General features: G+C 36.3%; 2 protein-coding genes and 1 pseudogene across 2 annotated transcripts in view; 1 reads left to right on the top strand and 2 right to left on the bottom strand.

Moving 5' to 3' along the window:
• Window positions 1-290669: 290669 nt before the first annotated feature.
• Window positions 290670-517610, bottom strand: LOC121499941. Its single transcript, XM_041771213.1, has 13 exons — window positions 517383-517610; window positions 514628-514861; window positions 489298-489561; window positions 485900-486110; window positions 448690-448772; window positions 437960-438096; window positions 384846-385064; window positions 382574-382826; window positions 377173-377336; window positions 359196-359355; window positions 308165-308371; window positions 295958-296104; window positions 290670-290795 (listed from the first exon to the last, which is right to left on the bottom strand). The coding sequence occupies exons 1-12, from the start codon at window positions 517608-517610 to the stop codon at window positions 295967-295969; spliced, it is 2298 nt and encodes a 765-aa protein (XP_041627147.1). The 3' UTR covers window positions 290670-290795; window positions 295958-295966.
• Window positions 517611-547351: 29741 nt separating this feature from the next.
• The window catches only part of LOC121499940, a 178504-nt gene continuing 149139 nt past the window's right edge, over window positions 547352-576716 (bottom strand). Inside the window, exons 7-9 of the mRNA XM_041771211.1 lie at window positions 567265-567351; window positions 557480-557640; window positions 547352-547468 (exon numbers count right to left, since the gene is read on the bottom strand). Coding sequence (XP_041627145.1) covers window positions 547352-547468; window positions 557480-557640; window positions 567265-567351 — 365 coding nt within the window. The remainder of the gene's footprint in view (window positions 547469-557479; window positions 557641-567264; window positions 567352-576716) is intronic.
• Window positions 565344-565841, top strand: LOC121499824 (annotated as a pseudogene).

Genomic DNA, 576716 nt, shown 5'->3' with positions numbered 1-576716 from the left:
CATGAGTCACAGTTCTCTCACATAGAGGACTAGATTTGTTTAGAAATAAGTAAATAAATATGTCATGACTATTATTTCTTTTCTTTGAGTAGTTTTGGAATCATTTGAATTTTGACAGGTACATATACGGTAGAGACAGAAGAAATCAAATGATGTTAATAACTCCTCTTCCCCAAATCCTAAAGCTCTTTCCAGCATTTACTTGATAAGACTCCAAAATTATGCTTCAAATAGGGAATCTAGGGCTTAGAAAAAAACTAGATTCATTCATTCATTCATTCATTCATTCATTTCAATAAACATTTATTAACTCTCCACCTTGTACCATAGATTGGAGATACATGGCTGCCAAAAGCCAAGCCCTTAACAAATAGAGCTTGCATTCCAGAGGTGGGGGTAAGGGGAGAAGATGGAGAGTGGGACAGAAAGTCCAGGATAAAACTCTCTCAAGCTTATGAACACTAATAGGAGAAGATATTGAGCAACATTTTTCACTTGATCAGAAGCAACTGAATGAAATAAAATCTCTTTAAACATCTAAGAACAGAGAAAACACTGGTGCATCTTGATTCCATCGCTTACCCTTATAAGTCCAAGGCATGTATTTAGAGTTGAAAACCTCTTTACTATACAGTCTTTCTAACCTTTCGGCCCAGCTCAGTCAGGCTTTTTCTCTTTCTTTCTAAGATTTTATTTATTTATTCATGAGACATAGGCAGAAGGAGAAAAAGGCTCCCAGCTGTGAACCTGATGTAGGACTCGATCCCAGGACCCTGGGATCATGACCTTAGCCAAAGTCAGATGCTCAACCACTGGGCCACCCGGGTGCCACAGATGGACTTCTTTTTAATAAATATGTTACAGGATTGCTGGCACATGTTTTCTCTTATTGTCTTCCAATAATGTGGCAAAATAAGAAAGAATTGCCTTATAATAATATGTATTGTTCAACAGGGGTGATATGGGATTGGCACCAAGGAATTCTTTTGTTGATCATTAAATGCCTCTTCCTACACTACAACATCTGGAAAAGGGTAGAAACTCTGAAGCAGCTTCATGGAAAGATACATCTCAATGAATGTGCTCCAGGAATACTTGCATATTTCTCACTGTTAAGAAGATAAGATCCCTGCTAGCAGAAAATTTCAGTTGTGTTAATACTACAAAATTCATATAGGTGTGTCTTTCATATACCAAGAATTTGAAATATTTAAAAATATTAGTCAATAAAAATAGATTGTTATATGAAATATTGGGAAGAGTGGTATTCTCAAAAGATTCGGTTGATCACAAAACCAGGGTATTTACTACCTTTTCTTGATTTTTCTATCCTGAAATAAAATCTATACTGGGATATTTATCTGAAACTGAAGTCATTTGGTGTAAAATTTCCTTTTATGGTCAAAATAGCACAAAAGATGATTATGCAGAGTAGTATGGATGTAAGAGAGAGAGAATCTGAGGGCGACAGCTATATGTAAGCTAAAGATTTTCTATTATAAGAATATTAATTAACAAGGCTCATCATTTTTTTTTTAAGGCTCATCATTTTTGAGAGTGATGGGAGTTTAGTTTGGAGAGACAAAAAATGTAAAAAATTCAGGATGTAAAGTGTATCATAATGTGAATATCTACATAATATCAATTGCACATGAGTGTAAAATGGATCTTTAAACAAAATAATAGATTTTTCATATTTTTTGTAGATACTATAGAGCCTTGACTATTAAAAAACAAAATTTTCATTTTTATGACAAAATTATTGTAGCTGTCCCAACTAGACTGCCCTCTATATAATACTCAAAAAAAAAAACCACAGAAAAGTAATTTTGTAAATAAAACACTAACATTTTTAGCCTTTATACCTTGAAATATTAATTATCAAATGATGTGTTATTGTGAGAGCAACTTTGTCTATCTTTGGGTTAAAGCTAACACTATTCCTAGATCATCAAAGTTTACATGAAGCCATTGTCACAGTGGATGGGATCATTTTTACTGTATTCACTATTCAAACGATGACATATCATTCACAAGATTAGATAACCCTAGCCACATTGTATTCAGTTTCATGATTAAGTAGAATATTATAATTTGGCATCACTTGCAAATTATATGTGTAGATTCATTCAAAATAGTGAAGCATATAATTAAAGCTGTATGTTCCTTTTTATAAGATTTTCCTCACTTATACGATGCAAACTTCGCTTGAGATGTGTTAGTACCAGTTAGATGGATTGTGCAATGACACATGGACATTGTCTCTACCTGAGGCATTTTAGTCACAAGCCACATTCTTCTATATTCATAATCTCTAGGACATTTTTTGAAATAAGATATTCTTCCTCTGCCTTACATTATACATATATCTCAAGATTCTACTAGTGTTCCTGGTAACTAGATTGGTGTTTCAAATATTTTTGATTTAGAAAAAAAACAGACCAGTGTGTGTTGAAATCATAAAATAAATGTAATTCTAGCAAATCTTATGTTTTTCCTGACTCACAAAAACCTGAAAATATGTCCTTTTAGGTAAATAAAATACTAAGGTGCAGCCTAACAAGATAAAAGTTAAGACAATTCTGTATTAAGATTTGTTTTGTAGTTTTTGGTGAAAATTAGTGATAAATGTATATATTTATTATTTTTCTTATGTAAAAAAGTCTAAGACTGCAGTCACAAATGAACCCTGTGGTCTCAGTAGAAAAAAACAGTGAGCATTGATACCTTGTTCTTATTGTAATAGATGTAGGTCCAACAATCAGCAACCATCTCCCCTTAATCAGTGAGTCAGGTTTGTCACCCCTTCCACCATGTGACTCAGTCATCACTAGTTCTTTTTCTTCTGACTTTCAGAATTGCAGACAAGACTATAGGGAGATCATATTCCATACATGACAGTTATCTTCAGAAGTGGTTTATATCATTTATAACCACGTTCCATTGGCCTGAACTAGTGCCGTGGTCCCATTCTCAATACAAGGTCAGCTGAAAAACAAGTTTCCTATGGCCTCAGGAAGAAGAAATGGGACTGGTGAGCATCTGATTTGTCCCTGCCAAAGTGTGTATCTATTTTAAAATTCAAAAAGTTGTAATCTATTGCACCCATTTAGTCTATCACAGAGTTGAGTTCGGGTTATTGATGCTTCAAGAAAAATTCAATAAAAATAGGAAAATCTACATACAAATGTGTGTGTGTTTTTTCTTCTTTTTTCTTTTTCTTTCTTTCTTTTTTTTTTTTTGTGTGTGTGTGTGTGTGTGTGTGTTTCTAATGGCATTGGACTACAGGTAGACCTAGTTTATTCTTTTAAAATAGCCACAAATGATTACCTGTATCAGTCTATTATTTCTTCTATCTTTTCAAATTACAAACACTAATTAGAAACATTCTTGAACATATTTTTTCATGCAGATTTTGAAAACTATTTTTGGGTTTATCATCTTGGTCTAACGATATGCACATATTAAAATTTTGAAGATATTGCTTATTTTCTTTACAAGTAAGTTACATCAATTAACATCCTCCCAACAAGTTACGTTGATTAACGCCCATCAACATCCTCAAAATAGTCTAGATAACACTTTGTTTTATCAAATGGCTTCCTTAATAGATACAATTATGTATTTATATTTTACATTTGGATTGGCATTATAAAATTATGACCAATTTTAGCATCTCTCATGTGTACATTAACTATTGATTTCTTCTTAAAAATTATTCCTATGTGGTTTGCTTATTTTTGAATATTTCTTTATTATTTTGTCTACTGAGTACATGTGTATTCTCTTTCATCCTACACACATGCACATATGCACGTATTTATAACTGAATAATTTTATTCAATTGTTGATTTATTAATTTGTAAATAACCTTTATTAAATATTGTTAGCCGTCTTTTTGTCCTATGTGTAATAATTTCTCTTATTTTATTATTTTAAGTATGATTTTGTTTATGGCTTCTTGACCTACAATAATGTTTAATTTTCTGAGAATTTATCAGTCTTTCACTATATATAATTAGAATATTGTTACCTGATTAAAAAAACAGACAACTGCCTTGCCCCAAGGTTTTTCTTTCAGTAATATGTAGCCTTGAAGTATCTTTATGGTTTAATGTATTTTTTTTATATTGACTATGGAGACATCAAAACTGTATTATAGGATAAGGGAATTCTGGAGGCATCTTCTTACAATTTTAAGGCAACTTTTATTTTATTAAAAGTATACCCATCTGCATCTGTCTTGACTTTCTATTCTCCCTGCTGAGCTGTTCATTTACCATCACTAAACTGTTTTGGTTTTTATAAGTCTGCCATACATTTAATACCTGGTAAATGAGTCTCTGCTCACTAATATTACTGTTTGGGGTCTTATTCACTGTTCTTTAAAATTTGTTATGAAAGAAAAACACTAAGGACATTTTACTTACAATACCAATGTGTATATTAAACTGGGAAAATCATATTTGGAATCGAAAACTGTTAAATTACATATTTTGTGTTGAAATGTTAGATGTAATTTTAAAATAGACCATATTTTATGCAATCTGAATGTAAACTTTATAAAAGTATGTACGCAAATGTTATTGTATATTCTACTTCAATATCTTACAAATATTTCCATCCAAAAATACATTTATTTTTAAAGTCCAACTTCTAGGAATGCCTTGGGTTGCTCAGTCAGTTAAGCGTCCAACTCTTGGTTTCAGCTTATATAGTGATTGCAGGGTTGTGGGATGCAGCCCTGTGGCAGGCTCTGTACTCAGTACAGAATCTTCTTGAGATTCTTTCATCATCCTCCCTCCTCCTCTGCTCCTCCCCCTGCTTGTGGGCACTGTCTTTCTCTCTCCTCTAAAATAAATAAATAAATAAATAAATAAATAAATAAATAAATAAAATTTAAAAAAATAAAAAATAAAGTCCAACTTCTATTTCTTCAAAGTGATTACATCTTTTATGATCTTCCTAATAACTACTTGGGTTTTTATTATTTTTCATAGCAAATATATTACAAGTGATTTCACCCATTTTCTTCCTTTTGGGATAACATATAAAATCCTTTTTCCTTAAGAAAGATCATTGTTTTCCTTTTCAGGATATGTTTGTACTGTTCTATGTTATAGCTTTTGCTTAGTATTTCATGAACAAACTCATCGTTTATTGGCTTTTATTAAAGATTTGTCAGCAAGCCATGTTTCTTCTGGCTAGCTCTCTTTGATAAAGGTACTATTGAATACAAAGACAACTTATTCCTATTCACCAGGAAGCTTCCTTATTTCCTTTAGATCTCCAGGTCCTCTTTATAGAAAGTCTCCTTCCTATTTCGATCTGCTTTCCCTTCTCTACCTCTTTTATTCATTTTCATTCTAGCAAGGGAATTATGGGCTCAGTATTTAATGCTACAAAGTTATTTCTTCACTTTCATTAGGATATTTTTCTCCAAAAATAAGGAAAAGTAAGAATGTCATAGATTATTTTTCTCCTTCCTTTCCATAGTGGAGAGGTGAAGAGAAATAAAACCATAATAATTGTTATAATAAATATGAAAATACTCTCAAATATAAATGTAAGGATACAAAAATATGAAGTCTTTATGACAATAAGATTTAGCTTCATGAGAATTCTTTACTGTGGTTAGGGTTATAATCCTTGGTATCTCAGGTTCTGAGATAACGTTCAGGTTCTGAACGTTAAGACAATGAGTACATGACAATTTTTCAATGAAAAGCTGAGTGGAATTGAAATTGCTGAGATTAATATTGCTAGGAACATAAAAACCAAGTTTTTGTAGGTGCATCTCTACCTAAGATGCTGTATATATGTCTTGCTCCAGCTACAATGAAGGTTGACAGATAATAACTCACAGCTATTCCATTCTCTAGAGAATCTCCCTGGACTGTTACACTGGGAGTCTGTGTTACCCTACAATTCTTTTGAAGGTGGTGAGCTGATCCTGGCTGGGAACTGACAAGCTTGGTTATTATAACAGTTCCATAACACTCTTGCCTGAAATTTGAACTAATATGTGATATTTAGCTTCAGAGCTTCCCATGGGATAAACCTCAAACTGGTCTCCAGCTAGGGCTATATTCTTGCTAGACTACTTTCCCTGCCTAGTCTTGATACCTTGAATCTACTTTTCCTGAGATCCATCCCTGATTAAACACAAGGGAATCTATGAAAGACAGTTACTTTTAAGGCCTTTGATAGACCCATATCTTCTTTAGTTATGTCTTCCTACGTTTATTTTAAGTTTGGCCTATTGTCTAGCTTTGGCTGATATAAACCATAATGCAAAGAGAGGTTTGAAAAGCCTTCATGCAATGGAATGTGTCTTCTTTGAATGCTTCTTCTTAGAACCCAGTTGCCCTCTGCAAGAAGCCCAAACCACATGGAGAAGTCAAGTGGAAGAGAAATGAGTCATCTTCAAAAGCTTCCCAGAGCTTGCGGTAGCCAGCTAGTATCAACTGCCACCAGGTGCAGGAGCCATCTTGGATTTCAAGTTATCAGGTGACATCACAGGAACAAAAAATCCACCCATATAATCACAGAAAACCCAGAGGATGATGAAAAATATTAAAATAGTCACTGTTCTGTGTATGGTATAAGAAAGTGGTCCAGTTTCATTCCTCTGCATGTGACTGTCCAATTTTCCCAACACCATTTGTTGAAAACATTGTCTTTTTCCAGTGGATATTCTTTATTTCTTTCCCTAATATTAGTGGACCATAGAGTTGAGGGTCCATTTCTGGGTTCTCTGTTCTGTTCCATTGATCTATGTGTCTGTTTTTTTGCCAGTCCCATATTGTCTTGGATGATTACCACTTTGTAATACAGTTTAAAGTCCAACATTGTGATGTTTACAGCTTTGCCTTTCTTTTTCAACATTATTTTTACTATTTCAGGTCTTTTCTGGTCCCATACACATTTTAGGATTGTTTGTTCCAGCTCTATGAAAAATGCTAATGGTATTTTGATAGGGATTGCATTGAATGTGTAGATTGATTTGGGTAGCATAGATATTTTGACAATATTTGTTCTTCCAACCCATGAGCATGGAATGTGTTTTTTTGTGTCATCCTCAACTTCTTTCATAAGTGTTCTATATTTTTCAGAGTACAGATCAATAAAAATCCAGTCAATAAATGGGCAGAAGACATGAACAGACATTTTTCCAAAGGAGACATACAAATGGCCAACAGACACATGAAAAAATGCTCATCATCACTTGGTACCAGGAAAATACAAGTCAAAACTACGATGAGATAAGGTACCACCTCACACCAGTGGAGGTAGTATGGTAAAAATGGTGAAAATTAACAACTCAGGAAAGCAACAGATGTTGATGAGGATGCAGAGAAACAGGAAACCTCATACTGTAGGTGGGAATGCATACTGGGTGCAGCCACTCTGGATAACAGTATGGAGGTTCCTCATAAAGTTAAAAATAGAGCTACCCTATGACCCAGCAATTGCACCAGTAAGCATTTATCCAAAGGATATAAACACAGTGATTCAAAGCAGCCTATGCACCCCCATGTTTATAGTAGCTGTTGTCCACAATAGCCAAAATATATGGAGAGTGCCCAGAATGTCCACTGACATGAATACATGCTATATATTATGAATACATGCTATTATGAATGAAGACATGCTATATATTATTTATAAATATATATATAATATATATATTATATATGTGGGATATTACTCAACCATCAAAAAGAATGAAATCTTGCCATTTGTAATGACGTGGATGGAACTAGAGGATATTATGCTAAGCAAAATAAATCAGTCAGAGAAAGACAAATACCTTATGATTTTACTAATGTGGCATTTGAGAAACAAAACAGATGAACATGGGGAAGGTAAAGAAAAATAAAATAGGAAAACAGAGAGGGATACAAATCATAAGAGACTCCCAACTAAAGAAACCAACTGAAGGTTGCTGGAGAGGAGTGGGTGGGGGATGGGGTAACTGGTTGATGGCCATTAAGGAAGGCACTTGAAATAATGAGCACTCTGTGTTGTATGTAACCAATGAATCACTAAATTCTACCTCTGAGACTAATAATGTAGTATATGTTAATAAAATTGAATTCAAATAACAATCTAAAAAACAAAGAAATAAAATAAAATATCCACTGTTATGAGCCACTAAGCTTAAGAGTGACTTGTTACATAGTAATAAGCAACTGAAAAAGGAACCAACTTAAAAAAAAATCACAAAATTTGAACAAATGGGTTCATAGTGTAATATTTTCATTATGCTGTAGTAGAACCTCTTCAATTGCTCCCACTTTATCCTGTAATAAATCCTACTACTCACCAAAATCCATGTATATTCATTTCTCTTCTACACAGGGCTGGCTAGATGTCCTGATTTCTTTTTATCACTATTGCTTGCCAGTCATTTCAGGGAGTCATCGCAGGTTATGACACTTTTCACATTTAATTTCTAAAACTTGAAATTACTTTATTTATACTACAAAGCATCTTGGCCTGACTCTTAAAAGTGAGCACTAAGGTATATACTCATTTCAATGAAAAGTGGTTATATAATGCCAATGTCTCACGGAGGGTGAGTATAATGATTGTAGTTAGGGTGTGGTCAGCTTCACTTCTAAAATGGCACTTACTGGTCACATCTTTGTGTTTGGTTAAACAACAAAAACTTGGCACTTGGAACAATCTATTTTTATTAGACTCTTACATTTCTTTTCTGTATTATAGAGTCATTATTATTCCTAAACATTTTTAAGATAGTAAGTCAGTCATACGTATATGTTATTTTTCTTAATGAACTATTCAATACTAAAAAAAAAAAATCATCCCAGTTACATTAAGAATTCTAATAAATTTATGAACATTTTAATATACAAATACATGCATCACTCTATAGTTATTTATATTTCATAAACACACATGTGTGCATGTATGTGCATATAGAGTGGTATACAATTAAATACATAAATATTAAGAGATGGATAAACATTTTTTGCTACTTCATACAACTATTTCTTTCCCACTATATCCAAGTATATCTAATATGTTACCTGGTATTCGGGGAGCGAATATAGCTTGAAGAGCTCCAATAACATTAATAATCTACACATCTAAACAATGAACAACAAAGTGCTTAGAACAGAGACTCACTATGAAATCCTTTCTTAACCAGAAGTTGACTAGTAAACAAGTCTTTAGACATGTTTTTTTTCCCCTCTGACAAAGCTTCTGTTACATTATCTTGTCAACTTGTATGAAGTTCAGAAGGATCAATACTCCATAGGTCACTTCTAAGGAACACCTGGCCCTCCAGGAGGTGACATGTTAATTAACATAGATAGCATTCTTTTTCTTAATGTACAAATGCTTAAATTTTAGTGTGTCTTTTGGATTCTTTAGTCTCTGTTTTAATACTTTTGTGAACCTGAGGTTCAAGCCAGCCAAGAAACCTAGGAAAATGTAATAATTTTGGAAATATTAATATGACATTTTGGCTAGAGAAAAAGATGCAAATTTTCCCTTTGATCTCACTTGACCTTTTTCCATTCCTAGCTCACCATATAAGTATGGTGTGTGTTTCTGAGTGTTAAAGTAGATATTCTGTAACTTGGTTCAGTTTTAGAAAATACAGCCTTATCCAGTAGTAGACTTGCACCTTGATGATTTCTTAAGCCAGAATGTCAGGATTTGGCCAGTTTACAGATCTTCAGGGCAGAAGCAGTCCAGAATCAGTAAGCACAACTCATCGTGACAAAAAGTGCCTTTAGTGTAACGAGAAAGCGTTTGCCTCCCCTGTTAGCAACACCAGACAGAAAAAGGTCCTGACCTTCAATAAATTATTGCTTAAAATATTTTACTGCAGGTATGATTGATAGAGATTTTGTAAATAATGTACACATCACGGGGTCCTCGTCCACTTATTTTCACATGCATTTGCAATCTTTTTTTTTTTTTGTAAGTCAGAACTAATTTTATTCCAAAAAAAAATTGTGAACACTATTTCCAAGAGGGAAACACTTAATGCTAAGCATTTAAGTGAACACTTATTTACTTTTACAGACGTAATTTACTTTTGATTTGGAAGTAAACATAAGCAACAAATGTTAGAAATATAGAAATTTAAAAAAAATGTTAGCCATCCATTTTTTCTTCAGCAACATTCCTCTCCCAACATAAGCAACAAATGTTAGAAATATAGAAATTAAAAAAAAATGTTAGCCATCCATTTTTTCTTCAGCAACATTCCTCTCCCAACATAAGCAACAAATGTTAGAAATATAGAAATTAAAAAAAAATGTTAGCCATCCATTTTTTCTTCAGCATAGAGGATATTGGTCCTTTGTGTTAATTTGTTCCTGTACTTATACTTTGTTACTTTGGGAAAGTTATCTAGATGTTATGATTACATGTTGGGTCCTTGTCCTATTTTTTTAAGATTCTTTTTAGAAGTCCAAAGCTAATCTTATTCCAAATAAAATGTGCAATTTATTGTCTTTAAAGAGGAAAGTAACTTTCATACACATACATAGTTATGTGTGATATGTACATTGCTTACACAGCAAAGAGAAAACTTGTGAATAAGTATATATATATATATAATAGGGAATATAAGCCTTTTATCTATATATGTGTAAGTGTATTTTTGACTATTTTCCATTTTTATGCATAGTTATATACATGTCAAAAAATATCTCAATCTGTAATCTAAACACAGTGATATATACACAGATATACATCTTTACAATATCAAAAGATGCATTGGTAGATGTTAAACAAAATGTAATTTTTATTCTCTTCACAAATATGTAATCACAAGGAAATATTTTAAATATATTTTAACTAAAAAGGTATTTTTCTTCTTAAGATAGGAATGCTTGACTCCGTATTAAAGTTCAACATCATTTTTGCCACTTTGAAACTTTAAAAAAGCTCTTCTCTACACTTAAAAATGGCAATTTCATTCCCTTTTATTATGGCTTATGAAGATCAAAATTCATGTGATATAAGTAGGAATTCTGTGATGTGACATCTTATATTTTAGGAAGTCAACCTAGAAACAAAATACTTGGTTTTTTGGATTGAGATAAAACAGTGTTTAAGTTCCTTGACTTTCTCAATTAATTTAGAGCCAGTGTGGCTCAACCGAATTTAAACCTATTTGGTTTTGCCCCATCACTTTTTTGTAAGATTTATATTTTTAGCAAACATCTCTCTCTATTTTTTAACTCATTAAATTAATTCATTACAATATTCCACACTTAATTTCAGCACATAATTTCTAAGAAGGTAGTCCTTTAAGAAAGCAATGCCCTCACTTAACCCCACACTCCTTCTTTTTTCCCTTGGAAATAAAAGTAATTAAATAAACCATCACTTATTTAAAAATCATATAATCCAAAGAAAATAGAATGTGAAGTTAAAACTGATGTTTAATGATGTTGATGCTACTTAGCAAATTAAAAATCCTGAAAACCTTACTTAAACTTTCTGAGATTCAGTTTCCTCAGTTACAGTAATAACAGAATCCCCAAATGGTGATAAGAATGTACAGTATTGTTTTAAAAATGTTACATTTCTTTATCCTTCAAAATTGCCATCACTCTTCTGTTTCATAGGATTATAAAAGACTTTCTTTTGCCTTTTTTTAAATTGGCAAATTTTTATTCTAATCCCTGAAACTCAAAGAAGTAATGGCATAGAGGATGCCGCTTTTCCTTTCTATCTATGCTGCTAAAGCAGGAAGTTGTAAGTTTTATTCATGATTAATATCACTAATAATTGATGATTTGTGAACTAAAGGAATGCAGCTATATTAACAATGCATTAAAGTAATAGTGCTCCAGGTTAGAATGAGATATATACTCGTGAAATACTGGCAAAAGCTTTTATTTGAACAACACTTCTAAAAAATATTTTATCAATAAGTGTCATGGACCTTCAAAGAGTCTGTATCCTTTATCTTCCCCACTGTATCCATCATGATTCTCCTTCAAGGAACATATCCTAATAAAATAATGATTAAAGATACAAAAGATTCTGTAAAATGATATTTATGAGAATATTGCTCAGTATGCCCAAAACTTGGAAACAGAAGCTATCTAGCATAACTGGATTATTAAAATAAATTATGGCCTATCTATATGACAGACATTTACTTAGTCATTTAAAATGTTTTCCCTCCCAAAAAAGTAGAAGGGATAAATGCTCATGGTATTAGTGTTAAGTTTTTTTTTATTTTTATTTTTTAAAGATTGTATTTATTCATTTGAAAGGGATATATTTATTTCACCTTACAAAGAAGGAAGATGACCAAAACCACTATAGGCATTGACATTTTTTCTCTATTAATACGTGCTAATTCTAATAGCATTTGACATAAAAATTAATTTCTCCTAAGCTCAATATGCTACCAAGAATACATAATCCTCTATGTTTTGTTTTGTTCTGTTTAGTTTTTCACTGTGAATCATTTCCAGCCAATTCTAGACATAACTCCATGAAGGTCTTCCAACTTCGTCAGAGAAGCACAAATGAGCTTAATACTTTTCCAAAAGTCAATTAATAGCTACTTATCCTTGCTTTCCTCATATAAGGTAATAGAGGAATTTGAGATTTCAACAGTGGCACAGTTTAGGGGATTTTTTTGAAAGATTTTTTTTTTTTTAATTTGAGAGAGAGAAAGAGACAGACAGAGCAAGAGTGGGGGGGGGGAGAGGCGGAGGAAGAGGCAGATCTCCCACTGAGCAGGAAGTCTGATGTGGGGCTCCATCCCAGGACCCCAGGATCATGACCTGAGCTGAAGGCAGATGCTTAACCAACTGAGCCTCCAGGCACCCCTTGCAGTTTCGATGAGCAGAGTTCTGGTCTAAGCGAAGCTGGGAGACATGGATCTCACCTCTTGAAATCTTGGTCAGCCTTTTTTTGTAAAGCATAGGAGCTGAGACTTCCTTTCCAGATGTAGACTTTCCTTTATTCATACTTTCCTTAGAATAGTGTTTGCCAGAATGTTGGATATTGGAATCACCTGAGGGTCTTGTTACAACTTCAGTGCCTGGCTTCCACTCCCACATATTCTGATATCATTGCCCTGGGGTGCCACCTGGGCATCAGGAGTTTTTAAAGTTCCCCAAACGATGCTAATGCACAGCAGAGTTTGAAGTTAGAAAGAGGAGCTATTAGGTGTGGACTCCCAACCACCCCAGTGTGATGTGGAAGACAGAAGAAAGACATTATTTCAACAAAAAAGTAATTATTTAAACAACAGAATTCCTTTAAAATGTTCTATTCAACTCTGCAAAGTAAAACTGACTATTCCTTTTACAGATAATAAATGTCTATCTGAGAGGATACATGGGAAACTGTACTTAAATTAAAATAGAAAAAGGTGATATTTTCCCATTTGCTACTTTAAAATGTTCATTAGTGGAGTGCCTGGGTGGTTCAGTCAGTTAAGCATCTGCCTTCAGCTCAGGTCATAATCCTGAGGTCCTGGGATCGAGCCCCACATCGGGCTCCCTGCTCAGTGGGGAGCCTGCTTCTCCCTCTCCTCTCTGCTTATGCTCTTTCTTGCTGCCTTCACTTCTGTCTCTCAAATAAATAAATGTTAAAAATATTTTTAAAAATAAAAAAAAAAATAAACTAGAATACATTAACCAGGATATATGGGCAGGCACTGTTACTGACATAGAAGATCTAAAAAAATGATGGATACAGACGGAAAATGTTGATGTGTTAATAAATGCAAAACTAAAAAAAAAAAAATTTCAAACTTCAATTCTTTCTGGGATGACATGTAAAGATGATTAAGGCATGACTCTCCTTGGGAAAGAAAGAAGAAGAAATAGATGAACATAAAGATAAAAATAGTAATAAAATTAACAATAGGAAGAACAAACAGGCCTGTGCTAAGTACTCTACGTGCATTATCTCCTTTCATCTTGATGATAATCCTGTGAGTTAGGAATGATGAAATTAAGGTTCAGAGAGTTTGAATTGATCTGCTAAAGGTTACAAGGCTAAGTGTCAAAGAGGGGGTTTAAATACAGGTCTTTCTTAGTATAGAAACTGCAATGTAATGACCTAAGCTATAGGTAAGTCCATGTATGTCTTTACTGAGCGCATATCATATGAAAAGCTCTCTGCCACGCTTGGCAGACACAGCGAGAGACAAGCCTATAGCATATAATCTAAGACAAGATTGTTAGTAATGAAGTGGAAGAAAGATTTTCCTAAATATCCTTCACAGATTATAGAAAGTTCATTTTCGAGTGGTAGAGAAAAGGTGCTTTTTCTGAGAGACAGAAAGAAAGAGAGATTGAGATTATTTATTCATATTCTGGACCCAGTTTATTTCTGGAAATATTTCAGTATGTGGCTGAACAGAGTTCACCTTTCTTTCTTTCTTTTTTTTTTTTTTTCAAATTTGTTCTGATGAGCCAACAATAGTAGCAGAGGTCAAATCCTATTCCTAATTGGCACTTCCTGACAAAATGCTTCTCTTAAAAAAATATAAATTCAGAACACTGATTAGGAAGTTAGGGATTGTGGTTTCCCTTCTCCTGGCTGTCGCAAAGCTGCTGTGTGGCTTGTGGCTTGGAAAGGGTTACCAACTTAGAGGGTCTTTATTCCACTATCTTTAAAAGTAGAAAAGCACGTGGCTGATCTATTCCATTGCATGATGACTCAGCTCATTTTTAAGATGGCTTTCACAGAAAATGATCCAAGATTATAATAATATTGTAAAATATGACGTGGGTGCCAAAAATATATATATAATTTACTTTTTGATACAAGGTTAATCTCAAAACTGGCCTTAGCAATCAAACCCACTCCATCTCCTCATTTTCACAATGAGAATTCAAGTCCACAAAAATGAAGGGACCAGCCCAGACTCACAAGCTAGTTGATGTCACAGAGTACAGGCCTTCTGATATTCTAATAGTTTTTGTTTTTTTTCAGCATACTCCTCTCCTGCTATGAAATCTTAAACTTCTCCATAGAAGCTCAAGGCACGAACACTGGGAGATGAAAATAGCAGACAGGATTCTGAGATCCACGTTGGACCATGCTTGAAAAAAAATGCTTTGCCTTTAACTAGAACTCAGAATGAGTCTCTGAAGACAAGTGAGGTGCAACAAAGAAGGAAATCTGTCCAAAAGGGCACATTTACAACCCCAAACTCCCACTCAGATCACTACCCGACCCTTTAGGGTGCTTTTGCTTGCATATAACAGAAACCACGTTTAGCTTACTCAAAAAAGTAATATTAGAGAAAGTCGGGGTAGGTATAGAAAATGTAGTCTTATTTGAGGAGTAGAAATTGCATTTTTTGAAAAAGTGGAATTATGACACTAAATGTCTTCGTAGACACTATATATTTTTATTTCCATTTTCCACCCAAAAGAAAATCTGAATCAATTTGGGCTGTGAAGTATTTTGAGACTTTATTTATTCTTTATGCAATAAGCTTTCATTCCTGTTGTTTTCTTTTCCACATCTGCTCCACGTTTCTAAAAGAAAAAATTCTTTCCAGTAGCTGCACACAGTTAGGTAGTGGTCAACTAGCACGAGGTTCTAGCTAGGCACGTTGTATCTTTTTCCTTCCTCTTCATTGATTTCAACAACTCAGGTTTTATTTTAAGAATGCAAAAAGAAATCAATCCTTAAGTCGTTTTAATTTCTGCGGTTGAATTCACAAAATTTGATGTTTAAAAAACTGAGGATGCATTTTGATGATTCCTCATGTAAATGCATATATCATGTAAACACATATGAATACAGTATAGGGACAGTTGTTTCCTTTTTAATTATTAAACGTCTAATAATAGTTATATTTTGGGCTTACATGTGCCAAAGTGCTTTCATGGGCAATATCCTGTAATTTCGAATCTTCTTCTTCTTCTTCTTTTTTTTTTCTTAATTTCGAATCTTCTGTCAGCATTTCTGAGTCATTTTTCTAAGTCTCCAATCTGTCTTTCAACTACTCTGGTCTTTGTCTAACATCTGACTCATCTGCTTTCTGAATTCTTTCATGAGCTTTCACTGTAAGTTAGGAAATAGTGTGGTATATGTGTTATACCCTATTTACCAACATTTTTATGCAAGTGGATTAATTTAAATGCGGGGCTATTGTGAAAAGGATGACATGAATTTTTCCTTTTCTTAAGGTTTTCAATATTTTTTAAAAAATGGGAATTGTTGTAAGATAAAAAAAGAAGAAATCTAATCCTTGATGTTGCTTTTTGTAGGACTGGAAAAAGTTTCTCTGGCAAAAATCTGGTAATATTTTGTTTGAAATACAATTTAGCGCTTATGCAAATATGGGTCCCTAAATGTATATTTCCTCATTAACACTAAGTCATGGAACTCCTCATGAAAACATGCTTTTTTTTTAATTTTGAAATTTTATTAATCATTGCTCCCTGTCTCTCCCACTGCTCCCATAATCACCTTCCTTTGAAAAGTGAGGATGGGCAGTTGACACACAGTTTAGAAAACCCTGTGTTTTCTTAGTTCTGCTCGGGCCTGTGGTCTTTGAAGTGATTTTCAGTGGTCGCTTACTAGTGTAAAAGTTTGGTCTCCTGTTAAATTGCCACCTGTGCTAAGGAGACTAATCCATTAGGGTCGACAGCTCTAAGAAGGTGCCATGGTGCCTGGGGCAATCTCTTGAGTTTCAGTTATAGCAGCTGCTGGGAGATGAGTTTGGGATGGTCCTTGTTACAGAAATTAGACGGATCAGGAAGTAAACAGAGGCGCCTTTCATCTGACCCAGCTCTGGGACCAGAGGGCGGGGTGTGGGGGGAATTCCTCTTCTAATTACTTTACGGGTCAGTTCCCTGAGTCTGATGTCAATGTCTGATACTCCTAATCTTAGGGGAAATTCTTGAAAAAGAGAAAGGAAAAAAAAAAAAATTATAAGCCATTGAATCTGTCAAATTTTCTCCTGAAAATGTCTCACCTTCTTGGGTTTGCAGCATTGCTATCCTTCCTGTGGCTTCTTTCTTGTCCTTCCAACGAGGGGCAGTTGTAAAAGAAACAGTGCAAATACGGCCTCCTGACCTACAAACTCTCCCCTGAATTTCAAGAGTGCCCCCCCTTCTATATCAGTTTACTTATTTTAGAAATTTATACTGAATTTCCTTGCACTCGATGACTTGGGACAGGGGCAAGGTCTAGCTGCTATGTTCCAACTTGGTAACATCTTCTTGATTTGATCTCTTGAAATTTCAGCCATGTTGAGCGGCTGCCTGAACCCTCAGTGAGCAAAATGGGAACTGTATACGCAATCACATGTCTATCGCCAGTCTGTGACTACCAGATTCAAGAAAACTAGAGAAAAGGCAAAAAGTTTGGGCCTTCTTTGAGATAAAAGCATAATTCAAGGATCAGGTCAAGCAGAGAATCCTCAACTTCCAATTTCCTACTTGGTCTAATATCAATTATATGTTCACTGTTACACAATAGATTATCTTTTTTTTTAGTTATTTTTAGGACAGAGATTTACCAACCTTTTTAACCACACCAACAGTAAACTTTTTGTTCCATTTGAAAATCAAAACATTCTATTTCTACATAGGATATAGTTTCCTTAGAGAAAATGTAAAAAGTTCAGAGAGCAGTGAAAAAGGACACATTCTAATGTACTCAAATACAGTTTTATAATCATTTTTTTGAAACAGATGAACATACATGTTTCCAAAATGGAGTCATAAGTACATGCTATATTAAAACCACATTTTTCTTAGCAATAACAAGAGCATTTAAATGGTCAATGATATTCCATTGTGTGGATGCCGGTGCCATAATATTGCACACACTGTTTACTGCGCAAATTCCTCAAAGGGCAGGACAAGCTAGCTGCTATGCTTTTTGCTTTGACATAACTCAAAAAGTAGAGAAAAGATGATGGTGATGATTAAAAGTTCTTTCTTTTGGTAGCCCACTTTCTAAAATGTATGTTTAATTCAATATCTTCTTTTTTTCCTGTGCCTTCTTCAGAAATGAAACTTTTTTGATATTTGATATTAATGACATTGATTAGGAAGGGAAATAAACTCTGAACTAAGATAAATATCTACTTCCAATAGCAAAATGACCTCAAAGATGATTTTTCTGAATCAATATAATAGGGGTCTTGTTAGAAGCAATAGGATTGGTTACAAATTTGTGTTTCTGTGAAAAAGTATGAAGTTTAAAAGTTAAATCTTACTTCATGAGCTGTTTAGCTTTTGTACATTAAAATATTTTTTTTATTTTTTAAAGGATTTATTTATTTATTTATTTATTTATTTATTTATTTATTTATGACAGACACAGAGAGAGAGAGAGAGAGAGAGAGAGAAAGAAAGAAGAGAGAGAGAGAGAGAGAGAGAGAGAGGCAGAGACATAGGCAGAGGAAGAAGCAGGCTCCCTGCAGGGAACCTGATGTGGGACTCGATCCCAGGACCCCGGGATCACAATCTGAGCCAAACATGGATGTTCAACCACTGAGCCACCCAGGTGTCCCAAAATAGAAATTTTTAAATGCTGCAAGATAGTTTTTTCAAAAGACAAGTGGACAATTTCAGAAATTGTAGAATATTTTAGTCCAAAATCCCTTGAAAAGTTAAAGCCCCTTTAAGAAATTGACCCTACATAGTCTTTAAAGATCTATTTCTTACCATATTCCACGTGACTTGACAAATGAACGAAACTATTTTGTCCAGTTTGAAGTCAATATTCAGTCAACTCAAGGACTTTCACACTGCCTTCCAGCCCCCATCTCAGATGCCAGTTGCAAGCCCCATACTACTTGTGCTTCTGACTTACCAGCTAAGGACTGGAGATTCCAATGACCTTTTCCTCATGTTCTTTTAATTTGCTAGAGAGGCTCAAAGGACTTAGGGAAATACTTAACACTTAACAATTTATTAAAGGATATGATAAAGGATCTGAACCAAAAGCCTGATGAAGAGATGCATAGAGCAAAGTATGGGAAAAAGGTGTGTGGCTTCCATGCTCTTAGAACCCATCACCTCATCTCCATAGTTACCAACCCGGAAGCTCTTTGAATCTAGTTTTTTTTTTTTTTTTTTTTTTAATTGTTGTGGGTTTGTTTGTTTACGAAGACTTCACTGCATGGTCATAATTGCTGATCAATCTCCAGCCCCTCCCTGGAAGTCAGGGTATGAGGCTGAAAGTTCCAAACCTCTAAGCACATGGTTGGTCTTTCTGATAACTAGCCCCTTGGCCTTGGGTAGAGTCCAAAAGTCACCTTCATTAACATAACAAAAGACATATTTATCACTCTCAACACTTAGGAAATTTCAAGGGTTTTGGGGAGCTGTGAGCCAGGAACTGTGGACAAAGACCAAATATATATATGAGAAACATATATATGAAATTGACCAAATATGTTTCTTATAAATCACAATATTGCACCGAGTTACATAAATACCCAGCTATAGGACACACACACACACACACACACACACACACACAGAAATATACACAGATATATGCATAGATTCATACAGACACAATACCCAGACACATGCAAAAATACACATATGCATAGTCACAGAGAAAAGGACTGAAGAACAAAACCGAGATTTTTTGCCGTGGTTATCTGTTGATAATGGGAAATGTTAAAATTCTTCTGTTTGTTCTTTTCTTTTGCTCACTCATATTTGATATTTCTTTGAAAGTTTGATTTTGGGGTGTGGTAAAAAGTACTTCATCTTAAGTACATTACTAATGCACATTTTAAAGCAGCTAATGGGGTAATATCACCTTTTTCTATTTTAATTTCCATCAGTGTAATAGAAATAATCGATAGGATCAGCTAGAGAATATAGGCAATTACTTATTGGTGTAAATTGTTTTTCTTTATATTTGCGTAAGGCGGGGCTGAGATGGTATAGGGGATAATAAAGCAAACATGGCAATATTCATGAAAACTGATCATTCAGGAAAAGTTCACTTGTTTTAAGATGCTGTTAACTTCTTCCACATGTAAGTCGTGGCGTGTCTCTGGTGTTTTCTCCATCTGTTTTTAGAAGGTACCCAATCTACCTCTATAAAAATGAGCCTTCACTGTATCATAAATAAATTCCAAAAATATTCCCCAGTGGAGACAGGCAGAGTAGTAGATCTTAAGGGAAAAATATCTAGATATGGCTATACAGTTTAACAACACCCAATCCAAACAGGATTCTTCTATATTGCTAATTTCCTTCACTGGTTGAAATGAGATTCGGTGTCAGCATTCTCAGAATTTAATAATGAATGAATATTGTTATTTTATTCCTGGAAAGATTATGCATTCACTTTAACAGAGAAACATTTATTCTCTTTGATTATGACGGTCCTCATCAATTTTTCATTTCTCTCATAAGTGCTCATGATAAGGATAATGAAGTTGAGATGGGCAATTCATCAGTTTCTGATAAAGATTTGTTGAGGACTTCTATTATTCTAGAGACTCACCCTCATTTATCCAGTGCAACACTAATATTAATCCCTTTCCTTGCCTTAAATTTTTCTTCTTCTTTTAGAGGTTGATAAATGCGATAATGTACATAAAAGTGTTTCGTAAACTCTGAAGTGCTACACAAATGTAAGGTATTATTACTTAAAATTATGATGTATGCTTGGCATATAGAACGGTGCCTTTTGTTTAATAATGATGTCTACTTCTCAGTTGCTTGGAGGATCAGCTGAAATGGCTCATTGATTGGTAAATTAATGCCACAGTCTCCCTTTTGTATAGGTTTCTGAAACAATCATTATTCCTGTCTTGAGGATTTCATGCAATACAGAAAGGATAGATACGTGGCTTTTTAACATTTCATGAAACTGCTTTGCCAGATGAAAGGGCACTACTTTTAGACGTGCCTCTGTACCCCTGTATACTACTCCTCTTTTAATCTTTTTGACATTGATGGGCCTTGAAATCCCCTACACATTCCTGTCACTGAAGGAAACATTACCTTATGGAGCCCTGATCCCTAAGCGTATCTTGCTGTTCTCTTTCTCTCTCTCTCTTTTAAAATCAAAGTATATTTTAGTATGAAAAGTAAAGAAAGTCTCCTGGACTTGACCTTTTTTTCCCCCATGCTCTAAAACGTCTTTCTCTTTGCGGCCCTTAGATATTACACATTCATTTGCATCCTAAAAATCTTCAGTAGTATTCCATGGAATCACTTCTAAAACAGATCATTTCTACTGTGATTTTTGAAGTTTGGGTTATCCATTCTAATTTCTCTGCAAAAGTCATCCTCAGAAATAATAATAAAATAAAATAAAATAATAAAATAAAATAAGATAATAAAATAAATTAAATAAATAAAATAAAATAAAATAAATAAAATAAAATAAAATAAAATAAAATAAAATAAATAAAATAAAATAAAATAAAATAAAATAAAATAAAATAAAATAAAAATTAAAAAAAAAAAAAGTCATCCTCAGCCAGGCTTTTATAATATACAAGTGAGTTTCTTTTTTTTTTTTTTTTTTACAAGTGAGTTTCTGAGCCCTTTACAGTTGTGTCAGTAACTTGAAAACAAGATTGGGGAAGGAAACTTACTGTGTTAGGACAATGTTTGTCAGACACAACACCTTCTAGAACAAATCCTATGAAGTGATTAACAGCAGCATTCAGCTTAGTTTTAGTCTAAAGAAAAGCCAGTTGCAAAATAAGAGCCTGGGGTCTAATGGCAAATGTTGAAATGTTCCTTGTGAGTTTAACAGGGCAAGTTCAAGGCAGAAATTCTATGTAAGACCATCACAGTTCTGAAAAAGCACATAATGAAATAACTATAGACCTTTTAAAGACACTCCATAACAGAGGACGATGGTACTCTAGTGTTTGCTTATTCAGTGTTTTGAGATTTTACAGCACTTTGAACTAACTTGTATTTCAGCATTTGAATGTATGCCACAAATTCTAAAATGTTAGGAACAATGACTCCACAGGACTAGCAAACTTTCATCCCAGCCCACAAGAAGAGAGTTTAGTAAAGGCAGTCCTATTTCATAGACTGAGTAAGACCTTCTAATAAGATGTCACTTGTAACCGGCTTTAGTTGCTGTCCTATGACATACATTTTTTTTTACCAGTAATTTATTTCAAAAGTTTAAAGTCAAAGCCTACACTACCCACCAGCTCTTTTTTCTTTTCTTTTTTTTTTTAATTTTTATTTATTTATGATAGTCACAGAGAGAGAGAGAGAGAAAGAGAGGCAGAGACATAGGCAGAGGGAGAAGCAGGCTCCATGCACCGGGAGCCCGACGTGGGATTCAATCTTGGGTCTCCAGGATCACGCCCTGGGCCAAAGGCAGGTGCCAAACCGCTGCGCCACCCAGGGATCCCAACCCACTAGCTCTTAAGGAGTTTATTTTCCTGATGCGCTTAAACAATTGTCAAAGAACATTTGATTCACTCTGAGCCTCTATAAAATTGGGCACGTTTTATATTTTCTTGGCACATGTATTTCTGAGAGGAGGAAGGGAGAATTTTATTTTTGTGAGAAAGAGCAAGTTTATCTTTGAGTGATGGAGTTGTGGGCGCATTTATAATTTGCAATGTGAAGAGGGAAGAAATGGTGTGGGACTGTGGTTGAAAGGTCCCACTGAAGCTAAAGAAAACTGTGGGCAACCTGGCTCAGGATCACAGAACCATATTGTGAATGTCAGTGGACTTGCAGACCACAGATCTCAATGCACGTGTATATGCATGGATTATATGAGACATGTGGTATATGTTGCTGAAGGAATCTACCTCAATATCTCAGTGGCCTAACACAATAAACGTATGTCCTGCTCATGTTGATTGCAGTGTGGTTGTTCGGTGACCTTTTTCATGTTCCTTAGCCACTCGAGCTCTTTCCATTTTGTGGCTTTGTCATCCTTGGGGCCTCAGAGTTCTTTGCTGGAAACTCTGTGGCCAGCTGACAAGTCGAGAAAGAGGATTAGCTCAGAGAAACACAGAAGGTATTCTTTGTGGTCCTTTCTAGAAGTGAGACCCCGAGTTCATTCCATTGGACAACATCAGTGACATGGCTCCATATAGAAGGTACTGGAAAAATGTACCACTTGGCCAGGAAGCTGCTTCACAGCAGCAAATTAACACTGAAAAGGCAGCGTTTCTCTTTTGAGCATGGCCAGCCACCTCTGCCCCAGCAAAGCTCTATGGGTTTTCCCCAGCATCACTAAATGTCCCAAGTATAAAAGTAGAAAAGATGTCTAGTTGACTTCATTTGTATGTAGGTTTTTTCCCAAGAGAGTACGTCAGAAGAGCAATGACAACAACAAACGGGCTCAACTAATAATAGCCAAGTCCCAAGGCATTGAGGAAAGAAATGAATCCATGAAAAGCCAACATAATCCTTGGAGAGAAACACAATCACGTTGAGGTTGGAAAAGTGTAGTCATGGAAGGATAAAGCTGGAACAGATGAAATGACTTATTCACTAAGTGGGTTCTTGGAGTTTAGATTGAGAGTTGGAATTAAACAAACAAAAAAACCTGAGGGTGAGGCTACAGGAGTTAGTAGTAAAAGGGGAATGGAAAGATACAGTAGTTGAGGGAAAAAAGGGACTGTGAGTCTAGGGTGCTAGGTAATGCGTGTGAATTTTATTCCAAAGATAGGAAGATGTGATAGATTCATAATTAAAGTGTTCTTGAGTCTTCATACCTCCAATCCTGTACTTTGCTCTTCCCTTTTGAGTGTGGCATTCTACCCATGACTCGATTCTGAGCTGGGCCACATTATTAATTTTGTAAGAAAACATGACACGAAGCAAAAGCTGAAAAAGAACTTGCGGTCTACGCTTTCTCCTTCCTCTTCCTCGGCCTTTGTCCTGAAAATACGCTTAGGCCAGCTTGCTGGTCCAATGAGACATTCTGGGCAGGGCTGAGTTGTCCCACTGAGGTCATTAGACACCAGCCAATAGCATTAAGAACTCGGTCAAGATCAACAGGGCAGTGTAGCCTACCCTGCTGTCTCCAGATGAGTGAAGAAGAAACGCTTGTTTTTATATAGCATTAAAGTGTTGCAGCTGTGCAGCATTATGGTGACAGTAAATAACTTATACCAGGCAACTGCTAAAAAGGAGCTCCACAGGGAACGTGAGATCGTGATTTGGAAACCCAAGGAGATGGTGACGCCTTTTCAAATGCTCACTACAAACAGGATCCACTTCATGTATTGACCAGATTAATTGAAACTCCTCTTTTTTGCTGCCACCTGCTCAGTTCTAGGCTTACTTCACATTCTTGTTAATTTCAGTGATTTTTATTATTGCAGTTGTGTACTTTAAACATCTTGTAAAAATAAATAAGTAAATAAATAAATAAATAAATAAATAAATAAATAATAAATATCTTGGAAATACAAGACACGGGAAACGCATAACAGGTAGTCACCCATTCTGAATGCTCAGAATGCTGTTGCCATCTTGTACTTTTCTCTTAGAAGAATGGGGCTTTGTAATTTTGGATATCTTAGTCAAAGACTTTGTTTTCAATTCAAAGACCTATGGTGGTTATTTCTGAGAGATAAATACACATCCCCAAGTTATTCCACAGAGTGTTTTCCAGATTTTGACCATATTTTAAACATGTTTTTCAATACATTTATTATTTTTTTTTTATTTAACAGCTGTATTGAGGTATAATTTACCCACCAAAAAATGGGCCCATTGCAAGTGCTCAACTGAATTACTCCTAACAAATTATTCCCAACAAATTTAGAAAGTCATACAAGCATTAGCATATCTAATTTTAGAATATTTCTGTCACCCTACAAAGTTCCCTTATGCCTTTTCAATCTCTGCACCACCTCCCCACCCCACCCCAAGCACCTGGCTGCTCCTGATCTGCTTTGTGTCACTATAACTTTGAATTTTCTGAAATTTCATACAAATGGAACCATGCACAGGTATTCTTCTGTGCCTGGCTTCTTTAATTTAACATAATATCTTTGAGGTTCATTCTTGTTTGTTCTTTTTTTTTAAGATTTATTTATGTATTTATGTATTTATGATAGACAGAGAGAGAGAGAGAAAGAGAGAGAGAGAGAGAGAGAGGCAGAGGGAGGAGGGAGAAGCAGGCTCCATGCCAGGAGCCCGACGTGGGACTCGATCCCGGGACTCCAGGATTGTGCCCTGGGGCAAAGGCAGGCGCTAAACCGCTGAGCCACCCAAGGATCCCCTCATTCTTGTTTTAACATGTAATATAACTGTGATACATTGAGTTTTCATTTCTATTCCGTTTAAATACATTCTAATTTTTCTGGTTGTTTCTTCTTGGATGTAGCGATTATTTAGAAGCATAGTGTCTAATTTTTAAAATATGTAAGGATTTCCCAAACGTCCTTCTGTTGTTCATTTCTAATTTTGTTTTATTGTGATTAGAGAACATACTTTGAATAATTTTAATTCATTTTAAATTTGTTGAGAGTTGCTTTATAACCTAGCATTTGGTCTCATGTAGAGATTATTCTGTGTCTGTTTTTTTTTTTTTTTAAGTATATTCTGCTGTTACTGGGTATAATGTTCTATAAATATGAGTTAGTTCACAGTGGTTTGACAGTGATGTTTAATTATGCCATTTTATGTTTAGATCTAGCAGATAGTAAGGGTAGGATGTTGAACTGATCCCAATGGTTTAATTATTGATTTCACCTTTTTTTCCTGTCAGTTTTGGATGCTCTTCTTTTAGATGTATATGCATTTATGTATATTTGCACTATATATATTCCTAACATGATACAATAATAATGCATAAGACAATATCTTTTGTTTTAGAGTCTATTGTTTTTCTGGTATTAATATAGTTACTCCAGTGCTCTTGTGGCTACCATTTGGATGCTATAATTTTTTTTTTCCTGTATTTTTATAGTTAACCTATTTGTCCCTGATTCTAATGTGTTTCTCTTGTAGAGTGTTGGATCTGGATTTTTTTGATCCAGTCTTACAATGTGCACTTTTTGCTTAGAGTGTTTTGTTGACAGGTAGTGTGATAATTGATATAGTTAGTATTGTTGGCTAATTTGCATCTCTTTTCTACATGTCCAAATTTTGTTCCTCTTGTACTGCCTTCTTTTATGTTAAAAATGGATTTTTTTGTGTACAATTTTAGTTCCCTATTGATTTTTTTGAGTTATTTTTATAGTAGTTGCTATAGAGATTACAATCAGCCTTTTACTTTTTTTTTAAAAATCTACTTTAGGTTAATAGTGACCTAATTCCAGTAAAATAAAGTAACTTTGCTCCAGTATAACTCTTTCCCTTCCCATTTCTTACAGCTCTGATGGCCATATATAATACATGTGAATATGCTATAAAGCCATAAATGTAGTGCCATAATTATTGTTTATGATTTTAAAAGAAATTTTTAAGTAAAAAAATGATAGTAATAGGTTTTCTTGTATCTCCTGGTATATTTTCCATCACCAATACTTTTTACATCTTTCCTTTGATTTGGGTTACCATTTGGTGTGATTCTCTTTCAGTTTGTAGAGCTTGCTTCAGTTTTTCTTCTAGAACAGTTCTGCTATGAATCAATTTTCTCAGCCACAGTTTATTTAGGAACACCTTTATTTTTCCTTCACTTTTGAAAGACAGTCTTATTGGACAAAGATTTTTTGGTTGACAAACTGGTTTGGTTTGGTTTTGTCTTATGTTCAAGACTTCAAATTTGCCATTCTGCTACCTTCAGGCCTCCATTGTTTATGATAAAAGGTCAACTTTTACTTATAGTGTTGTTTTGCAAACAAGTCCGTTTTCTCTTGATACTTTTAAGATTTTTTCCTTTCTCTTGGTCTTTCAACAGTTTAACCACGATGAGGTAGATGTAGGTCTCTGAATTTATCCTGTTTGGTTTATTTTGAATTTGGTTTATTTGAATGTGTATAGTAATTTTTTCATCCAATGTTGGAAATCATAAGCATTTATTCTTTCAGTACTTTTTCCTTCTCCTTTCTCTCTTTCCTTGGTAGACTGATAGTCGTCCTAAAAGTCTCTGATTCTCTGTTCATTTTTCTGCAGTCCTTTTCCTCTCTGGTTCTCTTGTGGATAATATCTGCTATTCTATCTTTTGGCTTACTTGTTCTTGCTTCTGTTATGTCAAACCCGCCATTGAGCTCATGTAAATTTTTCCTTTCAATTATTGTACTTTCAACTCCAGAATTTTCCCATGGTTCTTTTCAGAGTTTCCATTTGTTATTGTAATCCCTACTTCTTGATTCATTATCATCATGTTTTTCTTTAATTTTTTGAACATGTTTACATGTCACAGCTCTTTTGAAGACTTCTCTACTAAAACCAGCATCTTTATCCACTCTTAGAGAGTTTTGTTACTTGTTTTTCCTGTGTGTGGCTCACACTTTCCTGTTGGTTGGCTGCTCTTTTGGCTGAAAACACGGAAATATTAGGTTATTTATTTATTTTTGAAATATTTTATTTATTTACTCATGAGAGTTACAGAAAGAGAGGCAGAGACATAGGCAGAGGGAGAAGCAGGCTCCCTGTGGGAAGCCTGATATGGTACATGATTCCAGGATCCCTGGATCATGACCTGAGCCAAAGGCAGACGCTCAACCACTGAGCCACCCACATGCCCCAATATTAGATAATTTATTATAGTGATTTTGGATTCTGATTATTTTCCCAGGTTGGCTGTTATTATCTCTGTTATTTATTTATTTGTTTATTTTTAATAACTTGCCTGGACTGTATCTGTGTGCTCGGTCTACTCTTACAGTGTGTGGCCACTGTGTCTCTGTTCAGTGTCTTGTTTTTTTTTTTTAATTATCATTTTTATGTTTTAGTCTTATATCCTAAGGATCACACCTGTGCCTGCATAGTTTGGTGGTTTGGAAATCATTTAGGCAGATCTTGTCCTCAAACCCAACACACCAATAAAGGCTTGCATCCTTTCCTGAAAGATTTGTGTATGATACAGGGAGTGCATTTAAATGTCATGCAGCCTCCTAGTCAGGCATACACGTGCGCAGAGCTTACTTAGTCTCTCTATGGCTCTCTGACGTGTAAGATGTCCTTGTTAAATGCCTGGCTAGTATCATTCTGCCGCTCATCCCAGCATAACTCCACCTTCTCGTTTACCCTTCTTGTTTCCTACTGAGTTTGCTGCTTTTATTGACAATGTCCCGGGGTGTTGGATTTCTGCCCTGTGCCAAATCAGATTAGCCTCCTCTAGCAACAGAGCTGCTCATTTTTACAACCAGTCCCGCCTTCATAGCACTACAAACTTAACTGAACTGGGGAAAGAGGAGAATGGAACACCCCCCAGCAAGAATCCCCTGGTGACAATAGACTTTACTCTTTGTATCTGGAGCTCAAGGGCCTCTATTTTTGTTTGCTACTGGCCATTTTCTAGAGCTGTGAAGCAGTTGTTTTTGATAACGTTGTCCAATTTCAGATTTGTTTAAGGTAGAGGGGAATTGTCAACATTTCTTCATACTAGCAGTCCTTGGGTTTGTCCACATTTTAAGACATACTAACCTGGAACCTTCTACATATTACGTATAACATTACGTACTTGCTGTGATAACATTCAGTGTGAAACCAATCTGACATCTGACTTTATACCCTCCCTCTGCTTGCTATCAAATAATAGGATAATTATTTTATATATTTGAAATGATCAATGGCCAAGTGATAATTTGAGTGAGAGCCTTCTAGTGCTACAAAGGCTATAAAACCGTTTCCCTAGCCACCTTGATAGGGCCACACAAAATCCAGGACAAAACCTCTTAGCCCCGTGGGCATTAAAATAGGTTCACTTTTGTTTTTTGTTTTGTTTTTGTTTTTAAAGGCTGTGAATGGAGAAAAAAAGATCGACTGAGTGTTGTGAAAAAATTGATTTGTGGAGTCTCATGAGAGAAGAGGTTGCTGCACAGAGGTGAGGAGACATTATCTTTTGACCTTATGGTATTGAAAGGTGGAGCTTGTGAGAACCAGGAGCCTCTTGTTGAATGGACTGACTAGAAGTTTTCTGAATTCCTTTAAGACAGAGGAGGAGGACTTTTATATGAAGAACAGAAGGATAGAGGTGCTTGCTGACAGATGGTGGCTCTAGAGGACATTGTCAGACATGATAGAGCAAGGGAGTTTGGCAGAAAAACCAGAGGAGAAGTGAGAATTCTCCAAACAATAATATAACCTGAGGGCCTGACATTTGGGAATGAGGGTAAAACAACAAAAAATTTCTCCTATCCAAAACCAGGGACACATAATTAAAGAAAAAGAAAAGCCAGTGTTTACTTAAAATCTAAGCGTACCTTTAAGAGAATCAGAAGATAATTATAAATTAGTAACTAACCTTGTCATCATTATCATCATATTCTTACTATATTAAGTGAATCACTGTTTGAGAGTATTAAAAAAAAAAACAGCATGACTAACAGAGTTTGCTCTCACGTTTCAATGTATATTGTTAATGTGGAAACACAAATGTATACCTGGAGAGGCTTCCTTCTAAGGTGATACCTCTCTACCACCTGTCTGACAATTCATTGTAGCCCTGGGGCATTTTTTGGAGTTAGCTATTTGTAGTAAAAGGGAACTAATGAATAGTGCAAATGCCACTAAAAAAAAAATTAGAGTGCCTTTATCAGAAGGCACAGATGTTAACTTATCAGATGCAAGGAAAAGAAACTCTTGCTAATTGGATCCTATTCTCCCTCTGTCAGTTTCATTTAAGGAGACATTTAAATGGACACAGCTGGAATTTGGAAGTTCTCCTTAAACAAGACTACATAAAGCCAAGCTGGTTTAGAGAACTTCTGTGTCTACTTCCTGTTTCTCTTTTTTTCCCCCTAGTTCGGCTCATCTGTTGGCTTGAAGATGTTAGTAAAACTGGAGTAAGGTATTAAGCAAACGGAAAAAGGTTTCCCAAAGTTAGGAAGGCAGAGGGAATTGACAGCAAGAATGTTAAGTTGTTGAATTTCCAATCTTGAACTGATTCAAATGAGGCAAGACATATTTCCAACCCAATCTCAATTTGCAACTGATTTTGAAAGATCCATAAGACTTCAGAGTGAAAAGTGACTTTAGATACTAGTTAGTCCAGGGGCACTTGGGTGGCGGAGCGGTTGAGGGTCTTGGCTTTGGCTCAGGTCATGATCCCAGGGTCCTGGGATCAAGTTCTGCATTGGGCTCCTTGCAGGGAGTCTTCTTCTCCCTCTGCCTATGTCTCTGCCTCTCTCTCTGGGTCTCTCATGAATCAATAAGTAAAATCTTCAAAAAATAAATACTATTAGTCTACTATTTTTTCAAAAACTAGAAAGTCGAAGCTCAGAGAGTCAAAATGGCCAGATGAAAACTGTGAAGTCCTATCTACCATAGATCCTCACTAGGATCAAGCGTCCCTGAATCTCAAATTAGTGCTACTTTCAACATATCACCTTTTCTCCCAAATCACATGAGATTAAGACATTATTGATTCTGATACACATTCTAGAGTGTGTGTGGGGGGGAAGGGGAGTGTCTCACACTGGCAAGCAACTCTTCAACACCAGTGAGTGTCCTAGAACTCATTTTGGATGCCGTCTACCTGGAGCTAGCATCAGATCCCACAGGTTAAGGACTCCATACGGCAAAGCTTAAACAAAACACAAAGCTTAAAATTGGCTGGCCTTTAAACAAAAACATTTTAAAATTCTACATGCAGTGCATATGTCCGCTGTATACTTCTCTATCTCTATACTGATATGAGAGATGAGAAAAAGCAAATTGAATGAGACATGTTTTCCAGGTGAAAACAAAGAAATTGTAGGAATACTCCATTCAGTCACAGAGAGATGACCCTAAGTGACTTTGCTGTTCTGTTTCCCTAAATCAAATAACTTATGGTTACCCCAGCCTGTTCATCTTATTGCATACTCAATATGCTGTATATCATACCAGACTCTTCAGGGACACAGGTAAGTATGGCAGGAGGTTTTCAAAGTGTTTGTGGCCCATCTGCAATTTATTTCATGTTTTCCTTGGCAAACTCTGATTTCCCCGCTCTGGGAACACACATAGAATATAAACTTCATGAGAAGAGTTCAACCTAGCAGACTGCCTAGCAAGGTATCTGACACATGGAAGTTGCTGCCTCCTTCCTTGGATTCATGTTCTCCAGTTTTTTGTGTTCATTTCGTGATTTAAAAATACTGTATTCACCATATGTGTTATGAACCTGTTCATTTTTTTTGGACAATAATCCTCATCCCTTTATTCTTGTTTAATTATTTTTTATTTTATTTTTTCAAATTATTTTGGTGTCAAACTAGGATCTCGTCGAAAAAAAATATACTAGGAAGAATTTTGAAATTAAAAGCTAACAGTCCTGGTGTAAAAAGAAAAAAAAAAGTTTACTCCAACAATAAAAAAATTTGAGCATTCTACTCCCATCACTTTTAAGAGCTCATGATTCAATAAATACTAAGTAGCTAGAACTTGGACAGAATCCTCAGAAATAACGGTCTTCTTTAATAACCTCGGTGATGATGCACAGATGACTAATGGAAACAGCTACTTCCACATCTCCAGAGATCTAAATGTGAACCTGGTTGAGTAGTTGGACAAATAAATCTGGAATAGCAAAAAAAAAAAAAAAAAAAAACAGACTCTGGGGTTTTGTTATGGTTCTGAGAACAGTGGCCACTGAGGGTGATGGCTTCTGTGTCAAATGTGGAGAAATGTGCTTTCCAGGCCAACTTAAAGTAGTTTTGTGTAGCAGTCAGTAAATTTCCACGATGACACAAAAGCTGGAAAGTGTGCATTAACTAGTATTCTCCTGAACTGCATTGTTTATGGCTTTTAGCAGTTTCAAATGAGGGTTTGGATATGGAATTCACTGCTTCCCTGGATGGACTGTACAACCCAAAGAATGCACCTCAGCTTCCCTCCACCAGCTTTAATGAGGTATTATTGACACATATGAAAATTTAAATTGTACAATATGATGATTAGACATGTATATATTATAAAAGGAAAATCACCATAAGACTAATATCTCCATCTCTTTACATAATTATGATTTCCATGTGTGCGTGCATGTGTGTGTGTGTGTGTGTGTGTGTGTGTGTGAAGACGTTTAAGATTACTCTCTTAACAACTCCTAAGTACAAGCATGTTTTGTTGATACTGCATTCTTGGTTCTAGACCTCTGCAATAAAGCGATTGTTAAAATAAAGCAAGTCAAATAATTTTTTGGTTTTCTGGTGCATACAGAAGGTGTGTTCACACTGCACTGTAATTGAGTAAGTGTGCAATAGCATTATGTCTAAAAAATACATAGACTTTAATTAATAAATACATTATTGCTACAAAACGCTAACCATCATCTAAGCCTTCATCGAATCCTATCACGGATCACAGATCACTATGGCAAATACAATAATAATGAAAAAGGAGGTGGGGAGGGGTGACTTTGTGTTCACCTGCAGAGGTAGTGTCCAGTCTACAGTTCAGCCCGAGTCTTCTGACACTTTGCTTGCCAGGAAAGCTACAGTGAATGTGGAAATGTGAGTCAGGGTTCTCACCAAATTTTCTGGTAGCAGAAAGCCACACATTGAAAAATATCTATGGGATAAATGGAATACTTGGAATTGAAATAGTATTATTTGATCATATAATTTAGAAAATATCATTTGGAGGTCTTCGGGAAAATGTCCACCAGACACTCCGTCCATATTGCAATAAGGTTGTTCAGGTGTTGTTCTCTTGAGTTGCTGGAGTCCTTTATGTGTGTTTGAATATTAAGCCCCTATCAGAGAGATGATCTGCAAATATCTTCTCCCGTTCTACTGTTGCCCTTTTATTTTGCTTCATGTTTCTTTTGCTGTGCAGAAGCTTTTTTACTTTGATGTGGTCACACTTGTTTATTTTCGCTTGTGTTCCTTGCACTTTTGGTGAGCTAGTTTTTTGATTCATTGGAGCCTATTAGGGGACTGGTGTCACAGGATCCACCTGGGTCATTGGAGCTGGCAGGTGCCAGGATGAGGGAGGGGCCCGGGGTTCTGAGAGTTGGCTTGGTGCTGGTTCTGGGGTCACAGGGAAGTCTGACACTCACTGTCTCCTCTTTCTCTCACGGAGCAGGTGTCTCTCCTGGCCAGGTTGCCCAGGTGTGGGGAAGGGCTATGGGAGTTGTGTGACTCTAACTTTCCTACCTTCCTCAATGAGTCCTTCTGTGCTTCATTCAAGTGCTGTAACCCAGCACCTGCAGTCCGTGGCTTTTGTGAAGACATTTTTATGCATGGACACTTGTTCAAATTGATGTTTCCAAGGAGAACAAGCAGTAGAAAGTCCTAAGCTACCATTTTGCTGACATCAGTCAGGACTTTTTTAATGCTATTAGGCTGAGTTACTAATATTTCTGGAGTGCTATTTCTAAATAATAACATTTCTGATAATAACATGTTCTAAATAATATCTAAACTATATCATTTCAATAATAATATTTTCTAAATGATATTATCTAAATTATAATTTCAAATAATACTGTTTCAATTCTAAGTGTTTCATTTATCCCATAGATATTTTTCAATGTGTGGCTCTCTGCTACCAGAAAATTTGGTGAGAACTCTCACTCACATTTCCACATCTACTGTAGCTTTCCTGGCAGGCAAAGTGTCAGAAGACTCAGGTTGAACTGTAGACCGCATAATATCTCTGTAGATGAACACAAAGTCACCCTTCCACCCCTCCTTCAGTGTTCGGAACAATAAAATCAACATTCCAGAGCTGGTTTCCTTTAAGACACATTTAAAACTAGTAAGCCTACATCTTGAGTAAATATTATGGTTTTACATACAATGGAAAAATAAATCAATGAAGCTGAGCACCAAGGAGAGCATTTCTATTGAACAATAGTCATCAGATCTCCCAAGCTGTCCATTCAGGGGTGCCATGTTGGGGAAGGACAGGGAGACTGGAAGAGGTGGATTTGGGACAGCTTTGTATTTCTCAGATGAAGTCTCTGCATGGGAGAGTTGAGGGAGACCAGAGATGGGGTCACTGAAGCGAATGATCTATCTTATAAATTAGACTTCAACTAGTGTAAAAGCTGCTGAAATGAGGGACCAATTGTTTTGGTAGCCTGTCGGAAATCATTTCCACCCTGACAAGATGCCAGCAGTGTGGTGTGATCTCCCAGCCTTCAGCTCTCATGCTGGGAGAGAAGCAGAGCGGCACAGGAGAAAATCCTCATCATGGAGAAGCACTGCAGCCAGATCCTAAGGCCCAGCATTGCCATTCGCTCCACTCACCACCTCCCTCCCTCCCCTCCCCTCCCTTCCACCCTCCCTTCTCCACCCTCCCTCAGTGGGTATAGAATTCAGTCTTTATGGAATCAGAATGAGTTGATATAAGCAATAGGAACAAAAAACAACATCAAAAGAAATTACAGCGCCATCAAACTATCTCATAATATCATTAGTGACCTAAATTAAAGCAAGATAATTGCCCCAGCAGACAACAAGCAGCCATGAAGAATACTAATAACAAGGAAAGCACATTCCCACACTCTGCCAGGAGCCAAGCTCGACAGCAGTCCTGCAATTTTTGTGCCGATTGACTGACAAATATCTTTTCTCTAGCTTAGAAAAATAAAACCCATGAAACTCACCTGCCTGTTTTTTGTTGTTGTTGTTTTGTTTTGTTTTCTGTTTCTTGTTTTTAGCATCCTTCTTGTTAAAGTGTCAGATGCAGAAATGGGACCCTTGAAAGCTCTGCTGGATTTTGTGCAAGTCAGTGTCGTATAAAGTCCGAGAAATGCTAAATAAGCCATGGCTTTGGTAAAAGAACAAAAACAACGTGATTCCTGACATATAGGTCAATGGCGTATTGGCTGTGTTTCACTTCATTTTCTGTAATAAATTGGGTAAGTCGTTCTGCCTCAATTTTGTTAACCCTCTAATAATACAATTTTCACAATTATGTTTCACATCAGCAACTTGTAGACATCCTAAGGTTAAAAATAGATAACAGTTGGGGTGGCTGGGTGGCTCCATTGGTTAAACATCTGACTTGGCTCAGGTCATGATCTTAGGGTACCGGGATGGAGCCCCTAGTGGGGCTCCCTGTTCATCGGGGAATCTGCTTCTCCTTTGCCCTCTGACCCTCCCTCCCGCTCATGCTCCTTCTCAAATAAATAAATAAAATATTATTTAAAAAATAGACAAACACTGAAATGACCCTACTCTTCTTCCCTCATACCTTTCCAGAGTCAAAAATGACATGAATAAGTTTGAATAAAATGTTTAGCTGCAACTGTACAGATTGGAATAAACTGGTTCCCTCAGTAGGATATGAGAATTCCTCATGAGTTACACTTGGTGGGGTTCCCTCTTAACAAACCCAGCAAGATCCTTGAGCCACTATTTGAGTGATATGCAGATAAATAGCATTCACTTCAGTTCTGCCTGTGAAGGAAATGAAGATAGGGTGCAAATTAAGGTCTATTAACAACTTGAAAAGTTTAATTTCTTATGCTTTTCATTCAAAAGAGGATGAAGAATGCAAATGTTTTCCATTTGCTTCCTTAGGAGTGCAAAAGAAAGAGGTCCTGTCCAGCAGGCCACTGCCTACCTTGTTCTCACTGACACTTAAAAGATGAGATCTTCTTCCAGGGGTTGTGTATGGGCAGAGCACTGAACTTCAGGACTATCAAGATCTAGAAACTTCTACATCCTCGAGTACTCACATAGTGCTTGACAAATCAAAATGTCCTATAAATGCTTTGTGGAGTGAAAACTAGCAACATGCCCTGTACCCACACCTGTGTTATGTTGTCTTCATTTTGGTGAATTCTGTTGAAAGCAAGACTTCATATTATTTCCAGGTTCCTGGTGCTGACTTTTCTTCTCCTCTTGTACCTTTTTATGGTCATTATTCCACATCCTCCCAGGAAACAGCTTTGGTGCAACTGAAGACAGATGTGATAGAGCACAAAGGGCTCTGGTTATGGTCAGGAAGCCTGGACACTACTATGTGGCTTTGGGGAACTACACAGCAGGACTGGGTCTCCCTATCTTTATTTTGAAAGTGTAAATACCATCTTCCACATGGAGTTGACAGGAAGTTTAAAGAGCTAATGCATATGCTTAGAATGGTTCTTAGTAACTATTCACTAAGTATCAATTATACTTGGATATGACTGATATATGTTATTAATGCCAATATAAAAAGTAGAGTTCATGGGGGCGCCTGGGTGGCTCTGTTGGTTGAGGGTCCGACTCTTGATTTTAACTTAGGTCATGATCTCAGGGTCCCAGAATCCAGCCCCATGTCAGGCTTCACACTCAGAGGGCAATCTGTCTTTCCCTCTAGCCCTCCCCCTGCAGGTTCTCATGCTCTCCTTCCCCCTCTTTATCTATCTCAAATACATAAATAAAATAAATAAAATCATTTTGAAAACTAGAGTTCATTATAGAGATCATATAGCTCACCAGCCTCAGTTAAGCTTTAGAAAATAGCCCCAAACGATCCAATAAATTTCCAGTCTGTACAACAAATTAGTAAGAGAGATAAGACAACCCTTGTCCCTTAAGCTCTAATCACTACTTTTTTTCCATATACTTTGGTCTCATTATCCAGTTTCTGTCAGATTCATTTTGTTGTAGCAAAATTTCTGTACCAATGTGAGGTATATATCTTTAATGCACTACATAGTGCCTTGACTCTAGGAGGTGACCAATATTTCTTGTTTTTTAAAGTCAATGAATAAGTAAAACCTTTCGAAATGATCGACAAGATCAGTGGTTCCAACCTGGGGACAATTTTCCACACCCTGCACCCCACCTCCAGCCAAGACACTTGCTAGTTCAAGTTCAAGTCTTTCAGAGCTTAACAGAGAGAAGGTACTAAGGGCATGTGATGGATAAAGGCTAGGGGATGCTGTCCACATCCCCTACTGCAAGGATACCTTCCACAGCAAGGAATTATACTATCCATATTATCAACATTGTTATGGGGAAGAAAACTTGAACTGGATCCACATTCAAGATTCCCAAGTTATTCCTCTCTTAGTTATAAAAATAATTAATTCCTAATTTTTCCTTCATAATCATCTTGAATTCATTTTCTCTAAGTGATATATAAAGTCACTTGTTACAAGTGGCAAATAAATAAAAACTGGAAAAATAGTTTGTTTGCATTTGCTTCTTTTTGATTACTCAAAATTACTTGATTCAAGCTTAGGAAAATTAGGTCCATTTATTTCTTGATACAGTAGTTCCCAAAAGTTAGTGAGCACCAGAAACATTTGGATGTCTTGTTAAAATACTATTGTGAGTCCTACTTGCAGAGTTTCTGATTCAGGGAGTCTGACGTGGGGATGGAGAATTTGTATTTCTAGTTAATTCCCAGAGATGATTGTGCTGGTTGGGGATGTCACCATGAGACTCACTGTGTTAATGTCCTAATTTTACCATTAGGTTGGGTGTGTTCTGTTTTGTTTTAAATTCTCCCTGCTTTGTTTTGAATGCAATGATTAAACCAATAGCCATTTTATTTTGATGAAAACATTTGATCAAATTGGAGCCAAAAATGAACCAAAAACATTCTATTCCTTAGACTGTTTTGTTTAGCATACCAGCCCATATTAATAAAGTCTTCTGAGAATACCATAGATATCTGGAGACGACATTCTTTTGTAACTCTTCTCCTGCACGCCCTAGTCTTTCTTATGTCTAAAATGTGTTACCATTGATTCAATGACAGGTCAGACATTTAGACAACTGCCAGTCTGATGTTAACAGAGTTAACTACAAAAGAAATATCCATATAGGTTCTGTTTATTACTTTTGCAATTAGATTTACATACCATTGACACCTGCTCCCAAGCCTACAATTGTGATATAGAGAAGGTAAGGAAAAAAAATGAGGCCAGATCTACAGCAAGTTTCCTGCTCAGCCTACTTTTTTCTCTCTTGCTTACATGTGTTTTCCTACCCTGTGAATCAGATGAAAACCAGGAAAAACAAGAGTAGGCAATAATAGTGCTTACTCTAGTTGGAAATTCCTAGTCCACAAAAGCAGGCCTGGTTTTGATTACATCTAGTAATCAAGCTGTATACAGTATGACTTGACTTAGTGTCTCAGGAAATGTTAATCCACACACTGGAAATCTTAATTCCAAAGACTGTACCATCCATTGACTTGGACAAGATATCACAGTTCATCATATTTTTTTAATTATGTTACTATTTTTGAGATATGAAAGACTCCTTAGGATAATCGAGTAGTTGGTTAATAATTGGGTAATATTTGTTTTTTAGACATGGCTAAGAGGACAGTATTATAAAAGTGAAAACAACATTTTAATGCTGCTGGATTGAGTGACATAGCAGTGAGTTCTGTTATACATCAATTATAAAGTCCAGCTGAAATTAACTTGGCATTTCAAAAGATAGTAAATTAAATGTCCCTGGACTCTATCCTTTTGAACTCTATGCATGAGTCTTGAATTCTGCAAGAGAGGAGGACATAGAGTTCATTACTTTGCTATGATTTTGGGGTGGAGAGAAATGACTGTTTTGTGCTTAGCACTTTCAAGCTTATATTAGTACAATTCCCAATTTTTGAAATCTGTTTTAGAATTCAGGGAATATGGGATCCCTGGGTGGCGCAGCGGTTTGGCGCCTGCCTTTGGCTCAGGGTGCGGTCCTGGAGACCTTGGATCGAGTCCCACGTCGGGCTCCCGGTGCATGGAGCCTGCTTCTCCCTCTGCCTGTGTCTCTGCCCCTCTCTCTCTCTCTGTGACTATCATAAATAAAAATTAAAAAAAAATAGAACTCAGGGAATACTTTACTGATATCAAGCCACTATTTTTACATGTAAGCATGCATACACACACAGACATACCCCATTATCTGTTAAAATGTATGACCGGGAATATAAATAGTCATTTATTCCAAATACTTAAGTCTGATGTTTTAATTCATTGTTAAGTAAGGTCATAATCCAGAGCATGTGTTAGATTAATTCACTTGTTTATTTCTTCTTTTACTCATGATATACAATATACGTCGGATGATAGCTACTGCTGTAGGTGTGGCTACCCAGATTCCTACTGGCAAATTTATCAACTGGAATTAAATGTTTCAAATGATAGCTTTTTATATAAAGTGAGTGAAATAACACAAAATTTAAAGTAATAAGCCTGACTTTAAAAGTTGTATCTGACCCCATGAGTTGATTGAGAATTCATACCAATGGAAAATTATGCAAACATTTTGCAGGACTACCATTCACAGTTAGTAGTAAGTAAGTAAGCATTCTGACTTTACATGTCATAATCTGCTAGAAAATATGGCCTGTGGAAAGTTTATTGATTTTAAAAACTGAATTAACAATAACCAGACAAAAATCCTGAATAGTCCAGCAAAAATCCCAGACTACTTAAAACAGTTCAGCAGTATTTTCTCATTTGCAAAGGACCATGTAAAAATCATAGACTTTAATGCTAAAAATGAATTAAAAACTCACTGTCAGGAGAAAAATTTGAGGTTATGATATCCTTTGAGGTAACCGGAAACTTTCTGGAGTTTGCAAAACTCGGTTTGGAAACACTTCACTAGGATAATACTTTAACACAAATTCGAAAACAGAAATAAGACTAAACTTTCATTTAATAATAGCTCTGTGCCAAACCCTCTAATAGGCTCTGTAGGAAATCGAAAAAGGACTAAGAAACCCTGCTCCCAATCACTTAAAGGCGGATGGGTATTCTCTCTTAAATGGCCTTTATAACATCTATTTAGATGTCTGTGTCCTAAAAGGAGAATGCCATATTAGCATTAATGTCTCACTGAGGGACAAAAAAAGAAAAGTTTAGAAAGAACGTATCTTCTTAGAAAATGCATTTTTTCGATCCAATGAAAGACAGATAACTTGACTTTGACCATAACTTTGCCTAAGTATGAAAACTCCTGGACTTTGAAGTGAAATAAGTCAGTCAAAGAAAGCAAATACCATATGATTTCATTCACATGTGGAATATAAGGGAGAAAAACGAACAAAGAAAAAAAAAAAGACAAAGAAACAGACTCTTAAATATGGAGAGCAAACTGCTGTTTACTAGAGGGAGGTGGATGAAGGACGGCTGAAATAGGTGGAGGGGATTAAGGAGTGCACCTGTTGTGATGAGCACTGAGTAATATACAGAACTGTTGGATTATTATATTGTACACATGAAATTGATATATATATATATATATATATATTTATGTGTGTTCATTATACTGGAATTTAAAAAATAATTTTTGACCTCTAGTACTAAACTTTATCTCACCAAGCAAAAAAAAAGAAAAAGAAGTATTTGAATATGTTTTAAGAATTAATAGTAAAATGAAAATAAACTCATATTGTATATGACAAATTTCTCAAATATGAATAAATAGGGCAGCCTAGGATTGATGGTAAGATGCCTCTTTCTTTTTTTTTTTTTTTAAGATTTTATTATTTATTCTTGGAGATAGAAGGAGAGACAGAGCAAGACACAGGCAGAGCTAGCCAGAGGAGAAGCAGGGTCCATGCACGGAGCCCGACGTGGGATTCGATCCGGGCTCCAGGATCGCGCCTGGCCAAAGGCAGGCGCCAAACCGCTGCGCAACCCAGGGATCCCAAGATGCCTCTTTCTAACTGAACAAATTTGAGTGAGATCAGAAATGGGGGAGAGGTTTTGCATAGGAAGGCTGCTCTAAAAGCATTACCCCTGGAGTTGCTCACCTGTTCAGGTGATTTGGGGGAATGCGATTTGACAATTTTAATACCTCTTGTTGAACAATTGATGTTTTTAAGAGTCACTAAGATCTCATTTTTTTTAAAAAATATTTTATTTCTTTGAGAGACAGAGAGAGAGAGAGAAAGGAAAGAGAGAATGACCTGGTGGGGAGAGGCAGAGGGGGAGACAGAACCTCAAGCAGACTTGCCACTGAGCATGGAGCCCAACAGGGTGTGTTATTTCACGACCCTGAGATCATGACCTGAGCTGAAACCATGAGTTGCTTGCTTAACCAACAACCACCCAGGTGCCCCCTGACATCCCATTTTGATGAATCTTATTTAGAAATGATATTTAAGGGCAGCCCCAGTGGCCCAGTGGTTTAGCACCATCTTTGGCCTGGGGTGTGATCCTGGAGACCCAGGATGGAGTCCCAAGTCAGGCTCCCTGCATGGAGCCTGCTTCTCCCTCTGCCTGTGTCTCTGCCTCTCTCCATCTCTCTGTGTCTGTCATGAATAAATAAATAAAATCTTAAAAAAGGAAAAGAAATGATATTTAAGTTTCCAGATGGAGGAAGCATTGGTGGATATTTCATTTCCTCCTGAGTGGAGTCATTACAGATACAGGTAAGACACAAGCAGCTTTGATGTTTGCTCTCTTTCCCAGGAGACCAGTGAGCAAGACAGAGTGGGAAACCAGACAGAAAAGATAAGCACTACACATTCTCCTCCAGGCAGCCCATACTCTTGCAGAAAATGGGACAATGACTGGGTACCCATGTTTAAGAAGTGACATCAAGCAGTAGATCATGGAGAGTGAATAGTGAATGCTCTATTGATTGGGGACACCACTGTAGCCTTTCCTCTTAGAGGGTAGCTGGATGTAGTCCTGTCACTTATGCAAGGTGACTAGGTATTTAGGTATGGGGCTGTTCACTCATGATTAACCTACCATCTATTTTAAAATGATGAATTATAAGTCATACCCACTCTTCCTCAAAAGTAGCCCTGGTGCATCAGTGTCAACTGTTATACTGTGACCAAGTTTCAACATCAAGCTTATAGCTACCCCTATATATTACAAAGCCCATTGAAATCAGAAAGCCTCCTTGAGTCTCTAGACATGTTGATCCAAGTGTATCAGGATACATGGGATGTGTTATGCATCACAAGTAATAAAACTCTCTAGAAGCCTGAGAAGAAAAATTATCTCAGATAGGATACTTTCCAAAAGAGTGTGAAGACACCACTGGGTTTTACCTTGTCTCCGTAGAAGCTATTCTTCTCTAGAATTCTTTAGGTAAGTATTTCAGAAATGTGTAACCTAAGATAGATAATGAGTCTCTAGATTTTTGGAGTCAAAACTGTTGTCCTCTCAACTCTGTTTTTTATGGTACCCTCACTCTCTTACTTATTGAAATACTGAAGATGCCCCCAGATTGATACAGAGGACTGATTCCCACTATGTGTTTTAAGGGAACTATCTCTTGGGGCACCCAGGTGATTCAGTCCATTGAGCGATGGACTCTTGGTTTTGGCTCAGGTCATGATCTCAGGGTCGTAAAACTGAGCTTTGCATTGGGCTCTGCACTCAGTGAGGTGTCTGCTGGGGATGCTGTCTCCCTCTGCCTCGGCCACTCCTCCTGTTCACTCTCTCTCTCTCTCTCTCTCTCAAAATAAATAAAATCTAAAAAAAAAAAAAAAAAAAGACACTGTCTTCCAGTGAAGAGCCACAGCTAACCACTCTGGCTCCGGCATCATGTTATTGCTTATATATGCATATTTATGTATACATATATTTTTTCCTCCCAACTCTCCTTGCACCAAAAAAAAAAAAGACACAGAGTGTTTATTTTAGTCTTTATTTTAAATTTGATCTCTATCTATAAAGGAATTAAGGAATATTTCTATACACAACACCATCTACAGTACACCAGCCAATTTGAGGAATGGATTCCATTGAAATGGGAATAACCAGTTATTTTCATAGTAAGCATAACAAGTCAGGTTACGTTGTATTTACCTACAAGCTTTTGTAAAGCTATAAGCTGAACTCCTGATACTCTCTTTGGTACAAATTATTATTTTCTTCTACACGCACATTCTGCTTTTTCTGCTCTTAGAAATTCCTTTGAGATGAACAAATGATCCACATGCTGAAAAGGTAAATGGATTGTGCACATGAATGATGCCATGGTTGTTAATTTGCCATAAGATAGCGACATTAAAAATGAGGATTGCCATTTGCATGGGAGACATTGTGATTTTTTTTTTTAAAGTGAGGGGAGTTTTCAATCTATGGAAAATGATTCTTTACTTAGAATGTAATGGCTAAGAGTATAAAACCCAATGTTTCCAGCCTTCCCTCTCACGTCAAATCACGAAGTCATGTGAATTTTGCCTTTGGTTTCAAGCAGGTCATTTAATTGTCTGTCCTGCCGGGCTGAATTTAAACAAACCTATCTCTAAAATGTATACAAATCAAACTCAGTGGAGACCTGAAACATCTCAGTTGCCTTTTATTTAAGTCAACATTTCTACTCAAAAAAATTAGTGAATCACAAATTACTGCGCTTGGAAAATTATGCACACTTTGTTTAATTGTGTATAAATGAACCTAGAGGGAGCATAATTCTGTAATTTTCAAGTCAGGAATGGAGGTGAACAGGTTTCTAGGCATTTGACTAATATACTACTTATGCTAGTGGCAAGCATTATCCCTACCGTGACGGAACCATAATGCAGCTTTTATCCCATTGAACATTTCATTAGTTGCCATATTGGAAACTTTTCTTATCTAAGAAAATTTCTAAATGTGGACTATAGTTAATCTCTTAGTACAAGCCAAACAAGCCATACAAAGAATAAGAAATGAGAAATCACTAGTTATGCTATGTTGAAAGACAGACCCCGTACTGAGAAATTTTATCTATAGTCCTTGCCAACTATCTTCTAAATGATATAGATAAATGTTCGAGTGAAACTTTCTCCTCAGAAAGAACTTGATTGAGCTTCATAAAACTGTGTAGAGCACATAGCAAGTCTGTATACATTGTAGGAGTTTGATAAATATTGAAATAGGAAGTTATGTCCTTTAGAACTATGGTGACATCTATTTTTCTAACCAATTTAATACATTTTCATTCTGAGTGACTCAAGCCAATCAGTAAGACATAATTTATAAAATAGCCTCCTATTTTAAATAAAAAGGGCCCTAAATTTGAGTGTGGACTGATTTGTTTTCTAATTGGTGGTTGTGATACTGTGATATAATAGGAGATAGGTGTCTGATCTTTCTTCCTGGCTCTTGGCCAGGAAACCCTAAAACCCTTGCAATTTCCTGATGGGGAAGAGGACCATCTTTTGTTATTCAAATTAAGCCCCTGTCAACTACCTCTGAGTTTATGCTAATGAGGTGACCTTGATGGGCCCTTAGATAGCTTCAGGATGGAGGCTGATTGCTAAAGGAACTAACCCTGTGATTTAGAGGTTTGAGACTTTTAACCCCATCTCAGAACTCCAGGGACTGAGGGGCTAGAGACTGACTTATAATCATCAATGGAGAGTGCTGTAATAAAACATAACAAGTAATATAACGTTCATTAAAAAGCCAAAAAGATGAGGTTCAGGGGTTTTCCATATTGATGAACATGTAGAGATGCTGGGAGGGTTGTGTACCCAGGTAGGGCATGGGAGCTCCATTTGTCTGCCAAAATACTGTGCCCTGCACATTTCTTCCATTTGGCTACTCTTGAGATATATCCTTTAAGATAACCCAATGATAGCAAGTAAAGTGCTTTCCTGAGTTCTGTGAGCCATTGCAGCAAATTACTGAATCTGAGGAGGGGATTCTGGGAACCCTCCATCTAGAGCTGATTCCTCAGAAGTACAGGAGGCCTGGGAACTTGGTAAGGATGTCTTAAATGAGGGTGGGGGCAGTCTTGTGGGACTGAGCGCTTAACTCGTGGGGTCTGCTCTTACTCCAGGTAGGTAGCTAGTGAAAATAAGTTGAATTCCTGGACACCTAATTGATGACCAGAGAGTTAGAGAACTGGTAGTCAGTGTGGAAAAGTCAACACATTTGGTGTCAGAAGTGTTGTAACAACAGATCATAGAAACTGCCTCTAAATAGCTTCAAATTACATAGAAATAACATCTTGAACTCCTTATGTGTTCAAGTTGCCAATGATTCTTAGGAGAGAAATAAGACATTGAAAACAGTACTTTTAGCACTATATACAATCGCTACTTTCCCCCCAAGACAGATTAGAATGTAGACTCCAGAATTTGTACCAGCTTTGTAAGTGTCCTATCCATCAATAACCTGGCAACTGTCGAGCAGCAAAACAGAAGTTTTCTAAAGGAGGCTGGGTACACGCAGAGCCCTAGCATGGTCTCTTCAGAAATACATCCATCAGTCTAGATGGAGAGAATATGGATGATTCTTACATTACACTCCAAATGGGAGAAAAAGTAAGCAGTTGTACTATGGAATGTGAAATTTTTGCAAAAGCAAAGACAGATTTACAAAAAAGTGAGTAATTTTCTTATTGTAGTTTTTTTCTATCACACACGCTTAAATAGCTCCACACATACAATGTGCCAATAGTAGATATTGTTTTATTCTTCCTTATTAACTATTTCCATTCTTTTGGTTCAACAAATATTGCATGTCTACTACGTGCTGAGCATCTCTTTTAAAATATATGTTGTATTAGATTATTCAGGTATGAGGCCAACTGATCAGGAGAAGGCTGTCATTAGAAAAAATAGTTGGTTACTCCTGGGTCTCAAGAGGAAGAGAGACATGCCTGGTTGGAGGGGAGAGTGCCACAAAGGGAAGCAGCAGGGCCAGTCAGGAGGCAGAGGGTACTGTGGCAGAAACTTTGTTGTGACTTCTGTGATGGGTGACACAGAATAAGCAGATTTAGGATTGGCCAGTTTGACAGTGGACAACATTGTTACTTACTTTTGAGTATGATGTTAGCTGTGGACTTATATATGACCTTAATTACATTGATATATGTTCTTTCCATACCCAGCTAATAGAAATTTTATCAAGAAGAATGTAGACTTTTGTCAAATGCTCTCCTGCTCTTAGGAATCACTTCTTAATAAAGATCCTGCACACAAGTCTTGATCTCAGGCTCTTTTTGTGTGTGCGTTGTGGAGGAGAGGTAGTTGAAGATAGAACACAGGTTTTATCAGTGGTTCCAATACATTGTTGTGGGGTTTTTTCACCATGATAAACTTGTGAGTTAGATAATAGTATGATCTTTGTAAAAGAGGAATTGAAGTTTACAATGTTGCCCAACATTTTTTACCTCAGCTGAGGCAGAGCTGTGTTCTAAAAATACAATTTACACTTCATCCTTCTTGAGTATGGTTGCATATCCATTAATTCAATGATCCATTCATTTTATATGCAGAAATATTTAATAAGTGGCCAATAAGTGCTAGACACTGTCCCACATATAGAGGTATAAAAGTGGGGGTGGGGAAGTTAAAGCAATCTCTTCTTCCTTGGAGCTTATATTCCATCATCAGTGGGATACAAACAATAATAATACTTTTTTAAAAAAAAACACTAAAATAATACTGTGAGCTAGTTAGTTCAATATCTATTCCAATGACTTCTAGTGCATTTTCCTAGTGAAAAAGCCCAAATTTACATTCTAGATTCACTTGAAGTCATGTTGCTAATGTGACTTCAGGTTTTATAAGAAACAAGAACTGAAGACAGCAAGTGAGACTAAGTATGGGGCATCCATTTCACTGGTGCAAATCACAGCACAGCTGCATGGTCCTTGAGCTGGAAGTTTTAATATGTTTTCTATATTTATCAGGTGGCTGGCAGCTTCCCGGTTGTGACAAGGGCAACAGACTCTTTGGTGGCCTAGTAGTAGTTGTTGTGGTATGCCCTTATATAACCCTCAAAGCAATAACTATTGTGACTTAATTTGAAATTGATTTAAGTCACTACATATTTTGAGCTCCTACTTAATGTGACAGAAATCTTGGGTGAAGAACTGAACGTCAGCAAAGTAGTCTGATGTCCAAGATGAAGGATACAAAATCCCTGCCTTCGTGAGAGTTTACAGGCCAACTGTAATGATTCAAGATGATACATGTGACAAATAGAAGCTCAAGAACTCAGCCCTGGAGCAGCACCCATGGAGGAATGATTGCTTGCTTCTCTGTGCTCCTGAACATCTCCATCACCCCTCCTGACTGATCCCTTCACAATGGTCTTCCTACTAAAAACAACAGATAGCAAATTCTGACACATGATTGGTGCATTAGAGCATCACCATTTCTCTTGCATATGCCACGCCTAATCATGTATGCCGATCATTAAAATACCATCTCTAGTAAGCCCTGGAGAGAAGCAGACCATTGCTTTGACTCAAGTCTTGAGGATACATCATTCTGACATTATATCTTAATATTTGGCATGATGTCCTATTTTCCTTCCTGTCAATCAGTGCTCCCAGGACATCTGATATGGGTCAAACTGTGGAAGGTTCATATTAGATTATTCTTCTCGCTTGCCCTGTGCTGCCTGACAGGCCCCTTCCAACCGGGTTCTGGTATGATGAGCTCTCCCTAGCCTTAGGAGCTAACAATCTGGAGATGCTCCTACAGCTCTTGTCAAAGATTATAGAGGTTTCCACCTACTCACACTATGGAGTTAATTTGCCTTCATTACCTGTCAGCCCCTAGAGATCACCCCAGCTGTGACATGGATCTAAGAATGACAACAACTCCCAGGCAGCTTAGGTGCATCACTCCATCTTCTCTTAATGGACTTGAGGAAGATGAATCCTGCTCTCACCATGGCCATTTATGTCCAGAAAGATCAACCACATATTTTTTTAAAGACGAAGAAGCAATTGTTAAAATGATATCTTGTTTACATTATTTTAGTGACAGTTCAGTTGCTGGAAATCTTAGGTAATAAAATGTTTGGTATTTTTTACTGAAGTGTAATTGACGTGCAATACATACATTATCCTATTTGTTTCAGGTATATATCATAGTGATTTGATACTTTTATACACTATGAAATGATCCCCACGATAAGTCCAGTTATTGTCATCTTGCACAGTTACTATAATATTATTGACTATATTCCCTATGTCGTATATTATATCCCTAAGACTTGTTTATTTTTTAGGTGGAAGTGTGTGCTTCTTAATTTCCTTCATGTATTTCACGTGCTCCCCATCCCTTCCCTATCCTGGAAACCAACAGTTTGTTTCCTGTATCTAGGAGTCTATTTCTGTTTTGATTTGTTTATTTGTTCTTCCTTATTTTTAGATTCCACCTATAATGAAATCATACAGTTTTTGTCTTTCTCAGCCTTGTATCACTTGGCATAACCCTCTAGGTTCATCCATATTACAAATGGTCAGATTTCACTCTTTTTTATGGCTAGGTAGCATTTTTTTATGTGTGTATGCGTGTATATCGCTTTCTTTACTCTTTCATCTCTTCGTGGACACTTAGGTTGCCTCCATATCTTGGCTATGAACAAAGGGGTATATTTATCTATTTTAATTGGTGTTTTTGCTTTCTCTGCATAAATGCCCAGAAGTGGAACTACTGGATCATACGGTACTTATATTTTAATTTTGTTTGAGGAGCCTCTACTATTTTCCACAACAGCCACACCAATTTACATTCTCACTAACACTGCATGAGCTTTTCCTTTTCTCTATATCATCACCAACTTTTGTTATTTTTTTGTCTTTTTGATAAAAGTCAATACGATGGGAGGTGATATCTCACTGTGGTTTTGATTTCCATTTCCCTGATGATGAATGATTGTGAACATCTTTTCATGTGCCTGTTGACCATCTGTATGTCTCTTTGAAAAACCATCTACCTTTTCCCATTTTTAAATTGGGTTGTTTTGTTTTTGGTGATACTGGTTGTAAAAATTCTTTATATATTTCGGATATTAACACCTTATTGGATGAATAATTTGTAAATCTCTTCTTTCATTCAGTTGGTTTCTTTTCCATTTTTTAAAAATAATGATGTTCAGTAATTTTTTTTCTAATAGGGAAAGGGAGACAGCATGAAAGAAATGGGGAAGAAGATGCAAAATTTTTTGCTGGGAAGTTTTCAGTGGTGATCTATGGGATAGTTACTGACAGTTTATTATCTATCAAACCTTTTCCCATACATTATCTCAATGAATTACCCTGATAATCAATGATACAGTTATTACCTCCATTTTTAAAAGAGAGAATAGAAGTACTGAGAAGGTATAACACTGGCCTGGGACTTTAAAGCAAATGGTGAAGCTGGGCAGGGTATCATGGAGACTTTCAGGCTCCATTTCCTCCTAAGTTCCCGGTTTTTATCTCAGGCTAAACATCTAAATACAGAAGGAGAAGATTCTATGGCTTACATTTATAGGTTGTCAGGTTCTGTGGGTCGGTCAGGGTCACCGAACTTCACAAATTCAAAATTGAGCTTTAGATTGTTGGCTCCTTTTAAAAATCTGACTTTAAATCTACAGATTTTCATTGAAATCATGCTAATCTAAACATCACTTTTATTTTTTTAAAGATTTTATTTATTCATTCATGAGAGACACAGAGAGAGAGAGAGAGAGGCAGAGACACAAATAGAGGGAGAAGCAGGCTCCATGCAGGAAGCTCAATGTGGGACTCGATCCTGGGACCACGGGACTATGCCCTGAGCCAAAGATAGACACTCAACCACTGAACTACCCTAGAATCCCTAAACATAATTTTTAAAATGCTATTCACAGTAATTCTTTCTGCTCAATAACACTTACTAAAATGATACATATAATGGGATCTTATATAAAAAGTGTGTTACTTTATGGTTTTAAAAACTCTGTTTTTTTACAGTCTTTTTTACTCAAAGGTAGCACGAGACATACCCCATGGTTTCATAAAAGACAGGAAAAGAATCCTTTTAGGATTGATATGGTAGGTGAAAAATTTATCTTTATTGAATGTGTCAAAATATGGATGGATGAATGGGTAAATAATTAAATCTGATTTGCCTCTTGAGCTAGGTTTGAAAACAGTTTAATTTCTTGTCTTTATTTGGCTTTCAGAAAAGAAGTATTAGAATTTGCTAATATATCTATAGAAGTAGTCCATCATATATAGACAACAGCTCTACATTCTTTTAGAATATTTGAGTAAGAGTATACTGATGCTTGAAAGTAATTGAGAGCTTAAAAGTTTATAAGGGAAAAAATTAATTTATAAATTTTACATATAGTAAGTTATAAATGTCACTGTAATCTAAACTAAACCCAGATATATATAGTACAATTATTTAATATAGTATATATTTAATATAAAGATATATTTAATATATAAATAGTATATATTTTAATGTAGTATTAAATATTTAATATTGTATATATTTAATATATAACATATATAATTAAATAATGGTAAATTAGGAAAAGTAAGTGGACTCTATGTTAATAAGACCACAGCTCTATTTCTTTTAAAGGGTTAATATATAATAAAACCAGATCGTCTTGGAGGACAAATTCAGTTTCGTAGTTTTTCATTTTGGTTCTTTGTTTAATGGTTTGTACAACAGGAAACAGATGTCCTCAACTAAACAAACAATTAATTTGTTTGTAGAGAATTGTGAAATGTTTCAGCCTTTTGTCTGAATAATCTTTTAATTATATAAGTTCATGAGTAGAGTGCACAATTTTATGTTTTTACATGTCTTTCACATTTTACCTATACATTTCTAATTGTTAATGATCCTAAATGAGATAATGAGTATCATTCATGTGGTTATATTATTGCTAAAAATAATGATGTTGATATCTTTTAAATGCCTATTTATTGAAAGTTCTGAAACATCATGTGCAAGCTTATTAATTACATATATAAAGTATATTATATTTTATATATATTATTTATGATGCCTCTAAAATCCAGCTGTTGAAAGCCAGGCTCAAAGAGATTAATAACTTGTCAAATGACATACCACTAAGAGATGACAGAGCTAATATTCCAATATTATATCATGCTTTTTATCCCTATACACCAGTCAGTAGAGATCTTATGTACTAAATGTATATGCTAACAAACAATGAACATAAAAATAACTAAAATTCCTGTTGCATTTTAATATGCAGATTAACATTTCTAAAGTAAAGATTAATAGAGTTTTATTTTTTTAATGCAAACATATATTTCTGGACGAGTAATCTCATTTATGGGAACTCTGGCATCAGTAGCACATGGAATTACAACACATTTATGAAAGATGAGATAGTACAGTTTGAGACATATATTTCACGTTAAAAGCAAACAAAGTTATATGTTAGAATAAAATTGCTCACTAATTATAAGTCAAAAAGTACCTGTAACTTTCCTAATGTCATTCTATAATTTTTATTGTGTTACAATGACAAGTATAGTAAGAGAGTTGTTTTATTGGAATTCTGGTTTGTTTGTTTTGTTTTTTGATTTTTTTTAGATTTTATTTATTTATTCATGAGAGACACACACAGAGAGAGGCAGAGACACAGGCAGAGGGAGAAGCAGGTTCCATGCAGGGATCCCGACGTGGGACTCTATCCTGGGTCTCCAGGATCATGCCCTGGGCTGAAACCACTAAGCCACCGGGGCTGTCCCAGAAATTCTGCTTTTATTTGCATTTTCATTGTTAATGCAATTTTGGGTTTGTACTGCATCTTATGTGTATAAATGATGTCATAGCCATGAAGATATACCAGGCATGGGAATAGTTAATGAAGAAAAAAAATCCTTCCACTACCTTCTGGACAGCAACAACAAACTTTGAAACTAGACCAAGAAGGCAAAGAATTGGCCTTGGAAGTGAAGAAAGCCTAACCAAACAGTTTAGGGATAATAGAATAAACTGGAATGAGGAGAGTGGGTAGCTACATTATTATTATTATTATTTTGCATCGCAAGAAAAAAAAACTTTTTGTAATTATATTAAGAGATAAAATTTAACTAAATTTATTGTGGTAATCATTTCATAATATATGGATGCCAACTTGTTATGTGGTACAACTTAGACATGTACAATGCTAAATGTCAAATATATCTCAATAAACTGAAAAAATAAAATAAAATGATAAGCTTGCCTCTGATGTTTTGAGTTCTAAGATGGTGATCCGAAGCACGATGGGAGTAGCAGCTTCACCAAACTGTGATCCTTGCAATCAGGAAGCCCTGGGAGAATGGAGAAGGTGAAGAGAGATTTCTGCATTCAGGACTCTGAGCTTTCAATGTTCCTTACATTTTTTCTTTGTTTTGTTTTTTTTTTTTTAAATAGATGATGGCATGTCCTTTTGGTATTTTATGGAAAGCACATGTTGGAAAATGAGTTCTAGGCTTGTCTCTACATTGACAAGTATCTTCTAATAATAGTCTTGTTTTCCTATAAACATGTATGCTATTTAAATATGTTCATTTTTATTGAGAACATTTTTGTCAAAACATGTATTGAGTATATATATTCAGTTTCAACAATTCCTGCTTTAACAAGTATTTGTTTTAATATAAATGTGATGTGAATACATTTGGGAATACTTCTACACATTACTACTAAAAAGAAATTTCTCTAGTATTTAGTATTTAATCATATCAATTATTATTAATATATTCAAAAAATGTTTGATGAGTACTACATTCATATCTTTTTTGGCAAAATAGCACCTGAGTAGCTCAGCCTGTTAAACGACCAGCTCCTGATTTCAGCTCAGGTCATGATCTCAGGGCCATGAGATTGAGCTCAGTGAAGAGTCTGCCAGAGATTCTCTGTCTGACCCTTCCCCTTATTCATGTGCTCTCTCTCTCTAAAAAGAAAAAAAAAAAAAAGATTTTGTTGTACCTAATATTCTAGTGACCCCAAAGGAATAAAGTTTAGCTTAAGATTATATTTAACACTTTCAACCTAGAAGTTGACATAGTAATTCTACATATTCAAAGCAAGGTTATGCTTGCTAAAAATACATTTTGATATTGATTACTTGAATAAAGTTTTAATCTAACATTTATTTGAAGTATCTACCAAAATGAAAAGATTTTAAAGAAAGGAAATAATAATGGCTGAACATGGGCCAAAGTGGCGATTCAACTGCCTTTAACAACTTTGTTACCAATATCCAACAAACAAAACATTTAAAACAGTGCTGGCTTACCAAACAAACTCTTTAACTATGTGAGAGTAGACATTTTTGAAAACACTTTGAAAATATTTTAAATAACTAGTAAATGCTTAGCATGCTTGTGTTTATTTAAATGGACACAAATAATGTAAGTAGGCATCTTAAATAATATGATGAACCATCTTATTTCTTAGTGAAAACTATATTTATTGTGATAGGGTGGAGGGCCAAGGCAGAAGCTAGGGTGAGGCATACATTTGGGTGGATGAAGTTAGAAACTTATTTTAGAAATGTATCACATTTAAGAGTCTTAAACTGAGCATCTTCTGTCAGCATTTGATTTTCCAAATACTTGCAGCAGGTTTGCACTTATGACCCAAACATGAGCCCTTAACATCCCTCCCCCTGCTGGGACATCCACTGGTCTGAGAGTGTGTGAATACATGTTGGTTCATATTGGATGTGAAGTTAAGTTGAAAGTTCGAGAATTTTTTTAAGTATATCATTAGGAACTAATTAGCTTCTCTTGAATCCTACTTTTATGATCTTATTATGACACACTTGACTGAAACTGAATGTGTCTGTATAGGCTGGTTTATTATCTCCACTTACAGCTGAGGAGAGAAAGGCATGGAAAGGTTAAAGGAGCCCAAGGTATTGAGGAAAGTTAGCGGAGCCAACAGAGGCTGAATGCAGCGTTGTAGCCTTTGTGATTTCTGCTTAATAGTCCAGGCCAGAAGTATTTTAAGACACATAAATTGAGAAATGAACAACAAATGGGTTAATAAGGACAAAGCATGAATGCAGTAAATCTTTTGCAGTGTGTAATCTGCTATATTCTATTTCTATCCAAGCACAAGAGAAATGTTCAAAGCCCCAGCCCAGAGACTATTTTCATTTGGATTTATAACTATATTATACAGACATCTCATTAAAAAAAATAAGAGTTTTAATCAAAAAAGGGGTTCCCTTTCTCAGTCTTTTTCTTCTTAAATAAGACTGAATCTAAACGGTTCTAGACTTTGAAGTGTATTTCCAATTCAGAAGCATCTGGAGGATTCCCTAGCAATGATTTCAAACACGGAGATATGATGAGGCATCAGTATATTTTCTACAAAGTCTTCATCTACATATCCACTTTACCCACCCCACAGGGTTTTGAAGTCTTTTGGTTTTGTGTATTCCATTATAAGTTTCTCTGGTGTTTAAATCCATGTTCTCCCAGCTGATTTTGTGGCCTTTAAGATAAATTTGGTATTTGTTGGTCTGCATAGTCTTGATCCATAGTCCTGACCATAGTCCTGATCATATCTTATTCCCTTTTATTCTTTCCTTAGTTGAGAACAAGAGCCAATGGCACCTGGTTTTCACCCAAAACAAACAAACAACAATTCATAGATGTAAAACTGTTATTAAAACATCCATTCATTTCTTTCTTTGCTGCTAAAAGTTTCCAATTCTTTGTGCCCTTTATCAAAGGGGTTATTTCCCAGCTCTTCCCTCATTTTTATAGTCTTCTGGATTTTTTCCAAGGGTTCTATATCCCACTGAAGTAAAATGTTGTGTATATTGCTTAATGTAAGGGTCTAGTCTTGTATAATGTATCAAGTGTGGTATTTAAATAAGATTGCATTGTAGAGTATAATCAGACTAGTATGACATTGTTAAAAATCTAGTTTTATCCTCTATGCTGTTACACTATTGTGTAGTTAATATTGCACTGATACAGAAAGAGAACAAAAATAGAAAAATAGCAGTCTATTCAAAACTAAAAACAAGGTTAATCTGTGAAAATATTCTTCAAGACTGAAAAATATGTGAGACGTCAAATGCCTAATGCTTAGATACTGAGAATACAGGCAATAAGTCTAAAATTGCCATTCGAGTTCAGTAGAAATGATTCGATAAAAATACTACCAATTTATTTCTTTTTCCATAGGCTAGATAAAAATTTATATTCTGGATTTATCTTTTGTTGTACAAGAGACAGTTAACTGTCCCCAAATATCCAGTTTTACATTCTTCCATTGGCAACAAAGCCCCATGTTTTGTTGTGCACTTGGACGTTCAGAATAAAGGCTACATTTTTCGGGAATGGCAACAACAGCAAGAAAGCATATGACCACGTTCTAGTCTATGGAATGGAACCACTACATGCATATCCTCCCCATCTCCACTTTAGATGACATAATGCAGTGATAGGGAATGGGACATCCACCTTTGACAAGAAGATGAAGCCATGCACTGATGATGGCGGAGTGAAAAATAGAAAGAACCTGAGTCCACATTACCATGTAGGATTAAGATAACATCAGTCTTACATTACTTACTTTTAGATTATTACATGATAAAGGGATACATTTCTATTTTGTTTATACCACTTTGGGGTCTTCATTAGAGCAGCTGAACATCACTCCTAATTAATATACTATGTAACAAAGCTATCTATATCTTCACATTTTAAAACTTTTATTGTTTCATATTATTTTTGCTTTGAAAAGGCTTTAGAACAGAACTAGAATTCATCAAAGGAGCACTCTTATTTATTATTGGTTTACAGAATTTTGTACTACATTGTTAAAGGTTTATACTTCATTTTAAATCTAGAGCAATTTGAACAAAAACCTGCAGAATAACTAGGTTTATTTTGTACCTCAGCATTTCCATGTGAATTTGGAAGACAATGTTCAAGATGACACACACTATGTTAAGACATTAAAAACAGATATATTTAAAACTGTCAAAAAAAAAAAAACTGTCATAATACGGGTGAGAATGGAAAACAGTTTCCAACAGCTTAAAAGATAACAATTTGAAGTCTGGAAGCAGCCTTTTTGTGAATAGAGAATACAGTCATAATTGCTTTTCTGCAGAGGCAAAAAAGTGTATTAAATTTGCTATTCAAATGTACATTTTGTTGACTTCGTAATAATGTGCTAAGTTCTATTGTTCCCTTATAAGATTAAAAACTAGTAAATATTATTTGTTCCAAGAAAATTGAAGGGTCTGAAAACACCTGTGATTACAGGTGTTTGTTTTATTGTAATTTTTCTTTGGCATATGAAAAAAATATTTATTAAATTGTAATAATGGAGTTCTCCTGCATGTTAACTTTTGCTGAAGAATGTACTGCTCTTCTTGGTGAGGAGGGGTAGAAGTAGCCACTAATCGCACATAGTCCTTCCTTGAGCTTATTGGTTGAAGGTTTCATTAAAAATATAAAATTTTTACTTAAAGAATTATTTAAGATTTTTCACAGTAATGCATGGACTTGACTTTCTTATTACTTCAAGTTTCCTTAGTCATTATTTTATTACTTTTTATATCTTGGAGAGCAACACTAAATGTAGAAAAAAACTTTCAAAACTCATGGACTGCCCTAGGACACCTGGGTGGCACAGTCATTTAGGCATTGGATACTCGATTTAAGCTCAGGTCTTGATCTCAGGCCCTGATCTCAAAGTCATGAGATCAAGCCCTGCATCAGGCTCTGTGCTCACCAGGAAGTCTGCTTGGGTTTCTCTCTCCCTCTGTTCCACCCCCCATACTCTCATTCTCTCTCATATTAATTAAACTAGTTAGTTGATTAATTAATTAATTTTAAAAAGGAAAGAAAACTCATGGAATGCTCTGAAAATATCCAACTCTCACTCCTAAAGCAATTTTGTTATGTTTTATGGCCAATGCAGTTGTACTGTATAAAATAATTGCTCAATCCTACTGATTTGTTTTTTGAAGTACATTGTTAGTTTTGAATCCAATACATGTAATTTACATTGAAATGTAGTTATTAGTTAGAATACTTAGACTTTCATTTCCTAGACTTAGAAGGCATCACAACATTTTTTAAAGTTTGATTGTTAATTAAAATAACAGTGTATATACATGAAGAATTAATTTTATAACATTTTTGAATTCTTTTAATTCCCTGCATTAACTGTAGTCCAAGGCATTCTCTGTTTATTAATATGAGAGAGGAGTTAATTCTTTTTCAATAGTTTTTATGCCAAAAGACAATCAACAGCACATAGCCATTAATAGAGGTCATTTAGGGGTCAAACAAATAATAAGCAGGCTACGAAGCAGAATGAGGTCACGAAGAACAGATTTTAGCTAATAAGGCTGCTGGCATAGACAGCTGAATGCATTCTCACTGTAATCTACAGGGTTCAGTAGTGATTATTCTTCACCTGCTATTATACACGTCTGAATCTCTCTTCCTTCTCTCTCTCTCTCTCTCTCTATTTCTCTCCACCCCCCCCCACCACCACACTATTTAATAGGTTCCACCTGTATGCCATCTCTATGTTGAGAACTAGGGATATAAAGTAAATAAGGAGCCCTACTTTTTAAAGATTACAATGTTCATGATGGGAAGAGGTTGATAGATAATAATGTATTATAGAAAAAAAAAGATGTATGTGACCTTTCCTTACTCTCTCATCTTGCTTACTTGTTTATTAGGATGCTGGCTCACTAGAAAACTTTTGTAGCAATATGTGGCTCTGAAGTCATTCTTCATAATTGCTAATAATTGTATTCATGTTAATTGAGTGCTTATTATATGACAGGCACTGTTCTAAACCCTTGACAGGTAGTAACTCATTAAATCATTACAACACAATTATTCTACTCCATTTTTCAGATGAGGTAATCAAGGCACGTAGAAGTAGGATAATTTGTCTGGTGCCAAGGAGATAATAAGTGGAGTAGTCAGAATTTGAATTCAGACAGGTTGGTCCACAACTTCTTTCATTAATTATCCTCCCCTCCCCTACTGTGACTTTTCACTTAGAACATGAACAGAACTACTGCTTATTTGTTATTTTCTTATAGTCTTAACCCTGAGTGCTGAGGTACACAGCTCTACATTGAATGTAATAGCAAAGATCAAAGCTTTGGATGCTGGTGAAGAAGCTGAGCAGTATTTACATATTTTCCTACATGTTATTTTTTTTGCTACAAATGAGGTGAAAAGCCTGAAGACCCTAAATAGCTCACTAAAAATTTGACACATACATTGTCACAATCTTACACAGTGTAATTTGAGAATTTTCTTCTTCCTTAGTTATCACTGATGACTTGTGTGCTCTCAGCTCCGCAAGAGAACATTAAACCAAGTAGAAAGGAACCGGAAACCTATGAGATTCATTCCCAACTACCACTTGTAGAGACCTGCTTTTCTCTTGCTGATGGATGTGTTGTGAATACAAGCTTCACATCCCTAGCCCACTGGCTACCTGGGATCTAACTTGGACCCTGGATTCATAGCCATTGATTCATTTCACTATTCTCAGGCCTTTCCTCCTTCCTTTCTTATTATCTTTTCTGATTGCTAATGAGCTTCTGGTAAGTGAAAACTTGATCAATGGAATTTTTGAAAGTATGTGCAATGAGGTTGCAGCTTCATTTCCATTCCTTTTTAAATGCTAGGTTAAAATGTCTGACAATTTCAACTATAAAAGATGCACAAATATAGGATATATACAATGTGCTCATCTTTCAATGCATATTTGAGCTTTAAAGATGCAAAATAGTGCAACATCAAAATTGAACCCTAATATAAACTATGGACTCTAGCTGATAATGATGTGTTAATGCCAGTTCATCAATTATAATAAATATAGCACTCTGGTGGAGCATAACTTATAATGAGGAAGAGTGTGCATGTGTAGGGGGCAGGGGATATATGGAAAATAGCTGTACCTTCTGTTCAGTTTTGCTATATACTGCTCTAAAAATCTAATCTATTAAAAAAGATACAAAGGAAATCCTAGGGGGCAATATACAACAAAGGATCTAAAAAACCACAATGGAGAGCTCATGCTAATTATATTGTTCTAGTAGGAGAAAATTTGGTAGTAGGAGTAATGAAGATGCTTGAATTTTAGTAGTTACATATGATTAGGAAAAGGGCATTGAGCCTGCTAAGATGGAAAGCTAGAATGGAGATACACCCAACACATATACTCCTAACATTCTCTAAATGTTATACTTCCTGCAAAAAAATTTACAAAGTAAAGTCTCAGCCTGGCTTCTGAGTAGGAGAAAAGTGTCTCCTAAGAATTTTGATCCATGGCATACCTTCTGATGGGTCTGAATTTCAAATGTACACTACTTAGTGACTAAAGAAACCCCAACCAAAAAATACTGAAGTTCAAGTGGTGCTTATTTTTAGGTCTATTTTAAGTACCTTAAAGTAATTGTGGGGTAGCTGACACCAGCAAATGCTAATTCTTTCAGAATAAATATAGTTATACATGTTTCAAGGATTCTCACAGATAAAGCTCTGTCAAGAATTAGCTCACAATCAAAAATTACAAAATACAAAGGGAAAGGAATTGCCATGAGCAAAAGTCAGTAGCATTGGATATCAAAGAATTTATGATGATGCAATTCAGTTCTAGGTCCAGAAAATACATATTAATCTTAAGAATCTCAACAAAAACAATGATAAGAAGAACAAAAGAAAGAAAGAAAGAAAGAAAGAAAGAAAGAAAGAAAGAAAGAAAGAAGAAAGAAAATATGTTTTGAAATTTATCAACACATTTCCCTATTACTCAAGGGATAGGATACAATTTCACAGATCAGAGGATTTTACTATCTGGTTCTACACACTTTTAAGACATAGTGAAGTACTAATAAAACCTGTCTTAAAAATAAAGAATTAACATTGAATAATTTATTTTATAAATATTAATAACTTTAACTTCAAAATTACATAAAGCCAGCATAAAAATCATTAGTGAACAATTTTTTTATTAATGAACATAGCTTCAAATATTTCAAAATATTATCAAGATGAATTAATCAACTAATATGTAAATATATAAATTTATTTAGACTATTTTTTTTTTAGCACAGGAATTCAATGGTACATTTCCATTAGACAACACATTACTATAATTTGCTACGTTAATAGTTAAAAAGAGTTGTTTAACGGGTAAAACCAGTTGTCTTCTCAAGGGTGCAAAATAATGTCTCAATAAAATTCAAATCCCATTGGTGGGATAAAACACTTCATGAATTAGGAATAGAGGATAAAAGGGAATATCTTTAACTTGATAAACAGTGTCTACCAAACTTCATTCTTGTTGGCGAAAGGTAACAGGATACTCCTTAAAGTAAGAGCAAGACAAGATGTCCATGATCATCACAGATACTTAACATAGTATTGATGGCTGATATATGTACTGTAAGACAATTATTTAGTATCTATGCCAAATAATATGATGGGAAAGAAATATTATAATTATTTGAAGATAATACAGTTTTGTACAAAGAAAGCAAAAAAAATTCAATTTTCAAGTAAATTATAATAGTATAACAAGTTTTTAAACCTATACATAGAAACTTCCAGTCATATTTTCTGTTGTCATTCATTGTTAAACTTCTCGAAAGAACTATTCACATACAATACCTCTACTTCTTATATTCTATTTATTCATTAATATATTCTAGTATCACTTCTGTTCCATTTCTATCAGATTATTCATTATCATTATTTTTATGGAAGTACAATTGACATTCAATGTTACATTAGTTTTAGGTGTTAGATTGAGTGATTCAACAAGTGTAGTCTGTCATTATGCAATGCTAATAAAATACCACTGACTGTATTCCCTATCCTATGCCTTTTATTCTCACAATTTATTTATTTCATAACTAGAATCTTATACCTTCCACTTCCCTTCACCAAATTTTGTCCATCCCCTCATTTTTCTCCCCTCTGGTAACCATCAGTTTGCTCCCTGTATTATTAATATTAATTTTACCTGACTTCTTGGTAGCATTTGACATTATTGACTATTTCTTCTTTGAAACACTTTCCTGTTTTGCCATTTAATGCCATTCTCTTATGCTTTTCCTCCTAAATAACCATCCACATTTCTTCTCTACCTGACCCCTAAATGTAGGAGCTACTCCTTCTCTCCTTTCTGTACTCTCACTCTAAGGGATGCCAATCCCAAGAATTCAAATTTTGTATCTATATAACTCTCAAATTTAGGTCTCATGTCATCAACAAGGCTTACAAATAAAATAAATGAAATAAATGAAATAAAATATAAAATAAATATCAGTTAAAGTGAAATTTTTAAAATTTATTTTTAGATATTTTATTTATTTACATGAGAGACATAGAGAGAGTGGAAGAGACACAGGCAGAGGAAGAAGCAGGCTCCTGGCTGAGAGCCCAATGTGGGACCCATCTTTGGACCTGGGGTCACACACCCTGGGCCAAAGGCAGACAGATCCTCAACCACTGAACCACCCAGGCATCCCAAAATGAAATTTTTAATATGATCTAATTTATAAATTAAAAAAATAAAGAAACATATCTAACAAAATATATGAAAGAACTTTGTGTTAAAAATTTCAGACATTATTGAGAGATACTAAAGAGGATCTAAATCGATGAAAGAAAAAAAACCCCACAAAACCCTGTAATGGATAAAAACACTCACTAATGTAAGTATGCCAGTTTTACCTAAATTAATGTTGAAACCAATTTAATTTCAATCAAAACCCAAACTATTTCTAGGGGGGAGGAGTCAAAATTGCAAGCTCTTCCTATAGAAGAGTGATAAAGCCACAACTGTCCAGAATAAGAAGGTAAATATCTTGATACCTGAATTCCAGATATCAAGACTTACTGTAAATCCATGATGATTAAGATGGTAGGGTAAGTCTGCATATAGAACCCAAGAGAAAGCCTAGAAACAAAACCACACATATATGCAAGAGATCATTTGTGACAAGCTTTCACCGCAAATCAGTGGAGAATGGACAGACTATTCAACAAATATTGCTTAGCCATACATTCTCAAGAAAGTGTTAAGTCATTATTTAAACAACACAATCACCTGCCAGCTGGAGAGTGGAAACATCAGTGAACTATGATTATATGATAGAATAATATACAATGGTAAAAATAATGCACGAGCACTAAATATATAAAAGTGGTCAATTCTCAAAGGAAACAAACACATATCAGTAGCTCATGTGTGGCATGATATGACTATAGGAAGTTTAATTTGTAAAACAACTCTGTATTATTCAGGAAATATTAGGAAATTCAAAGAAGCTTATGTATGCAGTAAAATATAAAGTATGAGAATGATAGGCATTCACAAAAAAAGGAAAATGATGTTCTCTAGGGATCAAAGTGGAAGGGCAGCAAAAGACATTTAATCTCATGTATTTAATATTAACTTTCATACATGGGGTATTAGGAACACAAATTGTATATTATCCTTTAACCATAATTTGACTCTGAAATATGTTACGATCTTCAAAATAGTTTTTAAAAGAGAAAGAAAGGAGAGAACAAGCATACATACCATGGATTTTTAAAGAAATCAGTGGCATGAGGAAATCATAAAAGAGCAGTGAACTCTGAAATCAGGAAACTGAGATTCAAAATTGAGTTCTTCTAAGTAGGTTTGTGATTAGTACAAATCATTTCTTCTCTGCGGTAAGCTTATCCCTTTTTCAAAAGTTTATTATGTGTTGTGGGAGCTGGAAACTAGGGGTTTATATTCTCTATTATCCTTAAGCATTCTTTCAGCCTAATAATTTATGTTTCTTAGTATTTTTTTTCCCACTAACTGTGTTCCTAACTCTTTGCTAGGTACTGTCTTGGATACAGTAAAAATCCCAATGGGATTCGATCTCCTGTTAAAGAAAATCTTCCAACTTTGTTCACAAGCCGTGTACTCTCTTCTCTTATTACTATAGATTATAAATACAATTTTTATATATAAGTATATATAAATATACCATTTATATGGTAAATTTAAGCAGGACAACAGAATCCCCAAAATCTGAAAACCACCATGAAATTTATGGAAGAATATAGTTATAATTTTTTTCTCTGACTAGAAGATACACTTTAAAAAAATTATTTCTTCTCACCTTTGTAATGTCATCATACTCTTTATTTATATTTTTCCACTTACTCTTTTATCCCTTAGAAACAATCAGGGGTTGAACTTATCGAACTGTATAAACACACGCACCAGCATCCCTGAGGCTGAGTGTGCTACAGAAGGAGAATTGCCCTCTCGACGGCAAACTGACTTCCACCTGTTGGGTAGCATGTGCCTGCCTGCGGCGTGTTATTGAACCAAAGGACTTAGGTGAGAAATTTCCAGATTCTAAGTGGATGTTGAGTCCTATTTCAATGTGGGAGTATTTTCCACTCGTTGATAACTTAGGCAGATGGCTTTCCCGGAGCTGTCGAGTGCTTGGTTTAAATACATTTTTTTTTTTCCTAACAGGCTACTGAAACTAGCAAAAATTCTAAGAAAGAAAAATAAACCCCACAAATCAACACACTCACACCCCAGAGTCACCCTAATTAGGAAACAGTTCTTGTGACTTACACTAACGTGGAATCACTAGATCATATAACTGCAGGTAAAGGCAGTGAAATGTGAGACAGACTATTTGAATGAGCTACACATTTTTCCTCCAGAACAGAGTGTGTTCTATGCCACAGGTGTTTCCGTAATTGCAGTACATTAAGAATATATCATGTTTAACAGACCTTGTACGCACATTTCCACCTGTGCGATGTGGTGGTCTAATTTCGATACTTCGGGCTGAGTATCAGGTATACACGAGTCCACGTTGTCTAATAAGGCTCAGCTTGCTCAACAAGTGCTATAACTCTGGTCCCCCTATAAGGACTCTGGTCCTTATTCTGCTCTTGATTAGTTGTATGATGGAGTAAATCACTTGGCCTTAGCGTGTCTACATTTCCTCGTGTAAAATAGCTCAATATCACAGAAGACTTTTGCAGACCCTTTATGAGAAGTGTAACTTTGATTCTCCCTCAACCAAATGAAAGCAAAAATGGAAATAGAAATGGAAACTCTTGATTCCAGAAAACTGTGTCTGGGCAGCTGAACTTTGCATCAAAAATTTCAAAAGGGAAGTGAATTATAAAAGTACAAAGGACTTTGATTATGGTGCTGTTCCATCAACTGAACTCCCACTGAAACCCTCAACCTGAGTTATTCGACCAGAAGTCAAATGCAGTGAGAAACTCAGGACATGGCCTTAGATGTCAGTGTCGTAATATAGTGCATCATCTACTTACAAAATGCAAACTTTGTTTGTTAAATGGCTGCTTTGTTAAATGACTTAAAATCATGTAAAATAAAAGATAAGATTAAATGATTAAGAATACAAAAGCAAAATCGCATGTGCATAAGAAAATTTAGTATACTTTTTGTAAACAAAAAACATTGTATTTAATTTAATTTTGCATTTGTTGGCAACTAAGGCAAGAAGGTACTAAAAGGTGGTTATATGGTGCCCACTGTCAAAGGGAAAAATAGTGCTATTACAAGTTAAGCAGTTGCATGATCATGGTGTTTGAGGTTTGTCATTTCACTGTGTTCCTACACAAGGAACATTAAAAATAGCTTTCCCTGTGGAATTTCCTTGATTTACAACATAATTTAAATCCATATTCTGTGGTGAATTTAAAAACTAGCCCCAATTTCCTACCCCTTCTTAAATCCCTGCCTTTTGCCATGTCAGTTGGAAGAGCTCATCTATCCTAACTCTGGCTGCAGCCACGGGATTGCTTCAGCCACAAGACTCAGCAAATGCAACACACACCGAGGACTGAAAAGTGTTTGTAGGATTAGGCGTGGTCTCTCTTGAGCCTCTGCCATGGTCCTGCAAACATGCCCTGGCTGGAAGAGAGACCCAAAGAGCAGGCCAAGCTACCCCAGCCTCGCCAGCCAGGATCTCTGAGATGAGCCACTAGCGATCCAAATCCTGAACCTAATAAAGACACAGTCCAGGTTGGCAGAGCTGTCTAGACAACTACCCAGGATGCTTAAACTTACTCCTGTATGCCACTGGGATTTTTGTTTTTATTTTGTTTTATTTTAGAAAGGGAGGGAGAGGGCGAGGGAGAAAGAGAGAGAAAATCTTAAGCAGGCTCCCTATGCAGTGCAAATTCCAAAGCAGGGCTCGATCTCAGGATTCTGAGATCATGACTTGAGCCAAGGTCAAGAGTCCAAAGCTTAACTGTCTGAGCCACTGGGAATTTTGTGATAAGTAATTTTGCAGTAAGAGCTAACTGATGTGAGTATATCCATATCTGAGGTACTTTCTTCTCATCATCATGAGTACATGACTTCATTTTAAAATTTATTAAAAAGCAGTTTAAACACATTTATACTTTAATTCTGACACTGCCTTTTATCAAAATGAGCCACTATAGGGAGATCTTGCCCTCTGAGTTAGTTTTTCTGGCTGTGATGATGTTCGTGGTTTTTTTTTTTTTTTTTAATCCAGGCCATGTCAGCCAAGGGTCACTGAACAATAACCTAGGAGACACTGACCACAATGGGCAACAATTTGATTTCTCTACTTCTCTGAAGTATTACTTTCCTGTGTGCTGATTGATAGTGCTTTTTCATTTCAGGCTGAGGTTTACTGAGGGTGGGTCTGGGGTTGTCTCTCAGGTAAGTTAAATTCATATAGGGATCTGTGCGTGGAAGCTCGTAATTATCTGCACATTCATATGCCACATTCTTTTCCACATAGGGATATGGAGGGATCTTGGGACAAAGTCAGAGACCTGGGTAATGTGTCTGCTATTAAACCTCAATCATTCAGGCCACTTCTCTGTTTATTAAACTAATAGGGCCAAGCAAGACCAATGGTCACCATTTGGAGATAAGATAGAAAGTGTTCTGTCTTGAGCGGTACATTGACATAAATTACTGCTTCCCTGCAATGGCACACATGGAATGGTATACTATTTGTTTAGTGTCTACAGTTAATAAGGGAATCTGTTGACATGTAGAAGCCATGTGTCTATAGGATCTGGAAAGCAGCCAGCCCCACCTTATGGTCCTTGGGGAATAAGAGATTCATATATTGGTTTCAATGATAGCTCTTTACCTAATTTAAGTTGAGAATGGCTGGTGTAGATGACTCCAATGACACTCTTGACTTTCTGGTCCTGTAACCTGAAACACTCTTGAGTTAAATAGGAAGGTAGAGTGCAGAGAAACAGCTCATCATATTGAACGTTTTGGGACTTCCCAAAATGACAGAAAGATACTTTGATAACTTATTGAAGCTTTTGAATTTTAGATTTTCATCTGAAGAATGGGAGACAGAAAAATGACCTTTAATTGTCTTCTTTCTGTTACAAGTTATGTTATCAGTGTGCATATTAATGCCTGCATACTTCTAATAAGGTTTATAAGTTTTGGGTTTGGGAGAAGGAAGAAGACCAAACACTACATTGATCTAGTAAATGACTATATCATAAGCATCTTAACTTACTAGACATATTGTTTCTAGGTCATTGATGATGAGCCTTTGCTTAGATGCTGGGTTTCTGAAGCTTGCTAAAAGTCAAAATAAACCAATTTTTGAACAAAACAAATCATCTGCTACATGTAACTTTTCTTTTCTTTTTTCTTTTCTTTTCTTTTCTTTTCTTTTCTTTCTTTTCTTTTCTTTTCTTTCTTTTCTTTCTTCTTTTCTTTTCTTTGTTTTCTTTTCTTTCTTTTACATGTAACTTTTCCAAGACCGAAAGCACTTACGTCATCACCACTTGATTTCAGAAATGTTGATGATTAAATTGAGATACTTATTCAAAATATTTAAATTCACTCTTCAGATTGTATCATGGCTACAGAATGCAAAAATATAAATATGCTACATCTCCACAGCCTTCATATTAATAATTATATATTAAGTAATCTGGTACCTTTTAAAATCAGTCACTAAACAAACTGGGGAAAATGTAAGGGGCTAATTTTGTTAATACATAATTCCTACAATTATAATACATTTTCAGAAGGCAAAAGGATTTTGAATTTTTTTTTAAATTAATTTTTATTGGTGTTCAATTTACCAACATACAGAAAAACACCCAGTGAGGATTTTGAATTTTAAAACATCAGGAATCAATATTTATTAATATGCTATAGGTTTTACTCTATGCTTTAATAAATACTATTAAGATTTCTTATTGCTCATCTGAGATAACTACAGAAATACTTGTTGAAATATGAAAAAATAGAGATTTCAGATTTTTTTGTTTTTATTGACATTCCAGTTAGTTAACATGCAGTGTAATATTAATTTCAGGTGTACAATTTAGTGATTCAACACATCCGTACAACACCTGGTGCTCATCACAACAAGTATGCTCCATAATCCTCATCACCTATTTCATCCATCGCCCACACCTACCTCCACTCTGGTAACCATCAGTTTGCTCTCTGAGATTTCAGATTTTTTTTTTTTTTAAATCCAGTATATGGTATATATATAAAAAAGAACAGGCAGGAAATTAGTAAAAAATTATTACAGGAAACACTGTGACTTAGAAATTAGATTTAAAAATAAATAGTAAAGTAAAATTAATGTCATCTTTTATATCATTACTAGGTTTAGCTTAAAAAGGCAGAGATTTAAAATTTCATATATCTATCCCCCCAAAGTCATGCCCAGATTACTCACATGTAAGATTTGCCTACATTTATCATGTGCATATGTATTTTTATGACATGAACGTTTTGTTAGGAACTCAGACCCTTTCCTTTTATAGTCGCTCCAATTCTCTTTGAGCATCTACCTTAACCTTGACATTTATATTTAGATGGCTACAAGACTGGACGGATGTGTGCTAGGTTTAGCATAACACCCACTTTCCTAAAGTTTAAAACTTAAAAAAATATCCAGAGCTTATTTTGATCCAGAAACTTTGCTAAATAATGGGAGAGTTATAAACAGTGATAATATCTCTTGTCCTCAAAAACATCCAATTCTTACATTTATGCATCCATCTGTTCATTCATTCATTCACTCATTCAACCATATTACCTTCTTCTCACTTGCCATTCCCAAAGACTGAGAGTGCTGGCAGGTGGAGATGCAAAACTCAATAGGATGGAGTCACATCCTCATGCAAAACTCTCAGTTACAAAATGGGAAATTCAAACATGGTATTTATTATATCTTTAAAATGACTCTGTCAAGTTTCCCTTGGGTAATTAAATAATGTCACATCTAAAAATCTGGTCCTAAAAAAAAATTTAAATTTTAAAAGCTGGTCCTAATTTTTTTTTATGGGATATTACAAATCTTAGTAAAGTCCTATTGCCTATGTCATTAGAAAGCCATTATGTATTTTGGTAAAGCTGATATTTTGGACCTAGAGGATCCTTGGCTCAAATTCCATCAGAGAAGGCTTGTCTTGTGCATATTCATATGTCATTGGTTAACATGCTCTAATTTTCTTTTTTTAAAAACTGATCTTATTGGTGATTCAATGGCCTTTTCCTATATTTCTAGTAACATAAGGGGAAAATGTTTGTGGGAAAGGGGAAGTTGTAAATCTTTTGTACTTCAACATGATACATCCCTCTCTAGGATTTCTTTTCCCTCATGGTCTTTCATAACCTGAAAATTTTAACTTCCAGGGTCTGGGACAATTATTTTTAAATTATGGTTAGTTACCATTGTAGTAGCTATATATATATATATATGAATATATATGAAATATATATGAAAATATATATGAAATATATATACATGTATATATGAATATATATACAATATATATGACATATATATACATGTATATATATATATATATATATATTTGCCATGCTTATAGCATTCTAAAGTCACAATTGTGTATGAAGAGTTTAGGGAGAAATTCTTAAAAAGAGGGGGGTGGTGTACCTAGCTGGTTTAGTCAGTAGAGCATGAGACCCTTGATCTTGGGGTTGTTTAAGCCCCACGTTGGGTGTAGGGATTACTTAATAATGAAATCTTTCCAAAACATAGTATCAATAAGCATTCAAAGAAATTTACAAATTTATTTTTTATGATATATTGATCAATTAGCCCCCCCCCCCCAAAAAAAAAAAACTTTGCTTTAAAAAAATGAGTCTAGAGCTTGGCTCTAAGTTTCCCTTAAATTATTTTAATAATTCTTATTGTGAGTTGTGAGTATGCATGTGTGGAAACAATTATCATGTTAACACATGATTCATAGCATGTATGTTTGCAAATACCTTCGATACTAATATGTTATTTCTTCCGTATGAGCTTTAACATTCCAGACTAAGTGTTTAAAAATACATAAAAGAAGTGATAGGGAAAACAGATGTTCACTCACCTTGCTTTGCATAACAATTAATTAAAGAATAAGAAATATAACCGAATAAGGTCAATTCCTGGATAGTGCTAATTATTATTTGGTGTATAACAGTTAACAACAGGGAAAAAATACTTGAACATTTAGCTTAGCAGTTTTGATGCTGCAAGATAGATATCTAGTATGAAAAACACCTGTTGCTAATGTTGCCAATTAATGTAACTTTACGGTAGATCTTTATGAGTCCCCACATAACACCTTTACATTGCCTTATGTGTCATTAATACCACAACACCAAAGACAGTCAACATTAACACTGATTTACAGGTTCTTCTATAATGCTTCAAATAGGTGTTTTTCAACCTTTCTTTCCTTTTGTCTCCTATCCCTAGTCTTCTCCTCCCTCCCTCTCTCCATTCGCCTCTCTTTCCTCTTATTCTCACTTCTCCTCCCTTTCTCTTTTTCTCCTTACCTCCTTTCTTTCCTTCCCTTTTTTTTCTTTTAAATGTATCACCCAAACCAAGTTATACCTTTTAAACATGAATCTTAAAAATAAAATACGGCTTTGTGTCCCTACTACTACAAAGTAAACAGTGTTTCACTTTTATATCAAAAGGAGCTTGCATTTTGCTTTGAGATGTATATGTTTCTTGTATAACAATAATATTAAATTGATCACACAGAAGGACAGTTTAATGAAAATGGGATTTTACGATTTAAATTGCATATTGATTTCTTGTTTCTCTCTCTCTCTCTATTTTTTTTTTTTTTTGTACTGAGAATCTTAGGAGGAAAAACTCTGCTGGATAAAAATTCTAGACATTTTATATCTAGATGCTGAAATCCATTACCAGGTCATTGGAAATTTCCTATAATTAAAAGAAAAAATACTGGAAATATATTTAATACAATGTTTGAAGAAAGTTTTTGGCACTCTAGTGTTTTGCCTCCAAAGCTAGTAGTAGGTTGGCAATGGGAAGTAGAGGAGAAATTATCTTCTCCATTGTGCCTGCACCCTAAACCCAGTTTTGTCTTGAATTTGGTTATTGCAGGTCAACCAATTTGGCTTGGTTTTGCAAAGACCTAAACACAATATTTGACAGAATTGGAGACCCTAAATTCAGTCCCCCAACATATTCTTTTCCTCCTTCCTTCTTTCCCTTTCTTCCTTCCTTCTTTCTTTCTTTTTTCCCTTCCTTCCTTCCTTCCTTCCTTCCTTCCTTCCTTCCTTCCTTCCTTCCTTCCTTCCTTCCTTCCCTTCTCCTTCCCTCCCCCCTTCTTTCCTTTTTTTTTCTTCATTTTAGTTATGTAACAGCACTGAGAATACAATAATGGTGATTAATTCTTTTGACCAGAGGATCTTCCTTGGAATCTTCTGTGGGGAAGAAAGTCTAGTCCCATAAGTCCTCATGCCGTATATGCCCCCATTCAGATCTGAAGAGCAAACCACAATGGCAGAATGGCATGACACAGCAAGAGGCACGAGTTTCAGGCTCAGGAGCAATGCTGTGGGAGGAAGTGATTGAATAAAATATTAAGAGCAGATGGAAGAAAATGACAGATTTGGATGATAGCTACAGTAAAAGGTGAAAAATCTAAAGAGTCTCATGATTGCTCAAAATCCAAGGCTCAGCTTCATATTTATTCACTCATTGGCATGGATCCAAGTATTTAAATACTTACATACAAATACATTATCTGCCATTGTTAATAGAAGGTTCAGTTAAAGCAATTTACAGGCACAAGCAAAACTAAATACTTTGGTTTAGAAACTTGGCTCGACTATCCATGACAACAGAAAAGCAGGACTTCATGATGTTCTCTACTTCCTAGCTATAACTACTCATAGTACCTTAAAAAAGCATGGTATCATAGTTTGTCAAATAATAAATACTATAAACTGAAGATGGAAAAAGTAGGTATTTACAGGAAAAAAAATGTAGATTAACTGTTTTAATTATGATTTATAAACTGAAGATGGAAAAAAGTAGGTATTTACAGGAAAAAATGTAGATTAACTGTTTTAATTATGATTTAGTATGTGGTCAGGGCTCTCATGAAAAATAAGCTCCTGTTATGCAATTTTCATGAGAAATATAAGCAGTGCCTCAATCTCTGTGTGTGTGTGTGTGTGTGTGTGTGCTCGTGTGGGTGCTCTCTTTTGAGAAAACATAACTCAAACATGGCCCTTAAAACATAACCAAGATATGGTGCCACCTTAATGAGTCACTGAGGACCAATAGGCAGTACAGTGTCTCTGAATATCATCATGGTGTCAGAAGGGATCTAGTTCAATTCCTTCTTCTTAAGCTTAAATATTCTTTTGTTTGGAAATAAGAGAAATCTAATTCTTTTCCCCAGCTTTATTGATATGCAATTGGTATATAGAAAACTGCATGCAATTCATGTAGGCAATTTGATATGTTTGGATATAAGCATATACTTGTATTACCATTGCCATAGTCCAAGTAACAAACATACCCATCACCTCCAAGTTTCCTTGTGTCTCTTTGGTTTTGTTTTCTGGTGTGTGTGTGTGTGTGTGTGTGTGTGTGTGTGTGTGTGTTCGTGTTCGTGCATGCATAAAGAACATTTAACATAATAGGGACACGTGGGTGACTCAGTGGTTGAGCATCTGCCTTTGGCTCAGGTCGTGTTCCACTCAGGTCATGATCCTTCTCCCTCTGTCTATGTCTCTGCCTCTCTCTGTGTGTTTTTCATGAATAAATAAATAAAATCTTTAAAAAATAAAAGATCTATGCTCAATAAACTTTTAAGTATACAGCACCTCATTGTTATCTATAGGTACTATGCTGGACAGCAGATCTCTAGAACCTATTTTTCATGTATAACTGCTATTTTATAACCATTGAACAACTCCTCCTATACCCATCTCTCCATCACCTGGTATATACCATTCTACTACTCACTTCTACACCTTTGAGGATTTTAGATGCCTTATAAAAGAGTAATAATATCTTATGTCATCTGGCTTGAAAAGCTACTGTAATTAAGAATTCAATACAAGAGTCTCCTCTAATTTCAGAAAGCTTAAGTTTTTTAGAAATAATTTAAAAATATTAAGTCTTTGTCTTTATGACTTTCATCTACTTATTTTAATTTTGTGCAATGAGACTATATAAAACAAATCTCTCAGATCATCTAAGACAAATTAGACTAGTTAAGATCTCTGTCCTTGTGCCTCTGGTTTTCTCTCACTCTCTCTCTCTCACTCACACACACATACACATACAAGGGGACACAGACATATAGCATCTTGCCTGGTGAATATCTATTAATCCTTTTATCAGGATCAACCTTAATTCCCATGAGAAGTCCTTTCTGCTTTCCTTTAGATAGATGCTTTTTCTTTATGTTCCCATTATATCCCATTTTTCTTCTATCATAGCACTTACTCATATTAAATTACGATCAAGTATGTAATGTCATTTCTTCTCTCCTGGGCAATAAACATTGAAAGAGAAGAAAAGATTCTGGGGCTCCATGCAGGGCTCAATCTCACAAACCTGGGATCGTGACCCAAGTGGGAACCAAGAGTCAATTACTAACTGAGTCATCCAGGCACCCCAACATTTGGTATTCTCAGTATATATTTTTTGTTTTTACCATTCTTGTAAGTATGTAGTTGTATATTATCATAGGTTTGATTTGCATTTCCTGAATGGCTAGTAATGTTGAACATCTTTTCATGTAATTATTTGCTGCCTGCATGTCCTCTTCAGTCAAATGTCTCTTTGTATCTTTCATATATTTCTAGTTGGATTTTCACCTTCAACTGTAGACTTTGGTAGTTCTTTATATATTCTAGATACTAGTTCTTTGTTTAGTGGAATAGAACTTACCTTTACCCTCTTAGCGTTTTTTGGCCAGGCCTGCATATTAAAAGGGACATAAAAGAGATTAACAGGAAAGAGATGTACAGATGTATTTAAGTTGTACATGACACAGAAACCCTCGTAAGGAAACAAAGACTGAGAGAAAAGGTGAAATTTACAGGCTTTTTAGGTTGAAGGAAAGGAGGTGACCATGAAAAAGTAAATGAACTATGTGAAAAAGCTAACAGAAAAGGAGAATTATGTTAATAGGGTCTCTATAGAAAGAGACCTTTCTATAGAATTATCTCTTTCCATAGAATTATCTCGGTTTCCACTTCTTGATGATAAGAACATTACTTTCTTTCTAGTACAAGAAAGGAACTTCCACATGGAAGTTTTTATCCTCTGTTTCCAGGAGGAGGAGATTAGAATGCCTTTCCTGCATCTGCTGTTTTTTATGTGCCTTTAACTCAAAGTTATCTTTATGCTAAAAATAGCATATATTAAGGTGGCCTATTCTGTTCCTCTTGCAGTTGGATATGTGGTTTGCAATATTTTTTCCCAGATGGGAACTTGGTTTTTTGTCCTTTTCATCTGGGCTTTCACAGAGTAATAATAATAATAATAATAATTTTGATTAGGTCGAATGTATCAAGTTTCCTTTTATGATCAAATTTAAGAACTCTTGGGGCAGCCCCGGTGGCGCAGCGGTTTAGCGCTGCCTGCAGCCCAGGGCGTGATCCTGGAGACCCTGGATGGAGTCCCACGTCAGGCTCCCTGCATGGAGCCTGCTTCTCCCTCTGCCTGTGTCTCTGCCTCTCTCTCTCTCTCTCTCTCTCTCTCTCTCTCTCCATCTCTATGAATAAATAAATAAAATATTTTTAAAAAATTAAGAACTCTGCCTAGAGAAAGCTCCCTAATATTTTCTCTTATTTTTTTCCCAAAAGTTTTAGAGTTTTACATGTTACATTAATTTCTATGGTACAATCTGAGATGATTTTTGTGTCAGATGGGAATTTTAGATAAGGGGGTTTTTGTTTGTTTATTTTGGCCTTTGGATATCCGCTTATTTCAACACCATTTTCAGGGCTATCTTTCTCTGAACCTTTGTCAGAATTAGTTGAACACATTTATGTAACTTAATTTCTGGTTACTTGATTCCATTTCATTATCAATGTGTCTTTTCTCCACCAAGATTACACTGTTTTAGGTACTGCCACTCCTTAGTAAGTTTTAATATTAGTAATCTGCCCTATCCTATTCTTATTTGTCAAAATTATTTTTTGTCGAAATTGCTTTAGTCTTTCTTAAGGTCTGTGGTTTTCCAGACAAATTTTGAAATAGGCTTATCTGTTCTATCAAAAGCTTTCTTGGATTTAGATTGGAATTGCATCAAACCTATAGATAAATTTGGAGAGAATTGGCATCTGTATTATTTAAGTTTTCCAATCCATGAACACCGCAGACTACTCTGGGTTTTTCTTTTTTTATATTCTTTGATTTATTTTATCAGCATTGTGTAATTTAAATCATCTTCATCCTGTACGTGTTTCATTGGATTTATACCTACATGCTATCTTACCCTTGGGGCAATTTTAAATGATACTGCATTTTTAAGTTTTTGTTTATATATCTTCATTGTTAGTATATAGAAATTCAATTAATCTGTGTGTATGTCTCTTGTATCTCACAACCTTGCTGAAATCACTTCTAATTTCTTAGAGTAGTGTGTGTGTGTGTGTGTGTGTGTGTGTGTGTGTGTGATCCTTCAGATTTTTTATCATGTCAGCCACAAATTGAGTGCATTTTATATCTTCTGTTCCAATGTTCATGCTTTTTATTTCTTTTTTCTGCCTTACTGTAATGACAAGAACTTCTGTTACTAAGTTGAATAAAATAGGTTAGAGTGGGCATCCTTGACTTACTTCTGATCTTAAGGAAAAAAACATTCCAATTTTTTGTCATTAAGTGTGATTAAATATAATGTTAACTGTGTAGGTTCCTTTGTAGACATGCTTTATCAAGTTGAGGTAATTATTTCTAACGAGAGTTTTTATATGATTTGATATTGGATTTTGTCAAATGCTTTCTCTGTATCAATTGTTTTGATAGTATGATTTTTCTTCCTCAGCTTCTTGAGATAATGGATTTTATAAGTTGATTTTCAAATATTGAGTTAGCTTGGCATACTTGGAATAAATTCTGCTTGGTCATGGTATATAATTTTTTTATACATTGTTGGATTCAGTTTGCTAATATTTTGTTACTGAAAACCATGTGGGCCTGGAGATTTCTTTTTCAGGAGCTTTTTAAGTACAAATTCTATTTACTTGATGATTATAAAACCATTCAGATTGCCTACTTCATTTTGGCTGAGTTTTGATAGTTTGTGGTTTTTAAGAAATTGGTCCATTTCTTCTAAGTTGTTGAATTTGGTTCCAACCTACATACATCATTGAATTTGATGTGGTTTTCTTGTAAGCAGTATGCAGTTGGGCTATTTTTCTAATCCACTCTGCCAATTTGTCTTTTGATTGGTGTTTAAATACTTGCATTTCAGGTTATTACTGATATGTTTGTGCTTATATCTGCCATTTTATTATTTGTTTTCTCTTTAATTTCCTCTGCTTTGCATTCATCTGGTTTGTGTGTGTGTGTGTGTGTGTGTGTGTGTGTGTACCTGTGAATTATTTAAACAGGTTTGTTTGTTTTTTTTTTCTAGGATTCCCATCTTGATATATTTATAGGCATACCTCAGAGATATTGTGGGTCCAGTCCCAGATCATTCCAATAAAGTGAATATCACAAACAAAGAGAGTGAAACGAAATTCTTGTGTTCCCATTGCATATAGGAGGTATGTCTGCACTATACTATAGTCTATTCGGTGTGAAATAGCATCATGTCTAAAAAAATAAACAAACAAAAAACAATGTACAGGGGAATAGGAGTTACAGGCTTCAAGTTACAAAATGAATAAGTCATGAAGATGAAAGGTACAGTACAGGACAATAGAAATAAAAAAACAATATACATACTGATTAAAATTACTGTATTGCATGGTATTGTAATAGTGTTCCATGTTGACAGATGGTAGCTACCCCTGCGGTGAGCATAACATGTAGAGTTGTCCAATCACTATATTGTACACACCTGAAACTAATGTAACAATGTGTGTCAACTATACTTCAATTTAGTATAAAAGAGATAACCTTATAATGTTAAAATTAAAAAAATAATATTAAAATTTATTTTCTTGTGTATTTATTTCCCTAAAATGACTCTAGGCCAGATCATTTATCATAAGAGCTACAAGTAAATGTACTAAGAAAATAATTATATTTTAGATATTTAAAAAGCATTTTATGAAATACTTATGAATAAATATGAATTGATAAACATGAAACTTATAAAGTTTTGAAAAATATATAAGAAATGGTTGTTTATGTCTCTATTTTTAATTAAGACCAATCAAAAGTAAAAAATGCAAAAAATAAAATAATTAGAGAAACAATATACATACCTTGATTTAAAAATACCTTAGTGTTTAAAAATGTGCTGACCATCATCTAAGCTTTCAGCAATCATCATACTGATCATAGATCATACATCAAATATAATAATAATGAAAAGATTTGAAATAGTGGGAGAATCACCAAAATATGACACAGAACCATAAGGTGAGCAAATGCTATTGGAGGAATGGCACCAAAAGACTTGCTCAATGTAGTGTTGTCACACATCTCTGATTTGTAAAAAACACGGTATCTGCAAAGTGCAATAATGCAAACCACAATAAAACAAGCTAGGTCTGTATAGTGCTTGGGAGTGCATCTCTGCATGGTTTTCATAGGGGTTGACTAAGTACTAAAATTATTTGTGTGCATTATTTGTGAAAGTCTGTAGGAATGAACATTTTACTACCCCCAAGTGAGGTGTGCAAACCTCACTTTAATTGAGGTCCTTTTTCCTTAGCATTGTTTTAGAACAATAATATATCATTGTTTTAGAAATCAGCTAATGTTAAAATTTTTGTTTCAATCATCGCTATTTCTTTCTTCCTGAGGTTTCAAGATGCCTCCCTTTAACATTTCTTTTCTGTATGAAGAATTTGCATGAGCTAATCTTTAAAGGTAATCTGCTAGAGACAAATCCTCTTTTTTAAAAAAGATTCTTAATTATTTATTTGAGAGAGATCCAGGGAGAGAGAGCATGAGTGAGGGGAGAGGAACAGAGAGAAGCAGGCTCCTTGCTGAGCAGGGAGCTACATGCAGGGCTCCATCCCAGGACCCTGGGATCATGACCTGAGCTGAAGGCAGATGCTTAACCAATTGAGCCACCCATGTGCCTTGAGACAAATCCTTTTTGTCTTCATTTTCTCATAATTCTTGAATGATAGCATTTCCAGATATAGAATTCATAGTTGACAGTTATTTTCTTTCAACATTTGGCAAAACACTGTGCTCCTTCCTTTTGTCCTCTGTGGTTGGACAAGAAACCTGATAGATTTCCTGGAGGTAATGAACCATTTTTCTTTGGCTGCTTTCAGGATATTTTGTCTTTATCTGTGGTCTTCAAACCTTTAATTATAGTGTGTCTTTGTGTAGATTTCTTTGGGTTTAATCTGTTTATAGTTTACTCAGTTTCCTGGATCTGAATGTTGGGTCTTTTGCCAAATTTGGGAAAGTTTCAACCATTATTTCTTCTTTTTTTTAAAAAGATTTTATGTATTTATTCATGAGAGACACAGAAAGAGAGAGGCAGAGACATAGGCAGAGGGAGAAGCAGGCTCCTTGCAGGAAGCCTGATACTCCAGGATCATGCCCTGAGCTGAAAGCAGACGCACTTAACCGCTGAGCCACCCAGGCATCCCTTATTATTTCTTCAAATGTGCTTCAACTCCTACTCTCTTCTCTCGTTCAGGAACTCTGCTGATACAAATGTTGGCTCTTTCACTGTTGTCCCACAGATTCTTAAGGCTCTGTTCAAGTTTTTTTTTTTTTTAATTCTTTCCAGTCTTCTTTATCTCTGTTGTTGAAGTTGGGTGAGTTCTACTCAATTCACTGATTCTACCCTCCTCATCTCCTCCTTCTGCTATTGAGCAGGTTAGGTGTTTTTTTTTTAATAATTTGTTATTGTATTTTTTAGTTTTTATAGTTTCCAATTGGTTATTTTTAATAATCTCTATTTCTTTGCTGAGTTTCTCTTTTTAATTTGTTTCAAGATGATTTGTAATTAGTTGTTTAGGCATGCTTATGACAGCTGCTCGAAAGTGCTTCTCAGATCATTCCAACATATGACTGATGATCATTACTAGCATCAGTTGATTGTCATCTTATTCCAATTGGAATTTTCTTGATTCTTTGTATGACAGCTGATTTTTATTATGTCCTGGACATTTTATCTATTATGTTAGTAGGACTTTGGGTCTTACTTAAATATTTTATCTTAGCAGACAGTTTAGGTTTAGCATATGGGTTTGAAGAAGGGAATTTTCATATCTGGGTGGTATTTCTCTGGGGGTGAGGGGACAAAGCACCCTACTATTTTGCAGTTCTTTCAAAATTCTCCTTTGGTTGTTACTAGTGCCATCTCCAGCATTTAGAATTGGTCATTTTGTCCCTGAAATTATATTTGCATTTTTTAAAGATTTCATTTGTTTGTTTATTTTAGAGAGAAAGTACACATGAACAGGGGGAGAAGCAGAGGGGGAGGGAGAGAGAATCTGAAGCAGACTCCCTGTTGAGCACAGAGCCTGATGTGGCACTTGATTCCATGACCACAAGGTCATGATCTGATCCTAAAATAAGAGTCAGACTGAGCCATCCAGGTGCTCCTATTTTTGCATTTTAAAACACTGCCCTTGAACAATTTTGGTTTACAGAAAAAATTAGCTGAAAGAACAGAGAGTCCTCATCTACTCCTCTGGGTTCTCCTATCAGTGACATCTTGCTAATATGATATGGTGGGTCTGTACAATTGTAGGGCCAATATTGATACATTGTTATTAACTAAATTCCATGGTTTACAATAGGATTCACACTTCGTTTTGTACATTTTATAGATTTCTTATAAATATATAATAGCATGTATTCACCTTTTTAGTATCATACAAGATAACAGTTTCAGTGCCTTAACAATCCCCTATGCTTGAGGTGCTTGGGTGGCTCAGGCGGTTGAGCATCTAACTTCAGCTCAAGTCATGATCACAGTGTCCTGGGATAGGGCTTCAGATCAAGCCCCACATAACATCCCAATCAGGCCCCTTGTATGTGCTGCAATTAGCAGGGAGTCTGCTCTCCTCCCTCTGCCTCTCCCTTCCTCCCCTGTCCCTGCTCTATCTCTCTCTTTTTAAAATAAATAAATAAAATCTTTAAAAAAGAATACTTATTCAGCTCTCTCTCCCTCTTAACCCCTGGTAAATACTGATATTTTACCACTTCCATATTTTTGCCTTTTCTACAGTCATATATTTGGAATCATGTAGCATGTAATATTTCCATATTGGCTTTTTTCATTTAGTAATATACACTTAAATTTCCTCCAAGTTTTTTTTATATTTGCATGGCTCATTTTTTAACACTGAATAATATTCCATTATAAGGATATATCATGGTCTTTTTATCTACTCAGTTATTTTTATCTACTCAGTTACTCTATTGCTTTCGAGTTTTATAATTTTTAATAAACCTGCTATAGACATCTATGTGCAAGATTTTAGAGGGGACATAAGTTTTAACTCATTTAGGTAAATACCAAGGAGCATGATTGCTGGATTGTATGATAAGGATATATTTAATTTTATAAGAAACTGCCTAACTATATCTCAAATAGCTGTTCCATTTTGCATTCCCTCTAAATGACTTATGAACCAGACAAAAATGGTGAAAATCTGTAGAAATCTGTAGTGATTCTTAAAGTAGAAATACAATTTTTCTGAAACTTTTATACTATTTAGAATGAGACCTCTGGCAATGACTAGAAAAATAAGAGAACATGGAAGAAAACAAGAGAAGACTAGTAATTATAATAATGATATCAATGGAAGGGAGGAAAATAATTTTCCCTCTACTCTTCTGCATCCTTAGATGCAGATCCTGAGACCCCTATAATAAAAGATTAATAGGAGAAAAACACAACAAAAGCTTATTAACATGGATACCTCCTGTATATGTGGAAAGATACCAAGGGAAAAATGAGTAACTTCCCAAGGTGGTTTAGAATTCAGGATTAAACACCATATTAATAGGGAACAGGAAGGAAGAAAGGAAGACGCAGGTCTCTTAGGAAAGAATGAATGAATGTCAAGAAAGACGAATAGACTAAATCTCCCCTGGTTGATGAATCTTCCAGGAAGGTGATCTATGGCAATTGAGTTCTCTTTGGAGGCTCTTGTCTTTGGGCAGGTAAGAGAAGTTCAAAGAGAGCCTCTCCCTGAATTTACTATTTTGCAAATGCTTTCAGCTTAAGATAATCAATATGCCAACGTATCATATTTTGGAGTGGCATGTCTTACTACTCTTCATCAGCAATATCAACCACTTCCAGGTGAGTAATAACCATGAACTCAGCTCACGTCACGTACTAGAAACTACTTATTGTTGTCTACATCTCATTTAATTGTCAGTACACACACTGTGTATGATAAATATATCTAATCTGTATAAAATGAAATCCTCCTAACAAGGAAGTGTTGTTATTCCATTTTAATGGCCAGTATATTAAGTCTCAGAGAACTTAGTTAGTTTCCCTAGTTCTCTTAGTTATGAAGTCTTCACACAAGGATTGAACCCTGAACCTTTAGTCAGGAAGTGAGTCAGGAGCAGGGAAGGTTTCCAGCCTCAGAGGTGAATATGGAGCACCAACTAGTAAAGCAACTAGAAGTCCTACCCTACATATATTGTATCAAATTACTAGGACCTGGGGGAGGATGTTTTGTTGACATATAGTACCTGAACTTGCTGCAACAGGCATATCTGATATATTATGAGGCGACAAGACTAATGAGACACCCCCACTCACTGCAGGCAGATAGGGACCTCCTTCAGTGGATCCAAGCCAGAGTTGGTCAGGACATGCTCCAGAATGTGGCAAGAGCAGGCAGCAATTGGCTTTGGGACTAATAATGATTAGTATCAAAAATGATTTCATTTAAACTTTAATCTAATTTTAAAGATAATATCATTATGTTAAATGTAACGATGAGTAATAGCAATAGCTTATTATTTTAAAATAATAAGTTTTCAGGTCATCGGTTTATGGAAAAATACAAGCTGAGCCAATGTTCTGAAGAAAAAAAATGATTCATTTCAGAGCTTTCTTTCTTTTCATTTTGATTCATGAAGTCAAGTCTCGTAGGGAGGTGATTGTTCACATCAACTAAAGAGAAAGCATTGGAAATGAGATAAGAACTGAAGAGTGCATTTGGAGCTAGCTTGCCCAAGACTGTATTTTATTTTTTGTCTTAAAAATCTATTAGGATTCCACAATTGTATACATTTCACAGTTATTTTTATTTTATAAAATAGAAAATGATTACAATTTTGTGTAATGTATTGTACAGGTTTAATAGGATTGCGCTTTTGCCAAGTACTGTAGTAACAAATAAATGCAATAGAAAATTGCTGACTCCATAGGAACCTGCTAGTTCAACATAAATGCTTTCTGTAAATGAATCTAGCGTAATTTCCCTATACATCTTGACTACTGCTTTCAACTCTGCTCACAGGAGAGCAGTTGCACAGTGCTGGCAAGAATTCAGACTTTTGCCTTTTCTGTGCATTTACGGCACAGCAGTTCAGACACGTTGGCTACAAATATGGCAAAACTCACTAAAGGAAACTGAGACAAAATGCTGACTCTGGATTTGGGTGTCTTCCCAAAAAGCCTATTGCCAAGAATCTACAGGTGCATCATACATGAGAACGTTCACACAGCACCCGAAAAGGGCAATTGTTTCTGAATCCATTCCCTATTTGAGTTGTAGTATGGTTGAGCAGTTTTCAATGCAGCACTCTTTTGCTGTATTAACAGTTCTCGTGTGTTCAAAGAGGTGTTATATTTTCCTAAAAGTCCTAAAGCATGAAAAATCAAAGAAATTCAGTATGTGAACAGAAGTGGTAACAAATACTAATGTTTTCAATATATATTTAAATAATATGTAATCATTGGTAGCGGCTAGATGGAAGAAAAGTTTGAACAGAAAAAACAAAAAATAATATATACATTCAATTTTTATTACATAGTTTGGGCAGCGAGATGCACATCTTCTTGGCAGCTTTGCAGTAATATCTCTCTGGAATTAAAAATGACTAGAACGGTACAGAAATTTAGAAGAAATTCATTCAGGGAAAAAGTGCCAGTACAGTTGACTCTTGAAAACATGGGGGTTAGGGTCACTGACATCTCACACAGTCAAAAATCCATTTATGACTTGTGATTGCCCAAAATCTCAACTGGTAATAGTCAGCTGTTGGCTAGAAGTCTTAGCAATAACAAAAGCAATTGATTGGCACATATTTTGTATGTTATATGCATTAACTGCACTCTTACAATGAAGCAAGCTAGAGAAAAGAAAATGTTCAGAAAACCATAAGGAAGAGAAAATACATTTATAGTCCTATACTGTATTTATTGAAAAACATTTGCATCTCAGTAGATTTGTGGAGTTCAAGCCTGTGTTGTTCCAATGTCAACCGTACTTGGAAATCAAACAGAGAACAAAAAATAAAAGCATAAAATCATGCATCGAATCTCAATCATTACACACATTTACTGAGTAGTCCTCATGTGTGTGATGTTGTACTGGGTTGTTGGCATACGAAGGTTACTATATCTGGTTCTTGATCTGAAGACCCTCATTGCATAAAAGAAATGGGTTCAATAGGAAAGGTGAGAAGTCATTAGAAGATAATTACATTGTAATGGATTAACCATGATCACACAAGTGCATGAAATAGATTGTAGGAAATCTGAGCCAGGGCACCTAATGCTGCTGGGAAGTAAAGATGGGACAAGGAGAATATTCCAAGGATAGGAAACCATATGAAGGAAGACATGGAGTCAAGAGGGAGCCTGGCTAAGGCCTCTATTATCTCTGTGAGGGAGACAAAAAGGGAGGTAACCACTCTCCCACCCCGATGCTAGCTTGAGTGGAGGGTTATGGGTGGGTGACATTCATGGAGATGGAACTCATCCAAATGAATGATCTGAGGGTTGAAGTTGATGAGTTTAGCTATGGATGCAGTGCCTTCAAGGGTCACCAAAGTGGAGATTTCCAGAAAGCACAGGTTGTGTTTGAAATTCCATGACTGGTACTTGGAGGGCAAAGTGGCTCAGAAGTATCCCCAGGTGCTCAGAAGTATCCTCAGTATTCTGGAGTATCCCCAGAGGATGAACTGCTTCTTTTAAATGTGTCTGCTTTCCACTCAAAGCCCTATTCTACTCCCCTCTGTCCATCCTCCTCCCATCCCTCCCATTAGCACCTGCCAGATCATTGAAAGAACAGCTTTTCAAAAAAAAATTCTTTTTTAATTTAAATTTTTGCCGCAGTGGACCTCTTTCTTCAAAGAAATTACTCAGAAGTCCAAGGAGTAAGTAAAGTGGAGCTACTTAGGTTCCACTGAGAGGAATGCCCCAAGAAGGAATGAGAATTCTCAAATCCATTTCAGGGAAATTGGTAATGCCAAATCATCAGGCTAACCAACTCCTTATAAATGGATAAGTGATAAGATTTCCTTTGAAATGTCTACCTTTGATATTAGCTCTGTTAAATTATTAAAACTGTGGACTGAGAATGATATTAACATATCGAAAGAGAGAAAAAAAGGGCATTAAAAGAAGAAAAATACATGAAAATTCACAGTAGTGGGCATCCATTACTGTGCTAATCGGTTTCCAGCATTCTGGTCCCATTTTTGTATATTTTAGGCCTTGGAAATAGACAATCATTTAACATGTTTTATCTGAGGAGTTTTTCTCTAAATCCACCAAAGAAATCTGGCTTTGCTTTAGCCTCTATAGGAGCAAGATCACAGGGCTGTTATTACTTACATATCTTCTCTTTGCTTCACTCTTATATACATATTGATTGGCTAGAATATTTTATGTAAGGCCTACTTTCCTGATTTTGTGTGAACATAATACAGCTTCAGTTCTTTGGGATAAATGCCAACAGTAAAATTGAAGGGTAATATTAACTATAATTTTAAATTTTTATATATAGTATAACAATATTATATACATACATATATGTATGTAATGCGAACATTATATATATTCTCTATATACACAAATCTTACATCTTATTTCTTACCTTTTTATTTTTTTCAACCTAGTTACTGAAGAAGCTTGATCAGTTTTTGTACAGAATTTTTCAGTCTGGATTTTCCTGGTTGGAGTCTTTACTTCACGTTTCGTATAAATTAGTTATTTCACCAAGAGAGTCAATCACATGCAATTTGGTTTATTTGGAGAGGGGATGCAAGATCATCTCATAGTTGTATTCTTCCATAAGTGGCATGCAACGTCTGACTGTCTCTCTTCATGATGTTGCCAGTATTGACATCAATACCTAGATCCTTTATTCATTCATGGTTGAAAAAATAGTAATATTCCAATTATACCTGAGGAAGATGAAAGTACTGTTCCAATTCTTCACTCTTCCCTGTGTCCACATTGTGCCTTTGCCTTGACTTCTCAAAGTCAGAGCACATTTCCTGCCTCTTGACCTTGCCCTTAGACATGTTACTTGGTTTGGCCAATAGCATGGGGGTGGAATTGGCTGTGTGACTATTCCAAGCCTAGGTTTTAAAAGCTTCCTGTGTTTTCATTTTCTGTCTTGTGCTTTTTCACCATGAAAAGAGCTTCCCTTCAGTCATAGAGTCAATGACACCTTCCTCCTGGGCCCCAGAATGGACACAGGTGGAACAGCCACGGCCAACTGGACCTGCAGCTTGAAGTTGAACACTCACTCAGCTGAGCCCAACCTACGTCAGATCTAAGAGAATAAATTACTATTTTAAGATTTGAGGATTTGAGGAGGTGCTTTATTATGCTTCATCTTTATGGTAATAGCTAACCAAGAACACTTTCTTTGCTGAGGGCCTTTTACAAAGAGACACATTATGCCTCCTATTTGGTTTCCCAATGGCTATACTTTGTAAAATAAATGCAAACTCAGGGGCGGGCGCCTGGGGGGCTCAGAGGGTTAAGTGTCTTCCTTTGGCTCAAGTTGTGACCCCAGGGCCCTGGAATCGAGCCCCATATTGGACTTCCAGCTCAGTGAGGAGTCTGCTTCTCCCTCTCCCTCTGCGTCTCCCCCTGCTTGTGCTCCTGCACTCTCTCTCTCTCTCTCTCTCTCTATCAATCAATCGATCAATAATTCTTTTAAAAATGCAGAATTAATTCTTGATTCTGTCTCTTTATTTACATTTTTTCAAATTATTGGTTTCCTAGTATCCTCCCGTGTGACCCATCACTATTTTTGTCTGTTTGTTGTGTGTGTGTGCAAGTGTGTCCTCGTGCATGTGTGTGTGTTTATGAACTCATGTATTTAGCCTAGATGATGTGTTTCTGCCTACCATTGTTACTTCCCTTCTTGGTGCCTGGTTTGTCTGATATTTGGCCAGTAAGATACTTCTCAAGTAGGCTCTCACAATTTTTTCATATCTGTGAAGATTTTCTTGTTCTCTGGGATGATAACATGTCACAGGCTCCTCAATGTGTACATTTCCTGCCCCAGACTTGCCGACAGTCATGTCTGCAAGACACCTGTGTGAAATGGGCACCGAGCATGCAATGCTCATGGCTGCTGGGTTGGTTGGTCATTGCATCTAGTCCTTTCCAATGAAGGAAACACCTTACAATTCTAGATTTAAAGCTGAACCTGCAAACATGTGTGCAAATATACACAAATCCATTCACTTATAATTCTGCTAATCTAATAAGATTATAAATATCTTATTTTTAAAACAAAACGTCATTTTTCCATAATTGATGTTTCCACTTAGAATTCTGGACTAGTTGGGGATCCCTGGGTGGTGTAGTGCCTTCCTTCATGCCCGGGGCGTGATCCTGGAGTTCCAGGTTCGAGTCCCACATCCGGCTCCCTGCATGGAGCCTGCTTCTCCCTCTGCCTGTGTCTCTGACTCTTTCTCTCTCAATCTGTCTCTCATGAATAAATAAATAAAATCTTAAAAAAAAAGAAATTCAGGACTGTCTGTCAAACAAACAGACAAAAATGACATATATTCCTCTTCTATCCCACAACTCTAGTTACTTGTTCCCTTGTCATGGTAATATTTAATATTTCAGACATGATAGAATTATATTAATACATAAACTATGCTCAAAATAAGGCACCAATATTGCCACCAATGATAAGATTACTAAAAACGGTTGAAAATGTTTTATTTGGGTTTGGTTTGGTTTGGTTTGGTATACAATGCATTCATTCTTTCACTATCACTTGAGGTTGTATTGCATGGACATACTGTTCTCAGTTGCTGAAGTCTCTACCTTACAAAGCTCAGTTCCATAGCTTCAATTCTCTAAGGTTTATACCTTGTTTTTAGATTGATGTTTTCACATTTATTTTGGTTGTCTGAAGCTTATTTTCTAACTGGTTCCCAAGGACAGCTCATGGGAAAAATAGTGTTTGAGTTTCATGCAATGTCAGCGTACCTAGGGTCCTTACATGTACGAGACAATGTGCTTGGATGTTAAATCTTTCACTCACTGTTTCTTTTCTCAGCTATCTTAGCTATCTCAATATTTTTTTGTCTTCTGGCGTCAACTGGTACTGCAAGAAAATCTGACAATCTGATTTTCTTTTTCTTATAAGCAACTGGTTCACCTAAATGATTTTCTTTTCTTTCCCAATGCCCAGTGGTTTTACAAATCCAATGATTTTACTGGAATACATGTCAGTTTTGATAATTCTGAATTTATTTTCCCAGGTGTGCATTATGGCTTTTCAATGTATAGGTTTGAGTCCTTTTAAAAAAACTTTCTAGAATTATGATTTTATTTATTTTTAATATGTGTCCTAGTTTTAATTTTCTTCTTTGGGAGGACTTCCATTATATTTGTGTTGGGATCATGACTGCCTAGTTTCAATGAGTGTCACTTTCTCTCCAGTCTTTTAAATCTCTCTCTCCTTTTGATTTTAAATTTTTCTTCTTTTTTTTGTTCTACTTCTTTTTAGGGAATTAACTGTCGAGTGTGTTCATTCTGTGTGCTTTCTAGGTTAATGTCCTTTCTGAAATGACATTTCTTTTATTTCTAATTTTTTTCTTGAGTTCTGTTACCTCAATCTTGAGCTTTTTTCCTAATTCTTATTAGTGCTATTATTTCCTATCTTGTATCATCTTCAATTTCTAGGTTGTACTTTTTTTTCCCTTGTTTGGAAATATTTGGTAGTATTTTATTTTGTTGCATGGGCATACCTTTCCAGGACATGTTTATTTTCTACAGGAATATCATTCTCTATTTAATCTTTTTCCAAGATAACATCGTATAAATTGATTCCAATTCTTTTATGCTGCTCATGTTTACATGAAATTAACTTTTGCCTAACTTTTAGGGGAAAAGTTTAAGATAGCCTTCCTAACTTCTAGAAATCCTTTAAAATAGCTCAAGAACTCATTTCTATTGTTTTTTGTGAAATGTTTAAATAATACGATATGACACCTTACTCTGTGAAACTTCCTTAGTCCACTCTGCTTCTCCACACATTAACCACCTGTACATTTGTATCTGACTCCCCTTGTTCCTTAATTCCTATTTTTCCTGACCTGTCCATATTTCAATTGTATCTTTGGCCATTTGTCTTCAGTGTGAGGTATTCTTTCTAGAAGGAGATTTTGGCTCTTTAGCTTTGAGGGTTCCCAGAATCAAGTCAGCCCTCTGTGCTCAGACCATTTCAGATCAACTATAGATGCACCCCTTTAGAGTGTGCACCCCTCCTTACATCAGCATTATCCTCAGATGGTTCACTGAGATTTTTTGTATTTAAGGTCCTAAAGACTCCCAGTGTTTTCTTCAGCTTCTCTTGCATGGACACTGAAAACACATGGATTTTACAGTATCCATCATTTCACCAGTGCCAGTTATATTTTGGTGTTTGAGGGAAACAGAAATCACAAAAGAAAAAGTGACTGATATTGTAATTGATGGAACTCAGAAATGTGAGGAAAGCATTAACGGTGTCTCACTAAAAGAACACAATGGACCTGATAGTCCCCCGAAGCCATAAGGCCTTTTCTTAATTATACATCTTGATTTTATTTTAAATCAAATTCTTGTTTTCAGATGACATTGGGGCCAATTTTAGAATAGATCCCTTAGCAATGTTTCTTAGATGATTACACTTTGTACAGTTAGCAGTTTCATCAAATGACAGCTTATCTCTTTTTAATGCTTACTTTTTATCCATAATAATTCTCAAAAGTCATGACATTAACTGCTCTTTATGTCAATATACATTCTGACTAAATCTACTGAATCATTCATGATTATATGCTCAATGCCAATAATTGCTTTTTGTGTTAGGAACGTATCTTTAGGTCACTCCCCCATTCCCTTTGTTTTTTTTGTTGTTGTTGTTTGTTTGTTTTTTTTACACGAATGGCTCTGTTTCTCAACTTAATAGCTTGGTATTATCGTGGGAAGGGGAGGAAATTGCCATGCAAATGATTTCTACATTTATTCCAGCATTATCCCACTAAAAGATGCATATTTTTGGTCTTAGTTAAAAGAATATAGGAATACTGGAATGCCATGATAAAACCCTTATACCATATTCTTGTTTATGAGTACCTGGTAAGGATTACTAAATTGGATTTTAATTTGAATCTCTTTCCACCATACATGTATACAAGTCTTTGTGTTATGATGTTGAAACCATAGGATAGACAAACCTAGCTATTTCAAGCATCTTAGGAGGGTAGAGAACAAAATAAAGAAGTGACAACTCTGTGATCATCATACCTCACTCCTCCTGTAGTGTCCACAGCAGATAGTGCTGTTTAATCCTTGCCTTCTTCTGAGTCTAGATATAACCTCAGAATCTTTCTTAACACCATGCTCTGGGCAGCCACCATGAACTAGGGCTTGCCCAGGAATTTCAATCTATGTCATTCCTGGGACAGAAAAAAGTATCCATTTGGAAGCTGATTCTTATGCTGGCTATCGCTGGTGGGTGAGCAGAGCCCCATGGAAGCCTTTTTCAGCAGCAAGCTTCTGTTCCCTGGCACCTGCAGGCTTGTTAAGCAGCCCAGCCTGCTATCTTCACCCATTACTCTGAGAGAGCACTTGAATGACAGGCACCGAGCCAGTGTTTACCCTGTGGGGCTCATGACACACACAATGTCTGTCAACACTCCCTATCACTTGCCTGCTTATGCACACTTTTTTTTTTTTCCTGATGTATTCATCACCAGACTGCAGACACCTAGTTAATCCATTTAGAACCTATCAGCTCTGTTCATCGGCTCATAAACCTATTACCTTGGAGGCGCAGTGCTAAGGGACACAGGTGCCAGACCAGTGCACAAAACCCAATTGAGTTATGTAGCAGGCAGTGAGGGGCTCCTAATCACGATTCTGACTGCATGGGGAATTGCCCGTGTGGTGTGGTAGCAGCCACTTTATTAAATATCGATTTAAATCACGGCCTTTAATCAAATCTGATAGAGGACCTCTTGCACCTTCGCCCCTCTTCGGTTCCTCCTCTCTCCTCCTTTTCCAATCAGCCTGGCTGGTGACATCGGAGCCGAGGAATGAATAGTTAGCAAGTAGTTCACCAGCAGAAACCCCTTTTCAACAGTAATGAGGCATTTGTGATAATCGAGTGATGAAATGTAAATGGGCAGTAATGAGCACAATTACATCCACTGGGGAACCATCAGCGTGGCTTCTTTCCTCAGATAGATGAGCTCGCTCTGCCGGTGCCCAGTGCTGACTTCACCAGGAGGTGCGGGGCAGTGGGGGAGGCTGGGATGGGTGGGGGGTGAGGGGCGGGGGGCCCAGAGAGAGCACAGCTCAGCCCTCGACTCCAGCCACTTGGGCCTTTACCACCTGGCGGTGTCCTCCACCCACGGCATCTCAGCCCCCGCACTCCTCGCTGGTCTCCCCCCGCAACCCCTGTACTCCCCGTCCACACCCCCACACCCCCCACCCCCACCCCCAGCCCACACCCCCCCCAGTCTGCACCCTGCACCCCACCCCCCTCTACCCCGCACCCGCACCTCCAACCCTCAGCCCGCAGCCCCCAGCCTGCACCCTGCATCCCCACCCCCCTACCCTGCATCCCACACCCCCACCCTACCCCGCACCCCCCACCTCCACTCCCCCTACCCAGCAGCACTCCCACCTCCACCCGCACCCCCACCCCAGCCCACACACCCATCACCCAGCCCGCACCCCCCACCCTCCCAGCCCCCACCCCACACCCCAACCTGCACCCTGCACCCCAACCCCCCCAGCCCGCACCCCTCAGCATGCACCCCCACCCCCCTACCCGGCACCCCCACCCCCCCTACCCAGCACTCCCACCCCCACCCCACACCCCCCCAGCCTGCACCCCTCAGCCTGCACCCCCACCCCCCTACCCCACACCCCCACCCCTCACCAACCTACCCCACCCCTCACCCCCTACCCCACCCTGCACCCCCAGCGCACACCCCTCACCCCCCAGCCTGCACCCTGTACCTCCACCTCCAAACCCCACCTTGCACCCCCCACCCTCCTCACCCCCACCCTGCACCCTCCACCCCCACAGCCTGAACCTTGCACCCCCACCCCGCATCCCCACCTCCCAGCATGCACCCCACACCCCCACCCTCCAGCCCGCACCCCCACCCCCCACCAACACCCCACCCTGCACCTCCATCCCGCACCCCTAACCCCCCAGACTGCACCCTGTACCTCCACCTCCAAATCCCACCTCACACCCCCACCCCCCCACCTGCGCGGCCCGCAGTCCCCGGAGGATGCGGGTGCTCCCCCGGCTGCGGCGCTGGAAAGCCGCCCAGGCCTGCTAACGAGCTTGCAGCTCCTCCGCGTGTTTGTTCCACTGGACAAGCGTGGGGTGGGCCAGAGCCGCTGGGGGAGGCGGCCAGGGCGGCTCCGCGGTGGGGAAGCCAGCGGGGGGGGGGGGGCACTTCCAGGCAGCTGGGCACAGGCACACCTGCCGCCGCTCTACCCAGAGCTAAGAGTCTGGCCCCGCCTGGCAGGACGTTGTCACAGCAAACCCGGGGGGAGGGGGGGGGGGGGGGGGGGGCTGCCAGTTGCCGACCGCATCTCAGAGGCCGCCGTGGGATGGAAAATGTTTTGTGATTTTCAGACTTTAAAATTACTTGGGAAAAAAAAAAAAAGTTTGCCCTTGACACAGAAAAACTATGCTATGAGGATGTTTTAAGAACACATAGTAAATGAACTGCTGGTTCATTAATTGTGACCGTGTAATATGACCATAGTCAATAAAATTACCTATATGTTTCTGTAAAAATAACTTTACTGAGTAAATTGTAGATGTGCAGGTGTAAAGGATCAGCCTTAGTATTGGAAAACTGATTTTAATGACTTTTCATCAATAAAAAGCCTGCTAATGGTTTTTTCTTTTTCTTTTTCTTTTTGTTTTAAGGATGTTATTTACTCATTCATGACACAGGGACATAGGTAGAGGGAGAAGCAGGCTCCCTGCAGGGATCCTGATGTAGGACTGGATCCCAGGACCTCAGGATCATAGACCTCGGGATCATGACCTGAGCCAAAGGCAGATGCTCAACCACTGAACCATCCAAGTGCCCCTGCTAATGTTATTTTTATTTGAAGTTTTTGACTCAAATGTTGATTTTTTTTATTATTATACAAAATGTTAATTTTTTAAAATTATATCACCACTTTTGGGCAATTTTGGAACAATTGCCATTTCTCTTATGTTTCATTCTTTGAACTCTATATCATTAAATGTATTAAATAAATCATTTAATATAATATTGAATTATAATAAAATATTAGGCAAAATTCTGTCAGTAGACCAAGCTGCTAAACGCACATGACTACTGATCAATATGAAAGACACTCCTATGGCTTAACACTATTGTTCGCTCCCAGACAATTTGACAAGTTTAGCCACTTTTCCTCCCATTTTCCAAACACCTATTTTAAGGACCATTTTTCTTAGAATATTCATTTTAAACAGGTGGTTAATTTGCAGAAAGCCAAGGTGCATGCGTGGTTTCATTGTCTTACTCTTAAGTGTATTTGGAAGGTTTGGCAAAATGATTCGCTCAGAAAAAAATGACGAATGGCCTTTTGGTGGTCATTCGGTTTAGCCCTCTGGCAACCCGACTTCTGCTCCATTGGCTTTCAGAAATTTGAACTCACTTAGAAAGCCAAAGTGATTGTGGAGACAAGCCAATCTGACCAAATTAAAAATAAATCAGTGCCACTTACTGACATACGACTAACTGGTATGGGAAGGTGATGCCTCTAATCAAGAACCTGGGTCACTTGAGAACCCCAGTCTTAGGACGAAGGTACATAACTGAAACCTATGGAGGCAGTCCTATGTCAGGAATAAACATTTAAAGAAAACATTCATCCAATGTGACTGGCCTTGCTCACTCCAACAACCTTAGCTCTTTCAACTTCACAGCTCCTTTGTCCTCTTAGTAACAACATAGTAGCTCCTTTCAGAGGCTGTGCAATTTCACACCTGTGTCTTTGCTTATGCAGGTAGCAGGTATGAAGCACCTCAGCCTGTATCCTTCTTTACCTTCTTTGTATCATTGCTCAACTTACATATCCCTTCCTTGTTGGAAAACCTCCCCAAGTTCCTGAGACTGGATATTTTGATCCATTGCTGCATGTGTTTCTTAGTTCTGCTTTGCATATTTTACTCATAGCAAAGTCCTTGGAGTTAAAAAGTTCCAAGGTGAATTTGCAGGTTTATATCTGTTGCATGAATTCTGTGGCCTGGGGCATAATAGTTTCTCAATAAATGTTTCTTAACCAGAAAGGGGAAGGTTTTAACCCACTTTCTTGACTTAGGGCGTATTCCAGACCTAATCGCATCTTAGCCTTATCATTTTAATTTTTAATCTTCTACCTCTTTCTCCTAAAAAAAAAAAAAAAAAAAAAGCCAGGTTCAAAAATATCCAGGAGAGGTTTGAAGGTCCTATGAGATTGTAAGTGTGTTAATAAAGCCCTAAGAAACTTCTCTCTTCCTCCCTAGTACGAAAAAAACCCTAATCTGTCTGGTATGACTGTTTTTCTGAGCATCTGACATGAGCCTAGGTCTAATGCTAACAGGTAAGAAATGCTTTATTCATAGTTTTTTTTTTTCTTTTAAGATCAGTTTGCATTTATAAAGGACATAAAACACACATGAAATGACAACATAAGAATAGCTGACCTACTTAGAAGAACAGGCTGTTTTAAACAATGCAGAACCACATATTTGGGTTTAAAATTGCATGATAAAAATCCTTTTAGAGATGGTAGTTGAAATAGATCCTCCGTTTAGGAAACAAACAACCCCCCCCAAAAAAAAACAAAAAAAAAATATGACTACCTTGTAACACTTTTTAGCCTGGTTAAAAATTCTGTAACAGATGTTGCTCTAATTCAGATTGCCATGGCTCGAAATTCATTCCTATCAAGAGGGCTGGAAGATGCCAGTGGTAAGCTATCTCTTTGTTCATTTTTCATGACTTTTCCTTCATGCTGACTTTTTAGTATTGTGTTTCACTAATGCTCAGCACGCCTACTACAGGAAAAGAATTACAACTTTAAGCCAGTCAATTCCATTAATTTGGGGCAGGGAGGAAGAGGCATATCATAAGAGATTGATCAAATTAGATGGAAGTTTGGAAATTGATCATTCTCAGCCCCCCCCCCCCCCCGTTATTTTGAGCCGGTCATACTATGTAGAATCTCAAAGTCTGCCTAATTTTAAATGCACATGTACCATTTTGTCATTTTTTTCATTCATTGTTTTGTAAAAAGCTGTTAACAGTGAGCCTACAGGCCGTACTTAAGCTATCACTCTAAAAAATATAAAGAAGCTCATTTGAGTCTTTTAGAAATAACATAGGTCTCTTGTATATGGCACATATCACCAATTTATTTCACTTTTAACCTATCACATAACCCATCCCACAGTTATTCATGGATGCAGTTAGAAGAGGCTTTTTCCCCCTGACAAAAATGGGCCATTTTTCCCTGTTTAGCAAAATCTGGAACACAGATCATTATAGTGCTTTTGGCAGCTAATTTGAACATCAGTGACTCAACTTTGAGAAGAATCTTTTTTTCTGCCCTAAAGAATCTCTGAGTTTTCAGACTCCAGTAATTGAAAAATCCCCAAACACTCACTCACAGAGGAGATACACATTACTGCAGGAACCGTCTACACATTGTAAAGTATTCAATTTACATCCCCAGCACCTCAGGGCAGTTCTGAAGAATTTATATCTTTGGGAACCTTTGAACTAACGAAAGATAACATTTCACAGTAAAGTCTACTTGCATAAAAGTTTTTAACTTCCTTCTTTCCCTTTGTGAAGGAGCTTCTCCTTTGCTTGTGATTCACACTGGGCGGGAGTGTGTATTCACTGAGATACAGCCCATTAAAAAGGTTGAACAGAAAAAAAGAAAAAGAAAAGAAAAAAAAAAGAAAAGAAAAGAAAAGAAAAGAAAAGAAAAGAAAAGAAAAGAAAAGAAAGAAGAAAAAAGAGGGATGCTTGGGTGGCTCAGTGGTTGAAGGTTGGCCTTTGGCTCAGATGTTGATCCCAGGGTCCTGGGATCGAGTCCAGCATCAGGCTCCCCATGGGCCACCTGCTTCTTGTCTCTGCCTATGTCTCTCTCTGCCTATGTCTCTGCCTTGTCTCTCTCTGTGTCCCTCATGAATAAATAAAATCAAAAAAAAAGAAAAGAAAAGAAAAGAAAGAACAAAGAGAAAAAAACAGGAACATTTGTTTTCACTCAAAAGATGATGTCTGCATTTATGTTAATTTTTCCTCAGCCACTGTGGCATAGTTACTCTGACTCTTCATTTTAAGATAACAAAACCAAAAGGAAGTTTTAGTCTTCTGATTATCCTTCAAATTTGAGAAAAAAAAATGATAAAGATGGATTGTTGTTGTTTTTTCTATTTGGGGTTCTCACCTAGGTGCATTGCTTTTTGATGCATAAATATATCAAATACTTTTGATTTTTTTTTAATTAGGAAAAATATTTTTTATTGGAGCATTAACATTTGGGGCATCCATGAAGCCAACTGCTTGTCAAGGGTTCAGATCAACAAATAAAAACTCTTCTCCTTGTTAATTATTATGTATATTTCCACAGCCAGTGAACCTGAAATGATTCATTTAATTTAAAAAATATGGCTCTATAGTATTTGGTTCTCCTTATTTTCCGGCTCTTGTAAATGAAGCACTGACAAATTTGCAATGGATTAAATTGGACCTATATTTTCCAGGTAGGAAATGATTGTTCTGTGCCCCTTCCTCTGGTTTTTTGATCAAAGATGATTTCTTGTAGAGCAATTACTAATCTTCTGACATCTGTAGCTCTGGCCAATTTTAGCATTTGGATTGAAAATAGAATAAGTAAATAAAAAAACTCCTTCATGAAATCCTTTCTCAATTCCTTGATTAGCATATTCATTACCAATCCTATGATAGCAATAATGAAACATTTTAAATACAATAATTTGATAAGCCTTTTTTTAAGTTAAAATTGATCAATGTTTCTGTTAACTAATAACCTAGGAATCCACAATCTCATAAAACTGGTTTATTCAGCCCAGAAAATTAGGCAATCCATCATGACTGATTTGCCCACATTTCCCCCTGCAAATAAGTGAGATGGAAACTTTAAAACCAATAAGATAATGCACTTTACAAATTCAACTGAGAGAGATGGATAAACTAAGATGCCACTGGCATCAGTTACGAAAAATCTGTCGTGTTTCCAATTATTTGAGCAGATTTTTGTATCCCAATTTGCTGCCAGCCTGGCTGCATCTCTCCCCCTCCTCCTGTTTTTTCAAACCAAATCATCAGGTCTTAAATCAGAACAAGCTCATCATATCATACTATGAAAGGCCAACAGGGGATAAAGGACACCAGATGTTATATGAGTTTTCTTTTAGGCTTTCATTTCAGCCTTCCTGCATTCCCCATGCTGCTTTTTACTTGTCAGAAACGAAAATGTGCTTTGATAGATAACAACCCTATTTTCTTCACTGGCTGAGCTTAGAGAATACCATTAAGTATTGATATCTAGGGTGCTTAACTAGGGAATGCAATCACAGCAGTCCCAAAATTGGGGTTCTGCTGCATTACTTTACATGCCAAGATTTTTGAAAGACTCCAAATTAATTTTGTTTTCCTTAGGAAAAAAAAAAAAGTCAGAGAGGTTTAGTTGTGAAAGACGAAAGGAGGGGGTCCCAAAGCTTGTCCTTCCACATATCTCTACCTCCTCCCGCATATTTCTGCTCACATCCAGAAGTCCACAACCCCTGGGAAGCTGTGCACAGGTGAATTTTTGAAATGGAACTATGACCCCAGCCTGTCTATGCGAAGTATTGAACTGCTCTGTCTTGGAGAGCATAGCATTTGTAAGACTGGTTTTATTAATGAAGAAGGGTGAAAACAAAAGGATCTTCCATAATTTATGGTCCCATAGAAAAATCTCATCATGCTTGATGATGGCAACTCTGACACATGGCCAACTGGAGCATCTTGATTCGTTCAGGGGGTTCAAGATCAACCTGTATTAACTATAATAATATAGCCACATTATTAAATTGGATTCAAGGGACTAGATCACTTTCCCCTGGCTTCCAATAAAACTATATATTTTTTTAAAAAAAAGGATATTCGTAGCCATTGCAGGATTGTGTTGTAAAGGGATGCACCTGGCTTCGAACTACTTGTGGTTAGGGCACGCTCTGCCTGAGAGGTAAGCAGATAAAAGTTAAATTGAATGAGAAGAGGTGTTTACCTACAGTAGCCTTAGGTGATGTAGGTGGAGGAAAACCCTTCTATCGTGTTTTATAAGAAAATGCTGTAAAGTCCATAGCAGTGTCCATAACTAGAGGTGACTCCTTCCTATTCTCCAGGGGACATTTGACAATGTCTAGAGACATTGCTGACTGTCATGACTTGGGGAGGAAGGGTTTCTGGTATCTAGCTGGTGGAGGCCAAGGATGCAATTAAACATCCTGCAAATCAAGGGCAGCCCCCATTACAATCATCCAGCCCCAATTGCCAATAGCATCAAGGATAGAAAGAGAAATTGGTAAAGAGAGCACTGATGTCAAGTGCTGAAAAAATGAGGAGGGGGAGATGGTGCCAGAATTGACCAGAGCCATCAGTTCAGTAAAAACTGGGAATCCAGCAAAAGCTGTCATGTGGCTCAAGTAGGTACAACAGGATAGAAGTTCAAGGAACTTCCAAGGCTTATCTACCCAGCTTCCAACACTTCTATGACCAGTGGCTGGAAATGACTAAAAATTACCTGGTAAGAATAAGCTGTTTGATAAAAAGGCACCCAGCTGCTCAGATTAAACCCTGCAATCATCCGTGAACCAGATACTACTCCATGGTGCATGGTGGCTACTAGATAAATGTCCATTTAATGAACAAAAGAATAATTGTTTTTTTAATTGAGTAAATAAACAAATGAACTGTTTCTGGATGTCCACACATGATGGGGTTTGCTGAATCTTCTCAGTCACTAAAGCCCAGCAGGAATAGTTTAAAGACAGATTCCTTAGGGATCTAAGGTGGTACGTGCCGAACTCGGAGCTTCTGATAGACACAGAATCAGCTGGCTTACCTGTATAATCCTGACTATGCAATAGAGTATTGAGGGTTAACTGGAACAAACTTTAGAGATAGAGAAATATATATATTAATTTATATACACACACACATATACACACATACACACACACATACACACCTATACATATATGTATACAAGACTCAATTATTGGCCTTACTTTACCCAGCTTCTTCAGAGCCCTCTGTCAGACTACACCTGTCCTTGGCTTCCCTCTCTGTCCTTGGAAAATCCAATTGGGTAGCAATCTTGCTAAGTCAGTTTAAGGACAATCCCATACCCTTGGTAACAGACTACCCTTGGTATTTTATCACCCTGCCTACCCTCCACAAGAATTCTGAGTAAATCTAACAGGAATCTTCCCAACCCTGGTATCTTCTCTTGGTCATTTGTGGCCCAACAACCCCAGCTTTGCTTCTTCAGTATACATCCCCACTTGTCCTTGTTGGGATTGGAGTTGAGTCCAACCTCCCTGGCCTGTGCAAGTGATCCGTTCATTCAACACGATGCTACCCCCCCCCCCCATTGGATAAAATCTGCCTTAGTCATTCTTTTTTTTTTTTTTTTTTGCCTTATCCATTCTTTAACAAGTATCATGGAATTTTTCCCCCTGTAATAGTTAGAGCAATAGTTTTTCTTTAACATGTACATGCATATGTATACTGACACATGAATTTACGATCTGCCTATGAAACAGCATCTTCATCTGAAATTGCATAAAGTAAGATGCTGAATCTCAAAATCTTGCCATCCCCATTTGCATCTGGTATAGGAATTTCATCTGTATTTACATAAGCTACATTCTTAAGAGTGATTTATAAGTGGAGTAGCTCATAAGAATTCAACATAATTATCAATTGCCATCAGAATAGATGGGGAGGATTATAAGTTCCTTCTGTTGTGAAGCCCATGCAGATTCCACACCACAAGGGTATCAATCTTCAAATCAGTTATAGACACGGAAAGAGGATATCTATTGATTGTACAACCTGGGCTGCTCTAAATATGCAGGTGTCACCGTTAGAAATAAAGACCGTGATTCAATCTGAGACCATAGTTCAAACAACTTGTGTGGTTTTTTCTAAAGGGAGTCTGAGACTGCAGCTGATTAATATATGGCTAAGTAGGCCATGGCTCAAATTATGAGCAATTATGAACAACAGCCATGTAACCTATAAGTTAAATTATAAATATACAACGTCCAGGAACTCGTGGCTTAGGAAACAGATTTTGTCACTGTCTCAGCAGGAAATGCTGGACAAGAATTTCTGTGATATCAAAACTCATCATCCTAAAATAGAATTCAGGGAAAAATTAAATGGATTTTTAAAAATCAGTTAACATAATGTATTACTTATTAAATTCTTTCATAGAGCAAATAGAAGACTAATTTCTCTGGAGCCATTCATGCCCCCAAAAGTTATAATTAAAGACACAAATTGAATGATTTTAATAATGATGAACGTTCACCTTTTGAGTGCTTAGGTATGGTAATATGATAGTCACAGAAGGACTCCATCTTCCATTTTCATTTAGCTTTCTCTCCTGGGATTTATGAGGGCACTTTCTCTCATTTATTTATTTATGGACACTAAAATAGCAGGATCTCATGTCTTTTTTTTTTTTTTAAATAGAATTAATGTCAAATACTAAAAAAAAAAAAAAAAAAAAAAAAAAGGAAAGAAAAAACAAACCAAAAAACAAAAAAGGAAAACAGAACAAAACCAAAAAACACAGAAAAAAAAGATACAGTGGAGTTTTGAAGCCACAGGACTTCCGAATTTCTGCATGTGCACATCGATGCTTGTTTCCCTCTTCTGTCTTTGCAGTTGTGCACAGTCCTGCCAAGAACAAGGATTTGCACGTATGTTGGCACACTGCCTCTGTTGTCTTCCTTTTTGCAGAACACAATTAGTGATCATCGATGTTTCAGAGAAAAGACTCCTAATGGAAAAGTGAAATAAAAAATATTCTTAAAAGACAGTGGCAAAATGCAGTATTAAAACTTGCCAGAAAATAAGCAACCTCTGCAAGCTGGTTGGTCAGAATATTGGTATTTTTGTATCATTTAGGAAAATCCTATTATGGCCTTAGCCACAGACACATCCCTGGTGTGCAAGATAGAGGCAGTTCATAAAACACGCAGCATTTTCAGCCAGAAAATAGGGCAACCTATTGCTTTCTGTAGATGGCTGTTACACCCCAGTTCCCATCAATAGAACATAATCTCATTGCAGCAGCAATACTTGGTATCAATGAAACACAAGTATTTTTAGATGCAGGCTGCTTCGACCTAAAGGACAAAAAGATTTTGTGTGTTGGCAGTGACTGGTGTCTTCAGAACATATTTACAAAACACGGTTGTAAAACAAAGAGGTACAGTGGTTAAAGTCAGAGAATTCTCCTTTTTTTTTTCTTTTTTCTTTTCTGTTCAGTCTCTTTCTTTCTTCCTCTCCTGCATAAACTGTCAAATCTCCAAATGCCATTACAAAATGATTTGAGTCACGGTGTCAGTTATATAATTAATCCTCCCATCAGTGGATGCCAAATTAGATGTCTGTTTCCATAATGCCTTCTCACTGTTAGGGTAGGGGGATCTATGTACATTTGACACTGGATCATGATGATTCCCAAAAAGAGTGGGATAGATGCCAAGTTCCAAAAGCCTATGCAGGTCTAATACCCAGCAAGCTACACACCGAATTTGGCCAGTCTCCACCCATGCAAAATAAAATAAATTTTGCTGTGCTGTTATCACAGTGATTAAAATATAATAAGCTAATGAGATTACAATAGCTGATTGTGAACAAGACCAATTGTGTTAATTGGAAGCTCCTGAATGGCAATTTTAGCTGCTGCTGAGTTTTGAAATATAATCAGTTTTACTAATTTTATCTGATTTCTTAATGAAGCTTGCCCTGAGCAATTCTTCTATGTGTTCTTTAGCAAACAGTGTGTGTCATAACCGCTGACATTAATCTCGATTACTTTAGTTAAAATAAATAGTTATACTTGGGTGGCTTTCAGAAAATACATCATAGTAGATGTCATGCTGGAAAGCAAAGAGCTTTATCGTTTTCTTCTTTGTTTGTTTGGCTACATTTTATTTGATGCATTCCAACCATGAAGATTCTCTTTGGTGTTTCCAGATCCTTCCCAGAGTCTTCCTGAACACATCAGGAAAACTACTATTTGTTGTTTTGTAATAGTTCTCCATCAGACTAAGAATGAAGGTAAGATTCACACCGAGGAGAAAGTAACTCCTATCAAATATATCTTTTGCACAAGACCAGGAAGGGTGGGGGTGGGGGGGGAGAAGTTGTTGAAAAGTTTCAGGAAAGTTTCCATCTCCAGGCCTTTGTGTTGGCAGCACACAGATCACAACCGTAAACACCAACCACTGCCATTAATGGCCGAGACTACAGGAGGGGGACCACTCAAGTTATTTGTTTTCACAGTGGATTAATATACACTGCATGGCTCCTCTGAGCTTTTTAAGTGCGTTGGAAGACCTGGAAGACAGCCATGTCATACAGCCAGTTATCAAAGACTAGAAATGGGAAGGGAAATAAAGTTTGAGGAGACCAAGAATGCCATTTATGTGAGCTAAAGAAACATCTTTTGTTTTGATTTTTTTTTAATTTGCATTCTTTCAATGTGCAATTAGGGATGTATATTTAGATTGTGCAATATCTATGAGCAAGAGTTAAATGGGTTTTTAGAGACTGAGTGAGAGGATGAGATAAATCTTTTTAGAATCCCAGGAAGCACCTAAAATGAGATAAAGTTTATTAAAACATCAGAGGAAAAAAACTAATTGAGTGGTTATACAAGCAAAGGTATTATGTCGCTCCCCTATCCACATTAACATTAAAAAAAACTTTTTGGGGTGCCTAGGTGGCTCAGTTAATCGCCTGCCATTGGCTCAGGTCATGATCCTGGAGTGTTGGGATCAAGCTCCACTTGGGATCCTTGCTTGGTGGGGAGTCTGCTTCTTCTTCTTCTCCCTCTGTCCTTCTCCTCATTCATAAGCGTGCTCTCTCTCCCTTTCTCTCTCTCTCTCACTCACTCTCATTCTCTCTCCCTCTCAAATACATAAATTCAGATTCACTTTATAATTATTTTATCTATATTGGTGTTTAATTTTAACTATGTATCTATGTTTATAAAATAAACTAACATGTGATTTCATTCTTTGTGCCATCATTAGCTAGGTTTGATACGGAGGTTATACTGGCTCATACATTAGAGCTTTCCAAGTATTTCTTTTCCTGCTCTCTGGAACTGTGTACATAACTTATAGATGATCTCTTTCTTGAAATTTTGATAAGACTCTCCTGGAAAACCCATCGGCCCATCTCTTCTGTTGTTCTGTATTTCTGTGATTATATTAAACTATTTATCTTCTACTAGAAAATGCCTATTTCACCTAATTTTCAAGTTTAGTGGTCTATGTTGATTATAAATAATTCTCATATTTACCTACTTTTATAATGTTCTCTGGGGTTTTCACTTGTTTTTAAAAAAATCCAGTTGAACATGTGTCTAAAAAATTTTAGAATCTGCGTATTTGCTGTTAGTAAATGTAGTGGAATTCTGTTTGCACATATGATGGGATATTTATATGAAAAATAAGCCTTTGATCAAATGGTATGTTTGCCCATGGATAAAAGGAAGAAATATATTTGATGTTAGAGTTGAAAAATGAACAGCTCTCAGCTCAAACTCAGGAGCAAAGAACAGTGGCTTAAGAAACAACAGAAAAGAAACAACTTTATTATTCATTGGAAAGTATTTAACCTACATTTTCCAGACAATTCTAGTAACTATATTGTTTTCATGACTTTCTGTTCTGATATAATTTCAAATTTACAGAAAACCTTCAAGAATCCGTAAAGGAATTTCCAGATACCATCTATCATTATTATTATTCACTACTTGTTTACATTTTGCACTGTTTGCTTTACCATTCTCTCCCACTCTTCTAATAGCTCTGCATAAAAAGATGATAGATAGATAGATAGATAGATAGATAGATAATAGTTATACATAGATAGATATGTTTATTAACCAATTGAGAATAAGTTGAAAACAGTTTATCTCATTACCTGGAAATGCTTCAGTGTACATTTCATAAGAACAAAAAACATTCTCTGACATAAGCAGAGTGCAGGCGTCAATAACAGGAAATTTCACAATGATAAATTACTTTTTTTCTAACTTACAGTCAGTATTTAAATTTTGTCAAATATTCCAATAATGTCATTTATAGATACTTTTTTCTTTTTTTTACTAGTTCAGGATCAAAGCTATGATTATGCATTGCATTTAGTTTAGAAATGTCTTCTTAATCCCTTTAATCTAGAATATTATCTCTACCTTTGTGTTTCTTAACTCATTTTGTAGGATGTCCCTCACTTTGGGTTTCTCTGATCTTTCCTTATAATTTAAGAGTATTACTTTTAGGGAGGAAGACCACAAAAATAATGCTGTTTCCTTCTCAGTATTTTGTTAGGGGATGCATGTTCTCAGTTTGTCCAAATATTAGCCATGTAAGGTTTAAAACCAGAACTAACTTAGTGTACACCAGGTTTCTATATTAATACATTAATATTCTCTTCATGATTAGTAAAAAGCTGTTCGAATATATGTCTATGGGAACACCTTGTTCCTTTCAAATTTTGAAAGGTTGTATTATTCATTGATGATTTTCTAACCACATATTGTTATATATTTATTAGCATTTTAACTGAGGGAAGACATCTTTCATCACTTTTTTATTTATTATTTATTTATTATTTGTTTATTTATCATGGGCGAACTCATTTTATTTAATTAGTTATCCATTTTATCATAATTTATTTTGGGATTTATCTAGATTTTATTATTTTGAGGCACTTCCAATTTGGCTTTTTTGTCCTTTTAACACACCCTTTAGCATGATTTCCTGAGCACTACCTTTTGGGGGGAGCAATAAATTCTAGCCTCCTCATATTTTTTACTCTTAAGAATTTTTTTTTAAATTCTGAAATATTTTAAGTATTCTTAGAGTTGCCCTTACATTAATAAGAGGAATAGCTCCATACTGTGATTTTTAGAACAAATAGGAAAGACATTAATTTTGAATTCCTTCTCTCCCAGTTGCCTGAAATTTCATCCTCAGAAATTCATCCTCCATAACTGTAACCCCTAAACGACCATAATCTCTAGAGATACAGGAACTGTGTCTGTTCTGTTTATCAAAATATATCTCCATCTATCACAACAAAGGAAAGTTTATGGGAATAAATGCATAAAAGAATAGAAGGATGGGAGCCACAGAAAAAGAAAAACTGAAAAAACAACCAACTGAAATACTGCCACTAATTTTCTCCCTACTATGGGTTAATAAAGCCTTATATCTTATTATTAAAACTTCATTAATTTATTTCAATGATGCTAGTATTAATACATTTTCTCTCTTGGATCTCATGTTTTGAAAGGTTGTATAATAAGATAATGGCTTTGTTCAGGATCTTAAGGTCATTCATTCTAAATGGGGGATAGGCATTAAGGAGGGCACTTGCTATGATGAATACTACATGTTATATCTAAGTGATAAATGACTAAATTCTACTTCTAAAACCAATATTGCACTGAATGTTAACTAGAATTTAAATAAAAATTTGGAAAAAAGAAAAAGAAGTCTGCCCAGCTCTCTCAAGACTTGCTACTAATAGAGTCTCAGTTAACTAACCATTCTAATGTCAATGCCACCTCATATTGCTGCCTTTTCATGCTGAATCCCAGCATCCTTCCAAGTCACGTCTCAGATCTGGAGTAGATATCTAAAGACAGGGCACAACTGTTTCTGAAGCCACACTCAAAATTATCTGTGTGTTGATAACAGAGTTGAACTATTAGTAATAGAAGTTGGTACCATGCAACAGAAAGAATTGAGTCTTGCCTGAAATCTTAAAGAATTGTATTCATTTGGACAGAAAGTTAAATGAAAAAAGAAAGTTGCACGTTGCCCTCCTCAAGCCACTGCCTCAAAACACATAATACAAAAATTCATTGCATGAAGGTTTGTACTTCCCTGGGATTTGACTATTTCAGTTTGCCTTTTCTTAAGGATGTCTCACCTTTCTCATCAGATACGGCATTTTGTAACAGAAGATGAAAATTACTGGCCTGGAGGAGATGGAAATCTATCATAAGATTATAGCTATTGCTACCGAATTCAGTATCCAGTAATGTCAAAGGATGACTTGTAGAGCTCTCCATTCTCTAAATGCAGAGATACGCCAGTGTATGAATGCTCTAGGACAGTGGAATAAGCTAGACTCAGCATCTGAATCTCCACCAGCATCACCTGATAGGCATTCGGCGTGGTCTGAATGTTTATGTCCTCTAAAAATTCATATACTGAAATATTAATGCCCAATGTGATAGTACTAGAAGGTGGAGCCTTTGGGAGGTTCTGAGGTCATGAGGGTGAAACCCTCATGAATAAGAATAGTAACCTTATAAAAACGACTCCAGAATAATCCCTGATCCCTTCAGCCAAATGAGGATACTGTGAGAAATCTATGACTGAGAGGAGAGCCCTCACCTGACCATGCTGGCACTCTATTTGAATTTCCAGTATCCAGAACCGCGAGAAATAAATTTTATCTTGTTTCAAAGCTACCCAGTCTGTGATATTTTATTGCAACAGCCTGAATGGACTAAAATACCTTCTTCAGGTTAAAACTAAAGGCTCCCAACTTTAAGACACTTATTCAGAAAACAAAAAGGTAAATCTCTCCTATTTATGGAAATATGTGTAATTTAAAAATAACATTTCTAAACAAGGAGGCCTAAAAAAAAGACTCAGGAGAATTTGAAGGTATACTGCTTAATTCCTTAGAAACTTATATTTTAAGAAAGATTTTTAAAGTTTATATGTCTCACTTAAAAAAAAAAAAAAAGACAAGAACGGGACAATGATCCCAACAGTTTCCCATGATGAAGCTAGAGTATCACTGTTGGTATCAGAGACACTTTATAAAGAGGCTTTTCCCAAAGTCTTTCCTCTTAGACAATCTTTTGTTGCTTCAGGTTATTTTTCTGTGTGATGTAGTAACAATACTGAATTTGTAAGTCATTGTGAAGATTAAATGAGATTAAGTATATAAAGGATTTAATCTGCTAAAATTGTGTACCTAGCACACAACTACACACACACACACATTCATAAGGCTTACATTTCTTCGAGGTTCACCTGGGTGTGTTAAGTATATTTTCCAAAATTTACCTTACCGTGATTTCAATATGTCTATGGTCATGGAATTGTTTTTGTTTCTGGACTTTTTCCTTGATCACTCTAGGAAATGAATGCCAAGTAATCAATGCTTGTTTTAAATCTTGCCAGGTATTTTATAAATACCACCACAGGAAGGTAATAGATGATAAGCAGGGAGTCATTTTTGGGTAATTCTGAGCAGAGCTTGCTTAAATTTTTAAAGTTGTATCTGAAATTCTAGAGTATGTGTTATTAAACATGGGTCACCTTTTTTTTTTTTCTTTTTTGGTTTAACCCAGTGTGTGAAATATTTAGACATTTGTTCAGGTATCTGAATTTGTCACTGGGACAGGAATTTGAAAGAATTTGTAAAAGTCAAATTCCTTTCTTAGTCACAATGACCTCTTAAGAATTCCATCATTATACCTCTTACGCTTTATTGCTGAGAAGAATGTGTTTGTGATTTTTTTCCAAATAACTAAAATGAATATGTCAAATATAATAAGATAATGACGTACATCTGCTAGAGTGGCATTTTGTGTCAAGAAGAACACAAATATACACACAGACACAGTTATATTCCACTTAACGTATTGGAATAACATGGTTTATTATTTAAGTTTCCTTAACACATCACATAGATTCAGTTAGATTTGTATTTATCTGTGTTTTATTTATCTTGTAAATATTTATTTTCAGAGGTCATTACAAACTGATGTTGAACTGTCCCTGATAAATAACCCAATTTTATTTTAAACTTATGATTCCAATGCTGGATTACTTGTTTTATGTTCTGCCACCAACCATATGTCACCCAGATTGCAAATTATTTAAAATTTGTTAACTGAATAAATTATATTGAATAAGTAAATTGAGGCAAGGAGAGATAAAAAATCAGAATTTCATTTTAAAATAATATTAAAAAGAGACAACAGGAGAGTAATATGAGTACACGGATGTCACATGCTGAGGAGTTTCTAATTGTATATGGTTTTTCCTCAGCCTTTGATTTAAAAATTTGTGAGAAAAATAATAAAATAAAATAAAATAAAATAAATAAAATAAATAAAATAAATAAAACAAAAACTTGTGAGAATAATTTTGAAGTGTGAAGTATAATAGATAAGTTACCCTTAAAGTGTGTTTTCTCACTGGGTGCTAGCTCAGTGTACACCTATTGCCCTTCTTGACATTGGGCTTCCCTCGGCTTGCGTTCCTTCTCTGGTAGAAGAGTCCGTGGTTGATGGAGGCATTTGAGGAGAATGGTGGGTAGGGAGGTTTAAAAAAGGAAGCTCAAAAGAAAACAAATATAGGCACATTTTATAAACGAGGAGCAGTGAAACCAAACATAATCTCTTATTCTTTTTGGAATGATCTATTTTTCCTTTCCTCCGCACCTTCCCAATCCTAGTTCTCCAGTGTCCTAAGACCCCCTTGAGGACTCACTGCTGATCCCCCACCCCACCCTACTCCACTCTTGTGCACCTGCCACTGGTGTTCCAGGGTCACAACTTGAATGGGTAAGAACTCAACCAACAGATCCATTCTTCCTTTATCTATTTGCATGTTTTAAGATCACTGACTCCATACTGAGGTTGTTCCAAAAATATAGCTTAATAGCCAAATGATCCAAACCACGTTCTCTTCCATAGCGTGTATCAAATTATAAAATATAATTTGGAAGATATTTTCCTTCCCACAAAATACCAGAAGGAGTTTAATGAGAACCCACCAATTTCCTCACCATTTCTCAAGTAGAAATAATACAATATTGCATCTCGGGTTTCAGCTGGTGGGAGAACAGTATTAGTAGTTCCTTCCAAATATAGAGAGTCATGTTTCATATGCCAAAACACATTTTCAAAATCAGCCATCAATTCAGGGGTTGTTAAAGGGAAAATAACTGATGATGGAAAAGAGAGTATTTTAAGACTTCTACATGAAGAGAATTGTGCTAAAAATCCAAACTCTCATCTTTGCCACAGATTGTATGATTTAAGGCAAATCATGAAATTGTGAAACTTGAATTTCTCAATATAAAAGCAGTAGTGATACCATCAATGACCTTCCTTTAACATTAATAACCTATCATCCTACATCAAGTCACATTCTAATCTACCTCCAAAATTTCACTAAGGTATCTTTAAAGAATAATATTTAGTATTACGTATAATAGGTTTTGAATATCTCAATATTTAAAAAGAAATCATGCTACTACCTGGACTTGTGCCAGGAATATGCATGTGCTCAGTGACTCTGGATTGTGGATTGCCTGCCAGATAAAGAGATGCAGCCACACACCCAAACTGCTCCAAAAAAGAAGGAGGTGAGGAGGGAGGAATATTAAAAATGTTTCAGGGACGGGGTGGTAAAGGAAGGCTACTTCATGAGTACAGTCAGTCAGACGGGACTTAGAATCAACTTGATTCTTTTGTTTCAAGCCCTGTGTGACCTGTTTCTCAAATGTTTTAAACCTATTTTTTAAAGAGTTTTCATTCTACAGTAGTATCTGCTCGTTGTTTAAAAAAGCAAGAAATTTGGAAGAGTAGACTAAAGTAGGAAAGTTCTCTGTTTGTGTCCCCTAAACCTCACTGCCCAGAGTTGCCTTTCTCAAGAGGACGATGTATACTTTTTGGTTTCTATGCAACACACACACTCATAGAAAGAGAAACAGTTTAATTTTAATGTGATTTATCACACTACACAATATTTTGCAACTTGGTATTTTTTAAAGATATGTGTAAATAATCTCTAATGCCATATATATAAATATATATATAAATTAATAGCTACCTATTAATATATTTCATGTCTTATGGAAAGTCTGTGATTTCAACCTTTTGGAATATGTTATGTTTGTGTTTGTATTTATGTGTTTTCATACACGTCCATAATACTTAAATATATAAAGTTATTTGTGTTTATATATAAAATTGTTATGAGTAATAGGAAAAGCCACTTTGTCCCCTTTATCATTGGTCAACTGGCTTCTCTTCCTCAACTTATATCCAGGGCTACATTGGTGGTGGTAGTAGGACTGTCCCCTAACAGAGGAAGTAAAGGTACAAGGATAGGGTCAAGTTGGTATGTGAGGGCAACCCAAACAAGACTGCTGCTGCAATATTGTTCCAGTCAATGGTGGCCATGAAGGATAGAGTTGAGTGAAATGCCCCCAGGCAGGAAAGCTTCTCACAGTGTGCCTAGGCATCTCATATAGGATGGATATTAAGGATATATATGGTCTCATAAGACATTGCAAATGATTTGACTGAATGATCAGACACTTGGAAGATTTGGGACAAAGATGTCTGGGCCAGAAGCATGTGGCTAATCTTCAAGACATAGGCTAAAAGTATGATGTTCTTTGTCTCACATGTTAATTTTCACCATGGCCAGTCACTGTTAAATAGGTACTAACAACCAATAGACAGTAGGGCTTGCCAGTTTACATCAGTCATCCTCTGTCTCTCACTATCCCAGTGCTGATCCCTTGGGTGAGTGAATAGAATAGCCATGATGGCAGAAATGGAAGCTATGCATCAGTCCAGGAGAATGGGGTCCCATTCATCAAAGCTTTTCTTGTTACTGATGCTTCAAAATGCTCAACCTTCCTTCTGAATCCCTATATGCCTCTATATGGTATCACACATCTAGAAGACTAATTAGCCAGTTAGTTGTAAGTTGATCAATCTGACCCCTTCTACTCTGGAAGGAGTAGCAACTTATCTAGACTGGAATTGACACACATTCTGGAAATGAGTTTGCCTCTCCTTCCCACAGGTCTTCATCCAGCCCCACTATGTTAGGATTTACAAGGTATTCAGTCCACTGGCACGTGATCCTGTAGAATATATATGGAATCACATCAAAAACAAAAAACAAAAAAACAAAAAAAAAACACTTTCTGGCAAAGGAGGTGCAGCAGTGAGCACATAACACAAGAACACAGTACTTCACTCTCAAAGACACTGTTGGGCAATTTGTATGTCTTTTTCCTGAAAATTTTGGCTCAATGAGGTTAGAGGCCCTGGTTTCCAGAGAGGAAATGCTCTTACTATGGGAAACAGCAAAAGTCTCATAAACTTTAAACTAACGTTTCTAATCCATTCACTTCTGAACCCCCATGACAAGAGATCAGCTGTCAAAAAAAGGAGGCTCCATCCCAACAGAGGTTATTTACTCATCGGAAAGAAGTAAAGCTGCTGTTTCACAATGATGGCAAAGAAGAACATGTCGGCTCCCACATAATACATTAGTTTGACTCTTGATACTCCTTTGCTTCATTTTAGCAGAAAATGGGCATGTGAGGCTGCATCAGCCTAACAGCAGAGTGATCAGTGGCTCAGACTCCTCATGGAAGAGGATTGGGATAACTCTTATGTATATAAGTCACCTCCATCAGCAGAGATGCTAGGCAAAGATTAGGGGAATATAAAATGGGTAGTAGACATGGGAGATGATGAGTATCAATTGCAATCTATGCACCAGCTGCAGCATCAAAGCTATGATTTCTCCCACTAACCTTACCCCTCTCAGTTTCCCTGGGAAAAGGACCCCCCAGATCCTGAAAGAACTGTTGCCACATGCGATGATCTTAACTCTTGCATGGCAAGTCGATCTCCTGCACATGCAGCTTACTGAACAGTAAGACCTTTTGCTCTGCCATCTTATATTATGAACACACATATAGTAAGCTGAATGATATCGCCTCCAAAAGGTATGTCCCTGTCCTAATCCCTACAATCTAGTATTATCGTTTAGTATTATCGTCTTAGTAAATATATATTAAGTAAAGCAGATTGCCCTCTTTAAGGTGGGTGGGCCTTGTCTGATCAGTTGAAGGTCTTAAGAGGTAAAACAGCTGACCTCTTCTGACCAAGAGAGAATTCTCCAGCAGACTACTTTTGCACTCCTTCTGCAACATCAAGTCTTCCTGGTTCTACAGCAGCCTACCTTTGGACTCAAATTGGAACACCAGCTTTCCTGAGCCTCCAGCAACCTGGCTTACCCTACACATTTCAGAATTGCCACCCCACATAATCATGAGTCAATTTCTTATAACAAATTATGTATATAGATATATAGATATAATCTCCTGTTTGTTTCATTTCCCTGGCAAATCCTCATAAAATTACCTTATACAGTAAAAGAATAAATATCACTCTATATAGCAAAGGATGTGATTAAGTCAAGGATTTTGAGTGGAGGATTTATCCTGGATTATCTGCACTAGCTCTAAATCCAATGACAAATGTCCTAATAAGAGTAAGACAGAGGGGAATTTAACAGAAAGCAGAGGAGGAGGCAGTATGAATGCAGAGGCAGAGACTGGAGCAATATAGCCACATGTCAGGGACTGTTGACAGCTGCTGAAACTGGAAGCAGCAACAGGACTATGAGCAAAGAAATCTGTTTTTTTTTAAACCACCCTAAACTGAGGATCCATAGAAATGTTGCTTAAGCGTCAAAACGTGGTAGTATTGACTCTCAGATTTCTTTCATGATCAAACGCAGTACCTGTCCTCTGAAGACCACACATGTTGGTTTGGGATAAATTCTCATAACAGAGGGCACCTGGGTGGCTCAGTCAGTTAAGCATCTGCCTTTGGCTCAGGTCATTGTCTCATGGTGCTGGGATCCAGCCCCGCCTGGGGCACCCAGCTCAGTGGAGAGTCTGCTTCTCCCTCTCCTCCTCACTTGTGCTCCCTCTCACTATCTCTTGTCGCTATCTCTGTCTCATGTTTCTCTAAAACAAATAAATCAGTCTTAAAAAAAAAAAATTCTCATAATGGTTAGCCACACTGCTCCTGAAACCACTGAGCCTCTCTGACATTCAGGCTCATTTTCCTAGACTTGTTACTCCACTGCAGTGACACTTTGAGTTTCTCTTTCAGGGCTCCCCACTGTCCTTCCTCAAAAGTGGTCACCTTTCCAGACCACTCAGGTACCTTCCAAATGCTTTTGTCTCAAAATGGACATAGTAATGCACAGGATCTCATTTTTTCTCCAGCACCTAGACTTGGCATGTGTTGGAGCTATCCTGCCTAGAACTACTTGCCAAAAATATTGCAGTGCAAGAGCCTGGCCAGCTGAAACAACTCTATACTTACCTTACAGCTATTCTTACAGCATCATCTTGGCAATTTGTTGGAAATGCAAATATTTGGGCCCCTCCCCAGAACTAGTAAGTCAGAAACTCTGACCTAGCGAACTGTGTTTCAACAAGCCCTCCAATGATCTCGTGATGATACTCTGGTTTAGATGGCTATTGAATAATATATTTATGACAAATTCATGTTCGGATGACAACTTCTATGGCTTTTTATAAAGTAAACAATAACAACAGAAAACATTTCTTCTTGGGCAAGCATAACTGCTAGCAGAAACAGGAAGTAAGAGGCAAGAGGAAAAAAAAAAGAAAGGAAATCACAGGGATTACGACCATGTATGATTCATTATCTACTTGACAGATTTGACTAGAATTAAGTTTTATATTGTGAGTAGATATTGAGAAAAACCTCACTGGGTAGATACTGTTCCCATAACCCTCCTTTTTAACACATTATTCTTAACCTTTCTTACTCAAAATCCAAGAAAATAACTGCATTTAGAATGGTCAAAAAATTGTATGTATCAGCACAGTCACTAAAATTTAGACAGCCCTGATTTAGATCTCAATTCAACCACTTACTTGTCTAATAATCTCAGGCATGGTTCTTAATAAGTTCCAGTTCTTAGAAATAATAAAATGGGTTAATGATATCTATCTTATTGAGTTGCAGATTCTGAAACAAAATCATGAATGGAGAGAATAAGAATATGTGGCATATAATAAGCACTCGGTAAATCATGGCATTATTTATTTTGAACATCAAAACAGCCCCCTCTCTTTTTCTTTCTTCAAGGTCTATATTTCCTAACGATTGAAATCTCTCCCATTTTTCTGTTTTATTATTGTCAAATACAGAGAACATAAATATATGAGATGGCTGGGGAGACTTGGCAGTCTTTTCATATTTACTTGGTGTGTTAGATGCAAATCCAATTTGTGGTTATCTCACTAAGAATATGATTTGTTATCTGAGTGAGTCTGTGCCAGTGGATCAGGCTGGCTGAAGGTGTTTCTATAAAGCTGGATGTCTTATGCATGATTTACTTCATTTAACCTTGCTTTGGAGCCCATTTATGTTTCTACATTTGTTTGTCATTGTTATTGTGGCTGTGATTGTTAAAATTTTCTTGGCTATGCATGCACATGTGCTTTGGGGTCCTTTTAGGAACCTTAGGTCCAGGCAACCATGTATGCTAAGTTCACAGAGGCAATCAAAGTTAGAATAGAAATATGGTAGGAAAAGACAAATGAATGGAATAAAATGATACAGAAAAAAATGGTTAAGATTTGAATTCAGTTGACTTCACTGAAAAGTACTTGAATATATTCATGTCATGAAATATCATAGATGAGATTTCTTGGTCACTCAGAGATCTTTGAAAAATACAGTAAACTCATCCTCTTGAGGTTTTACCTTTGTGTGAAAAATGAATGAGTCTTGTGTAGAGAATTTTGGTTAGATTAATTACAATTGCAAAGTGTAGATAATAAAATATGCAAACTTTATTTTAATTATTTTATTGCCACATGTTAATCTAGTTTGAACACTTCATTGCCAGGATTCCAAGACCACTGATGTGCAATCCTTTCTGTAAAAGGGAAATGACTTAACATGTTCTGCTCAAGTAGCTTAAATTGCTCCTTATTTATTATGGAATGAAAAATTGAACCTAAATCCATTCATTGAACATTCTGGCCCCTCACAATCTTGGGCATAACCCATTCATTCACTAAGTATTTACTAAGTGCCTAATATGTAGCATTGGGAGTATGGCAGCGATTAAAACACACATACACCCCAATTCCTTTCAGGATATTATTTTGCTAATCACCTTCCTTTCTCCAAGGAGTGTCAGTTCCTGAGGACCACAGGGTATCTTATTTTATTTTATTTATTTTATTATTTTATTTTATTTTGTTTTATTTTATTTATTTTATTTCATTTATTTTATTTTATTATTTTATTTTATATTTTATTATTATTATTTACTACAAGGTATTTTAATGCTTTTTTCTTTTTCTTCTTCTTCTTTTTTTTTTTTTTTTTTTTAAGTAGGCTCCACATTGGGCCTACTTTAGAAGCCTCAATGTGGGACTTGAACTCATGACTCTGAGATCAAAACTTGACCTGATATCAAGAATTGAATGGATGCTTAACAGACTGAGACACCCAGGCACCCCTATTCTAATACTTTTTTGTGTCTATCCAGAGCTTCTAATGTGGTGCTGCATAATGAGTACTCTCAATTTTTTTGAATAAATAAGTTCCATAGAAATGTTAATTCATGGGACTAGATAAAGCCTCAGAGCCTTTATCTGTGTTGTGGTACAAGAGTTCCATCGTATAATACTTTTGGGAACTACCGCAAAATATTTCTCTTCTCTTGGAGACACATATGCACATTAATGTACTCAAGATCCTTAGAATTCCTACTACCAAGAAATTTCTAGCATTTCCTAAACAATTTTCATCACATAACTTTATTCTTTTGGGAAACACTTATTAATATTCATTAATTCCTTGGTATATATTTTAATGAATATGGATATAAAAGTATTTTCTTGCTTTTAACTCTAAGACAAATACATCCTGTTAAACAACTAACTAGGTTTAAAAAAATAACACCTGATCAAATGCCTTGGTACATTTGAAATCTGTATAAGAACAGTAATGTGTTATTCGATGACTTTACAGACAAGAGGTTAATGGAGTATCATCCCTTTCTTGCTCACATTCTAATTAATATTTTACTTGACTTGAAACCAGGCAAGGAAGTAGTCATGGGGTAATCTCCCAGCTCCAAATTCCTTTCATTTGTTCTTTAGCTCAACAGTTTGATCAGCTCCCTCTTGACTATTCTCTTTTATATTAGGAAGAACTCAGTCTTCTCTTTATGGACCCGTGTTATGTGGCATTTCACCACCTCCCCAATGCAAACTTTAACTTATAATGGATCAAGTGCTTATAAAGCAAAGCAGATTTAACACTTCTCAGATTACAAATGCAGGACTATAAATGTAAAACAGCCCAATATGTAGAAAGTTTATGTCATAATTAGGAATGGAGAGCAAAGCCTTTATAAACCTATTCTCAATTATCTACAATTCCTTCAAAGCAGAAATCTGGAGCCAGGCTTGGCAGAGCATTTTTCTAGCCAAATGATTATCAATATACACCTGCACTGTTAAAAGATGGCGTCCCTAAATAGCCCATTTTCTTCTCCCTCTCCATTTGGTACACCAGATGTTTTGGCTTTTTATTTGTGGAAGAATGCATTGAGTTCCCATATGTCCTTTTAAAAAAATCATAGCTTTTAAAAATAAAGCTCTCTTCCTAAATGGCAGTGGGCCATAGATAAAGACCAACATGTGTTGTAACTCACAATGTCTGTTGCTGCGGTTACATTTTTTATGATTTATTTGTAAAGTACTTAATAGATACATTCCTGATTTTCTCTTTGACTTTAAAGGAAAGGTAGGTTAGTGCTGTTCTTTTAATTTTGTAAAAAATGGAGAATAGCAAGCAAAAGAAGTAGAATAACTTAACTTTGGTCAATCAACTGGTCAATGACAAAGCTGAGATTAGAACTCCAAATTCTCTAGTGTTCTCCCTACATCCATTTCACTTCACTTAAGCAATACAGGTCCTGACTCACTCTGCTTTCCATTCCCTACCCTCACCACTCTGATATGTCCAAATGTACAATTACTGTAAACTGTAAACGCTTGCCTCACTCAGTGAAATAATCTCTTTTTTCAACTGAAGAATCTCTTGTATGAGAATATTTTGTTCCTGTTTCAACAGGTCCTCATCACATAAGCTTAGCAAAGCTACTTAGAAACATATATCTTCATTTCTCCTAAATTTTGACTATATTTCATCTTTATCTTACTTAGAGCTTTTATCTCAGAGTAAAGCTATTAACTCGTAACTCTTCCCTTTCATACTAAATTCCCTAATAACACAATTCGAATATCATCAGCTTCTTTTTACTCTTCTCAAAGTTAATATTGTGCTTTGGGTGTAGTTACAATTTAATGTTTATTTGTTGCAAAGCAAAGAAATCCAGTATCACCATGTTACCATTTAAAAAATTAATAATATTTGAAGACACTATCTAATGTAATTAGGTAAGGAAACGAAGTGACATATATAAGTGTAAAAGTAGAGGCAAAACTATTATTGTTATTATTCAGATTATATTATGAACAACAACGAAACAGCAGAAGAGGCAACTGAGAAATTGAAAGAGAAAAAAGGATCTAATATGGTTAAAAGTTAATTTGAAAAATCAATAGCTTTCTTATAATAAATCCAACAGTTAAAAATACAATGAGCAAAAAACTATAATTATAAAATATTAGAAAATATGGCAATATTATCAAAATATTAATAATCACTATGTTATAAAATATTTGTGAGAACCTGGAAGGACCTGGAAAGCACTATGTTAAGTGAAATACACCAGGAAGAGAAAGAAAAATATTGTATGATCTCATTTATATGTGGAACCTAAAAAGTTGAACTTACAGAGACAGAGTAGAATGATGGTTGCTAAGGGCTGGAGGGTATGGGAAAATAGGAAATTGTGAGTTAGAGGTAAAAAACTTTCAAGATGTGTAAGTTTTGGAGATCTAATATACAGCATGGTGACTGTAGTTAGTAATATTGTGTTGTGTACTTGAAATTTGTTAATAAAATAGATATGTGTTCTTACCAGAAAAAATAGGTAACTTTGTGAGGTGATGGATATGTTAATTAACTTGATTGTGGTAACCATTCCATAATGTATACACATATACATTCATCAAATTGTACACCTTAAATATATACAATTTTATTTGTCAGTTATACCTCAATAAACCCGCAAAAAAAGAACTATAATAGGGAAGCCTGGGTGGCTCAGTGGTTGAACATCTGCCTTTGGCTTAGGGCGTGATCCTGGAGTTCTGGGATCGAGTCCCACATCAGGCTTCTGTGAGGAGTCTGATTCTCCCTCTGCCTATGTCTCTGCCTCTGTGTGTGTGTCTGTGTGTGTGTGTGTCTCATGAATAAATAAATAAATAAAAGCTATAATCTTTATAGAAAAAAGAACTATAATGGAAGAAAATATTCAGTTTATAATAGAAAAAATTAAGTGCCTTGATACAAATGTAACAAATATGTAAAATTTATATATGAAGAATCCTTATAATTTTTCGGAAAACATTTAAAAATTTTGAGTGAATAAAATATCAGTTTCATCTTATGAAGCAAGACTAAATTATAACACAAATGGTTTCCCTAAATTAATCTACACAGGTAATAAAATCAGTAAAAATAACAAAATGATTATTTTGGCATGACTTTAGCTATTCTAGAAAAATATTAAAAATTAAAAATATAAAATTTTCCAGGGAAGCTCTGGAGAAAAAAGGCATAACAAACAATTATAAATGTTTAGTAAGGAATAGATCAATAGAATAGAATGGAATAGAATAGGATAGAATAGAACTCTAACAATAGACTCCAATAAATATAATAATTTATGATAAAGGTGATATTCACATTTTAGGGAAAAGATATATCATTACATTGTACATCACATATCATTACATGTGCTGGATGTCCACCCTTAAAAGAAATACAGATCACTTTCTCATTACTCACTCAAAGTAGATTAATAATTTAAACATAACAATAAAACCAGAAATAAAACCTATCAAATAAAATGTGGAAATTCTTTTTTTCTTAAGATTTTATTTATTTATTCATGAGAGACACAGAGAGAGAGGCAGAGACACAGGCAGAGGGAGAAGCAGGCTCCATGCAGGGAGCCCGATGCAGGACTTGATCCCAGGATCCCACGACCTGAACCAAAGGCAGAAGCCCAACCACTGAGCCACCCAGGCATCCCAAATGTGGAAATTCTTTACAATTTTAAAGATGTGAAATCCTTTGTATGAATGGCACAAAATCTTGAAACTATTTTTTTAATGTTTTAAAATTTGAATAGATGAAAATGTATTAAAAATCTGCAGCGGAAAAAGCATACAAGGTCAAAATCACAGAGTATCCTGGGGACAATACTTGCACAACAATGAAAAGCTATAGTTATTTGAACACATGGAACATCCCTCCGTATCAATGAAACATCAATTTATAAAGGGAAATAATTGGCAAAAGCCACAAACAGGTAGTTCAGAAGAATGAGTACAAATAGTGTGGAAAGATGTTCAACTTCATGTGCAACAAAAGAAAGGCACATTGAAATGTTAAATCATTAAGAGATGTAAATTTTCTTCCACCAATCCATGATGATCTAAAAGTCTGACCACACTGAAAACAAGCCACGCTGAGCATTCCCGGTGAAACTCTTAATCAGTACCTTTTCTAGCAGAAAAAAAGGTGCACAGCATTGTGAGTAATTTGCAGGGAGGAAAAGCTATTTCCATGACATATGTGACTGCATATATAAAATATCTGTAAAAAATGCACAAGAAGGAAACAACTGGGGCTGTTTGGAATAAGGAAAAGTGGTATTTTAGGCATATGAATATGATCAAGACTTCCCTTTCACTATACTTAACCCTTAGCGTTTGTTAAAATTCTTACCTCGAACTAAAATTTTAATCAAGTGTTGAGGTGCAAACACAGGACTATTTTGAGGGTAATAGATTTGACCAGGGTGCATGACTATCTTGCCACCAGGCCTCAGAAGAGCTCAAGATACAAACATGAGAATGAAATATTCAGAACTCCATGAATCAGTTTTCATTTTCTTGATCTTAAATTGGAGTTGAATGGATTCAGGAAAGTTAAATACATCTGAAAGTCAGCAAATACTGTCTTTGTGCTTAAAAATCCCCAGCTATTTAGAAACATTTCTTATAAGATCATGAGTAGATTTTTTTTTTAGGCTCAGACCACAGTGTCTTTTCTGAGCTATCTTTTGATGCTGAGAAACTGCTCTGTACATGTAGCAGTTATAGTTCTTTCATTGAAAAGATATGTGGCAAACAAAATAGACAATGATAAAAATTTGTCATGATTCTGATTTAAAATAACTAGATAAAATCTTACACTTGAAGTTTAGGAAATTTATGAACAAGGAGGGAATAAATTCCTAATAAGCTGAAATTGATTTGTGCTCCACTGAAAACTGAACTTTTCTTTTAAATATATATATAATTATATATAATTTATATATTATATATATAATTAGATATGATAATTCAGAATATATATTTTTTCCTTTTGTGGCCCAATGGAATCTAGGTTGCTGCTGAGATGTTTTTCCTGTTGCCATGCAAATAAATTATTTTATAATGACTATGAATGGAGATGAAAGAAAATATATCCCAATATTTTCTGGCTCCTAAATAAAAGTATTTATCTGTAGGCCTAAGAGTCTTCTATCTTATAGCTAATTGACAATTATGTGATTTGTGAGAATACAAGCTCTCTCTGGTATACTAATTATGCTAGCTTCATATGACCTTTACAATCCATAATTAAAAATGGAATTTAGTGAGGGGTACCTGGGTGGCTTAGTCAGTTAAGCATCTGCCTTTGGCTCAGGTCATGATCCCGGGGTCCTAGGATGCAGCTCCCTGCTCAGTAAACAGTCTGCTTCTCCCTCTCCTCTGTCCTTCAGTCCCCCACCCCCACTCCAGCTCATGCTAGCTCTCTCTCTCTCTCAAACAAACAAAATCTTTTTTAAAAAAATGGAATTTATCAGAACCACTAAAACTGAAAAGGCCCTTGAAGTGTAAAAGGGCAACAATTTAGACCACTTATTTTACTAAAGAGAAATTTGAGACACAGAGTTAAAACTATTGGTTAAGTTCTCCCAAATGGCTATTGGAAGAGCTGGGTCTAATATGTAATTATATACATCACTAGTTGAAATGATGAGTTATTTCCAACCGGTGAGCTACATAATTCCCAAAAGTATGTGCTTTCATAGGGGGAAGCGAAAAGAAGAAAGTGTTAAGATTGAGTATGAGTTAGACTAGTAAAGAGAGGGAGAAAAAGAAATTCCTGGGAGAAGAAAAACATTTGCAAAAGCCTGACTTGCAGAGGGATCATAGCAACGATTTGGGCTGAGTAACTTCCTGGCCCTTGGCACGGTAGTCAATGTAAAGAGCTGGAATTATATCTTAAAAGCAATGGTAAGCCACTTGAAAATACTGGCCAAATCAGATTTGCACTGATCTGCCAGATAAAAACTCTTTTGGCTTCTGTAAAGAGAATAAATTAAAAGTGAAGAAGAATTGATGATAGTCTTTGACACAACTGAGCTCTTAAGTTTGTTGACTAAGTAAAATGGGTGTATGGCCTACAGTGAATTTAGCACTAATATCTTTTGGAGGCTTATGGGCTTTTGTTCACAGTAGGATTCCTTTTCCTTGTGGACCCCTGGTGATGGCAGATGGAATGAGTAAAGCATTGAGCAGAACAGGAGCCATAGGGCCATTGTTAAGGGTAAGAAATAGAAGGATATTGCTAGTAATTCTCAGCACGCTGCATGTCCATGCTTTCCATCATCTTGAAGTGGTTGGATGAGGACCTCCTTGGGTCCCTCTAATGGAAACCCAGAAGGAGAGCATGCCTTAGTTCTGTAACTCCAGGGAGTAGGAAAGGACTTTTGGCCATTTAGGGAATTTCCTTTTTCATATTCTTCTTTATTATAAATATAACAGAAGCATATTCACTATCCTTGCCAGTATTTGTCAAAGAATGGAGAAAGCTCATTCATATACTTTTGAGGATACACGGGATTAGTTGCTGACACAGGGTTTAAGTGTTAGGGTTAACTGAACCAGTGGTGATAACAATAGTTTATACTTACCTAGCCTTTATAATTCGTCAAGCACTTTCATTAAAAATCATTTTTTATTAATAAGGGACATGATTTATCCCTTCTTGTACTTTTGTACTTAAAATAAATGTTGACTACTCTGATGTTCACATTCCTCCACTACCCACTCTCTGTATATGTGTGCGTGTGTGTGTGTGTGTGTGTACATGTGTGTAAGGAGAGAAAAGACTAAAATACCATGTTTAATTCTAGTTATTTATAATATTTTCTCTAATCACAATTTTGATACTACTTCACTGATTTTTGTCACCACAAATCACTCCACTTAACCCAAACATTAAAAAAATGGCTCTCCCTTGCCTTAGAAGTTTTTACTGTTACAATATTCAACTATAATTATGCCGTGTTACAGTTTGCTATATCATCTTATGCTATTTTATAACAGTCTGGGACTTGACTGATGAAGTATTTCCCTTATTCAATCAAACTGAAATTTTCTAATCCAAGATGAGCTAATTAATCTTTTCAGACTTTTATTCTAATCATAAGTCCACTCTGAGAACCAGGATATCCTACAATCATAAGCAGATCTCTAAAATATACTCAATGTTTGGTGATTCAAGATGACAGTGTAGCAAGATGACAGTGTAGGAAGTTACATCCTCCGAGGGATACAACAAATCTATAGTGACATATGAAATAACTCTCTCTGAAAAAGACCAAAAACTAGCTGAACAGCTTCCCCACAACAAAGGATAAAATGGCTACATCAAGATGGATAAGAGAGGCAAAGAGACAGTCTTACCAAAAACACCACCTGTGGCATGGCGACCCACAAACAAGAGGGATCTCACAAAGTAGGAGCTTAGGAGTATTTTATTCCCCACATCAGACACCTCAACCATTGAAACTTACACCAGAGAGATGATTCCCCAGCATGTCTGCCTTTGAAAACCAATGTTGCTTACATCCAGGAGAAACATAGAGCTGTAAGGAGCAGAGATTCCACTCTTAAATGGTTTGCACACAGACTCACTTACCCTTTGACCCAGTACAAAAGCAGTGGTTTGAAAAGTATATAGATCTCATATGAAGGAGACCCATTTGCTAATCGCACAGCATTCTGCCAGAGAGACAGGTGCCTGTTAGAGCTTTCTTTGGGGATGGAGACTCTAGTGGATGCCATTTTTATCTTCTTCCTCTATCTTACCTGGACCAAAGTAGATAAGCACCATTTTTGCAGTCTGTCTTTCTTATCTGCCAATGATTGTGGGTGCAAAACACTTTTGCAGGACACCCACAGCGTTGCCCCATCCCACTTCCTGTGGTCCCACCAAAGGTAGCAGGCATGTGAAACCCATTCAAGGGATGCCCCTTAAATGCCTTGCAATGGAGGCCAGAGATGATTTCATTTCTGGGTCTCAAAAGTCTGAAACAACCAGAGAATAGTTCTTAATAGGCTACTACCAAAAGGGCACTGAACAGACAAAACAAAATATGTCCCAATCATCCTGTGAAACAGGCCTGTTAAATTATTTGTACCACAGCTTCTGCCTAAGGGGCATGTTTCAGGATTGATTACCACACATCTAGAGCCTCTGGAAGTGCTCTAAGGGAATGTAGGCTGGGTAAATCTTTGCACTCTCCTTTGACCTTGCTACAGCTTTCCTGCATCTCTCAGAAAGGTGTTCATATACTCATCCGGAGTCCTAATTTTTGCAGTTGTCACTAAAAGAACACCTCCAGATGACCTGGACTGGAGACCAGCATGGTTTAGGATTGCAGTCCCACGGGATTATTTATTTGCATATCTTTAAAGCTACTACCTTAAGGCTTAGCTTCCAACTAGCCTAAAACTAGGGGCTGACTGAGATCCTTCCCTCTGAAAACATGCAAAGGACCTGGTACTCCCTTGACAAGTGGGACCTGCCGAAAACAAATCACGCTGCTGAGACAATCACAAAGGTTCAAGAGACAACCAAGAGATAGGGCAAGGTTAAATGGTAAGTTTCATCTTCTCACAAGGGCACGCCTTCAACTCTCAAAACGATAGCTATACTGCCTAACACATAGAAACAAACAGAAAGTCAGGAAAAATTAGAATACAGAGCAATATGTTTCAAACATATTTTATTTTTATAATTAAAAATGTCAAAAGTTAAAAAGAAAGAGAGACTCTTAAAAGCAGCAAGAGAAAAACAAATTATTATGTGCAAGGGGACCTTTATAGGGCCATCAACAGATTTCTCAGGAGAAACTTTGCAGGGCAGAAGACAGTGGCAAAACATATTTAAAGTGATGAAGGGAGAAACCTTGCAACCAAGAAAACTCTACCCAGCAAGATTACCATTCAGAACTGAAAAAGACATAAGGAGCTTTTGAGACAAACAAAAACTAAACTGATCCTATGGGATCCCTGGGTGGTGCAGCAGTTTAGCGCCTGCCTTTGGCCCAGGGTGCGTTCCTGGAGACCCGGGATCGAATCCCATGTCGGGCTCCTGGTGCATGGAGCCTGCTTCTCCCTCTGCCTATGTCTCTGCCTCTCTCTCTGTGTGACTATCATAAATAAATAAATTTTTTTTTAAAAAAAGCTAATTGTTAAAAAAAAAAAAAACCTGATCCTACAAGAAATATTAAAGGGACTACTTTAAGCCAAAAAGAAAGGACATTGATTAGTAAGAAGGAAATACATGAGAGTAAAATTCTCACTGGTAAAGGTCAATATATAGCAAAGGTAGTGAGTGGATTAATCAATTATACAGCTAATATGAAGGTTGAAAGGGGAAAGTAGTAAAAATAACTAACTACAATAATGAGGTACAGGATATACAAAATAAAAGTTGCAAAACATTTCATCGACAGCAAAAAAAAAGGAGAAAATAAATTTGTGAAGTTTTAAATGTATTCATATTTTAAGTAAATAACATCTTGAGACAGAGGCAGAAAGAGAGAAGCTTTTGCATGTTTGCCTGATGGTAACCACAAAGCTAAAACCTAGAATATCTAACACAAAAAAAATACTGAGAAAGGAGTCTAAACAGAATATTAAAGAAAGTCATCAAACCACAAGAAAAGAGGAGAAGAAAGAAACAAAGAGAAAAGGACACCTAGGTGGCTCAGTGGTTGGGCATCTGTCTTCTGCTCAGGGCATGATCCCAGGGTCCTGGAATCGAGCCCCACATCAGGCTCCCTGCGTGGAGTCTACTTCTCCCTCTGTCTATGTCTCTGCCTCTCTCTGTGTCTCTCATGAATAAATAAAATCTTTAGAAAAAGAAACAAAGAGAAGAAAAAAGCCAGAAAGCAATGAACAAAAAAGCAATAAGTACATATCTATCCATAATTCCTTTGAGTGTAAATGAATTTTCCAATCAAAAGTCAGAGTTAACAAATGGATTTAAAAACAAAACAGCGCAAAAAAGCCTGCATGCCAGGATGCATCTATATACTGCTTATAAGAGACTTACCTCAGATGTAATCATATATAGAAACTAAAAATAAAGGGATGGAAGAGGTTTTATGCAAATAGAACCCAAAAGAAAGCTAAGGTAGCTCTACTTAGAGAGAATCAACTTTAAAACAAAAACTACAATTAAAGATAAAGATGAGCATTACATAATGATAATGGAGTCAATCTAGCAATAATATATCATATTTGTAAATATCTATGCAGTCACCATCAGACACATAAATATATAAAGGAAATACTACCAGATCTAAAGAGAAAAATTGACAACGACACAAAAATAGTGGAAAAATTTAGTACCCAACTTACATCAATGGTAGATCGTTAACACAGAAAATCAGAAAGGAAACACCAGCTTTAAATGATATAGTAGACCAGATAAACTTATCAGATGTATATAGAATACCAATCCAAAAACAGCAGACTGCACATGGAACATTCTGCAGCATAAATTACATGTTCAACCACAAAACTAGTTTCAGTAAATTTAAGAAGATTGAAATCATATCAAGCATCTTTTCTGACCACAATGGTATGGAACTAGTAATCAATTACGAGAACATAAATGGAAAAAACACAATCATGTAGAGACTAAAGTATGCAACCAATGGGTCAACAAAGAAATAAAAGGAGGGACATGTGGGTGGCTCAGCGATTGAGCATCTGCCTTCGGTTCAGGGTGTGATCCTAGAGTCCAGGAATTGAGTCCTACATCGGGCTCTCTGCAAGGAGCCTGCTTCTCCCTCTGCCTGTCTCTCTGCCTCTCTCTCTCTCTGTGTCTCTCATGAATGAATAAAATAAAATAGTTTTTAAAAATACTTTAATATAAGTAAAAATGGAAATACAACATACCAAAACCTATGGGTTGCAGCAAAAGCTGTTCTAAGAGAGAAGCTTATAGCAATACAAGCCTATCTCAAGAAACAAGAAAAATCTTTAGTAAACAATCTAACTTTGCACCTAAAGGAACTAAAATTATCTACAAATGAAACTCAGTGTTAGTAGATGGAAAGAAATAATATAGATCAGTTGGAAATAAATGAAATAGAGACAAAAAGACAATTGAAAAGTTGGATGAAAATAAGTCCTGGTTCTTTGAAAAGATAAACAAAACTGACAAACCTTCAGCTACACTCACTAAGAAAAACAAGACAGGACTCAAATAAGACCAAAAATTGAAGAGAGGAAGTTACAACTGATACAAAAGAAATACAAAGAATTAAAGACACTACTATGAATAATTACATGTCATCAAATTGGACAACCTAGAAGAGATGATAAATTCTTAGAAATATATGATCTTCCAAAACTGAATCATGAAGCAATAGAAAATCTAAATAGACTGATTACTAGCATGAAGACTGAATCAATAATAAAAAATTTTTTTCAAGAAACAAAAGCCCAGGGCGAGAGGGCTTCACTAATGAATTCTAACAAGTGTACAAGGAAGATTTAATACGCATCTTTCTCAAGCTCTTCAAAATATTTAAAGAGGAAGGAATGCTCCAAAGTCAATTTACAAGACCACAGAGACTATGATACCAAAACTAGGACAGCACACAAAAAAGAAAATTCCAGGCCCAAATCCTTGATGAGCATGGATGCAAAAATCCATAACAAAATAACAGCGAACTGAATTCAACAATATATTTAAAAGATTGTACACTATGATCAAGTGAAATTTATTCCAGTGCAAGGATAGTTCAACATCTACAAATTGATCAACATGATGCACCACAGTAACAAAGTACATCATTCCAATAGATGCAGGAAAGCATTTGACAAAATTCAACAACCATTTGTGATAAAAATTCTTAACAAAATTGGTGTAGACAAAATACACCTCATGAGTAAAAAGCCTGTAATTTTGATCACAGTGAACTGCAAAAAAACTGGAAGCTTTTACTCTAAGTTAGGGACAAAACAAGAATACCCATTCTAACCATTTTTATTCAGCATAGTATTAGAAGTCCTGGCCAGAGCAATTAGACAGAAAAAATAAATAAATAAAAGGGATCTGAAGTAGAAAAGAATAAGTAAAACAGTCAGTATTTGCAAATGACATTATTTTATATACAGAAAACCGTAAAGATGCCATTAAAAGCCTGTTAGAATTAAAAAATGTGTTCAATAAAGTTGCAGGATTCAAAACCAACATATATAAAAATATGCTTCATTTTTACACAATAGCAGCAAACAACTATCAAAAAAAGAAATTAAATAAATAATCTCATTTACAACTGCACTAAACACAATAACATACCTAGCAATAAACTTAATCAAGGAGGTGGAAGATCTATACAATGAAAACTATAAGACATTGACAAAAGAAATTGAAGAAGACACAAATTAATGGAAAGATAGACTCTGCTCATGAATTAAAAGAATTATTACTAAATTAAAATGTTAAAATGGCCACATTACCCAAATTAATATGAAATCAAAATGTTAAAATATGCATATTATCCAAATAAATCTACAGATTTAGTGCAAACCCTATCAAAACTCCAAAGACATTTTTTATAGGATGAGAACAAACAATCCTAAAATTTTATGGAAACACAAAAGATCCCAAATATCCAAAACAACTTGGAGAAAGAAGGAAAATGCTAGAAGTACCATACTTTCTGACTTCAAACTATATTACAAATCTTAGTAATCAAGACAGTATAGTATTGGCATAAAATCAGATGCATAGATCAATGGAACAGAATAGAATGCCCAGAAGTAAACCCATGCATATATGGCTAATTAATTTATGACAAAGGAAGCAGGATAAAAGGGGGAAAGAACAGTATCTTCAATAAGCGTTGTTGGGGAAATCACACAGCCACCCGCAGAAAAATGAAAATGGACCACTTTTCACACCATATGCAAATTTGACTCATTATAAACTAATGTCTTGATTGTAAGACCAGTAACCATAAAACCCTTTGAAGAAAATATAGGTAGTAAGCTCCTTGATGCTGGCTTTGGTGGTATGTTTTTTTTAAAGACTTTTTAAAAATTTATTTATTCATGAGAGACAGAGAGAGAGTCAGAGACACAGGCAGAAGGAGAAGCAGGCCATGCAGGGAGCCTGACGTGAGACTCGATCCCAGGTCTCCAGGATCACACCCTGGGCTGAAGGTGGTGCTAAAATGCTGAGCCACCCGGGCTGTCCTGGTGGTATTTTTTGAATCTGATTCCAAAGGCAATGGCAACAAAAGCAAAAATAAACAAATGGGACTACATCAAATTTAAAAGCTTCTGCACAGTGAAGAAAATTATCAAAAAAAAAAAAAAAAAAAGAAAAAAGAAAAGCCAACCTACTGAATGAGAAAAGATATTTGCAGATTATATATCTGATAGGGGATGACTATCCAGAATATATTTTAAAACTCATATAACAATAAAAAATCCAATTAAAAATTAGGCAGAGACTCTGAATAGACATTTTTCCAAGCAGACACTAATGGCCAACAGACACATGAAAACATGTTGATATTGCTCATCATCAGGGGAATGCAAATCAAAACCACAATAAGATATCACCCCACACTTGTCAAAATAGCTAGTATCCAAAAGATGAAAAATAATAAGCATTGGTGAGGATGTGGAAAAAAGATTACCTCGTGCAATATTCATGGGAATGTAAATTGATGCAGCCACTCTGGAAAACAACATGGAGAACATATGCTGGAGAACAATATGGATGTTCTTCAAAAACATAAAGTACAACTACCATATGATTAAGCAATTCCACTCTGAGTGTGTATCAAAAAAAAACACACCAAAACACGAATTTGTTTTTTTTTCTTTTTTTTAATAATAAATTTATTTTTTATTGGTGTGCAATTTGCCAACATACAGAATAACACCCAGTCCTCATCCCGTCAAGTGCCCCCCTCAGTGCCCATCACCCAGTCACCCCCCACCCCCCCGCCCTCCTCCCCTTCCACCACCCCTAGTTCGTTTCCCAGAGTTAGGAGTCTTTATGTTCTGTCTCCCTTTCTGATATTTCCCACACATTTCTTCTCCCTTCCCTTCTATTCCCTTTCACTATTATTTATATTCCCCAAATGAATGAGAACATACACTGTTTGTCCTTCTCCAATTGACTTACTTCACTCAGCATAATACCCTCCAGTTCCATCCACGTTGAAGCAAATGGTGGGTATTTGTCATTTCTAATGGCTGAGGAATATTCCATTGTATACATAACCACATCTTCTTTATCCATTCATCTTTCGATGGACACCGAGTCTCCTTCCACAGTTTGGCTACTGTGGACATTGCTGCTAGAATCATCGGGGTGCAGGTGTCCCGACGTTTCATTGCATCTGAATCTTTGGGGTAAATCCCCAGCAGTGCAATTGCTGGGTCGTAGGGCAGGTCTATTTTTAACTCTTTGAGGAACCTCCACACAGTTTTCCAGAGTGGCTGCACCAGTTCACATTCCCACCAACAGTGTAAGAGGGTTCCCCCTTTCTCCGCATCCTCTCCAATATTTGTGGTTTCCTGCCTTGTTAATTTTCCCCATTCTCACTGGTGTGAGGTGGTATCTCATTGTGGCTTTGATTTGTATTTCCCTGATGGCAAGTGATGCGGAGCATTTTCTCATGTGCATGTTGGCCATGTCCATGTCTTCCTCTGTGAGATTTCTCTTCATGTCTTTTGCCCATTTCCTGATTGGATTGTTTGTTTCTTTGCTGTTGAGTTTAATAAGTTCTTTATAGATCTTGGAAACTAGCCCTTTATCTGATACGTCATTTGCAAATATCTTCTCCCATTCTGTAGGTTGTCTTTGAGTTTTGTTGACTGTATCCTTTGCTGTGCAAAAGCTTCTTATCTTGATGAAGTCCCAATAGTTCATTTTTGCTTTTGTTTCTTTTGCCTTCGTGGATGTATCTTGCAAGAAGTTACAGTGGCTGAGTTCAAAAGGGTGTTGCCTGTGTTCTCCTCTAGGATTTTGATGGAATCTTGTCTCACACTTAGATCTTTCACCCATTTTGAGTTTATCTTTGTGTATGGTGAAAGAGAGTGGTCTAGTTTCATTCTTCTGCATGTGGATGTCCAATTTTCCCAGCACCATTTATTGAAGAGACTGTCTTTCTTCCCGTGGATAGTCTTTCCTCCTTTATTGAATATTAGTTGACCATAAAGTTCAGGGTCCACTTCTGGCTTCTCTATTCTGTTCCATTGATCTATGTGTCTGTTTTTGTGCCAGTACCACACTGTCTTGATGACCACAGCTTTGTAGTACAACCTGAAATCTGGCATTGTGATGCCCCCAGATATGGTTTTCTTTTTTCAAATTCCTCTGGCTATTCGGGGTCTTTTCTGATTCCACACAAATCTTAAAATAATTTGTTCTAACTCTCTGAAGAAAGTCCATGGTATTTTGATCAGTCCTAAAATTTCCCATCACAAGACAACAATTCTTTCAACTTTTTATGGTGACAGATGGTAACTAGACTTATTGTGGTGATAATTTCACAGTGTAGACATATGTCAAATCATTATGTTGTATACCTGAGAATAATATAAAGTTATATGTCAATTATACTTCAATAAAGAAAATAAATAAGTAAATAAAAAAATTGGATTCTCAGCCCTGCAGAGGTCAGCCTGTTGCTGGCATATCTCCTATACTCCCTGGGTGAAAAAAAATGCCCATCTCCTTTCTGATTGGAGTTATAAAAAAACACCTTCTGTTATTTTAAATCAGCAAGGTGTCAGGCTCCAGTATTGTGATAAGTCAAAAGAAAAACTTAACTTTTCCGGTAGAATGGAAAGACCCTACTCAAGCAGGTAAGGCAGGAAAAGATGGGGAGGAAATGCCATTAGACCTGAGAGCTCAGAGACAATGGGAAAAACAGTGCAGAAGGCAAGAGGAGAATGCTTTGTGTAGATGGGAAGCCTTTGCCATGGCTGGACTCAAGGAGGGGGAAGCTTGGGTTGAGCCTAAAGAGACAGGCAGGGGCCTCAGGGACCATCCAAGGCTTTGTAGCCCATTTTAAGTAGTTTGTTTTTTGCCTTAAGAGCAATGGGAAACCATCAAATGCTTTTACCTGGGAGAGTAAGAGGATTCTATTTTCATTCAGAAGAGATAACAGGGACTGCTATGTACTGGATCATCGGGGGAGGACCAATAATCGAAGGAGAAAAAACAATTAATTGGGAGGCTATTCCACAGGTGGTCATTTTAACTGGATACACTAAGGGCTAGATGTGGAAAACACTGATGACTCCAGAGAATTACTGCAGAGGTTATAATTAACAGTAGTTGATGATGGTACATGAGTAGGGGGAGGAAAGAAAGTATGAAAATGGCTCATGGCTTTCTGGTCTGTGGAACTAGGTGGATGGTGGTGCAATTAATTGACATAGCAAATATTCAGGAAAAGATCATAAATTTGGTATTGTATCTTGTGATGGGATGAATTATGTTTTCCTAAGTTCATGGATTGAATCCTTAACCCCCAGCACCTCAGAATGTGACTGTTTTTGGAGGTACAGCCTTTCAGGTAGTACACATATACAAATGAGGTTATATAGAGGGCCCTGATTCAATATGACTGGTGTTCTTACAAGATGAGGGAATGAGGAGTCAGACACACACAGGGAGGGAAGACAATATGACATAACGAAGAGGCTGCCACCAATAAGCCAAGGACAGAGGCCTCAGAAACCATTCCTGCCAACACCTCAATCTCAGACTTCTAGACACTGATATTATGAGGGCATAAATTTCTGCTGTTTAAGCAACAAAATAAAGCTACGTTTAATGTGAAATACATACATTTAGATCCTCATCCATAAATGGATTTTTAGTAAACCCAAGATCTTCAAGTTTGTTTATGAATTTTTCCACTCTAACTATAATCAATAGCGTTTTCAATTACTAAATTCATTTTGTGATTAAATAAAAAGATTTGCCTTGTTCCTAGGTATATTCTTTCTTAATTCATCGATTACTCTTACTTTTATAATTATCCCTGGCTTCTAAAAGTATTGTAGTTCATGTTGACTAGGAAAAGCTGCACAATGAAACAGGATGGAAAAAAATAACAAGGGCTTCGGGTTTACTTCAATAGCTCAAACCGCATCATACGCTTAATTTGAATCCATTTTAATTATATTTTCATGATTGGAAAATCTGTTCACTATACTTTGCCTATTGATAAGGACAATCTTCAGCTTGTACAATAATCATACTGTATTTTTAATCACCTTGAATTTAATTTAGCTATTCTTTAAAATATGTCCTCAAATACTATTTTTTCCCTGTTCATTTCTGATCCCAGTAGGGTTAAAAATGATTCAGTAAAAAGTCTTCTGCAGGACGCCTAGGTGGCTCAGCAGTTGAGTGGCAGTTGAGCCTTCCGCTCAGGACGTGATCCCAGGGTGCTGGGTTGAGTCCTACATTGGGACTCTAGGGAGCACCCTCTAGGGAGCCTGCTTCTCCCTCTGCCTATGTCTCAGCCTCTCTCTCAGTCTCTCATGAATAAATAAATAAAATCTTAAAAAAAAAGCCTTCTGCATTAGATTGAACAATGAATAGAAACATTTTTCTAGTGAGGACTCATTATTTTTAAAACCTGCCATCGGTTGAAGACTGCTTCCTATGTGCTAGGGTTAAAGTACCATTTCCTACCATGATGTGATGTCGAAATCTCGAGTAACTAATTCAACATGGAATTCAACTAATTCAACTAATTTCATGCACCAGCTGAGTAAGAACTGTGCTAAGTGCATTACCTACTTTATTATTACCATCCTTCTGACAGCCATATGACTTATGGAATTTTTACCCTGTGTTACTGATGAAAAAACTGAAGCCCAGAGAAGTCTATCTATTTCCCCAAGGTCACCTAGACAATACGGGGGTAAAATCAGAATTTTTTTTAAGATTTATTTATTTACTTCAGAAAGAGAGAGAGAGAATGAGAACAATTAGGGCAGGGGGAGCAGCAGAGGGAGAGGGAGAGAGAATCATCAAGCAGACCTCCCACTGATCTTGGAGCCTGATGTGGAGCTACATCCCAGAAGTCTAAGATCATGACCTGAGCCAAAATCAAGAATTGTTTTCTTAACTTACTGAGCCACTCAGGCACCCCTAGAACTAGAACCAGAATTTGAACCTTAGTCTATCTCATGCCGAAATCTGTACTTTGTTCGTTCTAGTACATCAATTGCTAAGATTTGCAATCTCAACTCAACTGCATTTCCCCAAGCATGAGCATTGTCTTGTTTTTGAGGATGGATGAGTATTTAGACTTCCTACAAACCCACACCTTTGATTAGTACTGAGCGAGATGACCGTGACACTCCTAAGCACCACAAGATCTAAGACAGTGGCTAAGGAGAGCAACAAAAGCCCTTTATTTCCACATAACCGCAGTCAGACAAGCTGTGCCCTGACCTCCTCAGTTCATTTAACAGACTCCGCATCTAATCTCAATGGAGGGGCCAAGGTATCTTCAAGGTTGCTGTCATTTGGAATTTTAGGTCATTCTGCACTGCACCCTTGCACATCAACTTAACAACCACCTTCTAGCTAGTACCCCTGGCATACTGTATATTAATAGAATATTGATATAGCAAAAATACTGTTGCGGGATTCATCATTTGGTAAATCCTCCACCGTCTGCAGTTTTACAGAGCCATTTAATTAGCAATTTTACAACCTCCTCTCCTCTCATTAAATTAATTAATAATTAAGTTCAAATATAGGCATCTTTAATGTCATAATTATATTTCAGTTTTATGGTCACTGGAGTTTAGCTCATTAGGGGAGGCACTCATAAACCATAGCCCTGTTTAGTGACTGAAGCGCATCCATGTCACCAGGCCAATTCCAGTTTAGTGTTTTAATTTCTCTGTTTCTTTGGTAGCATGACCATTTTAGCAGAGAGAAATTTCAGTCTTTGTCCTCTGTGAGCATAAAGTAACAATCACAATAGCAACATCGACAAAGGCAATACAGAACACATATGACGTGGTCTAAGGATTTCCTTGACTTTTATGATGCCTCCCCGGAATATTTTTGTAACAATTAGCCCTCACTGTGCTTTCTGATTGGATCAAGGCCTCCCACCTCTACACTTGGCATTAAAGCACAAAGTAACCATGTCAAAGACCCCTGAGTGATGTCCTCTCATTGACTTTATGATTTACCAAGTTGGTAATGGCATTTCACACAATATGGTAGGCTGTACGTTACAATGGATGGAGTGGATTTATTTCAGTCATTATCACTGATTAAACCAGCTTAGTGGAAGAGGCAAAACAAAACTTGCTTTGAAATTGTCTTTATTTAATTTTGTTCGCCTTCACATAACCCAGGACAGTGCTAATTATTCCTTGATGGAGCTCATATTTCTAATGTAATTCATATGTAAATTCTAATTTAGTTCATATGGGAATGTTTGTGTTCCTTGCCTCCTCTCAGGCAAGAACACAAACACAGCATTAAAACTGTTTGGAAATGAGAACTTGATGTTGCCTTTTTTCGACCTGGCTTTGATTTGCTTGGCTCTGTTGTTCTTTTGAAGGCTAAGATTTTAAACTATAATTTAGGGCCTAAACACTATCTTTACACCTTTAAAGGATTTGGGTGCAAACTGAAGGTGGAAGTTACATTCTTTCATGCTAAAAAAGTCTTCCCATTTAAAGTTTTACTCGATTTTTCTCCGAAAGAAAATATTCTTAAGAATCTATGAACTCTAAAATCACAATATCTATGAGCTATAATAAAGGAGAACATAATAATTATTCTACAATATTGCTTGACCACAGGCTGTCATGAAGAAGAAACAAGAATGGAATGGATCTCAAAAAAGATTTCTTTTTAAAAAGATAGTGATGGGCCATTATGAGTCTGAATTGTCCAAAGTGTTATAACTGACATCTTTGAGGAATTGTTAACTAAGACATTCCATGATTTAAAAAATGCACTAGGCTGAGCCAGTTATGTACGTTAAGTTATGCATCGCCACAGGGTCAAGAGCAGGTGGAAAAACTATAAGGTATTGTATCTAAAATCCACAGTAAACCACTGTTTGAGGTCATGCGCAGAGAAGATGTGCCGGTAACAGGCGCTGCTTAAGGAACTGAGTGAGAAACAGCAGAAAGGATTAGAAATGTAGAGAGGTTGAGAGCATAGCTTGTGAGGACCCCATGGTCACTTTATCTTTCCTCAAGGGATACTCGAGGCCCAGAGACTTACGAGGGCTTTGCCAATCTGGCTTTCGTCTCCTCTGTGTGTGTGCATGTGTGCGTGTGTGTATACATGCTGTGTGTGCACATGTGTGCGCTCTCTGCTCACTTTACCCTGAGACTGAATTCTGCTCTCACCCCCAATAAATATTTATATATTGTATTTTAGAGAAAATTTTCGAGCTCAAGGATGTATCCCGTATCATTTAAAAAATGGAAAATATTTCAGATGAGCGACCTGAGATCAAAGGAAAAAAGGCAAATCTCAACAAGACCCATTCTCCACTTTAACCATGCCACCCTTGACACTTTTTTAAAGTGAAAAGTTGACTCCTGCTTCTTTGCCATCTCTCTTACTACTCACCCACTAGACATTGCTTTGTAATGTATCTCACACAAACCAAAAATAAAAAAAAAGCAATGTCTCAGCTAAGTAAAAATAAAGAAGTATAGAATAGACATAGATATATAATGACTTATTCATATTTTGATATCTGATCATATTAGCACTGCAGTGAGAAAGGACCTTTTCAGTCATAACATCATCACACAGCCTGACTTTGTAATATCTAGGACATAATTACACTTGCATTCAATATGCACGCACACATACACGCACACATCATGCCAACACTAGAGCTGTCCGAAACTATTTTCAATAATTGATTTGCCGTTTAATTGAACAGCATGACTGACTAACATAGCTCATTACTTTACTCATTAGTTAATTATCGAAGAAAGTAGGACAAGTCAATAAAATGGAAGGCTGTAAATTCCAATACTAATTAGCACCATTTCCTTAGAGACATATTTAAGGGCAGATTGGCTACCTGAATGTCCTAGGACCTTGCAGATGAAGGAGAAGGGTAGATGTACCATAAATCTAGATTACTAGGGAGGAAGACAAGTAGACACTAAGTAGACATGTAGACCTGCACTTAGCTACTGCTAACTCCACTATTTGAATGGCAATATTGAAACATGTAATTGTAGTTGGGTAGGAAACCATCGTTAAGAGAAAGGAAGGTATTTCATTTAGCATACTTTGAAAACAATTTGCAAACAACTTGTATCACTTTTTCTTTTAAAATGGCATTTTCCACTTTGGTTTGTACATCCAGTGTATGGACACGATCAAGGTAAATGACATTTACATGTAGATTTTTTTTTTTACATGTAGATTTCTTATAAATGGATCCATCTTCGATATAATTCTGTTAGAGGGAAAAGTGCTTTTCAAAGCAAAGGAATCATTCTTTTTGACTTAAGAGAAAACATAGTCACTTATACTTGTTCAATCCACTTTAACCTCATGCAACCACCAGATGTTACTATGTACTCATGATTCAATAGTTAAACGGGTGCACACACACATACACACATGCATACATGCACACGCAAAAACCTGTGCCCACTTAAACGTTATCTTTCTCATTACACAGAACCGGATTTAAAGTCGCCTTTTGTCAATGTTAGTTATATGCACTCAGCAAAACCTTCCATCTATTGGGACCCAATATTTTCTCATGTGCACAGGGGGAATAGTAAGACCTATCTTTCAGAGTTGTAGAGAAGCTGAAAAGAAATAGTAACGGATTAGTTCTAGCAGTGTCTGCCACAGTGCCTTGCATGGGCCTTCTTACTCTGTCCTTAATAAAATTTCTAGACAGCCTATCTTCTGCCATCAGATGGCCCAGAACAGTGGTTAATGTAGTCCTAGTAGTAAGGAATTCTGGCCATGGAAATATTTTTCTAAGTGGTTGGAACGTACGGGCCTTTATGATTACTTCTGAGGTGTCCCGGTGAGGTATTATGGATGCACATGAGGGAAGCTCTGTTAGTGAGGCAATGCTGTCCTCCCTCAGCCTGGCTGTTGTGCAGATCATCTTTGTTAGAGCATTTCTAGTAAAAGATGGCCAATTCATGTTGCATTAACCTTGATCACTTTTGACTTCAGCCTCTCAAAGACTGCTTATTTTGTTCATGCTATGGTGGAACCAGACCTAGTAGGGTGCACACATTCACACTGATTTTTATATTTAGTTAAACTATAAAGTGAAATTCTGGGAAATTCTACCCAACTATGTTCACATACATATGCTCAGAATAGATACAACTCTTGATAACCTGCATTATACATAATAAAATTTGGTGAAGATATTCAAAGATACACAGCGAATTAAAGGCAGGACAGTAATGGAAATTTACCTTTCCTGATTTTCAGTGTTCTTTACATAATCACAAATCTTATAGTCCTAGAATGTTGGATCTAGAAGGATGGCTGACATTAACCGGTCAACATTTTTTTGGTTCAGAAAAGAAAATGCAGTCTCTGAGAAGCGAGGCAAATTTTGCAAAACTTGTAACTAGCAGCTTGTATAGTTTGGTCCAGATTCTGGATTTCTTTATCTCATGTTCTAATGTCCCTTTCCTAGTCTCTATTCTCCTCCCCTAGGGATCTGCTTTCATCTCAGTCTATTCTTTTTTTTTTTTTCCCCACTATCCTCCACTCCGTTCCCTTCTGTCGCTCTGTAGAGCTAAACTGGGACTCAGTTTTAGCAGAGCAGGGCTGGATCTAAGAGGAGCAGGAAGAAAATATTGTAATCTCTCTTTTTTAAAAAGACATTTATTTATTCATGAGAGACCTAAGAGAGAAGCAGAGACATAGGCAGAGGGAGAAGCAGCCTCCTGATGGAGACCCTGAAGCAGACCTTGATCCCAGGCCCCCAGGATCATGACTTGAGCCAAAGGCAGATCCTCAACCACTGAGCCACCCAGGTGCCTTTAAAATGCCAAAACATTTTGTCTCTTGAGTAAAAAGCTTCAGATTCCTAGAACTTTCTTCTGTGGATATGTAGCAGCTTATTTGGGTGAATGTGACTGTTCATTAGGCTTTCTAATTTGTGCAAGAATATGTCATGAGTGAAAAGAGCATAAGGGAAAATGGTCAGGATTTAGCTCTATTTGTAAGCCTACATGTGCTCTTTTTGAACTGCACTCACCACACACACTAGATTTCCAGCCTTGGAAATTTCTCACTCTTGCCTTTGTAGTTTCTTGGGCTCTTACCATATCACATTTTTTATGTTCACAAAATGCCCTGTGGGCTTTCACTTCCCAAGGCCTTCATCCATTCCAGGCCCTCTACCCAGAATGCATTTCTCTTCCATCTCTACTGGTCAAGACCCTATTGAGTTTGATGAAGCACATCTTAAATATCACTTCTGTGAGGAAACTCTCCATGACTCTTTAGAAGAGTTGACTTCCTAAAGCAACTTATAAACACTAAAGTCCACATCCTAGTATTCCCTAGCCTACTCCCCGCTAGATCACAAAATAACAGTAGGCATCCTCTTCCTGTTTGTTTATACAAATACCTAAAGCAGAATCTAGCATGAAATTTGCCACTTGACAAATATTAATTGGACAAGTGAATGAATAAATGCATTAAAATAAGTGAAATGGAATAATTGAGCAAATACTTTGAAACTTTTTGTTTTTTTAAAAATGTTTTTAAATTTATTTCTTCATGAAAGACACACAGAGAGAGGCAAAGACATAGGCAGAAGGAGACATGGGCTCCCATGGGGACCCTGTTGTGGGACTCAATCCTGGGATCCCAGGATCATGCCCTGTGCCAAAGGCATACACAAAACCACTGAGCCACCCGGATGTCCCAAATGTTTTTGCTTGTTAAGGAAACTGTGATGCTTGTTTTAAGAAAGAGAGAGAGAGAGTACATGGGAGTGGGGGTGAAGGTGAAGGGGCAAAGGGAGAGAAAAAAAAGAAACTTAAGCAGGTTCCATGCCCAGTGTGGAGCCCGACCTCACAACCTTGATATCATGACCTGGGCCAAAATCAAAAGTCAGAGCCTTAACTGACTGAGCCACCCAGGTAGCCTGGAAAACTGATTTTTTTAACTGTGATAATAATAGTCTGTATTAAAGTAGCAAAGGATTTTGTCATATGTAGAGTAAAATTTTTCAAGATTACATGTGTATGGACAGAGAACATGGGGTTTGGTTTTGCAGATGCAATCCCTTACCAATTATTTCAGGGTTGGGTCCTATGCACGTGCTGGCCCTGTGACAGCTGCCTAAAGGAAAAGACATGGGGTTGTTTCCCCAGATGAGTCCTATGGCTGCTGGAGTGTTCTCTCCAGCAGCATATCTGCCTCTAGGGGCTGCTGGCACCATGGCTTCCTCAGAAGGGATTGGGAGACCTACTTTTTAGTGGTGAAAACAGAGTCTTGTAGACTTCAGGAAATTAAAAAAAAAACAAAAACAAAAAAAAAACCCCAAAAAACAGAGAGCCATGTTTTCAAAAACTATTAACAGTAAATACATAAATAATAAATTATAAAGTGGGGAAAGCATTATCTCAAAGCAATTTATGTAGTACCATACAATCCTTATTTTATAAAAGTACCTATTTATAATACGTAAGCATCTATGCTTATATTCTAAGAAAAAATCTTAAAAAGAATTTTCCCAAAATGTTTTTTTTTAAATCTTAGTGCATATCTTCAGTAAATTACATTTTTCTTTAATAGATTGCATTTTGAAATACAATTCTTTAGTATGTACATTAAAATGCCTTGGTTATACTTTCTTTAGATTCATTATTAAAACCCAAATAATGAAACAGTTTAAATAAATTTTGTAATAAGCTCAGAATTAAATATAAAGGAAAAATTGCAACTTATTTTTCTTTGACATATTATAGTTATAGTTGACATTATTCTCAAACCACAAGCAATAATTTCTTTTTTCAAACATGTTTTATAAGTACTGTATGAAGCTAAGCTCTTCTAAGGATTATGTGTGGAGTTTTTATCAGCATTTTTGAGAATCACGCCTTAGGTGCTAATAAATGAAGTCTGAGATTTAAAGGGAAAAATGTGGTGGGATAATTAAATGAAAAGCTCCTGGTTAAAATAGAAAAAAAGAGAAAGAAAGAAAGAAGAAAAGAAAGAAAGAAAGAAAGAAAGAAAGAAAGAAAGAAAGAAAGAAGAAAGAAGGAGAGAAAGAGAGAAAGAAAGAAAGAAAGAAAGAAAGAAAGAAAGAAAGAAGAAAGAAAGAAAAGAAAAAGAAAAACTCTAATGATTTAAGCAAAAACATCTAAAAATCCACACCCTTGCATGAACAATTAGAAATTATGAACATTTCAGAAGAACATGGTCAAATGGTACATCCCAAATAAAATCAACCAAAGAGAAGCTACATAAACTACATTTCCACTATTAGATAATCCTTTTAATGCATAAATGCAATCACAAGGTACTTAGTATTTCAAAATAACCACAAATTGAAGAAGCAAGGAATTGGCACAGAAAAATCTGTTCAGAATCCCTGAAAAGAAAACAAAAAGAGTGACAAAATATCCCATATTCATTAGAAATTTCTTTATATGGAGGAATTTATATAGCAACATTACACAGGGAACCAGAAACTGATTACTAGAATAACATAAATGTTGACTGAAATATGTATCTAAGTTAAAGTAACTGCATAAAGTTCCTGATTTAAAATTTAGAAATAAATGAGCCAATTAGGTCTCATGAAATTTTATTTGCCTTATTACTCCCATTGAATTAACTAATTCAAGCATTTGAACAAATAAGTTATGGATTTGATAGGATAAATATATCACCCCAAATAAGGGAGCTTATAAAGAGAGTAACATATATAAATGCCTATCATAAATAGGTCCGTTGTTCGGCTACACAGACTTACTGCGATTTACCTGTGAATATTCAATAGTAGAAAAATAGGAAATTCACTCTAAAAATAAAAATGAGGTATATAAATAATTTTAGCATATAAATGCAAAAAATATTTGAGCAGTTTGTGTTGTTTAGCTTTCCTATTGTATAAATTTGATTTTGTTTTAACCTTATTTAAGAACATTAAAAAATGTTTTGTTTCCGTAATGTCTTCACTGCAAATTCTAATTCTCATTTTGCATTATTTTTATTAAAAATATGGATGCCAGGCACTGAGGTGGCTCAGTGGTTGAGTGTCTGCCTTTGACTCAGGGCGTGATCCCAGGTCCTGGGACTGAGTTCTGCATTAGGCTCCCTAAGGGAGCCTGCTTTTCCTTCTGTCTGTGTCTCTGCTTTTCTCTGTGTGTCTTTCATAAATAAATCAAATCTTTTTTTAAAAAAATGGATGCCTACTCAATGAGTGTAAATAATTCTATTTGAAACATATTGTCAGCAATAAAAGCTCTTATAAAAGTTATCTTTCATATTTTTCCCCTCTAAATACTTTGTCATCCGAACATACCTCTTAATCCCTTTTGGGGGAAATAAATAAATAAATAAATAAATAAACAAACAAACAAATAAATAAGCAAGCTAGGAGGCTAAATATGATGAACCAATAAAGGCAATTGAAATTCATTTTGTTTTATCCCTTAATTGTTTTAACAAGAGATTTCAGATCAACGGTGAGATCACGGATATGATAACTTTTCACTCAGATTTTTTTATTTTTATTGTGGGGAAAACATATTCCATCCAGGAATGTAAGAGGGTTCTAATTTGTCTACATCCTCAGAAATATTTCTTTTATATTCCTTCATCTTCTTTCTCTCTCTCTCTCTCTCTCTCTCTTTTTCTGTAACCATACTGGTATGTGTGAAGTGATATCTTACTTTGGTTCTGATTTGCATTTCCCTGTTGACTAATGATGTCAAACATCCTTTCAAATACTTATGGCCATTTATGTGTGTTCTTTGAAGCAATGTTGATTCAAGTCTTTTGCTCATTTAATTTTTTTGGCTTTTTGTGAATGAGTTTTAGGACTCCTCTATAGATAATGGATATTAAAGTACTGTCAAATATAGGTTTACAAAAATTCTCGACCATTCTATAGGTTGTCTTACCCCTTTCTTAATAATGTCCTCTGATTTTAGAGTCAAGTAATTTGTCAATTCATTTCAGTTATTTAGTCTCACTTTGGAAAGTAGTTTGATATCATTACCTTCTGTTTAAGAAATTCTTCAATTAGTTCAATTAAACAGGTAGTTATTAAATGTGCCTGTACCCAAGAAGGGAGAATACAAAGATAACTAGGAACATAGTCCCTGCTGTCAAAGAATTTAGAATCTGAGAATGTCATCTGCACGCGAAACAGAGAATTTGTTTGACATACACAATAATAAGCAAAGTCGTTTCTGTAGCGCAGCTAGTGTTTTCAGAAAATGACCCAAATCTACAATTATTAAATATGGAGGCCCTAGATTTATAGAAGGAGCAAGAGCAGGAAGTTGAAATAATTAAACACCAGCTTTGCCATGCAATGGCTCTTAGACTCACTACCTAAAGTTTAGGTACTCTAATTTCCTCATGTATAAAATTGAGGCACTGTTTCCTCTCTTTAGCTCAAGTAATTATTGGGTAAGATCACTTGAGATAACAGATGTGAAAACATTTTGGGGATTTAAAGGTGCTATGCAAATGAAAGGTCTATTATTATTATGTATACACATGCACCAATTACTTAGCATCATAAGAGTTGGTAATAATCATTAAGGGGCATCATTAGAAATGTAGGCATGTCTGCACCTTTGTATGCAGTCTTTGTGTTTATATACGGAGCACACCTGCATTCGGATACATTGGGATGTGTGTTTATTTTATTTTCCGATCAAACTATGCATTTGTCTTGTAGTAAATGCTATTAAAGTTACCAGCTTTCCTTCTGCACAGCCCTTTCTACCAGTGCAAGATCCTGACATTTCCACTGTAGCCAGAGTAAAATGTGCAGACTGAAATTGTTCGGTCTAGTTTTAGTGGTCCTCTTCTAGAAACTGGGCCCTCAGGCCTCTGCAGCCTTTAATCAGCTGTAACTGGAGTGAAGCTGTCAGCCCCTGCTTGTTCTCTGTCAGCTTTAGTACCATTTAGAGCATCCCTGATAAATGTACAGTACAAACTTAACAGTCAACCTGTGAAAAAGAAAAACCAAACATCTCTTGAACACTGAAAGAAACTTTCTTCAGCCATGTCATGAAAAATCCATGGGCCGATAACTTCAGCGTTGACAAAACTCACGTCGGTGACACGTGAACAGATAATACAGTAATTTGGGTATATCTAGGTGTTTTAGAACACATGCAAAAATAAAGGAAAAAAGAGAAAAGTAGAAATGAAAAAAGAAAAATTAGGATGGGTAGAGTTTGTGAAGAGAAAAGATAAAATGCCAAGAGAAAGTCGCTCTGGTTTTCTCCTTGAATTGAAAGAAAACCACAGGGCATATTCTCTAGCCACTCCAGAAGGTGGAAAGTACGTGGCTTGAGAGAAGAGAACTGAAATGATAATTTGAAAATACTACAATTTTAACAATTCCATCTGAGTTAACACTTCATTATTTGCTGCCTGTGTGAAACTAAGAGAAATCTAGAAAGTTAAAAGATGATTTTTAGGACTCAGTTTTCTCATCTATAAAATGAGGATAGGCCTCACAGAGTTTTGATAAAAATGAAATAATTTTGAGCTCCATAAACTCTAGAGCATTCTACAAAATTTGGTAATTTGCTAGTGTCCTGAGAGGCTAACTATAAACCTACTAAACAGAAATAATTTATTTTTCTAAGAACTCTGATATTAAACACAGTCTTAAATTGAATTGCTTAAATAGAATATTCTATTTACACTGAGCAGCAGAGTCAATTGGGCCTATTCTCTGATACCATGGTTGGGCTTGGGCCTATAGGCAGCTGGTTGCTTCTTGGTATGAAAGGGGTGAAAACTTTCAAACTTTTAAAGCAGTTGTTCCCAAAGTGTATTCTAGAAAATGTTAGTCACATGAAATGAAAGTTTCCATAGTTGTGGGGTAATTGAGTGCAATGGTCAAGAAAGAATTCTTGAGATGTTGTATGGTGTTGTATGGTGAAACTTGCTAATTTGAATAGCACAGGGACAGGATCTGTGGGCAGAAAGAGCTACACTTTTGTTGTATGAAGCTGGTGGTTCTGTGATTAGTGCTCAAGGGGGAGGGGACATGCAGGGATTATAAGATCATAAATGTCTTCTTTGAATTTCTACTCATAAAACTACTTTTGCAAATTTTCTCTGGTGCTTATCATTCAATTCAATATAAACTATTGCTAAGACACCTTCACCTATGCACTCTGACTTGAGCAAGTTGTTAAATTGCTCTGTTCCTCTTATCTAAATACGAGTAACAAAGGCTATTTCAAAGGCCTTGCTTTCATGGGATGATAGATGCAATGCAGTTAGCACCAGTGTTTAATATCAACAGTCAACTACTGTCATTGCTGCTAGATCCTATCTTCTATTCACCAATACAATACATATATGTGTGTGTGTGTTGTGTGTGTGTGTGTGGAGGGGGAGATCTATTTTGGCTATTCATCAAAGTTGGGACTATTGACTCTTCAAATGTTTTCTTTTTATTTTTGAAGGATGACATATCTCTTTTAGAAGGATGTGTGACACACTTTTCCTTACTTTATGTATTAAAAATATGAAAATCTGGGTCCATGAAGCACCTGGGTCCCTCAGGGGTTGAGCATCTGCCTTTGGCTCAGGTTGTGATCCTGAGGTCCTGGATCAAGTCCCTCTGCCTATGTCTCTGCCTCTGTCTCTGTGTCTCTAATCGATAAATAAATACAATATATTTTTTTTAAATCTGGGTCAATGATGATATATCTGATGAAAATAGAAGATAGGAAGTAGGAGTAAAAATGTTTAGCTTTAACCTTCTCCACAAATAGACATCAATTATACATGGAAGGGATAAGCATGCTTCCTACAGATTATGTCCATGCATCCTTTCATTTGATTTTTCGTTTATTGAAAAACATGTATTACAGACTTAATTATATGCCATATTTCATGCTAGACAACCAATTCCTTACAAAAGAGGAGGAAAAAGGACAAATACTACCTACCCTCATATGTTGAATAGTCTATTGAATAGTTTATGAAATATAAATATAGTCCCTCTTAAAATTCCACATATTTATAAAAGGCCTCTTGAAAATTCTACACCTAAATATTAAATACAAAGAAAACACTGGAAATAAATAGAAACAACATAAGGAAGAAACAAGATATAGAGGAAGATGATTGAAAACTGGCATGGGTTGGAGTTAATCTAGGCATGAATCCTAGTTTAATCACTTTTTAGCTCCATGACTCAAGTAATAGATTTAAATAGTGAAGAATCTATTTCTTTTTTTTTTTTTTTTTAAGATTTTATTCATTTATTCATGAGAGACACACAGAGAGAGAGAGAGAGGCGCAGAAACACAGGGTGAGGGAGAAGCAGGCTCCATGCGGGGAGCCCGACGTGGGACTTGATCCCGGGTCTCCAGGATCACGCCCTGGGCCTAAGGCGGCGCTAAACCGCTGAGCCACCCCGCTGCCCATGAATCTATTTCTTAATATGTAATTGCATGAAAATTAAATCATCAAAAAGCAATATTACTGAGAGAAAGAATTCAATCTAAAAAGGTTATATTATGTATTATTTCCACTAGATGACGTTCTGGAGAGGTCAAACTATGAAGACAATAAAAAGATCAGTAATTGTTGGGGTTGGGAGGGAGGAGAGATGCATAGGTGGAGCACAGTTTTTAGGATATTGAAAATACTCTGTATGATACTACAGTGATGGATACATGCCATTATATTTTGTCCAAACCCATAGAATGTGTAATACCAAGACTGATTCCTAATGTATATTGTGGACTTTGGATGATTATGAAATATCAGTGTAAGTTCATCAATTGTGACAAATGGACCACTTATATGGGAAATGTTGACAAAAGGGAGGCCATGCATGTGTGGAGATGAGGTATATGGGAAATCTCTAGAACTTCCCTTTGATTTTTCTATAAACCTAAAACTACTCTAAAAAAAAGTGAAGTTTTAATACAACAAATTAAAAAGTATATTTTACAAACGGCATAAGACTATGAAAAAATGTTCAAAATTTCATTTAACATTTGATAGACGTTGAATGTTAAACAAACATCGAACATCTCCAGTGTATCAGGTACCGTGCAAAGCACTGATGAATAAAAGAAATGCATACTATTAAGGACCCCATAAACAAGTAGAGGAGACAGACAAGCAAGCAAGTAATTAGCATATAATTATATTAAGATGGATAGTGCATAGATGTAGATACAAGTTTTTTGTGTTTTTTAAATTTTTTAAATTTATTTATGATAGTCACAGAGAGAAAGAGAGAGAGGCAGAGACACAGGCAGATGGAGAAGCAGACTCCATGCACCGGGAGCCTGACGTGGGATTCGATCCCGGGTCTCTAGGATCACGCCCTGGGCCAAAGGCAGGCGCTAAACCACTACGCCACCCAGGGATTCCGATGTAGACACAAGTTCTAGAAAGATACCAAAGAGGAAATAATGAAATCTTAAAGCAGAATAAAGAAAGATTTCACAGACATGGTGTTATTTAACTTCAGGATTTGAAGATGAACAGGAATTCAGCAGACAGTTAAGACTGTGAGAAGAGTATTTCAAAACAAGCAAGTTCTGAGAAATTTTAGGAAAAGATATTGAAGTCAAATAAGGCACACTACTTTAGAAACTACTTTAAAAATTGAATATTAACTCTATAGTCTGGTAATTGTGAATATGTTTCATTTGGCAGTTAATTTCTATTGATTATAAGATAAATTTATTTTTCCCTCTCCTTCCTTCTTTCTCATTCTGTCATCTGTCTCTGTCTCTCTCTATATATAAATACACAGACACACATATATGTATGTATGTATATATATGTATATATATATATATATATATATGGGTTTCTTTGGTTTCATACTTCTTGGGGTTACTCTTTATGTTTTTAGAACATTGAACATGTTTGAATAGAAATTACCATTTTTATAGTGAAGATAAAAAACAACGTTCAGTTTTTCTTTTACCACTAATATAAGACTTGAGAATTTAAAAAGGATTCTTTGCTGTTGTTGCTATAAGAATGAAAAGAAGAATTAAGAAAAATGCTACCTGTTATTCCTCCCACCAATTATTAGAGAAAAGTACATAAATACCAATTGAGAAGTTTGGGATCCTAAAGAAACAGGCTCCTGAGCTTGGGAGCAGATGTGGAATGCTTGGGGATTCCAGAATATAGAGATAGCAAACCACTGAGTCTATGGCCAGCAATTAAGGAATCTTGAAGGTCACACTTCACCATTTGAGCACAATGATGGCAGTTATGAGGAAGCCACACCATATTCTATAACCATTTGCTTTCCTTTTATTCTTGTTAGATATTTTCTTATGCTCCAACACTTCCTTGCAGTTGTTTAGAACTGACTTGTTCAGATACCCTTAATGATCTAGGACATGTCTTAGCTTTCCTACTCACTTCCACCTTTCACCTCTGAAAAAAAAAGTAAAGAGGCCTTCCTCTTGCTTTTGGAGAGTTAGACATAGAATGGTATGGGAAACAGAATCAGAGTTGGAAATGAAGGAAGAACCTGTATCCAAACTTAGGGAGATAAAAACAAAACTGTAATCATTTAATAATGTCGTCAGTGAATTCAGCAAAGGAATGTTGGTGTACATGTTTCTATCTGTGGATGCTGCTTTGGTTGAGAAAAGATTCTGAAATAGAAATTTTGGGGCTTTTCAGGTCCACTTAGAATCAAGGAATTATATATTAATCACCCATGCGATGAATAAAAGGGAGAGCTTTAGTGAGAGAGGTCACTGAATGGTGTACCTTTGCTTTTCCCTGAAAAGATAATTCTTTCTGAGATGATTGCACAGGGAGGCAGGAAAGGGAGGATTCTTATTTTATGCCTGAGAAATTGAAGGCAAGAAGTGCTTTAATATTCACCAAAATTATAAAAATAGGAATGGCAGAGAAGAGATTCTATCTTGCAAACTCACACCATTTGCTAGACCACAGTATAATTTTTTTAATTTCCTTTTTTTGGCAGTAATGAAATGTTTAGGGCTTTTTAAAAAAATAATGATCGCATTAAACATCTAAATTTTAGTTATTTTTTCCAGCTGTGAAAATATCCCCAACAAAATATTTTCTCCATTTGTGCCATTTAAACACTAAGCCTGAAAGAAAATTAAGCTTTTGTTCTTTGTTTCTTGTTCTTAAGAAAGAACATTTCCATTACCATTTCCATGTTTTTATGTCTTTAAAACAAAATGCCAAACTTTGAAAATTTTTTATAAGTTTAGCTTCTAAGTTAAAGTTTTTAAAAGATACAGTTTATGGCAAGAAATATTGTTTCTTAGTACCGAAAGAGAAGAAAATCTTAATATTTCCCAATATGCTTTGGTTTATTTCTTCCCAATGTACTTTTAAAAATTCCTATTTTATATCAGAGTTAGGCTTCTTGAATAAAATATAAGAATATTTTATTTAAAGAGAGTTGTTTGTAGCTAACAAAGCTGTGAGAATTCAGAAAAAAATAGTTTTGACTGATAATCCACCAATAACAAAGTGATATATTAAACTTAAAAAGATCAGTCGAGCACACCTTTATTTGAAAAGATAAGAAAAATACAATTGGTAATCTTCCCTACATTATCTGGTAATTTTGAAATTAGAATATATCTGTGTAATGGAGATATTCCCTGATGATCAGACATATGAAATTTTTAATTTATGATGTTTCACTAAATAAATGTATCATTACTGCCATTTAAAGATCATTCAAAGAAGAATCTATTGATATAGAACTATAGGTGGCATTTCACATTATGGCCACCATAGCCACAACTGTGAATGTGAGATTTTTTTGTTTTTTAATTGTGGGTAAAGGTGAATAGGGATGATCTTTTCTTAAGATAACATTTTACTGAAGTGAAACATATTGTTGAAAAAAAAGGGCCTGAAAATTGATCCAATATCCCATTCTCAAGAAAAGAAGAAGTAGAAAGAAACAAAGAAACATACTGTGAATATCTTGGTAATTCAAGGCACTGATTACAGAAATTGTACTCAAGAATGCAAGTTTGAGGTGATACTGCAGAAGGGCATTGTTTCTGAAGAAAGAAGGCTAAAAAGAACAAGTGTAGAATGAGTAGTGAAGGGATAAAAAGAAGAAGAAATTTAGAAATCTGCAAGTCATAAGAGAACCAATAAGAATCAAATATACTCCTCCCTTCACAGCATCATCTCAAAAGGAAACTATTAACAAAATTTCACTTTGCTACTGATAGGTGAGGATGCTTTAGAAATAAAATTGTATACACTGCCAAACTCTACTAAATGCATAGACTCATAACTATTATAAGATTGTAAGAAGAGAGCAGAAAACCAGTATCAAAATATTAAAGGAACAAACACCAAAAAGATGCAACCACTTAACAGAAGAAATATATCAGAACATTCTAAAATACATTAAGTATCTTCAAACAAGATACTTTTTCATACTTAGGGGTCTGAAAAAAATGTGAAAATATATATAGACTTAAAGAAAGAGGAAAAACTTAGTCAAGAAATGGAACATGGATAAAATCATGTCAAAATTCAGTTTTTGAGGAAGAATAAATGAAATTTTAATGAGAAGCACTACAAAAAGAAAAAAAAACTGGGTGAATGCAAGTGAGATGAAGAAAAGAAATAAAATGAAAAGAGCTGAATAGAAGTCAGGTCAGGGAAAGAAGATCTAATGAATGTATAATCGAAGTCCCTAAAGAGGGATAGAAAAGTGAAGGGACCCAAAACTAATATTTAAAATTATACTGCAAGAAAAAAATCTGAAAGTGAAATATCTGAATCTATTGGTTGAAAGGTGTCATTAATATTTCACCAAACATAAAATTGACTTATTTAACTTGAAAGATTAAAAAGAATCAGGTAAAGATAACAAAAATAAATAGATAGATAAGTAAATAAATAGAGATTGAAGGCAAAGTAGTAAAATGATTTATAAGTACAAGAGATTTTTGCTGACATCAAACTTTGTAAAAAATAATACACAGGAGCTTCTGGGAGGATGGTGGATCAGGAAGCACCAGGAATCTGTCTTCCCACCTGGACCACAATTGAACAGGTAGAAATTGTCTGATGTAATTGTTTTGGTACTCTGGAGACTGTAAAGGTTTACCACATTCAGGGGGAAGACTTGGATGGTAAGGTATTCATTTTGGTAAATCTCAACTTTTAGCTAGGCAGTGGCCACTCATCCCCACCCTCTAGCCCTGTGTCAGACAGTATTACTGAGGGAGTTTGCACATAGCCTATGGGAGCTAAGGTGGGCAAATGGGATCCTATTCTTCATATAACAGGAATCTGTCTTCAAATCACTGATCACTGCTTTCATCTCAAAGATGTAGACAAAGAGGAATATGGCCATCATTGTCAAATCCCTCCGGCCCCCTTTTTGCAAGTCCCATCCTCTCTGGCTGAAGCGATTACCAGGAGATTTAAATGTCTGACACACATTTATTTCCCCTGCATTTGTGGGATGCAGAGAAAGCACTCCTACTGGGTGCATTCAAAGCTATAAATGATTACTCTTGTTTTAAAAAAAAAGAAACGTGGGATGTCTGGATGGCTCAGTGGTTGTGTGTCTTCATTTGGCTCAGAGAGTGGTCCCATGGTCCTGGGATTGAGTCCCATGTCAGGCTCCCCAGAGGGAGCCTGCTTCTCTCTCTGCCTGTGTTTCTGCCTCTCTCTGTGTCTCTCATGAATAAATAAATAAAATCTTAAAAAAAAAAAAAAAGAAATGTTTCAAACAAACAACCTAACTTTACAACTTAAGGAACTAAAAAAGAAGAATGAATGAAACCCAAAACTAGCAGAAAGAAGGAAATAATAAAGATTAGAGCAAAGATAAATAAAATCAAGAATGGAAAAACAATAGAGAAAAATCAATATAAAACCAAAACTCTGCTCTTTTAAAAGATAAACACAATAGACACATCTTCAATTAGATCAACTAAGAAAAAATGAGAAGATGCAAATTTTAAAAATCGGGACTGAAAGTGGAGGTTATTTCTATTAATTTTAAAGAAATAAAAAGGATCATAAGAAAGCACTATGAGGGACATCTGGGTGGCTCGGCAGTTAAGCATCTGTCTTTGGCTCAGGGTGTAATTCTGGAGTCTCAGGGTTGAGTCCCACATCGGGTTCCCTGCATTGAGCCTGCTTCTCCCTTGCCGATGTCTCTGCCTCTCTCTCTCTCTGTGTCTCCCATGAATAAATAAAATCTTAAAAAAAATAAACAAAGTACTATGAACAACTGTACACCAAAAAATTGGATAACCTAAATAAAATAAATAAATTTCTAGAAATACAAAACATACCAAGACTAAATTATGAAGAAATATATAATCTGAAAAGACATAGAGAGTAAGGAGATGAAATCAGTAATCTAAAATCCTATGGCAAAGTAAAGCCATGATGACTTCACTGGCTAATTGTACCAAATATTTAAAGAGGTAACACCAATCTTTCTCAAACTTTTCCAAAAAGTAAAAGAGAAGGAAAGACTTTCTAACTCATTCTTTGAGGTCAGCATGATACTGATACTGAGGAAACCTGAAGAGACTACAAGGAAAAAAACTGCACTCTAATATCCCTTATGAACACTGATACAAAAATCCTTAACAAGATATTAACAAACTGATTCAGCGGCATTTTAAGAGGATTATACACCATGACCTAATCGGATTTATTCCTAGAATACAAGGATGGTTCAATATATGAATATTGATTAATGTAATACATTGTATTAACAGAACAAAGGAAATTGGGTGCCTGGGAGGCTCATTCAGTTAAGTGTCCAACTCCTGATTTACACTAAGGTTGTGTCATCTCAAGGCCATGAGATCAAGCGCCACATTGGGCTCTGTGCTCAGCACAGAGTCTGTTTGTCCCTCTCCTTCTGCTCTCCCCCTGCTCTCACTCTCTCTCTCTCTCTGAAATAAGTAAATAAGTAAAATCTCTAAGAAAAAGGATGAAAGAAAAAATTCACATGATGAGAAATTGCTGCAGAAAAAGCATTTGACAGAATTCAACAACCTTTCATCGTTTAAAAAACACCACCAACAACAACTCAGTAAGGTAGGAATAGAGAACTATCTCAACATAATAGAAGTCACATATGTAAAATCCAAAGTAAACATCATACTCAATGATAAAATACTAAAAGCTTTTCTTCTAAGATCATAAGTAAGGTAAGAACATTAATTTTTGCCACTTTTATTCAATATATTACTATAAATTCTAGACAGAGAAATTAGGTAAGAAAAGAAATTAAATTCATGCAAAATATGAAGAAAAAGATAAAATTATCTCTAGTTTGCAGGTGCTATGTAGAAGATCCTAAGTATTCCACAAAAAAAAAATTGTTCAAATTAATAAATAAATTTTATTAGTAAAGAGCAGCATATAAGGTCAACACACAAAAATCAGCTCCATTTCTAGCAATGAACATTTTGAAAAGGAAATTATTATTATTATTTTTTGAAAAGGAAATTAAAGAGAATACCACTTAAGAGAATATCATATATAATAAAATATTTAGAAATTAATTTAATGAAGGAGGTGCAAGACTTGTACAATAAAAACTGCAAAACATTGCTTAAAAAATTAAAGAAGTCATAAATAAATGGAAATACATCCCATGTTCATGGAATAGAAGACTTCATTTTAGGATATCAATAGTACTCAAAGGAATCTACAGATGCAGTGCAATTCTCATCAAAATCCCAATGATATTTTTTGCATAAATAGAAAAATGCATTTCATATTTCATATGGAATCTCAAGGAATTCCAAATAGTCAAAACAATCTTGAAAACAAAAAAATGTGGAGGACTTACACTTCCTAATTTAAAAGATTCTTACAAAGCTACAGCAAACAGTGTGGTACTGGCATAAAGACAAGCATATAGACCAGTGGAATAGAATAGAGGGTACAGAAACAAACCCTCACATGTATGGTCACATAATACTTGACAAGTATGCTAAGACTTCTCGGGAAAGGATGGTCCTTCCAACAAATGGTGCTGGGGAAACTGCATACCCACATCCAATAGAATGAAGTTATGCCCTTACCTAATACCATATATAAAAATTAACTTAAAATAGATTATAGACCTAAATATAAGAGATAAAACTATAAAACTCTTAGTAGAAAAGAAAGGGTAAACGTCACAACATTGGATTTGACAACGATTTCTTGGATTCAGCACCAAAGACAGAGGGAACAAAAGAAAAAGAAAACAGAGAAAATAAGTTGTATTTAAAAAATTAAACTCTGCCTCAAAAGACACTATCACTAGAGTAAAAAGGCAACTCACATAATGGGAGAAAATATTTATAAACTGTATATCTCATAAGAGATTAGTATCCGGAATACATACAGAACTCTTAAAACTTGATGCCAAAAGAAAACAAACAACGTGATTCAAAAAAGGGTAAAGGACTTGAACAGACATTTCTCTAAAGGCAGACAAATAGCCAATAAACACATGAAAAAGTGCTCAACACTGCTAAAGCTTAAGAAATGCAAACAAAGGGCAGCCTGGATGGCTCAGTGGTTTAGCTCCACCTTCAGCCCAGGGTGTGATCCTGGAGACCTGGGATCAAGTCCCACGTCGGGCTCCCTGCATGGACCCTACTTTTTCCTCTGCCTGTTGCTCTGCCTCTCTCTCTGTTTCAAATAAATAAATAAATAAATAAATAAATAAATAAATAATGCAAAAGAAAACCACAATGAGATTGCCACCTCAGGGATCCCTGGGTGGCGCAGTGGTTTAGCGGCTGCCTTTGGCCCAGGGCGCAATCCTGGAGACCCCGGATTGGGTCCCACGTCAGGCTCCCGGTGCATGGAGCCTGCTTCTCCCTCTGCCTGTGTCTCTGCCTCTCTCTCTCTCTCTGTGACTATCATAAATAAATAAAAATTAAAAAAAAGAAGAGATTGCCACCTCATATGCATTAGAATGGCATATATATATATATATTAAAAACAACAATAACAACAAACTCCAAAACACCAGAAAATAAAAAGTGTTGGTGGGGATGGTGAGAAATTGAAACCCTTGTCATTATAGGTGGAAATATAAAATGACACAGCCAGTATGGAGGTTTCTCAAAAAATAAAAATAGAATTATCCTATGATCCCTGGGTATATATTAAAAAGAACTGAAAGCAAAGTCTTTAAGAGATACTTGTGATCAGTTCAGCAATTGACAAACGGATAAGGAAAATATGGTAGATACATACAAAGGGATATTATTGAACCTTAAAAAGGAAGGAAATTCTGACACATGCTACAAGATAAATAAATTTTGAAGATACCATGTTAAGTAAACTAAGCCAGTCATAGAAACATAAATACTGTAGGATTCTACCTACATGAGTATTTACAGTGGTCAAAATCATAGAGGCAGAAAGGAGAACAATGGCTGCCAGGGGCTGGAGGAGGGGGTGGGGATGAGAAGTTATAGTTTAATAGGTATATAGTTTCAGTTTTACAATATAAAAATAATTATACAAATGGATAGTGGTGATAGTAGCACAATAATATGAATGTATTTAATATGACTGAATTGAACACTCCAAAATGGTTAAGTTGGTAAGTTTTATATCTATTTTACCATAATGAAAAAAATTAGAGAAAAGGAGCTTACAATGCTAGGTGACAATGGAGAAGCATTTTCAAATAACTCAAAGTAAAAACTATAAATTAAAGATTTTACATGCAGGCACTCATAAAGAATACCAAAAACAAATAAATAAACAAGCAATTAGAAATCAGTTTAAATGAGTATAAGCATAGAATAGCTCATTGAAGCCTCTTCTCCAAAAAACTTCTTTCCAAGTTTACTAACCTCCAAGCTTCAGCCAATCAAGAGATGACTACGATAATTTTGGCAAACCTACTTCTAGGGGTTTACCCTAGAGGTTCAGTTACAATCCTAAAAAACCAAACCAAACTAAATCAAACAAAAAACAAAACAAACAAACACTCTATGAACGCAGTTAATCATTGTAGTATTGCTAATAACTATAACACATTGGTGACCATGCAAATTTTCATAAATTTATAAATTTTCATAAATTTCAGTAAACTTTGATAATACACAAAATGAATTGCTATGCCATTGTAATAAAAGGAGAGGTGGAAAGAGAGGAAGAGAATTTGATCTATACAAAAAAATAATAAATCATTTCTGGAATATATTATAAAGTAAAAATCAAAGTGCAAATGAGTTTATGTATGGTTTGCCTTTTGTGTAAGAAAGCCAGAAAACTAAACTAATCAAATTTGTTATCTCAAGAAGTGAGTGGGAATCAGATGAAAGCATTGGAAATTGGGAATAGATACTTCTATAAGTATACTTTTTCTGTAGTTTTGACTTTTTTATATTTTAAATTTTCAGAAAATCAAATCAAATCAAGATGAATGAGGGAAATCCCTAGTGTGGAATATAAACATAAGCAAATGAACACATTTTAGATGAATAGCATAATAACACCGAAGGGGAGGGGTACAACTAATCTAATTAGCTTTTGAACACAGTATTTTGATTACATATTCTAGAATGAAAGAACAAAATATGTTTTGAACTTCAGTTAGGAGATTGGTTTCTGTGCTAGTATAGACGAACAATTACAAAACCACTTTCCATGTATTCTAGGATTAAGCAAGTGAGTAAACATATAGAAGATACAGGAGTTATACAGTGGAAATATAGAAGACCAGATTGGACTCTACAGTGATGCATTGGAAGTAGAGGTATAAGTACAAACTTGTAATGTTTGTCTCTAACTAGTAGATGGATATAGATGAGATAGATGATAGATAGATAGATAGATAGATAGATAGATAGATAGATGATAGATAGATACATAGATAGATAGATAGATAGATAGATAGATAGATAGATAGATATGATAGAAGAGAAAGAAATGAAAGAAAGATAATAGATCTCTATTGATAAATAGTAATGTGAAATGATAGAAACAACAAAATCTTCACTTTGGGTTGCTTTTACCTACTTCCTATTTAGCCTCTTAACCTGACATGACTTAAAAATTCAAGAAATGCAATTCCCCTAGCTCCATCTTTTCTCTCAGGGATTATGGCCCTTCATGTCTGGATTGATTGGTTGCCCCGACCTCTCACTACTGCTCTGGAGAGTCCCCAGAGTCTGCTGCTTTACAGTCACCATCTAACGGACTTCTCAGTCTATCCTCTTCCTAGACCCCAGATTAACAACTGGGAAATATTCTGAAGGGGAGAAGTTTCATGCAGACTACTGGTCTCCCTAGGGTCACCTGGTGGTGCTGTAGGTTAAGCCCTGACTCTTTGGGCTCAAGTAGTGGTCTCCAGATAGTGAGATTCATCCCGGGGTGAGTCTCCTGGCTGAGCATAGAGTCTGCTAAAGTTTCTCTCTCCCTCTCCCTCTGCCCCTTCTCCTTGCACATGCTCTCTGTCTCTGTCTCTCTCTCTCTCAAATAAATAAATCCTTAAAAAAAAAAAAAAAAGAATACTGGTCTACCTAAGTGAGCTTCCTTTTTGTCTGGGATCTTGCTCCCTAAAGCCCTAACTATTTTGGTGTCTGTTCAATGTCTTCAATGAAACGATTTTAGTATATAATCTAGGTTTATTCTAGTGCAAACTTTTTCACTATGTCCTGAAGCTGAAACTAGAAGACAAAACATTTCACCACTGATTTTGATTTTATTATTACACTACCAGTGTATGCCAGTGTTGAAGAGTATATGTCCTGAGTTAGATCTATCTTGGTCAAAATCCCAGGTGCACCACTTACTATGTAATGTGGGCAAATGTTTTAAATCTTTCTAAGATTGTTCATATTATCTGTGAATTGAGGATATAATAGTGACTATCTCATAGGAGTATTGTGATGCATAACTGCAATAGTGTACATGATATTAAATAAAAAGTACTTTGGTTGCTCTTAGAGTATAAACACTAAAATTTACCTGAGATTAGTGAACGTGTCATTCTTTTGTCTTTGCCATACATTGACTTCACATCAATAATCAAAAAAAGAACTACCTTGTGCTTCTAGGTCCTTGAAATAGATGAATCCAGAGTGCACAAAAGAGATACATATTTTTAAGTACTCATTCATTTAAAAAAATATGCTTTTTATTTATGCATGAGCTAAATTTCTACTCCCCTTTTAAAACCATGCATTGAATAATCAAGTTTAAAAATCATGTCTTACATAGCACATACTTCAAGAATTATAGAACTGTAGCTATTTTATATCATTTTATCATCAAAGATCAGCTTTTTAAAAGGTCATTCATAAACTATACTTAGGGAAGAACTTTGGGAAAAAAGGAACATTGATAGATGTTCTCAAGAGGACTCTGTCCCAAACCTGGTATTATTTCATAGTATTATTTGACTACGATAACAAGAAAACATTGCACAAAATAAAATAAAAATGGCCTTGAAAAGGTAAAGATGATGTCGAGGAATGTAGCATTTTTTTTCTCAGATTTCTTGTGTAGTAGAATTCATAGAAAGTTGGAAAAGGGAATAAAAAAGACCAAAGAGTTTGCAAAAGAACACAAGTTTCTAACATGATACATAAAATGAGTGTTTAATAAAGACAAGTTTAATATGTAAAACAAGGAGTCTTCTCATACCCAGGAAAGGAATAAGATTCTTCTGAGTGCATTTCAAGTTTTTACCTGAGAATTTTCTAGAGTACTAATTCTTTGGAAAGAAAATGTTATTTTTACAAGCCATTTACCAGATAACTATTGAGATATTAATTGGAAATAACCTGAATCTGTAACCACAGAACTGGGCAAATAGCAACGTATCCATGTTATAATATTAAATAAAACCTAGAGCATTTAATTAGAAGTGTGTCCCTAAATGTAAAATCATTACTTTTTGAACAGAAAAGGAATAGAATGTTGTACCTATTCCATAATCAAAATACGTGGAACTTTGTATTTAATTTGCATTAATTTTAAGCCAAAGCTTAAAATAAAGGCATAAAAATAATTGTTAGTATGTCATCTACGTGGAATTGTTAGTATGTCAAATACGTGGAACTTTGTATTTAATTTGCATTAATTTTAAGCCAAAGCTTAAAATAAAGGCATAAAAATAATTGTTAGTATGTCATCTAGGTAGTTTTAACTTTCTTCTAATTTCTATTATTGCATTGCTATTGTTATGGATTAATAACTTGAAATATGATAATCCTAGGGATAAATAGTGATAATGAGTAAAGGATAGAATAAAAGCTAACTGTAGGAAAAATGTCCTCTCATTATAGCTCATTATATTCTATTACCAGTCAGCCAGCCAGTACCAAGATCTATCAGAGAAAAGAAATATTAAATGCTTTTAATTTTTATACTTAATGTTTTCATATCTTAATTTTAATATTAAAATATAATCAAGAAAAAAAGCATAAGATTGTTTGTTAACTTAAATTAAAATATTTATGAATAATCAGCTGTTAAGCCAGTAGAACTACGTGTAGACCTTTATAACTTTCTATTCAAGTTCTTTACTGTCCTGCCTAAAGATTTTATGTATTACAAAATTGGGAAAGTATCCCTTGAATTTTAATACTACTAGCAGGTAAGGAATTATTATAAGCACCTTATTTTATTAGGAATTGGTTTGCTATAAATTTCAAATAAGGTTCCAGTATAGTGATGTCCATTTTTCACAATGATGAGGAAAGCTAATGGACTACCATTATCTTCATCCTCAGAAAGCAACGTTCAAATAGGATTCTTCTGCATTAACCATTTGAAAAGAGGCCTACACACGAAGCGCAAAATTTTCATGCTCTCTCATGCCAGAGAAAAGCCAGTTCATCAATATCTACATAGAATACCCTTGCAGAGTTGAGATAAAATAATCCAAAAAGCTAAAATCGTTATACTTAACTTCAGGTCCTTTACATAATTTGCTTAATGAAAATTTGTCTGCCATTGTTTACTAGGAAGAAATTAAGGCAATTTAAATGCAGAATTCCTTACCTGATAAATGACTTGAATCCTAGCTATAAATAAATAAAACAAGTGTTCAGAATCTTAGAGAATGAAAGGTTCCATAAGGACTGACAAATGTTTTAATAACACATGAATTTTTATGCCATTGGTGATATAACTGGAAATCAAAAAGTATATTAAATATGAACAACATATAGAAATATCATAGTTTATCATTTCAAATTTTTTTATTTCTGCATATCCAAAAGAACATATGAAATTTGAGATTGAAAACACCTCATTCATTATTCAAACCTTATTTAAAACAACTCTGCACACACCAAGAAAGAGGAATTCTCACCTCTTTCTCATATAGTGATAGAGGAATTATGACTGGAATCATTTATCACTCAGATTGTTTTACAGGAACAATGGAACTCAAAGGCAAGAGCCAAAATAACAAGTATCTCAAATTTTAAGAAACCCCCCTGGCAACAAAAAGCCATTTGATATTCTACTTTTCCTCTCGTTCTGATCTAGTATTCCTTTTCTGGATACTCATATTCCAGAATTCCTCAAATTTCAAGTGATCTTCAAACCAGAATTGGCAGGAGAAACATAGGCCATTGGGTAGCCTCAGATGTTGGGAAACTAAGCAACAAACATAAAAACACTAACATCAGAGCTGGGATCAGTTAGTTCATGAACCAGCTGAAAAAAAGAGGTTAAGACACCATTTATAAAATAATCCTCAACATAAAACATTTTTACTGATTATACAGAAGCAATAGAAGTCAAGAGAGGTGAGAGAAAAAAAATATATATAGGAGAAAATGGCAGCAAAAACAGAGTTCTGCAATGAGTATTTCAGAAGAAATAAGAATACTGTTTAGAGTCAATGACCACAACCATTGCCAATTCCGACTCCTGCTTCCAAGGAAACCATGGTGTTATGTGGAAGATCTGCTCACCAGTACTGTTGGGGAATCTGAGTAAGTTGGGTGAGGAGCAAGGGAAACCGAAACGCTTCAGGTCTAGGAACACACCACCTGTCATAAGCAGGCAGCACTCTGTCCTCCCAAAACTGCAATGGTTAAAAAACAAAAACAAAAACAAAAACAAACTGCAATGGTTGACATTTAGGAAGGTCTTGGACCAAAATCAATTTAAATGGCTGGTTTTATTTTGACAAGAGAAAATAAATAAATAGTTGGATAGTTTACAAATGTTTCTATCAAAAACAGTTAAATACTGGCTTCTCATTTAAAAAAAAGTTAAATACTAAATAATCCAGGAAAATCTCTTATCTCATGTTTATCTAAGGTAGTTTCTGGCCTTATTCAGCCCTCTGCCCTTCAAAATGGAATGTCTGCTTCTTGAATTTTTGAGATCTGCTGCTCCTAGCATGGTGCTCTTTGCACAGAAGTGCTAGAGGATGGTGTGTCTGGGTGCTCAGTCCGCTAAGCCTCCAACTCTTGGTCTCAGGTCATGGTCTCATGAGTTGTGAGACTGAGCCCCATGTCAGGCTCCACACTTAGCGAGGAGTCCGCTTGAAGTTTCTCTCCCTCCTTCTGCCCTCACCCTCTCTCTAACATAAATAAATAAATCTTAAAACAAAATGCTGAAGGAGACAAAATGAACAATAAACGTAAATTTGTTAATCAATGAATTATTCAATTAATAACAGAAACTCTATTACTGTTTGTTAAATTTATTTCATATCCTATTCATTTGAGATTTGCTTGAATTGTTAAAATATTATAAATTATTTGTCAAGGTGCAATTTACTATCATCATTTGGGACAACTTCCTCCCTGTCCTACATTTTTTTTAAGATTTTATTTATTTATTTATGGGGGGGGGGGCGGGACAGAGACACAGGCAGAGGGAGAAGCAGGCTCCATGCAGGGAGCCCGACAAGAGACTTGATCCCAGGTCTCCAGGATCATGCCCTGGACTGAAGGCAGTGCTAGACCCCTGAGCCACCCAGGCTTCCCATCTGTCCTATAATTTTATGACCTAGGAAAAAGGTAGGAAATAAGAGTGATTATGTCTTACACCTAAGATTGATATATATATAATCACCCCACCAAACAACTAGTTTCCATGCTTGGTTTGCAAGTAATATAAAATACTCTAATAATTTGGAGATCTTTTGGATTTTTAAACGTACATGTATATATGTATATATATATATATGTATACACACACACATATATGTGTGTGTCTGTGTATATATAAAACACAAAAAAAATGAAACTAATGTTAACTTCTCACAATACTATGTTTCAATGGCTTTTCCAATAGATGTTTGCTCATTAGATGTATACCACCTATTCTAATTTAAAATATGTTTTAATTTAAAATTTCTAAGCTTTGCCAAAATAAATTGAGTTGTCATTTTTTATTAACTTGTATTTTAATTTATCAAAATATTCCCTTTTGGAGCTTTATATCTATGGGGCTCTTTAAAAAATCTTGACTCCTTTTTTTTTTTTATAACAGATATCCAGACTTTTATTTGTCTTTACACAATAGCAAATCCCTAGAAATATTTTTCATTTCAAGTATGACTCACCAAAAGTCCTTCACTTTATATTATATTAATAAACCATAAAAATATTCCACAAGACACTTTACACATCAGATTTGTGCATTTCCAGGTCTGAACTCAGATAATACATACTTCTCTCATTGGTGCCATTCCACATTATGCATTTCCTTGTATTTTCTCAAAGCTCAAGCTGCTGTGAGAATTGTAACTTTGGTGCAGTTTCCATAAACCAATTAACTATGGGTATTTATCTATTCCAAGAATGAGCAGGAGTTCAGACGGAAGTCGGGGGGAAGAGAGACCCATACATGGAATAAAATGGGGGCTGAGGTAACAGGCTAGCAGATTTGTAGGCACAGAATAATCAGGTCTCACCCCTAATGAGCAGAATCAGGCAGCTTTAATTTATGTGTGTTGTGGGGGTTTTTTGTTTTTGTTTTGTTTTGTTTTGTTTTGTTGGCTCCCTGACCACAAAGGGGAATAGAGACCCTGTTTAGGAGAGAGTTAGAAGAGTCCTATGTGGTCAAAGGGAACAATACTGACAGTTAGTTGATCAGAAAGATGTTTTCACACTGTTTCTCATAGATGGTCCCTGGAGACAACTTTCTCTCTCTCTCTCTGTCTCTCTCTCTCTTTTTTTAATTACCAAGCATGACATTCATGGTTATTTCTTCTTTCCACCCAGTTGACTACAAAGGGTCCAGCTCTTCAGCCCCTTGTTGGTCAGGCCTGGGGGAGGAAATGACAGAAGGCTCGCCTTATTTACCTTAGCGGCTTCCCGGTGTAATCTGGTTAATCATGTGGCTAATGGGAGGACACCGCGGGTCCCCACACACTGTGCCCCACAATGAGGACTCATTCATATTTCATACAATAGAGTGTTTAAGTCATTCCACGCTTTGTGGAGAAGATTGGCTTTCTTTGTGTGGCGGCTCCTGAGAGGCCTGTCCCCCCTCGTCCTCTTTCAGATGGGCATATGTTCCAGCTCCTGCCTGCTGCAGCTGGACAAGGAAAGAGCAGGCTTCTTTCTTTTCCTTTTCTTTTCCTTTTTTTTTTTTCTTTAAACCAATGAATTGATTACTGCAGTGTGAAATGTGGGCTGCAATGGTCCCCTCTGCCCCGTGGATGCATATATTAGCCTTTTGCTATTCTCGTATTTCACAGCAAGACATCTGAAGAGGAAGCAGGGCTCATGTTCGTCAAGTATGCCATTGTGTGGACAACAATCTGTTGAGCACAAAAGAAAAATAAATAAATAAAAGCTGGTGAGATGTTGACCTTGTTCTTTGAATATTACACATGGACGGTGCTCCTGCAGCAGGCCTCTGGAGTAAATAATAAAGGCAGGGGCTCTTGGGTAGTGGGAAATGTTCTTGTTCCACATGGAATTTGAAAACAACCCAATTGAAACGAGAACCTCATCAAAACACTACCACTTGGCCCTTGGATTTGATTTTAGAGAAGAACATGAGATCTCAGTCCTAATGAGACAGATAATGGGTACACAGGAGACTCCGTCACTGCCCCATCAGAGAAACTGACATTTTCAGAGAATAATGGAAATGAATAACTTTTGATCTCTGAAACACAGATTTTAATGCTTTTAGTTTTTACATTTTTTTTCAAAATTGATTCAAATAATAAAACAACTGAGTTACAAAAACTTTCATCCTGTCTTTGATTATTTCAAATAGACAGCTTTCATCTAGCTACTTTAATGAGAAGTCCAAAAAATAAGGCATCACTCCTGTTTACATGGTAGGATAGTTTAATCTCTGTTTGGATGAGAAGAATGGACTTTCAAAAGAAAAACATCAATTTTTAACATCTTTACTCCCAAATGTTATGAGATTACTAAAGTCTTAGAGTTCTAAAATCTTACATAAGCTGTTGCATATCTTAAGTCTTCTGGCTACAAGATCTTGAATGGAAAATGTTTATAAGGGTCATGATGAAGAGCTTTTCTATTTAGAACAACAAACAAAAAAATTCAGAGTTAATCAGTCTCCACTTGCAGCTGCGGTGGTTCTGATTCAACCCAACAAAGACATATTCCATTGAAATGATCATATATAAAGTGATAATGTTAACTATGTACATATAAAAATTAATGAAAAAGAGAATTATTGGCCAGCAGACCAAATAACCAAAGGAGATGATGACATTTATTTTTAAAACTATATACAATTTCCCTGATCTAGGATTATACCAATGTGATACAGCCCAAAGCAAAGGATTAGATTGGCTGATTGATCCCACTCCTGGTAGCCTATTAGCACACACCCTGCCGTGTTAGCAGGAAGGAAGGTAGAAGACATCCACAAAGCTTTATGTGGACCTGGGCAGTGCACACTTAGCTCCCATTATAAACTTTATTTTTCACTCTCCAGTGTTGAGAAATGAATTGCTTAAAATGTTAAAGAAGACACACTTCTACTGGTCATTAAAAGGATAACTTCATAAACTACCCAAGGCAGCAAAAGTAATTTAAAAACCACATGCGAAATTGCTTATCTTCTATTTACATCAGATCTTCTTCCTTTTTATAGTCAGCAAATGATGGGACATAGGTAGGACACAATATAGAGCTGTTTTTATTATTGTTAAATGTTCATACACAAAACTATTCTACATGGTGAAAAAGAGAGCATCATTTCTATTTCCCTATAATTTTCTGTAATTCATTGGAGAAAGCAAATATTTTTTAAAAAGAGGTAAAAGAAATTGAAAGTGTCTTCTAAATGGCATTTATTAAAAAGGAAAAAAAAAAAAGAAAAAGCTCAGGGTAGAGATTAACCCAAAGATTTTTCTGTGAATACAGGAAAAGGAAAAATAGAGAAAGGGAGTCAACGTTGTAGAAAGAGAAGTCTTAAATACTCTAGGTTAACCTTATTTATTCGAATATAGGAAACCAAAGTGAACCGAAACCTTAATTAAAGTTTACTCTTGCGAGTTTCTCTCCACCCCCTCCCCACCCCCCACCTCCCCAGCTGAGAGGTTTCATCTCCTTACCCTCCACTTCATTAGAGCCTTAACAATCCATTATCCATTCCCTAATCCTCCACTGTGCCAAGGAGTGGGGTTATTAGAGTACTTGAAGGGTTGCTGTCATTGTGATAGAGGTGTGAATTGATCACTAAGATGACAACTGGTGACAAGTGTGGTTTATTAGACTGCTACTTTGCCTCTTAATTACAACTGATTAGCCTGCCTGTGAGAGGTGGAAAAACAGAAGAATTAACTGCTTTTGTTCTTCTCATTTACTGCATTTACCTTATTGTTTTGATTTTCTTTTCAAAGTGACTTCTTTTTTTTTCTTTTACTGTACCAGCTTATTTTCCAACCTGAATGTTTTTTATTGAAATGTATTTCAAGAAAATCTACTTTTAGATTTTACAGTGTAAAAGTTTTCAATGAAATTTCTTTCGAGAAAACTATAACTGTGAAATTAATTCACATGCCCTCGGTTGTGGTATTAATTTGGATCCGCTTGCGTATTTCTTTTTCTCCATTTTAGTTCACAGGAGACAAGTACAGCTTTGGGAAGAGTGATCATGTTTTCTGTACTTTGGTTGTTTTCTGCTAAAGGAGGGAGCAAATTGTAACCTCCATATTCCTTCATTTGCTTAGAAATATTTAAGCACTAATAGCTTTCTATGAAATAATTGGAATTTATTCTTTCACTTATACCTAAGGTTAGCATGGGGATATACAAGTCACTTGATGTAACTCCTGAATTTATAATTGGAACCAGGAGAATTTTAAAATAGTGAATGTTTTTGTTTCCAGAACATTTTTGTTTATATTTTTTGTTTCTTTTCTCTCTTTTCTCATTGACCTGTTTGATTTTTAAAGTTTTCTTTGAAATATTGTTTTGTCCATCCTCATATTGATCAGATCCTAAAAGAACCTACCCATTCAGCATTCAACATAGTGAAACTAGAGATCATGATGGCCAATTATAACAAAGTGAAACATTCCTAAGCCCTAGTTTAGTAGTTAAAAATTGTTTTTTGTTGATGATTCAAAGTCTTGATTTTTTGCTTATAATGAATACTAAGCATTCTAATTTTTAAATTTTACATATTTTAAATATGTATTTAAAGTACAGTGGCCACATCAGTAGAAACCAAATACTGTAGATGATTGTTTTTCTTTAGAACCTAGCCACAGCAGGTAAGAAATGTATACATTTCCCTTCCCTTTGCATTCACTTATACCTGTTTGAGCTCAAAATCAAAGAAATAAAAAAGAAGGATCGTGGCCTAACAGAGAATGCAGACAGTTGGTCTCATGGCCAACATCAAGAGGGAAAATTGCCCTGGTTATTTTCAGCACACCCAATGGACCTTGAATAGCAATGCATCTTTTGATTATATAATATTCTGCACAGACCAAAATGGACAATAAAAACTAAAAAATCTCAAAAACAGAAATTTTCAAATTCATAACATTTTTGTTAGCTGTAGTTATTTTTCACAACATATTATAAGAAATCATAAGGGGATCCCTGGGTGGCACAGCGGTTTAGCGCCTGCCTTTGGCCCAGGGCGCGATCCTGGACACCCCGGATCGAATCCCACGTCGGGCTCCCGGTGCATGGAGCCTGCTTCTCCCTCTGCCTGTGTCTCTGCCTCTCTCTCTGTGTGTGACTATCATAAATAAATAAAAATTAAAAAAAAAAAAGAAATCATAAGGTGTTAAAGCTGGACGATGCAATGAAAATCAAACCAATCCCTCAGAAATATAGAGGTCTTAAAATATTAATTTTCATATATCCACATATTATATATATGTATATGTATCCACATATATATAATTATATATATGTATATATATACATATATATATATATTATCACATAGAGAACTAGTATTAGGCTCATATAAGTGATTTTGATTTTTTGACAATATTACTATTATTTGATTTGTTATCTTAACATCCAAACATTTTTGAAACAGGAAAATCAGCTGCTTACACTTTACAATCAATAAATCATTAAATTATAATACTCATACAAAATTCGGTAGACTTTATAAATTAGTTTTCTAAATTTTAGGCTAACTATACTTCCAGTGAATATAATTTAGCTAATAATTATTGAGACAATATAGAAATACAGTTATATTGGATTCTGGTGTTAGATTGTCTTATTTAACTTCTGACTCAATCACTTACTAATTTGCATGATGGTTTCTGCCCTATAAAATAGACATGCTAGTAGAAATTTACTCATATTGCCTGTGTGAAGGTTAAAAGAAATAACATGTTGAAGGCATTTAGATGATGCCTAAAAATCTTCAGTTAATATCATACTCGATGGTGAACAAATGAAGGGTTTCCTTCTAAGATTAGGAACAGGGCAGGGATGTTATCTCTCATCACTTCTTTTCAACATTGTACTTAAAGTTCTAAGCAGGAAAATTAGGGAAAAGAAAGAAATAAAAGGTATTTATATTAGAAAAGAAGATACAAAACTCTATCTATATAACACATGACCTCCTTTATAAAAGATCCTAAGGAATCTATTTAAAAAATGCTAGGACTAAGAAATGAGCATCAAGGCTGTTACAAACAAGTTCCATATCCAGATTTCAAATTCATTTTTATATACTAGCAATAAATAATCCAAAAATAAAATTGAAAACAATTTCATTCATAAGGACATAAAAGAAAATCCCACAAACCCTCAGAATTCAACTTAATAGAAAAAGTGCAAGATTTGTGGCTTAAAAGTCAAAAAACATTGTTGAAAGAGATTAAAGAAAAATTTACATAAATATGGAAAGACATCCCATGTTCATGGATTGGAAGACATAATATTGTTAACACGGCAATAGTCTCAAAATTCCTCTGTAGATTCAATGCAACCCCTGTCGCCCAATAGCTATTTTGCATAATATGGAATATTCATTATGAAATTCATATAGAAATGCAAAAGACTCAGAGTAGCCAAAACAATTTTGGAAAAGAATAACAATGTTGGAAAACTTAACACCTCAATTTCAAAACTTACTACAATGCTACAATAATATGGAGTATTGGTAAAAAGATAGAAACCTATATCAATAGAATAGAATTCAGAATCCATAAATAAACTCTTAAATTTATGATCAGTTGAGTTCAACAAGGTGCTAAGACCATTCAATGGGAGAAGAATTGTCATTTCAACAAATAGTGCTGGGGCAACTAGATATTCATTTGCAAAGCAATAAATTTTAATTCTTACCTCACATCAAATAAAAAGTTAGGTCAAAAAAAAAAAAAGTTAGGTGGAAATGCATAATAGATGAAAGCTAAAGCCATAAAACCTCTAAAAAGAAAACAGAAAATTTTCATGATCTTGCATGAGCCAAAATGTTATTAGATATGAGGCTAAAACACACACAAACAAGTGATTAATTGAACTTTATTAAAATTTAAATTATTTGTGCAACAAAGATTAAAAGTAAAATAATAAATAAAACACAGGCTACAGACTGGGAGAAAATATTTATAAAACATTACTGAAAGGCCTGCATCCAGAATATACAAAGAACTCCTACAACTAACAAGAAGACAAAAATTCCAATTTTTAAAATGGAAAAATGATTTGAATATACATATTTAAATAAGATATGGAAAGAGCCACACATATGGAAATAGCCAGTAAGTGTGTAAAAATGCTAAATATTATTAATAACTGAGGAAATGGAAATCAAAACCACAATGAGATACCACTTCATAACTTACTAGGATGGCCATGATCACAAAGACAGTAACAAGTAGCTAGTGGGAATGTAAGATGGTGCAGCCACTTTACAAAACAATCCAGTTTCTCAAAATGTTGAATATAGGGTTAACGTACACAACTGTGCAATTCTACACTAAGCTATTTAGTTAAGAAGGATTAAAAATATATCCACACAAAGACCTGTGTATGAATGTTTTTGGCAGCATTATTTATGATTATCCAAAAAGTGGACACAATTCAAATATCCATCAGCTTCTGAGTGAGTAAACAAATTGGTTGTATCCAAACAATGGAAAACTATTTGAAAGAATAAAGAACTAAGCATGTTACAACGCTGGATTAGTCTTAGAAACATTATATTATGTAAAAGGTGCTAAAATTTAAAAGGGAGAAAACTAATAGAGAACTTACTTTTTTTTCCCACTGTTCCTACCCAGAAGTATCCTGCAAATCTCATAAACTGTACCATCCACTTAGAAACACCAAGGCATGATGAAGGAAATTACCAGCAACCTTAGCGAGGTGTTACTCTGATAGGGTTATATAATTTTCTCTTTTTATTTTATACCCACCAAGTAACTTACTACATATCACAACCCAGTATGATTAGTTACAAGAAAACATTATTATTGTCTATAAATCTGGTCTCTTTCTTATTTTAAATTAATAATTGGGATCCTGGGTTATACTTATGGCTTCTTATTACTTCAAGTTAGTGTAAATCTGGTCACTTGTGCCTGAGATATTTAAAAAACAAAACAAATACACAAAATAATACCTTATCTCTGGTTCTCTAAAGCTGATCTTTAGGTTCTGGACTGGAATGAATTCACAAAAGTACTTGCCATTTTGTGGTATCTGAGTGAAAATTCAGCTTTCCCCCACCTGCTATTCCTCTCCATTCTGTGCACTGGATATCTTTGGAATTAAAATATTTTTATATAATATTTTAAAAATATTTTTTAAAGGTTGTCTTCAAATAATTTTCAGATGATTCTTTTACTCAAAAAAGAAAAACTGACTTTTTGATTTTTTTTCCAAATTCTACTTTGTTCCACTTTGCTGAGTATCAGCTTCATTTTTCCTTTGCACCCTTCTCTCTTTTTGATTTATGAAATGGGAAAGGGATACTGAACTGATAATTAAGAGACTTAGGTCTCCTTGTCACAGTTCATAAAATAACTTGACTGTAACACAATATTCGTGGATCTTAATTATTACATCATTAGAATGAAAAATCAGATTAATCGGTGATTCCCAAAATTGGAAATACATCAGATTTTCCATAAAAGCTTTAAGAATACAGGTAGCTAGATAGATGATAGATAGATAGATAGCTGGATGATGGATGATAACATGATGATGATGATAGATAATCAATAGATAGACATAAATAAATAATTGATGATGTATCTTTCTTTATATTTGTTTATCCATCTACCTCTAACTACAAATAATATGCAGATGATAGATACAGATGCACAGACATAGATATTGGACATAAAGGTATCTCTTACCATTGCCCAGGCACACTAAATAGAAACTCTGGGAATTGGGCCCACGGATCTCTATTTAGAAGAGCATCCCAGTTCCTTCTTATACTTAGCAGTGTCTGAGAAGATGGACTTGGTGATTTCTTAGATCCCTTCAGTTCTTGTTTTTTTTTTTCTTTTTTCTTCATTGGTTTCATTTACCAACTGTTTTTAGATTGGACTTTTAAAGGACTTGGGCTCTTACTGACTTCTTTCAACCTGTTCCCTCCTGATTCCTATGATCAGTATAGGATATAAAACAAATCACTAGGTGAATCTCACATTTCCAAATTCAAATCCTTCTTCTTTTGCTGATGTAGGGGTCCTTACCTAAGCTTTTCTCCCCATTTAAATTACAGTAATGACCCTTCAGGATGTCCTTCTGCTTGCACAATTAACAGACTGCAGCTGTACAAAATGCTGACATGGGGAATCTACTGTAGTATCATATAGAACACATACATAACTCCACTTCTGCTTTATTAAACTGCTTGCCAATCAGATTACAAATTTTGCTTCAAGGCCTTTCAGTCTGCCAAGCTCTTTTGAATCTATTTTCTCTGATGTGCCGGCACCTATCACAGCTCAGGTGGCCAGACAGCCAATGGATGCTGATTTTTATGCCAAAGTCTTGTAGATCAAATCTATATATACTCTGGATTGTGTATGTTCACCAACAGGGGGATGCATAATACTGAAAATTCCAAGATAATCCCATAGCCTCCTGTTAATGAAGAATTCCAAACTACCTGCCTACCAAAACAGCATGGGTAATTTGCATATTATCCCTTATAATCACTTTATTAACTCCTGTCTACCCTCTGGTGTGGTGGAGGTGCTAATGAGCAGTGAAATGAGTTAGGCATAGGAAGTACAAGGCATTGAGAAACACGATAATTGGTCCCTAAATAATGGAAATGGGAAGGGGGTTACATTGCCATACTCTTTTCTTATTGCCCCTGCTTTACTTCTAATTAAAGACAGCAAAGATCCTCAGTTGCATTTGACAAGCATTCATTCAACTACTGTTGGCCAGAAATGTGCTCCATGCTGACCATTACACAAGGAAGTAAAATATATTGTGCATTCTGTACCCTGAGGGGCTAGTCAACACAGTAAGGAGAGTAAGACCCATAAACTAATGGTTATAATCTAAGATACAATACAGACATTTCTCAGTTCCTACTGCCTTTTTTTTCTTTTGCTACAAAGCAAGTTATATAAGCACATCTCCCTACAAGTGTTTGAAATCCAAGGGTGCCAATACACTCTCAATGGCATAGCCAGTATAAAATGGGTTTCATTGGCAACTTCTCTTTACAGTACAGCCTTGTCAATTGTAATAATAAGTAGATAGGTAGATAGATGACGGATAGATAGATAGATGATGATATAGATAGGTAGATGATAGATGATAGATGATAGATAGATAGATAGATAGATAGATAGATAGATAGATGATAGATAGATAGATAGATAGATAGATAGATAGATAGATAGATAGATAGATGATAGGCTTCTCATATTTCTGACCAACCAGTAATAAATCAGAGGATCCCCTGACCATCTCCTTGGGTTTGATAATTTGCTAGAATGGCTCAGAGGGCTCAGGAAAAGTTTACCTACATTTACTGGTTTCCTAGAAGGATACAAGTTTGGAAAAGCTAAATGGAAGGGATGCATATAGGGCAAAGTATGGGGGCAAGAATGGGTACAGGGCCTCCTTGTTCTCTCTGGGTCTACCACTCTCCAAGCAACTCACTGTGTTCACTGACCTTGAAGCTATCTGAACCCCATAATGTAGAGTTTTTTTTAAGATTTTTAATTTATTTATGTATTTATGAAAGACAGAGAGAGAGAGAGAGAGAGAGAGAGGCAGAAACAGAAACAGTCTTCCTACGGGGAGCCTGATATGAGACCTGATCCCAGGTCCCTGGATCACACCCTGATCTAAAGGCAGACACTCAACCACAAAGTTGCCCTTTTGATGAATACACAAAATATCCAGAGAAAGCAGATTTCAGTTTGTTTGTTTGTTTGTTTACAATATTCATTTGAAAGTTTCTTTAATGTCTTCCCAGAGTTCCATGAAAATGAAGATGGAATCATTATCCTATGCATAATTTCTTCATGTAGTATAACTGAAGATCAATGCTAATAATTTTCAAACTTAAGAATTACTATTTAATTGGCTTTTCCATGCACTCATGATCAGAGAACTTTTCTCCACTAGAGATATACATACCAAGGAAAAACTTCTTAATATAGACATTAAAAAGAAATTATCTTTGGAAGAATCCTTTACAAAGGAAAAGCATTCCTATTCCCAGGGACTGTGTTCCACTGAAACTTATCCATTGAGCTCTAGACCTTTAGTCACAATCCGTGCTTCTCTGTATCCAACTGATACATCTTTTTCAGCCAGGCTGGAGAGACCTGCTCTGCATGTTCTGTTCTGGGACTGAATGATTTAGTGTGTAGGCTGAGGATTACCACATAGATCTCCATGTATCTGAAGGAATAGTTTGTTTTGAGAACACTGTAAAATATTTTCAGTGTTAACCTGAATTGGAAATCATAGAACAAATGAAAGTTATTTGGATCTTTGGGCACATGATTCATATCTTTCTTTGTTGTCTGTTTTTTGTTCTGTTTTGTTTTAATTCAAATCTCTTATTATTTTCTGATTCTTGGGGGTTGGAAGTGGAGAGCTTTGCTTCACTGTGCATCTCCATGTAAAGACTAGAGTCCAAACACATCTTTTGGGCTCTACAGTGAACCCCACAGGGACATTTAAATTGTGAACAACAAGCGTGGGTCACTTTAACTTGACAAGTGTAAATGGCTTTAGGTTGAGGAACAAAGGACATAATTCTACACCGAGGAAACAGAGGATAGGGAAATAAAAAAACACAGGAGAAAAATCCCTGAAAAAAAAAAATCTTTCAGTTCTAGGAGAAAATGCTCTTAATTTACTTTAGTCCCTCTTATAGTATGATTAGAGTATGCTCTAACCTTACTCTTTAGTGGTCACATGTACCCAAGACATTGAACATATCTCGCTACTTGAGGGATGCATTTCTCGGCATCATGCAAATTGAATGTTGGGTAGTCCCAGAAACCAGGATTTCTCTTTTCAAGGACAGCAGTTTTGATGCGTAAAGCTTGGAAAGTTCTGGTGAGATTGATGGTTCAGTTCAGAACTCTGACATTTGGATTAAAGAAGTACAGAAATGAATCTTGTATTTGACATTTAAAAGGGAGGCTTTTCTACTGCCTATAGTTTCCTAAATCATACCAAAAGGAACTGCCATGACAGAATGGGCTGAGAAATCACTTTCCATTCATTTCTTTATTTTCCCACATTATGGCCAATGAATTGAGACTCAGAGTCATTACATACTTGGTGTCACAGCAACATACAAACTAGTGAAGCAGTTCACGAATACTAACGATCGTTCCCCTTTTTATAGATATAATAGCAAAATTTGATTTCCCAATCACATCCACTGAGATCTTTAAGAAAGCATTACATTTGAAATGGCTTTCTTCTTTCTTGCTGAATATGTGTACTTCTTTGATTCTTTTTGGGAAATAGGGCAAAAAGTAGATAGATGTGAACTGCTACAATTTGAATGTTGAAAAAGAGAATTTCAATGAGTCTAATAAAATGTCTCATGTAAATAAAACATTGAGAGTCTTTACTCTGAAATTAAGCAATATATCAGCTTGATAGTTATATTTATAAATCCCCACAAGTTCAAGATCAATTAATATTTAACTCCCACATCAAATCTAGGAAAAGGATTCTCAACATTTTAGAATGGGAAATTTTGAAATTATTTTCTATAAAAGTTAAAGGCACTTGAAAGGGACAAAATATGTTTTTCAAGTGCTATGGATTTGAGTTTTCAATAATGATGAATAGATTAGAAAACACCTTTAAAGTGTAATCATTTATCTCTCTTTAGGTCATTCAAGAAGATTCTTGTTGTACTTATAAATGCTTCAATTTAGATCTCTCCTTTCATGAAGTCATCGCTACCATTAAGTCTTAGTAAAATAGTCATTGTGATATTCTTTCCCAGAGACTACTGAAATGCAATGATATAGAATATGTGCATGTGTATCACCTAAAGAATCTAGAATAAGCCATCACATCTTCTGAACCTCAAAATATTGATTTAAAAAACATATCTGAAATTGGAACTGTACCTGAAAAGGTTGATTGTATGTTTAACATAGCTTTAAGGCAACTAAATTAAAATAAATGGGTAAAAATATAATCACCAAGTGGCTTTCTCTTGGGTTTCTTTGTATTTTATGAATTGAAACATCTTTGCCAGCTCCTCAAATCTATTCAGTAGCTCTTCATTCCATGCCATTTCCTCTGTTTCCCTCATATCATGTCTAGCTTATTATTTTACTTCCTGAATAGGAAAAATACCTCCTGTCCTAAAGTACTTCTAGTTTTTTTGTTTGTTTGTTTGTTTGCTTTTTTTTTTTTTAATAAAACAGCAGATAAATGTCGTTGAGTTGTTCTTTTACATTAGGGCAGTAGTGCTTTGGACGTAAACTGTGATTGCATTTCTTACACATCCCATTTGAGTTATTCATACTTTTACACATTTTCCGTTCCTTAAAAAATGTAGCTTTCTTCCATAGAAAAGACCATACCTTTACTAGGATATTTATTATATGATCAGTATGTACTAGTCATTACGTTAGGTGCAGGACATTCAGAGGATGCCAGTGACACCATCCCTTGTCCATGGAGCTCACAACTAAGCCATCCTGGGTAAGAGGCAGAGGCATCAGAGAGAAGGGAGAGAGGCAAGCAGTGTGCTGTAGGGGCCCAAAGCCAGACCGGCTGACCCTGCTTAGAGATTCATGAAACATTTTTGGACCAGGTTAGATAAGAACTGATTTTGAAGGGTGAGTAGGAAGTGAAGTATTTGGGGATAGTGGATAAGGGAAGGGATGCCACATAAAAGGAAGAGAGAGAACTAAATATCAGAAATGCAGTCCCATCTAGCATGTCTGGGGAACTAAGAATATATCTGTATCCCTGTGAAAAACCAAGACTGAGAGGAGTGTCAGGAATTGAAGCCAAATATGCAGGAAGGGCTCAAAGCATGAAAGACCTGGCATGCCAAGTTATGAATTTAGAGTTTTGTTGTTTTTTTTTTTTGTTTTGTTTTGTTTTTTATTTAATGTGGGAGAAAGGAAAGAAAAAAACAGATATTTAAAAATCCTAAGTACCAAAATGTAAATCAATATCCTCTCAGACAAAACATCTTCTCAGGGAGGAGAACTGGCAACCCAGTGGCCATGGGTGTAGTGAAGAAGAACAGAATGATTCAGTGACCAAGCTGATGGCAAAGGAGGATAGATCTGAGAGATGTTAGGAAGATTGAATCCACATAAATGTATCACAGATTTAATTTGGATGTGCACAGATAATACATCAAGATTTATGCCTACTAGCACTCTTCTTTAGACATCTTAGTGGATGTGTGTGCCATTCAAAGAGATAGGTGAAAAGAATTCAATGGCAGAGCATTGGGTGGAGGTGATCAGTTTAGCTGCTCTATGTTGAATGTGAGCTAAGACCTTCACATGGAGACATTCAGTTAGTTAAATCTATGGGTTTGGGACTTGGAAGAAAGACTTAGAGGCTTAGAATTGAGAGGCATTATGGGTAGCCTGGGTGGCTCAGTTGGTTAAGCCTCAGACTCCTGATTTCGACTCAGGTCATGAGATAGAGCCCTATATAGGGCTGCATGGGGAGTCTGCTTGGGATTCTCTCTCCCTCTGCCTTTCCTCACTTTCCTACATACTGTCTTTCTCTGTCTCTGGAATAAATAAATATTAAAAAGAAAAAAAGAATGAGATATACTATTTCAAGCTATAGAAAAAATAAGATTTTCAAGGAATAATGTGTATCTAAATGTTAAGAAGACTGAGCTCAGAAATCTGTAGAACATATATTGTGAAGGTGATGGTGAAATCCCCTATATGACTGGCTAGAAATAAGAGCAACTAGAAGAAACTGAGTCAGTTAAAGAGAGGGAGAGAAACAGAGAGAGAGAGAGAGAGAGAAGATGTGTCAATACTCTGTCATCTCTTGCAAGCCCTGGAAATCAGCTATGTCTATTAAAAACATATTAATTAAATTGCATATGTCATGAGGATATACAATTAAACATAGAAATCAAAATAAATAAATAAATGCATCACATGGAAGGCCAAAAAAAAAAATTAACTTTATAGGAAAAAAAGAGTACCCTCCATATCATTGATTTCCCATCACACATGCAGACCCTACATTCTACTGAACTTTAGTTCTGTGGCTGGTAAAGCCTCTTTGCTTTTATTTCACTGTTGGGAGCTCTCAGATGCAAGCCTCTGTTTTATTTCTCCCCAATAAAAGAAATGCAGTGATTTAATTTTGCTCTATTATTTGGAAGAAAATCTATCGGTGTTTTCTAAAATTTTGAAAAAGAAAATACTAGGAGCATTAAGCTTTGTTATATCTACATCCTTCTTATCTCGAATTATCCTTTTCCCCTTGTTCTTTGCCCTTGTCCTTTAATTATTCAAGAGGCATTGTTTTCCAAGGAAAAAAGAGATCCAAAAATACTAGGCATGGGTATTTTTCCCCCGAAGCCTTCATTATACCATTCAGGAGAAAAAAGTAAAGGGGTCATCCATTAAACTGTTGTTCTCCAGAGAACTTTAGTGAGGATTTCACATTTCTTGACTAGCATTCTCAGTGGCGTTCACAATTACCACTTCAGTGAGATCCATCAATGCATACATAAAACCCTGCTCTTATGAAAATCATCGGTCACAAATTAATGCCACCATCAATAAGTTGTATAAAATTGAAATGCGAAAAAAAAAAAAACTAAAAGATTAGCTTATTTTTCTAAAACAGGATATAACAACTGACAAATGCTGAGAGACTATGGCATACTGAAATTTACTATAGAGATAGGAACTGTTATTTGTCTTAGGAATTCCATGGGGCTACTTAATTTTGTATTTAATGGACATCTTTTTTCTCAAAAGTTTTTTTTTTTAAATATTGAATCAAAAATATACAACTGTTAGCACTTTAAGAATTGTTTACCCATAGCCCATGGGTAGATATTTTATTGACCCAAGGAAGTAACAAGTGGCTTGTTCACATGTTAAAGTGCCCTGGGATCATTAACTTTCATCTTGTCACCATCAAAGATGAGTACTTGGCTAACTGAGTAAAGGTACAATTTAATTCAGCCTCACAATTAGTGAATGCAGTCTTGCAATTAGTGGAACACCTCTTTAAATATTGTAGGACCTGGTGACTATACAGATAATAATGGGTTGAGCTCAGAAAATGAGGCACAAATCAATATTTCAACACATATCTTCTCTGATCTGCATAATATCTACTATCGGCTCAATTTTTTGTTTATCTCCCCCTCAAAGTGCTAAGTTTAGGAACTATGTGTGTCTCTTGTGCTCAACATTTCTACCCTGTTAAAGACGAAAGAGGAACCCCTACCAGCAAGTATGTATTTCAGAATGCTATGAGACATTTGCACAGAGGTCACCACTTACGGAGAAAGGGGAAGAGAGTGGGATGCCTCCCCTCTAAAAATAATCTGTGAAATAATACAGGAAGTCTTGGCTTGTGTTTAGAAAGAAAAGTAACCTCAGACACTATGGCATCTGACAAGAGAATGCTGTTACTGCATGTTCGCCTGCTGAAAGCATAACTATCGGAAGCACACATAAAAAATAAAGTAGCTATAAACACCCTCTTAGAAATATCTGCTCTTGCTTTATCTTTACTTTATCATGATCCTCCAAATGTGAGATTAGACTTTGGAAAAGAACTTGGAGGAATTTCTGTATGCATTAAAGGGAATGTAACCATAAAACCTAGCCCAGTTTATTATAAATCCTATTTTTAAAACCTTAATAAAATCCATTAACAAGTTCTAGGATTCCTTGGGCCACCATATTGCCCAATTTTCTTTTCTTTTCTTTCCTTTTTAAAGATTTTATTTACTTATTTTAGAGAGGGAGAGAGAGAGCAAGTAGCAGAGAAGAACAGAGGGAGAGGAACAAGCAGACTGTGCTGAGGGCTGAGCCCCACACAGGGCTCAATCTGAGAACCCTGAGATCATGACCTGAACTGAAATCAAGAGCAGGAGGCTTAACCAACAGAGCCACCGATGTGACTTTCCCTTTTTAAAATATTTTGTATATTTACAAGTTTTCTTTTAACACTTCATTTCATCTTTCACTGACTGGAAAGAGAAAACAGATTTTGGACTTGCCTCGTTATTAATTAACCTTGTTTAAAGCCTATCCGTTCCTCTCAATCACTAAGTTTATCTTACACTTACTTGAACATTCAAACACCAAAGTTTAGAAAATAAACGATCAATTTATTAGGAAAACAGTTCTATTGTATTTCTGATTTCTGAATTTCAGATAAGAATCTATTAATCTTTGAAACAGAGGAAATATAAGCTTATCCTTTCCGTCGCAATTCTCGATTGCTTGGACTATTACGGAAATCTTTCAGATGCCATTTTTTTAGTGTTATTTAACTCATACACAGTAATAAAACTAGAAAATCATCCACCACCATGACACAGCTATTTTAATTTGTCCATATTGCTTTCTTCTTCTCATTCATTTTATTCATAACCACAAATCTCTATGCTGATTGTGAACCTAGAAGTTTGCCCTGATGTTTCGGTTTCTGTATACACTTCTAGACTACTTATTACTGCAAAATGGGTTCTCTGGCAGCAAACATTGAGAGTTTAAGGCATAAGATGCTTATTAGGGGTTAACATGTTATAAATTTAAGGGGAAAGAAACATCATTACATATGGCAAATGCTAAACAGTGGACACATGACATGTCTCCTAACTAGACAGGAAACTGAAGTGGATACTGACTGCCTTATATTGGATGAAAATGGCTCACCCTTTCTACTCCATCCTGCTTAGTCATAGGATTTGGGCTGCCTTGGGTATACCATACCCTTAGGGAAAGGCAGCTCTTTGAAGTTGAGGCCGACTATGAAGGAGGGGTCACCTGGAGGCTGGCTGATGACTACACTCCCTAACAATGGGCAGTACATCTGTATGTCTACCACACTCATCATCTTTGCACTGCTAGCAACAAAAACTAAAGTCAAACTGGCTAAAATTCCATTATATAAGTCCAGGTGTGGCTAGATGCAAGTGCTCAGTCGACACTGCTGAGAATGTGTTTTTTCTTCTTTCCTACTTGCATAGGATCTTCCCTGGTACTGGTGAACATGACTGCAAGCAGTGAACACAGCTAACTGAAGATTTCCAGCAAATGTCCTGGAATTGACACCGATGAGCTAAATGTTCACCCCATGACTTGAGGCACATGAACTGAAATTGGCAAAGGCTGGTTCATTATTGAAAAATTGAGATGCTGTTACCCTAAGAAAACAAAAGGGATTACAGAGCAGAAGAAAGCTGCATCATCTTACTCTCCTTGGCAGTCAATGGTCTAAAGGGTGATCGCCTGAGCCATGCTAGTCCAATCAGCTTTTTCTTCCTATAATTAGAAATTAAGAGAAGATAGTGACAGGAATCTGACCTCCAAAGGAGAACTATATTTCTACAATTATTTCTAAATGAGTATTACCATCTAGCACCATTTTTTGAAAATCTTGGTTAAGTTCCTTACTTGAAAAATGGAGAAGCAATAATAGTACCTAGAAACAGAAACTCTTTTATAATTGAAAGAATTAATCTATGCAAATCACTTAGCACAAATCCCCTTGTTTTGTAAGTGAGCACAATGTAAGTTGTTATTTTTGTCATATTTATTATTATTATTATTATTATTATTCATAGTAGTAGTAGTGTTGTAGAAGATCTATTAATCAATCATCTACCATGGCTCAAGCAACATTCTGCATACTATGGAGGATACCAACAAAAATCAAACAAATTCTATGCCTTAAGGAGATCCTAGTCTGGTGTAAGAAATAATTAATGTATATTACATGCAGTATATTTTATATATTTGAATACTCTAGTCTCTATAGTTGGAATTTTTCATTTTATCATTGCATACTAATAAGTTGATTATTATAAATATATATATACGTAAATACTGCTATATATATACGTATATAATTGTTTATAACAGGTTAAGATGAAGAGGGGGAAACAATTTAATAATATGAGCAGTTTTTAAAAACTATTTAGGTAATATAAACCAATTTTAGATTTGTATGCCAACTCTGTGAACAGAGAAAAAGAATATTAAAATATAGTCCTCACAATGGAAAACTATATTCCGGCTACAAATAATTTTAACCATTTGTTAGTATCTATTCCTGATTGAGTTAATTCAAAGTGTTATTTGTAAGTTTAAATAGAAGATTCTTAATCTTAAGGTATCTATTTTCTCTTTTTTTAAAAGATTTTATTTATTTATTGAGACACACACACACACACACAGAGAGAGAGAGAGAGAGAGAGAGAGAGAGAAGCAGAGGGAGAAGCAGGCTCCATGGAGGGAGTCCGTCGTGGGACTTGATCCTGGGACTCCAGGATCACGCCCTGAGCCGAAGGTGGTGCTAAACCGCTGAGCCACCCAGAGATCCCCCAAAGAATCTATTTACAACTCATTTGTGCCATATCACTCCCTGGCTTTAGATATACTAAATTTATTTTTCTTTTTTAATAAATGGATTGGTTCACTGCCAAACTATGACCAGGATGAATTTAATTGAGATTTCTCCAGGGCAGAGATTATATCTTACTCATCTGTGTTTGCTTAAACACAGATCCCATGTATATAAATGATCTTCATATGTTCATAAAATGGATGAATAAATGAAAGAGTAATATATATTTTTAAGTGAAGCAATGATGCCTGTCAAGGTCATTAAGAATACCAGGTGTGCTCCCTGAACCAGCATTTTCTTAAAAACTTTTTGCAAATGGTCTTTAATGAGATGAAAAGCTTATGCTAGAACGTTAATCAACTATTTCATAGACACACAGCTAATTTTTTTAGCAAGACTTTTTCATTGAAGGAAGCAGTACAATGATGTATAATCTTAGCTCATCACAGATCAGGACCAGATTGTTTACTAATATTCTACCTCAAATAACATTGGTAGAGTGTCTATGAACTAAAGAACTAATACATGATATTACAAAGCAAATCTTAATGCATAATTTTCTGTCTTTAGACTTGGTGACCTGGTGAGTAGCTAGAGAACATTGGGGAAAAAATATAAGAAAATTCCTTCTTCTCATTGCCTTCATTTTTATAGGGAACAGTATATATTTTTCCAGTTGATTTATAAAGCTCTTGAACTGTTGTTATCCGTGATGTTTGTCTTATACACCAACTATAGTCCTTGAAAATTCCAAGAAGTGGTTGCAAGCTATTATTCAAACTAAACACTTCATTTTTCCAGTGTTATATAGATCTTGGGGGCCTCGGTCATTAAACTAGTTGAAACTTTAGCTGCAAGAAGGAGAAACAGCTCAAAAACACAGAACTGAAGAAACCGGTTAACTTCTAGGGTCTGCCACCAAGCAAGGAACATTCAAGTGAACATTCCACATCCAAAAGCACATGAAGGGGATTGTTGAACAATGGAGAGAAATCCACAGTAGCTATAGATATGAATTGCTCCCCCTAGAATTGTGCAGAGCACATCATAGTTTCTATAAATAGTACAACTAATATGCAGCATCCCTGCAACTCTGGACCATTATAAATACCTAAGGAGTTCCAATCAAAAGGTTGTGCACAATAGCAAAAGTGTAGATGCTTGAAAATGTCAAGCATCAAGATAGACAGGCATCCAGTTATGGAATGAATAACTTATGATAATTAAAGGTGCAGCATAAAAAATATAGTCAATGATATTGTAATAACCATATATCAGGACAGATGGTAGCTACATTTGTGGTGAGGGTAGCATAACAGTGTTGTATACCTGAAACTAATATAATATTATATGCCAAAAAAAAACCCAAAACAAAAAGCAAACAAAAAACATTATGTGCATTTATTCTCCATAGAATGGAATAAAAAAAGAAAAAAACAAATAAGATAGACAGCAATGCCTTGTCTCCAGTTAGATCTGCTGGAAAGCTGGCCCATAAACAATGGCAATAGTGTGAAATCTAGGATCCAACTCTCAGAAAAAAAAATCAAGATTTAAGAAGAAAGACGGTGTTCCAGCCTCTAGACAAACTGGCTGGAATTCCTGACAAAACTCATGCCTGTAAAGAATAAGAGGTTCAATAGTAAGCAAGAACTGGGAAAATCTATAGGTCAAATGGGCCAGGAATCATTGCACATATACCATATGTTTAAAGAAATTTTAAGAGGTAAGATATTCAAAATATATTTCATAACCAGTATGACATGGTTATCAAGCAATCGGAATAAATACTTACCATAGATCTTGGAGGATCTTCCTATGCCACAAGTTGAATGCCAAGTTTCTGGATCATAATGAAATCGTAGGGCACTGGTTCCCATACATGGCTGCATGTTGGAAAAGACTCTTTTTTTTTGAATGGTGATAGATACTGCGTTCCATTCTTAGAAATTCTGATTTATTAGCATGGTTGTGGCCCAGATGTGGTGATTTTAAAATCTACCCAGATGATTCTAGTATGGAGCAAAGCATGACAACCACTGATTTGGAATTCCAAAAATAAGAAGACTACATATCAAAGAACATGGGCATGTGCACGCACACACACACACACACACACACACACACTTGAAATATTTGTTATTAATGAAGTAAACGTAGCTTGAAAATAGCTTGCTTCAATTTTAATCGTGTTTTTAAATTTCCAGAAAAAAAATGGATCACTGCTATGATCTCATATTTTCTTATTTCCCTTATTTTTCCTGATATACTCTTATCACTATCCCAAAACTTCTCAACTCCCTCCATCTTCCAAGTTTTAGCCAATGTCCAATTTCTGCCACCTGCCAACAGGCATTGCCTTATGGTTGACCTTTATTTCACAAGAGTGTGAAGATGTTTAACTGCCATAAGGTACTATCACCACCTATGAAGTCATTTTTCTTGCTTTCTTAAAGAATTTTAGTTAGGGAAAATCCTTCCAAACAGGTTCTCCTCTCCTAGAGGAAATTATGCACAAAAATTCCCTTTTTACAAGATTTCATTGACACCTCAAATCATATCTGAAACTGCTCTCTACTAGAGAAGAATGTGCTTCAAGCTTTGTCTTGGCTAGATACAGAAATTAAAGGTATGGACCAATTTTTGAATAAGCGTGAAAATTTTTTTATGTGTGTTGTGAAACATGCCTTTGAAACATCTTGCCAAAGGCTCTTTCATCTTCTGCTTGTTAGACGAAAACATGGTCATCCCAAAGGGGTTAAAAAAAAAAAAAAGAAAAAAAAAAACTAACTGTGTTCCACCTTAATCAGATTCACAGTCATGTCCTAATGTAATTTGTCCTAATGCATTTCAGAGGGAGACAACCATTTATGATTCCCAGAGACATGTGGGAATAAATGTGGCTATAGGGAAATCCCCTGGGTGTTCTATATACTATATTTACCAGTTCATAAAAAAGCTAATTACATTTCTGAAAAGAAGGCTTTATGGATGCCATGTATATTCTAATGCAAAAATCCTACCCTGGCACCCCATAGTCACATGGTCTTTTTTGCTTGCTGTACACATATTGCATTTTGGATTGCAGTAACTTATTTTAGAATAAGGAGTGCACACATTATGGTATTAGCCTGATCACATATGTCAGTGTTTGAGAGACATTCCTATTTTTAGTTGTTTTACTGGGGAAAAAAATAGGTAACACTTAGCATAGTAATAAATTATCTCATAATAAAATAGAAACTGATTGGTCCCAGATTTTTTCCCCTGATGCCTATGAAGATAAATACATTAGGTGGCTTGTTAAAAGAAAAATAAACATTTTTAAAAAGGCCCACCATATCTTGGTCGATGAGAAACACGAAGCTGTTATAGAGAATGCTGCCAAGGGTAATGAATCTACAAGTTTATTTTGCAATGAAATCCTTTTTCATGGATTTTATTTTTCATTGCAAACATGTTTTTGCAAAAGCAATGTTTTCTATAAACAGAACTGGTAATAGATGACACACCACTAAGGCGAGCCAGAAATGTAAATAATCAAAGGATTTTTATTTACTTTTCTGCAGTGATCATGAAATCACACTGACTTAACATTTCGTCATTTATTTATTTATTTTTCATCAGATGTATTTTTTTTCCTTTATCTCTTGTGCATTTTGATGTTCATGTGTTACTAAGTGAACTCCACTTTGCGCTTCCCAGCCAAAGGTGCCATGTCTTTTTTATTTAGTTAATGATGTAGTTTCATAAGCCACGCAGCACATCCCATGGATGTAGTAAGATGAGCATCATTGGACACTATTTTTAGGGAGCATGACCTCTGAAAATCTCTGGAAATCAAATCTTTCTTCAAAAATATGAGATATCGTGAATTGACTGATTGATGAATTTGACTTGAAGTAAAACCAAGTATTAGCTACATTTAAATGATATGATATCTCTGTGTATTTGCAAAGCTGCAGACTGCCATGACAAACGGGATAAGTGGCCATTTAGGTTGTTTTATGACCTTAACTTTGGTCTTAACATTAGGGGTGAAATTTTAGGCTCCTGGCCCCCTCTAAACACTTGGTAAGTGAGTGTCCTCCGTCATGTCTCCCCATCCTCTGCTCACATCACCCAAGATATACCTAAATACTTCAACTCCTGTTCTTCCCTCCACTTTCCTCCTTCCTCCCTGGAATCCCCAGTGACTTCTTGGGAGCTAATTATGCCTGTAGCTTAGGGACCGAAAGTAATCACCAGAATTGGCATGAAAAGATGCTGGAATGCAAACTGAAGTGCCAAGCAACAGAGATTCAGCCCAGATATTATGAAAAGGGAGTACATTATAACAATTACTGAGTGGGCATGATTTTTGCCAGCCAACAGGATACAGCAAAGAGGCTAAAGCATAAACACCACCTAGTATTACTCATAATGACTCATTGACATTTACCGCTTGGGACCCAGTGGAAGTCTTTGCACAAAGATCTGTGCTGTGGTAACAAAGCTTCCAGAAAAGCAAAACAAATCTTACAGACTTTGGCTCTTATTCAGTACGGGATCCACTTCACTCTGTGTCTTCCTTTAAAGTTTAAGGTTCCTAGAAGAAGCTCTGCATAAAGAAGCCGAATCATAAAATACCATGTAAAGTCTTGGAGTGTTGTTAGAATGGGCATTAGCTCAGTTGATTAGAGTCTGACGCAGCTGGGAATGAGGTTGAGTGTGATCGTTGGATGGGATGCCAGCATCACGCTGTCACAGTCTATAACCCAAATCCCCACCAGCTACCTATTAATGTTTGCGTTTTGTCACAGGGGCCAAATGAAATAGCACAGAATCATCCACATAACTTGAGAAATGATTCTGAGAGCTGTAACAAGAGGAAAGCTGTCACATCAGAAATGTACATGCATCATTGATAAGATATGATGAGGGAGAAAAGACACAAATCGTGAATTCTTTGGAAGAAAGTGTCAGTTTTTCCCAGGCCTGTCCCCATCTACCTGAGACATCCCTAATTTGAGCATTTTTCCTGGGGTAATCATTAATTTCATTCTAAAATCGAACCAGTTTAGACAATGAGCTATGTAGTCATCCTTGCTTTAGTCCACCTGACATGACTCAAAAGTATCAGTAAGAAGATTTATTTTGTGCCTTCTTAATTTCTCTGGAGGTGCCACATGTGCTACTTAAAAGACTATGTGAGCTACATGATTTAAGCAAAGGAATGCAACATGTTCTATTGGATGATGCCAGTAGACAGCAATGAACATGAGTAATTGCACAAAGGCTCACTAGTAAGAAAAATCGCTTATGATTTTAATTCTGATTTTTAGTAGAATTCTGGCAATTTTTATAAGCTATACAAAATTCCTGGGAAAGTATAAGAAGAAATTTATAGAATTAAAAAATTCCAAAATGATAAATGGGCCAAATTGTTCTACTTGCTCCAGCCCCTAAGAATCACACAGCTGAATGGAGATAACCAAAATTATCAGATGATCTGTCCCATGTCCCAGTTGGCAGCTTAAGGCACTGAATAATGGAATCCATTGAGTGCTAAATGCATCAATTATCTATTTAATTTAGGACATTCATGGCCTGTTATAATTGTTCTGAATACTGACAACTTCAACTCAGAAACAAAGTTATGCCATTGGCTAATGTTATAAGTTAAAAGACAATTGTTTCTGGCTTTCTTTTCAATAATATTTTTTTTGTGTGCCAGGAATATGCACACATTTTGTCTGAGATGGTTTCCTTAAATAAGGAATGTACAGCCAGTCTACTCACGGTTGCCAAATGTGATCACAGTGTGCCTTCTTCTCATTTATTACACCGAACTGATTGTTTAACTAGATAAAATATTCATCTGAAGGTAGGGACAAATTTTGGGGAAACTTTAAAGGGACAGAAACTGAAGCCCCAAAGAATTATGATAATCAACACTGCTGCTCGGTACAGCAGCTAATAAACCATTTGAAGCAACATCACTGGAGAAGTTTTTCCTCTGCTTTCTAGCAATTCAAATTGGGGCTTCCTTGTCTAAATTACAGCAATAACAGTCTTGAAACCAGCTTTCTTGGTTTAACCTAAATAACTAAATGCATCTATGCTTTGACCTCTCTCTATTAAGGTTATTTATTATTGAATGATATTAGGATGGTCTGGGGCCGTACACCACTTAAGTGCCTGTGTTTTTTTTTGTAATTTCCCAAAGTGTTGCTAACCTGTTTACCACTTTTTCTTTTCACTTAAGGGATAAAATCACCAGGGAACTGAAATAGCTCACGTTGATCCAGTGTAGTGCTTTACAGATTTATTTATGTATTTGAGAGAGACAGTTGATGTAGAACTTTAGATTTGAACCCATAAGATAAGTGACTAAGACTCAATTTTTTTCAATTATTTTTATTTTGAAACTTACAAGAAGCTGTCACAATGATTTCAAAAGTGTTTTCTCCAAAGCAGCAAGGGTAATCTTTGATACAACTGGGCCAATTAGAAGCATTATGAAATAAGTACAGGGCTGGAAAATCGAGTCAGCTAAAGGGTCCAGCCCAGTGAAAATAAAGCACTGTGCCTGGATATTTTCAAATACTTCCTGGGATAATTTGCTACATAAATGAGTCTTGCGAATTCAACCTAGAGTTGCCAGAGCACAAATTCATTTCATTTGCTCCACATGGGTATGGACTAGGGCAGCTGCACTTTACACTTTCAAGGAAGTGGAAAGATCCAGACTTCTCTCCAAAATACTGTTGATACCAATTTGGCCAATGAAGTCAACTGGACACTGAATTCAGCAGGAAAAGAATCACTGAAATTTAGAAAGAAACTGATTGATGAGACCAGGTAAACTGGCCGCATAATCCCACAGACATGTGATTCGATGCAGGTAGAAATTCGCCAAATAACTTTATAACTCGAAAATATAACCAAACGCATACATCAATCAGTTTTAACCATAGACCACAAATAGTCATCTCACCTGGCCTGAGGTAGGGGAGTTGGTAAGGAGGAGAGAAAGACATGAAAGAGACTCGAAGGAGTGTGCCAGGGAATGCAAGTGGAACAGAGCAGCACTGAGACACAGCTCCTCCTCAATGAATTGTCCTTCCTAGATGGGGTGTTATGTCATCCCAGAGTTTCTTACATCCCAGGGATAACTTCAGAAGGTAAACCTGGATTCCCAAAGCCAGATCCCGCCTTGGTATAAGTGTGCTAGCCTACAGTGCCTTTCTTTCCTATAATTGCATTAATCACAACATTTAAACATCCGTACACTTCATATAGAAATCTACAATTTGGGTGCCTGAGTGGCTCAGTCCATTAAGCGCCTGCCTTTATCTCAGGTCATGATTCTGGGGTCCTGGGATTGAGCCCTAAATCAGGCTCTCTGCTCAGTGTGGAGTTTGCTTCTCCTTCTTCTGCTTGCTGTTCCTTCTACTTATGCTCTCTCTCTCTCTCTTTCTGTCAAAAAAAATGAATAAATAAAAATAAATAAATAAATAAATAAATAAATAAATAAATAAATAAAATCGTTAAAAAAAGAAATCTGCAATTTTGATTTTCTTGGAAAAGTGGAAGAGGTGAAAATTGTGGGCTTGCCTTCCTGAGCAGCAGTTAATCCTTTTCGACCAAACATGAGCTCTCTGGTACAACATAGTCACTGTTACCCTTTACCGATCTACAGTACGGAGAGCGGGTATCAACTAATATTTCATTTTTCACACATCAACTTTACTTACTTGGATCCCTTTTCTGGCCGCAGTAGGCATTTCAGCTTGTGACTAAGGTTTAAAGCTACTCTAGCTTTTGAGTGAAGGAATCAACTAATATTCCATAACTTTTGGGGTGTTTGGTTAAGCTGGTCTTTCTTTCCTATGGGGTATATATGTGTGCGTGTAGTCCATAATATTTAATATTTAATCCATATGACTAGTACATAGGAAACATCATCCTGGATATGTGTTTAGCAATTCTGTTTTTCTTGCCCATATCTTAGCTACATATTTACATGCAATTTTGTTATTGTTCTCAATTGAACTGCACATAATTTGCTTCAACAAGACATATGCTCAAATACACAAAGTGTCAGTGTTAAGTAAAGGGATATGCATGAGCTATAAAGAAAATAGGATTTTTAAAAGAATTTAAAACATACTCAAGCTTCACATATTTGTACTTTGTGAATGATCCTATCAAACCTGTCTGGGCAAGCCAAATTCATTGAGGAATTTTTTGAGGCAGATAGCAGAAACTGTCGCCCTTGGATATTCAAACAAACAGTATAAAGGACAACACGGAAAGAACAATTTGGTAAAGGCATCTGGACAACACCTAGGGCTACATGCATATACAACAGAGAAAATAATAGTATGGCGGGCTTAATGAACTCATTCACCATCCACTATACTCTTTAGTGTCTTTTTGTGAGCCCTTTAACTGTACATTAGACATTTGGAATGAAATGAGAATCATGGTGGGAGAGAAGAGGGATATTTCAAGTTTGCACTTTTTTTTGATTGTTTAATAAAAAAAAAGAATAAGCAAGTGCTATCTGAGGGAGAAAAACACTTTCTGACTGGCTAAGATCTGGGAATTTCTGATACAAAACAGGCCCCTTTTAAATATCGCAGAAGACATTTGACTTGATTCTAGTGCAAAGCATTATAAGCCATCAGGAAACTGAATGAGCAACAAAGAGGACTGAGTGGGGGTTGAGGGGAAGAGGATGGGATAGGGTATGGAGGATTGCACTTCTGGCAGCGGCAGCGTCTAATCCAGAAGAGGAAAGTTTTATCCACAGAACACTCATGTAGAGGTGGGGAGAGACAAGAGGCTAAGATGATGAACACTCAACATCTGTTCCTACCTCTTTTCTGTGTTACTACAGAGCTGGGAAGTTAAAATCTGCGGTTCCTAGGCTCTATTACAATGAGAGTTCTGGAGAGCAATCAAGTCTTTCTAGTTAGATATACCTTTAGAAGATCTGAAAGGTAAAGGTGAGACAGAGGCTATATTTTTATGTTGATTCTGACACCAGGCAAGACCATGTAACATGGATGTTGAGGCACATTTGCAGTGGCCAGCCTCAGCACTCAGCCTAATCTCCGCAGTGCATTTGTTTAATCTGAAACTTGAGTAGTTCTAGAGCTGCCATCTCGTTCCTTGCTTTTCCATTCTCTCTAATGATCTCTGTAAGTCCCTTCTTGTTTCTCCTACCTAGAGTGATCTCTATGTTCTGCACTAAATTTAGACTATATTAGTCTAAATAGAACTGTATTAGTTCTACCTTCAGAGTTTGCAGACAACAGATGGAAATGATCCAGTTGGATAGTTGGCTACAGAGGAGTTAAGATGGTTTTGGTCATCACTGGGGAAGATCTAACTATAAACAGAATAATCTAAATCTATAGTTTAGAGAAACCTTTGGAGGAAATTGCTGGCAAAAGTTGGGTGCTGCCTCAAATAAACAGTCAAATGTTGGAAGCTGTGTCAGCACTGCACACAGTGCAGCAAAAGAAAATAATAATAATGAAAAACTTGACTATTCTCTTGGCTTAAATATTGTGTTGGAGGTACAGTAAAGGGAAATCTATAATTTACAAGCTGAAAAAAAAGTCCAGACCCTAGATTGTAGCTGGCAGAAAAGGCTAGGGAACTAAATGTAACCAATCTGTAACGGCGAGGCTCTAGATTCCACATCTAGAGAGAGGCGTGCCTTAACTCCAGAGAAGTGAGTGATATATGACTTGACAATGATAGGACTGGCTCAAGAATTAGAATGGTAGTGGGAGTAACAATGCAGGGGGCTTGATTTTAGCCATGGACATCCTGGCCAGGCCTATTACAGTGTAAGTCTGCAGAGACAGCATATATGTGTGATATTAGATGAGTTACAGTAAGGCAGGCAAAACAAGAAGTAAAGGTTTACTGAAAGGAGAGGGGCACCAGGAGAGGTGGTGGGGAGTGGGAAGAGGAGAAGGAAGTGTGGGGAAGAAGACCATAACCTTTATTTCAAGAGAACTATTTGAATTTATAGCCAGAAGTCAACTGAAATATTGCAAAATTGAGTGATCCTACTCCCTACAACAGGAGAGGATATCCTCCCAGCCATTTATAAAGCACTGTGGTAAATATTTTCAAAAGATAAGTGTCAGATTATAAGCATCAGCAGATCGCTTTTGCCTCAAATCTTTATTCAAATCCAGTGCTCATTCCTTTCAACTTTAATAATTTTTTTTCGGAAGATATGCCAAAAAACTGTTCAAGCAATGGGCACAGGCAGATAAGACTTCAGAATCAGGTAGCATAAGACAAGGGAAAGATCTGGATAGGAAAGCGAACCTATAGACATTGAAATGATGAGCTGTGTGTATTTGGATAATCAACAAAATCTTTCTGGCCTCCCAAATTCCTGATGAGTAACAAAAAGAATTGGGGGATATCATCTTTAAGATCAAATAAAGGTTGATTTTAAATCATATACTTCATATTTCTTTTCAGTGGCCAAAAGAAAAATATTAAAGGATACTCATTTCTCGTAATGGTGCTGAGAAATTTACTCATATGTTGTGGTCGGTACTATAAATTTATTCAAACTTTCTGGAAACAATTTACAATATATCCCAGAAATCCAAAAATGTATCATTTGACCAAAAATACATTGAGTAAATTCCAAAATATAGCATGATATTTTGGAATTTACTCGGAGAACACCATATGGCAAAAGTATCCATCACATCATTTTTAGTATTGGGAAATCATACAACCTAAATATTAAAAATAGATTTCTTAGGTTAATAGAACAAATGTGTAATCTTGCCCTCCACACCGGTGCATCCCTTATTACTTGATAAAGGAATCCTTTCCTGTAAAGGAAGCCCTTCCTCCGAACACAGCTTGCTGGTGGTTTGCCAACTTTCTATAGTGGGTGTAGGACCACCTCTCTGAGCCTTCTGTTCCCTTCCAACAACTGCCAGGTACCTTCAGCTTCTCCATCTCATTTCTATAGGTCAATATCATGTCCAAGCCTCCAAGTAGCCATCCCATCAATGAATTAAGACAGACTCAGGTGAGCTCATCAGCATGTTAAATCCTATGTCACAAACAAGTGGCCACTGACGGTCATCTTTCCTCCACCCAGCCTTATGTCCTGGGCCTCCCAAAGCAACCCTTCCCTTCAATTTCTTTATCTTCTTCCTCTTCCTGCTGGTACATATTCCCCAGGACTTGTGCAGATTTTGGGGAATACCCCATTTTTACCCGTGCAGGAACAATATTTTCCTACTTAAGCCATGCTGACGACTGATTCCAGTTATTGATTTAGTAATAGGGAAGATGGGGGCAGGTTTTGGGAGGAAAAAAGGAGCAGTATTCTGTGAGACATGGCTTTTATGCAAGCTTTCTGAATGCCATCCAAGCAGAGTATATCATTTCCATCATTCAGGTGATTCTGGGGCTACGCGATTCAAGTGCATCACCCAAATGTCTTTATCTGAGGTCTCAAGTCTTCTTTCTTATCCTATTAGACCTGACTTTAATATGGAAAACATGTTGGGGCTGTAAATTGAGTATCTGTGTTAATTCCACTGCTGCCATGCTCAAATCTTGGGCCTGACTTGATTATACTTTGTTACAGGTACAGGAAGAGGGTCTCTTTAAACCCCTCCATAAGGACTTCTGACTTTCAGTGTAAACTCTAAGGTGAGAGTTGACAAGCCTGTCCTTATCATCTTATATTAAGATTTTTTACAGAAATTAACAAAACACAACCTACTCTGTGGTCCCTGTAATGGCATTTGTCACCATCTTGTCCACACTGATATATCCCCTTACCCTGTACCCCATCATATTACAGCATAGATGAGCTAGAAACAGTGACACAAAAGTTATCACCACTCTACTTGTCACCAAGATAAGTCGCCTGCTGCCATCCTATCACTGGCTGTCCAACTCAAGAATTTTCACTGTGGTTCTCGGATACTAACTATTCTATTTGTGTTCCCTTAACAGCAGCTGTTAACACAGGATTTCGGTCCATGTAGCTTATTTGGGAGGTATCATAGGACTCATGGTGATGTACTGAAGATGTGGGAAGGAAATAGCATGAGAATGAAGGGGTTATAACTATGGAGAACTAAGCTTAGCCCCACTCCTTAGAGGCTAAGTAGAACATATCTCAGATTCCTAGTGAAGCACAAGAAAACTGATATATCTATCCACCAACTTCTATCTCTCATTTGTTGAGAGCCACTCTTGGGACATTACTCCCTGAAACTTCTGGCTGCTTCCATGGACAGAATGCTCTGGAGGAAGATTACAGAAAGTCATTGGCTTTGAATACGATTGTATACAACCTTCTTTGAGGGTAACTAAAGGGTTATGGGTGGAGTACTAACAATGTCTGCTACAGCTAGGAAGCTAATCATCAATGACATCTCAGTCAACTTATTTATGAGCATTCTGGGGTGCCGTACAATATTCGACAATGTAAAAATTGCTTAACTGATAAAGATATTTGGCATAATCCTAGGAATCCCTGAAAGGCTTTTCCTTTAGAGTGTGAACAATCTAAAGTAGAGGGAAGATAAATAATAGTAGGAAGAGATTTGAACTGGAACCTTGAATCACTCAGGATGTGAGGATGAGTTCTTGCTTCAAGACCATAGAATCTCTGAAAAATGGATAGTCCTGAAAGAGAGCAGGACAAGGCAAGTTCCTATAGCAGCAAAGAATGGATGAAAGTAGAGAAAATGAGGCATTTTAATATACAATTTAAACTCCTATCCTCTCTTTCTGTTCCATATACATGTCTCTAGTGTAGGCACGTGTGCTTATATGTGTCAGACATATAGAACATATAAATACATTTATTATGCACACCTCCATGATAAAATCACTTATATATGTTTATTTATGTACTTTTTGTAAAAATTAATTTTGTGTGCTTATCAGACCTGAAACATCTTGTTTAAAGCTCAGATGGGATCTCAACTTACTCTCCTTGTGAAGACTTATGATCTACTAAGGGAAATTGGGTGGGTAAGTGGATAGATAGCTTGAGAAAATATGTAATATAGTTACATATCACTAAAGCACAAAGAGAACCTCTTACAGCACTCCAGAAGATAGTAAGATTCCATAAATTTTAGCTGAGCATTGAAAGAACAATTTGGGCATGCAGAGATGGCATGGGGTGGGGAGTACATATGGACTAGACACTCTATATGGAGGAAACTGTTTAACCAATAAATTCGAAGAATTTGAATTTACTCAAATTCACTCAAATAATAAAACTCAAATAATAAAACTCAAATAATAACAATAAGAAGGTATGTATTTCAAGATTTATTGTCCTACGAATCATTGTAGGAAATTGGAGCTGAATTTCCATCCCACGGTCAAATGCCCACCACTGGTAGGTTGAGTTTTTTGTTGTTGTGGTGGTTGTGTTATTTTTTTTTTTTGAGGCACAGACAAAAAAAAACAGTGTATAATTGTACATAATTACAGTAAAAGGTTAGCACTGGTGAATGGCCACAAGGGGTATTAAAATAACAAATGGCTAAGCGATGCTTCCTTGCTCCTTCTGTCTGGTGCACCTAGTTAGCTATTGAATGGGTAGAAAATCTGGAGCAAGGTGTTGTCCATTGCCAGTCGTTGTCCCCTTCTGGCTGATTTCCCCTTTGACCTTTTAGGGTTCAGGCTGTTCCCAGACTTCATTTGCACACCCTTTTCTGCTTGCTCCCTAGCTTAGCACTCAGTGTTTCCACAGCAGATTAATGACAGCTAATAATATCTGATATATCTGGACATTGCCACATAATGAGTTGTAGTCCCACTGGGTCCCAGAAGTGTCACCACTAACAAATTCACCAGACCTGCACATAATTAGCATGTAAAGGGAGTGATCGCACAGTAAATCTGTAGGGGAAGATGGATAGCCCAGGAGAGAAAATATAAAAGGGGAAAAAAAATCCCTCCTTATCATGCCTTACTAAATATATGTTTCTTGGCAAGAATATTTTCTTGATAACAAACTGTGGACAGGTTACCTTTACAGTAACATTATTCCTTCCATGGCTGATAGGCAGAATTTCATTATGTCACTGCTAATGTTTCAATATTTCTGCAAAATGTCACCGTATGTAAATGAGGAGAGGTTAGGGTTTCCCTTGCAGTTTTCTTTAAAGATGCACAGTCCCCTTTTCATAGTGGCTTTGGTGCTCCCTCACTCTCTGTGACAGGCTGGAATTTAGTGATGAAACACACGAGGAATTTACCCTTACCTTGCCCAGACTAAGGGAAGTGATGCATATACTCCAAGTTTTACCCTAAAAGCTACACATGTAACATAGTCATGGCCCTCATAGCTACAAGCATAACATAGACTTGGAGGGCAAAATAAAGACAGAGAAGGAATCCAGAAACCCACAGTGAGTTGGTATAATTACCAACTTGGAGATGGATTTCTCACATGATACTGAGCATTTAAATCCACATGGCAATTTTAGGATTTGTCTCATACAATCAGAACAAAAATGGAAATGTTTCTGATTATGTTTGGTATGGCTTGAGGGCTTTGCCCTTGATCCTTCAAACCCAGTACATGAGTCTGTGCTAGGGTAAGGCAAGCTACTTGCAAGATGAAAATACGGCTAGGGAAATAAGCTTGTTGAGGAAGACACTTCTGAAATTTGGGTCAATTCTTTTACTATTAAATGATTGTAATGACACAGCCAGAAGGCCAGGGTAGTAGTACAAAGAAGTGTTTTGTTTTGTTTTGTTTTGTATGTTTTTAAACAGCCATCGATAGAGCACTTCTGCACGGTGCCTGGAGAAAAGTGCTCATGGAGACTCTTTTCCCTGTCTTTCACTCTGGTTCGGGAGGTGTGACAGTGTCACCGCTTGTATCTTATGCCTCACAAGGCTGCCGACATTTATAGAGGTCGGGGGAAGAGAATCATTCCTCAAACTGGCATTCTAGAGAGGTAGTCCCAGATGCTCAGGACAATATAGTACGCAATCACCCCTTGTAACCTGATAATTACCCTCTAAGGTGATCAATGAGGACCCTGAAGGCACAGGCTCTTCTTCAGCCCTCAACCCTGCACTTAGGCTTCTGTCGCTCACCCTACTGACACGTGACATGGATGACCTCCAAAGCGGTCACTTTTAGGCTGTTGTGGTTTTTTTTTTTTTTTTTTTTATTTTCATGCTCTATATCTTCAGTGGTTAATTCCATTTGCATCCATGGTTTCAACTGTCCTATCCTGCAAATTCCCACATGCATGCTTCCAATTCGTATCTCTCTCCTGAACTCAAGGTCCATTTGCCAATGGTCTACTGAACAATGAGTGGTCTACTGAACAATGGTCTCCAGAACACTGCAAAGTCTTCTCAACCTTATCATGCCTAAATTAGAGGTTTATGCCATCCAGTTCAGCCCCTACCCCAAACTAACTCCTCTTGTACTGAAAAATGTGATAATACCTCAAAGTACCCTGTATCCAAAGCCATTCTAGATGTCATCCTTTCCCTCACCGCCATATTCAGTCAGTGACATAACTTTCCTAAATGCTCTTGACATCCTTCCCCTTTTATTCAGATATTCATTACCTCTCATTTCTCTTCTGGATTACAGAGTATATTCCAAATGGGTCCCTGATTCATCTTATCATTTATCCATCTTTCCCCACTTGCTACCAGAATGATCTTTCTAAAACACAAATACAACCATGTTATTCCTCCCCTAAACACCTTACAATGGTTTCCCCATTGCCCAAATAATCAAACTAAAATTCCTAATTCCTTAAAATAGCATGTGCAATTCTCCTTTGTCTGCCTACTTACTGCTTGCTTCGTCAGCTTTATCTTTTCTGTTGTTTTTATTGTTAGAAGTGTGGGATCCCAGGTCCTACTGTATCAGAACCTTCAATTTAAGAAGATGTTGAGATTATTTGAATTCATATTTAAATTCTGAAAAGCACTAGTTGTTATAGCACACTGGTTCTCAAACTTGGCTGTACATTGGAATTATTTGGGGAGTTTTCAAAAGTAATGGTGTGTGAGTCCTATTCCCAAAGATCCTAATTTAATGATTTTTTAGATATGACACCAAAAACATGATTACTGAGGAAAAGAATGAAATTGACAAAATTCAACATCTTTGATGATTGAAAACTTTTGCTCTTTGAAAGATACAATTAAGAGGATGGAGACAAGCCACAGACCGGGAGAAAATATTTGTAGATCATATATTTAATATAGAGCTTATATCCAGAGTATATAAAGATAATTCAAAACTCAAAAACAAGAAAACAACGTAGTTTTACAATATGGGCAAAGATCTACACCTCTCCAAAGATGACACGAATGGCCAATACACACATGAAAATGTGATCACCATCATGAATCATTAGAGAAATGCAAATTAAAACTATAATAAGATACCACTGCACTCCTGTTACAATGGCTAAAATTCTTTTAAAAAGATGGACTTCACTAACTGTTGGTAAGGATATGAAAGAGCTAAAACTCTTATCCAGTGCTCATAAGAATGTAAAACATTACAACCACCGTGGAAGTTTGTCCGTTTCTTAACACAATTGCCTCATGACTTACCCATCCTACTTCTAGATATTTAGTCAACAGAAAAAAAGATATTTAGTCAATAGAAAAAAAAGAACACTTACCCTAAGTGGGAAAAAATGAAATGTTCATCAGATAATAAATAAACAAATCATGGTATATATAGAACACTATTCAGCACTAAAAGGGAGTAGACAATTGTTATATACAATAACATGTGTATTACATAACATGGATGATTTCAAAATAATTATGGAGAATAAGAAGGTGAATCAAAAAAGGATCCTGGATGGAATTATTTACATAAAACTCTAAAAAATGGAAATATATTGATAGTGAGTATAAACAGATTAGTGATTGCTTGGTAATGGGAGATAAGGAGGGCTGAAAGGAAGGGCTTCCAGTAGGATCAAATGAAGATTTTGGGGTGATGGGCATATTGACTAGTTTGATTGTGAGGATGCTTTTACCACCATACACATGGGTAAAAACAAAACAAGTTGTACACTCTAAATACTGTATGTCTATTATCCCTCAATACAGCTGTTAAAAGAAATATGAATGCTCATGATAAACCAATTGAATCAGCTTTATTTTTTGTTTTTTTTCTTTATGTATATTTTATGTTTAGCAATACAAGTATACTAAATTTCTTTCCCAGTGTATTATGTCTCTTGAATTCCCACACACCTTCCCCAGGTGAATTCTGTCTGGAAAACCATCCACATAAATTTCCAAATCACTCCTTATGTGAACTCTTCCTAGATTCTCCTTGCATGACTTGGAGGGCTCTGTTCTTTATGTCTTCCTATATTTATCATGGTTATGCCATATCATTCAAACTTTTATACATCTGCCTCCCACATTAGATGATGAGATTATTGTGGGAAGGGACTTAGGACGATTGCTATAGGATTTAATATTTGGCAAGTGTTAAAAGCTGTCAGTGTACAGAGAAAAGTGGATGCCATCAGCCTGAGCCACAGCATCTGTGAAAAAGTAAACTCTGGTAACAGCAATAGACATGGGGTTAATGGGTAGGTTTCAGGATAACATAGGTTCTCCTTAAGAATTGGCAGACATTAAGAAGAAATAATTGTTTTCAAGAAAGTTCCTTGCCTCAAATGCTCCAGGAATCTAAATACTAGGGGCTTTTAGCTCTAGTTCCCTTTACTATTCCCCTTGTATGTAATCACTGGCATAGGCAACTTTTAGGGCAAAAAACAAATGCCCTGTATTTCATATCCATTTCTCCTGTTTGCCAAACAGAATGCTCTCTTGGGTGTCTCTGCATGTTTAAGTCTTAGATATCATTCAGGGCAAAAACCAATTTCTACCTACTTCATAAAGCCTCCTTCTCTACTGCTGTTGATAATGATTTCTTCTGTTTCTGGATTCTTTAGAGTAATTACTGTATAACTTGATACTTATATTCAAATTAGAAAAAAAATAACCAATAATATAGGAGAGTAAAGGATTCATTTAGCAAGAAGACTGTAAACAATGGAGATCAGGGCAGTCTTCTATTAAACCATGATAGCACCAACTGCAATGACCTGCACAGAGTGTTTTGAGGGAATATAAAAACAATAATTATTTGAAAATGTGTTCTTTTTTCAGTGTTTTGTTCAAATAAATATAATGCTGAAAATTGTTCAAAAGAGACAAGGACTTTTATAAAAGTCTGGATTATAAAAAAAAATTATTTTCTTACATTTAACAGTAAGGATGGCAGGTAGATATATAAACCATTTAGTGAAGGCATCAGTTGTAAAGTAAAACTACCCTTCTATTAGTCTGAGTTCAAAAAAATTGACAAGGATCCATCATGTTCTTTCTGGTGGGGAAGAGAAACATTCATAGGAAGTTAATGAACTGAATACATTCTCAGCTCTTGAGATTATTTTGAATTACTTGTGAATTATTACCTATTATCTATTACTGTTATTATTTCATAATAATAATATTTTGTCATAATAATAGCTACCATCCCTTGAATACTTACTGCTGCCAAATACTATAATAACCACATTTTTAAGCTTATTTATTCATCACATAATCCTGTGAGGAAGATTCTGTTACTACCCCCATTTCCAAGGTAACATATTTATATTTTCCAGTTTAATTTGAATTAATTTATCCATACTTGATCTTTTCTTGTATATTTGCTATCCAGCCAGAGTTCCAAGAGAGAAATCTGGAATCAAATGTGGCTTCCCTCTCTACCCTATATTCCACTCTAAGTTAACTCAATGCAAAAACTTGCTCTTTCCACTCCTCCCCTTGGCCATGACCAGCAGCCCAGTCCAGGCTGCCACTGGCTCTCGTTGAATAGCACTACTTAAGTGTTCTTTTCACGTGCACTCTTCACTAATGTCCAGTCCGGTCTCAAAACAGTATCCCAAGTAGTCATTTTTCCTCCAAACACAAATACAATCACGCAGCCCCTAGTAGGGTGATGAAGATTGGAATCCAGAAAACATCCGGCAACTAACATGAAGGTCATTATCTTCACCGTGCTCTCCACCTCGGCCTTGACAAGGTTATATTACCAAGATCACTTTGAAGCCAAAACAAACACAGAAACAACAAGATAAAGAAAAAGTGAACAGTGCTATTCATCTCAGCATATAATGACTCCACGTTCCCCATGATGAACGCAATAAGAGGTAATATGCGTTGAACACTTACAGTGCATCAAGCTTGGCTTGAATTAACTGATGTAATCTCAACAAATGTATGAGGCAGTTTCTCTTATTAGTCTTATTTTACATGTGAAGTTATGATGGCTCTGACTCATTCGGACTGTGTAAGATCACATAGCTACTGAGGGGCAGAACTGAATTCAAAACCAGAAATACTTCTCATGCCAAAGCCTGTGTATAGGCCACTGTATGAGTGGTTCTCAGTCACTCCCCCAGTACTGTATTTAATCATGAATAGTTTGTAATTCCTCTTGTACCATTCTGAAATGAAATTTTTAGATAGTACAAGGTGTCTAAAAATGTGAAAAATATTAGTACAAAACTCTAAATATAATATAAAGGAGTAATAAAAAGAAAGGATTTTACAATAAAGTGAGGTGTATTTTATTGTGCAAATATCAGACACGTCAACAGTAGAAGACACACAGCTCAAATACCATGAATGCAACAGATTTAACTGTGGAAGGAGGGGATACCTGGGTGGCTCAGCAGTTTAGCGCCTGCCTTTGGCCCTGGGGTGTGATCCTGGTGTCCTGGGATCGAGTTCCACATCGGGGTCCCTGCATGGAGCCTGCTTCTCCCTTTGCCTGTCTCTTTCTCTCTCCCTCTCTCTCTCTGTCTTTCATGAATAAATAAATAAATAATCTTTAAAAAAATGTGGAAGGATACAGGTGGAGAAGGATAAAAAGTGGTATTGGTCAAGTGATGCGTTTTTCTAAAATGGTGAACAAGCCACTGCAATTCTCTAAATAACTACAAAGTGGCATCTTATCTCAGTTTATGTAGCAGTTGTATTAGAATATCCAATGTAGATTAAAATTGAGTAAGATAACAACAACAACAACAAAAAGCAACAGCAGTAGCAACAACTTTTTGTCCATGTTACCTGAGCTAGGCTTTAGGTTCAGACCACCGGATTCTCATGTATGGGAATTTCCAGCAGGACTAACAGAAGCCATGTGATGCACAAGAGGCTCCTTGCAGGGCAGAACTGACCCACACAGTGCAGTGAAAAGTAGGTCTTCTGGCTTCTGTCCACTCAGTGCTACCAGCACCCCTTTAAACATTGTCATGGAGCACCTGGATGACTCAGCAGTAGAGTGTCCGCCTTTGGCTCAGGTCATGATCCTGGGGTCCTGAGATCCAGTCCCACATGGGGATCCCCGCAGGGAGCCTACTTCTCCCTCTGCCTATGTCTCTGCCTCTCTCTCTATGACTCCCATGAGTAAATAAATAAAATCTTAAATATAAACAAACAAACATTGTGACGATTAGCAATGCCCCCACAACTATCTTAAATGTCCCCAGTGATGGTACTGCCCCACTGAGAACCACCCTATTTCATATCACTCTCGGGTAAACAAATAGGACATAATGCCTCTCTTAATAAGCAAGAACCAAATTTCTTACTTTCAACTTGGAATCTCAAGCTCATTAATCATACAAACACAGCATCGTATGATCTAAAATAATGAACATCTATTGGAAAAATGAAACTCACAAGGAATTCAACTTTAACAAGAAATTGATAGCACGAAGAAAATGTACCTCTGATTCAGAGACCATCATTACAATTGGGATCCAAGATGCTTCTTTGGAATGGAAATCATAAGTCTAATAATCAACAGGTATACACAGCTAATAAAGATGAACATATTCCTTGGAACTTTGAGACATTTTATGTGACTGATTAAATATAATTTTCGAACAAATGTGTTACTTTGAAAGGTTAATTATTTGAGGGTGCTCAGCCACACTTGATTGAAGCAGTATCATTGGGTTTGATCCACAACCCAACGCTAAATTTCATTTAGTGAAGTCATTCTTTTACAGGCACCTCTTTATATTTTCCAGCCTGAAAAACTGTGTATCTGTTGCTTTGAAAACGAATGTTGTCTTATTGTTTCTGTTTCATATTTATAAACACATGTGTGTTTATGTATGTATACAGTTACATGTATGTATAACAAGAGGCCTTGATAAATAATTGTGATTTTAGTGTACAGTGAAGGGATGTTGGGAACTGCTAAATGCCAACAACTTTGTGTAATTGTTTCCTTCAATCTTAAAACCGCCCTAAAATGTGAGTGGTTAGTAACTTCATTCTGCAGATGAAGAAAGTGATACTCTGAGAAAGTAGGTGGTTCTACCAAATAAATCAGCCAGGAAGCAAGAAAACCACAGTCCCAAGCCAGGTGGGGTTGTCTGTTGAGCCTGGGTCCTTTCTACTAGACTATTCTGTTGCAAATGAATGCAGTAATGCTTATGCGGACTTGAGATACCAAATTATTGCACCAAAGGCAAAATGAAAAGAAATAGAACCCTTCCAGTGACCTCCAAAATCTGTAAAAGCAAAGTTGCTTGAATCATGTCCAATCATCCATTCCTAACTGACTATAAAGCCCCTCTGAAGAACCAGGATGCTCCAAGGCAGATAATTTTCAAACTAGTATTCTAGAGCTCAAGAGAGAATTTAAAATGAATGGTCTTTTTTGGAGTTCAAAACTGCAAGATCTTTGCTTTTTATAACTTTGAAACTTTTATAAAAAGTTTAATAGTAGAGAAAGTGAAGAAAGCAGTAGGATTCTAAATTATGTGTAGCCAATCATTATCATTGTATATATACACACATACAGTATGGCGCCTTTGTTGCTTTTATTTTATTTTTTTAATTTTTTTAAATTACTCATGAGAGACACACACACACACAGAGAGAGAGAGAGAGAGAGAGAGGCAAAGACACAGGCAGAGGGAGAAGCAGGCTCCATGCAAGGAGCCCGACGTGGGACTCGATCCTGGGTCTCCAGGATGACGCCCGGGCGGAAGGCAGATGCCAAACTGCTGAGCCACCCGGGCTGCCCTGGTTTTATTTATTTATTTTATTTTTTATTTTTTGGTTTTAAATATATATGTGTGTGTCACAAAAGAACCATGGCAGTGTATTATTATTACTATCAATATGCACAATATATGCACAATCATTAATACTACTAATATGTATGTTTTTGTATATATACATATGTATGTAAAATTCAAAGTACCATAATATTTATATTTCAGTAACTGTAAGGAAAGTGGCTTTATTGAGCAGCTACTATGTTCCAGCCTCCATTCATACTTTAAAACAGACTTTGCTCTCAGAGGAATACTCATAAGTTAGACCTGTCTTATTCATTTTGCAGATCCACAATTGAAGCTTAACATGGCAAATTTTTTGCTGACGTTTGCAGAATGTAACTGAACTGGGGCCTGAATCCAACTCTGTTACTCCAAAGCTGATGCTTTAAAACCAGTGAATTATGGGCAATTGTCTTTCTCTGCACTATTGTCTTAGTTTTAAAAGGAGTTGTATTACATTTCTAATTGAAAAGTGGTCATTAACCACTAATATAAAATAAACAAAGCCTCTACATCTCATAATTGACAGTAGTCAATTACTTAGGTCCAACATGAAAGGTAAAATAGAAGAGTGTGTACTTAGCTATTGAATTTGTTTCATAGAGAAAGTTTCGTCTCATTAATTCTTGATAAAAGTGGAATTAAAATCCAAGTTTTTAAGTTGGCTAATAAAGAAAACCCCAAATTTGTTTTACAAGTGCTAATTAATAAATGCAAAGTAATTAGAATAGTCCCTGGCACTTCATAAATACAACTTTTAGCTATGCCTGCTATTATAATTATATAATGGGAGCTCAATCTTCTTGTGATGGAGGAAGACTTTCCTGAGTTCAACAGTTGTTCCCTATTTCTTCCAACTTGAAGAAACCCTCTGTGCCCTAAATCCTGAATAAAACAATGATCCTTTAACAAATCCTAAATAGCCATACACTTTTAAGCTCAGAAGCCAAACTCATGGGAAAATTATAAGTCAAAAAGTTTAATTTGTATTCTATAGACAAAATGAGTGTCTGATCAGTGGGGTATTCCACGGAATTTTGGTAAGTAGCAAATTCTTTAAAAAGAATTTCAAGATGGTTCTACCATCACATGGTCCTAAAATATAAAAGCACACAAAGTGGGCCTTTCTTCTGGTAAAAGCCACACATAAGAAATAGGCATATGATAATATTCTTGGAATGTGACCTCATAGTAAAAATGCCTTCTTTTTATCTCAAGTCTGCAATTTGGAAAACAAAATGCATCATTTCACAACAGGAAACCACTGGGAATGATGAGGGGCATAAAATATGTTCAAACAAATTAAGCTTGTTTAATATGTTTTGATTCTTCCATTTTTGTTTCCTTCTCTTGAACATGCAGTCCTTTGTTTATAGCTGTTGCACGGGGGAAAACGAGCGCCTTATGTGCATGAGAGATCCGTCATATGATTACCTGGAGGAAATTAAAATGATACACAATGTAATAAGGCAAATGGAATGTTGAGCAATTATTCAGGAAATCTGATTGGCCAATGTACAGGGCAGTAATTCCTTAGACATTCCATTCTCAGTGAGATCTTGTACTACCCTCGGAGATGTGAAAAAAAAATCCCCTTGCCTGTAGAACCCCCATGGGAAGTCAATGCAAATCAGTGTACTTCCCCTTGCTCTTGCTCTGCATAAAGGACCTGTAGGGCAAGGAACATGTGTCACAAAAGCACCATGGGAGCATATCATTACTACTACTAATAAGAATAAATGGAACCTTCACATCCATAAGTAAATCCTGGGAGGTATATATTTTTTTCTCAGTCTTTAAAATCAATAATAAGTATCAGGGCATTTTCTCGGGATTAATCACTAGCTGGGGTTTTGTTACTTTGATGTGGAATAAAGTCCAGTCATTAATCCTGAAGAAATTCTCCGCCTTTCAGTCACTGATACAGAACCACGTGTGGATTGTTGCTCTGTCTCAGATTCAAGGATAATGCTCAACAATACCAACTAGGGCATAGAATTTAAAACAACTACAACAAGAACAACAACAACAACAACAACAAAAAGTAGAAGAATTCTTAGCCTCTTCTGGGTTATAGGAGTCAGAATTTAATACAATATACCAGGTAAATCTTTTAAGAATCTTGCCATGCTTCTGGGTAGCTACAAGTCCAACATGTTGTGAAGAGTAGATTTGTATCTGCCAACCTGCCCAGGCCCTTTTTGCTTCAGTATTGAGGTGAATAATTCCAAGAAGATCAAAAGCAAATAGCATCACATGGTTCTTTGCCAGGTAGGCAGCCACTGCCAGGCATCAACCTCCACCTATGGGGGAAGAAAACAATTCTGTGAGGGAGGAGCTTATCAGCAGTAACAATCATTCCCACAAGGGTGAACATACGTGCGTGTACTTCCTCACCCAAGTACGGGTGTGGTGGAGGAACAGTAATAGTTTCAGGTAATAGCTACACACGAAGGTCAATGAGAATATTCTGCAGTCTTTGAATAGGACATCAGGCATCATTCATTTGAATAGGACATTTAACGGTTAATGTTTCCATATGACAATTGCATTAATTATCTATAGTAACATATATGCATACTACTAAAATTAGATACTTTTGATAATTCCGCAGACACATTTATTAAGGATTAATGAATTAGCATTTGGGTTATTTTTCTGCTACACAGAGGGACTAATTTGATTGTTGGGAGTATCTCACTGTAAAATGAAGAGATTATGGGTAAAGAAATCTTCACACAAATACATAGCTCACGCTAGGATCTGTGGCTTCCCCCTCCCAAAATTCCCCATGACTTTCTCTCAAAGGAATTTTCTTTTTTGGACTAAAGTGTCCACATGCTCAAGTCCATACAAGGGTGCAAATACAAATAATGAGAATCGAGGCAAAAGCTCTTGGGTTCTTATAAGCCTCCCTTTAATGTTAGCTATTGTTATTATTTACTGCATTGTTTTTTATGTCTTTTTAGTCCAAGTTTTGGGTCATTCTTCTTTAGGTTATTTCTAACAGTTATGTCCAATTCTTACCATAATTCTGGCATGTGGTTATTTTTATACTCATTTTAATCGAAGAAGTCGAAGCTCATAGAAGTTAAATTTTTATCTAATTTATCTACTCCAAATATAGATCTTCCCCAATAACATTGACCCCTTTCTATCATCTTTGATCATGCCATTCGCCCACTTCTATCGAATGGCACGATCATCTTCTTGATTGGCTTCACAGAGAGATCTTCATCAATCTAGAAGATGTCCTCAACTTGGTCATCCCCTGGGTTGTCCTTGGTCACATTTCCTTTAAAAAAAATAATAATTTTTTTTTTCTTGGTTGCATTTCCACTGTAGCATGGTTTTCAATGTGCCTTGGTTTCTCTCTAGCCTAAAAAGCATATAAGAAACTTTCCGACTGCTGCTGACTGGAAACCCCTTGACCTCCCACAACTAAATCAGAGCTCAACTTCACATCAATACTTGAATGTTTGATGAATCTGAAAACTGAACTCTAACAAAAATCTATTAAAATTAAGCTTTGCATGGCGTGTCCATTCACCATTTTGATTCTGATGATCTGAGATGAAATTTGCACTGCAATTAAAAAAATGGCTGAATTATGATAAATCATTTAGCTTGAACACGTCTAGGTGAATTCAGTCAGTTCAAACTCAGTTGTTGTGTCAGTGATGGTTTATATTTCTCTTCCTCAATGGAAGTGCAAACTAGCTAAAATGAAATGAATGAAATTAATCCCAGAAGGAGAAGTCTTTCTTTCTCTTCTTGGCACCCAAGATTAATACTTAAGTGCACCCAAGATTAATACTTAAATGAAGGTCATTGCCCATAAATTTTTGGAGTCTTCATTGAAAGTGATTCTTGGCCTGCTTACTGTACTAATGATTGCCTCATCTCTTTAACTTACTGAAAAAAAAAATCTTCTAAATTGATAAGCATTTCTATTGCTTTTAAGTGGCAGCAGGTATGTAATTTATTCATATTTGTTGTTTTAGGATACATGCCTTTAACACTAAATTTTTGGTGGCTTTTATTTTCAAGTTATTTTAGCTAGAGAACTACTGAAGAGTTCATGTCTGTCATAATATTTTGCTTGTTATATTTACTTCTGATTTCTACCCTAAAATTCAAATTCTAGTTTTAAGGAAACTCAGATGTCTTTACCATGGGATTTATTACTGATTTTTTAGATGCATGATGTGAACATTATTTAAGATTTTACTTTTTTCCTAAAGTTTTCTCTTATTTTCCACTGACTGAGTTCTGAGTTAACATTTTCTACATTCTTAATAGCAAGGATCTCATGTGATAAGGTCAATGAATAACACACACAGAACCTTTACATCCTGAAGAGTAATATATAGTATCTTGTATCCCAATTAGGTGGAACAAATATGGTACAATTTGTAATTATTATAACTATTACCATTATTTTTAATGAATCCATTCTTGAATTAAGGTTCTCTTTCGTTTACTCACAGTATTGTAAGAACTGTTATAAAAAATGAGCAAGGCTTTCAGCCATTTATAATAAAAGCTGAATGACTAAACAGACCTACATTTTTTTATTTGCATTAATGAGCTCATCCTCAAATATATATGCAATAATATATAAAATTAAGTTATAAATGTGGGGATGTGCTCCAAGTCACCATGAAAATCTGCATGTAAATGTATAATAATCACAAATCTACAATATTACAATATTAAAAAATACCCACAATTAAATTATCATGTGGAAATAATCATAATGTTATTGGAAACTCAATTATTGTGGCAACCCTTGTCGGGGAATTAGCAGAGTATGGCAAAGGCAAGTCAGACCTGAATTCATCAAATATATATTATCACAATATTACATGTTCACTTCGATTCCATGCAAAGACAAACATCCTCTCTCACTAGTATCTGCTCAATGCATTTGTATTATTCATGAACAACTCTGTGATCTATTATACATACAAAACTGATTGTACGCTTCTTGCCGCAGGCTATGATGCAGAGACACAGAATTAATTTTATTATATACACATGCATGATAATTGTGAAGGATTCGGTCAAATACCAAACTCTGCTCCTGTGCCCCATTATTCCACTTCCCCCCAAAAAAGGGTCTAAGGTCAGCAGGAATTTCTCTTTGAACAGTGAAACTCTCTCTCATTTAGAATACAAAGTTCCTGGGCACTAATGAGTCCCAAACTGTGCAGAATAATCCATATACTCCTCTCTAGCAAAGCCAAAAGTTCCTTCTGTTGATGCCCTAAAAACTTTGGTCAAGCAACATCACTAATTAGGAACGCTTGGAAGGAAGCGGGCTCCACGTGGCCAGCCTGTATTTGGCCCGTTCCCCAGTGCAGGACACCTGGGTGAGTGTCCGACACTAACCAGGGCTAAAGCAGGGTTTAAAGGTAACCTCAGTTTGCAGCTTTAGGACTCCCTACTTCTTCCTCAGCGGGTACCCTCCCCTGTTCTACTACCTCCTCCCTAGGACTCTATTTAAACGCTCCTGTTTCCTTGCCTCAACTGTAAATTCTTTTTTTCTTATTTTTTAAAAATTTTCTAAAAAAAAAAAAAAAAAAAAAATTTTCTGTAAATTCAATTTGCCAACATAGAGTATAACACCCAGTGCTCTCATCTCATCATGTGCCCTCCTCAAAGTCAACTGTAAATTCTTAAAGGCTTTGTTTACTTTGATTTTTTTTTTCACCCTTCTGTCCCCCATGCCTGGAAGAGTATTCAGGATATAGAAAAAAAGAAATGTTTTTTCTTAAGTTTAAGGGATTTATCTGGTGGTTGTCTATCATACTCATTTTCCAGATTGTTCTATACTGGTACCATCCAATAAACATATAATAGAAGCCAAATTAAATTTTAAATTTTCTGCTGGATGTATTTTGAAAAATGTAAAAAGAAATGGGTAAAATTCATTTTAATAATATTTTATTTAGTCCAAATGATTATCCTTTCAATAATGCTCAATATGAAAAGTTATGAATGAGACAATTTTCTTGGTATAAAGTCTGCAAAATTTGGTGTGGATTTTATACTTACCAGTTCATCTCCCCCAGGGCTAGCCACGTTTAATAGTTCAGTGTCCAAGTGTGGCTAGTGGTTACCACATTTAGACTGCACCAGTCCATATGCTGAGAAATTCACTGACACTAAACAGTTAAGCTGGTTTAGCTGAGTGTATTCCATATGTGCTGTCAACTGCTTTCACTTGTCAAATGATTTTCAATGCCACGTGATATAGCTTCAGATTCACATAACTTTATTTTTCTAATTAGAGCAAGTAAATATAACTAGTGCATAATAAAATAATACTTGTTTTTGTCACAGACAACTCTTCTAGAAGTGGCAGGTGAGAATGTCAGTCTTACACACAATTTATATTATTATAATAAATGAGGTGTCATTTCTAGTATTTGAGTAGTATTTGAGATCTAGTATTTGATCTAGTATTCTAGTATTTGAGTCATTTCTAGTATGTGTGTCTAGAAGGAAGTGTGGCATCAGAGAATGTGAGCATAATTTGGAGGCGGACAAATGTGAGCAAAAATCGTATCTCTGCCATGGGGCCATATTTCTGTACTTTGGGTTCCTAATCTATAAGGTGGGGTAACAGTATCTAGCTCTTGGGCATGTTAGAAGAATTAAATGAGATATAAAGTGCTTGAGGCAGTGGCTAGCATATATGGCACTTGATAAATGTTCACTATTGTTATTTTTGTCACTGTTTTGATGATTTCTAAAGACTCCTAAAACGTCACCTCTTTCAATGTAACTCTTAGAAATAAGTAATGAGAATGGTAGAAATCAGTGCTTCTAGATTCCAGCTGGAGAGATGAGCCATGGCAAATACACCCTGCACGTTCCTAACGCAACAATGAGTTTGTTTTCTGCCTTTTCGCCTAGGAACACCCGTAGAGAACAGACAAGTGTTAACTAAAGAAATCGAGTTTTCAAAAACTAAGTGTGTGAGGATTTCTTGGAAATGTTAATAGAGAATCTGAAATGCCAAAAAGTTACCAAACGAGTCTCTAAATAATGTTTGTTCAAATGAGACACCTCCATCATTTTTTTGTCATCTCCTTTAGAGTATGAACCTGTGACCACCTGACTCCTTAAACTTTTGGTTCTCATATATACCTAACAATGTGCATTTGAAAAAAAAAAATATCATCCTGGGACAGAGGCTGGAAAGGGGCATAGTGTCCAACATTAAAAACCTATTTAAAATCATAGATTTAAGTGTTGTAAAGTCAAAGCTATTTGGTCCTGTTTCTTACAAGGCATATGCCTCAATGGGCTTAATCATGGTTTGTTGTAAAACATTTTTAACAACCTGCTGATATAATGAAGCTTTTCTCAACAAGTAGCAACATAATCATGGCCAAGGTGAGGCTCAGGGAGGCGGACCTAGGAGATCGTCCCTGGAATTTATTAGCTCCATAATTTTCTGACAAGCTTGTTCACCGCTTCTCTAACTTTATGCAAACTTCAGACGTATGAAACAACCCTGCAAATTAATTCTTTCGGCTCTCTTTTACCTTTGGTTCTATATCTTAATGGGATTTAGAATCATCCATAGCTTTCCAACCGATTTATCTCATGGGCACATACTCTCTGGTCTCTTTCTCACCCCTTTTATTCTGTGAGCAAGTCCATTTCAAGTTAGCCTTGACTAACCCAAGGTTTCTTATTAGCTCCAGACATTCAGATGTTCAGAAAGAAGACACACCTCGAGGTGCATGGCATAGATTGCTATCACACAGGTGGGGCAGCTAATCATCTATTTGTTGAATGACATTTATAAAATGCTGTATTTAGAATGTGGCTACATTTTGACTAATGCTATAATACTCAGAAAAAAAGCTTGTGGTTTTTTGTTTGTTTTTTTTTTTGTTTTGTTTTTTTTTTTTTAGGTTTCTTGGTTTCACGGTGTGAAATAATCATAATAATCATTCTTTGTCATGCCGTGATGCATTCTGTCCCTCTTTCTACAGTTTGCTTACTAATAGTCTCTTTTATATACAGTCGGCTTGTGGTAATAGAAAAGAAGTTTAAATACATTTTTATTGTCAGACAGAATTTTCTCTTTCCTCCTGGATATCTAGCCCAGCATTGGCTATCAGAAATGTGGCATTGGTCACATATGTGAGCCACCAATTTGAAAATTTGATAGTTTTTTTTAGGTAATTTGAAATTTCCTAGCAACTACGTTAAAAAGGTAAAAAGAATCAGGTGAAGGTAATGTTAACAATATATTTTATTTAGCCAAATATTTCTAAAATATTCTTTTTTTAAAAAAAGATTTTATTTATTTAGTCATGAGAGACACAGAGAGAGAGGCAGAGTCACAGGCAGAGGGAGAAGCAGGCTCCCTGTGGGGACCCCATTGGGGACTCAATCCCAGGACCCCAGGATCACACCATGAGCCAAAGGCTCAACCGCTGAGCCACCCAGGCGCCCCCCTAAAATATTCTTAGTAGTGCAACATGTGATCAACGTGAAATAACTAGGACCCAGGTGTGTTATGTTCCTTTTTCAAAGTTCTAAATCCTTGAGATCCTGTGTGTGTTTCACACTTAGGGCACATGTCTCCTTCCAAGAACTACTTTCCACGTGCTCATCTGCGTGTATGGTTGCCTGTGGCTACCACATTGGACACTGCAGCTTCTCACCCAACTCTTTGGCCTTTCTGAGCGTGACCTGCAGAAGGCCGCCACCAATAAATGAAGCAAAATCTTTCTTTTCACCAAGCCCTACTGCTGATGCTGACTGACATTTGAACAAAGAAAATGTCCTTATATTTAAGCATCACAACTATTACTTTTCTAATAACGCGCAACCCTTGGGTCACTTCACGCCATTTCTCATGATTTGCATTAGGTGTTCTTTGAGACACAACATTAATCCAGTAATAATTAAAATGATATACTGTACTATTAACATTCTCAAATCTTTAAAGCAAAGTGATCTATGCCTGCAGCACTGCCCAGGCTGGCTAATTAAACAGCATACAGTTGTAAATGGCTATTGTAAGCAGTTCCCTATTTAAAAATACAGCTCTGGGAAGTGCAGTTTATAGTGACAGGGGCGCTACCAGGATTGATCAGCTTTAAATAGCGGCCGATGCAGCACAAATAGCAAGTTTTACTTGAGAGACGGGTATCTTGTTTTGCTGCCAGGCTGGAGCTTTGGTCACAAATGGGCCTCCTGTTGAGTGGCAGGCTGTAGGCCAATGTACGCCAGACACCCTATGGGGGCCAAGGGTGCAAGAAGACAGTGCTCTGGGCATGGAATCATCCCCTTGTTCTTTCACATGTGAGTCAGCATTCAGGGCAACACAGCCTACCATCCCAACAGGAGCAACACAGCTTCCACTCCACCCAGCAACCTCTAATCTGCTGTGATCCATCCCTGAGCCAAGGGATTTGGGTGTGTAAACTATAAAAAGACTTGCCTGCATTCCCTTTCTCTCTCTCTTTCTCTCTCTCTCTCCCTCCCTCCCCCCCCCTCCTCTTTTTCTTGTTCTTTCTACTGGAATTAGAACTGAATTATTTGCTTCCTATTCTCCCTTCCCTCACTTGTTCTACCATTAGCAATCCAAATTCATCACTTCCCAGATTTTCTGCACTAACATTTCCATTGTTCTAAAGAGTATTTAAGTGACCTTAATTCCTTGAAATGGAGTTTAAAATGTGGACAACGCTATATCCACAGAGAGGAAGGGGCAACCTCATTTGTACTTTTCACTTCCTTCCAGGGCCTCACAGAGAAGAGCTCAGATAAACTCTGTTTTAGCCCTAGATAAACCCTGGAAGTGAACTGAGCTTCGAATTGGAACTTCTCCAATTCGACATGCCAGTCACCCTGTAAGGACCTCTGTGTTATCAAATATCATCATCCTTTCATCAGGGGTGTATGAAAGGTATACAACCACAGTACGGGGCGCAGAATGAGTGCCCAGAGAATGAGTGAGCAAGGGAATGAGTGAATGAATTGCTGTCAACTCTAAGTCAGACTTTCTGGTGATCTCTCTTGAGCCTTAAAGTCAACTTTTGATATTTTCCATAATATATCGAAAAAAAATGTAAGAAAACTTAGGTTGTAGAAACTAGGGCTTTCTAGGTTACTACTTTTCATCTTCTTCCTGGTTCTCAAGATTCAAGAGGTCAAGTGAAAATATGTTTCCCTAGATCAGGTGTGAAGTAGAATTAAGAATAAAGTATTTATGAACCAGAAAAAGAATTGAACCTGTTGTCTAAGGATGAAATATTTGAAGAGACGATGCAGCTACGTGTTCAGGGCAATAATTGCTGGAGGTATCTAGGTATTCCAAAATGCAATTTTTCAAACATACATCTGGAGGAGTGGAGAGTATGAGTTATCCCTTTTGCTTTATGAGCCATATAACTTACATTTCCCCCCCTGAATAGTGTGGTAGAGTGGCACATTCTATATTCCAGAGTATGACTCAGTAGGCAACTACACTGAACCTTGGGTGTGTTTTAACACAAGCTCTCTAATGCCTTGACTTGCCCAAAAGAAGAGTGAGCTGGTCACCAAACAGATGCCCTACAGTAATTTGATGAATCATACAAGATCAAACTCTAACCGTATTTTATAAATACATTACGGATGATCCTTTCTGATCAGAGTGGCTCTAGTTTCAATAGTTCAAACTGCCAGAACTGTCAGGGTGGCTACATTTCAATAGTGGAGGATATGCTCAAATCTAGAAATGACATTGATTGTGGGCTTTCCCTGCCAGCTACTTTGCATAGTTTAGTAAAGGGGAATTATGAGATTCCACTTGGGTTTCAGTCAGCCTGATGGCAGATGGTGGTTGCTATGTAAAATATGACTTAAGATAGCAGTAAAGAGCTGAGGAATAGGAGAGTGAGAAAGCCCGAATAGTAATACTTCTACCGGACAAACTAGACTTTTATGTTCTTTTTTTTTTTTTTTTTACTTTTATGTTTTTGTATTGTTTTTATCCTGCTTTGGTACAGGGTAATACTGGCCTCACAGAATGAAATGATGTGTTTCCTCTGTTCCATTATTTGTAAGATTTTGATAAAGATTGTCATTAATTTTTGTTTTAAATGTCTGATAGAACTCACCAATGAAACCTGCCGCCTTGGGCTTCTCTGTGCTGGGAGATTTTTATTCCTAATTCAATTTTTGTTCTTATTATTCTTCTAAGATTTCCTATGTACTGGATTTAAGATTCATGATTCAATCTCGGTAACTTGTTCATTTTTAGCATTAACCTGGGTTTTTTTTTTCTAAGTATATAATTGCTTAGAGTAATCTGTTATCATACTACATATTTCTGTGATTATCTGTTGTACTGTTTTTCCTCCATTTCTCATTTTGGTTTATGAGAACTCTTTCTTCCCTCCCCCCCCTTAGCTAATGTAGTTAAAGCACTGCCAATTTTGTTTCTTTTTGTGGAAAAACTGGTACTTTCAGTGTTATGTTATTGTTTATTCTAGTCTCTATTTTATCTATTCCTGATTTTTCTTTGTTCTTTCCTTCCTCTACTAAATCTCAGCTAAGTTTCTTATTTTTCTGTTTCCTTGTGGTGTCATATTGTTTATTTGAACTTTTTTCTTGGTAAAGCATTTAGAGTAGAAATTTCACTCTAACATTTGCTTCTGCTGTATCCCATAGGCTTGGGAGCATTGTGTGTTCTTCCTCTTTTGTTTTGAGACCTGTTTTGATTTGCTGTATTGTTGTTTGTCCCATTGCTTGTGCAAGAGTGTGTCATTTAATATTTATGTTTTAAATATTTAATATTTGCATTGTAAAAAAATAAATAGCATTGTTCTAAAGCAATTTAGAAAAAACAACACCCAGAAAAAAATGAAAAAAATAAAATAAAATCAATGGGTTAAAAAAAAAAAAACATTTAGGGACTAAGGTAACAAAGCACTGAGTCTATCTATCACCTATTTATCTTCTCTAGAATACCCTTTTTTAAGGTAAGTCAATTCTGAAGGACACATGAAACCATTATAAATGTAACAGTATTTTATACATTATATATATATCAGTTTTATTTGTATTTTCTAAATTTTTATTTAAATTCCAGTTAGTTAAGAGACATTATAATATTAGTTTCAGGTGTACAACCTAGTGTACATCTAGTGATGTACAATCTAGCACCCAGTGCTCATCACAACAAGTGCCCTCCTTAACTCCCATTACCTATCTTACCCAGGTTTTAGAACAATGCCAAAATATTCAGGTGATAAACACAGTACTTCTATTTTTTGGCATTAAGCAAACTCTTGTCATATAAATCATTTAGCTCAGGGGCTAAATAAAGAGTTCATTTTTCAAAGCAAATATTTTGACATCATATAGGAAATCCAAAATAAAGCAAAATGTATGCATCAGAGTACCCTAGTCTGCTCAGATACTTCTTGTTTGAAACGTCTAAAAATTATGTAAGAAACTTAATCATGTTTAAGTATCACTCCCTAATTTATAAGTAATACTATTTATTTGGTTCTCAACAGTTATTCACTTCATAGTTGAAGTTGGTTTTACACAGGACATAAATAAAATTAACATCCATACAATTCAATGTCTCAAGGGAAATGAGAAACTGCAATTTCCTTGGAGAACAGATGAAACAAAATAGTAAAAAATAGAGATACTGTGATTGGTCATGTGCCCAATCACAGGAATAAGGAATTTTTATTTAAAGACTTTATTTATTTATTTATTTATTTATTTATTTATTTATTTGTTTGTTTGTTTGTTTAAGAGAGAAGAAGTATAAATTGGTGGGAGAAGCAAAGAGCAAGGGGGAGAGAGAATCCCAAGTAGACTCCACACTTAGCGCAGAGCCTGACATGGGCTCAATCTCATGACTCTGAGGTCGTGGCCTGAGCTGAAATTTCAAGTCAGATTCTTAACCACGTGAGCCACTCAGGTGCCCCAGGAATTCTATTTTATAATTATCCAATTATCTAAATTTCTGACAATATTCATTGATCTATCTGTATCAACACTTGCTACACCCCACTCCCTTTTAAATATCATAAATATACTATATTCAGATTCTGCTGACTTCACTCAGTAAAAGTTCTTATAGAAATGATTATTTCCTTCTGCATGAGACTAAAAGACTCTAAATATTGACTAAACACACTTGAACATATATTTCAAACCGTGACTAAATGTAGTCGTATATTTTAAGTAAACAAAATTCAGAATAATGTCAATATCTCATATCCCTAACCCTCAGTCTCCCTGAAAACAGATCAGTATAACAACAGTATAGCAAAATAGCAAACATAAATACTAAAACCTTATTTGCAGATGATTGCCAGAAATGTAATACCTGCTATATATAGAAAGGGATGCTAAAAAAAATAACACTTTCTTTTGTAATAAGTACACTGTTTCCTGAAAGAAGGGGAAACTGAGTGCTATAAATACATTATTAGATTAAAAGTAACCCAATGAAACTACTTCCCAAGTGTTTCATACTCCAAGTTTATGCCGAAGAGGAAAATGTCCTTTTGAGTAATTGAACTAAAAATCTAATGAATGCAATAGACACTTGATTGTACCCACGTGACATCAAATCATTGATTCAACTAAATATTCACTATGTGAGAAGAAAAGTCAGAACATGAAATAAATTGATTGGATATTTTAGAAAACTATAGATCAGAACATTATCATGATTGGATATAACATTTTGGCTCTAAAAGAAGGCATGGGCTGCACCCAAACCACAAGTGAGTTTCCATGGAAACAGAAAGCCACCATAATTTCACAGACCTTCTTCTGCAGTAGTGGCCTTTTATTGCTGCTCACGTGCTTCACTCCTTTTATCTTCATGGGACAAATCCACAAATATGCCAAAACTATGAATCATATCCTTCAATACCACATATTCAAGAAAGAATCTTCAGAAAGTGAGTCATTTAACAGATGATTGAAGGGGAATTTTTAGCTTGACATTGTGTAATTTTTTTATCAAGAGTGTTGTGTCTTCTCCTTTGATTTCTGAGATGGTCTCTCAGAGTCTCACAGGGGAACTATCAAAGATTTTTAGCTGAATGATTTAAACAAAAGACAAGATAGATGAATTAATGACACAGACCCAAGATGGTAGCCCGTGTGATAGGTCAGTCTTGGAAGGCCTGACGGATGAAAAGCCCATTGCCACTCTTGACCTCCTCCCATCTGCTGGGCTTTCCCTATATAAGGTACATGATTAGCTGATCAGTGATCAGCTTCCATCTCTGATTCATCTTAGTAGCTTATTTCTCCCTTTGCTAATCATTTCAGCTAATTATTCCAATCATGATAAATGTAAGAAAGGAAGAATGCTAAAATAATTTAATAGCAAGCTCTTCCTTTAAGCCAGGTGTGTGCCATGTTTTTAATGCATATTGCCTCTCTCCATTCCCACAAAAACCATATGAGGTGAGTATTACGAATCCCATTTTACGAGTATAAATGTGACATTAAGGAAACAAAACTCGTGGGGAATAAGCATAAAGAAATGTCATTTTGGTCCTTCACATCTTTTAATACCCATGCTATGGAGCTTGTCATGCCTCTATTTCTGTGGCTGTGGTGATCAGAGGGCTGTTGGCTTTCCTCTTGCCCCTACCTTACACTTCTACTTCTGTTCCGCATCCTACTGAGCATGGTGTCTGACTCCAGGTTGGACTAGTGCAGTAAACAGGGGAAATTTGGATGGAGTGGGGAGCAGAAAGGTGTTATTAGATAAATACTGTCTGAAATTGTGTTGCTTCTCACTGAACTTGGCCAATGTTCTGCGGGACTTTTGTGGATCATTTGAGTCCCTTCTGTTACATTGTTGGGAATTCCTCCTTGGCAGTTCCTTCGCTTTAGATAATATTTACTTATTATCTAAATAAGTATTTAGATAATATTTACCTAATAACACCTGCAGTTTATTTGGTCACTTCCCCAGCATCTAGGAACAGCTTCCCCTCTTACCAGTGGACACTGAGCTGTTCCCTTGCCTCAGACCTCATCCTATACCCATTGCCTTCAAGACTGAACTTGAATCACCACATTCAATAAGGTGACCCTAAGAGCCTACATCAGAGCCTTTCCTGTGAATACAGCTCCATAGCATCTCATGCCTACTGCCATCATATTATTTATTACAGTGCATTGCAACTCTTTTTTGTTCCTTTGTAAGACTCTCTTAAACAAGAGCTAAGAGAATCCTAGGGCAGCTCTCCCATGTAAACAGCCCATACCTGGGTGAAGGGGTAAGACTCACAGGGCCCAAGAGGCAATCCAAAATTATTTTCAGTCTCTTTTTTTATGAGAGAATTAGATGGTCAGAAAAGTACTGCAAATTTTTTTTTCCCCATTTTTTTCTGCAAATCCCACTCTTGTGGCCTAGCATACCATCATGGTATGTCCCAATTATTAAGCAGAATTATAACCAAAGACATTCCCTTTGAGCATTCAATTATATTTTAAAACATCATGCAAAAATTAATACAGATTTAGTGGTTTTAGAAGTGACAATACATTTTCTAGCTTTTGTCTGACAAAACAGAACTGTGGTTTTGGAATACGATTTGCTTCTTAAAAATTATCACTGTTTTGGTACTATTGTTTTCCTCTTTCAAAAAAATATTGCAACATTCTACATCTTTAAAGTATTTGAAACATGCTATTTTTCTTAGTAACAGACTGGACCAAAAAGCAGTAAGGTCTGGCATTCATTAAAAAGGAGAGACTATACATATCTTATTAGATGCTACAATGTACTACCTGTCTCTGTTGTTTCTTTAAGGGTAAGAGTCTCCACCTACTCAGTCAATTCTGATCATAAATGTGATTTTTTTATTTTTATTTTTTAAATATTTTATTTATTCATGAGAGATGCCAAGGGAGCGAGAGAGAGGCAGAGACACAGGCAGAGGTAGAAGCAGGTTTCATGCAGGGAGCCCGATGCGGGACTCAATCCCGGGTCTCCAGGATCATGCCCTGGGCTAAAGACAGGTGCTAAACTGCTGAGCCACCCAGGGACCTCCACAAATTGTTTTTTAAAACTTGGAATACATTTGCACATTTCCTAGAAGTCAATTGGAAAGAAATGACAAAACTCTTAACTAGTCTTGGGAAAATATAGGCATCAGTATGTTAATATTGTATTTTTATTGTATATGTTCAGTATTCTAAGCCTAAGTGATACTCTATGTTTAGAGATGTGTGTGTGTGTGTGTGTGTGTGTGTGTTTGTTATATAAAAAGTCAACATATACTCTGACAACTGTATCAACTTTGAAATGGAGAATTGAACCAAAGTACAGACAGTAGGAACATCACTATCTAGAAATTAAGAGACCAAGCCAAGCTTCCAACATATGCAAATAGCAGATAAAAATAAACAATAAAAATAAGTAAATAATTCATAAGAAGAAAATAAGAAAAATTATGAGGACACAGAAGAATCAAAACAAAATAAAATAAAATAAACATCTTCACAGCAAAGAAAACAGGAACATAAAAGGGTAAGGGATGTAAAAATCCTTGCACAGGCAGTGGCAGCCAAGACTTTGTTTTCTGAAAGGGAAATGGAGACTAAACGTGCTCTATGTATAACTAGGAAAAAAAATGTTTTCTCATAATTTGAAGCCTGAAACCTAGACAAAAAGTCATTGATGACCTGTCTGAAGATATTGTTTTTAGAGAATTAGTCAAAGGACACAAATGCAGTTCTTTTCTTCCACCAGGAACTACTCAAACCACCCTCTAGTTCTTCAACTGGATATGTGATATCCCTTGCAACACTTTGAGGCAGGAAACAGGTTCTATGATTTGACCTGTTTCAGATGAGGACCATAAATACAAATAGAATATTGGTGAACAGGGAGGAGTTAGCACAGAGAGAGTAAAGGCTGTAAGGAGACTTCCACACAGCATACATATAAACCCAATTTCTAAGGCATGTAAATAATCTAAGAAAATTAAGAAAGAAGTTCACAAAATCTGTTGGAATAAGAATGCACTGTAGATGAAAAAAATTATATAGATGAATCTGACAAGGCATTTTATATGTTCTGTATATACAAAAGGAACACAGAGGTTCTTTTTACTTTTTAAATTATGAAATAAAAACAGGCATAAATGAAACAAGAAAAGGTGGATATATGAGATCCCTGGGTGGCTCAGTGGTTTGGCACCTGCCTTCAGCCCAGGGCGTGATCCTGGAGTCCTGGGATCGAATCCTGCATCGGGCTCCCTGCATGGAGCCTGCTTCTCCCTCTGCCTGTGTCTCTGCCTCTCTCTCTCTCTCTCTCATAAATAAATAATAAAATAAAATAAAATAAAATAAAATAAATTAAAATAAAATCTTTAAAAGAAAAGGTGGAGGGAACCCTGGGTGGCACAGCGGTTTGGCGCCTGCCTTTGGCCCAGGGCACGATCCTGGAGACCCGGGATCGAATCCCACGTCGGGCTCCCGGTGCATGGAGCCTGCTTCTCCCTCTGCCTGTGTCTCTGCCTCTCTCTCTCTCTCTCTCTCTCTCTCTCTCTGTGACTGTCATAAATAAATAAAAATTTAAAAAAAAGAAAAGGTGGATATAAAGATGATATAATTTGAAGTACAGGAAAAAATAAGAATTAAATATAATAAAATAATAGTAATAGCTAAGGATGACAGCACAATAATGCAATAAAGTAGATACTTTTCTTATTTAAAAATGAGAAAACTGAGGGACAGTGAAGGAATAATTTATCCCAAGTCACACAGTAGCATGTAGGAGAATAGTCTGATCTAGAATTCATTAAAACATTTTAAAAATCTTTCAATAAAATAGGTGGGATGGACTCTTGTCTATATACAATATGTGTGAGAATCATTGAATTTCAAGGTAGCACTAAGGAATCCAAAAAGAATTCAAGACAAGTAAGAAAAGACATTACAAACCTTCTAGTCTTTGTCATATGAGGAACCTAGGAAAAGTATACAGATGATGGAAAAGAATATATTAAAAATAACCACTCTTTTTGGCTTTTAAATTCAACTTGAACGCAACAAATATTCATCTCACAAATCAAAACATACTCAAAAGGTTTTCTTTTTGTGCACAATTGCCACTTGTTTAAAATTTTATTTTCAACTTATTTTTTTTAAGTTTTATTGGGATATAATTGACATATACCATGGTGTGAATTTAAGGTGCACAATGTGATGATTTGATATACTTAAAATCACAAAATAATTATCACAGTAGAATTAGTTAACACCTCTCTCGGCTCACACAACTATTGACTTTTTTCAGTACTTAAGAAACATATAAAGACATCAGAACAAAAGGCCATTATAAATAGTGAGCAGAAAATATATGAACAAAGAAATATATCTATATAGGCATGTTGTAGTCAAGCTGCAAAACTTAAGGGAAAGAAAAACAAAACTAATATTCTAAAACAATCAAGGAGCAATACATTACCTATAGTAGGAGGACAATTAGAATCAACATCACTCGTCTTAGCTACCAGAGAAGCTAGAAATTAAGAAACATATCTTTAAATTTTGTGTTAAAAACAAACAAGAAACTTCTTAACTTAGAAAGGTATTCAAGACAAACTGTCATGCAAATATAAGAGCAAGTTTTTCTGTTTCTTCTACTATCTTTTTGTCCTTCTTTTCCTTTTTGAAAAATGCTACCATCATTAGATGGGGCTGAGCAACATTGCATCTAATCAGGCATGGAGTTGGAGATGTAAGGGGGTCGTACACAGTGTATCAGAGACAGACAAGAATGAGGAGAGATGGATATGGGGTGGGGGGGGGATGATGGTGGGCTCCTGCATAGAAAGGTACCCATGTGCTAGCAGGGTGAGAAGACTCATCTGACATGGTACATCAGAGGCCAAGCAGAATAAGAGGGGGTCCACATAGAGAAATGAGCTCGTCTGGGATGTCTCTGCCAAGTAGCTTCAGTAAGGCATCTGTGTTGGATGACTATGAAAGATCGGTTATATTCAGAGGAATTGGTCAAATAGTAAACATATTAATTCCAATAGAAGCTACATTTCTCATATTAGAAGAGAGTTAGACACATGGGAAAAAAAATGAACCTCATAGTTTTAGCTTCAAAAGGGGACTAACTCATGGCTTTCTAGATAGGTTGATAGGTACAAATATTTCTATATTTCTATCAGGGATTGATCAGAGAAACAGAAGTGTTAGGAGTGATATAGAATAAGGAACTTATGGTGAGAGGTTTAACTTCATGCAATCAAGAGTTCTAGTTATGCAATTTAGCACATAGCTGTTGCTTCTGCCTCTGAGCTAGGTCAGAAGTCAGCAGAGTGGGTGGGCAGGAAAGGAAACCTGGTTGTGAAGTGGGGAGGGCAAGGAAAAATTGGAACCCACGAGGATGAACCCATGTCAGTTTTGCACTGCCTCCAGTGTTGACGATAAGCTATCTTATCTGCAGGAGACGCTGATGCCCTTTGTCACAAAGCTAAATAAACATGCACGTGACATGGTTGCAGCAGGAGCGGGAGGAACTGTGGATTCTAATGGATTCTCATGTCAGCCAGATATTTGAGAACGGTCACAGCCTCTGACACTTCATCAACCTTCTGATCATGAACATGGCTGCTACTGCCTTCCTGCTTTTCAGATCTCAATCAGATTTCCCTTGTGAGAGCTTCTCATTCAGAACCATACAGGGAAAGGAATTCTGGGAACCCAAGTTCAAGCTTAGCTAAGGTGAAAAGGTGCAAAACCATCATGATCACAAAAGGAAAAAAAAAAAAAAATTATATGGAGAAGGTTAAGGTCAATACCACTTAAATCAAGTGACCCTTGTGATCATTATCAGTAATGGAATAAATGGAGATTTTGTGCTCCTTGATAAAATGCAGCAAAAAGCAGTATCTCTCCTAAAATAATCCTGTAGTTGTAACATAAACCTATCGTGAGGAAACAACAGACAAACCCCAATAGAGAAATCGTCTTCAAAATAACTAGTCTATAAGGTTCAGACTTACCAAGGACATAAACATCAAGGGAAGACTTAGGAACTGTTCCATATTTGAGAGGACTGAAAAGAAATGAAAACTAAATGCAATTCATTGTTTTAAATTGCATTATTTTTGCTACAAAGGACATTTTGTAACAATTAGGAACACTTGAATGGGGTCTGAGGTTTAGAGTGGTAATATATTAATGTCAATTTTTTTTTCATTTTGGTCATGTTAGAAGAAAATTTGTTTTTAAAAAACATATGTCAAAAATATGTTTATGAAAATATATACTAAAGTGTTAAGTCATCAGGTTGGCCACATGTTCTCAATGGGTCAGGAAAAAAGTCCTGGGCATTCTATTTTTGCCACTTTTTAATAAATTTATTTCCAAATGGAATAAATAGAAGGGTAAAAGTCAAATGCTAATAAAAATAGTGAACATTTATTCCATGTTTGCCACAAACCGCTGTCCTAAGCCCCTTACATATATTATCTTATTTAATTTTCACTGTCCTTATGACCTAGAAATAATTTTTATTACATTTTATTCTAAGATAAATGTTAGCTTCCCAATGTTAATTGAGCTAATGAGTACAGAGGCAAATATGAACCTAGTTTGTCATTAGAACCTAAGGTTTTAATCATTACACAATACTGATATTTTTCATATAAAATGACTGAGAGGGATTACGATAATCATATCCTCAATGAAAATGCATTTCATTGATGAAAAAAAGTGAATATCATGTGGGGTAAAGAAACAATAGTGAATATACAAGCTGATAGAATAAATTGGTAAACATAACTATATACTGTGGGAAAAAAATAAGGAAAAATTATAAATAACAAGACTGTTTGAGATTTTAAGGTAATAAAAGCACTAAAAACCCAAATATTCTGTAGAAAAACTAATGATTAAGCATGAAAATTAAAATCCAAATGAATCGGGATGCCTGAGTGGCTCAGTGGTTGAGGTCTGCCTTTGGCTCAGGGCGTGATTCCCGGGTCCTGGTCTCTGTCTCTGCTTCTCTCTCTCTCTGCGTCTCTCATGAATAAATAAATAAAATCCTTATAAATAAAATAAAATCCAAATTAATCATTCAAATAAATAAAATGCAATCTACAGCTTTAGGAATGGCAGATAGAGAAAGATATTTAAAATATACCAATATTTTTTTAAAAAAGCAGAAAGAGAGAAAAATGTTTTGATGTGAAAAGTAATACAAAATGATAGAATAAGTCCAATTATTCTTATGGTTAAATAAACATAAATGACTTGAACTCATTTTCACAAAATCTTCAGCACAAACTCAAGATAATCTAGCTCTCTAGGTAGCAAAGATATACCTAAAGTAAACCTACATAAAGATTGAAAATAAAGATACGAAAGAGAAAAACAGAAAAATTCCAAGCCAAAGATAAATCATATAGCAAAATTGTTACAGAGCAATGGAATTCAAGGAAAGAGTTTTCATAGTCATAGAAAAACTAGATAATTATTAAGATAACAATCTACTGAGAAATTATAATGGTCACAATCTAGTGAGCACATAAAAACATGACTTCAAAAAAACAAAACTGACAAATGACTAATTTGCAATCATTGTGAGAAATTTCAACACACATGTCTCAGAAATTATAGTTCCAGTAGATTAAAAAATTGTAGAAAAACAAGAAATTTGAACAATGTTACAAGATTTAAGGTGGGAATATCAGATATACTACATATTGTAAGCTGAACAACAATGAAAGTGAAATATAGCATAGTTTGGGGACAGAGTGCAAATGCAATTTCATGTTTATTTTATATCTTAAACACTCAGTTTTAAAAATGAGGAATTGAAAAAAGTGGAGTGATGTTTTCAAAAAGCTATTAAAAAGAAATGAAACTAAAGAAAGCAGAAAGAATGAAATAAAAACAGGTAAGTACTAAAATTAACAAATATTAACACAAAGGATCCCCATAAGTAATCATCCATTAAAAAAAAAAAAAGTAACACAACAGATAAGTCTCAAGCAATACTAATAAATGAAAAAAAATCTCAAAATACATGATATTGGTATCACAAAAAAAAAAAGAAAAAAAATGCTAACAGTAGATTCGGTAGATAGCTTTAAACACTATGCCAATAAATATTATAACTTTGATTGTATATTGGATAGGGGAAAATATAAAGGCCACTCTCCTATATAAAGACTGATGCAGAAATCCTAAATAAAATATCAGCAAATCAAAGATGGCAGTGCTTGAAAATAAAAATATTGCAATTACATAAGATTTATTCACAATATGTAAAGGTGACTCAACTCCAAAGAATCTATTATAATATCATATAGCTTATTAATAAAATTAAGAAGAAAATACCACAATCACCTCAAAGATACAAAATTACAATTTATTCACAATAGAACTGCATTACATTTCTTTTTTTTTTTAAGATTTTATTTATTTATTCATGAGAATACACAGAGAGGAGAGAGAGAGGCAGAGACACAGGCAGAGGGAGAAGCAGGCTCCATGCAGGGAGCCCAACATGGGACTCGATCCTTGGTCTCCAGGATCACACCCCGGGATGAAGGCGGCGCTAAACTGCTGAGCCACCCGGGCAGCCCCCTGCATTACATTTCTGAAGAAAAGGAAGTTTTTTAAGTAATAAAAGATCATCTCCAAGTAAACTACAACAAACAAAATGCTCATTAAGACATATTGGAAGCATGCCTGCTAAGGGAGGAATCACAGGAGACTTCCATTTAACTTTGTATTGGAGGTGCTAATCAGTGCAATATGAGTAAAAAGGAGAATAATAATTGGAAAAGAGGAAACAAAATTATCTGACTGATAGTATATTTTGCTATCCAAAACCAAGAGAATGTACTTGCAGGCATTTAAAACTAAGACAAATAAACAGGTGGCTAAAAACAACCTAAAAATAAGAACATTTCAAAGCACTGAAATAAATTGTTGTGAAATATACTAGGCAAAAAAAAAAAAAAAAAAAAAAAAAGCTTATTTCAGTAGGAAAACAAAAACAGTATAACAGTAAAGTGCATAGCAATAAGCCTAACAAAGTACTCAAGATCTCTATGAAAATAGAGAATATAACCGGGAGACAAAAAACTATTTTTATAAATGGGAAAATATACTATATTAATGGATGCTAAGACCCAATATCAGAAAATATATAATGTCCAAATTAAATCTCTAAATTAAACTAAAGCCAATAAAATGCCAAAACGTTTCCATAGAATTTAACAATCTGCTGTTAAAATATGATGGTGGCAGAGAAACAAGACATATCCAAACACAATAAAAACACCGCAGAAGAATTGCAAGACGGAAGAAATTTATGAAGACAAATTTTGAAGATACAGTATTTAAAATACTAAACTACAATCTCAATTATTAAGCAAACAGACCACTGGAACAGAACAGAAACTGGTAACTAAAAAGTTACCACTATGTTTTTATATACACAAACATTTATATAATATATATATCTACACTGTACACATATATGCCTATACATGCATATATAGTTAATATATGATATACCATATAATATACATAATGTAAATCTATATACAAAAATATAGTATAATTCTATATCTACATATACATACACATACCTCTATCTATTCCTATATATCTATACTGTATAATTATGCAGATGCATACAATATACACACAGTATATATACATACTATACACACACACACACATATCCATAATGTATAGAGAGACAAGGAGAGAGATATAGGGAGAGTGGGAGGGACAGGTGCCTGTCTTTGCGATTTCTGTTGTGTTCCTATGTCCTTTTTATGTGTGTATGTTTTTATAACTACAGTTATAGGTATAGCTCTAGATATCTCATATGATCAAAGTATAATTATACATCAATTTGAAAAAAAATTACTAATGTACTTACTGGCAACGCAAATGTTTTTTTTTTTTATCTCTAGGAAAAAGAGAACTAAAATTTTACCTCACACTGTACACAAAATACATGGGTACTTGGCATAAATATAAAAACAAAGCTTTAAAAAAATAAAATAAATAAAAACAAAGCTTTACATTTCTAGAAGAAAATATAATACTAAATTAGAGTAAGGACAAGTTCTTAAATAAGGCTCCAAAAGCACAAGCATGAAGAAGAAAGCTCAGAAATTTGACCTCCTTAAAAGCATATTTGTATAACGAGATATCACATATATGGGTCATGATTGTGTATATACACCAGTGCATACAAAGAGAGCAGAATATAGAATAGGTACATCTGGAAAAAAATATTCATAGCTGTTCTTTACACTGTTATTCTTAGAACTTCTCCGTATGTTTGAGATGATCTCTAAATAAAAGTATTTAAAAGACAATGGGAGGGGAATGAAAGAGGTAGCCACAGATTACAGAAGGGAAACAGTATAGGGAACCAAGAGAGAATTATTACATATAAGGAAATCTAGTGAAGTGCTAAGAGGAAGAAACCGCCCAATATAAAAATGAACAAAGCATATGAACAGGCAACTCAAACATTTTTTAAGAAAACAAAATAGTCAATAAGCTTATGAAAAGGTGTCCTCTCTAATTAATCATAAAAGAATTGCAAATTGAAAGAATAAGCCTTTTATTTTAAAGACTTGGGCTGCTTCCATAATTTGGCTATTGGCATTCTCTTTTTAACCACGATAGAATATTATTCAACCATAAAAAAGAACGAAATCTTGCCATTTGCAACAACATGGAGGGAGCTAGAGCATATGAAATAAACCAGTCAGAGAAAGACAAATACCAGATGATTTCACACAGGCGTGAAATTTAAGAAACAAAACAAATGAGCAAAGGAGAAAAAAAAAAAGAGAGAGAGACACACACAAATCTTTAAAAAAGACACTGGTAACTACAGAACAAACAGATTATTCCCAGAGCTGGGGGGATGTATGAAATAGGTGAAGGGGATTAAGAGGACACTTACCATGATGAGCACTGAGTCATGCACAGCGTTGTTGAATCACTGTATTGTACACCTGAAGCTAGAAACACTGTACGTTTCTGAAATTTAAAAAAGAGAGAGAGAACACCAACAGTGTTGAAAAAATGAGCCATTCACTACCAGTGGAAGAATAACTTGGTGCAACCACACTTGTGAGAAATCTAGAACACGCATGTGCAGATGGAGGCAACTCAAGACGGACAGCACAGTGCTCTAGACATTGTCAAAGCAGGAAAATGCTTCTTCAAAAATGAAGTGCTGACTCTTTGGGTTGACCCTCTGGAGCAAGTTTTCGATGCTGGCTGTTGACTGCACACTTTTGTAGTAGCCAGTCTGAACTATAAACATGCTTTGAACCAGTGGCTCAGTCACTGGATCGACACATCACATGGATCTACATCAGATAAAGCAGATGCAAGCCAGTGACTCAGCAAGCCACTTGGCTGTTTCCAAATATACAGACCTTTGTTTGCGGGGGTTGACGTTTACATCAGCCTCTTTCGACACACCTGGTGGTAGAGAATCAAAACTTCCCTTGCTGTGACATTTGGCCAGAGTGATGAGAGGTGGGATTTTAATGGGGAGGCTTGATTAAAATAATAAGTTTCATCACTGCTGTTTTGTTTTGATATTTTCAGTACAAGTGGAAAACAGCAGAGAGCATTGTTTCTTTGAAAGCATCACTCATGACTCAATATTTTAAATGCTCTCCGACACCTTCAAGTTTTCCCTTTGTGACAATTTCCCACTCTGTAACAGGCAAGGTATTCACTGAGCTCTTGTTATAACAGCCCACAGACAGAAACTTCCCCTCATTATAAAACTGTTCACTGTTGAATATTGCAATTCTCATGTGTGTCCATTTGACTCGCATTAATGTCGGAGTTTGCTTTCAGGTATGCCTTTGGGGGGGGGATTATTTCATTAAAATGAACTTATATGAAGTGTTATGTCATTATTTGAGTCCAACATTCATTTGTTTCAATCACCAATTTTATTGAGTGCCAATAAGGTAACCTATCTTGGCCCTGGTGCCGAATATAATACTAGCCACCATTTATTGAACATTTATTATGTGCCAGGCATTGTTCTGACAGCTTTATGCGAATGACCTCATTTATTCTTCCTTAGAACTCTATGAAGTAGATGCTATTATTATCCCATTCTACAGGTGAAGGAACAGTTGCAAAGGGAGGTTAAATCATTTTTTCCAGACCATTCCGCTAGCAGTCGAGGGACCCAAGACTCAAACCTAGATAGTCTTGGCTTTAGAAAACATACTTCTAGTAGCTATATGATTCCGCTTCTTGTAAAATACAATCATATTTTTATTTTATTTTATTTTATTTTATTTTATTTTATTTTATTTTATTTTATTTTAAACTTTTTTCTAAAGATTTTACTTATTTATTCATGAGAGACACACAGAGAGAGGCAGGGACACAGGCAAAAGGAGAAGCAGGCTCTCTTTGGGGACCCTGATGTGGGACTCGATCCCAGATCCCGAGATCATGACCTGAACCAAAGGCAGATGCTCAACCACTGAGCCACACAGGCGTCCCAAAACAATCATATTTATATCAAAATAGTTATGGGAGATTTTTAACCTAGCCACCACAGTGGGTGATCATTTTAATTAAGTACAACATTTTCATGGTATAGTTTAGCCAAATTATGGAGCTCTTTGCTTCCCTTTGACCTCTCTTGAGGTCAGTCTGGAATAAAAAAAGGTATTAGAGATTAATACTATGTTAATGTCTTGGCAATAATTGTTGTAAAGTCTCAGAAAGCAAACAAATAGAATCCCCATGTTTCCCAGCAGGGAACTGGCTGACTCTCCAGTAGGCGGGCATTTGCATCATGCAAACAGGTAGCCCACAACCCCGCATGGAGAGTGGGATTCCAGCATATGTAAAATGCTGAGTTGCAGTAATTCTGTTCTCTCTTCTAGTCCTTGCTTGCTCTTCCAGTTCCTGCAGGACCGGGGTCTTGTTTCTTCTCTCAGTTCTTGCAGGGATCAGTGTAGAATTTTTCAAGGGATATTCCTTCATTTTAGTACCTCATCTTATCCTCAGATCTGAATGGGTGAGAAGCACAGATGATTCACAGGAAAAAATCTTTCTTTCTTTCTTTCTTTCTTTCTTTCTTTCTTTCTTTCTTTCTTTCTTTCTTTCTTTCTTTCTTCTTTCTTTCTTTCTTTCTTCTTTCTTTCTTTCTTCTTTCTTCTTTCTTTTTTCTTTCTTTTGGAGGAGCATTCAAAGGTATTATCAAGCTTAACCAATAAGTGTAGAGTATAGTCAGGACAAAGAGAATAATAACTCTGCAACACAAATCTGTGGACAATTTCTAGAAAGCCCTTCCAATCATTTTATCATTAAAAACCAAACAAAGACACAAACAAGAAAATCAACAATACAAAACCTCCACTGGAACAGCTTTGCACTCTCACTTCTGGACTTTGCTCTGTGCTCCTGCCTTAGACCCTATCTTCCGCCCATTTTTTTTTTTTTTTAAAGATTGAGCTTAAAATACCATAGTCAACACGATGACCCCACGGTGCCCCTACCAGTGTAGGCTACAGACTTCTCCTAGAGCCACAGTCCCACAGAATCTCACGCCTTCCACCATCACAGCATTTATCCCAGTGCACTTTCATGTATTATTCTTTGTCAAGCATCTTCATCCTGAACTGAAGTTCTTTGAGGGCACAGATGCTGATGACAATGATTCATTTTTTAATTATTACTTTTATCCCCAGTTCACAGTAGAGTTCCTGGCATAGAAAAGTTGGTCACTAAATATTTGTGGAAAAAATCCACAGTTTTCAGTTTGAAAATGACTTTCACTGTATTATTGTATTTGACCTTCAGCATATCATGATGAACAGCTATCTTCCCTCCTGAACCCAGTCCTAGCATTAGAATATAAGGGGAGCTGTTCACAGCAAAATACGCTTGAGTATCTTTGGCCAGATTAGTCCTGGTACCAAAGTAACAGTTGACTTGCTGAGGGAGAAGTAAAATAGATTATTTTAATACAAGCAGTTTAGAACACTCCTCTTCAAATAGTGTGTAAAGTGCAATATTGGTTGATGTACTGTTAATAATTTGCATTTTTTTAAAGATTCAGAAAAAAGTGATTTCCTGCAGAGAGGAGTATAAATTATTACTGTGATATCTCTATGCTTTTTTACAAAAAGCCAACAGCTTTAACATTTAAATAAAGTAACTGAGGTACCTAATAAATAAAATGAAATGTGGAGAAATCATATTGCTCTTGCCTAATAAAAGATATTGTGAATAAAAAGCAATGAGTATTATTTTTGGAAGGGTGAAATTAATATAGAACCAAAACTTAACACAGCAATAGAAACACACAAATAATAGTTAATCTTCTGGTTTACTGGAAAGTTAACATATGTTTTTGAATTTAAGATTAATTACACTATTTATTTGGTGTTCATTTAAGTTAAAAAATCACCTAAAACAATAAGTTATTTAAAACATATGACAAACATTAAAAAGGGACAGTTTCATAGAAAAAATTTTGTTGTATTTTAGAAATGTGACTGTAAAAGATCCCGTCACACGCCCCCCAAAATTTTTAAAGATGTCTTCAAAGAAATCAAGACTTCAAAAAGTTTTGGTTTGGTTAAAGCACTGTATACACAGTGTGTGCACACAGTCTTTGTTATACTACCTAGCTCCTTGATGTGTAGGGCTGTATGCATAGGAATGTGTGTGTGTGTGTGTGTGTGTGTGTGTGTGTGTGTGTGAAAGCACGTATTTGTATTACTGTATCTGTGCTGGGAATTTCCCACCAGGGCAGGTACACAGCAAAAGGCAGTCTGGAATGATAGGAAGTATTTATTTGAAAACTAACTCCGCCATCCCTTAATTCATGCCCATTATAAACTATTCAACCACTGAGACTTGGTTTCTCTATATGTAAAATGGGGGAAAAAATGAGGATTAGTAACATCCCATATGTAATACCTTTTTTAATTTTTTAATTTTTATTTATTTTTATTTTTTTCCATATGTAATACCTGATAGAATGCCTGGCTGATAGATCCTGAAAGATCCAGTGGGTGAAAGCTAAGATTGTTTCCATTGTTCCTCTTATTAGTAGTCAATTATATTTGGCTAACTGCTTGGTGAGACTCAGGGACAGAAGATCTAAATATTAGGGTTAGACCGGAAGCTTTAGTGTGCTTCCTTCCTTCCGTTGCTGAGAGCTATGACTCCTCACACTACCATCATCTCCCCAACCACAATTATTTATTAGAATGGTGATACAACGCGTTACTTTTACAAATTGCTTACCAGTATTTGAAACCCTTTGGTCTTAGAACTCTACGGCACTGATGTCACCTGTCCATTTGCAGATTAGGAGGCTGAAGGCTGGGTTTGAAGGGATTAACCTGGGATGGTTTAGCCAGTGCTGGTGCAGAGGTTAAACACAGGTTTCAGCCTTTGAAACTTTACCCTTCCTGCTTTTTTCCTTTGGTCTCAGAATCAACAACAAGCCAAACACCGTGCCGTGGAGACAGAATTTATCATCCAAAGAAGAACGTATTGGCCGGTGAGCCATGGGGTACTACTCTGAGTTATGCTGTGACAAAAGCAAGAGTAAGTTAGGTCAGAGTATAAAGAGTAAGTTGCGCTTTCAAACTCTAGCTTCTTTAGAAAGTAGCTTGGGACTTAGAATATAATTTTTAAAAAACACACAAAAACCCCCAAAGTGACAAAGAAGAGACAGGTAGGTGATAATAGCTGTAGCTATTCAGACAAGAGAAATATACTCTTTATGTCACCAGACCTAGCAGACCAAGTTCTGGAGTCTCAATGCCATAGAGAGGAGGAACACTGTCCACGAGAAAAAAGAAAACACGTGGAGTTTATTAGAGTTAGCTTTTATATAAGGGAGCTGAAAGGATAGAGAAATATCATTTCCCAAAGGGATAACATGAGAGGTTTGTAAAGGCACTTTCCCAAAGGGTTAGGAGCTGGGAATAGGGAAGTGTCCCTTCAGTCCCACCGTCACTGTCTTGTGGTTGTTACTTTTTAGTGGACGCAAGACAACCACAGGATGTCTTTCTTCATGGTCGACATTCTTTAGGGCTCCTGCAAAACAGAAATACTTGTACAAACAGGCTTTAGATTGTGACTTCTAATTTTGCTCAGACAACCGTTACTCCGAATGGCTGTTATCTCTCATCTTTTCCAGAAGGAGGTATTTGTCTCGAAGCTTATGGAAACTTTTAACCCTTGCTTCAGACCAGTGGCTTTATAGGAGTTACGTCTCTCTTGCTTTCCCTATACTGTCTCACTTAGGCAGAGGGAGATGCTTTATTCATTTATAAGATTCCAGCACTTCGTCTAGTGCCTAGAATATAGTAGAAGCTCAATAAATATTTATTAAGTTGACTTGGATTTTTTGAGCTGAGGTGTTTGGTAAATTAAAGAGTGGGATATTAGTCAAAGTTACACAAAGTCTTTTGACTTGTGCATGGTGATAGTAAGTTTGTGATAATCATGTGCCCTGATCTAAATGGGCAAACTCAAAATACCATATATTAAAGATATACAGAGCAAAGCAAGCTATGACTAACCACATCATGGGGGGAGGATTAGGGGCAGAAAGGCAGAGATAAGGAAATTAACTTCCTGTTTGAGCAAGAAATATCTTTGTTGTAAATATGAATCCATAAATAATTGGCTGATTTCATTAAATTGGTCAACTGGGTTATATAATTGAAATGATGGGTTCAATCCAATGAGAAGGGCCCATTCTGTATCCCTGGATTGACACAGCTATATGTTTTGAATATGCTAATTAATGTATTTTCATATATTACTCACACCTGCTGTTCCTTCTAAGTAGGCACATTACTGTGTGCTCAATACAATACAGTTCTGTATTTCTGGTGTATGCACCCTGAATTTACTTTGAGGTGGGAGTTTCACATTTCAAGCCTCTGAATGAATTAAAACTGACATCAGGTGTAGAATCTGTGATGGGTGTGTCAGTTTGGTGGATAAAGGAACCTAGTGACACACCATAGATAGCTTCGTCGTTGACTGGACACACACCCTTCAATTTATTGGGCTTCAGGGGTTGGGTCTGGGAATATTCAGAGGAAGATCCACAAGGTAGAGAAATGGGTTAATGAGGAATTAACCCTGGCATCCAGGGCTAGTATCAACAGCTTCTCATCAAACCTTCCCAGGCCCTGCTGCTTTATGTGCATTCTGTGATGCTTTTCAGAAGCTCTTCAGAAGACCTAATGATGGCAGAGGGAAAGTATGAGGCGGTGACAAAAAAAAGTTCATGCTGAAATCAAGAATTGTCCCTGCTGGACCTGTCTGTGCCACTTGATGAAATGTAAGCCCTGGGTCAAGTCATAAAGTTCTTGGTCCATTTTCTGCAAATATTGGCCATTTTCCCGTAGTGTAAATGAAGGTGTAAACAGAGATGTGTGTTTTCATCCTAACTATAGTGAGGTATGAAGAGAAATCTACTACTGTGCCCAAATATTTTAAAACTAAGACTGCTTCTGAGTTTTTACCCCTCCTTCCAAACTTTATTTTGACATTTTGCTCCAGTTCTCTTCTGATTTGTAACCCAGCCTCGGCTGAGGATGCTGGCAGTTTTTAAGGGTCTAAAGGGTTAGAGAATTATTAAATAGAAAGGTAATCTCATTAACTGCAATTATCTGTAACTTTACTTACGAAAGCACTTTAGGGGGCATGTCGGTGACTCAGTGGTTGAGTGTCTGCTTTTGGCTCAGGGCATGATCCCCGGGTGCTGGGATCAAATCCCATATTGGGCTTCCCACAGGGAGCTGCTTCTCCCTCTGCCTATGTCTCTGCCTCTCTGTGTCTCCTGAATAAATAAATACAATCTTTAAAAAAAAAAAAAGTACTTTAGTTAATCTGCTACAAAGGTGCTAAATTCACATTCAGATTTATTAAGAAATCGCTACATAGTTGTAAGGTGACCGAGAAGATTCCAAAGGCAAAGGTGGAAAGTTTTCTCAACTGCACCCTCCAGTAGGCGAGAGAATTCTAACATTTTCCTACCTAGTCCGTGCAGTGAACCATGGCCGGAAGATCAGACCTGTAAATGTAGAGGCTTGCTCGGGAGGGGAGAGGGCAGAAAGAACATTATGTTCCAGCAGAAGCCAAACACGTGCACACATAGAAAGAGCCATTCACCGAGGATAAGAGGGAAATGCCTCAAACACCAGGACGATCATAGGAAAGGGCACCCATCCATGCCTTGGCCATGGCTAATAGATTTCCTGTTAATGATTAACTAGGAGGACTCCATGGAGCACACAGCCTCAGTGATTTCTCAAATCCCAGAATGAAGCATTTGCCAGGTGACTTGAAGGTCTGTTAATGATCACTGAAGGTAAAACCTGCTTGTTGACAGCTTCCTACTTTTTTCTTGAGAAATTATTTTGCTCCTCTGGGATAACTGTACAGAGCTTTTGATAAAAATATTAAAATTCTATTTAGATGTACAATGTTTTAATGCAAATTTTTAACCATAAAAACCAAACGCTCCATTCAGTTAAATTAATAGAATTACAAAAAGATGTAATGATAGCAATTAAGTCTTGAAAATGCAAATTTTATAGTCAAGGACAATTACCTCATTTATAGTATATTGGAATGGTGCCAGATGAAGGTAATTTAGATCCCCCCAGCTCACAGTTACATCATGATGGATATCTTCATTTCATTAGTACAACAAAGATGGGTGAGAAGTTAGACAATACATAAAAAAAAAAAGAACCAAAGAGTATTTGACCTTTATAGTATAACTGGAACCAGAATTCATTCACTAATTTATCAAGTATTTAATGAGTACCAATTATCTAAAATATTAGCGATATATATTTTTTTCCTGCCTTAGAGAAAAAGAAAAAGGTCTCTTTATTTTCAGCATTGACAAAATACTTATTTCTAGAGAGATCAGATTTCTTCAAAACCAGGACGGGTTTTTGGTGCTTGGTGTGTATCTCTATGCACTGTGCAGATGACCTGATTTCATGTTGATTGGAGTGATACCAAGGCTCCCTGAAAAAGAACAATGGATTTTTCACTAATTATCTTCTCTTTTATTTGAGCTGCTTAAAGTAATTTTTGGTGTCTTCAAATACAGCTGTGAAATTGTACTACTCAAATGATTTTTTTTTGACATTTTAACATTTACTATGTATTTTCTAATGCTCTTTATTTTAATATTATCATCTTGGCTGTAGTTCATTTGCACAACATCCAGAACACATTATCCTTCCCATATGACAGGAAGATGAGTAACTTTACCAGGGACAGAGAAAAAGAGAGACAGAGTGAAATTTAATAGTAGGAGTGTAGGTTTTTCAAACACCTATGTTCACATTTTCTTTTTTTTTTTCATATTTTCTTAATGCATTTTTTTTTTGCTTATAATCATAAAACTAAATAGTCCATAATCTCCTCTTTCGCCCTCTAGAGGGCATTAGATCACACTTCTGAAGATAAAGGAAGTCCAATCAGCCCTACTTGCTGCTGTTGAAATTTTCCCCTTGAGTCATTATCACTGGAGAGGAATTACTCCTAAGAGATACAATGACTATGAGGAGCAGTTGCTATGTTGCTCCTGGACAGAGGGAAACCGACATGTTCTGGGTGACAGAGGGACTATGCTGGTTTAAAGGTAGGCCTTTGAGACACACCTGCCCAAGTTAAAACCTGGCTCAGGCACTTCCTGGATTGGTAATATTGGGAAAATAATTCAACATTTCTATTTCTCAGTTTCCTCATCTGTGATATGAGGCTAGTAATAATAAAACTTACTCCATAGTGTGATTGAGTATTGAAATTAGCAATACATATAAATAAGTTTGAACAGGGACCTGTCTACAGGAAGCACTAAAGAAGTATTACTTATTATTCTTGATCCCTTTTTTGGAACATAATCTCCAATAAAGATTCTTCACTCCTGTCCCTAGGATTTCCTTTTTAATCCCATGACTCAAATGGCCAAGGCTCCTTTAGGACTCTCTGAGAGACATACATAACTCCCTTACACAGAATAGATATTGGCTCAAAGTAATTTTCAGGAAGCTTATGTTGTTGGTGTAATAGATATCAACACAGAAAGTAGACCTCTTCAAATTCAAACATGAAAATGTTATTACTTACTTTTTTGGTCACTTTTAAACAAAAAACTCTGAACCATGGTATCTATAACCTATTATAATGGAAGATTATAGGTATATATGTTAATAAAATGAATATACATGATATAAATAGGGTCCTTCTTCAATATATAGAAATTTTTGTTTATTTTAAGTGCCATAAATAGTAAGAGAATTTAGGGATTTCCCCTTCAAAACTTAGTAGCTAAAAGGGCCAATAATGCTTTTATGAAGATCAATCATTGTTCCTAGTGATGATGGTCAAGACCTGGCAGGTTCATTTTCTTGGTTAACTTAGCTAATAGCATGAGAATCTTACTAAAATATCCATCTTGTTGATGGTTGATTAAAAGGATGATGTCCCTTTTTTGAAGTTTGTTGAAGTAAATTCATCAAACATTCATTTCTATTATTCAAAAAGAACTTCTTTTGTAATATTCTGAAACATATATACTGATAGTGAATTCCAAAAGTGTGTGTTATTCAAGAAGCAAGGTAGGAAACTCTGTTTCTTTATAAAAAAGTTCAAATATACATATATAAAGTCAGTTGTCCTTGACACTCTCAACAGTGACCTTGAACAAAACTGACTTTACCCTGGAAGCCCATTCAGGCTAAAATCAGCAGACAACACTTTACCTAGTGTTGTAGGTACACATACCTAGATTGTATGTCAGATTTTCAAGTGCCTTATAAACATTTCAGATATATTTGTACTGGTTTGGTCATTACAAATGGTTTGGTTATTATTGATGAACTAATCAACTATCTTAATAACTGGTTAGATAGCCAGCTAGTGCAGATTAATAATTAAATCAGCTACATGCATTAGTATCTCTTGCCATTTCTGTGAGCTGATGTAGGGACAGTATTATGTACATTATTTTTTTTTTACAGATCCATTCAGAATGTAGAGACAGGATATAAAGAGGCTGATAGACACGTTTTTAGTCTTTGTAATGAGTAAGTTTGTATGAGGTAATGAAGCCTAGTTCACCCTTATTCTCTTAACATCATGATAAAAGTTAGAAGCTAAAATTTCATTGTCCTGCTTAAAAAGAAAAATGAATTGATGCTCTTATTTACAGTGGTTTCCTATGCAAAACCACCAAATTTCTGGCATTAGAGAAAACAAAGGTGTGTCTGATACCCTAGCTACTGTGTCTCAGTGGTGAAAATCTCGTCTGTGATCATAATAGGATATTGATTAGTTTGGATGCCATACAAAGCTGAATTGCATTTCTTGGTGGAGCACTAAAGGTCACTGTTTGATTACTCAATAACTTTTCAAATACAAGAAATGCTATTTAAAAGTATGCTTGAATGATTGGGTTGTGTTATAAGATGGAGAATGGGGGGGATGGCACTTCTTTCATAAAGGTAGATGCTAAATTCACATATCATCTTATGTTTATTTATGTTTGACATTCCATAATATTTTATATACTAGAACATAAACCATGAAATTATGAATATCATTTTTGCATGTTATGATCCATGTGATATCTACTATGAAATATATAACTCACCTTGTGTTTTAGCTGTTAATTGAATTTGTCAGTGGGCACATCTTATATTTAGTAGCATTTATTTTCTACTCCCATAAAAGTACTCATTGTGTATGACACTGTAAAAAATTTGAAAAATGTAGAAATAGACATAGAGGAAATAATTATCTATAATTCTGATATCTTGGTTAATTTTCTGTTCTTTTCTCCTTTTATTTATAAAAACAATACAAAATCTTATATATTTATTCTATGTACTACAAGTTATATAATTAGGGGTATTTTATGCTAGTTTTTAAAGATTATTTCCCCTTTATATTACACTGGGAATATATTCTTGTGAATATTAAATAATATTGGAAAATTAATTCTTAAGGTCACTTAATATTCCAAATGATGGATGCACTGTATTATATTTAACCTGTTAGTTTGTACTCATAAGCTCTCCCCATTTATCCTGTTCATATGACCTTTTGTTTGCTTGTTAAGAGGCTTGTATGAAGGAGAGTTCATTACCCTCATCATGCATCGTTACTCACATCATATCCCTTCACTCACTTCCCTTGGCATTCCATTTTTCTCTCTAATCACTAGCGTCCTTGCCTCAACTTGACTCACAATTTGCCCAAACAAGTATTTATCTTTGGTGGGTTGAATGACCTTGATCTAATTGGGCAAAGTAAAGGCATCCATTCAATCTATCACAAGAATAGGCTAGCAGTATTCTAGTACATTGTTAGAATTAAAAGTATATTTGCCAATAACAGAGATGACTAAATGGTAGGAGGGAGGTCAGAGAAGGTAGAAAGTAGTATATATCGAGAAAAGTGGGAGTTTGATTAGTAGATGAAGGAGAAGGAAGAAAATGGGGTAATACAGAAATAAGGAGAATGCCACAGGAATGGGCAAGCATGGGAGAAATAGAGTAGAGCAAGAGAATAAGATCAAAGAGTCAGGTGTTGGAAAAGAAGCAGTGTGGGAATTAATTAGAACTCTCTGTAACACAAATCTGTTCTACATCAAGGGCAACATGGCAAAAGCATCATAAAAGATAATCCCTGGCCTATGTGATGACCCACAGAGAAGAAAGATTGCTTTCATAATAGTTATTTGATTTAGGATATCAATAATATTATATACCTACTAATATAGACCATATATACTTTTGAGACATCAATAGAAGTGGAATATCTAGAATGGAGGAGGCAATAACCTGTTCAATCAGCTGCTCCTGAAATATTTGATTCATGAACAGAACTGGACATAACTGTAGGAAACATACATGAGTAGATATATAACTTGGATGATGATCAACTCAGTGAAGGGGGCCTAAAATAGAATCATCCCAAAAAAGCTTAAAAGAAAACTTGGAGAAGACATGGCCAAATGGCATCTAAAATATGGCTCCTTGAGAAGGGAATGTCAAGTAGAAAAGAGCAGACTAGCTCTGTTTGACTGTAAAGAGAAAAGCCATGTGCAGGCTTTTTTGGAATACAGATTTTGATTTGTTCAAGGCAATCCCATCACATGGTGAAAGTGCTTGAACGTGTGATTGTTAAGTCCTTCAACGTTGGAGATATTGAGGTACATGTTGATAAACAGTAGGAGGGGATTTTGTTGTGTAGAGTCACTTCTATCTGGAAGAGCCAGATAATCTTTAAGATCTTAGCCACTCTTGGGATAATATGATTTTATGCAGAATTTTATCTAGATCAAGCAGAGAAAGCAAATATCAATTTGCATTTACATGGCCTTCGTTTCTCTAACAAAGGTTTGCATTTTTAAGCCATTTTAGTTTTTATGCCATCACAAATTTTGATCTTGTGAGTCAAATCTTTGACCTTTCATGAAAAAACAAGTGCAACAACTGTAATATGGTTTTTAAAAAATTGTCAACCACGGTTTTAGTCTGAAGATACTGCATAGATTTTCTGAAGAAATTTCACTTTGTAAGTGCCAAGATATATATCATTGAAAATGACACTACTATTGAGTTGCTCATACATATAATGTACTTACAATGCCAAAAAGACCTGCAAGGGCTGCTTTGAAAGCCCACTGAGGTAAACCTGATAGAGCCCAGAGGACCATGAAGGAACTCTCCAGAGTTAGGTCTTATGAGCATGAATAAGAACTACCTAAATGATGTGTGGCTTGGTTCAGTTAAATGACTGACTCTCGGTTCCAGCTCAGGTGATGATCTCAGGGTCTTGAGATTAAGCCTTGCAAGGGGCTCCTTGCTTAGCATGGAGTCTTCTTGGAATTCTCTCTCTCCTATTCACTGCCCTTCCCCTGGCTCATGCTCATGTGTGCACGGTCTCTATCAAAAATAAAAATTACAAAATAAAAATAAAAAAAATAAAAACAACTGGCTGAATGAAAACAGAGTGAAGGGGTAGGAAAAGATACCACAAACGAGGTAGGAAGAAGAGCATACAAATGAGAAGTTGTAGAATTTGTAGGTATCTAAAAATAGGTTAGTAAAGCTAAACCTTATGTTTGAAGTGAGGCATGAAGAATGATGGGGCCAATGATAGATCAGTCAGATAGAAGACAGCCTTTTATGCTGTTCCAAGGCACGCGAATTTCAGACCCTAGATACCGGGAAGCTATTGACATGAGTCAGACAGATTTGACTTTAGCTCAAGCATTGTCATTGTGTAAGGATCATACAATACAGATTTAAATAGACCAAAAAGAAAGACAAAGAGACTAATTAGGACTACTGTAATAGCCCTCAGAAAGATCTTAAAAGCCTAAACTGGACAATGGAAATAGGCATAGAAGAAAGTGAGTTACAAATTATTTTTAAGGTAAAATAATGGATTACTAATATTGATTAAGATTAGGCATTAGGAAAAAAAAAAAAAGATTAGGCATTAGGAGATGTAAGAGTCAGTAATGATTCCAAATTTCTTACTTGGGTGAGCCTTTTAGAACCACGGACAAGATTTGGAATATATTTTGAAGAAGAAAGTAATTTCTTCCATTTTGGACTCATGTACTTTAAAATGCTTTGGAATCCTTGCAGTAACTAGATGAGGCAGGCACCTGAATATGGTTCAATAGAGACTGGTCCTATTTGAGGGTATAAATCAAATTTTGTCTACATATCAATAATAACTAAAAAGTTATGAGTTTGCCCAGGAGGAAAACAAATGGGAAATAAGTGGGCTTAGAGAAAAAAGTATGGAAGGAAAGAAGGAAGGAAGGAAGGAAGGAAGGAAGGAAGGAAGGAAGGAAGGAAGGAAGGAGGAAATAAATAAATGCTATGTTTAAAATAGTGGGAAAAGAAGACACTCACAAAGAAATAGGGAGGGAGTGGTAAGAGAAGCAGAATAATAAAAAAAATGATATCATAAAATCATGGGAACAGTTCCAAGGAGAACTAATCAATAGAAAGAAATAAAATCTACAATCTAGCAAGATAAGAGCTAAAAGTGCCTATTTAATTTGAGAAGTAAATGGTCATCTTAAGGAGATTGATGTCCATGAAGTGATGGTCAGAAGACACACTGTTGTGTTAACTATCAGCAAGGAATTAAGGACCTCGAATGTAGACTAATATTTTCCTAGGAAGAGCTCCTCCGTCTCTGTTCACATCTGAGAAGTTTAAGTGAGTTGAAGAGCAGAGAAATGGCATGGGTAGGAGGGAATGCAAGGGCAGAGGAAGTAGTATTTATATTGCTTTGGCTTCGTTTTAGAGTGGGAAGTATGTCAGCCTGTCAGTAGATTCTAAACAGCACAGCGGGAGAGTTGAAGGTGATAAAATATGTGACCAAGAGATGGAAGGTGACGTTGACCCTGATAGGGGGTGACCACACCTGTCACCAGCTCTGGCCCTCTCCACTCTAATGCAACTCACTCACTCATTACAGGTAGATCTGTGTATGTGTGATGGTGTGTACCTCTTTTTTTCTCTGGCAATTATATATAACTGAATAGAGTTTGGTTTTGTTCCTTCCCTATACTCTTAGCTACAAGTCTTAACATCCAGCTATTAAAAGATGCTGGTTTCTGGTTTTTTTCCTTTAAAGTACGACATTTTGAAAAATACCCTAATGATAAGTTCTATCTTTTCTTCAGTCAAAATGTTTTTCTTCTTTCATTTCCAACCCCCGGGCTTTGCTCTTTCTAGCTTCCAGAGAGGTGATGCTACAAAAGCAGATTTCTTCCAAAATCACTTATACAACAAATGTGAACAAGTCACAAATGACAAACGTATGGTAACAAAAGAAGTTGATTGGAAAAATATATTTCAGTTGACCGACTTAGCATTTGTTAAAAACGACTATACTGTAGAAACACAATGCTGAGCCTGTAATTATGAAGTTGAAAATATTTTTCAAAATGGGCATCCAAATATAAGTTTTATGAAAATACAGAATAGGAGGCTCTGGTAGAAACACGTACAATGAATTGAGTGGAACCTGCACTTCTACAGAACCTCAACCAATGATACTCACTTCTAGATAAGGGCTCTAGAATAACCCAAGGAGGAGTTCTAACTACCTGGCATGTGTACATCAAAATTGAAATATTCGATCTACTTGCTTTAATCATGTAATATTCTGTACATGATTTAGGCAGTGTTGCTTCATCCCTATTCTTGATAGTATTTATACAGCCTGAGATAAAGAACTTGAGCCTGTATTGTTTAGAAGAATTATTTGAATCTGGTGGAGCCAGTTGAATCCACTGTCTTTGTGACTTGTGGACACAGTAGAATATACTCATGTCTTCCAAAATTGATACTTTAGTCAATAGAATTGGACAGTTAGACAAAGACTCATTTATGATATATTTATAATTATGCAAATAGTATATACATGTGTTTCAATAATGTCTTTCAATTTATAAAGAGCCCCATTAGTTCACATGTGCAAAGTCATTACAAACCAATGGATTTCCCCTCTTCTTTGGTTTCTACTATATCCTTTCAGGTTACATAATTAGGTGGAGGTAACAATTTTCTTTCATTAATGCTACAGTGCCCGGTGACTTCCTGGTGCCACATCTCCCACCTCCATTTTGGATAGAACTCTCTTTTAAAAATTAAAAAGGTTTTAGCTAGAAAAGTCCAGAAGTTTATCAGAATTTCTTTTTAAATACTGGTAAATATTGTAAATCATTTGTATGATCAGATACCTACACATGATGGCATATGCTTTCTTCGTTCATATGCATCTGGAAAATCCAGATTATCTCAGAAGAAAACATGGGTGTCTGTAAAGGAAAACCCCAACCAATAAGATCAAAAGAACCAAACTGAATTCTCATATCATAATGTGTACCTATCTCTATTCATCTTTCAGAAATGACTTTGAACAACTTTTAAAATATTGATCCTTTGTGTCTAAAAAAAAAGACACTAATGACATCTGAAAAAAAGATGTTTATAAGTAATTGATGAAGAAGCTGCACAATATATGAGAATTATAATAGAAATTTTTAGTCTCCTTTTAAATACTCAAGTAATTGAGTTAAGCCTTCTGTTTAGACAACTTTTCCTCTTTTGTGTAATTAAATATTTTCAAAATATCCTTTACGTAGACGCTGTTGCCTTTTCCTGAGCAGCCATAGCAATTTGAATATCCTTTTGTTGTGGCATTACCATGTTATTTAATAATGTTTACAAATTTATATTTTCAACTAGATCATGAACTCCTCAGGAACTGGAATTGTTTCATCCATAATTGTCTATTCATCAAGTAGCTAGTGGATAATTCTTTACCACTGCCTTGGATTCCACTTTAGGATGAGCAAGCATGGACCCGTGAGGGCTGAGAATAAATGAGGCTAGGGAATGACCAGAAACAGCCAGTGGGAAACTGAACCCAAGCACAGGGGTCAACTGTGTTCATGAACAAATGAGAAAAGCCATATCCATTTGTCAATTCCCAAGGGAAAGTGTTGAACCAATAACAGAAACCAAAACAAGAGGTCCAAATTGGGTAAACAAATTGACAAAGCAATGATATGATATGGTGGGTGATTGGAGGGAGAAAGTAAAAAAATTAATGTCTATGGCATTGGGGCATTAGGAAATTGATTTGAGGGGCATGTTATTCTGTTGTGTGGAAAAAAGAAGAATCACACATGCATGTATAGGTACATACACACAAAGGAAAGTGTAAGCATGAAAGAAGCTGTGATGTCCTACTTCTGTTAAGATATGTGAGATGAGGGGCACCTGGGTGGCTCAGTTGGTTAAGCATTTGCCTTCAACTCAGGTCATGATCCCAGGGTCCTGGGATGGAGCCCCATGTCAGACTCCCTGCTCAGTGGGAAGAGTGCCTCTCCCTCTCCCTGCTACTCCCCCTGCTTAGGCTCTGTCTCTCTCTGTCAAATAAACAAACAAATAAATAAAATATTTTCTTTTTTTTAAGATTTTTAAAAATTTATTCATGAGAGACACAGAGAGAGGAGAGGCAGAGACACAGGCGGAGGGAGAAGCAGGCTCCATGCAGGGAGCCTGATGTGGGACTTGATCCCAGAATTCTGGGATCACGCCCTGAGCCCAAGGCAGATGCTCAACCACTAAGCCACCGAGGTATCCCCATAAAAGTAATTTTTATATTAAGTAATTGAAGCACTCACTTGAGATAACAGATTAATATCTATCAATATTTCTTTTTTTTTCTGCCTTGACTATTAATAAAATATTTTCTTAAAGAAAGATATGCAGGGCATCTGGGTGGCTCAATGGTTGAGCATCTGCTTTTGGCTCAGGTCACGATCCTGGGGGTCCTGGGACCAAGTACTACATTGTGCTCCCTACAGAGAGCCTGCTTCTCCCTCTGCCTGTGTCTCTGCCTCTATGTCTCTCATGAACAAATAAATTAAAAATATTTTTTAAAAAATAAATATTAAGTGAATAAAGATATATGTAATGAATTGACACAATTTATGGGCCTTTTTAAAGATTTTATTTATTTATTCATGAGAGACATACACAGAGAGAGAGAGAGAGAGAGAGGCAGAGACATAGGCAGAAGGAGAAGCAGGCTCCATGCAGGGAGCCGGATGTGGGACTCGATCCCAGGACCCCAGGATCATGCCCTGGGCCGAAGGCAGGCGCTAAACCACTGAGCCATCCAGGGATCCTTTATGGGGCCTTCAATGACATTCTTCACCTGATCCAAGTCCAGGGCACTAGGACTTGATGATGATGATGTTGGGGATACTAGCAGTAACTATGATATAAGCCGACTTGCTCAAGACACCATGGAAAATTATATATAAACCTAGTAATATTTACCATTGATCTGGATACAAGCTGCCTTGCAGATAATAAGGGATTAATATTGAGTTATTGATTTGATGTGAAAAAGAAGAAAGTTTCAACAAATACATAAATAAGGAAAATGTCAACACATACAGAAGCTACATGATTAAGTAAAATATCTCCAACGTGGGTATAGAAGTAGCACACGTAGGGTTTGCGGTCTGAAGAGGCAGCCATGTCGGTGGCCTGGTGCCAGCCACAGAACTGCTGTCATTCCCCCCGTCACTTCATCAGGAAGGCTAAAGAACATTCTGTGAGCTCTTCTGGATTGATTTGTTTGAGGATTTATGGAGAGAGCAATGGGAAGCCTGCAACTGCTTGAACAACAGGTGGGCGAATTTGCAGACCTGGGGTGCATTCTGCACCTGAAACCCAGAGCAGAGGTAGGAGTGGGAAGAACGACAAAAGACCTCACCTGAAAGGAATGGGGGCAGTTGCACGTAAAGTTTAAATGTGTAAGATGTTTTTATTATATCAGGACAATAGATAAAGTCTTACAGCCAGCTGACTGCAGATGTTTACGATTAGCACGGTGCTGCCTTCGTTGTCCTGAGTTCTGCTCTATTCCAGAGAAACCTGGATTGTTTTCATCCTGATTAGCCTTACACAACGTATTCACATTGAGGCCCATATTCAGCTACTTAGATAGATGTTACTTCCAGATATTATTTCTTCCAAACGTTTGCATATTGTAAGGATTTGATGTTCCCTAAATGGGTAATGGTATTACTATATTCCGAAATGGTCCCTTTGGGAAAATCCTTAAGTCGTTTCCTGTTTCCTGTCAGTATGGTTTAACCTACACACGAGAGAAGGGTTGCAGCAGGTTTCAATGTTTCAAAGCAAAGCTTGTTTGAGTTGCATCGAGCGATTGCTACCTGCAGCGGGGAAAGCACTGGGGGTGTGCTCAGTTTTTCCCCCCCGAGAATCTTCGAAAAGCAGGTTTGGGTGGCTTGTTTGTATCATTTTTGAAAGTCTTTCAAACTTAGGAAGGACTCAAACTAGGCCTCCCGTCCTCCTCCTCTTGTTTGCTGGGCCTCGTTTTGCCATCTTCTTGAACTACCTTAATGAGCAGAGAATTATTCACAATTAATGATAGCCAATCACTACAGTGGGAATATCTACTTATAAAATTATGACAAATAGCCACATACCGTGTGATCAGAGTATACAAATTACACCATAAGCAGAAAGTAGTTATGCTTGATTGGAGCAATTAAATGTTTTCTTTAAAAAAAAAAAAAAAAAACTCCAGTGAGAATATTTTAGAAAATGGCTTTTTAATCATCTGTAGAACTGCTAAAATTACTGTCTCATAATAGTTTTAAAGTACGTCATCTTTAGAATTAACTGTAATTCCTCTGCATAGCCATGGGATTCTTCCCCCAGAAACCTGTTTACTTGAAACTTATTTTTAATCACAGACTTAACATTAACTCACTCTCCTGAATGAAGTGACAATGATTTTCTAGGACTAGAAAATGAGACATTTGGTTTCCACGAACAAGCAAATATTGCCCACTCTGCACAGCCAGATTAGGAAAAAGAAAATCCTAAACAAACCTGTCCTGTCCCCTTGCAGCTGCACTGTGCCCACCAGCTTGGAACCTGGCCGTGGGTAGGGGGCAAGTACTGGGGAACCCCAACAAAGAAGCTAGATTATTCTATAGGACCACCCTACGATGGAAGCCAAGGAGCCACCTGGTCTCAACTGGGAATGAGTCATATCACGTGAAACCCTATGAGTAAAAGGGGTTGGTGAAGAGAAGATGTTTGAATTTGCCTTTGTTTTCTTCTTTCTTTGTGTAGCAGGGAGTAGAGAGAAGAAATAGAAAGGAGAGCTAAGGTTCTGAGCGTGTCAGAGCAACGAGACATCTGTTGACCTACCAGGAACTTGATTCTTTTGATATTTATACACTTTTTTTCTGATTCCTATTTCTTGACTCTTGTCTCTATATGTTCATATGAAGTGAAGGTTTCTCAAAGCCCCCCTAAGCCATGGCTGCCCTCTGTCTCCTGCAGCTCATGCGGGGTTACACAACTTCTAGGGAAAATCTACATGGCCCCATCATGAATAATCCCTTTTTCTGACTTTTCACATATTCCTTACCTTTTCTAGGCCATAAGGCTGGGACAGATGGATTTGTTGTGGAGTCATCAACCTCCTTCAGGATGCATGAGGGGAAGCTGTTTTTCTCACCAAAAAATATATCTAAGTATAATCACCTAAAAAGTTGATTTTTAGTTTAGGAAAGTTGATTTACGTTACAGAATGAAAACAATGTCTCAACGCTTTAAATTTACACAGTGCCATCTCCAAAGCCTATAAGGTAAGAAGTCTGGCTGACTCCTATTGATGACCCAAATTTGTTCCTCTTGGTCCCTTTGTTGGTGCCTTCACTCCACCATCCTTATATCCTGCAGGTTTCCAAATTAAGCCCTGACCCTCACATTATGTATAAATAGTAAGGAATGCATTTAGCCAGAATGACGTGAAGTGAAACTAGAGAAATCTCCATAACAGATCACTTCTCCCATTCTGAATAAAATCCTTGATCACACTAAATAAATGTAATCCCCTTGTCCACCGAGAACCCCAGGATCTAATCCCAGGGTAGATCCTGCTGTTAAGAAGCCAAAACTTGGATGGATATTATAAAACAGAAAAAGAATATTCTGTAAATTCTCAGCTCTATTTCTCAGCTCTCATTAGCATATTTAATTGTTTCCAATAAGATCTCTTTGCAGCAGAAATAGAAAGACAACGTGAGCCAGTGCACTGATGTGTGATATCATTTGAAATCCACACAGGATCTTTGTCTACCTGCTGTGCTTAATTTCAATATACATTTCGGTGATTAATTTTGTTTTTCTTCAGTACATCAAGATGCTCCAATCATTCATGTTTATGCATCTTATGCTATGGATTGAAGTGGACTAAAGATTCCTAAGAACTGAGATATTTTTGAAGGTGAAATCTAAGGACACTCCATCATGAATGACTATGGACACCGATTCTTAACCTGAGATATATAGTTGCATGCATGCGGGACCCCAGAAGCCCTCAAGAGGATTCAAGGAGTCTGTGAACCTGGATAGGAAAAATTACTTCTTTATTTTCACTAATATGTGACAAACACTTTTGGCATTTCATCTTTTTAATGTCAAAAACTGTAGTAGTAGTAGTAGTAGTAGTAGTAGTAGTAGCAATACTTACGATTTTGTCATCAGCAGAAATCACAGGTATACTCCTATCACACTGGTACAGATATCATGGGATAGGTTATATCTTCATCATTTCTTTGACATTGTGGTGGTTACTGGATCCACCACTCCATCTTGTTATTTAATAAATTGATGAAGTACTTGCATTGCTCTGTCAAAACCCTTTAAATTTTGATAACTTAATTTTCCTAGATTCAGTTTCATTTGTAATCTGAAGTATTTTATTTTGCACATTTTGAAATGTAATTCTGAGAATGGATTCACAGGCTTCATCCGATTGCCAAAGGAACCTATGACACACGAAGAGTTAAGAAACTCTGCTTCAGGTTATATAAAAATTTATATATCACTGAGACATTTTAGTTTCTAAGTGGAAAAAAAAAAACATGTTCACTATTCTGCACAGCTTCTAGCACATCAGGGCTTAATTAAAGTTTATTATTATGCCTATATTTTCCATAAGATCTATCTACATGTTTCTATAAAATATATTAATGCATTATTTTATGAGAATTGGTTGAGTATTCGATATGTGCGTGCTCCTAATCAAGTTGCTAAGAAGTGTAATAGCAGTGATGCCCACTCTCAAAGACTGGGCAGTCAAGCTGAGTGGCAGCCATGACTTATAACGACTGGAGCATAATTGTGATCCAAAAACTTGATTAAGCTAACAATAAGTGCAAAAGCAGAGTCCGAAAAAAATATGAAGATATTCAGATGGACCCCAAATGCTGGGCAAGTTTGCATGGAGAGGGGGTGAGGCTTGAGAGGGACACTGAGGCATGGTTAAAATTCAAGAGGTGGAGGAGACAGCCCTCACCAGGAAGTCAAGAGAAGGAGCAGCGGTGGATGGGAACAGTCCCCTTCTGTGCCCTCACTCTGCTTTATTTCTCATCACAGCACTTAAACCAAGCTGGCATGTGTATATTTACCAAAGTATCAATTGTGCCCAATTAAAATATAAGACCAGGAACCTTGTTTGGCTCGCTGATGTATCCACAGCAGAAATGAGCAGTGCGTGGTACATAGGAGACGTTTGGTTAATGTTTATGGAAGAAAGAAAGAGCAGGAGGCAGTGAGGCAGGGGGAGATACGGAGACAAAAGCTGGAAGAGGCAGAGGGAAGAGGTAACGTGTGGACAGAGAAAACGGAAGAGAACAATCTGATCAACACAGAGCATGTGTGTTGGGAGAAAGGTGAAAATACACAGGGGTGGTTAGTACTAACAACACCCATAAGAGAATTAATTCATACCACCAGGAAGTAGGAGCCAATCTGAGTAGACAGGCTGTAAGGCCTTCTACATGATGAGCTAATTTACATCAAAGTACCTCATTTTAGGCCTGAGAACATAGCAACGGTTCAAGAAATGTTAACTCTTTTCCTGCTATTGAGACTTTTAAGTTTTAAAGCTCAATAAGTCAGGCCTCACTTTAGTTGCAAAGGATGTTTCCCTATAGGTGTTTATAAATTTTAGAGAATTTGGAGTAAGAGTCATTTTCCCTAGAAAATCTTTACACATAGAATCATCATAACTGGCTTATGCTGTTACGCTGCTCCGCCTGCCTTATAGAGTTTCTTAGATCGCTGTCAGAGGCTCATTCAATACTTGACTGAATACTTAGTAAGATATTAGGACCTGGGCACAATATTTAACTCTTTTTACGCTAAACTTCTTATGAGACGTTCAATCGAATACAATGTCAGAGGTGCAGAACTCTTGGATGTTAACTAATCTAATCCTCTCATTTCCTAGGTTAAAAGCAAACAAACAGAAAACCCAGAGAGATACAATACTTGTTTAAGTAGAACATAACTTACTAATTCATTGAACTGCTCTTTTTGCCACATTCTCTGTTCGTATCTTGAGTAAGCTTTCACCAGTGTTTTCTCAAAGTGTCACTATTTTAGCGGGCCTTCTAAGTGCTGAAGGAAGAAAAGGAGAAAGGAAGGAAAGATCGATGAATGAATGGATTATCTTTTCCAATTGTTTTGTTGTCAGATGACAGGTCCACTCCACCATAGAGTTTATCATCTCTCCTGTAGGTATGATCATGGGAGCTGACAACAGCTCCAAAGTTTTCTTCTCAGGACACCTTATAAAGAAGAGAATTATATATATATATATATTTTTTTTTTTCCTGAGGTGTAAGTGGTGACAGGTTCAAATGTATAAATATCTATAATGAAGCACTCCTATAATTAAGATGTGAGATGCAGAGATGATAATGGATAGCAGTTGGTTATAAGAGAAAGGTCATGTAATTCGGAATTTAAATAACTTAAATGTATGTATTAGCTCCATTTATTTTCCCTCTTTCAACCCCAGTTCTGTCCTTATAGAGAAAAGATAATGCTAATGTATTACCACCTGTGCCATAGGATGACTTCAAAGCTCGAATGAGCTTACTCTTGGGGAAAGAGTTCTTAAAATGTGATGTGCTACACATAAGAAGAGTAGTTGTTATTGCTATTCATAATATCCCATGGCACAAAATAAAGACCTTAGGCTACATGTAAGGATTAACCTTGTATCCAACAGAATTACATAAATAATTGTCATTCACTAGACTCGAGGACACTGACCTAATATTAATTATTTGTATTGTTCTCTAATAGGGACTTAACGTATCACCTAAGTTCCCCTTCTGTTCCCTTGATTAAGCACCAAATGGAAATTATTAATGATGGCAATAGAATAGAGCTTGGAATTATTCTCAAATTCAAAAACTTGGACCAAAAGCAAAATTCCAACATGTGAGAATAATGAGTTACAAACCTACGATTTCCTTCAAAGAAAGGATGGGTGGATTTCATGTATATTCAGTCATCTCTAGCCCTGACAATGCAAGGGTTTGGATATAAGTAACAACAACAACAGCAGCAGTAGCAGCAACAACAACAACAACAACAACAAAAATATATATATAATATATATATTTTTGTTTTTAAAATGCGATATATAATATTATATATAATTAATATATATTACAATTAATATAATATATTAATATTAAATATAAAATATATTTATATATATATAAAAGCAACTGGGTGGGTAGGGATTGCCCATAAATGCCAGCATCTTACAGAATACTCTATCAGAAGAAGCCAAAGAAACTCAGGGCAGCTTCCACCTTTCATCATGCTAATCAGCTAGTAGAAGTCGATTCTTACATAGGTTATACATTGCTACAACCCCAGACAAGAATATGCGTTATCTCAAATGGAATGCCTTGCTAGAGTAAAGCAATTAATTCTCCACCAAGGAGATTGTATATTTATTATACGTTCCAGATTTTCAAAGAGTAGTTAAAGCATCAAGTAACCACTGAAAGATTTAAAAGGGCATCAACAATTGGGCAAATCAAATGGATTTGCTGTTCACAGCCTCTTCTCCATACAGTGCAGATGGGCGCTAGAAAAACTATTTATACGTACGTGCTTGTGTGTGTGTGTGCGTGCGTGTGTGTGTGAGTGCATGTGCACACATGTATGCACATGTGTGGGAAGGGCTTTGGAACAATTTACAACTGCCGGTCTTCTGATGAATGAAGGCATTAGAATAGCAGATGTAGAGCACGAAGCTAGAAAGTGAGAAGCTAAAGCATTGCCTTGGAGCGCCAGGAAATGGGGCCAGCATGGTGAAAACCATCAAGTTGCCTGGGCTGTGAATGTTTTAATGTACAATAAAGCACTTTGATAGCTGCCTTAAAAAAAAAAAAAAAAGAAACACAACTGGTAATGTTTGCAAGTGTTTCCTGAAAGCCTCACTGAAATACCTCCAGCAGCTAACAAAGGGGAAAGGGTTAGTCGTCATCAATGATGTGGGGAAAGGTGCTAAATGACTCTGGCAAATGGCAGAGCAAGTGAGAGGCATGGGGTGCAGCATGGGACCAGAATACAGAACAGGACCATAGCTGAAGAGCACTGTCCCTCCTTTGGGAGAATGAGGAATCCAGAAGAAACTATTTCTCTGCCTCAACCTTCTTACCTGCCACGGAAAACTTTCATCCTCAGAGCTCGGTTAGTCTTTGGTTCTCACCTCTCCATTTGCAACTTTGGCTTTCATGAGTGATCTGTTGTACCATGTAAAAAAATGGAATTCCCAGGCCTGCCCATAAAATATTTGTCTTACATTTAGAGAAGACTTAACCCAAGACCCTGAGTAGAGAGAAATCATCGTTTATTCCTGATAGTATAGGTCCCTGAGTGCCATGGGGAAAATATAGATACAGCGCTCACAATATCTCGCACATCATTCCTTATAGAAGAGAGCAGCCACTTCTACTCACGAGACCTGTTAGTCTGTTTCCCCCTGTTCATCATCCCCAACTGTGCCCCCACGTAAGGGTAGCTGGCTTGGAAATTAGCATCGTTGTTAACTTAGAGAACTAGCTAAGAAAATGTAAATGGCACTCTACCATTACTTCTGGGGGTGGGGGGTGTTCCTCAACCTTCAAATGTAATGAATGGTGTAGACCTTTCATATCTAAAGAACAACACATTTAAGTGCTTATTTAGTCATTTGACCACCATTCCAGTGAAGGGACCAGTGATGACATCAGTGAATATCTCTTAGGGTTTTGATACATTTTAATGAAGTTGACTCAGTCAATAGGTAAGCTAATCACATTTCCTTACAACATGTAGATTTGAACAGAAAGGTATGCAAACCCCTTTTTCTCATCAACGAAATATTTTAAAAGAAACAAAATTTTAAAAGAAACAGAAGCCTTTTGTCAATATTTTTGAAATGCGTATCTTGTTAAAATTCAAGACTATAACTTTAATGCTTCATCCTGTAGGTTTGTTTCTGAGCTATTAATTTGCTATCATGTTTTGGGGGAACTTGTCAAGTTCAATTTTTTTTTTCTTTTTCCCATATCTGCAAAATATGCACACATTTGAATTATGACTTTCCTACAGGAACTAACAGCTGTATGTGCAAATCATGCATATAAATCAATTACCAAGGCCTATGTACTATAAATGCACCCATTAATTAAGCAATGTCAGATGCTATGAACCATGAAGTTCATTACATCTTTAGCATTCAAAACCAAGGATTATTTGAAGAAGAAATACTAAGTTTACCTAATAGTTAATGAAATTAAGCCGGGTTGTTGCCAACATTCTTATTTTATGCCTAATTCAGTGTTTAAATGTTTATGAATAAAACACTAACTGCTGAAAGCAGATATGTTGAAATGTAATTACTGGTAAGTTATAACGCACTTGAGGACTCATTATACCAGACTTGGGAGTTTTAAGATCACCAGTGTAACACACTCTCCAAAAACACAGAGTTTTTATGGGCTAAAAGCTGGAAAGACATAAATGCTGTTGAATTTGTCCTGGCTGAGTGGAAATTTTGATGATCGTGGTGGTATGATTTATGAGTATAACATTTTCCAGTCATTACGTGGTTGCATTTCAGCATTGTGACATGATTTGCATATGTGAATATCCCAGCAAATTAGCTTCTGATGACTGCTGCATCTGCCTGGATAAAGAAGCCCTTATCTTAAAATCAATGCAGCTGCTACTACAAAAAAAACCTGTTTGGAACAGAAATGTTCAGTCCTGTTTCCCTTTGAAATCTATAGTCAGTGACTTGACACACATGGGTTCAATTTCGGGGATAAATACATGCTTGAAATGACTAGGTTTACACATCTGTAGACATTTTAACATCCCTTAAGTTGTCTGTCTCACAAAGACTTCCTGGATGGTCCAGAGAAGCCTGACACCTTTTCCCACACCCCTCTGTCTGGGCTGGGAAATCCCATGGCTCTGTTTCTGTCTGCCCCCAATAAATTGCCTCTCCCGCTCTTCTACATATAAACCATATTTTCTTATGACCTAATATATACTAACTTGTGTTAATATATGCACATGTGTGTGTTTTCTATATGCCTACACTGATAGCACCCGTATTTCGTCGTTAGCTAGCTTGAAGAACTCTGTTTACCTCTGTGAGTTCAATAAAATGCTGCTTCTCAATCCCAAGATCCTGGAAAATGAAAGACATTTTTATTTTATAAATGTGTTCGAATTCCCTAAGTCTTGCATTCCATGCACACAAATATTTTTACAGAGAAATGGTTTTCATCATCTAGAAGAAGCTAATAACATAATCAATCTTTGGAAATGAAGTATATCCAAAAGTGATTTTGCAAGTTTTTTCCCCCTGCCATATTGGTTAAATTTGGCTGCCTTCAGTCTCTGAATGTTACTGTTTCGTTCCTAGCTTGGTGTCATCTATTTATCTCGCTTATATTTTCCAGACAGAAACCCCATTTCCTTCTTCATTTTTTTCCTCCAACCGTAGATTATAAGTAATTTTGTTTTCCTGCTTTTAACATTGTTTACACATGTTTGCTTACTCTGAGCTTCAGTGATGTTGACACAATTCTTAGAAACTTGCATCATACTCTTGGTTTATGGCTCTTGATGTTGTGACTTCCTTGATATTTTCTATAAATATCCCTCCACATGTAAACTCATCAAAACACTCTTTTTATATGTAGACTGATTTTAATACTTTTCCTTATACTGTGCCATGAGACGTACTTCAAATTGTAGAAATATTATACTCTTAAAGAGTTCCATCTTTTTTTTTCTTTTTTTAATCGTGGTATAATTGACCAACATTCTATGTTTTAGATGTACAACGTAATGATTTGACATTTGTATACACTGTGAAGTGATCACCACAGTAAGTCTAGTTACCATCTGTTACCACAAAAACTTCTAAAAATTTTCTTTTCTTCAGATGGGGATTTCCTTTCTTGGCATCCTTCAAAGTTGAACTATAACGATTAACAATAGCCAGTATGTCACACATTACCTCTCCATGACTTATTTTATAACTGGAACTTTGGGGATGCCTGGATGGGTCAGTGGTTGAGCATCTGCCTTCAGCTCAGGGCATGATCGAGTCCCACATCAGTTTCCCCTTGGGGAGCCTGCTTCTCCCTCTGCCTATGCCTCTGCCTCTCTCTGTGTGTCTTTCATGAATAAATAAATAAAATCTTAAAAAAAAAAACCATGAACTTTGTACCTTTTGACTCCTTGGCCCATTTGTCCCCTACTACGGTCTCCACTTCTAGCAACCACAATTTTGCTCTGTTTCTGTAACCTTATATTTTATTTTTATTTTATTGTTTTTGCTTCCTTCTTTTGTTTGAGATTTGCATACAAGTGACATGATACAGTAATTGTTTTCTCTGTCTGACTTACTTCACTTAGCAAAACGCCCCCAAGCCTATTCATGTTGCCTCAACTGGCAAAATTTCATTATTTTTATGGTTGGATAATATTTCATTGTAGGTATATGTATAATGCGTATATATATATGATATATTGTATATATCTATATATGATATGTATACTACTTTTTTTATCCATTCATCCATCTGTAGACACTGAGGTGGTTTTTATATCTTGACTATCATAGGTACTGTTCTGCAATGAACATGAAAGTGCATATATCTTTTCAAATTAGTGCTTTTGTTTTCTTAGGATACATACCAAGAGGTAAAATTGTTGGATCATATCATAGCTCTATTTTTGCTTTGTGAGGAGCCTCCATACAGCTTCCACAGTGGCTGCTCCAGTTTATGCTCCAATTATGCACAATGTACTATGTTCCCTTTTCTCCACATCCTCATCAACATTTATCTTTTATTTCTTTTTGTCAATAACCATTCTGACACGGTGATAGGTCATTGTGGTTTTGATTTACCTTTCCCTATGATTAATGACATTGAGCATCTTCTTACACACTTGATGACCATCTGTATATCTTCTTTGGAAAAAATGTCTACTCAGATCCACTGCCCATTTTTAAAATCACATTGTTTGGGGATTTTTTGTTATTGACTTGTTTGAGTTCTTTATATATTTATAACATTATTAAATATATGATTTGCAAATTTTCTCTCATTCAGTAGGTTGCCTTTACATTTTGTTGATGGCTTTCTCTGTTATGAAGAAGCTTCTAAATTTGATGCCCCAACTGATTATCTTTGCTTTTGTTTTGGTGTCAAATCCAAAAAATCAACACCAAGACCAATGTCTAGGAGCTTACTAACTATGTTTTGTTCTAGGAGTTTTATGATTTCAGATCTGGTATCCAAGTCATTTTGGGTTAATTCTTATGTATGGTGCAAGAAGATAGTGGTCCATTTTCATTCTTTTGCATGCGATTGTCTGGTTTTCCAAACACCATTTATTGAAAAGACTGTCCTTTCCCCATTGTATATGTGTAGCTCATTTGTTGTAAATTAATTGGCCAAATACATATGGGTTTATTTCTGGACTATTTTGTTCCATTTATCTATGTGTATGGTTTAATTCCAATGTCATACTGTTTTGCTTACTATAGCTTTATAATATCATTTAGAATTAAGGAGTATAATGTCTCTAGTTTTGTTCTTCTTAAGAGTTCTTTGGCTATTTGGGGCCTTTTATGGTTCCATCAAAATTTTAGGATTGTTTGATCTATTTCTGTGAAAAATGCCACTTGAATTTTGATAGGGATCACATTAAATCTAGAGATTGCTTTGAGTAGTGTAGACGTTTTAACAAGTTAATTCATCCCATCCATGAGAGTAAAGTATCTTTCCATTTAATTTGTATATTTTTAAATTTCTTTCATCAATGCCTTATAAGATTTCCATTGTTTTTTAAATGTCATCCCTTTTGGGCTTTCTGTAGACAGGATTATACTTATTCTTAACCTCAGAATTTTGAAATCTATTTTAAAAATAATTGGGAGCATGTTTCATCCCGCCCACCATTAAATCACTTTATTAGTTTCTATTCCAAAGAGGAATAATCACTTCCTTCCTTGATTCCTACTTCCTTTGTATCACTCACAGTTGTCCTTCATGAAAGAAATTTAAACAAGTCAGTTTCTTTTCATGAAGTCTAATCAATCACAGACTCCCTATTAAACAGAGGGTTGCTATAACCTCTGAAAGTCTTAATACAAAGAGAATAGAGATACTATAGTCCCAATCAGTGCAGGTCTTCCTCATATCATAACATTTGCTATCTCTCTCTTGTACTTATTCCTTCCAATTTCCCTTCACCACTGGTAGTATTTTAACTGACCTACATTTTTTTATTGCTGAGATGACCCAGACATTCAGCAGTGAGGGTCTATGCCCTGCTAAATTCATCCCATCCCTAAAAACCAGATTCTCCTATAACAAGCTGAAGGTCATAGAGAGGGAAAGCACAAATTCCATAAAGGGATCAACTGGAAGTGGTAATGAGAGGGTCTTCTACTCCTTGCTTCCCACTGGCTTGTCTTTCTTTTGCAAGGATTCCAAAATAATTTTTAAAAAACTCATCAATGCTATAATCTTTTAAATTATAATTGCCTTCATGTGTTTTAAATGTCACAATGACTTCATAACACAGTGTTTTGCCTTCTACCTATACCTCATTCCAATTCACATATATGAAAGTCTTGGTATTTGAAATGGCTTTGTAGGTCAGGAGTTATCAGCTTCGCTGACCATCATTAAGAAGTTATTTTTCACATCTGACTGGTGAGTCACTCAGCTCCACAATTCCATCCTATAGATACCCATTCATTTATACTGAGTTTCCTCAAAAGATGAGTTTGAAAATAAAGGTGCAGGTAGTTTGGAGAGTAATGGAATTCCAAGGAGCAGGATGGTAAGGCAGGAGGGATAAAACAGAAAATTAATGAAAACCAAGACATGAATCATGATTATGTTGGCCCTCATTAATGGCAATTATGCTTCATCCCACTAGAACCTTCTGAAGGGGCTTACAAAGTGTGTGGAAATTGTCTTATTGGGTTCAAACACACTCATTTAACAATAGACTCCCATTTCTTCCTTGGTCAAGAGTGGCTCCAAGGACATTTATTTCCCCATAGTTTGGTTTAATCATTGGTTACTGTAAAAAGTTTCCTGTGAGCATCCTCAGCAATGGCATTTGAGATGTCTCAGGTCAGAAAGCAAAATTTTGTATCATGGCTCTGAGACAAGGCCCTTGCTAGTCCTACATGAAGCAGTTCATGTCTTGTACAAAGCCAGGTGCCACAGCAGTGGCAGAGTAAGAGGTGGTGTCGAAAGGATTCTGAATTTTGGCGCACAAAAGATACCTAATTCATTGTTACTTTCCATCATGTTTCCACCTGTTCACACCAGTGTCTCTTCTTATAACCTGTTGTTGCCAATGTCTCTCTTTAAACAAATTTGTTTATTTTTTATAGACATGTTCTTTTACTACCAAATTCTCTTTATTGGGCCAACTCTTCAAGATTTGGTAATATCTTTGGAATGGTCTATAACACATTGTGTCCAGATTTAAACTTTCCTTCAAAAGTGATAATATTGAAATGCTACGATCTTTACGCACATTAACTCAGATTGGTGTTATTATTGTTGTATTCCTTTTATGGAAGAAAAATCTCAAAGTCAGAAAAATGAAATAACATGTCTAAGATTATAGCAAGTAGGTCCTGAGTTACAAATTTAAGCCCTCCTAGTCCAGTTTGTGACTTGAGAGAATGTGGGATGTGATCATAATCTTCTTCCAGTCTCTTAGAGCTTGAATGAAGCCTAACTTTTCTGAAGTATTCCTTTTCCTGTAAGTAAAAATATCAAGGAAAGACAAAACCGTCACCATTTCAGAAACCATTTCAGTGTTTTATATAAAGACACTCAAGCACATGTAAATCTTCCACCAATAATGGAGATTAGATGAGTGACCATTACAGTTTACAAGGGACATGTTACTATAGATTCTTACATGTTGAAGACACATGTCAGAAGACCGAAAGGAAAATTGTGTGAAATAAGCTAATTTAAATGCAAAACATTAGAGCCACAACTAAGATCTAGAGAATTCAGAAACTTAAGGTCATTTAAAATATTCACAACAAACTTCATCTCTCCAACTATTTGAGCTTATTGATGTCTAAAAAAGTAGCTAATCTTCTTAAGTGGAAATGATCTTTAAGGTCATCAGACTAAACTGCTTTACTAATATTACCAAATATAGAATTTTTTAACAATAAAATTTTAGACATGTATTACCAATTCGTTATGGTAGAATTACCTTTTCCAGGTATTCTACTAAATATTGAAGAAAGTATCCTTGAATGCTTGCAGTGCTATATTATATTTGAATTGTGCCCCGTTCAACTGAAAATATTAATTAATTAAAAAGATATTTTTAAAGAATTGTCAACATTTCCTATTTCCTCAAATATAACTTAGGAAGCTGAGTTTAATATCTCATTGGTAACTAATATTTGGGTCTTATGACAGCTATCTGATATTTTGCCATATATTTTTAGGTATTACCCTGCTTTTTCCCTTATTTTTATATTTTGCTGTGAGAACTATATTTTGAGGCACTTGATTTTCTTTAGTAAATTAAAATGTTTATGCATAGTTTAATTTTTAACTAGAATAAATATCTATTGTTATGACAAGATATCCATAACTCTTTAATTCTTTTCTCCCATCAGACGTGCAACTTTTTTCTTTTGAGGTGCTGGCGAACTATATTTATCGCCTATGAAGTGTGTTTACATGTTTATGATATACCAACAAACACAATCTGATCATCTTATTTAAATATGTATAAACATGTATTTGTGTGTGTGTATATGCCTATATATGTACACATATATCTGTTTTGACATATATAATACCTCTTCAAGTTATGGACTAAAAAATATACAAGAATACCTCAGTCATGACCTTAATTTCAACTGCTCAGAAGCAACCATTTTTATTCACTTCTTTCTTTTTTTTTTAAAGATCTTATTTATTTATTCATGAGAGACACACAGAGAGAGGCAGAGACGCAGGCAGAGAGAGAAGCAGGCTCCATGCAGGGAGCCTGACGTGGGACTCAATCCTGGGTCTCTAGGATCCAGTCCCTGGGCTGAAGGTGGCTCTAAACCACTGAGCCACCTGGGCCACCCATCCTCTTTGAGTTAGTATGCTTATGTTACATGATTCCTTAGTTTAGCTATTATTTCCTAACATGGAATAAAAGATTCTGCTTTTTTTGCATTTCATCCTCCACTGCCATGAACATGTACATATTACCCCTCTCCCTCTGACCCTCATAAAGGAGTTGAAATACAATTAAATCAATACCCATTGATTATATTATGACTTTGTAAATATTATACATAGCTGAGCCAGTACTGTAATTGCTGTCTTTGTGTAAAACTTTTCATTTTATAAGAGATAATAATCTTTTTTTTCATTTATTTAGTTTTCTATGAATATATTGAGCCTTGAACTCTCTGAGTTAGTAAATCTCCTCCAGATACTCTTAAAGATCAGAAATTCTTTCAGGAGCACCTGGATGGGGTACCTGGATGGTGCAGTTGGTTAAGCATCTGACTCTTGGTTTTGTCTCTGGTCCTGATCTGAGGAGCTCAGTGTGAAGTCTGTGTGAGATTCTCTCTCCCTCCTCCTCTGCCCTTCCCACTCAGCCTGTGTTTTCTCTCCTTCTAAGAATAAATAAATAAATCTTTTTAAAAAAGAAATTTTCTCAATGGCCCCCCTCTACTTTTTTTTAATTGGAAATTTATCTCCAGAATTTCCATGCTCCTGAAATTTACCACTGAGCTGGCTGTTCACAAAGCCTGTGATATAATTTTCAGTGGGCTTTCTTTTCACCTCTCTATAGTATCAGCTCTCATTCATGTTTTATTGTTTCTCTAGTTCCTGAGAAACTACTCATGGAAGGTAATTTTTACAACTTTTATGTATCAAAAGTTCCTATTTACCCTTTTACTTGATTTATAGTTTTTTCAAATAAAGAATTTTATTTGAACATCATTTTTCAAAAATCATTACCCAAAATCTTTTTGAGAATTTCACATCATTGTTAACTTTAAACCATAAGTATGGCTACTAAAAATCTGATGTCATTTGGACTTCTGCTCTTTATTGTTTATTCATTTTTCTAGGACATTAAAAAAATTTTCTTTGTTTCATATCATAAGCTGTGTCATGCTTAAGTCTCTGTTATCTATTGATATAGGATATCAGTGGGTCCTCACTGTTTAGAAACTCACATCCTTCAATTTGGAGAATTCTGTTTAAATAAGTTCTTAGATAATTTTCTGCTATCCTACTGTCCTTTTATTTTGCTTAATTTGTGAATATTTTATTACTCAGCTGTTGCACCACTTGGATTCAACACCCCACATCAATAGCACAAGAATATTGCGCCCATTTCCAGGTGTAAATACTATCTACCTCAGCTATATTGTTCTATAAATAAAGTTTTGCATACAATAAAGTTTTTTAATATACAGAGTAAAACAAAACAATACACTTAAGAAACTAATCAACAGAATCACACTGAAAATGATCCAGTTGTTGGAACTATCAGAGAACCTAAGTCTATATGATTAATTTGTTTAAAGTTTTGGTGGAAATTTGGACAGCATTCTTGTTAAAATGAGGAATTTTAAGAGAAAGAGGAGAACAGAAGAAAAATTCAAGAAATATTGCTAAAAATAAGGATACACGGTAACAGAGATGAAGAATGTCTTCAATAAAATTATTGGAAGACAATTCTCCCTGGATTTCTTGACTTCTTGCATGACCTTGGCCTAATGAGAAATGATTTATTTGAACAGAAAACAGTGTTGGAAACTGGAGATACTAGAGATAGTATTTCACTACAGAAAGATTTGGAGACTCACTCACCTAGAGGTGTCCCATAGTAATAGAGATAAAGACTTTGATTTCTTCCCCAGAAAAACAATCTGCTGGTATTCCAGGGTAATATGTAATCTCTTTCTTGGGAAGAGAGGACAGGCAATTGTGCCAAAAGCTTCCAAAATGCTTAACACCATCTAGTTTCAAAATCCTTTACCTGTGGTGCATCTCACTATGCAAGTAAATGTCTGGCCCCTATCATATCACTGTGTGGGAATTGAGGCATGGACAAACAACACAAAATACTTCTGACTGCTATTTTTGCTGAAAGTAATAAACAGTGTGTTTCTCTGACCTAGGGGTTTTGTGTTCTGTCTGTCTATATATATGTATATGTGTATGTGTGTGTGTGTCTGTGTGTGTGTCATAGTGATAGGCTAACTTGTTAGATTGCAAGTAGGATAAAATCTCAGACACTTCAGTTTCTGATTTAACCGGGATCATCAGTAACACTTGACACAACTGAAGAGAGAATCAATGAAATTAAAGATAAGTCCACAAAAATTGTTCAAATGGAGACATAATAAGATTAAAGAACAAAAAAGAATAGAGAATCCAAAAGCTGTGAGATAATACCACATGGTCTGATGTATGTAATTTGAAATCTATAAGAAAAAGCAAGAGCGAAGAAGAAATGTTTGAAGAGGTAATGGTCAAGAATTTCCAAAATAGTAAAGACATAAAACTATAGAAACCAAGATGCTCAGAGAACTCCATGCAGAATAAATACTAAAGATTGAGACACTAGGGAGCACTGTCTTCATTAACAGAGCTTTCAAAATGGTAGCCTTTTCTACAGAAAAATTTGCTTGTGTCATTTAAATGTGGAAACCAATGATTATATTTTGTCTTTCTTTCTTTACTGTTTTATATCTGAAGAATGCTTGGCTGGTAGAATTTTCAGAGCCAGACATAAGCAGTCCCATAGATTTCCCTTTTCCAAAATAAGTCCCTTTTATTTACCTGTCTAGTAAACACTCCTGCCTGCACTTGGTTTGTATGGTGTTCTCGAATCCAGAGTCTGGTTCAGATTCATTCACCTCAGAGAGCACATCCTTGGTACTCAGGTATATAAAATTCATTCTGTTAATTATCTACAATAAGGTTGGCATCTGAAGTTATAACTGCATTATATAAAGACTTTCAGCCTCCATCTTCAAAGATATTGCTAGTGCTTAATAATTCCAGGACTTCAGAACATGAATATATCTAATTCTTTTTATTAAGATTTATTAATATTATATTTTATAAATATTTTATTTATTAATTCATGAGAGACATAGAGAGAGAGGCAGAGACATAGGCAGAGGGAGAAGCAAGCTTCCCGTAGGGAGTACAATGTAGGATTTGATCCCAGGACCCTGGGATCAAGACCTGAGCCGAAGGCAGATGCTCAGCCACTGAGCCACCCAGGTGTCCCAATATTATATTTAATTATTATATATATTAATTTTTATTAATATTTATTCTTGTTTTATTTTGTGTGTTTATACCTTTAAATATATATTTACTTTCATTTAGTAAGATGACTATAGATAGCTGTGGTATTTATATCTAACCCCTCCACATTTATCCAGAAGCCTTCTGTCACTATTCACTTTTTAGTTTCATTGGTACAATCTCATGTTTTAGATCTAATTACTACTACATTTTTGTTTATCTTCTACATCCTCAGAGCTAGGAATTATTCTGGCATGTATATCATTTATTTTGATTCTATCTATTTCATTGTGTTCAATAGTTATCATAATTATTTGATATAGTAGCTTCCTCATTTAGTCGTCTGTCTATTGCTCAATCTTTCACTTTTTTGAGTAATCATTTTGGGGAAGCAATGTATCCTTGCCCATAAAAGAGTGCCTCTCTGTCACCTTTACATATAGATGACACCTCTCTGGGTGTAGCAATTTCTAGATCTAATGCATTACCATAGAACTATGAAGACATATCCCATCATCACGTTTAAAGTTACAGAGGAGAAGCCTTTGACCAAACTGAATTTTCTCCTCTTTGGAAATCTGATTTTTCTTCTTTAGTGGCATAGAAATTTTGTTCCTTGAAATTTCTCCAGGATATGGCTAGGTCTGGACTTGCATTATGTTGAATATTGTACAAGCCCTTAGAATATGCCGATGTGCGAGATAGTTAGCCCCTCAGCTTTTTCCCCTAAATTATTATTATTATTTTAAGGAGTATTTATTCCCTTGTATCTACTCTGTTCTTTGTTTCTACAATTTGTAGGATTCCTATAATGGTCTTCCTAGATTGTCTTTTATATTTCTTGACTTTTCTCTAATCAATTCATCTTTCTCTTTTCTTTTTATTCTGTATTTTTGGGGACAATTATTTCACTTTTGTCTTTTACTTTACCATTTAAAATTTTGACAGGTAGTCAAAATCTTGCTCATTGTCTCCATTATAGTTATTTAAGTTGGAAATTATGCTTGCTTCTCAATTTTGTTTGTCTTCGTGATTGCTTGTTTTTTGTTATTGTCATTTTGTTTTTCACAGAGGCAATAATTATATCGATTTCCTTATTTTTTGCTTATTCCTGGCAGTAACTTTATTTCTTAGAAATTCTTTTCTCTTATTTTTCAGGTAAGTTCTCTTCGTTGGAAATGTAGCGTTTTTCCAGATGGTTGTCCTTATGTCTCAAACTGTTGTCCATGTGTAGAAAGACCTCTGTTATATTTTCCATATTTAATGGAAAATAAAATGGTTTATCTCAAAAAGTAAATAGGTCTTTAGCCTTTCAGGGAAAATTTAAACTATAAAAACCAAGTTTTGCCTATACACGATCTTGGCCTCATCAGAAATTCAAGAACATTCAGGAAGTAGGAAGGAGCCATAGTCTTCTGCAACCCAGGGTGTGTTGTACTTATAAGATCCATTTCTTTGTCAAATATGCTGTGACAACCAGAAATTACCCAGGATATGGCCCATGTTCTTTCTCTGATTTAACTGTTCCTTTTATGAAACAGCCATATGTAATGGTTCTACTTCTCGTTAGCATGACATTCCCTCCACAGTGATATTGTGAGATCACTGTTTGGTTTGGCTATTGTTTTCATGGGTACTTCTATGAAAAGGAAAATGAAATCAAACATGACCTTAGACCCAATTTTCCTTTCAGTCCTTGAGACTGGGTTTTTTCTATGAAATCCTTACTTCCTGCCTTATTTCCATTATACTGTAAAAAAAATTCCTCTAAGTTGACAGCATGTGCTATTATGTTAGCAAGTGTCAGTGTTGACAGAGGTGTTGCCTTAAACTTTCAAACCTAAGTTATTATTTTTGTAGAGAATTGGGGGAGAACAATTTAGACAGGTGTACTTAAGTATCTTGGTCCGCATCTCTAAAGAAAACCTACAATAAATTATTTGCCTAGAAAGTATTCAGTTAATCTGAAGTGGGTCCAGGCAGTTAGCAAACAAATTTAAAGGAAAAGGAGTATATATCACAATTTAAAAAGGTTGAGAGGGATCCCTGGGTGGCGCAGCGGTTTAGCGCCTGCCTTTGGCCCAGGGCGCGATCCTGGAGAACCGGGATCGAATCCCACATCAGGCTCCCGGTGCATGGAGCCTGCTTCTCCCTCTGCCTGTGTCTCTGCCTCTCTCTCTCTCACTGTGTGCCTATCATAAATAAATAAAAATTAAAAAAAAAATAAATAAAAAAATAAAAAGGTTGAGATTATTGCCTGACATTTAAGGAAGCAGTTCTGTCCTGGGTGAAAAAGAAAGACTAAAACTGCAAAATTTGTATGGTTCTCAATGTGAGGATGCATCTCTCTTGGGCCCAAATAGCATGATCCATTGCAGGTTTCTATTACACAGAACCAAAAATCAGTAAAAAGGCAATAAAAATTGAAGAAGGACTTAAGAGTTTTTATAAGGAGATAGAGGGAGTTATAGTGATTAATAATGGAATCATTACAATGACCTGAAATGTGTAAATTATTTAAGCCATTAGCAGCCATAAACTTTTAGTAGTTATCCCAGAAATTATTTTCTAAAATGTCTAAAAATATTATTGCAGTACTGAAATTGGTAGATTATATTTTCAGTTGAGAACGAATTTTATTGAGAAGTTGTTTGAAATCAACATTTGGCAAGAAATGTGGCCCATGAATCATAACAGGCTCCAAATGTTTTTTATAAGCAAAATGGTTGAGATGTTTAATCAGGTGACTCTTTTTGAGGAAGAATTATTAAGTTCCTGACTCTTAGTAGAATTCCAAGACCTGTCATAACTGAATTGGTGCTTGTGGTGCCATAAATCTGAAAGAATTAGACTTCACCATCACCTGGAACCTGCTTCTGAAAACTTCCTTACCAAAGTCCTACCATGCAAAATAAATCCTCCACTATTGACATTTCTAGTAACCAAGCTCAGGGAATCTTTCAAAATTTGAAATGTTTTAAATTTTAGTAGGATAATATGATTAATTTTCATTTTGGCCATGCCAAACTTAAGAAAGTTTTGTTTTGCCTTGTTTCATATTTTAGCAGTAGTCAACTATTCATAAAATGCTACTCATATTTATGCTAAATGATCAATATTTGTTAAGGTAAGACATATATTCTGTTTTCTAGTGAACATTTTATTCAGTGTTTCAAAGAAAGTTTCAGAGAATGTTTAAAGTACTGAGGAAAAATGTGATTTTATATGCTCAAACATATATATAATGAAAACATATTCTAAATAAAAGTTTAAATTAAAAATTATACATTTGTTCCTCAGATACATAAAATTTATTTATTTCCTGTGGGTGAATCCTATTTTCAGTTCAACAGTGGGCTTTCAACCAATGACTTGAGTATTGAACTGAACTCCCTCTTTTAGAATAGGAGTTGGTAGGAGGGGAAGTAACTCAACTATCAGTAAATGATAAAATATAAAAGAAGCAGTAACTGTTCCAGCATCCACACATTTTCTGTTGTCTTGACTACCTATTTGCTATGGCTGTCATAACAAAGTACTCAAATTCGGTGGCTTAAACAACAGAAGTGTATTAGTCCATAGTCCAGGAGGCCAGAACTAAGAGTAAGGCATTGGCATTGTTGGTTCCATGTGAATGAGAGATAATTTGCCCCATTCCTCTCTTCCACCTTCTGATGATTTGCTAGCAATATCTGGCATGTAGAAGCATCTTCCTGATCTCTGTGTTTATCTTGGTATGGCATTCTTCATGTGAGTGTATCTCCCAATTTCTTCTTTTGTAGGATCTCAGTCCTATTGGATTAGGGGACCACCCTACTAGAGTATTACTCCACCCCAAATAACTACTTCTGCAATGACTGCATTTTTAAAGAAGGTCCTATAATAAGGCATTGGAGGTTAGAACTTTAGCCTATGAATTTTGGGAAGACAATTCAACATCTTACACTGCCCCTCCACTCTCTAACCCTGTGAACTTGGGCAGGTTACTTCATTCTTTGTCTCAGTTTCCTTATTGGTAAATATAGTAGAACTAACAGGACCTATATCATTGGTGTATTTAAAGATCTAACTAGGGCTATACATACATAAGACATCTAATTACATTTCGGTTATTAGTAGCAGTAGTAGTAGAGCATATCTTGTTTGCAATTTGATTTCCACATTGTTGCAAATTTTATTTAATCTTAGCTTTTTATATACACAGAAAAAAATATATGGAAACTTAAAAACAAAAATACTACTATCCAAGTATATTTTAAAAAAATAAGAAGTCAATTCTTAACATCCAGTTTCCTTTTTCAAAAGCAGGCTGAATATGCTCATAAATCTTTATGTAGTGATCTTAGTGATTCACTAGTAAAACTTCCTCTCTGATATACATAGAAAGATCACAATTGCTTAAAAGTAACAGAATAACAAGACTAATATATATAATTTTCCCACTGCATATTTAACAGGAGGAAATGTTATACATAGTAAATTATAAAGTTCAGAAAATGAGGTAATACAGTTTTGAGGTTACTCCGTCAAACAGGTATATACTTCTGATATTTTTAAACATGTTAAATATTTAGCAATATTTCTTGAAAATACCATACCAATAAGAGTTCGGTTACTTAATAGAAGTAGTTATCTTACTATGTCATGGGAAGCCTCATTAGTTTTTCTTCGATAATTAGCTATAACTGCATCAAAAATTATTAGCTATAATGAAACAAAGGGTCTCCAGAAAGTAAACCCTCATGAATACTTATTGTGAGTAAATTAAATTGAAAAAGCCTTTATTAAGCAATATACACCTAATTTCACATAAAAATGCTGATTTCTCCCTGAAGAACACTATAGACTCCATTAAAATGGGAACATTTCATATGAATATCAATTAATCAAAAAAATGTATTTATATGATGTCCCTGCCCAGAATAAAAAGGATATACAATTTCACACATATTCAAAAGTCAGAGAAATTAATATTGATATCATGCATCAAAAACAACAATCAAATTGTCAAATCTCAGTGAAACAGTTTCATCAAATAAAATATGACTCTTTTGGAGAGTTATTTTCTCTCGTTACAGTCTGAGAAATATTTTTTCCTATTATAATCAGATACATATATTCTAGGTCACTGGGGAAATTGTTAAGGTTCAGAATATTTTCAAAGGAAGCTTGAACAAGAAGGTGGAACGGAAAACAAAGAGGGTAAAAGAAAAAGCAATGTGATATGAAGTGATAGAAATTGGAACGCATGCTTCTCAGTGTTCATGTCAATAGGCTAGAGACACGTTCTTAATAAACATTCTAAGCGCACTTTGCATATATATTTCAACAATAGCATCCTTTTGGGGATGGACCTGCAGGGAAGTTTCAGATAAATTTCAGACCTGATTTTCATTACACATTCACAAGATGAGATACATGCAAGTACATAGTAGGAAGAATTTGTATAATGTAAGGATCTGATGGATCTTCCCTCCTTAGGTTCCTAATTCAAGAGCTCCAGCAATAGTGGCCATGGCCCTGCAGTGGGATCTCTTGCCCCACCACTAATAAAATGTCAGCTACTCTGCTACCAGCAGGTAGTAGATTCCGATCTACTTCTATCTTTTATTTCTACTTCTAGATCAGCTAATGATCAAGCTTGACTCTATCAAGCCATATTCCTATTCAAAATCTGATTAGTTGTACCTGCATTTAACCTATGACCAGCAGTATAGCAATTATTCAGTAGATTTGCTGCTACTCAAAATAAAAAAGACAAGGGAAGGAAATGCTACATTATATGGTTGATCTTGATATCTTATCTAATGCCAAATTTACCAGATGACTTACCAGATAAGTTCCTTTCTGTTTTTATTTATATTCATGAGAGCAGCCTCAAAAAAAAAAAAAAAATAGCTGCTCTTTTTGCAAATGCCATTCAACAGATAGTGTATTTTTCTTATATATCTCACCTCCTTAAGTAGATTATAGCTGCTTAAAAGTAGAAATCTTGGCTTATGCATATTTGTAACTCCACACAACTTTTGGAGTGCAGTATGTGCTTTACAACTATTGTGTGTTGAAATAGTTCAAAATAACCATTTTGATTCTATTGGTTGATGCCTCTCTGTAGAGTAATTACAGAGGAGTCCAACCAGTCTTAGGCCAGGATTATTAAATAAAGTTAATGCAATGAAGATTAAATCCTTTCAGTATCTCTGGCTATTCCACACTAGTAGTAGATTGGAAACAATTTTTCTATCCTAAAAAAACTTTTCTTCAAGGAAACCAAGATCAACAGAAATAGAAACTGTGACATGCTAACTGCCCAAGATGGCAGCAAAGTGACTGGCTGTCATTTTGCCCAGCCTTTTGACTAAAATAGAAAGTGTTTTCTTTTACCTTCATGAAAATTATGGCTTTCCTGTTAAAGCTCTATGCATACAACTGGAAACACACACACACACACACACACACACACACACACAACCTGGCCTGAGACATTGCAATAAACTTTTTTCTGTTCATTTTGCCATAAACCAGCATTTCTTGCCTCATTTAAAGGGAATTTGTTGAACAAGAAAATGGAATCAAATGATTTTCAGATGTGAATGGGTTTCCAGATAGTCACCTGGTCTAGGGACCAGTCACACTTTCTTTAATCTCTTTAATGTCGCTAAGGCACCATGCTTCAATGGTCATGACCTTCCAGGTTATTCTGCAGGATTTGCCTCATCCAGGTAAATGGAATCATATTAACTCCTTGCAATGATGTAGGTGCTAAATGAATCCTCTCTTGAAGGAGGACCATTATCTATGTGCTGTGAAAAGAAATGTTAGAGTAATGGAATCCAAGAGTTAGAAAGAAACTCAAGGGTCATTTACTTTAGTCCACATTTTAGCTGTGGAGTTTCCCCCATAATATTTGCCAAGTCCTCATGAGGTAGGAAAACTTTTAATGACATCATTTATGCTCATGTGTAGGAAATAAATGTATTTTTCCATTCCCATGGTCTATGATATTTTCCATGCTACGGTCCATGAAATCTGCCTTGATTTAAACTCAGCCCTGAAACCATGGGGGAGCTTTGCTCCCTACCAGGCTTTAAGCACATCTGATTTCCTAAAGGTGTAGAATTTCTCTATTAGGAAGTAGAATGTGGCACAGTTGGTTAAGCTAACTCTTGGTTTCAGCTCAGGTCATGATCTCAGGGTCATGAGATCAAGCTCCACGTCAGGCTCTGTACTAAGCAGGGACTCTGCTTAAGACTCTCTCTTCCTCTCTCTCTCTGCTCCTTCGTCTGCCTCTCAAATAAATAAATAAATAAATAAATAAATAAAATCTTTAAAATGAGTATTTCATGGGGAGTATAATGTATGTAGGGAATATAGTTAATGATATTGTATTAACTTTGTAAGGTTGCAGGCAGTACTCAGATTTAGGGTAGTGACCATTTTGCAATGTATACAAATGTTGAACTACCATGTTGTATACCTGAAATTAATATAAGGTTTTATATCAAAGATTACTTAATAAATAAGGAAAGGGGAGAGGATAAATCTAGGGAAAGAAATTGCCTACCTGAAATGTAGTGAATAGTAAATGGAAACTTTAGCACTTCAAGGCTAGCCTAGTCTCTATCCTCTCTGAACTGCCTGAGAGCCTTGAGCAAGTACTTTACATATACCTTGGTTATTATCAACCAAAGGCCCAAATCACGTCATCAGCAGCTGTTGCTTAATTGTTCTTACCATCTTGTGGAACAACGTAACATATATTACATGACTTTAGAGAGAGGGTACCTGGTGGTTCAGTCATTTGAACGTCTGCCTTCTGCTCAGGTCATGATCTCAGGGTCCTAGGATAGAGCCCTACCATGTACTTGGAAGAAAGTTCATGGAGGGCATTTGAAACATCAGGCCCCTTGCTCCATAAGGAGTCTGTTCTCCCTCTGTCTCTGTCTCTCTCTCCCTTTCTTTCTCTCTCTTTGTCTCTCATAAATAAATAAATAAAATTTTAAAAACATAATAATAACTTTAGAATGTGATGAGTGGAATGTGTAATCCCTTGTGATCACAGTCTAAGACATTGCTGTGACCTGGACCTAGCATCTGTCATCTCCTGGACTTCAGTCTCAATAGTCTGTCACAAAATGAGTTCACTAAGCATCTGCCATATGCCAGGTTCCAGGTGAAATTTGGGTCAGGTTCCTGAAACAGAGCAAAAGGACTCTGCCTTCATGAGGATTTAACTCTAGAGAAGAAAAGAGAAAATTAGTAAGACATAGGGAGCCTATCCCAAGGACCACCCCCTCCTCCTCCATCCCCCCACACAAATGTGAGGGAGAGTTCCTAGGAGAAGGACAGGAGAGCCACAGGAGTGGTTGTTCCAGGCAAAAAGAACAGCATGTCACGCCTAATGCAGAAAAAGCAAAGATACTTTTGCAGAAATAAGAAGAAATCCAGGAGGCCTGGAACAAAGAGAGTAGTTGGGAGTGTCATGAGGGATGAAGCTGGAGACTCAGATCCTGCAGGGCTTTGTGTAGCTAGAATTTGAGATCTTTGCTTAAGCATAATATATAGCTCTTGAATAACATTAAACTAGCTAGTGACAAGATTAGAATTACTTTCTCATTTTTTTCTTAAGTGTCAATCTGGCTGCTTAAGTTCTAAACTGAATTAAATAGCACAAGAGAGGAAGTGAAGAGAGGTAGAGGTTGGATTAGTCATGAAAGAGAAAATCAGGGGCCTAACCTAAAGAAGTAACACTAGGAATAAAATCAGTATTTATACATTTGAACAATTGAACCGATGGATGGATTATGATGTGGAGAGGGAGAAATAGAAGATGAAGCCATTGATTTTGAATACTGGGCAAAAGGTGGAGCCATACATTTGATAGAGAAGAGAGGGAGTAGCTTTAAAACAGGAGGTGGGGAAATCTACGAATAACAATAGACATTCATTCAAGAGGAAGTGTTGTGTGGACGTTTTGAATTTAGGAGTTCTGTAGTTCAGAGAGAGATCTAGACCATAAAATCAGATTTGGGAGAAAGTACATGGATGGCATTTAAAACCACTGGAAAGGACACATCCCCCTCAGGGGTGAGACTAGGACAGGAAAGAAGAGTTCACCAAACCACATCCACAAAGTCAATATTCAATGGAGAGGTATTAAGAACAAAAGGACCACCAATATTTGACATTAGCATAATTTAGAAGCCAACAGGTCCATACGTGGTGAGTGGTCATTTGTTCATAATGTAATGGAGAATTTAAGTAAGTCTTAAAAATATCTGTTGCATTCAGTGTCATGAAAGTCATTGGTGAATTTGACAAGCTACGTGTAATTAATTAGCGGCTATATGATCATTTCAATTCCTGAAGGAATACTGCAGTTCATTTTGTCCTGAAACTCTTTAGACAGTTGTAAAAACAGGTTCAGGGCATCTAAGGAAACTTCCCAAGGTCACATATTAAACTCTGGGCCAGGAGCTTCTTCCACAGTTCTTTTCATTATACCATGGTCACTGATATTTTCTTATCTGGATCATCAATTTGAATTTTTAAGTAAATTAGGCTTATGATTGTCCAAAGCAGTAATAATGAGGTTCACTTGTTTAGAACAATATATTTTGTTTTCTCTAAATTTTGGTAGGAGTTAGTAAACTGAGAAAATTCAATGCAAAGAGGCCAGAAATGCTTCAAATCAAAGGGTCCGCCAGAGAAGAGCCGAGGTCTCCGGTCCAAGGACAGTAATGCCAAACACGAGGAAGACATATTTCATTTTGACATTTAGAAAAAGCCACCAAATGGCTTGGTTAGAATTACAAACAAACATACTGTAAAACGTCATGTCAAAGCAAAACAAAACAAAAAGTGCCAAACACCACCTTACAGTGGCATATCAGAAAGTATTTGAAAATGGTTACATGCCATTACTTTTCTCACTTCGGTAAGATGAAAACAACAACATGACTTTTTTTTCTTTTCTTTTTTTTTTTTTTTTTAATGTGTTAACAATGTACTCTCTCAGGCTAAGACCTTGTATTCCAAGTTGAAGCCTAGGGCAAAATTTTTATAGCTGAATTATAAATCCCTGAAAATAGAGATTTATAATGGAAATTCTTGAAACCCATACCTAACAGATCTGTACGACTTGGAGCCCCTCTTATGAAAGGCGGGCTCTGAGACTTTCGTCCAGGTAACTTTGCTAATAAGATTAAATGATGAAGGAGGGATCAGATGAAATACTTAAGACATAACCCTTCTATGGTGCCAGAACATAGTGCAGTAGGACCTACACAATGAAAAACATAAACAGAAAAATCTGGTATAGCTGGATGGAGGAATGTAAGATATGAAAAATTCTTTGGGGAAATGATGGGTTATTAAGGTATGGACTAAAATATCATCGTCAATCTATAAAACTTTTACAACCTAGTCTTATTTGCACAGAGATTACATCCCCAAAGCTCAGTGCCAAAGACACATGTTAATAAGCTCACAACTTTTAATTAAGCAATATGTAAAAGTAGATTCCCATTAAGCTGTGATTTGTGGGCTAGTTCATTACAGTGGGCCCCAACCACCAGACACATATTCAATACAAATCAAGCAGACGGCATATTATCCAGCTTAATGTGAGCCGACCAGTGATGCTTTATTGCCAGTTCAGGAGAGCTGTTCATAGAAAGTATTTTTCCCCAAAAGACTAGGACAGAGATCAAAACCTAATGACCCCATGGTGCTTGTTTAATGAAATGACTCATCTGCATTGTTTATTTGCATAACACAATAATTACTCATACAGTTAATTATCATACATCTGATTATCTGACCTGAGGGGTTAGAATTTTTATTGCCATAAACCCATAGAGGGCAGTCCTGGTAGTTGGTTTGGGTAGTTGGGAGCAGGATTAAATTCGCCTTCATTTCAGTTTGGTTGGAAAAGGAAGTGTTAAGGAATTAATGGTCTGGGGAGAATTGGTTAAGTGAAAAGAAAATGAGCCCCAATTTTTCCTCCATAAACTAAATTCTCCAGGATTTAAAGTGTTAATTCTAAGAAATAAAACCATGGAATGATGAGGGGAGAATATGATCTCATGATTGAGAATATTTGTAGTGTAGAGAAGGGGACCAGACAAAGGCAAAGACTGGTATATTTGATGGCATAGAAATAAAAACTCTCTGCATATAATATAATCACCAATACCTTCAAAATGATATATAATTGATTGAATTAATGTATACATGGTTGAATTAATTATTTAATTAATAACTCAATTTACTCGCTGAATATTTATTCAACACTCATTGTGTGTCAGGCACCGTATCATAAATATCTAAATATCTAAAATATGTATCTGATCATATATATATCAGATAACTATCTGCCAAAATGCCTGGCATACAGTGTCTGCATATATATATATATATGTGTGTGTGTGTTCCTCCATATATTTATCAAGACAAAAGCTCTTTACTAAAAATAAAATCTTTATCCTTTGCTTGTGCCTATTTTAGGCTTTCTATTCAATTCTATTCAATTCAACTGACGTGTCTGCTTATATCCATGCCAGTAAATTATTTTGATAATTGATAGATTTTTTAAAAATACATTTTAAGCTTTGTTTTTCCGGATTTCCTTCACCCTTTTTTCCCCTCTACTAATTACACATGTGCTGCGTGTTTCTTGCAAAAACACTGGAAAATGTAGAGATACAGAAAAGAAAATAACTTGAAATACCAACCGACATCCAGTGTTAATGGTCTTCTGTAATTCTAATGCAAATACACACATATATATCTGTATTTATGTAAAGAGAGATAAACTTTTATAAAAATATATTTAGATTACAAATAACAATCTTTGCGTTTTTCTTTAAAATATATTACAGGGGCACCTGGCTGGCTCAGTCAAGAGCATGCAACTCTTGATTGCAGGGTTGTGAGTTCGAGCCCCAAACTGGCTGTAGAGACTGCTTAAAAATAATATGTTTTGGGTCACCTGAGTGGCTCAGTCAGTTGAACCTCTGCCTTTAGCTCAGGTCATGATCCTGGGATCCTGGGGTTAAGTCCTGCATCAGGCTCTCTGCTCTGAGGGGAGCCTGCTTCTTCCTTCTCCCTCTGCCTGCAACTCCCCCTTCTTGTGTGTGCTCTCTGTCATATAAATAAATAAAGTCTTTAAAAAATAATTAATTAATTAATTTAAAAATCTTTTCCAAGAAAACATATTACAGGGGCTCAGTTGGTCAAGTTTCTGCCTTAGGCTCAGGTTGTGATCCAGGGAATCTCCTTCTCTGTCTCCCTTTGCCCCTCCCCCTATTAGTGCTCCCTCTGTCTCTCTCTCTCACTAGAGCTGTCTATCAAATAAATAAGTATATTTATTTATTTTTTTTTAATTTTTTATTTATTTATGATAGTCACAGAGAGAGAGAGAGAGGCAGAGACACAGGCGGAGGGAGAAGCAGGCTCCATGCACCGGGAGCCTGATGTGGGATTCGATCCCGGGTCTCCAGGATCGCGCCCTGGGCCAAAGGCAGGCGCCAAACCGCTGTGCCACCCAGGGATCCCTTATAATTGTTTTATTTATTTTTTTTTAATCAAATAAATAAGTATAATCTTAATATATATATATATGTTACATATATACATATATATGTATATATATGTATATCCAAGTCAATTATGAAATAGCAGTAACCATGCTTTTGTTTTCGCTGAACAAAGAGTGGTTAAACTCTGGCTCACAGTCCAAATCCAGCTCACCACTTGTTTTTATAAATAAAGTTTTATCAGAACACAGTAACACCCATTCCTTTATATATTGTTTATGGCTCATTTTATTCTATAGCCTAAAAGATTTATCTGCTCTTTTACAGGAAAAATACAGACCCCTATATTAGACCATATCTTCTTGGGAAGATTACATTCCTGCTGTGCAGCATGTTTGGGACCATATGACTGAATTCTGGTCAATGAGACATGAGTGGAATTGACATAACCACTTTCAGGTCTTGATGTAAGAATCCCTGTGCAACTTCCAACTGTCTTTTCTTCCATGTCAGTCGTATCTGATAAAAAAAGATATGAGACAGGGGACTTTCAGTGAGTGAGAAATATACTTTTGTGTATGTTAGTGAGCTTTTAATATTCCCCTGTATTTTTTAAGACTATAGAGAATTGCATTACAAGAATATAAATGATTTCTTTCATCGATCCTTTATCATAGATTGAATATTTACATTACTTCTAATGTCCTATTTATAAATAATTCACAATGGAAAATATTATGTATTTTTTCTTTTTTTTTTTAATTTTTATTTACTTATGATAGTCACACAGAGAGAGAGAGAGAAAGAGGCAGAGACACAGGCAGAGGGAGAAGCAGGCTCCATGCACTGGGAGCCCGATGTGGGATTCGATCCTGGGTGTCCAGGATCGCGCCCTTGGCCAAAGGCAGGCGCCAAACCGCTGCGCCACCCAGGGATCCCTATGTATTTTTTCTATACTCATTCAAGTATTTCTTAAGATAATGAAATATTTGTATTTTGATATGATATTTTGATATGATGATTTTGATCATAATAATATATTATGAGAACCTCATAATGAACTGGCTTGGTTTAAGGGCTTTAAATATCAGTTTTTTGGTAGTAATTTATTTGGACTTTTTAATGATTTATTTTGTTTTTCAAGATTTTATTTATTCATGAGAGATGCAGAGACATAGGCAGAGAGAGAATCTGGCTCCATGCAGACAGCCTGAGGCGGGACTTGATCCCCAGACTCCAGGATCACGCCCTGAGCCAAAGGCAGACAGACACTCAACCGCTGAGCCATCCAGGCATCCCGAGCTTTTTAATGTTTTCTGTAACAAATTATGAGCCAGTTATCCCAATGGAATATCCAAAAATGTTTCATGTTTTGAGAATATTGCATCATTATTTTTATTTTATTTAGCTTTATTGAGGTATAATTGACAAATGAAATCATGTGTATTTAAAGTATACAAGTTTGCACTACGTATATTTTTGTGAAATGACTACTACAATCAGATTAATTAACACACCCATCACTTCATATGGTTACCTTTGTGTGTGTGTGTGTGTGTGTGTGTGTGTGTGTGTGGTGAGAACACTTGAGGTCTGTCCTCTTCGCCAATTTCAACGATAGAATACACATTATTAGCCATAGCTATCATGTTATGCATTAGATGCCCAGAACTTAATCATCTTACCACTGAAGCCTATATGCTTTGGCCAGAGTCTTCCCATCTTTCCCTCACCTCCAACCCCTGGTAACCAACCTTTTATAGTCTGTTTCCATGAATTTGACTTTTTAAATTTTTGTTTATTCCTTTTAGACTTCCCATGTAACACACACACACACACACACACACACACACACACACAAGAGATTTCCCATGTAAGTGAGATCATACAGTATTTGTCTTCTGTCTGGTTAATTTCACTTAGCATCATGTCCTCTAGGTTCATTCGTATTGTCACCAATGACAAAATTTCCTTCTTTCTATGACTAAACAATATTCCAGTGTGTGTGTACCACATTTTCTTTATCCATTCATCTGTTGACAGAAACTTAGGTTGCTCTCATATCTTATCTACTGAATAATGCTGCAATGAACATGGGAGTGCAGATATTTATCTGAGATACTGATTTCATTTCCTTTGGACATATACCAAAAAAGAGGAGATTTGGGGATTAAATGGTAATTCTATTTTTAATTTCTTGAGGAATCGTAATACTAATTTCCATAGGGACTCTGCACTTGGATTTACATCCTCATTGACAGTGTACAAGGATTCCCTTTCTCCACATCCTTGCCAACACTTACCTGTTGTCTTTTTTATTAAAGCCACTTTATCCTAACAGGTAGAATACCTCATTGTGTCATTGACTTGCATTTTCCCGATGATTAGTGATTTTGAACACTGTTAATCATTTGTATATCTTTTTTGGGAAAGTATCTATTCAGGTCCTTTGCCCATTTTTTAAATGAGTTGTTTTTTGCCATGGAGTTGTATTAGCTCCTTATATATGTTGGATGTTAACCCTTATCAGGTATATGGTTGGTATGTATAGGTTTCCTTTTCCTTTTGTTGATGGTTTCCTTTGTCATGCAGGAGCTTTTAGAATTGATGTAGTCTTAATAGTTGATTTTTCGTTTGTTTGTTTGTTTATGCTTTTGATTTCGTATCCAAGAGATCATAAGCAAGATCAGTGTTGGAGAACTTCCTTCCTATGTTTTTTCTGGTACTTATATGGTATCAGTTCTTATGTTTATGGTTTTGATTAACTTTGAGTTAATTTTTGTGAGTGGTATAAGATAGGAGTCCATTTTTGTTTCCTTGATGTGTTTATCCAGTTTCCCAACACCATTTGTTGAGATGTCCTTCGCCTTTAGGTATTCTTGGCTCCTTCACCAAATATTAGGTGACTATTTACAGTAGGGATTTAATTCTAGGCTTTCTATCTGTTCTATTAGTCTACCTATTTTATGCCATTACCATACTGTCTTAATTTCTATACTTTGTGATACAGTTCGAGAGTATGAAGTGTGATACACCTCTGGCTTTGTTTTTCTTTTTTAAGATCACTCTGGTACAGTTCCATACAAATTTTAGGATTGTTTTTTCTATTTCTGTCAGAAATACAAAAGGAAATTCAATAGGGATTGCATTGATTCTATAGATCCCTTTGGGTAGAATGAACATTTTAATATTTAACATTTAACATTTTAATTCTTCCAATTAATGAACATAAGATATCCTTCTATTTATTTGTGTCTTCTTCAATTTCTTTTAACAGTGTCTTATGGTATTCAGTGTATAGGTGTATCACCTCCTTGGTTAAATTTATTTCTAACTATGCTTTGTTTTTGATGATATTGTAAATGGAATTGTTTTCTTAATTTCTCTTTCGTATAGTCCATTGTTACTGTATGGAAATACAATTTACTTTTGTACATAGATTTTATATCTTGTAACTTTACTGAATTTATTAGTTATAATAATTTTTTGTTGGGATCTTTAGAGATTATATATATCATCATGTCACCCACAAACAGAAAATTTTAATTCTTCCTTTCTTATTTGGATGACTTTTCTTTCTTTTTCTGGCCTAACTGATCTGGCTAGCACTTCCAGTACTATGTTTAGTAAAAGTAGCAAGATTGGGCATCCTTGTCTTATTCCTGATCTTAGAGGAACAGATTTTGGCTTTTTACCATTGAGTATGTCAGCTGTGGGCTTGTCACATATGACCTTTATTTTGTGAGGTACATTCCTCTATATTTTTTGAGAGTTTTAACCAGGAAGGGATGTTGAATTTTGTTGACATTTTTCTGCATCTATTGAAATGATCTTATAATTTTTGTTTATTTTATTAATATAGTGTATCACTTATATTGTTTTTGCATACATTAAACCGTCTTGCATCCCAGGATAGATCACACTTGATCATGGTGTATGATCTTTTAATGGATCATACACCATGGATTCAGTTTTTCATTGAAGATTTTTGCATCTATGTTTATCAGGATAGTGGTCTATAATTCTCTTTCCTTCTTTTGTTCAAGTCTAACGCTTCCCTTGTAAATGAGTTTGGAAGTCTTTCCTCCTCTCCAATTTTTTGGGAGAATTTGAGAAAGACTGGTATTAATCCTTCTGTAAATTGTTTTGTAGAACTCAGTAAACCATTAGGAGCTGAACTTTTCTTTCTTGAGAGGTGTCTGATTACTGATTTAATATCCTTATGTATTATTGGTCTGTTCAGATTTTCTCTTTCTTGATTGAATCTTAGTCGATTCTATGTTTCTAGGAATTAGCCATTTCTCCTAGGTTGTCTAAATTTTGGTGCATAAGCATTCATGATGGTCTCATGATTCTTTATATTTCTGTGGTATTAGTTACTATATCCCTTCTTTTATTTCTGATTTTATGTATTTGTCTTCTCTTTCTTAGTTTAGCTAAATTTCCGTGAATTTTATCTTAAAAAAACTTTTAGCTTCATTGGTCTTTCTATAAATTTCCTAATCTCTATTTCATCAATATCTTATGTGATCTTTGTTATTTCCTTCCTTTTAAATTTGGGTTCAGTTTGTTGTTTTATTTCTTGCTTCTTGAGGTTTTAAATTGGGATTTTTACTTGTGATCTTTCTTTTTTCTTAATATAGATATTTATTGCTATAAAATTCCCACTTAGAACTGATTTGCTGCATCCCATAAGTTTTTATATGTTGTGTTTCCATTTTCATTTATTTCAAGATTTTTTTAAGTTTCCTTTTTGATTTCTTTTTAGGTCCGTTGGTTTTTCAAAAGTGTGTTGTTTGGTTTCCACATATCTGTGAATTTCCCAATTTTCTTCCTTTTATTGATTTTTAGTTTCATACCATTATATTTGGAAAAGATCCTCAGTGTAATTTCAGTTTTCTATAAGTTTGCTAAAACTTGTTTTGTGACCTAACATGTGATCTGTTCTAAAAAATGTTCCATGTGTGCTTAAGAAAAATGTGTATTCTCCTACTGTTGGATGGAATGTTCTGTACATGTTTGTTCAATCCATTTGGTCCAAAGTATAGTTCAAGTTAAATGTTTCTTTAGTGATTTTCTGTCTGGACAATATACCCATTGTTGAAAGTGGAATGTTGAAGTTCTTTACTATTATTATATTGTTATCTGTTTCCTCCTTCAGATCTGTTAGTAGTTGTATAATATATTTAAGTGCTCTGATTTGGGAGATATATATATATATATATATATATGCCATTGTTATATCCTCTTCATAAATTGACTCTTCTATCATTATATAATGGTCTTCTTTGTCTTTTGTTACTTTTTTTTTGAAAGATTTTATTTATTTATTCTTGAGAGACACAGAGAAAGAGGCAGAGACATAGGCAGAGGGAGAAGCAGGCTCCCTGCTGGGATCCCAATGGGGCACTCTATCCCTGGGATCATGACCTGAGCCAAAGGATGTCCCTTGTATCAGTTTTTTTTTTCTTTTTTTACTTAAAATCTATTTTATCTGACATAAGTATATATATATATATCCCCTCTCTCTTTTAATTTTTATTTGTATGGAATCTCTTTTTCCAACCCTTCACTTTGAACCTGTGTGCATGTCCTTAAAGCTGAAGTGTCTTGTAGGTTATTACTTCTTAATACATTCACCAACACTGTGCCTTTTGACTGGAGAATTTATTCCATTTACTATTAAGCTAATTATTGATAGTTAAGGACTTAAGAATGCCACCTTATTATTGTTTTATTTTGTTAGCTGTATGGTAGTTCCCTGTTCCTTTCTTCATCTTTTATTGTCTTGTGTTGTGGGCTGACGATTTTCTGTAGTGGTATGTTTTGATCATATCATCTCATTGTCCTCTAGCTTGCAAGGTTTCTTCTGCTGAGAAATCTGCTGATAATGTTATAAGGGTTCCCTAATATGTAAGAACTTTTTTCTCTAGCTGCTTTTAAAGTTCCTCTCTCTCTTTTAAATTTTAGGTAGTTTTCATAGAATGTGTCTTGAAGAAGACATCTTTGGGTTGAATCTTTTTGGGGATCTATGAGCTTCATGAACTTGGATATCTGAATCTTTTCCAGATTTGGGAAGTTCTTATTCATTTTTTAAGTAAATTTTCTGCCTCTTTCTCTCTTTTTTTCCTTCTGGAACTACAATATGCACAGATATTTTCACTTAATGGTATCTCATATTTTCAAATTATTTTTCCTTTTTTCTCACCTGACTGCATAATTTCACATGGCCTATCTTCTTTATCACAGATTCTTCTATTTGATCAAGCCTGCTGTTGATGCTCTTTATTGCACTCATTGTATTCTTCAGCAGCAAATTTTCTGTTTGGTTCTTTTTATGATTTCTATCTCTCTGTGAGTCATTTTGCTCACATATCTTTTTTCTTGATTTCACTGAAATATGTGTTCTTTGTGTACTTGAAGGTTAGTGGGCTTCCTTAGAAGAACTATTTTGAGTTTTTTTCAGTCAAATCATAGATTTTTATTTCTTGGGGGCCATTTGCTGGAAAATGGTTGTATTCCCTTGGTGGTATTATGTTTCCCTGATTTTTTCATGTTTCTTGAAGTCTTGCATTGCTGTCTTTGGATTTAAAGTAGTCATCTTCCCCAGTCTTTATTTCAAGAGAGAAATACCTTCTGTCAGCCCTGCTAGGAGTTCTCAGGCTTTTTTGGACTTTTCTATGATATGCCTGCCTTCATACTTCTTCCTTTTGGGTGGGGTGAATTCTTATGACTGTATGACTGCTTTTGATCCTGCAAAGTCAGACCAAGTTCTAACAGCCTCCTCTAGGGTTACTTTCCCAGGTTATTACTGAATGCTCAAGTTTGTGCATTTTTTTTTCAGTCCTGTGAAACTAGGTCAGCTTTTCACATATACTCACTAGCTGTCTGCAAATATTTGCAATTTTTGCCCTTGGGAGACACACAGACAACTGACTATGAGGTGTGGGTTGTGTGGGTGAGACATGTGGAGCATTGAAGGTGCCTATGGGATAGTTGGGGAGATCCACAGATGAGGGGTCCTGAGTGATTCATGGACAAGATTCCTGATGGAGATTGAAAAGTAATTAGTAGGATCTGTGTTCCCTTAATTATCTCTAAGCCCTTGCTGCTTTTCTTCCCACCCTTCTCTGCCCCTCAGTTTTGCAGTATACCTCAATATTGTGTCTGGGACAAGAAGAAAGTGGGCCTCTTTGGCTGCATCTGTATGCATAGCTACAGAAGTTAGGTTCTCACTTGCACACTTTCACTTTCCCATGGACAAAATCACTCACCAACAGTACTGAGGTGTGCTGCTTTGGAGGATGGTTGATATAGGTAAAATAAAACTGTTCCTTTTACCCTCTTCAATGGGCCCATTCTTGGAAATTTTATTTTTAAACAAATAGTGTGCTAGAACCTCTCCATTGGACTTTGGGACTTCCACAAACATATTCTTATCTGAGGGTGATTATCAAAATTGGTGTTCTTTAGGACAAAGATGGTAAAAAGCTGTTTCTACCTTTTTGCTAATGTCACTATTCTAAATCATCCCAACACAATTTACTGGATTATTCTTCTCTTCCTGAAAAATTTGAATAAATTCTGTCAATTAGGTCATTACTTATTTTTCTTTCCCTTACTAACGTTATGCATTATACTAACAAACTTTTTAATAGGGAGTCATTATTCAATGAGTAAGTAAAACATATTAGGAACAGATTTTTTTTCTTAACTTAGTAGATCACAAAACTTGCTAACATTTTCCTCAGGTCTGTGATTCTTGTGTGTCTGTGTGTGTGTGTGTGTGTGTGTGTGTGTATGGGGACAGATATATAACATCATTGTTGGGTAGCAACACATGTAAATAGATAATATAGACTTTAAATGATTAGAAACTCACATTTTTCAGTTATTTAGAATAACTTAATTTAAAGAGGATATGGAATTTATCAACTTCTTCATGATTTTGTTTAAATCACTCTCTCCTCAAAAAATCAATCAGAAATCCATCCAGTCTAAATGATTTTCTGAAGGATGTTTTCCAAAATACTCCAAAAAATGGTGTCCATGTCTATTACTCTAGGAATTCAGTTCCTCTAAAATAAACTTGATACTTAAAAAAAAATATTTGTCCCAATGAAATGTTTTTATTTATCACCACAGAAATATGTGTATCAAACTCTGATTTTTAAACTCTTCTTTATCTGTGGTTATATCACACTTCTCTGATACCTGATGTTGTATGTTTGCCATTTTTTCTCCTTTCTCAATCTTAACAGAAGAGGAAATTATGAGCTTTATCACAAAAAAAAAAAACCAATTAAATTACATCCGATTTTCTGAATGACTTTCAGCTTTGCAAGGTTTCTTTCATATATTTTTTCTAGTTTATTTTTATTGGTTTAATAATAAAAGTATTTCTACGTAGATACAACTCTGGTCACATTTTATGACCTTTCATATACAGTGTTTTAATTGCTTAATAAATATTAAGTTTTTAATAATTTATGATTGCAAATTTTATTTCCTATTGGCCCACAAGTACTTTAGTGGGAGGCATAAGAACTCTTAAAAGGTCCTCAACATTTATTCTTTCAATATAAGCTTCTGTAATTTTATAATTGTTTCTGTTCAATCTTACCTGAATATGTATTGTACAACTTCTGTTGTGTGTGATTTAGTGATTTTTTTTCTTTTTTGTTGGGAAATCCTAATATATGTTAAATTCTTATAAATATGATTTTATATTGACAATATAAGACATTAACATCCTTCTATGTAAAGTATACTTATTTATTGTATTTATTGTATTATTTATGTTATCTATATTAGTGAATATCTGGAAATGTGTTATAGTTACATTCAACATTTTTTTAAAATATAGATTTCCAGGAACCACTCAGGCTCTCCTAATTCAAAATATCTAAGAATTGGTTCTAGGGTTGTTTATTAAAACTTGCCTCGGGAATCCCTGGGTGGCTCAATGGTTTAGCACCTGCCTCTGGCCCAGGGCATGATCCTGGGGTCCCAGGATCGAATCCTGCATCAGGCTCTGTGTGTGTGTGTGTCTCTCATGAATAAATGAATAAAATCTTTAAAAATAAAAAAAAAATAAAAAATAAAACTTGCCTCATGAAGTTGAAGATGTTGTTGTTGATGATTTTGTTTTGTTTTGGATATATATATATATATATATATATATATTTTTTTTTTTCCCCCAGCAGTTAACATAAGATTTTCTTCTAGGCAAGATTTTTGGTGAGCATATGCTTTTAAAAGCCTGTTCCATGGGTGATCTTCTAGTGGCTATGTGTGTAAAAGCCTAAAGGTGTAATAAATAAGAAGAGTTTAACTGATCTGCATAATAAACTATATAAGACTTAGGGACTGTGAGAGTGTGAAAAAAGTGTTCACCAGATTTAGAGGGCTCTCTAGTGGGTGATTGTGAGATGCAGTTTTTAAAGAAGGGTCAGTGCTTCCAGTGAGAAAATACCATTTGAGCAAAGACAAGAAAAAAATCAAAGAGTTAGCCATGTGGACCTCTGGGGGAATTTAGCAGTGTGGATATCAGATTTAACAGAAAACACAAAATTATCTTCCAGGCTGAAAAAACAGGTATTTTGGGAAATAAGAAAAACTCAGGATGCTAGGACATAGTGAATAAAGGCAAGTGTACATGTGAGATAAGAAGAGGTAATGACTTAGCTCACTGAGGATGAGTTGAGGTCATCATGAGAACTTTGCTTTTTATGTTAAGCTAATGGAGAGTTTGAGCAAAGGAGTCATATAATCTCACTTATTTTAAAAGGATCATGTTAGCTAATGTGTTGGGAATGAATCAAAGTGGAATGAGAGTAAAAATGGAGAAATCAGTAAAGAGACTACTGAGAAATCCAGTAGAGCAATAATAGTGGCTCAAATTGGAACCGTGGCAGAGAATTATGAGATAAGTAGTCAGATTCCGGGTTTATTTTCAAAGCATGTCCAATTGAGTTTCTGAATGGTTGATATGGAGTCAAAAGGATCTACTGGAGGCAGTAGAGATCTTTATAGCTGAGCCAGGCCTTCATGACTACACTCCCACCTCTCTGTGACCATATAACTTCCTTTGATCATGGGAGTGGAGGTGACATATTTCATGTCTTCCTGAGAGCTTAAGAACCTGTCATGCTGTCTCATATTCCTTTTTCCCTCTGCTTGGACAATCAGCAGTGTTCCAGAGCGGGTACTTGATCAACACAAGCACAGAGTGAGAATGATGACATTATTGTATAGATTCCTCAGGGGACCTGGGATGAATGTACAACCAGCACCATAAGTTACCCTTCCTTTTTAAACCATCAACTGCTAACCAGCAATCATTTGGAAAGTATATAACACATTTAATGAGTATCCTGGGATATGAAAAAATGAGAAAAAATAGAATATTAGTAGCATCTGTTGGATATTACTGGCTACATTTGACAATGTTCTACAAAAAGAGATGAGCTTAAAAAGAATTAGCAAGGAGAAATAAAAAGTGATGAAGAGAGAAAATGTGAAGACTTATAAGGTTGGAATAGGTAACTGTTCTTCACCACCTACTAGCAGGAAGTAAACTTGGGAATGTCTTTGAGCAGAGAAAGCCTTTTGGCAAGGATCAAATCAACGGATGTCCCTCACTCCCATTGTTACTACCTCTGGGTAGATTATGGTGATGCTCAGTTAATGTAGCAGAAAATGGCTTAGGAAAAAGATGTCACTTTCCTACCAATGCTTAATGAGCTCAGGGCACCTGCAATTAAGTCATGTCTCAAAAAGAACTGTAAGTATGGTTATTGGCACATGAAATGGGCTGGAATCAAATGAATACAAGGCTGCCTACGTTTCTGAGACAGTTGTACTGCCAAAAAGAGCTGCTAACCTAAACCAAAAAAGACTCTAATCATTTAAGACCTAAAATAACCCTGAGGCCCCAAGGATCAAGAAACAGCTTGACAAAACTGTTTAGTCTCCAAGGAGGACATATTCTCTAAAGCTCACTTCAGATACAACTAAACAGGATAATGACACAGAAAGGAACTTCCAGAAAGTGAAGCCAAGAGTCATAAAGAACAATGAACAGAGGGAACTTATTCCATGAAGCAGAAATAAAGTCTGATCAATAATTATTCCTTGCAATCAAAGTAATAGACCTTTTCAACTGCCTGAGGAGTTTTAGAAAGATTCTAGACCAGTGGTTGCCATCTCTCTTTTTGAATGGAAGTATCTACTATGCTTCTATCTCTGTTCTTCCATCATATATTGGGTACATGGGGTAGTTAGTAACTGTACTTTAGTGTGAATAGGTTTTTCCATCAAGTAGAGCTACATTCATACCTAATATAGAGATTGCCTGGCATCACCTCTTTCTATTATATGTGCCACTGTACGTTAGCCAGAGACCTTGAACTATGGGTGATATGACTTTGAGACAGGGGTAAGTGTATTTTTCATCTTGAATGATGAGTGAACCAAACATCTGGTTTACTGGTTTAGTGGACCCAAATGGCCAACTGTTGTAGTCATTAGAGGTGTTCACAATCCTTTCTCTTCTGGTATGGCAGGAATGTACTTCTCCACCAAATTGTCATTGGGAGAAATTTGGCGATCTGCTTTGGCTAGCGATATAGAAATATACCTGGCACGTAAAACATCCAGGTAGAGATGTGCAATCCAATATAATATCTTGCCCCTCTGCCTTAATACCTGGGAAGTCCTCCATATAATGGCTTCTCTGTTAGCCTGGGTCCAGAAGGAGGATGACAGTGATGCAGAACAAATCCTTCTGGTCCCAACCCTGGCAGTCCCCCAGTGGAAATGTAGCATAACAGGGAAATTTTGCTGTTATAAGCCACAGTGATTTGAGTAGAGCTTGTTACTGCATTATAATGTCCCGAATAATATAAGAGTCAAGGATAACTTTAAACTTCCAGCTTGAGAAAATGGAATATTGATCTTGCCATAAACAGAGATGCAAAAAGATGTAAAAATCAAGTTTAGAGGGGAAAAATCATAGGTTGGGGTCATACCATGGTAGATGTTCCTTCAAGCAGAGATGTATAGTAGGCATTTGGATATGTATGTCTAATGTTTGTAAGATTTAGGCCAGAGCTTTGCATTTGGGGGTGATCTCCTTTGGTAACTGAGATCAATAATGAAAGGTGAGAGCAAAGAGAACAGAAAATAAGGACTGAGTCCTGGAGTACTCCACCATTAAGAAGTAAGAGAGAGGGTGCCTGGGTGACTCAGTCCATTAAGCATCTGCCTTCAGATCAGATCATGATCTCAGGGTCCTGGGATTGGGCACTGCATCGGGCTCTCTGGTCAGCAGGGAGCCTGCTTCTCCCTCTCCCTCTGTCTGATGCTCTGCCTATTTGTGCTCTCTCTCTCTCTCTCTCTCTGTCAAATAAATAAAATCTTAAAAAATAAGAGAAAAGAGGAGGCTACGGTAAAACTGTCACTAGAGATTTAGGAAGAAAACTCATACTGTCCTGGCAGCCAAATAAAGAAAGTGTACAAAAAAAAAAAAAAGAAAGAAAGAAAGTGTACAAAGAATGGAGAGAGTGGTTAATTATGGAAAACATTTCTACGAAAACAGGGAAGATGAGGCTTGAGAATGGGGCATTGCATTTAAAAATATGGGGGTGGGGTTACTGTTGGCCTTGGTGAGAGCAGTTTCCATGGAGTACAGTTGGAAAATCATGAATGGAGTGAGCGTCAGCAAGCATTGGAGGAATTAGTTATAGCAAGAAGAAAAATTTCTTCCAAGGAGTCTTGTACTAAAGGGTAGCAAAGATGTGAGGTGAATAGATGACAAGAAGAATGGAGTCTGGAGTAATTATTTTCCAATATGGAGAAACAATAGTAGATTTGTATTATTAAATAGAGTTAAGATGATAATTTAGAAAAGAGGAAGAAGCTATTGGGAGTGGTGTCCTTGAAGGAGCACGTGATCTAGGGTATAAGTAAGGGGATAAACTTTAGAAGAATATGGTGCCTTCATCTTTGATAAAGGCTGACAGGAAGCACTGGTGGCAGGTGCTGGTAGGTCAGTAGATAGGGTGGCAAGAATATGTGCTGGTGGTTCTCTTCTGACTGCTTCAATTTTCCCAGCGAAGTAGAAAACCAATTTATCAGTGTAAAATGAGGCTAGGAATGAATATGTTGCAGGTTTTGATCCTATTTCATAGATGCTTATCTTCTAAAATGTTTTCAGAATGCAACTTTTGTGCATCTCTCTTCCGCAGATAATGCTCATAGAGATAACTTTTAGTTTTTTGGGTGGTATCACATATTTTTATATTTTTAAATTATTTCTTCAGTGATTTTAGTGGTTAAAATTATGTTCATTGTTTCAGCATTAATTGTAAGAGCAACTTGAGCTCATAGGAAAAAATAGAATAATATTAGAAAAAATTATAAAATTTATTGTCACCCACAGATAGCCACTATCAACATAGATTTGTGTGCTTTCAGATTCTTCCTATGCAATATGTTTTCTATAACTGGATCATAGTTCTGTTTATGCTCCCCATTATATTTTGAACATTTCCTCATGTTATTATTTATTATTTGAAAATGTACTTTAATGGATAGGTCATACTACATTATGCCTTGTATGTGTATATTCTGTTCTATGACCTTCCTAATTTATTATTACGAAAAACTTCAAACATACTCAAAACTAGAAGAAAATAGTATCCACTAAACTTTCATATATCCATTACCCCAATCCAATATTCTTATGTTGTGCTCTCTTATCTTCATTCTCATTCTTCCCCTGCTGCCTGTAAGTCTTTTATAGTGCTGTGTGGTTTAGTTACAGGATGCCCCTGCTTCATCTCCAAACTATGTTAATCAATGGAGTCTGATACTATTATGAGAATAGGCAATAAATCAGTGGAACAACAACATTTTCCAGGTTAAAAATATATAACTTATATGTGCTTATTATATAATAAAAGTGTCATTCCTAAACATAAGGAAAATGATAAACTAATACACCATGTTAAAAAAGAAATAAATGTAGAGATTAAATGACATAGAAATAAAGAACTTCTATATGCCAAAATATATATTAAAGGAAACTGAATAACTTACAACCTTACTATATTTTGGTGACATAACCTACATGCAAAGTTTTACTGCACTTAATACATAAAGAGCTACTATAAATCAACAAGAATAAATGGGTTCCAATGGTAAAACTATACGTTTTCATTAATCATGTAAAATAAATGGCATTTCTAATAAACTATTTTTACCCTTATAGGTAAGAAAATATTTTTACTATTATTGTTTATTACTAGCAATAGTCTGGAGAAAGAGGTTATCTCAACTATCATTTATAATTGAAATGGAAATTGGTACAATATTTCTGAAATCAGATTAGGATATATTAAAGTTTTAAATGTGGTACCCTTGACTTAATAATTTTACTTTTAGAAATTTTTTATCATTCTTCTTTTTCTTTCAATCCTTCCAGTATCTCTTTTATCTCGACCTCCTTCTTCTTTTTGTTTCTTTCTCTTTGTCCTCTTCTTCTTTCTCTCATTAATTTGCTCAGCCAGCATCTTAGGTAATATATTTCTTTCACCATCCTTATTATTTCTCATAACAGTCCTGTGAAGTGAACACGACAAAGCTCCACATGAGAGACTGGTTAGAACTTTGGTGCCTTCATGAAGAGAACTGTTAAGAAAATCATGTTGGGGTGCCTGGCTAGCTCAGCTGGAAAAAGATGCAACTCTTGTTCTCAGGGTTGTCAGTTCGAGCCCTATCTTGGGTGTAGAGATTACTTTAAATAAATAAATAAAAACTAAAAAACAAACATAAACCAAAAAACCATCCTACATACTCACATTGAACATAGAACTAGTTGAACTGAAATAGAATATCCAAGGCCATTCAAGGAGAGGCTGAACTGAAAGTATACAGTTAGATTCAGAAAAAAAGAAAAAAGAAAGAAAAAAAGATCTTTGGTGCATTAGTTTATAAGCTATCTCTTGGAGTCTTAGTTGATGCCCATTCAAGCTCTGTTCCTGACCAAGCAGCTCTCACATCCCATGTGGTCAGCTTAGGACATCATCAAGTCCTAATCTGATGCTTATTGTGAAGTAGTCTTTCTCCAGGTCTCAAGTGGACAGGGTGCATCAGATATGCAGATATTGTCTCTAATCATGCAACCTGAAAACTATGTATATGAATTATGTCACTGGATTAGCAGATACTCTTTGACTCGTCTCAGAAGGTTGAGCCACTCATTCAGTGCTGCATGGAGAGTAAGTTATTGAGGAGGATTTCGACTTAGATATAACTCAGAGCCCTCGCTCTTAACCACTATGCTGTATCATTCATCAACCCATTTATTGTATAATTACTGAATTCCTATTATGACATAAATGTTGGAAAGTTTATCCTTAAAGAATTTATACCATTTTGGGAATGAACTTCTGCTCCTTTCAGGGTTTCAACATATTAAAAAAGTAAGAGAAGGGCCTTTAAATTCCAATCGATCCCAGTGCTGCAAATGTCCTCATTGTCTAAGATCAAGCAGACCCTCTATGCCACAAGGCCTATGTCTCAGTATATAATACAAATATTTGACCTTATTTAAAACATTGGAGGCACTGGTGGAATAGGTAATAAGTTCATTTGTCGGGATGGGGCAGGAGAGTTGAACTTTTCCTGGATCCCTAGAGGGAGTACGCAGGATTATCCTTCACCTTTGAGTATATCTGCTCCCTTCCCTCTTCCACTCTTTATCAATCACAAAAATAAAAAACTATGAAAATTCACTATTTATTTAAAGAAAATATTTTGGATTTTAAAAAATAACAAGGCTTACTTTATCTCAGTTAATAGCTAGTTAGGACTCACCATTTGTCAAGGCTCTGACCTACTAAATTTAGCAGGTTTCCACAAAGATTTCAGACCAGTAAGAGCAATTTTCAACGTCTTGGAAGGTATTCTTAGTAGTAAGCATTCTCATTTAAAGTGGTGATTTTCCCATTCCTCGAGGTGATTAAGACTAAGCTAGATGGCCAACTGGAAGTGATATCACAGAGGTGGCTGGGCTAAATGACATTGTGTGTGTGTGTGTGTAAATTCTTACTGACTAAAATATAGAGAAAAGACCATTTTGGAGACATCTTGAATAAGCACTTATAAAATGGAAATGCCATAATGCCATCAAGGCTTTTTTTCTTCTGCTTATCCAAGCATTATCAGTTGATTTATTTAATAAAACTGAAGACCGAGAAAGACTGGAAATACAACTTCCAATAGAATGCTCTCATGCTGTGATTGTTGAAGTGATAAGTAATTTGCTTTTAATGCTAGCACATACCACTTAGCACCATATTTAACTGAAGGATGAAAATCACTCATTTTTTATCCACTTGCTCAACTGACACTTAGTGTAATCTATCTATTGTCACTGAGCTTAATACAAGGAACATTTACTAGATTTCACTTTCAAATTTACAGCAGGCACTTAAATTGTTAATTCCTTCTTATTTATATTTTTATTCCTTAAAAGAATTTAGTTTCAAATGGAAAATATATTTAGGTAATAAGTACACAGTATATAAGAGCAAAAAAAATCTACCAAAAGGATTTTTTTAACTTACAGTTTTCAATTATAGCCATATGTTGTATTGTGTATTATTTCTATATGTAAAAATATCAATATGAATGACACATATCAATTTGTAGCTAACTGTAATACTAGAAATAAAATTACCAATGAAAATATTAAACAAACATGCATGAGTTTATAGATAAAGCAAAACTTGTTTTACTAACAGATTCTTGAAAAATAATTATGAGCATTATAAATTATCTTCAACATGCTTATGAAAACTGAAGATTGGACTCACAGATATATATATATATATATATATATACAGTGCTCCAGAAATCTATCTTGAATTTTAACATACATTTTGCACTGCATATAAATATGTGTACACTGTTAAGGTGTTTTTATAGCAGGGTCCCACATGTGAGAACTCCATTCTTATAGAACATCTATTTGCAATGACCACTCTGTCTCTCTCCTTATCCATGGAATTCTTATTGGCAGTTCATAAAGAGGCACAGAGGATGAGAGGTATTGAGTATAAGAAAAAAAGTCCTTTTTTCTTTTTTAAATTTTTATATTAAGAACCTAACCATACATGTATACCCAAAAAATAAATTAATCTAAATTAAATAGGTTATTTCAATGCCAATGCAAATGCAGTATTTACTACAAAGGTAAAATAGTGTCAAATTCTTGTTTCAGTGTTGGACTGAATTCTAGTACTGAGCCCATAAATATTCAACAAGAAGAGAGGACTCTTGAAAAAACATGTTAGTCTATCTCTGTGCAACACACACACACACACACACACACACACACAACACACACAGATCATGTTATAAAAGTGTTAGAATGACTCATATATTGAATCCATTACTTAATGTTTAATGCTCAGTAAGATAAATTCAATGGCAAGGAAAACAAATATAAAGCAACAAGAGCAACAAAGCACTCCAGACTTCCATTTTAAAGTACTGAACAACTCGTGTGTTACAAAAATGTAGTAAGAGACTCCATGGATTAGGAAATACACTGTGACCGTGGGTATCCTTTGTGGAGGAGAAATATAATTTCTTAATTATAATAGTCTTTCCATTGGGGCCACTTATTCTTAAAGGAAACACAACAAAGAAAAGTGTTTTGTGGTGGTGGTGTTGTTCTCTGTATTGTTTATTCAATTCATTGTCATACAGTACTTTAAATATAAAGTTAAGTGAGACCTGACTTATCCCTTCATTCTTTCATGCAACAAAAACTGACTGAGCACCAGGTAGTTCAAAGTATGATGTTAAGGACTGGGGAGGGTAAAAGTGAATAAAGGAAGCAGTGATTCCTGCCCTCATAAAACTTAAATTTCAGTTAAGGGAGTATAAATAAAAGTAGCAGATTTAAATAATCAGTAGACATTTTTATTCATTCAGTTAAGAGAATGACAACTCAGTAAAAAAACACCATATCATTTTTCAACATTATTCAAGTTATCGACTTGAATTAAGGATCTAATGAAATATAGCTTAAAAAGTAGAAATCTTATTTGTATTCCTCCTCAGTATATTTTGTACTGACAACTCTTTCATAGAACTTGTCTTATCCCCTTTTTTTCTGACCTTCTTTATAAAGGAGAACACCATGAATACCTGGCCTTAACCACCATCCCACCCCTACTCTTTTTCACATCGTCTTTTCAACAGGAGATATTTACTGAGCCCCTGAATTGTACCCAGCACTCTTCTAAGTTCTGTCAATAGGAAGATACATTCAAGAAATTCTCTGTCCACGGGTACACCATGCTGAAATGGGGAAGGCAGAAATAGGAAATTAGAATACAAAACCATTCAGTGAAAGTGGAGGTCAGTGCCTGGTCATCAAAACCATAATGAATTACACTTGCAAGGATGGAGGTGAGGAAGGAAAACATCAGTGATAGTGACACTCAAGTTTCATCTTGAAAGAAGAGTTGAACTGCCTGAAGTGGGCCTGTGTGTTAATTTAAGTTATTAAAAGGTGTCTGGGTATTTATTCATTTTTATAGAGTTGAGATCTGTTGACAGAGATATTACTGTATGTTGATCTGCCTTCAATAATAGCTATAGAGAATGAAAAATATTGACAGCATATGCATATGCTAATTTTGACCAATAGAGGGAACACCTAGTGTAATCCTTAATGCAGTTGTCTTATGAGAGACTGAAGATACCATCATAGTCAGACAATGATTAAACCCCGGGATGGAAAATCACCAGGATCAGATGTGTTCATATTTCCTAGTTAGAAGAATCAATTTTGACCCTTCTAGGACACTGATTTCTGTTTGAGAGAATATCTGCTCACCCTTCCTGAAAAGTGCAGAGGAAAATAGGAGGGCCTAGCTACCCACTGTATTTATTGTTTGGTAGTGAGGCAAAGGAGTTTTCACGATGCAGGATTTTTTAGGATCCATCTACCTTCTGATAGTTCATTGTCCATTTGTGATCATAAATCCTACTCCAAACCTTCAGATTGAAAGAGAAAAAAGCAAGGAGGTTAAAAAAAGAAAAGACACTATAAGAACTGAAAGAGAAGTATGTTAATTTGATCCCTTTAGAAAGAGTTGAGGTATACGCAGAGACCCCATATCTGAGCCAGTCATTTTAGGGTTGGTTGTTGTTATCTTAAAACACAAAATATATGTTCTGCAAGCCAACTCACTTGAGGGACTTTATTTTTTATGATTTATTTTTTTTTCATTTTTTCTTGAAGTTCCTTCTTTTAAAACATTAAATTTTTCAGCTAAATAAAAAGGAAAAGGGATTTACTAGAGTTGGTTATATCATGTTCTATCCATTTCCCTTATTCCCTAAGAATGAAAGTATCACTTATAAAAGAAAGTCAAAAAAGGTATCCTACCACTCTTCAAATTCTGCAGTAGGACAGTGTTGTTCTAAACTAACAAAGATTGGCAGGATTCTGTGCTTCCATAAAATGTATTTAGGGTTATTATAACTTCTAACTGTTGTTTTCAGTACTGGTTATTGAGTTCTGGTAAAGTACATATTATAAGGAAGTAGATGGAGGAGAAAGTTGCACTACTCTCGTGTGATTTGCAGGCCACCTTGGGGCTTTAAGAAAACAAGAACAAAGTAGAACTTGGTGGCTCCTACTTAGTCGATACACTCACATGCAGCCCAGTTATATACTTAATCAGTAGGAAAAAAATTACCTTTTTATTTTAATGGATTCTTTTCATTTCTCTTGATTTAATATCAAAAGAGTCTTCTGGTATACTGTCCAGTTCACTCATCTGCTCTTGAATCGCCATGATCATTTCAGTGGGGATAAACCTTAGGCCACTGATATCACCAAACACCTGAAAAGTGGTGGTAAAATGGCACATATTAATCTCCCATGTTTCAAAGAAATATTTAGGTGGAATGAACAAATGCTGTGATTTTTTCCTTACCCCTGCCCCAAGATTACAGCTTGGAAATCCCCTGAAATGCCATATTGTAACTGAACTCCACAGTTTAACAGAAGTTTACAATTTAGGTATCATGGGTTGGTTTCACTTCTGACTTGCTATTCGTACTCATCATATAACACACCAAAAAAATAAATTAAAATCTGTATAACATTTACTAGTACAGAACACATTAGTAATTCAAACACATTTGGAAAGTGAATTATCCTAATTCTATGGAAACCAAAAATGTGAAAATCAAATACAAGACTGGATCTTTCTTCTTCTTCTTCTTCTTCTTCTTCTTCTTCTTCTTCTTCTTCTTCTTCTTCTTCTTCTTCTTTTCTTCTTCTTCCTCTGCCTTTAATAACTTTTGTGTGATGAAATGGATCAAACACAAAACTGTTTTCAAATGGGGGAAAACACAGGACAGCATTCCTTTTAGTAGGAACTCATTGTCCCTAGAGAAACTTTCTGTATATACAAGACTAATTATCACTGAGCACAACTAGCAACCATGCCAACATCCTGTTTCACTTGTCACACACAGTTTGGGTTTATTCCTGGGTTGTTTATAATAATCCTCAATTTCACTGACTTCATATGTCTCTCCCACATCTTGAAGGTATCTAGCATTTCCAGGCATTCTGCTGAATGACTGTTTTCCCTAGAACTTATGACCTCTTTAACTGAAGGCTATCTTGGTTAGAAAGGCAGGGAGCCACAGCTACATCTACATTGCCTAAATGAATGCATTTCTATGGATAGCAAAGAGGACATCTGCTTATTTGACAAACTCCTCTTCTGGTTTCAGAAGCCATTTTTTCTTTCTAGAATTACTCTTCCATCTCCTAATGGGGCTATAAATCATATAGCAAGCCAATCAGAAAGCCTTTTTCCAGAAATGGACAAATAAATGGGTACAGATGGGATAAAACCCTTGAGCTATATGTTACCATATGCAAAAGACAGTATCAAGAATGCAGCCAAAACAGATGAAAATATGGGAGAGAGAAGAGAGAGATTTGATAACATCCTTTGAACTCTCAAATTCAGCCATTCCATTAGACTATCTACTGTAATTCCCAATTATTTGCGTCAACAAATATCTTTTGTGATTCAGCAGAAATAGATGTTCGACATATACAACTACATGAGTTAAGAAAAATAAGTATCTTTGGACACCTTGATTTTTCCTGTCTTGTGGACTCTCTTTTGCAGACCTTCTTCGAGTCCACTTCCCCCATTGATATCTAAAATTTTGTGATTCTTTTCCATTATTTGCTTCTTTGTCACTCTTCTTAACCATCTGTTATATTTATTCCTTATTATACCTCTTTCTTTCCACTTTTTCTGCATATGATCTTTAAAAACCTGAATTTCCTGGGTAATGTTCGTGCCACAACAGCACCTATTTAATGCCGCACTTTCTTTCTTCGCAAGACTATCTAAAAATGCAGTAAGAATCACCATTTAAGAGCTTCATCCAGTCCATGTCTCTTGAGATATCTTCCCTTTTAGATCTTCAAATGGTGGATCGTGCCAGTTGTCCTCAGAACTTTTGAAATGCACATTCCTAATGTCAAATTGGAAGTCATTCAGCCCCTACCAGCATTAGGAATAACAGAACCACAAGGTCAAGTTCTCTTAAGTTTCTCATCATTTACAATCTTTTCTTTGTGGCTGAGAATTAGATTCGGAGAAACAACCTCAATCATCACTTTGTCTTCTAAGAAATGAATTTTTGGGACTTCTTATTCAGTAGCGTGTCTCCATTCATAAGAATTTCTCAAAGAGTTCAGAGTGTGTGGGTAAGAAGGGACACGCATGTAGGAGAGATTTTGTTGGCTGGAGATTTGAGGAACTCCTCCAGTTATTATTTGGACCAATTACCAAGAATAATCTCTCTCTCCTGCTGCTCACCAGCAGAGCCATTGACCAGTAGCAGGTAGCCTTCTGGCTCACACTGGTCCTTCTCATGTGGTCCTATAATTTTAAGAATCCTCTTTGTACTCATCAAAGCTGTCACCATGAAGTATCCAAATTTACCTCTTTAAAATGATTTGGAGATATATATCCAGGACATTTATTTATATATATATATATATATATATATATATATACATAATCTCAAATTAACAAATATGTTTTGGCCTGAGAGTGTTGGGAAAAGGGGAATAAGAAAATAACTAACCTTAAATCTATTGCTACAGAAATGTGTTTGTTGTCACTTCCGAGTTAACCGTTGTATATAGGACACGTCTCTTTCCAATTACTGCAATGTGACTATAAAAAATAATCTTAGAGGCACCTGAGTGGCTTAGTCAGTTAGGCATCTGCCTTGGGTTTAGGTCATGATCTCAGGGTCTTGGGATCAAGCCCTGCATTGGACTGCCTGCTGAGCAGGGAGCCTGCTTGTCCCCTTACACTTCTTCTACCCTTCCCCATGCGCTCTCTCTCTCTCTCTGATAAATAAATAAAATCCTTATTAAAAAATGATCTTAGAATATTTTTAATTTCTATCAATCTATGTAGTCATTTATCTCAAATGTTTGTGCGAGAACAATAAACTGATAATATAATCCCACTTACTTTATGAGTTTCATCGATTACTGGGAAGAAATGTTGCTAGAAAATAGATTACAAACAAGTATAATCTCATGCAAACTTATATGGGACTTTGCCACGTTTTGAAAATAAACAAAAGAACTACTTAGTCGTGTAGCATTTTTCGGAGGCAGAAAGTGATCCTGAACTGTAATACTCATGTGCTAGTGTTGGGCAAACTTTTCATTCACTACAGATGTGGCTACTTATTTGTTCATCTTTTCTGGAGGGCAAATGGGACACATATATCCATATATATTCACTTGTCCACACACATATATAACACATGCATAAATATATAGCAAATATACACATAAATGTCTATCTTTTTAAATTGCCATATTCTTTGGCCTAGTAATTCCACTATCAGAATCTAGCTTTAAAAGATAATACAGAGGGATGCCTGGGTGGTTCAGTGGTTGGGCCTTTGTCTTCTGTTCAGGGCATGATCCCGGAGTTCCTGGATCAAGTCCTACATCAGGCTCCCTGCATGGAGCCTGCTTCTCCCTCTGCCTATGTGTCTGCCTCTCTCTTTGTGTGTCTCTCATAAATGAATAAATAAAGTCTTAAAAAAAAAAAAGATAATTCAAAACATCAATGAAAAAAGGCCGAGTAAGGAATTCCATATTCAACATCTTCATAAAAAACAACAAAACAACATGAGCAAAAACTCTCACAATCAACTTTTTGGGATGAAAACGAGTTCCAGCAAATCATGTGGCTGAGGTTGAAGCCATTAAGGACTTGACTAACCACTCAAGGGCCCCACCCCCTAGCGTTAGAAATGTATGAGGTGAATGCGTAGAGTTCAAGCATGGGATATTTGAGTGCCATTGCCAAGCAGCATAACTGGCAGAGGATTTCTGCAGAGGTGGACAAGGATCTTTCAGGCTCCATGGAGCTGGTGATGCCCATGGCTGTGCAGACAATAGCACATGTGAGTTCCTTCTGTCTTGTGTTTGAAACATGCCTGGCCCTCTGTGGTATCAAAAGGTCCCTGAATTTCTTAGAAATCATATGGATAAAACAGGCCTTAAGAAAGAGATAGTGAATTGTCTCCTAATAAGGGTAGATAGCTCTTCAGGTGTCTAACTGGGAAAATAAAGTCAAGTTTATTGACCATTTACCTGGTAGAATGGGTCATATCCAGCTGCCAAAAAAACGCACCTGAGAGCCCATTATATATATATAGTAAGAAGATATAATAATAAACTGGACACAACATTCCAGGTGGATTTTGATTTAATTTGCCCCTTACCACAGGATTCATGTATGCATAGCACTAATTCACTGACCGCAGCAACACAGCAGGATTTGGAGGCTTAGTTAAACCCATTATAGTTCTGTAATGAAATAGAATTTTTTTCTCAATGGAATTCAGATTGCTACACCTGAAGTATAGCAATCTGGACTAGGGATAAAGAGTCTATTAAAATTCTATTACAACTGTAGGCTTCAAAAATAGAACCAGAAATAATACAACACTCTGTGTAAGTAATAGATTGAATCAACATTGTTTTACAGAAAGGGCGTTTTGCATTTTGAAGAAGTAGAGTGTTGATGTGAATTTCCTCCAGCAGTTAAATAAAGGCTGACAATGGGATTTATTCTCTGAGATTTAGTGGTGATGGGGCGCTGGTAGTGGTGACCCCGCTGATCATCACAGCTGTGAAAATTATAAGCCAAAGCACATGGTCCTTTCAGTTTTGCAAAAGTGTACTTTACTTGGTTGTAAAATATGCAATGTTCTTAGGATTAAATATCTGAATATTGCTTCTGAAGGAGCAGGTGTCACCTTAAATCTAAAGTCTAGTTTGTTTACTGGCTGTATTTTATATCCTTTAGAAAATGACACAAAATGGCAATAAAATCATTGTAAGTATTCTACAGGGGAATATAAATGCCCTTTGGTTACAGTGTACATACCTTTATACATAATTCCAGTTTATTTTCCCTGGAATTATGTTAAATATGTAAAAAGCCTTTTCTCATAAAGGTAAAAATGCTAGATGTTTCCAAGTTGTAATTTAGCATTAGTGTCAAAATTGCTTCAGAAAATAAGCTACTGTTACTATTTCAAGTGTCATTCAGCATACTATATGCGATTTTGCACATAAAATAAGCTTATATGATTTTATATCAGTGTTTAGAAAATGTGGGGTTAAAAATAATTTATTGGATACAAATATGTAAATGTAACTGACACTATGAACTGTTTTTTTAACATTGTTTTTGAATATTACTATCAAACAATTGTTTCATGGAATTACAAAAAAATCTCCCCCATACGCTAAACAGAAGAAACCATAATACTTCTATATCCATGCATTCTTAGAAATAAAAAATCAGTGCATCTCCAGATAGTTCTTAAGTTAATATGGATACAACTACAAAATGCATCAAAATATTTTCATGACTTTTCTAAATATAGATATAAGGAAAAATAATTATGTTGACTTTTTATCGAGGTTTTATTTTTTTTCAGGAGTGAATTATCTTGGACTTTTTGGGAAATTAGTATTAGCCTTATCAATTGGAGTCAAGATAAAAATCACTGATTGGTAGTATGGCATATTCTGAAAATGCTTCTCTCAAGCACTGATTTTGTTTGCATGGGTTTAAAATGTATTTTCAGTGCAAAAGCTCAAAATTTTTCCCAATATATAGTAACTTCAGATTAATAAATAAAGAGACGCATAATTTTTTTTCACATTTTTCACACTTCACATTTAATCTTTCAAGATATGGTTGCTAAAATCCAATTGAATAGTGGACAAAAATATTCGGAAGTAAAAGTGAACATATTTTTATGAAAGATAAAATCAATCTTTATCAACTGTGCAATAAAAATGTAATTATTTCCCTCTCTAATGTTTATGTTAAACATTTAACCAATAAGTTTAGTTGTCAAGGCTTATTTTTAACATGGCTTCTTTATACTTAATATATGTTTTAAAACATTTCCTATGACTTTGAATCCTGGATAATATTTTTTCCAAAATGTCAGATATATGTATTATTTCTAATAGATGTATGAATATAATAATACAATAATTCTTTTCTTTAACTTTCATAAATTCTAATTGAAGATTCAAAGGAAATCTAAGATGCTGAAAATAATTTTGCATGTAAGTATATCAAAGTATGCATCTTATAACTCTTTTTCTTTATACACAAATAAAAAGTATGAGATCTATAAAAACCAGAAATTATTAATGAATGACTGTCTCAAATTACTAATATAAATAAGATGCAGGGAGAAATAATATTTTAGAAGTTAAGGTAATAGTGGTTACTTCAGAAAAGACCTGCAGAATCTCTAAAATGTTTCTAAATGTCATATCTCAGTACACAATAAATAGAATCAAACAGTTCTTCATGATTTTCTACGGAAACCAAACCCAGTTACACTAACATTAATTTAGTCACTAAAAGTTAATGTCTTGACCTTATTATTGAACAGCTACATTTCCTGAGAATGTGTCTGAAATCTGCTGTATTTATCTAAAAATCATGAGAAAGTTGCTATTTTTCTCTCTTACAGGTTACCGATAATATACATATTATATATGCCAATTATATATATTATACACAATATATATAAATGATAAATTTAGCCTGAGGTGAGAATTGTCTAGCTTAGTTTTGTGAAAAGCAAACTGTCTCATAGCAAATTATACTGACCTAATTATTATGGACAAATAAAATCACTTATTTTGACACATACATATGGGAATAATAATTTTGTCACATAATTTTTCAAATAATATGATTCATATATATACATATATTTAAAAGATTAGCAAATATGCCTATGTAAGACTTTTTATGGTAATAGGACAGGAAAATGTCTTGTAAGTGACATTATATTCTAATACTAGTCTGACTGTTGAATTCCTCTTTGCTCTTATATTCTGGTTCCTTTTTAATGTTTCTTATAATGGGGTCTAAGTTTTAGATACAACAGAATCATGACCCTTTACAGTTTACTAAAATAGCCAACCATTCTTAGTGGGGGAAAAAAAGGCAAAATAGTATTAGGACTCTATTTTTTTTTAAATTAAACAAAGTGGAGACTGTTAAATTTGAATTTGAAAACTAGAAATAAAGGGCATTGGCAGACTGACATTTTTAACAATATTTTATGCAAAGCCATAACTGTTGCTATTACTATTTCACTTTAATGTGTATTTTCAATATTGCACATAAGCAGATGTGTCCAAAGGACTCACTGCATCTTTCTATATAGGTGTTGTGCAAAAAATGTAAAGTGGTCCAAATTTAAGGAATGAAAACATGACTTTCTCCCATTTGCATGAGCAAATTAGTTTTAATATCTTAAGTGAATCTACACAATAAAAAAAAAAAAAACAAATGTTTTTTCCTTCCCATATGTAATGGTTTTCAACAAAAGAAAAACTTGGATGGTAGAAATCCCTCCCACCCCAGAAAATGAAAGCTATCACCAACAATTTATATGTTTAATGAATACATTTCAGGGGCCCCAATTTCCTATATTTTCCTATTGATTTTTCTTCCACATTAGTGTGCACATTTCTCTCTCACACACTATACTGACGATTGGTCACTGTAGTAGGTAAATGGGGGGATTCTGAAATTCAGTAGTTTTTCCTGAAATGTACTAAGATAGAAGAGTTAAGATTGAAGTCTCAGTTATTTGTTTGATGTTCCCCTGCAACTCACTGATTCATGAACCAAATGTGGTTTCCCCCATCCTGCTTATTCCAAGCATCTGTGGATTTGCAGGGCACAGTCAGCTTCACCTGCTGTCTTCTCATTGAGCCCAATAAAGGTGAGGCTGAGTCTCTCAAGACCTGCTCTTTGCACTATATGGTCATTAAATTCAGTGAGTGGAAGAAAAGCCCAGAGCTGAGTAAAACCCATCTAATAACAAAATTGTGTTCCCATTTTTATTTTTTGCCTTTCTTCTCCTGCTGCTTTCTATCAGCAGAGCACTTAACAATCACTAATTGGTTAATATGTTATTTAGGCAAGTATTAATATTCTCATTTTGCAGACGAGGAATCAGGCTTCCTGCTGTGTATCTTCTGGCCCTGGGTAAGGAGCTCTTCAGAGGAGAGATTCAAAGTAGGTGAGCCTGTCCTCCTGAGGCCCAGACACTTGCCTGGAGCCGCTCAGCTGGGTCTCACAGAGCCTCTGAGATCGCTGAGTTCCTGACTCCCACATCTCCGCTCAGACCACCAGGCGACACTGCCTCTAATGACAAAAAACCCTTTTCCCATTCCACCCCAACCAATGCTCCAAGGACTTTCTTAATTGCGATGGATACCCTGGGATCGGGAAGCTTATTTGTGACTTGATGAATCTGCTCTAGTCTTGCCTGGGTTTCTAGGTTTTGTAGCACTAAAACTTTAAAGTAACTCTGTTCAAACACACACTCACACACACACACACACACGCACACGCAAGATATCCTACCTGTGGAGCAGAGATGAGGCACTGCTCTCCAAAAGTCTATGGAATCATGGAGCTCGGAGGGGCTAACATAAAACAGAATTACAGAGAAGTGCTCACCACAAGACAGACCAATGATGACCTCGACAAGTGCAGAGGGGACCTTACTTGTTAAAGCAAAATATGTAGGATGCAGTAAGAGCCATGTCATTAAGGGTGACAGGTCTGGATGGAAAAAGAAAACGATGAACACAAATCCATAGGAAAGATCCTTTGTAATATAACTTCTATTTCAGACTCATGAAATCTGACCTCTTTAGAATAGAACTCATTCTGTTCAAAAACATGGCTTTCCATAGAAATAAAATCTTGAAGATAATTTGTTCAAACCCACATTGCTAGGGCTTTATCAAGACCAAAAAAAAAAAAAGGTTAATATGTGACCTATATTTCATATCAGGTTAAAGAGAGGCTTCAAGATCACTCTTGTCACAGGTGAGAGCTGTATTAAATGCAAAAGGAATTTAGATAACTGGATATCCTATTTAAAAAACACAATAAAACCTTTGAGAATAGTGTTCAGGTTATAAGGCTGAAGCAAAACTTCATCCATTTTTATTTTATTTTATTTTATTTTTTGCCATGGCTATTATGTAAATAAATTAGGCTCAGACAAAATTACCTGTTTCTTCTCCTGTCAAACTATCAACTCAAAATGTGCCTCGGATCTCACAGGTATCTCTAAGAGGGTCTAAGTAATATCCAAAGTATAAGTTCCCTCAATTCACATAATGTGATACATTCCATGTCTGCTTCCCTGGCCATGTTGGCATGAAATCACTTAACAGTGGCACAATATTAATTGGAAAGAAATCTCCATCGTAATCAAAAGGATGTCATGGTGCCGAATTACCATGTAGAACAAGTTGGCATCCATAAAGTCAATGCAATTTAATAGATTTCCTAGAGCATCAATAATGCACTTAGCACAGCCATAGGGAGCTCCAGGGTAGAAGTTAACTTCCAAGTAGGTAACTACTTATAAACCACAATTTAAAAAATCAAATAGATTTTTCATTAATCCAAAAAAACATAATGTACCCGAGTGTTGATATTTGAAATTTCTTTTCAATGCATACATCTTTGGGGAAGAAATGCACTAACTTCATTTCTCACCGAAGTTACAAAAAACCAGTCTCAAACACCCCCCAGGTTCAGGTTTTATAGCTCTAAAGGCCAATAATACACCTGGAAGTCCCTGGTAAGGGTCAGGAGAGAGAGAGAAAGGAGACCAGGATGACTGTTGAGTAGCTAGAAAGAAAATTTGTCTAATCTTCAAGTTGCTCTAAGAATTTGTACTATTTTACAGTTCCTGCCCTTTAGGAGACTAAATTTCATACTGGTAATATGTTTCGGGGGGCTAAATAAAATCTGGTATTGGTGATACGTGGTAGAGATGGTGTAAGGGGATAAGTCTGTTTGAAATGGCTCTCAGTAGATTTCATGGACCAAAAGCAGGGAATGTAAAACATGAAGCAATAAGTGGGTAGTGTCTAGATGCAGTCCCACATGAAAGCAGGACCTCGTGTAAACATTTGCTGGGATCTGCAAAAAAGGGAAAGCTGGTTTAGTATTTGCTAGAATCTCTGTTGCACACAGTTTCAGAAGTGCTGACGTGTACTTCCATCACCATATCATTACCACCACATAATGCAGTAGTGGTGAAAACACAGGCAGAGAGTCAGATGGCCCCTTGAGCCCAATTCCCTCACCATTCAAGACTCCCAGAGTGGTTTTATTTTTTAGTCTAATGTTACTATTAGTACCTGGGGAGGAAAAAAAAAAAAGTTGTGCGAGTTGAATGAATTTAACGTTGCATGATCCATAATGCTTTGTCATCTTTATTGCACCTTCTTTTATAAAAAGAGCTAAAAGTACTTTGCCAACATGATCCCATTAATCTGCCCAAAATCTCTATAAGGCAGGCAGTCTAAGTCTTCATAACCCAGTTTTACAGATAAGAATGTCGGCAGAGAGGAGTGGGAAGGGAGTAAGGCAAGGTTCTGGGGTAAATGCAGAGGTGAGTGAATCAGAGGGCCCTGAGGATTGCTCTGTGCCTGGGAACAGGCCACCTCATGTCAGGGCTTCCCACTCAGGTCTCAAGGCTGGCAAGCTGCCACCAGATGTTTTGTAGCAGAAGCACACCCCTGGTGTTCTGGCTTCTTCAGGTCTTTCAGTGCATGGTATATGCACATAATTAAGCACAGGTGCCTGTGCAAACAAAAACAACAACAACAACAAAACCGAAAAACAAACCAACAAAAACAACAACAATTCAGCCGTGACAGTTTTTCTCTCGAGATTTCTAAAGCAAATGTCTCTGAAGTCCAAAAAGGGAGCATATGCCAAAGTACTTATAGCAACCCTTGACCCGAATTCTCAAGGAATTCCAACAGATACAATCAGAATCTCCTCCATCTGCTGCTCTGCTGCAATATACACAATTCCATCATTTCACCACTCAATAAGGGATCCCGGAGGTGAAGTACTGGAGAATCTGTTTGGCACATCTGGGATTTTCCCAGGAGAGCATCTCTGTGAGTCGCTCAAGTACCCAAATGCTGTGTGGGTAGGGATGGTAGAGAGGAGAAGCTCCCTATTTGCAACACTGATCTCTAAGCCATTGGAAATTTCCTCAAGGTTCTATTCAAAGGAATAGGACAGACTATGTCCTCATTTATGAGGACAGACTTTCATCAACTTTCTAGCAGAAAACACAATGGCAAAAGTCCATACGGAAAGGGTGAAATATCCTGCAAATTCTTACAAATTAATATTGTGCCCCTGTGATGTGGTCATGCCAACATCACCAGGGGAGCAGTAATGAAATATATCTAGATTTTCCTCCTACCCCACCCTTTATTTCTACCATCTAATGGGAAATAACATTCGTTCAGACTTTAGAATTCAACAGCACTGAGGCAAATAGGACTGAGCCTCAGGTTTCAACGGGCCATGATATTTGGGTTTGAAGAATATGGTGTAACATGAGAGATCCCTATTTTAAACTAAACTCAGCTCACCTAAAGACTCCGGCCTTTTCAGAGAAAGCATGGCCTCAAGATCTTTGCTAAGCACGCCTTTAACATTTTTAAAGATTTAAGGATGGGGACTTTATTTTTTAAGATTTTTCTTAGGGAGGGCAGCCCGGGTGGCTCAGTGGTTTAGCTCGGCCTTCAGCCCAGGGCCTGATCCTGGAGACCCAGGATCAAGTCCCATGTCAGGCTCTCTGCATGGAGCCTGCTTCTCCCTCAGCCTGTGTCTCTTCCTCTCTCTCTCTCTCTCTCTCTGTGTGTGTGTGTGTGTGTCTCTTATGGATAAATAAATAAAATCTTTAAAAAAAAAGATTTTTCTTATGGAAAAAGTATTAAATGCTACCATCTTGTTCATTTTGTGTGAGATCATTTGAGCAAGGGACTGCAAGCTTTCCTGAGGCATGGAAGTGTGTCCGTGGATTTAGAGAATTCTTCATCAATCTGCTGATGTTTACAAATGTTAACTGAGTTAAAGTTCTCATAGGCTGAATCCTGAATCATTTCACTTGATTTGTTTCCTGTCTCCCTGCCACAAAGCTATCTGCAGAAACAATTTACTTCTTACATAACACCTTTATTTCTTTAGGAGTGCTCACTTCGGCAGCACATATATTTCTTTAGGAAAACACTCAAATATATCTTCAAGTCTATTATGGTATTAGAGGCATTAATTATACAATATGCTTACAAAGTCATATTTTGAAGCCTTTGAAATCAAGTATAAACACACACACACATACACTCATGCACTACAACATACACAGCACTTGCATTAGAATATGTTCAAAAAATAATAATAATAATAAAATAAAATATGTTCAGATGCACATACCTCAACAATGGCACCACTGGGGAGTCGGAGAAAATGGCGGTATAGCTCTTGGAACCCACTGGGATAAACGGTACATATAGACACATGAGAAGTAACATCTCCTGGACCAAGCGCAGACACAGAAATTTTATTTTGCTGTTGGAGGTCACAGCTGGAGATTCTGGACTTGACGCCATGGTTTTCCCAGATATAATCGCACACTGCCACCTAGTGAGACACAGAGCCCCCCCAAGCCCCCCCAGCCCCAGAAAAGAAGAGAAAAAAAATTAATTAACTTCTGGCAAGAGCATAACCAATTTTAAATGATTTTACAATAAATCTGAAAGTCTCTGCCATCTGCAATGCCTGTACTCCATTCCATGCATATTTTTATGACATATATCTAAATAGTGAAGATAGACAAATCCCCAGTGTGTGCTCCATAAAGTTAATTCTACACAGATGAAGCTGTAATTGGCTCCCATATTAACCCAAAGTAGGAAGATCAAGCAGGATGTGACAATGACAATGTTGATTAAAAAAAAAAATGCTTATGGATGGTGCTATGAATGGGTGTTTGTGCTTTTTCATCCAAAAGAAATCCCTGCTCGTTTTCCTTGTTCTCACTGTGCTAAGTGCTAAGTCACTGGCATCATCAAAAACAGTGGATGAGATAAATTAAAGATACATTTGCTGTAGTTCACAGGGCAGGACTTTTGCATATTTCGTACATTTATCTACTATTTTTCCTTTATAACAACTCCTACTTTTATACTTACTGGACTTTATTTCTGGTAGGATTTCTCAGGTAACAATTCCATATTCTGATACAATGTACCCATGTGAGGCCTTCATTAATATTAAATGAAATATGAATAAACGGAAAAAACACCTTTATTGCTTGTTTAAAATATTAGTGATGAAGATTAGACTAAACCGCTCTAAAACTTGTTTGTGGCTGATAAACCTTCTGGTCTCCAGATATCTTTGTTATCATTTCCTACAACCACTGAGCTATAGAGATGCTTTCTACAATTTCCAATTTCCATATCTGCAGATGCCAGTAGTTTCAGAAGCAGATAGAGGAAAGTAGTCAATGGATTTCTTTCCTCACTGGCTGTTTCTGAGGCATGAAACATTTATCTGTTGTTGCAGAAAGTCCAGATCAAACATGTGCTCCAAAGTTAACTTCTCCTAAGATGATTTACAAATGCGTTAAACCCTCAGAAATATGGAAAGATTTAACAATATGAAAGAAAGTTCTGGCCAATTACTATTTACCCCAAATCTATAATTGACAATAAACTCCCAAGATTCCAGCTAGTGATGTTTTTCTTTGAAAAGAAAAAAAAAAAGGCAAGATTGAAATCTGGATGAACAGGTACAGAAGTGGTAAATGTCTTGAAACAGTTTGAACGAGAGAAAAGATCAAGGTCTGTTATAATTAAAAACAGAAGTTTACTGAGGATCCATTCTATTTTCGGTTCCTGAGAAAATCTAAACATGCTTTGGGAACTAACACCCTAGCAGGAATTCACAGTAAGCAGACATTTAACTGAATACTCTACTCTGAGATGAGGACACAGAAGGAAACTTCCTGAGGACATGAGGTGTGAGTTGGGTCCCCAAGACCTCCCCAGGATTTCAGGAGGGATGAAAAGCACTAAAGATGTTTTTGGCAAAGGAGTCACAGTCCTAATGGCACTGCTTTGCAGAAGTGCACCTGGGTCAGAGGCCGATGAATGCTCCAGGGGACTGGATTGTAGCAAGGGGTGTGAGGGCCGGGACGCGAGGCTGGAAACACCATCCAGAACTGCAAAGCTGCTGCATGCTGTGTTAAGATATTTTGATCATTTGTGGGGTGGGGGGGGGGCAGGAAGGTTTGAGCAGAAGAGCCTTGATTTGTATTATAGAGTAATAGAGCTGAAAGCGCCCTGGAGGGAGGGTAGACCAGAAGGATGAGAGATTGGAGCTCATCTGACCTGAAAGAGATGATGAGGCCTGGTGCTTGGGCAGCGGCAGTTGGATGGAGTCAGAGTGCATGATTTCTTTTCCTGATATGGACTCATCAGAGTTTGGTCACCAGGTAGATCTGAGCTGTGAGTGAAAAAGGCACCTCAAAGGTGGACAAGCATGAGACCCCGCTGGCCAGTGATGCCCCTGAAATGCACTACGGTGAGCAAGCAGGCAGTGCAGGTTTGGGGAGCGACAACAGTTCATTGAACATATATCTCAAGGAGAAAGTCACTAAACTGGGGCACGACTGTGATAGCAGCTCAGCAAATATAAATCAACTTATATAATTAATCCTTAATCTGCATAGTAGCCTGCTGAGGATGTTAAGCAACACCACACATCCCCAGGTAAAATCAGGAGATGAATGAGGACAGGCTGCTCTTCGGACCCCTCAGAAAGTCTGCGAGGGATCAGAACAGAGGCCTCGTTGCTCTCCACTGTGTGCACACAGCTCCAGGCCGGGTATTACATATGTCTCTCCTTCTCTTCTTTAAAGGCAGCCCATTCACTGATGTTTTCCAGCCTCTGGATGTCAAAGATTAAGCTTCAGAAAAAGCAGAATAAAATAAATGAGATGGGAACAAGCATGCCATATCCCGGAGAACCAGACAGTCTCTGCTCGTCTCAGGAAGTAGTGTTGAAAAGGCAGTTAGATTGGAGCCCCGATAGACGAGAGCCTCTCCGCCTTGGAAATGCACTCGAACACACACCTAACAACACCTGTGTTGCCCCCCTAGACGCCGCAGGTCTGTTGAAAGGTCCGCGAAGATGCGCACACTTGTCTGAAAAGCAGCAACCCCTACTTTGGAAGTGGACGCACTTCAAAAGGTAAGTGATATCGAAGATTTGGGCAGTAGCAACGTGCAGAGTAGATTTTTAAAATAATCTTTAGTCACTTTGATATGCACTTCCCTCTTCTTCTCCTTTTTAACTATCTCTCACCCTAGGGAAGACAACATAACCCGCCTTTGCCTAGAGACACCTTTGATCTAAGTGTCTAGGGAGAAAGGGAGAAGTAGACTCGAAAGGAAGTTCGCAATCCTTAGTGGCAGTTAACACGCTCACACACACACACACACACACACACACACACACACACGTTTATATGTATGTTTTAACTTAACGTTGCAAGTGTGCCAGGTTGGTATATTATTCCAGTTTTATAGACAAGGAAACTGAAGCTCCGAAATTTTAAGCAACTTAAGGTACGTGATGGTATTTTCTAAGAGATGATAATCCTTATCCCTTCACCTCAGGGAGCCCTATGCTCCTGGCTCCTCTCCACAATGTGATGTCCTCGCTGGTGAATTTGGAACAAGAGATCAAAGTCACCCCTTTGCCCTTGTCTCCTTGTTCTGTTACATCCAAGCTGCCTCAAGAAGGCACCCATAGTCCCTGCCCATCCATAGTCTGGTTTTAGCAAGAGCAGCCTCTTCTGAGCATGACCTTGCATTCCAGCTCCGTCTGTGTCGACTCTCCTCCCTAGTGGGGTGATGAATTAACAAGCCCACTTGGCAGCTGATCTAGAGCCAGATCTTCCAAACAGCTTTATCAGTAATGAGGCTGGCATTTTTATTGCCTTTGGTCCAGTTCCTGTGTTTCCTTAATTTTCTCAAATAGCTCAGGTGGGGAAAAGAGGTGTATAACCTAGTAGCTTCCTGACACCCCAACAATAATGAGGCAGCTCTGATATCTGAACCCAGGTTGGTCTGACTCTACAGCCCAGGCACTTCTGATTACACTGTGGGTAAAATGCTTGATCACATAGTACACGATCACCTTTGCACGCTAGTGTGTGGCTGCAGAATGGGGATGTGTCTGAGCATGATTCTGGATGCTGTGCTTTCCCTTCGGTGAAGCACTCATATGGAAGAAGCCAAGAGAAGATTTTTCTTCCTATCTTCGGTCAGGGTGGGAACTTTGTAAACACCCTTCTTGACTCAAAAGGGATGTCGTGGAGTTGTCTTAAAAGTCGGGAACAGAGGCAGTGTCCAAATTACTGCAGGCAGTGAGTCTACGGAGAGCCCACGGAAGTTTCTCAAGGTTCTTTGAATTGATGATTAACTGGAAAAGATACCGGAGTATGTTTTTTCTCCCCTCTTTTGGGCTATAAAGCTGTGATACAAAAGCAACTGGCATAGTTTTCAGGATTTCTAGCTAGCAGGTCTTCAGATAGGATAAGGGGATATCTATCAACAACAGGGCATGCGGATCGAGTTAAACCCTATTCTTTTGCTTTATGGGTACACACCTCCTCCTAGAAAAGAAGGCAGAGCACAGCAGAAGTGAGACAGAGAAACCCATGAAACCTCACTAGAAATGGTTAAGAATCTGAGCCAGATGTTCACGCAGAAGAGAATATTTTCGGTTACCCGCTGATATATCGAACATTCTCCCATTGGCCATGAACACATCCTACCCTACGGGTAATTGCTTTATATTCTGACTTACAACTGAAGACAGCCTGAAGCAATTGGGGATGCTTAGCTTTGAAACCTTCTTAAAATCCTCCCTAGGGTTAAGAAAGTAGGGCAAGGTAAAAAAAAAAAAAAAAAAGAAAAGAAAGAAAAAGAAAAGAAAAAGAAGAAGAACATGGCTTTTATAACAGGAACTAAATCTGAAGAAAGGCAGATCAGAGGGTGGGCACAGAGGTGAGGAGTGATGGGGAAATCACCATTTGATTTTTCTTCGGTCCTTTGGCTCATGTCTGAACAATCTATGTGGGTGAACGTGATTCTCAGCAACTGTGCTTCCTTGACTATTAGCTCTATTTCTTTAAAACGCGCTGTTGAGTAATAAGCTTCTCGGCAAACTGACCTGTGATCATTGATAACTGTTCACATGCAGTAGTTCTCATTTGATTTTATTTCAGGCCAGGAAGACAATTCAAATAGAGGGAGGGAAAGATCTGTTAAGGCAAATACCAGACAACCTAGACATCCTCGCCTAGGGTAGGTGAGGGATACAAGGGGGGGAAGCAGGATATGATTTTTTCTATAAACTGCATTTTCTCGGGATGCTTTTGTTTTCAATTTCCTAGTGAGGAATGGTTAAACTATTTGGCAGTCTGAATGATACCTATGGAAAATTGGAGTTCACTCAGTACTTGTGCAAAACGATAGGCCGGAAGACAGCTACTGTGCCCTACGGAATCCAAAGGTAGTTCCACAAGTGAACTCTCCGGCCATCTGAAATCTCTCATTAAACCCATCAACTCTGTCCCTTCCTTTCCAGGAATGCCCAGAGCGGGTTAACACATCTATGGAGACAAGTGAGTCAAGAGACTACACATATAGGACACAGCTGAGGAGCTCAATCTGGAGTCACAAAAGCTTAGGAAGAGCCCACAGCACGCCAGACCCGCAAACACTAATCCTTAAGTGAAGTTCATCGTTTGGTAGAAAAACAAGTTAAGGGCAGTAATTCAATGGTAGACGAAACAGGCCGGAACAGGTTCAAATGCTGCATATTTCACAACAGAGCTTAATTAAAACAGGACTATGAGGCTGTTAATTGCATTATAATAGTTCGGCATGAAATTAGGTCTGATGTGAATGTCCTTATAGTGGATTTGTTTATGTTATTATAATTACACAGTGGTACACAGATTTACTGCATAGATACATTTTTAACAGGCCAGCTCTTGGGTGGATTTCTTTTCTTTCCTCACTGGAATTTGCACTCTATTTACAAGTGTGGAAAGTCAGCAAGAGGGAACGGGGGTCAGGAAATTAGGTCATACTGGATGATCCACTTGGTCCCTCGTGTATTTAAAGCTTAGAACTCCAAAAAAGTTGTGCCTCGATGACGGTGATTTTTATCCATCATTTCTTTGGGAGAGAACGTGTCATCAAAAACCTGGGTCTCAGTAAAATGGATGTCTCACCCAAGAGTGCTTTATTTTGTCTTAGAAAGCAATGCCTTAAAAAAAAACAAACAAAAAAAAATAATAAAATAAAAAAAATTAAAAAAAAATAAAAAAAAAAAAGAAAGCAATGCCTTCCCTTCGAATCAATGAATGCAAAGGTATGATTAAGCATGTCTTTAGTTCTACAATATCATCTATTTCAGTGTAAATTAAAAAAATGGCAAAGATTTGGATCTAGTAAAAGATGATAACTCCTATTCACAGGATGTGCAAAAAAAAAAAAAAAAAAAAAAAAAGACATAGCAGACATAGCAGGAGTTGGTTTGGTTTTCCAAACAGAAAAATGGATAGTCTTCCTTGATTCATCCGTAATTTCCACTTTTTGGACAAAGACATACTTGGCTCACAGGAGAATCTAACTTATGACCTTGATTTAAACACTAAAACCTGAGATAATATGAGAAGTTTTGAAAGCATATCCCACATATTTGATAATGTTTTCAATTTTCATCAAGACATTCTTATTTCCATGCAGACTATACATATATCAGCAATTTTGCACATTTCTTCATTTTTCGTGTCGCTTTGAAACAAAACAGCAAAAAAAAAATTAATAGAAGATTACCTACAAATAAATTAGGTAAGTAAGATGATTATCCCTTTGTTGTTTCTTTCTTTAACATAACCATTAGGAGTATGGAACAAGCACTTAAGTAAATTCGAATCAATTTGGAGAAAGGCAATAAACTATGTCGCATTGCCAGAAAGCCATACTTCTAAACAAAATTACCTGTGCTTAATTTAGATAGAAATTACGCAGTTTGGGAAAGCTAATGTATATCTATATGTGCTTGCATACTCACTGTATAGTAAGTTCCCTTATTATGACTGTCTCTAATTTTAGTAACCCCTAGGATTTACATCTTGCATCTGTCAGCAGAAATACGTGCTTTTCATAGCACTACTGCAAAATTCTTAAGAAACACACTAGAAAACCACAAAGAATTTCTGGTTATATGTCGCTTTTTCAAAGCTTTTGGGAATAGAAATAAATGAAAGAAAAAGTTACAGGTTATTTCATGCAAGTAGAAAGACACAGGTGTTAGCAGTATTCCCAAGGCTTCTGCTTGGGCATATGCATGTAAATATTAATAATAGCACCAATACAACTCTATGTGAACAGCTACAGATTTGTTTCAGAGAGAGCACAAGCATAGAGCAACTCCACCTCTGCCCCTCCCGACACACACACTTCTTCTGCCTTTACACCGTGCTTGGGAAGCACTGGCTACCGACAGGAAGAGAGGACTATAAGGTGAAAACATTCTGCTACAAATCTGAGATCAGGAAGAGAGAAGAGATTCAAAAGATGACGGAAGGGAGAAAGGGAAGGAAAAAAACAAAAATTTGCTCCAGTCGCCCACTGCTTTTGGAGATAAATCCCACAGGTGGCAAATGCATTTGTTTAAATGGAAAGCAATCATAATAACATGGCTAGCAGTATTTTCCATTCATAGGCTTCACTCTCTAGAGACACAGGAAAAAAAAATGTTTAATTTTACAGTCAGATTGCATAAAATACCTAAACCAAGGCCAAAGAATTGCACTATATACGCAAATCTTCAAATTTAAAAGAAGCCTTTCTTCCCCTGAATTCCAGAAAGAAAAAAAAAAAAAAAAGAAAACACAACATGAAATTGTCTGTGATCTAATATTTTAGTATCTGGTCCCAAGCAACTGAAGACAAATAATTGAACTGACTTAATTAAGGCAGCCAGCTTTAGTCCGATTATCAGAAGAAGAAAAATCGGACTACAGTGTTTTGGGTTTTTTGTTTTTTGTTTTTTGTTTTTTGTTTTTTTTTTTTCCTTTCTGGATCGCAGGCTTGCCTTGTGATCCATAGACCTGGCTACGGCTAGAGTTTACTCAAACCCATCAATCCAACTAAGCCACTAAGTCATTGATAAAATGAGTTTCAGGTATCTACAAGTAGGAAGATTAGTTGTTCCTTCTTTTTAAAATATTTATTCAGCCAGCACCTCTACATTTGCTTTGATGTGCCCTGAGCTCTCTATCAGGAAATTATTCATCTAAAAGGGTGGCCACCACCATACTGGTGACTAATACTTGGTTCTTATCCCATACCTTCAGTTTAATGTTCTCTACCAGTCAAAAAATACCAAACAATGAGACATGCAAAAGATGCAGGGAGAAGTTGTCTCTATGTATATGTAGATGTGTTTATGTGTGACTGTTTTATTTTATATTCGGGATAATAGACTCCGAAAATGTAGTCCCCAAATATTTTTGCATCAACTAAAATGAACAAAACTACATATATTATAATTTATTTATACCCTAACCAATTCTTCTTTTTTTTTCTCTAAACCTTAGTTAGGTTGTATAAATTGGCTGAAGATCTAGGAGGGAGATTTGGCAGCAGCAAGGATGAACTTACCAAACACTGAGCATGCTCCTACATGAGCTTTTGCAATGGCTATTGCGTGAATCTTCCCCAGACACCTACTAGCTTACTCCATTCCTTTAAAATGCTACCCAAATGTCACCTTATCGGTGCATCTCTTCTGACCGCCCCCCACATGAAATAACACTTCCTCCGTCAGCCATACCCTATGCCTTATTTTCATCATAACACTTGCTAAAACTGTTACTAGCAGCCATATTATAGATTTACTTGTTTATTGTCTGTCTTCCTGGACACAAATGTAAGTTTCGTGAGAAAAGAGAATAGGGCCTGGCCCACATAAGAGGCACTAAATATATATTTGTTGAACGAATACATAAATGAATTCAGTGATTTGACTCAGTATTGAATGGACTCGGTACTGAAGGCACCTGTTTTTATTTTTTATTTTTATTTTTTTGGCACCCTGTTTTTATATTCGTTTTTTTTTTTCGCATGCCTATCTTTGAAGCCACTGAAATGGATTCATTTTTGCCAACTCCAAAATGAATATGCAAAACAACCGCTCTTTCATGTCATTTTAAAAAAAACAGTAAGGCCACGCCTTCAGAAGTATCAGTGAGGTGAACTCTCCACCAACTTCCCGCAATGCAAGTTGTAACTCCTTATTTCCTAATTTAGTGAAGTTTGTTCAGCTGCTATCTTATCACATCATCCGCCTACTCCACCCACAAGCCAAAGATTGCCTCTGTCATAACTCTCCTGGAATAATACCCCTTTGCACGCATATAAACCTTTACTCCAAAGCTACAATGCATTATATGGTAATTAATTGCCTTATTAACAGCCCAACAAGTAAAGAAATATTTTGATTGGAATGATAGTTGTTTAATGGGGAAAAAAGGGGGTGTATTTAGTTTAATACCTTCCTCTTATAGGACCAGGGAATGATTTCTGGTTGTTTTTCACAACCATAAAAGAAATCAGAATGTGTCCTTTGGGCTTTAAAACTAGGTCCCTTTTAGGGGTACCATGCCTGAGTGCCTCAGTTGAGTAAGTGGCCGACTCTTGGTTTCTGCTCAGGTCCTAGGGTGAAGCACTGCGTCCAGCTCCCTGCACAGCAAGGAGTCTGTTGTCTCTCTTTCTTCTCTTCCCCTATGCCCACTCACATGTGCTCTCTCTCTCTAAAATAAATAAATAAATAAATAAATAAATAAATAAATAAATAAATCTTAAACAACAACAACTAGGTCTTTTTTCATTATTCATGGACATTTTTGAGTCACTCATTCAGCCAGATATACAGGTGAGATAGACAAGTTAAATCACATTATATTGGGCTCCATGAAACTCATAATTTAGTATGGGAAGTGAGACACATATGTAAATAACTCTCATTTACAATTATTAAATGCCCTGTGAGATACTAGGAATTCTAAAAGATTTGAGGAGGAATAAATCATGTCTGTAAGTGATGACGATAGATGACTAATGCTGGACATGTCCCCCGTGCTAAGATTTGGAAGGAACAGAAAAGCTACACACAGGGGAAAAGAGAGAATTTGTCTTAAAAAATAAAAGAATGGGGGAAATTGGTATTCATCTTTCAACCAGATTTTCAGTGAGTCTAAGTTTCCAGAATGTTAACACCTTTTGAGGATTTCATGAGATTTTGTCAGTTTCCTGACTTCATCATCATCCTTACCCTTTTGTTGTGAATGGAGTTCTCTCTTTAGGCATGGAATTTCCAGGGCAGAATTAAAAAGGAAGTAAAATAGCATATAGAAAATTGATCACAGCAGTAGCTATTTGGGGAAATATTAAGAATAAGAATGATAAATAATACTTATTTAGACTCATTATATAAAAGCCTCTGTTCAAAGCACATGCATTTATTTGATGATTCACTCAAAACCTATTTACTGAAATCTTACCTCATACTGGGGGAATATGGAGATACAAAACCCATCAGACAAAGTCCTTGCTCTACCCCAGGTGGCATTGCAAGGGAGGAAGCATAGGATATGTAACTGAATATATCATAAATGCTATGGAGAAAAAGGAAACAGGGTAGGGGATGAAGCAATGGGTGGAGTCCATGGATAATGGGCTATGTTGTTGCTATTTTTTATTCAGAGCTTCTATTTTATTCTAGGAAAGCCTCTCTGGGAAGGAGACGATGGAATAAATGTGAATGTGGTGAAAGAGTATCAGTTCTGTATATTAAATGGGAGAATAGTGTCAGAAAAAGGAACAGCAACTAAAAGGGCTGTGAGGGGAATACACTTGCCATGTGTCCAAGGAAAAGCAACGAGACCAAAAGAACTGAAAGCAAAATGAGCAAGGGGAGAAAAAGAATTTAAGATCAGAGTGGTGGGAATCCAGGGCGAGAAACCGAGCATTCAGTAATATGTAGACAACTGAAGAATGATGGGGGTTTTTTTGTTGTTTTTTTCTTAAAGATTTTATTTATTTATTCATGAGACACACACACACACACACACACACACACACACACACACAGAGGCAGAGACACAGGCAGAGGGAAAAGCAGGCTCCATTGCAGAGAGCCTGACGTGGGACTCGATCCCGGGTCTCCAGGATCACGCCCTGGGCTGAAGGTGGCACTAAACCACTGAGCCACCCGTCGGCCCTAGAATGATGACTTTTATGCTGATGGGACTGAGAAACCATTGAGCATTTGTGTACAGAAGAGTAACATCTATGGCATTATAGAAAGGATCACCTGGCTGACTCTGAGGAATAGACTGAGAATGGGGACAAGGCTGTGGATTGAATAGTGTTTCCCTCAATGATATTTAAGTCTTAAACCCCAGTACCTATGAATGTGAATGTATTTGGGGATAGAGTCTTTGCAATCCATCAGTATGAAATCAATAGGGTGAGCCCTGAGCCAATATGACTGTGTCTTTACAGAAATGGGGAATCTGGGGGTGCCTGGGTGGCTGAGTCAGTTAAGCACGTCCAACTCTTGATTTTGTTCAGGTCATGGACTCAGGGTTGTATTATTGAGCCCTGGGTCAGGCTTCACACTCAGCGTGAAGTCTGCTTGAGATTCTCTCCTTCTTCCTCTGCCCCTTCCCACACTGTATGCACGCTCTGTCTCTTTATCTCCTTTTCAAATAAATAAATTAATTAATTAATTAATTAATTTTAAAATGAGGACTCTGGACCCAAAGATAGACATGCACAAGCAGGGAGAATGCCACATAAACATGGTGGCAGACATTGGGGTGATTTACGTACAAAGCAAGGAATGACAAAGGTGGAGAGCAAACTGCCACGAGCCAGGAGAGAGTCATGGAACAAATCCTTCCTCAGAACTATTAGAAGAAAACAACCCAGCCAACACCTTCACCTTGGATTTCTAGCCCCCAGGACTGTGAAATAGTACGATCCTATTGTTTAAGCTGCCTACTTTGTGGCACTTTGCAAGGGCAACTCCAGGAAACTAACACAGGGAATGAATGATCCACTGACATAAATTACTGCATTTAATCCTCCTTATAAACCTAGGTGGTTATTATCCCAAATTTCAGGTGAAGAAAATGAAGCATGGGTGTTAGGGAGGGGAAGTCAACTAACTTACTTAGGATAAATTAGTAAATAGTAGGGCCAAAGTATGGTTGCAAGGACATCTGACCCCAGAACTCAGGCTTTTAAACTCTATCTCTACTATTTCTCTTAGAACACATTTAAAAACTGTGAAGTGGGGGAACCTGGTGGCTTAGTGGTTAAGCATCTGCCTGGTCATGATACCAGGGTCCTGGGATCAAGTCCTGTGTGGGGAAAAAAAAAATCCCTGCTCAGCAGGGAGTCTGATTCTCCCTTTACCCTTCATCCTCCCTGCTCGTGATCTCTCTCTCTCTCTCTCTCTCTCTCCAATAAATAAATAAATAAAATCTTTTTTTAAAAAAGAGAAAACTGTGAAATGGATGGAAAACCACTTGGATGTTGCCAAGTGCCTATTTCAATGAAGCTAGGGAATTATATGCACTTTAAATCATAAATACACACACACACATATATATTAAATAGCTATATCTGTGTTTTTTATTATTGAAGCTGAGAAATGGGGATCAAGTGTTTGGAGAGGGCTTAGCTGTAAAGAAATATCCCATCTCTTGTTTACTTTGATGAAAAACAATACTCTAGGAAAAAGAGCACCTATATTGTGCCCTGCCTTAGTCACCAACGCTGGGGGTCATACTCTTTATCTATAAAAATGAGAAAATTGGATGAAATAATTTCTAAGGTATTTTCTAGGTCTAAGAGTCATATAAGTTGTTTTCTTATTACTTTGGCCATCTGTAAATTCTACATCTATTTCTTTTAAAGGTGAAAAACACCTACCCCTCCAGTTGAAGACAATACTGACATAATGTTGAAGAGTCGCTGCACTGTAGAAGCTTAGCTTACCAGTGCATCCATGTGGCAATTGCATAGTCCATGACACAGAATGCTTATAATTATTAATGTGGTTAATAGAAACTGGTAATGTGGCATTTCTTGGTTTCTAAGAGATTGACCCCATTGTAATGTAAAGTTTTATACACGTTTGTCATTTATTCTTTTTGGGTTTCCCTAATTTGAATTTACATTAAAAATTTTAAAGAGCAATTAAGGAAATATTGACAAATATTTCCCTCTAGTTCTTTTCTTAGGCCAAAGACAAACCCAAAACACTTTAAAAATACAAACTTTGGATTGTCTGATTATACACTCTGTGATCATAAAATCTGGAAACATGGATAATATTACTTTAATGTAAATAAACCATTGATTTTTGCCTATGTTTCTGGCTTATCATCCTTTCTCCTTTCTGGAAAGACGTCTTGCACAATAGTCATAAGAACAAAATTCTAGATTTGTATTCTTATCGTTTGGGCAAAATTCTTGGTTTGTCATTTTCCAGTGGTAAAATAGAATGATTGAACTCAGTGATTTCTAAGAGAATTTCAATATCTGAAATACAGTAAAATATTAGAGTAATGAACATGCATTACAATGAGAATACATTTAAAAAATCCAAGATTGAGGGATATGACTTTCCATAAGTCAGTATTTTCCCTCAAGTCTCTAGAGATCAGCAAATCATAATAATAGACTTATTTTTAATAGAACTTTTTTCTTCAACTTTGCTATAATCTGAAAGAGTACAATGCCAAAATATGTAAACATAAACCATCACTGTGTCCATCTGGGAGCCAGAAATTCAAGATCCAAGTGACAGGACCATGATTACCAAGCATTTCTCACGTAGAGTCTAGAGGAAATAAATACTTACAAAATTTTAGCTAAAATTTATCATGAAACTCATCTACTATAAAATTCTACTGAGCACACACCAAACAGAGTCAGCATCTCCCTATATACAAAGAGAATAGACCACTGGACTCGTAAGTTGTTTATTTCAGGTAATGTATGGTGACATGCAGCACTATCTAGTTTCTTTCATTTATTCAGTTTACTTGACATGAGACTGGCAAATGGATAAGTGGTTAGATAAGAGTGACACATCAGTGTGGAGTCGTACCTTGTCTCTGTGTGTGTCTGTCTCCTTCTGTCTCATAAACACACACACACATACATACACACAACAGAGCACCTCTATTTTCTGGGTAATTAAAAAATACCATAATCCAGACTTTAATCAATGTCAGATTGAAAGAATTTTTAGCAATACCTTTCTGTAATTTTTTATTTTTAAATTTATTTATTTATTTTAGAGAAAGTTGTGGGGAACAGGGCAGCAGAGGGAGATAAAATCTCAAGCAGACTGCTGATAGTGGAGTCCAACACAGAGCATGATCTCATGACCCTGAGATCATGACGTGATTCAAAATCAAGAATCGAATGCTTAAAAAAAAAAAAAAATTGAATGCTTAATGGACTGAGCCACCCGGGCATTTCTGGCTTTTTAAAAAAGATTTATTTAGTTATCTTTTAATAACAGTTTAATACCATCTCTGTCAAAACTATAGCTTTATTTTTTATCAACAGCTGATCAGCAGCTGAGTTTTGTCCAGCTATCAGATTATCTCTCAACATATTATCTCAACATATTTTATTTTTCTCTTAAATCTACTAAGAGAACCAAAACTGTCAAATAAGGCTTTTAGTCTACCCATTTCCTTTATAAGAAAGGAGGCATAGAGGAAATAAAATTCATGTCTTAATTCTCACTACAATATATAATTTTCAAGATAATGTAAAAGAATTGTAAATAAAATAGTAGCTGACAGATAATATACTGTAATATTTTTCCAGAGCATTTGGTATAATTCCTTGGAAATCATAAGAATATATTAATATCTCTTGAGCAATAGGAAAATTGAATTTTTAAAGACATATAGGTGACTATTAAAAATTGATTGTAAAACACGTTAAAATTAATGAAGTTATTAAACTGCTTTACTATTTCAGCTAAAAGTCATTATCATTAATTTAGCTTTTGTTAAATTGGCTCAAAGGAAGAATATTTACAGATTTTTAAATTGTTTATGCTACAGATCCCCAACTGAAACTTGCCAGTAATTCTGTGGTGTACTATCTTGAATTCAGGCAGGAATTGACTCATGGAAGACACAGGTATTAGAGAAGATTAAACTAAAGATTGGCTTGAGATTTATTTACAAACTAGGGGAAAAGAACAACTAGGGAATCCATTAACCCCTGGAGATCCTTTAAGAGAATAGCTGGGAAGGCTGAGCCCAGGGTGCATGAGGCATGGTGTTCTCTCTCTGCCACACTTCTAGCGATGGCCGTGCAGAGATCTGCAAATATGCAGTGGCACTTATTCTTTTGAATCTGTATCTTTCAGGTGCTTTGAATTCCATGGTCACCTCGTGGATACACAAAACTTAGTAAGCACAGCACTCAACAGATGAATATATTAGTGACTATCTATATATAGGAAACAGTCAAAAACACTAGATCCGGGATTATTAGGTACTTTATACCCTTACTGTTAAAGTTACTTTAGGTAACTGCTATTGGCTTAATATAGGAAATCATAGAGAGTATGTTTTCCCATATGTTTTCTGCCCATGAGGAGAAACATTTTTTTTTTTTTTTGGTAGAGATTAGGGTGGGGGGGAGGATGAGGAAGGAATAGTTAAAGGAGAAATAGATGGAATAAGTTGGGGAAAGTGGTAAGAGCTTATTATTATAGGCATTATTTAACATGATTATTAGCACAAGTATCAACCAAAGGATAACAACAAGGGAAAGGTGAAGTTATTCTGAAGAAAAATCAACCCAATTACTTACGAGGTAAGAAATTCTGTATATAACCAAATGATACGTCTTCAAACATGATATATCTAATGGGAAAAATATCCCAGGAGGAGGCTAAGAATGGCACAGGATGATTAAAAACAAGTAGTTGTACGTTGAAAATTGTATATGTTTTTCCATAAGGGAAAGAAACAAGGCAGGCTACAGAGGGTGGAAGTTCAGAGTTTTGGAATTAACTGGGTATCAAAAAAAAAAAATTCTCATGGGATAGAAAAAAGAAAGACAGACGCAGAAAGCACACAAGTTAGAGAAGAAATGAGCATTTACAGAGAGGAGATGGAAGAGCTTAGGGAAGGCTGTCATAAAATACACATTGCATAATACATGATGGATCAGTTCTATTATTTAACTTTCCAAAAGATGTAACAATACAGAGATATGCTAACCATCATAGTCAGCATTAATTTACAGAGGGAGAAATAATTAGAATCTCACTTTTTCTGAAGAATAGAGTAAAAATGTAAACAATGCTTCCCTCCAGGCAAGTGCTTTATCAAGTTGACAGGTACATTTGAATTTCCATGGGTGGGGGATATAATAGGTTATTTATGTGTCATTTTAATAGAAAGACCCAACCATCAAGATGGACAGCAGACTTTATCAGTACTGCTGTTTGCAACTAATCCTCCAATTTAGTACCCCATGAAAATACCTGCAACAAAACCTGTCCATTTTTCTTTTACACTCCATTATGGAAAAATCAATATGGGCGCTATTCATCACAAATCTCCTGCTTGGCGGGTGCCTGAGCCACAGAATCTGAAAAAAAAAAACCTGGCAGTTTAGCACTCTGTGTGGCAGGGCCCACTGCTTATGGTTTGATTCGACCACACTCTGCCATCCAGAATGGTCCAGTTGGCCTCATATGCATTCTAGATTCTAATATGTGTTGGCCAGAGACCCTAAATCTGATTACTGTAAGATGAACTTCATCTGGAGTTAATTTTAGAGCCAAGAACAGGAATGCGTTGTCTTCTAAACTTGACAGATTTCATTTTAATCTGTTTTTTAACATTCAAGTGACTAATAACTGGAAATTTTGTAAATAATTCAGTCAGGCAACCCGTAAACTGTGCAAGGACTCAATGCTTCACTTTTCAACCAGTATTATAAAAGACTTATAGTCTGACTACTTATTTTCCAAGAAAGTGATCCTAGTTTTTTTCCTCCAAAACATCTTTACCAGGTTTTTTTTTTTTAAGATTTATTTATTTATTTTTATTTATGATAGACACAGAGAGAGAGAGAATCTACCAGGTTTGAAATCCAAAATCACATGTTCAATGGGAAGACTTCTACTACATCCCAAAGTAAGTATACATGAAAAGAATGTCATATAGTTCATAACTCTCAACTATAAAGCTACATGAGACTATCAAAATATTCAAACTTCAACATCTTCCCTAATAGAAGAATCTTAAAGGCAGAAAGTTTGATGGCTCTTTGTCCCCTTCCAAATCACCAAAGTTACATATTTGCCTAAGGTTTATTAGATCAATGAGTATCCTAGAGAGCAAAAATGTATATATTTATTTTTGCTATTGGATATGTAAGTAAAAGCTAAACATTACAGAAAATTGCTAAAAAAAAAAAAAACTATAAATGATTCTTAGACATCAAGATTTTAATTAACTTAAATTTAGGTCAATTGAGTATATTGCTTGGAGCTCTGTACCAGATCCTGCAGACTGGCTCACTTGATTTACACAGCCAGACCCTTTATAAGTAGAGAAAACTGGAGACAGTATTTGCCACACCCCCTTTCAGCCCCAAGTCCCCTTTATATATTTATTCCTTCTTAAACCAGCCAGAGCTATTCTGCTCTCCACAACCTATAACTTTGACCAATAAAAGATCCAAGGACTGCCCCAAGATGTTGTTGTGCTCATTAAGTGATGAACTATTACTTCCATCTTGAAGTAATAATTTTACATGTCCTTCTGACTTAAAAGTTGGAATTCTACAAACTATTAGCCACCTCTCTTATTTTAATGACTTTCTAAAAACCAAGTTACTGTATTTTATCTCTGCTTTCTTCTAATTATATCTACATATCTGCAGACATTACCAGAAATAATCTGATGCTATTTGCCAATATGTGCTGTCTCAACTATATTACACTTACTGAGCATTCTGTTATATTTCAGACACACCCCCAAAGCACGTTTTGTAAATCAGGACAGAGTCTGTGAAAAAAAACAGTTTCTTCAAAAATGTTTCATTTCCACAATGCTCGATTTGAGGGCCATACAAGCAATCTCATGTCTTCCAGACGATAGACCCACCCCAAGTGCTGGGTTTGCCTGTCGATACAGAGGAGGGATCTGGTGTATGGTCTTGAGTCCTGCTGATCACATATCCACAGGCAGAGCAGCTGTGCCAAAGGGCCAGAAAAAATGTATCAGTGCACTCTTTTTATTGGCCTCAATTCTAAGGACTATTTGCTCCCAACAGTTCCTCAGGTGATAATAAAACTGATTCATTTGGAGGCAAATAAATTCCCTGATATAAACAAACTCTTTGAGAAGTGATGTTACCTCTGAAACTTTTCGATATGTAAATATGACTCAGACCATACAGGCACACATATTTCCTTAAGGGTTGTATATACACTTCAAAACCATATCAAACAATTGAGCAATTCATTATGATGGTTATTCTTTGCTCTGATTGTTTTATGCGTTTAATTTTTGTCTTACACTTCTGGCTAGTAAGCTCCTTTACTACATACTATATATGTCTTTATATTTACTGCGGTGTTGGACAGGGCAGTAGCTCCATAAATGCCAGACTCATTGTCAAGGATATTTGGCAGTCTCAATGATTTTTAAAGATTCAAGCAGGTTCATAGTTCTGCGATGCCTTTTTAGTAGTATTTTAGTGTCATGTCTCCTTTGCCATGACCTGCAGAAGCTCCTTCATTAAGGAGGCAAAATTGCACGTTCAAAACATAACTTCGCAATATCAACTGAGCGATCTGTGTAACCTTGAGGAATTCATGTCAGCATAGCCACATTGGGAAAGGGCATGAGGCCAAATATAGGGCTAGCAGCTTTATCAGTTCACAACCGATCAGACTTGAATTGGCATCCATTCTTGTCTTGATTATTGATGAGCCCTGTTCAAACACTGATATCATGAGATCTCTTACCTTGGACTTTCTAAATAATTTCAATCCCTGCTTTTTCTGCCACGTGAATGGGTATCATTGCCCAGACCAAGGTGATGTGTGATTATTTGTGGGTGGATGCTATGTGTCATTCTAATGGCTATTGGAAAGCATGGAAAACAAATCATTTTCCTTCAACTATTTTGACAACATTAAGTATAATTTAGTGAAAAAGAACGCTTACTGGACTCAGACCAGGATGGTCGAGGTTTCAATGTTATTTCAATCACTTAATTTAAGCTATCTGAGCTTTTATTTCCCTATTAGGAAAATAAGATTTACAGCTTACTCTTCAGGGTAGTATTGCTAATATGAAATATGACAAAGCAAGTGAAATTAAGTCTTTTGTTATTATTATTGCTATTATTTTCAAATGATCATCAATATTTGTTAGGAACTAGGTCATAGTTAACTCGTTTAGAAAGTGAACATGTTATTAATAAGTCACTGGCTTCTCAAAGTGTAAACAGGACATTTCAGCTGCAACTTTGCTTGCAAAATAATTTAAAGTAAATGTAGCAAAGTGATATTTATAACCTGAGTTTTCTTTTTCTAAGTAGCATCACCAAAATGGTCTGATAATCATCACTCTCCTAGTATTGACATGTGATCTCTTTATAAGGGATCTTGGGTTTATAGTCCTTAAGGCAATTGTTACTTTTATGTATATTTATTCTAAATATATATTTCAAGACCACATGTTTTAGGGCATCTGGTGGCTCAGTCAGTTAAGCATCAGACCTCAGCTCAGGTCATGATCTCAGGGTCCTGGAATCATATCCCACATCGGGATCCCCACTTGGCAAGGAATCTGCTGCTTCTTCTACCTCTGTCCCTCCCCCACTGGCGTGCATGCTTGCTCTCTTTCTCAAAATCTTTTTTAAAATCTTATTTATTTGAGAGAGAGAGAGAGCAGAAGCAGGGGGAGCAAGGAGGGGAGAAGTAGACTCCCCACTGAACAGGGAGCCAAGCCAGACTTGGGGCTTGATCCCAGGACCCTGAGAGCATGACCTGAGCCCAAGGGGGAAGCTTAACCGACTGAGCCACCCAGGTGCCTTTAAAATTTAAAAACAAACAAACAAAACTTTACAAAAAAAAAAAAAAGAGCAAACATTTCTTTAGTTGCATGCTGAATTCTAGTTTCCCTTTGTTGGAGGCTGCCTTGGTGTCCACACTTATACACCAAGGGTCACTGATGTGCTTCTCCAACATGAAGGGTCCTGTACTCTCAACAGCTCTTCCTTAGTGGCATGAAAGAGTGGTAGAGCTTTGCAGTAGTGTTGCTTGCTTTATGCCACCTGCCTAACCCCAGCCTCTCCCAGAAAGCAGGGCGGATGATAATTCAAACTCCGTTTTAAATAGCTTTGCTTTTTTTTTTTTTTTTTTTACTCTGCTTAATGATCACCAACGTGGTCACTTCAAAAATGTTTGACCTCTTATATTTCTTTGATTTCTTATTCCACTTGTGCTGCCTGTGCATTCTAAAGGAATGATTTGTGCCACCCCATTTGTGGCATTCTAAAGGGATTTAGACACAGAAGCCATTGCCTGAATTTCTTATCTCACTTACTGTGAGGTAAGATTTTTAAGAACATTGTATCTCATCATACCTGCAGGATGCAGAACTTTGGCAGGTATCAGATGAAGTGATAAATGATGAAACCATCTCTGAAGATTTTTTTGAACTCAGCCCCTTGCCCCTTTAACAGGGTATTCTATTTGAAACTCCACACCCACACTTTTAAGTGGAAACAGTGAGAAGGAATACTACCTTTAAAGGCTAAATACCATGTTTGTGTTTCTCTGAATGTATTTAAATTCAAATTAGAAATAAGACTGCTCTTTTGTCTTGAGGAAATCATTTAGCTGGACCGTTTGCTTATTGGAAGGGACTATATGATTCTATTTGGCGAGGAGGCCTCTGAAAAAATCTGAGAAAACTGCTAATAATATATAATATTACATATTTTTTATAATAGCATGATAACATAGTAATATGAAATGTTGTCTCCATTGTGTAGAGCTGCATTTCCCAGACTGTGTCCTTCAGGAAAACTGTTGTTATATTTTCTCCTCTTGAGTTTCATGAGAGAGAAATGCTAGACTGTAGAGTATCTCAGAGATTTGCACTGGACAGTATCCATAGAAAAAGAACACAGGACACCTGAAAGATATCTCCAAAGAGATACATGAGAATGTTCTGGTTTTGTGAATCCTTGAAGAAGAAACTACACTATGTTAAAATAGCAACAACAACAATTACTAATTTGTTTCTATTAGCCAGACTCATATGGACAAATACCATGGAGCTAGTGAAAGAAAATAAAAGCATGTTTTGTCTTCATGTCACATAAAGATAGATAAAAGTCTCCATATTATTCCACCATTGACCTTAAAGAGGTTAGAAAAAACACACAGAGGCTCAAGTAATTTTTAATCTTAAATTTAGCCAGTTATGAAATAAAAAATAGCTCAGTCAGCTGTGCATCCAACTCTTGATTTCAGCTTAGATCATGATTTCAGGGTCATGAGATCAAGCCCTGCATCAGGCTTCATGCACAGTGTGGAATCTGCTTGAGATTCTCTGTCTCCATTTCCTTCTGTCCCTCCCACCTCATGCTCTCTCTTTCTCTCTCAAATAAAGAAGTAAATAAACAAAATATTTTTTAATAAACAAAATATTCTAAAAAAATAGCAGTTATACTTTGCAAATCACTGAGGAAGGAGAAAACATATACATTTCAGTAACCAACAACAAAGAATCAAGGCAATTTAAAGGAAGATGGATTATCCAACAGTTTATAAAACAAGATGACAGAACCAATTAGCAAATGGAAATTCTGGGAATGCAGAAAATGGTATAAATTCTCTCATTGAGGAGCAGGATCCAAACTAGATTTTAAAAATTCAAATGCAAGCTGCTCACAAGGAAGTAAAAAGCAATATGAAAAGGTTAATAATAATAGCATTTTTATTTATTAAGCACTTGCAATGTGCCAGACACTTCTAGTTGCTTTAGTGAGATGACCTCATTTAATATGAGGTAATGCTATTATTGTCTTTCATTGTGGATTTCTGCTCTTTCCACCTCAACAGACACAATTTTTAGGAAGTGGTCAGTCCTTGCCTTGCAGCCTCGCTCAGAAAAAAATCTGACTAGGCCTCTTGGTTCCATTGGTCTCTGTGAGATCAATGAGATGTAATGGGGAGCTGATTTTAAAAGTTTCCACGATCTTGGCCATGGAATGTGGTCAGTGCATGTGAAGCTTTAAGCTACACTAACTCTCTTGCAACTGTGGGTAAGGCCAGCCTGAGAGTGGAGATAACAGACAGAAGACACACAGCAAAAGGCATTTCAAATAAATGCAGTAGGAGGATGCCAAATTAATTTGAATTACATTCAACTAGATGGTCCTACCTCACATACTCATTTTATAAATAAGGAAATGCACAGGGCACTAAGTAGAAAGAATCAGAACTAAAACTCCACCAGTCTTTCCAAACCTGCACTTACAGAAGGTATATACCATACTAAGAAAAATTAACAAAAGTATAAAAACGGTATGTGGAAAATACCAATTTCATATCAAATTGACATTCAAGGTAAAAGGGGAAAAAAAAAACAGTTCAAATCCTAAAAGGTCAAATCATGGCCATGATTAATTAGCTATAGAAATAGAAATCTAAAGTTCTCAGAAGTAGAAGACAACTGTAATGTCATTACAGTAGAATTCATAAGCACTCATTTGAGGTTTTGCTACATCGAGTGTGCAAGACAAAGACATGAGGTATTTTAGTATACTAATAACAAAGATTTGAATTAATGGACACTCTAGAAAAAGACATATGAAGTTGTAGATACAAAAGGAGAATAATTTTTTCAAGTGAACATTAAACATTTATACTAATTTTCATATGTTAATCAAAAAGGAAAACCTCAATAAAATTTTTAGTAAAAAATATATACAGACATGCATATTCTCAGAATATATTATGATAAACTAGGAACTAATCATGTAAATTTAAATGAAATTGTGTAAATTTAGTTTTTCAAAGACTTATTTATTTATTTATTTGAGAAAAAGGGAGAACATGAGTAGGGGGAGGGGCAGAGGAAGAGGGAGAGAATCTCAAGCAGACTTGGTGAAGCAGGCTTCATGATAAGCCCAGAGCCCAGCTCAAGACACAACCTCACAATTCTAAGATCATGATCTGAGCTGAAACCAAAAACCGGAAGCTCAACCAACTAAGCTATGTAGGCAATCGTGCAAATTTTTATTTATTTATTTATTTATTTTTTAATCTTGCAAATTTAAATCAAGCCATTTGGAAATTAAAAACCTAAAACTATAACAGCAAATAGCATCTTTTAAATACATATTCAGTCACAAGAGAAATCAAAACTACAATTAATTACATTTTAAAGAATAGAAGTAGGATAACATACAATGAAACAAGATAATGAAATCAAATCTATAAATACTTATATCTAGACATAGATTCATGGACATAAATGCTTTAAAATAAAATTCCAACTAAAAAGTTAGGGGGAGAAAACACATTTTAATAAAATGTAAATACATACAAAATTAAATTAAATTAATACACAAATGCATTAGCTATGCATTTGAACAGGACAAAGCAAAGCAGATAATAATCTTTATCTAATCTAGGCAAGGTAGAAAAAAATAGATACGAATAAGCATTTTGAATTCTCAAACCATAACAAGTCAAAACAGGGATATAACAAGGATCAAAAAGATGAAATGCATGATGAAAGTTTTTTTCCCTGCCTTTTCATCAGTGTTGACTTATCTATTCTTATGTTTAGATACATGTGTGTAAGATAGCTATTTTGTAATATTAAACTTCTTAAATCATCTTGGTCACCCTAAACTTATCTTCCTATTCTTTCAAGCTTCTTTCAACCTAACAGCCTTTAAGCAAAAGCTGGTATGACACATTTTCTTTTAGCCAAATAAAATGTGCTATATAAAAAAAAAAAAAAAAGACTAAACAGTGGAAGAAGCCAAATGCTATGTTAAGTTCCATGTTTTCCTTTAGAGTGACAAAAGCAGATAGGTGGTGTGCTTGGATGATTGCAATCTATTTATAAGAAGAGTTGAAGAGTTTTTTTAGGAAGTACTCATACTCAAAGAAGACAAACCTTGCCCATCAACAAAGCCTTGGGCAACATAGAGACCAGGATCTGGGAGCAGCATGGTCTTGCCTACCATGACTTGGCTTCAAGTCTAGCCTTCTGCCAATTTAAACTAAACGTTTGTAAAGCGCTTCATATATATTTTGAGGACATGTTAACCAAGAAGAAAACTAAAAAAAAAATAATAAAATAAAATAAAAAAATAAAAAATAAAAAAAAAAAAAGAAGAAAACTCAGGATTGCATCCCGGACATCTTGAATCAGATTCTCCTTTGCTGGTACTTCAGTACCCTTGTGAGGGAGACTAGTACGAGAGCATAGAAAGCTACCTCTGAATAAAATCAGAAGTTCCATTGGTGGCTTTGCGCCTTGAGGAAATCAGAACCTAGGAATCCACGTTAAGGAGAGGGAGTTAATAGCAGTACCCAAGAGAAAAGATGGTGGCCTCGCAGAAACAGCAGTGCCTACTGCTTAGGGGAAGATACTGGGTTTTGCAGAAGTGGTAATCATTGGAGAGGAACAGCTACACACCTGGCAGCCCCAGAAAACCAAGGAAGGCAGGAGAACTAACATCAGGTGCCTGAGTTGACAGGGTTTGTATTTGAACAGACCCTGAAAATACACAGAAATAGTACTTGATACCTTCAAGGAAGTGACTTTTTGTGGCAAGAGGGTGTACACCAGTTGCAGGCTCCGAAGATGGAGATAGTTTATATTAACATAATGACACGTAACTTTGTAAACAGATTTGTAAGTCTCAATAAAGATGAAAGCTTTCTGAGAAAATAGAAATTCCTCCAAAATTAACCAAAACCAAAACAAAAACAAAAACAAAAACATAAGAGGAAAACATCAGTAACCAGGAAAGAAAATAAATGTATCATCAAAAATTATTTTAAAAAGGGCTTTAGGGGCACTTGGGTGGCTCAATGGTTGAGCGTCTGCCTTTGTCCTGGGATCGAGTCCCACATTGGGCTTTCTACAGGGAGTCTGCTTCTCCCTCTGCCTGTCTCTGTCTCTCTCTCTCTCCCTGTATCTTATGAATAAATAAATAGACTCTTTAAAAATATAATAATAAAAAAATAAAAAGGGCTTTATGCCAGAGCACCTTATTTGTGAATACAGTACTATAAAATTTTCAAAAATCAAATTATTCTAATGCTATTGAAATACTTTCAGACCAGGGACTCCTGGCTGGCTCACTTGGAAGAGCTTGCAGCTCTAGGTCATTAGTTCAAGGTCCATGCTGGTTGCAGAGATTATGTAAGTATAAAAATACATACATACATACATACATACATATATACATACTTTCAGACCAAAAAAAAGGTATTTTTATAAAACTCATAATCATAAAATAAAAAAATAGATGAAAGTATAAAAAAAGAAATAATTGCTCAAACTCACTTATTACTGTATGATTTAGAAATCTTAATAATTCTTAGGGAAAATATTCATTAGATGTAATAAAAAAAACCATCTCCCTCAACTAAGTAAGGTTCCTCTTCAAAACACAAAATTATTTTAGTATTGGTAAACATAGTACCATAGTATATTATATTAAAAAGTTTTAAAAGAAGCATATTCGAAAACCTTAATAAAAGTTAAAAAATTTAAAGGATATTGAGGATATATTCCTGACAAAATTCTAAGAAAGCCACAAAGACAGGGATTCTTACTCAACTACAAAAAAAAAGATTTACCTTAAACTGAAAGCCAACATAATTCAGAGCAATGAAACACAAGAGGCACACCAATTTAAATTGTTAAAAAAGTAAGTGTTGTTATCACTAGTACTACTTAAAATTGTTTTGAAATTATGAACTTCAAATCAATAATACATGAATTGAAATTTTAAAAAGTGTAATCATTGAAGAATAAAGAGTGGGCAAGAGTTGCCTTACTATTCCAGAAAACTGAAGGGAATAAACAGAAAATAAAAGGGTGAGACTTTAGATTATTAGGGGAGTACAGAAATCAGTAACTTTGGTATTTAAGAACACAAGCCGTTAAAAGATCTCAGAGGAAGGAAAAAGGCTTTATTTAAAGTAATTTTAAAATAACAAGGAAGTACCTTAAAACGTATTCAACCTAGACGAAGAACGCTGAAATGTTTTTCTTAGAGATCTTAAAATGAAAATATAATTAAGGAATTAACTTTTATGCCTGGAATATAGATTGTAAGTTATAAATATTTTGGGGATGAATGATGCTCTTGTAACTATTAGTGAAATATAGTCACAAACCAATTTATTCAGACTGTTCTCACTTTGCCCCAGATTGTGTTAATGAAAATATGTATATATTGGACATAGGCCTTGTTTTGCACCTTCATGTGGTATGAATTCCAGCGAATTATGCCTAGTGAGGACGAACTGTAATTTTAAAGCAATTCATTACAATTCTGATTACATTTTTCTAACTTGGACAAGATGATTCCAAAATTCATCTAAAAGAATAAATATGCAAACATATGTAACAAGTTTGCAATGGGAGAATGATGAGAATAAAACTGTGTGATCAGATGTGAAAATTAATAAGGAACAATAAAATACTATGATCTATGAGAATTAATACTGAATGTAATAGAATATTTTGCTCCCCATTAGGTCCCAGTGCATTCACGTCTTTAATAGTTAAGAGAAATGACTGATGATTAGGAAAGTTAGGATTTTTTATTGGATTCTCATAATGCCACCCATATACCAAAATAAATTCCCGGTATATCATAGTTTCAAATGTTTAAAGTAAAATCAGTTTAAAAAAATAAGCAATGACCTTACACATTACACCAAATTATTAGGAGGTAGAGAGAAAGACCCAGAAACCATTAAAGCAAAGCGAGTTCTCAGAAGGAAAAATTTAAGTCACTAAGAATTAAAGTTCCTTAAAAAAAAAAAAACAGTCATAATTAAGAGGCTAGTGACAGACTGGAACTGTGTTTATAATGACAAAAATGATGGCCAAATGTAAAACAGCATAGCTATAATCAGTAATGAGTTCTGACAAATTAAAAAGGAAATCACTAATACTCCACCAGAAAAATAGCAATTGTCCTAAGTGAGTCATTCACAGAAGAAATGTAAATAGGCATTAAACGTGTGGAAAACTTCAGAGTCTTTAGCAAAGAAATAAAAATTAAAATTATGAAATCCTATTTCAGACTGGCAAAGGTTTGGTTTGGTTTGGCTTTAAGGAAAACACTCAGTGATGGCGATGATGGGTTGGAATGGACACTGCTCTACACCACTGATGATAATATAAGCTATTACATTTCTGTTATCACTCAGAGATAAAAAGTCTTTTAAAATTTTATTTCTTTTAGGGGCACCTGGGTGGCACCGGTGGTTAAGCATCTGACTCTTGGTTTTGTCTCAGGTCATGGTCTCAGGGTGGTGAGATCAAGCCCCTCAACCAGCTCAAGGGGCTCAGTGCTCAGTATGGAGTTGGCTTGAGATTCTCTCTTCCTCTCCTTCTGTCCCTCCTGCTCATGCTCTCTCTCTCTGTCTCTCTCTTTCTCTCTTAAATAATAAATCTTTAAAATTTAATATGTTTGACTTGGTAATTATATTGCTAAAAAATGAATCTCAGACAATTATCACCTACCAAGACTTACGTACAGCAGTGTCGGTTATTATTCACGAGAGCGTAACATTTGGGGAGAAAGTACTTAAATGTTAAATAATAGAAAATAAATTTATACCACTGTTGTTACTTCCATGCAATGATCTACTATGTAAATATTGACGTCATATTTCCGTGGAACCTTTAATGACACTGGAAAATTCTTTAAAGCAGTTAGTTTGAGACATACACGGCATGACCTAAATTTTGATGAGATTTGGAAATTATGAATCATTTTTATTTTCTCCCAATACTTTTGATCCGCTCTCCAATTTTTCCTGGGGTGAGCATGCATTTCCACGGATCACCGGAAACCCAATAAGCATCATTCGAAAACTACGCCATTCTCTCAAGAAACAAAGGTCTTCACTTGGAGGCACTTGAGCATATTGGTCTAATTTGAGAAAGAAACCCTGTTTCTTTAAATTCGAGTTCTGTGTTGGGCCGCCACTGGGAGGTTGTGCTGAATTTCCCTCATTAAGCAGTTTCCTAAGGAGAAACCACCTGATCAAGCACTCATTGCACCATTTCTTCAGATTTTTAATTTCAAAACATTTCACTTGGCAGAGGCGGACCAGGGAGCCCTGTCGGTGACTGCGGGTATCTGGCAATGACAGACAGAGCCCAGGAAAAATCAGAGCTCCAGAGCAAGCCAGCACATTTTAATCAGCTGCTAGTCGTGGAAGAGCCAAGATTTACAAGGGCCTCACACCCCTAGGTATAAGCAAAGTGACACACTCCAGTGTAGCCGTGAGGTTTTATGGCGATGTTATCACTCAGAGAACAGAGACATAAAGGCAGAGGAGTAGCAAGAGAAAAGTACATAATGTTTTCACACACTAAGCTTAATTTCTATATTGTTTTGTGCTCCTGGGGCTTCCTTATGAATGACTGTAAAACTCTATTGTTCTGAAAATTAGTGGATCGCAAGGAGAATCGCACCTTTGGTGGCCCTGGTGTACTGGTGGCCTCAGCTCACATCAGGGCATGCTAAGTTTGCCCTCGTTTCAGGGAAACGATCTGCAGAGAATGACAAAGATGAAAGAAAACTTTCTTTCTTTCTTTCTTTCTTTTTCCTACAGTTCGCACAAAGTAAATTAAAAAAAAAAAAGGAAAAAAAAAAAAAGAAAAGCACAATACCAAGAATATTCAAAGGCGTCATGCTTCTAATTTAAAAGTGGCTCTAGGTTATTTCTAACTTTCCATGACCGGTATGAGCTATATGGGGTAGGGTGACACATGCAGCTCTTGAACTTGAACCCGTTACACAGAGAGTGCTCCCATAATCCGTGCTCTCCCCCCCCATTTCTGAACAATTTCTTGTTGTATTATATATTGTATCTACAGCTGTGCTATGTTCCGTGGCCATAAAACCATCCATTTGTATAATCTCGGGGCAAAAAGCACCACAAAGAGAAGCAATGGGACTGGGAAAATGATCCATCTTCATTTATGCATTTAAAATTTTTCTCACTGCGAGAGCCTGGTGAGGTGGATATCTTCCTGTGAAAACCACAGAGAGCCAGCTGCCTTTTCCTAGTCCAACAAACATCAGTAGAGACAATAACATTAAGGATTCATAATCCCACATAGAAGAACACAACATTATCCTAACTAAATTTTCTCCTTTCGCATCCCCAAGACTTATTAATACACGGGATAAAAAGCTATGGGAGTTCCAGCTTCCACAGAGTGTGTGATGGATATCATATTCCAGCTGTTCCATTTGGAAGCTGTTGTCCCAGATTCATCAAGTTCTAGTGGAAATAAACGAAATGTGGCTATCTGATGCTCACAGTTTGTCTGAGCACGCTTTCTTCATTTCTCTGTTATGTCAGAAATATCACTGGACCCAAAAATGTTCTCGATTTTCACGGTTCTCTGGAATTTTATTTCCAATGAGTCTCTACTTTGCCACCAGCCTATAAGAAATACCTCAAATATTTTGAGGCCTTTCCTAGGGAAGATACACTGATTTTTGGCTCTACCATCATACGGTCTTCTGGGCTCGCCCCTTTTCCTTTACAAGACCCCTACATACTGTCTTTAGGACCGTGGCCTTTCTCCCGGCCAACTCTCAACCCTCTCTTGACACTCTCTTTGAATATTACCTATGTGTTGATGACTCTCAGATTTATATTATTTCTCCAGACTTCTCCCCTGAGCTACAGATTTTGTACCCAATTAACTATTTGACATCTGCCTGAGTACACCTCTCCGCCATCTCAAATTTCACATAGCTGGAAGAGAAGATCGATTGATTGCCACTCTACCCTGCACCTTTGAAAAGGGAGTCTTTCTGGTATTTGCCATCACCACAGTTAATGGCACCACAGCGTCTCCCAACTGCTCAGACTTCACACCTGGGTGTCGCCTTCCATTTCTCGTTCTTCACATTCCAAATCCATCCAATCCATCAAAGTGACTTCACAGAAATCTCTTTAAATAGCTCATTCACTTATTTTTTCTCCCTTTACTCTCTCTGAAAAATCAAAAGAGATTCTTCAGAGGGTTACAGCAGGTTTTAGGTGATGTGGTGGGATGAGAACGAAGTGCCGGTGGTTCTTCTTGGCATCTTTCCATGCCCTGTGGTCATCGAGGCAATCTTCCTTATGGCCTGGTCACTGCTCCCTCTACTGAGGCGAGCAGCTGATGTAACTCATGAGAGGCTCTCTGCCTGGCCAGAGGCCCGTGGAGGTCCCTGGGTAATTCAGCCAGCCCTCAGTTCTTGGTGATGCAGCTGTGACATCCTCTGTCATTGCATTTCTGTCATTACTTCCATCCAACCCCTGGCCTTGCCGCTTCACCCTGCAGTGGGTGCTGTGGCATGGCAGTGGGCCCCCATAAAGGCGCCATCACAGGATTGCATGCCCTGCCACTCAGCTGCCCTTCCAGCTTCTTCCATCTTTCCAGGTCCCCATGCTCCCAGGAATAGGGAATCTATCTTCTACCAAATGCTTTGTGTCATACCTTGTCAGTATTAGCTTAAATTTGGGTGGGGTATAGGGTTAGAGAGGCTGCACTTCCAGTTTCCATCAACTACTTTATCCCACTCCCTTTTTTTGAACCAAAGACCAGAACATAAGAATGAGAACTGCATGTCTTAGAATCTGCCTCTGTTGCTCTTGATTCTATACCTCTCACGCCAATCTGCCAATTCCTAAGGAACAAGAAGACACAACCTCCCAGCTTTTATATGCTCTTGTAATATCTTCCTCCATCCCAGCTCTGACCTCAAAACCATGCTTTATCCGGATTGGATTTGGGACGGAGAAACCAACTTATTCACTGAGGAGGCCAAATTAGTGAGCATTTTAAACGTCTTGCATTATGGGGATCACATGTCAGGGTTTTAGCAGCCCCCCCTTTTTTTTAAAGGTTTTATTTATTTATTCATGAGAGACACACAGAGAGAGGCAGAGACATAGGGAGAGGGAGGAGCAGGCTCCATGCAGGGAGCCCCACGTGGAACTCGATCCCAGGTCCCCAGGATCATGCCCTGGGCCAAAGGCAGGGGCTAAACTTCTGAGCCACCCAGGGATCCCTAGTTCACTTCTTTTTATTGGTGAAGAGTATCTCATTGTTTGAGCATACTGAATTTTGTTTAGCCACCACTAGTTGACAGAAATTTGGATTATTTCTATTTTTGGCTATTATGAATAGCATGACGGAGCTATAAAGATTCATGTACAAAGATATTTTTTCTGTCTGTTGCTATTTTAGATAGACATACAGAAGTGGAACTTCTGGGTTGTGTAAATAAATTTAAAGAGAGACATATCTTAGCAGAGGTAAGTCCAAAGATCCTTGGACTCAATCCAAGCTTTATTCTTACCAACTGTGTGACCTTGAGCATGTTATCAGAGCTCCCTGTGCTTCTAGTTCTTCATCTATAATGGCACTTATCCAACAGTATGACTATAGAACTAAATAATCCATGCAAAGCACTTGTGCATTGCCTCACACGGAGTAAACACTCACAGTTAACCACCACTAAGATTCGTTCTGAGAACCTAGTGCATTTAATAAATATTTACTAATTGACTGACAAGTTGAAGATGGCTTCACTGGATAATCTGCACTGTACATAAAGCCTCTGATATCTAACTTCTACACAATAATGGTTCAAATCTCCTCTTCCATGTCTTAACCATATGGCTCCTGCTTTGGGATAACTCTATGTATGGTTGATCCTTTGAGAGATTTTGTCAAACGTCTAATATCTGCCACAATGCCTTAATAAACATTACATACTTCTTAAAATTTCCAAATAATAAACACAAATTACGGACATATATAGGCTTCCCATGTCTGAAATGATTTTTATGAAAGGAAGTTACACACTTATAATCTTATTCACACATGTGACTTTTAATATTTTGATCTCTAACATCAAATAAACCCTGAGGGCTTTGTTGGGGAGCAGGAGTTATTTATTTATTTTATTTTTTTAGCTACAGGCTGGTGGTCTGTCTGGAATAAACTTTATGTGTGAGGAACAAATAAAATTTTATTTGCTGCTTGCAGACTAAATAATTCTTTTAAAGAAGAAAGTTTATTGATGTCGTAAGCAACACAATGCCTCTTGAGATGAGGGGATGACCTGGATAAAAGTGCCACCCCCCACCACTTCCCTTCCTCTCCTCACATTCTTTTAATTAAGAAGTCTGATGATGAAAGGTTCATTAGCAGACACTTTTCCTATTCTTGGAAAAATAAGGTTATTTTAAGAAATGTAACAGGCTCAATATGTCACATACAATACGAGTGCTTCCTCCTTTATATCTTATCCTTCAAGTAGCTTATTGAAACGTTTCCTTTCTTCAAATTGTTCCCTTACTAGGATCCAACAATATGGTAATTCCAATTCTCCCTGTTTCCTGGTGATATAAAAATATCATTCCCATTGTAGGAATGTCATACTTACTTGGATGATATTGCTGGATCACTGAGTTTGTCATGGTATAATTCTGTTCCCAGAAAGAAAGAGAAAGCTACATTTCTCCCTTAATTTGGATTATTTGCCCTGTCAGTCACCACAGTTTTGCAACTCACTGGGATGGAGTGGGGGGATGTGTCCTCAGACCAGAAAACAGAACTCCATAAAGTTCCTAGTTTGCCACCATGAAAGACCCTAGGAGATCATTTCCAATCTTATTGGTTGTAAAGAGTTTCCTTTGTTTGGCAGCAAACTTGAAGTTAAAAAAACAAAACAAAACCAAAAAAACAAGGAAATAGGAAGTTCCTAAAAATTTATACAGGCTCTCCGGAGTAAAGGTGTGATGCTGTGTTTCCAAAGTGATGTTTTAAAAGGCCAGGGTCTTCCCACTGAGTAAATTAGCTATGCTGGGGTCATAAACTGGTTTGTAAACTGGAAACTTTTTACATTTCATCTTGTTTCCCTGTTGTTCCAAGTATTTAGTCAATTCTTTTGTAAGTTGAGGGTACTTGGGCAATGTGGAAGGATCCAAAGAGAGGATAGCTTATCCACGCTTCTGTTGGAGTTTGAGAATGGGAGGAAGACAACTCTGTGTTCCAGCCAGCAGGAGCAGCAGTGATGCTGGTAAAATTCCCAAAGGGGAAATGACACCAGGGCAGACTTTTCTGGAGTCACATGAATCAGCCACCCTCCCTATGCAGAGAATAGTGTTTCTTTGGTAAACTCTTTGTGGTTTTCTGTGTGACTTTTAAGAAGGAAACAATTTATCTTATACCACCTCTATCCCATATGGTGTCTGAAGCTTCAACTCCTGTAGAACTAACTCATTATCATATTAATAATTTCCTCAGGGGGCACCTGGGTGGCTCAGTGAGTTATGCACCTGCTTTTGGCTTAGGTCATGATCCCAGGGTCCTGGGATAGAGCCCCACACTGGGCTCCTTGCTCCCTGGGGAGCCTGCTTCTCCCTTTCTCTCTGTCTGTTGCTTCCCTTGTTTGTGCTCTCTCTCTCTCTCTCTCTCTCTCTCTCTCTCTCTCTCTCTCTCTCTCCCTCTGTCAAATAAATCAATAAAATCTTTTAAAAATAACAATAATAAAATAATTTCCTCGAATGTTTCCCATGTCTTAAAATGCTTATGCTTTCTATCTATTCTAATAGAATGGCATGTTCTTTGGAGTTAGGAATGTGACTTAAAATTTACTATTTGTTCATACTGTGGTGTGTGATACGCATATTTAATGTTTTGAAAAGTGGGTTGTAACCTAGATTCTTAAGTTATTTTAACATTTAATAGTTTAAATGTAATAGTTCAGTTTGCATCATATTCAGTTCAGTTTGTTCTCAATTCTTTGGTGAACTAGACCTTCATGCTATATTACATATAAATTCCAAAAGCTGCAGAGGAAAGAGAAAGAATACACGTACTAGAATCCAAAGTCCCAAGCTTCAGCCCGGGCTGAAGCTTTGTTCAAGCCTTGGAGCTGCTCTGACATCTTCAATCAATGTTAAATAAGAAAATAAAAATATTTTCCCTTAAAAGTATGGCATTTTATTGAAATTAGATGCATGAAAGTACTTTACTAAATGATTTACGGTAGTAGTAGCCTCAGTAGTGGCTTTGTATTAATAATTACAGCAGGACCTAGAAAAGCCCGTTTATAGGTTTATCTGGTGAAGATGTTCTTTAATAGGAGGATATAAAAGCATTTCAGGTCAAATACTAAACTTTATAAAAGGAAGTAATATAATACACCCTAGCCATACCTTATAATATAAACTGGAATACTTAGAGTCACATTTAATTATATCAAAGAGCTTAAAAAGGATGTGTAAATGAGGGTCCCTACAAATTACAAATTACAAAAATCAAGGACTTTCCTTCTTCCTTTAAAAGGACTTTGCTATTTAGTAAAAGAAAATATGTCAGTGATGTAGTTAGTGATAAATCACTGAGAGAAAGCTAAGGATAAAAGTGAAAAAAAAAAAAAATCCAAACTAACAAGACTGGAAATGGGTTTTCTCCTCCAGTGGGTTGATTCTATTCCACATTGAATGTCAGATACCCAACCTGTTGTTCAAACCTCAGTAATGTTCAGTTTTTAAAAAGAGCCATTTATGCTTGCAATGACGCTTCCTTGCTCAAACTAAGACTGAATCTTGAGGTCAGTGCTAAAGTTTCAAGTATGGCTGTTTCACATACAAAAGTTCAGTGTACTTTTCAAGACCAAAGCTTCCAAACATCCAAGGAATTGAAATCCTCAGTGTTCTTTTACTTAACCTACACATCGCTTCACACGCTGTCGTTTATAAAGCCATGATGAAAAGAACAAGTCTATAAACCTGTGCTAAGCGGCAGGAGTTTTGAGCTCCCAGGACTTCAGATCTGCAGTTCATGCAGTGATTTATATCTAGTGGAATTAAGGAAGCAGTATAAAGTGGAGGAGAAAAGGAGGGAACGGTCAAAAGGGTGTGTGTGTGTGTGTGTGTGTGTGTGTGTGTGTGTGTGTGTGTGTGTGTGTGTGTGTGTGTGTGGTGTTATCACAGAAAGGAGATAGAGGAATCAGGAGATTAAGAAGAAAGAAGCTTGGAGGACTTTGGCTAGGAAATCACTTGACTGTGGCCAAAAAAGAATAAAAAGAAAGGAAATCATGTGGAATCTGTAAATATGCTAAAAACCCTAGAGCAGTATGGGGTGAGAGAAAGCTCTTAGGGAGTGGCAACTGCAGATTTTCTAAAATACATTAGAGGGAGTGAGCGACATCTTCAGCTTGGAGGTGGGCTGAGGTGTGTATTTTGAATCTGCAAGCAATTTTGACTTAGGTTACATATTTTGGGGGATGTTTGGGGGTGAGAGGCTAATGGAGATTATCGGGAAAAGGTCACATTACCACTGCATTAAAAGATCCTCCTCTGTATGTAAAGGTAAAGCGACTGAAGACAGATGTACTAGCTGATTTCATGCATTTTAATGGGTATTTCTTTATTAGACATGGAAGCCAACACACTAGCTTTTTATGCTACATTGACACAAGGATATAGGACTGCTGAAAGCAGAGGCCAGGATAGAAAGCCTGTAAAGTTCTACTATGCAGATTCCCAAGTCCATTTTATCTTTTTTTTTTTTTTTTTTTTTTTTATTTATGATAGGCACACAGTGAGAGAGAGAGAGGCAGAGACACAGGCGGAGGGAGAAGCAGGCTCCATGCACCGGGAGCCCGACATGGGATTCGATCCCGGGTCTCGAGGATCACGCCCCGGGCCAAAGGCAGGCGCCAAACCGCTGCGCCACCCAGGGATCCCCCAAGTCCATTTTATGAGATGTCTTGACTTCCAATAGCACAGTGACTCTGTCTGAATGACAACAGTAAAGTCAAAGAACTGGTTGATTTATTTTCTTTGCACAGAATTGGCTGTTCTTTTAATATTGAGTTTCAGTCTGATAATTGTTTTTGTGTGTGTGAATAAAGTAACACGATTGTTAGTCTACTTTCTATGGTCTTTATGTTTTAGGGAAATAACTTACTTATTATTATTTATCTAACTATATTGAAACACATAAAGTATTAACATGACCTTGAAATCTTCCTCCATTAAAGTGATAGTGTTCAGGTAAAATATAGTGTTCTGATCCATTAAGTAGCCTTCTAAGATCTGGAAAAGTCTTCCTACCCATAAGACCCTCATCAAAGTCTTCCAACTATTTCCTTACTAGATCTTACCACAGGAACAAGCTCAGCTCCTGATCAGTGTTTTGGGAGTAATATTAAAATTCCGGTGGATCTCGAATAGGAAACTGGAAAACCCATTCCCTCCTGCTCGACTTTTGATGCTTTGACAGACAAGCTGAGATTCCTGGGTTGAACATCCAGCAGAAGCTGTTTTACCATTCATCATTTCAAGGTTTCAAATTGAGGGCAAAATGCCATATAACCTACTTGCACATCATTTACTAAATAACACAAATTTAAAGGCAAAAATGGTCATAGTTGGGAGGTTTTTATCTTTTCCCTGAAATATTCTGACATGTGCAAAGATCATGCCTGGCAAAATGTCCTAGATTTTAGTCCTGGCTCTGACATCTATTATGATGGGCAAGTCATCTTTCTGAATCTCACTAATTTCCCTCACCTGTGAAATTCCTGACCTGATTACCTCAAGGTTTCTCTAGGGAACAAATAGAATTATGTTGACAACATGTTGAAGACTCTAACATGTGATATTAATGTAAGATACTACTAATGTTCCTTTTGGTGTTTGAAGTTAAAATCTACAAATAGATTACATTTTCATGAAATACTCAAATAACTGTTAGATGCTAGAAGCAAAATCTTTTAGATTTAAAATCTAAAACAAAGACAAGGAAAAGACCTCCCATTCTCTAGGAGGGTTCCACTTTGTATGATCATGTTTCGCCACTCTGACTTGTTACACAAGGTTTACATCTATACGTTTATACAGCACTCCTGCAGTATAAGGTGATTCTTCACCAAAAATCAAGGCGGGAATAAGCATCTCCTTCTACTCCAATTACCTAACAGCATAAGTTTCTGTACTTCATCACTCATTGGGAAGCAATTTACAAATTTAGTTGGGGCTGGGACAGTTTTTATCAGAAACAACCTAGGAGAATTATTACATAAAAAAATATTTGATGAGTGTTTCTGTTTTATAGTAACATGTGAAAACCATATTCATTACCCCTTTGACATATTTACTAATGAAAAACCCATTTGTCTATTTGCACTATACTGACTACCATTTGTCAAGCCAATACATTTACAATGATTAGGCTTAATGGAAAAGTCTAAACATAGAAACATCTTCCACTATTATATTCATATTCAGAAATGTCAGGATTAGCTAAATTTCAAGGCTGAAATACACAATTAATAAAAGATACTTTAATTGTTTTGCTAACTGCCATCATGTTTCCTCATGATATTCCTCTTAAATTTTTTCATCACTGGCACATTTTCTGAATATTGAAAATGGGAAATACCAGTGGGGGTGACAGGATCATTTCAAACTATGGGTAGCCATTATCAACACCCTCATGGTAGAATGGCTTCCCCAGCCCTTGAACATGAGGATTATATATTATATCTTTGAGTTGAGCCCAACAACAATAAAATTTTTATGCACAGAATTTATCTAAGAATGAAGAAAAGAGGGCACCTAGGTGGCTCCATTGATTGAGCAACTGAATCTTGACTCTTGATTTCAGCTCACGTGGTGATCTCAGGGTCATGAGATTAAGCCCTGTGTTGGGTTCTGCACTCAGTGGTGAGTCTGCTTGAGATTCTCTCTCCCTCTGATCCTCCCCCCACTCATGCTTGTGTGTATATTCTCTTTCTTCCTCTCTCTCTCTCTCTCTCTCTCTCTCTCAAATAAATAAATCTTTAAAAAAAAGAGTGATGAAAGAAAGGAAGGAAGGAAGGAAGGAAGGAAGGAAGGAAGGAAGGAAGGAAGGAAGGAAAGAAGGAAGGAAGGAGGAAGGAAAGAAGGAAAGAAGGAAAAAAGGAAAGAAAGAAAGAAAAAAGTGAGGGAGAGAGGAAAGAAGGAAGGATACTACTACCTAACCTACTAGATGAGATGACTTGGTTAGTCATAAAACTACCAATTAGTATTAAAAACTAAACTTTTGGGATCGCTGGGTGGCTCAGCAGTTGAGCATCTGCCTTTGGCTCAGGGCATGATACCAGTCCAGGGATCGAGTCCCATGTCAGGCTCCCTGTGAGGAGCCTGTTCTCTCTCTGCCTATGTCTCTCTGCCCCCCTCTCTCTGTGTGTCCCTCATAAATAAACAAATAAAATCTTTTTTTTAAAAAAAACTAAACTTTTCTTTAGTATTGTTTCATACAGAGAGGTGATTTGCCTTCTCAGTGAATCCAATGCATCAAAAACAAAGAAGCAAACAAGTGACAACAAAAATTTTCCTGAATGTGGGATTCCTACCCTAAAACAAAAGAAACTAAATTCAGGAAATGGTGTATATGATATGTCATTCTCTGGGACAACTGAATGTCATGTTTTATATGTAGAGCTTAGATTTGATATTAATTATTCTTGGTGAATAGTAGGCAAATCTATTAAATGATAAAGTGAATCAAATTTCAAGTTACAAAATAGCATATGTAGCACATCCTGCCAGGAAGTCTCAGAAATATTTGGTCCTGTAAATAGGACAAAAACCCTGAGTGTCCTCTTCTATTTATGTCATCCCCTTGATGACAGGCCTTCCTTCAATGAATTTTTAGGAGTTTGGCTAATGGACACGAATGATCTTGGAGAAGTTGAGAAAAATGGAAGGCAAATAGAGATGTAGCTTTTGCTGAGCACTGTTGTAAAATCACCTTGAGGGCCATCAATACATTCATTTGTGACAATGAAACTCTTCCTGAACTGTGGTAAATTTCAGTAAAGTGTATATAGTTCCTGTGTGACTCTTCCTGGACTCAGGAGAAACAGCCTGCCTGTCTGTTGAAGACTGCAAAAAATAACAACTCACTTCTCCAGGTATGATAATACAGGGGATGATAGTATACTGTTAACTGGGTCAATCTCCACCACTGCTTACACATCATTAATACGTCTGTTACGGGATTGATACTATTCTACATTCTTTTTGGAAGAGAAAAAAATACCAAGATGAAAGCTTGATGTTTTAAGTAAAAACTATAATAGATATTTTCAATGACCCTGAAGCTCTGGCAAATAAAATGAGAGCCTCAGAAAAACACTATTATCATGACAGAACCAATTCTCTTTTGATCCTGATGATCTTTGGTACCATTTCCTCTTACATAATTGTATGGTATGCAACAAACAGAACATCATAAGAGCTATCATGAGGCTCAAGAGAAAAAAACCCTCACACTATTAATAACTTTTTTTCTTGGCATTTATTATTGAACATTGGGTCAAAATTCTCTGGGCTGTATTGTTCTAAAATCCCTTTTAAAAATCTTGGGGAAAAAAATTAAAAAGACCTCTTGGATCCTTCAGACTTGAACTTTTTAGATTCAACCCAGGTCTGTTGTGCTACCTCTGAAGAACCTGAAGCATTGTTCCTTAAACTGGGAACAATGTGTTCTCCACGATTGCAAATTCTTTGTTTAATTTTTAGATTAATTTTCCTTTTTTATTAAATTTCTATTTCCATGATAATATTTGAAGTGATGGAAATGTTCTATAATTAAATTAGAGTCATGGTTGCAGAACTCTGTAGACATAATAAAGACCACTGAATTAGGGACTTAAAATGGGTTAACATTATAATTATAAATTATCATTGTTGTTGCTTTTTAATGATTTTATTTATTTACTTGAGAGAGTGAGAGAAAGCCCAAATGGTGGGGAGGGGCAGAGAGAGAGGGAGAAGCAGATGCCCCTGAACAGCTGAACAGGGAGCCCGATGATATGGGGTTTGAACCCAGGACCCCGGGATTATGACCTTGAGCTAAAGGCTGACGCTTAACCCATTGAGCCACCCAGGTGCCCTTAAGTTACAAATTATATCTTAATGAAGTTGTTAAAGTATCTGACTCATTTTAAAGAGGTAAATATATTTTAGAATAATAAAATAAGACCTTTATTAGTTAACTCAATGTTTGTCTCAGTAGGGTCCGCTGATTGCTCTGACGTTTGTAACTATACTTTAAGGGATGCTCACAGATTCCTTTAAAAGGAATTTTAGTTTATTTCTGGCATATATAGGTAAAAAGTGGAAATTAAGAAATGGAAACTATAGATTTTAAAAGTATGATATAGACATTAAAAGAAATTGGTAATAGCGACAATTCGTTTTCCAAATTAAAAATTCCTTTGGTAATACACGATATAAAACAATGGTATGATTTGAACCAATGCATATATATATACTAATAAGTATCTCTACCCTTCATTAGACTATGACTATTGTTCCGTGGAGAGGGCCTAGAGTTTGAAGTCTTGGTCAAGGGTAATAAATTCCCTCTACTTAAGAATCTCTTGACATCTCCTTTAGATTTTGCAATATCTAAAAACATCACATATATTTTAAAAGAAATTGAAAGTTTAGTTAAAAAACTGTCCTCTTTGTTAAAAAAAAAATAAACATATTGGCCTACCTCATTCCATCCGAATGACAAAATTAGGCTTATTGCTCACAATTTTTAAGTTTTATATCTAAGACAATTAGAAAAGACCCAGGAAATGAATATCAGTCAAATGTGAAAAAAACAAGAGTTTTAAAACCATCTAGAAGATCAAACCTTTGGCCAGGGCAACATTTATTTGAGAAAAGTGTACCAAGAAATCCATAAACAAATTTTTTTCTATCAAGAAATAAAAAGTAAGCAAGTATTGAAAGCACGAGGACAAATGAGTCATTGCCTGACCTGGTGACAGCCTGTGGAGTGACAATGAGAGCTTTTCCAACAGCTTGCCTGAGAAGAAGCCAAGGGACCAGCCTGAAAACCAGGAGCTAAATGTAGATGGCGGTGTGTGTCACTTGGAGCGCTGCATGGTGACTCTGTTCCTGCCAAATATACAGCAGCTTAGCTGTGTTTTAGGACCTCATCTAGGCATAAACCACAACTGCTGCTGTTGCTGGTGACAATGGAAACCAAACCGCACTTCTAATTGGAAAGGAGGACATGGGAACAAAGAGAAACAACCAACCAAATCTCATCAGGAGACACAAAATGTGACTGCGCTCTGCTGCCAAGTTAAGAAAGGTGCATGTTGCATCAAATCTGAGTGATAATCCAAACGGGGAAGGAGAAACACCGGGCAATGTTGGCCAGGGCATCCTTATGACATTAATGCTCTCTGTGATTTTCTTTCTTCCCTGTCTGAAGACAGATCATGAGGCCTTTCGGAGGAGACAGATTGTCATGGCTCAAACTCCTAGTCATGAGCATAGCATGAATTGCTCCCGAGTAGTATGCGGCAGCGGCTTGCAAAGGATTTTATATTGTGCTTGGTACTTTTTCCTTTCAAAGAACACTTTTATAGATCTTTCCTCCAAATTATAAAAATAATGTGTTCATCATGAAAATTAGTAGGAAATTCAGAAAAGCACAAAGAAGGCAAGGTACATGTCCCATACTCCTACACCAAAGGAAGATATCACCATGTGAATATTTTATGTATGTCTTTGTAACTTTTGACTTCACTTTACAGTCTTCCATGGGTTGTTTTTGTATCGACTAATATTGAATTATGGGCAACTGTGGTTTGCAATGCACACAGAAAAGTGAGATATTAATATGTATCATTTCTTGCCTATTGCTTTCATTAGTCATGTTCTAGCCATACTAGATTCTTTTCTGTTCTCCAAAATGCCATAATATTTTTTTAATTATTTAAATTCAATTTAGTTAACATATAGTGTATTATTAGTTTCAGGAGTAGAATTTCGTGATTCATCAGTTGATATAATACGCAGTGTTCATTACATCACGTGCCCTCCTTAATGCTCATCATCCAGTTACCCCATCCACCTACTCGCCATCACCCAATTACCCCATGCCCCCCACCCACCACCCCTCCAGCAACCCTCCGTTTGTTCCCCATAGTTAAGAGTCTCTTGTGGTTTGCCATGATATTTTATCCTCTGCCTATTCTTTTGGTGCCCAATTTGTCCTTGAACTGCTCTTCTTCATCTTAAATACCTATATCAATAATCTTCTCTGTGAGATTTTCAATGGTCCTTTCAAACGAGTTAAGACTGTTTAAAAGAAAGCTGCGGGCCCCAGATGATGTCCATTGGTCCAAGTCACCAAAGTGAGACTTATTAATCAACCTAACTGCAGTTGCAAACTCCCCCAGAAATGTAGTCTTACCAGCTGGTCAAGAATTTTTGGTCAAGAATTTTCGGGAGTACCAATGAGGTAATGTGTCACAGGGGCTCTCTCCATCTCTTACCCTGCCCTAAAGGAAAAGGAGGCAATCTGCATGATAAAACCCTTAGCCTTTTCCCCCTAAGGAAGGGGGACCCCTGAAATAATCCTTTATTTTCTCTTGCTAACTTGTTGCCTCATCTCCTTCCCATAAAAACCTTCCATTTTGTACAACTGCTTGAGCTCCCTCTACTTGCTAGATGGGATGCTGCCCCCTGCCCGAATCACTTAATAAAGCCAATTAGATCTTGAAATGTACTGGGTGGAGTTCTGTATTTTAACAATATTATCTTCATTCAAGCTGCCACCATACCGCCCCAGCACATAGCTGTTACCCCACCATTACTGTATTGGCATTCTAGCTCCAACTATTTAACTTCCTCGCTGTACTATCAGGGAAGAGATACTGTTTCATTTTATTTTCATGAGCATCTAAAAAAAAGTGCCTACTTCATATTAGATGATCCATAACAAAATAGCGAATAAATGAATAGATGGATGAGTGAAGTTATTTCATCTCTCTGAGCCCGTTTCCTCATCTGTAAAATGGACATAGTACCCACCACATATATTTGCTTTGAGAATTAAATGAACCAATGTATTAACTGCTTGACATAGTGACTGACCCACCCTAAGAGCTATTCATTTTCTTCCTTTGTTCCTAAGAAAATATTACTTAAATTCTAAGTTCCTTTTTAAAAACTTCTCCTTGACCTATCTACCAAAAACGTGAGTGTTAAGAGTCAAGCAAATGGTTTCTCTGAGCAGGTAATAATACTAGGTGACATTTTTGCAATTCTAATTTATTCAAGCTTTGTGACTGTTAAAAGCCTAAAGAACACCCTACAGAAATTAGATAAGCTAAAAGGGACAAAGGGTAATAGGAGAGCTAGTATTTCAACAGAGTTGTATTTTCATCTCATTGAAGCCTATACAAATGCAAGTGATATTGGGGAACCAGCTTTTCTCAAATAACAGTCAGCTATGGAAAGGAGTTTGACTTTCATTCTTCAAAGAACACTTATACTTGCAAAGGGAAGGAAAAAAAAAGAACATTGTTTAATGCTTTACATGAAATTCCATTTCCCACCACATAATTATTAAAAGATAAGTAGCTTCTGCATTATTAATAAGAATAAATAATAAGATGGCAATTAAATAACTATCATTAATGACTTGTTCATTAATATGTTAGTAGTCGGCTGCTTTATCATGAAGAGAAATTAGAGTCAGATAGTAGGAAAATTCAATAAATAATAAAACAGAAAGCTGTGTATTGTGCCTCAGTTAATTACAAATATATCTGATTCTTAGGGACCGTTAAGGAAGAAATTTGCATACCAAGTACAGAAGTAGTTCAAAGCTAATAGGTGCTTTGTTACAAACAAAACTCTCTTATGTCTCTTTGAGTTTAAGTTTGTTTACTCTTACAAAAACTTGATTTCCTGTGTCTGAGGAAAATAAGCTTATAAAAAAGATGAAAAGGCTGCTATATAGCACTCCTGTAAAGAGATGCTGACAAATTAAGTGTTAATGAATCAAAAACATATGGATTACACTTCACTTCAAATAGAAATGATTTTAGAATAAAGGGGGGAACTACTTAGCAAAATGTAAGTCTTTGTCAATCTTTAAAACCCAAACATTTATGGTATCTTCAGAAAGCTCCTAGTTATTCCTTTCCTTACTCGTTACCTATCATTTTCATTTTATAGAAAAGATCAATCTCTCCAAGGCCAAATGACCTTTCAAACATTTAACAATATATTGAGTAAGTTATACACAGACATCCCAGAAGTTCAGAGATAAAAAAGATCAAGAGAAAAATATGTATCAATTAACCAAAACCACCACGCCAACATAGAACAGTTTTCCCCTTTCCATGCTTATGATGATTTGAAAGACAAAACAAAATAAAATTGCCAATGGTCATAGAACTTTTTAAATCATTCTCTTTTATATGTATTTTCTTAAGTTGGGGTTAGGATTTGTATTTTCAAATTAGTTGGAATAATATCAGTCTTTTTATCGTGCAAAAGTTGAAATTTCTATAAACAGTTCTAAATACAGTCCACATTTACATAAAAACCTTTAAAAGATAAGTGTCTTCATGCTTCTGGAGATCTTGGAATTTATTCAATGCAAGAGGAAAATAATACTGTAGAGTTCAGAATATATATTTGATTACTGAACAGGAACACCTATATTTAAGATAATTTAGGCATACTTTTAGGATGTATTCACCCAGGCCCTAAGACATGTTTTTTACTAAAATAAAATAAAATATAAAATAAAATAAAATAAAATAAAATAAAATAAAATAAAATAAAATAAAATAAAATAAAAAAATAATAAAAAATAGTGCTCTTTTTCAATGCAACAAAGTATGTTTTTAGCACCCCATACTATCTTCCCATGCAAAGGAATTTGCATTCCTATATTTTAATGTCTCTTCCACTAAGGATACTCTTTTGACGTCCAAGATGCTCATTTATTATTGTGAGTACTTATTCTTGTGCCATCCACTCAGTGTAAAAAGCTTTTCAGTCATTTTGGAAGTGGACTCTCTATAGGCAGATCTTGCAAGTATGAAATTCACTTGAATCACGTTTGGGGTACAAGAAGTATTACAGGCATGTTTGAATGCTCAACTCTTGTTCTTTTGATGTGAGGAGTTAAAATGTGCCTCAGCTCTTATTGAATTAGGCTCCTGCTTCCCACCTCCTATAATCAAAGCAGCCCGTCCACCTTTGAATGGACAAGATATGAAGATTCTTGGTGGTGGAGTCACCACTCTGACATCTGCCATTTTGAATTCAGTCTGACTCCTTGTTTCCATTTCCACTTGCTACTATCTTCCATTCTTAATTTCAAATTCGGCTAGGTCCAATTTAGCTTATTATTTATCTTCACCTACTTCAAGCCCCCATCAAGCTTGCAAAACCTATCCCTCCACTGAAGATCAGGATAATGAATACTAAATGGCATGTAGAACAGAATCTATAAGTGATCATATGATTGAATTGAATTGAATGATTGATGGAAAACTGAACTATGTATTAGAGTGTATTAAAAACATTAGAACTTTAAAATAAGCAGTTTATAGAATTCAATACAGAGGCAACGCAAATTCTGATGGAATGAGTTATCTCTTTCTACTAAAGCTTTCAATGGCTTCCCACTGCCTATGAAAAATATATAGCTCCACCATTGTGCACATTTCCAATTTCTAATCTCCTTCTCCAGGCTGCTCTCTCGCTTCCTTCCACTCTCTGTCCTTTGTTCAGCCCTAACAAATTGCTCTCAGTTTTCAAACTTGCCTTGGCATTTCCTATCACAACACCTCTACTCACTGTCTCCTTCTACATGGAAAGTTCTATCAAGTGTCTCCATCCTAAATCCTCATCAATGTACATCCATTTATCTGTTTGCTACCACCTTGCCCCTCAAGATCCTCATTGAAGCTTCTTCTCCTCCCTTACTGTACTCCCCAAGTAAAAATGAGTAGTTAGGAAAGCAAAGTCATGCCATGACACACTGCCTGCAGTTTGCTGTGTCAATAACAATGCTTAGGGGTTAGCTCACTAGAAAACTCATTACTAAATGTAAATTCATCTTTCATTAATCATCTTGTTTTATTAAAAATTATAGACTGTATATAACCTTCAGAACAGAATTTCATCAACTAAAGAACTTTAAATCGTCATCCCAGTGCACAAGAATAGTAGATAAATAGTGAAGACTAGACAAAGAAGGGGAAATGGGTATGTGTATATGTAGCCCTGTGTTTCCCCCTACACATTCATAATAAGAGATAAGTAGCTCCTTCTCAGAGTCCCCAACATAATTCCATCTCTTAATAAAAACTATTCTAACATACAACAAAATGCTAACCTTCATTAATTGCATCTGTTAGTTCCCAGATAATACAGACACTCGAGAAATAGATATTTTAGTTTTTATGCTTTTCAATTATGCTGCTTGAATGGATCTCTAACTGTACTGTCCACTGTCCCACAAGGCACAACTTTCTCCAACCCTTTCTCTCTCCCTAACATCCTGCTATTTTTATGAGCTTCAATAGCCCCTTTTCAAGTGATAGTTTCTTTAAGAAAATAATTACAATGCAAATTAGTCTTCAACAAATAGTAAGGCACATTTCGGAATTAAATTCCTAAGTATTGAAGCTTTGCTTCCTGATATGTTTAAAACCATTATATAAGTTTAACCATAGCCATTCAATCTATGTACCTAGAAATATCATTTCTTCTGTTGCTAATGAAGGTCCTACGGCACAAATTTATTAAAGGTATACGTTTGCATGGGATAATAATTGGGTCGATAATATTAAATTCATAGGCTCATTATTTAATTGCAAGGGCAGATTATGAATACAGCTTCTAAAATGTATTTTAATGAAAAACACTACATCCTGACCTAATCATATCAACCTTATGCTATCTAATTAGGGATGCAAAAAATCATTAGAGTTGCAAAATATTAGTTCCAGTTCCATCAGGCTGTGAGCTGCCCCTTCATGAATATATATATTTTTACTCATGATAAATAGTTAATGAGGTAAAAATGACAAAATTTGCATGTAGGCAAATTAGTTTAATAGAATGATGTCTTTTCTGACTACTGAAAGTGACCTTTTCCTTTTCAAAAAAAAAATGGTTAAAATACTTTGAAATTATCATCTGGCTGTCTTTGCACAAATGACAAATTATATGTATGAACAATATAAAAATTACAAAATGCAATAATCCTAAATTCTCATCATACTGTAAATGTGTTCTGTGCTTTTGCATTTATCAATTTGATAAAAGGAAATTAAGCATATTATAAAGTGTCCATTTATGTGGCAATTTTTAATCCAGAGCATAAAAACGAGAAGCATGTGCTTAATAGCTGGTACTATGGCAAAGATCTAGATCAAATTTTTAAAATGCAAAAATTCTAGAATACTTACTTGAAATACTTTCGTATTAAAGTGTCTGTTCCATTCTTAATTTAGCAACTTAGACTACAGATGAGTGTTCTAAATTAAGCTGGCATTGTATCTTGAAATTAGTACTTCAATTATTCAACAGGACTACCTTGCTTCCCTATTGAAATAAACTAAACAAGCAAAGGTAAAATAGGTTAAGAAGAACATTAAAAAATTAATCATAAGAGGAAGTCTTCATGGTATAAACACCAGGTCATGAAGAGACATAACAAATAAAATATGTATGTCTATTCATTTAAGTTTAGGAACATTTCTGTATGCTTAATAAACATAACCCGGATAATGAGAAATAACATGTGCTTTCCTGATTTTCAAATGATTTGCATAAACATCTCTGTTAGTCTCCTCACTGATAGATGCTGAGTCTATACATGTTGGGGAAGAGACAGCAGCAATATATCTAGATATATTAATGTTTGTTAATGGCCCAAAAGAATCTAAGCCAAAATATTTTACTTAGGACACAAATGTTTTTTTATTAAATTATTTACTTTAATTGCATTTAATCCAATTGTCTCTTCTTTGATCCGTTTAAATGTGTATACATTGTCAGAATTATGAACACACAAGATTTGAGGTCTTTTCTTGAGTTCTACTTTTGTCCATCATGGGTCAGCTAAATCATTTGATAAACGAGGGAATAAATATTAATTTTTAAAGAATTAAAGAATTTCATAATCTCCTTTAATTTTCCCTCTAGCAGTTAAATATTCATTTTCTTCTTCTCCTTTTTATCCCCAACCCCCTCTCCACCCCACCTTCTCCTGTCTCTCACTCTCTCTGACTTCCCTAGACAAAACAAATAATCATGAACAATAAAATAATTCTCTATTTTCCTCTGTATTCTCTTGTTAGGTACTATGGTTCAGCTCAGATCATTTTGATACTGAATTTTGGATTGCTTCCAAATTCCTAAACTTCCATATTGTGAAACTTAATAATGAAATAAATATATTCTATCTACCTCAGTCACTTTGACATTATCCTGCAGAGAAAGTGCTCTTTGCTTAATTTTTAGGATGATTTATTAAACAATTCAGGCCTTTTAAAAATTATGCTGTTGTCAAGGATTTTTGAAGAAGAAGACAGGATGACTATATCATAAAGTGAAATGTGATTTACTTTACGTCAGGGACAGTTGTGGAAATGCCTGTTGTAATGTTATATTTACCTATCAAATTAACAGAATTCGAGACATATTGCATATATTAATAGTAAACCCATGTGGAATTTTTTTAAAAGCTAATGTTTAGGTTTCTATCAGGTAGAGAATGGAATGAGGTAGATTATACATTCATTATATGGGCAAATAATATATTTTCAATTAGTCATTCATGCTTGCACTCATTGTTGTACTGAACGAATAGACAGTAAAAATGTACTATGTTCTGCAGACACTATTAAAGATCGAGAACACAAAGATGGAGAAGCCACTCATTTATTGCACAAGATCTTTTTTTTTTTTAAATTTATTTATGATAGTCACAGAGAGAGAGAGAGAGAGAGAGAGAGGCAGAGACACGGGCAGAGGGAGAAGCAGGCTCCATGCACTGGGAGCCCGACGTGGGACTCGATCCTGGGTCTCCAGGATCCCGCCCTGGGCCAAAGGCAGGCGCCAAACCGCTGCGCCACCCAGGGATCCCCCACAAGAAGATCTTAATCTAAAAAGGAAGAAGGAGGGAAGCCTGGATGGCTCAGTGGTTGAGTGTCTGCCTTTGGCTCAAGGCATTATCCTGGGGGCCTGGGATCCAGTCCCACATCAGGCTCCCAGCAGGGAGCCTGCTTCTCCCTCTGCCTATGTCTCTGCTTCTCTCTGTGTGTCTTTCATGAATAAATAAATAAAAATTTAAGAAAAAATAAGTAAATAAAAAGGAAGAGGGAAACACAAGTAATCCTCAGACTGTGTGTTAGAAGGGTCATATAGAACAAGCAGCCATGACACAAAGGAGATGGCACTCTTTGGGCAGGCTCCATCAAAGCAACACTCAAACTCAGCCTGGAAGAAGAATTAGTTTGCCAGGTGGTCCCCGAGGACCTGGGAGGATGCTCCTCAAAGCAGAGAGGAATGGATGGTAATGTAAAACAATATAACATGTTTAGCAAAATATCCTTATTTTTATATGGCCTCATTATATTTCAGCAAGAAGCATTTGACAAGAGGAGGTCTGAGAGGGAAGGAAGGCATGTGGATACAGGCTAATCACCAGAGAGGTAAACAAGAATCATAACAAATGGCAAAAATGCAATAATCTGTATTTTGGCTTTTACTATCCAGGCAAAGGGTTTATGACAGGAAAAGGGGGGGGGGTCAGATCTACATTTTAGAAATATTCTAAAGAATGAATTCGTGGATGTGATGACATGGTAACTGCAGCGTGAGACTGCAGGTAGAGCAGTTAGCAGAGTGTTATTGTTCTTTAGAAGTTGGGAATTGAGATCATAGATGTGCAATAGCAAATAACATAGAGAATAAATATTAAAAAAGTAAAGTCAATATAACTAACTCCATGAACAAACTGAAAAAAAAAATCCAGGAGAAAGGAAGGTCTAGAGAAACTTTGAGTTTCAGTTCTTTGCGATCAGAGTAGATGAAAATGCCATGTGCAGAGGTTATGGATATGTGAATCCTGTGGCTTTGTGACACAGGTGAAATGCATTTGGTAATTAACTAACAACATGTGTTAAGTCAATTTTGTTTGGAACGTGCTGGGTTCAGGCATCCACCTGAAGATACCAAGTAGGCTGCTAGTTTGTTAGTTTAGGACTCAGAACAGAAGCATAGCCTTGAGATACACATTTGGTCATCTTCAGAAGGATGGAAGATATAGCTTGAAAGGAGGGCAAGAAAAAAAAAGCATGTAGAGTAAGAAGAGAAATAAACCAAGTATAGGGCCCTGAAAGACTCTAACACAGAAGAGGAGGATGGAGCCAATGGAGAAGTCTGGAAAGGAAATTACTGAAAGAAAGAAGAGAAGCAAGAGAACTGACTAACAAAACATCAAAGGAGAATAATAATATTCTCTTCCTCCTGTCATCACAAGATGACATTGAAGCCAGCAATCATGTCACATGCAGGAAGCTGGTCACTGGCTTCTTTTATTTTTTTCTTAAAGACTTATGTATTATTTTATTTATTTAGTTGAAAGAGAGAGAGTGATAGAGACAGCAGGGGAGGGGCAGAGGGAGAAAGAGAGGGAGAGAGAGAGAATTTCATGAAGATTTCCTGCCGAGTGTGGAGCCTAACACAGGGCTCAATCTCGTGACCCCAAGATAATGACCTGAGCTGAAATCAAGAGTCAGATGCTTAATTGACTGAGCCACCCAGGTCCTCCACTAGCTTCTTTTATGTTCTTCACAACCCTTGTGTAATTTTGCTGTATATATGCAGCAGGTATCAATAAATATTTCCACAGGAAAATGACAATGCTACACTCTAAAAACCACCTGACCATGTTTCCTCATTTCAACTAATAAAAAATAATCAGTATACAAGCAATTTGCAAGATTTGTATAGTGGTGGCAGTAAAATACAATAGTAAAGAACAATGTGAGAAAATGTACCAACTTACTGATAGGCTAACAGAATGAGCTTCTCTTGTGCAGTCAAAAAACAAATCTATTTCAAACCAACTCACCTTCTTCCTTTCACCATGGATTCCTCTCCATTGCTCAGACCTTTTCACTATGTAGCTGAGCTCCTGATTGGAGATCTCCAAATCATACGGCATGAAAAACATGGCTTCTTCACTGTGGATGCGCTGAAATGCATCTAATATCCAAGAATCACTGTGCAATCTAAAAACAAAACCATCTGTTACTTTTGTTCCCCAAATACTGTTTACTTTTTGTCCTCCAAAAATCTTAAAGAATTTGTTTCTTTTATCAATTTAATCAATTCTATTCCAGTTCATTGTTCCCATTTATTTTTCAGAAATTCTTTGACTAACATTCCAGAAATAATTTAATACTATTCTTCACTAACTATCATAGTCAAAGAATAATCTGGTTTGGGGGGGGGGATTTTTTTTTTTTTGCAACAATCTCTCATAAGCCTACTATTTTTTTTTTTGTATCAAAGATTTAATGATAAGTGAAGGAAATCAGTGAGAATAAGCAAAATGCATTCATTAACTCAATTTTCCCCTCCTATGCTGATTTAAAATCATTTAATCATAATTTGCATGATATATTAACAAGTAAACATACTTAATAGCTGGATATTTTACTTTTCTTTCTTTTTTATTAAAATGATTATTTTCTAAGTTTAAATTCCAACTAGGTAACATACAGTGAAATATTATTTCTTTTTTTTAATAAATTTATTTTTTATTGGTGTTCAATTAGCCAACATACAGAATAACACCCAGTGCTCATCCCGTCACATGCCCCCCTCAGTGCCCGTCACCCATTCACCCCCACCCCCCGCCCTCCTCCCCTTCCACCACTCCTGGTTCATTTCCTAGAGTTAGGAGTCTTTATATTCTGTCTCCCTTTCTGATATTTCCTACCCATTTAAGCCTACTATTTCTGATTTTTGATGTCTAGGTAATAGAGGGTAGAATATTAAGAAATATTTAGCCATTACTTTATATTATGAATACCAGATTAATTCAAATGTGAAGGATTTGTTAAAGGAAACTTAAGTTTGAATTTATTCTTTCTCAGTGAGTTGATCTTAGTGCCCCTTGGTAGAAACCCCATTGGACAAGCTCAGTTGGAACAGAGGTTTTGCTTGGTCAGTTGTTTTCCAACATGAATGATATATGGACCACTTTAGTGAAGCACCTAACCTGATAAACCATTCATTGGATCTTTTTCCCTTTCCAAAACAACTCTTAATATTAATTTAGAAACGCACTGCTTTTTTTGTAATTTTAGGGAAGAATCTTACTGAAAAACATTAATACTTCATTAGTAACATTGGGGTAAGTACTATAAATATTAATTAGACTCATATTTATAAAATTCTTCCACTAAATACACTTAAGTTCAGAGAAGAGAAAATATGTATTCTATCCCTCATCAATCAGTGTATTTGCTTTCATATCATATGCTTTGTTTTGTAAAACTTTGAATAAAATTGAAGCTCTAGGGAAATATATTTATCCTGTGATGTAGTACACTCTTGGTTCACCATGGATACCTGCAACTAGTTTAAGAAACGTAAAATTGTGGGACACCTGAGTGGCTCCATCTGTTAAGTGATCAACTCTGGATTTTGGCTCAGGTTATGATTTCTGGGTCATGGGATTGAGACCCACATGAGGTTCCTCACTGAGCATGAAGCCTGCTTAAGATTCCCTGTCTCCATCTGTTGCTCCCCATGTCCCTGCCCTACTCTCACTCTCCCCCTAAAAAAAAATACATACATACATACATAATAATAAATTAAAAATTAACAGCCACTAAGAACCCTAATGCAACACAGTATCAATAAACTACCCATCTGAGAAGTTATTACCAAATGCCCAAGTTATAAGTTGGAGTACCAAGATAGTTGAGCATTACATGGAGTGCCTTTCCATACAAAATGGGGAATTGTAAGTATTTAATTTCAATGATCAGGATAATTATATTTTGCTTTATAGAGTAGGTAATTAAAACTAAAATTTGTTGAGTTCCCATTATAATGGTGGCCTTTCACATCCGTTGTGTATCTAGCCTTCCTTTAATCCTGTCTTATGCATATGAATATGCTAAAATTAAAAAAAAATTAGTCTTGCTGCTTATAAGTCACGGAGACAGAATTTAAACTCAGAACTAACACCAAAGTTCATTTCATTCCACCATCTGACTGTTGAGTGAAAATAACCAATACAACACACATCTTCACTTAAGGACCTCTATCATGGTTCTTCCAAAATAGTAAAATAGGTTTTTTTGACCCTACCTGCCAAAAAAGAACTCTGTGTCTTTGTTTTCCTCTGACTATTTTATGCTCATCACAGAGTGGAAATAAAAGCAAAACTGCCAACCAGTGTCACTGATGGCCCAAGACAGGCCATATGGCTTGGTACCATCTTGAAATTCAACTACTACTCTTACTGTGCTTTGAGATTCTAGGTTGGCCATTTGAATGATTTGCTAGTTGTCTTGTTAAACAAAAACTAGTCTTTACCATTCTCTTAAGCTTGTTTAATGTAACATCCATCTTTTTCTTTTAATGGTAGTAAGATTTAATGTAGTTAAATTACTGTCAATTTGCTGCCATAAACATTTTCTATATGAAGATTTTAAGTGCAGGATTACCAACTATGCAATTAACTTTGAATTAATTAGGAATCACAGTCCTGTTTCTGCTAGCTTCTGTTCCTTTTGCCCAGAAAATGTCTGTCTCCTCTGTATATTTCCTTCATTTTGTGTGAAAGAATAATTATGTGAACATCCAAGCCGGGATCTACAGGATGGCACACAAATGTTAGAACGGAGAACAAAATGACACATTGGAATATGGAAAGCTATACAAAGATTAACTGCCTTTTAGTTTTACTTTTACATTTTTTTCGCCATGTTGAGTGGCATTTTCCAGTGAAAAGGTTAAAGATGGATTGTAAGTAAGTCAACCTACTAACAGTTACTAGTTTTAGCATATTTTTCAGCCTAATGGAGACTGTTTATTTATTTATTTTTTTAGAGACTGTTTACACACAAAAAAAGGGACACAAAAAATAGTCTATGGTTATATATGCAAAATTTTAAAAATAAACTGAGTATTGATATTATGTAATTCATTTGATTATGTAATCAATCAAGCCATACAACATTTACCCAAAATATTTCATCCTTTCAGAGAGTTAGGCAGGACATAGTGATCAACGTTGGTGCATATCTATTGAACTTCACTTTTCTGGCTCTCTTTAGAAAGTTAGTCTGATTAAATGTTAAGAAAATTTCTATAAAGATATACAATGTCAAAACAGTTTCAGTACATTTCAAAATTAAACCTATTTTATTTATAAAATATATTATTTATGTTAAGTTTATATTTATTTGTAAAAAAATTGAAACAATTATTTTGTAAATAAACTGGACATTACTGGGTATTGAAGAGAGAGAGAACAGACTATTTTCTCTATTCAGACAACATTGGAGTCAGTCAATAAAATATTAAGCTTAAATTTTCCATGATTATAATTAGTTATTAAAGTTTGTTATTCTCAAATGGGTCAGAAATACGCACACACTATACACACACAGATGCACATGTATTTCCATGTATTTCCTGCCATTTTGGGTGTGTGTGTGTATAAAGATCAGATTGATTTATATAAAATTGAAAATATTAAATATATTAGATGAGAGAAAAGAAAGAGAAAACCAAACACTTGAATAATTAGTGAAATTAGGAGAAGAATATTCAAGTTCATTGCATTATTTTTGCATTTTTATAGGTTTGAGTTGTGTTATGTATAAAAAGCTAATATTTTATGATAATATATATCATTACATGATGATGGTTACAAATTTGAATTTCTTTTAACAATACAACTATTGAAAGTGTCTGAAAATTCTACATTTTTAAATTATTTCTTCAAAATGTAATTAAGAAAGAAACTGTATTCCACCTGTCTGTAAAGCCGTAGGCATTATTGTTTATAGAAATAGGTCACATATTATGCCACAGGTTCTGATGACGGCCAATGAAACAAAGTAATTTACAAAGTCCTATGCCCTGTGTCCTACATTTGAAGTAATTCATTGCTTGGTGAATGGCATAAGCTATTATGTTTGGTTCACATCTGAATGTGGGTCATTTACAGAAACCTAGGATGTGACATTTCTGTTAAAGCTAAAAAGGACAAGTGTGGACATTTAGCTAATATAGTATTTTAAGGATCATGAAAAAGATGAGTCTATAACTTAAACTAGCTCCAAAAGAAAAAAAAGATATATATATATATATATATATATATATATATGTAGATATATAGGTATATATGGATATATATAGATATATATGAATTTAAAAAATCAAAATACGATTGCTTCTTTCAAACTCTAAAAGTTACAAATGAGTTTAGCAGTATGGTTTTACACATATCGTAATCAATGTGCTTATTGATAAAACTACCTACCTACTGGTATAAGTATGTTAGAATGCTTCAGGTAAAGGTCTGAGCAGCTTATGGTTGCCAAAATTCATTCTCATTTTTGTGTCAAAAAAAAATGAGTATTTGAAATCTGTTCACATATTCTTTAGCTGACTTGTTGAACATTTTAGATGTATGACCCTAAAGTTTTTATATGTATGGGAAAAGCTAGCTTTTGTGAGGTTTCTAAAAAAAAACAAAAGAAAAACAAAACAAAACAAAAACCTTGAATACTCACTATCCTGTGTAACACTAATTGAAATCCAAATAGCTTTGGTTTGAAATTATAGTAAATAGAGGAAAAGATAAATAAAAATAAAAGAGAAAAAAAAAGAAAGAAAGAAAGAAAGAAAGGAAGAAAGAAAGAAAGAAAGAAAGAAAGAAAGAAAGAAAGAAAGAAAAAGAAAGAAAGAAAAAGGAAGGAAGAAAGAAAAGAAAAGAAAGAAAGAAAGAAAGAAAGAAAGAAAGAAAGAAAGAAAGAAGAAAGAAAGAAAGAAAGAAAGAAAGAAAGAAAGAAAGAAAAGAAAATGGAGAAGGGGAAAATAATTTAGAAAAAGAAATTCAGGGGATCCCTGGGTGGTTCAGAGGTTTGGAGCCTGCCTTTGGCCTAGAGCTGATCCTGGAGTCCCCGGATCAAGTTCCACTTCGGACTCCTGATTCGCCCTCTGCCTGTGTTTCTGCTTCTCTCTCTCTCTCTGTCTCTCATGAATAAATAAATAAAATATTAAAAAAAAAGAAAGAAAGAAAAGAAAAAGAAATTCAGGGCAGCCCTGGTGGCTCAGCGGTTTAGCGCTCTTCAGCCGAGGGTGTGATCCTGGAGACCTGGGATCAAGTCCCACATCCAGCTCCCTGCATGGAGCCTGCTTCTCCCTCTGACTGTGTCTCTGCCTCTCTCTCTGTGTGTGTTTCTCATGAATAAATAAATAAATAAAATCTTAAAAAGAAAAGAAATTCAGAAAATAAAAGACACACAAAGTAGGAAATTGTCAGGAACCACTCTACCCCTATTTCCAGAGATAGCTCTATCGTAAGTTTATGAAGTTTATATCCTTCAAAATACGTGTGGTCTCATGTTTGTAAGGGAACAATCATTTTTTTCATATACTGTTCATTAATTCATTATCTCAGTCGACAAATATTCACCCTTGCTTACAAAATGCCAAATACTTGGTAAGTGCATGCAATAGGGAGGAGGACAGGTGAAAATCCCAGGAAGGGGCTACAAAGGAGCCTACAGGGGGCCCTGCAGCTGGCAGGAAGAGGGCAGAATGACAAGGAAAGCACAGAGTATTTGGGTGGTACACTCCTGTCAAGAGCTCTTAATGTGAGGACAATGGGAAGCCATTACATGGATTTAAGGCAAGATGTGATAAAATACTTTTTAATTAAAAATCATTCTGGTTACTGTAAGAAAAATAGATTGAAAGAAGCAAAAAGGAATATAAAGAGACTAGTTGTAAGGCTCTCCTTCCTCCCTCCTTTCTTCCCCTCTTTCCTTCCACTTCCTTTCCTTTCTTCCTTCGCTCTTTTCCTCTTTCTTTCTTTCTTTCTTTCTTTCTTTCTTTCTTTCTTTCTTTCCTTTCTTTCTTTCTTTCCTTTCTTTCTTTTTTTTCTTTTTCTTTTTCTTTTTCTCTTTTTCTTTCTTTCTTCTTTCTTTCTTTCTTTCTTTCTTTCTTTCTTTCTTTCTTCTTTCTTCTTTCTCTTTTTCTTTCTTCCCTTCCTTCCTCTCTTTCTCTCTCTTTCCTCTTTCTTAGAACTGGATGGGTGATCTTCATATTGTACTGAGACAGGAAAAAACCCTAGATGAAGTGATTTGGAGGAGAGCATGAATTTTTTTTCAGAATGTCAATTTTGAAGCTCAAGTGACATATATATGTAGAATTGTCAGTTAATTGAGAATTCTAAATTAAACTCATATTTACCTTTAAGAACTGAATTTTAAAACTAAATGGATTTGGGGTGACTGGGTGGCTCAGTAGGTTGAGTGTCCAACTCTAGTTTTCAGCTTAGGTCATGATCGGTGCTCAACCAAGTCTACTAGAGATTATCTCCCTCTACTCCTCCCCCTATTTATGCTCTATATTTAAATAAATAAATAAAATATTTTTTTTTTTTAAAGAATTCAACTTAGTGGCCTAAATTAGAAATCTGTTAGAAACATACTATTTTTTAAAGATTTTATTTATTCATTCATGAGAGACACAGAAAGAGAGGCAGAGACATAGGAAGAGGGAGAAGTAGGCTCTGTACAGGGAGCCCAATGTAGGATTCAATCCCAGGACCCTGGGATCATGACCTAAGCCAAAGGCAGATGCTCAACCACTGAGTCACCCAGGTGCCCCAAAATATACTATTTAAATCAATTAATTCATTCCCAAAAAGCAGATTAAACTTTTACTCTTTTTTCTAACATTTTTTTTTTTAGTATAGTTGACACACAATGTTACATTAGTTTCAGGTGTACAATATAGTGGTTTAATTTTTTATATTTTATTCTACACTCACCACAGGTGTAGCCACCATGTGTCACCATACAACACTATTACAGTATCATTAACTATATTCCCTGTGCTGTGCCCTTCATTCCCATGACTTATACATTCCAAAACTGGAAATCTGTGTTTCCCACTCCCCTTCATCCATTTTGCCCACCTCCCCACCCTCTTCATTCTGACAACCATCAGTGAGTTCTCTGTATTTATGGGTCTGATTCTGCTTTTTTGTCTTTTTGTTTATTCATTTGTTTCGTTGATCCAACAATTCTACTACTGAGTATTTACCCAAAGAAAATGAAAACACTAATTTGAAAAGATATATGTACCCCTATTTTACTACAGAATGATTTGAAATAGCATAAAATATGAAAGCAACTCATGTCCATCCGTAGATAAGTGGAAAGAAGAAAACAGTGTATATTGCATGTGTGTGTATATACATGCAGCCATTAAGAAGGATAAAACTATCCCATTACCAACAACATGGATGGACCTAGAGGGTATTTTGTTAAGCAAGGTCAGTCTGAGAAAGACAAATACCATATGATTTCATTCATATGTGGAATCTAAAAAAAAACAAGGTTTTACTCTTTTTTCACTATATACAATTTAAAGATAAAAAAAGAATCATGGGGTAAAACTATTGCCAAAGGTTGTACAATTAGGAAGTGACAGAGCCATGATTCAAGCCAGGCCAAACAATCCTCAATCCAAGTATCAAACCACTACATCATATTCATTCGTTAGGTGAAAATTAACCACAAATATGAATTTTAAGTAATCTCACTGTTTAAAAAAATTGAGAAATATGGGGGTGTCTGGGTGGCTCTTAGTTTCAGCTTGAGTCATGACCTTGCAATGGTGAGATTGGGCCCCAAGTAAGCTCTGTGCTCAGTGCAGAGTCTACTTGTCCCTCTTCCTCTGCTCCTCCCCCCACTTGTGTGCTCTCTCAAATAAATTAATAAATTAATTAACTTAAATTTTTTTAAAAAAATTAAGAAATATGATGTACAAATAATCTTGCCTTTCTGGAATTAGGAAGACTTCATATGGGTATCAGCTGAGACCCTGGCCTACTGTGTAACCTTAGGTGAATTACTTAAAGTCACTAAGGCTTGGTGTCTTCATGTATGAAAAGGAGACGATGTTAACAGATCCTGAATTGTCAGGATTAAATGAAGTAACCACATACTATATTCAAATCAGGGCTTAACATGCAGTAAGTGCTCAGGAAATGTCAGAAATTACTATTTAGTGATTGAAAGGAAAATACCAAACAGCCTCTGTGGAACCTCCAGTATATCAATTTATATGGCACATGATGGAAGTTATTTTGAACCCTATCCTCAGATATTCTAGGATGACTGTGAGATCCAATCATATATTAGAGTTAGAGTTCTCTTCTTCCTTGTTCATTCTAATGGTCACAAGGATCAGCTCTTCCAGTTCACAGTGTCTTCTATATTTCCATGAGGGTACTGACTCAGGTTATGTAGGTACATCAGTTTTATAGGAAAATCCAAACTGTAAAGAGTAAAGTGAACCAGAAGAACTAAGACAGCATTTTTTCAAATCAAACTCAACTGTGAGGTCTTGGCCACTGGGAGAGCCCGGGGCTGATGAGAGGTCCTGGTCTCATGATCAGTGTTAACGCCAAAAAATAAATAAATAATAAATAAATAAATAAACAAACAAACAAACAAATAAATAAATGGTGCTGCTTCAGCACTTAAGCCAGACTAAAGGCAGAGATACTTCTACCATCTGTGACCTTGCAGAATGACAGCTCCTTCACAAGTGTGATCGAAATCACTAGGAACCCACTGGTAGTTTTGAGCATCTAAGCTTCATATGAACCTCCTCACCAGATGATTAAAAAGAAAAAGCTACTTGGAGAGTGTGATAGAGAATGAAGGCTGGGGCAAGTGGAACTGAGTTTTGGAAATACCACATCAGAACAGAGAACCGGTGAGAAGGGAGTCACAAAGCATTGTATGTCAACTATGTGTTTAGCACTTCCCTGGTTCCTCTGGTTTTTTTTTTTTTTTTTTTTTTTGCATCCAATGCCTAAATGTTTTACACATGATTATGACTCTTTTAAACTCCTCCAACCACATGGCACTGTGATTTTGTAAAGTTGGGTATTGTCAAAAAACTCAAATTCAAAATCCATTCTAATTTCTTGGGTAAGTCAAATTAACACACATGAAAGCTGTGTGTACTGTGTGTATGTCTTTTTCACACTTCTCTATTATATTCCAGTGGAGAGTTCAAAATGAAAAATACTTGGGAACTAGAGTCATTTTAACAGATGGCTTGTGAGCCATATTTGAAAGAGGTATGTCTACATCATTAAGAAAATATGTTCCTTGGGGCACCTGGGTGGCTAAGCAGTTGAGCGTCTTCCTTTGGCTCAGGTTGTGATCCTGATCGAGTTCTGCATTGGGCTCCCTGCATGGAGCTTGCTTCTCCCTCTGCCTGTGGCACTGCCTCTCTCTCTCTCTCTCTCTCTCTCTCTCTCATGAATAAATAAATAAATCTTTAAAAATAAAAGGAAAAGAAAATATATTCCTTGATTTATTTGTGGCTTTAATTCAACAAATATTGTTCGTGTGTCTATTGTGTTCTAGACACTTTTCTGGGTACAGAGAAAACAATGGTGAATTCTAGAGTAGACGACTTTGCCTTCCAGAGTCCAGAGTGTCATGTTACGTAGCATTTTAAATACATGATTTGAGTGTTTGAGGTACTACTTTATACACATGGAATCCTCATTGTTTTATGGAAGCAAAGCAAAATTGTTGCTCTTTTTGAGTATTCAGTTTTTTGTTTAATTACTTCAGTGATAAGTATGATAAAAATCTTTCAGAGAATTATACCTATTATACAGGATGCTGATAGAGAGAAGTAGGGAATGACACTGGCTCCTGCACAGATGGAGATAGTTACCTAGAAGTGGGAAAGGTCATTCCTCACCCCCGTGGCCTCAGAGAAGCCCACACCAGTGATTTGGACTGTGTCTGTATGAGAGTATGGACATTGCCTCTTTCTCTGGATACACATACCTTCTTGACATTTGCTTCTCATTGGTAGAAACCCACATGCCCAGTTTCCCACAAATTTGGGATGAAAACAGAAGTTGTGGTAGACTGTTTTACTTTCTTTTGTCTTAGAGGTATCAGAAGAACACTAATTCATCAAAAGCTGATTTATCAAATGACTGATTAATGACTTCAACTTAACTGAGCAGCTTTTATTTTATCTTTGCAAGAGAAGAGCGTATCAAGAAATGTTCAGTTTATCTTTGACCCAGCTTCTTGCAGCTCCAGATGGGGTTAGTTGAGGTAGAAATAGATGTGGCTGTTTGTGGAAGAAAAGATAGCAATGAACTCAACTGCCTACACCAAAGAACTTAGGGCCTGAGGAACAGAGAGAGGATACTGATGGCCTTTGGGCTCATGAATGATCCATGAGTTATCTGGACCCAGAGTAATGAACTATTTTGATTAGTCATTCAGTTTTCTGGAGCTGACCCAGTGTAGGATCCAAATCTTTTATTTTTTATTTTTTTTTTTTAAATTTTTATTTATTTTTATTTATTTATGATAGTCACAGAGAGAGAGAGGCAGAGACACAGGCAGAGGGAGAAGCAGGCTCCATGCACCGGGAGCCCGACGTGGGATTCGATCCCGGGTCTCCAGGATCGCGCCCTGGGCCAAAGGCAGGCGCCAAACCGCTGCGCCACACAGGGATCCCCGGATCCAAATCTTTTAAATAGGGCTATTCCTGTATAAAACACGTCACAATATTCATAGTCCATTAGGGTTATTAGGGCATTGAGTGCCCATACTAGGTGACAGTTTCAAGGGGAATGAAAATTGGTTAGCTGTATATGAATTGGATAATTTTTAGAATCTTTTTCTCCACATGGTAAATAATAGTTTGCTTTTAGTGAGGAATATTGTAAAGAAGGGTGATTCAGAAAGTGGAAAATCTTTGCTTATCTTATCTGTATTCTCTAGACAGTGAATATGCTCATAATATTCTCATCAAAACCTACCTTTAAATTATTTTAATCTAAATTAATTTTCCTAAGTAATAAGTGGCCACAGCTAAAACTTATAAGGCTATTTGGAACTATTAAGTCAATGATTAAGAAGACATCAACACCCCCCCAAAACTAATTAACTTGAGTATCAGTCTTTCAGATTTGTGTACAGCTTCCAGGAATATAAAAGCTTAAGCAAATCTAAATTAAATTGTGATTTCTCATTCCCTGAATATTATAAAGAAATACGTAAGCAGCCTGTAGATCTTTTGGGCTACTCAGATAAAGGATTTAGAGTGAAAGGTTCCATATAATATCAACAAAGGCTTTACCCAGAAGGGTTATGAGAAGCATTTCAAGGCCACATGAAACAAACACCTAGAGACATGTAGATGGTCTTCACAGATTTCCTTCATGCCGATGCCTATAGATGGTTATCTATTAATGTTTGTTCAGAATGTAAGTTTTTAAAAATGCTCTAGAAAAGAGGAGTTTCATTTATCCCAATGGAAACATGAGCTGAGAATTAAAATTTCCCAAAGTAAAAAAAAAAAGGCAAAACAGTTAATATCTAAATATAATGTCAATTGAGAGAAAAGACCAGTAAAATAAAATAAAAAGTGTCTTGTTTAGACCTATATACTATCCATATCAAATGAATTCTACATGACTAATGGTAAGGAGTTCAATGAAAAAAATTCACCCTTTATGAGAATAGAAGTAAGTAGTTATAGCATTTCTGAAAGAGGAAGGATTTTTAAATTTTAATATCTGTTTAAATAGTCTAACAATGATCAAAAGGCTTTGCAGTATATGAATTCTAATATTTGTTTTTCTAAGTAATCTCTACATCCAACGTAGGGCTTGAACTCACAACCCCAAGATCTAGCTGAGCCAGCCAGATGCCTCTATAATACCTATTTTTCTAAAACATCAAAAATAGATTTAAAAGTTAATTGTCAGGGATCCCTGGGTGGCACAGCGGTTTGGCGCCTGCCTTTGGCCCAGGGCGCGATCCTGGAGACCTGGGATCGAATCCCACATCGGGCTCCCGGTGCATGGAGCCTGCTTCTCCCTCTGCCTGTGTCTCTGCTCTCTCTCTCTCTCTCTCTGTGACTATCAAAAATAAATAAAAATTTAAAAAAAAATAAAAGTTAATTGTCAAATGAAGAAAACATCCATTAAAATATGACAGAAGGGTTAATACTGTAATATATATAAAATTCATATAACTCAATAAGGAAAACATTTGAATACTCATAGAAAGAAAGCCAAAGGGACACTTAAAAGGCAATTCAGAAAGAGGATATATAAATGAGTTATAAGCATACTAAGAATGTTTAGTGACTAGGAACAAAGGAGGGCACATTTAGAAAAGGTTGAAATCCCATTAAAAAAAAAATTAACAATGTGAACACGATTTGGTCAGATCCCCCATGCGCTTCTATAGAAGTATAAATCCATACAGCTTTTCAAAAACACAACTTTGCAATATTATCTAATGTCTTAGAAACATCATTCTATCTGAAACAGTATTTCTGGGTCACTAGGATACTCTTCAAAAATAATCTAAAATGTGAACAAAACCCAGAGTCTTAAGATGTTCATCAGAATTATTTATAAGATGCACAAAAATGAGAAACAATCTATTGTCCAGGAACAAAGAAATATTTAAATATTTTATACTGCTTATCTGGTATAAAATAATGTGTGGACATTAAATGTTCATGAAGTAAGTAAAGAATATGAAAATATTTATCATACAATATTTATTTTAAAATCAACATATGGAGTTATTCTTGCAAAATAATTTCAACTTTTAAAAATAAATACACGTGGGGAAAAAATTGAAATAATTTTATCAAATGATTAACAATGTTTTGTCTCAATGGTGATATAATTGGTGTTTTTAGATTTATTTTTTGTTTCCTTTCTGTAGTTTCAATTTTTTTCCTAAATAACATATTCTTCCTAGAATAAGGAAGAAGCATTAAAAAGATTAATGCGTTTTTTTAAAGCTATAAAATCCAGTTCAGATAATTACACTAAGGTCAGGAACTTCCTCATGCAGGTCAACTCTCCTACTAGAGCCATGGAGAAGGAGAATTTTTCTAGTAGAAACCCTTCAGCAATAAATTACTCAGGCTCTTGGAGGAATAAGATCCAATCAGCCAAACTCAATAGGGTCCAATCTGGAGCTTACACAGCCAGTCTTTATAATGTAGAGCTTTCGGTGCCCAGAGCTAGACAAAATTCTCTGTTAACAGTCTGCACAACAGACTTGATCTCCTTTGTGTTCCTATAATACTAGTCATGTTATCACATGTTTTGACAGGACTGATCCAAAAGCCCAGAAGACTTAACGATTGTTGCTTAAATGTTTGGATTAAGAATGCTAACCTAAATCAGTCAACATGCACAAATCCATATTGGCACCTTTCACGAAGATGAGTTCTTATGATTTTTGTATCTCTTTGCCTACTTTTATGCCAGAGCAAACCCCACTTCATTGACCAGATGCCTCTGTTGATGGCAGCGCTTGCTGGATAGAAGAACAGGGCCACTCAGCTCTCCAACATTTTAGAGAGAGATGCTGTGCAAACATCAGTAAAGCGATCTTTCAGCTGACATATTAGAGGGACTTTATGCATACAAAAAATACAAGTATTTTCCCTGCAGGAGATTGGTGTTACCTCTATTATTACCTAAAGAAATTTTAAGAGCATTTCTTTCTAAAACACTAGCAAAACCTGGGGGTTACTGAGCATGTCTGGTTCTGATGGGACAGGATAAGCATGTAAAACAGTGAGGGGCTACGTTGAGAGAGTGCACAAAACTTATTCCTCTTAGACTTTTTCAGACTCATTCTCTATGATGTCCTGACACTTTGTCTGTCTTTCCTTTTCCCAAATCATTTTTCCATCCATTACAGAGCTTCTCACTCCTCCTATCCATACTTTCTCATGGGGTAATCCTTCTGTTGTATTTTAAAGCAAATCACTACTTCATTTAGGCAGAAGAAAAAAAATCCTAGTTATTCGGTGCATAAATTCTACACTTCCTTTTTCGTACTTTACAAGCAATCTTGATAACAAAAATGTGAATCTTGGGCAGAGAAATGCATGGTTGCAAACATTCACCTTATTTTAAGTGAGAAGAGATATATCAATGTAATAAATGGTACATAATGTTATCTGACAATTTTTTAATCCTATTAAAGCCCAAACTACATGATGTACTATTTTATTTCTTTAACTTCCCTAGAAAAGTCTAGTCATTTTAAATAATAGAGTCATGCTTTATGTAGAGCCTCTTGTAAGATCTACACATATGTGTCATCTGTACCATATTACACAAGAAAATGCCTGAACATCTTTGCCTAGGGGCCACAGGACATGTTAGTGGTCAAATGAAAGCTAATGATCAGGGAAGACCTTCTTCCCTTCCCCAGAAAAACAAGTTCAACCTTACTGAAGCTATATTATTGATCTAAGGAAGGAAGAATTGAGGAGTGTGCTCACCTCCCATTTCACAGAAAACTATAAGGTCTATCCTATGTGAATTCCTTCAGTGCTTTGTCACAAACCACCATGCTTTTTGCTTTCCCCTCGTCTCTTTCCTTATCACATCTAGGCACAAGATTCTTTTCCCAAATCCTGGGTTTGTCTCCATTTGTCCTATCCTTCATGTTTTCAGGGATTTCCTCGTTCAATTATCCTCATTTGCTTAGCCATTTGCAATTTTCTTCCTTTTAGAATTTTCATATTTGCATATACATATATTCAAACCACACTCATGTTAAAATCCATTCTTTTTTAAAGATTTTATTTATTTATTTGAGAAAGAGCAATGGGTAGAGGAGCAGAAGGGGAGGGAGAAAGAACCTGAAACAAGACTTTGCATTGAGCATGGTACCCCCTTGGGGCTCCATCCCAAGACTGGGAGATCATGACATGAACTGAGCTACCCAGGTGGCCCTAAAAACTACTATCTTTAAAAAAATACATTTTTAAACATTTTCCATTTATAGCATCACTTTGTATATTTAAAAAGTCAGTAAGACCTGACTCTATGTCCCTATCCCTTACTCAGCCCACTCCAATTGACCCTCTACCCCATAAAGCAATGAAACTTAAGACTTCCTTCACACAAATTCACCATCTATATGGTTTTGCCTGAGTTCTACACTGATTTATCTAACTTCTTATGATTTTTTCCCCTTGGCAATATCAATGACATCTTAAGGTCAACTAGGAATGAAAATTTAACTGATTACCCATCTCCTCTAAATGTTTACTCTCCATGTCATCTCTGTCTCTGAGAATGCTATCACCATCTACCCATAGATGCCCAACTTCAAAACTTAAGATTATACTAAATGTCATTATTTCCTTCACCTTCAATTCCCAACAAGCCCAAAAGTTCTATATGTCAACTATTCCTTCAGTATTCCACAACTGTCCATTTCCTATGTTATTATCTTCAGTGAAGGCTCTTGACAGTGTCTAGACTATTGAAATGGCTTTCTAACTAGATTTCCATGCTTTCAACCTGACCACTTTCCCTTCTTTTTTTTTAAGATTTTTATTTATTTATTCATGAGAGAGAGAGAGAGAGAGAGAGAGAGAGAGAGAGGCAGAGACACAGGCAGAGAGAGAAGCAGGCTCCATGCAGGGAACCTAACATGGGACTCAATCCTGGGTTCCCAGGATCATACCATGGGCTGAAGGCAGCGCTAAACCATTAAGCCATCCGGGCTGCCACTTTCCCTTCTATTAGTAGAGTGATCTTCCTAAAATTAAAATTATTAAAAATCTTTTAAACTTTTCACTTTACCATTAGAACAAATTCAGCTCCATAACATAAAACTCAAGACTTTTATCATCTAGTCTTTGAATCTCAGTCAACTTCCTTTGCCCCATGTCTTATACTCCCACCATATTAAAGTACTTTTGAGTGACTAAATATATTGAACTTTCTCATGTTCATACAGTTTCATACATTTTTCTTGTGCTGAAGAATATGTTTCCTTATGTTTTTCTTCCAGCCAAATTATATTAAATCTTGGAAAATTAGTCAAGGGTTATATTTCAACTGATGTGTTTGGCTACTGCCCTAATCCTTCTCCAGACCTGGGCTGATTCCTTTACTTTATGCTCTCAGAGACTCTTGTGTTGACCCCTTCCTAGCACTTTTCTTTTAATTATGGTAATAAAACAACATGAAATCTATTATCTAAATAATTCTTTAAGTGTATAATACAGTATTGTTAATTATAAGCACAATGTGTTTCATAGCAGATCTCAGAACTCAATAATCTTGTGTAACTGAAACTTTATGTGTGTTGAAAACACACTCTAGATTCTGACAACCACCATTCCACTCTATGCTTCTATGACTTTGACTATTGAAGACGCTTCATATTAATGGAATCATACAGGTTTGGCCCTTCTGTGACTGGCTGATTTCATTTAGTATAATATTCTCAAGGTTCATCCATGTTTGTCACATATTACAAGATGTCCTTTTTCAAAGCTGAATAATATTTCATTGTATGTGTACCACATTTTCTTTACCCATTCATCTGTTGATGAATATTTAGGTTGTTTATATATCTTGGCTATTGTGAATAATGTTGCAATGAACATAGGGGTGCTAATATCTCTTTAAGATCCTGATTTTAATTCTTTTGAGTAAACCTCTAGAAGCAGAGTTGCTGGATATATTACAAAGCTACAGTAATTAAAACAGTATGTCACTGGCATAAATATAGACAAATAGGCAATTAAAACAGACTAGAGAACCCAGAAATAACTCCATGCATGTAGTCAACTGATCTTCAAGAATATAAAATGGAAAAGGTATGATCTTTTCAACATATGGTGCTGAAAAAACTGGGTATCCATATGCAAAGGAAAGAAATTGGATCCTTACCTTATACCACACACAAAAATCAACTCAAAGTGGATTAAAGATTTAAATATAAGACTTGAAACTGTAAAAATTCTATAAAAAATCATAAGGAGAAAGTTTCATGACATTAGTTTTGCCAATGATTTCATAGATATGAAAATGGCTTTTAAACATACAGGCAAGAAAAGCAAAAATGGACTAGTGGGACTATTTCAAACTCAAAAGCTTCTGTAAAGCAAAGGAAACCACCAACAGAGCGAAAAGTCTCCCTAGCACTTTTTATACTCGAATTTGTTGCTTTTCTGTTTCTTCATATACATACGTTGCTTGCTTAATGAGTGACCTGGAAAGCCAAACCCTAAGATATTCAGAATCAAAGCTGAAGGATGATACTTCTCTTGGTGATTTTGGCAGGGGGGTGGGTGGAAAGAATGGGAAGAAATTGGGTTGGAAGGAAGAGAAAAAAATAATTTTACATAAGCTTCTCAGGAAATTTACCAGGTTATTATTGGATATCCTTGTTTCTGGTTGGCCCCTAGTTTGAAGAGACAAGTATAATGGTTTACAGAAAAAAGGAGATCTCTCTATTATGGAGAGAAAACATTTCCCTGAAAGTTGATTAGCTTCTCAGCTGGACTTTGTGATAGCTGTTACAAACAAACAAGGACATTTCCTTTTTCTTTTTTTTTCTTTTCTTAAGACTCTATTTATTTGAGAGAAAGCATACATGAGAGAGAGGGGGGGAGAGAGAGAAAGAGAGAGAGGGAGAGAGAGAGAGCACGAGTAGGGTGGGGGATGAGGAGGGCAGAAGGAGAGGGAGAAATAGACTCCTCACTGAGTAGGGTACCCAACACAGGACTGGATCCCAGGACCCCAGTGTTATGACCTGAGCCAAAGGCAGATGCTTAACCAACTGAGCCACCCAGGTGCCCTAACCAAGGACATTTCTATCTTAGACATATAGATGTGAATCTAACTTCTTTTCTCTAATCATACAGTCACAGCTCAAATGCACAACAAGACTGGAGACTGAACACCCTGAACCCAAAGCACTGAAGCACCTTACCTGAGACAATACAAATATAAAATCAAAGAAGAAATGATGAACAGCAACACGTAAATTAACACGGTGAGCATTATACCGAGAACTCCCGATTCCATGGTTCTTACAAACACCCAGTACAGCTTTGCTGCATCAGCTATGGGAGTGTCCCCATTATGCATAAGCCTCTGAGAAAAGAAAAGAAAATTTAAGAAATAAGGATGGAAACACTGATCATCAAGTTAGATTAATTTAAATACATGAAAACCATTTGATACCATAATTTGTTTTTAAATTAAATTCTCAAGATACTAAAGATCACCAGATCTTCAGCTATGCAAAAGAAAAGAAAAAGACTGGGTTTGCATGGCTGGTTTAGCAGTTGTTTTTTTTTTTTTCTTTTTTTCTCTTTTTTCCCTATAAGCTTTTAAATGTGTACACTCTACATGCAATTCATAAAGGAAAAACCATGTATTATTTATGTACTATTAACTTCTGAACTTAATGATCACAAGATATGAAGAAATTAAATATGATGGTGGAAATACCCCTTTCTCATTGAAGCAGATTTGAAAGGAATTTAATTTGTGCTATGCATAAAATAGATGGCTTATTTTAGAAACTTATAAAAAAGTTATCAGGCTATTTAATGTGAGCTTGAAAACCAAAATTTACATTAGGTCAATTTAACCATAAGTTCTTATTTTAGACAATGAAAACATATTCTGTATGAATTAGAAATAAATACAAGGCAATGAGGTCTTTAAAAAAAATATTAAATGCTACAGACCTAGAACATTGCCATTTGACATCTTCGACCCTTTAATTTTACAAAACATATGTGTTCTGTAATTATGACTTTCTGGTATCAGGTGGAAGTAGTATGTAATGTAAATGTAAATAAAGCATATTTTCTTCAGTGTAAGAAAGGAGGAAGAATTTATTAACTTTTTAAACTGACAATTATATAAGTAAGTATAGCTTAAAAGAGCATGGTCAAAACTAATCCATACTACAAATGTATAGATAAAAACAGAAGCTCAGAAACACACACACACACACACACACACACACAAACACAAACAAAAAAAAAAAAACAGAAGCTCAGAGAGGTTAATCTATGTCTTCCCTTTCCCAAAATATCCTTTAACATTTGAACAATGACTAGAAGTCAGATATTCTGACTCCCAACCGATATTTCTTTTATTACTACACTAAAACTTTGATTTTTATATTCTCTACTTATTAATTGGTCTACCTTGCAGAATGTGAATCTGTCACTTGGGCTTTAGGTGAAGATTGGTTAAGTGTTGTCATACATTTCTCCTATTCTAGATCTTCCCCTACTACTATTTCTTAAAGGTAAAGAAAGAGACATAGGATTCACTGATGACATACACAGATAATGATATATATTTGATGCCAATAACATAATCTAATCAATAGATGCTAATCATCCATTTGGTCCACACATGCTGTTGTGAATACTCACCATGTGTCATTAAGCTCTGAAGGTAGAAGAGTGACTAAAATTAGATAAAAGCCCCAAGTTCTTGGAGTTTACACTTAAGTTGGGGTAGGGGCGCTGAGGGATAAGCAAGTAAGATTAAGCAATAAATATGGTATGTTAGAAGATGGCATTTTTTTTTTAAAGATTTTATTTATTCATGATAGAGAAAGAGAGGCAGAGACACAGGCAGAGAGAGAAGCAGGCTCCATGCAGAGAGCCCGACATGGGACTCGATCCCGGGACTCCAAGATCACGCCTGGGCCAAAGGCAGGCGCTAAACTATTGAGCCACCCAGGGATCCCAGAAGATGGCATTTTGAAGAAAAACATGAAACAGAAAAAAGTATAGGAGGGATGGAGGTGTATTATTAAATATTGAAATAAGAAAAGATGTCATTTGAACAAAGACTTGGAGGATATAAGGGAATGAGTGATATGCCAGATGGCATTCATCACACAGTGCCCATACTTCATCTTTGTGTATGTGATTCTGCAACTAGACTGTAAGTTCCTGCGTGGATCAGGGCAAGGGCTGTTACATCCTGTATTGTACATAGAGCATAAGTATCATTACTTCATTATAATCCTCATCCTTGTTCCTTTCAGTTTATATGTATGGTGCCTTGGATTTTTCAAGGTGTATTTCCAATTGGTTGTCCCAACAATACTGTGAAGTGAGTAAGGTAGATGGGACTATTTGTAGGTATTATTACTTTTTTTGATACATCTGAAGCAGTTGAAGACTGACTTATCTAATGTCATTATAGCTGACAAATGGCAGAGCTGTGACCGGAACGCACTTTCCCCAACTCCAAGTCTATCCTCTTTCTATTAATCCGTGATCACTTCCAGTGGATTTTCAAGAATCATTTGCTGAATGAAGACACTTGCAGTGTACCTTTGTTTGATCTTTGTTCTTATGTATTATTCTTATCCACCTATATTGAAGAAACAGTGTCATATTTACTGTTTCTGTTAAAATCCTGTGCAGAATATAGAGCCAATAAATACATGCTGATCAATTAAAACATTCAACAGCAAATCCTTCCTCTACTTTTTATCTAGATTGGGGCTCAGGCAGAGAAAGAATTTATGAACTCAGGGTAATTGTTGTATCATCAATGGGGATCCGGGAATGCTTTGCCAACCTCTGAGCCAGCAAACTGAGAGACTAACAAAATGTTATTAGCAGCAACAGCCACTCAATGCCTCAGCCTCAAACCATTCCATCTGCCACATCTCTTTTTAGATTGCCATTTAAAAAAAAAAATGAATCCAGAACATAATATATTGGTAAAGTAAGGTAGCCTCTCTCTTGGTTGGCTGACCAGGATCAAATACAAGTGATCCCTGGCTTTATCTGCTGAAAGGAAGTGCTGAAAGAACTGGAAGGATGAACCCAGGCAAGTTGAATCTCATGAGTGACATTCAATCTATGATAACTATGATCCCATGTGGAGCAGCAGTTCTCTAAATTTAATGAGCATGCGAATCATCTGGAAGGCTTGTTAAAACACAATAGGCCCTTCTCAGAGGCTGGGCCCCTTCCCAGACTTTTTGACTTCACAGATTTGGGGCTGGGTCTGACATCTTACATTTCAATTTGCATTGCAATTAAATTCCCTGGTGAAATTGATGCTATTTGTCCAGTGGCCTCACTTTGAGAACCACTGCTTTAGAGCAGGACTTTCCAAACTTGGTGTGCTGATAAGTCACTGGAGAGCATGTTAGAATGTGACTTTTGATTTAATTAATGGGCGTGTCCATGTGTGGGCCCCAGTGCTGCCACTCTGTGGATTGCATGCAGCTTTAAAGTTTTTTAAAGACAGCAAAATTAGATGTCATCTGCAATGAAGCCTGATGGATTCTAACCGGAGAGTCAATAATTGTGCAGATTGGGAACCAGCCTTCAGCTTTTCTCTCCAAGTGGAGAAAGATATGGGTGCTATAATCATCTATTAGAATCCAAGTCAGCTTCCATCAGGTTACAGACCTCTGAACCGGTGCTGAGATGGCCCTGCTGGAGGCTGCTTTCCTGTAGATTACATCAGAGGCCCCAGAGTAAATTTAGACCGCTCATTTTGTCAGCCGCCTTGATACAGTGGACCACTCAGCTATTAATCTCTCTAGAGGACCTGATTGGAATAAGGAGAGCCATTCCAGGAGGGCTGCACACATTCTGTATGATGAGATCTCAGAAGATGATAGACACAGCTGCTCATCCTCCCCACACAGCTTCACGTGTGGTATTGCCATAGGATCAGAGTGGCACCCCATCTGCTCAATATGCACATCAGGCCTCTGGCAGAAATTGTGAGATGCCACGGAAAAGGATCCTTTCGGAATGCCAACAGCATTCCTCTCTACACCTCCTGTTCAACCATCCTTGATGACATGCCCCGCCCCCAACCGTAAGTCTGAGGGAAGTCAGAATGTGGACAAAGTCCAGTTGGCTCCAGCTCAATCCACTCAGAATCCGAATAAGGTTGATGATCAAGGGGGAAAAAACTAAGAGATGGGGTTGAAAATGCAACCACTTCCGACCTGTCACCAAGGTGTTCAATGGTATTGAGACTCCAGAGGGTGGTTGCTGACTTGGAAACAAGTCAGCCTTCCAAACGTTCCTTGGTGCCTGGCTCTTCCTTTAATCTTCAGCAGTGAGACTAAAAAAATAGAAACGTTGGTAGGCTCAATGTGCACTGCTTTTAATTCATTTTAATAATGTTAAATGATCTATATGATTGCAGGTCAACTAGCACACTTGTTTACAGGTTCTGAGCATCTCTAGCAGAGCACGTGCCACTTAGAAATAAGCTATCAGAACCCTCACACGGAGCCTACCAAGCCATTAATAGACTCAGTGCATCCAGGTCCCCAGTCTTGTTGAGAACACCCCAGGAACCTTGAGCAAGTGAAAGTCCAGCCTAGCAAACAAAGGAAATGGAGAGTAAAGCACCCAGCACCTTGTCACAGTGCTGCCTGGCCCATACACCAACAACTTTGGCATCACCTAGGAATCTGTTAAAATGCAGAATCGCAGACCCCTCCAGCTGCTGACTCAGAATTTACATTTTCATAGGATTTCATTCTGAAAGCACATTTCAAACACTGTTAATGAGTAGAGTCCATCAAAATGCCCACCTCTGTAATCCGTTTGGCCCAATGAGTACAGTCTAAACACGCATAACCCAATTGTAAACTTTTTTTTTCTTCTTGAAAGGAGAAATACATCAGGTATGGAATATTATTTGGTAACTTAAGATAATTTTATAACTGACTATTTGATCATATTGATTTATTTATAGTATCCATCTGCTCTCTTACTTGGGGCCATATTTCATAGCCAGATCTAGAGTACATAATTTAGTTGAAATTCAGATTTCCTTTCATTTCGTGAGCATTATGAAAGTCAAAATAGGTGCCTACATTTTTAAATTTCAGTTATTACTTATAATTGTTTACAAAGCTCTACTTCTTCTTGAGTATATTTATTACAGAAGACTATTAGATCACAAAGCAAATAAGTAACGTAATCAATTGAAGGAACTACAGTATGATCACTTTTTTAATAAAGTGTGGCTATGAAAATCCTTATACTAAAAACAAAGTCACCAATAAAATGTTATCAAATAAAACTTCACTGTAATAATTTTGAAAATTCACCAATTAGTTTGGATTTGATCTCCAACATTATTTCCTTCTTATTTTGGAAGTTTTCATTTAAGAGAGTTCAAAGCACTTCAACTGATTATAAGAGACATCCATCATTTTTTTATGATGAAGAACTTAATAACTTCTATTTAAGATAAATACTGAATTGTTTATGATTACTGAAACTTCCCATGTCAACTGATTCGTGCACTAAAGCTAAATTCTATGTCAAGAACTCATATCCCGATTATTGTACTTGACTTACCCCCAGGACAGTATCCACTATAAACACTGCCAACGGGTCCAGAATTGTCCATAGGCCCATGGTGATGATTAACTTTGACAAGACGTCAGGGCAGGAGGCAAACAGTAGCTGACAACCCCATCTGATCAGAACCAAAGGAAGTATCACTGCATTCAGACCTAAAGGTCCCACCACAACCACAAGCAACTCTTCTGCAATTTGAAGGGAGGAGGTTGGGTAGCAAAGCTCAACGGTGAAAGGGGAAAAGTGGAATCTGTGGGAAAACAAAATAAACATATGTGTAAACAAGAGAAACTATACAAAATGCCAGGGATACAAAGTAATTTTTAAATGATATGCTTTCTTTTTTTTAATATAGGAAACTTGACACTTAATACTGCCCCCAAATTGCATGTCAGAAGGCTTCATCTTTTCCCAACCCCGTAGGGACCACCGTAAGAGCTCACATTCTAGTAAAAGGCAGATTCCATCTTGTCCATTGTTCTTGTGTCATAGATAAGCATAGAAAGAATAACAATTCTATCCACTGGGCGAAGTACTCTAGAAGAGCTGCCCTGCAGATAACACATACTCACAGGCAGGCTATTTGGACTACAAAATATACCTGTGGACTTAGGGACGGGTCAGCCTCTATCAGAAACCAGAAATGTAAGTAAGCCAGTCTAATCATTCTGATTTTTAACATACCTGATTAATTTTGCTGTGATTCCTCTAAATAGACCCTGAAATACAAAACAACACTGCTCTGTGACCAATAAAAATATCCTATCTCTTAGCTGTTCCAAAAGGAACAACTTGACACCACCTAAAAACCGATGGGTTGAATCCAAGGTGAGCCCAGTCATTCAAGCAGCCTTGACCCAGGCGTTGGCACCCTTTTTCTATAGCAAAGTGAGATTTCATTGTGCTCTAAGTTCCCCTGACCCCATTTCAGCCATTGTCATTCTGCTCATGCACCCTCTTTGCCAATTCTCCACTAAAAAGAGTTCTTCATTTTATCCACTCCCTGACCTTTGCTTTGAAGGAAGTTTTATGCATTGTTCTTATGCTGTTGTGAATGTCAAATGAAGTAGCGTGTGTACAGTTCTTAGCAGAGGACCTAACACAGAGTAAGAGCAGAAGAAATGCTCGGTGTCACTGTAGTTACTGTCATGTCTCATGACAACAGTCTGACACGGAGCTACTGTACGATTCAAGCCTGTAGATCCAGACAATAGCCAACCAAATATCCTGACATCTCTAAGATGTTCTGATGCTTGAGAAATCAGTCGCCAAGGTATTTTTCTTGCAGTATTATTTTATTAACAGCCAATAAAGATAGAGCTTTCTTTCTTCCTTATGTTTTTTATTGAAGGAGTAAAAACGCAGTTAGCAAAAAGCAACTAGCTCAAGCATATGACATAGGTCCTTTCTGCTTTGGACCCTTACACAAAGGAAAGAAAAAAGAGAGTTAAAAAAAGAGAGAGAGAGAGAGAGAGAAGGGAAGAAAAATAGTATCTGTATAAAAGATTCGAAGATACAGTAACTTAGGGATGTGTAACTGTGCATATTCTAAAGCATTTGTATGTTTAGGATTTAATTTCAAAACAGTCAAAAACTCTGTGTGTATATATAATACACGTATATTTTTTCTCAGTGTCTTAAAGTTATTTGCAATCTTCTTAATTGAAAGTAGATACACATCTTTATTTTTATCTGAAACATCTACATTTGAGAAAATGAATTCTTCTTGTATTGATTTCTATCTGTCTATCTATAGTGTCTATGGAGTCATGTTTATGGAGAGATAACCTGTAAAGCGTCATCTTTTTCCAGAGTATAATGGCCCCGAAAGCTGCCTGGGTTTGAGTTTGGTAATTGTTCGAATTCAATCATTTTGCAGAAGAAGCAATCTTTGCCTCTCTGAGTATAGGTATAAATCATACTTACATTACTTCTAAAATACCTTCAGCCTGAGTCACTCTGATAAAATCAAAACAGAATAAAATGTAGTTGCTAAATTCCTTTTTGGATTCTGCTCAGATATTAGAACATACTTGAATCTGCTAAATTTTAAATAAATATTGATGCACCAGTTATGCATTTGTATATACAGGCCCACAAGATGAGAACATAACTGTAATCGACGTTCCTGCTCTTAGACATTTTTGTCTTTTCAAATCATACCTGCATTTTAGGTCTTCCAGTAAATGGACAGAGAGGAATTTTGTACTTTCATTTGGCCTATCAAGATGAAAATGCATCCCTTTGACTTCCAGGAGAAAACACTCACTTTGTAACAGGAGTTGAAATGGCCTGAAGGAGAAGCCACTGGCCAAGGTAATGCAGGTAGAGCCTCAGGAACCAGAGGGAAGCCATCAGCAGGATGATGTACCAGAAGCCCTGGCTTCGCCACTGAGCTAACTGAAGTTCTGAAAACACTGACACCCTCACAAAATGGAGATGCTTGAAGAATCCTCCAGATCCAGTACCACCAGCCACTGAAGAAGAGCTATAAACAAAGAAATAATGAATTCAGAGCTCAAGGTACAGCCAGCAATAAAAATATTTTGAAGCCATAATAAAGACGTGAAAATAAAATTGAATGAAATTATTTCTTAAATACTTGGACTCAGATGATGTATGTTTCTTTCTTGCTGTAATCGCAGACTAAAAGGGAGCATGGAAAGAAGCACGCAAATGGAAACGGAAAACAAAATCACAATGAAGTATCTCCTCACATCTACTAGGATAACTACCATCAGGAAAAGGAAAAAAGGAAAAGAAAAGAAAGTCACGAAAGAACAAGTGTTGATGAGGAGACGGAAAAATAGGAATGTAAACTGGTGCAATTGCTATGGTACACAGTACGTCAGGTTCTCAAAAAAATAGAACTATCATGGGGCGCCTGGGTGGCTTGGTTGGTTGATCATCTGACTCTTGATTTTGGCTCAGGTCATGATCTCAGGGTAGTGGGCGGGAGCATCAAGTCAGGCTCTACGCTGGGATTCTCTCTCTTCTTCTCTCCCTGACCCTTCCCTTCTCCTGCCCTATTCATGCCTTCTCTCTCTTAAAAATAAATTAATTAATTAAAAATAACATAACACAAACTAAAATAAAATAAAATATTGAATTACCGTATGATCCAGCAATACTCCTGTTGTATATATGCAAAAGAGTTCAAAGCTAAATCTCAAATGGGCATTTGTACACCTATGTCTATAGCAACATTATTCACAATAGCCAAAAGGTAGAAGCAACCTAAATGTTCCACAAATGAATTATTATTCAGCCTTTAAAAAGGAAGGAACTTCTGACATGGTACAATGTGACTGAACCTAGAGGACATTATGCTAAATGAATTAAGCCAGTCATATAAAGACAAATCCTGTATGCTGCACTTATACATGGTAGTCAAATTCACAAAGATAGAAAGTAAAATAAGGCTTACAAGAGCAGGGGCAGGGGGAGCTGGTTCGGGGGGAGAGGTTTAATGGTACAAGGTTGCAGTTTTGCAAAATGAAAAAGTTGTGGAGATTGGTTGCACAATGATGTGAATGTACTTAGTATTGCTGAACCATATGTTTAAAAATGGTTAGGATGATAAATTTTATGCTAAGTGTATTTTACAATAATCAGAAATTTTAAGAGAAATACGGAAGTGAATTATTATAAACAAAAAACTTATTTTTAAAAATCTTTAAAATCCATAATATATTCCTGCTTATCTCACCCACCCATAGTGATCTCTATTAAAATTATATTTTGTTATTTGCATATAGCTTGTTCAAAGTTCACTGTTTTATTTAAAAAATTGAAATGAGCTAATGTACGATCAAAAATATGTGAACGAGAATTTGAAACTTAAAGGTTCTTTTATTTCTTAACAATACTGATATTTTGGGTTGAAACTAAACATAAAATAAGCAAATGCAAAATGTTCTAACTTAGGTCAGGTTTTCTCTCTCTGTTTGCTGTTGGGATCAAGAGATGTTTTCAAAGTTTCTAAAATTGGAGTTTTTGTAGGAAAGAAGATGAAGTATCTGAAAATAATTTAGAGGCAGAACTCATTCCCCACCCAGTCTCGAGCATATATAGAGTATATTAGCTTAATGACTACAGCTCTGGACTCTTATCTACACAGAATTCCTTTCAATGCCTTAGTTTGCTCACATGGAAAGGGGAGATGATAACAGTACCCATACTCCACGGGCAGTATGACGACTAAATTAAGAGACGTGAAACACTCTGAACAGTGCTAATCCTGTGCTACCATCACACAATAACAAAAACTCAATCCACTGCTTCACTCCCTTCCACTATTTACCAGAACTACTTTGAAATTGGCCAAGAAATGTAGAAGACAATATGGTTCTCTTTATTTTTAAAGGGATAGAAACAGGATGGGCATATGTTGTTTAATTCGAACTAAGGACAGCCCGGGTGGCTCAGGGGTTTAGAGGTGCCTTCAGCCCAGGGCCTGATCCTGGAGTCCCAGGATTGATTCCCACATCGGGCTCCCTGCATGGAGCCTGCTTCTCCCTCTGCCTCTCTCTCTCTCTCTCTCTCTCTCTTTCTCTGTCTCTCATGAATGAATGAATGAATGAATGAATGAATGAATAAATAAATAAATAATTTAAAATCAATCAATCTTTAATTCAAACCGTAAATATTATCAGTGTATACCATCACCAGCTTAGTAAAATGTTGGTTTTATAAAATCCGTTAAAATCCGTGATCGACCTTTATAATAGCTAGTCTCCAAATCCCGGGGTAGCGTGTCTGATTCTCTTCTAGAAGAGTAATTCCGAATAATTCAGTAAATTCCTCAATCAAAAAAGTGGTCTTGATTAAAAGTGTCTTACCAAAGGAGAAGCTAGTATGATAGGAAGTAACTCCGTGACAGTGATAAACCACAGCAAGTCGAGGCAATGTGAGGACATAACAGAAATGAAATTCAGAGGCAGATTCAAAAGATTATATATACAAAAGCTCAACTCTGTCTGAAGATTATTTGAGTATGATGATAATTGTACCGTGAAAAGGAGAAGATAAATAATAGAAACAAGAGTCTTTGGGGCGATAAAAGAAAAAAACTGATAACAAGTAAAAGAAAACTCATATTGTCCTTAGAATGCCAATCCATGACTTTAGCCTTTTGGTCGCACAGGACTAATGAGACATTGAACTTGACACTGACAGATCCTTTTTGTTGTTCTTGTGTGTCTTTTGCCATAAAGATGTACAGCGTCATCTGACCCATCTATGTGCAGTCTGTGCTGAGCATGCTTTTCAATTAACACAAACGAGGAACAGCTAAACAGGAAACAGGCCCCGGAGAGGTTTTGGTTTACCGATGGTAATAGAGTCCTCACAGAAGGATTCCAGAATACCTTACTACATTTATCATCGTGTGAAATGAAATCCAGAACTTTCTAAACTGCTAAAGCAAAATATTCTGTGCGTGCTCCTCTTCAGTTAATTATCCTGTTGCTGTTTTGCCTCTTCAAAGAGAAGAGAAAATCAAATACAGATTTGGCATTGTGTTGTTTGCAAAAACCCAGAAAATCTCAAATGATGCAAAACAGAAGAGACAGTAGCTTATTTGACCTTTGGAAATTTCCACTCTTCTTTTCACATCCATTGATATAAATGACTAAGCAGTTTAAATGTTTATGCACAGAACCCACTATAAAGTCATACTTTGGTCGTTAGTTTCCCTGATAAATATTTCCCACCAGCATTCAGATACGCATGCGTGTTGGTGGAACATTTGAGTTAGGACAATTTATATTGAATTCAAAATACTTAATTACTCTGTACCTAGTTAACACAATTCAATATTTGTTTTTACTTGTTTGTTTAACAGTGATAACTATAATATCTGGAGCAAATAATTAGGAAAGACCTGGAATCAATCATTTAGAGTTTGAAAAATTATAGACTGCAAAGTTAGAAATTAATGCAGACATAAGTTGATGCCAGATGATGGGAAATAGAAGCAAATATCAATAACCTTGTTAGGTGAACAAAAGTAAGTCGTCAGGAATAGCCTTACAAACAATCTCCTATGACAGTGACAGTCCTTTTCTCTTAATGATTTTGAATTTGTACCTGAAATCCAAATGGGTACTGAAAGTGAATTGCATCCACAACTATCTCTCCATATATCGTTCTCTAAATATATTTCATTCAAAAGAAAATTCTGCATCCATGTTTTGAAATTTTCTTGAAAGAAAGCATCGCTTTTATTCTTGTATACATGTAAGGCACATTATAAAATGCAGTGCCATTGTACAATATCTTCATCCACATTTCAACTGTTCTTTCCTTTTCTGTAATCTTTCTTGGTTATGTACAAAGAGTATGACCATCAAAAGGATAATAAATGGCCTCTGCCACTGGGGTGTGTAATACGTATAGTGGGAATTGATTTGTTGGTTATGAAGGAAGCCATAGAGCACACAGATCACTGCAAAATCACATTGAGGCCAGCAGCTACTCCTCAGTTCATGCAGGCGACTCCTCTATCGCTCACGGGGTGAGCTGCCAGAGGCTGAGAAGAATGGTCAGGTCATCCAGTATTCAGCTATTAAATGAAACCTATTTCTCTGAACTTCAGCCACATTTCATATGACACACATATATCCCCCTTCCATGCCCAGTCCTTATAGAGACCCGATATCAAACAAGATTTCTATGATCCATCAGTGTAATAATAAAAAAAAAGACCAAAATTGCTTTAAAAAAAAAAAAAAAAGCATGGAATGCATTCTTAAACTCTCTTCTACAGTGAACAGGAGTCCTTAGGGATTTGTATACAACCAGACTCCATCATTCATCAGCTGTGCATAATAATCCTTTTAAAAAGACACTATCGATAAATGCCACTAAAATTTCCATACTCCCTTTTTCTGGTATAACTAACCATACTGTAGCATCTTTTAAATCAAGGAGCTTTTTTTTTTTTTTTTTTTTTTTTACTTTTGTGTAATTCCTTTGAGTTTTTCTCATTTCTCTTTTCATCATGTTCCATTTATGAAGTTTTGGAACATGGAATCCTCGGTGATTGTGAAACTTTTCCTGAAGCTTATATTTAGCATTTCAGGGAATCATTACAATAATGGTATCAAAGAAATATGGATAGGTCATAGCATGTTAATGTTGGAGAAGGCCTCATCACAGTCCCTCACTTTTGCAGAACCTGAAGTAAAGCCCCAGTGAGTTAAGTGATTTCCCCAAGTTGGCACAACTCATAAATTTTCTAACTCCTGTCTGCTGACTTGCCATGAGGAACTCTCCCATTGGTTTAGAAAGACAAGAACCACTAGGCTGCTTGAAAATGAGCCCCTTTATTTGAAACCTGAAAGAAGGAAAGGGTTCTTCTTTTGTGGAAGCTGGTTTAATGGGACACAACTCACTCACTCAACAGATCATTATTAAATGAATGTATTCGTCAGGCCCTGTGATGATGTAGTGGCAGGATAGTGGCCTCCCACCAGATATGTCCACACTCTAATCCCTGTAACGAGTGATTATGTTAAATTATTTGGCAAAGTGGAATTAAAGTAGCAGAATGGAATTAAGTTTGCTAAGCAATTGAGTTTAAAATAGATTATTACAGATTATTTGGATGGGCCCAATGAATCCACAAGAGTCCTTAAAGAGTGAAGTAGGAAGCAGAAGACACAGAAAGACAACCAGAGGAGAACCAGAAGAATGGCAGTGTGAGAAAGACTTGGCCCAAATTCATTGGCTTTGAAGATGGAAGAAAGGAGCCAGGAGGCAAGGGATGAGGCCAACTTCTAGGAGCTGGAGCAAGCAAGGAAACATTTTCCCTAGAATACAGAAAAAAAATGTGGTTCTGCTGACACCTAATTTTGGCCCAGTGAGACCCACTGCAGACTTCTTTTTTTATTATTTACATTCAATTAATTAACCTATAATGTATTATTGGTTTCAGGTCAGTGATTCATCAGTCATGTAACACCCAGTACTCATTACATCACATGCCCTCCTTAATGCCCATCACCCAGTTACCTCATCCCCACACCCCCTTCCCCTCCAGGGACCCTCAGTTTATTTCCTATGATTAAGAGTCTCTTGCAGACTTCTGACTTCCAGAACTGAAAAATAATAAACTTGTGTTGCTTTAAGCCACAAGCTTGTGGTAATGTGGGAAAGCAGTGGTAGAATACTAACATAGATGGGTTCTTGATTTTCACAGATGAGCAACATTGTCACCCTCACTCACCCACAGAAATGTCAGTCTGTTGGTAGAGACAGATGAGTGAAAGACAAAATCCAGGGATAAATGGGACGCCCAAGTGACTCAGTGGTTGAGCATCTGCCTTTGGCTCAGGGTGTGACCCTGGAACGCTGGGATCGAGTCCCGCATCAGGCTTCCCTCAGGGAGCCTGCTTCTCCTTCTGCCTGTGTCTCTGGTCTCTCCGTGTGTCTCTTATGAATAAATAAATAAATAAAATATTAAAAACAAATAATCCGGGGATAAAATCCAGGGTGGGAAGTGTAATAGCAACATCCAGAAGGTTATGAGAGAGCACAAGATGGTTACCTAGCTCAAAATGGGTCTAAGAAGACTTCTCTCCTGACACCTGTGAGGTCAAGAATTAAACAAATGAGAGGAGGGGATACAGCCCAGAGGGCATGCCATCACATATGCAATTCTCAGAAGAATAGAGTTCCATTTCTAAAACTGAAAATAAGTTGAATTGGGTAGAGAAAGTCCTAGTAGGTGAAGACAGTTACAGAAGTGGAAGGAGTCGGCATGTGGAGGCCTGGCAGGTGGATGCCATACTGCACTGCCTGGACTCCATCTTGCCACTCTCGGTAGCCCTGGAGTATTTTAGCAGAGAGGAAACAGGGGGTGTCATATTCATGTTTTAGAAACACTGCTCAGGTTGCAAGGGGGAAATAGTTTGGGGAGGGTCCAGACCAAAGGGGAGAACAGATTATGACTTAGAAGATGCCCATCTAGTACTGATCAACTGTGAGCAGAAGTGTAGAGCTTTCAGAAGTATGGCATGGGTGTTTTTTTTGTTGTCACAATAACAAAAAGGGTGGCAAAGGCACCAAGCTTCCTGAAATGTGCTTGAGAGTCTCAAGTGTTGAAGATCTCTCTTGCCCCCACATGAGTTCCCTAGAGCTGCTGAAACTACAAACTGGGTGATTACAAATGATGGAAATGTATTCCCTCACAGTTCTGGAGCCTCCAAGTTCTAAATCAAGGGGTTGGCAGGGCCATGCTTTCTCGGAAGTTTCCAGGCGATGGGGGGGGTGGGTGGCGTTAGTGGGTGGAGGATTCTCTTTGCCTCTTCCAGCTTCTGGTAGCCTCAAGAATTCCTTGACTAGGGGCAGCAAAAATCCAATTTCTGCCTCCATGTTTATGTGACTGTCTTCCCTTTGTGTGTCTGTGTTTTCACAAGTAAAGACACCAGCCATATTGGATTAAGGGCATCAGCCAAATGGGATTAAGGGCCCACTCTACTCCAATCTGACCTCATCTTAGTTTCCATTTGCAAGGACCTCATGTCTAGATAAGATCACATTCTAAGGTACTGAGGCCCGTACAACTTCAACATATTATCTGAGAGACTATCATTCAACCCGTGACACCCCCAAAAGCCAACAGCAGTCCTGTAGAGGGAAAGAGAATTGGAGGGGTGGCAGGACAGGGATAAACAGATGGATTTGAGAGATAGTCAACTAAAGTGAACAGGATGTGGAGACCGTTTGAATATGGGATCTCAAAAATATGACCAAAGTTTCTCATCAAAACTGGTTCCAAAGTTTCTGGCTCAGGTAGCTCATCCAAAGAGTGGATGAATATATTAGAAAAAAGCATTTGGTGAGGAAGAGAGAAAAATGAGGAAAACAATAAGCTCATATTGACCCGCATATGGAAATGCTCATGGTAAATCCAAAGGAATTTGCCCAATAGTCTATTGTCCTGACGGAAATGGGGTTCATGACACATCAGAACTGGAAAACAGTTTGGAGTTACCAACATGGTAACAAGAAGCCACTCGAATGGTTGAGACCCATTGTCAATGTCCAGCATGTGGAAATGATATGAAAACTGAAAAACAAAACAAAACAAAACAAAATGCTAGTCCCCAGGATTAATATAAATGTTTTCTTTGAATGAAATCAGCTATCATGATCTTGAACAACATTAACTCAAGCACTCGTTGAAGAGATTCTTTTCCCATATGCTGGTTTACAGCTGCAAATCCACTTAGCCTAGACAAAACCCTCCTCCTTCATTCAGTTCCCTGAAAAATAGATTATGGAAAAGAGTTTTTAAGGTAAGTGAGAATTTGGGGCACAGACAATAATAACTAATGTAATCATAATAGCTCTTCTATATTGAACACACTATATAATATGTGTATATTACATTTAATTTACAGGCCCACTTCGGAGGGCAGGTGTTTCTATACACAGTCTACAGATGAGGAAATGAGCAGCGAGAAAGTTCAAATTCCTTGCTTTAGATCATAAAGCTATTAAGAGACAGAACAAGACAAGCATCTAGGTTTGAACCTACCTTAGGCTGATACCAAAACTTGTATATTTCCACGATCCATGTGGGTGGGTACATGTGAGTTGATAGAATTGGTAGGAAGGAGAGTCACAACTTATTCACACGTACCCAAAGGTTATACTGCAAATCAGTGAAAATGCAATCTGATATATTAATATTAATGTGTTAGTAAGGCTCTTAACTCCATGAAGGCAGGAATGGTCTGTCTTGTTCACTCCTATATCTTCAGGTCCTAATGCTGTGCCCTGCACATAGTAGGGGTCTAAAAACAAGTATTTGTTCAATGAATATTGTTTTAAACATGTAGTGTTCTAAATGGTTTAGGTAAATCCATGATCTACGTCAGTGAGAAGGTCTGTACCTTTAATTTGCCATTTCAAGATTCATAGTCTATTGTAATCTAGTTGTTTGATGTTTTAGAAATTGGCAAACCACCATTAAAACTTTCTAAATTCACAGCAGTATAGTATTAAATGATTTGACTGGTAGGGACTCTTGGGCAAGTTCACTAGGATACCATGTTTAAAAGAAAATGAATGGGTGACGGGCACTGAGGTGGACACTTGACGGGATGAGCACTGGGTGTTTTTCTGTATGTTGGTAAATTGAACACCAATAAAAGTTAATTAAAAAAAAAAGAAAAAATAAATAAATAAATAAATAAAGAAAGAAAAAAAAATAAAAGAAAATGAAGTAAAATATGCCAAGATTAGGAAACACTTATTTGGAAAAAGAGAGAATTAATCAAAAATGAATTATTACAGAGGGAGGGGGGTTGGGGAGATGCACGAAACAAGTGAAAGGGGTCCAGATATATGAACTTTCAGCTATAAAATAAATAAGTCATATGGATGTAACATACAGCATGGTGAACATAGGCAATAATATCGTAATGCATATTTGAAAGTGGTCAAGAAAGTAAATCTTAAAAGCGCTCATCACAAGAAAGAAAAAAAAATTAACGTTGTATGGCAGCAGGTGGTAACAAGACTTACTGTGCTGATCATTTCACAATATACACAGATACTGAATAGTCTTATCATATACCTGAAACTTATATAATGTTATGTGTCAGTTATACCGCAATTAAAAATGAATTTCTATATTATTATCATTATGCCAATTATTGGATTGATATGCATAACTTATAAATGACATCAGTATCAGTTTCATTTTTTACCCAAGGTATTAAAATGCTCAAATCTGCTATTGGTTTGTCATTGTTTCAAGTATTTGGAAAAATCCTTTCACAAAAGTGTCTGCATGTATGTAGATGTCACCAAAGTGTTCTGGATAAAATTGTTCTCCATTCTTTCAACTTTTATAAAACTTTATGAAAAGGAAAACTTCACAAGTTTATCTTGATGTTAGCATTTTAAACTAGATATCCCCCCCCTAAAATTGTGTCTCCTTGGCCAATTTGGGTATTATACTTTCCATGTAACACATTGCACTTTTAACAGATTTAATTCAATTTATAACAAATGCCTCTAATTAAGTTAAAAGATCTTTGAAAATTGCTAAATCTTAGGGGTAATATTACCACTACTGACATTGAAATAATTGATCATTCCCACTGAGGCACAAAAGTATGAATGTTCTAATGAGAAAACAGGGATTGAAGTGTGTTGAAGGAGTCCAAAGAGACTCCCAAACTCTTTAGGCTGTTATTTCCAGTGACAGTCTCAGAATGGGAGTGGGACTGGGAGGGGGGCAGGGACAGACAACACTCCACCCAGAGCAGGAGACAATGAAAGCCAATTTCAAAAACAAAGTCACCACTTGGAGCAAAGAGGGGGCAAGGTCTATTTGCCTTTCTAAAATACTTTCTTATCCACTGTGTGTGTGTGTTTCTGTTTTCCATCAATCTTTGCCATTCACACATAACATTTTCTTAACAGTCTGTGCTAATAAACACCGGATGTGGTATTAGAATGCATCTAATTTTTCCAAGAGAAATTCACTTAGAGCCAGGAATGAGTATATATGACAAGAAGAACAGCTAACGCTCCTGACCCAACACCAGCACTGGACTGGGGAGCAGAAAGAGGAATTGAGTTAAGTTTTTTATTGCAGCTTTTCTTCTGGCTTTAGGAAGTCACTTAGCTTTGCAGCTAATGCGCTAGTAAGAAGGAGAACATCTACCTTGCTGGTGTTTTCGGATCTAATTAGTTAAAATGTTGACAAAGCACTTCCTAAGTGAAAATAGCTAAATACTTTATGCATTATGGAAATTTTATTAATAACCGAAATGATAATGTAAAATCAGTTAGCTTTGAAAACAATCTCATTAACGAGTGGCAGGATCATGCATAAGCAAGGAGGCATAAGAAAAAAAGATGCTTCACAGCTTAGCCATCAGGATAGCATTAGGATGGGGCACCTGGATGGCTCGGTCAGTTAATTGGCCAACTCTTGCTTTCAACTCAGGTCATGATCTCAGGGTCTTGAGATGGAGCTCATGGAACCCCATCCCAGGTTCCATGCTCAATGGGGAGTCTGCTTGAGATTCTTTATTCCTCTCCCTCTGCCCCTCCCCACTCTCTCTCTCTCTCTCTTTCTCTTTTTCTCTCTTCTCTCTCAAATAAGTAAATCTTTAAAAAGAGAGAGAGAGAGAGACTATTATCAGGAGGCTTCAGGACTTGTCAGGCTACCTATAGCTGTAGGATAAACAAAGGCAAATCCACATACAGGCTGAGAGCACAGAGCCTGGTTTAAATCTTAGCTCTTCTGTTGACTATTCTTATATTTTGTGACTTCTTTAATCTCTGGGTCTCAGATGCTTCCTCTAAAAAGAGGAATTTGTTATGTCTACTTATTTGAGTTATGAGGATTAAATTAGTAAAGATGTCAGATTCCCAGGAAAATGCTTGCCATTTTTAAAGGAGGATTGCTTTGTGATACGAATCACAAAATTCTAATTTCAACTCCACTGTTGGAGGCAGTGGAAAAACACATCCCAATAGAGGGAATTGCACTATGATCCTACCAATGGCATCTATAGGTGGCTCAGACATTTACATCAAAAAGCAAAAGATATAGCTTTGGATGATCCTCTTCGCTTTTTTCCTAAAATCGTAATTTGCATAGTGTGTGCTAAATAAATAGAGTTTTGGGGGGTTTGTTTGTTTGTTTGGGGTTTTTTGAAGTAAGAAATTCATAAATGGAAGTGAAACCCAAATTATTGACAATGCTAGGTAGGCTAAAAATAGGAAAGAGAGAATATTCTCTTGGTGTACAGAAGACTAAATGGAAGCTTGAGGGATGCCTGGGTGTCTCAATGTTGAGCGTCTGCCTTTGGCTCGGTCATGATTCTGGAGTCTTAGGATCAAGTCCCATGTCGGGCTCCCTACATGGAGCCTGCTTCTCCCTCTGCCTGTGTCTCTGCCTCTCTCTCTGTGTATCTCATGAATAAATAAATAAAATCTTTAAAAAGAAATAAACAGAAGCTTGATAAACTATTTAATGGGTAAAAGCCATAACGCACTCAGATTTTGTTGTGGGATTGAGTTTAATTTTGTCATTTTTAGCAAAATGTGGGCACATGGCAAATATATTCTTAGTTTCATATCATCTCACCCCAACATGATAGTCTAATTCAGATATAAATCAAATAATCAAGTTAAGATGAAGATGAAGACAGATTAGGAAAAAGTCATGACCAGTTCTTGACAAGAAGTCTGAGGGTGCCATCCCTGCCCCTTAATCTGGTGTCTAGAGCAATGGGTAATTCTTACTAGTGTTTAAGATTTCATGCAATCGAATTGAATTGAATTGAATTGAAAAATACACATAGCATAATAAATGAGCTTTATATAACAGTATATCATAACATATATATATATTTGATATATAATATCAAAAGGAAATTTATAGCATACTTTTAAAAGTATGAATTTTTAAAATCAGATGGAGCTGGAATCGAGAATCAACTCTCAAAACATGCCTATGTGAATCCAGGCACTCAGTCTCTCTAAAATAATTCCTATAAGATACCCATACTTATAATATCTATTTCCAAAGATTTGTAAAGAAAGCTAAAGAGGGAATGTAATATTTGTCTCTTAATAGTTAGATATATATTATATATAATATATATCTATTATATATAATAGATATTAGTTGACAAAACCATTTTATCATCATCAATAATAGTATTTTATAAATAACAATGATGAAAAGAGCTTGAATTTCACTCTCTTCTGATCACTCACAGGGAAGTATTCTTGCAGTAGAAATAAAATTGAAATCCTTCCAATTATGTCAAGAGAAGTTTTAACAATTATTAATCCATACCTTCTTTTAAAACTTCCAAATAAACACCTAAAAGTGGAGGGACCTATATCTCATAAGTTAGTACAAAAAAGTACATAATACAATATATTAACTCTTTTTCTTTCCAATTTAATTCTGAGTTGTTTTATTTAGCCACCTATTACAAAAAGTAATTTGTGTTGATAGCTCTGAGGAAATCTAGAAATTGAGCTAATTAAATTATTTTCTGAGTAATTTCTGAGTCTCTGTATCAATATATATATATATGTATATATGTATGTGTGTGTGTACATGTGTGTATGCACACATATCTAGACATCTGCAAATGGACAAATGCTGCTAGATGTTTCTGGAAACTGACCTTCCACGATATCTATTTTGACTAACCATTTCCTCTAGGCAAGCACATCTAACCTTTAAGCCATATTTCCAAAGGAATCATAGATCATGCACATGGTAGGGCTGAACTAGAATGTCAGAAATTATGATCAAGAAAGGATGAGAGATAATGAGAAACTGACCTATTTGCTATGAACTTACTATTTATGGAGAATCATATGAAAATTTTTACTATCTTAAGTTAAAAAATAATAAGTAATCTATAAAACTTTTAAATAATGGCCCCACTTCTATAAATGACCTGGCATCCTCAAATTTATATTTAAATGATACTTTCATAAATAATTTGCCTGAATATTTTCAAAAAGTAGCTTTTAAACATATTTATAAGAGCATTATAAGAAAGCCACATCTGGTGTCAGAATTCCAGGATGTCATCATGAAACAAAAATATGACCACAGTTTACAAAATACTTCACTGATTGAATGCTATATAGATGTACTCCTCTATTTCAAAGAATGCACAAGTTTTTATCAGTTGGAGCTCTAGCATATAAAAATGATCGTTTCTCAATCTTCACACCAAACACTTTCTCAATGGGGCCATCGGCAAACATAAAGCTGAATAGAACAGTAAAGTAAACCTACATCACAGAAATGTTGAATTACGTACTACTAAGTAGTTGCTTTTCATTCTGATGCAGAGGTGCATGCAGAAGACTCCCTGAGAAGACATCCTGACAGCCATACCTACACAGGAGTAAAGGAAGTATAACTGAGCACAAAGAAATCCTGACCCATACACAGGTTGTAATTGGGGCTTTAGCTAAGGATCCAGAGTTGGTTCTTGAGAGCTGTTTCAAAATTGACGGAAAGGCTCTGTATTTCCATATCAGTCAGTTAGTGACTACAAATCTTCCTATGGGAGGGGCATGACACGGATGAGGATGTTTCCTGTGGTTGAGAAAAGTTTGCAAAGAGAGACTCTGGTCTAAGCCATGAGCAGACAATATTCTCAGCAACTGAGGGATGTGGGTTTAGCCTGACGGGACGTAGGTGAAACACCACAGTATCCATCACAAGTCCAGCCCTTCTGCTCCTCAGACCCCTTTGCTTCTACAGTAAACTTATACTATCTTGGAACAGTTCCAAGAGGGTTATGGCCAGTCTTCTTTCCTGGGACAATTAATAGAGAAGTGTTGGTGGGGACAACTATAGGGTGAGCTGTGTAACTGAGCTTAAGGTGAAAATGAAATTCTTCATCACCCTCCTCCACCATCATCCCTGATTCCTGTCTTCCTGACCAGCATGTCTGAAGGTCTGGATGGCTTATCTGGTGGTATAGTCTGAATAGAGATTACTGAAGTTTCCAAACTCCTAGCAGTATGCTCCCCCTAGGCGGTAGCTGTTCTCAGTTAAAGCCGGGCTCAAGAAGATTAGAGGTGCCCCAAAAGGATCACGTGAAAACCAAACCTAGTCTTCTCTACCTGTGTTGCATACTAGCAGCTCCACCTTCAACTACAGATAAGCAATGAGTAACCTTGCTGGTAGTGGTGACTCCTTTCATGAGGAGCCTGATGTGACCTGGTGGTGGCTATAGCTAGAAGGTTTGTGTTCCCAGATGGACATATTTAGCCTTTGGAAACCAGGGCCTCCAGTGCACCAATGGTAAGAAACATGAAGCTCTAAGTCATCCGTTCTTGCCGCTTACTTTAAAAATTGAGATCATATCAGAAACTGGTAAGTGCTACAAAAAGGACAAATGAGGATAATGAGATAGAATGTGACTATCTGAGGAGGTGGCATTGATGAGATCTGAATGAGATGGATCTGGCTGTTTCCCTATCAGATGATGACCATGGGGAAAAGTATTCTAGATAGAATGATTATGTCCTTGGGTTAAGCCATCCCTGAGGCCAGTAGGCCAGTAAGCCAGAACTATTCTTTATCTTCTACCTCTATTCAGACCTACTTTTCTTTCATATACCATGTTCAGGAGCTGGGAGTGTGGCGGAGGGGAGAGGGAAAACCTCTTTTCTGTGGTTAATTAAAAGTTAATTAAAATAATTATAAGATTTTTATGGACCATACAGCAATGATTAGCTGGCTACTCAGAAAAACTTTCCAATCCAAAAATGTCCCTTGCCCATCTCTAAGTGTAAAAGCAAGAAAAATTTAGATGTTCCCTTCTCTTAGCTCCCATTTGCCACTGAATGACTATCTGACCCAGTTCTGGACAATGAGATGAGACGTAAGAGGAAGGTTGCCCGAAATCTCCCTAGTAGGAAAGAAAGAATGAGAAGAAAGCTCACTCTCCACTGGCCCTTTCTTCTGCCTTTGAACGTGATATTTAGAGCACTTGAAATTGTGAGGGGTCAAAAGAAAGAATTACAGAGATGTTGAACCACAATCCATCTTTAGATAAGCTGTTGAAACAATACCAGCAAGTGTCTTCTTACCTCCTCCTCATTATGCAAAAAAAAATGAACCCATTGTATGGGCCACTGGTATCTGGTGATTCCTTTATTTCCAATTTTAAAGTATTCTTTGCTGATACTGACCATGCAGTATATTTAATTTCTAAAATCTTGCAAAACCTAGGAGTTGGCATGAAATTGACACGTACCAAGTAAACAAACTTAAAGGGAATTAAAAAATCATAAAAAGGCAGAAGACATTATTATGTTTGTCTTCATGATGTCACTCAAGTCACTTAAAAAAAAACAAAGAACGTGTGTCTTTGCTAGTTTGTTTTAAATATTCTGTAAATACTTCAATTGGATGATAGAGGTAAACAAAAATGAAATACGTAATGAGTTAGATGTTGGAAATGTGGTTGTTGCTAAGTATGTGCATATTTTGTAGGTGGCAGGATGATCATCAAATGCCCCCACTTGATATGAACAAGTATCATTTAGAGAGGATGCTATAATATATCCTAACAAGACATTTTCCAAGCTGAGCATCTGAGGGTGTGTGTGTGTGTGTGTGTGTGTGTGTGTGTGTGTTCAGAAGCAATTCACAGTCCTGAGGTTGTATCTCCCTAGAGGCAATCACAGACATGCATGCACAATAAGTGTAGAAACGTGGTGAAAATATATTATGTGAAATGTTACATTCCCTGTACTATTCCTCACAACTATAACATTAATTACTAGGTCCAATTTGGTAGGAAAAAAAACATTCAATAGGTAATTTAGGAACACAAGTATTAAATAAGAAGGGTATGGCATAATGTGATAAAAGTCACTGAAATGCTTAACTGCTCTGAATGGAACCATCTAGTATTATCTTGGGCAATTATAAATTCCCGAATTGGGATGCCTGGGTGGCTCAGCGGTTAAGCATTTGCCTTCTGCTCAGGGCCTGATCCAGGGATCCAGGATCGAGTCCTGCATCGGGGTCGCTGAGAGGAGCCTGTTTCTCCCTCTGCCTGTGTCTCTGCCTTTCTCCCTCTGTGTCTCTCATGAAGAAATAAATAAATCTTTAAAAAATAAATACAAAAAAATACATAAATACATAAATAAAAAAATTCCTGAATTTAGGGGGTTTTCAAAATCAGGGGACAGAGCAATAATGCTTGTGTAAGGCAAATCATAATAGAACTCCAGGGTAGAGTTAAAGCCATACAGGGAATCTGAACCCAAATTTCATAAAGCCAAAAGGGCAACACCACTTTTCTCAATGATGAAAAGCCACATAAAAGAATGATACCTGAGGGGACGCCTGGGTGGCTCAGTGGTTGAGCATCTGCCTTTGGCTCAGGGCGTGATCCCTGGTCGAGGATCCAATCCCACATCAGGCTCCCTATATGGAGTCTTCTCCCCCTGTTTACGTCTCTGTCTCTGTCTCTCTCTCTCTCTCTCTCTGTCTCATGAATGAATGAATGAATGAATGAATAAATAAATAAATAAATAAATAAATAAATAAATAAATAAATATTTTTTAAAAAAGAATAATACCTGAGATACCTCACCTCAGCTTCTAGAATCACTGAGTATGTTTGGAAAGTAATCCCCATTTATATTGCAGCTGATCAGATTGTTTCAAAAACAACTCATAATCCAACATCCCGAAGTCATGAGCAGAGCTTGTGAAACATAAAAATCCTCTTGTTTTCCTTCAAGATTGTTGCTATAGTGTTTTCGTTTATTTTCAGAAAGCAGCAGAGAGAGATTAAGGGCAGATTGCCAAATTTGAGACTGAGGATGTCCTTGAAGACAGCCCAAACCAAAATAAACACAAAAACAAACATGCCTACAATTAAAAGATAGTAATACTGCATTATAATTAGTTGTCTCAGGAAGTAGAGATATTTTCAGTTAAGTGAATGGGTGACAATTACTCGGATTATTGTCATACTTAAAATGTCAGTGTTAAATGATTGCTTTAAGCACATAATAATAAATTCTGCATTCGTAAGTGGCAAATACAACAAAGCCGAATATAGAGACAGTTTTTACTGGAAGCAAAATTAAACATTAACCAGAACCTGCAATACACATTTTAAGACACGGGGAACAAAAGGGGAATAGCTGGAGATAAACACAGTTCTGACGTTTACCACTTTGCTTAGAATTAGGATCAGGCCAAAACCTCGCGGAGAAAGCTTGTTTAGGGGCACACCTACCGGTTCAGAAGCAACTGCATAAGGAGAGGGGACTACAGAGAATTCTACAGAATCTTAAAGACCTCTTCCTGGAAATCTGGGTTAATTATAGCATTTATGAAAATTGCATTGGTTAATTTCACACCTGCCCTGCTAAATCCTACACGATTTCCTGGGATATGTTGTGATTACATTGCAGCCCTGCAAACCAGATTTTCCCCATGTCACTGTTAATTGTACAGGATTAACAAATAACAAGTGTCATTTGCTGACACTGCCACTGTCAGGAATGGCTCCCCTTGTCTCCAATAGAAGTTCTTACTTCCCTTTGAATCTCCAAGGCCCTCCAGCAAGCATAAAGCCCTCGGTGATTCAGCTGTGGCAGTTTTTCCATCCTGCAAGCCATGCCACCTGGAAACTAATACCACGAAGCAGGAAGTTATGTCTAACCTCAAAACTGTGGGAAGCGACACTTCTTGCCAACCAGAGTCTCCTTGGATATGTTGGATATCCTTCTACTCATCACTCACGGTTCAACCAACACTGTTGTAGGTGCTGAGAACAACAGAGCAGAAATATCAGTCTCTGTTTCTCCTCCCTTCCCTGGGGAGAGACGACGGGCCACATGCTAATTGTTGCTTCTCTAATTGGAGAGGTCTATACATTTGGAGAGGATAAGAGACCAAGGTAGCCAGGAATGTTCAGAGGCCATCTCCTGAGAAAATGGTCCTTGAGGAGGACTTTGAAGGAGTGGCAGGATTCGCATTGGCCAAGGAGTAGAGTTTGAGAATAATAACAATATGAAAGCAGAATCTGAGAAGAGGGCAGTGCCAGGATGGCCAAGACAAACCTAGCTGCCTCTCATCTTTCTTCATAGAAGGGGGAAATATCTTCCCCCCAAAAGATCTTAAGTATTAAGTACATTTTTTAAAAAAAAATCCATTGGCTCTGGGTTGTTAATATCCAGAATTACATATTTCTTCAAAAGATAATGAGGAACTAGCTAATCTGTTCTCTCTGCTTAGAAAAAAATCATGTTTTATACGATGCCAAATTATTATGACTTTTCTCCCAGAATTTATACACCCAGAAGAGCTCATTGTTAAGAGCTTCCAAATTTACAATCTTGAAGGAAAAGAAATCTATCTTCCTTTAAAGATAAGGTTTCCTTTGCAAAGTTTGATTTATAAACAAACACACAAACCTAAGTCTGGCGCTCGATTATACTAAATGCTGAACCCAGAGGGCACTATCTGCATTTAATCATCACTCGGGCCATACCGAAATGAGCACCAAGTGTGAAACCGCTTCCCACAACAGTGCTTACCAGTGATCCTCAATTGTGGTTCTGTGTAAATATGTGACACATGCCTAGTGGCATCGGTGTCACTTGTGTCCACAATCAACCTGGGTTGGATTTTGAAACAGTAAGAAAATGCACACAATGGGGGAGGGGGGGTCCCTTCCAAGGCTTTCAATTTTTTTCTGCTTCTGTAATGGAAAGATCATGGATTTTAGCTCCTATCAGGACCTGGGTTCAAAGCAGCTAACCATTCAGCAGGTAGTGGGCAGATCACTTCGCCTCCTGAAAAGCTATGCCTCCCCCTTAAAAACGCGGTTAACACACATACTGGAAAGAGTTATCGGTGAGGAAAAATCTGGAAGACAAATAACCATGCTGACTCAAAGCTACCATAACACTAAAATAATTGAATCACTAATTAGTCACCCATTTAATAAACTGGACTGAGCATCCGCTGCATATGGAGAATGCAAAGGAGAGTGTGGCCTTTTGCAACTGGAAAAGCTAGGCCCTGAAAGTATCTGGGAGCTGTTGCCCATGGGAAAAGTGAAATGGCTAAACTCCCTGCTGGGTGCCTCTCGCTGCCCCTTTTGCATCATTTTTCAACTAATTTCTAATAGGGGAAGACTTTCATAAGAACATTACCCAGTTAATGAGGAAAAAGGAAAAACATTAAATGTGGTTGCAACAATATCAATAATCCAATATAAGTATAAAATATTCCTTAGACTTTTTTTCCAGAGCCATGTACAAATAAGTATGCTCTTTTAATTATTAAGTAGAGAAAATAGGGAAATTTTAACATCAACCAAGATTGTTTTATAACTACTGTGAATACTAATATTGAAAGAAAGAATTATGAGTGTATTTATTTAGACGAAGATCCAGTTCCTTTCAAATGCTGTTGTATGATAGAAAAGTAAGGATTATGGAATTGATTGGGGAATCAGGATATCCTGGGATCATACTTCTGCTCCATACTCAATATTAAAGAAATAAAATATATATATATGTCATAAAACCATTTATCTGGCTGGCAACCATCTTAGACACTAGGAAAAGATCCATGACAATCAGATTTTTTAAAGCTTGGGTGTTTTAAATAATGATTTTTGGGTTGTTTTGAGGATATTTAAGTATTTTAGGAAACACACTGCTTATTTATTTTTATTTATTTTATTTATTTATTTTTTTTTCTAGAAATTGCACAACTTAGAGCAAAGTTCTAGCATTTACTGGAAGATGACAAGAGTGTCACAAATATATATCAAAGCAATGCTGTTCCCATGGGAAGTTGAGGCCTGATGTCTATTTAAATTAGTAATTTTTTTTCCTAAAATATTGAGAAAACATTTCAGTCAAGAAGTCAGAATATTACTGTCCTCTTCTGTCTTTTGCTATTTAATGAAAAGCAGGAAGCCAAAAGCCACCAGGCACTGATGCTTGTGTAGCCAATTCTAGGCCAGTAACTTGCCAAGAACCGTGCTCTGAACATTGGCACTTGCATCCAGAACTAGGAAACCATACTGTAGTGACACCGTATCTATATACAAGAGGGATGAATAAATCAACAATAAATGAATCACTAAAAGTGTCTAATTTCCGATACAGTGCTTCCAGCCACAACTGAAATTTAAAAACTGTTAAAACACAGCTATAGAATGTACAGTCTCGTTGTGGGTGCACTGAAGCAAAGGTTAACAATAAAATAAAATAAAAGAATGAATATGCGTTTGTAGCTGGGATATCATGAATGCTTCATATATATGCCCTGGCAACAAGAAGCGTCTGTGTCAAATCCTAAGTAAGTTCAGAAGGTTCATGGTTTTAGCACAAAGAAATGTTCTTCCATTCTTTTTTTTTCTGTAAAACTCAAACTGGAAATGTCAACATGCAATTTTAATTAAAGACACTTATAAGGGGGCACCTGGGTGGCTCAGTGGTTGAGCACCTGCCTTTGGCTCAGGGGTGATCCCACAGTCCTGGGATCGAGTCCTGCATCAGGTTCCCTACGGGGAGCCTGCTTCTCCTTCTGCCTATGTCTCTGCCTCTCTCTGTGTGTCTCTCATGAATAAATAAATAAAATCTTTAAAAAAAAAAAAAAGGTCACTAATAAGGATATTCTGGTTCTCTATCACATTTTACACCTTAAACAGGTGCAGATAAACAGAAATTCATTTCAGCGTTCACATGCCCACCTATGCCTCCATTCCTCTGTGTCCAGGTAACTATTAAAGATGCCACAGTATTCCAAAAATACTGTTGCTGTGGCACAGAAAAGCACAGATTTGCTTTTCTAGGAATCTTTATGCTTTCCAGTAAGGGGTTGCCAACTTGGAAAAGCTGGGAGCTACGTTTTCTAGAATTTCCTTCCCTTTATGCTTTTGGGTTAGAATCACTCCAAAGCAGGCCCAATTTATCCATTAAAAAGTCAGAACTGGCCACATAATCTGCAGAACCCAGCACAAAATGCAAATGTGAGGGCCTGTATTCATTTGCAAGGGCTGCCATAGGAAAATGCCTCAGACTGAATGACTGAAACAACAGAAATTTCCATTCTCAAAGTTCTGAAGATTGCAAATCCAGGATCAAGGTGTTGGCAGGGTTGGTGTCTTCTGAAGCCTGTCTTTCCATGGCTAGCATATGGCTCCCTGTGTCCTCCTCTGGTCTTTCTCCTGTGTCTGTGGACCCCTGATGTCTGATTTTGTGTCCTGTGCTCTCTTCTTATAAGGACTCCAGTAACACAGAATTAGTGCCCATCCTAAGAACCTCACTTTAACTTAGTAACTTTTTAAAATTAATTTTATTTATTTAATTTTATTTTTTTTTGAGAGAAAATGAACAAGCAAATTGTGGGGAGGAAGGGGCAGAGGAAGAGGAACAGAGAATGTTAAGCAGGCTCCACGCTCAGTGTGGAGCCTGACGTGGGGCTCGATCTCATGACCCTGAGACCATGAACTGAGCAAAACCAAGAATGGGTGACTCAGTTGGACACTTAACTGACTGAGTGACCCATGAGTCCCCTTAGTCACTTTCTTTAAAGGCCTTATCTCCAGGGACGCCTGGGTGGCTCACTGGTTGAGCATCTGCCTTTGGCTCAGGCCATGATCTTGGAATCCTGGGATCCAGTCCCACATCGGGCTCCCTGCAGGGAGCCTGCTTCTCCCTCTGCCCACATCTCTGTCTCTCTCTCTCTGTGTTTCTCATGAGTAAATTTAAAAATCTTTAAAAATTTTTCAAAAATTAAAAAAATAAGACCTTATCTCGAAATACAGCCATGGTCTGAGGTACTGGAGGTTAGGGCTTCAACCTATGAATTTCAGGGGACACAATTCAGCATCTAACAGATCAAATAGCAGGAAAAAAGTGCTGTTACAGGTACTAAAATGTAACATATTTCCCTTTCTGTGCCATCTTTCTCTCTTAACTCATTTTTACATTGTTATTTAATGTCTCACTTCCATGGATGTAGAGATACTCTCTGGCCTGGGGCAAACTCACCCATGCTCCCAGGGACTCTGCCCCATGATTCAGCTTGCACATACACAGGTCCACTGGCTGCCAGATTCTCCCTCCTGCCAACTGCTGGACCAGTACGCTGAAGCCAGGCTGCTGGCAGGAAAGTTGATCCATCTAAAGATGTCATCCTGGCCCCTGTGCCCAGTTGTCACTGGGGTTGGTGAGGTTGGGGAGGCTTAGTAGAGCGATGGTCATTACCCTCTGAAGGTCTTTTCATGGTGGGTTGCAGTGATGGTGAGCCACAAACGTCTCAGCAGGATCCAGTTTGTCCTCACACTCCTTTGCACTAAAGGTGGGCCTCACACACCTTTGCTCATATTCTATACTGTTGACCCTGTCGACCTCCAGTGACTCCATGTTCACCACCATATACTTAATATACTTAGTGGTGGACTCATTAGGCCACATTTCCCATAGACGCTTCCACAAGTTCCCCTTCACAGTTCCACTCGTCAATAGTTGTATGTGCTTGGCCTGGCGGATTCTCCTGGAAGTTCTGACTTGTCCACTGGGCCAAGCCCAGGGTTTCTGGCTAATGACTTTTCTGATACCCCAGATCTCTGTTTTAAACCATCACTTTCCCACCTCTTACACATTTGTACACAGTCCACTTCCTATCACACATCCCATCCCCCATAGCATTCTCAGTGCTCTGCTTCCCCGAACCCTTAAGCCCGAAGTGATTGTAGAAGTCCCTGCCATCCCTTTGCACATATTCCTCTACAATTCGACTTGCTTGCTCTTCTCAACAAGACACAGAACTAATTTCCCTTCTTTTGAATCTGGAGTGGCCAGTGGCTTGCTTTGGTGAATAGACTATAGCAGAAATGACACTGTACTACTTCTGGGTGGAGGGCTAAAGAAGCTTTTGCATATTTTCCTCTTGCCCTTTGGGAACCCTAAGACCATCCTAGGAAGAAATCTCTGTTAGCCTCCTTGAGAATGAGATAGCACATGTGAGAAAAAGACAAGAACCAACTGGCAGACACATTATACGCCATCCATTCCCACGTGAGCTGCCAGATGAATGCTACCATATGAGTGATCCCGGACAAGAATAATGGAACTGCCCAACAATCCTAACTCAAACTGCTGTTTCAAGGAGCTGCGAGCAAATAAAATGATGGGTTTTATTTAATTCAGCAATAGATAACTAATGTTAAAATGGTACTTCCACATAATGTTAAAAATGTGCTTCCATAACAAAAATGGAAAACTTGTGACACTGGCTTTGGTAGGAGGTGGGCTGATGGGTGAAAGTTGGAAAAGTAGCAAGAAAACTGCTAGTTGAAGAGAAAATCAATGAGAAAACTGCCAAAGGATGTGGTCCTTCATTGCATATGGAGGTTGGACAATTTACAAAACCATCACTGATAGTAGCTATAGTAGAAAATACACATTCATAACTTAACAGATCTTGCTAAGGAGAATCTTAGAATATTGAATGTACCTGTTTGGTGCTTCTAGCTATGTTGAAAGAAGTACTTCAGGAAAGATAGAAGCTGAAGAAAAGACTTTTCTGTCTGGAAATGCAGAGGGCCAAGACATCCTGGGTTGATAAGTAAAACTGTTTCTCATCTTTTCTCTCTTTAGCTAGCAAAAAATTTTTCTCAGTAAGAAATGGCTCCAGAGTAAAGAATAAATCAAGGGTATAGCTCTAAGACCCTTTGTCAAGACCTGAAAAAAAAAAATGAAAGGAAGTGCCTAGATCTTGTCCTAAGAATCTTAAGGATATTGTACCACAGCATCCTGACCCACCATCCAAGGTTTGAATAATTTCAAAAAGAATGATAAGTGTAGAGGCACCTGGATGGCTCAATTGGTTAAGCATCTGCCTTCAGTTCCGGTCATGATCCCAGAGTCCTGGGATCCCCACTTTAGGCTCCCTGCTCAGTGGGGAACCTGCTTCACCTCTCCCTCTCCCTCTACTGCTCTCCCTGCTTGTGCTCTCTCACTCTCACTCTCTTTCAAATAATAAATAAATAAAATCTTAAAAAAAAAAAAAAGAATGGTAGCTGTGGTTTTCATGGAAGAGTCTAATGGAGTGGAGTTTCATCACCATGGTAAAAGCATGGAAGAAAGACACTTCAAAATAAACGTGGCAATATTGTGTGGGCAGGAAGCAGGGTGAGAAGGCCATTCAAATGCAAACACAGGAAATTTCTTACCAAACATGAGAGATATTTCAGAGCATGTAGTCCAGAGCCCAGAGCAGTAGCTAAGAGCAGGAAAGAACAATGGCATAGAGAACTATTTTCAGGGAATGTAACTGAAGTCCAATTAAGAAATAGCCCTGTACCTCTGGAATAGGGGACCTGAAAACAACATGTACCCAGTTAGATTTCAGAAATGCTAGGAACCAGTTATCAACATGAGCCACTTGATCCTCTCCCTTTGAAGAGAATGTCTATCATGGGGAGGGGGTGGGCAAGAGGTGGAGGTAAGAGGCAGATAACTTGTCTTCTTAGTTCACTGATCTCCATATCTGAGTAGCTACATCCAAGAAGCTTGATTTAGATCTGGTCCTGATTGACATAATGAGATCCAGGATGATTTGATCCTGATGTCATAATGGAATAAGACTATCTTCTTACAGGTGACTGTAGGGTGACTGTATTTGCGTGTGGAAGGGACATGAATAATTATGGTTAGGCAGAAATAGATTGTTTCTGCTGGGTAACTGATATATCTCCCAAGCCTATGTACTTACGTGTTTCTAATTCTGGGGTCAGGGTTAGAGTATAACAGTAAGAAAAAATATAATCCCTCCCATCACTGAATTTTCAGTCCCATGAGAGTAAAGAAATATTAATAAAATAAAATAAAAAATAAAATAAAATAAATGACAAGTAAAGGTAAATTGCACCAATGGTGGGTGTTAGAAAGGAGAAATATACAGTATTATGAGAATCAAAATAGGGGTTTAGGGAAGACACTCATCTAAATATGACTAGAAAGCAAAAAGGCCAAAAAGAGAAGGAAGAAGTTCCAAGCAGAGGAACCACCTAGCAAGATGAGAGGGAAGGGTCAGAGAAAAAAAATCCTATGATATTTTAAAAGAAATCTAAACACCCTCATGCAGTTAAAGTTATTCTTAAGTACTACTAAGACAGTCTCAATCCTAGAGCTTCAGCAAATCAAGTGCTCAAAAGTACTATTTTGAGGCAAGGCATAGAGCAGATGCCCATTAGCCTAGTTTCTAGAAAATCATATTTTGAAAGAATTGAATTCTTCTATGTTAAGGTGAAAAGAAACATGGAGCCCTGAAGAGAAAAATCCTGGACACCTGAATATAGACGAAGCTCAGTCATTTGCCAAAACGTTATTCACCCCCGTATTATTTACTAATATAAAAGGGATGTTTTTATGAGATGGCAAGATATATCTCATAAATATTATTCAGAAGGATACATTTCATAAAATTAAATTGCTATTATAAGGAAGAACTGTATTATTTGTTTTAATATTTTGATTTGTGATTTTGTTTTGGGCAAATTGCACTGTATGTAGAAATTGACAATCCACACAAAGACCTTTATCAATTGCTGCTGAGATTCAAATATAATGTTTACAGTGACACACAGGAAGTTCCTCATCAATGAGACTAAATGGAAATATATCACAGAAACCAGCATTCTTTGTATTAAGACGAGAAAGAGAACTCTTACCAGTTATGAAGAAGAATATCCACGGGCTGTGTGTGAGGTCATCAACGTGCTCCAGAAGGCAAAGATTTATACCAAAGTGCAGGGCTTAAATTCAATGACAGAGGGTTCAGATTATACACAAGGAAGGACCATCTTGACAAAATACGAACCTCAGAATCCACTGGAAATGTTGCCATATTGTGTATCATAGTATTTTCAAGTGATCATGATTAGAAACCAAGAAGTTTCACAATCTTTGAAATGCACAAAGAAAAATGTCTACATATAATGAGTATTAACAATACTATTTCAAAAAATTAAGCTTATGCACTCAACCTTGACAAATGGAAGCTCGAAACTGACCCAGATATTTTTATCCATTGACAAAGGTAATTATCATGTGGTGCTTTGTCATTATTTGAATGATTACTGAGAAGATTTGGGAAACTCTATTGTGAATGTGCCAGATGACACCTTCGAGAAATAGCCTCTGTCTGATGACATATGGGGTGTCATGGGCCTCTTCTGAATAAATGAGCTCATTCAAAACGATACTTATAATAATAGGAGAGTTGGGTGGAAAAAAATAGAAGGCTGATTTGCTAAGTTATTTTATGGAGCTTATGAAGAGGAGCTAGCATCATAGAATCCAGACTAGGCAAGTTTTTCAAAGTAACTTAGAATTTCTCATGGTAAAGGGTGAAGATGAAAAAAAAAAAAAAAAAAAAAAAGCAAGTGTCCAGGAAATACTTCTCTGATCAGATTATGGTCTTTATTCTTCTATAGTCAAGAGTAAAGCATACCATGAATAATCAACCCTACGTGGAAGCTTTAAGGAAACAAAAAAATGTCCTGTGGGCCCAAGGCCCATAACCAATAATCTCTGAGCTACAATTTCTTAGTTGTTAAAGAAAAATGAAAATGCGTTACCTCATGAGTTGTTTAGAAGATTGGACAATGTATATGAATGTAGTAGCCTAACTGTAAAACTCTATGCAAACACTGCACATCATTAATAGGAATATCAACATCCTCACTCCCATCTTTACCTTTATTAAATATGCTAGTACACAATGTCTATATAGAATCAACTACACCTGATCTTACTTGGCAAATGGTTTTAAAATCACCTATTTCTAAGGTTATTTATTGAAAGCCGGTTTTTAATGGTGTTACTGAAGACACCTAGTCATTAGTCATCAAGGCACATTCCCATGTAACTTCTCTCATTTTAAAACTTTTTTGCCACTAAAGTTTAACGATGCATCAGGGAGATTCTTAAGGAATCAAGGAGAGCAACAGAATCTTCTGTAAGCCTGTTAATGCACAAAATGAATGTTCTCACCAGAATTATGACTTTCTGAAATTGTAACTGTAGGAAAGAAAGAATAAGTCTCCTTGAGAATGACTCATACTCAAGATACTCCCCCCTAGCCTTGGATAGAAACCTACTTGCTCGTCAGAGTATGTGAGTTGAAAAGAGAAAAAGCCTGTCTCCCTTGCTCCATAGTGGAGTACCACTGGATGCAAAGTAAAAGATGTAGTAGTCGTTCATATGTGACTATGGAGATGAACCTCTAAAGTTTCTTCTTTCTTAGCACCACTCATGGTCATCCTCAACCACATTTAGTTTATTTGCTTAGTATCACATTAAACTCACTTGTGGGAATAAGAAAAGAATTTTTGGAAATGGAGAGGTTTCTAAAACAGGGATCTATTTCACAAGCCCTAGGACTTTGACTTTAATTTTTTTAATTGTAAAATTTTATTTGTATTTTTTATAGATTTATTTTTTATTGGTGTTCAATTTTCCAACATATAGAATAACACCCAGTGCTCATCCCATCAAGTGCCCCCCTCAGTGCCTGTCACCCAGTCCCTCCCAACCCCCCGCCCACCTCCCTTTCTACCACCCCTAGTTCGTTTCCCAGAGTTAGGAGTTCTGTCTCCCTTTCTGATATTTCCCACTTATTTTTTCTCCTTTCCCCTTTATTCCCTTTCACTATTTTTTATATTCCCCAAATGAATGAGACCATATAATGTTTGTCCTTCTCCGATTGACTTATTTCACTCAGCATAATACCCTCCACTTCCATCCACATTGAAGCAAATGGTGGGTATTTGTCATTTCTAATGGCTGAGTAATATTCCATTGTATACATAGACCACATTTTCTTTATCCTTTCATCTTTCGATGGACACCAAGGCTCCTTCCACAGTTTGGCTATTGTGGACATTGCTGCTGTATCTTTTTCCCTCCAAACACCTTAATTTCTTTTTTTCATTTCTTAAACATATGGTATTTTATTAGTTTCAGTTATACAATACAGAGATTCAACAATTCCATACATCACTCAGTGCAGTGAAATTTTAAACTCATTTATAAATATATGTAAATGTCTTTCTAGGAATTAAAAGGCTACCAAGAATAAGAATCTATTTCAGAAAGCCCTATAAATTTTGCTTTTAATTCTTGTAAAACTGTAATAAATATGAATTGAAATGATCAGGCTAAGCAGAGAAATAATATAGTCATTCACATTAGGCATTTCTTTCTTTAAAAAATAGCATATTGGCAGTGTAAGGTCAAAATGCCTTCATTTATTGAATCAAAACCTCAAAGTTAAGAATAATTTAAGGATTAACTGGTAAACAATGCATAACAAATTATATCAGTAGCTAGGTAAAAGGCCTATAAAATAATTTATCCTCTATCTTTAAATAATAGGATTGGTCAAGAACCTCTGAGACATTAAAGTGCTGATTCACAAAATATATTTTTAAAAAATTTTAAAGAATCAAATAAATTTGTCTGCACCCCCCACTCCAAAATTAACTTCTTGTTTAGATTGAAAGGTTAAATATAAGACAGGATACTCTTGGTAAGTTCAAATGAAAGTCACAACCTCAAGATCACAATAAGCTCACAATGTTGGACATAAGAATTCCTCCCTAAATAAATTTATCTTCCTAGAGTCAGGAAAAAATATCAAGCACAGAATGTTAAATCCTTGGTCTTTCAAGAGTAAGGTAAACTGAGAGATTTGGTAAATTTCGCCTTTGGTTACTTTGCACCTTTAAATAGTATTTTACTGGGGAAGAACAAGAGAAATTTAACTGGTGTGGGAATACATGGAGAAATTTATATGGTGGACCCAGCACTGCCAAGTGCTTTGAGACCAAATCCGGCTTTTCGCATCGGGAAAATAGCAGTTAACTCCTTGATTTGCTTTATTTGCTTTCTTTTCCAGTTGGGGAAAAAGAGAAAACATTAGCCAATAATTTGGTCCCAAGAACCAATACGATTCCACTAACTCATTAGGAGTACAATTTGTATCCTGATATGTGGAAATGTATGTTGGATGGTTAGGGTTGAATCGCGTACAGGAGGAGGAGAAACCAAGGATGGATATATAATGGAATTAGCTATGACTTCTCACTTTTGTTACTTCTCAGATTAAAACTACTGTCAATCAGTTTGTTTTACTGAAGGAAAAAAAAACATAGCATATGAAGAAGAAAGATGAATTTTTCTCTCACATAGATTAATTCAACCAACAAGTAATTATTGATAGTGTATTAACATCCACATGTTTTTTGGGACACTCAAAGAGATTGCATTTCTTTACCCCTAGTTTCTACAATGGTGCCTGACTCATTGTATGCATTCAGTAAATATTTGTTAAGTGAATTAATTGTAAACAATTACAATATTTCTCAGTATGTAGACATTGTGCAAAGTAAAAGATAGCAAACAGCATTATTATGAGTAATCAAAGAAGATTCACAAAAGCTATTATGTAGAGAAATTTCAAAAATGTTTACCCAAGGGGAATAAAGTCATAATATGGTTCTATGATACTTAAAAAGGTGAGAGAGAATAGACCTTTCTCAAAATCTAAAAAGCAATTACCCAATATTATCTGTGGTGCCCCATATCTGAATTACTCTGCACTGGGGTTTCTCCAAGTCCAAGTGGAGGTATTTAGCCCCTTGCTATGTCCTTCTTGGGCTCAACTGGAAAATCCACACAAACTGAGACACTAGAAATGATGCATGTCCACAAAGGCAAAATTGATAGCAAAACAAGTATTTTACTTGGTATAAGTCAAAGGAACAAAATGATTCATTGATTCCTCTCACAGCATTTCATTTATATTCATGTATGTTATGTACATGCAGGATCCATCCCTTCACCTCTCGGGATATAGAGAAGACTAGTTATATCATGCACAGCAGAGCTTCAAGTCACTTCATCTTGCCAGCATACAGCTCAGCAACCTTATTCCATGAAGACCAGGCCTAACATCCATCAGAACAGCTTATGTATTTGCCTGTATTACTGACCAAGGAGAGCCCCAGGCACCTAGGAAGGAATGCTCCTCTTCAATGCACTATCTTTGATACAACTTCCAGGTGGGTTGAGCTCAGCACTGGCAGTAGGGCAGAAGAGATGGGGAGGGCCTTCCTCTCTCCTCTCTGATAATAGGGACCAGCGATCATCAGGGCACAATTGAGCAGGAGTAGACACTTGACTCCATGCCAGCTCCACAGGTGCTGGGTGTTCCTGGTTGGTGTGGAATTAATCGGCCAAGATAAAAAACATCCTAGATGCCAAGATTCTTAAGCTTTACCATAGAAGAGAGATAAGGATAGGCTCCCTTCTATTACTGAGCCCACAGGGGTACAGAAAAGGAAATGTTCCTTATCTTCTGGCACAAAGCAACAGGTAACTAAATGTGTAGAATGTTAGAAAAATTTACATTTTAAATATTCCTTTTTTTTTCTGCAATGGAGAAAGTATCACAAAGAATTTGGATCAGCCTATGGGACTAAGACTTAATATTAATAATGAGAGACTTACTGTATGCCACGCACTACCCTAAGTGTTTGTTTGTATGGACTCATTTAATCATTACCACGTCCCTGTGAGGTAGATACTGTCATTCTGCCTCAAGAAACGGAATCACAAAGAGGTTAAGCTTATGCTAGGACATTATTAATTGATAAAGCCAAGTAGCAAATTGCATAACTTGTGCTCTTCACCACTAAACTAACCTATATTTCTCGATTAAGATGTCTCCACGAGACATCCCACAAAAGTACAGAAGAATAAAACCACTTCAAACCAACGTCAATTGTGAGCTAAACTTTTATTTTGCATAATTACAGCTAGTCCATGTGAAGCGTAATGTTTTGTTCAACTTGTGGTCGCAAATGTTTAGTTAGTAAAGTATCCTTTTCAACTTTGAGGTTTGACGATGCTGTTAGTTCTTAAAGAGAAATAGGGCATGCTGATTTAATAACAGTACTTATTTTGTAAAATCTGTATCCAAATACTTTGAGGAAGTCATTAGAATATATTCATTGAAAACAAATTAGATAAAGGACAAAATGATCTAGTTTTCCCCATGTTTTCTAAACCTAGCCTTCCCAATTTAGTAGCTGAGCATCCTTAGGTTCCATAGACCCTGGCTCATCAGCAGCCCCACCCCCAACTCCAAAACCACCCTGGAACCCAGGAAGGGGGTTATATTAAAAGATTGATGAAAGATATCCCTTGGCTTGGCATATGGAAGTGTTGCTATGGGCTTCATCTGCCCCTGGTATTATTTCTCTAGGTACTATTTTCCAAGAAGCAAAACTCTCTGTCCTCTGGTTCCTCAGTGACTTGGGGTCCTCCCTCATGGGACGACCCAGTGCATGAAGTACCTTACTTATCCCTTCAGCTTATTTTTTAAATCCCCCCCAAAAAAATATATATTTATTTATTTATTCATGATAGGCACACAGAGAGAGGCAGAGACATAGGCAGAAGGAGAAGCAGACTTCCCAAGGGGAGCCCAATACAGGACTTGATCTCAGGACCCCGGGATCATGACCTGAGCCGAAGGCAGACGCTCAATCACTGAGCCCCCCAGGTGCTCCTCACCCTTCAGTTTATGCATGATTAAATCACTGATATCTGGGTAGCTGCATCACTGTGCAAATAGCACATGACTTAGAACAGCCAGATCTAATGTCATAATTTGAAGGCTACTAGCTGAGTATGCTTTCGTGAGTTACTCACCTCCCCTAACCCTTAGTTACCACATCCACAAGACAGCATTACCCATAATAATGAACTTAGCAACCCTGAGTAAGCCGTTCATGCCTTGTTGGTACAGGCTGGGTCTGATATTTTTTGTATCCCTAGCACCCTGCCCATGGTCAGTGTTCATAAGTGAGTGTGTACTGTTTCCGTACATGAAAAAATGAATAAGCGATCTTCCTCTTGATTCTTTGGTTCCTCCTAAGCCAGTCTTAGACTCCTCCAGGCTATTATATCCCATCGGACCCCAGTTCCCAGATATCCTCTGACTTCTAAAGCTAAATCAGCATTTGTGCAGGCTTGGGTTCCATCTCACAAGGTTAGCATGGTGGACTGAAGACTTAATCTGATGTTTTCTGTTTGCTTGTTTGTTTGTTTGTTTGTCTTACCCTGAAATAATGCTACAACCAAAGCTCAAAACACCATCATAAAAACTAAATTCTCTTCTCACCGGCACTTTTTCCTTTCCCCAGTAGACAGTCAGCCACCACCAGAACCTCTAAGGCAATCCTCCAGACAAATGCTGATGGTTGCGCTGAACTACACTAGCAAATGGGCTCAGAGATGGGTTGATATTTTCCTTAGCAGAGCCACATTATGAGCTGGCAGAAAGTTAGGTCAGACGTGGCCAACACCTGGAAAAATCACACAGGCATCCAAATCCTGTCGTCTGTGGCAGAAAACCAAAGACTGGAACTGAATTTCCTCCATACTACCCACTCCAACAACAAACAGTTGGATAAGGAGACAGCAGTTCTCATTTAGCTTGCGACTAGCATCATTGGGAAGCTTGTCATTCAGGACGTGGCAACAATGTAGCATCAAGATAAAGATGAAAATTCATGTCTCCAGAGCTGTGGTATCTGCACAATTACCCTAATGTGTCCCAGATTGGAAGCCATCATTGATGTTCCCATTAGTCGCTGGACTTAGTCCACTAGTGCCACCAAAGTGCCACTCTTCAAGTCAAATGGCGGTGTCAAATCTCTACCAGCAAGCCCTGGAGTGTGTCCAGCCTTCGCAGGCTGAGGCCAATCTAATCAAAAGACAACACTACGGGGAAAGAGTTTGTCAGTAGAATGGATGAAGAGCCAATTCTACAACTTTTTATGATAATCTACAGAGGGTAAAAGGACAGAGTGATAGAACGAAGTACCTCAACTCCAGCAAACACTTACTGAGCGATCACATGTGCCAGTTGTTCTCTAGAATACTGAGCATAAACACATGACAATACACAGCTTCTGCCTTCAAGGAAATTGCGATGTAGAAGGGGACTTCCATTGAAAGGACGAGGGAAAGGGCATTCACAAGCTCTGAGGTTAAGAGGACCACAGCCTGACTCTTGTTAATTTTATAGGGCAAATTATTTCAATGGCCAAGCTTCAGTTTCCTGAGCTATGCATAATAAACGAGAGACATACTCTTCAGTAGCTACAAAAGGGAAAACCTGTTTGCTTTGTGAATTTTAAAAAGGAGTTTAGTGAACTCTAAGTGAGTTGAGATGTTAATGTAAATGGTAAATTATAACCTGGAGGAAGAAGAGTAAGAGAATATCTTTATGATCTGGGGTGATGAAGAGCCTTCTTTAAAATGTACCTGATGTCCATCACCCAGTAAGGCAGGCATGTGATGGGATGAGCACTGGGTATTGTATAAGACTGATGAATCACTGACCTCTACCTCTGCAACTAATAATACTGTATTAGCTAATTAATTGAACTTAAATTAAAAAATAAAAGTCCATTGACATGCAATTAATGGCAAAAAGAAGCCAGAATGGTAGGTGTGTGAGGATGCCTGGGAAGGGGCAAATGAAAACTCTGAGATGCTGGAAATGTGCTAGATGTTAATGTGAGGGGATTGGTTACATAGGTCTGTGTTTTTGTAAAAACTCTTCAAGCTATATACTTAATATCAGTGCACTTTATATATTTTACTGCATGTATTCTTTTCCTATTGTTGCTGTACAAATAACCTCAAATTTAGTGGCTGAAAGCAACACAGATTTATTATGGTACAATTCTAAAGATTAGCCTAAAATGGGTCTGCAGGGCTGCATTCCTTCAGGATGTTCTAGGGAGAATCCATTCCGAGGCTTTTTCCAGCTTGTAGAGGCCACATGCATCCCTTGGCCCACATCACTCCAACCTCTGCTTCCATCTCCTTTCTTGTTAGACCTTCCCTTTTCTCTCTTATAAGAAGCCTTTTAAAACTAGCTGGCCTACCTGGATAATCCAGGATAATCATCCCATCTCAAAATCCTTAATCACAATTGCAAAGCCCCTTTTGACATATAAAGTAACATATTCACTGGTTCTGGGGATTAAGGACATGGATATCTTTGAGAGGGAGCCTAATATTCTGCTTAACAGGCATGAATAATGATATTTTTTACCTCAATTCAAAAAAATGCACAGGGAATCCCCAGATGGCTCAGCGGTTTAGCGCCTGCCTTTGGTCCAGGGCGTGATCCTGGAGTCCTGGGATCGAGTCCCTGCAAGGAGCCTACTTCTCCCTCTGCCTGTGTCTCTGCCTCTCTCTCTCCTCTGTGTCTTTCATGACTAAATAAATAAAATCTTTTCTAAAAAAAATAAAAATACATAAATTAAATAAATAGACGCACAGATGAATTAAGTTGGTGAATGATACATGATAGATTGTTTTAGAAACTACAATGATAATGAAAAAGAATTTGCAATGTGAATGTCTTTTCTAAGCACAGAAATAAGAGGTTTTGCCATGGGAAGTTATTTTAAAAGAGTTTGTTCACTATTTGATGCCACTGTAGAATTTTTTTATTTAATGAAAAATTAAATATTAAAGTTAAAATATTTCAAAATTTAAAAAATAAAACATAACCTAAAAATGCACGAATCATAAGATAAAAAAAGTGATGGGTTAGGATATTATGCTAAAGGATTTCAATTTAGCAAGGATCAGTAGAAAAAAGTTAACAGGCAGATAAGTGATTAAGAAAAGGTATGAATGCCCACATATCTAAAATTTACTAGACTGTTCCACAAATTAACAAGAAAAATACAGAAAACCTGGTAGAAAGTGGACAAGGTATGTGAACAAGCTATTCACAGAAGTAGAAACCAAGATGGCAGGAAGTATATGAAAGAAGCACTCAAACTTTTTTGTAATTAGAAAAAAATAACAAAAAAAAGAAAAAGAAAAAAAAGAAAAAAATAACAAAAGACGAGCTATCACTTGAAATTGATCATATTAGCAAACATTAGGAGGTTGGATAATACCTCATGCAGAAGGATATGACAGAAAACAGGGTCTTCGTGCTCTGTTGGTGGATATAGAACTTTTGGGTACAAGGACAATTGCACACTATGAATCAGAAATCTTACCCTTAGGCATATTTCTCAGAGAAATTGACCCATGGGACCAGAATGGCACACATTTACTTCAGTATTGAGATTGGAGAGTAGTCTCAAAAAAAAAAAAAAAAAAAAAGAATGCATCATAGGAAATGGAACACAACTATTAGACTCTGTTAGAATAATACATTAATTACTTTAGCTATTAGGATATTATACAGATCAACATGAAGAGATACAAAAGACATAGCGCTTAGCAATGGACAACAGAAATAGAATATCTATAATCCAATTCCTTTTAAGCAAACCCACACAGAACAATAGAACATACTTTATAATGATACACAACATTCAAAAACACACATCAAACACATTATGATGGTTAAGTCATCATCAAAGAACCATTTGTATCTGTAGAACCGAGCACCACAGTTGATGCCCATTAAATGTTTTCTGAGTAAATCAATAATGCAACACAGAGAGCAAAGTAGGGGACATTGAAAGAGATTCCAAACCCTCCAATGGGTACATCCATAGACACCCTTTGAAAAAGATGATCTGGTTTTCAGATGAGGAAAGTGACTGCAAGCCAGTGTCTTTTGGCCTTTGAAGTGCCACTAATGAGCTAGCAGGAGATACAGGTTTAGAAGACGGGAGATATTTAGATTTGGGTCTCACCTGCCAATAGATGATAGTTTTACAGGTAAAAGAGAAGTAAAGTAGCAATAAAGGGGCAATGGAGTCAAGTAGCAGCAACATATTATTAAACTAGTACAATATAGGGAAGAATGAAATGTGTGTGATAGGAAATGAGAACTGGCTAGCAGAAAGGGAAGAATTATTTAAGTGTATCTGTGGAGGGAGGGGTGAGGTAGGATGGCATGAGAGGAACACGGTAGTAAGAGAGGTATTAGGAGAGTAGGTGGGGCTAAATTAAATCTCAATTTGGGGCAAAAACCCCAAATAAGCCAAGCTATTTGTTTTGAATCCTATTTGCTTTACCTATTGAAAAGCTGCCTTAAAATTGATATATTTGGGGGAAAGAGAAAAAGTAAGGGGAGGAGAGCAGAAAGGTCAGAAATCAAATTAAAAATAAGAATAAAAATCTCTATTCCCAAATCCATAAACTGAATTATCTAGAGGAGACTGCTGAGGACTGATAAATCCCCAAACAACTTTAATTTAAAATATCCTGAGAACTGCTGTTCTTAAGTTATTCCCCTGATTCCAATCTGCTATCAGCCAGAATCAGAAAGGTACCCAAGATAAGAATAAATTTGAGATTTACTATCATTGAACCCAATTCTCCTATTCTAGATCCACAGGGTGCAACAAATGTTTCTCCCAAAGTGGTAAAAAGAAGAAGAAGAAGAAGAAAAAAAAAAGAATAAGAGAAAAGCAACTCTTCCACCCATGTTCCTGTAGAAAGGACCGTGTCTCTAAAAGCCTCATTGTGATTCATGGCTTTTCTCCCAGGCAGGTTTATGCCACACGACTCACTGGCCACATCAGAGAACTGCATCCATCTGACATTTGGAATTCCTGCCTGCTAAATGGGTTTAACATACTATTTGCTGGACTGAAGAATTTTATTAAAACAGTTGTTTTTTCATTTTCATTTGTAGTTGGAGGCAGCACAGTATGGTGATTTCCTACTTTCTAGGTGTGAATCCCAGCTCAACTGCTTGCTACCTGTATGACTGTGACAATATTGACTAATCTCTCTGTGCCTCAGTTTCCTCCTCTGTAAATTGGGGATAATAATATTAACTGCTTCATAGAGTTGTTGAGGAGTTGAGATGCGATACAAGTGGTTAGAATAGAGCCCACATAGAAGTAACATTGACTAAGAGTTAGTTATTACTGACATCAAAGGGAAGGCATGAGGGCACCTGGGTGGCTCAGTGGTTGAGCGTCTTCAGGTCATGATCCCAGGGTCCTCAGATCAAATACTGCATCAGGCTCACTGCAGGAGCCTGCTTCTCCCTTTGTCTATGTCTCTGCTTCTGTGTATGTCTCATGAGCAAATAAAATCTTTAAAAAAAAAAAAAAGGAAGGCATGAAAAATTTTTTTAAAAAAATCCTTCATCCTAGATAGCTCCTAGAATGCAAGATTGAATGGAGCTTCTGGAAGTGGAGAGATTGGAAGACAGAAAATTATAATAATTAGCCATAAAAAAAGAAATGAAGAAGGGATATTTGTTTGCTACAGATGTTACAAGGAAAGAATATAGACTACTTAGGAACTGATATGGGGTGTGGGGTGGAGGTGTCCATTCCTATCTCAAATTAAAAACCCTGCTAGGGAGATTGATAATTTAATGACAGAACTATGATGGTCAAAAGGACAAAGAAAAGAACTTTATTTTCATTTAAGGAGTGGTTGATGGCAGGATGTCCTCTCATTACAGTCAGATGAACAGAAACGTTAATCCCCCCAAATTCATGTGCATTGATGCATTTATAGAGTTGTATGGACTATCATCAAATAATGGGAAAATACAGAGAAGCACACACATATCAGTTCCTATTGACACAAGAAAAGTATACCAATCATTGTTTTAAAACTAATGTTAGATTCATAATGGGCTTGGAAGGACCAACTTCTTCCCCAAATCCCAGCCCCATAGTCTGTACAGGGAAGTGAGAAAGATCGTCCTACTGAGAACGTTCCTGAGTATAAGCTAAACAGAAGCTGCAATGTTCCATTTGAGATTTGATATAGCTAAAAAGTGGACATCGGTGAGAGGCTGACCCTGTAAAAAGCCACATTTCCCAAGCCCTGGGAACTCCTGAACCTAAATGGAAAAGAATAGCTGTCTCTGGGAACTGCTATTGTCGTGTCCCGTGGAGCAAACAACTAGCATCCTTGCGGGCAGAGAATCAGTGAAATATTAGAAAAAAAATGTTTCTTTTCTTTAATGTAAACATAGATTGGATTGTTTCTGAGCATTTTGAGTTTTCTTTGGGATGAATGTGCAGGTATACATGCATATATGTGTTTTGTATGTGTTTTATATGACAACTACCTGATATACCAAAAAAAGAACAAAAAAACAGGGGATAAAGCTGACAGAGTCCAAGAAGAGGGATGTACATGGAGAGGTCGAAGCCCTCCGTGGAGTCTCCTTTAATCCCACACCTACTAATGTCATCCTTGGGAAATTTGCTGCTGAGATCTTGGCAGTGGAGTGGGGGTGGGGGGCCCTGGATTAGCCAAGTGGACAGAGAAGACTGATTATAGGGCAAAACCCTGTATATAGAGAGTAGAGTTTTATGAAAGGACTAGAAATAGACACAGTAAAAGTTGATGGTGGAAACTGTCTCAGAAATAAGGAGGAAGGACAGATCTTATGACCAAGGTCAAGATTAGAAGCAAAGAAAATCAATCAAGGAATATCATAGAAATGGTTTCACTTAAAGGTAGAGTCTTTTCCCTTGAACTCTGAGGTTGGTTATATTTAGCATGAAGCTTTTAATTGAGTCTCCTATATTGTAGTCTCTTCAGTTACACCAACCTTATAAGGACTCAGTTATATTCATAAGCTGGTACAACTGCATTATGGGCAATTTATGAAAAACTGGTAAAGAGAAGAAAGATGTAGCCTGAACCACATCAGTCATCGATGGAGACCAGAACAGAAGTCATTCAACTCAGAAAGATAGTGATCCCAAAGGTCCACGTATCCCTTTTGGCTTAAGCAGAATGAATGAGGTCCAAGGAGATCTGGAAAGCTCTAGGAGGGGCATGACTCTTTCAGAGAAGTATTGCCATAGATAACTCTGGAACCGCAGTGAATTGACTGTTCTTTTTCCCAGATATACCAGAGGGAGATGGCTTCTGAGTCCCTATGTTAGGTAGAAAATAGACTAACAGTTGATGAATTTAAGATTATGACTCTCACGTATATTTCCCTCTTACTGCAACATCCACTTTGACATCCTTGAATTATACATTCTGAGGTCTTTGGGATTTTTCCCAATTTAGAAATACTTCCACAGAAAATCATACCACTTCCACATTTACAATGTAGATATAATAACTTTTTTAAGATTTATTTATTCATTTGAAAGAGAGAGAGAGAGCATGTGCACATGTGTGAGCGAGGGGAGGTGCACAAGAAGAGGGAGAGCATCTCAAGCAGACTACTCACCGAGCTCAGACCCAAGGCCAGTTACTATCTTATGACCCTGAGATCATGACCTAAGCTGAAATCAAGAGCCAGACTCTTAGCTGACTGAGCCACCCAGGTGCCCCTGCTAGGTAAATATTTTATTAACAACTTCATCCTGATGTTTTGAGGATTAAGATCACCTATTAGGTAAAGATAGAGCAGTTTGAATAGGCTCACTCATCACTAGCTCACTCCCTTCAGGACTTCAGTCCCATCACAAGCTATTTTCAAATAGTGTCTCAAGAAACTTCTACATTTCTAGTGAATGCAGACCTTTAGAGTTGCCCACTGTAATAAATTAATTAAAGACTACATCAGACTGTGGTAGCAATTTTCATATCTTGATGACTTAACAGAACAAAAGTTTGTTTCTTATTCATGAAAGGTTTGCTGCAGGAGCATGCTTCAGTGTGGTTTTCTTCCATATGAAAACTCTATGATCCAAGATGCTTTGATGGTTCATTTTGTCATCTCCACACCAGGCCCCCTCCACAACCATCATGCAGGGCAGAGGAGGGATTGGGTCTCGCACTAGCAATTCAATGTTTTGCCCAGAGGGCTCTATACCATTTCTGCTCCTAACTAATTAGCCAGAATAATTCAAAGGAACTTGCTCAACTACAGGGAAACTAGAGAATGTAGTCCTCTGTGTACCTGGAAGATGAGAACTAAGTATGAGAGAGCAGAGTAATGTCTCCCAAATCCACAATATTTTTTAGTCCATGAATGAAAAGAGTATACTCTGCTTGTTCTTTGGGCTCCTAAAGACACGCAAACTACATCTATACCCATCCTTGAGTTCATCCAAAGCCCTTATGTAAAGCTCTTTTCACTTCGTGGTAAGTTTCTCATCACTATCAGGGGTGATTAGCTAAGAACATGGGGAATGATATTGAACCCAAGATATGATAATCTGATAAATAATTGATCTAATTGATGTCTAACAAATCTTTAAATTCTGAGATAGAGAGATACAAAAATGATGACAGATAGGTAGATGACAGATAGATAAAAGATAAACAGAGAAATAAGGAGATTGGCTTTTAACTTGGGGTTTTAATAAATTAAACAGGTACAGAAAACTTTAAAAAATTGGGACATGGAGGGCAGCCCCAGTGGCACAGCGATTTAGTGCCACCTGCAGCTCAGGGTGTGATCCTGAAGACCTGGGATCGAGTCCCATGTCAGGTTCCATGCATGGAGCCTGCTTCCCCCTCTGCCTGTGTCTCTGCCTCTCTCTCTCTGTCTCTCAATGAATAAATAAATAAATAAGTTTAAAAAACTAAAAATAAAAAAAATTGGAACATGGAACTTAAGTCAATATTAAGGAAATAGTTTTAATTGCCAAATTGTCTGCAATTAATAGATTGGCTTTAAAATATAGTAAGTTGGGATGCCTGGGTGGCTCAGCGATTGAGTGTCTACCTTCAGCTCAGGTCATGATCCTGGAATCCCAGGATCGAGTCCCACATCGGGCTCCCTGCATGGAGCCTGCTTCTTCCTCTGCCTCTCTCTCTCTCTCTCTCTCTCTGTGTGTGTCTCTCATAAATAAATAAATAAAATCCTTTAAAAAAATAAAAAAAATAAAAAATATATATAGTAAGTGGCCCATCCATGAAAGTATTAGCATATACTTTATGACAATTCAGCAGAAAGCTGTAAACAAGTGTCAAATTTTAGGCAGGGAGGGCTACAGCAGAAAGACAATGCAAAAAGATGGAACATAATATTAAGAGTCCTTGTAATATACTCCTGTAAAATCCCTGTAAGACATCACACAAGGAGAAAAAAACAAAAAAAATCTTAAAATATTTCATATCCTGATTATTATCATCATTTGTTCCATATTATGTTAGAATTCAGTTATTAAGTTAGAAATAAGTTTCAGGTAGATATGTTTATATCTATAAGGTAATATTAGACTATAATGGGTGTCAATTTTTTCCCTTCTAGGAATTTTCTCTAGACTCAACATCTTTTTAACAAGACACATTAAGCTAACAGACTACTGATATATATTCAAAAAAAATCGTATATGCCATCATCACATTTAGGACCTTTGAGTCTTTGTTCATTTTTGGAGAGGTAAGAGTAAACTCTCGTATACTAAGAACACCAATTAAATGAATGGTTCTGAAATCTTATAAGCTATTGCCATATTACAATTTGAGTGAGACAAAATCCAAACCAGTTTCAGTAACATAAAATACTGAATAATCATGAAAATTAGTGGATTGTGAAATGAATGACCACCTACCGTCACCGATGAAGCTGGCCCAAGATTCTCCAGTTTATTAAAGAAGGCATAAAGTATATGCGAGTGAGAGAATTTACAATGCCTGAAGCTCAAAATACACCCACTCAATTGTTTTCTTGATGCTGCTTGCAAACGATTACAACAGAACATTATCTATTTTACTGGTCATTTGAGTTTTTGCATCAAATAAATCCCTATGTTGCTTCACGCCCAGCTTTGTCCTTCCATCATTTAAATCAAGCAGCTTGAATTTGGACTGACTCATAACTGGAAGATCTTGGATATTTAAATCTTATCACTGATGTCAAGTTAGGTTTCCAGACAGTTGGGTAAATTAATTCGACTCACCTCATTCTCCACCTTCCCAACTGAATCAGTGTGGTATCCATGGAGAAGAATCTCCTGCACCATACTGTGCCCATTTTCCAAATTGTACTAAACTAAAAAGCAACTAGTTACACACTATGCTTTGGTGGATCCCAGGCAATAGGAAAGGATTCTAATACTATGTGTCCACAATTTAGGGCACCATGTAAATCTGATAAGTAGTAAATGAAAGAAAGAACACCTGCTCCTCAATGTATCAGAACCACATTCAGGCAGGTTGATTGTCTCTGTAAGATTGCTTTTAGCTATGAACAACAGAATGTTCATCTAAGAGTATTTAGCAATAAGTGCATTTAATTACCTCATCTAAAAACCTTGCGACAGGTAAAAGAAGGTCATAAGCAATGGCTCAAAATAAGAGAGTGCTCGGTTGGTTTCCCTCCCATTTTCTTTTTCATGCTGTAAAATGTCTCCAGAAGCTTCCAGCATCACATCCATACAGCAATGGCCTCAGTGGGAAGAAATGAGAGAGTGGCAAAAAGGGGTTTCCTTTCTTACTTGCTTCCCTCTTCAATGGATGGAAGCCCAAGCTGCAATCTTCTTATATCTCAATGGCCAGAAGTGGGTCCATGACCACCCACAGTGCATGATAGATTGGGTAAGTGTCTACGTTTTCAGTCTTTGGAGGCAGCATCAGCAGTTAGAAAGACAGGCAAGAGGTCTGGTTGCTGGGTACAACCAACAGTGCCCACCACAACACGTAACTCTGCTTTTGTATGAAGGGAAGTCAGAAAGGTCAAAGCCTTAAAGTACCCTAGTAGATGTCGATGGTAAGTAAATTTTGCTTTGCTATTTTACTTCTTTAAATATAGATGAAGAAAAAGGTGATATTTTTTATCAGTATCTTATTGGTATTTCTCATCAGTCTAGGAATCTAGTGAACTATGGAATCCAGGTAATAAGACCATTTATTGAAGCTTTTATAGCTTCTTTTATATATATGTTTATTTTTAAATGAACAGGGAGAAATCCTGTTAGTGAGTAGCCTTTAGCCTTTAAAATGAGTTCATTGAGCACCAACAGCACTATAAAAAGTTGATATGAAACTTAAAATCAAAAGAAAACACTTCATAAAAATATAACTAAAACCAATCTGTAGAAGCAACAGTGGGTATAGGCAGAAGAAGGGCCAAAGGGCGAAAGGATGGCATAAAGAAAGTATAGTAGAACTGAAAAGTCTTCCAAAAGGAAGAGGTGAGCATATTCAGCATAGTGGGCTGCTGAGACCCACCCGTGGATGTGAACATGGGTCTTCTCAGCCTCAAGCCCACTTTTAGGAAAGAAACACACCCAACTATCAACCAAAAGTCAAACTAGATTGGGATCTTCCATATGTGGCGCTTCATTTTATTGCTCATTGAGAGACAGTTGCCCAGTACTACAAAGAGCCACAGCCTGTCCCATCATTTTCCTACATGCGTAGACAGATGAGAACATCATGAGCGGGCCTCCATGATTCCAGCCTCTGGATGTTTGTACTCTGTACAATCCCCTCCTATAGTGCAGCAGACACCAGGGACTTGCTTCTAGCCCACAGAAAATGACAAAGGTGAAGGGATTTCACAGAACTAATTAGGTCTCGAATAGTTGACTTTGAGTTAATCAAACCCTATTTATCCTAGGAGGTCCTGATTTAATCAGGTAAAAAAAGCCTTAAGAGTTTTCCCTGAGATGAAAGACTCCCCTTGTGGGCCATGGCGAAGAAGCCTCCAACGCATGGAAATACAGGCATTCTCTAGGAACTGTGGGCAACCTCCGGACAATAGGCCATAAAAAGCCAAGGCTCTAGGGGGTGCCTGGGTGGCTCAGTGGTTGAGCGTCTGCCTTCAGCTCAGGTGGTGATCCTGGTGGTGATCCCGGGATCCAGGATCAAGTCCCGCATTGGGCACCCTGCATGGAGCCTGCTTCTCCCTCTACCTATGTCTCTGCCTCTCTCTCTCTCCCTGCTTCTCATGAATAAATAAATCTAAAAAAAAAAAAAAAAGCCAAGGCTTTCCTCATATGACCACAAGGAAATAAATTCTTCCAAACAACCTGAATAAACATGAAAGGAATTCTTCCCCTGTTAAGCCTCCAGATGAAAATGCAGCCCAGCTGACACCCTGAGTGCAGCTCTGTAAGATCCTGGGAGAAGGACCAGCTAAGCTGGGTCCAGATTCCTGATCCACAGAAACTGTGGGATGAAAAAAAAAAAAATAGAGTGCTATTTTAAGCTGCTAAATTTGTATAATTTGTGATGCAGCAATAGAAAACTAACACATCATGCTTACCCCTCTGATATCTCTTTTCTACTGTGAACATCTTATTTTCCCATTGCAGGTTTTTTAGTTACTAGCAAATACTTCGTTTCCCAAAAACAAACAGGTCATTATTAATAGTTTAAATACAAGCTGGAAAGCAGATATTTGTGAAGGGTAGTAGAGAGAAGGGAACCTCAGTAACAGCAGCTAACATTCATTGAGCATTTACTATGTTCTCTGACCATTTACACTGGTCCATTTTGTTTTGGTTGTTTGTTTGTCTCTTACATACATATCTGACCTGGCTAAAATAAAGCAAATGCTACTAGCTCTGTCTTACAGATACAGGTATCCCCTGCTTTTTGAGAGTTCAAGTTATGCTCCTTTGCCTTTACTAAAGACCTACGTTAGGGCCTGTTTTTGCAAACTAAAAGAAATCCAAAGAGCATTTTTACTTTCACGAAAAAAAGGCAAAATTGAGAGTAGCATTCAGCACTTGTTTGGCAGTGAGCCATTACAGAAGCAGGGCCACCCCAAAGCAGCAAGAGTGGGGTCACTAAGCACCTTCCCCAGGAACTACACTCAGCATCTCAGCATCAAGCCGCCACATCTCTGAACCTTGGCTCTGAGTATCTGTGCTTTATCTCGACTTATTTTGTGTATCCATTAGCAAGATGTGTCTTAAGGTATCAGAAAAAGCCTAAGAGAGGTATTTTTGGGGATTTGGGTGTGTTTAAAAATGTGTCCATCTAAATTAATGGCATTTGCGTTTTCACTTTGTTCCATTGGGCTTACAAAAGTTTTCATAGGAACACCTACTTTGGGATAGCAGGGAAAACCTATAACTATTTTCACAGAAACTGAAATACCAAGTTTGAGAAACTTGTCTAGGTTTACTCAACTAGTAATTTGTAAAACTAATTTTTCTTGAGCTTGGGTATTATGGCCGCAGAACCTATATTCTTAGCCATTAAGATTTATTCCTTCTCGAGAAAAAATGAGTAGGAAATATCAGAAAGGGAGACAGAACATGAGAGACTCCTAACTCTGGGAAATGAACTAGAGGTGGTGGAAAGGGACGTTGGTGGGGGTTGGGGGTGACTGGGTGACAGGCACTGAGGTGGGCACTTGACGGGATGAGCACTGGGTGTTATTCTATATGTTGGCAAATTGAACACCAATAAAAAATAAATATATTAAAAAAAAGATTTATTCCTTCTCAGTAGAAATAGATGGGTCTTATGAGTCACATCTCACAAGATAAAGACATCAACCAATAATACCTAATTGTATGTGGGTTATTGATAAATTACTATCGGAAATGTACTTCCACGGGGATTTGGCTCATATGGGTCATTCTAGAACTTAGTTAGCAACCCATTCTCCGTGGCATTTTATCTCCCCACCATATTCATCCAACTCAGTGCGACATGCCAGCAAAATATAACTTAAAAGAGTAAAAGCTGCAAAATGCCCAAAGTGACATCTTCATATGAAACAGTCTAGCCAGGAAGTGCTATGTAGAAACATGCTAGAAGACAGGCCATAGTAGAAAGAGAACAGAATAGGGACAGAATAGGGATACATACAGTCCAGCTAGTAGAGTACTGGTAAATAAACCCTCTGAGCTCTCTGGACTCCCTTTATACAATCCATAAAGTGGGGTGCATAATATTATCTCACAGGGCTGTTTTGAGCACCAAATTGTAAAAAGTACAGGAATAAGATTAAGGGATTCGTAAACTGTAAATTCTGTAAAAATAAAAAAAAAAGTGGCTGTGATTAGCCTATTGTCAGAGGAGTGAGCACATGACACTACTTTCACTGTCTTGTGCAGGATAAGTCTGATAGGATAAAAGTTGGAGACCCCTAAGAAAGCTTCGTGTGGTCAAAATTTCATACTTAAAATGGACTTGACAACTAAAGCAATAATACTACTCTCCTACCAAGATGTGAAATGTTTCTATTCTAGTCATAGTACAGATACAAGATTGAAAATAGATATCCGGAGTTGGTTCTTTGGGACAATTCTGCCATTTTGTGACTTGTTAGATCTCACAGGTATGTTTAAATAAAAAAGAACAAATTATATCTCGAGGTTCCTGTAACTACCCTTTCTATTTGTTGAGATGGCATGTGTGTATCTATTTAACCCCTAGAAAGGGGGCATGAAATGCAAGGGATCATGGGTGTATCACAAAAGCCTTTTCCAAAAGGCAACATTTATTTTCAAGTGTTTAGATTGCCAAGACAAGGATTTCTCTCCAACGTACAATTCATCATCCTCCTTACTCACTGTAAAATCAATCTGTTCTGTTTGTATGACATAAACAACAAGTCATTTCTCAGGAATGAGGCAGACCATATGTGAAGGTGTTTTGGAAAAGCACAATAGGGAATATGCCAATCAAAGTAGCATCTGCATTTTATTTCAACGTCAAATCACATGTGTGCTATAAAAAGGGAAAGTGTATCACGTTTATTAAAGGATAACTTTCCTGTTGTGATGTTTATCGTTAACTCATACCTTCCCTGAGCAACAAACTCAGGTCAGCCATATAAACGACTGGCTGAGAACACTCTGTGTGGCCCGCAACATGTGCATTTTACGCACAGGGAGGCATCTGCCTGCTTCCAACACCCACGGCAGAAGAAAACTGCCATTAATCCATTATATGCATTTTCCCAAGAATTAGCACCTTCTATTCGAAGTACTGATGGATATGATAGCAGCTTGCGATTGATCGAGACAGGAAACTATAAAACAAGAAGCAGAGTTCTAGGAGAATTTATTTTTTGTAATTGGGACTGGATTAAGATAGAAAGGAAGTGGGTTCTAGTCCCATTTCCATTACTTATTAGTTATATGACCTAAGGCAATTCACTAACTTCTATAGGTCTCAGCTTTATACTCGTGTAAACAGGCAGGACTGAACTAAATAATCCCCAAACCTCCTTCCTGCTCTAAAAGCATGTGATTCTCGGGTCACTTACCCACCTAGTCATATTTGAACAGCAGTGGAAACATTTGTGGATTGTCTTGTTATTGAACCTTCTCCCCAGCTGGGAGTTGGGTACCTCTGAAAACTATGTTAACTTCTTTCAACCACTGCCTTGAAGCCATCGTTAGCAGTACTTGCAGAGGAACTTAACACATAATCTGGCTTACTTCTGTGGAGAAGTCAGTGTGCCAAGATTAAGGAACTGCATCAGGGAGCAGGGTCTCATTCAGTCCGTGGTAGGCAATGAGATTCTACAGCTGTTTACACAGGCAGATGAGTGGGTATGTATGTAGTTAACTGAATGGACGTTATAAACTTTCTCACTGAAACCTTGCCCTCATAGGAAAATACATTTTTAAAAAGCTCCAGGGGGTGCCTGGGTAGCTCAGTCAGTTAAGCACTCGGCTCTTGAGATTCTTGATTTTGGCTCAGGTCATGATTTCCCAGTCCTGAGATCGAACCCCACCTGGATCTCTGCACTGGGCATGGAAGATTCTTTCTTTCCCTCTCCCTATGCCCCTCTCCTGTTCATGTTCTCTCTCTCTCTCTCTCTTTCTCTCTCTCTCTAATAAATAAATAAATAAATAAATAAATAAATAAATAAATAAATAAATAAACAAACAAATAAATAAGAAATGAATAAAAAAATAAAGCTCTTAGTGGAACCCGAACAGAAATGCATGTTCTCAAGGATGCATATAATTGTATCCTAACACAGTCTCAATTATACTCGTCATTTCTAATATAGTTTCTCTTTTTAAAAAAGGTTTATTTATTTATTTGAGAGAGAGAGCACATGCATGCTCACACAAGCCAGTGGATGGGTAGAGGGAGGGGAGAGAGAGGATCTCAAGCAGATTCCTCCCTGAGCATGGAGCCAGGCATGCAGCTGGATCCCACAACTCTGAAATCATGACCTGAGCTAAAATCAAGAGTCAGATGCTTAACCTACGGAGCCACTCAGGTGCCCCAGAAATGACAATATTTTTATTTTATTCTTATTTTTCATGTACTAACTCATCAAACATATATTAAGTGCTGGCAAATCATCAATCATTGTGGCTAGACCAGAAAGAACAGGAGAGACTTAATCTCTACCCTTGCGAAATTTGTTAAACTTCCAGTCTAATGGGAGAAAAGGACTACGGAACACCCACTCGCCATGTGCCAAGTGGCACAAAGGAAATGTGCAGGGTGTTAGGGGAGCATATAACAGACCAACCACTGTGCACCCAAATGAGTGATGCCAGACATAAATCTTGTAGTACAAAAGTATCGAGGGATAACTTGGATATATCATGTTATCTAAAAACATAAGCAGAAGACAGTCATTCCATCACACCAGCATATATCTCAAAGAAAAAAAGGTAAACTTCCTGCCAGTATAGGCCTCGTGGCCCAGCAAAGATACCAAAGACGCAAACCCATCAGGAACAGCCTGGATGACACTCACTTGTGCTTACCTAACACTCATGGCAGCAAGCCCACTGGGGTGAGGTGTGCCCAAGTCGTGCTTGCTCCTTTACACACTCAGAGACAAGTCAGTTAGATATCTTTTTGGTTGAGAAAATGTAATAGTTTTACATTTTGGAGGCTTTTTATTTTATTTATTTTTTTGGAGGCTTTAAAAAAAATTGACAGCTACAAACAAGGTAAACTTGCTTTTGACTAACAAAAGGTCTACACATTTTTTTTTTTTCAATTGGAAGGTGTGGTTGACTGAAGCCTTAACAATCTACCAAATTTACCCAAATCAGCATGTTACAATGAGGCACAGCAGAAGGATGGAAGGGGGTGAGATAGGCCATGTAAGAAATAGAGAAAGAGGGATCCCTGGGTGGCGCAGCGGTTTGGCGCCTGCCTTTGGCCCAGGGCGCGATCCTGGAGACCCGGGATCGAATCCCACATCAGGCTCCCTGCATGGAGCCTGCTTCTCCCTCTGCCTGTGTCTCTGCCTCTCTCTCTCTCTATGTGACTATTATAAATAAATAAAAAAATTAAAAAAAAAAGAAATAGAGAAAGAAAATGCACACATTCAAACTTGCTGCACTGAAGCAAATACTTCTCATACAATGTCACATATATCTTTGAAGCTGGGTTATACAGTATTCTGTGTTAAATGCATTTTATGGGGATTTGGAGAGGATTTAGGTAAAGGCTGCCCCAATAAATGATTTACCAGCTCTAATAAAACATCAAGGAAATTGTTCAGATTGTATCTCAGACCAGTTAAAACACAAGTTTATAGAGGTCTCAGCAGCCCCCATATCCTCAAACCCAGTTTAAAAAGAAATGTTTATAGTGGTTAATTATCCCATATTACTTTTTTTAAGGTAGCAAATTCAAAAAAAGGAAAGATTGAAAGTAAATAAATAGGTATGACAACCAAGGGAGCTAGGAGAGAGAGAGAAAAGAAGATGATGACAGATCACTCATTCATCCTTTTACTCATTTAGTAAATATTTACTGATTGCCTATTATGAACCAAGTATTCTAGAACCAGGGCCTGGAAACCCAGGAGTGATCAGATAAGAGGGGTTCCTTCCTGCCTGCAGCTTCTGTTTAGTGAAAGAAACAGAAATTAGTAAATAAATGATATAACTATAAAAAAATTAATTTAAACCAAGGTAAGTAGTTTAAAGAAGAAAACAAGGTGAGGAGAAAATAAATAATCAGAAGAGGGGCTGGTGCTTCCTTATGTAGGGTAGTCAGGAAAGGCCTCTCCGGGGAGATAAAGTTGATGCCGCGGCCTGCAGTATATGCCATTAACTATACTATTATGAACTGGGAAAACATTCCAGACACAGGAAGCATCAACTGTAAAGTCCCTGATGTGACAAAGAGCTTGGTGTGTTTGAAGACCAGAAAGGAAGACAGATGTGAGAAATGAGAAATCATGCCGTGTGACCTTTGGCCTCAATTTTAACCTTTGGAAAAGATATTTTCCTCAAATTTTATTATTATTAATATTAATAATATTAGTTGCCTTTATGAAAAAATCTACATGCTAGATTTTTATACATTATCTTTCAACCTCCACAAGAATGACAGCATCCAAGTACAGGTATTATTATTATTCCAGTCTCATACAGGATAAAATATCTTCTGAGAAGTTAAGTAAATTGTTTAAGTTTATAAGCAGTGGCAAAACTGGAATCCATCCTTAGATTTATCCATAACACCTATACTCTTCCATTTCCATTAATTTGTTTGTTTTGTTCAACAAACGCTTGTTGACCCTATGCTAGAAGCTGTGCACACAGAAATAAAGCAAAACGTGGTAGGTTATGTTTCTAAAAAGGCTGTACAATACCTTCCAACCCAACATGCTGTTTTGCGATGGTGCCTTTCTGCTCTCCCATTGAAAAGTAGAATCTACTCCCCCTCTGCCTGACCATGTGACTTGCTTCACCAGTAGAACACAGTGGAAGCCACCATTTAATTTTTAAGGCTTGGCCTTGAGATATCTGCAGTTTCCACCTTCTCTGCTTGGAAGGATGCGACTTGGACTCCAGGCACCACAGTGAGAAGAAGCCCAAACATCAAGCAAAGACTCGTGTGGAAATGTGAGAACTTCAAGTGAGAACAGGAACCAAGATCGCACATGTATGGTCCCAACTGAACTATTCAAGCCAGACGACAGCCATGTGAGCCACCTGAGCTGAAGCTTCAGACGTGGTGGAGCAGAGACCAGCCTTCTATGAAGTGTCCCTGCCCGAATTCTCAACCCTCAGAAATGTGAACAAATAAAATGGTTGGTATTTCAAGGCACTAAGCCTTCAGAGATTCATCATGCAACAATAAATATCCAAAAAACATAAGGAACTCAAACCTGGTAAAGGAAATAAGCATAAAATACTTTTTCTAAAAAAAGATTATTTACCCATTTGAGAGCGTGAGCACACACAAACAGGGGGAGGGGGAGGGGGACAAGTGGACTCCCTGCTGAGCCCAACATGAGGCTTGATCCCAGGACCCTGAGATCATGAGCTGAGCAGAAGTTAGATGCTTAACAGACTAAGCTGCCCAGGTGCCCCAAGCATAAAAACATCTTAAAAATAATGTGAGAGTCATGAGTGAACAAGAGAAAAATATCTACATCAGTGTAGAGCTAAGGTGAAAAACTTTTGGGCTAAAATCTAGATAGTAAATATTCTAGACTTTATGGGTCATAGTGCTTTTGCCTCAACTGCTCAGTTATCCTATTGTACAGAAAAATAGTCAAAGACAATATGTAACCAAACTGGTGTGTCTCAGTTCCAGTTAGACTTTTTTTTTTTCTTTTACAAAAACAGATGGAGACCCAAATTTTGCCTAGGACTTGCCAATCCCTAGTCTAGACTTAGAGTATTTCTTATATATTGATTTTCATTCTAGAAGAAGTATACATATTTTTCATCTTCTGGGCTCCTTGGCTCCCATTCCTGCATGATGTTTCCGGGGCACAGGCTTGCATCTCTTAATTCAGAGCATGACTCACTAGTTAACCTGGAGACCACACTTCAACCCTTCCAGGAAAGCCTTGGTGAAAAGCATTTAAACTTTGAAATTTAACTAAAAACCAGTAGAACTTATTTAAGATGTGACTGGATAAGAGAAATTTGAGTTGATACTATGCTTTCCTGATGGTGATTCCAGAATGGAGGAGTAAAAGAACGCTCTTTAGGATGAAGTTGTGAGGTAGATAATTGCCCATTGGGAAAACCATTCAGGGCAAAAATCTTGAAGTAAACAGAGAGGTAGTGGTTTGGAATGGATGACTTTGTGTGGTTGGTTTATTTATTTATTTGAGAGAGAGAGAAAGAGCACAAGCAGGGGGAGAGGGAGAAGCAGACTCCCCACAGACCAGGAGCCTTATGCAGGGCTTTATCCTAGGACCTGGGATCATGACCCAAGCCCAAGACAGATGCTTAACTGATTGAACCACCCAGGAGCCCCATGACTTTGAACAGCTACTAGGTCTCTTCTTTCTTAGGTTACTCCACATGTCATCCTGTCACTTACATATTCATTCCCTGCTACCCTTGGTGAATCCCACAATCGCAAAATCCTATAATAATTACCTCTAAGAGGCTCCATTGTTCACTCTTTTATGTATTTTTAAAAATATTTATTATATGTATGCTTGCAGAGACAAGTATACCTGTATATACACCATCAGGGAAAGAGAGCAATAGCTATTACCTGCTTGAATCTTAAGAGAATTCAGGTTTACAGCACATTTCCACACCAGCCACCCTCCCAATGCCATCTCCAGATGCTGCCTTCCTCTCCTGAAGATTTGGCTCAAACTTTTTCTGAGAGTCTTTCTCCATTCTCGAGCAAACTTGGCCATCAACCTCTCAATGTGTGTGTGGCACTTTGTGCTTTTATATATATATTATATATTTTATTATATATATGTAAAATATATATAATATATTTATTACATATATAATATAAATATATTATATATATATGTATATAGCACTAGCAGATCACATTGATGTTTTTAAGCATCCAATTCCTTTTTGAACTTTCCCAAGTCAGGGTGCATATCATATAGACTACAATAGACATACGATCAATATTTGTTGAATAAATGAATAATAAAAGCATAGGATGAATAAAGACTTGTTTAATTCAATTAATTTAAATTTGAAAATAGGGTAAGTTACTTACCAAACTGAAAATCTGTGTTTCTCCAGTTCCTCCAAGTAAGATGCATCCTCTGAGTAGTCCTCAATTTCTTTAGTTCTCCACACAGCTGAGTTTTCCCTCACTGAGTGATCAATCAGACTTCTGCCTTTATGTGTGAACTTAAAGAAATAAAAAAATAAAGTATTTTAGCAGATATCAGATGGAAAGTTTATCTGGTTTCAGTGACATTTTTCTCCAGAATTACTTGTAGAAGCATAGTTAGCCATGGGTTTTGCATTGAAATCATTGCTTTACATGCCCCATTCTGTCACTAAATCATCATGTCTTTGGGAGAGATGATCATGTTCAATTTTGCATTATTTCATAAATGTTGTTGGAATTAAAAAAAAATAACCATGGTCATGGTATTTGTTTTAAGTCAGGACTATTGGTTGCAAGTAAATAAAATGCAGCTTAAACTAGCTTTCAGCAAAAATGAATTTGGAAAAAAGTTTGAAAAACCAGCCCACAGAGAAGACAGAAGCAGCTGGATTTCAGGAATATGGTAGCAAAGGCATCAAAGGTCCCTAGGACTCTTGCTCCCTCCTTCTCTCTGCTTCAGCAGCCTAGTTCATTTTAGCCTTGCCACTAATAGTTTCTTAGTTCCTCAACAACATATTTAAACTCAGGACCATACAATGTCTGTGGAGTTAATTGAGTAGAACATTAGAGAATGTTTGATCCATTATGATGGATCCAGCAAAGTGACTGTCCCATTGGAAAAACTGAACTTTGTTCAACCAACAATTCTTAGGAGCCCTACAATGGTGGGGAGTGGGGAGAGGGAAAAGCTAACCTATCTGGGCTCTTCCTCCCTTATTCATCAAACCAGTTCAACTTCCATCTACATAGATATAAATAGATGATATATATTAGATATAGATATATAGAGAGATGATAGAGATAGAGATATACCTCTTTTGTAAGATTTTATTGCAAAGTGCTGCCAATAGAAATTCATTTAAAAACCATTAGTCTACAGAAAGAGGAAAGTAGGCATGACTTGCATTATAAGATAGTTTTATTAATACTTTCCTTTTTTTCTTTAGACTCTTCTCAAATTAATTAATTAATTAATTATTTTATTTATTTATTTATTTGAGAGAAAGAGAAAGAGATCAGGGAGAAGCAGAGGGAGAGAAAGAAAGACAAGCAGACCCTGCACTGAGCACAGAGCCTGATGTAGGCTTTGATCCCAAATCCCAAGATCATGACCTGAGCCAAAACCAAGAGTCAGATGCTTAACAAACTGAGCCACCCAGGGGCCCCAAGGCTACTTCTTTTAATATTAAATTGACTAGGGATCCCTGTGTGGCGCAGCGGTTTGGCGCCTGCCTTTGGCCCAGGGCGCGATCCTGGAGACCCAGGATTGAATCCCACATCGGGCTCCCGGTGCATGGAGCCTACTTCTCCCTCTGCCTATGTCTCTGTCTCTCTCTCTCTCTCTCTCTCTGTGACATAAATAAATTAATTAATTAATTAAAAAAATAAAAAATAAAAAAATATTAAATTGACTAGTTTGATTACCTTAAGAACAAAATCCAGTTATGACAGCCATCAATTTAAAGTAGTTTATTTTTGCCAGGCCATCATCCCCAGGGCACTGCACAGATAGCAAACTGAAACATGAGCCAGGTTTTCCTCTGAAAAAAAGGACTATTTGTTTAACCTGGAGTTTAAATTTGAGGGATAAAAAAAAATAAAGAATTTTTAAAAATGGGTATAATTAAGGAACCTCTGGGACAACATTAAGCAGAATAATGTTTACAACATAAGGGTCCCAGAAGTGGAAGAAAGAAAGGAAGGGGTTGAAAACTTATGTAAAGAAATAATGACTGAAAACTTCCCTAACCTAGGGAAGGAAACAGATATCCAGATCCAGGAATCCCCAAGTTTCCAAATAAAATAAACCCAAAGAGAGCCACACCAAGATGCATCATAATTAAAATGTCAAAAGTTAAAGAGAAAGAGAGAGTCTTAAAAGCAGCAAGAGAAAAACAAATTGCTATTTACATGGGCAACTCCATAAAGCTATCAGAATATTGTTCAACAAAAACTCTGTAAGCTAGAAGGGAGGATATGACTATTAAAAGTGCTCAAGGGGAAAAAAAAAAGTACTTCCAACCAAGAATACTCTACCTAGCAAGATTATCATTCAGATTTGAAGAAGAGATAGAGTTTGTCAGATAAGCAAAAGCTGAAGTACTTTATCACTTAAGGAACTTCTTTAAGCTGAGGAGAAATGACACTAATTAATAACAAGAGAATATATGGAAGTGAAAATATCACTGGAAAAGGTAAATATATAGTAAAGGCAGAAGATTAATCACTTATAAAACTACTAAGAAGATTAAAAGACAGAAGTAGTAAAATTAACTAAAACTACAATAATCAAGAAATATATAATATAAAAATATATCAAAAGTGACAACAAAAACATAAAATGTTGGAGGAGACAGTAAAAATGTAGAGTTTGGGAATGTACTCAAATTTAAGTTGCTATCAACAAAATAGACTATTATGAGGGGTAATAATGTAAATCTCATGGTAACAACAAAGTGAAAACTTACTGTAAGTATACAAAAGAAAATTAGAAAGGAATCTCAGGTTAAAATTAAAGAAAGTTACCAAATGACAAGGGAAGTAAGAAAGAAGAAAGGAACAGAGGAGAACTACAAGTATAGGCAGAAAATAGTGAACAAAATGGCAGTAAATATATACCTTTCAAAAATTATTTTAAATATAAATGAACAGGGACACCTGGGTGGCTCAGCAGTTAAGTGTCTGCCTTCAGCTCAGGCAGGGCATGATCCTGGAGTCCTGGAATCAAGTCCCACATCTGGGCTCCTGCATGGAGCCGGGTTCTCCCTCTGGCTGTGTCTCTAGCTCTGTGTGTGTGTGTGTGTGTGTGTGTGCGTGCGCACGCATGTGTGTGTCATGAATAAATAAATAAAATCTTTTAAAAAATACATAAATACATAAGTAAATACAAATGAACAAACTTCTTCAATCAAAAGACATAGAATAGCTGAATATGTCAAGAGAGAGAGAGACATTTCTACATATTTTCTGTATGGTTTAAACTGTAAGACATTGATAAAAGAAATTGAAAATGACACAAGTAAGTGGAAAGATATTCCATGCTCCTGGATTGGAAGAAACAACATTGGGCACCTGGGTGGCTCAGTGGTTGAGCATCTGCCTTCAGCTCAGGTTGTGTGATCAAGGGAATTACATTCCACCTCAGGATCCCTGCAGGGAGCCTGCTACTCCCTCTGACTGTGTCTCTGCCTCTCTCTGTGTGTCTCTCATGAATAAATAAATAAAATCTTTAAAAAACAAAATGAATAACCAATATTTTTTAAATGTCCATACTGTCCAAAGCAAATTATAGATTCAGTGCAACCCTTATTAAACTTGTAATGACATTTTTCACACTAGAACAAATAATTTAAAAATTTGTATGTAACCACAAAAGACCCCAGACAGCCAAAACAGTTTTGAGAAAAAAGAACAAGCTAGAGTCTGATTTCAAACTACGCTACAAACCTATATTAATTAAAAGAGTATGGCATTGTCATAACAACAGATATATAGATCAATAGAACAAGAAAGCCACAAAATAAACCCACTATATGTGATCAGTTAAATTACAACAAAGGAAACAAAAATATACAATGAGGAAATAATGATCTCTTAATAAAAGGTGTTGGGAAAACTGAACAGCTACATGCAATAGACTGAAACTGGACCACTTTCCTACACCTTTCAAAAATTAACTGAAAATGGATTAAAGAATGTGAGATCTGAAACCATAAAACTCCTAGAAGAAAACATAGGTTCTCTGAGAGTGCTCTTAGCATTTTTTTTTCTTTTTTGGTTCTGACTCCAAAGGCAAAGGAAACAGAAGCAAAAATAAACAAATGATACAACTTAGCCTAAAAATGTTTCTTCCTAAAGAAGGAAACAATCAACAAAATGAAAAGGCAACCTACTAAATGGGAAAATATATTTGTAAACTATCTATCTGATAAGGGGTTAATGTCCAAAGTATAAAAGTATCCTTATAACATAATAACAACAGCATAAATCCAATTAAAGATGGGCAGATCTGAATAGATATTTTTCCAAAGACACACAGATGGGCAACAGACACATGAAAAGATGCTCAACATCACTCATCATCAGGGAAATACCTCACCCGGAGATTTACCACACACCTATCACAATGACTATTCTCAAAATTAAACTAAACTAAACAAGGAACAAGTATTGGCAGCATGTGAAGAAAGGAAAACCATAATGCACTGTTGGTGGGAACGTAAACTGCTACACACACTATAGAAAACAATATAAAGCTTCCTCAAAAAATAAAAATAGAGCTATATTGGGCACCTGGGTGGCTCAGTCAGTTAAGTGCCTGACTCTTGTTTTTGGCTCAGGTCATGATCTCAGGTTGCAAGATTAAGCCCCATTTCTGGCTCCACATTGGGCATGGAGCCTGCTTAAGATTCTCTCTCCCTTTCCCTCTGCCCCTGCCCCCTACCTCTCTCTCTCTACCTTTCTATAAGTAAACAAACTAACAAATAAAAAAATTAGAGCTAGAATATAATCCAACAATTCCACTACTGGATATGTATCTGAAGAAAACAAAACATATTTGAAAAGATATGTGCACCTCTGTGGTCATTGCAGCATTATTTACAATAGCAAAGATATGAAAACAGCTTTAAGTGTCCATCAATGGATGAATGAATAAAGAAGATGTGGGATATATATAGTATGTTCACATATAGTATATCCACATATAGTATCCATATATAGTATATATATATAGTGTATATATATATATACATATATACTCAGTATAAAAAGAATAAAATTATTGCCACTTGCAATGACATTGATGAACCTTGATGATACTATGCTTAGTGAAATATGTCAGCTAGAAAAAGAATAATATTGCATTGATTTCACTTATAGGTTGAATCAAAAAAAAAAAAAAAAAAACCCTTGACCTAGACTCATAGATACAGAGAACAAGTGTGTTGGTTGCCAGTGTGGGGGTGGTGGTGAGTGAAGTAGATGAAGGGATTAAAAAGTACAAACTTACAGTTATAGAATAAATAAATCATAGGAGTGTAATGTACAGCATGGGGAATATAATTAATAATGTTAATAATGTCTCAAGTCTGTATGGTGAAAGAGGGTGACTAGACTTGTGACCATTTTGCAATATATGCAAATATCGAATCACTATGCTGTACACCTGAAACTAATTATAATGTTATGTCAATCATATCTCAATATTTTTTTAAAAAAAGGAGAAACCAATCCCCTCAAAATCAATCAATCAATCACTGTGGTTCTCTGTCTTTCTCAGCCTCTGTAACTTCTGTGTCAATAATGCTATTTTTAATGCTATTTTTAATAAGATTACTTACTGTTAGCATCTGTTTATTACTCCATTCCTTGAGTAAGTTAAAAAATGACAAAATGGTTTTAAAAAAATGAGTTTTGTGCTCGCTTCAGCAGCACATATACTAAAAAAAATAGAGTTTTGAATTGTCCCAATTAAATACATTTGATTTGTATACCTTACTAGACTGCTTAAAACATGCTTTGTAACTACTTATATATTAGATTTAAAGGAATGTCATTATGAATTGCTTAGAATCATGTCATAGATTTGGTTTACCTACCAAACTTCCTGATTTGATGAAGTATAGGTATTTCACGATAGAATGCGTTAAATTGCTTTCTATTTGGCTAATGTATGAATATATATCTTGATTGTTCAATTAAATTCATGGTGGATGTAGGAGGTACTATATTTCTCTTTATCTTTCATAGTATCTAACATGGCAATAACCACATGGTTGACATTCAAGAAATAGCTAGTAGTGGTCATTTCATTGAGGACTTCTATAATAATAACAACAATGAACTTTTTTTTTTTAACAACAATGAACTTTATCTTTAGTTGCTAAATCACAAAGCAAAACACTTGTGAATTTTAAAATAAATATTTTTTGAATCTTTGGATTTTCTTTAAAGAATATCTAACTTAATATGCTAAAAATTACTTCAAATTGGTGTTTCATAATACAGAAAGTCATGGAAATTAGTTTATGTCCAAAGATATGAGCCCCCAAAGGAACAAAAACACAAAGAAATAAATTTAAATTCAAAAAGAGCTAAGTACAGGCAGGGACCTTCCCAAGTTAGTACCAGGGTATATGAGCCTACTCACAAAGAGGAATCCACCAACCATAGATTTATACCTTGAATCTATACCTGAGAATAATTCTTTAACTAGGATATCATCAACATTCAAATGATGGAAAACAGATCCTGTCGGTACCCTGAAGCCAAAGAACATCAACGCTGAAAAGAAATTATTCCAACAGTAATGTCTTTAGAAAGATGAATATCTATACTTTAAGAAATCAGTGGTGCAAAATTTGTTCTGGAACATCACATTTCATATATTTTGTGTATGGCTACTCATACCCTAATCCATCACAGAAATCAGTAACAAATATTGAAATATAAATTGCTAATATAAATTGATATATTATATATTTGGTTTGTTGGGATTGCTCTTCAAATGCAAATGTTTATGGGACTCCTGGGTGGCTCAGTAGGTTAAGTGTCTGCCTTCAGCTCAGGTCATGATCTCCAGGTCCTGGGATCAAGCCCTGCATCCGGCTCCCCGCTCAGTGTGAAGTTGGGTCTCCCTCTCTATCCACCCCTCTCCCTATCTCATGCTTTCTCTCTCTCTCTCTCTCTCTCTCTCAAGTAAATAAATAAAATCTTTAAAAAATATGCAACATTGCTTAGCAAGCAATGAATGAACATTCTCTCAAAAACAATACAAAATGACAGCCAAGAGTGTTTTACAGAATTTTGAAAAATTAGTGTATATATAGCATTGGAGTGAAAGGGGTCAACAAGTAATATTCAGAAAGACATACATTCAAGTCTTCTCACTTCTTTGGAAATGTAGATTATTTAAAGTTCATGTGTTTAAGTAGTTTTTTAATATGAAAAATGGAGATAATATTTGATCTACATAGATCACAGGATTCTTGTGGAGACAAGAATCTGTGGAGATAATAACTATAAAATTCTTCTGGGCATGGGGTGGAGAGCACTTAAAATGCTTTAGAATATAAGGACAGAAGTGGTATCTGGCACAATGTACTACATAGCACAGGTGATTAATGGAACACTTCACATCCTTTCTTTTGCTTTTATTACAGCATTTCTATGAAGCAGTTAAGTAGAAAATATTACAAGGAGATTAATATTAAATCTCAAAGTTGTCCAACTCATGACATGGTAAGCTCATTAAATTGCATTATAGGATAGGAAGCAAAGCCTGGGGTTGCTATCTCGTTGTACAAAGCTTTTGCCCCTTAGCCAGGATTCCTTCCATGACCCAATCAGCTAGTGGAGAAGGGTGACCATGATGGCACTGATGAGAAGGTAAGTCTTTGTGTGGAGAAAGAGTTTGCAGTTCACAGACCAGTGGCACCAGTGCATTGGTAAAGCATTACACATTAATACAATGAAGCTCCACTTAGTGGCAGCATTTTTTCCCAAAACTCCTTACAGAGTCTTTGTGTGTGGCTCTAGGGAGCACTCTTCATCTGCCCATCTGGCCAGATGAAGAGCAAGGGGATTGTTTCATCAAAAGAGAAAGCCTTAGAAAAAGGAAGTAGTGAATAAAAGGCTGAATCCTGAGGATTATAAATGCTTTTGAACTTCCCTGAGAAGATCAGAAGGGAGCAATGGTGGACGCTTTAATGCCTGCCCCATAAGGTGCACCATTTTTTAAGAAAGCAGTGGAGGAAGGTTTGGGGTAGAGGTACTCTGCTAAGAGGCTTGTGTTAATAAGATCACAGAATTACAAGTCAGAGATAACAACAACAAACACCAGGTGCATCTGAAATATCAAAGCAAACAAACATGACATCATGTTCAATTCCATCCATGCTGTTATTAGCATACAAAAAAAAAAAAGTCACAGCTCTAAATTAAACCAGCCAAAATCCTGAACCCATCCAGCAAGGACTCTTTCCTCTTTCCTTAATTCATATCTGATATGTGTACCAGAGAATTTTTCAAGATAGCTATCTGTTAGCAATGACCAGGGAGAAATAAAGTACCCCCGGCTGCCTAGAATTTACCTAGAGAGACCTCTAAATTGACTAACCAACCTCCCCACCTTACTCCACCCCCAGTCTTCTGTTTCTGCTCTCTGGAGGACAACTAGCATTTCTGGCCACTTGGAACCACAAATTTTGAGTGTTCTCTGGTCATGTGTTATTTGGAAAACCAATGCATCCCTTGTGAAGTAGTACATTAACCTCATTTGCCAACAGCCACCCTGGAAATTGCCTAGGTCAGCTCTTTCATATCAATGGAAGATCCAACTTAATCCCCAGGAAGCATACCAAGATGAGGAAAAAAAGAAAACACTCAAATTGGAATAGGGAGTCTTAAATTTAGGTTTAGTAGGTCGTATAACCGCCCTTGTCCACAGCACTCAGTCACGTGATTCTGGGTGATGGGTGTGTGCCTGGCTCTTTTTACAGAACTGATTTAACAAAGACATATTCCTGGTAAGAACAAGCTCCCTTCTGAAGCAATTCAATTAAGACACCTTCCCAAAGTGGCTGACCCTCCAGGGAAGAGTATAATATCCCAAGCAATTGACTCACAATTTTTGAAATATAATATTAAAAATAAAGTTAAAAAGAATTCCTTACTTGAACATGCAAACTCAGAAAATATAGGGAAGAATTTTAGATTTATTCTTTCTCACCTTACCCTAGGTTAGCTTTTCTTCTAATCCTAAAAGTTTAAATTCAACAATTAGTAGGAAAATTCACAAAAGCACATAGAAGACTAATATTAGATCCACAATATTCTGGGAGGCCCATGGGCATACCCTTTCTTCAGTGTCCCAAAGAGTATACATAAAAGTACGTAATATGTCGGGCATGTGGGTGGCCCAGGCAATTAAGCCTCTGACTCTTGATTTTGGCTCAAGTCATAACCTCAGGGTCATGAGATGGAGCCCCAAACTGGGGTCCATGCTCAGTGGGAATCTACCTGAAGATTCTCTCTCCCTCTGCCCCTCCCCCTGCTCATGCTCTCTCTCTCTCTCTCTCTCCCTCCCTTCCTAAAATAAAAAATTAAAATTTTCTAAAAAGTACATACTATGTAATAGTACTTAATATGTAATATGTATAAAAGGACACGAGCTTTTTTCCTTCCTAGCAAGTTGTTCTTTATTTCCTTATCCTAGCCCTTAAATTAAGGTATACAACCCAAGAAGTAGAATACAATGTATACCCAGCTAGAAGAAGAAAAAAAATTGTAACTATTCTGAAGTATTATTTCAAGATGAAAACAAATATGGAGTCTAGAAACAGACAGTCTGGGTTCAAAGCCCAGCTATACACTTATTAGCAACATTATCTTGGCTAACTCACTCCATCTCGCTTGCCTTATTTGTCTTACCTGTAAAATAGAGAAAATGGTGATAATGGTAGTATCTGTGCCATTAGTTTGTTGTGAGAACAAGATGAGTCATTTGATGCAGAGAACTGAGAATATTTCCTGGAACCTAGTTATTTCCAAGCACTCAGTAAAGACTGAGTTCAAATGTCATCATTACAAATTTCGCTAAACTTTTGATTCCTTAGTTTCTTTTTTTTAATACAAACTATGATAGAAACAGCAATTGTGAATGCTGTAGTGGTCATATAGACATTAAAAACTTAGCCATTTATTTGATTAGATGGTGGCCCACTATTTAGAGATGAAAATAAGACAGACTTTAAGGTCCATCTTGAGGTTAAGGCAAAAAGTTGGTTCTAGGAGCACCTGGGTAGCTCAGTTCGTTAAGTGTTTGCCTTTGGTTCAGGTCATGGTCTCAAGGTCCTGGGACAGAGCCCTGCATCAGGCTTCCTGCTCATCAGGGAAGTCTGCTTCTTCCTCTCTCTCTCTGCCTTTTCCCACCTCCTGCTCATTCTCTAAATCCTCAAAGAAATTTTAAAAATCTTAAAAAAAAAAAGTTGGTTCTATAGACCTAAACCTATTTAATCAAAAAAGTGGAAAATCAACGTAATTCAAGCAATTTGTATGAGAAAAGCCAGGGCTTGGAGAACAATCCCTTCACTTCAATTTTTTAGCCAGGCCAAATTTTCTGAATTCTTAAAACTCAAAGTCACTTGCTCTATGTAGATAGGATTTTGAAAATAGCTGAATATCTAAAAACTGGATTTAGTAAAATTAATTTAGACAATGTTTGAAAACCCAGGCTATGTAATTTATATAAATTTATCAAGAGAGTTTCTGGACAGACTTCATGGCAGCCATGATCATGCCAAATAACACACAGTACAATCAGCACATTTGCTAATCACCTGCCCAAGCGGGAAAGAGTCTTGTAGACTGATTAATTTAACTAAAGTCTTCAACAGCTTAAAGAAGTCTGATTCGGATGTAATAAAAATTTATTGGCATTACTGATTTCACAAACGTCAGCTGCTTTAGCATGTCCCACACTTCAAAACCTGCTTTGAAGACCAAATTACTTTCTACCTGTAAATATATTTTAAGAAATCATAGTTAATAATCAGGGTCTGCTGTTTTCATGGTCTTTCCTAAGCCAGTGTCTACAGCTTTCATCTTACCTTCTTGTGTAATTCATGGTCTTCTTTTAAGAGATCGAGATCACAGTCCATAGGGCAGGGACCAACTTTATTAGAAATGCTTCCTAGGGTTAAAAACAAAAGGTGGCAAAAATATATTACAGATTTTCACTTCAGAGGGTATGTAAACTTATACTACTGTAATCTAAGAGTTTTTGTAAAGCCTGACAAATGGGAGTAAAATAAAGAATTGTAAGAAGGAGGCTCTTAAGATGTTCTATCCCTCCAATTTTAATTTGATCAATATATGGACTTCAAGTAGAACTCTACCAGTGGCCACACCACAGGGATGCAATTTATAAGCAGCAGCTGTGTCTGATTTGCTTTCTTACCCACATCCTGGTAGGATTCTCCATTATCAGCTATTTTTCTGGGATCGAGTTTTCAAAGAAACTCCTCTGCACCTCATATCAATGTTCTCATATTTTGAGACTAGAAAATTCTGTTCTCTCTCTGTGCCCAGTATTTTCTACCTGAGCTTTCTTGTGTATGGTGCATGATTTATTTTGTATCAGAGTTTCTCAATCTCAGCACTATTGGTATTTTGGTTTGGATCCTTCTTTGTTATGGGGACTGCCCTGTGTTATGTAAAATGTTTAGCAGCATTTCTGGCCTCTACCCACTAGATGCCAGCAGTACCTTCCACCTCTCCACCCCACTCCACATTTTGTGACAACCATAAATGTCTCCAAACATTGCCAAATGTCCCCTGGGGGATAAGACATCCCCACTTAAGAACAACTGTTCTTGGTCAAAATTTATTTGAAAAAAAAACAAAAAAAGCCTCTTCGCAGGCAATAGGTCTTGTTCATCTTTGTTTTTTTTTTTTCCGCAATGTCTAACACAGGGCCTGAAGTGTACCTTCAATACTGTTTCTTAAATATACATCAATCAATCATATAAGTTGACCTAACATCTTTTTAAGTATATACATATCATATATGATAAGTAGCCAAAGTCTTGCTGCTTGCCCTCTTCTCCCCTTCCAGGAATTAAATATTATCATTGCCTGGCCCTTTGCAATTGCTCTTGTGGATATTTTTTTAATGAGATTTCCATATTATTAAAGTTTTAAGACATGGACTCCATGTATGCATGCTTTAGAAAACTTGTTTTCCCTAAAGATGACTCAGCCAGCCTCTTCTCCCAAGCTGAGGTCTATGTGGCTCATGCATTTTGAGCAGCGATGGTTTCACTGTATTTTCCAGCTCTGCTCCTCCCAGTGCTCTGCCAAACCGAAGGCAGATACCAAAGAATGTCCCTCTTCCGGGAGAGTCCGATGAGTAGGTGCCTCCTGTGTGAGAAGCCTGGCACTTTAGTCTATTGAGATGAGGGTCTTGTAAATAGTTAAAAGAACTTCCTTGAGTCCAAAACAGAATTTATTGATAGAGGCCAAAATCAAGATGCAAAAGAGAGAAGTGAAAGAAGTGGAATTACATTTTAAATATACCGTTCGTTTAAAAGACTTGAAATTTAAATTTGCAGTGCAAAGCTGGTGGGTGGAGTAACAAATACGAAATCATGACAGAATGAATTTTTAGTGTTTTTGCAGAACTTTACATATATTATATTGTTTATTACACACACTCACACAAAACTGTTAAAAGAGCTGTCATTACCTCATTTGACAGACTTGGAAATTGAGACTCGAACAAAGAACGGGTGCAAATCAGCTAACCAGTAAAAAATCTGGAATTTAGACCCAGTTCTATTTGACCTCAAAGCCCATGTATTTAAACCCTTCATTTACATCTTATGTGAGAACCACACTCCATTTTCTACTTATAGACATTTCTTTGAACATTGAACAATATATTCATTTTTTATTGCTTGCTGGAACACATTTCTACCAACTTGGACACTTAATATTCATTTAAGTGTTTTTGCAAGTGAGAAATCTGGGCAAGCATGGCCCAATCGGTTCCACTTCTTGAAGTCTTACCAGGCCAAAGTCAATGTATCAGACTGGGCTGCAGTTCTTGTCTGGGTCTTGGGATCCTCTTCCAGGCTTGCTGGTTGCTCGCAGAATTCATTTCCTTCTCACGCTTTCCTCAGGGTCCCCTTCAAGCCAACAACTGTGGGATGCATCCTGATGCTTTGAATTTCCCCAACTTTTTCTTCTACCTTCTCTTCTGCTTACCAGCCCAAGAAAGTTCTATCCTTTAAACGCTCATGTGATTACCTTAGAGTCACCCAGGTCATCTCTCTCTAGGCATGTACAGCTTCTGGGGATGAGAGTTTGGACATCACTAGGAAACAATGTTAGAAATCCTGCCTTCTAGGAGCAATCTTCAACACAACGAAATTTATATTGCTGTATGTTAAAATGCAGTAATGCTGTGCATGTCCAGGTAATCAAGTCCCAACCAAGGAGACAGTCTTCTAAAAGTCTTCAACATTTTCTAGGACACCTGGGTGGCTCAGTAGTTGAGCATCTGCCTTCAGCTCAGGGTGTGATCTAGGGTCCTGGGATCGGGTCCCACATCGGGCTCCCTGCATGGACCCTGCTTTTCCCTCTGCCTGTGTGTCTACCTCTCTCTCTTTCTCTGTGTCTCATGAATGGATAAATAAATTTTAAAAAAATAAAATAAATAAAAGTCTTCAATATTTTCTTTGTTCTTATGTAAAATATTCTCTACTCTAAAACCTACCTTCTTTTTTATAAAATTGTGTGTAGTAAATTCATATACATTAGATAATTATTAATGTACACTTCATATAATTATATACCTTATGTAACAAACTATTATACATGATATAAATGTGTACATAATACAATTCTTATCAAATTATGACCATACTGTATATCCAGTTCTCATTCTTTTTTACATTTATATTGTTTCTTATTATTAAATATTCCTCAAAGTCTGATTTTTAAACACCACGCAATAGTATATCATTTGTTTTTACTTAATCAGCCTGCTTTGGTTGGATACTTACATCATATTGAACAAATTTTACAAAAAACCTTAATATTTATCTGTGCTTGCTTCCACAACAAGTATCTAAGATCAGGAATACTAAATTAAACACTTAAGATTCACAAAAAGAATATCAAAATTCTATCTGCAGTTCACAATGTTTGAGAGTATCCAATTTACCCACATGCTTGCCAAAACAGACTCTCACCATATTCTTCAGTTTGGCCTCCTTGGTAGACAAAATTAACATTTCATTGTTATTTTAATTTTCAATCCTGTAATTCTAAAAAATGTGAACACTTTTATGTTTGCTGAGCAAGTATGCTTTTTATGCTGTAAATTGCCGTTTCCCCAAATTTTTTTCAGTTGGAATATTTAACATTTTCTTTAGGAAATCCTAAATTATCTTTCCATATCAAAGCTGTTAACTCCTTTGCCTGGCACACCGGTTCAAAATATTTTTCTGTTTGCAGTTTGCATCATAATTTCTTTGAGGTGCATGTGTGTATGTGTGTATGTGTGTATGTGTGTAAAATGTAATCTTTATTCTTATATAATCATGAATATCAATGTTTTCCCTTTATTGTTTCTTTTTGCTTATAAGCTTACAAAATTTGTCCATGCTAGATAGTCAAATGAAGTGTTACAGAAGCAAACTTTAAGTAAATAATTCCTATGATTCTTACAGGATTTTCTTTCATATTTCCCCACTGCCATTCAGGTAAGCAACCATGACACGAGGAGTCCTCCTAACATCACAGGGTTAGACGTGAAAATAAAACCAAGTTTCATTCCTCTCAAAGGACTCTTTCTTATTTCCTTTTTCTTTTCACTACTTTGCCAAGTCACCCAGACTCAAGATCTCCTCCATGAGTTTTCCTTCCCTACTGTGACTCACAGCTAATCATTTGCCACTTTTCTCCTCTACCTTGTTTAGAAGATTTTATAGCCATTCCTTCCTCTTGTCAGCCATAAACCTGACTTCAACCTTCATCACTTTCCCCAAAGCACATGTACAGGCAAATAGACAGACAGATACATACATTGATAAAGATAACTGGTGACTTTAAACTGAAACAGAAGTATCTTATACTTTCATTCCCAAATTTTTTATCATATAATAAGAAATCATGGGCTTCTCAGTGAGTCATAAAATATACACCTTAACTATATTTTACTTAAAACATTTTTTCCCTTGATCCTCCTTCATATCTTCCGTCCATATGCCCCTAACACCTTTCCATTCCACTTGCTCCACATAACCCATTCTATTTTCTCCATGCTCATTTAATCAGATATATACATGTACACATATGTGTAGACATGGGGACACACACACTGATAAAGGTATTGTTCACTGTTAGATACTACATATTCCTGACTATTTAACCTTTATCACTCAACAATATCTGATGGAAATCCCTTTGAGTCAATAATTACAGCTCTAATTTATTATGCTTAATGGCTGTCTAGTATCTTATATCATAAATGTGGCACAATTTATTTGACCATTCCCTACTCATTACATTCATTTGTCTTCATTTTTATATTCTTAACAAAAAGAATGCTACAACAAAATCTGTGTACTTGTATCCATCGACACTAGTGCTTTTATTCCTGAGGATGAGTTTCCAGGGTGAGATTGCAGATTCAATGAGTTCACATATTTTAAATTTTAATAGATGCTGTCAGGTTGCTTTCCAAAAAACATCTATATACTTCTATAAGGAAATTGATTTTTTTGAATCCTTGCCACCAGTTGATCATCTTTGAATTATTAATTTATAGTATTCTTAGATTATGGTCAGAGAGAACAGATTCAATTATTGTATTTTGTATATGTCTGTCATCTAACAAGGTTATGTTAGGCTTTATATTCAGCTGTCATGTTATTTGATGCATATAAGTTATGTCATATTATATCTTTTTCATAAATTGTACCTTTTCTCACTATGAAATGTTCTTCTTTTACATTTTAGACCTGATTAAACCTTAAATGCCAACTTGCCTGATGTAGACATTGCTTCCCAAGACAGTTTTATTTTTGTTTTAATTTTCTGGTATCAGTTCATCCATAGACATGCAACATTTCTTTGTCACTACATTATGCACGTTTACTGTAAGTTGTACGTTTTCTTTCTAACTCAGTTTGACAGTCTCTTTTACTGGGGGAATTATCATGTTATTAGAAATATTATATATTTTATTTCTTTTTTATTCACTTTACTTTTCTACTTCTTCTCCTTTTCTGAATCTTTGCTGATTCACTTGGGATGATGTGTTCATTTCTCTTGGCCTTGCCTTCCTTAATGTATATGCTTTTCCATTCAACTATGATAACTTTATTTCTCTGTAGCATAGGCATATACAAAAAGGACAAAGTTAGAAGGGTACCACAGAGTGCCTGGTTCTAATAAAGGAGTGGTAAACAAAAAAACAAAACAAAACAAAACAAAAGAAACAGCACAAAGCTAGAGACCCCTGGCAAAAGGAAAGATATGAAAGTATATGTCCAAAGAAAGCATAAACGTGTCCCATGAAAGAAGAGGCCAGGTTTTAAAAACCCAGCAACTTCTACCATTTGTTAACACCAGAGAAATAAGATCTTCTCTGCCATCTACCCCTGGCTTGCCCCTGATTAGATCCTGAAGGAGTCAATAACCATAATTCACAAGATGGAGAAAAGTGGCAAAAGTATAATGCTCACAAAAGAATGTACCCAAGCTCTGCCTCCCTTCTCAATATTTAGGCCAGCCTGAAGGAAACTGCAGGCAGGGTAAAGCCTTTAAAAGATGTTGATAACATTTTTTTTTATTACTAGCCAGACTAGGCATATGAACCAGTAACTTCAGACTGGAGGCAGGGGTGCTAATAAGGTCAAGAGAGGAATTATGGCTCATCACAGACTCCATTCATACAGGTACTTACCTCATCGCTCTAACTCTGCATGCCGTGTTTATGGTAAAACTCGAATAAAATAAGATAAAAACAGAGAAGGAGACAAACCATAAGAGACTCTTAACTATAAGAAACAAACAGAGGGTTGAGGGACGGAAAGTGTGGCGTTGGAGGGAGTAGATGGGTGATGGGCATTAAGGAGGGCACTGGATGTTTCATGCAACTGATGAATCACTAAATTCTACCCCTGAAACTAATAATATGCTATATGTTAACTAAATTGAATTTAAAATAAAATTTTTTTAAATTAATAAAAAGCATTTTTAGAAAAAAATTAAGAATAAAAAAATAAAAGGCAAGGTCAAAGACCACCGTACTCCTTACAGACTTTAACACTTGAATCAGATGATGATGTTACTGGCAACTCTGCTGTCACACACTCTGTGACTCTCCCTGGCTAAATCCAGAATATCTGAATCCAATATTATTACTTTTAAAATCAAAGTGCTAAGTGACAGTTTATGTATAACGATGTACATATTCTAATTTCATGAGTTTTGACAAACATGTAACTCCCACCACAATTAAAATATAAAGCATTTAGCATCACTACCCAGAATGCTCCTATATCCTTTGTAGTTGAGCCCCCATTCCCAGTGTACACATGCACGCACACGCACACACACACACACACACACACACACTCCTGGCAGCCACTGGCAACCACTTCACTGATTTTTAACACTACAGATTAGAATTCTGTTACAAGAATTTCATACATGTGGAATAATACAGTATTTACTCTTTTGTGGTTGGCTTCTTCCAATGGTATTTTTATATTCATCACTCTTTTATTACTAATAAGCAGTTTTTCGACTGCACTGTAATTTATTAATTCAGCTAATGATGGATATTTGCACGTTTCAAATTTTTGAATGTTGTGAGTAGAGCGACTATGAACACTCACAGTGAAGTCTCTTTGTGGACATGTTTTTGTTTTTATTTGGGAAATATAGGAGTGGAATCACTGGATCTTTGGTAAGTGTTTCTTTCATTTAACAAGAAACTAACTACTGGTTTTCCAAGATGGTTGTGCCATTTTATACTCCTACCAGCAATGTATGCAAGTTTCCTCCAAGTCACCATCAACACTTGGTGTTGTTAGTTTTTTTTTTTTTTAATTTTAGCATATTAGTGAACATAAAGTGGCAACACCTAGTTTTAATTTGCATTTTCTGAAGACTGAAGGTCCTTTATAAACTAATTGGGCATTTCATCTATCCTTTTATGAAACTTTAAGTATTATAATTTATAAGTGATTTGTTTTCTTCTTATTAGTGAATTGTAAAAGTTCTTTATATAATCTGGATAGAAACCATTTTATTTTTTAGATACAGGTACTGCAATTGGTTTCTCACAGTTTATAACTTGTCATTTATTTTTTCCTACTGGCAATTTGACTAGAAAAAGCTTAATTTCGTTGAAACCCAATGTATTTGTTTTTCTCTTAAAGTAAATAATTTCTGTGTCCTGTGGACAAAATTATAAAGATTTCCCCTATGTTTTCTACAAGAAGTTTTGTTGCATTAGCTAGAACTTCCAGGATATAAAGAGATGATATGAAACATTCTTGCCTTGTTCCTGATTTACAAAAGGACATATTTAATCTTTCTCCATTATGTCAGAGAAACTGTACTACTGTAGTATGTAGTACTAGTACATGTAGTATGTAGTATGTAGTACTGTAGTATGCTGTACTACTTAAATCTTTTAAAATATGCTAAGATCTAATTTATTACCCAACATATGATCTACCTTACAAGCATTCTGTGTTTCCTTGAGAAGATATATGCCACTTTTTCTTAGGTGAACAGTTTTGTAGATATCAATAGTATTGTTCAGATCCTGCATATCCTTCTTGACTTCTTTTTTGTCTCTTTGCATTTCCTTAATGATTAATGATAATGAGTATCTTTGCATCTTTTTGTGTATCTGCTGGTCATCCATATATCTATCTTGGAAAATGTCTATTCAGATTATCTGCCCATTTCTTAACAAAATTGATTTTTTTTTTTTTGGCTATTGAGTCGTATAAGTTACTTGTATATTTTGGATGTAATCCTCTATCAAATATATGATTTGCAAATACTTTCTCCCATTTGGTAGATTGTCATCATTTCATTTTACGGGTGGTTTCCTTTGCTGTGCAGAAGCTTTTAGTTTAATGTAATCCCACTTGTTTGTTTTGTTTTATTTATTCATTTGTTTTGCTTTTGTTTCCTTTGTTTTTGGTACCAAATCCTAACGTCATCATCAAGACCAACACCAAAGAACTCACCACCTATATATTCTTTTAATTTTACAGTTTCAGGACATTTCATGAATATTTAATCTCTGTCATTAGGAACAAATTTAGGATTGTTATATCTTCCTAGTGAATTGCCCCTTTCATATTTGTCTCAAAGTCTACTCTCAGATTTCTCATATAAGATATTAATGTGACCATACCAGTTTCCTTAGGTATAGCATTTCCATGGTATATAATTTTCTGTCCTTTCACCTTCAAATTTTCAGTGCATCTCTCATAGACCGCATTGAGTGAAGTCTTGCTTCATTTAATTGACAGTCCCTGCTTTTTAATTTGAGTATTTAGTCTTGAACATTTTATATAATTATTTATGATTGAGTTTGTCTACCATCTTGCTATTCATTTTTTTTTCTCTGTGCCTTTTGCTTCTTTGTTCTTCTGCTGAGCCTCTTCTGTCTTCTTTTGGGTTACTTACGTGTTTTTAGTATTATATATTATTTTCTTTATCTTTTATTCTTTCCTCTATTATTTTCTATTATTTTTGCATCTTTGAAATTGTTTTACTATTCAATCTAGGACTAATAGCATGGATCTTAAAGTTATCCATGTCTATTTATAGTCAAGAATATAGAATTTTATACTTCACACCCAACAGTTCCCATCGTCCACTTTACAGTTCCCATTTTGTAAATGTGGTAAACTAATAACAGCATGATTCCAGCTCCCACCTCCTCACCCTTTGAGCTATTGTTATATGTATTTTATCAGTATGTAGTTTACAACCCCACCTCATAATGCCATTTTATTTTGTTTAAATAGTTATATTTTAAGAAAAATATTAGATAAATGAGATCTTCATATTTACCTCTATATTAGCCATTTCTGGAACTTCTCTATTCTTCTATGTAAATCATCTTGTAATGTTTTCCTCCAACCTAAAGAATACTCTCTAGCTTTGTTTGTTTGTTTGTAGTGCTAGTCTGCTGGAGAAATATTTTTTTCAGTTTTCCTTCATCTAAAAATGTCTTCATATAAACCTCAATTTTGAAGGACATTTTTGCTAGATACAGAATTCTGGATTGACATTTCTTTCATCAGTATATTAAATATGTCATTGCATTGATTTCCAGTCTCCACTGTTTCTGATAAAAATGTTGGCTGTTTTTCATATCACTGTTCCCTTGTATATAATGTTTTTCTTTTTTTCTTCCATCTCTTTTCAGAATTTTTACTTTTACTTTTGTGTTATTCAGTTTGACCATGATATTTTATTTTTTTAATATTTTTTTTAATTAATCTCTACATCCAACATGAGCTCGAACTTATAACCCCAAGATCAAGATTAAGAGACTAAGCCAGTCAGGCACCCAAACTATGATACTCTTAATACAAGCTTCCTTTTTTTTACTTTTTCAAGGTTCACTGAGGGTATTCAACCTGTAAGTCAATATATTCCATCAATTTTGGGAAGTTTTCAGTCATTATTTTTTAATACATAGCTCTTCCATTTTATGACCTTCTTTTCCTTCTAAGATTTCCTTTACATGTATTAAAACCATGTGATATTTTTCCATGGGTTCCTCAAGTCTCTCCATTTCTTTCTCAGCTTTTTCTTTTCTTACTTCATCTTGATTAATTTATTTTAATTCTTGGATTTTTAGTTCCATAACTTCCATTTGGTTACATTGATTATAATTTCCATGTCTCTACTGGATGATCTAACCATTCATTAAGATCATATCTCCCTTTTCCTTATTAGAAAGTAATTTCTTAAAATTTATACATGTATTTATAGTAAATGCTTTTCATTCTAAATTTAATATCTGAATCATCTTGGGGTTATTCTTATTCACTATTTTACCTATCTAAGATTTATGTTTTCTTGTTTCTTTGCATGTCTAGTAATTGTATATTATATAATGTAAACTAGAGAAGGCTTTGGATTCTGTTGTCTTCCTTGGAAAAATTATTGTGTTTTTTTTTCCCCATTTACATTTGTTTGTTTTGTTTTTAGTATACAATTCATTTACTGGCAAGTCCCATTAAATTGGGGAGGCTTGAATTTACTTTTAGTTACAACCTATCTGTGAAAAAACAAGGATTTCCAAGCCGCTTTAACTCAACCTCAAAACCCTAACTCCTCTGCTGATCATGCTGAAACATGGTTCTAAGATTTTTATGGTTTCACATCTCACCATTAGGTCTTTAATCCATTTTGAGTTTATTTTTGTGTGTGTGTATGGTGTTTGAAAGTAGTCCAGTTTCATTATTTTACATATAGCTGTCCAGTTATCCCAGCACCATTTATTGAGAAGAATCTTTTAACCACTGTATCTTCTTTCATCATTTGTCACAGATAAATTGACCCTATAACTGTGGGTTTGTTTTGGGGGATCCTATCCTGTTCCATTAATCTATGGGTCTCTTTTTGCACCAATACCATACTGCAGCTTTGATCACTGCAGCTTTGTAGTATATCTTGCTGGAATTGTGATACATGTAGTATATCTTGCTGGAATTGTGATACATATAGTCTTATTCTTCTTAGGAATGCTTTGGCTACTCAGGGTCTGTGGTTCCATACAAATTTTAGTATTGTTAATTTTAGTTTTTTTAAGAAATGTTGTTGGTATTTGGTAATGATTGTATTGAACCTGTAGATTGCTTTGGGTAATATGGACATTTCAACAAAATTAAGTCTTTTAATCTTTAAATCTTTAAATTAAGTCTTTTAATTTGTTTGTATCATCTTCAATTTCTCTTATCAGGGTTTTATAGTTCTCAGAGTATATGTCTTTCACCTTTTTGGTTAAATTTATTCCCAGGCATTTTACTCTTTTTGATGCAAATATAAATGTTCTTTATTCCTAACATATAGATTTGGGGCATCTTAATTTGCTGTCAGATTGATATTGAAGATATTGAGGTATTAATATGCCTCTCCTAGTTTGAACTTCATCTCCGTTCCAGTTCTAGTATCTCTGTTCTATTTTCAGACTCACCTAACAATACAGACTTCTGGGATTCCTTCTGCCTATCTCTGCTCTGTGTTCTATTCTGCAGACCCTAGCTGCTTCAGCTTCCCTGAATTCCAAGCTCTGTATCCTTAGCTCAGTGATGTTTTCTGTTAGGATTCCATTTCTCTGCTCTACAGTCAAAATATTGTGCCTCAGTAGAGAGGCAGGATTTGCCTCAAAATTTCTTTTCTCTCAAGGATCAGGAAGTCTTTGCTTCCTCATGGCCAATTCCCAGAACAGCTGCTTCATAACATTCTCTCTAATATAGTAGTTGATTATAGCAGAAGAGCTGGTCTGATATGAGCTACTCTGTCATAACCAAAATTGGACATTGCAATATTGTTTGTTTTTAATTAAAAGTATAAATGGATACATTTATCCATTTACTGTTAAGAAGCTTTGTCATGGGCTAACTAGCACCCCTGTTTATGTGTTAGTAATACAAATAAAGGTTAATTATTTAAAAAGTTCATTTTATTTTATGGAACTACTATTCAATTAATTATCAGATCCTCTTATATTGAGAAAAGGACAAAGTGTTTATAAATAAGAATAAACTGCTGATGCCTTTGGAATGTGTCAGCTGGAATCACCTAGAAAAAATAAATGGAATAGTCACATTTTTAATAATGTATGAGGTGCATAAGGAAAACACTTGTCAAAACTGTATATTACAGTACCTATCTATATATAAATGTATATGTTTATAAAAGTGTGTTTTCCCTGTGCTGTGCTAATCTTTTTCACTTGGCATATTTTTAATGGTTTTTCCAAATGACCTTTGTAAAATTAATCAAGGATCTGACACTATCCTTTGGAGAAATACAAAGAAAGAATGCTGATTATAATAACTTTTGCATGAAAACAGCCAGAAAATGACAAAACAGAGAAAACATTAATACTAAGAAAAAAAAATAAGGCTTGAAAGTGGAACTAACTGAAAAATGTTGCCTTTTTGTCAGTAATATTTTTGTATGTCTCTGAAATTCCATTTTCCCTTTATTTTCTAGACCATTTCTTTATTACTTGAGATCAGATAGATTTCTCAAAACAATTTACTAAGAAAAGTACACCACAATTTTTCAAGAGCTCTAACAGTGAAAAGCATCCTAGATTAAACATTAATAAAATGTACAGAAAATATGTGTAAAAAAATAAATAGAAAGAATCTAGAAAAATGTCTGCAATTAGATAGGATGGAAATCTAAAAAGAAATTAAATTTAGTTGTAATACATTTTCTATTCTTTGAGAAAATTACTACTGAAGTGAGAAATTTTTCCCCCTGTAATTTAAATGTTAAGCTGCCAGATGTGTGTCTCATGCTTGAAGAGTCGAAGCTTTGCATTATTTAGCATATTAAGAATCACAGAATTTTAAAAAGGGCTCCTTTATTGCCTCGAGGTTCTAATTAAGTAAACCTTAGCCTGGTACATTTAAAACTTGCAATACAAGAGATTTTGCTCTTTTTTCCCCCATAGTCAAGTCACATCTATGCAATAAATATAGAAAATCTTTGAGATGATATAATTTTTCTTTTGCTTGAAGAATTAAAGCTATCTATTATTTTAAGAAGTTTTTAATAGAAGCCAGCAATCTAGAAGACAACTAAAGATTGGAAATATTTTTAATCATTGCAACTTGCTTTCCTTATTTATACCAAAGTGTATGTGTTTCATAAAGGCAGTTCTATTCTATCAATCTTACCCTTTCTCCCTCACTTCCACTGCTTCTGCTGTGGCCTCAACCATTCTCTCGTTAGACAAAGGCAATTCTAAGAAGAACCAAGATCACAGGTTTTGGATTGATATTATGTTTTTATGTGTTTCTGTATGTGTGTCTGTCTGTGTGAAATACCTCATCATACCACACTAATTAGTTGCTCTTTCAGCAGTTTGTGGAAAGAGTCTCAGCAGCTTATGTGAAAACCATAATCAGAAGGAAGTTCTGTAGGCACACGACATTCATAAATCATACCCTTAAATACAGTTATTTTTGCCATTTTAGAAAATGTCAAAGGTGTCAACTCTGTCCAAATATCCGCTTAACAGTGACTATTTTAGTAAATTGACTTGAAATGCATTCAGCTAACTGACAGTTAAAAGCATATAATCTAGTTCACAGTACAAATGAACAGTTTAAAGGCCAAAATAAGCACCAAAGTATGAATTCTCAATGACATATTGCAGTGACCCTGGCTGCAGCCACAGACCACAATCTTAGCATTGTTTATCTACATCAGAAATAGATGCCTCAAATTTTTGGAATGTGATTTTTTTAATATCTAGTTTCTAGTTAAGCGGAAAAAAGTTTTAACCACTTTTAAAAAGATCATCAATATCTATATGAGGATATAGTGAACAAACTAAAAATTACATAAATTCAAGCAATGAGTTGACAACATCTTTGGCTAGCAGCATGGTTTCAACCTATAAACACTAACTTCTCAGATGCTGCAAACATAAATAGATAAATGTTTGTCTAAATGTCAAGAAACAAGAAATTCTCTTCTCTTTCTTCATAGGAAGAACAAATAAGCAAACTGATTTTTAAATTTAACTGTTGACAAAGGGCAAGTATCATAAAATTGGAGGTTAGGTTTGGCTAGGATTATTCCCCCCAAAGTCCAAAGTGCTTGGTAATAGATAAAGGGCATATTTTATGAACTGATTTCTTAAAAGTGTTAAGAAGCTTAATGGTTTAATATTTGGGGATGTTTTAATATCATTGGCAGCAGAAATGCAACAAAACCATCTCTACTTTCACTTCTTTCCAAACCATTGTATCATAATCTGTCCACATGGAACTTCAACACATGTGACATTTGAGTACTACTTATGAATCTCAGCAGCTAGTTGATTGGTAATAATATATACACTTCATATAGTATTTTTTCAGTTTTTAAACACAGATTTCTATATGCTACTTATTTAACTCAAAACTATTTGATTAACCTTTTGCTGACACAGAACTGCAAATATTCCTGCCATGATATCAATCCAGCAGAAATCTCTGAGTATTTTGCCTTTGTAGGATAAAAATAAATTTATGCATGCATGCCTTGCCTAATAAAATATTATTGTAAGTAAGAGCAGAAATATATTTGGTTATTCTCTCTAAGAATAATTTTTAAACATCACCCATTTCTGCTATCCTTTTTTTTATAAAAAAGATTTATTTATTTATTCATGAGAGACACAGACTGAGAGAGAGAGGCAGAGACATAATCAGGGGGAGAAGCAGGCTCCTCGCAGGGAGCCTGATGTGGGACTCAATCGCACATCCTGGGATCAGACCTGAACCGAAGGCAAGTGCTCAACCGCTGAGCTACCTAGGCGTCCCTATTTCTGCCATCCTTAAGAAGACTTTACCCTTTTAGGAAAATATTTTTCATGAAAGCATCTATTTTCCTTATTATTAAAAATATTAAACTCTCCATCTTAAGCACGATGAAAGAATTCAGAGATTTTATTATGTTTCTCATGAGCTTTTCTTGGTTACCATCAACTAACACTTTCACTGAATGTAGAATACTCAAAGCTATTTAGAATAAAAACTTATTTCCCCCACTAGTAAGTCTCTAGTATTAAAAGAAAATTACAGGTAAGGAGAGAGAGAGTCACTGACCAATACCACAATTAAGCAGGATATAGATATAAATGTGGATGTATCTAATATTATGGTAATCAACTCAATAACACAAGGGTGATTTAGTGAATACCTAATATATATATATATTTTTGAAAGAGAGAGAGAGAGTGCAAGTGCACACAGGGTGGGAAGGGCAAAGGGAGAGGGAGAGAGAATCTTAAGCAGGCTCTAAGTCCAATGCAGAGTCTAACTGTGGGCCTTGATCTCACAACCCTGAGACCATGATCTGAGCCAAAATCAAGAGTCAGACACTTAACTGATGGACCCATCCAGGCACATATACATATATATAAAACTCTTTACATAAATTATCACTAACCCTCAAATAGGGCCTGCTACCTCCCCTTCATAAGTGAAGAAACAAGATTGAGAGTTTAAGGAACTTGACAAGAGACATTAAATGATAAGAAAATAGGCCTGAATTTAAACCTGACTCTAATACCGTAGCTCTATCCCCCACCACCACCACTGAATTTGCACTGATTTGAATTATCTCTATTGATTAATTTTTTGTTCATTTCTGGTGGTAGACTGAGATTATGGCTAGTTGTCACAAATACAAATAAAAATAGAATTTTGACTCACCCCCCTACAACTTTTACTTGTTCATGCTAGGAAGGGAAGAAATAACAAAGCACTGAAGAAAATAATAGTGATTGCTACATTGTTGAGTTCAGACTCCATATCAGGCTTTACAGGCTTCAAAGTCACAAGTTAAATACTAATTCAAAATTCTTCTCTCCAAGTGTTTTGAAACACTTCGATGAGTACTACATTTTGCCAATTCAAATTTTACTACTTTCCATGAGGACAAGTGAATTTAACCAGTTAAGTGAATTTAACCAGTCAAAAAAGAGCAGAGACTGTATAATTCTATGTATCAGAAGGACCTACAATAGTCAAATTCATAGGGAGAGAAAGCTGTATGGTTGTATGGTTGTTGCCTGGGACTGGGAGAGGAAGGGAATGGGGAGTCAGTGTGTAATAGGGACAGAGGTTCAGTTTGGGAAGATTACATAGCTTGGAGATGGATATGGTGGTGATGGTTGCATGACACTGTGAAGGTCCTGAATGTCACTGAAGTTTATAAGGGGTTAAAGTGGTAAGTTTCATGTTATCATTTACCACAATTAAAAGCATTTTTCTGCTTCCATATTTTTCAAGTCTAAAAAGATATGCTAAGAAACTTTCAAAATGCTATGGGATCCTAAATAATAACAAAGGGCTTCTGGTTAGCACCAAATGTCTTAGACTCATTTCTCCCTTTTCCTTCCCTCTAAGGATAACTATTACCCCCAGAAATCATGTAAAAGGCAGTCAAGAGAGAATTCTGAAAGGTGTAATGAAGAAGGAGAAGTAATTACAGACCCCAGGACCAGAGCAACAATGTAGGGCAAGGCAATTTTATCCCACCCTCCAACCACCCAACAGAAGACCTAGATCCAGCATCTTCAAATACATCCCATCAGCAGATAGTGCTTTAGATAGACTCATTCACCTACCTTTCAAAAGAAGTCCCACCAACAGCACCAAGTGAGTCCAGTAGCACTGGAGAGGAGGATAAATTGGAAGTCAGACTGGCATGAGCATCCAGGGGATACACTCTCCTCCCCTGCTGTTTGTGAGGGCCCTCTCTGACCAAGACACAACAGGTAGCTGAGTGGCACTAGAAGGCAGATCCCGTTGCTACTAGTGACTGGATTAGGAAGCCTCTTAACATCCTGAGGCAGGAACTTTCTTTTCCCACCCAGAGCACCAGGTGCCTAGGCCTGGAGAAGCTCCTATCTTCCCAGGGGTTACCGGCAGGATCTAGTGGGAGCTCTAGATGCACAAGGTAAATACTGGAGATCAAAATAGCACATTTTTCAAGTGCTGAAAGACAAATATTGCCAACCACAAATCTTATATCCAGTGATTATCCTTCAGGAAAGAAAACAGAATACATTCAATGACCTATCCTTAAAAAATGACTAAAGGAAGCTCCTCAAACATGAAATAATAAAGGAAATGATAAAGGAAGGAATTTTGAAGTATCTGGAAGGGAAAGAGAAAAATGGAGATCATCAAATGTGAGTATATATTCTTGTTTTCCCTATATGTATCTTAAATCATATTTGATGATTGGAAACATAATAACACTGTGTTACTCAGGACAATTATATTTAAAAGTGGGGAAGGTAAAGGGACTTCAGTGGAAGTAAGATGTCTTCACTTGACTCAAACAGTAAACTATTAGAAACTATGATAAGTCACATATATACATTGCAAGACACAGAGCAACTACTATGAAAACTACACAAAGAGATACATTCAAAAACTAAAAATGAATCAAAATGGAATTCTTAAAAGTGTTCAAGTATACATTGGAAGTAAAGAGGAGCAGAGAAATAAAAAATAAGGCATAATGAAAACACAAGTTTTAAAAGCAACGGACTTAAGCCCTAACATATCAATATTTACCCTAAATGTAAATGGTCCTACTCCCTTCTCATCAAATGATAGCACTATTAGACATAAAATCAGCAATGATATAGAAAATTTGAGCAACACAATCAAGAAATGGTATCAATTTAAACACACATTCTACCCAACAACGGCTCAATATACTTTTTTTTTTTCAAATGCCTATGGATCGTTCACAAATCTATCCTGGGACATAAAAGAAACTTCATCAAACTGAAGATAATTGAAATCACATAGAATATGTTCTCTGATCATAATGAAATCAGACCAGCAATCAATAACAGAAAAACAAGGGGAAACCTTTAAGCTCTTGGAAATTAAACACACTTCTAAATTATCTGTCAAAGATAGAAGAAATCTCAGAGGCAATAAAAAAATAGAACCGAATAAAAATGAAGATCAACTTTTGTGAGATTCAGCTAAAGTAATGCTGAGAGGGAAATCTATAGCACTAAATGCTCACGTCAGAGAAAGGAAAAATCAATAATCTAAGATCTTTCCTCAAGAACCTAGAAAAAGAGCGAAATTAAACCAAATTAAGTAGATGGAAGAAAATAATAGTGATTAGTATAGAAGGCAGCGAAATTGAATTGAATTCCAAAAATTGATTAAATTAATAAACTTCTAGCAAGATGACAAAAGACAAAAAGAGAGAAGATACAATTCACCAAAACCAGGAATTAAGTAGAATATTTTTACAGATACTGCATCCATTAAAAAGGAAAATAAAGGAATGCCTTGAATAACTTTTTGCTCATGCATTCAACAACTTAGAAGAAATGGACCAATTCGTCAAATACTAAGAATAACCAAAACTCATCCAAAATGAAATAGATCATCTGACTAGTCCTACAGCCATTAAATAAACTGAATTCACAATTTTGAAACCCTAGGCCCAGATGGTTTCCCTAGGCAATCCTACCAAAATATACAGAAGAATTAATACAAATTGTATGATTTTAATCTCTTCTGAAAAATAGAGAAGGGAACACTTCCTAATCATGTAAAGAGGACATTATAATCCTGGCACCAAAACCAGGCAAAGTGCATCAGCAACAAATGTACAGACCAATATATCTCAGAAACTTAAAAAATCCTCAACAAGGGTTACCTGGATGGCTCTGTCCGTTAAGTGTCTAACTCTTGGTTTCCTCTGAGGTCATTATCTCAGGTTGTGAGATCACCCCTTTTGACTCCTCATTTGGCGTGGAGTTTGCTTAAGATTCTCTCTCTCTCTCTCTCTCTCTCTCTGCCCTCCCCCCAAAAAAATCCTCAATAAAATACTAGCAAATTGAATCCAACAGTGTTTGAAAAGAATTACACAGCCTTATGATATAGCTACAGTAATCAATACCATGTGGTATTGGAATAGACACATAAATCAGTGGATTAGAACAGAGAAGTCAGAAAAAAAGTTCAAGAAATATGCTCAATGGCTGATTTTTAAGAAAAGTGCAAAAACAAGTCAACAGAGAAAAGATATCCTTTTCGACAAATGGTGTTGGAGAAACTAGACATCTGTTCAACTGTTCTCAAAGAAAAATGATATTAATAAAATGAAAACTGACCTGAACCTCATTCCTTATATTAAAAATAACTTGAAATGGATTATCTTCTTGAAAAAAAATAGGACAAAATATTTAGGGTCTTGGGCTAGACACGGAATTTTTAGACCTGATATTAAAACCTTGAACCATAAAAGGCGATTGATAAATTGAACTTCATTAAAATTCAAAGTCTCTACTCTATGAAGGGCTCAACTGTGAGGATGAAAATGCAAGCTGTAGACTGAGAGAAAATGTTTGCCAACCAACATATTCAAGAACTATTGGTTTTATCCAGCATGGCATGCATTACAGGGAAAACATCAAAATGACAAACTCGTGGTGGTGTCTCCAACAACTAGTTCACTACACTCAGCTGAAACTTCAATTCAGGGACACCTGGGTGGCTGTGTGGTTGGGCATCTGCCTTTGGCTCAGGGCATGGTCCTAGAGTCCCAGGATCGAGTCCTACATTGGGGTCCCTGCATGGAGCCTGCTTCTCCCTCTGCCTCTGTCTCTGCCTCTCTGTGTGTGTCTCTCATGAATAGATAAATAAAATCTTAAAAAATAAGTAAGTAAATAAGTAAATAAGTAAGTAAATAAATAAATAAATAAATAAATAAATAAATAAATAAATAAATAAAACTTCAATCCATTGCAATTATTCACACACAGGATGCCTGGTATCTACAAGTCTTTTGGGGTGGGGGAAGATGTCATATTATAAATCTGAGCAAAAGTAAAGGTAGTATAATTAGTCATGATTTAAAAAGAAAATGCTATAATGTCTTTAAAAACTGATGGCACCTTTTAAATACTTGGCCTTAGGAAGTTTTATGTGCATTTATACATGTATGTGGGTGTGTTCATGTAATTGATACCATCATAATGCTGGAGAAGACATGCTTGCTGATTAAAATAAGACACCAGTCTAATTGTAGAGCAACTAACTAATAAGAATTGATTTGAAAAGAGAGGATGGATAGAACGAAAGGAGAAATATTTGTGATTTAGGGTTTCGTATTATTGTTTTTCACCAAATTCTGTTTGCACAACCTATGTCTCTCCACTACACTACAGGAACCATCCGTGCCTTTAAAACTAGCATTGCACCTTCTATAAGTTTATTCAACACACGTCAAAACCATTGCAGGATTTTTTTCACTACAACTTAAAACCTACGAACTTCTAAATGCTCAAAATCCTAGTCAAATAGCTAAGGTCCAGTGTTCGTTTAAGAAGCAAATAATCTTACCCAAACAGTAGTTGTGGTTTTGCAAATAAAGGTGGGCCAAACTCATCACCTTCTAGCAATAAAAATATTCCAGGACCATGTGTTATGTATGGTGCCACAAAGCACCAAGCCCTTCTATCACTCATTGCTAAGGTGTCAGCAGTTGAGAACAGACTGAGTTCTCTAAGAAATGAGTATAATTCCAAGAGACTGACTTTCTCCAACTTCACGCCAAAGGAAATATTGTTTGACTCAAAATCCTATTTTCTAATTTATATTTCCTGTTTCTTATTCCATGGGGATTGTCTAATTAGACTAAGTGGATCATTGTGAATAAAATTGCCATCCCTTTCTAGCATTTTTGATTCTAATTATTTCCACTTTGAACAAAGTCAATCATCTGTTCATAGGAAGTCAGACAGTGGAAGTAGGTGAACTAAATGAGTCAGACCATTAAAGTGTCCAAAGCCAGACTCATGTTTAGAAAGAGTTAATGAACCCATTTATTCATGCTATGACTCACAATACGATTTATTTTTCATTTCCACTTGTAGTTTCTCCAGTTTGCAAAGGATGGTACTGGACCAAAGGAAATGTTTCCTGCTAAGGACTTGCACAGAGAGCCTATACCATGTCTTCCAAGGAGAAATGTCTATTTGTGATTCCACTTACAAGAAGCATCTAACATTGTCAAGCTCAGGGAACTGGAGAGTAAAATCATGGAGGGATGGGGAAATGGGTGGCTGTTAATCAAAGGGCATAAAATCTCATTTTCCAAGATGAGTACATTCTAGAGATTTGCTGTACCCATCAGCCCTATGATTAACAACAATGTATTGTACATTTATTAAGAGGGTGGCGCTCATGTTATTACCACAATAAAATAATATTTTACAAATGAAAATGCCAGTGGTTAAAATCAGTTCTATAAACTATAACAATTGTAAAGCCATGTCAGAGGCTACTGCTTTGTCATGTCTGAGGAGCAAATTCTCTTCATCCATGGTTTCTTATACCATAATTCATTTAGTACATTTTACTGCCACACTTTCATATTTCTAGCTTGTCCAAGACTGTCCATCTAGATTTCGGGTCTTCTGGTAATGTTCTGGTCAAATAGTGAGACCAAAGACAAGTGTGTCTTATCCGAGGTCTACAGGGATCCTTCCTTCCTAAACCACTACTCCTAAGGCTTTCTAGAAAGGTTCAAATTTTCCCAACCTGGTCAACTGTGGTGTCTTATATTCAGTAGAGAACTATGATATTATTTGTCATCAATATCCACTTCTACAATATCATTTTGTAAGGATATCTTGAGGCCCTGAGAACCCACAGATTTAATAAGAGAGATTGGTCAAGGAAAAACCAGATTGTTTTTGTGGATAGTACATTTGTTTGAGCGATTGCTGAATAGACAAGGTACCTGCATTTGTCAACCTATTTCCCATAACAGAAGGAACACACACACACACCACACACACAACCACAAAATGGTATGTGTGTCTGGAGGGAGGAGTAAGTATTGATTACCTCTGCATTAAAGACCACAATCAGTAAAGTATACATCCTGAAAAACCCTTTCAACTATTTCAAAAAATATAAAAGAGATTATCAAAAATGACTTTGTTAGTGGCTCCTAAAGTATTGATAACTTGAAGAGTTTCGCAATGGCCTATGTTGACGGAATGGGAAGAATGACAAGCCAGTTCCAATGGTAATGCAACTCAGTTGCCCCTTTTTGTTTCCTCACTATGCTGTTTCATAAGCACAGGTACAAAAAGAAAACAGAGTGTGACGACTATATGAGACCAAATAAAACGGTGAGGGTGTAAAATGTCCTGAAAACACAAGCTGTAATCTGCAGTTGTCAATCGAATCCACACACACTCTGTAATTAAAAACATACTGGAATAGGGTGGCAGGCACAGATTTGTACTTTTTACCTAAACTTTTATTTTGATCATTCACATGTGACATGTTCATTTTTATTGCCATTTCCTTAAAAAAAAAAAAAAAAGAATTTTAAATGGGTAGCTTCAACCCCCCCCCCCCCAAAATTTTTTTCAACCCTTCCAAGTAATTTTTCAGTTTTTTTTTTTCTCACAAAAGAAGGCAACACAGCAAAGATTCTAACCTGCTGGAAACGTTTTAAGACCATCTCGTCTCTCTGTCCCCCAGATCCTTTTGACACACCCGCCTCCCTCCTTCCTTAGTGTTAAACTGCTTCTCTACTTCCTTTACATCAGTGGGAACACTTCCCTTATGGGCGTTGGGAGCTCTAGGAGGGGGCAGGGGCTGCCCTGCAGAGGAAATGACAAGCTGTGAAATGTAAAAGAACAATTCCTCCCACATGTGTTTTGCTCCTGGAGCGGCGAGGGCTTGTCAGCTAGCATCACTTTGGAATCAGGCAGGACTCTGCGCCTTAGTTCTGTCAAAACTAATTTACAATTAGAGACCTGCACGACTGTTTAAAGCTTTCTCAATTCCAGGGGTATTCTGAAATGACTTTGAGATTGAAGTGGATCAGACCAGAAACCATTGTAATTAACTACAGTGGATGTGAAAGATGCTCACAAAGACGAGGCTGAAAACACATTTTTATTTTATTTATTTATAACATAAACATATATATATATATATAAAATTCTTATTGCATCTCCAATTAACAACATGTCAGTGGAACTTTCCCAGCTGAGCCTCACTTTGAGGATTTTAGTGTTGCAGCTATTGAAAATCTTACTTAGTTTGTAAATTGCAAAATGACAACTTCATTGATAAGAAGAAAGGAAGGAAGGAGAAAGGGAAGGAAGGATTGATTTATCTTGACCATTTGACACTTTAAAAAACATTTAAGGGACACCTGGGTGGCTCAGCGGTTGAGCGCCTGCCTTTGGCCTGGGGCGTGATCCTGGAGACCTGGGATCGAGTCCCACATTGGGCTCCCTGCGTGGAGCCTGCTTCTGCTTCTCCCTCTGCCTGTGTCTCTGCCTCTCTCGGTGTCTCTCATGAATAAATAAAATCTTTTAAAAAATAAAAAATAAAATAAAGACATTTAAATTATTTTAAAATGTTTTATAGCATTTTTATGATTTCAAATATTTTGATGCATTTCCCTGATGTATGAAGTAAAGGCATCTTCAAATTGCAGGTAATTAGCTTTTTATGCTGATCAATCACTTTGAAACATACCGTGGGTCCCTGAGGTTCAATTTTGGATTCAGATAACCAAGCTGTACTCACACAATCTGAAGATCAAGAAACCCAAAAGAATAAATGTCGTGTCTAAAAACTGCCTCAAACATCACACCCAATGGTGGGTCTGAAGTGACCATTCCAAGTCTGAAAATCTAAGCATACTCTGTAGAAGCACCCATTCCTTAAAAGCTAACTGAGTGAGCAGGGATACACCTAACGGGAAATTCTTTGGGAAAGAATGGGAAATTCTTTGGGAATTCTTTGGGAAAGCTAACTGAGTGAGCAGGGATACACCTAACGGGAAATTCTTTGGGCAGTCTCTCGGCAAACTCTACTCAAACTGTCAAAAGCAAAGTCATATAAACCACTTTCAAATATCAGATTCATATTTCTCCCATAGAAACAAAGCAACTATTAATTTTCAGATTACTGACTAAAAATATATACCAGAAGCCCAGATGGAGAGTAGGTAAAGGTCCATAATACTGGAATTCAGAACAAGGATCCACGGACAAGCTGGCCACTAGAGCTTAATGTGTTCATTATTTATTAAGAGACCTACTGTGTGGGTGATCAATTTTATACAAGTCTTCATATTATGTTCCCTGAAGACTTTAGGCCACTGTTTTCTTATGTTCCCACTGCTGCTAATTAATTTGCCCTCCTCCTGCCCCTACTCATGACTTAGATTGGACAGTACAGTGTATACTGTACTGCAAGGCCCTCTCACTAGGCCACTGATTACATTGCAAAAATAGAACCACACATTCATGGCCAGTTATTTTCTGGCAAAGGGGTAAAGGCAAGTCAGAGGCAAAAGAACAGTCTTTTCAACAAATGGTGTTGAAACAACTAGACAGTCATACGTAAAAAGAAAAACAAAAAACAAAAAGCAAAAAACCTTCAACCTTAACCTCACAGTTTATTCAAAAGCTAAATCCAAATTGGATCAATCTAAATAAAATGTAAGCTATAAAACTTTCAGAAGAAAGACATGACAGAAAATCTTATGGTCTAGGATTAGGAAAAGAGCTCATAGTTATAAGTTCAAAAGTACAATCCATTGAAAAAATTGATAAATTGAATTGAATTTTGATTTTTATGAAATTCAAATCTCGGGATGCCTGGGTGGCTCAGCAGTTGAGCACCTGCCTTCGGCTTGGGGAGTGATCCCGGGATCCTTGGATTGAGTCCCACATTGGGCTCCCTACATGGAGCCTGCTTCTCCCTCTGTCTGTGTCTCTGCCTCTCTCTGTGTCTCTCAACAATAAATGAATAAAAATCTTTAAAAAAAATTCAAAACCTTTGCTCTGAAAATAAAAATTAAGAAAATAAAAAGACAAACTACAGACAGACAGAGAGAAAGTATTTGCACACCACCTCTCCCACAAAGGATCTGTATCCAGAACGTAGAGAGAACTCTCAAAATTCAACAACTACAACAAAAACCAAACAACCCAATTCCAAATAGGCAAAAAACTTGAACAGATACTTTACCAAAGATTAATATGAATGGCCAATAAGCACATATGGAGATGGTTAATAAAATTAGCCACTAAAAAAATACAAATTGAAATTATGACTTCAAATTTAATTTGAATACAAATTAGAATGACTTTTAATAAAACCGACAATATTAAGTGTGGACGAAGGTGCAGAGCAACTGAAACTCTCATATGTTCCTCATGGAAATGCAAAATTACATAGCCACTCTGTAAAAGAGGCAGCTTCTTATAGAGTAAATATATATATATATATAATATATATATATATATTATATATATATATATACTATCTGGGAACCTGGGTGGCTCAGTTGGTTAAGTGTCCGACTCTTGATTTTGGCTCAGGTTATCTTCTCAGGGTCATAAGATGGAGCCCTGAGCTGGGCTCCACCCTGAGCATGGAGTCAGCTTTAGATTTTTTCTCTCCTTCCCCTTCTGCTCTCCCCCACTCCTGCTCTCTCTCTTTCTCCTTCTAAACAAACAAACAAACAAAAATACACACACACACACACACACACACACACACATATTATCCAACCTAGCAATTCTACTCTTAGCTATATCTCTTGGAGAAATAAATACTATGTTCACATGAAAACTTGTGTAGGAATATTTATAGCAACTCTATCCATAGTTGCCAAAAATGGAAACAATCACTATGTCCTTTAATGAGTAAACAGATAAACTGTGGTACATCCATTTAGTGGCATGTCATCCAGTCATGAGTAGGAATGAACTGTTGATGTATATAATTCACATGAGTCTCAGAGGCACTATGTTGACTTAAAAAAAGGTAGTGTCAACAAAAGATTATGTACCCTATGAAAATTTTGAAAATACAAAACTTTAGGGATGATAAAGAGATCAGAGAGTACCAGGGTGTAAGGGTGGGGGTGGGAGTGGGAGTGAGGGTAAGGATGCCCCTGTAGCAGAGAGCAGAAAGGAAAAGGAAGGTGTTTGGTTCTTTATCCTGATTGTGGTGCTAATCACACAAATCTAAAGTACATTAACACTCTAAAAAAAGTCAGTTTTACTATATGTTAGTTTATTATTTTTTTAAAGATTTAATTTATTAATTCATGAGAGACAACAGTATACCCTAAGGTGGAAATCACCTTGCTCTATTTATAGGAATTGAAGAAAAGCAGAGCAATCAACAGCTGCACATCAGTGTTTCCCAAGTCTGGCTGCACATTAGATCACCAGAAGGAGATTTTTTTTTTTTTTTTTTAGGAATGACAATGTCCAGGTCCTGCCCCCTGAGGATTTAATACCTTTGTTCTGTGGTGAAGCCCAGACAAGAGTATGTGTTTAAAGCTCCATGGAAGATTCAATGTATAGGCAAAATTAAGAAGCATTTTTATTAGGCTTGTTGAACCATGGGTATAGACAAATTAACATATAAGTATGAATAGACTTCTTTCAGAATTTATCAACATTTGATTAATTTCAAGGGGCACTTTTTTGTTGTTGTTAGGTTCAAGTGGTCTGGTTTTATAATGAAAAGGCTCATGTAATATTAACTGATTTCAATATATGTAAACATGATGCAAGAAGAGTGGTTCTTTGCTTCCTGTTATATATGATAGTACTTATAATTATCAATGAGAAAGCTCTAGGAAGAAAGAGACCACCGACTCATCCAATTATCTATACTCCCAAAGAAGTGTACTTCCAAAGATGGATGAGTGGTCTATTGGCCAAGGAAGCACCCATACAGGATCACAGGCTGAAGGAAAAAATAATTAGGTATCAGAATGGAAATCCATTATTTGAAAGGTTCTTTGAATTGGGCTTCCTAGATACACAGTCCCATTCTTATGGGAGGCTTAGAGAACATATATCTGACCCCCATATCACTAACCCATCTGGAAGCAGTAAAATTGGGTCTCAATATTTCTTCACAATGTTAGATAAAAAATGAGTGCTACAATTAACTCATGTTCTCTCTAAGTAGGTGCTTCTTTACGTTTGGTGGCTCAACCTTTCCGGAAGGTATCAGAGCTCTTTTCATCCTTATTTTGTCCTCAGAACAAAGCCTACAGCAACTGTGAAAACAGTAACTCATCTTGAGAGGGGCCAGTAGGGGAAAATATTTAGTAAGATTAAAACACTTAAACTTAGAATTTCAAATAACACCATTGTGCCTCAATGATTTATTACATTTTCTAAATTTCACAAAGAATTGTTTTTCTTTAAAAAGAAAAAATGTATTTTTTAAAATTTTTTTCTTACATAGAAAATATCAGAGAATTTTTTTAAACTAGTCTGCCTTTTTCTCTTTTCTCTTTTACTTCAGAGGAAGAAATTATCTTTCTCCTTCCCAGCACTCACCTCTCCCACCTATCTTGCTTATGATGGGAATTTGTCCAGACAATTTTCTTCTCTTTCACCTGCATCCTCAAGGTTTCCTCCTCCAGATATGTTCCCATTGTTTATCAAGAGAGGAGTAAGTGTTCAGCCATTAAAAAAAATAAATAAAATCTTCCCTCAACCCTTGACTCCATTAAGCAGCTGTTGAAACTCTCTCCTCCTCATTTTCAAGAGTGTCTTTTATATGTACCACCTTTGTTTCTCCTTTCTTGTTCCCTCCTTTGGTCATTGCAGTTTGGTTTGTGCCCTTATTTATTATGTATTCTCTCAAAAGGCATCAAAATGCACTTTCTTTTCAAAGCGAACTGTCTTTCATCTTTGCCTGAGTCCATCTTTCCAGAGCCTTGCTAAGGTGAAGTGAGGTTCACGGATGGACCAACAGCATATGCATCATATGGGAACTAAAGAGTCTAACGCCCATCTCAGACCTACTGGATCAGAACTCACATCTTAATTAGATCTTTGGGTGATTTGTAAGCATTTAGAGTTTGAAGCATTTAGAGTTTGAACATAATATTTTGCTGATGAAACACCCTCTCTCCCTTCTTGAGATTCTTAAAACTCCATAGCTTCCATGAATCCACAACTCCTGGTCCTTCTACTTCTTCAGATTGCTCCTTTTCAATTTACTTCATCCTTTTCTCTCATCTGTCCCCTAGAATTTTTTTACTCTTTGTTTTGTGGCTTAGGCACCATCCCTATTAGGATGACACCCATCCCTATTAGGATGACGCCCATCACTATTAGGATGTTCCTCTTGAACTTAAATCCTTTTTTTTTTTTTTCCAAGTCTGATGTAGTCACAGTCTTCTTAATTTCCCCAATACTTTAAACTCAATTTGATCAAAACCAACTGGTCAGGTTTGGTCAGGTTTTATCTGAAACCTGTCCCTTTGAGTTTCTCACTTCTGACAAGAGCAACACTATTTTCTGAGATCCTGAGAAAGAAAAACTCCTGACTATAATTTTCATGTCTTTCTTTATGGCACAGCTAGTCATCTACCAAATCCTGCTGACTCAACTTTAACCCACTGCCTCTATCCTACCCATATCATCTCTTTTTTGAGATGACAGTGTGGCATTCTTACTGGACTCTTTGCCTTCTATTACTCCTTACCCAAATGTATGCTGGAATCCAATAGTTCCTTACAGTTCTTCAAATATACCTGTAGCATTCTGACCTCTCAACTTTTCTAATGGCTTTTCTTGTATCCCAAAGCATTTCCATTAATGGGAGCCCTTTGAACTCCAAACTACCTTTCTAGCCCCAGATCAAAATTGTGAAATTAACAACTATTTTCCAGATTACATTGATATAGGACTTAAAATGGGATTACATTAAAAAGAGGTCATGCGGGTAACCTGGATTGCTCAGTGGTTGAGTGTCTTCCTTTGGCTCAGGTCATGATCCTGAGGTCCTGGGATTGAGTTCTGCATGGGGCTCCCCACAGGGAGTCAGCTTCTCCCTCTGCCTGTGTCTCTGCCTCTCTCTGTGTGTCTCTCATGAATAAATAAAATCTTATAAAAAAAAAAAGAGTTCATGCAATTCACCTGTCCCCCAAAGCTCACTCATTTGTTTCTGAGAGTCCATTAGAACTCATGATGTGCTTACTTATCTTGTCCCACAGTGAGCTCTGTAACAACTTGGATTATGGAATTGTAGCATAGAGAACATAGTATATGTATATAACATAACTCAATATGTCACAGGCTAGTGTGTACTATACTATATTATAGACTTCCATGTCTTGCATAACTTCATTGAGAATTTCTCTTTTTCAGCAGGTTGCTGAGTGTTTCCACGCAGTCCCTTCTCCCTGGGAATTCCACTGTGAGATAAGTGAGCTAGAGAAAAGTCTGATTGACAGGCAGCATACATTTCCCACTCTCATCTTACTATCTTTCTTTTTATTCTTTCTTATCTAACTATCTAATTGCATCTGCTTCACTTCTCCAAGTCTGAAGCTTGTCCCAGAAGGCTTGTTGGTCCTGTATGTAAATAGAGTGCTGGTACACCTTCCCATCATCTATTCAATGTGTGTGTGTGTGTGTGTGTGTGTGTGTGTGTGTGTGTGTGTTTCTCAGAGAAAGAGTAAGCTTAGGCTCAAGTAAGCCCCCGCAGGTCTGGGACTGCATGTTATTTTGGTTTGTATTCCCAGAGCATTTAGCAGTGTGCTTTGTTGATGGTGGTTACACAATAAAACTCTCCTGAATTGAATTCTGCATCACAAAACATATATAGATGTTGCCAGAGATCATTGTTTATGCAATGTAGGCACATACAAAACAAAACTATCAAGCATAACAAATATTTCCCTAGTCTGTTCCCTAAAAAGTAAAACAGCCTAAAAGATGGTAATAACCCAAAAGTTATATCATGGCTCTTTTCTTCCAGCCTTTCATATTTCCTGGCCTCAGGCATCCACCTATTTGCAAGGCTGATCATCACTTAAAATATCAGCTTTGGGATTAAATTCAGAATCCTCTCAAATGTCTGTGTGTGTGTGTGTGTGCACGCATGTGCATGCACATATGTGCTTGAAAGTGAGCATTAGTCACTTTTTCATGATTTGACAGCTAGAGTAGATTCAGCAGATTACGTATGGAGCCTATCAGTGTGAGACAGCTTGTGGAAGATCATAAACATATTTTTCAGATAGAAACGTTGCAGCCATGAACACATCACGTGGTCACCCCTTCCCTAAGGTCCGCTCCTTTAATTGTAAATAGCCAGAAAGCCATCAAGCCAGAGTTTAATAAACTTTTAATTTGAAATGAATTACCACATGTTGTGTTTGTTTACCCATTATTAAATCTCTTAGCAACATATCAGTGGCAGAAACAGCATACTGTAGCATAGCCCTGATATATTAGAAAACAAACCCATGGGGAATATTAACTGCTAATAATATGTTTAGGAAGACTCTAAGAAAAATAAATAAATATAAGCCATGTAGCAAATAATGTATTTGGAGGGATTTTTATGTTTTGTTTCTTGTATAAATCTATATTGAATAGGAGCAAAACGTCCCTGTGCAGTCTTTGAATGTGAAACTTGAATCAGTTTCTGAGCTCAGAGCAGAGCAAATGCAAATTAGCCTTTTGCAAGCGTTTTCTTAGAACATAAATGATTCTTCCTCTACCAGTACATAGTGTTTTCATATTGATTATGTCAGTATTCATGTTCTTGGAGTGTCACCTGTCCACCTTTTTGGGGAACTGAGGGCAGCATTCTAAAAGCCAAGTTCAGAGCACAGTGCAGTAAGTGTGGGAAATATAGCCACAGTACCCTGAGGAAAAACTAAAAAGCAAAAATGATCTGGTGAAAAATGGTCTAAGAGTAATTGCTTCTAGTCTTGGGCTCAGTATCCTAAAACTAGGTTAAAAAGTCAGTATCACTGAAATATTACTACTAAGTCAGAAGCTACTTTCTCAAAAGTTAAAAATTCTAAAATAAGATTTTGAGTTCCGTGCTTAATCCTAAAACATTGGGAGGAAATAAAACCAGGAAGAAAGAAAAGAAAGAAGAAAGAAGAAAGAAAGAAAGAAAGAAAGAAAGAAAGAAAGAAAGAAAGAAGAAAGAAAGAAAGAAAGAAAGAAAGAAAGAAAGAAAGAAAGAAAGAAAGAAAGAAGAAAGAAAAATATCCACATTACAGATGTACATTTTTTAGTGCCCCACATAATGGTTTGAGTTCACTGGACATTTGAACTTGATATTTAAACAAAAAATCAACTGCAATGTTCTCTATGTTTTTATTTAATGAAATTACAATCATTTCATTTACACTTCTTGACTTATTAATTCTTAAGGATATTCAACCATCAGAAAAGGTTTGGACTTTTTTCCCCCTTCTGTATCTTGGATTCCCAAATTAAGCAGATAATATTCTAACATTGAAGTGATTTGTTTTCAGAAAATGAAGGCATCCCAGACCTCCTGTTGTAAGGCCTAACTAGTCTGGTTCAACATAAAGAAAAGATGTTCTGCAGAAGTCATTTTCCTTTAGACACATAGAGAGTCTGAAACACAACATCCACAAGTGTCCTCAATAGAGCCGCCCTGCCAATCAATTTGGAATGGGGCTAAGTCTGACATTGGCTGCCTTTTTAATGGCACTCTGCTCTTTCTCACTGTGTCATTACCTTTGGCTCATTCTATGCCCCCTACCCCCTCCTTCCTCCCTGTACCACACCAAGTATATTGATAATGGCACACTCATTGTTATCCACCTATGATATGTGCATTTAAAATAAAAAAAATATTTATTTTTTTATTTGGAACCTTACATAATTACAACACAGAATGTTTAAATTCAACTTAACACTGTGCATTTTGAGGACAACCAGCTCTATTCATTACCCAGCAAAACCAGACCATGATGCCAATCACCTATCATCTCTGGCTATAAGTAAAGCAAATCCACAGTCTCAAATATGAGACACAATACACTTTTTTAAAAGACTTATTTGACAGAGAAAGAGAACATGAGTGAGGGAGCTGCAGGCAGAGGGATAGGGAGAAGCAGGCTCCCCACTGAGCAGGGAGCCTGATGTGGGGCTTGATCCCAGAACCTCAGGATCATGACCTGAGCTGAAGGCAGATGCTTAACCAACTCAGCCACCCAGGTGCCCCAAAACAATACACTTTAATCAAGTTGCTGTATAGCATTGTCATGGATTATCTAGTTTCAATATACACAGAATTCTCCCCAACGATTTTCACGGTTGACCCGCAGTCAACTGCATTCTGGAAAGTAGATGATCCTTCCTCTGACATACCGTCAGAAGATCAGTAGTAGCCTCAATCTACGTCACAGCACCGACATCATCTCATTTCATTTCATCCCATAAACATTTTATGATCTCACATCTTCTCAAGAAGAAGGGTGAGTACAGTACAATAAGATATTTTAAGAGAGAAAAAGAACAAGCACATTCATATAACTTTAATTACAGTACTATGGTATAATTGTCCTAATTTATTATTAGTTATTGTTGTTAATCTCCTACTGTGCCTAATTGATAACTAAAGCTTCATCATAGCTATCCCTGTAAAAGAAAAAGCATAGCATAATAGGGTTCAATACTATCTGGGGTTTTAGGCATCCACTGGGGGGTCTTGGAATGTCTCCCTCACAGATAAGGGAGGACTACTGTATCTCATATCTAATTTATTTTCCCAAATATTTGTTTAAAGCTAGATGACATAATTTGAACTCTATATAAAAAAATTCAGCATAATCTTCCCAGGTATATATAACTATAAAGTGACATTTAGTTGTCTTGAGTTGGTATCTTAGTTATCATCAGCTGATGATAATAGATTACTCATAGGGAAATAAGTATGACTAAGGAAGCTCAGAGCTTATATTGAGCCCACCTCTTAGAGATGGAAGTAGGTTTTCTAGAAATTGAGCATGTCAATCAGTGGAATTTTACTCAAATCAGTCAGGCATAATCTCCAAGACATTTGGGCAACTCCAGGCACAAAAAACATTTACCACCAGAAGTTGAATATGAAGTTCTGTGTTGCCCAGCTGATAGGCAGAAGAAGACAAGAAGGCAGATGCCATTAGGAAATACTGTAGGCTTTAGGTCTGGCCATTATAACAGGGATCTAGTATCCCTTCCCAGGAAACATCACTGTTTCCCTGACCTATACTCTCAACCCAACATTTCCCTCACTCTACATACTCTCCATGATGGGGCCCAACCATTTAATTTCCAGTTGTCTATGTGTTTATGTCTCTCTAATGGACACATTCATCCCCCCCCCCTACTTTCCATATCTCTCCTGAGCTTCATGAGCACTTTCCCAATGGTCCCCCAAACATTTCAACTTGGATGCAATGTAAGAAATCTCAAACTCAGTAGGTCCAAAATCAAACTCAGGTTTCCACACCCCCCCCCACTCTAACCCTGTTCTTCCTTTGTTTCATATTATCTACTTGTTAATACCCATGTCTACCCATGCTAAAAAACCAGAAATCATCCTTAATCATCCCTCATCATCAATATTCAATCAATCAACAGCAAAATTCTTATTCTTATCCTTATACTTATTCCCTTGCACCTCTTTAATACTTTATAGATTTATACTCTCTTCTCCAACTTTACTATCACTGCCTGAATTCAGGCCCTCTTCTGTGGATGGCACCACTCTTGATTTTTCCAAACTGATCCGGTTTTAGATATGCCCTTTTCAAACAAACCCTCCTAAAAATTACCACAGAGAACTGCTTAAAATAGATATTGAAATATGTCTCTTCTCTTCTTTTTTATTTTATATTTTTTTTTAATTTTTGAGAAAGAGAGCATGTGAGCAGGGGGAGGGGCAGCAGGAGAGGGAAAGAAAGAATCTCAAGCAGACTCCCCACTGAGTGAAGAGCCTGACTCAGGGCTCAAACTTAAGACCTGAGATCATGACCTGACTCAAAATCAAGAGTCAGCTACTTAACCAATGGAACCACCCAGGCACCCTCAAATCACTTCCCTTGTTAAGATCCTTCAGTGGCTATCCACTTAATACCAACCCCTCAATAGCTGCAATAGACACAAAAAGGCATCCAAGAAAAGAGTGAGAGACTTTTTACTATTCTAGAATGCACACATGGATAAATGACAGACATGAGGAAAAGTGAATGAAGTGAGAAAAGAATAAAGACTTTTTCATACATACAAGTGCTAAGAGAAATTACCACTTACAGACCCAAACTCTAAATGAATACTAAAAAATTTTTTCGACAAGAAGAAAAATGTAGGTAAAGACAACTACATAAAAAATATTATGAAACACAAATATTGGCCAAATATATCAGTAAATTAATGTTCTATTGAGACCAAAAAAACAAATGAAACTAAGTTTTCTGTTTAACAGAGGTATTTGAAGAGTAGGTAAAACATACTAAAAGTCCTTGTCATGCTCAGAAAGAGAAGAGAAAAACCAGATGAAATTAGATTTTTTAAAATAACTTTCAGTTAAATACGTAGATGTGAAAATTCAGGATAACATCTGAAATAATTAACAATAAAATCCATAAGCTTATAAACATCAGAGAATAAACAAAAAAAGAAAATTATTTTTTAAAGAAAAATTCAGGAAACTAAGGAAACTATTTTTTAAAAGCAAAGAAATAGAATAGCCAAAATAAATTGTAAAAAATGTTATCAGCAAATGCAAATATAGCAGTAATAACAGTATTTACAAAAACTAAACTCACCTGTTAAAAGACACATACTATAACTACTTGTCTTGAATAAAAACGTAAAATCCAGATTTATGCTGTTAAGCTATACTCAGAAGACCACCACAGATGAGTTTTAAAATTTTAAAATAAATATTAGAAAAATAATATATGCCATAAAAATACTTATCCAAAAAATCAGGTGCTAGTATTAGTATCAAAAGAAATAGAATATAAAATGAAGCATTCACAGACATATAGAGGGAGACTACATCTGTATAAAAGAAATAACACAAAAATTAATAATCATAAAATTGCAGGCACTTTAAATATAGAAATCAATACATGACAGAACTACAGAGATAAAAGGACAAATCTAGTCAGAACTGGAGATTTCATACATACCTACCACATAAATAAAAACTCAAGATAAAGACTTAAGCTTTCAAATCAAGGAGATTAAAAGATAACTCCTCCAAAACCTGAAGGAAATAGGAGGAAAGAAGCAATAAAACTGAGTATAAATACATAGAAAACAAGAGATCCATGGAGAGACAGTCTTAATGGAGGCAAACGAGCTGTTGTATATTTTTAAAAAATGAATAAAAGATAAAACTCAACCAAGACTGATAAAGAAAAGCAAAGAAGGCATATATTAACCAATATTAATAATGAAGAGAGGAACATACTAATGAAGAGAGGGGCATGAATTTAATGGTATTTAAAAATTATAATAGTATTTTTATATATTTTCCTTTAGAAACATAAAACATCTATTGAATGATACACACACACAAAAAAATAGTTTCCTCCAAGGAGAAGCACTAGGTTGCTGTGGGAGGCAGATTTTATTGAACCATCTGAATGTATCCTATTCAATAAAACTGTAACAAAAGGAAATAAATAGACTTTAAAAATAATATATTATGTATACAAACATATATATTATCCGTATAATATAAAACATATATTGCATTATATATTTAATATATGTATATATAATATTGCATTATACATGTGTATGTAATATATGCATAATATATAATACTATGACTAACTTAATTTAATTGGTTTTTCAAATGAATTAAATAGAATGATTGAATAATCAGTAACAAAGATTGAATTAGAAATCAAATGATTCCCATGATTTATCCCACATTAAAAAAAAAAGAATCGAGAACTTTTACAGATCAATAAGAAAACAGTTTCAAAAATGGCTCAAAGGAAAAGTGAACAAAATATGTGTATAGGCAATTCATAAAAAGTAAAACCCAAAAGGTCAACAGAAACATATGAAAAATATGCTCAAACTTAGCCACATTCAAGATACTCTAATTAAAACAATGGGATATTATGTTGCAATTGTTTTGGCAAAAATGATTATAACAAAGATTGATAGGATGTGAGCCAGACAAACTCCTACATAGCTGTTAGAAGGGCAAATTGACACTACTTTGCTGACAGTGTGTCACTATGCTATACATTTTAAAAATGTGTGCCCTGTGATGTAGTGGTTCCTCTCTCCAGGACAGGAAATATCTTATACTTTAGTGAAATTTGCCCCCTGTGCACAAGAACGACATGTCCAAGAATGATCACTGTAATCTCTCTTACAGTAGATTAAAACTTGAAACAACAAATAAGATAAAAATAAACAAATTTTGTTACGATCATGTATTTTGCCATGTATGCAATTATACAGCAGTAAAATCAATAAATCAAAAATACATAAAAGTGTGTCCATAGGAGTTGTGTAAATCTCAAGGATAATATTGAGAGAAAATAAAGTTGCAGAAATAGATATAAAGCATGGTACTTACACAAACTTTAAAAACATAGAAAAGATATTACACGTTGTTTATAATTACATACATATGTAGGAAATGTATTGAAACATACATGGAAATGATCAATAAGAAGTCTCAGAGGGTCGGAAACAGAATCAGGAAGTGGTTCGCAGAAGCCTTTAATCACATGTAAAATGTTACTTATTTAAAAAAAAAAAAAAGATGTATAGCAAAGATGCAAAATAGCAAGAATGAACACAGCTGGGTACTAATTACTGGTTTATGTTATTTTTGTATACAGTATGTTTAAAATATTCAACAATTTCCAAACTAAAAAATAAAATCTCGACTGCAATGCCTGGTACACGAAAAAAAACATGTATCACATGTAATTATTATCACTGGTAATCCTTCTAACATTAGAATTATGCTGGTAACACTATAGGTGCTGCTATTCATACTACAAGTAATACTATAATTACTACAACTACTACGGATCCATCCCCTACTCTTGCTTCTTTCTAGTACTATTATTACTGCTAGAGGATCCATTCTGTTAAAGAATCTCGTGAATCTTTTGGTAAAGGAAATCACTGTCTTGCAAAAAATAATAGTCATTTCTATTATATCTCTTCTGTAGGCTGAAACTTCTGTATGTGAAATAGTTCAAAGAATGCTATTTGCTCATTTAGTGCTTGATTAAGCCAGTCTTTGAAAACAGAGGTTTATAAAATAAACTACATTATTTGAGCACTTCCTTCTGAGACTGCTTCCTCTCGCAGAGCCATGTGTTGGTTACCACTCTTGTGAGAAAGCAAGAAAGCCTGGCTCTAGAACTAAGAAACAAAATAAGTCAAAAAGCTCCCCCAAAAAACTAAAAAATATTTTTAGAGCCACAACGTATGGAGAAAGTCTTGCGTTTCAATGAAGCAATGTTATAATTACTTAATAATTAAGCTATATGAAAACTGATGTTCTTGTCAATGATTACATTCTCCCTAAGCATAATGGCATAGAAAGAAATATATTAATAATTAAAACTTCTTTCTCAGTTTTCTGAAATATAACACAACTGGAAGTATTAGCAAAAGAATGCTGAAAATGGTCTACTAACCCTGAGAAGAGCGTAGGGAGGATTTAGCTTTATCATCCAATGACGCACAAATGGTTTCCTCTGTTTGTCTCTCTGAAAGGTCAGGTGTGTTCTCCACGCCTGGTTCTGCTTTCTGTGCTTCAGCCATTAAAGAAACTGGAAATTCAGGGGGAAGCGGAGTTTGTCTTTCATAGGTTTTTTTATCATCCAAATACAGAGGAAGTTTAATAACCTATTAGGAGATAAATCTCTTATCTAAACTGTTGAAAACATGACACACACAGTTAATGTACCCTAGAACACTGAAACAATTTGCAAACTCTAAAAGGTCAATGATGAATTTAATTTTCCAAACCTTATATTTGCTTTTGTTTGGCTGCCTTACAAAGAATGCATTTTTTTTGTATTAGCAGATTTACATAATTGCTTCAGATATTACCATTGCTTTATATAGTTCTTCGTTTTTTCTTTGTCTTGCCTCATAATTTTCTCTCATTTCTTCTCGCAAATAACACCATTTGTCTGATATTCACACTGGGATTGAGTTAGCAAATATACATTCAGTAATTGCTATCTCCAAGAAACAGTATCTTTAGTTCAAATATAAAAGACAAGATTGTAGAATCCAGTGGGTGAGCAAATGGGTGTTCAATGTTCAATTTTTTTTTCAACTTTTCTCTCTGTTTACGATTTTAATAATTAAGGGCTTGGTGGAAATCATCAATGACACGGGGAATGAAATATTTAGAAAAGTGAGGAACTTGTTCTGGGAAGAAGTTAAAGACTATCTTGCTTCCATGGTTTCTCCTCTTGCATTCTTTCATACACCCTATGGGAGGTGAATCAGATCTGTTCTCCTATGTCTACACTCGAGGTGGGAGCCGGAATTCTATGCCTAATAACGTGGTAGGACATGTGAGGTCATGGCTAAGCCACATGCCCTGGCTCCACCAGCCCCTTTGTGAGTGTGGCACTTTCCTCCTACTAACATACATGGCAGGGAAATGATCATCATTTATCTCATTTCCTTCAATCTCTTCTAAGGCTGCATTATAGAAACCACTTTTCTGTTCTAGTAGCTGGTTTACCTATTTTTTCTCTGCCCTATTTCAAGCTATGTTTTTTCCTGAGTAACTCCAAAAAGTGCTACTCAAAACTTACATTTACATGTTTAAAAATTGCATTTGAGAAAACTCAACATTGGAAAAATCTTAATATTTTAGAATTTCACATAAGAGGAAAATCGGGCTTCAAAATAAGCAAATTTCGGTTTTATGCTCATGAAAGAGAAGCAAACACGTCCCTATTTATTCTACCTTACAATCAGAAAATCATATCTTGACTAATGGCATTATTTTCATTAGTAAGATTCACACTACCCCCCCAATCCCTTGCCTCATGAAATATACAGAGAGAGAAGATGTGCTACCAAATAAAAAAGTTAGTAGACAATTACAACCACTGTAATGAATAATGGCCAGTGGGCTCTACAAATAAATCATAATATTACTTTACACCAAAACTTTTAAAAGGGAGTCAGGAAAAAAAGAGGAGAATTTTTGTAATGTGTCCAAATCCAGTAGATACTAGTGAAACCAAGCTTTCAAATGCTACTTATCAAAGAACTACTTTTCTTGACTTTGTAAATTTTAAACATCACTTCTTGATTTATCTCAAATATAAAATATTTATATCTTTACAAGCAATACAAGTACTACCTAAATGATCTTTTATAAAATATAATTTGTGCTGACTTTTCTTGCTATAATTTACAGACCACTGAGTTTTAGGTAACAATTGGTAAAAAAATTATAGATGTCTTTCACATTAGCTAGTAAACCTATATAAAATTTATTTTCTATTATGACTCTATTTTTTATTTTTAATTAATTTTGATTTCTTGGTACAGTATTCAAGTCACCAACTTGTTAAATATTATGTTGTGGGCTATCTATAGTTTTCTGCAAAATTTGGGCAATTGTTTAATAACTCCTTTGGATTCATTTTCAAATGTATTTATATCAGTATTTCTAAACCTTAGAAACTTTTAAAAACTTCTGATCCAAATGCCTGACCTCAAAACAATTAAATCGAAATCTCTAGGAACAGGACCTGAGCATGGGATTTTTAAAGCTTCTTTAATGATCCCAATGTAGTCAGATTTACCTCAGAATGGCACTATTTTCAGAATGAGTAGAAAGGCCATAGTTAGATTTAGATTTATTTTCCTAACAGGAACCTATAATATCTCAAAAAAAAAAAAATTTCAGCAAAGCACTTTAATGGAATTCGCTAAAAGGAAAAAAAAATGCCAGCAGATTCAACTTAAAATATATAGGAAACAGGAAGCCCATCACACAAGAAGGATATATAACTGATGATTTTTAAGCCAAAACTCTATCTGTTTCCTGGAAATGTCCATATTTAATAGTTCCATCACATAGGTAGATAGATGATGGTGACAGATAGATACATACAGACATAGATTAGATTAGATCAATTGATAGCCACCTTGTCAGTTAGCTAGACAGACAGATACACACAGACTGGGAAAAGTCACACATGTAAATTAGCAAGAAAAAAATAGCATTTTATGTTACAGGCACTGTGGAAAGACATCATAGGAAGAATAGATTTGGACATTTAGGACAGAAATAGACTAAAGTTGTGCTAGAATGCTTTATACTTAATGTATGCTGCCATTTTTTTTTTTTTATTTTCCATGGTGTTTGCTTAGAATGAATTTATGCAATGACATTTCTGCTAAAAAAAAAAACTTGGTTAGAAAATATATCTCCAAATATATACCAATAAACGGTATGTGCCCAAGGATTTTTTTTTTGGAGTGTTTTTTTGTTTTTATTTTTGTGGTAAATAAGACAGCATGCTTTGAAGTGACAATGGCCATTTTATCCTGTGGAAATGTGGGTCATTAATTATCTTTTTTATGAGCACATGCCTGTCTCATCAAATAAATGGCAAGCATCCAGAAGGCAGAGAATATATCTAAACTCTTGTGTATCCTTAGAATAAGCATTGCCCAACACACAATAGTAGCTCAGTTAGTATTTCCAATAAAGAAACGTAGCCTTATACCCAAGCTGGTGAGAAAGATCAGCTCCAGCAGAAACAGATTGTAAACTGAGAGTTGAAGGACTTGGGTGCCTTTTCTGGGCCACTCATGACTCAGAAGGCTGGATTAAATTTTCTTTAAGATTTCTGCCCATTTTAGAATTGTATTCCTTATTTGTAGATATCAATTTAATCAGTATCAAGAAAGCATTAGGATGTGATTGCTTTTACAGATTTATGATACTTATTGAAATTTTCAATAGCCCAAAAGTAAGGTGAAGGCTAGAAATAAGCAGCTTTAGAAAAATTCTAAGTTCTTTTTCCACTTACAAAATCATATTACAAACCTGAAAGTAGAGATTGCACAGCCAGTGGTCCAAGTCCAGGCAAATCAAATCTTCCATTTTCCTGAAGTTGTCAAGTGTCTGGTCATAATGTCCCCGGAGAAGGGGACACTTGAATTTCCCCTCCACTACATCAAAGTTGTTATCACACAAAGGGAAGGCTGCCCAGCCCATAACGCATTCAAAAGAAACATGTTTCCCACGAAGGAGACAGAGTTCAAACAAGAAAGCCATGCCAGGTTTCACATCTTTCTTAGGAGGGAGTACCTGGGAAAAGATATCAAGACAAGGGAACGTTAAGATACTTATACACAGAAACATGCTGTAGTCAATGAAGTTTATATATTATTTAGAATTAAGTAAAAAGTGGGTTTTTAAAGATTTTATTTATTTATTCATGAGAGACACAAAGAGAGAAGCAGAGACACAGGCAGAGGGAGAAGCAGGCTCCCTGTGGGGAGCCCGATGGAGGACTGGAGCCCAGGACCCCAGGATCACGACCTGAGCCAAAGGCAGACACCCAACCACCTAGGTGCTCCCAAAAGTGGGTTTTACTTCTATTTTTGCCCTTAAAAATTTGCCATCGTCAATAATGCTGCAATAAACAAAAGGGGGGTGAATATATCCTGGCAAATTAGTGTTCTTGTTTTCTTTGGGTAAATACCCAGTAATGAAATTATTAGATCACATGGTATTTCTCTCTTTTTTTTTTTTTTTTGAGGAAATTTCATACTGGTTTCCACAGAAGCATTATTATAATAGCCAAGATATGGAAGCAACCTATGAGCCCACTGAGAGACAAATACATTAGATGAGGTATATACATATAATGGAATAGTATACAGGCATGAAAAGGATGAGATCAGAGGTGTCTGGGTGGCTCAGCAGTTGAGCGTCTGCCTTTGGCTCAGGGTGTGATCCCAGGATCTGGGATGGAGTCCCACATGGGGCTCCCTGCATGGAGCCTGCTTCTCCTTCTGCCTGTCTCTGTCTCTCTCTGTGTGTCTCTCTTATAAATAAATAATTTTTTTTAAAGGATGAGATCATGCCATTTGCAACAACATGGATGGAGCCAGTGGGTAAATCAGACTGAGGAAGACAAATTCTATATGAGTGCACATATGTGGAATCTCAAACAAACAAACAAACAAACAACAATGACAACAAAACAAATAACCATCGAATAAAGAGACAAAAAGCAGAATCAGACCCGTAAACACAGAGAACCAAATTGATGGTTGTCAGAGGGGAAGGGGATGACAGCATGGGCAAAATGGGTGAAGGGGAGTGGGAGATACATAGGCTTCCAGTTGTGGACTGAGTAAGTCACAGGAACTAACAGCACCGCATAAGGGACATAGTCAGTGATAATGGTAATTGGGTTGTATAGTGGCCCATGACATAGCTTCCTATGATGAGCACAGCACAACCTTTAAACTTGTCAATTCACTGTGTTATACACTTGAAACTGATGGAACATTGTATGTCAACTATGCTCAAAAAAAATTAAAGAAAAATTCACTATTGGACGCATTTATATAAATAACCTTACCAGCCCAAAGGAATTGAGCAACCATGGCACCATGAATATGTAACCCAAACAGGACAAATTTGATGCTGCCAATTTAAGATTCTGCACCTTATGAGCTTTGGGAATCAATCTTGTAATAAGTTAACCTAACACCGTATACTGTACGTTCAGCCCTTTTTTGCTTGAGCTGGTACTTCTGTTGTATAACTACTTCTATCAGTTGTCACAATCATTGTTTTACTCACCTGTCACTCATCTTTGTAGTGCTCATGTACCCAGCACGGGCGCTTCATATGGAAGAAATGCTTTTCAAAAAAAAAAAATGGTTGAACTATCATACTCCAGAGAAACTAATCCCAGGCATGATGATAGCTTGAATTACTATTACAAGGTCTGCCTCTATAAGGAAAAATAGTGTCCTATTTTGACTATCACATTTATTTCAATAGACACTATAATACACATCACTGTGTTATCAGTTTGTCGGTGTTCAATAAACAGTGCTAGGTATAAAGATGAATGAAATGATCAGATTGACCAAACCATCATTCCGGTCCCCAGTTGTAGAGATGGAGCTTGTGCTTTGGTCTTTAAAAAAAGAATTTTAGGAAAGTGCGAGACATGAATAATCCTTTTTTTTTTTTTTAATGGAGTATAGGTTTGGGTTTCATTTTAAAATTCTATGCAAATAACTATAAATGGGCAAAGACAGGGACTTCCCTAAGACTATTTTATAGCAATATATTTAGCCAAAAGTCTGTAGGCATATTTTATATGATTTATGTAAATATTCCAAGACTTAGTTTATGTTTTAAATGAAACAGAAGCATCTGTTGAAAAATACCATAACCCTGTGGCAGCTGCTATTAAACCATTAACAGGATCAGGTTTCATTTAAACCAGATTTACCATTTTCTACAACAGCCCATGGGAAAGCTAAAAACATTAGACACAAATTACTGACAAAAGAGATTCTTAATCAAGCCATACTTTTCATTTGGCTATTTGGCTGTGAGTAACCTTTGTGATAAGAAAATAAAAGCTAAATGAGAAGGAAGAAGAGGAAAAAAAGGAGTCAGAAACCTGTTTTGGATCATCATTTAAAAATAAAGCTGAACTGATGTCATTACAATGATTTTTATCTATTTTCAATCCTGCCTTTCGAAGCACCCCTCTCATACTAACCTGATCTGACTCAGTGATATGTTTGAAGTAGATAAAGCTAAAAATTTGGGTGGTACTGACCCAATTCTATTGTTAAGTTTCTGTGGTCTCAGGCTACTCACTTCTTTTTTTGCATCAAGTCTTTGATGCACTCAAGTCTTCTCACCATTAAAGACCAGGAGAAGAGCCTGGGTGGCTCAGTCCATTGAGCATCTGACTCTTGGTTTCAGCTCAAGTCATGATCTCAGGGTCATGAGATCAAATCTCCCTCTAGGGTTCTGTGCTCAGCACAGAGTCTACTTGAGATCCTCTCTCCCTTCCCCTTTTCCCCCTCTCTTTCTCTAGAATAAGTAAATGAAATTTTAAAAATAAAACAAATAAAAGATGAGGATATAAGTATCTTCCTCACAGAATTGACACAACTATCAGTTGGACAATAAATATAAAAATGGTCAGAAAAATGTGAAATGCACATAACTATTATTATTCTTTTATTATTATGCTAAGACTTTATCTCCACTATTTCTAAGATGAGCTAGATTACAATTTATTTAATAAAGAAGAAAATAATATATCAAGGTTAAAGTTCACCTCTAAATGTATCAAACACCAATATCACTTTGTGTATGAGGAACAACAGTTCAAGTCTACCAAACATAACCTATTACCATCAGGCAGCATGTGTCTGCTGTAACATCGTCAATAAGAGGCCAGTCCTCATGCACAAAAGGGAACTCCACAGCAATCTATTTTACAACATAGAAGAATCACACACAACTACCCTGACAGCTGTAAAAAATAATAATAATAATAATAAGTACATGAACTTGACAAAATCTAGTCACTGGTATTGATTGAAAAGGAGGATAAGAGCTATATGTTATAAAATAAAGGCATTTATTTTATCTGACAATACTTGTCTTATTTATTCTTTTAGTGTCTTTCCCTCACCCTGTACCATAGGAGAAATGTGCCGCGCTATGTGTAGCTTGGGACTCATTCTTTTCCTCTTTTGGCAACAAAGGATCACTAAGTTTCATTGTGTCTCTCAGAGGATTCTTTCCACAAACCTGAATACTTCCAAAGCTGTCTTATGATGTGATATTTCCATGAACATTTTTATTTATTTATTTATTTTTTAGATTTTATTCATTTATTTGAGAGAGAAAGAGAACACAGGTGGAGGGGAAGGGAATAGCAGGCTTCCCACTAAGCAGGGAGCTGGATGCGGGGCTCCACCTGGGATCATGACCTGAGCCAAAGGCAGAGGCTTAACCAACTGAGCCATCCAAGCGCACCCATGAGCATTTTTCAATAGCTTTCTAATTGAATGCTATACAATGAAGGAAATTAATGTATCAACTAGTCTCTGCCAACCACCAATGCCATCTCATCACGAGAGTCCTGGGGATTGGGGGGTCATAATGTCCCTTATTTCCTGAGTACCAAGAAGAGCATACTTTCTGAAGAAGGAGACACTGCAAAGCTAAATTTCACTGGGTGATGCAGTTCATCTTCCATATCACAGAAACTGCATGTGAAAGGAGAGTAATGAACAAGCCAAATCCAAAAAGCAAACAAGAATATTGAAGGCTGAAGGATGCATGTAAAATTGGAAGAGAAAGTAAAATTCTTCCCACTTGAACACCAAACACTTTGAAAGTGAAGCAAATCAGAGAGGATTAGGGTAGTCTTACAAAATCATGAAAATGAAAAAAAATCATGAAAATGTATATTAATAAAGTATTCTTCAATTTTCCGGACTTTCTGGAATTTTGCAAAGAATTGTTATTTTTATAATCAGAAAAAAACCTAACAAGTGATTTCAAAAACAGCAGCCCTTCATGGCGCTTGGTTGGCTCAGTCAGTTTAGCATCCACCTTCAGCTCAGGTTATGATCCAGAGTCCTGGGATCAAGCTCTGCCTCGGGCTCCCTGTTCAGTGGGGAGCCTGCTTTTCCCTTTCCCTCTGCCACTCCCCCTGCTTGTGCTCTCTCTCTCTCTCTCATTCTCTCTCTCATATGAATAAGTAAAATCTTTTTTAAAAAATAAAATGAAATGAAATTTCAAAAAAACAGAAGAAACTCAAAGTTCTGCTTCTGCTTATGAGAGGAACGACCATAAATGACCATAGTTCTCCCTATAACAAAGAAAAAACACCAGCTAAATTACATAATTAGGTATATTCTTAAACCCATGGGGGAACTGAGGACACAAAGAAGCTGAGGGAAATTAAATCTTGGAGATGGATAAGCCTTTCATAAATGAGCGAGGACTAGAGGGAGGCTTTAATCTCAGGGAACAGGTGAGGGAGCAGACCTGTCACTGGGTGGGAGACTTTACAGGTCAAAAGAGAAACTGGCCGAATGTTCAGCAATCTTGGACTAACGTGGAATATTGAATACATAGGAGCCCCAGATACACATCGAGTCCTCACTATCCACCAACCTGAGGACTTGTATCTAGTGCTCAGCAGCATGTGGGTAATTGGGTCCAGGGTGAGAGTCAAAGAGAGACCTCCAGTGGCATGGAAATCTTGAGGCAGGGCCAAGGAGCCGAGCAGAATCCTGCAGTTACATGATGTTTGGATACCAAGCCAGGCTGGAAGGAGGAATCCTTTGTACCTTAACACTTTTGAAAGCCAGTGATGAATTAAAACTAACTAGAGCTATAACTTAACCCAAACCTAGCTTAATTCTAACCAGAGAAACCATCTCCTCACCCTAAATTCCTGACACAGACAGCTTTCTAGTAGGGGATAAATATTTTCTTCTTTAGTCTTTACAATTCCTTTCTACATCGTGTCTGGCCCATAGTGCAAAACTACAAGACATCCACAGAAGCCGGAACATGTGATGTCTAGACAAAAGACAACAGCCAATGGAAACTGACCCACAGCTGACCCAGACGTTAGAATTAACAAAGACATTGAACAATCATAACCAGGATAACAAAACGGAGGAAAAGACAGAAACAACTAGTGAAAGGGAAGAAACTCCAGGAGAGAACTTGTAAAAAGTCTAGAAAAAATATACATATCATAAAACACTTGAAATAAAAAGTTTATTGGGTGGACTTCACAGTAGAAATGACATAGCAGGAAAAGGATAGATGAACTCAAAGAAAAACTGATAAAATATTCTATCTGAAGCACAAAGATATAATGAATGAAAAAAGAAAAAGCCAGATCACAGCATGTGATCTTTTTTATTTTCCTGAAAGAAAAAGTTAAAGCCAATTGTGCAGAGAAGAAATCTTGAAGCGATGATGGCTTAGAACTTTCCAAAACTGCTGAAAGACATCAACCCACAAAACCAAAAGGCTCAGAAAACCCTGACAAGATGAAATTTATTTTTTTTTATATTTTATTTTATTTTTTATTCATGACAGACAAACAGAGAAAGAGGCAGAGACACAGGTGGAGGGAGAAGCACGCTCCATGCAGGGAGCCTGACATGGGACTCGATCCCGGGTCTACAGGATCAAGCCCTGGGCCGAAGGCAGTGTTAAACCACTGAGCCACGGAGGCTGCCCAAACAAGATGAAATTTTAAAAAGCACATAATACCTGGGCTTCTCATAGTCAAACTGCTAAATATCAAAGATAAAACATCTTAAAAATATAGAACCATCTTTGATATGTAACAGAAAAGTTTATTATTGGCTGTCAAAGGGTCATACTTGGTCAAGTATCAATGTTTCCTTACTTCACAAGTCCTGAATGTAATATAAAAATATTTATATCATACAGAAAACTCTACTTTCTTTTTGTTGTTGTTGTTCTGTACTCTGGTTATATAAAGTTATTCTTGTCTCTGGCACTGAATAAAAGGTGTCCAGAAACTTTTGTTAAGAGTAAACTCCACTCTTTGCTTCTTGGTAGGCTGTTTCTTGCCTGCCTGACATCTTATCACCTTATATTTACCATATAACTAGTAATTCCTTAGCATCACATTAAAGTCCTAATGCAGCCTCACCAAAATGTAACTTCCTAGTATTCTTATTAAACATACATATAGGGACGCCTGGGTGGCTCAGCGGTTTAGCAACTGCCCCTGGCTCAGGGTGTGATCCTGGAGACCCAGGATCGAGTCCCACATCAGGCTCCCTGCCTGGAGCCTGCTTCTCCCTCTGCCTATGTCTCTGCCTCTCTCTCTTTGTGTCTCTCGTGAATAAATAAATAAAATCTTAAAAATTAATAAAATAAACATACACATATTAAAATATATAATACATACACATCCATATTAAGTATTGTCAATATTATCTTCTCGAATATCTGCCCATCACACACACACACACACACACACGCACACACAGAGTCTATTATTTTTTCATAAAAGCCTCTTTATCAAGAAATCTTTCTTTCTCTCCCAATTTCTGCTTATTATTAACCAAAGAATCTTGGGGTCTTCAGTTTGAACAATATCTTTGAGGTAATAATTTCTAATCTTCAGGTTCTCAAGCAGAAGTATAGGCAGAGATACTGATGAGCCACAGACATGGGCTAGGAGACTTCTATGTTTTCATAACAATTACTAAGATAGTCTAAGAACTTTAAAGTACTTAAACATAAAGTAAATAATTGTAATAATAAGAAAAGAGTTGTAAATATATAATGACCTCAGAAAAGGCCATTTTTAGAAATTTTGTTGAAGAATACAGATTATGTAATAAAAATACTGGTGGCATATACAAAGCAAAAATTGCAAAACCGTGTTATAGTCAATCCCTTGCCCAGTTAGAAATCTGTTCTATAGTATGTAAGACCATTGTTCATTCTCTACCTGAACCCTATACTGATGGGAAGGTTTTTGTCAATTCATAAGATAAATCAATGTGTGAACAGCTCTAACTGTTAGGAAGCTCATCAATAGGAATGATGTCATGATGTCATTAACGTTGTTAGTTAATATTTCTAGCTCTTCACCTTTTTTAAAGATTTTTTTAAATTTATTTGACAGAGAGAGAGAGCAAGAGAGCACAAGCAGGGGGAGGAGAAGAAGGAGAGGGAGAAACTGGCTCCCCGCTGAGCAGGGAGCCTGATGCAAGTCTTAATCCTAGAACCCTGGGATCATGACCTGAGCCAAAGGCAGAAGCTTAACCCACGGAGCCACCCAGGGGCCCCAGCTCTTCACCTTCTAAGCATACAGTAGAATTGCACTTCCAAGTTCCTTGGTGGTTAGGTGGCCCCTTTGATTAGCTCTGGTCAGTGATCTCTAGGTGAATGTACCAAGTATACTTCTAGGCTGGAACATTTATTCCTGATTCTAGACCCTGGAGAGTTCTCTTTTTCTGTCCTTTGCCACAGGAACAAATGATATTCTAGATGGTGATCTCTCAGCCAGTCTTTGATTAGAATGAGAATAGGTGAAACAGAACCCCTCACTCTCCTGAGGTAGACATGGCGCTTAAGGGAAAAATTAACTTCTATTGTAGTAAGCTCCTTAGATGTCATGAGGGTATTTTGTTACCATAGAAAAACCCAGCTAAAATAGACTGACTCACTGGCCCTGCTTTACTCCAGTCCAGTCTCAGATGTTCTATAAAGATGATTATTGGGCCAAAAGAGCCTCTGAGCCACAGGTTTAAGTCACCAGAGATGGAGTCAAGGGTGTAGTGGCTTTTGTCAGGTTCATGACAAAGTCAGTAATAGAAGAACATGCAAATACTCATATAATCTGTTTTCCATAGAGAAGCAGAACACTCAATAGTGCTTAAACTGTTCTGGGAAAGTCTACCATGGTGTGCTTGCACAGGGCTTTGATTCCATTTCTTTTAAATGCATCTTAAATAGTTCTCTTGACTTTGCATATAGATTACTCCAACCCTAATTGTTCAATCCCATCCTAATTGCTTCCCTACTTTAAAAAAGAAGCTATATATCCTAGTGATTAAAATCATGGGCTTTGGCATCAGAAAACATGAGATCAAATCCCAATTTGCCACTTGAGTAGGTAATCTACCATCTTCTGGATCTTTCTTTTACCACTGATTAAATGCCTGTGGTAGTAGTTGGGGGTAAAGGAGGAGGGAGGGCAGAGATGACAAGGAAAGGTAATAGAATGGGTAATAAACTAAACACTGTCTTCCAGGACTAATATTCTAAGGAATAAGGGGAGTCCAGGAAGTAAATAGATACACTTAATTTGCAGCAGAAATCGCAAAATAATCCTTTTGAGACAGACAACTCTGGACAGATGAGTGGGAACTGATGCCACAACACAGGGTAATCTAGGTTATCCAGTGAGAATTTTATAGTACCATTACTTTCCTTTCCAATCCCTCAGCCAAGATAAATAAATAGGCAAATTAGCTCTAATCCCCAGTCTTTCTGCTGTGGGATAAAAGAAAGTAATTATTCTTGGAAACTTATCTTGGACTAGGGATCAAGGATAGAGAGTGGTGACAGCTACAACTGTCATAGCTTCTGAGAGAAAATCTTACTTCCTACACCACTGGAAAACCATGCAATCTCATGTGCAAATGTAGTATTTCCCATTCTCTGTTTTAGAAAATTGATTTTTTTGTTTGTTTTCCTTAATCCTAAAAGGCAGTATATCAATTGTTAATGTTTGTTGAAAGTTTGCATAATGCAGGTCACCTTTTGAATCATTTTATCCTTGTCAGTTCAATCACCACAATAATTCTATGAAGTAGATTTTATTATCAACTCCATTTTATGGATGACATGAGACAGAGACCGAGCTGAAAGTCACATGGAAAAGAGATGTAGAGGATGGAGTTGGTTCCTGACTTTTGGCAATCTACTGCAGAGCCATTCACGCTACTGTGCTATTTGACTGTAAGAGGTGCAACATCAGAAAGTCTACCTTGGATTCACAGAGAAGGCCCAAGGACATTCTCCTCTGCCCTATTTACTTCTCTTCCTGATTCCTATACACTAAGGATCTAGGGCTCTTCCTCCACATGTTTCAGCCTGTTCTCTCTTAAATTGTTCACTATGAGTTCTGACATTGAAAGTAGACATGGGGCTTACCAATAAAAAAATTTTTTACTACAATAAAATCTGATTCTCTAGGATCCTTAAAGAATGAGTCTTTCTGAAGGGTTAGATTCACAAGATAGCTTACAAATTAGTAATTCTGAATTAAAACCTTCCTGAAATGGGCCCTCAACTCTCCAACCCCTCAAAATTTATGGTCCCTTCATTCAATTTTTTGATTTCTCAACAACTAACATAATCATTTGAGGAACATCAACAATCATACAATGACACCCTCGAGGCTCTAGACTAGTAGCCCCTCAAATTTAATTTGTACAAAAGTTAGAGTGCTTATTAAAAAATGCAGATTTCCAGGTCTCATCCTCATCCTTGAATCAGTAAGTTTGTGATGAGGCTTGGGAATCTGAATTTTAATAAGCATGCCAAGGTAAAGATAATTCAGGTGGTCCTTCAGATCACACTTTGAGTATCACCATCCAGTATGGACACAGAGATAAGACAGGTTGGTGTGTCCTTGATCATATGACTTGAACAGCTTAGGGCAACCACATTTCTGTCTAAAATCAAACTGATTCAAACCTGAATAATTATAGGCTTAAAAATATGACCTTTCCCCCTTTTCCCATCAAACATGACTGAAATCAAGAGGAAATATATGGCATGTCATCTCATTATATCGAAATTCCATTACCTGACCTCAACCTCAATATGTCATAACTCATCTCTTCACATGCTACTCAAATGTTCAACTAAGAATATTTCACTCTAGGGAGATGGCAAAATCTAATTGAATATTTTAATTTAGAAAATTCAGTTCTGGGATTTCTAACCCCCCCGTTTTTTTTTTTTTTTCACTGTGAAAACAAAAAGTTGAATTTTCTTTTCAGTTTCTCCTTGTTAGGCAAAAGATAAATTTTCCCTTCATTGTCCCTGAGAGTTGAACACATTGGGGAAAAATTGGGCACAGCCCATTACTTTTACAAACCCCAGTGATTGAGCCCCAATGCACAAAAAGATGGCATTTCTGAACATCTGCAGCATGATTAGATCAAAGACCAACAAATTAACCACAAATGGTTTTACAAGGAGCAGGCAAATATATCATTTGGAAAGGAGAAAACTTTTGGCAATGATTGCTAATCAACGTTTTTCCTTTGGGCAACCCACTTCGTACCAAAGACATCTCGTAATATTAGTAACACCTGGGCAGCATTTTTTACTTTACAAAGCTCTTACATGTACATTATCACATATGATCTGCATATCAATCCTATTATAAAATTGATATTAGCCCATTTTACAGGTGATAGCACAAAGATTTAGGAAAGTTATGATTTGCTCACATTTTCCCAGCTACTAAATTGTTGATTTGACTGTATAAAAAATGATACCCAACTTTACCACCTCCCTCCCTCCCTCCATTCATTCATTCACATCCATTTTATTAAGTGCCCATATTGTACTTAGCACCATTTTTGGCACTAAGAATAAAAATAATCGAATGAAGACAAACAAGCTTCCTATTCTCTTTGAGTTACAGTCTGGTGCAGGAGGGAATAGTGGATAAAAAATAAGAGTTCTAATAGTAATAAATGCTCTAATTTATCACTACTGATATTAAAATAACCAAGATAAAATAGTGATGTACTATAAAATGACTGGAATAGGAACTATTCTGTTAAACAAATCTAGTCTAAGAAAGTAACACTTAACCTGAGACCAGCTGTCATAGTTGAAGGATGAACCCTCCTAAGCAGGAAGCCACAACTAATTCCATGGCCTTGCAACAAGAATGAGCTGGTTGTGCTCGGAGAATGGAAAGGCGTGAGGCTGGAGGGAAACACACAAGCAGAAAAGTATGAAATAATATTAAAGAAGAGGATAGAGACCAAATCACATAGGATTTGAAGGCTCAGGTAAGGAATTTGGATTTTATTCTAAATGCAATGGAAGGCCACTAGAAGATCTTAAGCAGAGTCTCAACATGACCCGATTTGCAGTTTACTAGATTGACCTTCATCGGTCCTTGAGTTAATGATGTTTTTGTTTGAACAGAAATTATTTTCCTGTCTCCACCATGAGCTTTGAGAGGTCCAACGGTAGAAATGTCATTGACTACTGCTTGTACATGTATGAGGTTGACAAATAGGAAAAGATAACCAACCCTTTTCTTCGCAATGAACAGCCCACGTGACCTTGCAGAAATTCTTTACCCTACTCAGCCCTTTGTGACTTCACTCGGTGTTCATATGAGAATTAGGGTCTTAAAAGTAATTGTAAAGCATTTTGTATAGATGTTGAAATATTAAAACATATTCCCTCTGAATGTGAGTGAGTTCAAATATAGAAGCAAGTTTCTCCTCTTTAGAGAATTCAAAATGATTTGATTGTTGAATTGCATGCAAAATGAACAAGAACTACTATTTTGTAACTAGGGCATTCTTAACTCTGAATACATCAGATGTGAACAGATGTAGAGAACAGACACAAAGGGTAAAGATGGATTTATGGCATTTCAAAAGCATTTGCAATAAAATAAAGAATGTCAATCTGCATAAAACACCAACATTTTTTTAAAGCTAAAAAAATTTCCAACTAAAAGGCAGACAATAGTTGACTATTTAAAGTCTACGATGAGATTATAATTTTTAGATTTATCCATTTTAGAAATATTTGGGACAACCACATTTCTAGGTACTAGAGAAACAGCAGAATATACCCAAGTTATGGACAAAATACACCCAAGTTCCTACTCCTAAGAAGTTGGTATTCTAGTGCTATCAAATATTCTTAAGATTAAATGACCATCTGCCCATATTATGTAATGTAAGAGTCTCATTCCCAAATATTCGTTTACTATATGATACAAAACCTTTCCTCCAAAAGGACAGAGGAAGAAACTCAAAAGAGAGAGGGACTTGGCTTAGAAATAGAAATAAGTCTGGCAAAAATACAAAGAAATATAATAGAATTGATGATGACTTTAGAGATATGGAAAAACCAGTATTTCAGTTCTTGTTGCTTCCTTTAGGGTGGATTGTGAACTTCAGTATTTGGTCTGTGGGATCCTTCACACCTGGGTTGCAATTTCAGCTTCATACATCTGGGCAAGTCCTCATCTCTAAAACCTCAGTTTCTCTTATCTGTGAAATGGGTTTAACAACAGGTTGGGTTGCATGAAGTTTGCACTGATAGGGTGGGGTAAGCCTATAGGAAAAAACCTGACATCCTGCAGGCATTCAATCATACCCTTTTCTTCCTCTCTGCCAGAGACTATGAGGCACAATGATAAAGTGACTTTCCACACTGATGAACTTGAAACCCTTCACAGCATTCAGCAGGAAGGAGTAGAGTCAAAATAGCATCAAAGAGGGATCCCTGGATGGCTCAGCGGTTTAGCACCTACCTTCGGCCCAGTGCGTGATCCTGGAGTCCTGGGATCGATTCCCACGTCAGGCTCCCTGCATGGAGCCTGCTCCTCTCTCTGCCTGTGTCTCTGCCTGTGTGTGTGTGTGTGTGTGTGTGTGTGTGTGATAAATAAATAAAATCTTTTTAAATAATAGCATCAAAGAAACTTAATGGAAACCAAGTTGTCTTAAAGGAAATAAATCAAGACCAGATTAACTAATACTTCTTGAAGGGATGTTTTGAAGAACTAGAGGAACATAACACAGAGGGAAACAGAGAGCATTCTAGATGGTGGATTATTATTATGATAAAAATAGTTACAGCAAAGAATTATTTCCTGTATGCAACCCATTATGTTCAACAATTTATATACTAAATTAATGCTCACAAAATCCCTGTGAATTAGGTATTAGATTCCCATTGTACAAATGAGGGAACTGAGGCCAGTGAGATTAAATATTTTCCTGAAGTGTTGAACACTTAGCAGAACCAGACCACTGCCAAGAACAGGACGCCCCATGACCACCCACGCCATTCAGGAAAAGCTATTTGCAATGTAGGCTCTCACAAGTCTGGGGACCCCTTGACCAGAAGTAACCCTTTCAAGAACTGACCCCCCCAAAACAAAACAGCCTCCCTCCAACTGACGTAATGGAAAACTCTCCAAAGCTGCATAATATAATATACTACAGGGCTATTCATTATTAATGGTAATAATCAATAATCAATAAAAGCAATCATGCTCAGTCTCTAGTTTTCCTAAGACTGCTCCTTCCTATGAGTTATTAAAATCATTTCAATTTTTTGATATTAAATGTCACATAGAAAATAACCTCTCGCAAAATGTTGGGTTCATCATATTTTAAGAATTAATACTTTAGGTCATTTTAATCAGTTTCTGATATATGCAGTTTTCAGAAAGCACTTCAGGGAAGAACACTGTGGCCATGACTAATAATGACAAGAATATGAACTATATTCTTCATATACATATTGGAATCAGAACATTACTGAAGTACTTTACCATCTTAAGTATTTAGGAAGCTTTAAATAAAAAATAAATTTGCCTATTTCACTGAAATTGAGCATCCTCTTTTCAGGCATAAAACTTCAAACTTATTAATTTCATGGCTATATTTTAAAATGAGTGCCGGTACCAGCTAGCTGACTGCATGATAAGTGTCTTAAAATTTCAAGAAGAGGCACTAAATTTTTCACAGTATTTTTGTTTCATTCTCAGTGTAATAAAAATATGCCACCCTTTTAATAATGAATAATAGATTCTCAGTTTGATTTACATGCATGGATTAAATGTCATGTTTGAAAAGTTGCTATTTTATTCATATTGGATTTCCCTCCAGTAAAACAAAAATGGTGCCCATCTAGTACTATAATAATGATACCTTGCCACACTGATGTATAAATATTAACTGGTTGATAGACTTCCTACAATTCTATAGATACGTGAAAGAGTCTGATAGTACAGTGAGTCTATATAGGGTTTTCTCTGGAGCTTCTGAGCCCTATATGTGCCCTACAACCTAAACCCACCTACATACAACATGGCTACTCCAGAGATTTAGAAGAGCCATACCTTATTTCAGTTATGCCAGATTTACATGTTGAATTCTCAAAGGTGAAAATCTATCATTGCTTCTTCTTTCCCACTGGAAAAAAGGGACTATTCACTGTCACCAGTTCTTCATGAGCCCATGGATTCACGTAGTAGGGCTGTCATAGCAAAGTACCACAGGCTGGGTGGCTTAAACAAAAGAAATTCATTCTCCCTTGGTTCTGGAGGCTGGAAGTCCATGGTCAAGGTGCTGGTAGGGCTTATTTCTTCTGAGGTTTCTCTCCTTGTCTTGTCTCCTCCACGTTGGTCTTCCATCGGTGTGTATTTGTGCCATAATCCCCCCTTCTTATAAAGACAACAACCATTTTGGATTAAGGCCCACCCTTTTGACCTCATTTTAACTCCTTTAAAGACCCTATCTCCAAATGCAGTCACCTTCTGAAGTTCTGGGATTTATGGCCTCAGCATATGAATGGTGGGGATGCACGGGGGTGCAAAATTCAGTCCATAACGGCCCCCTCTCTATCCACTGTCATCTCCTATAGCTACCTTCCTATATGCACATAGCATAACTAAAGGACAAGCCATTTAATACAAGATCCAAATGCCTTTTGGGTGACTCAAAGCTGAATTTAGAAATAAAATGGTTCTTTTTTTTCCCCCTTTAAGCACACAAGATCTAATTTATAAAAGCTACACATGCAATTTAAAGAAAGAGTCCTGACTCTATCCTTCCAGTTCTTGATATAGTATTTGGTCACATGAGGAACTAAATAAATAAGTTCTTCAATTACTTATTGCTGCAAAAATTAGTGACTGAAAACAACATTTTACTATATCTTCCATTTCTGTGGCTCAAAAAAAGAGGCATGATTCAGCAGAGTGACCCATCTACTCCACACAGCATTGGCTGGGGCCACTTGATGCTATTTAACTGGTGGCTGGGCTCAACCGGAGGGTTCTCTCACAGACCAAGCACTGCGGCAAAGACAAATGAAAGGTCAGGCCCTGCTCAAGAGCTCTTTCTCATATAGTCACTGGGCTTCATTGGTCTCTCTAGCAAGGGAGATTTTAAGGAATTCTTTTACACCTCTCAAGGATCTAAGAGCATGGCTTCCCATAGGACAGGAAGTGAAGCTGCCAATCTTTTAAAGTCTTTCAAAGCCAGAACTTATACCTAGAAACTGACAGCATCACTTCCATCACATTCCAATGGATAAGCAGTCACAAACTTCTCCCCTCCTCAGATTCAAGAAGAGGAAACAGAGATCTCACTTTTCAGTGGAGGGAAGAGCTAAGAAGTTTCAGCCATCTTTAATCTATCACAACGCCTTATTGGTAACTGAATGGACAACAATATGTAAAATATATTATGCAATAAGAGTAAAATTAATCTATTTGGCCATGTACATTGCAGTGACCTTTGACTAACCCGGCAACTTCCATCTGAATTAACACCAAACATGAAAGATTTCCAATAACTCAAGCAAGCTAATGTGAATTCCAAAATGCTACTCACCAGGTTTTCATATTTTTTAACTCTTTTATTACTTGGGGTTTTTCTAACTTTGAAGTGCTTATTTATTTATTTTCTAAACCTACTTTTCATTTGCACAGTGAATGAATAATTTAACCAACTTAGGTTAGATAGTAATGACTAGTAAAAGGAAGATAAATATGTTTGCAATTAGTGCAGCTCCAGAACAGGAGTACATGCTTGCTGAGAGCTAGATTTTTATGTAAACTTTTTAAAATTCTATGATTTTCTTAATAAAGAGCTTATAGTTGTGTTCTATAATTAGGTCAAATAGAGCTATTTTCACTTAGAAACATCAAAAATAATCTGGAGAAATATTTGGTTGGTCTTTAAAATAATCACGTTTATAGTTGATATAACATCAAACAGGTGCATTCAGACAGGTCCTATGCATGCCCAAGCACCCTGAAAATTCTCAGAAGGCGTTCCACTTGAGAATGAGCTTTGTTGACTTTGCTCATGCTTCAGGGAAGTAAGTTTATCAGCTCATTCCTCTCTCTAGAAAATGTTTGCCTAAAATTTTGCTTTTATATATTAAAGAAGGAAGAAAACAAACATGAAATTGTAAAACTATAAAACATTGATGTTTATTTTCTTACTCATTACCAGCGATGGGCTCCCCATTTATAAGTAATGTGAAAGTAGTATCTCTTCCTCTGCATTGATTTCCTTTTTCTCCATCAGATCTATCTGTTTTTAGAAGCTACTGTTACCAAGATTTAACTCTTAAGATAATCTTGACATCTCCTTGTACTCATTTTTTAAAAACTGAATTCACATTAAACCTGTTGCATCTCTATAACTAGAGTTTCACATTTCATTTCCTTTTTTTTTTAAGAAGCTTCTTTTGAATACTAAGTACAAGTACTGTGTGCTTTGAACAAACACACCAATAAATATGGTATGGCCTCTGTCCTCAAACACGTGAAATCTTGTTGAAGCTCATTCACATGCATAAACAATAGCAAAAGTGATTGAGTTTGGGACTTGAAGGATAGGCAGGCATTAACATTGGAGACAAATATCCAATGGCACATCAAAGTTGTAGGATATCTAGAACTCATGTACAGCTTGTGCTAAGAGTGTGCTTGTGTACATAATGGGAAGTTGGCTGTATGTAATGAGGGTAAAGACCATGGACAGAGGCTGAGGCCACATTACCAGGGTCTCTGAATTCATGGCAAGGACTCTGATTTATCTTAAGAGCAATGGGAAGTCAACAGATGTTTCAAAAGGAGAGTGTTGGAGTAATACGATGAAAAGACCACTTTTACTAATGATGACCAAAGGAACACTGGTGATGCCCTTGAGGTTAATGGAAAGCCATTTTTGGAGCTAGAAAGGAGATGAATATCCAGAGTTATAGAATAAGGAGTTCATTGCCAACATTGCCCTGCTAAGATTCTACCTAACTAGCATCATTTCTCCATAATGCAGATTCTCATCTGTAAAATAGAAATGTTAATGTCTACTTCCTTTATTTCTTTTGGGGTTAAATGCCATAATATTAGTGAAGACTGTAAACGCTACCTTGATCTAAAATACTTCACCGATTTTAGAAGGGGAAGATTTAGGGTATATATGTTGTTCACAATCGCTCGTTCATCTTTTGGAACAATATAGTCATGGACATGTTAGAAATAACAACATATTTTAGTTAGCCAAAACTTCATCTTAGGCATATATTTGGGGTTTATTTTTCATTTTTTTAGAACCAGTTTGTTCTTAATTTTAAAAGACTTTTGTCCTTGAAGCACGTTGGCCCTGAGCTGCAGTATGACATTTACCCTAGACCACGACCCTATTGGTGGTAAATAACATTGTAAAATCAACAAGGTTGGGTTTCTTGTGATGATTATTTTGTGGAGATCACAGAGGCATAGGAAGATTAGATGACTGCTCTAAGTCACATTGCTTAGGAGGTTTTGAAACAAAATTCAATTCAAGGCAAAGAGCACACGCTTAACCACCATCCTCCACACCTTGGTCCCCTGTATTTATTCTTTATATTCAAATACACAAGAACATTTTCTCTGATAGTCTTTCCAAAAGATTTTTTTGTGGTTAAGATGTATTTTATTTGCCTTAACCCAAAGAAAAAGCCTCATCCAGTCACAAATAAGTGCAGAGCAGATCTTCTTGAAAGTAAGAGACTAATAAATGTCTGCCCAATGTGAATCCATCATGTAGAAAGAAGCCTATGTTGTCACATTCTGTCCCATGATCTTCCTTTACCTGTCGCTTCTTCCCTATAGCGTGCTTTTTTAAATACCATCCAATCAAACAATGGCATATGTCTGAAATATCCTCAGATTGCCACAACTTACTGTAAGACACATTATTTTTTGCCTTTAAAGTAGTATTCATAAAATTTCATCATTCACACACTGACATGTGATTCAAAAAACAGATGTTCTTATCAAATAAAATGGGGTTAAGTACCATCAAAATTGAATGATTTTCCCCCCATTGGTGACACAGACACTCAATCCAAGACATGTTTTTATTTTCTTTGTGGTGTAGGGTAATGTGAAAAATGAAATATGTAAGCCCAAATTGAAGGAAACCATGGTCTTAATGGAATCATTAGAGAAATTGTTCCAGAATGCTACATCCTTCCAGAAATAACAACCCTGTAATGTCAGCAAATTTGGAGTCAGCATGGGTTACCTGCTCCACACAGACAGACTGGTCATGTTTGTTAGAGCTGCCTGAGGCTTAGCCCAACCTAAGCACATGACCTTTCAGAATTTTTTTTTTTAATTCATTAATCAATGTTCCTTGCCTGAATTTTGCTGGTTTTGCTTCTTTAACCTATTATTTGTACCCTTAGTTTTTAAGTTGGCCAATCCCTGTACTCAATGAAAATGAGAATCACAGGCATAGCAGTTTTGTCTAATAATTAACAAACTTTTGGAACACCTGGGTGGCTCAGTGGTTGAGTGTCTGCTTTGGGCTTGGATTGTGATCCCAGAGTCCTGGGATCGAGTCCTACATCAGGCTCCCTACACAGATCCTACTTCTCCCTCTGCCTGTGTCTCTGCCTCTCTCTCTCTGTGTCTCTCACAAATAAATAAAATCTCTTTTAAAAAATTAAGAAATTGTTCTTTCAGCTCAGATACTATGCCAAAGTACAATAATATTTTTGTCATATTTAAATATCATATTTGAACAATGACATATTTTAAATGATAATGTAAAAACAGTTATAATCATCACAATTCTTAATTTGTGACTTCACATTTTAAAAAGTAGTTTAGTATATTTCCTATTTCAATTTTCTATATAGCACTAAAGATTCCACATGTATTTATCTGCATAGATTAGAATATTAGAAACCCGGTACAACTGAAGAGTAAAACTTTTCATCAAATTTTCAAAGGATCAGTCAGATTTCCTAATAAGATTTTCCTTATTTAATGGTTTTCTATAGCACTGTTTTCTACAGTTTCTCATCTTTGTAATAGTAAATAGGATTGATTCCCAAACATATATGAATAATTTCAATCAGTGCTTCCAAACTGTGGCATACATATCTTGTGAAAGAAGAGATGTCTTAGTCCCAACCCTTGCTTCAACTTTGACTTCATTAGTTGGAAAAATAATCATTTAATTATACAAATTATATAATCATTTATTCTTTCTCCTGCTACTCAAAAGCTCTTAATTGCCTAATATTTTATTAAAGTTGAATAGAAAAGGCAGAATGTTTATTTAATATTCTTTTGGAAAATTATAAAACATTTCAAATATAGAAAATTCAAAAGAATAACACAAGGTAGCTTTAGTTCTTTCATTCTTCCTTGTTCTTGAAACATATTCCTTGTTTGTCCATTGAGCAAGTTTCTATAAAGGCTATATTGGTTATGGGTTGAATTGTGTGCCCCAAAAGAAGATATATTGAAATCTTAACCCCCAGAGTCTCTAGAATTTGATGGCATTTGGAAATAGGCTCTTTGTAGATTTAACCAAGTTAAGATGAGGTCATTAGGGTTGGCCCTTCCTCATTACAGCTTTAGGAAGCTAATATAATATTTTTAGTCAAAACTGTTCCTATTCATTTGAAGAACATCCCCTGCCCCGACTCTTGAGTGATAGGTTAGGTAACTATAGTCTTCGATTTTCTCCCAGAACCCTAAATACATTGTTCTATTGTCTTCAGTCCTCCACTACTGCCATCTGCAGCTCCATCACTGTGTCCACCCATGGATTGATTTTACTTTGTCCTGTTCATAATGTGTGCCCCCTTCATCTGAGAGCTTGGGTCTTCTGGCAAATCTGGGAAATTAATAGCTGTTATGTCTTTGTGTAGTGTTTATTCCTTCTTCCTCTCTATTCTCTGCCTCCAGAAATATTACGAGATGTGTGTTAGACCTTCTCTTCTAAATCTTTTCAAATCACTTCACCTTTTCATCTCTTTATCTCCTAGTGCTGCAGTCCAGGCAAGGTCAGCTGATCCAGCTTTCAGTCCATTAGCTCTCCACTTAGAGGGTCTAATCTATATAACTTTTGAATTTTTAATTTCAGCTACTATATATTTTCTATTAAAGGAATTCTATTGCTAGGTTAACAGGAGAAATACAATTTTGAGCAGAGCATAGAGAAAGGGAAATTTCATTTCATTATATTTCCCTCTATTGGTGGGCAGATTTTTTTTTTTTTTGGTCCAATCTATCCTTTCTGTATTAGTCTTAGATATCCTAGTTTGATCCAGGAGACCTTCTTCAAAATTCCATACCTAATGGGCCCAAGGCCTCACCTCCTGAATGGTCACTGAAATCCAAAGCTTTAGATACCCAAGATTCATCACTTCCCCTGTCCCAGGGCAGCAGCAGCTTCAGTTAACTTACTGCCTTGTCTGGTTTTCAATTTTCTCTTCATTTCTGATAACCAAGGAGATTCTTTTCTCTCTTGAGTGTTCATCTATGCATCTGAAGGCCATTGGCTCATATCTTATCTAGAATTTCTAGGCTTATAAAACCTAATCTGAAAAAAATATATATGCCTTTGACTCCTGATTCTGGCAGAATGGTAGACTAAGACAATCTGAATATTTAACTTAGTGCATCATCCTGCCAAAACTGAAAGACAAAAGGCAGATTTTTTTTTGGAGTAGACCTTCTCAAAGATCCTAACCTATGTATTGTTAATGAACATGATCAACAAAGAAGGAAGGGCATGCTTTCTATTTGAAAGATTTCCAGGATAAATGTCAAAAGACAAAGAGGTTCCAAATATCTCTACCAAGGAATTACTCAAAATCATCAGGCAAACTGAACCTAAGTTTAAAATACATAATTTAATTTAATATGATTCTTAACAGTAACGCAAATGAGGAGGGAGTTGTTCTTACCCCATTTACATGAGAGGACTGAAGCTCAGACTTGTCAGTCATCTGAGTGTGTGATCACCTCCACCTTGCAATATGGGAAAACTAGTGTTAAGATGTGGAATTATTTAGACAAAATTCAAGTGGTAGTACCTGGAAGTAGTCTTGTGGATGTTGGGGGTGATACTACCTTTGGGCTTACCAATATATTCACTGCCTCTCTTAGGAGACTTCTCAAACCCTATACACAAACTTTTCACCTTCACCTTCAAGAACTTAACTCCTGGCACAGCCTGATGCCAAAGGGAAGCCAGCCCTGGTGCTGTAACCTTGTACCCCCTCATTCTAAGATCCACTCGCCACGTAACCTTACAGGTGGGAAATGCAGGCACTTCTTCAGCAGATTTGGTTTCCTCTGTAATTAAAACTTGCCCTTCCTTTGGGGCAATGGCTTCTCAGTCCCTCCTCTCTGCATGAGAATAGATGACCATCTCCTGCCAGTTAGCACTAAGATGTCCTGCATCCCCAAAAGACCTTATGAAGCCAATTTCTCCTGTTCATGGAGTTACAATGGAGATGACCCTGTCTTAGACCTGCATTTTAAAAGTGATGGCATGAACATCCGAAATGTCCCTATATCAACTGCATAGGCAATGCACACTTATGCACACTAATGCACATTTACACGCATTGTGTATGTGCATTCCTATTATTAAAAATTGTATTTCCAGAGAACTTGCTGTTTTAACTGTCAGCCTCCCACAGATTCTAGCAGAGTGACTGGCAGGCAGAATTGTGTGGTTAGTGAAAAATTTGCTGTTATTGGGTAGAACCCAATGGAACGAACAGGACTTTAAGCAACAGCATTTTTATTCTGAAATCAAACAGCCTCAGATGACTACTCTTTCCTGACAAGTTCTGGAGGTTTCGGTGCCTTTCTTGTTTCTGTTTTTGTCCTGAATTTTGTACTTCTCTTATATACACTGAATGTGAAATAGCCTAGTGCATTTCTTTAGGGATCTGGGATTTTGTTAGGTGATACCAAGGGATGGATGTAATTCTGTGACATTTTGTCAGGCTGTTAAAGAGTAAATTTTCCTTGGCTGTGGCAGGAGGTAATTATTTTTGTTTGTTTGCTTCTGACACAGGGGAAGAAAATTTGGGGTTGTTATTTCAACTATTCTAGGATACTTTTTGTTCTTTTTGGCAGGCAGGGGGAAAAATGCATTTTATTATTGAAAGAAGGACCAGCCTCTGCTTTCCTCTACAGACTCGCACTTTTTAACACTGAACATTTTTGCAACATCAGCCACGTAGTGGTTTTGCCCCTGTCCCTGAAAGTGTCCCTTAGTGCATTTCTTCATCTCTCCTGGCATTTGATCTGTAGCATATTCTGTTAGCATGCGTGGAATATTCTCAAAGCAAACACAGCAATATATGTGGCTTCTGCACTCAGAGCTCACGCTCTGATAGCAAGAGCCAGGGATGAGCAACTACACGAATAAGAACAATAATAAAAACACTTTCTGTTGCCTTTTAACATAAAACAGTTATTGATGCAGATGGCTCGAGACAGCAAGCTCCTTAAATGACATATTCTGTAGCCTAACTCCATGCTTTAAAATTTCAGGTATTTAATTAAAATGTACCAAAAGAGTATAGCTGCTCACTAGGTACTGACTGAATTCTTTAAAAAAAAAAAAAACTAAAATTTTAGGTCACACCACATTTCGGGAAAATTCTCGGAGGTGAAAGGTGAGAACCAAGACCTCAGCTCAGGGGCTGAATTACGCCTGCTGTGCATCCTCAAGGTCTGATGTCATAGAGGCAGTGGGTTCCCCCAGCAAAAATGTCCTCTCCATCCAACCCTAGAATAACCCCTTTTACGGGTATCCCAGCCTTCACAAGATTGTTAGGATCTGTCATTAGAGGGGGGAAAATACTAACCAACATTGTTCTCAAGCACAGGTCAGTTTGAAAGCTACTCGCCATAGAAACATCTGTCATATATATTAAAATGGAAGTCCACTGGGTAAAAATGTATGGGCTTAGCCATCAAAGAAACAGAATAATTATAACAATGATATTAAAAGAAGACTCTGGATTCTATACAATGGCACTGTGGATTTTCACAAGTGTTCTCTTAGTCATTTTTCACAATAAGTCTGCTAGGCAGGTATTTATCCCCATCTCACAGCTGAGTCAACTGAGTTCTGATTCCCTAGTAAATGTTGTCATCCAGGATTCCTTCTAGCTTATGGAGAATGCCGTCCTAGGAAGAGTTTAGGTCTCTGTCTTAAAGAGATGTCTGGTGTTAACACTGCAGTCAGCATTACCAGTTCTCCAAACCGCATCACAAGTAGACCGTGGATACATCTTAAGATGAAACTGTGACTTTCACTGAATGTCCAGTTACTACTACATGGCTCCCAGCAGCAGGCGGGCTTTGCTTTTGCTTTTAACCCCTACTAACTTCCAAACAGAGAGGTCATCTGACTCTGCCCTTATTCAGTGGTGTGGCTTTCATGAATACTAGGTCTTTTCTATTTCTTAAAATTCACTACAGAGTTGCTGCTCATTCAAAAACAAAAATAAAAACCAACCAACCAAACAACAAGAACCAAAACACTGTCTGTCCTCAAGGGGCTTAGACATGTAAAAAATAAAATTTGCAAAAAAAAATAAAAAATAAATAATAATAATAAGGTTGATAATTTTCTTCTTGGACCCTACAAGTAAATAATTAATGGCCTCCTAGGTTTGTATTTATAGATCTACTTTACAGAATGGCTCATTTTTTTTATGACTTCACTTCCCGTTTTAATTTTTCCATTGGTCAGAATAAATACAATACACTATCTGAAGAGTATATTCATGTGAATAATACCTTACAACCCTTAATGAAACACCACATGCTAAAATTAATTAAAAGCATACCTTTTAGCACAAAACCTAAGGGGAAATGGGGAGAGAGAACACACTTCTATCTATTTTAGAGAGAAATTAGTTTTTTTCTTAAGTAGCACTCTGTGATACCTATATTGACTCTCAAGATGTTTGTTTTACTCATTCAACTTAATAGTATAAAGGGCAAATCTACATTTGTGAACATGTGCTCACGTCCAGCGTCTAATGCACCAGCATGTAAGTAGGGTCCCAGGATTAAACCAACCCCCCTTTTTTTTATTGGGCTGGAGTTCCCTGAAACATGCCCCAGAAGAAACTGAGCCTTCCCTCTCTGCTTCCAAAGGTAACTTGAAGATCTCCAACCCTGCTTCTCATCCCTGGTCTCTCTTTAATCTTACCCACCTCTTCCTTCCTTACTCAGCATCATCTTTTCTGGAATCCCTTTGCATGATAAACACATTCCCCCTATATCCATGATATACTTTCTGAACATTCCCTCTAACTTCTCTTCCAACCTAAGCTTGTTTGTCACCTACAATTAGTGTTCCTGGCTGCCTACACATGTACATAGGTACTACACACCAAATAGCATGAATCATTAAGCGCTCAGCACACAAATCCTAAAAAAGGTGAAGAAGTATCCCAAGCACCCACATTATATGCTCTTGATAAATAAAGATAGCATTTCCATTTTACACTGGACTTAGGGTGTCCATTTATGGGTCACAACACATGCCTAGTGGGCGCTCACTGAGTATTTGCTGAATGAATGAATGAATGAATGAATGAATGAAATCCTTTCTGTTTACTACAAAGTTGAATATCTAAAGCTACACCAATAGGGATGAAAAAGATGGACAGATAGGAAGTATGGGGAAGCTATATAGAAAGTGATATTTGTGCAGAAAGACCAGCTTACCACATAAAGGCTTTCATGGAAGTATAGCCCCACATCATAAAAGTTTCCATCGTGCCTCATTGGATGGGTTCTGGTCTTCAGCCGCTCTGTTTGCCTCCACTGCAAGACACAGCCACTTGGTCGACCAAGCAAGGACACTCTGAGGAGGTAAGAGCCTTGGGGAGTCTTGTTCTTGAGGCCCCTTACGCATTTTATCTGTATTTGAAGACACTCAGGTGCCTGACCCTGCTCAACCTAAAAACAAGACAGGTCTTTGAAATATGCAGGAACTGGGTAGCACCACACAATTAGCCACAATGTGCTTCTTGGGAGTGGGGGGGAAATGGACAATTATTTTCACTCAACCTGTAATTGTCAGGTATTAGCAATGATAACAGAGGAGGACACACCATATGTAATTAGGAGGTCAAAAGGCAAGCCTGCCAATTATGCCAGGGAAAGTTTAGCCAGTTTTAAAGCATGGTATGTTAATGATCTGTGACATCAGAAACCATTCATCTATTATAATAAGATAAAATTAACAAGAAACCAATATTCTAAAAACCACACATCATGCCTCTTTCAGATATCTGGGATGGGGACCATGGGCAGTGAGCTTCAAACTCTGAGTCTGAAAGGCAACAGCTCTTACCTCAGACACTAACCACAGACCATATGACACTGTAGGAGAGGAAACATTTTTTTCTTCTACGCTTCAAGATCTTCGCTGGACTACAAATTAAACTTACATGAAACAGATTAACAGAAGAAAGAAGCCAAAGTTGTATTAATGCACAACGACACCCAGTAGTGACAGCCAGACCTATGGAAAGGACCGTGGCAAGCAGTTTTTATACGTTTTAGGAAGAGAGACAATACATTTGTGAGAAATTGACAGGATAAGGAAAACAAGTGTTTGAGAGTTCTAATTAGGAAGAAATTCTAAAAAAAATTGGGGCTGAGGTAGTAGATTAGTAAAAAAGTAAATCAATAACATGGTTTCTACAGCTTTCTTCACTTCAAAGTTCCAATCTCTGGTGATAAGGACATCTCTTCACATCTTAGTACAGAGAGGACACCTTTCACATGGGAGATGCATTTCCTGTGTTCAGGGGGACAGAGGAGGGGCTGAGTGGTCTTGCGCTGGCTGTTTCTCAAGTAGTTTCAATTTCAGATAATCAATGTGTCACTGCGGCACATTTTGGGCAGCCTGCCCTTGGCCCCTATACCAGGTTGATGAGGGAAACATAGAGGAGGTCAGACAAATACCTCATCTGATACATACTTTTACTCAATTTCAACATGAGGTCAACCTGCCCCATCAGCTTCAAATGAGAGTAAAAAAATAAAATAGGGGGGTAGCATTTGTATGCACTTTCACCTACAATTTAGCATACATTGTATGTAACCAAAGAACACGATTCAAGAATATTTTATGGGGCATCTGAATTTCATTGCTTACCTTCAGCTGACAGAAATAGGCCATTTTCATTTTTAGTAAGTGCTGGAAAGTTTATACAATTTGATAAGGTTTTTAATGGACTTGTTTCAGATTAAATAAAAATTAAACTGGGATTATTAATAACTCAAATGTCATTAAGTCATGTTTTCTCTACTCACAAGTCCCAAATAGTCTTCCGAATAATTTGACCTCCAAGAATTCTCTATTATATTGTGCTTTAAGCAAAAAATAATGTCGTTTTTGGAAGCAGGTTACTCTCTTGGAGTTAGTAGCACTACCCATTAATCTGCAGCCAACAGTAAGTACTTATTAATCCTGCCTAGACTTTATTTTGTGGGTGATAATATATATTCCCATATAGACAGTATGCTTCTGGAGTCAAATCACGGTTAAATAAATAGTGAAAGTTGCTAAACTTCTTTTGTTTTTTCATATAAATCGCACTTAAAAGCTCATCAGAATAACAATTATTTTTGGTTTAATTAGAAAATCTTAATTAACAATAACGACTTAACCTTAATATTTTGGTTTCCAAAAATATTTTAAAAATTAACACCATGTGAATAAATAAGACAATCTCTTTAAACCTCAAGGCAGGATTACTGATGCAGGCAGACCCAGTTATTAAACACATTCTAAATTAAACGCCTCTATGAATTTTATACTGAAATATGTTGTGATAGTTTTGCATGCCAAATGTGACATTTTGTATTTTAGATTCATCTTCTGTAGTAATTTTGGAAATGTCATACAAACAAAGATTTTGTCATTTACCAATGGAATTACTATGCATGGCCGCTTAGCCATCTCTTCGCTGGCTCTTGTGGTTGTTTCAAGTCAGCAAGCCATAAAAAATCTTTATCTCTCTGAAACACAGCAATTTGGAAGATAATCGAATGGTGACCAGGGGGCAGAAATGCCAGTCTGAGGAATTATACCACAATCTCTCTTGCATTTACAACCTTCCTCAAAGCGAGTGTCAGATGAGTAGGAAAAGGAAGACAGAAGATTCATCAAATCTCAAACCTTGTCTCATTTGCATGGTGGCAGCTCAGCCTCATTGTCTAGTGAGAACCCAGCCTGGCACCATGGACACCGTTTTGAGGAATTCCTATGGCCCTACTGCTGAGAATTTTAGCCATTCTATTTTAGCATAGAGTTCTGCTCAAAAATATTTACTAAGAGCTGCTCAAGCTCTTTTTCTCTAGAAGGTCCCACAGGAGGAAAAAGCACACCAGGAAAGTGAGTCGATAACAACTGATCTCATCACTTAACATCTTGCAGCAGAGAAAAAGTTCGTCAGGAGAGCCTCACCTTCCAGCAAGGTCCTGCTGCTCCCTTTGATTCATGAGTTACTTCTGGGAGGGTGCGGAGCTTGGCTGCGCTGTCTTCTCTACAGTCGTTTAGGTCTGCAATTAATGGTTGACTTGGCACTCTGCTGCGGTTACCAGAAGAGGGGAGATAAAAGGAATAGGCATAATGGGCATAATGAAAAGGGTTGCCTTTGGAAACACGGCACAATTTGATGTTTTCCTTAAACATTGTGTCAGATTAACTGAGAATTAGAAAAATGCCACATTACCACCATTGATTAAAGTTGGAGACATGAGTAGCTTTTGAAATGGCAGCTTATAAAATACAAGATTCACTATATCCAATGCAGATCTCCCAACAATTAAAATGTGGCTCGTTTCAGAAAAGACCAGAAGATCAAATATTTGGTAAGCCCTTTTGGTACTTCATTTTCTACCCCCAACCTCCAATCTTATTTAAAACAAACAAACAAAAAACCTCTGGAGTGAAGGAATCTTTTGAATAGATAAATAGCTGATGTATGACATAAACTTCATTCTTTTTTTTTTTTTTTTTTTGATGCAATAACCAGGGATTAAGAGCTATTTCTACCCTCAAAGTGATCCCCAGGCTTTTTTTTTTTTTTCCTGCTATTAACATTTAGTGACTTTACTTGAGCTTCTTTTTTACTGACCCTTTATTTAGTTAATTATTTATTTGTTTATTTATTTATTTTTTTTTAAGCTTCGCGAGTCCTAACAACATTCTCCTGCTTTCCCATATTCATTTGAATTAGGAAGGATCTTATATTTCACTTCTCCTGACTTCAGCTTAATTCCATCAGCAGGACCATCTGTGACAATGACTGTACCCCCACCAGAGGAATGGCCTTTTTGGATCTCACAGCTGATTTAGTTTCTGGTGATAGAAATGATTTCCCTTAATTTGGTTAGAGCTACATTGACACAAGGGTTCATTAGGACACCCATTTGCTGGCAATTCAATTTCAAATTAAATACACTTTGTTGTAAATTTTATTACTTTTAAACTACTGTATCTATTGTCTTTAATGGCCCTATTATACAGTTATGAAGGTAAACAGATTTCATTAGTAAACATCAAACATGTTATGTTAACCAGAAGGGAATGGTTTCCTCAGTTTCTTTCTTTGTTCTCTCAGCAAGCATTGTAAGGCACTCATGAAATATCCTAAAAACTTAATCTAAATAATCAGATGCTGAATTCATGATTATCATCCTAAAGAGAAAAAAAAAAAAGACCTTTAGTTGCAATCCCAGTTCTTTGTAATTAAAGATTTTCTAAAAATACCTCCCTTAGTTAAAAAGGAACACAATGCACATCAAAAGGTTAATACACAGTTTTAACAGGATACCAGGTACCTAGAGTTAAATCTGGAGATTTGTGCCCCCTTGGAGCAGTCATACCTTGGACCAGGAGCCAGACCAGACATGAGCTCATTTTGAATCAGGTCCTGTGGCATATTATCACTCTTTTCCCCCCTCATATAAAACACGTATTAATTTTGTGATTATATAAATAGATGTTTATATTTGCACATTATACGAAATGTAATTATATAAAAAGCCCCCCAAAAGTCATCCATTAGTCCACAACTCAGAGATAAACATGGATAAAATACTGAGACCTATTCTTCTTTTTCTTTACAAAATGAGGCCCGTGATGTAAATTTTATTTGGTAACCCATATTTATACCACTTTGTACATTATAGGACTTTTCCATGAGATTAAGCTTTTTTTCTACACCATAACTTTTATTGTTGGATATTTAGGTTAGTTCCAATTCTCACTATTATAAGTTAGCCTATGATTAAGTCTCTTGTATGTAATGTCTTGTCAACCTCATTGGCCATTGTCCTGGTCTAAAGTCCTAGGATTAGAAGTATAGTGGTCCTACTCTACTTGAATGTTGACTGACACCTTAGCAATGTATAATCCTGCCCCCATGGCCTGTTCTCTGGGGCACTGAATACTTTTCACAGAAAGACAGGCCCCTCTCCAGTTGATACCTTGTTTTCACTGCTAGTCAGATTAGAAATTAAGTAAAATAACAATGAATAAATGTAGCATTGATGTCTACAACAGGATTTCTCCATGTCTGCCCTATTGATATTTTGAACCACAAAACCCTTTGTTGTGGAGGCTGGCTTGTGCACTGTAGAATGTTTAGCAAGATCCCTGGCCCCTGCCCACTAGGTGCCATCAACAGACCCTTTCTTAGTCCCAGTCATGACAATAAAATAGGTCTCCAGACTTTGCCAAATGTCCCCTACAGGCAAAATTGGTCCCCGTTGAACACCACTGATATACAGTGTTAACAGTTATTACTGAATGCTTTGCATGTTCATGGCACTCTTTTATTTTTTTATTTTTTTATTTGTTTTTTGTTTTTGTTTTTTTTTAATAATAAATTTATTTTTTATTGGTGTTCAATTTGCCAACATACAGAATAACACCCAGTGCTCATCCCATCAGGTGCCCCCTAAGCATGGCACTCTTTTAAATACATTATATCTATTATTTCATTTAGCCCTTTAAGATAATCCAACAAGGTATTATTATTTCTGCCTCACTGATGTACTGATGCTGGGGAATGTTGGATATCTTATCAGAGATTGCAGGGTCCTAAGGGGTAAAGTCAAAGATTCAAAGTGAGACCATCTAACGTGCAAACCCCTCTGAACCTATACCCACTTCTGCATCTCCTCTCCTGGCATGGGGAAGCAGCAACTGCCACACCCAGACCCTGGAAGTTACTACTTTGGATAGAAGTTCCCACTTTTAGATACTTCCTGAGAAGTCAATAAGACATGGCTCCCAGCTATAGTACCATCACTATAATGCCCCATCTTCAACAGCCATATATGAATGAAAGGACACAAATAAATGTCAGGAGGAAAGGAAGTCATGGTTTCCACAAACCTGATCCTTAAGGTGAATCAAAGTAGATTTGTGCCTGATGCTTATAATTGACCCATATTCAATCTATAGCAAAAAAAACAAAAGAAAATAAAATGCATTAAACCTGCCAAGAAGGAACGTACTTCTCAAATGTTTTGTCAGTCTTTAAATCGGACATAGGAATGTACTGATTGAGTCCTTCCCCTTCAAATTTCAAATCCTGTATCAAAGAAAACAGAAATGAGATAGAATTGATTAAAAATACACTTGAAACATTGCATGCAAAAGTGGGTTTTCTAAGACCTGGATATGCTTACTCTAAAGGTTAGGGTTCCAGGAGACAAATAAAAATATGGGAGTTATACCTTCAGCAGTCACTTTTTCTTTTAAAGGTTCTATTTATTTATTCATGAGATACAGAGAGAGAGAGAGAGAGAGAGGCAGAGACAAAGGCAGAGAGAGAAACAGGCCCCATGCAGGAAGGCCGATGCGGGACTCGAACCCAGGACTCCAGGATCACACCCTGGGCCAAAAGCAGGTGCTAAACTGTCGAGCCACCCAGGAATCCCCAGCAGCTACTTTTTTTATATATATAGATTATTACTTTCCTTACTCTGCTTAGTTACTTTTGGGCAGGAAGGTGGAAAGGATTATTAAAAAAAAAAAAAAAAAACATTCAAAAAAAAGGAGAAATGTTTGGTGGATACAAACCCAGTTTTCTTTGTCTTCTTTTTTCTCTCTCTCACAAACACACACACATTAACACACACACACATACCACATAACAGTACTCATAACACACAATGGTACATTTTAACAAAATGTAAATGGATATATGGCTGAATGTGTAAGATGCTACAGATGTTAATAATAATTGTGATCATATAATTTATCATCCAATCCAGGACATTCTGATAGTCAAAGAGGAAGACTATTCTAGGGCAACAGGCATAACTCAGGACTACCCCATGCACAGTATAATGTATAGCAACCCCATCAATAATACTCATCCAGACGTTGTGAAAGGGTATCATATAGACAAACATCAACATGTTTAGAGAAGGTGAATGTTGAGAGAATGAAAGAGAAAGAGAGAACTCAAGAATGAAGCTGCAATCCATTATAATCTAGCCTTGGGAAGGACAAAGCAGCACTTCTGCTGTACGCCATGAACTCTGGTACAGTGTAAGAGGAAACTACAAAAATGTGCTAATAGGAGGCCAAGATACTGACTCTATAGTAATTATGAAAGCCAAACAAGTGAATGTTGGTAGTTCCTTGATTAAATCTCAAGGTAGGAATGATTCTCCATAGATCTCAGCTCTGTCCTCTGGACACCTGGTTCTACTCTTTGGATTTTCCTTGTTTTTTGTTTTTTTTTTTCATAAAACCTAGCCCATGTCTGCAGCTAAGTAGTTTCTTCAGCCTTTTCCTGTCAGTAGATTTGGGAGTCCAAAGACTCCTTTATTTTGGTTTTTCTCTCTCTCTCTTTTAGTTGCAGCAGTTGGTTTTTCTGGTTATCTAATTCCATTTAAAACTCTGTAGATCTTCTGTAAATCTTAGTGAGGATTCCACTTCATTAAAAAAAAAAAAAAAACAACTCACAAATCTGTTCAGAAGACATTCCCTACCACAGGCTTCCAAGGAAAGGATGCCATGTTATGTATTGTGCTTGGTTTAGATAAATAAGTTTATTTATAAGAGGATCTCTAAAATAAGTATGTGGGGATCTAATAAAAAAAATCTGATTCTACTAAGTAAATCTTCTTAAGTTTATCACATACTAATGAGAGTGAGATTTCATAACAGCAATGCTAATCTATATTTATTGAGCACTGATACCCTACCAGGCATTGTACTTCATTCAGTCTCTTATTCTACAGATATTTATTATAGTTTTGCTTTATGCCAGACACAGTGTAGAGGCCAGTGGTATATAAAGATTATACCTGACATTCTAAAGTCACCTTCCTAGTGGACACCGTAAATAAAATAAATAAACTTGAGAAATAAATAAAACTGGCAAACATGGTAAGAACAATCCAAAGAATAGTATAGAGAAGAATTTTAGGGGACAAGGTTGTGGGGGAATTGTTAGGAAAGACAGTGATTTTTTTAAATGACATCCTAGTAAAAGAATAGTTTAGCCAAGCAGAAAGTGAAAGGAATTCATTGCTTCGGGCAGAACAAAGAGCATGTACAAAAGCCTTAGGTAGGAGATAGTTATATATATTTTAAAAAGAATATCAGTGCGACCTAAGTACAGCCCCAAAGGAGAATATTGGGAAATTGGGTTGGAAACATAAAGAGGTTCCTGCTGGAGCAACAGATAATGTTAACCAATCTACATATTATGTGTAATCAGGAAGCTAGTAAAAGGTTTAAGTAAATGAGTAGTAATTATCTGTCTTATATATAACCAGTGATGAAATCTTAAAAATATTAAATGCCTGTTTATTTATTCCTATCTCCTCTATAACCTGTTTCTCAGCAAAATTCAGCTACTATAGCTCCAGGTAATCAGAGAGGGGGAAATGTCTTCTCAATGTGAAGGACATTAAAAAGAAATCACAACCAGGGCGCCTGGGTGGTGCAGTCAGTTGAGCCTCTGACTCTCGATATCAGTTCAGGTCGTAATCTCAGGGTCATGAGATCGAGCCCCAAGTCAGGTTCTGTGCTCAAGGTAGGATTGCTTAAGACTCTCTCTCCCTCTCCCTCTGCTCCACCCCCCCCCCCCACCCAAATAAATTAATCTTTTTTAAAAAGTCACAACTAGAATGCATGAGGCACTGGGGAACCTTTCCTTTGTCGCTCCCAGTGAATTATGAACTGGAGAAAAAGGTAAAAATAAGGGAATCAAGCAGCCAAATGTGCACATGTGGTGGCTTTCCCCCACCCCAACCCTTCCTCTCTGAGGTAGAAATCCTCCAGGAATTGCAGAAGGAGTATGAGACAGTTTGAGGAGAAACCAAAGAACAGAAGGGTCATGCCAGGCTTTCAGTTAAAATCCTGAGAAGAGACATGTTCCATGGTACCCCCCGTACCAACATGGCAAGTGTGTTGTTAGTTAACTGCAAGAGAGAAAAATGGGTGCCTTGTCGTGGTTAACCACCGAGAAAGCCCAAGCTTAGGATCTGTATTAGTGAGGGCCCCAGCAGAAACACGCATTCTCAAAATTAGATGACTGGAGAAGAAAGATGGATTTATGAATGTATTATTGCAAAGCTGTAGATTTAGGAGCAGGCTGCTCCCACTGTTAGGTTTGAAGGGATGAGGAGACAGAGCAGTCACCAGACACTGGAAGGAGAGTCATATAAAGTCCTCTATCATGAGCAGAACAGTGACTCTGGGATGGAGGGATGAAGCCAGCTCAATGCAGCCTTAACCTCACAGGGAGGGAAGAACTATCTATCACACGACCTCTCTTCTCCCCTTCCTAACTCTTAAGAAACTCCCCATTGATGGAAAGCAACCAGAAGGCCTATGGATGTGCCCCCACAGTTTAGCCTTGTGTGACAGAGAAGACTGTAGGTTTAGACTGGCAAGCTTACCAAAGACCTAGTGGTGTATGTAGAACAAGCTGTAGGATGAACCACTTGACAAAACAATGAAGTCTTGAGGATGAATTGAATGAGGAAGACAAGGGGAAATTAAAACCCAAAAACTAATTTCAAATTTCTGGCCTAAGTCAATTAGTGTTCTCTAGTGCCATTTACTGAGATAGGAAAGATGGGATAAGTAATGCAAACACGGTTTTGAGGAACAAAATAGAAGCTTCCAGGTTGGACGTGTTAAATTCACAGTGTTTTTGTGATGCCTGCATAGCAATGGTAAGTAGGAGTGAGACTCAGGAGTCTGATAGTAGGAGAAGGGATCAGAGCTTCTGGCTGTCACCAGCAAGATGATGGAATTTAGGTGATGGGAATTAAGAAAGCCACCCTGAGACACTTCTAAGCACTTCTGTATGCATTGTCATTTGATTCTTACAACAGCCCTGTGATCCCTATATTCTGAGTGTCAGACTTACTTTGCATTTGGGTAGATTGAGGCTTGGAGTGCTGCAGATACATGCTCAAGGTGACAGTACATTGTGAAGACTGGTGGCAGGTCTCTATGGTTCCAAAGCTCAGTTCTTAATCTAAATGTAACAGGCCTTTCACAGAATTATATTGCCATTTTAGAGGTTGTATGTATAGGGTGACTGTTTTTTCACTCGACCTCATACAGTTTCTATTACTAGCCCATAACTAACATCCTTGTGAAAACAATTAAGGCTTAAATCAATGGATGTATATGGTCCTTTGGAAATGAATAGAAAGGGCTAAACAGTAAAACTTTATTAAAACTTTAGAAATTATCCTTTGTGTCAACCAGTTTTCCAAAAAAAAGATCAAATAGAGCAAGCATGTTTTGCAAAAAGAGTGAATGCCCTCACGGAGCCAAAAATTTTCAGATCCTCTCAAGTACTCAAGAAGCATCGATTATTCATTAACAGTGAAGAAATTAAAATTTGTCACCTCATTAAGGAAGATTTTATCACAAATTTATCATGTAATAATTATTTCATGCAGCTTTAGTGATATATCTTCTTCCATATAAAAATAATTCTTTTTTGTATAGAGTTTATTTCAAAATATGTTGCAACTCTGACTTTCCACCATATCCTATTAGTCTGAACAAGTGATGGTTTGTTATAACTGGGGATTACACAGGGAACAATTTGGCAAAAATTATCAGTAAATATTGTTACTAAACCAGAAATTAAGATAGTTATGTTCTGAGTATTCATCCAACGTCTAAACAAATTTAAAATATTCCTAATTATCCCTAAAAAATTTAAACATTTTTACAAAAACATGTCTTCAGATTTTCCTAGTCTGAACCACCTTTTCTAAACAAAGTATGAAAAAAATAACACAAAGAGAACATGATTGTCCTAGATGCTTCTATATTAAAAAAAAAAAAAACAACATAGGATAATCACTGTAAATGTTGCTAGTTTTTTCATAAAAATCTGTGAATCCTCAAAAACTATTTCTATTTCTTCAACTCTTTCTGTTTTTTAACAAGTAATGTAAGTCACCAAAGAGCCGGCTGGATTCTGCAAACTGAGTAGATGCCTATTTTTCATTTTATCTAACAATGAATACTTTACTTGGATGTTATTATTCGAACTCTTCTTGCCTGTGGTAATGGCTAACATAGGGAAGAAGAAAGAAATAAAGGACATAATTCAATTTTAGCTAATATTGGCTGAGTACCTGTAATGTGCTAGGCACTAATTTGTGAAGATTTTACGTAACATCCACCGAATCCTCACATTAACTATTTCAGGTAAATACTATTATCATCCTCATTTTTGAAGTGAGGAAATTGAGTAGAGCAAGATTAGGTAAGCCTGGAGAATTGGCCTCCAGAACACATGTTCCTAACCTTTATATTATGGAGTTCTGAGTTTAATATTATTTAACCATATATTACATGATTTGAACCAACTATCTTTATTTGAAAGCAATGCTTAGTAGCCAAACATACCATATGAGAAATCAATGCCACATTACAATTATATATTTATAAATAACAAAAACTGAAGTTTATATGGAAAATCATCTCTATACTGGAATTTCGTCTATCAAATCTATAAAAGAGTAATAATAAAATTGCCTTTGAATTCAACATCAATTCTTCAATTTTTTTTTTCTAAAAACTTGAAATTTGGGCAGCCCGGGTAGCTCAGCAGTCTAGCACCGACTTCAGCCCAGTGCGTGATGGATCGAGTCCCATGTTGGGCTCCCTTCATGGAGCCTGCTTTTCCCTCTGCCCGTCTCTGCCTCTCTCTGTGTGTGTCTTGCATGAATAAATAAATAAAATCTTAAAAACTTAAAATTTACATGAGCCATGCCAAGCAATATAAGCAATATATTTAAGTAAAATCTTGCATGAAAATATATGATCTGTATTTCTATGTAGGAATGCTGTCTCTAGTGACTTAACTCTTTTAATTTTCTCTCAGTTTCCCAAAAAATGATATAGTTTTTGAATAAGTACATAGGTACCAGCAACTTTAAAATATGTCAATCTTAAACCTATATATCAAGACTATGTATATATGATACAATTAATAATTCTATGGTGATTGAAAATGTAAATATATCATTAAAATAAAAATCTCAAGTCAAATTATAGGTAGAATTACCCTTTGAAGGGGCACAACCTTATTAAAACAATTCACTTTAAATATAGCATTCATACAATTATTTATATTGAAGGATTAACCCAATAGTCATCAAACTCTTGCCAGATGAAATCCATAAAAATGTCTAGATACTTTAAACTCCATATTACATTTCTCAAATATCAGAGTGAGGAGTGAAGATACACTATCATTAAAAATGAAAAACAAAAAACTCCTAAGTCATTCTCCAAATATAGACCAAGAAACAACAAAAGTTATCTTTCCATTCTACATCATCTTCTACTCAAAGTTCATGGGAATCAGATCCCAGGCCCTTAGAAGTATGGATTTTCTATGTGTGCCTGGGTAGCTCAGTTGGTTAAGGATCTGCCTTCAGCTCAGGTCATGATCCCAAGGTCCTGAGATCAAGTCCTGCATGGGGCTCCCTGCTTGGTGGGGATTCTGCTTCTCCCACCCCTTCTACCCAAGAGAGCTTGTGTTCTCTTTCTCTCTCAGGTAATTTTTTTTTTTTTACAAAAAGAATAGGTTTTCTATTAATATGTAGAGGAATATAAAAATATGAAGACATGGGTTGAAAAAATAAGAAAATTTAAATTTTCAAAAAATATAATATCAAATATGATACAAATATTTGGTATGATCCAGAGTAGGAGAGATACTGAGAAATATCTGAGAAATAATGCACCACTTTACAGACTTTCATAACATACAAATTTCCTAAATTTGTTTAATTTTCAAACTATTTTTAACAACTGATTTACTGAGGTTTACCTTAGAGTCATGAGGAAAAAATATTTCTGATGTTAAATATAAAATCCTGTCTTTAAGAGAAAATAAAATAATAAAATAAAATCCTACATTTGTCTTTTAGGTAAAGTGTCTACCAATGACCTAATATCATGAAAACTCTCTACATGTACCGTCTTAATATTTTTATTTGTTTGTTTGTTTATTTATTTATTTATTTATTTATTTATTTATTTTAGAGAGAGCACACTAGGAGAGGGGAGGGTCAGAGGGAGATGGAGAGAGAGAATCTTTTTTTTAAAGATTTTATTTATTTATTCATGAGAGACACAGAGAGAGACGCAGAGACACAGGCAGAGGGAGAAGCAGGCTCCACGCAGGGAGCCTGATGTGGGACTAGATTCCAGGACTCCAGGATCACGCCCTGGACCAAAGACAGGTGCTAAACTGCTGAGCCACCCAGGGATCCCAGAGAGAGAAAATCTTAAGCAGGCTCCACACCAAGCAGAGAGCTGGACACGGGGCTTGATCTCACAATCCTGAGATCATGACCTGAGCAGAAATCAAGAGTTGGATGCTTAACCACCTAAGCCATCCATGTGCCTCTACCCTATCTTTTTAGAAGATATTTAGGGTAATAAAATAATGGCAGTTGGGCAGAGAAAATTCTATTTTATGGAAGAATTACAGCTGACAGATTTAGACAAAATGGTAGAATATAAAGCCATAATTTTGCAACTTTTTTTTAAGATTCTTATTTATTTATTTGACAGAGAGAGAGAGAGAGGGGGAGAGAGAGATAGTGCACAGGAGGGGAAGTGGCAGATGTAGAGGGAGAATCGGGCTCCCCACTGAGCAGGGAGCCCAATGAGGGGCTTCACCCAGGACTCCAGAATCATGACCAGAGCTGAAGACAGGTGCTTAACTGACTGAGCCAACCAGGTACCCCATAATTTTGAAATTCTTCATGAAATTATTATTTTAGGCAAGGATTACCAATTGTTATAATAACACTAAAAAGTAAATGGTTGATGAGGCAGTGGATATTATTTGATACCAAAGTAATCACACAGATTTTTGTTTGTTTCAAAGGGAACATAATAGATGAGTCAAGTTGCCATCGCCATAAATCAATGACCAAGTTTAGCATCATAAATGATGCGATGATCAGATATTATTCATCTCTAATTGTGTCAAAATATGGAGTTCACAATATTGCCTCCAATGTCTTCCAGCCAAAGACATTCATCTTGAAGTTAGCACCTTTAGATCAACTTCTATATTATTGGAAGTACAGGGGATAAGAGAACAGGTTAACATCACCAGATGGAAGCAATGCAACAAGTCTGTCTATAGAATGAGTATCTATTCTGATACTCATTCTATATGAGTGGTACATCTGACCCAATCAATATGTCAGGCTTGACTTACAGGACACAAGATGAGATGCACTTCATGGTCCTGATTAGGTCCTGGTTTGGACAAAAATACAGTAAAGGGCATTTGGGGAATAATTGGTGATTTTGAGTATAGACTGGATACTAGATAAAATTAAGGAGTTACTTGAATTTCATGAACTATTTTGATATCTTGGACTACGTCCTTATTTTTCCAAGGCATAAAGAAATCTATGATTTTTTGGCTGGCTCCACGTGCCTCTTACAAAACCAACATAACTATTCATGTGCTCCCCCTCTTCTAAGACATGTCCGTTGAGATGTCCAATAGTTTCTTATTATGAAGCTGCCATCAGAAAATGGCCTTGAGTAAGGGCCTGGCAACCATAGTGACCTCCATCACAGAGCGCTGCTAGAACTAGCCAGAACTGGAACCGTGAGAAAAAGTTTACATATTTTTGATTTAACCTTTTAAAATATTAAACAATGAGTCTGAGGTTGTCAGAGTGGAATATTGGGTCAAAGAGTCTCAAATAACATTACTTCATGATGATTACCCTAAAGTTCAGCATCTTTACTTTAAGCATTCCTTAAAGGCATAATTCCTTTTTTCATATTTCTCTAAAGTTATACTCTGCTACATTAGTTCTCTTTATAGAGTTGACCCAAGAGAGGAAAAATGTAGCTGGAGAACCTATTAGTGCACGTAATAATATTTTCTTAAATATGAATTTTAAGAGAGAAGGATTAAACACCAGAGTCTCCTATGCATGCTATATAAATTCAATTTCCAATTGAACATTAATTAATAATTGATATTATTTTCATGTGAGACAAGTGAATAGTTAAGCAGGTGTAAAATTGTCATAATGGTTACATCAATACTTTAAAAACTTTTCATTACCCAGGCAAACTTGTATTTGTGAACAGATGCAGATACAGATATTGGACAGTAAAATAGGATTGATAAAAATAGTTAATAACCTATGATTGATAATCACAGCTAATAATTTTTTTATCTAAACAAAAAAATCAAAACTTTAATACTTCAGGTTCTTCTCAGAAAACTATGAACTTGTAATACATCTTCTGCATGAAATATATACCTATATATATGTTTAATTTGGAAATGATTTTAAAATGTGATTTATTCACTACTATGTGTAAATAATTTTCTAGTTTTTAAACCTTTTAAAACAAATTTGTTATGATGTAAGTGATATTTAAAAGCCAGCACATGTTTAATGAGTACAATTGGATGACTATGAAAACATCACTATCATCAAAGTAGTAGACCTATCCCTCACCTCCAAAACTTTCCTTGTGTCTATTCTTTCTAGTATGTTGTTAGAATGATTAATAGGAGGAGATGCACTTTTTTTATAAGATTTTATTTATTTATTTATTTATTTATTTATTTATTTATTTGATAGAGGGAGAGAGTGAGCACAAACAGAGGGAGAGGCAGAAGAAGAGAGAAAGGGAGAAGCAGACTCCCCATTGAGCAGGGAGCCCGATGCTGGGCTCGATCCCAGGATGCCAGGATCTTGACCTGAGCTGAAGGCAGAAGTTTAACCCACTGAGCCACCCAGGTGCCCCACATGCAATTCTTGATGAATGTTAAGTAAACATGCAATCTTGTTGGCTGTATGCACTATGGTGTATAGCAGATTTCAAGGACGAATTCATTTTGTATAAATGAAATTTTATACCAACTTAACAACTCCTAAAAAGGCATTGTAAAATGAGCTTAGAGAAAGTGCCTGAGGAGTGGGATTTATTTCCTATACACTCTGCTATCAACATCATTTCCACTGGCACACTGAGATAGCTGTGCTCTCCACTCCTGGAATCCTGCTAATTATTTTACCCTTTATTATAATAAATGTATCAAAAACTTGGGTAGGGGCATGCTATTAGTTGTCTACTGTTTTGAGGTCTTTTTAAAGATTTATTTACTTATTTATTAGAGAGAGAGAGAGAGAGGGAGACAGCAGGAGGAAGGGGCCAAGGTGGAGAGAGAAAGCATCCTAAATACACTCCGGGCTAAGTGTGGAGACCCATGCGGGCCTCGATCTCACAACCCTGAGATCATGACCTGAGCCAAAACCAAGAGTCAGATGCCGAACCTACCATACCATCCAGACACCCCAGTTGTCTATTGCTCTGTAACAAATTCCTTAGCATCTGGAAATGGCAACCTTTGATCACCCTAGTTTCTGAGGATCAGAAACCTTGGATTGGCATAGCAAGATGGTTCTGTCTTAGGGTCCCTCACAGAGTGCAATGGATCTGTTGGCAGGGACTTGAGTCAACTCAGGCAGTAGTGAGGAAGATCTTTGGAACTCCTCATGTACGCTTCCGTGTGACTTGCCTCCTCATAAAGCAGCTGGCTTCCCCTAAACTAACTGATCCAAGAGAAGACACACACAGAAACTCCAGTCTTTTTATACCCTTTCTCAGAAGTGACATCCATCATTTCTACAGCATTCCATTCATTAGAATCCTGTAAATTATTCCAACCAGTACTTCAGGAGATGTCATTACAGAGCATGAATCTCAGGAGGCAAGGACCATCAAGATCCTCTTAGAAGCTGCCTACCACACGGAGAAGATGTCACAAAATCCCCATTTCCTTCCCTACCATAAGCACTTCATTCCAAAGCATCATTTCAGAAATTATCCATGATCTGCATAAATCTCCAAAAATTGTTGGTAATTGTGGTGCTGTGGCAAGAATTGGGACCCGGCAAAAACTTGTCATAAAAAATCATAACTTTAATCATTAAAATAATTTGCTTTTATTTGAGTATAGTTGGCAGTCAATGTTATAGTAGTTTCAGGGGCACAGCGGAGTGACACAAGTTTCTACATTATGCTATGCTCATCACAAGTGAGCTGCCATCTGTCACCACAGGATCCTATTCTTTCATATTCACAAAATCTCAAAGCTGATAATGTAAATTTCAGCACACACTAATTGCCTTGGGGATACAGAGATAGGAAGTAGCAGCAATAGAAAAAAAAATAACAAAAAAAATAGGTGGTTTTTCCGCTACAAAAAAAAATTATATTTTCTGAAATGAAGCTATTCAATATAAATGGCAAAAAAAAGGGTTTTGAGGAGCTTTAATATTTATAATTTTTTTCCTCTAGTATTAAGTTAATTTGTGGGGCTTTTCAAACATATGGATTTTTTGGCACTCTATGTGTGTCTCCCCTTTTGCACTGATGTCATTTATCTTAAGGCTTCCTTAATGTTTTATATTACTTCCATTAATAGTTATTTAAAGAAGGAACTTTATATTCACTGGGAATGAGTAGGCTGACAGTCCAACTTAGGTGGCATGCCTGTTGAGGTTTTTTTTTTTTTTTTTTAAGATTTATTTACCCACTTGAGAGTGATATAGGCTAGACAGAGAATCTTAAGCAGACTCTGCACAGAGCATGTAGCTGGTTACAGGGCTCGATCCCAGAACCCTGAGATCACGACCTGAGCTAAAACCAAGAGTTGGCTACTCAACTGACTGTGCCACCCAGGCACCCTTCTGTTGAGGGTTTTATCACAGAACAAGAAGAATCATTAAGAAGCTTTAAGTAGGGAGAGCTTTTAAGTGATGTAACAACTAAAATATGGGGCAAGATGAACAGATTTCTCAAAATCATAGATGGAGGTAATTTATAAATTATTTTATAGAATCAGATAATTTTTAAAGGATTTTATTTATTTATTCATGAGAGACACAGAGAGAGAGAGAGCAGCAGAGACACAGGCAGAGAGAGAAGCAGGCTCCATGCAGGGAGCCTGATGAGGGGCTCAATCCTGGGATCCCAAGATCACAACCTGAGCCAAAGGCAGACACTCAACCACTGAGCCACCCAGGTGCCCCCCAGATAAAATCTTCATAGGACCCTCTGGAATCTATACCAAATAAACAAGAATCACTTTAAATAATGGTGAGAAATTTTACATGGTTGCACACACACACACACACACACACACACGTATGTTCTGGTTTTGAATGTCTTCATTTCACATTAAGTAACTTTTACATTTTAGGAGCTTAACAAGTAGCCTTAATGTTAACTTTAACATTAAGTTTACATATATTTCTAGGCTCCTATTATATAGAAGATGTAAGAAAAAGCTCTTGCCCATAAGAAAATCGTGATTAATTTTGCAATAAAATACATTTACGATAATAGTACACAATGTATTATAGGATCAAAAACAGAGAAGATGGGAAATTCTTGACTGATAAAGATATTAGATTATTAATATATGATTTAATAGCTAATTTTTTATTATTTTAATACTACTTATTGGATCAGGCACCTGAGTTACACATAATAGTCGTGGCAACATTGTATGATATGAATTAGTATCTCCATCTTATTGAAACTAGTATCCTGAAAGATTAATTGAGTTGTCTAAGACCACATATGCCATAAGACTTGGAGGCTCTTTGAACCCACTACTCTCTGACTCCAGAATCCAAGTTTGTCCACCATAACATGATGCCTCCCTCAAAAAGTAACTAACCAGGCAGGGAACACCTATGAGAAGCTATTTAAGGTTTTTGACCAAAGAAGTAAAATGATCAGAGTTATACCTTAAGTACTGAATGGATTGGAGTAATGAGAGAAGAGAAGCTAGGAAAACAACTAAGACTTTGTTAAAGTGTTTTATGCTTGACACTTGTTACCTCATAGGCATTGAACTACCTTAATAAGAAGCACTTTGTTAAAATTTGTACAACGGTTCAGCAAGGGAAAAAAAATTATATAAAAAGAATGTCTTTATGTCAAATTATAATGTTTTCCTTGAATCCCTTGAGGAGGGTGGACTGAAAAAAATCAAATATTTACGTATATCGATTTTAGTTAAGATTTTTATCTTAGAATATCTTCTAAGAAAAATAAAATATCTTAGAAAATATCTTCTAAGATAATTTCGGGGGGATTCCAAATGGCATGGGTTTTTGAACAGAATACATTCTTCTTTTTCCACAGCCTGCTCCACCCTTTCTCATTCCTAACATTCCTTGCTTCTGCATTCCTAATTCCCATCATTCATCAACCAATCCTTCAAAAATTATATATATCCATGTAAAAATTATAATTTTTTAATCATTCCGAGTTTTTACAAGTAGCTATGACCACTATACATGCTAAACGAAGACATAAAATGACATTTTCAGGGAGAAGGGAGAAAAGAAAGGTAAGGAATAAAACCATCCCCCTTCAAGGAAAGCTGAAGAAATATAGTGGTTTTTTTAAAATGATAGATTGGAAATACATATTTCGGCCTTTTCAAAAAAATTACATCATGTGCATTATTGTTCCTAGAATATGTGCTGCAGTGCATTCTTTTGATTCCAATTCTCTATGTGATAATCCCATTTGATCTGGAACCACAGACTCATAGGAATGTCTATATTTGGGGTTTTTTTTTCTAGGAATAGTTAATTCAACTTTATTAATCATCCATTGGGGACACTGAGTACATTAAAATTTAAAACAATAATTCACTCATCCCATTAATCTTGGTTTGTTAAACTGCCAGAAATTTCACTTGATGGAGATTTGGGTTGAGCAGATGTTCTATTAGTCTGCTGTGTTTCAATCTGAATTTGTTTCATCACTTACTTTTCTCCAGGAGCTGGCTGAGATTAGTTCTATTGCTTCAGAGTGTGGGCACCATACCTAGGTCAATTAGGTTCAAATCCAGTCCACTGTTATTAGTTGCATGACCTTGAGCAAGTTACTGAATATTTCTGAGTCTTAGTTTCTTCATCTGTAAAGTGTGAGTGGTAATACCTCTTCTCTTATAATACAAGCAATGTATCAGTTAAGAACATAAAGTACTTAGAATAGGTCATAACACTTAGTAGATAATAAACATCCATTTTTAATTTAATTATCCATCATTACTATTATCATCTCTAACACTTGGTAATATTGGGTTCTCTGTAAATATATGTTTACATATATAAATATATATGAATACATACATACATATGTGAGAAAGACTATGTATATGTATGAGATATATGTGGATATATATATATATATATACCCATATCTATCAGCCTTTTTGTTCTTGTTGTTGTTACTCTGCTATTTATTTTCCTTGTTTCCACATGATAAGATGACCAGCAGGTTATAAATGAATGAATAAAGCCTTTCCCACTAATCACAATGCCCACTGAACATGTTATCATGCTGGTCCACTTGTGCCTTCTGGGCTATTTGTGGCTAAGGAACAATTATGTTTAGAATTTGGCAGAGTCTTCAGATTGGAAAATGACAAACTATTGAGGGAATAGATCTTAATAAAGACCTTTGATGGATCTACCAGTCTTTTTTTTTAAAGGAGCATATGCCTGGTTCTATAAAATTTATGAAATTTATATTCACCAAGCAACAATTCTTTCCAGAACTCATTGCCAAGGTCCCAGCCATCTATCCAGAGTAGTTAGGGTATCTTCCTTCCCGAAGCTAATCTTTATCCCACACCTACAATGATCCAGGAACTCTACTAAGAGTTTATCTAAATTATCACATTCATTATTTTAGGTTTTAATATAAGCCTCACACCAACATATGAGGTGGATGCTATTATTATTTCTATTTTACAGAACAAAAACAAAATACTGAGGCATAGAGAAGTCAATTTGCCCAAGGTCACCCAGTATGAAATGGAAGAGCTGGGATTTGAATCCAGTCTGTCCCCCTCCCTGAGCCTGTGATCTCATCTACATGCCATGTCTCCAATTTCCCATTCCATGTCATCCAACCAAAGAACTCCACCTAAGGGACAGTCGGGTGAGTCCAAAATCTATACCATAAAATAATAATAATAATAATAATAATAAATAGCACAATAATAATAGTTTACTTTTACATAGCACTTTAAATAGTTCAAAAACACTTTCAGATGTTGTATCAAACTGGTCTTTCACAACATTATGAAGTAAGAAGGGCAAGTGTCATCTCTATTGTTTTACAGATAAGAACACTGAGCTACAGAAAGGTCAGACAAGTTGCCCAAGATCACATAAGTGGAACACAATGTAGCAGGATTCCAAAGCAAGTACGTTATTATGTAACTTGGTAATGTTTTTTTTCTTATGTTTTTATCACATGGCAGAGAGCCCATTTGGCTGGCTTATGGCTTTGAAAACAATAGGCTAAATGTCTTCAATTGTTTGACCTAAAGATATTATGACTTATTCCCACATGCTTTCTTATTTTCCTGATTAACCCACATCTTTCTTCAATCTGGAAATACTAGGGCAGGTTCCCAGAGACGAGCCATTCCCTTCCAGGAACCAAGCCCATGATACCTCCACTACCATGGCCTCAGGTAAACCACTGCAGATGGATAAAGATGGAACCAAATCACCCAAGAAAAGAGACCACACAAGAACTAAAGTTCAAAATTCACCTGTATTATATGTATATGTGTCTCATAAAGAAATAACTTGTTACAAAAATCAGAAGGCCAATCATTAATGTGTTCTGATTACCCTGTTTTACAAATACAGCAAGTTGCAAAATTTAAGGAGCCCTACAAAGTACTTTATCTCATCAAGTCAGCTGCTACTGTGTTATTCCTGACATATCCTTGACTTTTCTCTCTGCTCTTATAATTCCCTTCACTTTCTTTGCCTACATTGCCTCCAGGTGTTGATCTGACCTGGACTGTCCAAACCCTTCTGGCAAGCTCTAAAATCAGCAAAACTTCCTCCTGATGCCTGAACTACATTAATGATGGACTTATGAGATTTCCTTCTGTCTATGCTCAACCCTCGCCATATAACTATTCTTTTAAAAAGTCTCAATGCTATTTTTCTCCAATACTTTCTTTATTCAGTACCTCTTGTGCAAAGGAAACAAAATAAAAATGGAAAAATTATTATGTTCCTATCATCTTCTGCCCCACATCACTGCTTTTCTAAATGTTTTTGCAATCTTAAATGATTTCCTTCCAATCAAAGAACAGTATCTTTAATAATTAACAAATAAGCCAACCCTCAGGCTTCAGTATGTCACAACCAGCTCCTGGTTTAGTATGTCATAACCTGGGTTGAATTAACACCTTCTTCTTTCTACTTTTTTGAGCTTTTATTGTGTACCAATTCTACTAGCTACTAGTAGAAAGGCAAAGTTCCCATCTTAGGAGTGTATCATTTATAGAATTCTAATCTAAAAGCAAGCCAATAATGAATTGCTAGGGTGGAGATTTCACCAAAGCTCATGAGAAGGAGCTAAGAAAAAGACCATCTAGTTTTCTTGGGAAAAGTCAACAAGGTAAATATCTTAGAAAAAAGAAAAAGGAAAGAATGTGTCAGTGGCAAACAAGCTTCTCCTGAAATTATAATGATTTCATAATTGCTAGAGTATGAAAGGCTCAGGACAGAAAAGTAGGAGGTCAAATTGGAAAAATTGACAAGGATCAGAGAACAAAAGAGGCTGAATACATTTCAATATAATTTTGAGTTTTACCTTTCATTCCTCCAAGACTGTTGAGTGTCTCTGATGTGTTAGGGCACTACAGATGAAAGGGAAACAATTGCAGGTTTCAAACAAGGAGGAATCTAATCAGGTTGTCATTTTAGAAAGCATCTCTGGCAGCAGTGTGGAGGGCTGATCATACCACAAAGAAACAGGTAAAGAAGGTATAGCTATAGTGAGGGGGCAGGTGCCGTAGCTTTAGAGATGTGGTAATGGGACTAGAGAGGAGAAACAAGATCAGAGAAATGCATGGGATGTGGATGAATAGGAGCAGATGCTTCATTTGATTTAAAAAAAAAGAAAAAAAAAAAAACATAGTAACCCAGGATGACTTCCAGATTCCTAGTTGAGAAAACCACATAGAGGATGGTGTAATTTTCAATCAGATAAAGAATTCAAGAAGAGGAGGTTTGAGCTGAGAAAAGGGAAAGAAGAAGGGCATCCGATGATCATTTTGGGGTTTTTTTTGTTTGTTTTTGAGAAAGAGAGAACACATGTGAGAACGGGGAGAGGCGAAGGGAGAGAGAGAGGGAGAGAGAGGAAATCTCAAGCAGACTCCGTGCTGTGCAGGGCCTGATGCAGGGCTTGATCTCATGACTTGAGATCATGAACTAAGCTGAAATCAAGTGTCAGTTACTTAACTAATTGAGCCACCTAGCCAATTAGACCGACCCTGATGATCGATCTTGAAGGCAGTTCAATATACGGCTCTGGAGAGCAGGATGGAGATGTGAGTTGGAAATTGAAATTGAGTCCTCAGTGAAAAGCTAAAGCTGATGGGCATGGATGAGATGACCTACAGGAAATGTGCAGAGCATCAAAATAATGGGTTAGAAGAGTTCTAGAAGAACATTTTAAAGATACATTGAAAAGGAGGACCTTTCAGAAATGTAAAAACCAAGCAATAATAGAGTTTCAAAAAAGCAAAATGCTTCTAAGGTTTTGAATGCAATAGGTCAAAATAAAATACAGATTGACCAGCGGTTGACTCAGTAATTGGAGGTCACAGAAACAGAAACAGTCTCAGTCATTAGAAACCAAACACCAGCAAGTTGAGAAAAGACTAAGAGGGAAAAGAAACAGAGAAACCAAGAGGAAGCTATTCTTTCTAGTTTGGGGGTGAGGAGAATAAATATTGTGGCCATGGGGGAAAAAGGATAAATAGTCAAGGAAGAGTTGTCATTCTGTTTTTGTTTTAAGGAGGCCAATGCCTTATCCATTAGCCTACTGGGACTTTCTTGTTCATTTGCTTTTAAACTGAGGATGATTCAAAATAATAATTTGATAAAGAGAAGAATCAAAGGGAGAATATGAAGATAGAAGAATTTTGCTTCCACTTAAAGACAAAAAGTCTCAAGAGAATGTCTCTCCCTTCCTAAAAATAAAAGTAGCGTAATCTACCAAACAATAGGGTTTTTTAAAACTAATTTGAGAGTTGAGGCCACAAAGAAACATAATCAAATGAAACCCAGAAAATTATTATTCTCTCTTAGAAGTAAAGAGTCCCATGGCTGATTTTATCCTCACAGAGCAGTGGTAGGAGGTAAAAGCTGCCATAGACATGGGAAGAAAAACATAACTATTTCCTTAATTATATCAAGTCAGGAGTAGACCAGAATGAAGTTTGAAGCCAGACCTCCTGACTGAATGCTTGTATGACTGTTGGAGTCAATTCCAACACGTATAACATGACAGAGAAAGGAACATACCTTTGCTTGGCAGAAATATTATTTACTTTAGTATCTCTTTTTTTCACAGAATTCCAGCATTCAATTAAAAAAAAAAAAAAACAGAAAAGAAGCAAAGAAGCAGGAGAACATGACCTATTATCAAGACAGGAAGCAGTCAGTGGAACCATACCCATAGGGATCCCTGGGTGGCGCAGCGGTTTGGCGCCTGCCTTTGGCCCGGGGCGCGATCCTGGAGACCCGGGATCGAATCCCACGTCGGGCTCCCGGTGCATGGAGCCTGCTTCTCCCTCTGCCTATGTCTCTGCTTCTCTCTCTCTCACTGTGTGCCTATCATAAATAAATAAAATTTAAAAAAAAAAAAAGAAAAAAAAAAGGAACCATACCCATAGACGGATGGGATGCTGAAATTAGCAGATGGGGACCTGTATAATAAGAATAAAAACTAAGTAAAAAGATCCTGTTAAAAAAGATGAACAAGTTTCATTAACAGATGATGAAGACTGCAAAGAGTCAAGTAGCATTTAAAAAATAAATAAGAGAGGTGCCTGGGTGGCTTAGTCAGTTAAGCTTCTGATTCTTGATTTTGGCTCAGGTCATGATCTCAGGGTCATGAGATCGAGCTTCACCTCAGGCTCTATACTAGGTGTAGAGCCAGCTTAAGATTATCTCTCCCCCTCTCCCTTTACCCTTCCCTCCTTAAAAATAAGTAAATAAACAAATACGATATCAATGCCAATCTGGGACTTAGCAGACTGAATGGGGCTGAGGAGGAAAATGAGTAAAATTAAAGACAAGTTAATATCAATGCAAATCCAAGGAGAAAAAAATGTTAAAAATAAATAAATAAATAAATAAAGTTAAAATAAATAAAGTCTGAGATCTGTGAAATATTATCTTATGGTGTAAATATGCAAAGAGTCCCAGCAAAATGAAAGAGAAAGGATGGGACAAAAGAAATATGTGAAGAGATAATAGCTAAGACTTTTATATAATTAATAAAGGGACCCAAAACCCAGAATCAAGAAACTCAGCAAACTTCATTCAGTCAATATAAAGAAAAAAAATCAAATTTAAAGATAATCAGAATCAAAAGAATGGAAAACAAATAAAGAGAAAAATCTGGAAAGTACCCAGATGAAAAGACATGTAGTTGATTCTTGTCATTTGTGGTAGTTATGTTCAATAAAGTCACTGCACACACTGAATTGGTGAACACTGAACCACACTGTTCCTAAAGAACGTATGGGGTTAGGTGCCTGTGAGCCTCTGGTCACATTTCATCAATAGAAACACTTCTGTTACATAAAGATATTGCCAACGTCCATATAAAACAAGCCCATCTTGTTATACAAACCTCCTTAGCCATATAACCTTTCCTCATATAAAACTTAGCTGGTATTTCTAAAATTCTTCCACAGCCTGTTCTACAGAACCTGCCCTAAATGCAAGTTGAGCATTTTTCATGTTGCATCACCTTTTGAAACATAAACGTAGGCCAACACTAACTGAGGTACGTTTAGCATTTTCCTGAATTTGGAAAACACGACTGCAAACTTATCTGGCTTTTAGTCTCAGAAAAATACAACCCATTATGCTTTTTTTTTTTTAATTTTTATTTATTTATGATAGTCACAGAGAGAGAGAGAGAGAGGCAGAGACATAGGCAGAGGGAGAAGCAGGCTCCATGCACCGGGAGCCTGATGTGGGATTCGATCCCAGGTCTCCAGGATCGCGCCCTGGGCCAAAGGCAAGCGCCAAACCACTGCGCCACCCAGGGATCCCCCCATTATGCTTTTTAAATCAGTTGTCATCTCATGAATTTACAAATTTAGCCACTTTTCCATGTTTTCCATAGCTTCATTACCCAGTATCAAAGTCACCTTAGCACTCTCTGGAGCACCTTAATGCAGAGTAGGTGAATTTCCTCTTCCTTTTTCTGGATGTACTATATCTTTGATTAATTAATATTCAACTCACAGCCAATGGCACTACAACTCACACCTGAATAAAGCTTATCTAAAATATATAATTTCTCCATGAGGCACATCAGAGCCTTCTTGTGCTTAGGAACACTAGACACACTTAGCTACAAGTGGGGACTGTTTGAAGCAGAGAAATCATCAAAAAAAGTGGGGGGGAGTGCAAAAATGTGGCATTAAACAGACCACAAAAAGAAACCTCATTTAAATATGAGAACTGAAAGAAGGTAGGGGGTTGCCTTGTCCAACCACAGCTGGGAATTTGCACATAAGGCAACTCAACTTTTTCACCACTCTGCACATGTTCATGAATTATAACAAAGTGTTTCTACGATTGATCTGGAAGTAACAAATAAATTTTAGCCAGAAAGAGAATTTGCAAATCAGGAATCTATGAATAATGACAATCAACTGGATTGATTCTTAATCAAACATTAAGAATGAAGGCCAATTTCACAAGTGAGACAAGAAGGCCAAAAGACTATGGAATAGCAGATTTTAAGTGCTGCAAGAAAAAACTGTCAGTCTGGAAGTCTATATTCAACAAAAATATCCAAAGTGAAAGCAAAATAGAGATATTTTCAACCAGGTGAAAATGAAAATAATTCACTTACAGCAGCCCTGCACTATAAGTTATAAAACGAAGTTCCTTAGTTTCCAAATATTTGGGAAATTAAATAGCATTCTTCTAAAGAACATATAGATCAAAGAAGAAATTTTAAAATATGTTAAATTGTAAAATAAAATAAATTTTAAAACATAATAAAAGTTAATGTGTCCAAATTAATATGTCCAAATCACTAGAATGGAGCAAAGAAGTACATCAAAGAACATGTATAGCTCTTAAATTCTACGTTGAGAGAGAGAGGTCTCAAGCATAAAATCAGTGATGTGTGCTTTCACCTTGAACCTTTAAAAAAAAGTTTAAAAAGTGAATTAACCCAAAAGTAAGCAAATGGAAGTGTGATAGTCACTCTTTTTTTTTATGTTTGTTGATATTTTAGCCTTTTTCCTCCCATCCTACCCCCATATGTGAGCAAATTGTTAAGAAAGCCTAGGTACTCTCTCCCTTGGTGCCAGTGAGAGGCTCAAACCAGGCTAGCACATGATGGATGGGGAGTCTTCACCCCAGCCCCACCACTGAACCACAATAAAAGCCAGACATCTCCTCCTCTTCCCTCTCAAGCCATTCTTAGGTCCTGTGAACCTGTCCTGTTCTCCCCCAGAAAGCTTTTTATATAAGTAATAAACCTTTTCATACCCTCTTGATGTACATGAAACCATCAATCTCAATATCTGACATAAATTTGGGGGTAGTGTGGGAGTCCATCACACACCTGTGGGGTAAAACAATAAGGAATGATGAGGATGAGGGAAGAAATCAATTAAGTGGATAATGAACAAATAATAGACGAAATCTGAAAGGTAAAACATGAGTTCTTGAGAAGATTATGAAGATGAGGAAAATAGAATAACCACGGGTTTTAGAATGGTATATAAGTAACAGAGAATTTGAAGAGTAGGGGAGGGCTTTGACCCAGAGTAAAGAAACATGAATTAGTTTTAGGACCAGGGATGCTTCCTCCACTGAAAAAGCCTCTTTGATTTGCCTTTTTCTCTATGAATGCTTTACAATATAATACACACATTGAGTCAAAATAATTTTAAGCAAGTCCTGCACTGCTTCATATAACATAATCATGTTATATGTTATAAAAAATAGCATAATTATGTAATTTTAATCTGTTTTCTTGACTGCAGAGGGTATGGAGGGAGCCAAGCTCCCTGCCAGCACCACCCCACCACTGTCAAAGCAATGTCTGAGAATCACCTAGAAAGTTTTTCAGACTGTGCTCCCCTGCTATTTTTACATTTGTCACTCCTCCACTCCCTACATTGGCAAGGTTCTCTCCCTGAGTAAAAATCAGCTCAGAGGTGAGCCTCTACTAGCAGTGCCAGAAAATCAGTTCCCTTATGACGGCTAGACAGAAAAATTTGAGCACTGCTTCCTAGTAGGAATCATAGTACAGAGTTCCTCAAAGCACCACCTGAGCACCATGTGCTGCAGAATCATCTAGAGGACTTACTTAAAACCTAGATTCCTGGGCAGCCCCGGTGGCTCAGCAGTTTAGCGCCACCTTCGGCCCAGGGTGGGATCCTGGAGACCTGGGATCAAGTCCCATGTCGGGCTCCCTGCGTGGAGCCTGCTTCTCCCTCTGCCTGTGTCTCTGCCTCTCTCTCTCTCTCTCTCTCTCTCTTTATGTCCCTCATAAATAAATAAATAAATAAAAATTTAAAAAAAAAAGAAAGAAACATAGATTCCTGGTCATACTCCAAACCCAACAAAGAGCCCACATCTCAACATGCACCTCAGGTGGCCTTAAGGCTCATAAAAATTTTAGAAATATTAATGTAAAGTATAATTAACCCACAAAGAAGAAAATGCCCAACATTTCATGAATTGGGGATTGCCTGCTATCTTTCTCACGATGTCTGTACTCAAATGTAAGGTAACATCATTAAAATTTTAGAACCAAAAAAAAACTTACAAATGATCACATCCCCTTGAATTGTGTTAACTGAAAAACCAAGATCAAGACTGCTTGATTGCTTTTCCAAATAATACAGAACTAGTCTGAGCTTTGGGACCCAGAACTCATATGGCCTACACATAAAAGGGTAATTCCCATCAACTACAATTATAATATTTTATTTGCGACCTTATGCTGCCACAAATAATGGACTTGAAACCAAACAGAAACTTAATTAACCAAAGAACTGAAAACTAGATGTCTCTCTATGCAAATATAGACCACCACACGCTGCTGGAAATCAGATGGTCCATCAGAAGAGAGGTTTGGACAGCCTGAAGGAAAGATTTATCAATTCTCTTCCCCGTTTTGAACTTCTGAAAAAGCAACCCTATGTGTTCACATTCCAAACTGTTACTTAACAGAGCACATGGAGGGGTTTAACCCTTGAGCTTCCAAATTTTTATCTTCATTTTCAATCTTTTCAACAAAGGAATGTGTAAGAGATTACCATTAGAGTCATTTACTCTGCCTGAGGGCTATTTATTCTATTTGACTCATTTCTGAAAATATTGTTACATCCAAAGGCAAAAAAAAAAAAAAAAAGAAGAAGAAGAAGAAGAAGGATGGAGGCTTGTTTCAGGTTTACTTATGTAATTTTGTACAGATTAAATTAGCTAACCAGAAATTAAGCTGGCTAAAATAGATCTCTTGGTCTCTAAATCAACAGTAGAAAATTGCTTCTTAAAAAATAATTTGAATGGCAGGCTGCTTAAATATATTTTTGTCAATTCTATCAAGCATGATGCGTCAGTTTTAATGACCCTAAGGGAAAGCCATGAAGAATGAAAGAATCCCCAGATGCAAAGACTGGAAAGAATAGTCAGGTGTTCCCTCCTACAACAAAATGCTACAGTAACCACCTCAAAGAACAGAATGAAAGAAACTCTGAGGAGTCAAGAGTAAAGGGGCATCTGGGAATTCTAGGTGAAAAATGAGGAGACATTACAGGATCTCAGCTTCTATTTCTTCACCTGAAACCATGGGGATCATCACACTTATCTCCCATGGCTTTGTACAAAAAAACAAATTTGTTCACAAAAATTCCTGCCCCAGTGCATGGCATATTAATCTAATAAATCAGAATGAACCAATCTAACATTTATTTTTTTTTCAATCTAACATTAAAAAAAAATTTACATATGGGGGTGCCTGGGTGGTTCAGTCCGTTAAGCATCTGACTCTAGATTTCAGCTCATGTCATGCATGATCTCAGGCTTGTGAGATGAACCCTGAGTTAGGCTCGACACTCAGCACAGAGTCCGCTTGGCATTCTGAGTCTCCCTCTCCCTCTGCCTCTCCCCACTCCTATGTAAACTTTTTCTCTCTCTCTCTTAAATAAATAAATAAATAAATAAATAAATAAATAAATAAATAAATAAATAAATCTTTTTAAAAATTAACATATGGTAATTGGATAAAAGTGCTTCTTTTTATTTTTTAATTATAAACTATACCAAAATACATAAAAGTAACAATTAATTATATAATGAATTCACTGTATCTCTATTACCTAGATTTACTAATGATTAATTTTTGCCATGTTTGTTACATTTATATATACAGGCATATACATATGTGTATACACTCACACACAAGAAAACTGAAAAATCTTAAAAGTAAATCAAAAACATTTTGACATTTCACTATTAAATATTTCAGTATCCATCTCCCAAAAAGGGTCATTTTCTTTATAACCCTATTATTATGACACATTACAAAACTAGCACTAAAAAAAAAAAAAAACAAAAACAAAACTAGCACTGATTTTTTTTTTATAATAGACTTTTTTTAAAGAGCAGTTTTAGGTTTGCAGTAAAAGTGAGCAGAAAACACAGAATGTTCCCACATATGCCTTGCCTCCCACACATTCATTGCCTCCTCCCATCAACATCTCACACCAGAGTGGTCTATTTGTTAAAATCAATGACTCTTTGATTGATTGATCAAAACACTGACTCAACCAATGCTGCCAGATCATTATCACACAAAATCCATAGTTCACATTATGATTCCCTCTCTGTATTTACATTCTATGGATTTTGACAAATTGTAGAGTCACATGTATCTACCACTATAGTATCATATAGAACAGTTTCACTGCCTTAAAAAATTCTCTGTGCTCTGCCTATCGTAGCATCCTTCCCTCCTACCCAACCCCTTATCTTATTATTGCCTCCCCATTTTACCTTTTCCAGAACGTCATACAGCCTTTTGCAGAATCCTTATGCAGCCTTTTCAGATTGGCTTCTTTCACTTAATACTATTCATTTAAAGTTTCTCCCTGTCTTTCCAGGGCTAGATAGCTTATGTATTTCTAGTATTACATAACATCCTGTTGTGCAGTTTATCCATTTACCTATTGAAGGACATTTCGGTTGTTTCCAAGTTTTAGTAATTACAACTAAAGCTGCTATGAACATCTGTATGCAAGCTTTTGCTTTTTTGTGAAAATATGTTTTCAGTTCATTTGGGTAAATATTGAGAAGAGTGATTGTTGGATCATGCAGTTAGATTGTATTCCAAAGTGTACCGTTTTGCACTCTACCAGCAGTGAATGAGAGTTCCTGTTGCTCCACAGCCTTCCCAGTGTTTGGTGTTTTCATTGTTTTGAATTTTGGCCATTCCAATAGATGGGTAGGGGCATCTCATTGTTGTTTTAATCTGCATGCCTCTGGTGACTTAGGACATTCAGCAACTCTTAATATGTCTATCATGTCACTCATTTTCTTGTTGTTGAGTTTTAAGAGTTCTTTATATATCATGGATAACAGTTCTTTTTCAGATGTGTCTTTGGAAATATTTTCTCCCAGTCTATGGCTTACCTCTTCATTGTCTTTAGTGTTTTTCACAGACTAGTTTTTAATCGAGTTCAGCTTATAAATTATTTCTTTCCTGGATCATGCTTTTGTTGTTGTATCTAAAAAGTTATCACCATTCCTAAAGTCATCATAAGTGTTTCTTATGTTATCTTCTAGAAATTTTGTAATTTTGTATTTTACATTTAGGTCTATGATCAGTTTTGAGTCAACTTTTGTGAAAGGTGTAAAGTTGGTGTCCAAGGTTCTATTTTTCTATTTTGTTTTTTGGGGCAGTTGTTTGTTTGTTTTTGGCATGTTGATGCCCAGTTGTTCCAGCACCATTTGTAGAAAACACTGTCTTTTCTCCACTGAATGTTTTACTCCTTTATCAAAATTCGGTTGACTATATCCGTGCTCATCTATTTTTTTCTCTTATTATCTTACATTTATCTTTCTTTCATCAATCCCACACTGTCTTGATTACTACAGCAGCTATTTTTTTCATATCTTCTAGTAGCCTGTCTATATCCCAATTTCCTTGATTATTCCAGAAACATCCCTGGGAAAAAAATGGTTTTCTGGAAATAGTTCATTTGTGAGAAAATTTTAAGAACCTAAAAACAAAAACTGACAATGGATGAATGTCTATAAAGTCCAAAACTTTCCTGAAAATACATCATTTTCTGTGAGACCTAAAGATAGAATAAATCCACTCTGCCATGAAAGAAGAGCTCAGTGAAATAATTGTACCACTCCAGAGATAATTATTTTTAAAAGCAACTCAATCTGAATGAAGGGTAATCAAGACTTTGCTATACTAATTTTGCAAGTTATTATCAATTAAATTTGAAATGCCACCTCATTGCTTAAAGGTCTTGTCATCTCATGCATGGCTAGTACATTTCAAATTTATATGGAGAGTAGCAATTTATGTTCTTAGCAACATGCTTTTCTTAAAGTCATAACATCTCAAGGGTTTCTGCAGGAATAAATGAATTCCTATACATTAAGACCAACACTTGGCACATAGTAAGTGCTATAGAAGTATTATCTATGATTATAAGAATAAGATCTTTAGTTTAGTGTGTATCAGAATCTTCTAGAGGGTCTGTATTAAATTTATATAATCTAGGGCTCAAAATCTAGAGATTCTGAGATAGTGGGTATGGTTTTATTCCCAGGGATGTACATTCTAATTAGCACCTCAGATATATCGATCAGTATCAGGATATTATTGCATTTTATCTGAAGAAGACAAGAAATAAGGATAAGAGAGAATTGGTGTCTCATAGCAGCAAAATGGATAGTTTGAGAAAAGGAAGTCTTCCGCAAAAATAACAAGGAAACCCATGGACCATCTTGGTCTACTATGTATAAAACCGTGATATACTTAGATAACAGAGCATGGGGACAGACATAAAATACAAACTCATGTGTGTGCATGCTCATGCACACAAAAAAGTTAATGCCTCTGCTTAGAGACTTTGCCACTCCACGAGCATCCCAAGGCACAAGCCTTTGAAAATTTAAGTAACCATAACAGCGCAAAGGGGCATTGAAAAAATAATCCTGGAAAAGGTAAATTTTCATCCTTCCCATACACCACACAGGGAGGGGTTTTTTGAGACAAATTTTAAAGAAAATTGGATTTGCCAGCTTTGAAGTGTTATTTCCTGTTTTACTGAGAGGTTACCTTTTGAAAAATAATAATAATAATGCAGGGTCTATTCTCTTAACCTTCATTCAGATGGTAGTTTTTCAGAATCAATGGATGAAATAGATCAATATTTGACTGCCTAAACATATATAGGTGTGGATATATGTATATGTAATGATTTTCTTCTTTTTTATTAGCAATGAATTTGAATGGTTTCATAGAAAACATACATACACTATTTCTTCATACAAAAGAAATACAGACACAGAGAAGACTCAAGAAAATGGTCCAATATTAAGTGATCTAAATGAGAAACTGGGGGGGGGGGGCTCTCCATTACTAATAGAAGAAATAATTCAAGTGAAGCCTAAATGAAAAATAAGCTTTTAAAAGCTGTATTATTTCTAAGCATTACATAAAGTTTCTCGGCAATCTCTCAGAAGCTGCTCATTTCTGTTGAGTACTGTTTGTTCTAATTGTCTCTGGCTTATAGATCATATCCCTGATAGTGTCACCAGATCATTGAATGACCTTGGGATAGTTGCTTGCAAAACTTGGTTTCTCTGTTTACGAAATGAGGGTAGTAATCCTTGACACCCTCATACTTCACTGAGGTATTTCAAAAATTAATGAGTCATGGAGGCTTTGAGCTGCTCTGATCAAAGGCACTGTATATAACTACAAAGAATTGTTATTATTTACCAGTAGCCCCTTTTTATTGTGCCACTAATGAGCATTGTGGTCAGCAATAACTTATCAGGGGGGAAAAAGAGATTAAAGTTAAGAAGGTTGTTCCTCTCCATATTCAGATATAATTCTTGTTAATATTAATGGGTGTTATGCAGACATATTGAAAATGGGCTTCCTGTAGTCTAACAGTTCCTCTTGGGAAGTCTTTTGTAAATATACCTACCCAACATCCTGGGTTTAGAGGATTGCACATATTGGGAGTTTTTCTTAGATGTGTGCAATTTCTACAGAGAACTCATGTTTCAACTGACTTGGGACATAGGATTCTGAATTGAAAGTTCATCGCAAGATGATTTTCTTCTATATTCCTTTTCTCATCTTACCGATCCTTAAGCAATGTCACTGACAAATTTCTCTCTCTCTCTCTCTCTCACACACACACACATACTCACTTTTTTTCACCTCACTTTTCTTTTTCTTTTCAACTCACTTTTCTTTTCTTTCCAAATTTTCACTTAAAGAGGCTGAGTCAAAGAGTTGGTCTTGTCGCAAATTTTCAATTCCATACACTTTCTGTTTCTTCTCAAACCATGTTTCACTGAACCATTTCTATGTTCTCACACATTAAACACTCAGAGTGAGCAACTAAAATAGCAAAAATTTTACATATTCAGCATGTGTTTGAAAAGATTTCAACCTTTCCAAATTGATAGATGGCACAGAATCATGATGGTACAAATCAGATTTCAAATGGTTGAAGAAAAGTTTCTAAATATTAACAAGAAAGTAGGCGATTTTATTTTACTTTGTGCCTCCTAAAAGTACATGTCAAAAATCTTTTTCCGGTAATATTTAGAAGCACTTTGGGTCTCTGATAGGCAAGAAGGAGTGCAACTTCTCAGAGGCTCGGCAGTCCACCTATCTCTGAGCAGACTTCTTTCTCAGCCTGAGGCTTCTCTCCCATGCAAAGCTCTATCCTAAAATAAACAAAGCACTCAGCCACTAGAAGCACTTCAGCTGAAACATTTGTGAAACAAGTACATTCTTCAGTACTCAGGGTAAATGAATTTTTCATGAGCTAAGATCTATGCAGAAAAGTTTTCATGAAAATCTAGTATTTTTTCAGGAAGAGTTCCACAGAATGAAATATGTTCCAGCAAAATTCATACATTTAAGCTTTAATCTCCAAAGTGACTAGCTAAAGATGGGGCCTTGGAGATAATTAGATTTAGATGAAGTGGTGAGAGTAGAACCTTCATGATGGGATTATGGCCCTTTTAAGGAGAGCCAGAGAGTCCTTGCTCTCTCTCTTTTCCCACTATGTGAAGATATAGGGGAAGACAACCACCTACAAACCAGGGAAAGGAATCTCAGTAGAAACCAACCATGCTGGCACCCTGATCTCAGACTTCCAACCTCCAGAAGAGTGAGAAAACAAATGCTTGTTGTTTAAGCCACCTAGTCTGTGGTATTTTGTTATGGCAGCTAGAGTTGAACAAAATAAAGAACAGTAGCAAAAGGCTGTAATGATTTGTTTAGTCTTAACATATAAAAATTCTAATTGGATTCATGACCTTATACAGATATGTTAGGTGAATGGTTCAGATGTTTCCGCAAGTATTCTTTTATCCAATATGCTATGTATCAAATGCCCATTCAATAAATATCTAATTAGCAAATATTGAACTCCAGGATGGGTGTTGGGTAGAAAGACACACAAACAAATAGGACCAAGCTCCTACCTTCAAGATGAGCAGAGCATGATAGCGATATGTCACTTACTCCAAGAATACAAGGTAAGAGATGACAAGAGAAGAGCAGGAGATTGGGCTTTCTAAAAAAAATAGTAGTAGAATGTGACTAACTACAGATTGTGGAGAAGAATTTTATTTTTAATGTATATATTCGAGGAATGACAGTCTTTTTTTAAGGTGAAACAGATATCTAAGGTACAAATTCAATTCAACGAATTCATAATGCTAGCCAATTCTTTTTAATGTTCTGTATTTTCAAAATTACAGAACGATTATTTTGTAATTCATTATTTTACCAGCTTAACTACAAGGAATGTCACTGAGTATTTAAGCTATTATAAACATGCCTCAACTTTTTTTTTTTTTTTTGGTTCTACCAAATGCAAGATGAAATAGTGTTATCATTCACTTCATAAAATATATTGGTCCATATCCTACAGAATAATTTAAAAGATGTCAAAAGCACTTAATTGATCTAAAATGTCGCTTCTTCCAAAATGCCAGATAAAAGACAAAGAGTTTTACATTAAAAAGCCATATTCCTTGAATACTGTGAACTGCTACTAACAACATAATGTAATGGGTAAGACTGTCTGTTTGAATCCTGGCTCAGTGACTTAGCTACAAACCCTTCCCAAGTGACTTAGCCTCTCTGTGCCTCACGTTGCTCTTCTATAAAATGAAAATAATAATTTGTTCTTAAGGCAATTATGATGTTAAATTATGAAAAATATTTAGAATCAGTAGGAATGTAATGAAATTTCACTATTGTATTTTTAAGAGTCTTTTTCTGATTTGGATGCCGTTTCTTTTTCTTATCTAATTGCTCTGGCTAGGACTTCCAGTAGTCTATTGAATAGAAGCGGCAAAAGTGGGCATTCTTGTCTTATTCCTGAAAAGCTTTCTACTTTTCACCATTGAGTATGATGTTAGCTGTGGGCTTGTCATAAATGGTCTTTATTACATTGATGTATAGTTCTTTATACCTAATTTGTTGAAATTTTTATAAGTGAAATAGCTAGACAGAAAAAGACAAATACTGTATGATATCCTTATATGTAAAATCTAAAATAAATAAATAAATATATGTCAAATTCAAAGAAACAGCGTAGAATGGTAGTTGCCAGGGGTGAGGAGTATGAAAAATGGGGAGATGTTGATCAAAGGTACAAACTTCCAGCTGTAAGTTGAATAAGATCTAAAGATATAAGGTACAGCATTGGGTATAGTTAATACTACTAGATTATGTACTTGAAATTTGCTAAGACAGTAGATCTTATGCATTCTCACCAAAACAAAGTATACCAAATCATCACATTTTACACTTCAAATATATTATAATTTTATTTTTAAATTATACCTCAATAAATCCGTGAGATAAAAGTGACTTTTTTGTCTATGACAAAAGATTTTTAAATATAATTAAGATGATATGTATGAAAAGTACCAAATCCTAACACTCCACATAGTGATGTTAGACTCTATTAGAGAAAATTAGTATCAGAGAACATTTATATGCTAAAGATATCCATGAAAATTTGGGCCTATCAATTATCTCTACAGCACTCACTCATTTATTCATTCATTCAAAAATGAGAGTATACTTTATGTTTTCTCCCAGGCTCTGTAGCTGGTGTTGAAGATTTAAAAAATAAAAATGGACCTTGATGTAAAGAAGCTCATGGAATAAAGCATCTTGACCTATTTATTGAAGTAAATATTAAATATCATGTATGGGGATTTCTTTTCACTTGAACACAGTGTAGCATTCTCATTCTGCCTTATTTAGCACAAATTTTCATTTGTTGATATATAACCGAGGGCTGAATTTCTGAAGGAAATTTGGTTGTACAAGGAACTTCATAGGAGAATGGGAGGAGTTGGGCAAAGAAGAGAGAACAATTATTAAATCATTTGTCAGACTGATGCTGTTTTGCTTTACAAATACACATGATAATCATGTTTTGTGTGGCATTCTCAACATGATGAAATTACAAAAAAGTTATGTAAAAAGTAGCATGCTTTGCTCTCAAACAACAAACAAGAAACCGTTTCATTAATATCTGTGTTTCAGAAATGTTGATTTGTCTCACTAAAGGTGAGAGGATATCTGGCCAAAATGTTAATTAACAGCCACGTGAACTTGCCTTGAACTTTGAACAAGCTTGATTGTTGGTGATGGTGGACTACACATTGATAAAAGATAAAGGGGTATGGCTAGAGATGTCAGGAACCACTTTACTATAATTTTAAATACAGGAGTTTAGAATAGGATCTAGAAGTTTGATAGAATATGAAATATGAAAATCTACTGAAGATTATTCAGCTCTCCTACTTTGTCTTTTTCTACATATAGTTTTATTAGCACATATAAACCAATACTCCAAATCCTGTCTCCAAATCTCCTTCCTTGACTCAATTCCACACAGAAGTGGGATGGCTTCCTGTTCTGGAACACGCCCTGGTAGGCTCCTGGACTCCCATAGGAGTGCATAAGCCATGCCCCATGGCTTACTTGAGTATTAAAAGAAAGGCATTTACCATTCATTTGAAATAAAAAACCTTTGCACTTTAGACTTGCAACCAATAGTATAAATTCTCTGACGGTTTAGGATACTGAATCTTTAGTTCTAAGGAATTATGTTAATGGAGATTTTTAAAGAATGATCAATCCACCAATTCACCCAATCTTTAGATACATAAAATGGTATCCTTGGACCATGTCTATACACCAGAGATAGATGCTTGTAGAATTAGTTGCCTTATTCATTATTAGGTTGCTATTATGTTGTGTGCCCACACATTTTTTTTTCATGATATAAATTTCTTCAGTGATCCCAGTTGCCTAATTATCAGCTTTAATAGCTCCTACTATTGGAAAGGAGGTAAGAGAAGATGGAGAAAAATTTAAGTTTTAATATGAACTAAAATTCTTTCGAATCACAGCAAAAAGAGATAAGATGTAAAATAAATCTCAGTGAAAAGAAGTAACAACTAATAACATTTTTTTGTTTTGGAAACCTCTTCACTTAGAGGTGCTGATAAAATATAAAGTGACAACAAGCAAATAATTGATTGTGGCTGCATTAGATAAAGATTTCCAGAGCAAAAATAACATCACTGAAATGTATTTGTTCATTCTAGATGGTAACCTGCTGCTCCTTCAATGCTAGTCTGCTTTGGCAAGAATGTCTCCATCTGAAACCTTTTGTTTCCTGAACATTCTGGTATGGTCAAAACGTATGCCAGGTAACTAATGAGGAATTGCAAACTGAATACATAAAATGGAGGCTAAGTAAGGAAAAATCTGAGTGCCATCAATTGGACAGTAAATTTTTCTTATACAGATATAACCATGCATTAAAACTAAAAAATAATTCCATGAGGTTTTTAATTTATAAAATTGTATTTCTGCTCTCTAGAGCCATGTTTCACATTTGTAATAATATAGCATTCTCCCTGCTTACTTCAGAAAAGGCACTGAATGTGGCAGATGCTCAGAAACTGGGGACCATGACAGTGTCATTATGGTTTCTCTCAGATTAACATGTGGAAAATCACTACTGCTTTTTTCCCCGCTATGAAATAATATTTGTGCTCTTGTTCTGTTTATCTTTATGGTTTTATTCTTTATATCTTAACTTATATTTATATTTAAGGTAATATTTAAGGAGTGATAGATAAGCAACTGTATTGGTTAAGTAATAAAATAGTTTAGCTCCTATAAAAGTCTGGAGATTTTTAAAAATCAGACTATTTTCTTTACTGACCACAGAGTAGAATGTGCTTTGGCTTACAGAAAATATACTGGTTAATCTGTTAAAGTGTCTTATGAAATCCATCTTTTACTTACGGAGATTTTTTTAAAGATTTTATTTATTTATTTGAGAGAAAGTGAACAAGAGAGAGAGCACAAGCAGAGGTAGCACCAGGCAGAGGGAGAGGGAGAAGCAGGCTCCCCAGTGAACAGGGAACCCGATGCAGGGGTCAATCCCAGGACCCTGGGATCATGACCTGAGCCAAAGACAGATACTTAACTGACTGAGCCATCCAGGCGCCCACATAAACCAATTTCTTAAAACCTCCTGAAAGCATAGCTTCCTAATTGAATAAACTAAATATATGAATTATTATTAAAATCGAGAGGAAACCCTAGTTACCTGCAACTGATTAAGAACAGGTACATCATATACAATAAATATTAGGAAACGTCCAGGAAAACACCTCCCTCTTGCAGCTAAAAAAATAAAATTATTTTATTTTTAATTCAATATTTATTTGAAAAACAGTGTGTTATTGTATCCCTGGATTCCTTCTGTGATTAAATTTGTTAACACTATGCACTTAATTGCTTAGTTTTACTTCTTACTGGATAACTCTCAGACCCAACTCATCCCATGTCTTTCCTACATGTCTACAAGATATATAAAGTCAGTGCAAATATTTCTAAAGAGTTCTTTATACTTAGGTAACTAAATTGCCCAGTGGTAACAATTAAAGTAATATGTCGTCATTTGCATGACCCTTGAAACGGGACCTCTCAAATGACTCCAAGATTCAATTGACTCTCAAATGCATGCTCCCTGCAATCCACCACTGCTCTTTTGGTTTCATTGTATTCAGTCTTACTGTTTTCCTCCAAGACATACAACTGTCAGGATCTCTGTCAGGATCTCCCACTTTCCCATAGTAATCTCTGTACCAGACAATTCTCAGCCAGTCCTCTTGATATTTTAGTACAGGTCCTTTGAATCTCTTTATGCAATCTAGAGTCTCTTGTCACCCCCACATCTCCCACCACAACAAAGCCATGTAATGTTAAGATGAAAAGCAATCCCACTCAGTCCCTATATAAACTAATAGGTATAGATAAACAGTTTGAGAAAGGACTCACCCAACAGCACTCACCTCCGCTGGGACCTTCTCCTATCTCCATTTAAACACCTTGACTTTTATAGGTGTCAGTTCACCTTTACAATAGCAACAAAAAGTAAGCTAGGTGAAGCACCTGGGGGTGCTCAGCCAGTTAAGTGTACAACTCCCGATTTGGGCTCAGGTCATGAGAATAAGGCCTGCATCTGGCTCCATGCTCAGCACTGAGTCTGCTTGAGATTCTCTCTCCCTCTCTATCTACCCTTCTCCCAACTACTCTCACTCTCCACACCCCCCAAAAGAAATAAATTAAATCTTTAAAAAAAATAAGGATAGCTCTCAACAAATATGTAACATGGACCATAAGAAAGGAGAAACATTGGGATGCCTGGGTGGCTCAGCGGTTGGGCGCCTCCCTTCAGCTCAGGTCTTGATCCTGGTATCCAGGATCAAGTCCCCCATCGGGCTTCCTGCGAGGAGCCTGCTTCTTCCTCTGCCTATGTCTCTGCCTCTCTCTCTCTCTCTCTCTCATTCTCTCTCTCTCTCTTTGTGTCTCTCGTGAATAAATAAATCTTAAAAAAAAAGAGAGAGAAACATTAACTGCCAGGCACTTGGACACATTTTATTAGTCTTCATCACAACCATAAAGGGCGTAAATTATTTCATCCTACTCTACACAGAGATTCAAATAAATTCATATAAATACCAGAACCAAGGATGAAAGCTATGAGCTCTAACATCAAATCTGAAGGATTTTCCTGCGACAAATGTTCAGGAAACTTCCTAACATGGTGAAGACGAGAACATGGAGAGTGTTGGCCTGGGGAGGGGACTACCATTTTTTTCTCTCCATGTGCCCATGCCATTTAAGGAGCAACTTCTTTGTGCTGAATGCTTTATGAATGGTTCATCTCTTACAACTAACGATGCACTGAAGTATGTATCACTCCCCTGATGATATTTTTTCCTCTTTAGCCTGAATCAGCTTACATTTCACAAACAACAATAAAAGCAACAACAGCAGCAACACACACACACACACACACACACACACATATACACACACACCCCTGGAGCTAGCCATGTGGAATTCCTGTGTTTTTATGTGGGATACATAAGGTGGGTGACTACAGAGAAGAAACACTTCTCTCTTTAGTGGCACTGAGCACATAATGCTACATATAGGTAAATAGAAATGCATATAGAAAACAGAAAAGGTATGTATACAATGGAATATTCCTCAGCCATTAGAAACGACAAATACCCACCATTTGCTTCGACGTGGATGGAACTGGAGGGTATTATGCTGAGTGAAATAAGTCAATCCGAGAAGGACAAACATTATATGGTCTCATTCATTTGGGGAATATAAAAAATAGTGAAAGGGAATAAAGGGGAAAGGAGAAAAAATAAGTGGGAAATATCAGAAAGGGAGACAGAACATGAGAGACTCCTAACTCTGGGAAACGAACTAGGGGTGGTGGAAGGGGAGGTGGACAGGGGGTTGGGTGACTGGGTGATGGGCACTGAGGGGGGGCACTTGATGGGATGAGCACTGGGTGTTATTCTATATGTTGGCCAATTGAGCACCAATAAAAAATAAATTTATAAAAAAAAAGGAAGAACTGGTTTGAGAGAAAAAAAGAGAAAAGAAAAGAAAAAAAAGAAAGAAAAGAAAAAAAGAAAGAAAAAAGAAAAGAAAAGAAAGAAAAGAAAAGAAATAAAAAGAAAAGAAATAAAAAGAAAAGAAATAAAAAGAAAGGAAAACAGAAAAGGTGGCACTGGAGTCAATGCATCCATAGGTTAAAGACGCCTTTGTGTGGCATAAATCACAACAGTTAAAATGTACTACAGGTTAAGCTTCCTAAATGGCGACTTCACAATTACCAGAGTGTTCACACGGGAACACAGTGCATATGCAAACAAGTCCAGGTTGTTTCTTAATTTTATCCAAGTACCTTTATGCTGCTTTGGGGTTTTATCATAGATAGCTCATAATATGCTACAAATTAGCACTCTCAACTTGAAGTAAAACCAGAGGAAGTAAAACAAAATTATGTGAGGGCTGGGATTGATATTGATAAGTAGCAGGAGTTCTGCTTGCTAAAATGTATATGAAACAGAAGGGAAAAGATTTGGGTGGGTCATAAATCATGTGTTCTAGACGGGGCGTGTTGGTGAGTAAAATCAGTGGATAATATGATGCGTAGGACTGACATTTCAACTTGTCATTTTAGAAAGAGACATAATCTTACATTTCTAGGTATATATTTGAATACTGACCTGTTCTGAGGAAGAATTTCCAAGCAGAATTACTCTTCTCTGAACATATCTTTCAGACGCCTCGCTGTAGGCAGGGGTGGCTTTGCTGCCCTCTTTATGGAGTTCAGGTCTCTTTCTGGAACCCACTGCCTCTTCAGAATCCATCTCCTTGAAGCTCTCATCTATTTATCCCAAAAAGACCAAACGAAATGTGACTTGCTCTTTGTCACTCTGACATTAGCTTAACTAACACACAGTAACCTAACCACTTTTTTTTTTCCTAATAGGGGATAAAGCTTGGTTTTCTATAATCTACAGTTTAGCAAATTATTTTCTATTTAACGTACTAGGAAATTGCTAAGGCCCAGAACAAGTTTTAAGATTAAAACACCAGCCCAACACCAACAACTTTTATTCTTCCTGCCATGTTCACAAAGCAAGTAAAGTACAGGCTCTGCATTAAGGCCTTTTTCCCACTTATCAAATACATCCCAAAGTGTAGATACTCTGGTTTCTGTACGTTAATATTACATGCTGTTTATGTCAACATCTTACCATTTGCTCACCATTTTTTTCTGAAACCAACTTGGGAGATGAATAAGTGTAGGAGAAGCCAGAGCACTCGGGTTCATTTTCAAGTTAGGATCTCTGAGAACAGTTCCTGAGCTTTGCAAACACAGAGAGACTTTATTTGGGCTGCCTTGTTGTTTGCATAGAGATGCCTGCATTTATTTAAACGGTATGTGTGTACTTTCTTTCTCTCTCTATCACCTGAAAACAGTATCACCTACAAAATGCATCTATTCATCGAGCTAGATGTACACTGTAAATATAAAATACTCCTCTCTCTTCCAGACTTGGAAAAAAAAAAAAAAACGCTGGAAGATAAAATATGGACTTTTCCATGCCTCCGAAGTTAGAATTTTAACAAAAACCTGGACACTTTTAACCAAAGGAAGAGAGCTTGGTTTTCCAGAAGGACAGGAGGTGGAGGTACTGGGAAAGATCACCAGGCTGCAGTGTCCAGAGGACCGCTGGCCTTCCTTCTTTGTTCACTTCTTTGTTCACCATATTACCTTGCATAAGTTTTTTAACTTTCTAAGTCTCAGTAGATCCCCGTGTACAATATAGCTGGTAAAGTGCCTGATTATTCATTCTTCAAATGCCATAAGACTTTTGAAAGCTCACAAATGATTTCGTAAACCTATCAGGTGCCACCTGTAAATGTGTACCTGGATGGTTTCCAGGATCCAAGCTGCAAAGACATGTCAGAACGGAAGGGACATAATAGGTATAAAAATGCATTGCTCAATGCCTAGCACACACAGAAAAGATATTCAATATGTGTTTGCTGACTCACAGATTAGAATAAAAATATGGAGATCTCACTATCTTAAACCTAACCATTTCTGATAACTCAATTTTATGTGTCTGCATGGCTAGGCTGTTGTGCCTAGTTATTTGTTCAAACACCAGTCTAGATGTTGCCATCAAAGGTAATTCTTAGATGTGACTGACATTTATATCAGTAGACTTTGAGCAAAGTAGATCCCCCTTTATGATGTCAGTGGGCTTCATCCAGCCATTTGAGAGCTTTAGGAGTAAAGATTAGGGTTTCTCCCCAGAAGAGAAAAAATGGAGTCTCAAGACTGCAACATTATTTCATATTGAGTCTCCAGTCTGCTGCCCTGTGGAATTGTGACTCAAGACTTCAACTCTTGCCTGAATTATATATCAACTCTTACCTGAATCTCCACCCTACCACTATGTCCTAAGGATTTCAAACTTGCCAGCCCCCATAAATCTCTCTCTCTTTCTATTGGTTCTATTGGATTCTGCTTCTCTTGGGGAAACCTAATTCTTCATTCAAGTGAGGATCCCTCAAAATGAGGGATCAAGTTGGCCTGAAAAATGAGTCTGTTGGGTTTATAAAGACAAAAAATAAATAAAAAGTTATAAAAATTCATAATAAAAAATAAATAGATAAATAAAAAAAGCTAAGGGAAGATGTATCTAGGCAAGACTAAAATTTTTCAGGGATACTATTCTGTAAATAGGAATGAAGAAGGCAGCCTAACTTTCAGGATTGTTAAGAGGTTTAAGTAAGTTCATATTTACCCTATTTAGAATTGAACAGTGCCTAGCACAGTGCCAGGCACCTAGTCAGCACTCAGGAAATGTTAGCTGGTGTGAATCTTTTCATCATCATCAATTATCTGCATTATTCTCTTTATGTGATTATTGTGTCTGCCTATGTAATAACAAATAATTTAATTCCCATAACTACTCCATTGTGGCAGGGGCCTTATGTCCTTTTGGCAAAAATGGCAAAGAAAGGTTAAGAAGTTGGCCTAATGTGACACAGTTACAAATGATGAAGAGTATAAATTCAACAGAAAAAAAAAAAAAAACTAAAACATAGAGGACAGAATCATAATCCCGATCTCCTCACAAGTATTTTAAGGAATTATTTAAATAAGAAATAGAAAATGATCATTTGAGAAGAACTAAGCACACACTGAGGGGAGAAATAACCTTAATAGAATGATTCCCCATGAATTTAAATACATGTGGGTGCAACAATTTATGCTTAATGCTTTGATAAAATCCCCAGTGTGTTCTGGCATGAATTTATATGTGTTAACCTAAGAATTTAGATTTTAGTTTTTAAGGGATTACCTTTAAATTCCCAGATTAATACACATGAGAATTACTTAGTTTAAGAGCCTAAAATTCACAAGTATGAATTCCCATGCTAAGATTGAAAACAGTATACTCCCTGTCTTCTATCACCCAAAGCATTTATTTAAAAGCTAAAACACACTCTTTAAAAAGTGTGGCATAAAAAAAAAAAAGCAGCATATAGCACCATATCAGAGGATCCAAATATGTCATATCCTACTGTAAAATCCGGCAATAGCAAGTAAATCATTTTTGCTATCTAGGGTTATAAGTTCTATCCAATTCTAGAAAATTCGTCCATAAATACCTTCCCCCCAACTGTAGTTATATTTAAGTATTTGCAACCTTCAAAAACAGATAGGTCATCAGTGAGTGGTTATATTTAGAAAACATAGATCAGCATTTGAAGGAAAACATCTTAACAAATTTATAATTAATGTTGATATAAAAGATTGAAAAAAATTATTCTCTTATCATGGGCTTCTCCGTGTTCACTCTTGTCAAACAGCCTCATTAATCCATTAGAGAGAATTCTATTATCAACTTGTAGCGGTGCTAAAAGAACATATTTATGATAACTTTCTCATCAGTTAATTTATAAATATGCAAATTGAATTACAGAAAGAAAATTTTAATCATCATGGCTCTTTAGTTATTTTATAGGTCATAGGCACAAATTCTATTCAATATGCTATCTTGCGCTGATAGTAAAAAAAAAAGCCTTTTATAAATCAATGATAACTGGAACAATGACTTTTAAATGTATATTGCAAGGTATTCATAATAGGATACTTCTTCTCCAATAAAAATGATCTAATATTCAATAGATTGTGACATGCACTATACAAAAATCATTTCAGAACAAGCCATTATGGTTTGTCAAATCATACAACAGAAGATATGAGCAACATGAATGAGTGTTTTCCACTAACTATCCTCTGTATATCCTATTTCTTACTGCATATATGTAAGAAACAGCAAACTTAGGTGGCATTAGGTGGTCTTACATTCCTGTATATATGCTACTGCAATATAATAGCAAATACATGTGCTATTTAGTTCTTTTGTGAATTTAAAGTAACAAGGTCATGTCATTTAAAAAGCAAAACCAGCCAACCAACCAACCAAATAAAAAAATATGTGATCATAAAAACATGGTTCTGGAAGAGTTTAAAGAGTCATCTAGGTAGATCTGCCACTGGATGGAAAGGAACATAAATTATGCAAATTTGAATGACCACCCTAGTCTTAGAATTAGAATATACATATATCAAACATGATCCCCTTCCTCTGGAAGGCAAGTGAACTAGCTAAACTGTGGTTGTACTCTTACAATGGTAGTTTTTAATATAGCCCAAGTGTTTCTACTACTTCTCACTTCTCACTACTTCTCACCGTGGGTGAGCCAACTCTGAAGATGGTTGCTAATTCTGCAACTCATATCTGAAACTCCACCAGCAAGTGTTCTAGAAGAGCCTTGAGGGATCTTCGCTCTCCAAGAGAGAAGCTCCCGAGAATTCTAGGTCTACCCTTACCATCCATTCCTATGATCTCTTTAACATCAGTGTTGGAAAGAAATTCAATGTAGCCTGTGCTCAGGGACTTGGGATGACTATTCCGGAAAGCCTAGGCTGCTGGAGCCAGATAGAATGTCTTAAAGTGTAACATAAAAAGGGCTTTGAAGTTAGCTTCTGCTCACTGAACCCTGAAGGTGACTTTCTCAAGTATCAGTTGACCTACAAATGTTCTTTTACTGCCAAGAGCCCGCACAAACCTCCTATGACGCCAACATTTGGGGAAAAGGGAGAGGGGTCATTCCTGGAAGACATTTTGCAGTTTGTGCATTGTATTCCAACATTGCCTGGAACTTGATAGCTCTTCCAGAGAACAGCTACAAGACTTATAAAGCTGATACATGGCTCATAAAAGAATCTTACTTGGAGGTTAACAATAAGCAATAGCAGATGCATAGACGGGGAGATCTCTGTAGATGTAACAAAAGCTTTACTGTAAGGGCTAGGTAATCCTGACAGACCAGTGAGGGTCACAGAAAAAAATAAATGAACATGCATTTTGCATGCCAAAACAAACAGATAGACAAAGGGTAAATGGGATTGATACAGAGACACCATCTTCAGAGAGAGGCAACCCACATCCAAATCCCAGCTCTACTACTTACTAGCTCTGTAATCTTGGGGAAGCTTCTTAGAGTCTTGATAGAGTTTGAATCTCCTGGTCTCAAAATTGGAATGGAAGTTAGGGTTAGGAAGATAACACACACCAAAGCACCTTGCTTCATGCCGGTCATTTGGTAGGGACTCAGCAAAAGGTAGCCACTCCCATTTCCTTGTTTGTTTGTTGTTAACTACTTAGTAATTGTATGAAGTATATCACTTTTCAATAGTTTAGGTTCTGTCATTTGAACTAGTGTTTTTGTTTTCATTATGAAGTAATGAACTGTAGACAGCTTCTGGGTGTTGTAGGAGAGAAACCTGAAAAACAGACACCACACTGATAATTGCTATAGAGGTTCTAGCTCCTTTGGTAGGCAGACCTGGTGAGAAACTCCCTCCATGGTGCCCCAGTAAGACCCTGGAGGGTCAAATGGGTTCTATGAGACAGAAACTGAAGGCAAGAGAATGTCCCCCTCAAATTCAATGCCAACAGTTTGAATCAATCTGCTTACTTTTCCCTTCAGAAGTTTTCCGCAAAGGGAAAAATGAGGAAGGCCAGCAGGACAAAGGCAACTTCTGAGGGGAAAGAGAACAGACAGCACCAAAGATAGGGATCTGATTTTCACTCCACACTTGCCAGATCTCTGTGAGCTTAAGAAAAATACTAAATCTTGCTTAGCTTGTTTCATTACCTTAAAAATAGAAATAATGGCAGCTACTTTGGACAGTTTTGCACTGGTTGGCCAGAGTTGCCATGTCGAGCTGAAGGCACCCCTTGAGCACCGAGGAAGTAATCATAACTCATGTGTATAGAAGGCTCACCATGTTTGGGATATTATGCTTTGCACTTCCCATTCATTTCATCATTAATTCATAACTCAACAAAGACTTCTCAAGTCAAACTCATGCTCTAGCCAACAACTGTGCTAAACTTTAAAAATTCATCAGTGAACAAGGTAAGCAGAATCTCTGCCCTCTTCATGTTCAGGAGATGGTCTAGTAGGGAAGAAACACACTTCACAGATAACCTCACTAATAAATAATGAGTTAGTCAAAGGAGTGGAGAATTGACATTTAAGCTGAACCTTCCAGAAGAGATTACAATGGCCAGTAAGGAAGTTGTCCCAGCATCTATGAGGGTTCAGTATACAGAAGGAGCTCCATGCATATAAAGAACAAAAGGAAGCCCATGTGGCCAGAGCATGGTGAGCAAGTGCAGGGGACTTGAGATGAGGAAGGACAGTAGATTGGTCTTTATCCTGAAAGCAACAGGCAACAGTAAGAGAGCTTCAATGAGGGGTGAGCAAGATGCTGCGTGGACAACAGACTAACGCAAAAGAAGAATGGATGTGGACAAAAATAGTCCCACAATTCCAGGCAGGAGCTGGTGCTCACTTGAGACTGAGTAGGAACAGCAGAGATGCTGAGAGGCAACAGAGAATAAGATCTCATATATCCTGTGATTTCCATGTCAGCAAATAAATATTAGGCATCATATAGGAGTCAAACATTATGCTAGAGTCTGAGGACATTTAAGGTTTAGTGGAAAAGAAAGCTGCTAAGGAAATAAGCATAACGATAAATCTGAAACTAATAACTAGGATGCATGCCAACAGGAAACAACAGAGTGATAAGAGAAAAAGCAGCAGAATTACAGTCTGGTTATCAAGGAAACACATTTAGTAGGTCAAATCCACGGGCCTCAACACTTCATAAGGCGTCATTTTGAATTAATTCGTTATTATTAAATACAACAGGTGATGGTTAACTTGATGTGTCAACTGGGCTAGGCTGTGGTACCTAGTGGTTTGGCCAAACATCAGTCTAGATACTGCTGCGATGGTATTTTTTAAATGCGACTGGCATTTACACCAGGACGCTCTGGGTAAAGCAAATCTATATAATGTGGGTGGGCCACATCCAATCAGTTGAAGGCATAAGAAAAAATGCAGGTTTCCCAAAGAAGTGATTCTTCTCCACACTGAAATATAGAAATTACACCTCCACCTCCAGTCTGTTGCCCTGCCGAATTCAGTCTCAAGACTACATATCAATGCTTGCCTGAATTTCACATCAACTGTTACCTGACTCTCTACCCTACCAGCCTGCCCTACAGATAGATTTGCTAGTCCCCACCATCACATGAACCACTATTTTAAAATAAATCTCCCTCTTTCTGTCTCTCTCTGCATATACATTTATTGTATATGTATTATGTATGTGTATATTATATATGTGTTGTGTAATACGTAGAGACAGAAAGAGAGAGAGTTTATTTATTGGTTCTGGGTTCTGTTTCTTTAGAGAACCCTGACTGATCCACAAGCTAATATTACTTACATCAAATCATATACAAAATTATAAAATAATAAAATGTTGTGCAGCTACGTAGTAGATGGTACATAGCGGCATTCAGGTCTATATTCCATATTAAGTAAAATATACTGATGAAGAACCAAGGACCAATTGCCCATTATTTTTACAATCTTTACTGAATGAAAATTAACATAATATTATCCTTCCAGGACCTATTGCTAAAAAAATAAAATGGTAGGGAAACTTGTGTGGCTCAGTTGATTATGTGTCCAACTCTTGATTTTGGCTCAGGTTATGATCTCAGGGTCGTGAGATCAAGCCCCACATCAGACTCCATGCTCCATGAGGCACCTGCTTAAGATTCTTTCTCTTCCTCTCCCTCTTCTCTCTCTCTTCTCCAAATAAAAATAAATAAATAAATCCTTAAAAATAAATAAATAAAACTAAAATGAATTTTAAAATGGTGGTGCTGTTGGTAAGTTATATACACTGAAAAAGAGTTATGAATTCTATTTAACATTGAAAATTATCTAATTATTTATGTCTCTTTATATTTAACTTCCGGGAAACACAAAGTAAAAGTGGTCAATTACAGTTATAATACTGTCCTCTATTTCTTGCACATTTACTTCTTTGTGTAGGTGTTCTCAAATCCCTCTTCAGAAGCAAGTAGAGCACAAATTATAAACAGCTTTGCCACATCCACTGTGAGAATGAAGACCATTCTCAGCAATCAGACTGTCGACATTCCAGAAAGTGTCGACATCACTCTGAAGGGACACTGCTATTGTGAAAAATCCCAGAGGAACCCTGAGAAGAGACTTCAATCACATCAATGTAGAACTCTGTCTCCTTGGAAAGAAATAGAAGAGGCTCTGAGTTGACAAGTGATGGGAAACAGAAAAGAACTAGCTACTGTCTGCACTGTCTGTAGTTATATATAGAACATGGTCAAGGGCATTACACTGGGCTTCCATTACAAGATGAGGTCTGTGGAGGCTTACATTGTTATTCAGGAGAATGGTTCTCTTGTGGAAATCTGAAATTTCTTGGGTGAAAAATACATCCACAGGGTTTGGATGAGACCAGGTATCGCTTGGAAAGGTGATTTAATTCTTGAAGGAAATGACACTGAACTTGTATCAAACTCAGCTGCTTTGATTCAGTAAGCCACAACAGTTAAAAACAAGGAGAATAGTCTGGCAGGTTGATGAATAAGATCCAAGTTGTTCAGCTACAGAAACAGAAAGATGCCGAATGATTTTTTCAGACGAATTTGTGATATTTTAAAGATGCAATAAAAGCTGTATTGATCTGATTTTTTAAAGCAAATCATAAACAAATAAATATAAGAACAACCACAGTGAAGACAAATGGGGCAAACACACAAAATGCCATATGTTGCACCTTTGCTCGGGTGGCCCTCCTCAGAACCCATCCTGGCCCTGTTACATGCCTGCATGAAATAACTGCACAGGCTTGAATACCAAAGCAAAAAGAAAAAGAAATTATCATTAACTGCAGATTTAACATCGGAAGTAAAGACAGCTGCTTTCTCTAAACTGTGAGACCCAAAATGAACCACAGGCATTGGGCCATCACCGCTGACTAGGGAAGAGTGACCAACAATATTTGATTTCATGAAACTTGCCTGTCCCTGGTCAGAGCCATTCTTCATTCACATATCACAGAACATCTTATTAAGCCCACTTTGGTCCTTACGTCACAAAAACTCCAACAAATACAACTACCTACTGTGATCCGTGAGGAATTAAAACAGGTTTCCAGAAGAATCCAACTGATACTCTTCTCCAGAAATCATTGGGATTATCTTTCATCCCCCAAGTGCATTGGGTAAATAAAAGGTTGAGATCTTTCCAGTTATCAATTCACCCTGATTTGAGCTACTGCTAAAAACTGTCCTGAGAGCAAGTCCTTGCCTTATCTTGTATATATATATGTCTTTTGATGATATCCTTGATCATCTAAAAAGAGGTGTAGTAATTGAAAATCATCTTTTAAAATAATCTTTGCATGGTGCTCGAGTCCCTCTATCTGCGAGGACTTAGCCCAGCCTTTCCCTAAAAGGTTCAGATTCAGTGGCTGGTCCCCAGCCATGGAACGTGGTCTTCTGAACTGTTATCTGACAACTGCAACTAGACCCAAGGTTACAGAAGAGGAAATCAGATCGCCACATCTTTGTGGTTCAGGAGCCAGGCGGTGGTTCCATGCCTTCGATGAAAGGAATCAACAGACACCTTGCACAGAAATCTCCTCTGCCGGATGACTTTTGCACTGCATCCCAGAATGCTCATTTTAAACTCAAAGAGCAGGGATGGCATTTGAAAAGGGATGATGCTCCTCAAACCCGTAACACAGGCCTTATTATGACACCAGACTGCTTCCGGCACCGTCAAAGGAAAGCAAATTCCTGCTTCTTCCCTCTGACCGGCTGGTTGTCCTTGATCAAAAATTACCTTCACTGCCCATCATGTTGTTAGTGGTTAAAACTCACCATTTAAATTGTAAGCCGCAAAATCTAAACGGAACTGCATGTGTGATCTTTGTCACCTCATTTTCATGAATGGAAAAGAATATTCTGACACAAAAATTGCATACTTAATTCTAGCTCACCCTCTCTGCTGACCTCCATCCCACACTGCCTTGGGTTTATTTCCTCATCCATCAGTGGGTCAAAGTAATTTCTGCTGTATTCATTTCCTGTGGAAAGTACATGAAGTAAGGGTCAGCGATTATTAGAAGCACATGAACCGAAATGTTAATTTTGAAATCGACACCAGCACAGAAGGGCCATTTTGGCTACTTTATAAGCTTAATTTTTGTGCAAGTACTTCCAGGCCCTCCCTTTTTTGTAATTATCATCTTGCAAAAGGTCAGAAAAGGTAATTCAAGAAACAAGTTCACGCTATCTTTCGGTTGCTAAAAAATTAATGAGAAAATGATCCAATGTAGACTTTAGAAGAATCATAATAACAACAACAAAAAAAAAGCTTAAGTAAAATTATGTCGAGGGTATACTCAAGAAACAGACATTGTTGGATTATAATGATGTTTAGGGCTCACTGATCTTTTTTTTTTTTTTTTACCCGCGTGTTATTGTGTTATTTCCAGAATTCTGTCGTCGACTTAGTAGTGTCTTAATTATGAGAAACTGTAAGCAAAATTTCCATGTTGACAGTTGGACAAAAAGAAAGAGGGGGAAAGTGACAAAGAGAGAGAAAGAAGGGAAAGAGGAAGGAAGGGAGGGAGAGAGAAGGAGGACAGGAGACAAAGAACAAGAAAAGAGAGAGGGAGGGGGTCGTGCTTGCAGATCTTTCTGCTCTGTCAACTTAAGTTACATGAATGGAAGATACAAATGATCCCGTCAGAAATTTTCTTCAATACACATCCACTATCTCAACAAACAATCCCCAAATCCTCACTTTGCATCTCTCACTTACCTTTGTCCTTGTCTCCACAATCAAAATGTAGCATCGAATAGGACCCTGTAATAGAGAAAAGGGTCTGTTATCAATTTTCCAAATCTAGTTTCATACTTCCTGCAGCCTGAAATGTATATGTCTGTTGCCAGCAATTTGCATTCAGGAAAATATAACCTACTCTGACGATAATTCGAGTTGCCTCAAACGCTGCAAAAGAAATAAAGCATCCGAGACCGGAAGCAACAATAACATTGCAAGTACTGTTCTCAGGAAAGGGTTAACGTACACCAGGTATACTGTGATACCCCCTAGTATATTTGATGTAGGATCAAAAATAATCCAAACAGCAGCTCCTTTTCCAAGACTAAATGGAATTTTGATATGAACCGAGGTTTAATTTATATTTCTGGACTGGCACATTTTTGCTGTCAGGCTCTGTTCTATCAACGTAGTAAGTACAAGAACTGAAAATCTGCTTTTCCTTGAGGTCTCAATAAAGAAAAAAATAAATGAGTTTCATTTTTGTTACTTTATCTGTCAACAACTACTAGGCTGGTATGAATCTTGGCAGTATGTAATCAAAGTCTTATGTACTGCAATAACACAGCCATTCTACTTCATTCATGTAATTGTTTTGGGTTTTTTTTTTTTTTTCCCTCTCTACCACAAAGCATGGTGCCACGGTAAGCGCACTCTTCCATATGCTAGCAAAATAATTCGACTATATTAAAGCAAAAGTGGCCGTGCATTTCTTATGATTATCACGTACCAGCAGCAGTCAACGATGGGAATCCAGATCCTGCCTACCCTCCCTCCCCACTTCAAGCCTAGATTCTTTGTCTACTGAAATGTTAGCAATACCGAGTTAATCCAGACCTTGGAGAAAGAAACAGAGTGAAGTCAAAAGGAGCCAAAAGTCTGGAGAAGTTTATTTGGTCTGTAGGTTCTCAGGCCATTTGCATCCCTGTTGTCAGCTGAGAAATGAGGGTCCCGCCCAGCTGTGCAAGGAGGAGGTCTGAGCACAGGGAGCCCCTAGGCCCCACATCACCCCCCAGGGCTCCTTGCTTCCCCGAGCGACTGGGAGATGGGCCCCCAGAGGTCTACGTATGGTTTCGACATCTATGCAAATCCTTCCTCCCACATGCAGTCGGGCTGAGGCACACATGTAAGTTATAAATGCCATTGCTGGGGTGATTTATGTTGTGCTTCACTTTCTGGAATATGGCAAATAGCATTTCTACAGGTAAGGCTTATGAGGAGTCTTTACAAAGAGGCAATCCCCTGATTCCCTTTAAGCATCCCCAAAAGCTACATTGTATCATATCATATCATATCATATATCATATCATATATCATATCATATATAATTAATATATTTTATTAATTCACATTTTTCTATAATTCACATTTTTATAATTCTATATTTTTCAATAATTTGTATATTTTATGTGACTCATTTATTTTTACAGCTTATGTATTTTCCACTATATTTCACATTATGTTGTGCGTTGTTTTACATGTATATTATACTTGTTTATTGTCTGTCTCCCACACACACAAAAAATCAAAAACTAAAACAAGTTTTTTTGTTTTTTTGTTTTTAATTCACATAAAAGTTCTCCATGAGGACAATGACATTATCTCCTTGTTTACTCCCTCAGTGGCTAGAAGTGCACCGGGCACACAGAGGTACTCATTATATGGGAATTCATTTGTTAAATAAACCTCTCTTGGAAACCTAATGCAATACCCAAATTCTTTCCTTGTCTAGATGTTCTATCTTGATGAAATGAGCAATTTTTTTTTTGCTCCCACCCCTTTATTCATCTCTTCCTTTGTACTCCCCATTCCTTCTCTTTTCTTTCTAGACCCCCTTCCCTTTGCTTTTTTAACTGAGTGCTTTCTAGGAGCCAAACATCGTGTCTGGATTTCAAAAATGAACAAACGAAACACCATTGGCCCCAGGTTTCAGGGCACAGGGAGCCCAGAGAACAGCGAAAGGAAGCAAAAGCAGTCTGGTAAGATTTCATACTGTGGCAAAGGATGGAGCTCTGTTCATAGCAGGAGCATCTAGCCCATGCTGCGGATTTCAGAGAAGACTCCCTGGAGAAACTGCTATCTGAATAAATTTTGAAACTTCCTCACTAGTCCCATAATTGAGTTTAACTCGTGTGTTTTGGTTTTTAAGATTTTATTTATTTATTTGAGAGACAGAGACAGAGAAGCAAAGGAGAAAAAGAGAAAGACAAGCTGACTCTGTGGGGAGCTTAGAGCCCAACCCAAGGCTAGATCCCACCACCCTGAGACCCGGCCCTGAGCTGAAATCAAGAGTTCAATGCTTAACTGAGCTACCCAGGCGCCCCTAACTCATGTTTGTGTACAAATTATTAAGTTGTACAGCGTCACTTTATGCTGGTATCATGTTTCATATCTACTCATTTGACCAGTGTTTAGTAAGTGCCTATTATGTCAATATGTCAGCGAAAGAATGCTCAAAAATCCTTCCCTTCACAGAGCTTACATTCTGAGAATAGAAGAATAAAATCAAATGAATATGTATATTTTACAGGGTGGTTTTTTTTTTTTTTTGGATAGTGATTTGTAACATGGGAAAAAAATAAGAGCCAGATAAAGATGATTAGGCCACCCAAGGAGGAGTAGGGGTCACATCTCTTACATATGCCTTTGTTTCAAACTAAGAATGAGAACTCAGGATTAAATCACTATATTCTCAAGACTATGGAGATAGTAAAACCATAATGTTTACGGTAATTTCAAGTACTTATAATTTATATTTATAATTATGCATAATTTATTTATAAGTAACTATAATACTTAAAATCTATTATTTGTAACTTACAGTTTTGCCCATTTCTTGCTTTAACATAAATCAGCCTATGAGTCAGATAAGAATGTACTCTAAAAAAAGAAAAAAGAATCTACTCTAAAATATCCAAACAATTCCTCCATTTTATTGGTGTATCTTGCCCCGATAAACCAATAACTTAAATACAGTAAGCAGAGTTTAAGACAGTAAGGCACATGGAGCCCATTACAAATTTTGCAACAAAAGATTTCATCTTAACACTAGCCCCTTTGCTCATGTTTCATTGGATAGTGTCAGGATTTAATAGAGTGGGATGGTTTCAGAATAAGACGTCTATTACCAGAAGGTAGGTTACTAATAGGATAAATCTCTGCAAGTGCCCTAATCATTCAGAATATGCTTTTGGATATATCTACAATCATCTCACAGGAAAATTAATAGACCCACTGAGAAATTCAAAGTAGGGCATTTAGCTATGTACATACAACAGATTTTAATTTGGCTGATATTTAACTGTTTGTTATATTCAGATGAATAATCTGACAATTGCATATGCAAATATATATACATTAAAGCATGGCTCTCCATTGAAGCAATTGGATGCGATATATAAATTAACAAATCAATATATTGGCCTCGTAGATACTCTAGATACTCTTATTTTTATTTCCAACTTCCCAGAATTGGCTGTTCTATGTTTGGAATCAGCATCAGCTCATGTATTTCTTGGGCTATTTTTTACTGAACTGGGGGAAGAAAACACATGTACTTACCTCTGCCCTTCCACACATATCAGGTTCTCCTATCATTTAACTCAGAGCAGCACAGAATGTAATCAGGGCTTTTACTTAAATTACACCGAACATGAACTTTGGTCAGAAAATCCTCCAGTGTGCACCCATGCAGTTCCTTGGGGGCTGTAAGAGCGAGAACGAAATTGCCCACTAGAGGAAGGTTAGTGTGAATCATGGAAGTGTCTTGGCTCAACAAGGCAATCACTTCCTTTCAAATCAGCTATGTTCGCTCCAGAGGAAGAAAATCTGAATGCATCTATCTGTTCCTTGGGAGGTTTTTATTGACTCCATTCTTGTGCTCTTCCTGTGAATCCACCTGCTTCAGCTCAGCCATTTATCACCAATCATCATGCTGTCTGTAATATACTACAAGTTAAGTAAGTTAAATAAACACAAGGCTTGCGTGTAAACTAAATAGCTAACTAAACAATTTACATTCTATGGTTATAACCATGCGTCTGTACACTTTTATGTTTACATTTTTACAAACTAGAATATTCTCCTGAAGTTATTCCTTTTAAAGGCGTGAAGCCTCTATAATTAAATTTGATTCCCATGAACATTACGAATAAATTTGAGAAAACTTCCTATTTTCCCCTCTTTGAAAATCCAATATGAAGAACTCAGGTTTAAGTGTCCACAAGGCCGGACAGTTTACATATATGTATGAAATATAAATGTGGAAATTAGAGGCTGTAACAGAATATAGGAAGTGGAACTATGTCAAATTCAAACAAGCTCCACCATACTAAATCAGTCCAAATACTGTTTTATAAAGTTGACTTACAAACATATTTTAAAGGCAACTAAAGATATGAGAAGACTTCTTATTATGATAAAGAATCGTTATCTTAAACCAAATTCCTCATTATGCTAAATATTTAAACAAAACCCAAATAAACATCAAAAAAGGAAACCTAATGACAAAAACTCAAAGTACGACTCAAATGTTCACTATCAATATTATTATTCAACATTCTGCTGGGAATCTTGGCCAAAGCAGTTAGAATAAAAATAAGGGGGTGGGGGGTAGGGGGGGATGAGCTAAATTCTTGAATATAATATATTTTATATAATTATTATTTGAAGATAATATTCTTTCCTATCGTGAAAACATGAGATTTAACCAAAAAACTTTTAGAACACAGATGACATTATTGGCATAATTACTTGAAAATTACCAGGTAATCATTAAGAATCATTAATTTTTCGGAACACCTGGGTGGTTCAGTCGGTTAGGCATCTCCCTTCAGCTCAGGTCATGATCTCGGGGTCCTGGGATTGAGCCCAACTTGGCGGGCCAGAAAGGGTTTCCACTCAGCAGGGAGTCTGCTTCTCCCTCTGCTGCCCTCCCCTGCTCATGCTCTCTCTCTAATAAATAAATAAAATATTAAAAAAAAAACAGAATCATCAAGCTTTCTAAATACCAATAATAGCCACTTAGAAGATAATGAGTATAGAAAGCCTACGCCCATAAAAAAAGCTCCAGAGAGCTCTCAAAAAATTAATTTATAGGAATCCATAGGTGGTCATCAAGAATATTCCTCTTATTCAGAAACTCATACTAAAAGACTTGAATTTTTTAACAACAGTTAAAAACAGCAAATTGAAATCACTTCCTTTTTCTTCTTTATGGAAAGGCTAACCTGTGACAATTGCTTGGCTGCGGACACTATATTCCAGAATTGGTGCCCTGCTGGACAAATTAGCTTTCTTAACTGCTTATTCTCACTTCCTTCCCAAATCTTGTGGGTATTTGAGATATCAGTGATTTGAAAATCTAAATAGGGTAATAGTTGAAGTTTGCTAACAAGTACTAATTAATTGAGCCATATTCTTTCTTCCCCTAAGGCCCTCCCTCATGGTAAATTACGAGGCATCTTAACTTTCAAACCACTGGAGTGTTGTTGAGTGCGTAACTGCTGCAGGGCTTTATCCCACAGCACCCCAAGGCACTGAGGCATCATGTGCTCCTCTGGAACTCAAATCCTCAGAGTTAAAGTGTGTCCCTAAGTAGCTAACTTCTAAACAGGAAGATCTTTCCATTACTTAAGTAATGATGATAATTTGAAGGTTAAGTATAAATATATTATTTTTTTACACATGTCTAAACGTCCTTCCAAAAATATCAAAGTAGGTTTCCTTTTTTTTTCTAGTTTGAAGCCTGGTAATATTATTCTTCATAAAAATAAATCTATGTATGTCGTGCGTAATATTGCCTGTCAAATTAGCATGTACCTAAAATTAGGCATCAATCACCTTTTAACCTTTTTTATTATGCCTTCATTCTTTTAACAATACGTCTTCCTCCTGGATCTAAGATTATTTGTATACATGCACTGTATTTAAGGCTTCGTTCAGGTAGTAATCCTTCCATCACACTATTGCACACTTCAATATGCAAGCAATCAATATCATGGATTATTAGATTTTGTTTAAATAATCTTAATTAATACTCTTTTCTCTAAAAAAATCTGGTAATGTATAGACATCTAAACGTTGTCTCATAAAGTGTAGGGTTCAGGAATTCCCCTGGCTTTTTAGTAAGATCTTTGGTCAATTAATCTGAGAATGACTCAGGAAAATCATATTTTCTGTTAAATTCTCTTTCATAGAAAACAAAGGTGATCTGAAGGAAACTCTAAATGGAATTATTTGGAGATTAAAGACTCATTTATACAAAAAGAATAAAATACTAAGGTCATGAAAAACTTTTCTAGGGTGATCCCTGGGTGGTGCAGTGGTTTGGCGCCTGCCTTTGGCCCAGGGCGCGATCCTGGAGACCTGGGATCGAATCCCACATCGGGCTCCCTGCATGGAGCCTGCTTCTCCCTCTGCCTGTGTCTCTGCCTCTCTCTCTCTCTCTGTGACTATCATAAATAAATAAATTTTTTAAAAAAAGAAAAACTTTTCTAGTAAAATTGTTCTTAAAAGGGAAATGGAACTATTGAACTCTGGTCAACATGATGACTTACAAAGCTTGAAGTTTATATAAAATTTCATTGATATAGTGTAATTTTTTATTTTGGTAGAAAAATACATCTTTTAAATTTCACTGGGGGCACCTGGATGGCTCAGTTGGTTAAGCATCCAACTCCTGACTTTGGCTCAGGTCTTAATCTCAGGGTCATGAGATTGAGCCTCTCATTAGGCTCTGTGCTCAGCACAGTATCTGCTTGAGATTCTCTCTCTCTCTCTCTCTCTCTCTCTCTCTCTCTCCCTCCCTCCCTCTGCCCCTCCTACCTGCATTATCTCTACCCCCAAAAATATATAAATAAGTCTTTCAAAAATTTTAAAAATAAAATTTTACCAAATATTTCAGAAAATGTGGGTAAACAATGTCTAATGGCTAACACACTGCATCTCTAATCTATCAGAAAACATTGTTCTCTCAGGTTTTTTTTTATTATGTAGCTGTTCATAGGAGGAAAATAATTGGACTTCTGTAATATCAGCTATGTGATTTCCAGTCTAGCTTTTCTATGATTCTAAAATCCTTAACCATACTTTTCACTGTCATATAGATTCCTGTGCTCACATTTTTATTTTAAATCTATATAAATTTCACTGGCATGTACATAAATCCAGTGGTTTAAATGTGTGAATCCATGTCTCATCAGTGAACTGGAGTAACAAGGCAATATCTCCCAATGTTAATCATTCTTAGAAAAATTCTTATTGCACTCAACTATGCATGACAGGTTTTCTAAAATATTATTTTACAAAGTCATCTATTGGGGGTTTCATTAGCATCAACTTGAAGAGAACATTGAAAATAATTGTGCTTGACAGCTGGGAAAGCGTTAACCCATGCTTTTAATTTTAGCATTATCAGAAGTAAGAAAAGGCAACACAAATAGACATTCTGCTGATTTCCTGGGCGAATCTGTCTGGTTAACTGGACTAGTTCCTTCTGAGAAGACAATAAACTAAACTTTTCTTATTCTGTGGAAATTCTTGAAACTCAAACATCTGATTAAAATGCTCTTTCTCCAACTGGACATTATTCTAGAATTCTATTACCTCATTAAAAAAAAATACAGGAAGGTAATCCTAAATTGATTTGTGTTGATTTGGAAATTGATAAGATAGTTCATCTTTCTTATATTTCTGTAAATGCTTTCTTTATTTATTTCAGAAGGAAGAATGCTTTCCTGGGTGTTTATTTTTAGCTTTTGAAGTCAATGAAAGAGATTCAAATCACTTAGGAACCAAATGGTGTCTACAGACACAAATCCAGGTTAGTTCAGTAAACCTAAAGCAAAATTTTTCCTGCATATTTCCTTTATCATAATAACAATTGAAATGTCTCAAAGCAAACAATATATATTTTTGTAAATGTTCTATAAATTTCATATAACACTTGTTTTCTATCTTAAGGGGAAAATAGCTATAAGATCAAAACAGTTTTATGCATCATCGCTTCTAAAATAATCTAGATTATGGAGGTGCCTGAGTGGCTCAGTTGGTTAAGTGTCCACTCTTGATTTCAGCTCAGATCAGGATCTCAGGGTTGTGAGATCAAGCCTCAAGTTGGACTCCCACTGAGCCTGCTTAAGATTCTCTTCCTCCCTCTATTCTTACCCCTCCCCCTCCCACTTACACAGCTCATGCCTGTGTTCTCTCTCTCTCTCAAAAGTAAAATAAAATAATCTAGGCTATGTGCACTGTGAAGAAAAACAATTCTCCTCACATATTTGCTCAGTTTGAATTATACACTTAACACACATACTTATATGTTATTTTTAGTACAAATTTCTGCATAAGTGTCTTTTTAATGGTCACACCAATCTGAAATTAGGTTTATGGTCACATTTATAACCTTAATCTTGGATTTTTTTTTAGCTCAGGCACAACTGTTTTGGGTTGCCTACCCTCATTTCAAACTATCCTTCATTTCTTCTGGAAGGATCTAAGGATCTAAGGATCACATGCTCAAACTAATTCCCCTCAGTGTCTTTGGAACATCCATTATTTTCTTTCTCCACTGTTCAGCCTTCCGCTTTGCTGCTGCCTAGTCTT

Source organism: Vulpes lagopus, chromosome 10 (genome assembly GCF_018345385.1).
Source record: "Vulpes lagopus strain Blue_001 chromosome 10, ASM1834538v1, whole genome shotgun sequence".
Taxonomy (NCBI): domain Eukaryota; kingdom Metazoa; phylum Chordata; class Mammalia; order Carnivora; family Canidae; genus Vulpes; species Vulpes lagopus.
Note: the sequence above shows the minus strand (reverse complement) of the source record. Positions and strands in the feature narration are given on the sequence as shown.

Bases quoted from the DNA above. Each gene is read 5' to 3' on its own strand.
- LOC121499941 (XM_041771213.1), bottom strand. From the start codon at position 517,610: ATGTTTAAGGAAAACATCAAATTGTGCCGTGTTTCCAAAGGCAACCCT. The intron at 448,773-485,899 runs GTTAGTAGACCA...TTTTAACCCTAG, and splicing joins CTCCCTACGCTCTTCTCAGG to GAAGCATTTCTAATAAAGTT. The intron at 438,097-448,689 runs GTAAGATGAAAG...TATTTCTTTAAG, and splicing joins ACCATGAATTACACAAGAAG to TTCACACATAAAGGCAGAAG.